At 38.3% G+C, this 576,716-nt stretch overlaps 5 protein-coding genes across 7 annotated transcripts; 3 read left to right on the top strand and 2 right to left on the bottom strand.

The window, feature by feature from the left end:
* Nucleotides 1–99,942: 99,942 nt before the first annotated feature.
* Nucleotides 99,943–263,119, top strand: LOC117400229 (protein Jumonji-like). The gene is made up of 19 exons (XM_033999844.3): nucleotides 99,943–100,535; nucleotides 176,472–176,601; nucleotides 183,216–183,351; nucleotides 203,654–203,823; nucleotides 214,499–214,522; nucleotides 215,444–215,623; nucleotides 224,971–225,191; nucleotides 233,665–234,709; nucleotides 238,778–239,262; nucleotides 241,862–241,954; nucleotides 243,651–243,769; nucleotides 244,048–244,118; nucleotides 245,938–246,052; nucleotides 249,083–249,188; nucleotides 250,087–250,269; nucleotides 253,424–253,554; nucleotides 255,783–255,966; nucleotides 257,865–257,972; nucleotides 261,598–263,119. Exons 1-19 carry the CDS (start codon nucleotides 100,491–100,493, stop codon nucleotides 261,763–261,765), a joined length of 3,714 nt encoding a protein of 1,237 aa, XP_033855735.1. The 5' UTR covers nucleotides 99,943–100,490; the 3' UTR covers nucleotides 261,766–263,119.
* On the bottom strand, nucleotides 262,070–383,372 carry LOC117400230 (dysbindin-like). Of its 3 annotated transcripts, XM_059022304.1 has the most exons (11): nucleotides 383,142–383,372; nucleotides 379,886–379,901; nucleotides 379,821–379,852; nucleotides 376,390–376,440; nucleotides 361,436–361,496; nucleotides 360,229–360,361; nucleotides 340,349–340,481; nucleotides 330,039–330,061; nucleotides 271,283–271,438; nucleotides 269,739–269,882; nucleotides 262,070–265,444 (listed from the first exon to the last, which is right to left on the bottom strand). In XM_059022304.1, the coding sequence occupies exons 1-11, from the start codon at nucleotides 383,195–383,197 to the stop codon at nucleotides 265,209–265,211; spliced, it is 1,041 nt and encodes a 346-aa protein (XP_058878287.1). In that variant the 5' UTR covers nucleotides 383,198–383,372; the 3' UTR covers nucleotides 262,070–265,208. The 3 variants fall into 3 exon arrangements, 2 of the variants coding, with proteins under 2 accessions (XP_058878287.1, XP_033855737.2); XM_033999846.3 differs by having other exon boundaries at nucleotides 379,821–379,901; XR_009328451.1 differs by having other exon boundaries at nucleotides 265,302–267,652; nucleotides 267,689–269,882; nucleotides 379,821–379,901.
* Nucleotides 383,373–416,157: 32,785 nt separating this feature from the next.
* Nucleotides 416,158–440,961, top strand: LOC117399362 (E3 ubiquitin-protein ligase MYLIP-like). The gene is made up of 7 exons (XM_033998464.3): nucleotides 416,158–416,445; nucleotides 417,750–417,940; nucleotides 433,902–434,087; nucleotides 436,445–436,642; nucleotides 437,005–437,169; nucleotides 438,125–438,545; nucleotides 439,760–440,961. Exons 1-7 carry the CDS (start codon nucleotides 416,359–416,361, stop codon nucleotides 439,847–439,849), a joined length of 1,338 nt encoding a protein of 445 aa, XP_033854355.1. The 5' UTR covers nucleotides 416,158–416,358; the 3' UTR covers nucleotides 439,850–440,961.
* Nucleotides 440,962–452,819: 11,858 nt separating this feature from the next.
* On the top strand, nucleotides 452,820–484,214 carry LOC117399421 (GMP reductase 1-like). The gene is made up of 9 exons (XM_033998552.3): nucleotides 452,820–453,165; nucleotides 461,423–461,542; nucleotides 462,388–462,471; nucleotides 463,967–464,140; nucleotides 465,653–465,734; nucleotides 467,187–467,293; nucleotides 472,783–472,825; nucleotides 475,654–475,813; nucleotides 482,924–484,214. Exons 1-9 carry the CDS (start codon nucleotides 453,079–453,081, stop codon nucleotides 483,102–483,104), a joined length of 1,038 nt encoding a protein of 345 aa, XP_033854443.1. The 5' UTR covers nucleotides 452,820–453,078; the 3' UTR covers nucleotides 483,105–484,214.
* Nucleotides 484,215–487,517: 3,303 nt separating this feature from the next.
* On the bottom strand, nucleotides 487,518–520,908 carry LOC117400533 (ataxin-1-like). The gene is made up of 3 exons (XM_034000644.3): nucleotides 520,415–520,908; nucleotides 505,382–507,494; nucleotides 487,518–493,286 (listed from the first exon to the last, which is right to left on the bottom strand). Exons 2-3 carry the CDS (start codon nucleotides 507,308–507,310, stop codon nucleotides 492,720–492,722), a joined length of 2,496 nt encoding a protein of 831 aa, XP_033856535.1. The 5' UTR covers nucleotides 507,311–507,494; nucleotides 520,415–520,908; the 3' UTR covers nucleotides 487,518–492,719.
* Nucleotides 520,909–576,716: the final 55,808 nt, after the last annotated feature.

The following is a 576,716-nucleotide window of genomic DNA, read 5'->3' as shown; positions in this document are numbered from 1 at the left end:
GGACAGGTAGTGCATTCAGCTGAACTTATAAACCAAAGTAATTAAGCCAGCAAACCGGGAGAAACAGAATTGGTGCATAATAAAGCATTTATACTAGTCAACTTAATTATGCATTTGTGTTATACAAAGATAAAAGTAATTATTGATTCATGCATAGACAACTTACTGCTTAGTAAAGAGCAAAAACATTTTGCCACTTTTCAGTTCACAAAATGAAGTCGTTAAGGAGATTTTATGTATTTCATCATTGGTAAGGTACTTTTGAACGTGCAGATTCAGTCATTCTTGGCTCACACATAGTGGTTCACAAGTAATTGTGTAGCCTTGTTAGGCAGACTAACATCACACTACCATAAATAATTTCTAAAGGGTCGTTCAAGTGACTTGGTGCGAATATTGAAAGAAGGTGGCTCTGTTTTTCTTTTTAAGACAGAGCGAAGAGAAAGACAAATGGACACAGTAGATGAGGAACAGGCTTTAGTGCTCTTGCACTTGAACAAAAATGAAAACAACGAAGGAGAAAGTGGGTACACGAAATAAATACAAAAAGAAGTATGTTTGGGTAGTACCATTGTTTATTTCAAGAACTAAAACTGGACAGTACAAGATTTTTTCAGTACTTCAGGATGAATAGTGACCAATTCAAGGAGTTGCTTAGCATCATCGGACCACAACTTCACAAAAACATACAAACTGGAGGGATGCCTACAGGATGACACATCCTGAATTTCTTTTTTTTAATCATTTAAACTTCTGTTTACATCAACTTATTTATTTTTTATTCTATCAATCAGGCGTCGCCAGGCACTGGCCTACAGGGCTTGTGCCCCTAATGTACAGTGTCTCGAATCTATTTTGACAGCCCTTGAAAAATAAGAAATAAATTATTTTTTAATCATTTAAACTCTTTTATGTACATACTTATTCATTTTCACAACACAGCTCGGAAAAAAAAAAAAAAAAAAAAAAAAAACTTGTCTTGCGATGCTATATTCTTAATTTCAGTGCATGAAAATGACTGCATTGCTTATTGGGAGGGGGCGGACCCTGAATGTTTTCGTTACCTAGCGACGCCTCTGTCAACCTTCATTTTTGTACACTGCAGTTCAACTTACTCTGAAAAAACTACATATACATATGTACATTATGGAAATGTTGAGAAATCCTCGATACACATCGAGCCTACGAATACCTGTAAGTTCCAGATTTTCGGATATTAAAGTCCATATGTTGTCCCGGCGTTCACTATCTTTATAGTTTTCATTTTCAGGTTCATATATTTCTGGGTATTTAGACACTTCAATGATTAATTTCTCCATGTTTTTATAGTACTACCTAGGATCTGTGTGTGCGTGTGTGTGTGTGTGTGATGGGGGGGCACTATTCTCATTGGTTGATAACGCGGCAAATGAAAAGTTTGCATCGGAAGCGAAATTTTTTTCTGCGCCGCTTCCACATAGGGGCCTGTGTGAACACTGAGGTAGACTATAATGGGAAACGGATAAAAAAAATTGCCTGTGCTGCGCCAATGAGAACTACCCTTAACGAAGGAGAAATAATGCTGATTTTCCTGTTAAACTAGTCTGATGTGAAATGTTATTCGATAGGTAGGGGGAAAGAGGGGCACGATGAGGCATGGGGCACAGTGAAACAAAGGCTGCCAGCACTCGAATTGTACACCATACCTGGCTTCCTTCTGGTGTTAGGAACAATTACTACAGGGCTTCATTTCAGCCATCTTTGCAGCCTGGAATGCAGCCCAAGCGTGACTTTCAAGAGGTAAAAGTAACTTTTTCTCTTTGAAGCAAATTTTTATTATATTAGTGTGATCAGTGAACTACCGGGGCAGCATTTGCTGTCAATAACTATTGACAATTACACAACAAAACAATGATTTGATGGGTGAAATCAATGATTTGATGGGTGAAATGGCAATTTCGATTTCAATCTAGAAAGTCCTGCTGGGGTACAGTGAGACAAAATTTTGGGGCAGAGTGAGACGGTGAAGGGAATGCTAAACCTCCTAAAAAATTGTTTCAAAAGGAAATTGAAAATATGATGACCAATATGATTCAGGTGGACCTACATATTTTGATGATGAGTTTGATGATGATTATGAAGATAGCTATGCTCTTATTGAACTTAATGAAGAGAAATAAAGTGAACCAAAGGGGGGCGCCTATGTCCTTGTTGAGTTCTGTGACACAAAGAAAAGTAAGCATAAGGTTTACTACATTTGCAAAGTACTGAAAGAAAGGATGAGGATAATGATTATGAAATCATCTTCTTGCATGCAAGCAGAAAAATGTCTGGTAAATTTCTAATGCCAGAAATTCCAGATATCTCATCAGTAAATGAAGAAAGCTTTGGGGCCATTTTGCCAAGGCCAGTGTTCTCTGGCCACACAAGACGCCAGATGGGAAACTTCTCTTTTGAAGTTGATTTTGGAAACATTGACATTTGCTAAATACAGTGAAAGGGTTGTACATGTATCACAGCCATTGTTCATTTCCAGAGAAAATCCCAGTCAGTGAATTAATATTTTGAGAGAGAGGTTTGTGACCTTGACATGTGTTAAGTTGGCTAATTGTCTCTTTGATTTTGTAATTGAGTTACACTTATTTCTAAGGCAATGTAAAGTGGTAACCTAATCTAATTTTTGTTAATTTTTAAACACAACTGTTTTGTGTTTAATAAATGGTGTCATGCAAATAAAACTGATGGTGTCCTGTTTAAGCAATTGCTATATATCTGGGCCTCTCACACATGTTGTCTCATTCTGCAGCGTAATACAAAAAATTTAAGTGAGCTTATTAATATTCGTTTTATAGTTTATGGATTTCCTAAATGTTTATTACTAGTAATCTAACCTGAGGCATTTACATGTTTAAAGGTGGTAGCCTTACTTGCTGGCCATCTTCTTTTGTTTCAGACTTAAATAGGACTGACTCAAAACAGTCCAGAAACGCAAGGGTTGTATTAGCAGCAATTCAACAGTTGAAGCAATCTGCCACTTCAGAACAGAAAGCAAAGAACTAGATATAAATTAGCATGTTTTGGGTTGTGAGTTAATGCAATACATATAACAAATGTGGTTTTTGATAAGACTCGGTGTACTTGGCATCCAACAGATTATTTTATTAAATTGTGATTCAAGTATAATTATGAGAGTACTCAATTTCATAACTAACAATAAAAAGACATGCATTCCACATAATCCATTAGGGTTGAAATATGGTTCTAACTAGAATGGTTAAACAATTGAGCATAGATTATTCCATATAAAAGTATAGACTTCATTTAGCAAGGGAACCCACCCCAGTCATGAGTAAAGTGACTCCCCTGCTCTCTTTCATATTCCTCTGCCAGCCAGTCAGCCAAGTAAATGAATCCTCACTTGGAGATTACAGTAAACCTGCCAAGTAGTTAGTAAGCCAATTCATCTTTCTGAGAACATAGAAGGCTACACTATAGAGGAATGTAAGAAACACATTTTCAATCAATTAGTACGCATTTGTAAAACGATCCAGAAGACAATTTGATCAACATTTGGATTCTACAACAAAGAAGGCCGGAAGTGGTAGTTAACCACCAATTAATTAGTCCAATTAATCATAAAATTGCACATGATAGTGAGACGATGTAGCTTAAAAAATAAACATTTGTAGACTTGTCTCATTGAATGCACTTAGTGATGAATGTATAGCTAACTTGCATCATGTGACAATGGGGCCTGTTCTCAAATGTTCTCATTATTTTGCATAGCATTGCACCATGTTGTGTCTACTTCATTTCCTAATACAGTGAAATCCCTCTGTTACGGCCGCCAAAGGGACTGAGTAGATTGGTCAAAATTGAGAGCTGCTGCAAATATAGGGATATCTTCGGATTGCCTCAATGGGACTGGCAGAAAGTGGTCTGAATGGAAGTTTACTGCAGTCCCTAAAGAATGTAGAACAATATTTATATCACTCATCAAAAGCTAAGCAGCAGGGATATTAAATATGAATGCATGTAATGGGTTCCTCCTAGCAGCTGATGTATTAGACAGTAGTACTGTACGTACTTAACCACTTAGCTCTTCAGTTGAATAACGTCTGTGTCTGTTCTGGAAAACCGTTAACATTATTTATCTTCTTATAATTTATTCTCCCTTATTAGTGGATAATAGAAAAACAGGATTTACAATATTTAACAGACGTTTTAAAGGAAGTTTTAACTGCTTGTTTGTGGTAACACAGGCTAGCTTGAATACCTCAAAAAACATGATCGCTTATAGTAACTTATGGTGGGGGAGGGAGGGTGTAGTGTTTAATATATGTTTTGTTGTTTTCTGTAGTTCAGAAGGTTATGTCAAAAAAGCCCTACAAGTGCAATACGTTTTTCTCAATATCTTCAGTGAAAAGAAAGGCCTGTAGTTAAAACATTTGTCATTGAATTTTACAAGTTACAGTATAGATGGTACAATAACTACTTAAAACATACTTCAGTTTAATTATTAAAGAAAATAAACTTTTACATACAAATGTATGCATGGAACACTCCATGAGCCTAGTCATTATTTTGAACAACTGAATAGATTCAGGACATCTAGGACTGACTTGAAATTTCAATCCATAAATAGAAATTAAAGGATATGTTTTCATGGAATTTTGTTTATTCCTTGTGAATTCCCTGACTTGAGTTATGCTCTGCAGCTCTACGGGACGGATGAATGCTGTTGCACGTGTCATCATCTCTGGGTAGAACTCACATGTAGCAGAAATGTCACATTGGTGTCAGAGCGGGATCTGGTAGAGGCTGAACCGAGATGGGACCACTGGGAAAAGACAGCAGTGACAAGCCAACAGGAAGACGACGCTCACCCAGTGGAGTGTCGGGCGACGAGTACCTGGAGACGCAGCAATGTGCTGGACTCATCCTCGGTGGTCAATTCGAAATCCAAAACAACCTGTGGGCAAAGGGTTATAAAGATAATTCTAAAAACTTATACTTACCTGGAATGAACAGTATATATTAGAGGAAACCTTGACACTGTCACAAAGACATAAAATACATTTACGAATTGCAATGGATTAATTACATTTAAATATATATATATATATATATATATATATATATATATATATATATATATATTACTATAAAGAATATTATATATAAAAGCTGAAATATGCACAAACTGTCATTCAATAAATACATAAATGGATAAATAATAAATAGACAAATGTTTAGACCAGAAATCTAATTTAGCTTCTTTTACTTTAATATTACAATTAAAAAGGGCAACACAATATGTGAACATGCCATACAAAAAAAATCTGTTGTCGTGGAACTTGTTTCCATACAGATCAGATCTCTTTAGGACTTGATCTTTCACTTCCCCCATTATACCTGCTTGCAGCTGTGGAACTGTTGCTGGGTTCTCCAGCAATCCAGAATGGAATGTTTTGGAGGGGGAGTGGACAAATGTTTTACCACAGGGGGCCACTCTTTCAAACCACTAAAGGGCTCGTACTTAGCTGGTAGTAAAACTGTTTTGCTGTGGCATCTGCATTCAGTTTTAAATAAATACAGAGAATAACAAATTCATTTGTATTTTCCTTACCAGAAAATTGGCACATTTCTTTTTTTGGTAACTTATTAGTTTAGTGGTCTTCAATTACCCCCAACAGTCTAGGGACTTGATATTTATTTTAGGGTTACCATGTGGCTCCAGATTAACCGGACGCTGTGAGACAGAACGGGATTTCAAACCTGCCCCTAAATTGAAATAAATGAAGGTGTAAATGAACCATCCTTAGCTGCAATTAATAATGGTGCTTAAATACCCGCATGCGCGTCATTGTATTATACTAAGAATGAATTGCAGCCAGTCGCTATTTTTTTCTGTTTGTTAAAATTCAATCGCCCATATTATTCTGCAAATACAATCGCATCATCATCTCGTTGCTCTATCGATAAATTAGCTATTCGTTCATTAAGATCTGATCAGAAGCAGCTGATCAGTGTAAATTGTTTGCTGCGCCCAAGCAATTCCACCACAGCAGGATTAATCTCAGCAAAGGTGGAGCTCATTTATACGTGAATTACTTTCAATTTAGGGGGAATTTTGAAATCCCGGTCTGTCTCAAAGCGTCCGGTTAATCTGGAGCCATATGGTAACCCTATTTATTTAATATGCATTGTTTTGCAGTACAGATGGTATATCTGCACAGGTTACTCCATGTCCATCACCAGACTGTAATACAAATTAAAAAACATCCCTGGTAGCATTATCTAATGGGCAGGACTTATCAGATGGTTATAAAACATGAAGTCAAATTTGTGAGAAGAAAAAAATGTGAAACAGATTGTATCATTGATCCAGAAGTTAAAAACAAAGTGGCAGTGAAAACATTTTCTTGACACACTGTTTTAATGGACACCACCAGTAATGAGACTTTATTGAGACAATCATAGAATACAGCTTGTAAAGACACTATATGAAAGTGAGCGGTCTGTATAATTAATATGGTCAAACGTTAATAATAATTATTATTATTATTATTATTATTATTATTATTATTATTATTATTATTATTATTATTATTATTATTATTTATTAACAGAAGAATGTTGCACTGAAATGTTTAATGTTCACTGGACACCACCTGTAACTTTATTTAGTGAATCATAGAATATAACTGTGTACTATAATGTCCCAAATTTAAAAGCATGTGATCTGTATCATTGCATGGATGGTTAAAAAGGAATAAAGATAACTGAACCATTGATAGTACTCGAGGACTTGAGCTAAAACCGCTATATTAGTTGATTCCAGTTAAAGTGATTGTCCTGTTCTTCATTCTACCTATGCCTTCCCTTCGGGGTAAAATCAGGGCTTGCTTCTTTAGCTGAACCTCATGTAACTTCAGAATGTTTACTGAAAATACTTTGCAGGTCCATAATGAATACAGTATTACATAGTTGAATGCCCTGTGTAGAATATCAGTTTGAATTATTTAAAAGGGGGAATAGGCGCTTGCCATGAATGAACTTTAAATCCAAAGAGACGTTTCTTGTAATAATGACTAGCAGATGTACGTCATCAGCTTTAATCTGTTTCCTTAATACAAAGAGAAAAGTTGGAAAGGAGGGGGTTTTGAACAATGAAAATCTAAAGAAATATGTATATGACTTCAACGGAAATAACAAAACTAGATTGTTTTGTCAGACAAGGTTATAAAAATAACATTCAGAAAGGAAACAGGCTCATTTTGAACAAAGCTGAACCAGCAGACAGAAATAGTTAAGTCTTAGCCAATTTAGTGCCTGTAGCAAACACTGTCCTAACTGTTCTCTATTTAAGTGATATAGATATGAAATAGACACTGTGAATAGGGTGCAGGAATTCCATTTGCATACTGTAACAATTTAATTATGGATTTGAAGGACAGCCCATTTATACGAAAGTATCTAATTATTGTTCCAATCCCTGCATTTTTTTTTGTTTATCCATAAACTCTCATATACCTCCCACAGGGATTTTATGTGGCCTACAAAATTTAGATGAAGCTGCCTGTTGCAGCCTGGACTGTGTCTTAATAATTAGATACATGTCCATTTGTGAGGTGAGCAAGTGTGTGCATAACACTCAGATCTGATGTTAGTTGTCTGGCAAGGAATTTGACAAAACCATCCAATTCTGAATTTCCAGGGGGATTTAGGAAGTTGCAGGGTTATTTTTATTAAACTACTACTTCCAGAGCTTTGTTCTTAATTAGTAGTTGTCTGCAATCTAGACCAGGGGGCTGGCTACCACATGCCAAAAAAGACCCAGTTAAACTGCATACTATGAGTTACAAGACTTCAGGGAGTTTGGGGAGCAGCTCAGGACAAGTGACAAACTTTTGAAGTCAGCAAATATGAATGCTCAAGAAATAAGCATTGTTTAAAAAAAAAAAACAAGTGGGCATATTTTAAAGCATATTCTATTACCTGTTAATTTATGAAAGGAGAACAGTTTAATAGGGACCAAAACATTTAAGGAAGGAGACCCTTTTTGACTGCTGCATCTTTTCACTCCTTCACTGCCTCTTAAAAAATTAGAAATAGAATATATAATAAAAAAAAAAAAAATCTTATTTACAATAATGCAATGTTCTCATGGAAAAGGTTTATCTTGACATTAGGTATCTACTGACAATGCTATGTTCCTAAGGGCCTGATTTATAAAAGTCTTAAACCCAAAATACAATTATATATATATATATATATATATATATATATATATATATATATATATATATATATGTATGTATACTGAAATGTTAGGGTGGATATTATTGGCTACTTTATGAAACTGGTAAAGAGATTATTCTCCAGTGTCCATATTCTAAATATGTCATTGTGGCAAAGTGGGTGCAGGTAAGGGGTGATGCAGTGCAGTAATGAAACACACAGAGTTTTGTAATCCTGTTTGGAAAATACTTTATTTTTCTTTTATCCAGGTCTGGTGACCAAAACAATAATCCCAATGTGTACTGCACGGGGTAGACACTAACGGGATTACAGTCCCAAATAATAAACATGATAATACCAACACGGTCACCAGTCCTGAGTGCGTGCAGTAGTGCTCGTGGTGGGTGATACAAGTTTATTTAGTGACTGTGGTGAAGTGATGTCCTGGCTTAGTGCTGGCCCTCGGCGACAGCTCCGGAAACGTGTTTTGCCGTCTAGTAATATAACAAACAAGACAATTACAAACAAACAAAACACAACACTCACAATACTGTCACAGGTCTCTCTCAGTCCTTCTCAGTTCTAGTTTACTAAATCAATGTGAAGGAACAGATTACGATTCTCTATCCCCTTTTATGCTGTCACACATGACCCCTTGGTAAACGAGTGCAACCGCCTCTCCAATCTGCGGCTGCCACGTCGTTTGCCTTCCGGGTCAATGCCTTCTTGCAACGGAGTCTCGCCTTCATCCAGACTGGCCGACTTCCCGACCCTGGGAAAGAACTGTCAGACCAGCCCGTCCAAAGAACTCTGTTCTCGCTGCTTAGCGCCCTCACAGGTCGGGAGGGTGATTTACAACCATGAATCATGAATCATTGTATTTCTGTCACAGTCTTCAACACATCTTATGTATGCTAAATGTTTATTGTTTAGTTTACTCAATAATATTTCCTCCCAATTTATCCATATATGTGCTTGCCAAGTGCATGCCTAATTTTGAGCCTATCATTGTGCCATCATTTTGCTTGTAACATTGATTTCCGAACGTAAATGAACTGTTTTCTTAAACTATCCTGAGCATATTTAATGTTTCTTTTCTGTTATCTTTTCTGTTACCCAGTGCTTCTTTGCTTCTAAAGTTTCATTCCTAGAAACACTGGGGTCAGGGATTTTACATCCATGCAAAATAAAATAGTATTCTCTGGAAGTTTAGTCTTTATTCTATTAATTATCTGTGTTATTAACATATACTGATTCATGTATCTTTTTGTTGGAACAAACTTCAGCCCCTTCCCTAGTAATGCTTTCTGTGAGACTGTTAATGTTTTATCAGATACATTAAATACTGTGTCCACTTCATGACTTTTAGTAGTCTTCGCTTTGTTTTTGTTTTATTTTGAGATTCTTATTTTTGTATACTTGATTTTTAGGTACTTTGTCTTTAATATTATTTGCTGCTATTCCTAAATCCTGTTACCACATTTTCCAGTTGATATATTTGATATGTATCTACTGTTATTACATTTGAGTATAATTAACTCAAAATGATCATTTTTATATAAAATATTATTAGGTTCTCTGTTACATGGTACTGGAGTTTCTGCTCCTTCATATTTAAAGCATTCCTTGCCACAGCGTTCATGTAAACAAGTATTAATCTATCTACTATATCTACCGTAGCAACAATTTCTGCCTCTGTTGCTCAGGATTTTTACCGGTGCTCAATTTCATTTTGTCAATGTGTTTTCTAGAATCCCCTTCAATCTAAAGTTCATATTTATTTATGTTTCTGCTCATGTGTTCGGTAATGTTACATCTTATTAATTTATGATCATTTTATGTTCCTACAAAACTTTATTCAAACATCTAAAAAAAACAATTACCATCTTTCTTTCTCTATCGCTAATATTTTATTTGCATTTTTATCATAGTGGCACATCAAGGTGGATATTCTCAATTTCTTTCACATAATTTTCATTTGGTACTCAATTCTTGTGTATTTTACATGGCATATCTGTGGAAAGTAATTTAGGAAACTTTTTAGATGTATGTATTTATGTATTTTATATCATTTGTCTTAATTCCAACAGCATATATATATATATATATATATATATATATATATATATATATATATATATATATACACTACCAGTCAAAAGTTTTAGAACACCCCCATTTTTCCAGTTTTTATTGAAATTTAAGCAGTTCAAGTCCAGTGAATAACTGAAATGGTACAAAGGTAAGCGGTAAACTGCCAGAGGTTAAAAAAAAAAGTTTAGGTTACCAAAAACTGAAAAATAATGTACATTTCAGAGTTAAACAAAAAGGCCTTTTTCAGGGAACAAGTAATGGGTTAACAACTTACAGCTGTTCTGCAGCAATGGAAGTAAATTAAGCCTTGAAAGTTGATGCTAACAATTCCTACAGGTGTCCCAACTTTTGTTGATTACTTACAAACCCTCTGTCTGTATAAAAGCACTGTTGGAACAGATTGTGTTACTACACCCTCTGAAGCATTATTTGGACAGTATTGTACTGCAGGAAGCAGTATATTGCTCTCATAATGGCGAGAAAAAGGCAATTAACAAAGGAAGACAGACAGACCATTATAACCTTTAAAAGTGTAGGTCTTTCCTTTAGAGAAATTGCAAAGAAAGCCAAGGTGTCAGTGAGTACAGTTTCCTACACCATCAAAAGGCACTTGGAAACTGGAGGAATCTCTGACAGGAAGAGGTCTGGCAGACCCAAAGCCACAACAGAATCAGAAGACAAGTTTCTGAGAGTCAACAGCTTGCGTGATAGGCGGTTCACAGGACAACAGCTTCAAGCACAGCTTAACACTGGTCGAAGTAAGCAAGTCTCAGTTTCAACTGTGAAGAGAAGACTTCGAGCTGCAGGTTTGACAGGTCGAGTGGCAGTAAGAAAGCCATTGCTAAGATGGCAAAATAAGAAAAAGAGGCTTGCCTGGGCCATGAAGCACCACCAGTGGACTACTGAAGACTGGAAGAAGGTCTTATGGACCGATGAATCAAAATTTGAAATCTTCGGTTCATCACGCAGGGTTTTTGTACGCCATCGAGTAGGCGAAAGGATGGTTCCTCGGTGTGTGACACCAACTGTCAAACATGGAGGAGGAAGCGTGATGGTCTGGGGCTCTTTTGCTGGATCCAGAGTCGACGACTTGCACAGAGTGAGTGGCACCCTGAACCAAAACTGCTACCACAGCATTTTGCAGCACCATGCAATACCCTCTGGTATACGCCTAGTTGGTCAGGGGTTCATCCTACAGCAAGATAATGACCCAAAACATACCTCCAGGCTATGTCAGAACTACCTTAGAAGAAAAGAACAAGACGGTAGGCTTCAAATGGAATGGCCAGCAGTGTCTCCAGACTTAAACCCCATTGAGCTGGTCTGGGATGAACTGGACAGAAGGGTGAAAGCAAAGCAACCTACAAGTGCAACACATTTGTGGGAACTTCTGCAACAGTGTTGGGAAGAACTTTCCGAACAATATTTGATTTCCATTGTAGAAAGAATGCCACGAGTGTGTTTGGCTGTTATATCTGCAAAAGGTGGCTACTTTGATGAGTCAAAAATTTAGATTAAATTTTGTTAAACAAAACGATTTCATGATTTCTTTTTTATCTCCAATTGTTTATTTGTTCTATGCTTTAATTTCAGAGTACATTGAGACATTAAACTGCGTAAATTTCAATAAAAACTGGAAAAATGGAGGTGTTCTAAAACTTTTGACCGGTAGTGTGTATATATATATATATATATATATATATATATATATATATATATATATATGCTTTTGAATCCTTACCTTTGAGTTTTTTTTTTCTCTTATTTTTGTAAGGTTAACAGTTTCATTCTACTTCAGCAAAAAACATGAACCTAGATCTTTTTAAAATCTTAAGACCAACATTATTAAAATCTTAAGACCAACATTATTTCGATAAGATGATGATTAAAATAAGGGGGCTCCCGAGTGGCGCATCCGGTAAAGGCGCTCCACAGCCGACCATGGATGGGAGCTCCCAGGGGGCGGCGCACAATTGGCTGAGCGCTGCCCGGGGTGGGAGGGCTTAGCTCACCGCGCACCAGCGACCCCTGTAGTCTGGCCGGGCGTCTGCGGGCTTGCCTGTAAGCTACCCAGAGCTGTGTTGTCCTCCGACGCTGTAGCTCTGAGGTGGCTGCATGGTGAGTCTGCAGTGTGAAAAGAAGCGGTCTGCTGAGGACACACGCTTCAGAGGACAGTGTGTGTTCATCTTCGCCACTCCTGAGTCAGCGCGGGGGTGGTAGCGGTGAGCTGAGCCTAAAAATAATTGGATATTCTAAACTGGGAGAAAATACTAAAAATAATTGGCAACTACTAAATGTAAAAAAATAAATAAATAAAAATAAGACAGTGAATGGCAACATAAAGTATTGCTGTACTAGCCTCTCCAAGCAGGAGACACTGCTAGACAGCAGTTCAAGTAATCATAGAGCAGAAACTGTGGCAGAGCAGAGGCTGTCTACATGGGTGTGTGTTTTGTGGCTGGCAGCCATCTTTGCTTGGGTGTGGGGCAAACAGTCTGGAGTCAAGGTGGCCACCGTTTGCACAGCCACACAAGGTAAATTCCTTAATGGTTTAAAGGTTGAATTGTTTAATTGATTAATTTAAATGTGGAATGTTTGAATGGGTTAATTTAAAAGAGTGGAATGTTTGACTGGGTTAACTAAAAAGTATGGAATGTGGCCAGGGGGTGATGGATTGATTGCTTGTCATTCAACCCCTGGCCACGTGCTATAAAAAGAACAAAATACATTTTTGGAGTGTGTGTAGAAGCGTGGAGTGGTTCAGTAAAGGCAATTGCCAATCCTGAACAGAGAAACAGGGACAACGAGTACACCGAGCCAGCCGAAGCTTGCGTGTGTTTCGTAGTGTTTTGTTTAAATGGCTTATTTTGTTCCTGTGTTTGTTTTGTTTTATGTCAAATAAAAGTGCGCGAAGAGCGCTGAACTGCAGTTTCCGTGTCCTTGTTGACTTTTTCAAGGGTGCAGACCAGCCTTAACCTGGGGGCTTTACCACAAGCTCTTATATGACATGAATTGCAAAATTAAAACACAATGTTATACGCTACACACAATACAAATTGTACACGTACATTTAAAGACAGTAATAGCCTTGGTTCTGTGTTTTGATGGCACCCATCCCATTGGTCCAACGATTCAACAGAAACTGTATTATACTTTCACTAACCAAAAGTTATTGTCCTTTAAATGTTAATTTACAGCAGTTCCTTCCTTCCTTTCTAGTGCTTTAGATCATTGGTTTCAGCCTGTTACTGTAATACTATTGTTCTTCATATGTCTGGCACAGGGATCAAAACTTTGTCTTTTGTTTTCTTTGCTTTCTTCTGGGAACAAAGAGAAATTGCTGAAATATGGCTGTCGGCCCATTGCCACAGTCTGCAACAGCATATATGATGTCATGAATTTGATCAATTGTATGGAGGTCTGAGCCTCTGGTCTCATTCTTATATCAATTAATAAGAAACACACTCATAGCACAGAAAGGCTGTCATTTAATTAAGGCCTGACAGGCCCTCTGTGAAACCCCAGTCTACAGTGACAAATGACACCGGTCAACAGATGCTTGTGCTGGATCTAACAATGATGGGACTTTATATGAAAAAAAATATGTTGTAATGTTAGATTAAGGGAAACAATAGCAATTGCAAATGTCTGTGTGTATAAAATAAGTAGGGTTAAATAAAGAGTTGAAAAATCTTTTTATATATATATATATATATATATATATATATATATATATATATATATTCAGCCCTGCTTGTTACATAAATAAAATATGCTGAATGTGTTGAATAGAGTGTTGTGGTTATTCCACTCATAAAGATGCCCATAGCCATTCTCTTTCGTACTAACTACAGTCAGGGTTGGACTCCTACAGAAGATAATGAGTGGACTCTACAGGGTTATGCAATGTAGAGCTGTGCGTTTTCCTACGCACGAGGGGTCTTGGGACCTATCAGGCCCCCAGTGGGTTCTAGGGGCAGTGCCAGTGCAGTCAATTTTACACCTAAAAAGATGAAGATATTAATTGGGGAGCCTGGATCCATGAAAAAACTATACTGTTAGTTGGATGGGAAAATGTTTATTTGCATGTAAATAATTATATCATGTGAAGATTGGAACTGTTTTAGGTTACCAATAATCAGTATAATAATTAGGATTAATAGTAGAACATGCTAAACTGGAAAATGCTGCCAATCTCTCTGTTGGGTAGATTTTCTATGGAAGGTTTCCAGCCCAGAATAATGGAAAGGAGACTAACACTCTATAAACTAGGAGGGCTACCCTTGTCTGCTCTTGAGAAATATTATTTGGCTGCAAGGCTATATTCGGTGCAATACTGGATTTTCAAAAATGTTAATGCCAGATGTACCCACATGAAACCTTTTGTAAAACAATGTGACTATTCACATCTCTGAACTGTTCCCAAAGAAAATGGTTTAAACATTTAAAAAATACAATATAATATCCCAAAGCGCTTTTACAACAACAACTATAAAGAACATAAATACATCACAGATCACAGAAATAAGAAACAAGCAAACAGATTGCATGAAATAAATAAATAATAAAAAAAAAAAACATTAAAAATCGGACAAAAAAGCAGGTCACAAATAAATAAATAATACAACAGAAGGATTTATATTATAGCCTAGTAAAAACGGGTGTGCAGTGTCTTTGTAAACACTGATATGATATTAAATAACTTTCACTTTGTATTATAAGCTTTTACAATTATTTGCTTGAAATGCACGATCGATGAGCAAGGCAGTGCCTGTTGTGGAGCAAATGTTGTTTTTCATCGAGTCTGTCGGATAGTGATTAGTTTGTCAAAAAAAATAAACAAAGTCAGCTGTTGTACTATTTTTCACTTAGTTTACTTTAGAAATGTCTTAACTGAATCAACACATGTTATTATTATGTGATAACAATAAAACGTAATTGCCCTCTAAAAACCAGTTGCCACGTCAATTTCCTTTCACGATGCCTCTTATCAATTTCAGTACAAGACTCCAGTGACTGTTTAGCCAGAGAGCACACACAGATGCAATGAAAGGAAAAGTTGCGTTGGGAACATTAAATGATGAAGTATTGGGGTGAAATAAAATAGGCTACTATTCAAGATAAATAACAATGAAGATGAAGTGTGAAAAATGGCGTTTCACCAAAAATAGTGGATAGATGGCGTCCACCCCCGAGTCTAAAGCCCGGGACAGACAGACAGACACGACACGCGAGGCATTTTGCCGCCTGTATCGCTGCCATTGCTTTCATATCATGTTGGATAGATCAGCACAAAAATTGAAAAATGTGACATTTTGAAATCTAAAGTGAAATACTGTACTAGTATTGTAGTTTCCGGCAGACTTTCGAGATACCATAATGCAAAACTTTTGGTCACATATGTACATGATATTTGAGTACATAGCCTACGGTGTGGTACTGACAACTACTGTACCGCGTAGTGCATACCACTCCTGTGTGTGCAGACCAGTGGTACCGCACTGTGAAAATGCCCAGCAGTGCCGTGCCCTGTCTGTCTCGGGCTTAATACTGCTTACAGTACTCCATGAACGTTCATGCTGTATCCTCTATTTCTGGAATCCGGCACCGACAATAGCATCACATCACATCAGGAGGCAGTGTGGTCCAGTGGTTAAAGTCCAGGGCTTGTAACCAGAAGGTCACCGGTTGAAAGCCCACCTCCGCCACTGACTGATTCACTGTGTGACCCTGAGCAAGACACTTAACCTCCTTGTGCTCTATCCTGTGGATGAGATGTTAAATCAGTGTCCTATTGTAAGTGACTCTGCATATAATGCACAGTCCACAGCCTACCTCTGTAAAGCGCTTTGTGATGGTGATCCACTATGAAAGGCGCTATTTAAAAATATTATTATTATTATTATTATTATTATTATTATTATTATTATTATTATTATTATTATTATTATTGCCTACCTCTCAGGAATTCTGGGTCACAACATGTCTATCAAAGGGAAAAAAGCAATTTATGTCTCGTCCATGTGATAAACTTTCCAGATCTTCAAATTCACATGGAAGGATTTTTAGCTTATTTTAAAAGCAGCTGAAATGAATGGCAGAGGCTCATATTGAACATTGGATTCCTAAAGAAGTGTTCCCTGGTACAAATTATGTCTATGCAAATGTAAATTGTATGTAGTATAATGGGTGCTATATTATTTATTGCAACCTTTACAATTATATGTAGCATAAAATAACATTTACTACAGTATCCCTCACAGGCACAGCACATCTCATAGGATGTTCAACAGAAACACACATGATGTATGAACACATCTGTTTAACATGCTGTGGATTAAGACTTGTTCCTTAGTCATTTTGGTCACTTTGAACCTTCACTTAATAAATAGCAGAAAATATATATTTCTACCACTACAAGATTAATCTTTGTATTTGTATACGTCTTACTGTAATTTTCTTAATATAACATGCACTCTGTGTATAGCATGCACCCCTGTTTTTTATTTAACACCACTTTAAAACTCTCCTCTTATAAAATGTACTCCTCTGGTTTGCTATAAGCAGGGGCGGTATAACAAAGAATAATACTTAATAGGATCAATCATACTTTAAACAGTGTTTATATATATATTATGACTGTATCAATTAAGCATAAACTGCACACTTATTATAAAGTCAGACAATCCCAAATAAAATCTTTGGTTTTATTCAATTTTTCTCAAACATTAATAAATAATATACATTCTCAAGAATACCATTCACCTCTTATTTACCCTGTATCCTGTGGTTAGTGAGTTGCGATGTTTCTACAATTTGTAAAAGGCTGTTATAAGAAGATAAGAAATTTCAGAACGAGGAAAGGCCATTCGGCCCACCTATGCTTGCTCGCTTTGGTGCCAGCGTGGTCTGTTAGCATTCAGGAGAGGAAAAACAAAAAATCCCTAGCCAGGTTAATCAGGGAAATTAAACCTCTGGGAATCTGTGGCTAGATAAAGGCCTTATTGTGGTCACAGAGAGGGTTATACAATATTGTTCATGACAGCATCCAGTATTTTCTTGAATAATCCAATAGTCTGCTTCAGCAACTCTGTCCGACAGCCTCTTCCAAAGGTTCACCACCCTTTCTGTGAAAAAGCTCCTCCTCCCCTCGGTTCTGAATGTGCCCTTCTTCAGCTTCCACCCATAGCCCCTGGTTCTGTTCTCTGTCACCTAGGAAAAATAATTCTCAGCAGTTACTTTGTTAAAACCTTTGTCAATTTTAAATACCTCTATTGAGTTGCCTCTGACTTGACTTATTTCTAGGCTTTGTTTATTCAGCTCTTTCAGTCTATCTTCATATGACATGCCTTTTAATCCTGGAATTAATTGTGTTGCTCTCTTCTGCACTCTTTCCAAGGCCTCTACGTCTTTCTTATGATTATTATTATTATTATTATTATTATTATTATTATTTATTTCTTAGCAGACGCCCTTATCCAGGGCGACTTACAATTGTTACAAGATATCACATTATACATTATTTTTACATACAATTACCCATTTATACAGTTGGGTTTTTACTGGAGCAATCTAGGTAAAGTACCTTGCTCAAGGGGTACAACAGCAGTGTCCCCCACTGGGGATTGAACCCACAACCCTCCGGTCAAGAGTCCAGAGCCCTAACCACTACTCCACACTGCTGCTACTTGATATGGGGGACCAGAACTGTACACAGTATTCTAGTTGTGGTCGTACCAGTGCATTATATGTTTTAATATCACTTCTCTAGATTTGAATTAAACTGTCTTGGTTATATAATCTAACATTCGGTTTTCCTTTTTTTTTTATAGCTTCTCCACTGGTTGGCTTAAGCGATTCATCCACTACTACCCCAAGTCCTTGTTATATTCTTAAATGTATGGTAATAATAATATAAACTGTGTACTGTGTTCTCAAACTTTATTTTGAAAGTAATAATTATAATAGTAATCATTATTGCATCATTATTATTCCCTATAGTCTTTAAAAGCAAAAGACTGTAGAGAAATGTGTAACTTCTAATCAGTACAATAAAAAACTGCCTTTATTAAAGAGTATTTAAATATGGTGGCTATCCATGTAGTGGATAGGTCTTTGAGGTCTTTGAAGTCTGCACTTTTTTATGGTCACTGTATTTTATATAAGAAGAAGAAGAAGAAGAAGAAGAAGAAGAAGAAGAACCCTTTTATTGGCAATGTGACCTACACTCAAGGTGTTTGAAATTGTACCTGCAATTAACTACCACCCCTCCACACCCCCCACCCCCCTGGAATGGATGGCCTGACAATTCATTCCCAGGGTTAGGTGGAAGTCGGCCATCTAGAAAGAGTGTGGAGCTACGGTACACCAATTCATCGACCCGAAAGGTAAAAGCGATGTGGCAACCACAGATTGGAGGAGAAACGGTTGCACTCGCTAACCAAGGGGGGGTGACTGACGGTACAAAAGGGGACGTAGTGAGGTGATCTGTTCCTTTGTTATGGTTAAGCTGAACTGGAAGGAGTACTGTGATTTATCGTGAGTGCTTTGCGTTAAATAACTACCTTTATTTTAATACAAAATGTTACAGATTTCCAAAAACATTGAACCCATACTATGGGTGTATACAAATAAAAATAAAAAGTAGTTGGAGCACAGCCTCATCCTTTGGAGCATCGCAGTGCCGCCTGCTAAAAAACAAACACTAAAATAATAAATAAATGCGACATGTTCATCCCAGGTGAACAAAAATGATTAGGACAGAGAAGCATCATATCTCCGCTGCAACCCCCCCCCCCCCCCCCCCCCCAGGACGAGGCTGGGAGTGAGGTGGTGTTGGTTGGGGAGGAGGTGGTAATTCAAAAGCACGGCAAGGCTGAGTTAAACCCCTTAGTTTAATTAGAACAGCTGGTAATAGGCTTGTAGATTAACCAATGAATATAGCAGGTGTTTGTACTGTAGATTTCGTGCCTGAAGCCTCACAAGCTTTCTATTATTAGACAACTAACATGATCCAGAGCTGTCACTACAGTCCAGCATTAAACCTGGACAACACTGCACCATTGTACACAGATAAATTGTATTTCACCACGAGCACTATAGCACTCACTCTGGACTTGTGAACGTGTTTGTCTTTGGGTGTGTTCTACTGTACACAAACTGTGTCTTATTATTTCGGGACTGCAACTCGTTTGAAACAGTGGGATTATTCTTTGTGGTCGCCAGACCAGGATTATAGCAATAAAACCTGTTTGGATCGTGAACTTTGTTGTCTGTCTTCTGTTTCATAATCACATCACCACTACACCTGTGCACTGCAAACCACTTTGATACACCCATTATCAGAGGTTTGTTTCTTAAGGTTTTTCTGAGCTGCTTGTTGTCCATTGAAACAGAACAAAGGTTACGTCGCTGAGAATATTCAGGTTTTAGACCAGCAGTAAGAAATCTGGGGCTTACCTATGCTGATCTACACTACAAGAATAAGCTGCATTGACACTTACAAATTGGAAAGTGAAAATGAAAAATAATGCAGTTTGAATTGAATCAGAGCTGATTGGCTGATATTACAGCAGGCTTCTGCCAGCAGGAAGCTGATTGGCTTATATCACAGTGGGCTTCTATCAGCAGGAAGCTGATTGGCTGATATCACAGCAGGAAGCTGATTGGTTGATGTTACTGAATGGTTTTTTAATCTTTTTAAAATGTTAGAGTTTGATTTATACATAGTTCATCTACATTTAAACCCCTTAGAGCTAACATTTCAGGTCTGTTTAGGATAACAAAACACATTGACACGCGTAGAAACATCTGCAGCAATTTTCAAACCTTGAAGCTTAAGTGGTTGCTATTTGAAAAAAAAAGTTTTATATGTTCAGCATAATAGCCACCTTTAAAAGGAGACATGGCTGTAATACCTGATTGAAACCATGCTCGAAGTCTAATGCTCTGACATGTTTAAAGGACTGCTGTTAATAAGCTTGAAAATAACCATAAACTCTCACAGCGGCTTAATGTTTTTGACATATGGGAAAGCATGGGAACAGAAATTGATTCCTTTTTCGTCTTGAATTAAATTGGATATCTCATGGAATCCCTTGATAAAATGGTTTTCATTTAAATTTGGATCAGACAATGGCCATTGCCTTTCATGCACTCTATAGATTTCCCCATGGCCTAAGTTGTTCAGGCATATCACAATTGCTAGCTGACTTGGACCTCAGTCCTTCAATGTCAGGGCTCTTTATATTCACAGAACAATCCATGTCCTAAACCAACAATAGGGGAATAATAATCACTCTGGCAATTCTTTTGTGTCCATCAGCTTTTAGTGGTTCAGGTCTTTCAAATGCTGGGCAGCGGTGTCATTTTGTCACTCAGTGTTTTGTTTTTTAAATGTGTGGTTCTTATAGAATAAACGATCATGGCCTGTTGACAGCTCAGCTGTCTTCAGCAGCATTGGCATTTACTGTAACTTTCCCCTGTACAGATCCTTTAGGAAAAGAAATATGCATGAATACAAATGAACAATCCTCTTAAAACAAAAACACAAAAGGATAAAGCTTATGGAGATTAAAAGGACAGTTTAAAATAGTTTTGCTCCACTGTTTTTAAAAGCCCTCTTGCTCCTCTGCATCTCATTATCTCAGTGCACCAGTTACTGAGGTCCAATCTGAAAAGATTTGCAAAACTGTCCATTTAGCGCCATTATTAACACCTAGTTTGTGAAGGTGTAATCTACAGGAGGAAGCTATAAAACAAAATGTTATCAATGTAAATCAGTTTGGACTGTCCAACATGGTTTATTTTCAACTGATAATTCAGAATTAGCTACTAAAGGACGTTAGCGGGAAACCAGAATGCATTCATAAAACATAAAAACCTCTCAAAATACTTCTAAAATCAAAGAGTTTGTATTATTATTATTATGAATCTTGTATAGCATCTCTGGTCATTTCAAATATATAGTTTACAATTATATATATATATATATATATATATATATACAGATCCAGTAGTGTAGTGCTACTGATCACTGGTTTCCCGCTCCCACCACTGGCACAGACTCGATACGTTTGCAGACAAGTATATTTTATTTACAATATTTACACAATAAGCAAGTTCTGCCAAAGGCTAATGCCCTGTACGGGCCACTGACTAACTCACTTATTCAACCCTCTCTAAGATACTTCAAGACTACTACACTTTGGCCTGTGCACGATCCACTTAGATGGGACCGAGTCCTCTGGAGCGAACCACACTGGCCACTGTAGACGTGGAGACAGGAGAGTAGTACAGAGATTCCTTCCGCCGAAGTGAGTCAGTCCACAGGTAAGAACAGGGCCAGCTCTCTTCCTTAGAGCTGTCCTGGATCACAGGTAAGTACAGGATGGGCTCCTTCTGCTGAGTAGTCCTGTAACACAGGTGAACACAGAGCTGGCTCCCCCTTACTGGAGTAACTCTGCAACACAGGTAAGTATAAGACAGACTCCCTCTGCTGGAGTAGTTCCGCCACACAGGTAAGTATACAACAGACTCCCTCTGCTGGAGTAGTCCTGTAACACAGGTAAGTCCAAGACAGACTCCCTCTGCTGGAGTAGTCCTGTAACACAGGTAAACGCAGGATGGATCCCCTTTAAAGAAGAATCCTAGGAACACAATTGAGATAACCCCAGACGTCCAGAGAAGTGAACAAAGATAGAACAAGTTATATCTGGGCTGTGGGGAAGGAACCCCTGCAGCCAACTCCTGGTCGTCCACAGAATCAAATTGTGTTCCAACTAAAAGCAAGTGTCCACTTTTCCTGTGTAAACCATATGCAATGTGTTTTGTATCTGTATTACAATAAACAATGTCTTGCACTTCCAGTCTAATAAATCCGTTCTTTCTGGTTATTATTCACTGTCTCTGCAGCGCGTGAATAACCAATACACCTCCTGGTTGTAAAGCATAAAACTAAACACCCTGCTGCTGTGACGGCGCACAACCGCACAGTGCGGAACACCGCGGGCCTCTTTTAAATTGCTGAGAAGTAAAAATAAACTTCGACTAGCAACACGACGAAAGAAAAATAAATAAACTTTCACAAAACAAAAGGCTACCTCAACAAGAGGAAAATCGCGCTCCGTTTAAACTAAATACTCAACTATATTCTAAATACAAACGATCACTTTACCTTACGATGCTCTACCAACACACTGGAGTTTGCAGGCTTCTTTTCTGCAGAACAATAGGACGGTGTTCCCCACGATCATACCACGCCCCGATTGTTCTGCCCTGCTTCCTTATAAATTCAGTAACCCCACCCAATCAATTGGCACTCAGGTTTCTGGGTGGTGTAGTTTCTCCCCTAGCGCCGCCATTTCTTAAAGGCAACACTACCCTTTCCTCACAATATATATATATATATATATATATATATATATATATATATATATATATGCATTAGGAAAAGGACAACATCTGCCTTTTCACTAAATATCATTTGGAGCAATGCCGCAGCACATTATTCGATTTAAAAAGACTGTTTGGCAGTTCTTTGTGGCCATAAGTATAGTATCAACTTAAATGTACAGATTTAATCTAAAATTAAAAGCAAAAGGCTATAGGGAAATGTGTACCTGCAGTATAACCGCTAATCAGCCTCTTCTGGTTCTTGTTAGCACAGCTGAGTCATAATTACACCAGAGACAGGGCTTTTTATTTATTTCTGGCAAACCTCCACAACTGTCAAACACTATTGCTAATACCATGTGTATAAACATAATGCCATGAATTAAAAGTAAGAAATACAACAAATATATGGGTGATGTAAGTATAGGCGCAGTGCAAATAACTGCAGATGCAAAATTCAAATTGCATTGCGGCCAGACAATTATTTTGTACTGGACCCTATGTAAGCTTAAGAGCAATGCAAATTACTCAACACGCACAAATAATGATCCGCAATTATGATAAGGGGGGTCTCAATGAGCGCATTGGTTTATTTAATGGCCGCACTTGCAGAGTTAGGAGTACAGAGAGCAGTAGTCGCTGTATTACATTTGAGGAGCACGAAAATACAATTGTTTGGAAAAGCTTCAGCCAACATCAGGTATGCTAGTATCCTTAGGAAATGATTTGTATTGGCCTGCCCTTTTAGCATGACATTCAGAAATTTGCCTAGCACTGGAAAAGGTGGATTGGGCTATCCCTCCAGACATTCCAACTGTGCTCTGAAAGGAACCAGAGGCTAAATAGTGCGGAAAACACAAGGGATAATAATAATAATAATAATAATAATAATCTTCATTTTTATATAGCACCTTTCACAATAAAAATTGCCACAAAGTGCTTCACATGAATTAAAAAAAAATGTAAAAATATGAATAAAAGGACCGCATCCTCCGGCATCCCAAACAAAGTGAACCTGGGATTAAAATGCAGGGTCTTCTTCGTCTTGCCCTTCTCCTCTGAACGTGTTCCTGTCTCCCCTCAACAAAAGCCAAGTGTCACATCAAGAAGTGTACCACAGCAGCGACCCTGAAGCTAATGCCAGGTCTCTGCAGGTGTGTGCTTTTATATAGCTCTTAGTTACTCGCTTCTACAATGGTTTGCACCTTGTAAGAAGAGGTGTAAAGTTTTTGGAGGGTCAGCAATTGCCTAAGTGCAAGGCAAAATCCTTACACTACATTATAATGTTTGCGCCCGCTTAGTGTCCAGATCCCACCCTATTCCATGCTCTTTTCTTCATTTGAATGCATTTCAATATAATTTTAATGGATTAATGATGGCAAAGTGCATCTTTGACAGCGAGTGCAGAACGCCACGTGAAATCAGTCTGCTAAACACGATTTATTATGGAGCATTATAGGGGTTCTGCACCCGCAAATCACTTTGTGCATATCCTTACATCACCCCCTATAAATCAAGGCTTCTCATGGTAGTTCAAGGCAATATCCATCCACCGCAGTCATTCCCATCTGAATTAGGAACCTACTATTCAATGTGAGATTATTACTTTAGAATCTGGGTCAGGCACTGGTATACATTTTCAGATCCAAGTTACCACTTATGTGATTTGAGTACAGCGCCTGTGTTTCAATGGTTACTGAGTAAGAATGTTTTTAAGACAGTTGAACTGAACATTGTGCCATCCAACAGTGAGTAATACACCTAACTGTGGCATTTCCAGTACCCAAGTTAGAATACGTATTACAAAAAAAAAAAAAACACATTGCATTCATTTTTATGTTTATATATTTGCTAACCTATTAAAGTTGGAGCTAAATCCACTGCTGGCAGTTGTTACTGCCCAAGCTTTCATTCTAAAATGTTGCTTGTTTTTTTGAGTTTCGAACTTTGTTGGCTCTATATTAAGTATAGTACAGTGCAGGTGGCTTCAAGAAAATTGAAATATTATCGTATGATAATTATTATTATTTATTTCTTAGCAGACACCCTTATCCAGGGCGACTTACAATTCTTACAACATATCACATTATTTTTCACATACAATTACATATTTATACAGTTGGGTTTTTACTGGAGCAATCTAGGTAAAGTACCTTGCTCAAGGGTACAGCAGCAGTGTCCCTTACCAGGGATTGAACCCACGACCCTCCAGTCAAGAGTCCAGAGCCCTAACCACTACTCCACACTGCTGTCCGGGATTTCATTAAATACCGTATAGTTTTCTCTAAATACCGCTAACCTTTCTGTTAATTGGAATTGGAATTGGAATTAACAGAAAAGTTAGCGGTATTTAGAGAAAACTATAAAAAAAAATCTTCAATATTGATGCCTAGGAACTAAGATCGGTTAAGAATTGAGTTCCTATATTCAACAAAAAAGGAACAATTAGGTTAGTTGAGGTGTTGAATTCACTTGAACATCAACCCCACCACCACCGTAGGAGCCACCACTGTAGGAGGCTGTGTGGTCCAGTGGTTAAAGAAAAGGGCTTGTAAGCAGGAGGTCCCCGGTTCAAATCCCACCTCAGCCACTGACTCATTGCGTGACCCTGAGCAAGTCACTTAACCTCCTTGTGCTCCGTCTTTCGGGTGAGACGTGATTGTAAGTGACTGCAGCTCATGCATAGTTCACACACCCTAGGCTCTGTAAGTCGCCTTGGATAAAGGCGTCTGCTAAATAAACTAATAATAATAATAACGGAGCAGAATGGCTTATTACAGTTCTAACAAGGGGAGGCAAACTCAAGAAGAGGCTCCCTCACTCTGCTTCCTGTGGGTCCATTTATTTGTGGGGGATGAGCTTTGAACCTGAATGGGCCCTTCACGTGTTCCTCCATGACAGTCCCAGACATGCCACACCTGATTAGCCCTTTATACAGCAGCTGCCGGCCGGGGCTCATTTCCTGTTTTACTCTTCCACTTTCATGGTTGACTTAAACCTGCTATTAAATGCGGAAGCCTATCGAGAAAGGTTGCCACCAGTCCCGGCCCTTTTGTTTCCTTTTTTCCTCAGATGTGTAATCATTACATTGAAAATATCCTTTCATCAGAGGCCTGGGCTCCGGCCTGCCACTGTGAAGTCAGTCAATAAACCTGGCACAAGGCCCCTTTTGTTTTGCATCTGGAGGCTGGCTCAAAGAACAAACAGTTTAATTAACACAACAAAATGAAACATTGTAATGAAGGAAGGCTGGATCACCATCTTGTTTTAAAGTTTTTCCAGCTCAATGTTTAAGGACGCTGGTCTCTGTCTGTCAGCTATGTTTACTATGTATACAATTTCTGTGACAGGAACACACACTAGTAACATTGTAAAATGTGTAAGAGTGTTTAAATTAAAATGCTTATGTGTTTATTACAGTTTTATTTTCATTTCACAAGGAATGAAAATTGCATACTGGAGGAAAAAGAAGCATTTAATAAATAAGGGGTCATTGTGTTCAGTGAGGCCATACGTGAGGAAATTATGTGTTTGTTAACACTGCAGAAACAACTACCTCAATAAAAATGAGGGAGTAAAATACTTAAACCCTACGGCCTTAGTGTTTATACCTCTAGTGGCAAACGTAATAAAAGAAGGTTAGTCAAATGTTTCTCCTTTTCACAAGCAGTAGACAGTGCCATGGAGCAAGTCGGGTGATATTATCTCTATGTTTGCTTCATTTGGAGTCTCGGTTGCATTCTTGTAATCTAATTGTTAAGCTGACGGGATTGTTTGTTTAGGGATTTTAAAGGTGGGACATGTACCTGGTGTATAAATACAATGTGTTGTGCAATGCAGTAAAGGGGGGGCAAGGTTAGGTTTGTTCCATTATAAATTTTAAAAAGGAATGTTTGGAGTCAAAAACTACCTAACATGTCACTGTGTGGAATCACACACACACACACACACTCATATAAAGACTTTGTATCTCCCTATTGTAGTATTAACACTTTTAGAGGGCATTAGGGTGTATCACGTCTCAATTAAATCCCTGCCTAAACTGGGCAATTAAATGGTATACACAAGGGTTTCAGTATTTTTAGACTCACTTATCCAACAAGTACCGTGAGGTTTCATCCCCTTGCTACCAAGAAACCCATGGTAACAGCAGCCAATCTGCTCACTGTGTAAGAATCATCTTTTTTAGAGGCAGAGCAGCACCTGTTCATATTAAACAAAAGGCTGTTACATTTAAAGATTTAGGGCGGTATTAATAAAGCATTATCAACCATTTAACAAAACTCCAAATAAATAAGTCAGGAGGTTCATTTAAAAGTGCCTACATACATTTTAATAATTTCTTGCTAGTTCTGTGACTGAAAATAAATATGTATGTCAATTGATAGTTGTCAATTATGCTCGTCATAGAAAAATTATCATCTGATGCGTGTGTACAACTCTTCTCTGTGGCATTGTACTTGAAACTTGGCTAGGCAACCTGCTTTAACATTGGTTCTGTGGGGAAACTTTGAACCAAGAAATAAAGATGGCCTCCATGAATACCACAGGTGTGTTTTGTGTTTCTGTTAGAACAGGACAGACTGAGAAGAAAATGTGCTAATTTCATCTTTCCCATAGAGACAATAATACATTTCCTCCATGTACAGTATAACGCACAGATGATTTTGTTATGTCAGCTTGTCAACAGACATTTGATGCGTGTGTACCACTTTCTGAAGACAAAACTATGACAGACCATTATGGATTAATCACTTAATAAACGATGACAGCTTTTTGTACTATTTGGAAAGATAAGCAGACAGTAATTGCGGCCTAGAAATAAGGTAAAGAAACAAACACAGACATTTCAAAGTGTTTCAATATGTGCAGTGATGTGTTTTTCTGTTTAAAAAAGAGAGCAACACCACAATTGTTCAGTTTTCTCGAATGCAAGCCAGTCCAACTGAATTAAGTGAGTTTGAATTCTTCTGATAAAATAACAGGTAGTCTAAACTGTCGTCTCCATGTATGGTAGTCCTAGTTGTATATGCTAATAATCATGTAAAATGCAGTCACTAAATGGACTTGGTTGTCAGTTATTTCTCCAAATTCAGTGGAAGTTGCTACACAGACTACAATACCTTAATTCAGCTGAACAGCAAAAGGAGAGGGTTTAAAACTGTAAACATCAAGACATTACAGCAAGTGATTGCTTTAAAATAGATGGTCTGCCGGCTATAATATACTCTTATAATGTTGGTGAAGAAACCCTGAAGTAACCCAAGCAGAAGTCTTAGAAGACCACAGCATTATCAGTTATGGAATCGAAACAAAAAAAATCACACTGACCCTGATATGTTATCACGCTGGTACTGCTATCATACTGCAATGGATTGACAGTGTGTATTGGTTAATATCTTTGAGATACCATTAGCATGTTACAATATAAAAAGGTTACCACTGGTACCTTTATACCAGTGGCTCATACAGTTTTTTTCTTCCTGTATAATCCCATTTCTCCTTTTCACAGAACCATTGTCCAGCCAGCCCCTATTGCTAAAATGTATCCTGGCCCTTTAAGTCATTTACCAGGTTTCTAGTGCAATGGTAGTAAAATATCTGTTGGATTTTTTTTTTTAACCATTGCTTTAACATTCTTTTTCCACCCATATTTTGATTGCTTCTGGAGATCATTTGGTAAGGGTTGGTCCATTGTTTCCATTGTAATGTGTTATTGTTTTAGTTGAATTCCATTGGGAACATATACACAAGATGTAAATATCAACATTTCAAAAAGCAGCACTAAATTATATCTGTCACAATTACTTATGTCTTTATTTCTTCCTTGTTATACATTTGTTCATAGTTCTGAACTCATTTTTTGTTAGTATGGTTAATTTCGCCTTACATAGTTGCTTTTTAATAAGATATGCAGTCAGAAGAGCAATGAACAGTTATATCGTGGATAAGCTCTATGGTGGTCAATTATATAAATGTGATATAACATTCAGAGATTTCCTTGTATCAGATTGCACCAGAATAGTCATTCAAAAGATTAATGTAGGATAGCAGGATTTAACAAAACATTTTTTTTTCAAAGCACTTTTTGAAGTGAAACCTAACGAACATCCTAAAAATGACAGAGGACCCTTCTGTAGCAGGTCGGATCAGGGAGCAACTGGTACCTACCTCTATGGTTGTGAGTGTCCTATAATTGGTAGCTTCTGGGTATATTTTCTATTCTCTTTAAGTCCCTTGTTGTTCCCAGCTCCGTCTGATCCTTAGTGCGCAAAATAATTGTACTGGTTTGTCTGCAGCTAAGAAGGTTATCCTACAGGGGTGAAGGGGGTTATCCTGAGCTACTCCAGGACCACACCTCGTTGCATTCCTTTGGAGACTTTGTCCTTCTTGAGTGAACGACAGCCAAGTTGCGCAACGCCAATGCTAAGAAAGTGGTGGCTTGATCGGTCACTGCCACTAAGAATTTATTCTGACACCATTTTTTTTTTCGCTTGTTGTTTGCAAATAATTATATATATTAAGAAAATAAAAAATGTAAACAAAATGACTGCTGAGAACAGACAACAACACATATAAGCATGTAAGCGGGAATGTAGAAAATGAAAACAGAATGGAGTAAGGAGAACAATCCATGACGTGTATACTTGTGTATAACCCAGTACAACCCCTGGGGGATATGTTTAAACCAGTATGTATTTAGAGCACTGTATGTGTTACAGCTTCGGCATATTTCTGAGGTTGCCAACAAGTTGTGAACAAGTTATTACATTCCACTGGGTCTCATCGAGACATTTATTTCTTCTATTAATTATTGAATCAATGTGCTATTTTAAACAGGTGGGGACTGAGAAGACTGAAATGTTGTTTCAGTATCTATGTATGTACATAAGAAAGGAATAATTTCCGGTAAATCATACGTATTTGTTTTTAATCTACCTCTTTGTCAACTGTTGACAGCAGTGAATGATTTAAAAGGAAAGCAGGAAATTAATAGAAGTTAGAGACGGCCACAAAGCTTCTTAGCAAGTTTAATAAAAAAAGAAATACATAGATATTGCTACAGAGGCTTTAAATGCAAATCATGTGCAACATAAATGGAAAAAATAATTATCAAATACCCTGGATTCCTGCTGGCATCAGATCAGTTATCAATACTGAATCTATTCACTATGACTTTTATTTAGATTTACAACAAATGTCTGAATTTTCATTAAAAAAAAAAAAAAAATATGCAAATCTTGTGCAGGTTTGAGAAAACAAGTTGAACTTTCAAAAGGTAAATAATGGATTTGAGATCAAATATTGTAGAAGATTTTAAAGAGATTTTAAAGAGATATTAGAACTATGAAAAATGGAACACAGTTGAATAAATACAGTTCAAATGCCAAAGGGCAGTTCTACACTTGACTTTAATTCCCATTAGCCTGTATCAAAGGATGTTACATGATACATTTCTGACAGACAGATTAGGAAGCTACAATAAGTAATAGACTGATACTTGAACTCTTTCATAGTACCATTATTGATTATTGATTTCTTGTATAAACTACAGAAAGTGCACACAATTGTTTTGCCCTTTATCCCCAGACACTATCCTGAGTGGACCATCTCCTAGTTGGAGAAGATCATTCTCTATGCCTTGGCTTTTTTGCCTGCAAAGGTTAGATATATGATCTAATTGAGTCTAGTTGTTGATTCTAAAAAAATTAGAACATTCTACAGTATTTATCTTGCTTTGGCAAGAAAAACTTCCAAGAAATATTACTAAAGTTAGCTCTGAAAAAGTTATAGGCCTTTCTTTTTCTCCCCTTCACAACAATGTTGCTCTGTCCCCATCGTTAAGTGAAAGGTGCGAGATGGTTTGGTCCAGCTATGCTCTGAATGCTGGGTATTGAGGCGCAGCAGCTGCAGTCAGCCCTTGTGGTTTTCCCTTGGAGACGTTCACTGCCAAGGCAGACTCGTGCTCCAGCCTCTTCGATTTGCCGCTGCTGCTGGCTCGTGCTAAATATAATCGCTGCCATTATCTCTACTAGATCAACACACTTTCGGACCGCACAGGCGCATATTAACATCTATTTAGAGGCTTCAGTGACATCCCTTTGGGAGTCTGATAGGAAATGTCTTGGCTTTTAAAAAGCACTACCTTTGTAAGTTATATTGTTTATCAAAAGTGCTAGTGTGGTCTTGCAATAACTGTAGGATAAAGGCAGGCTGATGTAAATTAATGCACATCATGCATCTGAGATAGCCTAGGACACAATGACCTTTTTATATTCATCCCAAATTTGAAGATGCATATATAAACCTACAGCAGTTTCTGTACATTCATTTATCCAGCTTATTAGGACTCTCACTGCCACCAGTAAAAGGAACTTGCTGAATTATCGTATCTAACCCTGATGTAAAATAAATAAATAAATAAATAAATAAATAAATAAATAAATAAATAAATAAATAATAATAATAATAATAATAATAATAATAATAATAATAATAATAATTACAAAAACATAAATATAACAATGTAATTTCTATCTGGCATGCTTTGTGTATGATAATTTAAGGAGAGGTGTCCTATTAATTCCCTTTAGATGGACCAACAATCCGCTTTATGTTTTAATAGACAGGCCTACATTGGTATAACAAGGAGTAAACATGTTACATGATAATTTGTACAGGCAGATTAGGGAGTTACGTAATATACTGTGCACAGTAAGAGATTGATACACAAGACAGTTAATATGTGGTATCATGGGTCAGGACAGGTATTATCAGTTCTGTCTATAACAAGGGTATATTTCCATCAAAGGGTTCTGGTGCCATGGAATGTTAACAGAATATTCTGGCCCATTTTGGAACTTTACTATGGAAATTACTATGATTTCACCAACCTGCCTGCGATAATTTCTTAGAAACAGGAGAAGGAACCAGAAAAACATTTGTATGCTTGGCTTTTCTTTTAGTTTTAATTTGTCAGAAAATGAATTCACTAAGTGGATTTGCATTATTTTGCTCTTTAATGAAAATGTTAAATATCAAGACCACAGTTTTTCGAGCATTTTAAATCAATCCATGATGGCAACCTCATATACTAACTTGTTAACATGAGGCCTAATTAACAGCCTGGCATAAACATTGAAAGATCACAGAACTATAATAACAATAATGATAAGGCAGATTTTACAGATTTTTTTTTTTTAGATGCACTTTATAATCACAAGTTGACATAGGCAACTGATCACTTATCAAAAATGTCTGTCGGATTAGCTTTTGTATGCAAACATCTATGGCAAGCCAAATTATCATTTTGAATGATCAAATTGAATTTTAAGATATCTTGAAGTATTTAAAGATATCTCTAAATAATTTTGAGATTTCTCAAATTGAATTTGAGACATCTAAAATTCATTTTAAGATATATGTAAGTCAATTAGAGATATCTGTAAATCAATTAAATATATCTAAAAATGAAATAAAGATATCTCAGATTGATTTACAGATATCTTTAAATACTATGGAAACCATGTGGATTTTGCTAGCATGGTACGCCAAACTGTTATTTAGAGATATTGTAAAATTAAAACATTTTAAAGATATCTCTAAATCATTTGAAGATATCTCTAAATGACTTCCTGTTCATTTAGAGATACCTCTAAATCATTTACAGATATCTCTAAATAACTTCCTGTTCATTTAGAGATATCTCTAAATCATTTGAAGATATCTTCAAATGAACAGGAAGCCATTTCAAAATGTCTCAAAAAGACTTCCTGTGAAAATGCTCTGTGTTTTGAATGGACTTCCTGTCCATTCTCGCTAAAAGAACAGGAAGTTATTTCAAGATACAGTGCTCCCTCGCTGTAACGCGGGTCTCGGGGGACACACAATGTGAGCGTTATAACTGAAGAGCTTTATAAACGGGGGAGGGGGTGAGGGTGGTGCGGGACACATAACAACACACATCTGACTAAAATACAAAATAAAATAATTCCCTCTCTATAATGCACATATAGTGAAGCAAAAATGTAACTTTCCGTGAATTAACCATGCATAAAAGCACCATGTAATCAACACTATATTTTTTACAAAACAAAAAAAGGTAACATTCCCACTTGTGGATCATTTTAATTAGCAGTTTTTAAACTATAAATAGCTTGGTTAAACGGCGGTCGGAAGTTCACTTCGAAGCGAAAGACAAGCAACCAAGTGCGAAGAGAGCGGGTCGGGAGAGGGGAAGAGGGAATGGGCTCGCCCCAGGTTCAGCTGCTGGAGCGGGGCTGAAGCGTCTCGTCTCCCAGAGAAAGCCGCAGCTCCTCTCGCAGCAAAAAAGTAAACACATTAGGAAAGATAACCACTAATAGGCCTAATATTTATTTAGTTATAAAAACAAATGCTGAATAAGATGTCTGTGTTCTAAAGTGCCAGCGCAGCTTTTCTTCAGTTCAGATACTGTATCAAAAGGGAGAGACAGAAACAGAAGTTAGACTGAGAAGTTGTTTACAGTTTGAACAACACCGGTACTGTATTTACTGTAGAAATATTGCATGAATCAGTTATTTCGAGATATCTTGAAATGATTTAAAGATGTCTCAAAAACATTTAGAGATATATTTAAATGATTTAAAGATATCTCAACATGCATTTTAGATATCTCATTTAAAGCTCCATTTAGAGATATCTGTAAATCAATTTAAGATATCTCTAAATGTATTTTAGATATCTCAAAATGATTTAGAGATATCTTCAAATATTTAGATATATCTCTAAATGAATTTGAGATATCTCAAAATGATCATTCGGCTTGCCATAAACATCTGGCTGAGGCTCAAAGGAGTGCAAGACTGTCCACAGGGAGCTAACCAGGCCGACTGGCATGTAAACAGGGGTTGCTATAGAACTGCAGTATCACTTTTGTAACTGGGTAGATGTAACCCCACAGGTAATCAGATGTGAGAAACACTAACTCTGGGTCTCGCTTCAAACTCTGCTAAAAGAGATTTTGTTTTTGAAGCTTGTGAATTTAGTGCTCATGATATGTGAGTGGCAAGGCATTGGTGAAAGGCAGCATGAGCGCTTCCTCTCACAACTTTACAAATGCAGCTTTATCCTGACCTGAATACCCTTTGTCATTCAGTCTGTTACTCTAAAGCAGAGGCTGACCAGTTATGTGGAGGTTTTCTGGTGTGGACTAATGTCCAATGAGAGCTAAGTTGAGATCACCAAACTGATTTTACTTGTGACCTCTGCCCAGACCAAAGACATTATGAAAGACTATTGGATTAGCCTGCTGTTCCACCTAGCCACAAGGCAGCTGCCATGTGATTTCAATGAAATGGGTCAGACGATCCCTTCCTGTCCCTTCCTGTCCCTTCACTGTCCCTTCACTGTCCCTTTAAAAGACTACCATATCTTAAATAAGTAATGTTTTACTCTATTGTTAATGGGATATATACACTAATTTGTGTTTGATGGTCGCACTCCAATCCATGTGAGGGATGTGGTTATGAACTGGGCCTTTCATCATTGGACCGTGGTCTGTCACATCTATCTAGACAACTTTCTAGATTAAATGTTAATTTCTGTATCAGTAACTTTTGTTTGCCTATACAAAAGGGCTGTTTATTTTTTATAATCTGTATTGTACCTGTTTATAATTGCTATGTTAAATAAACGGAATATTGGGACCTTGCACAAACTGTTTGGTTTGAATTTTATTCATGTGATGGATTGAGCTATGCTGGAAAATTGAGAAACATCTCACCCTGAATCTTACAACAACATGACTTTCACAAGAAAGGATCAGCATTTTTAAATCAGTATAATTTTCCTACAATTCCTAAGTAAAATACTAGACTTGCATACTGTTAATATATATATTTTCTTCAGTATGCTTTAAGTTACTGAGATCGATGTACAGTGCACATTGTATGTCTCACAGAATTAAACAAAGTGCAAATATTTCATGCTTCAGCATCTTTTTTACAAAATGTCATTTACCTCCGTAGGGCTTAGTGTCAGAGACATCAACACTGTTACTCTGTTATACTACGTAATGAGACAACATGCCAGTGGCTTTAGCGGTGCATCACAAATGGGCTGTTGGTATAAGTGTCCTGCTTAATAGCCCTGCTGTTAAAACTATATCCTGTTTTTTGGGGGCACCGTGAAAAGGACTTGAAAATGCAATAAAATTCACATTCAATTTAGACAACATAACCACTTTGCCCTCTATATTTTGTTTGATGTGCAGGCTGAACTAAGCCCTTCTCTCTAGTGCATTGTCCCTCCAAGACAGGGTTAAGGCACGCTGGCAGGGCAGGGCAGCCATGGGGAATAGTCTTCAGCTTTGGGACTAACAACAATATATCTAATCGCCTGTATGTATGTAATGGTCAATTAGCCGGGATTAGAGATTCTGACAATTGGTTCACATTTTCAACATTTCAATTATAAATGATTCATTCATTTCATTCAGTTCTGTTTATGCATGCATACAATTAAATGCTGAAGTTCATTTTTTTGTGTTTAAAATGCTGTGTCTGTAAGGAAACTTCTAAAGTTCAGATGCAGATTTGTATTCCAGGTACACCTGTATCATGCACTGGTAGAGAATAACCTGCGTAACCCAAACACTAACTGAAACCCTCCCTCTTTAGTTAAAGTATATCCTGTTAGTCATCTAAGAAAAACTGTCCATGAACATAACTAATCCTGTATGAGTTAATGAGTTCATTCATCATGTATTGACATTATAATATTCAAACATGGCAGCAGTATGTCTGGGCTCCAAGTCTTATGAATGAGGCATGACCACTAGGAAGGATGTAATCCTAGCTAACAGATGTAATGTATCTCTAACCTTATCAGTGCTGTAAGTGTATTTTTATTATGAAACAATAGCTGACTGGATATGTCAGGCAATGTTTATATTGCAGCACACAGGTAACTACCTCCATTGATCTAAAACAGGTAACTACCTGGTCCATTCTTCTTCTCACATCATTTCAAATGACTTATGAGGTAGGCAGGGACATTCCTGTGCATTCTCTAAATTAATGCAGAGTCATAAATAACTGACAAATTATTATATTAACTGTTGCAGCACACATACCAAGGCTTGAGAAACAATGTAAAGCCTCAGTCTTGTTATTTGTGATACTTACAGATAATCAAAATGCACTCAGTTTCCCTCATTAATATGTTTTCAAGTACCTAGGCAAAGAAAAATAACTTGAATGTAGCAGAAATATAGAATATTTTCCCTTTGAGATATTTGTATACCATTCATGGAGATGTCATAGATTGTTTTTTACTGCTAACAGAACAGAATGTAATTCTGTTTCTCCACTGTATGTCAAGACTCACCTGCAGATTATTTACAAGTTCTGTGGCACTGACATGACCCAGTAGTTCTATGTCAAAAAGAATTTATGAGCTGAAATTTGATATCAGTGGGCTGCATCCTGTCTTTAATAGACCTTGGTAAACACTTGGTGAGTTTTTCCTCTCAATTATACCAGATAAAGTAGCTTGTTTTATTTGGTAATGAGGTGAATGGAATAACCTCAAACACAGAAGGGGAACACAGAGGTCAAAGGTCCTTCCAGTAAAAACCATCCACTGTTTGACCAACAGCTACACCAAAAGCACCTTTGGTAGGTATCTGTTACAGGTACAAATGGAGCAATTCCCATCATGTTCTTTCTTTAGTATTGTTTACGTTGCTACATCAAATAAATGGATCTTCCCTGGTATTATAAGTCATGCAAAACAGCAGAAGTACACTCAAAGCAATGCATAGCCTCTGCCAAATTGCTTTTTTCTATATGGTAAGGGTCAACTCAACTTTCCCCATTCTCATCATATTTTTCCTCTACCTAGTCACAAACATGCAAAGGAAAAGCATCGAGTGTTGACTAAATAAATCACAGTGCTGCATGTTCATTGGTAATTCCATTTTCTAATAACTGTTTGCACAGCAGAGTGGATCTGAAACACAGGATCTGCTTTAAGGTATCAGATACGACTGGAATACATTGCACAGCTATGAGACCAAAAAACATGATTTACTGAAATAAGTATTCCGTAATGTTTTATAATTATCAGGTGACCTTTCCATCATTATGCAGCAATATACACCTCCACCAGTATAAATATATATTTACCAAGAAATTATATTGTATTGTACCTAGAATATTGTGTTCAGTTCTGGTCACCCCGTTACAAAAATGATATTGCTGCTCTAGAAAGAGTGCAAAGAAGAGCAACCAGAATAATCCTGGGTTTAAAAGGCATGTCGTAGGCAGACAGGCTAAAATAATTGAATCTATTCAGTCTTGAACAAAGAAGACTACGCGGTGATCTGATTCAAGCATTCAAAATCCTAAAAGGTATAGACAATGTCGATCTGAAAAAAGAAACAAGGACCAGGGGTCACAAATGGAGATTAGATAAAGGGGCATTCAGAACAGAAAATAGGAGGCACTTTTTTACACAGAGAATTGTGAGGGTATGGAACCAACTCCCCAGTAATGTTGTTGGAGCTGACACCCTGGGATCCTTCAAGAGGCTGCTTGATGAGATTCTGGGATCAATAAACTACTAACAACCAAACGAGCAAGATGGGCTGAATGGCCTCCTCTCGTTTGTAAACTTTCTTATGTTCTTATATTGTTCTTTGATTTAGCAAAAAAATGATTCCATGTTGCAAGTAGCGATCCACAGTATCTCACATCAGAATTATGTATTTGTTTGGAGTTTTGTTCATTCATTTGATTATTCTAAATACCGTGCCTCTCAAGCCAAGTAAGAATAAACTGGGATGTTTACCCAAACTAGCTATACAGTGTCTAGATTTAAAAAGTTTGTGGGAAATTCAAGTCACAGTCATGGCAACTTTAATTGCTATAATTCAATAATTTTCATTTTTCTATACTGAGTTAGTCAACCTAATATCACTGGTAAAGATCTGTGTAACATACAGTATATAGTAAATGAAGTTCGTATTTTATGGATAATACTTTCTGTTACAGAGTACATATTGCATAACTGCAGTGTAATTAATGTAACTATAAGGAAATAATTATGCAATTCCTGGTAATTACTAACACATGAAACATTAGACACTAAAGTAACATTTGAGAATTCTGAAGTGAAACAGTGATCCATTTCTCTTTTCCTTTTATGTTTTGAATGAATTGTTTTGAAAGCTCACACCCAACAGATGCAATTTTAGACAGACATATAGATGCTTTCATATACCCCCAGATTCTGATATTTGTGGTAAAGAATTCCTGACAAATATGTACTGCTTTAGATATATATAAAAATGTTAGTGTGACATATGGACGGACAGACTTGGCACCTCCATATACTCCCAGATTCTGAAAATCTGGTGATAATGTGATGTATTGGGAGATAGCTGTTATAATTTCCATGGAGACATATCCATATTTGCTATTTGTTTTATGCAGAACAACCTTACATGTCCTTTTCCTCAGGTGTAGTGCCCATAAGCCAAATTTCTGTTTACTCCAAGTACAAAAATATGGTTTACAGGATTGACCTATTCAGATTGACAAGATTACCAGGTCATACATAACTATACATCTTGTTCATAAGGGTGCCTGTAATTGGCAATTGATTTTATTCTTAGGATGAAACCCCCTAAGTGGTGTGTTTGTCAGTTGAATGATGTAAACAGAGGCATTTAAAGACACTCTCACACACACACACTGTTAATAGATGTTGGTTTTCACAGTCCTGTGCTTGTAGAGCTTTAAAACAACGATGGCTGTATTTTGACCTTCCACTGTTAAATTAATTCAATCGACACGTGTCTGCTGGTTTGCTGATGAACGTGCCTTTGAGACCTGTGCCTATTTAGATCCTCAATCTTTTTCACATGTTTTTAATAAAGTGCTCTTGTATCATCTAACATTTCATTTAGGACTCAAACCAAAAAAATAATTCCCTGTAACAGGTCTTCAAAGCAGCAACCTGACTGAGATGAGAACAAATTCAGTTCATATAGTAAACTCTTGATGTTACATATGTTGTGTTTTCCTTGAAACATCTGGGACAGATGTGTTTGGTTTATTGGCCTTGTGTTTTTATGTACTTTGTGTTTAAATGTAGTTCTCAGAAAGGTAAAGGACAGGCTACAGTTAGGGACAGTGCTGGCAGACACCACTAAATCTTCTGTTCGTACCGTTCCGTGAGTACTCCTCAATCCTGACCTACACAACCTGACTGTTCAAACAAGCAGATACAAGCTCTCTTAGAGTAAAAAAAACACCACACATGTGAACTGCACCTGATGCAAACCTTGGTCTTCAAAGGTAAAGGGCATGACTGCGCCGCAAAATACCCTTATTTTAAATAATTCCACAAAAATGCAGTTGTATAAAATGACTATAGTGTATACTTCAGTGGTTCCCTATAACCTGGTGCATCTGAAGGCCATGAGATCACATCCACACAACATCTTTCAGGTTGGGGGCTATAAATTGCAAAGTAGAGTGAGTTTCCAGTCTCAGTCATGCAAGAGAAAAAAGGAAGAGAATGATGGGGGGTAGCAAGAAGGAGTTTCAGAGTTTAAAGAGAGCTATAACAGCGATTAGTCTCTAAATATATGAGATGTCAAGAGGTCACCTCTAAAACAACTCAAACTAAAAGTAATGTGTTAGCTATTGTTAAAGATCCAGACAAAATGTTTGATTTATTTTAAGTTAATCTTTGAACTGCTTGTCAGCTGCAATGAAGGCCTTCATATAAGAGGATGGTTTGGACTCATTCTTTAGGGTTAATGTAGTCATTATGGGTCCAAGAAACTAAATAATAGAAATAGACAAGTTGAATAAATAATATGTTGTGCAATAACAAGTATATATTGATCAGTATGGTACCAAGAGCACAAAAAAAACATTGCTCTTGTCCAGGGGTATCATAATGTCCAGTGTCAAACATAAAAACCCCAACAACATTAATTGCCCAACATTCATTCAACATTTTGTCTGCCCCCCCCCCCCCCCCTCCTTTCTCCAAATCACATTAATTACAATCAGAGAACTTCAAATCCCATCAGCCCTAAGCAAATCAGCGGAAAGCCCTTGAGCCAGAGATTGCAGTGTGGCAGATGGACTTGGCAGTTAAGCCAGCCTTTTTTCTCCTTGATCATGTTCTGTAAAAAACAACCTTTTCTGAAGACTATCCTTACTAATTGATCTGTACTTAGGGGCAGCATAGGAACAGCCACAAAACTTTGAGTCAGTGGTTGAGTGGTAACACAATGGTAACATTTTCATATTTTGACATACCATATCAAGAAATACACAACTCATGATCATATCAGGACCATTGGTAACTCTAAAAAAAACATTTACTGGTACAATATGTTGCCCTGAACCTTTTAGCCGTGCCCAGAATTTTGACAGCTGTTCCGCACAATTCACAGTCCTTCTCTGAATCAGTGCTTGAGACTGCATGGGATTCAATGAAGCTAGGCGGCTGCACAGTGCTATTCAATCTTTATTATTATACTGCTCAAACAGACGCAGGGAAAAAAGAAAAGGAGGCAACATCTTTAGCACTTGAGGGAGGGAGGAGCAAATTAAACACCATAAAACAGCCCAGCATTCATAACGTGTTGTAAACTTTATAGATGGAACTGAAACGGAATTAGGCTGGTTATCTAATAGCCCTATATATGTTTAATTAAAGCTTGTTAAAAAAAATAATAATAAAGGCTCCTGCAAAGGAAGTGCACAATGTGTCTGATTGCTTCACATTCCCAAATGCTTCCCAGACAAAAATGGAAACAGACCATTTACAGGCCAGCTGTAGGAAGTTTATGTGGGCTGTGCACCATGCTAGCATGCCAAATTCCTTTGCAGGATATGGAATAACCTTTGGTGCTCCATTCATTCCAGCTACTAAGTAATGTATGCGGATACCCTGACCTCGTTCCAACAATACATAGCTGACATAATATCACAGGAACTCTATTTAACCTTACACAATTCCCAGAGTCAACAGGGAATGTGTACTCCTTCACTGCCAAGCACTGGAGAGAGGTGGAAGAAAATGCACTGTGGTATTAGAGAGGGTTTGTCAATGGGATTAGTTCACTGTGGTGAACTTTTCTCCTCCATAGAGGACAATCATGTATGACAGATGAAAACTGAAACATTTATTATTTCTATTTTATAATCCATCTTAATGGACATTTTTTGAAGCTCTCTGGTACCACGTATTTGTATCAATTTTACAACCTGATATTAGAAAATGGGCAACTGTTATGAAAAAAGACAGAAACAAGTTGTGTAGTTTAAATGAGATGGCTCAAGGATATTCAGGCCTTTTTTTAGATTGCTGCCCCACTTCATGCCTTATTGGTGGGAACATGGGAAGAAGACGATGCAGAATTTTCCCTTCTTTTTAAAGTGTATACCAATGCTAGCTTCGGTGGACTAGGGGCAGTTCTCACACAGGTATAAGAAGGCAGAGAAAGGGTTATCGCCTACGCCAGCCGGAGCTTGCATACAACTGAACGAAATTACCAGAATTACAGCTTATTTAAGATGGAGCTGTTGGCCCTTAAGTGGGCCGTTACAGAAAGATTCAAAGACTATTTGTGGGGAGTACTCTTTGTAGTGTTTACTGACAGCAACCTGTTAGTACACCTGGAAAATTCCAAACTCAGGGCCACGGAACAGAGATGGGTAGCCAAACTTGCCAACTATCAATTTGAGATCAAGTATCGACTAGGGCCCGTGAATATAAATGCTGACATCCTTTCCAGATTGCCAGAGGAGAGGACCGCCTTGCTTCTCCCTGTGGTGGTAGAACTTCTGAGAGAGGATCGATCTAATATTGCTATCCCAGGGGAGGAAGAGTCATGACAAGAGGTGCAGTGCTTAGTATCTGGTGTATTGTGTTTGGCCCGAAGGCCATGAAGGTCCTGAGCGCACCCTCTATCTAAACCATCTTTGTACATGTCGGTTTCCCCTGATAGAAAAGCCCCAGATAACACCATTGGCCCAGGGCATTCAGATTCCCACCAGCAGTGGTATGAGTGGGTAAATAGGCCATAGTAAGTTCAAGTTGCAGCCCCACCACCTGAGTCTGTCAGGGCCCCCAGATACAAGAAGTAATACCCCTTAGACATTCTCAACAGGAAGATAGGGGGAGATACCACTGAGGTATCTAGAATAGAAAGATAATAAATTGCCGGGACGACAATTGGCAAGCGGGAGGAATGTCACCAGTGATTGTTGGATTAATTGAATGAATTGCACTGTATTATGAAACAGTTGTATGTTCACTTATTATTATGATTTTATATTTGTTTTGGTTGTTTAAAATGTGTTATGTGCATGTCTGTAACGCTGCACGGTATTATAATTTTTTGTTTGGATTATATTTACACAGGGCTTTTATTTTTGGCTGCATTGGATTTCCAAGGAGCCAATTTACACCATTAACCACCAGGTTAATTACATCATTGCCTGTTTAAACCATTTAATTTCGCCCATCTTATAAATGGACTAGATAGGAAGGAGAAAGAGTAGAGACATGCAGGAGAACAAATGCAGGAAAGAAACACGGAGGAGAGACGCAGAGAGAACATTGGGGCAACCAGAGACAATTTGCACATTTTAAAAGTGATGTACCTTTTTAATCATTATTGTTACGAAAGGAATCATGTTTTTAACTGTTTGACTGTGGGGTTCAGGATGAAATTAAATACCCATACTGAGAAACAGTGAATCATAGTACAGTGCTGATATAATAATCAACCGCATATAGTGATCAAAACCACGAGGACAAAATCATGCTAAAATAATCTGACTTGTAAGAATCAAGCAATCCGTTTATAAGAATAATTTCGAGGCAAACTGACTACGTACAGCCAATTAAGCGGTTTTGGAATTTGAATGTGATCACATCTCACGTAATTAGGCACATACGCAGCGTGGATCGTGCAATGATGCAGGGAACACTAGACAAGTTTGTAATCAGACAGTGACTGTGCCATTGCATTGTGCAGGTATTTTTTTTTTAAGTTCTCTGTTAGTGAATACAGTGCAGGTAGCACGGATAGGCCTACCCCAGTTGTGGGACCAATTTTAAGTGTTTGACCTGAGATAGAGTGAGGTGGAGTGGGGGAATAAGTGGTTATTGTTTGGGTGGGGTCAGCGGGTACTCGGATGCACTTTTTTGTTTTGTGTCTTTCTCTCAGCTGGAGCAGAGGAGGACGAGCAGCAGTGGTGTGGGTGGTTTGTGTATGGACCCCAGTTTTGACCAGGTGGAAGCTACAATACCCAGGACGGAGACTACAGGTGGTGCTAATTTGAAGTCTGGTGAAGTGGAGCCAGCATATTGTTTGGAGAGGAGGACTTCCTTCTGGAGGGCCATTGATCTGCCTGGTGCATCACATGACTATCCTATTGCTGCTGTCGTCATGTCTCTTAAATTATTGCTGCTATTATTGTGGTTCTTATACTACTTCTGCTATTACTGTGTGCATTATACTATTGCTGCATTTTTTATATTAATGCTGCAATCATAGTGTCTTTAAGATAATATTGTTATAGTTATGCTTATATAGTGGTATTATGATTTTTATTTAAGAGTTGGTGCTACTGTATGTCACCTCAGTAGGGGGGCTGGAAATAGAGATATTGCTGTTAAAGAGTAGTACATTGGCGCAGTGAGATATTGCTCGTGAAGTGGGACGGCTAGGTTTTGAGGGTGTCTGATTACATGCCGTGAACCTAGAAGATAAATTAATCTTACTATAAGTGGGTTGTTATGCAACATTGTTATATGTAAACATTGAAATAATTTTACTTGCCTGTCTGGTGGTTCTTGTTCATCTGTGGGTGGTTTGTGGTGGTCCAACGGAATCTAAAACTTACCTGTGCAAAGGAAAGGAGGAAGAAAACAAGGTCACTAGTATATTGCAATATACTTGCCAGGGTTTCCCTGTAGTCATACATAAGAGTAGTGGTGACCTGTACATGTGTGTACAATGTAACAAAGCAGTGCGAGTATCAGGGCTGTCTGAGCCTCACTGCATAGTCTATATTATGCACAGGAAACCAGAAAGTAACAAGTCTATGCATCAAGTTGGCTTTTGTTTTATTTCAGTGTTGCGTTCCAGTTTATAAAGGCACATGCAACCTTGACAAAATCTGAACTAGGCACACCATGTGGGAAATTAGAATTTGGGTAACCCAATGTTTATCCAATGAATGTCACCCCTGACCTTGAATGACAAATCTTTAACCCCATTGTCTTAAATCTCTTCCCAAGGCCTCACAGGGTCACTTTTATACACATTTGTTTCTGGGGCCGCAGTGTGTGGTGTACCTACGCTTGCTTAGTCAAGGCCACTTCAGCTCACAGTGTTCTCTGTGCTAAATAGTGCTGTGGTGGAAAGATGCATACAAGAACCTGGGTGACTGAATTGACTCAGCCAGACTGACTCAGTTGACTTGTGTACCAATCTTGATCTAAAGTAGATGAAAGGCAGGATATTAAACCACTATACTACCCAGTCCCACAGTTTGTCATGCTATTCAGCTGGTGGTGGTGATGGTGGGTCCTCTCTCATCTGATGCCAGAGAGCATGAACGCTATCCTGTTTGGGGTGGGCCCAGGGAACTCATGATTAGCGAGGTTAGTATCACATATACAACCAAATACAATTTTACAAAAGACAAAGAAACACAAGTACCGCATAACATCACTCGGTAATGTGAGCGACCAGATTCCCTGATAACTCATAACTTCAAAGTACAGTAAGTCTCTTGAGAAACTACTGTACTTTTCCCAATTAAAGATCTTGCATTTCCATTGTCTGATGTAAACGATCCCATTGAAAGATTACAGCACGTGCGTGCTTGTGTTTAAAATGTCTGGACGGCCTCCCAGACACTGTCCCTCCTGGTGTCAGATCAAATGGAGGAACAGGCTGGGGACTAATCCTTCTTGTCTCAGGCTGCCAGTGCGGATTACAAAGACCACACAGCCCCGGTAATGAACTGAATGATCACTATGCGCCACCGTTTACAGAGAACAGCTGAGAAAATTCTGCTTTAAAGATGAACTTCCTGATTGAAGCCTGGCTTTGTAATTTTAAAGACAAGTACTTACTTAAAATAAATGACAATCATTTGTAGTGCAATTTAAACATAACACAATGTGATTACCGCAAAAAAAAAGAAGAAAAGCTGTTTAAATTACATATTTTTATCACCACAATTGGATACCTCAGTGGCATCTCGTAATCCTCTAGACAGGTGAACTTCCCTTTAAATTGTTTATTAGACCGGATATACTTTTCAATGCAGACCAGCAGGGGGTGTATGTTTGTATTTCTCACAGTAATATATGGTCACTTCATCAGGTAATTCAATTATTACTATCAAATAGTTGAAGAGCCAGTATCACACTCTACATGTTATAACATACCTGTAGAATGCATTAGACCTTTTTGTTGTATCCCAGACATAGCATTACAGGTAGAATCAGATGCATTATTGTTCCCCAGTGCTAGCTGCACTAGCTGCTTTGATGATGTCATCTGCAACAGGGAGAAGAACGACTAACTCCAGAGACCACTATAACACATGTAAATGAATTTGTTCTTGCATTTGCACTCACAGAAAAGATCAATGTGATTGTTAATGCCTATTTAATACATGCCTCTGCTTGGCTCTAAATAGGTTAAATAGAACTAAATAGGTTCTATTTTACAAACTATGTTCCTAGTACTTCATTTTGTTTATATGACAACTCAGGTAGTCACACAGAAGGCAGGTTCCCTCCCATATGGGAAAAAAGAAAAATCTTTTAGATCATGTAAAACTGATTATAACGAAAAAAGAATAGCTGTGCAAAACTGCAGGGTAGATTGCTATGCCACTCTTTAATATGGCAGGTGTTTATACAATTTATTTAGAAAGGTTAAGCTGACATACATGGACTTTGCTGGGGGGCTTTCCATTTATAAACCCAAACAAGGCCTTCATTACAACTTAGCATGATTTGGACTTTTCTTTTAGGCTATAGGATGTGGAGGAGTCAGCACTAATTGTGTCTTGCTACAGCAGCTTATTTTTGTATATATGGCCTCTTTAAATGTCTTATATTTTTTACAGATATTCCAATATAACATTTTTATAAATAATGCTTTAAATATTCTGTTTATGTACCAGCAGTTCGGCAGGGTCTATAACCCCTGCGTTAAAGCAGTAAGTAATTAAAACTATTTTCCCATTTTCATATCTGGTCCAAAGGTTACTATATAATTGTTTTTAGTCAAAAAAAAAAAGTTCGCTGAAATAGAATTTATCTGGCATGCAAGCTTAGAAGGATGAGCAGCCCGTAGTTATATAAAAATGTAGATGGCTTTAATTAATAACCCACTTTATTAAAACTAGGAATTAGTGAGGAGACGAGTGATATAATTCAGAAGCACGCCATAATATCAGTTTAGCAATTATTACTAGAACTAATTAGGGAATCAAATTAACACTGTAGGAATATAGGACTATGGAGAGAAACAAATTTGAAATGTTGCGCTGAAATCTTGTATATGCTAATTGGATATGCAGCCCCCAGTGATCTCAGTTTCTAAAGCAGATATTTTGAACCAGTACATTTGTAACTGACTACGTTCCAAGTAAAAATATAGTTTTCTTTTATAAACCCTGACAGAATGACCTTCAGCCGCAGGAAGGGGCACAACTCCGACAATGCAATGGTTCAGTAAACAAGGGCAGCTGCAATGCTATTTGTTTCATTATTTTGTCATACTATTGGTTTGAATTGATGCACACTGGTAATCCATTGCAATGTGCTAATCTATCAGGAGCAGGGTTCAATATGGGTTCCAAAGTCTGTTAAGGGTTCTGCTTGGGAAACTTTAGAGAGATACTAATGGATTGCAATGCTATTTTTCCAAGGGAAGTGTTGAAAGGAAGTAGTTTGATTGCAGTTTACCCAGCGAGGAAGTATACAGAACTGGTTTTAGGTATCTAGATGAGCAATATGAGATTAAAGCAAATAAGTATGTAAAGATGGAAGGAGGTTAGCTCCAAGTGTATGTTGACACTCAAATAAAAATGGAACAATAAAATCTGGTTCTGATACATCAGCTCACTGAAGGAGCAGGGGGTTTAAAAATGGATAATTTTTATACTATATCATAACCTACAATGCTTTCCGTGAGAATTTAACTGAACAAATATGTATTCTTTTTTTTAATATACTATATTTTAAATATTATTGTCTTTTGACTCAAACGTTACGGTTCATGTGTAAAATCGGTAAATCTATAGATTAACTGGTAAATGTGTAGATTTACCAGCTCAGCGGCTAATGTATAAAATAGCTAAGGAGATGGTAGTAAACAATCTCTTTTACTTACATCCATGAACACTGTCTGGCAACAATTCACAATACAAAATAATGTTTTACGGCAAAACGACGTAATAACACTGTATGATTCTCATTAAAATGCAAAGCCTGCGTGCACTTAGGTTATGCTTTTTTGTAAATGAGTTAAACTGAATAATACTAAATCTCACTTAGTAGAGGCATGAGTTCATCTCTGAAAAATTGCACACATATGTTTTTTTGGGTCTGAATGCTTCATATATAGCACAGTGGTCCGGTAGCACACTGGTACCATTGCCCATTAGTTCAAAACAATTGCATTGTCATTGTGGTTCCATTGCCATTACCAATGTAATCCATTTCATAAGGATTAGCCTTTGAAACTAAGTAAAACTAGATATAGTATAATTTAAACAACAAAGTTAAAATTTTCATTACTTTATTTCTTAACTGACTAAGGTTATTTCAAAGCTATAAGCTGTCAGTTGCCACATATTTTCCATAAAACCTTATCTAATTGGAAAGATATGGACACTGATGCTATCCTTGTTTCCTGGAATCACTTCAATACATTTATTTTAACACATGTTAAGCATGGTCATCAGGTGCACGCTGAGTTTAATGCAGAGTGACGCCAACATACTTCCTGGTGATGGCAAATTTTTGATGCCCGGCCAACACAAGATTTCCTTTTGTAAAATGAAATATAAAGCCTGACTCCTAAATTGGAGGAGGAAATGCTTGTCAAGTGTAGTAAAACAATGTGACTTTCATTCTCCAGGGCTGTATCCAGTTTCAGAACTGACAATTGCCCGAAACTATGCTCTATAAAACACTGAAACCTGAAACTTTATGGCTGGACCACCAATAGTAAGTTTCTACTACAGGACAATTTGGGTCATATCATAAACTCCAAAGCCGATTGAATCATCACTGATATTTATACAATACAGGAAATTACCACATATGGTATAATTATAGTACTGTGCAAGTACATCATTGTTATTGTACTATCAGTGCAAGAACTTAAAATGTCTAAATTTGAAACCAAGAAGAAATTGGTTGGATAACATCTGAAATGGCGTCAAGGATTTTATACTTCTGAATGAGACAAGTGTCTCCAAGTACATTGGTTGCACCGTGTAGTTATTGCTACATTAAAGGTAGTAAAATATTTTTTTATTATCGGGGTTCATACTGGAATGCAAACTAATCATCACTATTAATGCACCATGAGAAATCAAACATGTCAGTGTTCTGTCTGTCTCTCTGGCTGTTTAAATGCTAACTAAGCTGTAGGTCAGCTACAAATTAATATTCAAATCAAGCATCCCAATGTCCTATCTAGCACCTCAGCATGTTATCAGCAGTAGGGTTACCATATGGATTAACCGGACGCTTTGAGACAGACCAGGATTTCAAAATTCCCCCTAAACTGAAAGTAATTCACGTATAAATGAGCTCCACCTTTGCTGAGATTAATTATTATTATTATTATTATTTATTTCTTAGCAGACGCCCTTATCCAGGGCGACTTACAATTGTTACAAGATATCACATTATACATTATTTCACATTATACAGATATCACATTATTTTTACATACAGTTACCCATTTATACAGTTGGGTTTTTACTGGAGCAATCTAGGTAAAGTACCTTGCTCAAGGGTACAACAGCAGTGTCCCCCACTGGGGATTGAACCCACAACCCTCCGGTCAAGAGTCCCGAGCCCTAACCACTACTCCACACTGCTGCCCTAGATGCCCTAATGCTGCTGTGGTGGAATTGCTTGGGCGCAGCAAACAATTCACACTGATCAGCTGCTTCTGATCAGATCTTAATGAACGAATAGCTGATCTATCGATTGATCAACGAGATGATGATGCTTTGATTGTATTTGCAGAATAATATGGGCGATTGAATTTTAACAAACAGAAAAAAATAGTGACTGGCTGTAATTCATTCTTAGTATAATACAATTATTTGATGCGCATGTGGGTATTTAAGCACCATTATTAATTGTAGCTAAGGATGGTTCATTTACACCTTCATTTATTTCAATTTAGGGGCAAGTTTGAAATCCAGTTCTGTCTCACAGCGTCCGGTTAATCTGGAGCCACATGGTAACCCTAATCAGCAGAGCAATGCCGTCGATTCAAAGCCACTAATTCCTTGTACTTTGTGTTATAACGATACACTATAGTGATATATAAACATAGTGCAACATAAATGCAACATTTCTGAAATTAATTTAAAAAAAATTGCTGGAACATAAGAGTAGCATGAAACACATAAGAAAAGGAGCTGTTCATTTTTTGTTCTTCAGAATGGTTTCTAGCTTGTGTTATAGTGTCAAAATGGAGTTACTACTCTCTGAAAACGTTGCAATAAGGCTCAGTGTGAATGTGTGTATGAAGTATGTATGTGGTGTTCTAAAGTTATAGTATGAAAATAGTATGAGAATGGCATTGAGGCCCAATGAGCTTATAACCACAAGACTGTACTTGGAATCTTGGAATTATGTTAGCAGTAAGAGACAGAGAAAATACACTGAACTTGTTGTTTCCACAGAGGCACTTATTCAATCAATTACCAATCACAGTATTAGGTGTCGGGTGGTGGGGGACCATATTAACTTTTTCAATATGAGCAGATTGTCCTTTCAAACGAAGAAAACATGACTATTCAGACCAATGGGAATTATCAAAATCTGTATTTTATTGATGTAATCGTAACTGTATACAGATGGTCATGCTGCAAGCTCTGACTGACTAGGAGTAAATCAGGCTATCGCAACTACACCTGAATCAGCCACTGGAGGGAATAACTTATGCCAACAGCAGGAAATGGTTACTTCCAGAGATCTACAGCTCACAAGCACCAAGCATGTTCTCTAAATATCGGCGCTAGGCTAAATTGTATTTCTGTCATCATGTTTTCTAAACACTGGAAGTTAAAATATGTACATCTATTTTCTACTCTGGAAAAGTTTGGTTTTGGCAGAAAAAATGTTCACAGGAGACCTTGTTCAACAGATGTTTATATTTCTATTTAAACACTGTGTTGCCTTTATAATAATATGATAATTCAACAAGGAAATTCAGCGGCTTCCAGTATTTAACAGCATTGTTTAATGTTTTTGTGCACATTAACACAATAACACATATCTCACAAGTTCCCTGATTTCAGTTAAACTTCCGTCAGTGACTGCATGTCACCTTCAAGGCTTTCTGCACATTTGCTGTACCTCAGATGAATACAATGTGCAAGTTAATGAATTGATGAGAGATGTTATATTAAACTAGTACACTCACCAACAGACTTAAAAGTCCAATTTCATACTTGGTCATGCTTATAAAAACTGTCATGACAACCATTACTTTCTGTTACACTCACATGTACCAAAGTACAAGTCACCATAGTATAAGAATTGAAAGTCTTCAGGCTCAACATTATCTTATCAAACACAGTCATAAAAAGATCTATAGTATTAGAATATAATCATAATTTACTCTATAGTATTAGCTGGTAAAAGTGACAGGCACAATGTATAGCATAATTAAGATATGTGTTAAATTAATAATTTAGATAAAAGGAATTTAGAAATCTCACTAAGAATGAAACAATTTGTAAAAACAAGATCCGTACTGTATTTGAAGTAGGTTTTTATCACACTCATTCAAGCGAACTGATTGCCCCCAAATCATGATGCACAGGAAATAAGTGGTTTCTCACTTTGAAATGAAAAGGAAACTGCATTCATATGGACTGGTAGAGTTTTTTTAAATACATTTCACTGTGTTTTTTCATAAGAACGGTCGATACTATTATTAATATCTTAATTCAGAGGCTTTATAAACTGTACCAAAGAACAAGAGACCAGACAGTTAAGAGTAAAGTAAACTTAACATCCGCAAGACAGTTTGGCTGATGCAAAGCAAAGCTAGATTATTTAATCATATGCTTCTAATGTTTGGATATATAGTATTTAAGGTCCAAAATGTTCCTTGTACAAAGTTAAGGGCATTTTAAGGAATTCTAGATGAATAACTAATTTAAAAAAAAAGAGTTACTCACCTGTACAGTGGTGTTACTAGAAGTTTTATACCATTCTGCTGTAAGATTTGTCACTGGTGCCCCCTACAGAACTCACCACTGTGACCTTTACAATCTGATTAATTGGCTCGCTCTAAATGCAAGCAACTGAAACATTGGTATATGTTAATCTACCCAATCTTAATTGGGAAAACGCCTGCTTATTTGTCTAGTTTACTGGAGCTTTTATCTTCATTGTACAACTTAAGATACAGTAATTTTATTAAACTGGTTTTTCCCAGGGTATCAACAGTTTTCGGTCATCGCTCATTTCAGTTTGCAGCAGCCAATGACTGGAATGTGTTTCAACAAAAGTTAAAATTAACGATTCATATCTGAGGTTGCTTTTAGCCGTAGGGTCGACTCATTGCTGACAGACACCTGTGCCTTCTACTTTGCTGCTGAGTTTTATGTTTTATGTTTTATAATTGATATGTGTTTTTTTACTCCTTATTTACTGTGTTTTATGTTGTTTGCTGTGGTGGTGTGAGCGCTTGCCAGGTCGTCATTGTAAAAGACAATTTGTTCTCAATTGACTCATCAGGATAAATAAAGTTTTTGATTGATTGATTGATTGTTACATCAGAGGCTGTCTGGCTTTAGAAAGAACTGAGTTGCTGTGAAAGTGCCTGCCTTTTTAAAGAATTGTGTCACTCCGAAGATCAAATGGGAAGTTTTATTCTGTATTGTTTAATTTTTACTATATGCTACTAAATGATCAGTTATATTAGCCCCTGTGAGATTCCACAATGTGTGCTTTGTTGCAGACACCTAGAATGGTGTTAAACAGGTAGTAAATGAAATATTATGAAATTGTAGATGGTACAAAGTATTGCTTTGAGAGGTTGTTATTGATTTAATCCAGTTGGTGTAAACATTGGTTTTATATATCTGCTAGGTATTATAACAAGATGGCCAATAGACAGACAGGCAAACAATAAACTGTAGATTATGGTGCTTTTGCACAATTTCATTCTTGTTAACCACAAATAATACCAATATTAACAAGACACTGACAGTCTTCAAGCTATTAAGACTTGGAAGACACAGCTTTCCTGGTTACTGACACTCATTTACCAAGCATTTGCATCACTGCTGAACCAGATTCTTATTTAATTAAACTGTTCCTAGAACCTACCACACCTGACAAGGCTTTCTGCAGCATTTCATTCTCACCGGAATCATTTAACCAAACTGAACAATTCATTAGTTTACTGGCCTACCAGTCAAGGCCCACAGTTTCCTTCATTCTAGCTACATTGTCACTGGGAGCCAGGGACCAATTAACAAAATATAACAACTATGTGACATGGGATTTTCTCCAATTCCCAACTCTCACCAGCAGGGACAGTATATATTTTTTGCATATCATTTTACAAAAAATGGTCCCTCCCCTCATCCTTTAAGACTTTCCATTGTATTGCATCTGGTCTCACAGACTCATACTACTAAGTTAAATACACTATCCATTAAACAGTTAACACAATATGCCATTTGAAGCAAAATTTTTACAAACGGTATGGTAACTACACAAGCGCTATCAGAATGACACAAGAGAATGCACAAGTGCGACAGGCTGCTCAGAACAGTAATATTAATTTAAAGAAACTGCACGCTTAATAGCACACTGTGAAGATGTGGGACTTTACTGGTAAAACTGTAATTAGTTTCATGTTGAGAAACATAATGAGCATGTATTAAAAGAAAGTATAGCAGGTGTGTGCTTATTTAACTATTACTGTACATTAATAAGGCTGATTCTTTCCCTATGGGAATATATTCGAAGACCAGTGTTTAGTTGTAGTCCTCCCACCTCATCTCCCCTTTCACACTTTGTATGCCCTGTGCAATAAAACTAATACATCCTACACAGTAAAGAGGTAAACTTTTTTAATAACCTCCTCATTTGTATGGAAAATTACTTTTTAAATCTTGTCGAATTGAATAATGGGCAACATCTGTTTCGTTGTAACTCGGTAAGTTTTTACAGCACAACGGGCAATTCCCCACAGCATGCAAAGATGAGAAAAATCAAATAAGGAATAAACTGAACATGTGCAGCATGTGCCGTCAAGTCACAGAGGGGATTTTCAGCTGTTTATAGGATAGCAGAGTTGTGTTAGAGCAGTTAACTCCAGCACCACAACTGTATGATTTGGACTCCCAGCATATTAACCTCATTACAACCTAAAATGAGACTTGCCTGGACTAAAAGGCAGATGGGTAGGTTATTTATTATAACAGCTGACAACAAAATGTATTTCGAATAAATATGTCACCATGGTCCTGGCACAATAGCATGGTATGTCAAAATATGTGGCACCATTCTTCCAATGGATCATTGACATTTCGGTACAAGCTCACAAAATGTGTACTGTAATTTCACTGTTTTCATCATTTATTCATGGGAAAGTGTTATAGGTGGCTCTGAGGCAAGACATTGAGGTAAAAAATGAACAGATGTACAAAACAATCAAGCAGATGAAAATGACAGCCAGATGTCTAATTATTTTCATTTATGAGGATGATAAAAAATACTGTAATTAAAATAAAAGAAAATACTATAGAAATGTTTTATGAATGTGAGAAACCTGAGAAACTACATAAAATAATCAGAACATTTATAACAAATAAAGTACACTACTGTACTTATATGGCAGTTCATTCTTTTTAAGTTTGTGTTATACGTATGATGTTTGTAAAATGTGATTCTTTACTGGGAATGGAGTATACGAAGATTGTAAAGGCTTCAAAATTACTGTCAGTACTTCCACATGTAATATGATTTACTTTGTATTTTTCAAATGTACAGTTTTACAGCTTCACATATTAATTAGCAACTTCTTCCAAATTACATTCCTTCATAAACAATTGTTTTCTAAGAGCTATGCTATCAAAGAAAACTCAGGACTGGAGTTAAAAGCTAATTCTCTAATGGCTGCTGTAACAGACTTTTCCATTATCTTGAAGAGAGCTGACATCACATGACAATCTCTGAGCAGTTTTGTCCTGCTGCCATATTTCACCGTTATCACATATGACAGAGCAAGGGAAATGTATGGACCCCAGTGAAGTATCACTTTCCTGCAGCTGTGCAGCTGCATATGCACACACATGTGCGGGTAGACCAGACGTTTCTCACTCTCCCTTACAGATGTCTGCTTTCAGTTTTTAATTCTCCCTTTTAAGTTCTAGAAGATGTAGACTGCAACACATTAATCTTCCGTTAATAATAATCAAGCGTAGAAGCTGTGTCACAAGTTAAACTTTAAGTCAAGAGACATGATGCAATTTTGTGGTACTGTTTTGGAAAATACTTGGCTTCCCTTGTTTACAACCCTTCAGGTGCCTGTCTGTTGAATTACATGAAGAGGATAAAAACGGGTCTAAGTTCTATTTATTTTAGTGTAATCATTAGGATTATGTCGTTGAAGGAACACATTAATGCTTAATCTTTTTACCTCAAGGTTTACAATGCTTTTAATTTGGAAATAAAAAGGAAGCACACATTTGGAGCAGCTATGAACCCCTGCCAAGCACTTGTTTGTATTGTGTGCATGTGCAGCTGGGTTTCCTTGCTTTCTGTCATTCTTCCATTCTTTCTTCCTTTCCCAATTGCTTTTCAGGACTGTGTGTGTGCTAAAGGCAGGTCAAGTCACTGAATACACTTGTCATGCGGCAAATATTGCATGCCTCTCTTCCCTATTATATTTTACAATAACAACTTGCAAATACAGAGTACATGTAAAACATGTCATGTTCTCCTATTTCTTATTTTACCTTATCGTGCCCTCTCTTCCTGAGCTAAGCTTTGCTGGAGGTATACCAGAATGCCAAAACAGACACGGAAATGAAGTATCAGCTTAACTCTTGAGAGATTTGTCTAAAACTGGTGATGTTTAAAATAACTCAGAATAAGCTGTATCTTATTCATTATTCGAAATGTAAATGCATTAAAAAATGTAAGTTAAATAAATAACATTAAAATGATTAGTAAAGCTTTATTATTTTTTTATTACAATGTAATTACGTAGCACTTATGTTACTAATCATAGATTAATCATGAACAGTGAACAGTTTACTAAGGTATTATTTACTAAATTAGTGCTGCAATCACACTTTCTCTAATTACACCTGTTTCATATCTTCCATTTACTGATTCAACTTCATACTGCCGGAGCTGTGTTCTTAAATGAAGGGGAACTTTCATGAAAAATTAATAAGGGGAAGTGAAAAGGCCAGTGTCCAACGTCGCTGATATAAAAACATGCAGAATTAATTGATGTTTACTTACAATTAAATAAATTAAATATAAATATGAAAGCAATAGTGTAGTAAAGCCTAGAAAAAAAAAAAACATTGTGAATGCATGGAAAATTACGAGCACTGTAAAAACAATTAAGTTAACAGTTAATTAACCATGGACACATACAGGGAAAAACATGGAAAACAGTTGCTGTTTTAAACTCTATTGTCTGGTTTCACAGACCCAGATCAGTGCTAATTTTTGAATACCTAATGTTAATTTCAGTAAGGTAGTCCTAGACTAGTGCTAATCAAGATCTGTGAAACCAGCCGCATGTGGGGAAACTTAAACCTACAGATCAAATGTTGAACATAAACATTTAGCGGATTCAGTGGACAGGAATTGCAGTGTATAGTGAAGGCTCTATCTGAGGAGGCAGAGAGAAGTAACAACTGGCTCTGGTTGAGGAGGAAAGAGGCTGATTGTGGACATCAAATAACAATCCCAATGAAACTTCATTGTGATATATATCATGCTAAAAACATATCCAAGAGTAGAACAGTATACTGAAACCATGGTAACAGGTAAGTAAAGCACAGAGAATTGTAGTAAAGCATAGTAGAAAGCCTTACAGTAAATGCACTGAATAGACCAACATTTATACTGTACTGTGCCACAACCAGGGATAATTCTGATGAAACACTGCTGAAATATCTTAACTATTAAATGTATGCTTTATTGAATACGTTTAAAATACCATATTGGCCTCTGAGGTCCACTTTTGCCTCCATATTCCTGGCCTGGTATGGTTTAAAGGAGGTGGAGGGGTGTTCCCTTGTGATTTTGTAAATTAGATTTGTTTTAGTTTCCCCTGTTTTCCTCATGCTGGTACCATGATGTTTTATAGTTTGCAAGTGTAACATGCTATCACCCACAGTGGGGTGAAAGGGGAATCTTGGCTAGGGACCAGCCTTTTTCCTGGCTGGTTCCACATTGACACAAATCAATGTGTGTGTGTGTGGCAGTGATTGGTTTGGGGAATGCCTAGCATGTTACAGGGGTAGTGATTGACAAGTGAGTGTCCCATGGGGGTTTTTCACGTGTTTTATTTGGGTTATGATAGGAGGTTGGCTTCCGGGTGGGCGGGATAAGGGAATGATTATTTAGGGAGGCACAGGATTAGCCGGGGCAGAGTTTAGCCAAGGCGGAAGCTATCCAGTACCCTGATAGAGCAGCCGGTATTCTGTAAAAAGTTAAGGGCAATAAAATAATGTGGTCCAAAAAAGGTCTCTGGGGGGTTTGCCGACAGGGTGACCTTCACTATTTACTATGCTTGCCTATTCTTTCACCATGTTTTACTGCATCTTGCTGTGCTTACCAGGTCATACAGCAGTAAACTTTTATTAGTAGACACAGGTTATTGAGGTAATGCGTTCTGACATTAAACACAAAATGGATTTTAAAGCTGTCACAATAAACTACAAAGATATAGTTAAAAAGAAGCAGAATTCCTAAGTTGAACATAAAATATATAATGAGGCAAATAAAGTGCTCTGAGCAAAGTCCTTAGAGATCAATGTAAACTGGTAGAGCAGATTTCACAAGGCTGGTATTATTTCAAATATATTTATTTAACCAGGACAGAACCCTTGAGATATACAGTACATCTATTTTGTAATACAAATAAGATCATAAAAAAGAAAAACAATTTCAATTTACAGGATCCTGGTCATAGTCAATATTTAGAGGATTTTCAATCCAGGTCAGATTTATAATAAATATTTATGCTATTTATTTAAAAAAGGTATTGTGAAGAGGCCATATGTTTCAAGGCAATGAGTTCCAAAGATGAGACGCCTGATATACAAAGATGAGACGCCTGATATACAAAGATGAGATGCCTGATATACAAAGATGAGACGCCTGATATACAAAGATGAGATGCCTGATATACAAAGATGAGACGCCTGATATACAAAGATGAGATGCCTGATATACAAAGATGAGACGCCTGATATACAAAGATGAGACGCCTGATATACAAAGATGAGACGCCTGATATACAAAGATGAGACGCCTGATATACAAAGATGAGACGCCTGATATACAAAGATGAGACGCCTGATATACAAAGATGAGACGCCTGATATACAAAGATGAGACGCCTGATATACAAAGATGAGACACCTGATATACAAAGATGAGATGCCTGATATACAAAGATGAGATGCCTGATATAGAAAGATGAGACACTTGATATACAAAGATGAGATGCCTGATATAGAAAGGCAAGGCGGCCCATATTAGATCTCAATTTAGGAATTTTAAAAGTAGGCACATCATTTGATCTTAGTGCACAGGTAGAGTTGCATATCTCTAACAGAGATGTAAGGTAACTTGGAGCATTTCTGGTATACATCTTATGGACTAAACACAAAAAATAACAGAGCCTTCTATTCTGCAAACTGGTATTATGACTGCAGGTATACCTGGTCACCAAAGAGAAATGGCTGACTGGCTGCACATTGCAACAGTTTAATAAATACCAGTTACATTACCAGTGAGAATTTTCAAATAAGGAGTTTTTGTACTCCAATACTGACTGAGATTCTGTGAATGGTGACAGCCTATGTTCAAGAGCCCTTGCAGCGCTAATACAGAGGCACAGCACTGAAGAAAGAACGGTGTATATTAACAGTATATTAATAACAATTATACTGATGTATATTCTTATGAGAAGTACATAAATATTATATTTAAAAGAATGAACTACTCTAGTTCCTGGGAAGAGACTTTGCTGTGGAGTAATGAAAACTTGGCAGGTAGAAATAACAGACCATGGGGAAGAGGATGTTATGGTTGAGACGCTCTGTCATAGCACCTTTCAGCTCCCCTTATGACACAAGGGCAAAAACATTCTATCCTCTATCACACGGTTTACTGTTGCCACATGGCAAATTTCATTGTTCTTTGATGTGTATCTTATCAGTGAAGGGATCAAGACAACCACCATGAACACTAACAAGTATAAAAAGGTTTCTGTTTCTTTGTAATAAATGCCAGCATGAACATATTCCCAGCATACACTTAATTGATTAAGCAATGACATATGCAAAGCATTACCATTCTGTTTTTAATATATAATCTGAATAACAAATGTACACTGTTACTGGTGGTGTTCCAATTATTCTTAACATGTACTTATGATTATCTGAGTTGCAAGGGAGCTCTTTACTTAGGTTCTGTCTCTGTGACAACTTAAATAGTCAAATAATAAAAACCAGCAGCTTTAATTTTGAGTGAATTACATGTGGAAGTCTAAATATTATTAACAACTGGGCAGCATGGCTGTTCTGTAGTTGATAATTTGATCTTTATAGTGCAGATTTAATTGTATTTTTTCACAGTTTGTCATCCATGAATTTTAGAATATTAGGCGTAGAATTACTCACACCAAACCCATACAGAATATATCTGTCTATCTATCTATCTATCTATCTATCTATCTATCTATCTATCTATCTATCTATATCTATCTATCTATATATATATATATATATATATATATATATATATATATATATATATATATATATATATATATATATTCTAATATTGGACAACAGGTAAGAGGTGTAGGGAGAATATGTAGGCAGATTGACACCTGGTCTGCCTGGCCCTTTTGTACAGTGATTAAGATCTTGGTTTGCATAGATGCAGCCGATTGCCGGTGTTAAAGAGGAAAGAGTGGGCAGTGTTGATGCTCTGTCGTTACAGATCGTTACTCATTTCTTATGTGTTTGTGCTCAGCCCCTATCCTGTTACACACGCCCAAGGTACCAAATTTACACCAACTTTTGGATGGCAATTTACACCAACTTTTGGATGGCTGGTGACAGTCTTACAACTGAAAAAACTGCAAAAGCATTTATTTTAATAAAAAAAACATGCTTATGATCTGTTTGGTATCTGTGGCATATTTAAAACCTCTTGCATTCTCCACTTCCTTATCAGAGACAAATAAGAAAGTAAAGATTAGCTATAGTTGTTTCAAACCCAGTAGTACAAATCTCAAAGGCACAGGAATGGATCATATTGGAGTGCAAAGGTAACGAAGGATATATTAATACTCAGTTGACGTGCAGCTAAAATCTAGGCATAACATTTATATGACAGCACAACGTATAACACCGGAGTACGGTAACTAAAACAATATGTGATCCTACCTAGCGCAGAGGGAGAGAGCTTGCCAAAAGTGGCCCAAAGTAAGACTGACCTCAGTTTGACTTGAAAGGAGGTTGTGACCTGATTACATAGAAAAATAGGAAACAGCATAAATATTATATTTATGGTAGAAGGTGTACTTACTGAGATTTTTCCCCCTTTTTCCAGTGAAACATAAACCTAATGTTAACTAAAGATACAAGTACCGGGTTCTGTATGTTTCATATGTATTGCACCCGTTGACAGTTGTTCTGTGACCCATTTTCTTATTTTATCAAAAGAAGTGATGCCTTCCTTTTTAAATATTGCCTTAACACTGGAACAACCGTGTTTATAGGCATACCTAGAACAGCCATTTTCAATTTGACAAGCATATTAAAAACAACATAAATATTATAATGAAAGGACAAACAATTGAATATAAGTAGTTTTATTCAGAAACATCATATAAAGCATCTACACTACCGAAACATTGTAAATAAACTGACATTTGAACAGAAATGTGTTTACATACAAACATTACATAACACGCATCCTCAGAAAACTGTGAAAAATGAAATAAACAAATAGTTGAAAATACATTTGTGTATATACAGGTATATCATATACTTACAAAACTGCACAACTGAAGTGATGTAAATACGTATAATTTTTTTTTTACATAAACAGGTTTATATTTCCTACATAACAACATATGCAACTGAAGCTATGCATTTCTATACAGACATAGTATAATCGAAATGACATGTATAAACAAACACTTGAATAGAATGTGCTTCAGTCAAATGTGTGTATATACAGTTATTTAACGTACATAAAAACTGTACAACTTTAACGATGTAAATAAATATCACATTTTTTAAATAAACAGGTTTATATTGCCTACATAACAACATAAGAACATAAGAACATAAGAGTTTAAAAATGAGAGGAGGCCATTCAGCCCATCTTGCTCATTTGGTTGTTAGTAGCTTATTGATCCCCGAATCTCATCAAGCAGCTTCTTAAAGGATCCCAGGGTGTCAGCTTCAACAACATTACTGGGGAGTTGGTTCCAGACTCCCACAATTCTCTGTGTAAAAAGGTGCCTCCTAGACTTCTGTTCTGAATGTCCCTTTATCTAATCTCCATTTGTGACCCCTTCTTTTTTCAGGTTGAAAAAGCCCCTTGGGTCGACATTGTTGATGCCTTTTAGAATTTTGAAAGCTTGAATCAGATCGCCGCGTAGTCTTCTTTGTTCAAGACTTTGTTCAAGGAGGCTGTGCGATCCAGTGGTTAAAGAAAAGGGCTTGTAACCAGGAGGTCCACAGTTCAAATCCCACCTCAGCCACTGACTCATTGTGTGACCCTAAGCAAGTCACTTAACCTCCTTGTGCTCCGTCTTTCGGGTGAGACGTAATTGTAAGTGACTCTGCAGCTGATGCATAGTTCACACACCCTAGTCTCTGTAAGTCGCCTTGGATAAAGGTGTCTGCTAAATAAACAAATAATAATAATAACAGATTCAATTCTTTTAGCCTGTCTGCATATGACATGCCTTTTAAACCCGGAATAATTCTGGTCGTGCTTCTTTGCACTCTTTCTAGAATCCTTTTTGTAGCGAGGTGAAAATAACTGAATACAATATTCTAGATGACGTCTAAAACTGTTAAAACTGTTAAAACCCCTTGTGGCAATGTGCCCCGCCCCTGTGTGCATATTATGTGTTGTATGTTGCGTGCGTGTGTTAATGTTGGTGTATAGATTGGTACACGGGATATAAACGGGTCTGTGTTTCACGTGTGATTCAAAAAGGTAGATCTGTATTTAGGCACGAGGAGGGCACAAATCACTTCACGTGCTGGTTAAATGTAATATGTGAGCACGGGGTTGCACAGAATTAATTCACGTGCTGGGATTCAAGTGAATAATTAATTAGTAATTGAATCCCAGCACAACAGTATATATAGATGCACGTTTCATTCAGTCAGGGTTGGGTGTTTGGTGAGTGGAGAACGGGATTGGAGACGGAGGTAATTGTAAAAGAATAAGTAGTTGTTTTGTACTCACCGTGTTTGTTTGTCTCCGTGCACCGTTTGTGTGTTAGTACGTTTTGTTTGTCTTTTTATTTTGGCGTATAGTGCCGTGCCCTGTGTTTTGTCTGTTCCAACCTTTTATTTTCTGTTCTGTTTATTAAATGCTGAGCAAAAGCATTCGCTCAGCTTCACCAAACTACACCTCTGTCTGTTTATTTCCTGCTTCTGGTCTGACGCCACCCACTCCGGCCGTCTTTGTGACACCCCTTGATTTGAATTCATCACTTTTCACTATATATCCAAGCATTTTCTTGTCCTTTTTTATATCTTCCCCACATTGTCTAGATGAAGACATTTCTGAGCCAACATAAACTCCTAGATCTTTTTCATAGATTCCTTCTTCAATTTCAGTATCGCCCATATGGTATATATAATGTACATTTTTATTGCCTGCATGCAGTACCTTACACTTTTCTCTATTAAATGTCATTTGCCATGTGTCTGCCCAGTTCTGAATGCTGTCTAGATTATTTTGAATGACCTTTGCTGCTGCAACAGTGTTTGCCACTACTCCTATTTTTGTGTCATCTGCAAATTTAACAAGTTTGCTTACTATACCAGAATCTAAGTCATTAATGTAGATTAGGAAGAGCAGAGGACCTAATACTGATCCCTGTGGTACACCACTGGTTACTTCGCTCCATTTTGAGGTTTCTCCTCTAATTAGTACTTTCTGTTTTATACTTGTTAACCACTCCCTAATCTTTTTGTATGCATTTCCTTGAATCCCTACTGCATTCAGTTTAAGAATTAGTCTTTTATGCAGGACTTTGTGAAAAGCTTTCTGGAAATCTAAATAAACCATGTCTTATGCTTTGCAGTTATCCACTGTCGATGTTGCATCCTTAAACAAATCAAGCAGGTTAGTTAGACACGATCTCCCTTTCCAAAAACCATGCTGACTGTCTCCCAGGATACAGCTACCATATAGGTAATTTTCCATTTTGGATCTTTTTATAGTTTCGATACGTTTACATATAATAGAAGTCAGGCTTATTGGTCTGTAGTTACCTGGTTCAGTTTTGTCTCCCTTTTTGTGGATCGGTATTACATTTGCAATTCTCTGGTCTGCTGATACAACCCCTGTCTCAAGAGACTGTTGCATGATCTTGGCTAGCAGTCTGTAAATAACTTCTTTCATTTCTTTGAGTACTATTGGGAGGATCTCATCCGGCCCAGGGGATTTGTTTATTTTAAGAGCTCCTAGTCCCTTTAACACTTCTGCCTCTGTTATGCTAACATACTCAACTGAAGCTATGTGTTTCTATACAGACATACTGTAATCGAATGACATGAATAAACAAACATTTGAACAGAATTGGCTTCAATCAAATGTGTGTATATACAGTTATATAATGTACATAAAAACTGTACAACTGAAGCAATGTAAATAAGTATCACATTTTTTAAATAAACAAGTTTATATTGCCTACATAACAACATATGCAACTGAAGCTATGCGTTTCTATACAGACATACTATAATCGAAATGACATGAATAAATAAACATTTGAACAGAATGGGCTTCATTTACAATTGTTTACAAAGTCTATTGGCTCAAATCACACAGATGTGAAATATGCAGTGCACTTACCGTATTGTGTTTGCCACATCAAAATCTTGTTTGGTAAAAGTTTCAGTAATTCCAAACATTGCTTTGCTGTCCTGCTGTCTCTTCAGCGATCCATTTGCAATGTTTACTGGGGTAAGACTGAATTACTTAGAAAAAACGTGTGACTTATAGTAACCAGTTCAGACAGGCAGCCTGGCACTATGAGCAGTCAAGGCTGATTGATGGGCTATCAGAGGCTCATTGAAACAATAGCAATGTCCACAGACAGCTCACTTGAGGAATGCAGACTGATACAGACTCAATATGACTGCAAGTCACGACTGATAAACATGAATAATACCACAACATTTAATTGTTATAATGTTTTATATGTATTGGTCAATTTGACTGCATCTGGTCGGAATGGGTATGACAGTATTTTATCTTGCTAATTTTTGCAGCTACGTGATTCTTTGTCAGGGGAATTAATACATATATTTAGGAAAAGTAAAAACACACGCACAGCAATTTAAATTTAAATTCTAAAAACGCGCCTTGGTCGTTCTAGTGTTAACCCTTCGCGAGATGTTTTCCTAAAAAAAAAAAAAAAAAGTAGCTTTACAGTGAAATTGGTGTAATTGTAACCTCTTCTTGTTGTCTTCAATCTTCACTATAATGGAACACTCAAAGTCTAGAAGGATACTGTATTTATGAGTGAAAAGTTCCTTTCAATTCTTCCACAATAGAAAACAATGCAAAAGAACATTAATCAACTAAACTCAAAATTCCTCTTTAAAAAAAGCATTTAGATCTTACCTGCTGCACATTTTTAATTGCTACAGTATGTAGATTTCATGAGCAGTTCTGAAAGTTTAAAGAAAAATCCCAGTTTTGTTGCCATACTATCAGTTACTTCCTAGGTTATTTTTAGGGCTTCTGTTTTTCAGGTTTTATTAATTGTATTTTTTTGTGCTTATTTTTAGCTATTTTCAAGTTTTATGTAAATCGTTTTTTTTCTCAGCTTTCGTTTTTGATACACTGTATGAAATTAGTGTTTTTGGTTACTTTCCAAAATGCTTGAGTGTTTTTTTTTCTGTCAAAATATGTATAGTAACTTGACAGTACTGGGACACTTAAGTTGTCCCTTCTTTCCTTTGCTGTCTTCCACAACGAAATCCCCATGGTCACGGGCACATTCTTCTGGGGTTTTTGTGTGGAGGCATTTTTGTACATTTCGCCACAATTCTGTTTTAAATCCTCGATATCTTAACTGTAATACAGCTTGAAATCCCATTAACAAGCCTTCATCCTGATTGTAATCTCGTTTTAAATCTTGCAAGCGGAGTCTCCAATAGAAATGTAGGAATGTGCTGTCACTCAGTAGTTGGGGCGGGTTTGAAGTATTGAGAATGAATCCATGATAGATGCAAGATGTTGCCCAGCAGCACTGGGAAATGTATTTATTATTATTTTTGTAGTAGGTTTTATTTTTTAATGTTAAAAAGGGTAAAGTCAACGTGAATAGAGTAATCATTTCCACAGTTTTGCCAGTGTTTTCCGGTGTTTATTGGCTATCCGTCGATTTCATTTTTTTCGTATCGGGGGTGTTTTATCAGGTTTTATCAGTTAAAACCGAAAATAAGAAGCCCTAGTTATTTTACAGTGTCTTCGGGGTTAAAGCATGTCACTGGCAGCAGAGCATATCACTTACCACATATCACTACCCGAAAGCAAGTTATGCAAAAAAAAACAAGATTGTTTAAAAAAAATAAAGAACATTTAGATTTGCATTAACATGTTCTTCTTTCAAAAATGCACCCATGAGGCCTACAAAGTGGATGGATGTGCACAACAGGTCAAATGTATAGATTTATTTCATATAACCACTTTAATAATAGTATTAAAAGACAAGATTAGACTACAGTATCCTCTCAATAAATTATGTTTTATGATACCTATCTGTAAAACTCCAGGTGGTCTCCAGAATCTATATCATGTGACAAGGGACCTGATTTGCATTATAATGCAGGCACTCCTGCGGCTCTCAGTGGGTTTTGGAGAGGGTTAAGTGGAAGTCTTTTACCTTATTTAGACAGCATGCTTTATTGGCTTTAGTTTTCTGGTAAATCGTTTTCAAATTACTACTAACGTTACTGTGGCAGGGCAGAAGCCCTGCTGCTGTAAGTAGTGTGTGTGTGGGAGTGTAAGATTGGCAGGGATGGGGTTAAATCTGTTCCCGCCAGCATATGGCCACATCTATGATTGCTGGCAGGGACAGATTTAACCCCATTCCTGCCAACCTTACATTCTCACACACACTACTTACAATTCTTGGTGCCCATATGTACACTAGAGTTTGCTGTGCTTTAAATAAATAAATAAATAAATAAATAACAACATTTTTGAAAATAACTACCACAGAATTGTTGTATTAATTAAAATCCCTACCGAGAAGAAGCAAGCTAAGGTGTGTGAGAGGTTTCTGGTAATGACACTGCAGGAATTTGTGTAGATTTCTTTGTTCTTGGAGACGGATACGATCTGAGTATATAATACTGTTGTTATAGTTTGATACATTGGTACTGAATAAAAACACAGCATAGTTAGGCACAGTTTGCTGAATGTCAAAGGATAATCAAGTCAGGATAAAAGTACATTTGCAGAGATATGAAGGTTATGGTTAGCCGTGCCAATATTGCTTACCATTCATTAAGCACTAAATTCCCATGTTGTATATATACAGGGCTGGCATAAAGTTGCTTGGGGTATATATCCACACGCTCAGAAAGTTATAACAAGGAACAAGCCATAGGGGAAAATGGGGTAGCATTGAAGTGAATATAACCACATGTTGTGCACATATGGGCTTCAACAGCAGCCTGTATAGGAAATATGTTCATTGCATCAATGTTACTGGAAAAGCAACAGCAATCCAAGCCAGCCCCACTATACATTTAACTGAGGTAGGACAACCAACACTTATTTATTTTCACAGTAGATTGCTATATAAACACTTTTACAAGAAGCAGACTGTATAGACTTATATAACATTTCTTAAAAATGTAAACGCTTTTTTAAATCCTTTTTGGGACACTAGGCCAATAAACACGTTATAGCAAATGGAGAAAACATGCATGTACTAGAGGATTAAAACATGTAATTACAAAATAAGAAAGAAAGCATCCTTTGGGTGGGGGTCAATTTTCCCACAGCTTGGCTACAATTCCCAATACGATTCATAAAGATTTTTTTGTTGGTAGCTTTGGCTATTAGTAGTACAACTTTAGTGTAATACACTTTCCATAGTTCATATTGTCAATGATTAGAGTAATCCTTTCTAAAAATACATTAGATATTGCACAGCTGGAAATGTTAACAGGAAATAGCACTGTGGCAAATTTCCTACTTTTCTTCTGATCTAAACCCAAATGCTTTTTACAACTGTCGATGCAGGAGGGTATACCAGTATTGAATAGAGACACAGTATAAGGCCACAATGCAGACTGTTTGAAATAATCCACAAATGATGGAATACTGCCAGAAAGTGACTTTTGTTTGGACTTTGAGTCAATAAAAATTATACAGTAAAAAAAAAAGAAAAGAAAAAGAACCAGGAGAGCTCTTGAGTGTAAACTATTAATAATATACCAAATCTTCATGTTATGAAAAAGGTGCTCTTTGGAGTCAAGGGTTTCTTCAAAAGTTTAGTAAGAAATATAGGTGAAAAAATTCCTGTAAGTACACTGTTTTCATGTAGTTTCAAATTAATCCATCAGGCAAATCACCAAAAACCAAGGCACTCTTACAAGCTTATAGGTAAAATGCCTTTGTTAATGGGGCATATCCAAAAACTGAATATTAAAAATAGAACACGAAACCAGCATATTCTAAAAAACAAACAAAGACTACCGATGCGAGACTACCAACGCGTAGCGGCAAAATTAGCCTTCATCAGGCTAGTAATTATACAGTACTATCCTATGAACTGAAACTGATATTGGTACATGAGCTGTATCTCTGTGTGACCATACATCTAATGTAAAATGTATTAAAAAAAAGCTATTGAAATGTAGTAGTAACAGCATTTACAAATGCTTTATAAATGGGGTCACATTTTGACTTTTTCATTGTTTCTTGCCTGTTAATGTTTGTGGTTCATACATGACTGATAGACAAGAAACACAGCTTGTAAAGACTATAAGGGGCTACGCAGTGTATGTTTTTTTAAAATCTGTCTAGTCACGTACAGACACCATTGATACGCTGCTTTATGTCTCAGACAGTTATGACAGCCAGGCTGCAACTTAAGTGAACTTTCAAAGTTGGTACAAAATTTTACAGATTAAATATGTTGTATTGCCCCTTTGTTTTATTCAGACAGTTCCCCTTACAAGCTCTACTGTATGTTCATATTAATGTCTACAAGTAATTACCATTATCTATCAATCATTCTGTTAACATTTTGTGGTGGTTCATTTAAACTTATTATTAATTAACGTCAGTAACCTTTTCTCAGCCTCCCTTTAATACAGAAAGTTTTCTGTTAATTTAATTTATGTTGAGATTTCCATTAGCAATTGTGCCAAACTATACAGTGTTACCCATATGGTTTTAAAAATAGTTTAAATATATTTAAGAAGGTTGTTGTCTTATAATGAATATCCTTACATTTATTTAATGGATACAGAGGGCAGTCAGGATTTAAAGCTTTTAATGTGTAATAAGATCTTCTGACAGCACACTGCAAAACCTCACAAGTTGCATGACAGATGTAATTTTAGCAAATCAACTAAACGCTGCTCTGCAGTCCAAAGGTTAATGGTAGGTGTAACGGGGGCGGGGTAATGAAGCCAATGAAGGAGTGTGCTATGCTCAGGCTAAGCCACCACCATGCCATGCAGTAATCCAACTACACCAGCTCTATAAAAAAAAGAGAAACTCAAATGTAATGTTTCCCAATTTTGCCCTAGTTTAACAGCAAAGGTTATTTTATTGGGAAGGAGCAATGCATGAACCACACGGAAAGTAGAGGACAAGCAAAATGGAGTTTAATGTTTTTATTTATAAGATAAAATATGCTTTTTGCATATATCAAATGGATATTTTTTTCCAGGGCTTCGTAAAAACAGAGGCATATTAGTTATCAGCTACACAAATTAGACACAGTAGTTAACATGTCAGCCTCACAGGTTATGAAGCACTGAAGGGCACCTAAGCAGAATAAAACAAATCCAGAGTTAATTGCATTGGTGAATTGGAGATGTGGTGGAGGACTCAGTCAACAAAATGTATTTAAATCAAAATAACTCGGGGGCTCCCGAGTGGCGCATCTGGTAAAGGCACTCGGAGTGGAGTGCAGGATGCACCCTATAGCCTGGAGGTCACCGGTTCAAGTCCAAGGGGTGGCGCACAATTGGCAGAGCGCCGCCCGGAGGGGACGGCTTAGGTCAGCCAGGGTGTCCTCAGCTCATCGCGCACCAGTGACCCCTGTAGTCTGGCCTGGGCACTTGCGGGCTTGCCTGTAAGCTGCCCAGAGCTGTGTTGTCCTCCAGCGCTGTAGCTCTGAGGTGGCTGCACGGTGAGTTTGCAGTGTGAAAAGAAGCAGTCGGCTGACACCGTCTTCGCCGCTCCCGAGTCAGCGTGGGGGTGGTAGCGGTGAGCTGAGCCTAAAAATAATTGGATATGCCAAATTGGGAGAAAATAATACAATAATTGGCGATTACTAAATTTAAAAGAAAATAACAAAATAAAAATAACTCGGTGCTCCAACTAAACAAAATCAAACCTAGCGAGTCCTCAATCTCACCTCCAGTGGAGTTCAGATACCAAGAAAGGGCACCTATTCCATTAACTAAATAATCTCATTGTCACAGCTAAATAATCACACTCGAGCCATTCTAGATCTCCCGCTACCCCTCTCACTACAGGCAGAGCCGCTGCCGGGCTAAGAATGTAGCAGCATAGGCTACACTTGGTATATGCGGATACACACCACCGCTAGTATATGCTACAGTTCATAAACTTCACACACAAAGTAGCAGTTTCTCAAAAACCACTACCGCCGCTCCTACTTCCCAGCCCGGCATCCATGCTCACACAAACTGCTCGTTATCCTGAACTTTCTCCCAGCGGTCTCTCGTTCTTCTTAATGAAGCTTTATAAAGTATTCAGCCACAAACAATTGGACTAATTAATCAATTACAACTCTATTTCCTTACACACATTCACACATGCTTAAAAAAAAAACATATCAATATAAAATAATCAAAGTGCAATAGAAAAATAACACATATTAAATTATACATACAAAATAAAGTGCAAAGAAAGCTTAACCCTGTTAGATAGGAAATGCTCAAGAAAGCCAGCATTTGTCATTAATAACATAAATTGAAACATTCTTTGATATCAAGTATGTTTCTTCTAAGGTGGCAAACACACAAAGAACTCTACTCTTTTGATCCAATTAAAACAAAGAATAGGACATAACAGCAGTTGTTAAATATTCATTAAATCCTGCCAAACCTTTCCAATGTTTATTTATGATTAAAGTGCACAGGAAGCTTGATAAAAAAATGTTTTAAAAAAAATCAAGTCGGAAATAATTACTCAGCTCAATTAAAGTTCTAGAAAGGTATTTATTGAATAGACTTTTTATTTCATAGAATCAAACATTATAAACACTCAATCATACAATTACTGTAACTAGAAGTACAAAAAAAACAGTTGTCTGGATATCTATGATACAAAAATTAGTACAACAATGAGCAGGTGAAATATACAGTAACCAGACAGTAAATAAACGTAAAATTCATGTAAATGTTTTCTTACCTTTGGTGTGTTTTAATATGTATCCTGCGTGATAAAACAACTTTAGCTGTTGTTTTAAAGGTTGCGGTGCTGGCTTGTGGTGGCACTGAAGGAGGTCCATTTAAAAAGTACATTTTTACAGGCTTCTTTGTTTCTGCTTCAGTTTTTACCACTAACACGAAAGGTTTCCAGATCCCCTTGCCCTTTGCGTGTCAAAGCAGCCTTTGTAAATAGCAAGCTGATTTGTGACGCCTTAGGGGGTGGCAGGAGTTTGATTGTCGTATCTGTTTTTCATCTTTCCATCGTTGTTACCCACTTCTCCTAATGTAGGTGATGTCTCTGCCAAACCAAGACAGGGAATACAAAGAGAGTTGTTTGCCATGTTGTTTTAAACTCTGCTAATGTGCACTTTCAAACACTGACAAAGTATACGTTTTATGAGGAGGGAAATTGATTTGAATGCCGAAATCTGACCTGAAATAGATTTTTCTTTTTTCAAAGCACAGCAAGGGAATTTGTTTTGGGTCTATCCAAACTTCAATGCTGAAGCTACAGTAAAAGCCCCTTGATTCTTTAACTCTGAAATTGTTGTAAAGAAATAGAGATGTCTGTATTAATGTAATATTATCCCTTTAACCTCACTTCTACCACCCACTAAGCAAAACAAGGCTCTTCCATAAAATAACAGCTGTTCTGCAGCTGTATAACAGCAAAATCACTCAGATTTTTTTTTTTTATTGGAGGCATTTGAATTAATGGATTTGTTTGTAAGTTATTGACTGTCATCGTCTCAAATTTCATCTGACAGTATCAGAAATTGTAAGAAAGGAAATCTAAGTAAGAATATATTTTTCTCCCCTACCAAATAATCTTCAGTGGCAATACTGTGAGCTACAATGGCAATTAAACTGCTGTGTGCTTAAGGGCAATGGAAGACCAAGGGCAGCTACAATTTTTAGAATTGTGCCACAGCACAACTTTACCATATTTTGACAGAAAAGTCCCCTGTTGCAGTTGTAGTCTGGGATACATGTGAAAATACAGACTAGTCAAACCCTAATCAGATCTTTCATTTGTGCTTTTACCCATTTTACAGCTAACATACTCCTGTAACAACTAGGCACAGTAAAGTTATTATATTAGATATTTGCAACCATTAGCTGACACATATCATCTTTGTATCTGCACTGTGCCTACTATTTCCCTGAAAATTTATAGGAACCAAATGTGTACCAAACAAGTAACCAAAAATAGATTTAAATTGTATTCCTATTGAGAGAAAATCTAAATCACAAGGTTGGCCTTGTATTCTATGACCTTGACCTGGGGGTCAAAGGCTTACCACAATTCTTAGTGACTTAGTTGTGTAACAATGGCTATAATGACCTACTTAGAGTGTTAAGGAAGGAATGCCTAATTTACTGTGCCATGTTTTGCTGAAGCAATTGTGGTAAGGTATGGTAAAAGAATGGTAAAGCATATGAAATTGCCATGGTAAAGCAAGCTTGCATATTGAATTTTAAAATGTCACAATTGTTCTTTCTGAGTGGCAGCAGCTAATAGGTGGAAAAGCTGATGACAGAGGATTGATGACAATCTGTGACAGGGTACACCACGCTCCTGTGTGTATTTTTTTTTTTTGTTTTGTCTGTTGTTGTTTTATAATTTGTATGTATGTATTGGTGCACGGGTGTTGTTTTATTAGTGTTTAAAATGTATGAGTGGTGCCGAGCCTGGGCACTCCACCATGTGCAGCCTCGTTAACGGGCCCCTTCAGCCACCTGCGCCAAAGAGTAAGAAGGGGAGGAGTGGCTGTCCCCAGAAGAAGGGGAAGAAGCCATTGCAAGCTTCAGTGCCCATGAGGGGGGAGCCCGAGTGTCCAGCACCCACGAGGGGGAAGCCCGACCATCCAACGCCCACAAGGAAGGAGCTGAGCATCCAGTGCCCATGAGGGGGTAGCCCGAGGGTCCAGCTCCCACAAGGGGGGAGCATGAGCTCGAGAGAGATATGGGACTGGCTGCTGGACAGTGAGGGGAACCTCAAGGAGGCCCTCCCAATGGTTGTCGACCTGTTGTGGGCCAGAGATGGGGAGCAATGGGAAGCCTGGAAGAAGCAACATCGGCCAGCTTCCCTCCTAGACATCGCAGCCATGGTCCTCAACTACCTGGCTGCAGATATGGGAGGGGCTTCACCATCTCCAGTCCCATCGGGAGGAGCCAAACCTACTCCAACTCCACAGGCAGTAGGCACGTCGACGCCAGAGCCCAGAGGAGAGACACACCAGTCCCCAGCGACTGAGGGAGAGCCGCACCAGTCCCCAGCGACCGAGAGAGAGCAGCACCAGTCCCCAGAGACTGAGGGAAAGCAGCACCAGTCCCCAGCAACCAAGGGAAAGCCACACCAGTCCCCAACAACCGAGGGAGAGCCACACCAGTCCCCAGCGACCGAGGGAGAGCCTCACCAGTCTCTAGTGTTCGAGGGAGACTACCCGCTGCTTCCACCTCTGCCACCGATGGGAGACTATCTACTGCTCCCACCTCCGCCGCCAGGGGGAGACTACCTGCTGCTCCTGCCTCTGCTGCCAGAGGGAGACCACCTGTTGCTCCCGCCTCCACCACCAGAGGAGCTGAAGCTCCCTCCTGAGGGTCAGCGCCTACCATCGTCTCCCGAGGGTCAGCTCCTACAGTAGCCTCCCGAGGGACCACTCCTGCCCTGTCTTGCACCACCTACGGCTGCAACGCCTGGGGAGGTCAAGCCTGCAATGCCTGGGGATGCCAAGCCTGCAACACCTGGGGATGCCAAGCTTGCAACGCCCGTTGATGCCCGTTCGTCTCTGCCCGGGAATGCCCGTTCGTCTCTGCCCGGGAATGCCCGTTCCTCACCGCCTGGGAATGCCTGTTCGTCTCCTCCCGGGAATGCCTGTTCGTCTCCGCCCGGGGATGCCTGTTCGTCTCCGTCCGGGAATGCCTGTTCCTCACCGCCCGGGAATGCCTGTTCCTCACCGCCCGGGAATGCCTGTTCGTCTCCTCCCGGGAATGCCTGTTCGTCTCCGCCCGGGGATGCCTGTTCGTCTCCGTCCGGGAATGCCTGTTCCTCACCGCCCGGGAATGCCTGTTCGTCTCCTCCCGGGGATGCCTGTTCCTCACCGCCCGGGGTCTTTCAGTGCTGGAGGAGCCAGCATTTCTGCTGACAGCATTAGCACTGGTTAAGGGGGAGGTGGCCTTTGAGACCATGGGTGTTGCACACAAGGGGGGAGATGTGTGTTGGGGTACACCCTGCCCCTGTGTGTATTTTGTTTATTTTGTATTGTCTATTATTGTTTTATGACTTGTAGTTATGTATTGGTGCACAGATTTGGTTTTATTAGTGTTTAAAATGTTTGGTGTTCATGGGTGTTTTAGGTCGGGAAGGAAGGAGTAATTACCTTCCCTGCCAAATCACTTCATGTGCCTCAGCTCGATTGAATGATTAACAAGCAACCAAGCTCAGGCTCAGCTGTATAAAAGAGTGGATCAGCCACTCATTAGGGTTGATTTTTGGTTCAGAGGAGTCGTAGGTGAAAATATATAGAAGAGAACAATTGCTACTCGTGCTGAATTAGCTCAGCACGATACTTGCTTTGTTAGCTGTGTTTGTTTATTGTCTGTTTATTTTGGCCACCATGCCGTTTTGAAAAGTGTTTAGTTTTGTTTGTTTAAATATTTTATTTATAATTAAAACATACAACAGCACTTCACCTCGCAGTCCTGTGTGTGTCCATTTCCTGGTCTGATGTCACCCACAAGCCATCCAGGTGACACCATCCCAAAGGCTGTTTGAGTTACAAAGTCAGAACTTCAAAGATGTTTTTTTTTCTCTGAGTTTTAGCATTACCGATTGAAAAAAGAAACCAGAATGAATTATGTAGGAATCTCACATATTAAATGTTAGAAAAAGCTTTACTTCAAACAATGAACTAATCAGTGTTATCAGTAATAGTTTCAGTCTGCTCTTCAAAAGTCTAATCTTTTCCAGATGAAATATGGATTTAGTTAAGACTTCTAGCAACAGTCCTTTTCAAAGCTTGACAATATTTTTGGCATGCTTCAGGGAAGGGGAAAGTTCCCTGGGAGCATTGTTTTTACAAATAAACTTTATTATACAAGACAGCACAACTGGAGTGCCACAGTATATTTTTAACCAGTTTTATATATGGGAGTGACTGGGGCACAAACAAGGTAACATGCATTGTCCCAAGGCTTAGTTTAAGATAGATGCAGTACTTCAAATGATTATGGAAATGACAAAACAAACAGCATTGCAGCTTGAGACTTCCTCTTAATGGTTACTTTTATTTTTGAAGTCCTAAATCCTGTGTTGAGTGAACTCCTGTCAAACGAGGCACCTTTAATTGATTTAATTTGATTGATTTGATAGCTTGATACTGTACATATCTGATCTAGCATGTCGACTGTCAAGGTATAATCAATTTCCACCCGTGTGAAACATGTGGACCCGTCATCATGTATCACTTGTTGCTATGGTGCCTTGTTTTGAACAACTTTTCCTGTCCATAAATGACCTCTCACTGACTGCGGTGAATGAGTTCAAACCTTGACTGCTGGTGAATAGCTTCATCATCCACTAAGCAGTGTTCCATTACTTCATTTCTAAAGCTGATTTCTTATGGGTACATTTTGGAATGAACGTTAGATACTCACTTTTACTGAGTTTCAATTTCTTTTTAATTTATTTATTTATTTATTTTTTAAATGTAGTCGTTGCCAATTATTTTTATTATTTTCTCCCAATTTGGAATGGCCAATTATTTTTAGCCTCAGCTCACCACTACCACCCCTGTGCTGACTCGGGAGGGTGAAGATGAACACACACTGTCCTCCGAAGCGTGTGCTGTCAGCCAACCGCTTTTTTTCACACTGCGGACTCACTATGCAGCCACCCAAGAGCTACAGGGTCGGAGGACAACGCAGCTCTCGGGCAGCTTACAGGCAAGCCCGCAGGCGCCCGGCCAGACTACAGTGGTGCGCGGTGAGCCGAGGACACCCTGGCCAACCTAACCCTTCCTCCCCCTGGGCGGCGCTCGGCCAATTGAGCATCGCCTCCTGGAAGCTCCCGTTTTCGGTTGGCAAAGGAATAGCCTAGACTCGAACTCGTGACGTCTAGACTATAGGGTACATCCTGCACTCCACATGGAGCGCCTTTACTGGATGCGCCACTCGGGAGCCCCCCTCATATTTGCAACTTTTATCTTTGTCCAATAACAGGTACCACCTACAACATTGTTTCTTCTTTCTTAGCTCTCTTCATCAAGCCTCTCAAAGGCTTTGTAAAGGGCAGTGGCAGAACATGGACAGCTACAATGCCCTTGGTAGAATGGTATGACCATGATAGCATGTTCATATTTTCATACCAAAGGTATCACAGTGGTCTGAACCAGCAGGACTTGTGTCTACCTGAGAAAACTTGTATCTCGGTTACATCTGATCCTTGCATTATTAAGAGCTTTGAACATGCAAGATGAGAAATTACATCTTCTTAAGCTGGAGATGATCCAAAACAAGTGGGCCACCCTAACAGCAATCACCAAACAAGCATAACAAACAAGCCACACATATCCAGCATTACATGATATTAATAACTTATATTCTATAGATGCTTTAACAAAAACATGGAAAATAGTTAAAAAGAATAACTATCTGTTATGAAAAAACAACCTTTTATTTCTGTCATGCCTCATTTGATTATACATAATATATGAACACCAACAAGCATAGGATTGCATTGTTGTTGCCATTTTTATTCCAAAGCTCATGTTACCAATTTATAGAATAATATTGTAATAGACCGCTCACAGAGAAATGTAGTCATTATTTAATGTAAATATAGTTTGTATAAATTGACATTTTAATAATTTGTTGTGAAATTAGCCTAAGCCATAGAAGCAGTGGTTTTGGCTATTGTTGCATATACTGAAAACGACTCCAGGAACATTTGCCACTCCAGGAAACTCAACATCATTAAGGGATAGGATTCATGCTGTGCATTTAAGCTTTAGGTTGCTGGTTTGTTATTGCTGGAAGCCTCTGAATGGTCCAGGGTGGCTTCCACCGTGTAGAACGTGGTTACCCTTTTGCACACTGCAGACCATAAGATTCAAAGATGTAAACTACTTAAGGAAACAATGCAGAATATTGATGTGTCATTATTTTTGAGCCATGGCATAGGTATTAAAGTGTAAACCGTGACTCATAGAAGCTTACTCTGTAAATTCAGGTGTTAAAGAGTAAGTAGCAGGGTTCCGTGTTATACATTCCCACATGTTGCTACAATTATTTAAATAATGTACATGTCATTTTTCTTTTCATTGTTAACATCTTGACAACTTTTTACACTTTAAAGTCTGTTTCAAAGCTCTTTTCAAAATGCACTGGGGTTTGAGATCTGTTAAAAAAGTGCTCTGAGGGGGCTCCCGAGTGGCGCATCCAGTAAAAGCACTTGCTAGAGTGCAGTATGCGCTCTATAGCCTGGACGTCGCAAGTTCGAGTCCAGGCTATTCCACAGCCAACCGTGGACGGGAGCTTCCAGGGGGCAGCACTCAATTGGCCGAGCGTCGCCTGGGGGGAGAGAGGGTTAGGTCGGCCAGGGTGTCCTCGGCTCACCACGCACCAGCGACCCCTGTAGTCTGGCCGGGCGCCTGCGGGCTTGCCTGTAAGCTGCCCAGAGCCGCGTTGTCCTCCGACGCTGTAGCTCTGAGGCGGCTGCACGGTGAGTTCGCAGTGTGTAAAGAAGCGGGCGGCTGACGGCACACGCTTCGGAGGACAGCGTGTGTTCATCTTCGCCCCTCCCGAGTCAGCGCAGGGATGGTAGCGGTGAGCAGAGCATAAAAAAATAATTGGGCATTTCAAATTGGGGAGAAAATAATAAAAACTAATTGGCAACGACTAAATTAAAAAAAAAAAAAAAAGTGCTCTGGCTTTTTTGTTCTCTGCCACATCATGGATTGTTATTGCTGTTACCTGTTTAACAATGTGGGCAATAATCATGGGTCGGCACCATTTTGAGTGGTGAAAGAAAAAAACATCTTGTCCACGGACAAACAAAATGGAAGTTATATACAATTCCTGCATGTGTTAGACGTATTCACTGCCACGGACACTGATAACTCTTGCCACGGACATGCGTGTCCATGTATGGACAAGTTGCCAACCCCTGGCAATAATCTTTACACTATCGGTGCTCTATGGCGGACATTTTGAAAAGAGCTTTGAAACTGACTTTAAAGTTATAAGAGTAAAAAGTTGTCAGGATGTTAACAATGAAAAGAAAATTTATTGGTACATTATTTAAACAGTTGTAGCAACACGTGGGGACGTGGAAAGATATTTTTTGGAACGCAGCTACTTGTTCTTTAACTCCAGGTTGTACCAAGAGCATGGCGCTGAGTAGGTGGGGTCTTTATACCCAAAGGAAAAGATTCTACAAGTATCGGTCAGTTTCGCCCTACTTCCCTGTTAAACGTGGAAGCTTTTTCGAAATAACACGGTCAAATCCAGATCTCATGAACAACTGTTAGTTGTTTGGCCATAACATAGGAAAATGATGGGCAACACAGGCACTAGCCAAAACCCTAGGTAACATATGTACAGTAGACAAATGCTTACTAAACTTCTAATATAAGCAATAAGAGTACTGCCAAACTCCTCCCTGTGATCAGCCCGGCAACATGGTCAATCCAATCGCTGCCTGCCCCACAGCTGATCACAATGGATTTGTTTAGTAGACTCGCAGCTACGCGCTTCCTCCAAAATGGCTGACTTCCGGTTGCCACCTGCTATCGAGTCGCCCCGTCTATGGGAAACCATACCACCAACCTTACACAGCACCCTTTCTGGTCAGGAGGGAGATTTGCAGCTCAGATTCCTTCTCTCTGTGTCACAGGGATATGCAATTGTAGACAGACCTTCAAGTTCACAGAAATAGGTCTCTCTCACATCTACTTTCCTTTTATCAACATCTGTGCTGATAGAGATCTTGTGCTTGTATATGTGTTCTATTAATTAGGACATTTATTAAAATCAAAAAGCTAAATTTACTGAAGCTTTTGTCTATAATGCGTTCAATGTGCAGCGAGTTAAATAAATCCTTTACTGAAACTGAAAGCATCTTATTTTCTAGAGCAGATTTTTAATTTAGAGATTATTAAAACCAGAGTTCTTTTTTTCCAGTTGAACTCTCACTATTTACCAAGAATGTGTACCAGATTTTAGGGATGTGCTTTTTGAACATTTTTCTGAACGTTTAAATGCTATGCAGGTGTCAGCGTTTAACCATATCTACATACACACACTCTTTATATTACATTCTGATGTACACTGACGGCCCTGGTTAGTATTTTCCAAGCAAAGAACCTCTAAATAAGCCAATAACGTTTTAACAACGCAAAGACTAAACTACAAAGTAAAACATAAAAAACAAATAAAAATACATACACACCAAAGTATATATCTGTCACTCGATTTTGATCAGTTAATTTATGGGCATAATTGATTAGCCATAGATTAATCAGTAGATTCATCAGTGCATGTTTTAATAAAGGTAACAATCTTATAGCGGCTGTCCTGCATAGTAATACTAAAAAATGAATGGAAATAAATAAATAAATAAATAAATAAATAAATAAGCCCAATAGGAATCTGGCCTTTTTAAAAGCATTTCTATTATTATTTAAAATCTTAGTAAATGCTAAGTATCTTTCCCACCACACGCGACGTGACAGGCGACACAGGAGCAGCACCAGGACGGCACTGGAGCGGCGAGAAATAAATAGGATTGAATCCTATTTTTTGTGATTTGACAGAAGTCAACAAGGGCATTGAGCAAGCAGAGAACAGCTTCAATGCGCATGGTCCAGCAGGGTGAAGCAGTATCCAAAATGACATAGGAAACAATAATACTTGTCGTTGAAAAAATACCCAGAGCTTTATGACAATGGGCATCACAATTATAAAGATACAGATTTGGAAGATAATATATAGTCTGTTTCGAAGGAACTGGATAAGCCTGGTGTGTATGATTTATTGCCATATATGTTGAAATACCATCAGAGAAGGCACTCATAATTTCCACATCATGTTGACGAACATGTACCCGTCTTGATCATAGTTTTGTTAATAGCAATTTTGAACAGTTGTACAGATCTGTCAGTTTCCAAACCTGTCACATCGCCTCACTTCTGGTCACTTCTGGTGTGTATGGTCATGTCGCTGCGACATCGCCAATTAATTCTGATGTGTATGGTCATGTCTCCTCGCCAATTAAAAAATCGCATCGCGTTTGGTGTGTGGAGACTTTTACTCAATACAGCAGTCAGATACGCGATGGACTGCTGTATATGATGATTAAAATTAATACATTCAAAAATATGCATTTGGTGCAATTTGTCATGTGACAGGTTATACGTCTAGCATATTATTCAACGTTTAACCACTTCTTTAGAGTGTATACATTTAAATGTTTAAAATTCCCATCCCTACAAAATTTCAGGAAGGAAAGGTTTTGTTTGAGCTGTAATTGTAATCCTCTTGGTTTAAATTACAACCTTGATAAAAGCACCTTTTAGACGAGACGTTTCTAGTGCAATATAATACTGTAAGTCCCTAGTGAATAAGATCAAGCTTAAATTGTAAATGATATTTAATGAACATAGTGCAACATTCCTGACAGAATTTCTACAGCACCAATGAATTGCAAACATTCTTCAGTGACAGTACAGTTGTACTACCATAGGGCAATGGTGGTCTGCATTGCCCTTTGGTAAAGGCTCATACCATTGTGGTAGCACAAGGGCAGCTACAATGGTATGAGCCTTTACAACAGGTCAGTAATGATAGACCTCCAAAGTAAAACCTGTATAACAGTATTGTTGTATTCTGTTGGAGTTGATCAAGTGTTGCTTACACGTTATATTACTTTTGTGAACTTTATTCGACACACAGATTCACTGTTTTAACCACACAATAAATATAAGAATTGATTATATTTGGACATGATTAAAGGAGTCCATAACAGCTATACTGTTGAGCATCCAGTTCAAATGCATTTAATTAGTGACTGATTGGCCACACTCCCTATCCACACCATAGAAAAAGAATAGTATAAGAAGTGGCTGTCAAGACGTGTGTGATGCTCTGCAGCATCATCAGATGAAACAGCCTTGGAGTGTTGCAGCTTGTCACAGATTTTCTGTAGTAAAGTGAGTTGTGAATACGATTTTGCAATACAGTGAATATTACTAAGGGATGACTAAATGTGCTTTTCATCACATACATGGAGGTGTGTTGCAAACTATTTTCTGGGAGGAATATTGATTCAAATATTATTAGGGGTCCAAGTAATAAAGTTGCTGTGGAACCCTGTTGATGTTAAGATTATTATTATTATTCCGCCAAATTTTGAAATGTCTGTAAAATCAACACCATTGGACGGAAACTCACGAAACGTCACACAATGGTAGAGGCCAGTGTGGAGTTATGTCAGCATGAAAATTAAGGTCATATGTTACATGGTTTGGCAGCCACATTGAATTTTTCAAGAATTCTGGACAATTTAAAAAAATCTTCTCCAACACCACTTATGGTAGAGAAGTTGATTGGTCACATGGTTTGGTGGCCATATTGGATTTGTCAGAAATATTTTAACGTCTTCTTCTCTGAAACCATTATGCCGATTGAAGCGAAACTTTGCATACATAGCCTTGGCAAGGTTGTCTATCAAGTTTGTTCAAAGCAAGTCACTACATAAAAAAACATGGTCACCGCGAGCCAATCAAATTTCAGCTATGGTCAATTTGCACATATTTACATATATTGCGGTATTTATCTAAGGTAGAATGTTGTAGACTCATGTATATTTAAAGAGTAGTGGAGGCCTATGGTAATTAATGTATGCTCTATTAAAAAAATTACCTTGATCTTGATCTTTGACCTCTCATTATGGTCAAATGTAAAACTAGCTTTTAACGTCTCACGGAGTGCAGATAGAGTCATGGTTACTATAAAACACAGATAGGAACCCATATATGCTCAATCTAAAAATCACCTTGATCATGGCCTTTGACATCTCCTTAAGGTCAAATGTAAAACTAGCTTATAACTCCTTACAGAGCATAGATAGGGTCATGGTTACTATGGAACACAGATAGAAACCCATTTATGCTATATTCAAAAAATGTTTTGATTGTGACCTTTGACCTCTCCTAAAGGTCAAATGTAAAATGAGCTTATAACTCTTTACAGAGTGCAGATACGAGCATGGTTACTATGGAACATATATAGGAAACCATCTGGGCTCTATCCAGCTGCATTATTGGCCATATAGGATTTGCCATAATATTGAAACATCTTCTTTGAAACCATTTTGCCAATTGAAGTGAAACTTTGCATACTTAACCTCAGGGAGGCTCTCTGTGAAGTTTGTTAAAAGTAAAGTTGCTGCATCAAAAAACATGGAGGACATGAGAAACATATTTCAGCATATATTGTACTATTAATCTATGGTAGAATATAGTACAAAGACTAGTAGAGGCCATTGTGGTACTATGCCACATGTGAAATACGGTCATAGGTCACATGGTCTGGCGCTTGGACCCCGGTCATTGCTGCTTGCAGCTATAATATTTATTATTATTATTATTATTATTATTATTATTATTATTATTATTATTAGTAGTAGTAGTAGTAGTAGTAGTAGTAGTAGTAGTAGTCCTATTTATTGCCCAGAGGGCGGACTACACCGACTGCCCAGTGGCAGCCGGTGCACCGGCCGCCCAAAGGCGGCCGGAGAAAAAATTCAATTTAGCACCTCTATAAAGGGGTGCTAACAAGACTGGGCGATAACTAATAAACAGAAAAACCGGTAAAAGGACTGTAAATTAAATAAGCAAAACCAAAGGGGAGGTGGTACAGAGCACGCCCCCTAGAGCCCACTGGTCGACAAAGGTAGCCATGTCGCCAGCGGACTCCGCGTGGGCGTGCTCCAACTTAACCCTGGAACGGATAAGGGCCCTGAACATGGCCCCACAGTCAAAGAGACCCTCCCCGATCATCTTACGCTTCCTGGTCTTGTAGATGGCGAGTCTAGCAAGAGCCAGGAGCAGATTCACGAGGAGGTCCCTCTTCTTGGTGGAGCCATGAACAGGGTGCCCGAATATGAGGAGGGTTGGGGAGAAATGCAGCCAGAACTGCAGCAAAAGGTTCTTCAATAAAAGAAAAAACGGCTGCAGCCTGGCGCACAAAAAATAAATATGAGCTACCGACTCGGACTGACCGCAGAAAGGGCATGCGGCGTCCGAGTCGGTAAAGTGACGCAGGATCTCTCCTGACGCGAGCGCTCCGTGCAGGACCCTCCAGCCCAAGTCCCCAGCTCCCCTGGAGACCAGCGGGGAGTACAGGGCCTCCCACTGGGGACCGACGCCCTCCGGTGGTCGGAGGGTCTCCCGCCAAGCGGTGTCTCGGCGGGAGACGAGGGCGAGGAAGTGGAGGGTGTGGAGCGTCATCGCGTACAGGGTCCTCCTCGACGCCGATCGGAGGGGCGTCGAGGAGAACTGCGAGATCCTGCTCAGGTTGTTCTCGAGGGGAGGCCGAGGGGGGGCTCGCGCCTTGGGTTCGATCAGCAGGACCGGAGAGCCGGGGGCAGGGGGGGGGATGGAAGATGGCTCCCCGGTCCTGAGAACTCCCTCGAGATACCTGACAGAGTCTGGGTGCAACGCTGCTTTGCACTCCCGGATCGCGCGGCCGGCCGTCCTGACGGTCGCCCGAGCCGCCCTGGCGACGAGCGACTCGGGTGTCAGCCACTCCGACCGCTCGCGATCCAGGAGATCCCAGACTCTGGTCACCTTGGCCGAGATCAGCGCGCGCCGCACCGAGGGGGACTCCAACGCCTGCGCACCCAGGTGGGGGTTGTGCAGCAGGGGCTCCAGCAGGAGTTCCTCGCCCTCGGTCGGAACGGCGTCTCGGCCGACGTTAAACATGCTCCGGGTCCTGAGCAGGTCCTGGTAAAAGCCCAGTCCCTGGCCACCTTCTGGTGCCTCCTCAAGACACACCTGTTCAGACAGCATCTGTAAACCTCACAACTCTCAACTATACTGGACTAATGGCACCCAATTGTACCAGTACTTGCATCAGCTTGTACTTGCACTGAACTGCTCCATACCTTGCCATATTCTACTACTGCTCTTAATTATAACTACTTCCTGTATCTTATATTAGATTTTACTCTTATAGGTATCCGTATTCACGTTCTTATTCATTTATCATACTTACTACGTGCTCTTAATGGAATTTACTATTACAAGCAAAGATTTTTACTATAAGTTTAACTGCTCTTAATCAAATTCACTCTTAAATGTTATTATTTACTGTATTCTTTATTTTGCTATTATTTTAATTTGATCTTATTTTCTACTGATCTTACTGTACTTTGTAACTGCTCTTATCTGTAATGTGATATTTTAATGTGATATTGTGAAAATGTGATATTTTGCAATGTGATACTTTGTATTGTGATATTTTGTAACAACTGTAAGTCGTCCTGGATAAGGGCGTCTGCTAAGAAATAAATACTACTACTACTACTACGACTACTACTACTACTACTCGGTATTGTATGGATTCTTTCATTTGCAAATAAATGCTGTAGAAGAAATTAAAAAAAAAACACCTCATAAAAAGGATGCCTCTAACTAAAGCATAAGCATCCATGGGATGCAAATTACCTGGCTGTCCCGTGAGAGTCTCTTTTCTCTTTTCAAACTGAGCTGTTTAAAAAAACACTTTGCTGAAGAAATACAAGGCATGCAATCTCCTCTTTGAAAGCTCTTATCCTACTATAATTATGAATTTTGTGAATACAAAAGCTTGATTGACCCACATGTGTGAACCTGGACAATCAATTTTTAAGCAATCAGTCCTGACATGATGTACGATATTCATTTGCATCATTCATTTGCCCCTTCCCAGTCCTACCAACTATAATACAATTCAAATGTGCAGCTTGTGGTAGAGTTGTATAGTTTGTTCAACAGCTAACACCAAAAGTTTTGAATCACCTAGAATTTTAGGATTGAGACATAATTAAAACAAATAAAAACTATATGAACATAATTTAGATTGTTTATTTAACATCATGTAATCAAATAAACTACAAAATGATATCATAAAAGTCTACCGGCAGCCATAATTGTAGTACAAAATTTCATGTTACATTTTTCAGTTTTTGTCAGTTTTTCGTTAAGTATATGGAAAACTACAAAGCGGTATGTAATGCAATGTTAATGTAACATTATTCAGCAGGTTTCATTCGACTTTATGAAAAAAAAAATTGTTAATTTTATAGAGTGGTGCAAAATTTTTGGCCATAGCTGTATGTGCTTATGTGCTGAACAAACTAATGTCTTTAAATAAAGTTTTGATTTTTTATTTTAACTGAGAGGGAGTTAAAAAAAAAAAAAGTTTGACCTATAAATGACAGTAAATAACATGCATTATGGTATCTAAAAGCCTACTTATTTTCTAAAGCAGTGGATAAAATGTATTTTTTCTAAAAGTCTTTATATCATTTGTTTAATAAACACTTTAAGATTATCAATACAATACTTCCTCCAACCATCATTTGTTTTTCTTTTAGCCTCAGCATGTACCCCAGGGGTTTCCAAAGCCATTGCTTCAGGCTTATTTACTTGCAGACCACCCAAGCTGGTTTACAGTATATCCTTAACCAAAGCATTCTCTTTAAATGTGGCCAGTTGTCTTGTTTTCCCATTTAAGAAGGGCTGCAATTTAATCTCTTGTACACATTCCTAAAGGAATCGGATGGCTTTGTGGTTGGCACAGGTGACTTTTGATGGGAAGGCTGCAAGGTTGGAACCTAGTTAAATCCATCTGCTATTAAAAATGCCTCTTTCACCAACATTTCAAGACATGCTGTTGGGGTGACAAAACCACTTACAATTCTCTCTCTTAACCAAAGTATAATTTTCTTATAAGAGACTTTTCAGATGTATATGCAAATATTAAATGATGGGATGTAAAGAAGTGGTTAAGTGTTGTGTTTGTAAGTATCTATATATTATATGTTTGACTTGCAGGGAACTACAATAGTGTTCTACTTCCTAGTTGTTGTAAGACTTGTACCATTACAATTGTCTTATTCTTCTCTTAACACAGGACATAAGCTTAGAACTGTAATTATTTTAAGACTCTTGAAGCCTATTCACAAATCTTTTAGTCGGCTTTGATAAACAAAATAGTTTAAATACTCCTGAAGTTTACTGAATACCTTTGCTTAATATTTATCAAAGAGGACTTTAGAAACAACATTATTTAAATAACTCATGAAAGAGCCCTCAGTATGCACTTGAAGAATAGAATTTCAGCTCAGGTCAGACTCTGAACATGACATTGGGAGACTGCTGTGCCGGTTGAGACTACGAGGAGACATAGGGTTTCAGGTGACTGATCCTCTTGCATTGTTCCCACACCTGCAGAGGGGGTAGCCTCCTCAGAGCATTGAAGAATCCAGCACAAGACTGAAGAAAAACTAGACCCAGCTGCGCCTGTCTGCCTAATTACTTCACGGTGTAATTCATGCTAACGCAGCAATTAAAGTTAAAACATTGAACCATCAGAATCACTAATATGACATTTCACTGTGACACCAGATACATTGCACTTGATATAATTTGAATGCCAAATGAGTGATAACGAGATTTGAACATAACAGATTATTTGCAATTCCTTGGCAGATCCACCGTTACATTAATCAAGGCATCATCAAAAGTAATGAATACATTTTCTTTTGTGTTGTTGCCGTTGTCACAGGTACTTTCATCTCATTCTTTTCACCAGAGCCAAGTGGGCACGTTGCTGAGCCTTCCCGGCAGCTGATTTAGGGGGAGGATTGTGACAGGAAGGATATCAGATCTGTGAGACTCAAGGCACCTAATTAACAAGCATGTGTGGCACAACTCCCCCTATCCATGTCATAGTGAGCCTGGCCAGGTGCTAAATGCCATAAGGATTTATGATGAGGTGGTAAGACTCTCCCAGGAATCAAAATCCTGCTCCACAGTAATGAGGCTGAATGACTTCATACAGTATCCAAGGTGTTTGTGTTCTTTACAGTATTAAATGATACATCATAATGCCAGGCCTTATATTAACCTACCAATGACTAAGACATTTTAATTATCATAATTATAGACTGTATTTTACTGTGTTTCCTTGTTATTACACTACTGTGTAATAACTTTTTTATTAAAACACTCTGATTTTAAAGGTACAAAAAATAAGAATGTAAGGGAATAATGTTTACTCTAGTCTTTACTTGTCTGTATTATGAAAGGGGTAAAACTTTCCAAAAACTAGGACTTAATTAAAGACTGGAGTGAACTTTTTGGAAATATGTTCCTAAGACAAGTAAAACAGGAATATTGCAATACAGAATATTACAGCTTCTTTGGTTCCATTAATTTTATGGCCAACTGTACTGAACATCTAAATGCTTTCTGCCTTATGTACAGCAAAATCAATCACTTGACACGTCACACGGTTCTGCTGCTTTTCATAACCTTAATGGGGCAAAAAAGCATACCAACATATATTTCTGATGGTTTTCTGCTTTATGCTTTTTTCAGTTTCAGCTAAACCAACTCTTGTATCTCCAGTTCTGCATGAATTGAGACGATCGTAGAGTTTCATTTACACTGAAACTCAAGCTGCTATTGGTGCCCTGGGCAGTGATTCATACTGGAGTGGGAGAGAGGAATGACTGTCTGGGGTGTATTTGATTGGAAACTGGGGTCAGTACCATTACCATTAAATCTGTAATGTGTGTTCAGCAGATGGGGCCTTGAATTCTTGATGCTTGAGAGCGAGCATTTTTATATGAGCCATTGATTATCCCTCTTTAGTTCCACTTTAATAAAATATATAGTAAGAAGAATGATCCACTGCCAAGGTGTGTGCTGACTCTATAGGGTTGAAATGTAAAAGTTCCCTAGTCTGTATACATTGCAGACTAGGTCATATTTTAAATGTTTGACCAGTCAGTGTATCACTCACTATAAACACTGTGGGGTTATTGCCATTTTCAAGTGTTGCAACAGGAAGGCACTTTATGTGTATATGCAGTATTGAATTATGTTGAATTCTGTAGTAATTCATTCGATGACCAAGCTGGGCAAAACAAGTCCAAAGCCCAATTGTTCAAGATTATATAAACCAGCCTGACTACGGATATGAACTTAGTCTTGAATCACCAACTCAAAACTACCTTACCTGAGTATGGCTTTTGTGGATAATGAACTGAATTCATCTCTGCGATGTAATCACCAGTGACTAGATAAAGTGGGCTCAGATGGGCTCAGACTTCAAATGCAGTACTCATAAACAACCACAAATTGTACTTGTAGTGTTTTTCATTCATAAAAAAATGTCATAGTTTCAGAGCTGGTACTCTCCAATCAATGTGGAGATAAGAACATAAGAACATAAGAACATAAGAACATAAGAAAGTTTACAAACGAGAGGAGGCCATTCAGCCCATCTTGCTCGTTTGGTTGTTAGTAGCTTATTGATCCCAGAATCTCATCAAGCAGTTTCTTGAAGGATCCCAGGGTGTCAGCTTCAACAACATTACTGGGGAATTGGTTCCAGACCCTCACAATTCTCTGTGTAAAAAAGTGCCTCCTATTTTCTGTTCTGAATGCCCCTTTATCTAATCTCCGTTTGTGACCCCTGGTCCTTGTTTCTTTTTTCAGGTCAAAGAAGTCCCCTGCCTCGACATTGTCTATACCTTTTAGGATTTTGAATGTTTGAATTAGATCGTCGCATAGTCTTCTTTGTTCAAGACTGAATAGATTCAATTCTTTTAGCCTGTCTGCATACGACATGCCTTTTAAACCCGGTATCTCCCATATGATATTTATAATGCACATTTTTATTGCCTGCATGCAATACTTTACACTTTTCTCTATTAAATGTCATTTGCCAATTCTGAATGCTGTCTAGATCATTTTGAATGACCTTTGCTGCTGCAACAGTGTTTGCCACTCCTCCTATTTTAGTGTCATCTGCAAATTTAACGAGTTTACTTACTATTCCAGAATCTAAATCATTAATGTATATTAGGAATAGCAGAGGACCTAATACTGATCCCTGTGGTACACCACTGGTTACCTCACTCCATTTTGAGGTTTCTCCTCTAATCAGTACTTTCTGTTTTCTACATGTTAACCACTCCCTAATCCATGTGCATGCATTTCCTTGAATCCCTACTGCGTTCAGTTTGAGAATTAATCTTTTATGCGGGACTTTGTCAAAAGCTTTCTGGAAATCGAAATAAACCATGTCGTATGCTTTGCAATTATCCATTTTCAATGTTGCATCCTCAAAAAAGTCAAGTAGGTTAGTTAGACACAATCTCCCTTTCCTAAAACCATGCTGACTGTCTCCCAGGATATTGTTATCATATTGGTAATTTTCCATTTTGGATATTATTATAGTTTCCATAAGTTTACATATAATAGAAGTCAGGCTTATTGGTCTGTAGTTACCTGGTTCGGTTTTGTCTCCCTTTTTGTGGATCGGTATTACGTTTGCTATTTTCCAGTCTGTCGGTACAACCCCTGTGTCTAGAGACTGTTGCATTATCTTGGTTAGTGGTTTGTAAATAACTTCTTTCATTTCTTTGAGTACTATTGGGAGGATCTTATCCGGCCCAGGGGATTTGTTTATTTTAAGAGCTCCTAGTCCCTAATGTTGAAGTGGCTGTGGAAAGAAAATAATTGTTGTGCTCTGTATAGTGTATTTTGCTTCTGGACCTGATTATTATAATAAATAATACAATGTAATAACTCTTCTTTTAAATTGCAAATATGAACAAGGAATACTTGGCACAATGGAGTAAAATACTTGGGTAATACAGAGAATACATCATTCATCATGAGACAGTTTTATGTTATATGTTATATTTAGCAGTTTAATAAAATTACTATAAATCACAATTTCAACTACAGCTATAAATAGCATGAAAGGTTGGAATGAGGAAGTGAAAATGCCACAAACAGGGCTCTAGACATCATTTTCAATGAGCATGCTGTTCCACTGATTGCCCTAGTCAAACAGGTCCCTTCAGGTTTCAGCGACAATAGATGGCAAAGCATTCCCAGGGCAGGTTGAACGAGCACACTGATATCAATTAAACCATGTGATCTGGTGTAAAAGGGACAGAGAACCAATATGTAGTTAGTCTTTAACAAGCAATAGAAAAGGCTTAATTGATATTAATTGTACAACAACCAGACATTCGTCCCCAGTTCTTTTCTATGGAGGCCAGCCATTCTGTTATTCCGCCCTGTGGACTATGATTATTTCAGACAAAAAGATAAATTAATAAAAAACATAAATAACTTTAAGAACATCTGGTCTCTGGCCTCTAGCTTTATTGACTTGACAGTAATACACCACAGCAATGCCATTATCCCTTATATATATATATATATATATATATATATATATATATATATATATATATATATAGTATTTAAGTGTAAACTAGTATGTATTGTATCAATCATTAATACTGCATACTGTATTTATAAAACAACTAAACAAGGTTCAATCTTTATATCATGGGGAAGGTTTGGAATAGTATTTTCAAAGCCTAATAACATTTAACAAATGAATAACAAGTATGAACCAAGAACTTCTTAAAGGTACAGTAACATTTTCTATACATAGATAGCAAAAGATACAAGACATTTTCAACCTCACCTCAAAATACACACTCACTATAGTTCTTGTATATGGAAATACAACTACTAAAGCACATTTAATTGTGTTTTAATGCATTCCCATCTACTGTCTCCAGGGTGTTTTCCTGACTAACCTAATTTTCTATATATTTTTTCATGCGAGTAAAGCTTGCACAGCAGTACCACACAATCCAAGCTGGCACATTGATTGATTTGTGCTTAAATGTCACACATGGTATGATGGAAATGCTAGTGTCTCAAGTGCACGGAAAACAGCATACATATTTAATTCTTCATCTTTCAAATAAATATAAAAAGGTTTCCTATAATGGATCAAAATGTTGTAATTCCCAAAAGAAAAATACATTTGAATACATAGATTTTCTCTAATTCCAATATTGATACATTTGGACCATGTACAAATCAACCCATCACAACCGACACATGAAGCTTCTTTTTGTAGAAATATTGATGTATTGATTTTTTTCAGTGCTCATGAACTGTGCTAGATTGAAAGCACGAGTGAAGTCTGTTCCATTTGTCCATAGAGCAGAGGTAGCACAAGCTTTGGCAATGTTAGCCTGCAGTCTGCCCTGGAGGGACTACCTTAATAGGAGGTGAGGGAACAGTTCAGTCTACATGCACATACAATCCTCCATCTCAATTTCTGAGACTGCCTAGTATATCTGTGGCACATACTGCTGTTATGGATCCAACCCCTGTAGATAAGCCCAGGTTACAAGCTCTTTAAATCCTTGTCCAAATGAACCTGGCTCTTCTGCACAATGTTTAAGAAGCTTGCTTGTGGAGTGTGCGCTAGCCAGTTTGAATTAAGCTTCCACGTGTTACATTGGTGCCAAGCCATTGATTTTTGTTGGTAGATGTCTGCCCTGCATAGTAGTTACAAGCTCGATAACTGCGTTTGCAATCCAGATGTTTGTACAGTGGACAAGACAGTTTGTGGTTACTGGTTCAGTGGTAGCTTTTGTGTTGTGGACTACTATCTGAAGCCATCCAATTCATTTACATGGGGACCTAAGCTGGATTCAAACAGATGTCTCCAGTGGTGAAAGGCTAGTGCATTAATATATAAAGATGTTTTTTTTTTTTACTTCAATTCGATTGAGAATAGATGTTTTTTTTTCTAACATCTGTTGTTGTCGCAGAAGTTTCTAAACAGAAAATGATTATTATAGGACTTGTTCTAGATAAGAATGCCCCTTCAATTAAATTGGGAAATTATGTGTTTGTACTCAAATAAAATGACTGAGGACCATTTTAAAATATCCACTCAGCACAACAGGTAATATTGAAGGAAAAATATTTGAAACAAACCTAAATTTGATATCGGTTGTGCAATCTATAGAAAAAATATTACTGTCCTTCCTTTTTTCTGGCACAGAAATTGAAAGTAGCGCAGTAGAGAGCTAGGTCACAGTTTTTGTTGCTGTATCTGAAATAATTAATTAATAATCAATTGCATAACTGTCCAACCTGCCATAACCTTTTCCCCTAAAATCAATAGGTGTTTAGAGCACCAAACCCCTACCCGCATGCAAAAGAACATTACATTACATCAAGTAGTTCATGATTATCGTGTGGAGAAGGATGCTGACAAAACCTGCAATTCTCCCTGTTGCAGAGGTAGAGATATTTACTCTCAATCCTCTCCTGGTTTAACAAGAGAAGCATCAGGATAACCTGTACATATTTATATTGACCTATATTGGGATTTAGTCAGGGCACTAAACCCTGCTGCTCTTCAAAATATTGCCATGGGATCTTTTAAGTCCACGGTGCAGGCAGGACCTGGTTTCAATGTCCCATCCAAAGGACACCCAAACACCATGCATTGGTTGGTTCAAGGATAAGAGCACGTTCAGCCACCAACACAAGATCCAAAGCTCTTTTAATTTAATTGGAAAATATATCTGGTAGGCAATGTACAGCTGTCCGTTTGTCTGGGAACAAAAACAAACCACAATGAAAATCTACCAAACTGTGTGGATGTGTTTTATTTCCACTGATCATGGTTTGATATCTGGCACACTGGTGTCTTTTTTCTATATTCATTCATAGTGTGCGCCAAATATGTTTACTCCTGTTACTTCCTGTAGGTTATCAATTACATTCCCCGAGATGCTACAGCTCAGGAAATAAAACAAATAAAACAAAAAACAAAGTATAAGCACTGAATTAAAAAAAAAAAAAAAAAAAACACTGCTTGAAATCCTGCTAGCTGAGTGAAATTGTTAGCATGTCATGAAGCATTGATTGTGGGTCTACCAGCCTGCATGGTCTGTAACAACTGGTGCCTGCCAAGGATTGTGACATTCAACAGACATCAATCAATAAGCACAATAACTCACAATAATGAATGCATGTAGTGAGCCGGCTGCATCGGCCAGAACAATATGCAGGGAGTTACGCAAGATGGATTTCACCAACTTTGAGGGAGTGAACCCTTTTTTAGAGCTTTGTGCCATTAGCATTTATCATAGTACTTCTGTTAGTGCTGAAACACGCTTCCAATACAGATTGTTTCTACAGCATACCACTCGTGAGTGGCCATTCGGCAGCTTTTTTATGTTCACCTATGTAAGGTATATTGGTCCCCAAAAATCAGGATTTTGCTTCTAGAAAAGAGTAACTAGGTTTCAAATATGGTGGTAATGTTTGTATACGTCTTGAAAAACATTCCAAATTTGAGAAAATTGATGGAAGATTGTATCATATGTTTTGTAAACAAATCTAAATTTAAGGACCAAGGACAAAATTACTTCATGCTGATTGATTGTTTTAAGATTTGGTGTTGAAAACCGGGGCCGCTATTTCTGAAACATGGAAGCATGTTTTGACAAACAATGGATTTTTCTTTTAAACTATAAAGTTCAGCATCATGAATATTAAGCATTCTTGTTCTCTCTTGGGTTAATTATTCCACTTAACCATCCTTTAATTAAACCTTGACATCAGTGCTTTCCACTTTGTTAATGGAGAGTCCTTACTTTTATACTCCAGGGGTAGGAACTCAGAGGTAACCTTATTGTTCAATAATGTTACAGGTTTCCATGTGATGATTAACACAGTTATTGCAGTGCTTAATATTCCACTACATGCTCCCGTGTTTTAGACATAGGGGCTCCAGTTTTCAACCAACAGCTAATCAGCAAGAAGTATTTTGTCCTCGGACATTACATTTAGATTTGTTTACAAAACATGTGTGATACAGTGTTCCATCAGCTTTCTCAAACTCAGCATGTATTTTAGCAACATGTCTGAAACCTTACTTTTCTGTGGGACAGGCAAAATCCCGATTTTTGCGGTCAATATACCTTACACCTACCTTGCACACAGATTAATTAACCAAATGTATTAATTGATTGGCCACTTGGCCAACCAATCATAATCCCAGCATCCCCCATTCTGGCCACATTCTCACATGGCTGGAATAGAAGGTCTACTCTATAGAACAATTTTCATCCAGGAATATAGATTTTAACCTCATCCCTGCCATTCACTAACAAAATAAAACAATAAATGAAAAAAGAGACAATTGATCCTGTCAAAGAAGCAAATAACCTAAATATATTCACCATCAATGGGGAACCGGTGATAATTCTACTAAGAAGATGCAACAAAATTACCTTCGGTAGCATCTTTTTATCCTATCTGTTCATTTTGATCACATAACACTGTCCCTGGTTGATTCAATGATAAGTTAGGTAAATTTACTGAAGAAACAGCCTACATGATAGTAATAATAAACAAACAATTGTTTCCTTTATGTACACCAGCAGTTTAGGTTATTCAGGTGAAGCTGTCATTATTAACAGCAACATTTGTATATTTTATATCGGTGAGTGAACTGCACAAGATATACAATACAATAGGAGACACCCTACACACAGTCTCTCAGTCTTTATTGTTGTTCTTGCTTAGTTACCATGGTTTTTAACTTTTCCAGCACAAATCCTGTTTTCAACCACAAGCTAAATTTCTGAATTGAGGCTGTTTAAAAAATGTCCAATGTTCAAACCACTGTTACACTAGGCCCTATTTTCATTGCATACAAATGAAAAACAGAATCAATATTGGTGTTAAGTTCACAATAAAATGCACTGTATCAGGTCACTTACCAGCAAGTTAATGACCTAACAAGTCTGATTAAGGATAATGCAGCCATGCATTAGAATTGCCTAAATCAATACTGGAAAGATACAAATACAAGATGAATGCCTTTTGGCTTGGAGGAAGGAAGTTTATATTTTCTTTTGTTTTACATTAATAAAAAATAGATTATCATCGTAACCTGTATATGTTAATTATTTGTTTACTTTAATTTGGTATGGAACACAACTGCTATTATTGTATGGTTTTGTCACAAAGACGGCCGGAGTGGGTGGCGTCAGACCAGAAGCAGGGAGTAAACAGACAGAGACTTGGAGTTTGGTGGAGCTGAGCGAATGGTTTCGCTCAGCATTTAATAAAACAGCACAGAAAATAAAAGGTTTAAACAGAAAACACGGGACACGGCACTACACGCCAAAATAAACAGACGAACAAAACGGACTAGACAGTGCACAGACAGACGAACAAAACACGGTGAGCAGATAACACTAATATTTACGTTCTTTCACTATTTAGTTTCTCCTTCTCCACACCCGTTCTCCACTCACCGAACACCAACCACGAGTGACTAAACGTGCATCTATATATACTGTTGTGCTGGGATTCAATTACTAATTAATTATTCACTTGAATCCCAGCACGTGAATTCATTACGTGAAACCCCGTGTTCACATATTATATTTTAAATGCACGTGCGTGATGTGCAATCCCGTGCCTAAATACAAATATACACTTTAAACACACGTGAAACACAGACCTGTTTATATCCCGTGTACCAATCTATACACCAACATTAACATACGCACGCATACATACACAAAACACACAAATGCACACAGGGGCGGGGCACTTTGCCACAGGTTTATATTAAGATATCTATTTCTAGCTAACATGTTTGTAATCTTTGTCTTGTGACCTGACTGTAGCGGTATGAATTACATTTCTACTTATGAATGAGGGAAACTTCTAGACAAATATTTTGATTATTTTTAATCCTGGCAGATAGTAAAGGCTGGAGCTTTAACAAAGCTAACCAAGTCTTTTGTTTGATAATCTTCCCACTATTTGAAACAGGTAATGCTTCCTTCTTTATTCCTGTGACAGGTAGCCCTGTCGCTGGTTCGTGGAGTGTGTGTGTGTGTGTGTGTGTGTGTCTTTGAGAAATCAGCTGTGACACGAAGCAGGAGACGAGTTGCTAAGCGACCAGTGGAGCCCTGGGCTTGGGAGCCAAAGAGGGAGGAGTTGCCGTCCTGAGTGCCAGAGAGGGAGGAGCCACCGTCCCAACAACCAGAGTTACAGGAGACACCATTTGTAGTAGCAGTGGAGCTAACGTGCCGATCTCAGCAGCCCCTGCACATAATGCTGAGAGGAGCATCGTAAGCAAGGCATATTACCATGTGGCATTCTTACGTGTTGTTCCTACACTGAAGCAGGCAGATGAGAGCCGGAATGGAGGCACGGAGACACAGAAGTGCAGTGGAACACGACAGCACGGCGCTAAGTATTTATTAACACATAAAACAAAAAAAAGCAATGGTAGCACACAGAGGACGGTAAAATAGAACACAATACAACAAACTATAAATCAAAGGTGCCGTCAAAACGGCAGGCCTTGCAGCAGCCCCGATCACAGTGTTTGCTATGTTTTTATACTGACACTCCGCTGAGACACGCCCACCTGCCTGCTGGAACAGCTGATTGCTTTCAGCAGCGGCTCCACACAGACAGGAAATTGTCCCCGGCAGAGCGCCACAGCAGTTAAACAATTAATTAAATCAATCTATTTACAACAGTTAACCCAAACATATAAAAAACTACATATTTCCCATGTGCAGGGCTTCCGCCCTGCCACATACCGCCAGCAACCCTACCAGCTATATCACCCTGTTACATATGGTGGTAGTGGTGGGATTCACTGGTCCTGCTGACTTAAGGCAAGTTAGGCACAGAGCAGTTGGCTGCCAGAACACACAGGCAGAACCAGCTGATGATCAGCAGTCACCGAAGACGCTTCTGAGGGAGGAACTGGAGACGTGGACGAGGCGTGTGGAGAAGCAAGAGCTGTCGTCCTCAGCCAGAGGAGTGGCTGCCATCCTGAAAGCAGTGGGCTTTCCCTGTGCTGAAGTGATTGGGAGGCTGGAGGGTGAGCTCAAAAAGCATCTGCGCCACTGCTCAGGGCTACTGCAATGCCATTGACACACAGGCGGGCGCTGAGTGAGAGCTTTTTTTCATCAAGGAGGAAAACATCCACGCTGCAGGAACTAATACTACAGAACCCTTCAACTGCAAGATGGTGCCTGTGAAGGTGATTGCCCAGCCAGGACCATTGGAACAGCCCAGAGTCAGTGGGAGGCCGGGACTTAGGGGGCAACTGAACAGAAGTAGATCAGTTTTGGGGATGTTGATCCCAGTACAGTATAGAGAGGGTCACGTACAGTAGCAGATTCCTGGAGCGGACGTTCCTGTTAGTGAAACTAGCGCTCGCCATTTTGTGCGGCAAACTTTTATTTTTAGCTTTGTTTTGTTTTGTTTCTTTATTAAATGTGACACTATGGCTACCATTGCTGGTACCCTAGTGTCAGCACTTTGTTGTAATTAAATCTGCACGCCTGTGCGGCGTATCAACACCAATGCCCTGTGTCTGTCTTAGTATTTTCCAGTGACTACCCACACATGTAACACATCACCCTGTTACACTTGGTGTCAGGAAGTGGGATCTGCTGGGTCCTGCTGAGGCAAGGCAAGACCACCAGCCTGAGAGAGACATGGAGGTAGCCGAGAGATGGCTTTAGGACCCCAGCACCCTCGAGTGAACGGAGGGGAGAAAACACCAGGGGACCAGGCACCGTGAGATGCTGCAGGACTTTGTCCAGTTGTCGTCTGAGGTCCAGCTGAAGTACCCTGCCCTAGAGGGGGCCTTGAACATGATGGAAGAGGTGGTCGGCCGGATCAACCAAGGGCGTTGGGAGGTGGAGCAGTCCCGGTTGGCCCGGGCTGGGGCACCCATGTGCTGTATTTGCTTGGAGTACGGGCACGTGGAGGCCAACTGCTCAGTGGAAAGAGGTCCAGAGTGAGGCAGAAGAGCTGCTGTTCCAGGAGGAAGAGCCACTGCTGTGCCCAGAGCCACCACAGCTGCCGATATTCCTGGGGGAGGTTCCCCTGATGGAGGAGCGGGGGCCCCAACCCCAAAAAAAGCGCTGCTGAGGGAGACAGAAAGGAGGGGCTGTCGTCCCGAGTCAGAGAAGGAGGGGCTGCCTGCCCAAAGGCCAAAGAAAGAGAAGCTGCCTGCCTGGGAGCCAAAAAGGGAGGAGTTGCCATCCTGCGTGCTGGAGAGGGAGGAGGTGCCATCCTGCGTTCCGGAGAGGGAGAAGCCACCGTCCCAACAGCCAGAGCGACAGGAGCCGCCATTTGTAGGAACAGTGGGGCTACCGTGCCATTCTCAGCAGCCCCTGCACATGATGCTGAGGGGAACGCGGCAGAAGCCAGGCATGCTACCACCAGTGCCCCTACCAGCTATATCGCCCTGTTACATATGGTGGTGATTCTGGCTTTAGGTTCGTGAGATCGGAGGACGCTCACACGCCCTCAGAATGTCTGTGCTGTGGACATTCCAAATTGGGTGAAAAAAATAAAAAAAAATAATAATTGGTCACTCTAAATTTTTTTAAAGAAAAAATATATATATATTGTAGCGTTTCAGGGGAACAAACAAGAGGCAGACGACCGCAGCAAGACCTCATTCAGATGTTTATTCATTCAACGTCAGGACACCACAACACAGCCCCGAGCTGCTCGCAGGCAGCTCCTAAATAGAGATCCCCCGAGCCCTATTGGCTCACACACAAACAAGGGCACATTTGCATACACACTGACCAATCGCTCAGACCCTTGGTCCTGCGCAAGCAGCTGACCGGCGGAACCGAACACAAATCACAGTGCAGCAAACACAGACCCCATCTACATACAGCTGCACTGTGCACGTGACACCCCAGGCAGCGAGCGAGCACTGCCTAGACACAAAACGCACTTCACTCACAGATTCATGCAGGGTGACACACAAACAGCGGGAAAGACAGAACAGCACACGCACACACATACACACACTTAGCACAGATCGCTACAGTGTATTAAAAAAAAAAACATATTGCTGGAAAATCAAGCAACTGCTGGTAAGCTGGTGACCAGCTAAGAGCAGGTACACAGCAAACATATTCAATAAGGAGAGTGCACAACAAACAGCTGACTTTAAAACTTTACATTTTGAATCGTCTTATTTTTTCTTTCTGAAACAGCATGACCTGCTGAAAACCATCAAACCACCAGCACTGACCAGCATACACCAGTGCTGGTCAATGCTAGAATTTTCCTCTAGGAGATTAAAAGGGAAAGAATTGCAAAAAAGTATTTTAAATAATAAGATATTAAGGCATGAGTCAATATTTTTTGCAGGAAACGGTTTGCAGCATGTACTGTACGTGGTGAAAGACACATTTAGTCATCCCACAGTAACAGTCGCTATATTGCACAATCATACCCATCACTCATTGTGTTGCTGTTATTGCTGGATTTCTGTGATAAGATATAAAACATCAAGGCTGTTTCATCGGATGATGCTAGAGAGCAACACACACACTTCTAATTGACAGCCACATGGCAAGTGAAATTACTAATGTACTGTAAAGTGTTGTATGTCACAAGTGCTTGACTAAGTCCTTTGATGTGAAAGGAAGTACATTATGGATTTACCCAATATTCGAACACACCTGAAACCTTGGAAACCCTACGTATACCCATGAAAGAAGTTTGCAGTTCTTACATGCTTGAACAGGGAACAAGTGATATCGCTAATGTATAGTGCAGTACATTACAAATTATTGAGTGAGACTTTCTGTGTCAATGGGAAATACAGCACTTTTCTGGATTGACACATTATTATAAAACAGACTAATTGTGAGAGGCGTAAAATCAGATTTGGGGGAGGCACTTTGTGGTGTAGTACTTTGACCCAAACAGTTCCTCATTTATTTAACTTGAACCAAGATATACACAACGCAAGATTGTTACATTTGCAGGTGATACCAAAAGTACTGCATATTGAGTGTAAAAAGTTAGAAGCACAAAATGAACGGGAAGGAAATAGGGAACAAATACTTTGAAAACAATTAGGGGTTATAGTGCACTCATGTTTAAAAGTATCTCACCAATGTGGTGAGGCAAGTCAAAAGGCTAATAGAATGTTAGTTACATTGCCAAACGTGGAATATTAGTATAGAGAAGTTATGCTAGGACAATATAATGCCTTACAGAATACTGTGTCCTGTTTTGGTCACCTCACTACAAAAAGTACATCATTAGACTGAAGAAGGTAAAGACATCTAGGCTGATCCCATGACTTAATGACATGAGCTATTAGGACAGATTAAAATAATACTCTCTCTTCAGCCTAGAAAGAGCTTGCAAAAGAGGGAAAGAGGGGACTTAATTGAAGTCTATACAACTCTAAATGGTGTAGATGTTAAACCAATTCACTACTTCATATTTAGCACAGAGAGTAGAAACTCTGGAAGCTGAGTAAAAGTAAAACCATTTTTTTATGAACTTATTTTTTGAATGTACCTGTTTTGTTTTTTTCAGTTTAACCAGCTCCTCAATCGGCATCAAAACTCTTGAACCAGAGCAACTAGCTAACAACCTGCAAATCACCATATCTGACCAGAATACACCAATTGTAATCAGTGTGTCCTTTACAGTAAGCTGGGCATTAAACAAGATGTGAGTTTAAATATCCACCCATGAAACGCGTTAGTAGAAAATGTCATACATTTGTACCCGGTCCCTAACGAAAGCTGTCCTTTTAAAGTTACCGCTGTGTATGGTCTCTTTTGTGATTGGCGAAACTCTACGAAGAAAGAGGCTTGCAGAGTACAGAGTCCCTAGTGTTGCTGGAGAGTTCACTCATCTTGTCTGCAAGCTCCAGCCAAAACGTGACTACAAACCTTTTATTTATTTTGTTACCTTTAAATCCCTTTCCTAAACAAGATGTAACTTCCAGCGACGCACGAACATATTTGAGATCGCTCTTGTGTTGTTTTTTTAATAAGCAGCGAGAGTGGATGGCGTCTTTTTTTTTTTTGCTACAAAGGGAAGAATATATTGTTGTGAATTATTATGATATGAGTGTGTTATGCCGAAGTGATTTTTTTGTTTGATTGTTTTTTTTTTCTCGTCGTGTATCTCTAATGTGGGATTTACTTCCAAAACAAGCCGAGTCTCTGCTCTGAAGGCGAAGAAAGAGGGATTCGAATATTTCTACTCCTTCGACAAACCGAGGATTTAAAATCTTAGGTGTCTTTTTTTAAACAAAAAAACAAAAAACAAAATTCATGTGGCGATTTTTCCTTTTAGCAAACGCAATTTGGATAGCAGAATGAGCAAGGGAAGACCCAAGAGAAATATTATTCAAAAGAAATACGTAAGTGTGTCTTTACTAATACTATTTATTTTGTAAAGTGGAATACTAATGATAATGCTGGAAGATGATGACCTTTTTTTAACAAGTTTGTACGTTTGAATAGCTCGCTTAATGGTAAAGCATTTTAAAACTTAAGTTTCATCCCCCAGCAGTAATTGATAATATAATTCCGATGTGCTATCGGTGTAGATGTATTGCCCCTTGTTGCTTACTCTTGTTGTGGTTAAGCATTCTGATACGTAACTGCTATGTGTTCGTTGAAATGGACACTACCGGTATTTTGATAACATCGATCCTCTCTACATTCACGTCAGATCTAATTTATTTTGATCGCTTGCTGATCTGCCATTATCATATAGTGTGTTGAATTGGTTTACATGCACTTTATTAATCAGGACGGGGACATTATTATTATTATTATTATTATTATTATTATTATTACTTTTTTTGTTGTCTTTTGAAATGGCTTTGTTTGCCCTGGCTTAAATTAACACTGAATGAAAATATGTTTAGCCTACTGCTACTAGACACAGCCATGTAGCTACAAGCTTTTGCTGGCTTCCACTTCCACTAATTTGTCTGTAAACTTTATCATATTGTCGCCGATTTCCCGTGATGTATTAATGGGTTATAACGGACTGTTAGCTGGAAAGTATATTTTGGTAGGTTTTCCGTGGAGGACGTTTGCAGAAGCAAGGCCACTCACCCGATGAGGCTGAGGCTGAGGCTGAGGCTGGGGGGGGGCGGTTGTTTGATCTTCTTTTCTTGCAGAGAGGAAAGGGGGCCTTGCATGCAGCATTTCTGTGGCTATTGCTACATTTCACTCTGCTGTCTGTAGAGATGTTTAGGTCTCAGTGTGCATACATTTGCCGTTATAAACAGGTTATTGCTGAATGCCTTGGTGCAAGTTGTTTTTGCTTGTGTGTGACCTATACATCCCTGTGCTTGCACCTGGGTGCCCGGGTACTTGAGTGACATTCTTGCAAATTTTCGAACCACAGAGGGATTTGAGTGATCTTTTTTACAAGGGCAGTATTATTCGTATCACACACACACTGGCAACTTACAGGTAAAATGAATCGCAGCAGGGGGTAACTCGCAATGGGTTGTTTAGGAACGAAGAAGGCAGATTCCAGTCGCATTGCGGAGGTTCGTGGGGTATGGGTAGAGAAGCAACCATTTTAAATGTTAGATTTGCTTTTAGAAAAGTCATTCTTCTTTTCACTTGTGTTGCAAACATTGTGTTGGATCTCGCAATGAAATTGGCTTCTGCGGGCTTATACTCGTTAACATTTCTGAAAGACCTTATTTAGCATTTTAACCCTTTGCTGGCTACTGAAATACCAGCATAAGAAACGCTGATTGGGTTGGGGGGCAGTGGGGTTTTTACCGTGCTTAGTCATTTTCTTAACATGCAAAGCTGGGTCGTTTTCAATAGTTTCTTGAGTTTTTTAATTGCATATTTTGCTTTAAAGCCTTGCCAGCACATGACATAATTATATGACATTATGTTAGACAAAGTCGCAATAGGTTTTTGTATTGCAACTGATGTTACGTGGATTTGTTTCTGAGTGGCTGTTAAAATCCCTTTCACTGTACAGCGCTGGCACAGCAGGAGAAGCAGCAAGTCTCCTTGGTTCCTTTTTTGTCTATCCCTTTGCAGCTGGCTGAGCAAAATTCTTAAAGCAACAGGTCCATTTAAACAATGGTGACGCTTCAAGGAGAGGCCACCTTATAATTTTCATGACGTCACCAAAGTAGGTGTGAGTCAGAAGTTTCCTTACCCACATGTCATGCCGTGTCGGTTCTTCAGAATTTGGCTTAATAACTGCGACGTGTACCATTGGATCCCTGGCAACTCGGAAGGACAGCCAATGCTTATTGAGAAATGTGTTTCTAGCAAAATTAGTGGCAGCTTAACATTTTTTAAATGTTCGATTTTGTTTTCACATTTGTCTTGAATTAATCTGCAAATCATGTAACTGAATGAAATTCCTGTTCATAGAAGCTATTTATTACTATTTGATAGTAGGCATTGTGTTTTGTATATTTGGTTTAAACTGGGCGGGGAAACTCGAGCTTAAACAGGTATTGTGAGTCAGAGGTAATGTTTATTACCTTAAATACTATCTGCAGCTAATTAATCTATTTCTGCATGAAGTTCCTATAGAATTTTATTCACAGCCAAGGAATTGATTGGTGTAAACTGCCTCCTGCTTACTGTAATTGTGAGCTTAAGTGGGATGGTGTGCAGTAAGTGAAACCCCCACCTGTAAATATCCATGTGTATCCTAGATATTGGACAGCCAGGGCCCAAGTTGATCTAGTTTTAGCTAGATCATTCTGCTCAGTAACTGGCATATTTTGTTATAAACCTGAGTTAATTACCAATCTACTGTCTCTACATTGCTTTTTTATGTTGTTTCAAATGACCAACAATGAAATTAGAACAGCTTTCACTCGGTGAATTAAGGTACTCAGCCAAGCAATTTATTCCCTGAAGTTTATATATTTTTTTTAATTCTATGTAAATTTCACGAGGTTCAGCAGTTTCCAAGTGGTGCCTGGTGTAATGTGCTATTGCTGCTTTACATACTGGAATTTTCAACCTACCCCAGCTGCCTTACATGTGCCCTCCTCATTTGAGAAACCTTGAACAAAACATTGAAGTTTTGAGAAATGGGGAAACTGTCGCAGAGCTAGCATTCAAGTAATGACTGCAGCCACTTCAGTTGAAGGCACTCATGATTATCACTTATTTTATCCATTGGGGTTTCTGAATCAATCAGTCAACCTTTCTGCTGTTGTGGCAAGCCACACCACTCTCTGTGGTAACACACATATTCACTTTTGTTTTGTTTTTATTAGAAACTTTGTTTCTGATCACTGCTAAAGTCTGTTGTCGTGTTTTTTGTATTATTATTTCTTGTCACCCTTTGGGTGTTTCCTGTTACACATGCTGGCCAATGCCCATATTGATATACAGTCACTAACTCATAGAAAGCACCTGTAAAATCTCTTTATACAATCCCTGTTCTTCCCCTTATGATGTGCAGTATATGGACGTTTTTGACAGCTATAATAATCTCATACAATACATGGAACACTACAACAGAATAGTAACTTCAGGCCTCCAGACAAACTTTTTGCCTTTGGAGCTGATGGCTCCTAGGCTAAATCCAATTGCTGAGTGTCACTTCAGGAGCAAGTTGGTTGCAATCATATTCAACTGCTTAAAAAACAACAACTTGCTAAGACACAAGTGATTCTAAAACAGTAAGTTAATGTCTGTGCTCGCTTCATTCTGCTGAATGGTTAATCTATGCAGCTGATGACTGCAATAAACTCAGAATGTTTGTTTTTAAATATTTTGCCAGTGTTGTGTAGTGAATTGGTGACTGCACCTTTTAATTGTGTACAGCTGTAATATGGGAAATAGTATGCTGCAGCTCCTGTGCTCAGTGTTGAAGTCCTGATCTGTTATGATTACTTTACCATATTTTTCAGTAAAAACAAGTTTAAACTGCAGCAAATTCATTCTATTTAAGATATTAAATACACCATAACAAGCATATTTTCATTAGCACAATATGAGAGCTACATTTAGTGAATGGCATTTTTTTTTCTATTGCGATCAAGTACGTTGCAGTTCATTAAATTTAATTCTCTAAATGTTTCAGTACACATCCTAGTTACAGTCCCAAGTATTCCTATGTGTTCTGCTTTCACCTTTCTTAATGGTCAGTTTGAGAAATATACTTGGTTTTCCATGCAACTGCTGACCATGCTTTAGTACAAAACTCACGCTACATTACTGTTTTTCATTATGGTAACATCTTCAATTAGCGTGCCTGCTTTTGCTGAAGAGATTATCAGCTCATCATCTAACAAGGGAATCTGCTGCACAATTAAATCTTCCTTAAACTCCTCATGGTAAGCAATGCATCTGAATCTGTTGTGTCTGGGATAGTTGCTGCTAAAAAAATGCAACAAACGAAAAAATTTTGTGTTTGTGTTGACTCAACTTTTATTTAGGCACCCTACAATTTGACTGGCGAAAAACAGGAGTTCACAAATAACTTTTCAGCTTGATGCAGTAACCTTTTCACTTCCTTTTTTTGTGTAATTATTGACCTTTTTGCTGAGTTTTCAGCTTTTTATTTTCTGTATTTAGTTTTCAGGGCATTTTGTTAATGGCATGTGTGCAGCACACAAACCATAAGTTTATTTAACAGATTGAGTAAACCCTGGCGCATTTAGAGTAACTCAGACAAAATAAGAACACATTTTCAGTTAAATAATCCCGAGTGGGTGTATCCATTTGTGCGTTATGATAAGCTTTTTGAAACGTGCCCTTCAAGTGACCTTTTTGATTAATAAAATTCCAAGAATTTCAAAATACACTGCCTGAATTCTATGTTACAAATTAAATAGAATATCTACAGGTGTGGAAGTTTAGCAAAACAGAGCTTTTTTGTTTAGTATTCCCATTATTTACAATATTTTCTTTAGACGCAAATGCTATTTTAGCATGATCATTTTTTTAAGCATCTCTCCTCAGAAATCGTAAACAAAACATCCCCATGAAATATGGCTGCACAATGTTTCTTACTCTGCAGTAATGTTTTCCACGGTGGTCACATGGAAACTGACCCCTTAGCAATCAGATGGGCCTGCACTAAACACTCATGAAAAGAGGTTTGTAAAGTGCATTAAATACAGCGATGGTCATGGGTGTTTATGGGGCTTTACCATTCCAAGTTAAACAAATGAAGAAACAACTACTTGGATTGGTGTGAATTGCTGTTCTCCACAGAGTCGAAGAAAAGCAGCAATCATCACAAATCCAAGCAGATGTTTCTTCACTTTGAATGGTAAATTACCTCAATCAACACTAATCGGTTTGTGCAGTACAAATCCTCTACTTCTATACAGTGAATCAAACAAACAAGGAGTTTCTGTAAGTCGCTGTATAAACATTACAAGCAGAGTAGGACAGAAACAATGTTAATTTAGTCAGTCATTTAGGATTTTTGTCTTAAGTCATTGGTGTAGGTCAACATGAGACCAAAATATGCAGTGTTCAATGCACAAGCCAGACATGTGGTTGCTAAGCCCTGTTGAACACATTAATTATTTTGTAATAGTGATCAGTTTACATATAATTTTACAGTTTCTGAAACATTCCTTATCAGTATGCCCTTTTAATTTGAACATTTTCAGAAAGCTTTTGTTTCTGGCTTCACTCTTGCATTAGCCCATGCATTGTGGCTTCAGTGCCTTTTATTTCAATATCTTATTTAATTAGATTTAATAATACATGGACATTTAAAATACATAACCATGAGAAATCAAGCAAATTCTTACCCACCTATATATAATCTGTTCATTATATATTTTCATATTGTGATTAAAAGCTTTTTGCCGAGTTTTGGGGACTTTCAGTAGCACTAAACGAATCCCTTTCTTTGTAATTCTACCCTGGTAATTATCACCTCTTACTAATTGGGAAAACTAAACATTTCAGTTTGGAAGTAGACTGTTAACAAATCTTTGTTTGAAACTTAGGTAGGGATTTTGACCAGAAGGAACTGATGGTTGAATTCCACGTTTAAGCTTCTGGTACTTCTGTACAATCTTAGCACTAGGAAACTACAGTGTCTACGCACATTAACTTTTCCAGGTAGCCTTCCAAGATGTTGCATGAATGGTCCTAACATCTAAAGGATCTCTGTAGTATTTTCATTTCTTGACCGAATATTGTTTAGGGTCATTTTAAAAATATATGGATACTTATGCACTGGTTCTATCTGTCACACTAATAGCCCACAGTACATGATCAACATGGTGCCTTCAAATTGTTGACTTAGAAACCAGAGAAGACACAATCATTATCCTTCCAGAGTACACTTCAATTTGAATGTTCAGTCTATTTGTAACAAAATTGCTTTCTTCCCAACACCCTTTTTACACACTCCAGGATGAAAACATTTTGAAACTCTTAGACGTCTTTAGGTTTATGTTCGTTTTTAATATTTGTCATTCACATCTCTGCATGTACAGTACTGAAATTCTGCTTCCTTTCTACCATGTTGTAATCCGTAATGTGGCTTTTAGTCAAATGTCAAAATCAACCCACTTGTAAAGTAGGCTTTAAATACTTGTTATGGCTATTGCCTCTGGCAATTAAGATTGACAGTGGTCTGTGTCTGATGCTACAGGGTTAAGCGGGGTTGTGAAAATATGCTTTAGAATTCAAGAACAACTTTGAATTGATACTGTAGCAATTGGAAAGTCAAAGTTGGAAGTACTAAAAAAGCTTTATGGATTTTAAGCGATAAATTATTCATGGGGGGGGGGGGGGGGGCGAACAACTCTATTCAGTTTAAAAAATAATTAAATAAATAAATTATTAGGAAGTTTTTTTTTTCCCCTCTCCATTATAAATCTGACTTAAACTAATCAATAGACTAACAAACTCCCAGATCACTGCATTTTTACACTGCCCAGCTGTTGGAGACTCTTGCTTCCAGTGGGATCTTGTTTGTATCTCATTTCCAGCTGACTGAGTCTGAGGCACGATGAGGTTGAGTGACATGCCCCCGGGGGTCACTCAGTGAATCTATAGCTGCGCTGCAATTTGATCCCAGGATCTCTATTCCTGAGGCTCCCAGACCTTGGTCCTAACTACCAGGCATGACTGCCTCCATTTATGTTGTGTAATAGCACAGCAAGAGGCGCCTCTTCATTCTGTTGCTAAGAGGTAAAGGGTTGAACTGAACCAAGCAAAGGTGGGTTAAAAAGCCAAGGAAAAGGGTATCATTGGAGCCTCTACTTAGACTGGAGCTCTTGACTTACTAGTGTAACCTCTCCTTTAATTAGCATAAGACATTTATACAGCATATGCACAGCTTGACTATTTCCCTTGGAAAAAACATCACAAGCATCAGGGATGCAATTGGTAAAATTCACAAAAGAACCAAAACCACTCCCGAGCAATGGGGTTAAAGCAAAGCAAAAAAAAGCACACTACAGGACCATGTTTTTTATTTAAAGCACTATCTCTTTAGCACGAGCAAAGGAGCCAGTGTGTGGAGTGGCTTGTAATTCATGGGTTTACTGATGGTACAGTTTAGCTATTTAAAAAAAAAAAAAAAAAAAAAAAAAAAAAGGCCCCAAAAGCTGAATGCTGTGTAAGTTTAAGTCATGTAAGCTTAAATTAAGATCAGGCCAGGGGGAATCTGTCTGTTCCAGAGCTTTACAAATTTAATTTAACAGGATGTGACGATAAGGTTAAAGTTAACGTGGATAATATTGCTGTTTTGTGCAGAACGGGGTCCTATTTAGACCCAGCTGGGGTTCAGCCTTAATTCATTGCTCTATGGTGGGATAACCACAGCTGCTGTGGGGCCTTTACAAATGCAAAGAAGCTGTCAGTGTTTGTTTCATCAGACACAACTGATGAGGCCAAGTTGAAAAATCCATTGCACTGCGTGGTGTACAAAAAAAGAAAAAAACAGAATGCATGCTATCCTCAAAAGCCAGGCTAGTTCTGCAGGTTTCAAATGTGTCCAAGGGAAATAGCTACTTTTGTGTCATTTTGCTTCATTTAACCTAATGTTTTAGAGCAAGCAATTTTTAAATGCCTGTTTGACAAGTGGGATGCAGTCCTTTATACAGAGGGTTGGGAGCATAAAATGGGAGGGATCTGGTAGGCTCTGAAGTGAATCCAGAGTAAGGGTTTAGTGAACAATTCTGTGGCATGTAAAAAAAACGTAAAACTGCTAGTAAACTACTACTTCCTGAAGTACTTTACAATACAGTAAATCTATACTTGAACATGTGACTCATTTCCTTCATTTACTGTACACTTCTAATTATTCATGCTTTGTACTGTGGTGAGTTTCCTTTTATAGATGTCTAGGTATATTGATTGTGCATGTTACTTTTAATGACCATATTGGTAAATTGGTTTTAAAGATGGACCCTAATGTCAGTATTTTTTGGGGAACAGGAGGGTTTTTTCTCCCTATCTAGCAGGTTAAAGTTAGTGCCTGCTACTATTTCTTTTTTTGTAGATTTTATGTTGATTTATATTTGCTAGTTTGCTTGTCAGCAGTCTATATTGTATACTTCTTGTGGTAGATTTGTTCTAGAGTGTTGATCCTACAGAGTAACCTTACATACCTGCTTTTCTATCTACAGTATAAAGCAGACTCTAGCTTTACTTGCCAAGCCTGTTGGCTACATCATATTGCAAGGATCCAAGTACACTTTTTGAAACCTTTCCTTGGTTGACTCGGGAAAAACTTTGAACCTTATATAACCTGAACGTTTTGATTAGTTTGTTGCTGGGAATTAGGCTATATGTTGACCTTTTAATCCGATAACAAAGTGCTTCAGAGGCAACCGTTTTTGCCACTTCCTGTAGCAGTAGAGCACATGTTAACTCTTATTAATGAATAAAATCCTCTTCAGCCTTGTTTTTTTTTTTAAATTTTATTTTTGAAATGCACCAACATCTTTGCACTATACAATGCTTATTATTTTAGGCACAAAGGGACTCTTGCATCCAATTATGTGTTTCATTTATCCCGAATAGTTAAGTACCACAATGTTGAAGGCTGCTTTAAGAGATGTATAAAGGCATTGAAGTGTGCTGCGATGACGTTGAAGCCTTCAGAGCCAGTGAATGGGAATGAAGACTGAAATGGTTCGATTGGCACAGTAAGAACCCAGGAACAGGAGTGAGAATATGACGCTGACACACAGACCGTCTTCTAAAGTCCAGCTGTATGTTATTGTTGCTGCGTGTTTCTGGTTTAAAAAAAAAAAAAAAAAAAAAAAAACAACTCTAAAATATGTCCTTCAGAACAGCCTGTAAAAGCAGTATTTTTATTTATTTATTTATTTATTTATTAAACATCCTGTCTGTCCTGCCAGCTCTAGCTGTTGGCATTCTTTTCTGTTGTTGATGGGGAGTTGCAGTCATAGGGAGTCTACCTTTTATCTGTGCCAAGTGTTTTCAGCATGTAGCATAAAAGTATATCCCAGTACTCTCCTGCCATTTAACATTCTCAGAAAGGTTGGGAACAAGATGAAGGACTATGGTGTTACAATACAGTGGCACAGTCCTGAAACAAGTCTGTTGTGACCCACTCAATGGAAGTGACAGTAGGCCCTAATGGGTTAAATTTGTAAAATTCAAGTATCTTTGTTTTTGGACATCAATCCTAGAAGTTTCTTGTGGCGTATTTAATTGGCTTGCTGAGATACTGTAGTGGGCAAAAAAAAGGCCCTGTTTTACTAAACATTTTAAAACTAATAAATAAACAATTGCCATAATGAACATTAACATAATATGTTGCTTAAAACATAATGCATTATATTCATAATAAAGTTGATTTCTTACCTATAAACAACAGTAACATGTTTTAAAGTTTGGGACTCGCTGTCTGTAGCATGGTGTTTACGTTCTCGTCGACAAAACAACTTTTAACCCATCCTTTTCTCATACCCATACAGTACTATAGTATAATTTTATTAGCAAAACTGTATTTATCTTGCGTACCGATATTTAAATTGTGGGAAACCTCAGTGCTTCCAGAAATGTACCTGAAAGCGATCCTTCACATATTCAAATCAATTTATACAAAGTCTCCCAGCTTTCTTGAGAAGATCTGCATTTCCCTTGTTTTCTTTTGTATTTTTTATGCTCTCATTAGAATGCAACCTAGTAGATTCAGCATCCATCAGTTCTGGCAGATTCTGCTGTACTTGCTGAAGCGGTTTTCTCCCACTGCTAATTTAAAAAAATAAATAAATATAGCCCCCGTAGCTAACAATTTCATCCCCGAGGGCTACAGTGAAACACTGTCTTTTAAATTGGGACTTTATTGAAGAGCGTGTGTATACGTGAGTTGTTGTAGGTAGTAATTCATAGTTATTTAATCATTCACGGGCTGTAACCCCCAACTCCGCAAACAAGATAACATTTTTATAAATAGCAACACATGTAATGAACAATAAAATAAACCTTTTATTTGTGTCATCAGTGTCAATTTCAGGCGGAGCTTCATGGTCGGCAAGACGACACAGCTGAGAGAATCTTTCCTCTGTCATCCCGTGTGGTGCTGTCAGTGTCAGTTTCTCAGCAGACAGTAATCACTTATTAACTAGGTGATCGATCTATAGGAGTGTTTACTAAGGTGCCTTTGTTTTAAAATAAATAAATAATAATCTAAATTTTATAACAGTTTTATTTTTTGGGAAAATAAAATGAAAGCCTAATATTTTTAGGGACCCGAGCTGTTGTTGATTCCAACTCAGGAACTAGTAAGTTTCAAAAGCTGCTTGTTCTTCAGACTAGTACCACAATTTTGTTAGTTTCTGACCCTGTTGATGGTTTATTTACTTGCATATCTGTTTAGACTTTTTTTTAATAATTTTTTTTTTTTTTTTTAGAATGCCCAATACGGATGTGTATCCCGGTCTTCTCCCAAATTCTTAAATGTATGTCTGTGACCTCACCTCACGCATCTACCTAAGAACTGAAGATGGATGCGTGTCTGGTCCTGCCCTGAGACAATTACTTATGCAAGATGTTAGGGGTCGCTGTTGCGCGCTGAGACGAACTAACACCAGTCGATATTTTGTCTTGTCTCTCCCTAACTCCTGGAGGTACAAAAGCAAATGCAGCTCTCGATGTGGGCCCCCAGTCAATACTGGCAACTTCCCACAACCAGCATTTGAACCTGAAGCTTCTGATCTCATGACTTGCCCTTCACTGAATTGGACAAGCCACTTGTTATTGCCATTTTAAGATGAATACACCTTAATCTTTAGAATTAACCTTGCAGATGCCTTCTGATAGCCCAATGAGGAGCCCTTAAACCAATCCTTGCTGCTGTTGTAGTGTAGTGGCAACCAGCTGTTATTTTGAACAGGGTAATTAGTTGCTTTTAGGGAATGATTTAGAGAAGTGTAATGGCACAAGTAGACTGTAGCATACTATACAACAGTGTTTTGTGTTTTATTTTTGTAGAACATGATATAGTGTGGGAAGACTATTGATTTTCAGCTTAATCTCCTGGCCAGTCGTATATTGAAAGAGCGTTTGTGCACCTCCACAGTAACACAACGTTACTCATTCAGCTGACACCGTAGGCCCGGATTATGATGGTCGGTGGTTAAGTGGGTGTGAATAGACGTCATCCTTTTGCGAGACACTGAATGAAAGGTGAGTCAAAGTGCATGTGCTGTTTCATTCATAACAGCTGAGTTACAGGATTTTGTTTTGGGGACGTTTTGATGTAATGTCTCGTTCCCACCTACTTTTGAGGAGCCAAACTCGCAAACAAAGTCTGTCCTATTTCCTCCTGCCTTTTTATAGGAGGCTGTGTGGTCCAGTGGTTAAAGAAAAGGGCTCTTAACCAGGAGGTCCCCGGTTCAAATCCCGGCTTAGCCACTGACTCATTGTGTGACCCTGAGCAAGTCACTTAACCTCCTTGTGCTCCGTCTTTCGGTGAGACGTAATTGTAAGTGACTCTGCAGCTGATGCATAGTTCACACACCCTAGTCTCTAAGTCGCCTTGGATAAAGGCGTCTGCTAAATAAACAAATAATAATAAACAAATAATAATAAGTCAGGGAATCAACTTCTAATACAGACCACATTATTTGTTCACTATTGCAGTTTGGCATTATTTTCCAACACATTTCTACTGTAGGTGGAATAGTTGTTCGCTATAATGGGGTATGATAGCATAGATGAGTTTCTGGTCTTTCCTGCATATAAGGTCCGTTAATTTAAGAAAAAATGTACTTCAATGATATGAAACAAATGTATTTGCACTACTTTTCCACAGACTGATTGGCAGCATCGACAACTTGTCCATACTCAGACACACATGTCCGTAGCAAGTGTTATCCGAGTCCGTGGCAGTGAATATGTCTAACACGCACGCATGTAATTGTGTATAAATTCCGTTTTGTTTGTCTGTGGACAATATGTGGTGTTTTTTTTTTTTTTTCTCAGATTCAGTAATCTGAAGTGACCATGAATAAAAAAAAAAAAAAAAAAAAGCATTTAAATGCAGTGCCCTATGAATCAGAGTGTGTAGAAAGTTCTATTTTTAGTTTTGATGATGAGAGTATGGCTGTCATCAGGGGGTCTAGCCATTCAGTAACCATAGCAACTGCTTCAGCTGCTAAAAGGAGTGCCTGAGAGATAAAGCAGGCAGGACTGACATGGGGGAAGAGGCAAGAAAAAAACACATATTAAATATATTTTCCTGGCTAAAATGAAGGATAGTTATGGTGACACTGTCCAAGTTGACTAGAAATGGATATTATCTGTCATTTTTATGGCTGAAATCCCATGCTGCTTTCTACGTGTTGATTTGTAGCCTCTTTCTAGGCTACATGAAAAAGGTTGTCTTGTTCCCATAAAACAAATGGACATTGAAGACCCCACTTATGTCGATTTTATTAATGTCAAATTTATTACAACTACTAGTACTCTTTAATGGTCAGAGTGGTACTATACATCAGAAAGAAGCACCTCTAGCAAGTAATACGCAGGTAGTATTTTATACAGTTTTAGAAAACTTGGATTGTGTCATATTGTAGGAGCAAGGAAAAGACCTGATGAAAGGGATGAAACATAAGGGACCAGTTGAGTGGAGAAAATCTGAATTCATCATTTCAAATGCAATGTTGATTGTGAAACCATTGTGTGTATCTGAAAAGCTGACATTTAAGTCAACAGACAGTTAAGGATAGTGAGTTCTGAAAGTTAAATATTTGGGGCAGGTTAAACCAGGGCAGGTTTTGTTACATGACTTGCCAATTCAAAGTTTATTTTCTAAACTCTCATCCCTAGTTCCTGAGTTAATAAAATAATAAAAAAAGTAATAAAAAAATACTGATTTGCGCAAGTAATGCACAAGATACAGTAAGTGAACATTGTTTGGTGCAGAGTCATTCCTTTCTCATGGATTATGATGTTCCCACATGACTTCCCAATGGCTAAAGGGTAGGGTCAAGCCATGAAGAGTCTGTGGCTTAATCCCCATCTCTTGCCAGAAACTGGATGGAACAATGTAATACTGTATTTGGCCAGACAATGATTGCTTTTTTCTCTTAAATTGAAGGTCTATATGTACCAGGAACCATTCAGTAACCATTATTGCCACAAAAGGCTTCAATCCAGGCCATCATACATGTTGGTTCTACTGTGACTGTATTTGACTTACAGTGCAGGTCAACCTCCTTGCCTTAAGAAGTGTGTATGAAACGCTCACGTTTTGAACAATAATTTATATTCATTTTCCAATTTTCTCCCAATTTTTGGATTGTCCAATTATTATTCAACCTGGCTCCCCGCTGCAACCCCTGTACTAACTCGTGTCCTCTGAAATGAGTGCAGTCAGCCATCTGCTTTTTTTTCACTCTGCAAGCTCGCCATGCAGCCATATCCACAACTTGCAGCGTCAGACGACCACACAATTCTGAATTGCCTTCAGGCACTCGGCCAGCCACAGGGGTTGCTGGTATGCCGTGAGCCAAGGACTCCCCAGCCGACCTAACCCCTACCCTGCCCAGGCAGCGCTTGGCCAATTGTGCGCCGTCCCCTGGGAACTCCCATCCATGGTCGGCAGTGGTATAGCTTGGATTCGAACCGGTGATCTCCAAGCTGTAGGACGCATCCTGCACTCCGGGCGGAGTGCTTTTACCGGATGCGGCACTCGGGAGCCCCCTACCTAATTTTGAACTTTGGTTCACTATTGAAACACACTGGGCTCAAATGTCTGGTTATACAGTGGCTGCATTGTGTGGTTCCACAACTGTTTGTTGGAATGGACCCATTACATTTCAATCCAGCAAATGCTGAATGTTTTAAAAAAAAAAATTAAACATGTTCATGGCCTTCCAGGGTAATCTGGTTGCTAAGTAACCAATTTTACAGTACAAAACAGATGGAATGTTGTCTGCCTGCCTTCCATATCTGTTTATTTGTATTGCTAGTTTCTTTGTAATTGTATTAAAGATGATGGAGATTTTGCTATAACCATTTCCTACTTCCTTTTTAAAAAAAAAAAAAAAAAGTTTTCACAGGGAGAAAATGTGAGAGGTTGCTGTATCAGATCTAGAAAAAGGTTGTAACCCATGTGAACTAAAGCAGTGGGAGCTGGAGATAAACATCAGTAGAAAAAGCAAACTATGGACTGGATTTTAGAGCTGACTTTTTGATGGTTTTGTCTAGGGCTTCTTCCTTGGAGTGCTTGGAGGTACAGAGAGCAGCTGACTGTTTTAAAGTGGGCTGTCAAGCAATTAAAAAAAAAAAAAATAATAATAATCTTGGTTAATCTCGGTTTTAATCGCATATTAATTGACACAATTACTACATGCATCTAACTTTAAATTTGTTTTGTTTTATTACTGATGCTATTAACTGTAAATTAGTTTTAAAATGTGTTTATTTATGTATTTGAGACTGTACGCGGTACCCCGTTCAAATTCGCCATCTTTGTCAAATTATTTATTTTAGGCACTGGCACAAATGCTAAAGCAAAACCATTAAAAATGTATTAACAGGATGTAAGCTTTTTGATTGTCACATTGTTGTGTGGTACTAGTAGATAATTGGTACACATAGTTAGTTATACAAAAAAAGATTATTCACGTAAACGTTTTGAAAACTGTAAATAACTTGTTGAAAGTCTTGAGAACAAGCAGGCAATCCTAAGTAGACAAACAATAAATACAAATCAAACAGCAGGATTGGCCTTTTCAATTTTTAATCACTGGAAACGATTTTCTGTATTTGCTCAAATTGGTACAACCATTTTCTACCAAAAAACTGTTAAAACAAACACTGTTTTCCTTTGTGCTCCGATTCCAAGGCTACAGGAAGTAGAGCAGAAGCACAAATGTAAATCTAATTAAATATTATGTCTGCGTTTGTGCCTCTGCTGTACTTACAGTAGGCCTGGAATTGTTAACCATGTTGCTACAGGTCTCTTAAACTAACCTTTGTATGTAGGCGTTGGAAACAAATTCAGTTCTTTCTAGGGCTTTAGTATTTCCACAGGAAAACCCAGTCCTCATCTTTCTTAAGAGAAATATCTCATTTATTTCTTCCAGTGGAAATACTTTATCAGAAGTCATTCATGGTTGGAGAGAATCCTTCATGATGTAACTCGGTGACATCCCTTTGAACAGCAGTAAAGACTGCTATTTTCCTGTGTGATATGTTTATGCTCTAGTCATGCTGATACAGGCTTGCTGATCTGGGCTTTTCCCTCACAGTCACATTCTTCTAATCACAGTCATGTACTCACCACAGTACTTTACTACGATGACGTGGAGTATCAAGTTGAGGGGCGGTGGAATAAATTCATTTGTCGTTTGTTGAAGGGAAGATGGCCCTTAATCTAAACTAAGTTTCTCATATGATCGGGTTACACCTATAGGAAGAATCCCAACGTCCCCTGCGATAACTAGATAGATTTATTTATTTATGTTTTTTTTTTTTTCTCCCATAGCAGCACTGAGGAATGGGAATTAAAACACAGATTGATACTGCAATTAAACAATACTTTGAGTGGACCCTACCTTTTTATTGCTAAATGACAGCATATACAGCAAAGTGTATTGTGTAAAAGAATGCTTCCCAGTTAACTTTGACAACAAACTTCAAAGATCTCAAGATGTGATTTGCGAGTTGTTGTACTTGAAGAGTTACTGTACCTCCTACATTATGTAACTGGTGATGCTGTGTTTTTGTTCAAGCAATATCAGATTTTACTTTATTTTTCAGAACTTTCCGGTCACCTCACACAACTGTTGAGCCTCACATTCCTCAACTGTAGTGCCTGCTTCACAGGAAGTCACCTGTACATAGTTGATCAAAGCTTCAATTTAGGTGTTGTCCCTTCATAATATAACTTAATTTAGTTACATTGTACCGCCTGTGTTTAGTACCTTTTTGTATTTTTAAAACTTGCAGCTGTGCCAGTACAAACATAGAATTGAACAGTATTTGAGGAAAACTATACTGGAAGCCTTTTTGTTGCTGCTTTAACTTTTATAAATGCAGAAGCCAGCCGATTCTCATTTGGAATGGGAAAACAGATATTTGGAATATACTATAAAAATGTTGAATGGGGAAAACAGAAACTTTACAAATATTGGTTCCAAAATAAATCCCTGCTGCTGCTGCTTCCCGTGTAGTTTTCTTCACCCTTTCCTTGTCATGGAATGTTTGGCTGCATACAAAATAACATAAAACGGTTTATTGGCATTTCCTGTCTCTGGCTTTAAACAGGATTGAATATGAACTGTGGGAACGCGGTACTTCAGTACCAATCTGTCCTGCAGGGAAGTGCATTAAAGGCTAGTGTTCATATCGATGTGCTCTTAAACTACGGCTGTAGGGCCAGAAGTGCCTTTTTTGTCATTTTAATAAGTAAACAACTCATATTTGTGAGGATGTCAATGCGTTATCAAGAGCCAGAAATGTTAGTGTCTTAATGCAGTCGTGTGGGCCGCCATCTAGAGTTGTTTTTATCAGTGACATGTTTAAAGAATGTTCTGCAAACACTGTAGTGCTGTAGTGGAATCTCTTCAACAAAGGCAGCCAGATGCTAATAGAATTTGGAAGTATGTTGCACACATTGCCCATCAAATTGTTGCCCTGATGAAAGCTGAAAACTGAATGGCCTTGTAGCTGGAGCAAACACTGTGTGGAGGTCCTAGATTTAAAAAAAAAAAAAAAAAAGATCACTTTTAACCTTGAGGACCTGGCCATATAAGTTAATTCTCAAGGACAAATCCCAGATATTGGGACTGTTATCTCAAACTAGAGGGACCACTGTATTTTACCGCTGTCAGCTATTGGGATACAACGGTTATTTCCCAAACCAAAACCAACATTTGCATAAAATTTCCAACGGAATGATAGAGAACCGAACCAAAACCGAATTTTTGTACAATGAAAAAGCATTGGTGGGCATTTTATATTCATTATTGAGGGATGTTCATATTAACATCCCTCAATAATTAATATGGTAACATAAATAAGTTATGACAAGGCAGCCTACTTGATTGATTGACAGCCCTTGGCATGGATACTGTAACTGCTGCTTCATACGGAGTATGGGTGTTGATGTCTAGCACTGTTTTCATACGCAAACACTTGGCCTGCGTTTGTAGCATCTGTTAAATTACTCTGTGACGACCGTAAGTCATTGTTCAATGACGTGGGAGAGAAAAACATGCCAGCCACCTGCGACACTACACCTCTGTCTTGATCAATGTGAGCTCTCACCCTGAAATAGTCAAAATCAACCCCATCCAATTTTTTTTAAAGCATAAAAACGTATTGCTGTGTTACTGTACTGTTATTTTATTCTTTCTACATTGTGTCCAATTGGACAGAGTCCTGTCATTTTGAAACCAGATTCAGCCTTCGACTCCTTTGATTAGATAGCGTGTGTGCACGCACTGTTCAAACTGGTGTGCGTTGAGACTTTGAAGATTAATACAGAAATGATGGCCTCGGGGGACAGGCGAAAATACAAAACCTAATTTGATGACCCCCCCCCCCAAAAAAAAAAAAAAAATAATGCTTTTAACAGTGCATTTGAAGATCTGTATGGAAATACATATCGCTCAAAGGACGAAATGGTTATTGTAGCCTTTGGAAAAGAAGGTACAACGAAATTTAGTTATTTAAACACAGTTGATGGTTTACAAATCATGCACAAAAGCGCCTTTTCTGGCCACAACATCGCATTTCATTTTGAATTTCCTGACTTTCGTTGATTAAAAACTAATCCACGTCTGGGAGGTTAGTAGACATCCTCTGCTTTTGACCAGCTCTGAGGACACCTGGTTTTTAGTCCCGTGCAATTTTATGCTTTAAACGGCTGTTGTAAAACCGAGACCTATAAGTACTCGACAAGTTTTCAATGAAAAACAGGAGGATGGACTTGGGGATCTAAGCATCAGGATTGGTAGGTTATTTTTCTGTTATTGAATTTGTGTGTTTGATAACTGCATAGTAGTGGTTCCAAGTTTGATTGAGGTTAAACATCACAGTTCTTCCTTACAAAGAAGTCTTGCAGGAATCGGAGCAATCCTGCAGGACAGGAGTACAAGTAAATGATATAGTAATCCTGCAGGACTCAAATGTAATTCCTGCAGGACTGCCATAAATCTGAACTGTTAAAATTAGAGCACCTCCATCTCATTTAAAGCATCTTTCAAATATTCGTCCGCAGTATCCCTTTTGCCAGTTTACTTCTTAATTCAGTTTCACAATGTTTCGGGACCTCAACTAACTTATTTTTTTAAGGTTCTTTTTCTTCAGAACCTTTTGTATTTGGCTGTTTTGAGTCAGTTCAGCATCATTATTAAACTTTTCTATGAGGTCTACACAAGAAATTTAACCATCAGCTCCAACTTCTGCTTCAGCTTTTCACCTTAGGATGCTTTTTTTTTTTTAACAAAAGGTTTAGGTTGGAGTACATAGGCCAAGTATGCATGCTCTTACTAACACCAGCACCTGTTATCAACAAACCTGAACACCCAGACGACAGTAAGTATGAAACTGATTTATCCATTGCATCCCAACGTTCATCTACTTCGGTTAGTTGTTTTGTATGATACAGTATAAATCCCAAAGGCTTAATTTACCAATGTAACAGGAGCGGGAAATGCAAGAGGCATTAATGAGTTTTTGGTTTTGGGGGAAGGATGTGTTGGTACCTCAGAAGAGAGTGCATTCTGACCCAGAAGGGTTTGAGTCGGCATTGTGGTAGCCTATTTGTTGAAATTAAAACCAGTGGGGGGGGGGGGGTATATTTATTTAATATAAACAGTGGGGCAGTAGATCTAAATACTAGTACAGTTTATGCATGCATCTTCTGCTGTTCTTGTTCCATTCCGTCTGTTCCATCAAAAATGCTTTTTCATATCAAATCATTGACTGAAAACTCAAAAGGGTTTTTTTTTCTTTCTTTGCTTCAGTGAAGATTAAAATACCTGGAGTCATTCTGAAAATAGCTTTTAAAAGCTGCTGGCACTTGACTGACAACCTAACCTTGGAGTGAGGCATTGGTGTAATTCTTACATTTAGATTTAGACTGTAATTACAGGGCATAGAACGAGAGAAATGGCATTGCGGAATATGCGGCAATTTGCCCTGTGTTGGGGTACAGATCTTTTTGAAGTGGCATTACCAGAGGGGGGGGGGGGGGGATTGTAAGTTTTCTTTTTCTTTTTTGTAAAATCCTTTAATTATATGGTATTTCAGTTTTTTTACATAAATGTGTAAATGCGCAATACACATATGGTGGAATTGAGACTATAAAGAAGAATTCGTTCCTTGTTTTTCTAAGTAAGAAATGTGGCCACCTGGTCCTTGTCCCCAGTTCTGGTGACCTGCTGAATCCATACAGGCTGATGGACTTGTTTGAGAGGCAATGCAGGTCATGTAACTGCATGGAAGTTGTTCACTTGCAATTTAACAGCACCAGACTTCCATTCCTGCTTACTGGCCGGGATCTGGGATAATGTTTCCAAGATACAATATGCACATTCCAGCACTGAGATGCACACTGTTAGTTTCTGGAATTTGAAAATAAATCCCTTTTTGCTTTTGCTTAGTCAGAATAAGCAAAAGAGAAACAATTGGTATATGTCGTTTTGGTCATTTTTTTTAAAATAAAGTTTTGAAAAACTAACAGTACAGTATTAAGAAAGTGATTGATTGTGTAAATGTGTGGGTTCATACGAAACATTCTTGATCTACCTTATGGCAGGAATATGAAGTGTGTGCAAATATGTCGTTCCAAACACCATATAAAAAATGGGTGTAAAATACCAGCAAAGGTATTGAGTAAACTCAATCTAGAGTCATTTTGAATTGAATTAGAAGTATATTTGTGGTATAAAATGTTGTGTGTGTTTTTTTGTTTGTTTTTTTAAAAAAAAAATTATATAAATGGATTAATTGCTTTTTTTGATCTGACGTGTTCAGAAACTCCAGTAATTCTTGCAATTGAGTGTTTGGCATTTGGCCTGTTTGGCCACATGTCACGTGTTTGCATTGTCTTTGCCAGGCAACGGCCAATCTGTATTTTGAAGACCTGAGAATTGACCCACAATTACTGTGCCATTTCAGTTGTCTCTTTACAGGAGACTGGAAGATGGCTTTTTCTGACACCCTGCTGTTATGCTGATGTAAACACACCCCTTCACTTCTATGGGGGGGGGGGCACTGCCTTTGTTGCTGTGCAGATTCTGAGGGAGAGTGGCCTGAAGCGCACATGTGGGGATAAAATAGACATGTGGCTTCATTGTGAGTGCTAAATATCTGGGAATCACAACTTTATTTTAAATGGCCAGTTTGGGCTTTAAACACATTTTGATGAGGTGTTTTAAAAGATTGTTTAAAAGCAGGTCATAGCTGTTGCCTCAAAGATGTGGACCTGTGGTTACTCATTCATCACTGTCCATCTTATTTTTAGCTATAGTGAAAACCATTTTATTGGCATTGTTTCACGACCATGTGTCGCTTCATCCTGATTCAAGTTTTGTTGGCTCTGGGTATTGTAAAGCAGTAGGTGGAGCCAGCAGTCTTGAAAGATTAATACTTCTGTTTTCGGATGAGACACATTTGTTAAGTATGTCCAAGCCTAAGTTTAGTTTGACCATTTGAACAGCAGAACCGATATGAGAATCTAAAAGGGTAAAGGAAGGTTTAAAACAAACAACGATGTTCTTGCTTGTTCTGTAGCATTTTAAGGGGTTAATCTGTCAGACTCTTTAGTTACATGTTCTTTATAAACAACATAATAACTGATGCTTAAATCTACTTCATGGGCATTGGAAAGAGTTAAACGAGAACCATGTGGGTGGGTGGGTGTGTGTGTGATCGAGCAGTGTTTTGTCTTCACTGGAGACGGAGGCGCTGTGCAGCATGGTGCTGCTGGGGGAGGAGCTCACAGACACCAAGGCCCAGTCCTCTTCCTCCTGTCTCGGCACACTGGCGGCTGATTGGGCCAAGCTGTTACTGAGAACAAAGTGCTTTTGATGAGCAAACTGCAAATCCCTTGGTAGTGTAATCAGACTCCTGGGGAGTCCCCAAGTAATGGCTTTGTGTTTTATGTAGCCAATAACAGCAGCAACTAAAACTATACAGAACACCATCACTCTGCTCTGCTGTAAGGGTAGCAGGCAGAGAAAAAAAACATGCATTTATCTGTTTTATAATAGGTAGCTCTTAAGTACATCTCAACAGGGTTTTTTGTTCTGTAAATAAAGAGGATTACAATTGTTTCAAATAAAAATATTTATTGTATAACAACCGATTTATTTTCGTTGTCATGTTTTATTGGATGGGATATATTTGCTGCTCTGGGAAACTTGCATACGTGTCTAATATTTGTTTTAAGGTCGGTACTACTGGAGTACATCTGTGTAGTTGTGATAGAATCAACATATTAGGGATACAGTACAACAGAATCCACAATGCAGTCTTTCACCTTCCAGTATCTCACCTCTCGTCTAAAACTGAAATTAGGATTATTTTAATATGTAAATCAGTGTTAAAGATTTTTCAAAATTCCATTATATCCTAACTTGTTGTACAGATGTCATCCTCTTAAAAGAAAATAACTATTTGAAAGATTAAGAAACCCCATTTATTTTAAGTAATTCCTGTGTACAAAATATATTTGTTTTTTGATTTTATAATACGTAAATACCCCACGGTTCTTTGTCTCAAACTACTTGAAGGCATCTTGTATAGTAAGAGACACCCTTTACACACCTTATTGTACAGTACAGTCAAATCATGTATCAAATGATTTATACTGAAAACACAGCACAGGCTAATTTTAATAGTACTGAACCCAGTGGCCCACAATAGTGCTCTTGTACCAGTTTTAGTGACTATTACCTGGAGCTCATACCGCAGCTTGTGTGCTTTTTTTATTTGTATTTAACATGTGTTAAACACTGTGGCCTTTTTATTAAAAAGGAAAGCAACCACCTTATCCTTGTTATAATATGTAACCTGAATAAATACTTTCAGTTGAATGGAAATCTAGTACTTTGTCAGTAAATTAGATAATTCAGAGATAGTGGTGGATATGGTTGTGTTTCATGAGAATCCTGCCTTCAGTTCAGGACTGATTTAGGGAAGGTTGTTTGGGGGTTTTTATTCTTTGTCACACCACATTATGTGATCGCTATCTGATGACACTGCAGCCCTGACTTAAATTTTCCTGTCCACTGCTTTGATTTTATATTTTTGTTTTTCCACGTGCCCTATTTTTAAAATCATTCTCTCCTCAATACTGTTTCTGTGAGGCATTATGAGATTAGGTACAGTGTGTGTGACGCTCAAATACATCACACTTACCAGCACTGAAGATGGAGCGGAGGAATTGACAGGAAGGGAAACTCCAAATACTGAGGATTTCTTATAAAAGGGTTATTCTGGTGTAAACCGGAGAGTTTGGTTCTAATCTGCTCTTGTGTGGGACAATTGAAAATTGCATAAGATGTAAAAAGCTGTTTGGGGTGAATGTGTCAAGTAATTCTGAAATATAAACTAGTAATTTTGAAGTATTCAGACTAAAATCACTTGTGTTAATTGGAGGTGCTGCAGCGGTAGTACTGCTTAGTTACCAGGTTAAGACTTTTAGTTCAATTACTATTCCAGTCTCACCTGTAGTCTTGGGTAAACAGTCATGCTGTTTTAAACAGTTTAATCATTATCTAGCTTTCTTACTTTACATTAAGCACAGTAAGAAAGTGTTTGTTCAAGGAAAACTCGCAACAAGTGGGCACTTGTACTATTGAAACGTTCATTTCTTTTATGACAGTCTTCTGAAATATAGCACACTTATAAACCGGATTAATCAGACATTTTAACTGACTTATAAAAATAGATTTGAGACTGGAGCTTTGTTTTTAACATTGAACACAATGTCTCTCTTGATCTATCTGTGTTCGGTTGTTCTACTGTATTGGAGTGTGTTGCAGTGTTCAAGGAGTTAATGTTAGATTTGCTTCAGAGAATGCCAGAGAGAGTTGATACAGTACAGTAGCTTTGGCTTTTCATGCATGTATTTATATTCAGCAGTGCAGAAAAAAATCTTATGTTTGGAAAGCAACCTTTAATGTAGAAAAAGAGAAGTGAAATATTGGCCCACTGATCTACTTTATTTCATTGGCAGTGCCACTGCTGTTCTGAGGGCATTGTCCAGTAATGGAATTCAGAAGACATACCTGTATAACGTACAATGTTTTGGGGTACTTTCTAATGTTGCATTTTGCCACCTAAATGTGTACAAGTTATCTATGTTTTGAATAAAAACTCCATTTATTATTATTATTATTATTATTATTGTTATTTATTATTTATTATTATTATTATTATTTTTTATTATTTATTTCTTAGCAGACACCCTTATCCAGGGTCGACTTACAATTGTTACAAGATATCACATTATTTTTACGTACAATTACATTATTTTTTACACATTATTTTTACATACAATTACCCATTTATACAGTTGGGTTTTTACTGGAGCAATCTAGGTAAAGTACCTTGCTTAAGGGTACAGCAGCAGTGTCCCCCCACCAGGGATTGAACCCACGACCCTCCGGTCAAGAGTCCAGAGCCCTAACCACTACTCCACACTGCTGCTGTACTGCACTATCCCCACTCAAACTGGACTCATGGTGAGCATGCTGGTTGGATTCGTGTAAAACGCAATGCAGACACACACTAGTTTTTTGGAATCTTATCTAGCAAAGTTTGGTTAAACCCTTTTTATATGACAACAAAGGGAATCGGCAGGAATACATTGACCCAGCTAAACAAGCATTTTGGGCTACTATCGATAAAATAAAACCAAGAACAATGATACCATTGTAATGTGCACAATCCTCAATGTACAGTACTATGCTTGGTAACTGTATTGGTCGTCATGCATCCAGTTAGTGGGATATTGTGCTTTAAACTGTATCATGTTAATAATGGTAGGTGTTCTCACGGAATGAATACCAGGCTTTTGTGCTTTGATATACGTTCCAAGAGCCCATGGGCACAAAGGTTTGCACAAAACATAACAGCAGCATCAAAACCAGGGGAATTCTTGTGGGAGCTCTGGCCCAGAGACGCACACTGCAGTCTCTTTTATGTAATGGAGCAGTCAGTGTTGCTGATTGATTGCCTGGCTCAGGAACTTGAACTCGCATGGGGCTCGATCAACCACCCCTTGGCTTTGTATGGGGTGAAAACTTGAGCTTTGTAAAATTTAGCAAGCCGGTTCCAATTGAGATGACTCCCTGCCCTCTTGCGACTACATTGTGTGGGTGGGAACTGAGCAAGTACAGATTCGGCCATTTTAAAACAAGACTATATTGGCAACTGCCGTCATTTATTTATTTATTTATTTATTTATACACTTGGATTTAAACAGTATTAAGTGTGTTGAAATCCTAAAGTAATTTAACATTAGTTTTCAGGACTAAACATTTTTTTCAGTGGGATGCTTCAGTTGTGTTTTTTTGGCTCTTCCTATAAAAATTCACTAGAAATCTATTTTTTACAGTAGCATCTTTGAAAGTGAACACTCTGGGGTAAAACTGTAAAGTACTTTAGAAACTTTGTTCTAGTATAATAAAGGGGGGGGGGGGCCGGGAGTACACCTATTACAGATAGGTTAGCTGTTGCAGCCCTGCAGTACTCATGTATTACTGATGTGAATCAAGTTATTTTCCTATTGTTCAGCCCTTGCTTTGCATGAAGGGTTTTTCATTTTGCATATTGTGTAATATGACTGGTACACACACACAAACCAATATGTAGAGCAATGGCTACCTAAGGCCTTGTTGCTGTGTTACCTTATTTTTGAAAAGGTAGATGGGTGCTGGTTCCTGGAAGGGCACTTTTATGTTTACGTCGCTGTAAAAAATAAATAAAAATAAAGCTTGCTTCTCAAACTTTGCCTAGATGGTGTGCGTTGTTGAATTGCGACAGCAGCTGCCTGGCTGGCATGCTCCAGTGCCAGTTGTGTGGTGATGCAGAAGAAGCACCCTGTGTGTGTGCTGGAAAGCGGTCAAGATACTTGCAAAAACCACAATCTCCCTGTCGTTCCGCTGACTGCTGGCCTCTGTCTTGTGACTCGTCTCCTCTGAATGGGCAGTTTTGTTTTGCCCGGGGGGGGGGGGGGGGGGGGTTTGTCGTCACATGGGACATTGGCTTTTTTTTTTTCTTTCCTTCTCTCCTTTCTACCTCTCATTGTTTATTCATTGCGGCAACTGTGACCGAGATCTAAAAGTCATTAGAAATACAGAATTGGTCATTTTTGTTTTATTGCCCGGATCACAAATCTTCTTTTTATACGGCAGTCTACTTTGGGTAAAATTGGGTTGCTTCTTTTGATCCTGGATGTCTAGAGATTTTTTGACCTATGTGGAGGAAGTTTCTAGGCAAATTAAGCTGTGTGTTTCATTAGTCTGTGGCTGGTGACAATCGGGAAAGACATGTAAGGAAGCCATTCAGACAGAGTCCTTTTTGTACTGGCTCTGCTCTAATGAATAAGAAAAAAATTGTCTGCTTATATTTATTTGGTCGTGATTTTCTGTTGATGGAATAACAGATCAGTTACTCTCTCACTGGTCTGACCCTGTCAACCTACTGTGCAACTGTGGATGGAGTGAAAAGGGCTTTATTTTACTTCAACCCTGGATTCAGGACACTATAAATGTTACTGTTGCTGTTCATTTCAGGTTTCCATATCTATAGTTAACAACAAGCCTAATATAGGCCTACTGAACATTCTGAAACTGTTTTCGACTGCAGTTTGGAAAACCCTCAAATTACATGATTTCCTAACTTTATTTCTTTGCTCTTGTTTGTTTTCATAGTACAGTATAATGTGGTTTGAGTTTTTCCAGAGAAATAGTTGTTTTAAACTGAGTCTTATCAGGATGTCTTAGGGGTACAGCAAATGCGACTCGCATTCAACGATCTGCCATAAATGTTAGGAGCTGGGGATTTATTAAATCTTTCTTTCCATCCACATTTCAAGATATCTTATCAGAAGTTGTGTTAAAATAACCTGCTGTTCAATTACAGCCGGGCAGTTACTGCCAAAGTTACGGCCCTTCAGCTAATTTCCCGCTGTTGTGCCCCTGAGTGTGAGAACAAGGAGCCTTCCTGTATGAATAGATTTGATTACTGTAGGAAGAGGAACCGTGAGTCTGGGAACGGACTAATGGTTTCACTTCAGCAGCCAACCATGTGATCATGGTGTGTTAATGATATAGATATAGATAGATATATATTATGTGTGTGTGTGTGTGTGTGTGTGTGTGTGTGTGTGTGTGTGTCTCTCTTACGACTCACTAGGTACTGAATGAACTGAAGTGAGATCAATGAAAGCACTATAAATAACGGATGTTTAGCCCTGACTTCCGCCAGCCTGCTTCCTCTGTATGCAGACAGTAGTAGTTAACCTGTCTCCAGCTTGGTGCCCCAGTGCGAGTCCTGCATTAGAGGGAATGCCAGATATATTTTCTCTGGAGACTTCCATACTCAGTCTTGGAGCATTCAGAGTTCAGAATGGCACAGTTTCGACCTGTGGGATTTTTTTCTTTTTTGTATTGCATTTAGTCAGTCTGTGAATCAAACCGGCAATTGTGGCTTCTGACTAACTCAACCAATTCAATGTGAAGATAAAGAATTTCTGTTTCAGTTGTGGAGGACAAGTAACATCATTAGTGTGGATTTAGGTTCTGGACTTTTGATCGTCCAGTACAAATCCGGGTGGTATTTTTGGGGTAGCTGGGGTTCGAGAGAAAGGGGTTAAGAAAAATGTAAAATATCAGCTAGCTCTTTTTTACTACTGCCTTGAGATTTAGCCTTATTTTGGGGCATGTTACTAGAAACTAATCTACAGTAATAAACCTGATATCACCTGACTGCAATGCACATGCTATTTCCCTAATTTATGTCACCAAAACAGTCAACCGGATGGTATAGTACTTCAGACATATTCCCTCATAGCAGAAAGGGTTATTGTTTTGTTTCATGTAACCCATACCAGTACACAATCCAGAAAGTGAAATTCCTGGCACGAGAAAATAGTCAACATTGGCTTGTTTTTTTGGGTACAAAAACAAACACATTTACAAGTAGGCAGTCGGCGAGGAACTTTTCAGTCTCATTTTCTTCTCTTTGACGTGCAAGTTTGTTTGGCTTTGCTCTTTTTGTCTGCAGTGAAGCTGTGATCAAGATGAGAAGTGGAATTACTCTTTCATTACCTGGGTCCTGTCATGCTTGATAAAATGCAAACTCAGAGGAGGTTTAATAACTACGTAAGTTGCAGATTGCTAGTAGGTAAATTGGCAGCTTCCCAGAATGTATAATTCATTACTATAGAATCTGTCTGTCAAGGTAGGGAAACGTCACCCTTCCATATTAATGAAAAAAACTCTGCACAATTTCAACCTGATGTGTCACTCCCTCACTCCCTCCCTCACTCACTCACTCACTCACTCCCTCACTCACTCCCTCACTCACTTCCTCACTCACTCACTCACTCGTGTGCTCCCTCTCACGTTCTTCCTTTCTCTTAGCTTGGCCTCTCAGCCTTTGTCTTGGTTAGTCTTTCTTTCCTTTTCATCTCAGCTGCTCGCTATGCTGTCCTGCGTACCGTAGCTGAGGTAGCTCTGCTCCAGACTTTACACTAATAAACTGCCACTTTAGTCTACTGAGGATGGGACCAGTTCTCCCACTGTGTGTGTGTGTGTGTGTGTGCACGTGTGTCCTACCACTGATTTGAAAAGATTTTGATACCAAATTTGGCACTGAGACAGCATTTTATTATGAATATTTCATAATATGGTTGTGCCTGCATGTGCACACAGTAAATAGTGTCTGTAGAGAATTGTATCTTAAGAGTGGGTGTGTGGCCAGTAAGTTTAGCTATTTTTTTTTTTTTTTTTTTGATGGGGTCTTTGGGGAAATTGAGAGACAATTAGGTTATTTGGAATTACTATATTATCAACAACAGCATTATTAACTCCTAGATGATCTTTTCCACCGAGTCTCTTCCTGTGGGTAGTAGCCTAAAATCAGATTTTATCACTGGTAAAATGAACAGAAAAAACTAATTGCCCCTGGAGTGAAGAAGCGTTTCCTGTCTTGACAGAAATTAGTAAATACAGTAGTCTGGTCAAACTAGTGAATTTATTCTACTAGATTACTGGTGGATGGATGGGGAGAGTTGTAGGGAAATTGAGTGTATACATCCTAAATCCTGTTTTTGGAAAAGACCAGATGTGGGTTACCTTGTGGTTTTGTTTTTTTTTTAATGATTTTTATAGTAGCAGCTCACATAGGATTTTCTAACATAGTGCAAATGTCTCCAACAGGCAAACCAGAACAAACCTGCATGTATTTAACGTTTAATATGAAAGATGGAACTGGTGAGTCTGTGACTGCTTTACCTCAGGACCCCCTTGTCAATGTGATGGTGGGTTAAGGGTTGTATATGTATATACTGGAGAGAAATATATGTATTTTTTTTATTTTAAAGAATTACTTTATCTCAATCCAGAATTAAGTAATTTTGAAAGATTCAACCAAATTAAAAGTTGGAATAGAGATGTCTCTCACTTCTAAAATAGATATTTCATGAGTTTACAATTAAGGATTTAAGCTCTGATCCTGCCAAAGCATTGCTAATAATTAAGGGAGGTCATGTTGGTTTATGAAATCCAGTCTCCATGTCTGGAGTTGCCTGTGAGAGGAGTAGGGGGTTTAAAAAAAAAAAAAAAAAAAAACTGCCATGTTCCATTTCTAGTGGCTGGAACTGCTTCAGTGAGCCTGTAGAGGTAACAAGTGTGTGTTTGACTATAGCTGGCAGGAAGGTTCTGCTGTAAAGTGGGGAAAAAATACATTTCGAATTAGTTCTTTTAAAGGTCAGCGTGTCCTCTGCCTGAACACTATACAATTGCTTAGAATGAAGCATCACTTTGAACCCACTTTGCAGTAGAAGGAATTGAGATCAGGTTTGGTAGTTGGTTGCAGGAATCTTAGTGTGGCCAGCAAACTTGAAATAAAATCCTTCTTAACCCTGAGGGTACTAAGGCACGGGCACTGCACTGTAACTGACAGGACTACACGTGTCTCACACAATTTTTAATGGTTGTCATTTTGGAGGTTTGCTGTTTTCATAAAAACAGATGCCCCGATCAAGCCTGCTTTCTTTAGTATAGAGGCCAAGCCATCCTTAACTTCCTTTTTCTTTTCATTAATTTGCATTTTTGTTTTATCTAGTGGCTTGCAGCATAGTATACACTAATGTTAATATGAATCTTACCTGCAAGGAAAGAGCTTGGTTTACCTATAGTACTAATGCATGTGATGGTGAATGAGTCGAAGAGTTGCTTTGTAATGGTGTGCTTAGGTACTTCCCTGCCCACACTGAGTATGATGTGGTGCAGACTATTGAAATAAAATGTAGATAAAGGGAGGATTTCTCTCATGTTACCAATATGGCACTAGCCAAGGACAACTACTGTAATAAATAGGCTGTATGAGAGGAATAAGGACATCATCCCCAAGGATGGTAATAGCTGTGGAAAAGTGTTTAATCACCTGCTTATTAAAAGTAATGTACGGATAAAAGGAAATGCCACCTGTCCACCTCTTCCCAATATTTTACCATAGGCAAGTGAAAATTAAGCCGTGTGTGTGTGTGTGTGTGTGTGTGTGTGTGTGTGTGTGTGTGTGTGTGTGTGTGTGTGTGTTTGTGTTTTTGGCAGTTTCCAGAAAAACTAAATTATTTTACCAACACAGTAAGCTGAACCAGTTTTCTTTCCTTTTCCTGAAGAAGCCCTTCTCTGATATGCATGCCCTACACTAGCAACACCTAATTAAATATCCACTGGCATTGCTCTCAATTCTCAGTAGAAATAAACCCAGTAACCTTCCCTCACAAAACATATAATAAAGGTGCAAATGCAACCGTTTTCTCAATGCATTTATTTTCACTAGTTAATGTTTGGGGAATGGCTGAAAACTACAATATGTACTGTAGTAGTAAACACAACTGAAATGTCTACAGTACATTTTAAAATGTTTCTCCCTGTAAAAAAATAAAGTAATTGTAATACTTAGCCAGGGAATGCCTCACAGACCTGAATCCAAGCCTGTTCATTTTCTGCAACTGTGGGGGAAAAAAAAAAAAAAAAAAAAAAACACACTGCTGTTCTGTGCTCTAATTGGTGCCCAAAGCTTCTGGGTAGGAGATTAGAATAGTGCTGTCTCTTGACCCTGGATTTCATGGAGGCCTCTGACCTGACAGTGTTTAGTACTGCACACAGAATGCTACCCACATTGTAGTTTAGGGAGGATGAAGTTTGTGAGCAACAGTAGGAGATCTTGGTGTATTTCCCCAGGGCCCAGCACATCTGGTTCTATGCAGGTCAAGGTTGGAATTGGTTAAGTGCTTGGAGACGATTTTTAACCATAGCAAACAATCCATTTCATGTGTCTTTTTGTATTGTTATTTTCCACCCTGTTCTGTAGGCACTCTGGATAAGGGAATACATTGCTTTAACATGGCTTTGATCCATTACTCAATTACTTTTGTCAAGAAAGCAATTGAGCACAGGTAATAGCTGCTGCTGTTGCAGCACCAGTTGTCGGAGAATTGGTTTTGTAGTGAGGCTGACATCTTTTTACATTTTAGGGTCCGCCCCATGTTTAAAAATCCTGCCTGTGACCTGGCCCATTAAATCTTTTTACTTGGGCACTGTAAGAGACGTTTCGAAAGAGGAGACTTGGGGCTTTCCAACAAGATCCTATTTGTGTATTTCCGGCATTGGACAATGTCAGTAGACAGCCGTGAATGCAAGTGTTTTGCAATGTTACTGCTGAGCTGTATGACTAAGGTGACCAGATTTAAGTCCTTTAAACTGGGACAGTATACAAATATTGTGAATAACAGGGCATGAAGTTAAGGTCATGAAGGGCAAGGCAATGTTGCCTTCGATGGGCATGAAGATTCACAGGCACCAAGGCAGTTCTAGGGGGCAAAACATAAATCAAACCCAAGGGGGCACCAAGGCGATTTCATATTCCTTCATAAAAAAACAAAAAAGAAATAGAGTATATTGTTGATTTTTAAATTTTAATTCAAACACACAACAATGTTTTCTGAGTGATTCACACACTAATTGTTGCAAAAATAAAATATAGGTCACTTTTCCATTGAAAAATAAAATGGTATAAAAAAAATCCAATTTAAAAAAAACTTTTTTTATAATGAAAAAATACAAAGGGTAATTTGGCAAATTATATATATATATATATATATATATATATATATATATATATATATATATATATATATATATATATATATATATATACATATACACAGTACTGTGCAAAAGTTTTAGGCAGGTGTGAAAAAATGCTGTAAAGTAAGAATGCTTTCAGAAATAGACATGTTAATAGATTATATTTATCAATTAACTAAATGCAAAGTGAGTGAACAGAAGAAAAATCTAAATCAAATCCATATTTGGTGTGACCACCCTTTGCCTTCAAAACAGCATCAATTCTTCTAGGTACACTTGCACAAAGTCAGGGATTTTGTAGGCATATAGTCAGGTGTATGATTAAACAATTATACCAAACAGGTGCTAATGATCATCAATTCAATATGTAGGTTGAAACACAATCATTAACTGAAACAAACAGCTGTGTAGGAGGAATAAAACTGGGTGAGGAACAGCCAAACTCAGCTAACAAGGTGAAGTTGCTGAAGACAGTTTACTGTCAAAAGTCATACACCATGGCAAAACTGAGCACAGCAACAAGACACAAGGTAGTTATACTGCATCAGCAAGGTCTCTCCCAGGCAGAAATTTCAAGGCAGACAGGGGTTTCCAGATGTGCTGTCCAAGCTCTTTTGAAGAAGCACAAAGAAACGGGCAACGTTGAGGACCGTAGACGCAGTGGTCGGCCAAGGAAACTTACTGCAGCAGATGAAAGACACATCATGCTTGCTTCCCGTCACAATCGGAAGATGTCCAGCAGTGCCATCAGCTCAGAATTGGCAGAAAACAGTGGGACCCTGGTACACCCATCTACTGTCCGGAGAAGTCTGGTCAGAAGTGGCCTTCATGGAAGATTTGCTGCCAAAAAGCCATACCTCCGACGTGGAAACAAGGCCAAGCGACGCAACTATGCACGAAAACGCAGGAACTGGGGTGCAGAAAAATGGCAGCAGGTGCTCTGGACTGATGAGTCAAAATTTGAAATATTTGGCTGTAGCAGAAGGCAGTTTGTTCGCCAAAGGGCTGGAGAGCGGTACACGAATGAGTGTCTGCAGGCAACAGTGAAGCATGGTGGAGGTTCCTTGCAAGTTTGGGGCTGCATTTCTGCAAATGGAGTTGGGGATTTGGTCAGAATTAATGGTCTCCTCAATGCTGAGAAGTAGAGGCAGATACTTATCCATCATGTAATACCATCAGGGAGGCATCCGATTGGCCCCAAATTTATTCTGCAGCATGACAACGACCCCAAACATACAGTGAAAGTCATTAAGAACTATCTTCAGCGTAAAGAAGAACAAGGAGTCCTGGAAGTGATGGTATGGCCCCCACAGAGCCCTGATCTCAACATCATCAAGTCTGTCTGGGATTACATGAAGAGAGAGAAGCAACTGAGGCTGCCTAAATCCACAGAAGAACTGTGGTTAGTTCTCCAAGATGTTTGGGCCAACCTACCTGCCGAGTTCCTTCAAAAACTGTGTGCAAGTGTACCTAGAAGAATTGATGCTGTTTTGATGGCAAAGGGTGGTCACACCAAATATTGATTTGATGTAGATTTTTCTTCTGTTCACTCACTTTGCATTTTGTTAATTGATAAATATAAACTATTAACATGTCTATTTTTGAAAGCATTCTTACTTTACAGCATTTTTTCACACCTGCCTAAAACTTTTGCACAGTACTGTGTGTGTGTGTGTGTGTGTGTGTGTATATATATATATATATATATATATATATATATATATATATATATATATATATATATATATATATATATATATAATATATATATAATATATATATAATATAGACTAAAGCTAAGGTTTACAATTTTAGAAAAGCAAACTAGGACGGTATGAAACAGAGACTAACAGAAGTAGATTGGAGTAAAATAGAGAAAACATCCACAGAAAAAGGATGGCTGTTTTTTAAAAATGTAGTACTAGAGGCGCAAAACAATTACATCCCAAAAGTAGACAAATCTAAAACAAAATGGCCAAAACGGTTTAATAAATCAATTTAAAAGAAAATTCAGCGAAAAAAGGCACTTTTTATACAGAGCGTTTTAAAAGGGACCAAAAACAAAGTACACAGAAAGTTAGCAAATACATTAAATGATTACTTTTCACAAGTTTTTACAAAGGAGGATACGGACAACATGCCCCACATGTCGACCTGTTCCTATCCAGTTTTAAATAACTTTAGCATAACAGAGGCAGAAGTGTTAAAGGGACTAGGAGCTCTTAAAACAAACAAATCCCCTGGGCCGGATGAGATCCTCCCAATAGTACTCAAAGAAATGAAAGAAGTTATTTACAAACATTTAACCAAGATCATGCAGCAGTCTCTTGACACGGGTTGTACCGACAGACTGGAGAATTACAAAACCCGAACCAGGTAACTGCAGACCAATAAGCCTGACTTCTATTATATGTTAACTTATGGAAACTATAATAAGATCCAAAATGGAAAATTACCTCTATGGTAACAGTATCCTGGGAGACAGGCAGCATGGTTTTAGGAAAGAGAGATTGTGTAACTAACCTGCTTGATTTTTTTGAGGATGCAACATCGACCATGGATAATTGCAAAGCATATGACATGGTTTATTTAAATTTCCAGAAAGCTTTTGACAAAGTCCTGCATAAGATTAATTCTCAAACTGAACGCAGTAGGGATTCTAGGAAATGCATACACATGGATTAGGGAGTAGTTAACATGTAGAAAACAGAAAGTACTGATTAGAGGAGAAACCTCAAAATGGAGTAAGGTAACCAGTGGTGTACCACAGGGATCAGTATTTGGTTCTCTGCTATTCCTAATCTACATTTTAATGATTTAGATTCAGGTATAGTAAGCAAACTTGTTAAATTTGCAGACGACTCAAAAATAGGAGAAGTGGCAAACACTGTTGCAGCAGCAAAGGTCATTCAAAATGATCTAGACAGCATTCATAACTGGGCAGACACATGGCAAATGAAATTTAATAGATTGTGCATTATAAATATCATATGGGAGATACTGAAATTGAAGAAGGGAACTATGAAAAAGACCTAGGAGTTTATGTTGACTCAGAAATGTCTTCATCTAGGCAATGTGGGGAAGCTATAAAAAAGGCCAACAAGATGCTCAGATATATTGTGAGAAGTGTTGAATTTAAATCAAGGGAAGTAATGTTAAAACTTTACAATGCATTAGTAAGACCTCATCTAGAATATTGTGTTCAGTTCTGGTCACCTCGTTACAAAAAGGATATTGCTGCTCTAGAAAGAGTGCAAAGAAGAGCGACCAGAATCATCCCGGGTTTAAAAGGCATGTTGTATGCAGACAGGCTAAAATAATTGAATCTATTCAGTCTTGAACAAAGAAGACTATGTGGTGATCTGATTCAAGCGTTCAGAATTCTAAAATGTATTGACAATGTCGACCCAGAAGACTTTTTTTCTTTTTAGGTTTTGTGCCTAAATGATCTTACTGTCGTTTTGTAATATTCATTTCTACACAAGTATAGTTATTACATTACACGGTAGCTATTCAATAATATCAAATTCCGAGACTCTATTTTATTGCTGATTACTGCTGCAAATCTAGTCCCTTCTCTGCCTAAGAAACTGCATCTCCTCTCTTTTGATTTCCACTTTCTATCTTGCTCTATCTCTGTGCTATCTTCCAATCTGCAAACCAGGCCCTTCCTGTATGAAAACATTACATATCTCAATATTTCTACTTATTAAATAATTACCTCATAGAATCCTATTTTTTTTTCTTCAAAATATTTAATTTTTTACCATTTAATGACATGGTATTTGTTAATAATAGAAAAATATATAATATTTTTCTATTGCAGTTTCTGCTTGGATCATTTAGTGTGCCGTGATTAATATATACAAGGATTTTTTTTCAGCCACTTTCTACTATTTAAACTATTACTATTAAAGGTGATTTGTGTTAAATATCCTATCTTTAGTTTTTGCACATTTTTTCAATTAATTTTATTTTGGTTGGTTTTGGTACCTTTTGTGTATATATATATATATATATATATATATATATATATATATATATATATATATATATATATATATATATATATATATAATATATATATATATATATATAATATATATATATATATATAATATATATATATATATGGCCATACTTCCTCTATTTATTTGTTATCCAATTTGTTGGATTTGTTTTCTATGTTCCCATGTTGATGTTTAATTGTACACTGTCAGATTTGAACAGGACATGCTAAAATAAATTTTATAAACAATAAATAATCTTTGTTTTGTAATGAGTACCTCGTTTTTCTGTGTTTTTTGTTATCTGTACTAAACAGTCTCCAGACAGTCTCCAGACTATTTAAATGTATTTTTATGGAAGCCTAGTGCGTGCACATTCATTTTAATGTATGATATGTACCTTTTATAGTTAGTTATAGGCACAAATCTAACAGTAAAAAAAAACACAAAAAAAAAACGGCGAAAAAAGCCTTTACATTTTAAACCCTGCTGGCAGGCACAGGCAGTTTCCCAGAGGTCTGTGTTCTCTTAAAGAAGCAGGCTGTGGGAGAGCCTGTAAATTTGTTCCTTTTCATTTTAGTTGGTATGTTCCTGGTCCTTTTTTTGAGCAACCTTAAAAATGGCCACTTTTGTAAAATTCAAGTTTTACTGAGGGTGTTTCCACTGCTGGCCCTGACTGGCCACAAGCACCTTTTCTGGCCTGGTTTGCTAAAGAACTATGTCATCATTGTAGCAGGGAGGCAGGCGTGTGCTGGATAAGAAGCCGAGCTACCTGTACAGATTTTCAAGTGGTGTGTTGTGTGTGGCATGTAAAGAGTTTGTCCAAAAATTATAATCGTGGTGGCATATGGGAGAATTAAGAAACAAAAATTATTTTAACAATTTAGGCTAACTATGCTTTTAGAGGGTTTGGACAGTTGGATTTTGAGAAGACTGACTAAAATCGTATGTAGAACATCCATTGCTTGGGCAGTTATTTTTTTAAACGTAGTACTGCTATGGGTTTGTTTAAAACTAGTGCTGGGATGAACAGAGGATTTTCATGTTCGGATATTTGCTAATAATTTAAATATTCGTTCGGATATTCGTTAGTTTTTCAAAAAGTAATAACAGCCATTTATATTGCTCTGAACACAAGCAGCAGGGGCAGGGGGGCATGGCCCCTGTGTGTGTGCATTTATTTTACAGCAAGACCTTGCACTATGTAACACGTTAAAATAGAAAAATATCCCAGGAGTAAAGAATAAGTTGTGTAGGCCTTACTTTACCCCAGTGAATTAACTACAAAACAAAGGATGCCAAATAGCAGTTCAAGTTAACGTGGAAATGATGTTGTAAAGTGAAGGAGGGGGGGAACTCACCGGTTTGGTTCTCGTTTATTACATTGCACATAACAAAGTTGCAACCAATATATATATATATATATATATATATATATATATAATTTCAGAATGACGTGCTTGCCTTTTTTCTGTTCCATGAGATTCTCGCATTCACGGCTGTCTACTGAGCAGTGTGGAGTAGTGGTTAGGGCTCTGGACTCTTGACTGGAGGGTCGTGGGTTCAATCCCAGGTGGGGGACACTGCTGCTGTACCCTTGAGCAAGGTACTTTACCTAGTTTGCTCCAGTAAAAATCCAACTGTATAAATGGGTAATTGTAATATGTAAAAATGATATCTTGTAACAATTGTAAGTCACCCTGGATAAGTGTGTCTGCTAAGAAATAATAATAATAATAATAATAATAATAATAATAATAATAATAATAATAATAATTCTGACTCGCTCTAAAGCAGCACAATGCTTTTTTGACGCACGCATTATCTGGCTTGTTTACTTTTTGCTGTCAAACTTCTAAATAGAGGCTCGAGCTGCTGTGTTGCTCCTGTTTTTTGGTTTTTTTATACATATATTCATCTCACATCACACAGAGCTTTTTTTCTTTTCCAATTTTAAGAAACTGTCACGCAAATTCTGGTAAGGCGGTAAATAAGTGCAAGGTATTTTGTAGCGAATGCAAACATCTTATTTTATTATTATTATTATTATTATTATTATTATTATTATTATTATTATTTTATTTTTTTTTGTAGCCAAATACATGGACAAAAATATTCGTTCAAATATTCGGATATTTGTCCCAGCACTATTTTTAAAACACAGCACAATACTATCCCACAATCCCCCAGTCACTTTTTGACACAGGACAAGAACTTACAAGATTTGTCCACGTTTTGGGAGTGGGGGAAGGAAGGAAGGAAGCACGGAAACAACAAAAACTTTGATTTATATATAGAGCCTTCTGTGTAGACCTGCACATCTCAAGGCGCTGTTCATGGCCAGGGCCAGTCACGGTGAGGCATTAAAGCTGTACCATAGTCGTTTTCTAATGGAATGTGTAGGTTGTAATTGTACTGACAATGCCCTCTAGCACTGAAGAGCAACTCTACCCATGGAGCGGACTAAAACTGCTTCTGCACAATGTAGTGTTTGAACAGCTATTTCTTTGTATTTATGTCCAAGTACATACAGTATTAGATTCAGTATGCGAATACAGTAACATTCTTTACATTGTTACTTCTTGGCAAACATAACAGTGCAGTGTCTTTTTCAAATTAAATAATACACTTCAAACTAAAGTGAAATACTGACACATGCCCTGGGTGTGTGGATTTTGCGGCCAAGTGAACTGAACCTTTTTAAAGCCAGTTCTGCATTGATAGAATGTGATGGAAAAAGAATATAGTAGCTTTCATACAATAAACTGACCTATTTTGATTCTATTAGTAACACTTCATCCGTAGTTTACTGCACATTTAATCCATTTCAGATCAGTAGTACCCCTTGTTTCTGTGTTTTATTACGTGAACTAATTTTCCCAGATTTATATTTCCCACCAGAAACAAAATCACTGTAGTTCCTTTGCTTGTAGAAGGTTTATTTCTGGTTCTCACACATTGTTAAAAACCTGTTAATTAGTAACTGTACTAAGTGGGACCGTATGTGCTGCTCACTACCATATACTGTAGTGTTGGTGACTTATTTCCAAAATGGAGACACACAATAGTTATACATCAGGTCATATATTGTGGAGGTGCAAAACATCCTTGACTGTTTTTAATATTTGCAGTACAGCACTTTCTTTTTGTGCACCTCCTGTTCCCATGTGAGAGATTAATTTGTCTTTAGGCAAAACAATGCAAATATACTATTGGGTGTGCCATGTGTTGGTATAGTTATTTTTCCATGTTAATTTTTTTTTGCTGGGGGGTGGTTCTGTATTATGATTCTCTAGATAAAGTTCAGTTGTGGGTAAGGTACAAGAAAATTAACCCTGTTTTGGCAGGCATATAAACACAGAGCATGCTAATATGGCTACTAATATTGACGTGCGACTTTTTTTCATCTCTGTAGAGACAATACACTTTGTTGTTATCTTAATATTTGGTATACAGTTTTTAAATGACTTTCTCACTTAAGTTCAAGTGCTGTCTATTTAAAAAAAAAAAAAAAAATACTGGGCACAGTTTAAAATGACCCTATCAATGGGACAGACCACATTCTTTGAGATAGTTGGTATGTATATTCTATGATTCTTTCAAAGATACAGAGCTGGTGTCCTGTCAAAACTGTTTTAACCACTGGCCCTATCAATAGTGCACACACTTTTCACTTTAATATACATGCTTTGTTTACAATCCCTGTGATTCCCCTGAGCCATGGTTCCTGTTACATTGTGCTCCTGGGGAGGCTTTGTTTTTGTTCGCTTGGGATTGGGATCATAAAACTAACTTCACTTGATCTGGATTTGAACATAATGAGCATGCCTACTCTCTTTATATTGTCAGTTACTCTGCCTGTACTCCGTTCTAGTTTTCTGATCATCTCTTAGGTGGGCAACATTTCTATGTATTCACTCATGTTTTCTATTAATGGTTAACCATTCCTCTCCTTTTTTAATTTAGTAGTTGCCAATTGTTTGTATCATTTTTTTCTCCCAATTTGGAATAGCCAATTATTTTTAGGCTCACCTCTACCAACCCCACGCTCACTCAGGAGTTGTGAAGACTAACACACGCTGTCCTCCGAAGCGTGTGCTGTCAGTCGACCGCTTCTTTTTCATACTGCAGGCTCGCCACCATGCAGCCACCGCCGAGCTACAACATCGGAGGACAGTGCAGCTCTGGATAGCTTACAGGCAAGCCCGCAGGTGCCCGGCCAGACCACAGGGGTCGCTGGTGTGCGGTGAGCCGACCTAAGCCCCTCCGTTGTATTTTTAGTTTGACTTTAATTATTCTTGAACTGTAACCTTGTATTTACAGTGAAACATGCATCTGCTAAATAAGTAAATACAATAAAAATGGTTACACTTCAAATTCTAAGCAAGTTACAAGCCTACCAGCACCATTAATCAATAAAACAAAGGTGTGTTTCTTTTTTTTTTTTACTTCAAATATGACAAATAGTTCCCTGTTGTAAAATATATATATATATATATATATATATATATATATATATATATATATATACACACACACACTGTATATAAATAAATTTCATGTTAGTTCAACTGTCTTTGTCATCCGGACAGCTATTGTTTAAATAGAGCGCAGCATTCCAGCTAGAATTGGTCTGATTTTGATTTCCCTAATGTGCTTACTGAAAAAATCTTAAACTGCCGGTTGATCCACTTTGAACAGAAGAATGTCAGGTTTTACACACATTTTGACAAAGTCTGAAACTGTTTCATGCTGTTCTTTGACAGTTGTAAGACACTGAAATGATCCAAACACAGCGGTCTGTTTAAGTGTTTTCGATGGCCCTGCTGTTTACGTTTCCTTGCATTCAATTTATGTTTAGCGCTTCCCATGGGTTCTACAGTGGTTTACCTATGAGTGTAACAGCACATTACCATCGACGCAAAATTCGTCCTTGCCAAACTCGTTGACCTGATCTTTAGGGGTGATTTTGATTGTTTTCGGTATCTTTGAACAGCTCTGAATACTGAAGTAAACTGAGCTTGAATACTGGAAGGAGTTTAATTAGACAGGTATGTTTACATAAATTTGAAGCAAAGTTGCCTGTGTTAATGTTTATATATTATACGTGTACAGTATGGATTTGATTATTATCAAACAAACAAAAAAAGCCTTGCATGTTTTTTGCCCCTCCCCAAGTGTAAAACAGAAATCTCAAAACAGAAAAAATGTGTTTTTCCGTGTTATTCCTCAGCAAACTGATTCCTAGGAGCCCTGGTTATCATTGATAGTTCATCAAGAACATCACCCAAAAACCAAGGCTGAAACATTTTAACATTTAGCCTAGCTACTGAGTCAGCTCTTTAAAAATGTACATTGTAACTCGACTCGCTATTGAAACAATCTTTAAAAATGTAACAAACTTCTGCTGGAAACAAAGACGTTTAAAATGGTCTGTGTTGGCAGCAAAAAAAAAGTAACAAGCAGACAAAATAGATTTTTTAAAAACAACCTTGAATGACATTCCGCAACATTTTGGGTTTTGTCAACCTTTAAAACTTATGTTGACACATCAATTAAAATGACTGTGTAATTCCCATAGCCTTCACGGTAGCAGTCAAATACACGATTTTGTGAATTTTCAGGGGCATTTCTTGCGACAGAGTGCAGACTCCTAACCTTCCTGAACAGCCCAGGAACAGAGGGAGAGTACTGAGAAGAAGGGAGAGTATTTAGGGTCTGCATTACCCTTTTTGATCTCCCTGAGGATGAAATTATAGCTCGATACCAGCTATTTCATTATGTACAATTGTTTTAAACTTGGTTCATTATATCCTTTTCATTATGTATATCTGGTTTTATCCGTCGTATAATATAAAGTCAAGACACTTGGTCAACACGGGTCATTGCCTCTCCAAATGACCTACTTATTGTTCAATTGAGGTAGCCCATTTGGAGGGGAGGTGCTGTTTTTCAGATTAGTCCGCTAGTCTATGCTACCAATAGCCCATTTTGAGGGTTTCAGAACACTGGCGCAGCAGAATTTTCGCTTTTTAAATGTTGCGCCTTACACTGTGCCTCATTTAATTTTGTGCCAGTTAATGCATTCAGGATGGGGTAAAATTTGTGCCGCGGCAGAGCACTGCTTTACACTCCGCCAATTTAGCGCTGTGTCGATCCTGGTACGTGTCCCCCGAAGGATATTCGTGATGTTTACAATCTTTTAGCTCTCTAGAAGCATTTTGTGTAATTTAACTTGTCTTAAATATGACCATTTAAAAATCTATTTTATTACACTGCTGCAGTAGCTGAACCCTACTCCATAACATTTCTATAGTACTGTACCTTGGTGCCTAAAGAACATACAAAATCTACTTGTCATTGGGGTGTACAAACAGGCGTTTGGCTAACTGCATATGACGAGCTGAGAGGTAAAAAAAAAAAAAAAAAAAAAAGATATGTAATTTTATATTTTAGGGGAAATTTTAGTGCAGCTGGTTGCAAAATGGTAGTTACCAGACCATATTTTGTATTGTTTGAATAATAATCATTAGATAGCTGCTCTATTGGCACATTTTTCATTGTTTGTTTTAGTTTTCAGTTGCATGTTTTCATTCTGAATGTGAACTAAAGGCTTTTCAATGAAATAGCCTTCGCCAGGACCCCTGGTTTATCCTTGTTGCAGCTTTGGCCATTTTGGCTTCGCTTCCCGGACTTGCTGCAGCAGTGAACTATTGTATGTAAAGTGGAATTCTTGGGTAGGCTTCAGTTTTTACGCAGCTGGATTCCTGTCACACCCCTTCTATTTTAGAATTGTCGGGCTGATAAAGCATAAAATGCACGATGAGACTTTCCTCGTAAAAAAAACAACCACAAAGGCTCATGTTAAAGACTTATTTTCTTATGTGTTGATTTACCTGTTATGCAGACCGGTCACCTGCAAGCTCTTCTGATGAACTACTTTGGCCCCTGGCATAGAAATGATGCCTTGCATGTCCTCCCGTCTTGTAGAAAACAGTAATTTTAGTTTGCACTTCAGGCCCCATGTCGCCATTGACATGCAAAGCAAACGCTGTATCTGACAGGTGTGAAAGAGGTTCAGGTACCAGGGATTGTTTTATATACTCTATCAGACTTGGTTCAGATCATACATTACAATGATTTAGACTTCTGTGGAGCCCCTGTGTTAGATACAGTATTTCACCTTCCTGAATAGGTTAGCACAGCAAATATCTAGAATAGGTTAGCACAGCAAATATCTGGAATTCAGATGTAGCTGGGAGAGAGGGAACAGCCTTACAGTACAGTAGGGTTTTTTTGTGAATGTGTATTCTTCGTCTTGGTTCTTGCACAAATGTTTTATTTATTTTTTATGAATGGGTATAGACACCTGGGGTCAATTTGCAGCGTACCAGTGACTTGGTCCGCATCAAGTTGACTAAAATGCGATCTAGCAAGTCCTGCAGCTCTGTACTAAATTAATCCTGATTGCAGCGTACCAAACAGCTAATCCTGAAAATTGGTTTAGCTGACCTGAACAAAGTGGAACAAGATAGACCGATAATAACCCATAATAATCCATTACAAATGCGGATGGAAATTCACAATTTAAAGTGTAAAGACAAACTCGGACATTTACGTATACTTTGTCATTACTAGCATTTGATTTAAAAAATAAAATAAAATAAATAAAATAAAATAAAAAACACATAGAAGATATTGAATCGGCAAAAAAGTCAGAAATATGAAAAGGTATGAAAAAAGCAAATTAATATATTAATGATAAAATGATAAGTGTGTTTATTACATTATGCGTGATTCGGGCAAACACATTTAAGTAAAAGTACACCCATATTCATAATATAATTGTAGCTACTACATGTCTTTTTATGCACATTCCACACACGGATCATACTTGCATTTTAACTTGCCGGTAGCCTATTGCTGCTTGACACTGAATGTGAAGTTCTACATTTGTTGTTTATATTTAATAAGCCTATTTAATAAGTTTTGAATACTCGTTCATTTCTAAAAAAAATGGAAAAATGTGCAAACTTGGCACAGTATTTGAGAGAGGAGGAAGTTAAAAGTGATCAGCCTCTACAATTGTCACCTCACTGATTATTCACAGGGAGGTGGAGCCCTTCATTACATAGCTCTGCTATTGGCTAAGGGAGTAAATGAGCAATTAAAATGGCATCTTTTTTTAAAAAAAAATTAAATAAATAAGTAAAGCAACCCTTGGAAGTATTTTGGAAAAAAGTTAAACCAGACCAGCATGCAATGTGATCTCGGCAGAAGTATTTTTTTTGTAAATCAACAAGTTAAATGCTCATTCATCTAAAATTCAACCGCCCATCGCTACTTTGGAAGAAAACGCAATGTGGCAAAAAACAAACAAGCATTTTTAATTTCATATTTTGGTGCATATTTTTAGCTGTTTTTGAGTTTTATATAAATTAGTTTTCGGTTACTTTCCAAAATGCTTGGGCGGTTTTTTCTGTCACAATAGTAGTAACTCGACAGTAGTAGCACCTCCTTATGGGTCACGGGCACATTCTCTTCTGTATTAAAATTCAGCGAACAAGCCTCCATTCAGGTTTAAAGTATTCAGAACGAATCAATTATAGGTATACAAGTCAAGAAGGATCGAGGGACATTTCCCAGCTGCACTAGGAAAGGTAGTTTTTGTTTTTTGTTTTTTATACATTAGGTTTTTGTTTAAGTGGCAAAGTGGTGATGAAGTCAATGTGAATTGAGTAACCATTTCCAGTGTTTTTCTGGTGTTTTTATTATGTGTATCATGGTGTTTTATCAGTTAAACCGGAAAATCAGAAGCGCTAATGATATTATTATAGTCATTTTATATTATGTATTATTGTGTATGTGTGTGTGTGTGTGTGTGTGTAAATATGTGTTATGAAATTATATTAAAAATAACATTGAAATATAAACCTGTATGCTAAGGGTATACAGACAGTTGATAGGTCTGGAAGGGGGTAAGTGACAATCAAAAGTTTGGGAACCACTGCCTTGGATGTTTCTTCGCTGTTACTGTTGATGTATTTATCTATGCGTCCCTATGTGTGGTTGCTGCTAATACCGTCTAAATACCCGTCATTGTTGAGTAATAGGAGGTCAAGTATTCTGGTATTAGAAACTTTTATTGGTATATTCGAATATCTTATTTGAAATTCCACCCCTAGTTTCAACTCCCCTCCTTATATTAATGTTTAGGGTTAGAAATTTGTCTTGTACTGTAACTGCAAATCATATTTCTAGAGCGTTTTGGTTATTGATATTAAGTCTTGTACTGTGTGTACACTCAGTCTTTAAATCCAACAGTAAATGCCTCTTAAAATAGAGGTTATATTTTCCCTCTTAGAACCATTTTTCCCTGCCTCTGGTTCTGAGGTTGAAGTAGAATCTCATACTGCCTCCAAAAGAGAGCGCCATGAAGTTTTGCATGACGACGTAGTTAATGAGCCATGTCATTCTCAAGTCTATGTACAGTAATGCATAGTACAAGCCCTTGAAATTGATTGCTACGTGTAATATTACTCTATCCACACTGTCAGCAAAAATGATGATTGAAGGGGTGTAGTATTCTGTGGAGGAAGCTTGAAGTGGTCATATTAAAAATCCTACAGGAGGCCCACAGGGGGCTGACGTTGTCACTTCAAAAAAACAGTGTTTCCCTTAAACAGCAGGCTTCCAGATATCCATGTATTATTAGTATTTGTTTATTTAGCAGACACCTTTATCAAAAGCATCTTACAGAGATTAGGTTGTGTGAACTATGCATCAGCTGCAGAGTCACTTAAAACAACGTCTCACCCGAAAGTTGGAGCACAAGGAGGTTAAGTACTTGCTCTGGGTCACACATGAGCAAGCTTGGAAGAAACTGCATTTGTTTTTTTTAATTTTACCAATGTTTTATTTGTTTATTTTTAAATTGAATGCTGGTTTTTACAACGTCTTCTAATAAAAAATATTTTTGCAAAATTAAACTTGGAGAGTATTGTAAAGGCGTTTGACCCCGAAAGCTTGGCTAAGTTCCTCAAGATGCTTCCCTTCCCCTGTGTTGCCATAGGAATAGATCCTTTTGAAAATGTGCTGGGGTTATATTCATGGATTTAGTTATTTGTTTATTTTGGATTAAGTTTACTTTTTGTATCCGGCTAAAACAATACAAGAGAGGAAACTATATTTAACTTGCTTTCCTGATTTTGGTAGAGCTTTCTCTAAACTAAAACTCTTCAATAGAAAGTGGAAGGCTGTGGCAGTTTCTGTTAAATGAAGCAGCTGGAGCTCTGCTGCTGCACTGCCAGTCCGACCAGAACATGCACCACCTGTATCCATGAGTTTCTGCTAAGCATCTGAACGTTATTAAATGTACTGCTCTAGTTATTACTTAAATGGACAAAGACAAAAGATGTACTGCCATTTGAGGGACTGCTGCTGAGTTTAGTCATCTGGAACATTCAGTATAGACAGTATTGGGCATACATTGAGGGTGTGCAATCTAAAGGTGCTGCTTACAGTGTAGGGGGTACATTACCAAATTATGCTGTCTCAAGGGGCAAAAATAAACTACCGATATTGCAACACCAGTTTTTCAGTTCTTGGGTTTCTGGCCATGTCCTGAAGAGTTGGATACTAAAATTGCCTACCAAGTTAGTTTGCTATTTTAACCCTTTTTCAGGACTAAGCATTTTTCAGTGGGATGCTCTCCCAGGACCATGTGCTTTTTGGCTGTAGTTTACTCTTCCTGTAAGAATTCACTAAATCTTTTTTTTTTTTTTTTTTTTTAATTTAGTCGTTGCCAATTAGTTTTTATTATTTTCTCCCCAATTTGAAATGCCCAATTATTTTTAGGCTCAGCTCACCGCTACCACCCTTGCGCTGACTCGGGAGGGGTGAAGATGAACACACGCTGTCCGCCGAAGCGTGTGCCGTTAGCCACCCGCTTCTTTACACTCTGCAGACTCACCGTGCAGCCGCCTCAGAGTTACAGCGTCGGAGGACAACGCAGCTTTGGGCAGCTTGCAGGCAAGCCCGCGGGCGCCCGGCCAGACTACAGGGGTCGCTGGTGCGCGGTGAGCCGAGGACACCCTGGCCACCCTGGCTGACCTTTTGGGCAGATTACAAGACATTGTTTCACCTGAGTGATTGCAATGTCATAATACACAGTTAATTGTCCAATTGTATTTTAAGCTCAGCTCACCGCTACCACCCGTGCGCTGACTCGGGAGCGGCGAAGACGAACACACGCTGTCCTCCGAAGCGTGTGCCGTCAGCCGACCGCATCTTTTCACTCTGCAGGCCTGCTATGCAGCCAACTCACAGCTACGGCGTAGGAGGACAACGCAGCTCTGGGCAGCTTACAGGCAAGCTTGCAGGCGCCCGGCTAGTCTACAGGGGTCGCTGGTGTGTGGTGAGCTGAGGACACCCTGGCCGACCTAAGCCCCCCCCCCCCTCTACTTTACTTTTAATGTCTTGCTGTAAAACACAGGCACACACACAGGGGCCACACACCCCTGCCCCTGCTGCTATGCTGTCTCTGCCTGCGTTCTGAGCAATATAATGGCTTTTATTACTTTTTGAAAAGGAATGAATATCGGAACGAATATTTAAATTATCAGCAAATATTTGAACATGAAAATTCTGTGTTCATCCCAGCACTAAAATATTCACACCTATATTCAGGACATTGTATGGAGTCTTATTTTGAGAATACACATCACATTTAAAGCAACCTGGTACCCGTATGAGGCTCTGGACATTTCTAGGGTCATTACAGGGTTTTTTATTTCAATGAGAGAACAGCTGTAGAAAAAGAAACACAAATCTTTCAACCTCCGACACCCTTTTCAATATCCTTCAAACCGGTACACAGTAACGAGTGTGTGTACCTAGACAGATTAATCTGCTTGCCTATTCAGTGCAGCAAATGCAATTCTCCATAGGTGTTTTTGCAGCCTGTATTTTGGCGACCCAGCAAATACGCACTGTGTTTGAACAGCTGACTGTGACGGCAGAAAAGTCAGTGTTGACATATACAAGATCGCCATCAATGTGCTGAACAATTGAGAAAAAAACTAAACTGTGTCTGTCAGCCCGGTGAGGCAAAAGCGAATGCGAAAGAAGACTCTGCTGCTACAATGTTCACGACATCACTGAAGTAGCCTACATTAAATGTATACAATGGATATGTCAATTTTTTAAGATTGCCATGTTCTGTAGAAGAACCATGCAGGTTGTAATGTTTGAGACCGGTGTAAAAAAAAAAGAAAAAAAAAATACAAGAAATATGGAAGAATATTTTAACCCTAATTGACAACCTGGGCATCCATTGTCTGGCAGTAGAATTTGCATAATTTGAAACTATGTAAACAAGATTCAAATATCTGTGATGGAAGCAGACGGATCATGCTGCAACAAATCTTATTTTAAACAGCACCATCAGACCACAGTACATTTAGTTCAGGATCATCATCGACATCAGGTATGATAACATCTGCTACTCAATGTATAATAACCTACACAAGAAACATTGTCTGTGAGCACTAAAAACATTGCCAGTCCCTATTGCTGTGGTTCTCAATTGGTGGTCCGTGGTAAGGTTACATAATTATGGAAAATTTGAGACCTTACTCAGCTACAGAAGCAGGAAGAAAATGCATACTTGGAGAATATTTCCAAGTTAAAAAAAAAAGGTCAAACTATCAACATACTTAGTTTTTGGAGTGTCTAAAATGTAGTCTTTACTAGGGAGTTTTCGTGTATTGCGCTGACGTGCACTCAACACAACAGCTTGTAAAGTAAGGGATAACACACGCTAGGGCATGTGTTGTGTTGCATTAACATACAGCGGTAGGTGTGTTGGATTGTTACGTTAGGCTCCGTGCTGGTCTCAATCTCTCCGTAAACAGTGCTGACATTATGTTAGCCCATGTTAGTGACCAATGTTTTGAATTAATAGGCTTTGGCACACAATAACTTTCCTTTTTTTTTTTGTTTTTTTTACGCTTCTTTTTCAAGCACCCGAACGCTTTGCACATCCGCCATGCTGCACGCTATGGGTTTTCGCCGCTGTATACCATAAACCCATGCACGCAACTTGTGGCCTATCGGGACTGAAAAGCTCCGATATGTCGGCTCCCTCGAGTGTTACTTGACCCAGTAAGTTGACAGAAATTGAAAACCTTGCTAAACGCACGACTTGTTGACCAAATCGAAGCACTTAGAGCTTTGTTATTTTTTTGGTGAAGGTACCTCTCAAATCTTTGTGTCTCTTGGTTTTGCTTCTTGTAAATGTAGCCATTCTACTGTCATGCCTCCAAAAAGATCAAATGTGGCAAAAGGAATGTCATTTTTAAAAACTTCTCACAACAATGTGTATATTTATTGCAAGTTTAGTATGTTGGGTATTGATAATTTATTAATTGAACACTGCTTCGGGAAAAATAAGTTCAGCAGTGCATTGTACTATTTAACTGCAGGGTAAAAAATCCTCAACAGCCAATCCACATGCAGCATCCAAACATAACATTTTCTAAATAAAGATTATAGCTTGAGATTCGTAGCGCTGACTGTGCTGGTACCTCATGGGTGTATTTTCCCACTCCTGTAAATTCATGTTCATGAAAAGTAAACTAGAGCTGTTCTTTTAAAAAAAACTCCAATTTTAAAATAACTTTGCTCACAGAAACAGGGCCCAGTCATCGCATTAAAACAAAGAAAGGTAAGTCTATGATTTATTCTTAGTATTATAGTGATTTTTTTTTTGTGTGTTTATTTTCAGTCAGCTTATACTATTTTTATTGTGTGGTCCGCCGAGATAAAAAAAAAAATCCAGGATGTCTGTTTACAAAAAAGTTTGAGAACCACTGCAATACTTGCCAATATTTGGAAACTGTTCAGCGGGACGCTTGTCCCCTGGGGGGTCACACGCATCATACACATGGGAGGGGTCATACTCAAAAAACACTCTCATATAATAGACGTATCCCCCCCAACTCAACACGACACGACTATCATGACAGTAAAAATAGACATAATGAAGCATTCTTACCTTTGTATAAGTTAGTGATCAGCAGATGTGTCAGCCGCACAAAGAGCACAGTGTGTGATTTTCACTAACTACTGTGCAGAGTAAATTGTTTTGTTTTTTTCTATGGGTAAATATCGGTACTTTCTTCCTATGCATTGGGATGCGGGACATTTGCTAGGAAATCGGGACTGTCCAGACCATATAGGGATTGTTAGCATGTATGCACTGCCCTAGTGCATTTCAACTGTATCCCTACAGTGTTGTGGAAAACTAATTTTATGCACATGCCTTACCAGTCCTTATATTACTGACTGAATTACTGTAGAGGGTATCATTCACCTACAGTATTTGGGTTTAAATTGAATCTCCCATTTTAGATAACTCTTGTTTTTTTCTTTTTTTTTTTTAAAAGCGGATTCAATTTTATTTGCAAAAAAAAAAAAAATTCTAAAACATTTGTTTCCAAAAATGTTTTTTTTATTTTTTTATTTACAGTATTTTATTATTATTTAAGGATTCATTCTAAAACAAAAGCAAAGCAGGTTGTGAATCTTAAAACCTGTTTTATTCTAAATACTTTATCAATGGGGACAATAATTGTTTGTTTCATACTTCATTTACTGTACTGTATTGTGACCCTTGTGTCGTGGAGACACTGCCGATGCACAGCTCTAATGCAGTCAGCACTCGCATATCTGATTCTGAAAATATCACTTGCCAAAACTAAAGAGACGACACTTAAACTGCAATATAGTACATACTTTATTGTAGCAGTATGCAAAATTTCCCATTAACAACCGAACAGCAAAATGAAATCTAAATGTTATCTGTGCACAGAACTGTGTAAAACGTAAAAGGCAATGTAATTTAGCAAAACCAAGATTAAAAAAAAAAAAAAAAGTTTCTAGAATTAACAGTATCCAAAGTCAGTATTCAAAATTGCAGAATATAGTGCTCGATAAGACCCTAATGTCACAGTTCACTTGTAAATGAAAATGCACAAAAGATCAGATACATTTTTTTTTTTTTTTTTAATTCATCACAGTATCTAAAACTGTTTATTGATTAACTGTTACATTACCTTAGCTTGTGTCGTTTGCTTTGTTTTGGTTGCATTTTCGTCAGGTGTAACTGGAGGAAGCGCTGTGTAACTGCACAATGTAAGACTGACTGATTTGGCATTCGAGAGAAACTGAGCCCGTTAACCTTGGCCTTGCCTCTATCAATTCAGACCTCCTAGTTTTGCACAGCGGTAACCTGTCCATGCTGGTGTATCCATGTAAATCTGTTGTCAGTTTTAAGTGCAGGAACAAAAGTACAGTAAGGCCATGATTACTGTAATCTGTTATATAAAAAAAGGAAACCATTTGAGGACAATTAATATTAATCCAGAGGTGGTTTATAGTACAGCACAGCTTTCCTCAGATTGAACCTTTTTATTCAAGCTGTAACTGAAATTATACAGTAGGTACAGTATTAACTGATTCACTCATTACTGTATGACATTTTTAAATACTTTAAATAAATACTTGCAATTGTAGTTGTCAAGGCCCAGCTGTTACCATAGACGCAGTCTGAAGGGAAACAGAAGCTCTGTCTAGCACTTGCGCAGATGTAGAATTCCTAAACCGCGCATAACAATTAAACAACTCTGTAAAGAATTTGAGCATGAGGGGGTGTATGCAGCTGATGGTGACAAAATAGTGATGTGCAGATTTTGCAACTGTCGTTTGCCTGTTTGCTTATATTTTGTATTGGTATGCTAATTCTTTGTTTTATTTCAAGTGGTTTAAACTTTGCACTGGAGCAAATGCTGTTTTGGTTTTGAATGAATTTGAATGAATGACTCTGCATTGCTTAGTGTTTGAATACTGAGAAACTCCAAGCTTGTTGCAGTGGGATTGAAATATAATTCCTATCGTAGATTGCTGTATGTGCAATTATTATGACAGCCCCACAATAATATAGCAGTATAAATATGTATATATATATATATATATATATATATATATATATATATATATATATATATATATTGTATTTGTATAGAGGGCCTGGACAGTATTTACTGTAAATAGGCAGTTAATTAAAAAGAGAGGGGGACTTCACGTATGTTACTGTTACTGCCGGTAAAGAGAAATGATGGTAAATTTATCTTTCTGTGCTAGGTCTGTTTTTTATATATATATATATATATATATATATATATATATATATATATATATATATATATATATATATATATATATATATAAACCCAGATAATGTTTAATAAAAAAATATGTAGATAGTTCAAGCGTGATGTATACTTTGTTTCTATTTATATACGTCTGTTTTTGTTATTTTATTACTGTGTATCTGTACTAAAATAAAACATCATTTTTTAGTTTTGTGAAATAAAAAATAATTTCACGGGGCTCTATGTATGACCCACGGTGGCACAGTAGTCCTAAAATTATTGCTCTTTTTGTTGCAGCCACATTTCAATGTTCATTACTCTGCACTGAATGACTTTGAAAAAGAAGGGAAACTAAAACCCAATATAGACTTCAGATAACCAAATTCCTGCAAATGAAAACATTATTTAGATTATCATGCAATGTAAATCCAAGGATTGTCATTGCATTGGTGTGTCTGTGTACTAGAGGTGATATCTGTGTGTTAAACTGCTCTAAATGTGAAGTAGTACATTTTTCTGCTTGTAGAGCTGTACTATATAGCAGTGTAGTGGTGTGTTTTTTTTTTTTTTTTTCTTTTTAAATCAAATGGCATTTCAGCGGTACTTTTGAGCCTCTATCCAAAGGAAATGGCTATTCAATAAGTGTTAAGCCTGTCCCTCAGTGTGTTTTTAATGTGTTAAATTGATTTTACTTGCATTAACCATTCAGACTTAATACTATGTGGGCTACTTAAAGTACCACACATAGAGGAATGCAGCAAGCACACAGCAAATGTTGCAATGCATAGATACTGAATTTCATGCCTCCTAATCGATGAGCACAGTAGTAAAATAATGTAACTTCAGATATAGTACACCTGCCACATGTAATTTGGTAGGTGTACTATATCTGAACAGACCGGACATTTCTGCGACCGAACGGAGACCAATCCAATAACTTAAGTGCTTTATCGAAGTGTCAGGTTTTAAATTCAAAGATTACTATCCTATACCTCTATTCAGATTCCCCACAATGTGCAAACAACCTTTCCAACAGCTCTTCCTGTTCTACATTACCAGTTTCTTTTGCAGACATTATTTTAAATTATCACGTCATTTTAAAACTGGAAAACATTTGCTGCTTCAGTAATGGGCTATTAACAAATACATAAGGACTTTAACAAATGTATTACTTTATCCCTAACTAGACAAATGGATGCATGCAGACTGACTACAGATTATTATTATTATTTTCTCTGTTTTCTAAAACCACGTGCAGGAGAAAAGGGTCAAAGTGTGCACATGCGCAGTGTGCTATTTCAATAAGTTTTCCGAGAAGTGTGTTTACATGATATACATTTTGTGTAGTTTTTGGAATTTAATCGGACATTTCTAGGTGCTGTTTTCCGAAAACTGACTTTCGGAATATTCCGATACATTTTCCGAAAACTGTGTTTTACATAACTTTTGATATCGGAATTAGTTTTCTGAAAAATATCGGAATTCTTATGTTCATGCATCATTGCAAGTGTTCTCTGCGCGTCATAGCGCATCACTGGGCTCTGTTGTTTTTACCTCCGTCCATCACACACCTGTTTGTCACCCCCGATTCATCTTCCCTGTCGGTGTGAGCAGCAGCGCCTGCGGCAATCGTGTAAGAACATCGGGAAAGGAGCTTTTTTTTACATATATAACATTATCAATGAAACAGAATCAGTCTCAGTCAAGTTAAGATTTCACAATCTACACTTTTCCAAGAGTTTAACTGAACGGAGTCCGCTCATAAAAAGGGACATCAGTGTCAGTGGAAGACTGTAAATATGATTCTCACAACTGTGCTGAACATTTGGTTTTTCTGAACTGTTGTAATATAATCCTTAGGTTTTCCTGCTTATTTTAATGCCAGCAATGAGCCAAGTGATGTCTGTAAACATTATGATAGGTTTGAAGTGTCTTCAGGTGCTTTACTTACTATTACAGCAACAAGAGTCTGCTTGGGGGGGTGGGAAATTGTGGTAATATTTGATTAATTTACTTATTTTAACTAGAACATTGTATTTATGTTCAAATGCCATATTTAATAAAAAGTGGGAACAAATGGATTTGGCCATTTTTGAAAAAAAGAATTTGGTATTCCCAAGAATGGAACAATTAGTAGCCCTAAAGATGGTTACAATTGAAGGCAGTGCAGACGCCAGTGTTTTATATAGTAGTATAAAGCAATTTTGTGCAGGCCACCAGTTAAGCATGCAGTTTTACAGCTATGACAACAACCGACAGGGCTGCAAAGGATCAGAGGATGATTCAAAATCAGAGGCAGAGCCACAATAAATGTCTTGTTTAAATTTAAATTGTAAAATTGTTGAGATACGGGTGTTGGAATATTGTTTCAAAATTGTATAATGCAGCAAAAATATATTAAAAGGGTTTATGCGTGGCCGAAGGTTTCACACTGATTTATTTACCCTTTCTCAGTCAAAATGACAACTTTCTCAGTGTCTAAAAAGCTTAGAGGGAATGTGGTGTGTGTGTGTGTGTGTGTGTGTGTGTGTGTGTGTGTGTGTAATATTTGAGAACCGCTGCATCTGGAGTTGTCTGGACTGGTGCCTGTATAATAGTCTGTCTTGTAAAATGGTTTGAGGCTAAGGGGTTAAAATGCAATTGCACATTGGCACCATGCAGTGGGGAGATAGTTTTAGCTTTGGTCTACATTTTTCAGGTTTTGTGTGGAAATTATTTAAGATACGCAATAATATGACACAGAGGGTAATTTTGGATTTTGGGATCGTCTACAAAATAGAATAGTGTTGAAAACATCAATATAGCCGAGGTGGCCTGATTTTATTGTGGGGTGTGTGCTGTTTTTTTTTTTTTTTGTGTATTGTGAAATTCAATAATCTGTTGCTGTTTCAGTGCCCAATATGTCAGTATGGCTGCATAATAGCCTTTATTTGTTAAAGCCTTGGTTTCTCGCTTTGTGAAAAAAAACATTTAAGTGATTAGATCTATAGCTTGATGGGAGCCTATGTGGCATTTCATTGGCAATACACTCTATAATCAAAATATATTTTTGTTTCTGTTCACAACAGAATACAAAAACAATCAAAATGTTCCCACCAAAGTTGTCAGGAAATAATGCACAATGACAAAATTTGATTTTCTTTTAGAATGCCCCTACATTGAGCCTGGCCATTCTTGGGGAAAGAGAGGGGGTTGTTCATTATTTAAATTCCTCTTGTATAAGACCACGAGGAAAAAAATTGAAAGGATATGCTTGTGCAGTTTTCTGCAGGAATTCAGTGTGCGCTGCTTTGTTTGTTATTCAAAGGGCATTATCAGGCAGGGGCTGGGGAAAAACTGGAAAATGGAAAACAGTAGTTTATTGAATGCAGATCATCAATCATTATTGACAGGTCCTTTTTTTAAGCAGCATTGTTCACCCATGGCGAGTGTGTGTTGAAGTAACCTCGTCTCTCTGGCTGGAGTAACCCGGTCCTCGGACCACCTGCTTCTTGGTGACCTTTTGCGTGTTGGCAATTGACAACCTATCTCTACTCTTCCATATTGTCCAGATTTTCTCATTTTGACCATTTGTGGCCATAATCCACTAGCAGGCAATGTGAGCAATTGGGCAGCTGTTAATGCGTCTCATACTGGCTTATCATTTGTTTATTGGTCTTTCTAATTATTTTTTTGTATGTTTGTTTTCCATTAATAAAATCGCTGGATTATTATCATAACCCTGGTTCCCTGAAATAGAAATGTAAACATTACCGAATCCTGAAAATTGTATACCAGAACTGTTGCTTTGAGCCTATGACGCAGTCATGGCCCGCCCCTGAGGGCACAAAAGTACCGCTCAGATCTCGGCGTCATTTTTCCTTCAAGCCTGCTGCAATCATGGGTGCAGCAACCTTGAAAGTTAATGGTTACATTTCTATTTCAGTAACCATTATTGAATGGATGAGTGTACCAAAGCGGTCGCAAGGGCAAGATTGTAGACAACTAGAATGCTACAAGGCTAAGCCATTCAGAACCCCAGTGTGAGACCGTAGTGTGAGAGTTTCACCACCTATGCCTGTGTTTTAAGGGTCGACTGGGAAGCCGCCCTTAACACTCTAGTTCCTAAACCAGGGTTTTGAGGATCCATGACATTCAGTCAGTAGAACCGAGTGAAGGTATGGGGAGTAGCCCACACTGCTGCATTGCAAATGTATTTGACAGATGGAATGGAGCCTGTAATAAAGCCCCTGAAGTTGCCATGCCCTTGGTGAAATGGGCAGTGAGCTTTTCTGGAGGGGGCAAGTTGGCCAGCTCATTGGCAGTCCTGTCTGCGTCTGCTATCCATTTGGACAGCCGCTGCTTAGACAGGGCTTGACCATGGGACAAAGGTGTACCGCAGGCACTTCCTTGGGATGTGGAAATGGGCTTCCTTGAGGTCCACCATGGTGAACCAGTCGTCTGGCCTTATTGACTGCAACAGCTGTTGCATTGTCAACATTTTTAACCTCAGATACAGTTTGACCTGGCTGAGGTCGAGGATTGGTCTGAGGCCACCATCCCACTTTGGTACTAGCAAGTACCTGGAGTAGAACCCTTCCTCCAACTGGAGTGGGTCTATTTGTAAATAGCCCTTTTAGCAGCAAAGCGGTTACCTCCTGAGACACCACAGCAGCATCCTGTGGGTCCATGACTGGTGTTGTAGTCACGCCCGAAAGGGAGGGGGACCCTGCTTGAACAGCAGCTAATAGTCAGTCTGAATGATAGTAAGCACCCAGTGAGAGCGCTGCAGAATCTCACCCACCGCTGGACCAAACGTATGCCCTAGAGTGATCGGGGCGTCCAACAGTTGTGCTTTGTCCCCTTCAGGGCACACTTGCAGCTACCAGCGCAGCCAGGTTTCTACCTAATGCCTGTCCGTTGAGCTTGGATACACGGAGCAGGTTTTTGTTAACCAGGTGCAGCTCATCCAGCTGTTGTGGGGAGGGCCTGGCCGTGTGGCGATCACACTGGCTGAATAGGCTCTCATTGAGGATCACTTCAGAAACCTGGTACTGCTTGTTCGGGCAGGCAGCATCTTTGGATAGGAGCGCCAAATTAGGCGCCTGGACCAAGGCGGCGATAGAAGCCTCAACCAGCGGAAAAATGGACCAGTCCCAGCTTTTCCTCATCATGCACCCTATATAGGGCGTCCATTGACCGGGAAACGGGAGCTGTTGCCGGATGGTCCCAGGAAGACTGTATTTCAAAGAGAAAATCTGGGTGAACTGGGTGGGATATGGGAGAGGCGAAGGCTCATCGTCAAAAATAGATTGCCTTGTTTCCGCTGCAGTGGCCCACTTGATTAGTAGTATAAGCTCTGCCGACAGGGAGAGCTTAACCGCAGGGGACGTGCTGTCGGACTCCACGTCCTCAGATGGGAACGCCAGCTCCCTGTTTGGCCACCTCCTCGGAAGCGGCGATGGACAGTGTCCTCCTGTGACCAATCTAGTAGGTGGTACTAATTCAGCAAGAACGGTTCCTTGGTGGGAAACAGCTGCCAAGATCTTTTCCACCTGCTCACTGTCTGCAGATCACCTGGAACAGTGACTCTTCCTCCTCTTCTCCGGGAAAGGGGAAGGAGAGGCAGAGCTCGAGGAGGATGAGGAAGACAGCGAGGACAGTTTACTGCCTGGGATACTTTTCCCGGGTGCGTCGTCAACTCTCCCTTGGCGCAGAGCCATGGGGTGAGGATGCAGCCACCTCTCTAAGCCTGCTTCTTATAATGAACCAACAGCCTTTGCAATGGTGATGCTTAAAAAGTTGTCACCAAAACAACTGAAGTGAGTATCTAGGTCCTGCGCAGTGCCGCTGAGCCCAGCAGCTGCTTTTGTTGCATGTGTGCCGAGCACGCAGTTACAGACAGGCCTGTGCATAGTATCTGTAAAACACAGAGAAAATACTTTCTCAACAAAAAGCAGTAATTAAACAATTACATATATAATATAAAATGTCTCGTATGGTGCTAAATAGTAAAAACGAGAAATAAAATAAGCTCCAACTGGAGCAATGCAGCCTGTGGGAAGAGCACAAAGTCAGCCGATTTATGTTGCTGGATCCCTGGGATGGAGCGACACGGGGCACAAGGCAGCAGCGGGACATAACAAGCAACAGGTTGTAGTGCAAACAAATACGTGTAAGTAGTTTTAAAAAAACTATTCCAGCGATTTAGTTTAAATATCGCATATAATTTGTGTAAAACAACTGTATATACAGTGCCTGTAGAAAGTCTACACCCCCTTTCAAAATGTTCACCTTTTGTTGCCTTATAGCCTGGAATTAAAATGCATTAAAATAGTTTTTTTTTTTTTTTTAATTTATCTACACATCCTACCTCACAACTTCCAAGTGAAAAAAATATTCTAGAAATGTGTAGAAAATGAATCAAATAAAAACTGTAATAGCTTGTAATAGCAAATAATGAGCACCAAGGCCCTTTCAAAAGAACTCCGGGACAAAGTTGTTGAAAGGCACAGATCAGGGGATGAGTATAAAAAAATATCAAAGGCCTTGAATATCCCTTGGAGCACGGTCAAGACAATTATTAAGAAGTGGAAGGTGTATGGCACCACCAAGACCCTGCCTAGATCAGGCTGTCCCTCCAAACTGGATGACTGAGCAAGAAGGAGACTGATCAGAGAGGCTACCAAGAGGCCAATGGCAACTTTGCAAGAGCTACAGGCTTTTATGGCCAAGACTGGTCAAAGTGTGCATGTGACAACAATATCCCCAGCACTCCACATATCTGGCCTGTATGGTAGGGTGGCAAGAAGGAAGCCATTACTCAAGAAATCCCACCTTGAATCCTGTTTTGAAGTATGCAAAAAAACACTCAGGAGATTCTGTAGCCATGTGGCAAAAAGTTTTGTGGCCTGACGAAACTAAAATGGAACTTTTTGGCCTAAATGCAAAGCGTTATGTTTGGTGCAAACCCAACACAGCACATCACCCAAAGAACACCATTCCTACTGTGTAGCATGGTGGTGTCTGCATCATGTTATGGGGATGTTTCTCATCGGCAGGGACTGGGGCACTTGTCAGGATAGAAGGGAAAATGAATGGAGCAAAGTACAGAGAAGTCCTTCAGGAAAACCTGCTGCCCTCTGCAAGAAAGCTGAAACTGGGACGGAAGTTCACCTTTCAGCATGACAACGACGCAAGGCACACAGCCAAAGCTACACTGGAGTGGCTAAGGTACAAAAAGGTATATGTCCTTGAGTGGCCCAGTCAGAGCCCCGACCTAAATCCAATCGAAAATTTGCAGCATGACTTGAAGATCCCCAAGGAACTTGAAAGAGCTTGAACAGTTTTGTAAAGAAGAATGGTCAAATATTGCCAAATCTAGTTATGCAAAGTTAGTAGAGACCTATCCCAACAGACTCACAGCTGTAATTGCTGCCTAAGGTGCTTCCACCAAGTATTAACTCAGGGGGGTGGAGACTTATCCAATTATGATCTTTCAGTTTTGTATTTAATATATAATTTTTTTCTCAATAAAAGCTTTTCCCCTTAACAGTGTGGAGTGTGGTGTGTAGATAAGTGGAAAAAAATTCTCATTTAAATGCATGAAACTCTTAGGCACTGACGCAACAAAATGTGAAAAAAAGTTCAAGGGGGTGTAGATTTTCTATAGGCACTGTATTTATGTTGCAGAGCATTGTATTTTACTGGATAATCTCTCCCGATCCCATTTTCTCGAAGCTCCAGTTAGACTAGTGGTGATTTGAGTGCCAGTAGAAGCCTGTGTTAAAAGTGTTTTTAAAGACCTGCCTGTCATCCTGCAGCTGAGCTCTTAATGACTTTACCTGCCATCACCATTTACCTGCCATTTTTGTTTGTCTACTAGGCTTGGCCTACATTTACCAACATACTGTGAATGATTTCAATTTTTGGTTTAAGTTCGACTCACTTTTGCTGTTTTGGATTTGTGCTGTGCCACAGAACTTGGAGTTAGAAGTCTACCACGTTATTCAGTACTGTAAAGTAGATGGGTCATTTAAGGACAAAAAAAAAAAACGGGGCACATGGTCAGTCAGTGTGACTCAGACTATTTCTAACATGACAACAGATCATACTTCCCTGCATCAGGCACCCAGTTGTTTGCTTGCCAAGTTTAAAAATATGTATTTGCACCATCTGTGCAAAATTTAATTCTCTTGACAGAGTGCTTGCTTGACACACAGTGGTGGCTTTGTCGCTGGGCATTTAGCTTGTGTTCATTAAAATAAACTCCCCTTCTCTGTCACCTCTCCCTTGCTGGTCTGCAAAGTTTTGCTTCCCCTTATTTTACTGAACGCTCGAACTAGTCCGCGAAATGGGGTCTTGCATAACAGGCAGCCAACATGTTCTCATTCAGTATATTCCCTGTGGAGGCCTGTAATTATTATACTAGTGACTTTAAGTATTGCGTGAGTCATGTTTGCAGATTTGGTGGAAGATTAGTAAAACCTGTTTTATCCTGAGTCTTACTTGAAGCTCCAGATGACCTCCTGTCCAGTGCATACAATATGGCTTCTGCTACTGTAGCGTACCTGGTCTTGAATGTGACCTTTTAAGCAGCAGGATCAAGGTCTACCCCGGGCAAACAACATTGCTTTTGCTTTAATTCCTGCCAGCCAAGCCGCTAGGGTTTTTGCCAGAATAGGGGTAACACAAAAGTATTCTAAGGATCATATTGACGTAACAAAGAGCTATTCTGATTCAGGCTGTCGATCCAGGTGGCAATGATTTGGTCATCCCAGTTCGCAGTATGGTCGTTTTTATTGTTTTAAACATTGAAATACAGGCTGTGCTGACAAAAGCTACTGGTGTGTGCATGCTTGTCTGCACGTCTCCTGTGTGTCTGTGTGTGTGGGTGTGTTTGTGTGGTGTGGTACGGTGTGTGTGTGTGTGTGTGTGTGTGTGTTGTTTTTTTTTTGTTTGTTTGTTTTTTGCGGGGGGGGGGGGGGGGTTGTTCTGCCATAAGGTTAGTCTAGAGAAACATGTCAACAACATTTTTCATTCGCAGGCATCAAGTTAATAAACCTATCAAAAATAAACCTATTGAGTATCTTGGGTAAATTTTAATTTAATTCTGAAAGGTTCAGCTTTTTAATGTTTGCTTTTAGAGGAAACTGGTACAGGGAGTGTTTGTTCTTGTATTGATAGAAAAGCTCTTGCTGTGTGTGAGCAAACATGTCGCTTGTGTAGGACCGGCTTTTGTGTGTGTGTGTTTTTTTTAAATATACCTATCAAGTGTAATTCTTTCTTCTAATTTTATTTTTTTTTTTAAATTGATGGCTCCTCCAGCTGCCTTGTCCCACATGGTTGGTTGTTGGTTGAGTTGTTTGCTGGAAGAGCTGGTCTCCCTGCTTGACTGTCTCCTCGCATACAAGCAGACAATTTTTGTGGCCCCCCTCCAGCTGGCAGAGTCTGAGTGTGAGGTAACAAGTTACACTAACCTCATGCAATTATAGAAGTGTGAGGGTGCGGATATTGGCAGACTAGTGCCGAGTACAGTAAATATGCATTGGAGGTGTGGATGGAGAGGTTGCGCGGCCAGTAAATCAAATCTATGAAACGCACAGAATGACATTCTATAGCAGATGCACAGTGAAAAGGCAACACATTTGCAAGCATGACTAGAATCTGCTTGCCTTGTTTAAAATCAATTCATTTGTGAGCTAATTTATTGTGCAACTCATTATTATTTTGAACACTTGGACCTTAAACTGACGCTGAGGAAGGAATTGGGCAAAGCTGTCAACTTGACTTGTATTCAAAAAACAAATCCCAGAAGAAACTATATATATATATATATATATATATATATATATATATATATATATATATATTAATATATATATTAATATATATAATATATATAATATATATATAATATATATAATATATATATATATATATATATATATATATATATATATATATATATATATATATATATATATAATATATATATATATACACTGTTGATTGAATATACAGTAGGCCTAATTGCTTTGTTCCATTTTTTGTTTGTGTTTTGGCTATTTTTCACAAAATATACTGCTACTCTATGTACACTATACAGAGATACCAAGAAACAGTGTTTAGTAAACAAGGGCTTTCAAGGGTTAAATTGGCAATACATGTCCCACACCCAGTTATTCATCATTCTTGGCAAATAAACAGGCCTCAATTTTGAGAAACCACTGCACTTGTTAAATGGCTTGCTTATTTAATAGACTGTTTGTTTAAGTACTGTATTTGAGGAGCAGGTCTTTATATATTGTATTAAGGGTTACCAGTGTTGTAAGCAAGCAATCTTTGTTGGTTAGAATGAGCAACAAATGTCCCACAAAGCGGCACAGGGTTTCATTTTTCTTTTCATTTCTTTTTTTTTTTTTTTTTTGGTAGGCCAGAGCAACTGTAGTCTGTCAAAATTAGCAATGTACTGTAGCTTGCCAATATTATTAAATCCCCTGATTTCTTCCAGAAGTCTCATGGAAAGAAGAGGGTCCTACCTAATTACAAGTCCTAAAGTTTTTTATATGACATTACGCTTATGATACCTTTATTTGCCATTTTATATTTTGTTTTCGTGTTTACAATATTAAAGTTCTGAAATCTGTTAAGTTTTTATTTATGTTTAGGCCTTTTCATCCAGATCTTGACGATAAATTCATGAAAATGTCAGAAGAAAGAAAGATGTGTGCAGCACCATCTGCACTGGCTGTCTCTCCCCATTTTGTCCCTGTTCGATAAACCTTTATTGAGCTACTAAGAGGCCCCAAACAATCGCATGTTTTCAAGAGTACTGTAGCTATTCAGCTTTATTAACAATAAAAAAGCAGACTGGTTACGACTGGCGTATTTTCTCTGAATGATCTTAACCTTTGATGTTGTGTCTGATGTCCACCTTGATTTGTACATGGATCTCTTTTCAAGTCTTTCTATTAAATTACGAGGGATGAGCTACTGTATTTATTGAATTGTTAAATGTATTCAAGGAATGAAGCTGAGGGAAGGTGTGAATGGTGGTCTGCAACACTGACATTGCTTTGTAAATTTACCTGTACAGTATCTGGCTTCTCTGTGTTATTGTAGTCTTTAGTGAACAACATTTGTTCAGGAATTAATTATTCAATAATACAGGAGCACAGTAACAACTTGCCATCAAGACTTCTAACTCCTGTTAATGTTACAGTGACTCCTTTCAAATGAAAACTCTAAGACCATTTAACTTGGCGCCTTGTTTATTGTTATTTAGAGGATTTCCATTGTACTGCACTGTACTTGCAGCTACTGTGGTATTCCAGCTTTCGAATCCTGAAGCAGCATGCCTATACTGGAGGATAGAGATTGTATTGTACTGTACATGAGTATACAGTAGACTTTTTTTTTTTATAAATTTAGTCGTCGCCAATTATTTTTACCCCGGTTTTCACCCCAATTTAGCATGCCCAATTATTATCTGTATCCCCGGCTCACCGCTCGCAACCCCCCCGCCGACTCAGGAAACGGAGGCTGGAACACGCGTCCTCCGAAACGTGCTCCTTCCAAGCCGTCATTTTTCGCACTGCAGATCCACAGCAATGCTACCAGACCTATAGTGCCGGAGGACAACACAGATCTGGCGGCTCCGCTGCAGAGCCACAGGCGCCCTATCGGCCACAGGGGTCGCTGATGCACGGTGAGCCGTGGATTCCCCTGCCGACCTAAGCCCTCCCTACCCAGCCAATTGTGCGCCGCCCCCTAGGAACTCTCGGTCACGGTCAGCTGTGACATAGCCTGGATTCGAACCAGCGATCTCCAGGCTATAGAGCACATCCTGCGAGGAGCGCCTTTACTGGATGCGCCACTCGGGAGCCCCCAGTATACAGTAGACTTGATAGTTTGGATTGCTAAAAAGGAGGATCAGGTTGAACCAATAAGCCTTCACAAAACAGGGAAACTAGTTGCATTCTTTACCTGCCCATCAAATAATAGATTGAGTAAATGTAACATGGCCTCCATTTCTATACTGTCAATAGGAGCTCACATGACAGGGTTAGAAGCTAACAACATTGTGGTACTAGTCCAAAGGACTAGTACCTTTTGAAACTTGCTAGTCCTGTTGTAAACTTACTAGTCCTTATATGAAGTGCTAAAGTTGGAGTCAACAACAACAGTTGGGGTCGCTAAAAGTAGGCTTAGATTTTATTTTGCTAAAAAGTAAACACTTTCATGAATTAGATTTACACTTTTTTAAACAAAGCACCTTTGTAAACGCTCATACAGATTGATCAATCACCTGTTTGCACCTCGTTACTGAGCGACTACTGTACTGTGTGCTGAGAAACTGACACTGACACCACCAGATGGGATGACGAGGAACACATTCTCTCAGCTGTGTCGTCTTGCCGACCACAAAGTTCCGCCTGAAATTGACACTGATGACACAAATACAATGTTTATTTTATAGTACATTACATGTGTTGCTATTTACAAAAATGCTGTCTGGCTATGAATTACTATCTACAATAAGTAATGTACTCGCGTACACATGCAGTCTAATGAAAGCATAACAAATGCAAAAGAAAAACGAGGGAAACGCAGATCTTTTCAAGAGAGCTGGGAGACTTTCTGTAAATGGATTTTATATTTTTAAACACTGCAATAACAGGTCTGCTTGTGAAGCATCCACACTATAATTTGACAGAACAGGTGATTTATTTGCACTGTGCAGAACCTTATTTTCCCCCTTTGGTGCTTGAGCCCCGGAGCACTCACGGAATCACCACCTGTGCACCTATTATCAGTGATTTAAAGCCTGACGATAATGTAAACAACACAAAGCTATAGATGGTGAGTCCCAAGCTTTAAATGTGTTACTGTTTATAGGAACTCCACTTTATTATTAATATGTTGTGTTTTTATGTTTTAAGCAACATACTACGATAATGTTCATTATGGTAATTGATTGTTTATTAGTTTTAAAATGTTTAGTAAAACGTGACCTGTTTTACCTCTTTTAATACAGCCGACCCCCTTTGCTAATGACATCTTCAGTCACGGTCGTAACCCAGTATAAATCTCCACATTTTTGTAAAATGACTTTACACTTACTTCAAAAGAGGCAACATGTTTCAGTAAATTCAAATGATAAACTTTGCATCCTGTGCAGAGGGAGAACACAAACGTAAAACATCATTAAGTGGGGTAGGCATTGCAGGGGAGATGCGGGGAGGTTTCAGTTTTCGAAGCATTATTTGTGAATGCTTATTCACCACTGCTACACGCCGTTAGAAAATTGACTTCCCTGCATTTTTTTTTAACTTAAGACTGAACGTGAGAGTATATGTGTACATTTGTTTGTAGTAGCCTCATCAGATTTAATTCGCCGCGGGCGAGCGTGAGTTTCTAACCCTGCCTATGGAAGCCAGCATCTCCCTCCAGTTAAGTTCTGTTGTAATTGAGAAATTGCTCTGTGCTTCCTGCCCGATCCCTAAGAGGACAGATCTTTGTTGGCTACTAGGCTTATTGTACTAGTGTTTACACTCCCTGTATTGTGGTGACGACTCCTACAGTAACTACACGTATAAAGACCAGATATTTCAATTCTGTACTGCCACAGGATTGCCAGTTATCAATAATATCAGACCTAATGTAGGCTGACTTTGAGATTCTGATATTTTGTGTTCTCCTGTCAAATATCCTTCCAGGCTGCAATGCATGGAGAAAACTGAAGAGAGATGGGGCAGAGTGGTTTGCTTACATTGAGCCACCTAAGTTAAGGTTACATTGCATGCATATACTGCCAAGTATTTCCGGATGCAGTAAGAGAGAGCCACGAAAAACACTATTTTCAGGTATCTTCTTTATAATAAGTGGCCGACCATGCCTCCATCTTATTTTTGACCTACTCTGCAGCAACTATTAAACAGCAGTTGAAAATGCTTATTTACTGAAGGTGTGGATCTGTTAATTTCTGGAGCTGGCAGTGTAAATGTTGGGCAACGCAAAAGTAAGTTGGATAAGGCAGTACTCTACGAAGTTGTTATAGAGGGCACCACACTAAGGATCCACATGACAGGCCACCCTCTCATTAAATGCTTTTGTAATCTTAGTTTTCTGAAACGCTTTATGATCTGTGACTAAAAACAAAAAAATAGGCTGAGGTCACATGGCAGCTTGTGTGGCTGCCTTTGCGACCACATCTCTGGCAGTCATATAAAGAACTTTGTTAGTGGTCTGAATTCTTTCTCAAGGCTACCCCATATCTTGCTGTACACAGAGTTCTTACACATTTAATCTAGTTCTCTTGTTTTTAATAGAATGCAGCTGCAGTAGTACTCTCATATGTATGACTATAATAACATGTTCAAGTGCTAGATTTGAAAGTTAGAGCACCAGTAGCTGGTGGGTGAACTGTAAGGCTAAAAGCAGGTTCAGAAAGGTAGAGCTTTTTAGGAAAGTTATGCCGGTCCACCGTATATTTTGACTTTAAATACAGTAGTAGACTTTTCGCTGACCAGCTAATTTGACTTCTGTGGCAGGAGGCAGAATTGTTTGGTGGAGCAAACAAGTTCTAGACACTTTCTCTGCAGCCAGTGCAGCAAACACTTGGCTCCATTGAACTGTTATGTAAGTACTGTACCTGCAGTGAGCAGAGAATGGGGGCAGTATAATGAAAATGACCAAGGGATTCCGAAGCCAAATATAGTAGCATTCACCAGGCCTAGGTTTGTAAATGTGGAAGTGCTTCTAGAGTAACACCCCACACCCCGTTGTAAAATAAAACTTTGTCCAGCTGCTAACGTGCATCGATCCATCTTGCTTATGGCAACAGTGTGGAGTAGTGGTTAAGGCTCTGGACTCCTTGATAGGAGGGTCGTGGGTTCAATCCCAGGTGGGGGACACTGCTGCTGTACCCTTGAGCAAGGTACTTTACCTAGATTGCTCCAGTAAAAGCCCAAACTTTATAAATGGGTAATTGTATGTAAAAATAATGTGATATCTTGTAACAATTGTAAGTTGCCCTGGATAAGGGCGTCTGCTAAGAAATAAATAAATAAATAAATAATAATAATATGGCGATTTTATATTTTCCCCCAATTGCATTTTAGCAGCCCTATAATTTTCTTTGAGCCTGACTGGTGTGGTTTTATTTAATTGTATTTGTGTATTGTTATCTTGTATTTACAGTACAGTCTGAGACCAACCAAACCCTTGTGCTGCAGTTATCAGTGGCCTTGGTTTTTGGGAGGAAATTATTTTTGGGGGCAGCATAGGTTTTAGAACCAACAGTCGGTACAGTAACATCTGCACATGTGAAAACACTTATCTATAGTAGTATGATGATTGCAGAAGGTGCTGGCAGAGGGCCTCCTGTGCGTGCCCAGAGGACAGCTGGTCGGCCAAAAATTGCCTTTGAGAGGGGCCTTGTGAGAGGAGATAGGCCCTGCCAGCAATATCAGCTTTGTTGTTATACAGCACAATCAGGCTTGCTCTCATAAAAAAAAAATAATAATAATTGGGGGGGGGGGGGGTGGATGACAGACCTTTCTTTCCGTTCCTTTCCTGTGTTTCTCCCTTATTATGAATATTTACTCTTTTTGATGTATTGGTTGATGCTTCTGAATTACATCAGTCATTTGTCATTTTAGACATGCTTGTATTTAATTTGGCTTCAGTGTGTTATGTTGATTCACATGTTCTGCTCAGCTTTCAAAGACTTTTTTTTAATACAATAAACAGAGTACCCTTGCTCCAAAAGTGATGATATGTTTGAAGTATATAAAAAGTATAAATGCCTTCATTTGTTGCAAAGCCGCTTAACTGGGTTTAATTTAGTCCCATTAGTTTTCCTTGCAAGCAGACCATCACTCTGCTCTGAATTGGTCTTTTCACAAGGAAGAACTTCCTCAGTTAAAGTTCATCTGTACTTTTTAATCTCCAGTATGTGGGGAAACAAGAAAAGCCTAATGTTGAAAAACAAATCATTTAAACACAGCATACTGGGAAACATCTACAAGCAATTTAATGAAAGCTTGCTTGCTTGGTAAACAATAATGCTTGCAAGTCGCTAACCCACTGTAACCTGGTATGACTTCAATCCATATTTTTCTAACAAGGTTAGTGCTGCAGCTAAGGCTATGTTATTTCCTGACCAGAACTGTACAGCTGGTGTGTGTATACAGTGCAGTGTGCATTCAGAATCACAGAGCTACTGTAATAGGAATGCCTGCTATACACACATCTCTATACATCTTGCCGGGAATGTATGTTCTGAGAAACATTAATTGTGCTTGTACTGTCGAGGATCAGCGTGGCGTCCTGCCTACATATTTTTTTTTTTTTTTTTTTTTTGGTGAAATTTAAACATGGATTCTATTTATAAAGCAGCATGTGACTTAAATAGGCAAGAGTGTTAGTGTCCCTACAGCATAAACTGGAATGCACAGACGGCTGTACTGTGTTTTTCATACATTTTAGTATTGAATTATTTTTTGGGCCCTCTGGTACTATAGACTGTTGATAAGTGCACCTTGTTGAACCATTGTTTGTATGCAGCTATTGTAATAGAGGGGAACATGGCAGAGCTTTGAAACTCCAAAAGGCTAGAGTGGATATCCTCTTGCTCCCCTGCGGCCTGCTGTATTAATGTCCTTCAGAAAGTGTCTGGGCTGTGTGCGTGCGTGCTTGCTTCCCACTGACCTCCCAGTGTCAGCTGTGGGACCCTTGGGGCACCAGGGCCTTGTAAACATACTCTATTAATGTCCCAAGACAGACATCACTGTGATCAGTCTCTGCACTTTACTGGTTTCATGTCCTGCCAGGGAGAGGGGAGGAGGGGTTGAGGTGAGGGTTCTGCTTTCTGGGGAAGACCCAGCAAAGCTCTTGGAAGTGTTCCAAGGTTATTGCATCACAATACATTTTTCCAATGAAAAGGACACCTTTTTTTTTTTTTTTTTTTTGCAAAAAGCTGCTTCCTACTCTTGTCATCCTGTTTAGACAGTGGTTTAGACATTTGCCCCCCCCCCCCCCCCCCCCCCCCTAGTTAAATTGGACAAAATAACCTATGACAAGAACTGTGAACAAACTGGGAAACCGATGTGTATATAGTACAGCTTGCATTGAAGAGCAGAGCAGTTACGGCTTTCAGAAAAGAGAAGCATTTCATAAAGAAACTACATTGATGAAGGCATTTCCTGAGACCTTATTTCTGTATGTTCTGCTGTCACCATTCTTAAAATGGTCAGTTTGATAAACTCAGTTTTCCCCGCAGCAGCTGACACTGCTTTAGTATATAACCGTTCAATACAACGTTCTATCCATGATTAGATGCGGCTGCTAAAGAAGACAACACACAACAAAAACCTGTTTGTGTTGACTGGAAACCTTTTATCTAGGCACACTACGACTTGACTGGCGAAAGACAACATTGGTTTATTGGAGTTCACAAAGAAAACTTTTTTTCAGCTTCCTACAGTAATCTTTTTGTTTCTTTAAAAAAAAAAAAAAAAAAAATTGCTGCATTTCAGCCCTTTTATTATAATTTTGTTTTAAAATTTCAGGGCATTTTGTGTATGACACATGTGCAACACACAAACTTTATTTTAGTTTGTTTTTGTTCTAAATTTCGTGAATGCAAGTAGCACATGTTTGCATGAAACTGGGGATTTATTGTATTCTGTTGGTATTAATACTGCACCTCCTGGACTTCCAGGCCTTTGAATTTGATTTGATTGTTACCGTTGTTCTCTTAAGTTTAAAACAGGTGACATGCTGGCTTTTTTCTTTTCTTTTCTTTAGAGCCCAACGTCATATCGCGTTCATAAATATTGACACGTTTTTAAGGGGAGAGGCAGCATTTTTTGTGTTAGCCCTGGGTCTCTCTCTGGAGAACATCTGCTTATTAAATGTAGCATTTGCAAACCTTTACAGTATGAGCATTACTGTAATGCAGTCATTGGCTCGTCACAAAGGACATGATTTAATATAGTAGCTTGGTTTGCCTTTCTGATGGAGCAATTACTGTAACTGTGTGGTGGCAACAGCTTTTTTGTACAGTAAATGTATAGATACATTTTGTTTATTTTTGTTCTGTATGGTGTAAGTACAGTATTCCCCCAGTATACTGTAGCTGAATGCACTGTAATAGATCGCCACACTGCTGCACAACAAAGGGTTCCCCAAAGCAATTCACCCTGCTTTTTGTTTTGGCAACTGATTTTATGCTGCAGGTACAGTCTTTCATGCAGCATGTCATTGTGTATTTTGGATGAATTGACTGATGGCTTTTTGGCAGCTTAATTTGACAGATTAGATCTTGAAAGGGGTGCATTGGGTCTGCTGCACTTCCCACAGTCCCTCTACAACAGTGCTATTCAATGACATCCTCTGGAGGTCCAGGTAAGGCAATGTCCAAACCTTGGGGGTCACAGGGCCTTCATGATGTGCGTACCAGTGGGGAGGTTGTTTAAACGATTATCCAATCAAACTTTACAGAACAGAAGTTGCAACACTACACTTGCACCAATCAACTAATACGTCTTAGAAATAACTGCTTACAATGATACGATGTCTGACTGCCATTTAATAATAAAAATATAAAGCAAATATTTGTTGCTGTCGTTTGAATATTTCCTGAAAATATTCAAATGACATCTTGCAAACAAATAATTATACAAAGCCCACAAATGCTATTAGTCTTAATCTTAATTTTATTTAAACTACCGTATGCAATTTAGAATTATTAGTTAAACTCATGAGAGATTAATTTGACAGGCGTGCTGTATGTGCATTTCTTACTGTTGCCAAACATGATTTATTTATTTTTTTAAAGCCCAAATTAAATGATCTATTGACAGGCTTGTTTTTTGTTTTTGTTTTTTCAGCTAATTTTACTGTGCTTGAAAGTTTTCTTCTTTTCTCTTGCTTTTTTTTTTGTTTTGTCTATATGCCTCTCGCTGCCTGGGTCACTTGATGCTGAATCACACTTTACCTCACAAAGTGTAATCGTGGTTCTAGGTTACCAAACTAACAGTGTTTAGCCCAGTAAGTCAGCACAGGAAGAGACCTTAAGGATAAGTAGAAGTTACAGGATAGGAGTAATTATTTGAGAAGTTAAACAGTAAACTGTAAAACAGTATTCCCTGTTGGGTTATGGAATATACGGATAAATAGAGTGAATATAAACTAGTTTATTGATTTGAGGGTAGCTTGTATACAGAGCGATTTGTAAACAAGGAAGGAGAAGGACTCTTACCAGATAAAGTGCAGTGATCACTTCTTCCTGTATTATGGTCTGTTGCCAAAAAAAAAAAAACTGTTAGGGGACACAAATGCCCTGTAGATAGCGACAACCTTTCAATCTTGCGTATCAGCAATTTCAGCTTTTGTAATGGACAGCTGACGCTCGCCGGGCCCGCAGGCCGGCAATTGAATAACACTGCTCTACAGTGTTTAACACTAGAATGACCAAGGGTCACCGTTTTTGGAATTTTAAATTTAAATTGCGGTGCATGTATTTAAGATACGGAGCTGTGCTTTCCTGACTTTTCCTAAATATATGTACTAATTACCCTAACAAAGAAAGCATTGCGTATCTGCAAAAATTAGCAAGATAAAATAATACCTATTCCGACCAGGAGCGGTCAAATTGACCTCTACATATAAAATATATTATAACAATGAAATATTGTGGTATTATTTGTATTGTCAGTCGGGGCTTTCCGCCATGTATTGGATTTGATTATATCAGTCTGCATTCCTCAAGTGAGCGGCCTTCTGACATTTCTGTTGTTTCAATGAGCCTCCTGATAGCCCATCAATCAGCCTTGACAGCTCACGGGGCCCGGCTGTCTCCTCTGATTTTGTTTGTTTTAGGTGCACTCTGGTTAATATACAAGTCACTCGTTTTTGTAAGAAATTAATTGTTACCGCAATACACGTTGAAAATGGATCGTGGAAGACGCAGGACAGCAAAGCTGTGTTTAGAAATACTGCAAAGTTTACCAAAACAACGATTCTGATGCAGTAGAGACGGACAATGACGAATTTGGCTCAGAAGCAAACTGGGTTTGCTGGAAGAGTCACTGGGTGACTCTTCCAGCAGCAGTGACAGTGAGGAGGATGCCAGCGAAGTGCCAGGACTGAGTGCGCGAAGAGTGCACAGGTGATCTCATGGGAGAAGAAACAATCCCGTGGCAGCCCCTGCAAGGATGCCAGCCACTTCACCTGCATCAGCCCCTGCACCTGATCCAGCCTCTACTTCACCTGAGGCATCCCCTTCTCCAGCGATAGCGCCAGCACCACCTGACACTCAAGAGGCTGGTAATGATGGCACTGTTTGGAACACTATAAATCCTGGTGTTGAAGCTGCAGGTAGAAGGGGTGAACATAATATTTTGAGGGAAGTTCTAGGGCCCATGTCATATGTAAAACGCAACATTGAGAGTGTATAGAGTGCTTTTTGCCTGTTAATTTGACATGCTCTTCACCACATACAACGTTGCACTGAAGCAGAAGCCCACCGACCAACTACAAGATGATTCCTGGTCAGTGGCTTGGAGGAATTAGAAACTTTCATTGCACTAGTATATACCTGTTGAGCATTTAGTGCCAGAAGCCTAGGTTACTGTTGATAGCCATCGTCCGCACCGCAAACAATAATACAATTAAATAAGGCTTTTCGCCGGTCATATTTACATAAATCATAATACAATAATAATAATAAATAACAGTGTGTGTGTGTGTGTGTGTGTGTGTGTGTGTGTGTGTGTGTGTATAGATATATAGATATATATTATAGGGGCGGGACACTCCAAAGTTAGCTTTTTGAAGTAGTGAGTAACAAGGTACTGTTACTTTTTTTTAAAATGCTGAATTAATTGGCACGCTGTAGTTGGGGTGTGTGTGTGTGTGTGTGTGTGTGTGTGTGTGTGTAACATGACCTGGAGATGCCCCTTTGCTGAGGAACTGGCAGCCTTCTCAATCACAGAGAAACTTTGGAGGTTTCTGTTCTATTTGTATTTCTTACATAAAGAGCTGCAGTGCTTCACTCATGCTACTGTAACCCGACATCTTCAGTTGCCCAAGGACTGCAAGACAGACATGTGTTAGCATTTATTCTGTGTCATGCTCAATCCACACATTTACATGCTCTTTATTAGACCCGCAAACTTTAAATATTGTTTTCAGTAAGAGATTTGTGATCCATGACTAAAATGTCCTTTCATTTTGGTTTTGTAAAGCTTTAATATTTCAGTATGTTCCCAGGCACCTGAATGTGTTATATTTTCTTTTCAGTAGTTGCATGATCACATACAGTAGGTATGAATTACAGGTTTGAGGATATTGATTCTGTACAAGAAAACACAGATCCATAGCTGGACAGCTGGGGTCACTTCACATACATACACATTATAAACTTGACTTCCTATTTTTCATATCTAAACATCTACTGTAGTGAAGACTATGAAAAAGATAATTATGTTCACTTAATATCAGGAGCCAATACAACTTTTTGACAACTGGACAGTATACTGTACTGTGAAGAAGAATTAGGGTCAAATAAGTTGATCAACTTGCTCGTAGTTTTATTGTTCTCGTTGATCTTTAGGACATCTTCATTGAGACCTAATATTTTTTATCTTTTGTATGTCATCCTGTACAAATACATAATACAGTCTTCTCATATTGGTAGTTTTAAAGGAAAGGGTGTTGTATGGTGAATAGATGTTTTGAGTGTCTGCAGCCTGAGGGGCTGTCATGACCAGATTTGTCTTTTCATTATAAGTAGACTTCAAGAAAAGGCTTGCCAATTCAGGTAATCATGTTGGCATTGTATAATGGCTTATTGATTTAAAATGCTGTAGCAGAAAAGCAATAAACACATACAGTACCACTGTATTTCATATACTTCATTACAGTAGAAGTTGGCAATGGTCTGGGATTGAGGAAAGGAGAACTCAAAACATGCTGTTTTTTAGTCGGCCTTCTACCACAGGTCCAATGTACTACACCACTAAAGTAGCAGTCACCTAAACCAGTTGGTGTTTGCTCTGACTGAGATAAACTTGCAATAACATCAACAAACCTGTCATTCTAGTCTTTGTACCCTGATGGCCATGGTATGGATGGATATGGTGGTTTTAGGACTGTAGGTAAAAAGGAGGCTTAATAGCTTAACATTTTGAGTCTTTACTGGACAGGACCTGCATCACGTGTGGGTTATGTATAGTTTTTTAAGGTGATTTTCAAGTTGTTGTGTTCTCCTTTCCAAGCAGAAGTACAGGATGTTTTCCTTGTTTTAGTAAAACCTTTTTAAAGATTAATTTTCTTTTAATCCTAATGGTTTTACATTGTTGGCCAAAGCAAGGATTTGATTTAGCCAGTACAGTTATCCTAAATTATTAAAATGTCTGTTAAAGTGGGGCCCCTTTTATAGTATTTTATAGTGGGTAGTGGTTTTTATCTTTGTGGTGTGTTGTCCCTTGAATGACAAAGTCATCAGACAATACATTCTGAAACTTTTAAATAAAAATATTTCCAATACATTGCTGTTCACTGCTAATGCTTAACTTCAGGGTCCTTCCAGTTGAGGTGGACCAACAGTGGTTACTCAGTGTAAATAATTTTGTTGGAAGGCAATTGAATCATCCACGACCTGAAGAAAAATGTCAAAGGTTATCAAAATGGGCCTTTTAACCACCATCTCACCATGTTGGGGCATGAATTACTGTGATATAATAATTAATATAATAACTCTGGATGGGTTGCTTGGTTTATGTACTGCAGCATCCCACCCCTCGGGTGTGCATTAAATTCTCATATCACACACTACCCTATGCATTCTCTATCTACACAACACCTGCCTGGGTCCCTTTTTCTCATTCACATGTGATTTATATGTACAGGTATCGGCCAGAAATGAAGGAAACACCTCCCTAGAATTTGGTCCTCTTGATCGGATACATCTGACATGCCATTAACCTTATGTTTCTAGTTTGAAATCTGTAATTGTGAAAGCCATGAATTTAAATCTTTGAATTGAAGGAATGTATTTTTCTATCCAATCATTGGATCCCCCCCCCCCCCCCCCCCCCCCCCTTACTAATGTGATATGGAAGCCTTGTTGGTGAGTAGTCAAAGTATAGGCTTCTACTGTAAGCATCCACCCATGTTTAAGGGGAGTTCAGAAGAAAAACATCTTGTGTTTTGCTTCAGTAGGGCAGTGAATTGGAGTCTTCCTGCTAGGCCACAGCACATTTCAGGAATTCAGTAGCTAATGACCGAGAAACCCATGACCACAGTCATGTAATCTACTGTAGGACGTTGCTGCTATAGCGCAGGAAAGGAGAGGGAGTGAGAGGAACACGACATAACTGGGTTAGTGGTGTATCATTTGGTTACTTGTAATGTTCAGGTAACAAGGAAACGCCTCGTTACTGTAAGAGTAATTTTAGTTTTATCACCAGTATAGTCTGCTTAATACACTGAATTTAATCACCAAGATATTTTTCATTGTAGAGAATATGCTGATATGCATTTTGAAATGTAGGCTACATGATTAAGTAGTTTAAGGATATGGTGAATAATTTTGGAGGTAGGTGTGGGAGTTCATCCAGTAGTAGTGCTTTTGTAGTCCTTTATTGATACTATTGACATTTTTTGACTTGTACATACAAGTTCAGGTTAAAGTTCTCAACTTGCTGGAAACCGAAGCTTTCTACAGTAGCTTTCATGCCATTTAGATGTTGTTGTTACTACTTTCTTAGCAAACTACCGTATCCAGCGCGATTTGTTAGAAAATATTACATTAGAGAATACTACATTACAGATAATAGCAGTTATAAAGTACAGTAAAATCAGTAGAAAATAAGATCAATTTGAAATAAGAGCAAAATAAGGAATACAGTAAGACTAAGAGTAGTTAACTTATAGTAAAAATATTCTTATATAAGTCCATTAAGAGCACGTCGTAAATACAATAGATGAATAAGAATGATTTCAAGAGCAATTACAAAAACCGTGAATATGGATACCTAATAAGAGTAAAATCAAATACAAGATACAGGAAGTAGTTAGAATTAAGAGCAGTAGTAGAATACGACAAGCTATTTAAGCAACTGTTTTCATGGAGAATATTGTTGACATGCAAGGTCAGAAATGATTTGTATCGGTTTGCGTACTTCTATGAATTTAATATAATTTTACTACTGTGCATACAAACTTCAAAAGTAAGTTGGTGTGTTACACATACAGTTTGCTTAATGTTGTACTGTTAACTGTTTTATCAAGTGCTTTCCTTGCTTTTGTTTGTGCAGGATGACAGCGATGGTATTCCTTGGTCAGAGGAGAGAGTGGTGCGCAAGGTCCTTTACTTGTCTCTGAAGGAGTTTAAGAATGCCCAGAAGAGGCAGCAGGGTGATGGGGGAAGAACCAAAAACACAAATGGTGAGTAGTGATTTGATACAATTTCTGAAATTTCTCTTGCTCACCCTCTTGCTGGCACAGACAGGAGGGATAGGGCACATTTTGATTATTTCAGATTCAGACTGTGGTTGTTCCAAATAAGAGTCTGGCTTCTGCCCAAGTTGCAGGAGTGAGCCAGTGGAGTTCTACGAAGGCAAAACTATATATATGCATTAAAAAAAACAAAGAAAAAAAAAACAAGAACGACCTCATGCGGTTACATTTTTTTCTGTGTTTTTGTAAAAGTAAACACTCAAATTTGGACTGGTGATTCACAGTGAAATAGTCAATTTTGAACTTGAAAACTGATTACCAATATACTCTATGTAAATAGCGCCAACTGTGATGCTTATCCAGTAGTAATTAGACCCTGAATTTTCCAATGGTAGGAATTTTGAAGTGTTACAGAACACCCCGCAAAGTTTACTTTACTGTACATTACATTTTTAATCACACATGGGTCATAAATCAAGTAGGTTGTAGATTTCTCAATGTTTGCCAGGAGTAAAACTGTGTCTTTCATGGATTGCTGTGTATCCAGGTCACACTTCAGCCTGCAACAACTGGTTTTCTGTTTCCACAGAATGCCACTTACTGGTACTTTAAACCAGAGCACCAGCATTATTGTAGGAGGGAGTATGTACTATGCAATGTCTTAATTCTTCCAACTCTCTTCAGTTAATCGCTGATCACAACTTGGCAAATCCCACTGCTTTTCTATCTCCAGAAGTTTACATGTCACCAAGCACATTAATAAACAAATGACAGTGCCCTTTTTGAGGCAGTCCTCTCCAAAGCTGTTTTCTTGTCTGCACACCCCCCCCCCCGAGGTTTCATTTCACATTGATTGGACACTCATTTTTATCAGCCATGGTTTCTCTTGTTCAGTCTCCCTCCCTGCATGGTTTTCAAATTGCATTACTTGCGCAGCAGGAAAAGGGCTTCTTCCCTTTCAGCTCACAGGCATCAGATTCTAATACCTTCACAATCCAGCAACACAAGGACAGCTGTTTCACCTGGAGCCAAGATTCAGAGGTGGCATGTGAGATCCGAGAAGGAGCCCTTCTCAAGGCTCATAAACAGGGATCAGATTGGCTTAGTGTCAGGCTGGATAGGAACAATGCTGCCAGATTTATTTATTTATTTATTTATTTATTTATTTATTTATTTTCAGCCAGCCAGCCATGTGGTTAGAATTGAAATGAAAGTACCTTGTTTATAAATATCTAATACATACCTTTCATCCCTGTTGAAATCTCTCAATTTTATTTACTCAGAGGGATTTACCTTTTCTCCATTTAGGCCAGAAAGGTTTATGCACTACTCAAAAAAAAAAAAATGTAAGCAGCAACATTCCAAACTGGATTTTCTTTTTTCCAAAACACAATTAACAGGAGTAAAATGTGATTTATTTCAAGTGGAATACTGAATACACACTGAAATGAACAGATACATTAATGTCTGTTATTCACGTAACATTAGTGACATACATCTGAACAGAAGAATCGAGGAAATACAAAATGCCTAAAAGCTTTGTCTCGATCAGTTTTTCATAGCATAGACATTTTTCATATTTTCAGAGTATGGGCTGCTTTGATCTTGATGTTGTTTTTACATTTACCAGGCATAATTGTAATTGGGCAGCAGATGACGTAATTGGGGGAGGGGGGAGGGGTCCTGTCCCATTTTTCAGTCCATACACCAAGCTCTCTGTCACATAGTAGGGTTACAATGCTGACAAACCAATTGCACCTGCTAATAGTCTTACTGCTAAAGGGTCCAAGACTATATATCTACAACGCAGAGCTGTAAATCCCGCTCTGGGAATCACAATAAGATGCAGATGCTTCCCAACACCTTAAGTGAGTCCCCTCCAAAACAGTCATATTGAACTGTGTTGAATTTGGCAAATCGCTCTCCTTGGACTCTCCAGACTCGAACACTTCAGTTATTAGTTGGCAGATGAAATCTTGGTTCGTTAGTGAACAAAGCAGGTGCCAAAGACAGAGCTGCCCATTCTGGTGATCAGCTCAGTAATTGCCGGTTTCTTTTGGGGTCAATTGAGCAGCTGTAGCTGCTTTTTTTGGTTACTATGTGGTGAATCCTGTTGTATAATAACAGGCTTCGTGGTGTTCAAATGAAGAGAAGTCAAATAAGTATGTGAAAAGGACAGATGTATTACAGTATTATGTGTGCCCTTGAAAAATAAAGGTTGAAAAGGACTAAACCAGCTCATAATTACTGCACCAGTCAGTGTCTTGAACTAGCAGGCCCCTTCCGGCTTTGCCAGTTTTTAGATGACTTTATATTTACTGATGCACAATGAAAACGCACCAGTCTAAGTTTTTTTATCAAGAGCTCATTGGGCACATACATCATTTTATTTACATTTTAAATAGTGAGCAGATAGGTTTGTTGATTGTTTGAGTAGTATTGTTCCTTTGGATAACAAAATACTGAGCTCATGTGATTTCATAAAAACACCAGGTGCTCGGTGCCAATTGTGCACCGCCCCCTGGGAACTCCCATCCACGGTCGGCAGTGGAATAGCCTGGACTCGAACCGGCAGCTTCCAAGCTGTAGGGTGAATCCTGCACTCCACACGGAGCGAAATCGCCGTCTTCTATGGGCCAGAGAACATCAAGGTGGCGGCAGAGAAAGTGGTGGAGTATTGAATGCTGTTTTGCCCTTGACAGACCTAACGGAAGATGTGTAGATGCCGTGGTGAGTGTTATGCTGACTGTTGCGTTGTTCAAGCCAACCGGTGGGGCGGTGGAAGTGTGATGATGTGGCAAGGAATCTCCTTTAAGACAAGAACGCCTTTGGTGCAGATTGAGTGAAACCTTATGCTCAGCGATACATTGATGAAGTCCTGGAGGCAACAGTTTTTCCGTTCCTGCAAGCCAATCCGGATGTGTCGATTTTCCAGGAGGACAATGTGCAAGACCACAGTGCTAGGATTACAGTTACGCGACTTCAAGAAAACAATGTTGAGGTCTTGTCGTGGCCAGCTTTTTCTACTGACCAATAGAACATCTGTGGAACCAAATTGCCAGTGCCATCCACAGAAGACAACCGCGACCAGCCAACTTTCGCCAGCTGACTGCAGCTGCACAGGAAGAGTGGTGGAACATCCCACAGCAGTCTATCCAGAGGCTGATCGGGTCTATGCATCCACGCTGTCAGGATTGTGATAATGCTCAGAGAGGTCATACCCGATACTAACTTTGTAATTTTTAAATATTGACAGTGTGTCACATTTCATACTGAAAACATATAATGATTCTTTGATCTGTATTTTTGTTCACATTTTCTGTGAACAAAAATAGACCTGAGTGTTAAGTTTCTTTTGTGCATCAGTATATTTATTGTCAACCTGTTTGCAGTGCAGCTAGACTCAGCAGAAGTGTGTTGTTGTTTCCTGTGTTGCTAGAAACCTTCCCTGGTCTATTGTTGATCCTGAGTTTTTGTTTAATTGGTGGTTGGTTTTTGATATCAGGCAATTAGTTGGTGCCATGCAGTTTGTGCTGCTTAGTAACTACTGTAGTAGCAATGAAGCAGTGTTTGTTGCTCTAAAAATAGTGGAACTCATGGAAGCATCTTAAATGCTGTAAATATCAACATATTCCAAAACCTATTAGAAGTGGTTTTATAAATTAGAATATATTGCATACACATTTTGTAATGATGATGATGATAAAAAAAAAATACATAACAAAAACCTACATACTTTAAGATGTAGTGTTGCAAAGGCTTATTATTATTATTATTATTATTATTATTATTATTATTATTATTTATTTCTTAGCAGACGCCCTTATCCAGGGCGACTTACAATTGTTACAAGATAACACATTATTTTTACATACAATTACCAATTTACACAGTTGGGTTTTTAACTGGAGCAATCTAGGTAAAGTACCTTGCTCAAGGGTACAACAGCAGTGTCCCCGACCGGGGATTGAACCCAAACCCTCCGGTTTAGAGTCCGGAGCCCTAACCACTACTCCACACTGCTGCCCTTAGTTTCCATGGAGGCAATGGCTCTTCTGAGACTTAATTAGGGCATACACAAAATTCAGTAGGGTTATGAATCTCTGTGAAGCAGATGGGACCTTGTTTACACTGAAGTGCACACTATATGAATAGACAAGGAACAAGTTACTTAGAAGGATTTGCGTCTTCCTCATTGGGCTCCTGCAAGAAAACATATTTTGTAAACAGTCTTCATCAATTAGGGCAGGTGAAACCACTCAATTTTACTAGTTTTCTTTTAGGAAATTGTGAAAGACCATGTTTCAGAAGAGGCTGATACGCCACGTACTGCTACAGTTATTTTGTAAGTTAATTTGCTGAACAGGTCTTTTTGAGCCTTTTTAAACAATATTTACACATATTTACCATGCCAGTATATACTGTAGAATGGAAGAAAACGTGTCAATGTAACACTACCTTTCATGTGAATACAGTACTTTTTATAGCAATACTTTTAAAATGTTACTGTAAAACGTATACCAGCCCAAGGGAATCTTAATGTCATAAAACTAATGACTGTACACTTGTGAGCTCATTTTGCTTGTGACCCGTGAGTGATTTGAACTTTACAAATAAGTCAAGTGCATTAACCTACTGCCCCTATTCGCCACAACATTTTCTCCCCCTCTCTCTCCTCTCCCTCTCCCTCTCCCTCATTCACTCACATGCACGGATTCTCTCAGGCAACAGTGGCCTTGACTAAATTCCATTAGTGCTGTTTAAAGTACTGTTTAGTTTCTGTTTAATATTGCAACCTTGACTTACAAAATGGTGTTAATGTGTTTTTTTATTTTCTTACAGTGATTAGTTGGCTGGGAAGCCTATTGTTATGTTTATTATTATTATTATTATTATTATTATTATTATTATTATTATTCCCAAACATCAGCGCAGAGTTATGAAAACTCATACATAAGTAGATGCCTATGGCTGGACAACCAGACTGGCGTCCCCGAATGGAAAAAGTCACATGGTTCGACTGCCATATTGGATGTCATGGAAATTTTGGGAATTTTTCAAAACTCTTGCCTTTAAAAACAACTTAAGGTGGAACTGTGACAATGGCAGCAATGGCCTATAAAAAACATATGTTCAATCGAGGTCGATTGCACAATTACTTTGCCCGCTACGCTGGATTGGCGCCAAATATTCAACAATCTTCTTGTCTTAAACCGCAACGTCAATCAACACCTATATTGGCTCACATGTTCATGACCAGGTCCTTTCTACCGTTTGTAAAATCCACGCTTTTTCGCTAAAAAACATGGCAATACACTACAGTCATGAAACTTTATATGACCACAGAAACCGATTGCTCACACGGCGCGGTGGCCATATTGGAATTTACGTTGAAATTTTAACTCCTAGGGCATGCCGACAGGGTCAAAGTTATAATGGAGCACTTATAGGAAGTCATATGTGCTCTATGAAAAAATGTCATTGCCCGTGACCTCTGACCTCTCCTTAAGGTCAAACAGTGATGTATGACATCATCAACATACACACCTGGCTATAAAACTGCCTATAACTTCTGATCGGCTGACCAAAATGCACAAAATTTGACATGGATGTAGAGGACTATGGGATGTTGTGCCGTGGTCAATATGCGGCCTTTGGTCACATGGTGTGGCAGCCATCTTAGATTTAATGACAATTTCGGGGAATTTTCACAGGTATTCTCATATTTGTGCCACAATTTACACAATTAGCACAGTTAAGAACATAAGAACATAATGTTCTGATTACGATTCATCTAGAATAACCAATGCGCTTAAATTTCACGATAACTGCTTGGAAGCCTTCATAGTTGCTAGCAACTCTAGTTGAACATTATTTTTTTTAATGGAGTCATAGTACATTTTATTAGATGTGACATTACTATCTATCTATCTATCTATCTATCTATCTATCTATCTATCTATCTATCTATCTACTCAGTTAGCAGACTATACAGTGGTGTGGAAATCATTTAATATCCTGGTTCTGTTTCAAAAGGTCATTCCCATACTGTACAGGCAGCACTGTAGTCTCTACTGTGTTTGTATTGGGCAGGAGTATATCATGGAATGGGGGCCTTTTTGGTTATGAACCAATGACTGCTGAAGTTATTCATATTGTTATTAAAACCACTTTTTCTGTAATAACTCAATTTGTTACTTGGGATTGTGCTTGATGGGCTATATTTGGCCAGCTGCATGTTCCCTGGAGCTCTCTTGAGAACAGACAGGGAACATAACTGAGGTGATTGCCTATAAACATACATGCTGGTAATTCTGCTTAGAGGTTGAAATTACATCTGTTATGTGAAGCAGCATCATTTGTACTGAATTGGTTTTGGAAGAGGTTTTTTTAAAGTGGTTACAGCAAGTTGTAGCAAAAAATGAAATATGTTGGTTCCTCACAGGAGGTTACCTGTAGTGTTGTGTAGCGTGACCTTGTGTACTAAAGAAGTTGTAAGTTTGGCCATATAGTGAAGTGTAAAACAAACCAAAAAATAAATTAAAGTAAAACTAGTATTTCTTTGTATGCTTTACTAACAAAATCGTTGTTTTGTATAACAGGTTCCTTGGCTAACGGGAAGTTAAACGGATTAGGATCAAAATCGTCAGGAAACGAGAAAGAAGATGGTTCCCGGGCGTCCTCTCACACGAACGACGGTGGTTCAACAGACTCGGAGGAGGGGCCAGTTAAAAAGAGGTCAGTCTTTTACTGAACTTGCAGTACAAGATGGCTGCTTTCCCAGGGGGATGGAAAGCAAACAACCCTTTTATTCATTTGAATAAGATACGAGAAGTCTGGTCTGTGTGTCTCTTGTGGGGCAGAGCTTTATATCTGTTATCATAAATGTCATGCTTTCAGTAATGAGAACCTTTATAAAGAATAACCGAGGCTTAACAAGTACCTCCAAGATGGAGTGCTCGTGGCTGCTCACCTAAGCCAGTGTTGTTCTGGCAGTGAAAAGAAAGTTTGTGTTTGTTGCCACCATAGGTTTCATGGGTGCTGTGAGGACCTAGCGGAGAACTAGTGTTAATAAATGTATTTGTCCTATTCCTATGCTTATGGTATTCTGTGCAGTCTGTAGCCATAAGGAATAGGACTTAGTGTTCAGATCCCCTTCAATTCCCCCTATTTATGAATTTACAGTATATAGCCTAATTATTACCTTAGCTCTGTTTTCCTTGTTAAAAAAATGTTTGTTAAAATCTTATTTTAAAGGCAAAGCAAAAGGTTTTTAATGAGGAGAGAAGAGAATATCCCACAATAACAGCTCCTTGTTACTGTCATTTTGCTGATATTTTTTGAAAGGATCTCCAGCTGTGTAAATATTATGGGTCTGAGCTGGGGCACACAAAGTCAAAAAAAAAAGCTAACATCCCCACTCGTGGATTATTTTAATTAGCAGTTTTTAAACTATAAATAGCCTGGCTAAACGGCGGTCGGGAGTTCAGTTCGAAGCGAAAGACAAGCAAACCAAGTGCGAGAAAGAGAGCGGGTCAGGAGAGGGGTAGAGGGAATGGGCTCGCCCCAGGTTTGGCTGCCGGAGCGGGGCTGAAGCGAAGCTGAAGTGTCTCGTCCCCCGGAGAAAGCTGCAGCTCCTCTCGCGCATAAAAAGTAAACACATTAGGAAAGATAACCACGTAATAGCCCTAATCTATTTATTTAGTTATAAAACAAAACGAATGCTGAATAAGATGTCTGTGTTATAAAGTGCCAGCACAACTTTTCTTCAGTTCAGACACTGTATCAAAAGGGAGAGACAGAAATGGAAGTTTGACTAAGAAGTTGTTTATAGTTTGAACAACACCGGTACTGTATTTACTGTAGAAATATTGCATGAATCACTACTATAGGGAATTGGGGGACATGCTGTAGGAGCGTTATATCCGAGACACGTTCTAACCGAGAGCCTTATAGCGAGGGAGCACTGTGTGTGTGTGTGTATACAGATATATATATATATATATATACAGTGCCTTGCGAAAGTATTCGGCCCCCTTGAACTTTGCGACCTTTTGCCACATTTCAGGCTTCAAACATAAAGATATGAAACTGTAATTTTTTGTGAAGAATCAACAACAAGTGGGACACAATCATGAAGTGGAACGAAATTTATTGGATATTTCAAACTTTTTTAACAAATAAAAAACTGAAAAATTGGTCGTGCAAAATTATTCAGCCCCCTTAAGTTAATACTTTGTAGTGCCACCTTTTGCTGCGATTACAGCTGTAAGTCGCTTGGGGTATGTCTCTATCAGTTTTGCACATCGAGAGACTGAAATTTTTGCCCATTCCTCCTTGCAAAACAGCTCGAGCTCAGTGAGGTTGGATGGAGAGCATTTGTGAACAGCAGTTTTCAGTTCTTTCCACAGATTGTCGATTGGATTCAGGTCTGGACTTTGACTTGGCCATTCTAACACCTGGGTATGTTTATTTGTGAACCATTCCATTGTAGATTTTGCTTTATGTTTTGGATCATTGTCTTGTTGGAAGACAAATCTCCGTCCCAGTCTCAGGTCTTTTGCAGACTCCATCAGGTTTTCTTCCAGAATGGTCCTGTATTTGGCTCCATCCATCTTCCCATCAATTTTAACCATCTTCCCTGTCCCTGCTGAAGAAAAGCAGGCCCAAACCATGATGCTGCCACCACCATGTTTGACAGTGGGGATGGTGTGTTCAGGGTGATGAGCTGTGTTGCTTTTACGCCAAACATAACGTTTTGCATTGTTGCCAAAAAGTTCGATTTTGGTTTCATCTGACCAGAGCACCTTCTTCCACATGTTTGGTGTGTCTCCCAGGTGGCTTGTGGCAAACTGTAAACGACACTTTTTATGGATATCTTTAAGAAATGGCTTTCTTCTTGCCACTCTTCCATAAAGGCCAGATTTGTGCAGTATACGACTGATTGTTGTCCTATGGACAGTCTCCCACCTCAGCTGTAGATCTCTGCAGTTCATCCAGAGTGATCATGGGCCTCTTGGCTGCATCTCTGATCAGTCTTCTCCTTGTATGAGCTGAAAGTTTAGAGGGACGGCCAGGTCTTGGTAGATTTGCAGTGGTCTGATACTCCTTCCATTTCAATATTATCGCTTGCACAGTGCTCCTTGGGATGTTTAAAGCTTGGGAAATCTTTTTGTATCCAAATCCGGCTTTAAACTTCTCCACAACAGTATCTCGGACCTGCCTGGTGTGTTCCTTGTTCTTCATGATGCTCTCTGCGCTTTAAACGGACCTCTGAGACTATCACAGTGCAGGTGCATTTATACGGAGACTTGATTACACACAGGTGGATTCTATTTATCATCATTAGTCATTTAGGTCAACATTGGATCATTCAGAGATCCTCACTGAACTTCTGGAGAGAGTTTGCTGCACTGAAAGTAAAGGGGCTGAATAATTTTGCACGCCCAATTTTTCAGTTTTTTATTTGTTAAAAAAGTTTGAAATATCCAATAAATTTCGTTCCACTTCATGATTGTGTCCCACTTGTTGTTGATTCTTCACAAAAAATTACAGTTTCATATCTTTATGTTTGAAGCCTGAAATGTGGCAAAAGGTTGCAAAGTTCAAGGGGGCCGAATACTTTCGCAAGGCACTGTATATATATATATATATATATATATATATATATATATATATATATATATATATATATATATATATATATATATATATATATATATATATATGCAAAAAATTATGATAAATGCTTAGAACAGATACTGAAGTTTATTATAAAAGTACATTTTAAAGTGCAATCACTCATACTTTTTTTTTACAATTTTTATGACCGACCAATACAAAAATCTCATTACCGAAACACATTCATTTTTACATAAAAAAAATATTGAAATTGGTCATTTAATGGCAATTTTAGGATTTTAGCAACTATAACAAGTTATTTCTAAAACATATCAATAAAATTAGTCATGTATTTAATATATTTTAAAAAACATTTTAAACAATTTTATCTCATTACCATAACATGACACCACTTTCAGATTACTTGTTTAAGTAAAATAATAAATATATGTATTAATGTAGAAGAAATAATGCGTATCTTTGGCTATCCTGAGATTTTTTTTTTTATTATTCTTTAATTACAGCTATTTTAAAAATACACTTACTGTAATGATAGTTGTGACATAGAATGAGACAGTAAATTACTGTAATGAGTTAACTGTAAAACAAGACATTTTTGTGAGCCAATATGTTTTCCAATTTTGCTTGAAGTAAAAGTCAGCAAAAGTATTGTTGCCATAAAATGAACATAATTTGTATTGTTAATCGATTTTGCAAAAAAAAAAAAAAAAAACAGTGCAAGCATTTCTTGTCTTAATGTCCATACTGGGGCATCCACAAAATAAAAGTTAACACATTTCTTGTTTTAAAGTTTAAGATTAAAATAAACTGCTGGGTTACTTTTTTTTTTTTTTTTTTTTAAATGCCTATAGGCTTTCCTCAGGAAATGTCTGTGTGCTTGTTTTGCTTTTATTTTATTTTATTGTATTTTATTTATTTATTTATTGTATGCTTTCATTTATTGTATGTGGAACACCCTCAAAAGGTTCATGTTTATATTGACAGTGATGCAGCTCATATGTCTGTCTCTTGTGAGGTATTTAAGTTTTAAATTTAACTTTTATTTAACAGCTTGTTGACAGATTTTTTTTCAGTTAGCCTTGACACCATGTTGTTGTCTTGAGGCAGCTGGCCCTTGTGCTGCTTTGTGAGTTTCTTTATGCACTTGTTATGCTCACGTCCTAGTGTAAAGGTTATATTTTTGTCAGTTAGTCCAGAGACGTGTACTTTACAGGTGGATGGAAATTACACATTTTTCCAAAACATTGTAAAATGATGTCGGTGAACTTTCACGCCTTGGACTGTTGCTCTATAGTAAAATTCATGCACAACAATTATATCTCTTGCAAACAACAACATGCATTACCCTGCCATAACTGTGAATACAACTGTTATACATCCACGCATTGTGGCCCAGGAGAGCCACCTCTTTAATTTGTTTAGATATTATCATGAGCTAATATGTGTTTCATTTAGATCCAGGGAAACATCTTGGGTTTTAATATGTGTGTTCAGCAACAAAGGCTGCATGGAGGGGGAGCAGGATTTTTGAATTGCAGTAGGCCGCACAAATGGGTAGAGTAATTCTGTGGCCCATTTGAATTAACCTGTTTCTGATTAACACAAAAAATCCATTATCGTTTGTGTTGGGTCAAAATAAAGGCCAGCGAAAGTGACACAGATTGGGTAGATGGAGTAGATTAGTAAAGTCTTTGAGCTAGGATAAGGGTTAGGGAATACCCGGAAACAAGCTCTGAAGATGATACATAATTTTCATACTATCAAAATATCAGTGGCACGTGCTAGTCCTTGTTGTATTGAGTCATCGCTGTTGAATCTCCTGACTCAGATCTGTTTGTCCATCTGGATATAATTTTCCCTCTCGCTTCATTTACAAACCCCATGAACCCAGCTCTGGCAGGGCTGAAGCAGCTCCAGAATCAGCAGGAAGGAAGAGCTTTGAGCACCACTCTTGCACCCCTCTGTTTCCTTGTCCTCTGCTTTCACCTTGTCTTTTCTGTTTTCTAGCTGAAAAAGCTGTAGAGGGCACATTTTTATAGCCTAACATAGATATCTGTATATCTATATCTAGATATCTCTCTCTCTAGCTATCCTTTTTTAAAATACATTTTGAAAAGGAGGGTATAATAATCTGATGCCAAGTAAAGAGTTGAGCCTGATCAGTGCTAGATTGGTGAAGAAAAATAATGTACTGCGTTAAGTGGTTGCTGTCTGTATTATAGGTACTGTAAATCTTTGGCAGCTAACTAAAGGGAGGGATCTGAAAACACTAACCCATTCTATTGCATGTGTACAGTTGGTAGCAGGGCAGAAGCCCTGCTGGTGTAAATAGTTTGTGGGGGAATGTAAGGTTGGCAGGGATGGAGTTAAATCTGTCCCTGACAGCAATCACAGGTGTGGCCATTCCCCAATTCGGTAACTCTATACTAATATAATGGTAATATTTTCAATAGTAACAACCTTATTAACTGCGTTTTTTGTTATAAAAAGAAAATTAAATAGTACTTTGTTGGTGGAACAGAAAGGGATAAAGTAATAATGCTCTGGAATCTTTTGAATTTAACTCCTGCCTTCTCTCTTGAAATCAAAAGCTTTGATTTCTGTGTGGTGGTTCCTGTAGCAATTCTACTAAAAAAGAAAAAAGAAAAAACATTTTCCCCAGGCCCTTTCCATTAGTCTCCTAATAGCTGTGGTCTAAATAACAGGCTTTAAAGGAAAAGAGTTTCCAAGCTTGTGTTGTGGTCTGTCTCAGGTGGCATGGCTAAAACAAAAAGACCTGGTGGTTTTCCTGCTGGGTCCAAACGCAGGAACTCCTGAGCAGGTGCTTGTGTTGAGTTTAAAAAAAAGGCACTGTGTAATCCATAAACAGTGCTTATGATAGCAGCTTTGTTTATTTGCCAGAGGCTTAGAAAGTCTGAAGTGTTGCTTATGTGGAAGTTTCACTACCTGTTTTTACTCATTGTACAACAGATATTCACATGGTCGGCATGTCCATTTATAGCAAATGGAAGTGGATGTACAGGGTGGGAGACCCTACTGGAAACAGCAACATACTATTGTACATAAACTTTCTATCTTTTAAAAATCCTCCTGCTTCAGTTACATTTTTCACAGTTTAAATAAGTTAAATGTTTTAAAAATCTTTTATAAACTTTTAAACATCTTTAAGGTACGAAACACACTGGGCAGCAGTGTGGAGTAGTGGTTAGGGCTCTGGACTCTTGACCGGAGGGTCGTGGGTTCAATCCCAGGTGGGGGACACTGCTGCTGTACCCTTGAGCAAGGTACTTTACCTAAATTGCTCCAGTAAAAACCCAACTGTATAAATGGGTAATTGTATGTAAAAATAATGTGTAAAAAAATAATGTAATTGTATGTAATAATAATGTGATATCTTGTAACAATTGTAAGTCGCCCTGGATAAGGGCGTCTGCTAAGAAATAAATAAATAAAAAAATAAATACGACTCTAGTGTATATAGCAGAACCCTCCATGTCTGTCTGTATGTATTGGAAGTATTGACATTGCAGAGAATTTATGGAAGTGTGATGGTGTTGTATATTCTGAGAAATGTATTACACATGAAAAGTTCAATTACAGGCTAATCTGAGGTTTAGATGGGCATTTAAAAATCCCCCTTCAGGTCTTGGTAATTTAAGGGTTAAGAATTTACAATGTTTGTGTCCAATTATGCGTCTGCACCGTTAACCTTGTGGCATCGTATCTGTGGTCAGAATAACTTAAACTTTCATAACTGTTTAGGCAACTTCACATAACCGCAAGTAAAATAAATTTTAAAAAAATAATAAATAATAATTAATAAAGAATCTCAACATGCTGGCTGTTCTGCTTCTGATTTTAGGGTGACGTAATACAAACTGAAGTAGTTCATGTGTGAGACTGTAAATGGTTCAGTTTCCTTTTAATTTAAGTTTAGCTTTCTTTTCACACATTTTGATGACACAGCGTAAGCTTCTGAGGCGTCTTTTTTGTTGTTCAGGCTTAGGTTGGGAGGCGGAAACATCTCCAGTATGAACAATTACATTTAATTTTTTTGGAGCATGCAAAGCTTTTTGTTGCTTAGCAGCTGGCCAGGAAATAACATGGCTTATCACCTGATCACTACCCTCAAACCCACACGATCGCGTGAGATTTTGTGACACAGGTAGGCTAACCTTGCCCTGTGGTTAAATGATTAATGTGACAGGAATGTTTGTTTGATTGTTTTTTTTGTAGTGAAGTTTGTTGGTTCAGGCTCTTATCAGCTTAGCTGGGCTATTATTTCCTACTTGTTTGGGAGGATTACTGAGTTAGAGCCCATGTAGGCAGTTCTGTATTGGGCAGAGCCTCTGGCACTTGTTGCGAGGAGAAGCAGGTGGCATGAGCAGACAAAGCACTTCAGTTAGGGTAATTCTATCTCTGCATCAGATATTTGAGGAGCGTCAAGGTAAGCGTGTTTAGATCTGACAGAACACAAAATAGACAGCTGAAGAGGCTAATGCCAGATGATAAATGGTTGCAAACAGCCCCGTAATTGCCTTCTATTGACTTCAGATTAGTGGGGAATGTGTAACAGCCACGCAATATACGCTGATTCAATACCTCCCTCTTATTTTAAGTGTCGGACAGCTTTTTTTTGGCTTCCCATTAGATGCTTTGTACAGAAAGAAGAATCAGTTGTGCAGTAGGTGGACCTCATTAGGACACACAGATGGGCTTCGTTGAATGTTCATGTTTTACAACTTTCGTTGTCCAAGTAAAAGTGCCTTTTTGTTGGTGACCTGTAGTTACCAAAATAGTTTGCTCAAGGACAATGTGTAGCCCCAACCTGTGGTAATACTGATGGATATATTTTTTCCATAAACGGAGGTCTACACACATGCTTGTTTTTAAAATATATATTTTTTTGTATTCATATATTAACTGAACAAAGAGGTTTAAATAACCTGGTTTTATGACACATTATTAGGAATTTAATTAACTGTTTTCCTCCTGCTGGCAAGAGATGGGACTGCAGCCTTAGGCTATTGTGCGATTACACATGGTATTGTACGCTGTGTAACTAATAGAATATATACTGTATTATAAGAAGAAAATATTAAAGATAACCATGCAGCCAGTAGCTCATTAGTGGTTTTAAAACATAAAAATAAATATGTACTATGCAGCAGTAGCCCAGGCAGGGCAGAAGGTCCGAAGCGCTGTCTCTAATCTGGCCAGAATAGCCTGTGCCAATATTACCACTATTGCTGGCAGGATAGTGCGGTCAGGGTCAAGGTGACAGGCCTAATGGAATTTTTCACTGTCCAGAACTTTATTCTTGCTTAGAAAACCTGGATAGCAATTATTTGACCTTTTTTTCAGCCTTTGCAGGATCCAGTCGGGTATTGCACTAACTCGGACTAGGGATGTAACAGATGGTTTTTCCAAAACACAACCGAAACGAACCAAATTGTACAATGAAAAAGCGTTGTCAGTCTCAGCACTGAGACGATAGCATTTCCGGGAGCTTATCTCACACACTGCTGCACGTAGGCAGTTCATATTAACATCCCTTAATACTTTTATTATGGTAACATAAATCAAAAGTTATGAAGTTATGCTCTCAGTAGGAATAACCGTGGCTACATGCCTAGGTGTTCAGGTTTGTCGATTTAGGTTCTGGTGCTAGTACTAGCAGATATACTCAAACACCTGGCCTGTGTACAGTGACCTATACCTTTTTGTTTAAAGTAAATAAATAAAAAATAATTATAAAAAAAACAAAAAAAAAAACATACCAAGTGAAAGCTGAAGATTTTATTGAGTTATAAATAAATAAAGTTGTATGTTGCATCTGTTAAATTAAGTGAACAGATATATATCGGAAAGGGCTCTATTGCTATGTGAAAACTATTTATTTCTTTATTTTCTCTTTAAAAAAAAAACAAACAAAAAAAAACAACAGCATTTTCAGGACAGAATGGCTTTGGCTGATGATAGAAACATGGTGGATTTTGAGGCATTTTAGACATGTATTTAATGAGGGATTGTACTGGACACATTGGGTTACCAGGCATTTCAGACATGCTGCCTCGAAGCATAGCTTTATTTCTCTCCGTTGCATCAGAGTGTTTTTTGTGTGTTCGTTGTAGGTTAGAGTCGCATATCTCAAGCCATTTGCGGCTGTATTTACTTTGAAAGCAGTTGCGGGCAACGCTCGCAGACCTTCTCTGCCTCGACGGGCAAAGTGTAGCTGTATATTAAGCCACACTTTATACAGAAGCCCTCTTGGTTCATCGGTAGTTAAGATGCCAGATGTTTTAAGTTTCTCTAGGTTAGGTTCGATGATTAATTCATGTCTTTCGGATTTGTCATTTCCGTCCCTGCGCATTTTTTTTTAATCTCCCCTACAAAAACATTGTTTGCTGTGGTAAACTCAACATCGTGTGCAATGTTTACATTTCTGCTATAGGGGGGATTATTAATGTCTGCTCTGATTTGAGATGTAACTTGGCACATTGTATTGGTTTCCTTTGTCATTTCTTAAAGAAGCGTAAAAGTGCCTAAGTCGCTCATTTAACAGTGTAGCGCTATCCTTTCCAAATTCTGTATTCTGGTGCTTTTCAGCTTACCAGTTTTTAAAAACAGATACTGACCATTTAGTTTGTCACCTTGTTCTTGGTTCATTTTTTTGCAGTTCCAAGTTTTGAAGCTCATGTTCCTGTATGTTTTTATTCCTTTCTTTTATTAGTTTTAGTGCTGGGGATTTGTTGTTGCAGATGTTTGGCAGCTGGATTGTTTGTAGTCGGTGAGGATGGCAAATTTACCCACCCCAGTATTGATATGTTTCCGAATAAATTAAAATTGACATTCATGGTATCAATGTTTAAGTAGCTTTTTATGTTATCAGATTAATTCACTGTTAAGCACTTCAATGTTCCAGCGGGCATCTATGTAAAATAGAAGCCCGCTAGATCTATAAGCTGATTGGCTGTTCGCACGCAATCGTTTCATATATATATATATATATATATATTTATGGCAGGGCACAGCAAAGATGTATTTAGAAACTTTGTGTGTGTTTTTTGGGGGTCTGGCGGCAGGCTTAAGTTTTAACTTAATTTTTTTTGCTGACATGAATGCTCACATTAAAATGCTGCCAAACATGTCGCTTTGAAGCCAACATTTTGATTAAAAAACCATGAGCTGCAGATCTACTCAGAAATATTTACACATGATTTGCCACTTGCAACCAACTGTGGTGACAATGAGGGTACCAGAAAACTAATAGTTTAACTTATCTTAATACATTTATTTTATTCTTTGTACATTGTCTAATTGTGTAATACAGACTGATGCAATAACATTGAATTGAAAGACGTGTGTGTAGTAATGGTATGTCCCGATCTCTTACCTGCACAAATGCAGTTCGTTTTATAAAAAAGATTGAACATCAAACAGCTGAAAGAGTTGATTAAAAAAAAAAAAAAAAAAATCACAACCGACTTGCATCCCTAACTCAGACATACAGTCCTTGAGTCATACAACAGTAAAATCACTTAACCCACTGGATTAATGACTGGTATAAAGTATAGTATACAGTATTGTACTGCATGTGTTCTTTTTTGTTCACACTGTAACATACCAAAATACCTCTACAGTTAGTAACAGTACAGTACTTTCTTTTTCTTAGATTACAAGGAACTACCCTTCCAGCCTAAAGCTATTGATCAAAATACAAAGTTAACAGATAAAGTATATATTTTATGGCAGGGCAGAGCAAAGATGTATTTAGAAAGGATAGATATAAGTATAGCTGGGAGTACATCTGGATATGATGGTATTTTTACACCTGTAGAGGAAGTCTGACCTAGACCACTGAAATGGTCCAATACTTGTTCCTATTGGGGTTTATCCTTACAGCACTGCAAACTGTTCCCTTATAAAAACCATTGTAACTAATGCATACTAGCATTAAGCTAGACAAAACCCAGTGCGGTATCTGAAGCTTTGCAGATGTATTGTTGCTTGTGTGTCAAAATGGATGGAGGATAATAGATTAAAGCCGTTTACTCCAGTATTACTCCAGTATATTGCTCCATACCAGTGATTGCGATGTGGTAAATTATACTGACTTTAAGATTAAAACAAGAGTAAAATAAAAACATTTCATCTGTTGGTTGAACTTCAAATTAGTGCTGGGACAAACATGGTATTTTCATGTTTGGATACCAATTCAAGTATTTCAATATTCATTTGAAAACATTATAAGATGTTATAGCCCTTACTTTACCTTTTGTGAATTAACTCCAAAACAAAGGATGCCATGCAGTAGTAGAAATAAATAAATAAATAAATCACCCTTCTGTGTATTTCAGGTAAAAACTCAACAATGCATTTATTTATTTATTTATTTATTTATTTATTTATTTATTTTTATAATCACTGCCGTTGTCGTGTCTTTGCAATAAACAAAGTGGCCATAGACACATATTTTTATGAAGTAATAACATCACTTTTTAACTTGAATAAATACTTCATATAAAAAGGGGGATTGTACAATGAAAAAAACATGTACTCCTTTATTGAATTACATTCCACATAACAAAGCAGGATCGCATAATGAAAGAAAAATAAAATGTTGGAAAGTTTGAAATTTCAAAGTTCGTCAGATCCTGAAGTCTTTTTCCTTCCAAAAATGTTTCAATGCTTATTTGCCACATCTGTTGCATGGTAGCTGCACGAGCCAGAACAGAGTGCTTTTTGACAAGCCATATTCACAACAGAGATCTGCCTGCGTTGCTGCTTTTTTTTTTTTAAATCGATCAATAATTTCCAGCTTTGTTGCAACATAAATAGATTTTTTCAGAGGCCTGATTACGCAGCGCACACTTTATGACACTGAAAGAGTTGACTTCACTGCTGATGTGGCATCCCATGCTAATTACTGACCTGCTGTGTGAGGCATAGAATGTGGACAGTGTGTAATTAGATTATCGATTTTCATTTATTTAAAAAACATTGTTGTTGTTGTTGTTGTTGTTGTTGTTGTTGTTGTTGTTTAGTTGAGATCCAGGGGTCAGGTTTGTTCTAGCCGAAGGTTCGTTATTAGGAGGGCCGTTGTAGTGAGGGTGTACTGTATTAGCTTTGACTGCTCTGCCTTGTAAGGCGATTAGGAAAGATAAGGCTCAGCGGTGCAACATATAGCGTTAACTTGCAGCCACATGCAAACTATGCAATTGAGATAGATGTGGCTGAAACAATGGACAGACCAACCTTGCACATCTGTGAGGACAGGTGTCCAACAAAAGCAGCACCTTGCACTGCTCTAATTCTGTACAGTCAAGCAGGGTCTGGAATTAGTTTGTCCATCTCCAAGTAAAAAAAAAAAAAAAAAACTAATCCCACGCTCATTGTATAGTGTAAATAGCCTACACTTTTCCACCAAACAATTAAGGTGCAAATCTAATTAGAGTTGGGATTTGTTATAGCCGCTGCTTTAAACTTACGGTTTACACATTTTTTTTTATGGCCCAGACACTCCAGGTATTAACTCCAGGTATTGTAGGATCTCCATGGCATGATTGAGTCGGCAGCAGCAACTGAACCCAAAGAGAATGCCCAGTGACCAGCCATGCTCTGACTGTGTACCAGGTTCTGCAAGGTATTTTAACCTTCTGGAACAGAGAAGAGACTCCACAATAGATGTGTATAGGCAATTGAAGCGTTTGGTGTGCCAAAATGTATTGGAGATTGTGATCCAGAGATGCAGGTTCCAGTGAGGTACACTACATCACGTCTATAGTATAGCAAATCAAATATTAAGTGAAAGTACTACAATATATATACAGTACATTAGATTGCATGTGTTTAACTTTTATACCACAATTGCTTATCACAGGAAATTGGATTCTACATTATAAAAAGGAATTATACTATCTATTTACAGGTATTATAGTAATCGTTATTCTGACCTGGACTGTAGCATCCGATGCTAGGGGAAGTTGAGACACACAGACACACACGTAGTCTAGCCGCTGTTCAATGTTTATTTTTCAGGTGCTCACAAAATACAGCAATACATTGCAAGCCTACTGTATATGTAATATGACACTGGACAAAACCTGATCGTGGCATCCATCTCCAAGTAAACTTTACAGGCAACGCTTACTTTCTGCAGAACATAATTAAGGCCCTGTGAAAATCGCTATTTCACCAGCTGTGCGGAAATCGTGAAATTAGCCCAATACCGTGATTTTTACAATATTCTTAAGAAATAAAAATTATTTCATAATTATTTGTATTTCATACAAAAAATAAAAAAAAATCACTAACGAAACTGTACAGCTGTAATATTCGCTATGCACAATGTAGGTTTCTGCATACTGGTACCCTTTTTGAGGTCATCAGGTTTTTAAACACCATAGGATGTGATTCAAATGTATTCCATGAAGGCCTCATTCGACTTCAGACATTGGTCTTCATCGGAGGTGAAACTGCCCTGTGGCTCTTTTACCCCTTGACCACTTCACTTCCTGTTTAGCAGTCTTGGTAAAATTACCCGAACAGGCTTCGGCATTAGTGAGAACTTCAATCAACCAGAAATGTATTTGATGCAGTGGAGAGCTGACTCCAAGCTGTAAATAAAACATTGTTGTTTGCCTCTCCTGCCAGTTAAGCTTCTGATTTGTTTGTAAGCCATGCCTCATAAGATTTCAGTATGCTGTGTGCTGAGAGGGCAAGCCCGTGAGAAACTGAGAGACATACTGTACGGCTCTGTACAGTTCTTCGAATGACACAGCAAACCGAGGTGCAGACAAACCCTGGTGGTATGGCTAAGCCCAAATACAGATCAATAAAACTAAAACATAACATCTGCCTTATAAAAATGAGTGTCTTCAGTTAGTATTATACTGTACATTTCTGCTGAAATAAATAATGTGTTCTCCCCCTCTCCTGCAAATTAAGTCATTGTTTGCAGTAAGATTGGTTCAGCTGGATAGGCTGCTTGTTTGCTACATATTTATAATGATATCCATCCAAATTGTAATAAAGGAAATATGTTCTTTCTTCCTGCTCCCAGCTGAAGCCATGAATAGGAAATGGAAATGTTCATCAAACTTTTTTAAATAACCTTGTTCATCAAAAAGTCATTTCCCATATCCAGAATCCATTTACTCTGCTGTGTCAGAATCCATTTCCCTTGTGTTGCCGAGTGACTTCTAAAGAGTTGATCTAAGGTTGTCTAAATAGCAAATGCATTATCATTGTGTAAGTGCAGGGAATGCACTGTAATTTCCAAAGATGAGACTTGCAAAGACATTGGCTGGTACAATGCTTCTCATCAGATTCATATCGGAGCTTGTTTATGAAAACATAAGGTTTTCTTTGTGGCTTTGTCACTCTGATCCCTGAGACTTCAGTTTGCTCAGATTTGTTTTGGAGACTGCTGACTTGGCACTTGTGTACTGTACTGTATCACAGGAGCAGACCAAAAATGAGGGCAGCAATGTGTTTTGCAAAAGTAGACACTGAAGAAAAGCTTCAGAAGTTTTGACTAATTCCTTTTTTCAATTTTTCACTCCAGGAAGGAAACAAGCTTCTATAAGGGCTGGATGGTTGCTCTATTCATGTCCTCTTGATCGTGACACATCAAGGCCTCTGTGCACTGTAGTAGGCTATAAAGAGCACTCATCCTGCTGGATCATTGTGTTCACAGGAAAAGCAGCACGGGTTGTTCAGTTGGACTGCCCCCCCCCCCCCCCCCCCCCCCACACACACAAGCTACAGATGCTGAAACGTAGGTTGTCATCAAAATAAATTGAAAGTTCTATCCACCTTTCAATGTTAACAGTGCTGTGCTGGAAATAGATCAAGGTTGACTGACAATTTGTTGCAGGCTCTTTTAGGTAGTGTATAATTCTCATGATTCTTTCATTGCCACACTTAAACTGTATTTTGGGCACCAGGAAAGCATTAATATGCAACATATGTGTATTCTGTCTTTTCGTGAAGTTTCCATTGCACTGGGCCTCTCTTCTCTACATGTCAAGGTTTCTTGAGTGTGCTAAATAAATCCCACAGGTCTTGTTGAAACTCATACAATGGTACTAGAGGGGGGTACTGTACTTTGTTGCTTGCCTCACAATAAAACTGATATTTGTTCACCGGTTTTGTGTAATTGGCAACAATAGTCTACACTTGAAAAATACCGGTTTGGTGCTATTGTTCCTAGTTTTTGATTTAATTGGAATGTCTTTTGAGCTTGAAAGACAACAGTATCTATAATGCTAAAGCCCACCACACACAGCCAGACTCAAGCCGTCCCGACTCTCCTCATCAGAGTTTGCACAGATTCTGCGATCAGTTGTGCTCAGTTTTGGTTTGACGTCACAATTGAGTTTTTCCGGACTGGGTGTCGCACACTGCTAAGACTGAATTAGACGGACCACAACTAGATCCTGGTGATTACTATGTTTGCAAATTTAATTAATACTGCCCTGTACACATTTTTTTATTAACAGCCCAACATAGCGACCCTCATATTATGCATGGCATCGAACGCTGATTAGACGACGGAGAAAGCGCCATGAGGCAACCAAAAAAAAGCGCTTGCTTTGCCTATTTAATTTAGCTATTGACCATTTACACCGTGCAAACGTTTCAGACAGTGTTTGACTTCTTGTATAGTTTGTCTACTACACTTTAGGCTGCTGTAAATAAAATCCAAACTGTTGATTTTTATTTGACTTTGGCATGTTTTTTTTTTTCTCAGCATGTGGATCTAGGGGCTTGTGATTTGTGACCTATTGGAGATCAACACACTGGTTACTTATGTTTTAGCGCAGTAAGAAAATATAGGCTGCCAGTAGATTGATTGATAAGTAAACGCCTAAAAAAAAACAATTCAAATGTACACATATTTGGTATTTTTGAATCCGGCACATTCAGAGCAATTCAAGATTAATGTATTTTTACCTGTGAAACTCAAGCTGTCAATATTCCGGCAATCTTCTATGACCAGTCACCTGACAAGCCACGTCACTTTAAACCTGCTTCACCATTGGTTGACACCCTTATGAGTAATCAGTCTGTCAGTCTTGGTTGGCAACTGCCGCACACAGTCTGATCACATCTGAACGAAACTTCTACTGAAAAAGATTCGGGATGTCTTCAGATTTGAAGATTGAACATGTTGAATCTTTTTCAGACGCAGTTTCGTTCAGATGTGATCAGTCGGTCTGTGTGCAGCGGTTGCCGACCAAGACTGACTGAGTCAGATTAGTCATAAGGGTGTCAGCCAGTGGTGAAGCAGGTTTAAGTGACGTAGCTTGTCATGTAACTTGTCACAAGATGGCGGAATATTGACAGCTTTAGTTCCACAGGTAAAAATACATTAGTCTTGAATTGCTCTGAGTGTCCTGAATTCAAAAATATCAGATATGTGCACATTTGAATAGGTTTTTTTTAGGCATTTACTAATCAAAGGTAAATGATCAATTTACCTTTTTATTATCAATCTACTGGCAGCCTATATTTTCTTACTGCACTAAAACAGAAGTAACCGGTATGTCGATCTCCAATACGTCACAAATCACAAGCCCCTAGATCCACACGCTGAGAAAAAAAACCCGCCAAAGTCAAATAAAAAATCAACAGGTTGGATTTTATTTACCACAGGCTAAAGTGTAGTAGACAAGCTATACAAAAAGTCAAACCCTGCCTGAAACGTTTGCACGGTGTAAATGGTCAATTAATTAATAGGCTAAGCGCTTCTGGTTGCCTCGCAGCGCTGTCTCCACCGTCTAATCAGCATACGATGCATTGCATAATATGAGGGTCGCTATGTTGGGCTAAGTTAATACAAAAATGTGTATAGGGCAGTATTAATTAAATCTGCATACATAGTAATCACCAGGATCTAGTTGTGGTCCATCTAATTCAGTTTTAGCAGTGTGCGACACCCAGTCGGGAAAAACTCAATTTTGACATCAAACAAAAACTGAGCACAACTGATCGCAAAATCTGTGCATACTCAGACGAGATGAGTTGGGATGGCTTGAGTCTGGCTGTGTGCAGCGGGCTTAACATGCAGCATGATAAAAGTGATTTGTTGCTTGAATATATACTGAGCATCAAAAGAAACTTATCACTTATATTTGGATAAAATTCACTAGATGTGATCGAAAAATGACAAACTCTGTTTTAGAGCAGGTGCAGTGACTTTTTATTATGCTGATTAACAACTGACATCACGACGATGCTGCAAAATGATCTGTCGATCTTGGGCAGGTGTTGTGACTCTTGGTCTCCCAGTTCGTGGCCTCTCATTGACAGTGTGTGTCTGGTTATACCGTCTCACCAGGTTTGAATTGCTGGCTGCGAGCACCCAAGACGACAAGCCACAGTATACTGCCTTAGTCCGGCCTCCAACATGCCGATTTCACGAAGGCGCTGCTCTCTTGACAGATGTGGCATATTGTTTTTTCTTTATTGCTTTTATTGAAGATTACAATTCAACAGCTGAAATCACTCCATATCCAGTGTCCAATCAACTGTCTCACTAATTAGGTGATTAAGTGCATATGCTTCAGTCATAGTCACTCAAGTGTGCCATGGTCAAGGATTAATGATATCCTGATGTAATGAATGTCCATCATTTATATACCTTTTTTTTGGGGGGGGGGGGGGGGGGGGAAGATAAATGCGTTATAATAGTGAAATTTCTTTTGATGATCGGTATATGTTTTGACATTTTGAAAGGTTTATTCAAAAAAGGCCCTGTCCACACTACATAACCAATCTCGAGAACCGTACTTGAAACCATTCTAATTAATCCAGCTGAAAGCGTCCATGCTGAAGTACCGATTTTCATGTTTAGTCGGGCTAAATGCATACACACACTGTTAAAATAGTTCAGTTACAGTTCCTAGCAGAGCAAAGAACAATGGAAATTAATACGACAGTATCCCAACATGCACTGCATTTTATTTTATAATGTTGTGCTATGTCCCATATTAATAGAGGTCCATATTGCTAAAAATAAATAAAACAAGTATGTTGGAAAAGTAAATACAAGCACACACACAAGTAGGGCTTGAAGTATTCAGGTCGTATTTTTAATCAGGTGATTCTGTTTCATAATTAAACTCAGAAAAAGCTGTCAATTACAAAACAATCTCTGATTTTACCTTCATATCTTGACTGAGTCTAATTCTGGTACTCTTAATTTTATTTCAAACAGAGCTGACACATTACATGAATAGTTCATCTCCGATCCTAGTTTAAACTCGCATTTCATTTCTGCAGTCGCCTAATTTAACATTGTGCATTTGTTATTTTCCCCACTAGTTTAACAGAGATGTCCTGACAAGATTTTTGTAAGCAACAAAATGAACACCTAGTGTGTAGTGTACACTGATAGCAAGTCCTTCAGTTCCTTCTGAGTATTTCGCCAAACATATCACAAAGCATTTTGGGATACTGGAGGATACTGTACACAAAAAAAAAAATATTTTGGTATTACAGCATCCATACTTCTGATAAACCGCACTACCTGATGCGATCTAATTAAGAATTATTAAACACTGCGTAGTGTGGCCGCTAACCATATTTATCACTTTTAAGCCAGTTTAAATGCAGTGTGGACAGGGCCATTCATTTCATTTCATTTCATTTCATTTCACATTAAACCCATCTTATAAATGTCACTAGCAGTGTTCTGATTGAAATCAGGTAGAACTGTTTTTTTGTTTGTTTTATTTTTATTTATTTATTTATTTTTGTTTTGGTAATACAAAAAGCAGCTTTTGACTTTGGGGTCTTGCCAGATGATTGGATAAGGGAGGCCTGAGATTAGCGTGATTCTTTTTCCACCAAACAACCTTGATTGCCACATGCGTTGCGTCATTAAGCCAGGCTTGACAGTTGGCACGGACCAAGCCACAGGAATAAATATCTGTGCAAATGGATTTCCTTACGTGCTTAGTACTGTGTTTTAAACTTAATGAGATACTATATTGGGCAACTGTATGTTTTCGGTAGATACAGAATGTATTTACTAGATACAGAAGCTTTTTAGTGTGTACATATCAAATAAATCAAGTTGTCATTGAAATGTAGTTGTCAGTGCTACAAATATTAAAGCTGCAGTATCCCATAAAATCAGTTCAGTTTTGCACTAAAATACCATTCATTGGTGTCTCTTTACTCCGGAGTTTGTCTTCTGGGCACTTCATTAACTGATAGTGATTTTAGCTTTAAACACAACATCCTGCAACTTTACTTGAAACTAGATAGCCACATTTACTTGAGGCAAATGACGTGCCCTTCTACTGTACTACTTGCAGAAGTGGAAGGTTGTAGGCCTAAATGACATCAAGCTCAGTAGCTTAGGAATTAGTACAGGCTGAGTATTGCCTTATTTCTCTCAAATGCCATTTTCTGTTGAACATTTAGAGTAAAAAGAATAACAATTACTGGTATATTTTGGAAGTCGAAGCCTTAAACTGTAGGGCATTACACCTTTTACACCATCCTTTGTCATGTATATTGTTGTATAAGCGAATTGGTTCAACATGTTGGGTTTCCTTAAAAAATGTACCTGGGATAAGATCACTGAAGTATGAAGGCTGGCTGCTGTATCTGAGAGTGTGGCTGTTTAACAGCTTGCTGAGGTGCTCTGCTGCAAATGTACTGTAACATGTTAGAATGGCTTCGAACACGTAGTTCAGATCCATTGATAGCTTTCTTAGGACACGAGTTGAGTAGCTGAGCAAGCGAATGAACAGACCACAGACACAGGTCAGATGTCTGTTTTACAGTATTCTCCAGTTCATGGTATTAGTGTGTCTGTCCATTGCCTTGCAGTAAATAAGCTTGTGTGAGTGTAATATACATTAATACAAAATATTTTGTCTTGTTTTGAATGTAGGCAAAAACTTGATATGCTATAATGGAGGAGACAGGCAGTGGATATGGCATTTTCCCTCAACATTGATTGTCACATCTCACTGTTTGTTTTCCCCCTTAATGAGCTTTCACCAAAACACACATTACTGGGGTTATGTTGAATTGCTGAGGTTTTTAGACTTCATAGTGTATTAGGAATAGTAAGTTAACAGTAGTATGATAACACTGCAAATAACACATTTTACTTGACTTGTCAAAATGGAACAGATATTCTTCTGATGCTGCTAACACACTACCTAAAGACACCACTAGCTGTTTTTTTTAGAGTGAAAACATTGCATTACCTGTGCTGACCTTTTCAGGGCATTTTATGGAATAGTCAAAGGGAGGCAGCGGTTTCTTTTCTTTTGTTAAAACAAGATTGGACTGTACAGTAGCTCTGCGAACTCAGTCTACGCTCTATTCTCAAGTTAAACGGTATTTGTTTTCTTTTTTCTCTCTGTAGGCCAAGACTGCAAGCACAAAGGAAATTCGCGCAGTCACAGCCCAACTCCCCCAGCACAACCCCCATAAAGGTGCTGGAACCTGCTTTACCAACTCCAGTCTCCCAGATCACAGACCTCTCCAAACGGAAGCCTAAAACAGAGGATTTCCTGACCTTCCTCTGCCTCCGAGGTAAGAGCGATTTATTCTGATGCTTTATGTTCGTTCACAAATAGGCTATCCACTATTATAAAATGACCTATACATTGAGTGGTCATACATTCAGTTTGAAATCCTCCTGCAGATGGTATGGGTCATTCCATGTCAAGTCTCAAAGTACAGGATAATGTCCACAGCATGCAAGTGCACCTGTACTGTATTTAGGTCATGCAATACTAAGTAGCAAAAAGATAAACCAACTAAAGGTATATAGCAGTTTCACATCTGGTTTCATAGAGCCCGCTTCGTTTAGTTAACATTAGGTAGTGCTAAGATTAGTTCTCATCAGGGTCTGGCAAACCTGCCATCACTGAAAATAAGTAAAAAACGACACCACCCAAGAATGAGACCTCTTAACTAGTGTTGTATTATATGTTCTTCTTTTTCTCCATAGTGTTGAAGTTAAAGTTTAAACTGGCAGTTTCCTGTAGCTGACCAACAGGGTGTTTTTTTTTGTTTTTTAAACAGTAACTGCACACAGTGATTTTTAAAACTAGGCAGAGCTGATTAAGGTGTGTGAAGCTGATCCTTGTCTTAAGTTGTAAAAGAAAAGCTTCTTCAGCTCATTAATAGTGTCTTAGGGCAGTGGTGCTCAAACCCAGGGGCTGCAAAATAGCTTCAGGGAGGCCACAGCACATACATAAATATTCTCTCAAAAAACCCTGGAAAAAGTAGGCTGAACATTCAATTTATGCTGTTGGATTTTTAGTCTTCATTTCCACAAAGAGATCTTCTAAGGAGAGCAACATTTCACTTTCCTATGGATTCAGTAGGTGGTGGGGGTGGGGGTTCGTAGTCAGTATTAGGTCAGGATGTCTAATGCCACTGAAGTTTTGGAACCCCTGTGTTTGGGAAATGATTGGTCAGTTCATACTGTAGCAGGATGGCCTAAGTGCTCAGCCCTTCTGGGACACCATGGTCAGCTGCTGTTCCTCAAGGACAGCAAGGCAGAGGCCATCTGTTCCCAGTCCTCCTTTCTCAGCGGAGTCAGCATTCCAGAGCTGCTCCAACACCCATAGATCTGGGAGGCAGTCATTAAGAAGTGCATTATAATTTCCCATACTCATAAGCCAGACAAACCTACATGAGTGCCAGCTGAACAGTTTCCACCTGGCCACCTGGGGGGGAAAAAAAAAAAAAAAAAACTTTCAAAGTTTTACTGATTTTGCAAAAGTGTGCCAGCAAAAAATACATCAGGTTTAGAGATTCCGTACTATGCCCACATATACTGTAAAGTAGCAAACAAACAAGTTCTGTGTATGTTTTCACTGTGGTTTGCCAAAGTAAACCCAGAAATGACAGCATGTACAAAAACAATGTTTCGAATTAACTGAACATTTCATGGTCACTTAACTGAGATTGACCTTTTATAGCCTTTATTGGCAGCTTGGTTTGTATGAAGTCTAATTTACATTTCACTCCTCCTCCTGTTCAGAATTCCGACTGCAACAGTATTCAAGGCTGTTTTACCCATAGAAAATAATAGCTTTACTATTTACCACTTACTGTATTTGAAAGTACTGTATCTATTTAAAGGATATTTCTATCCATTTTTTAATTAAATGGTTAAAGGGCACATCTGCAAATGATATTGAGATGACACTGCTGGCATATTAAAGATACATACATTATTAGGTTGAAAAAGTCAAAGAGAAAGATGGGGTATAAGGAGAAGGATCTTGTATTACCATACCTCATTGAGTTGTAATTTAAAAATCACTATTGAATCGGCAGTACAAATAAAAAATAAATGTTTTTCAAACTTTGTAAAGATAATTACGTCATCTCATTTTGGTTTGGTAAAAAATAAGTGATATATTTGAAACCATTTTGTACCTCGCTCAAACACTTTACATTCAGATTTATGTGAGATGTGAATTTGTAAATGGTGCAGTAAATAACTGTCATTTTTAATTTGTCAATAGTCAATATTTCATAGATAAAACTTTACACAAATGTGTTTAAATTTTCTTGACCAGTATGCTGAGCCAAACGAAGGGAGATGTAAAGCAGACATGCATGTTTTTCATGTAATATATTGGTGTATTGAACTCCTGTACAGCAGAAATGTTTCTTTTGTTTGTGTAAGATATATCATTTAGTTGAGATTCAGTGTTTCTTTGATATTTTTGTTGCAGTGGGAATTGGCTAAACCATTAAGACACAGAAAATAATTATATTATAACCCCCCTTCTCCAACAGGCCACAAGATGTTAGCTTACAATTAGATAGAAGAACTCTGTAATCCCTACAGCTACCAACATGAAAAATCCATGTTCGTCCCGGCAATGACACATATTCAGCTATTAGTATGTACGTAATAGTATTATCCCCATCACCCCCTCGTTATTTTGGTTATGCACACTTAAGAATGTTGACCTTGCATCCTGTTCTTTGCTCTCTTCTACTCTCAAAGCCAGCATCATTTATAGATAATGTTCCCCAGTGGAGTACAGACACATTTTTCCCCTGATCTCATGCATCCTTAATGGAATTTTCATACATGGGTTTTGGTCAGGTTTTTTAAAAAACATTTTTTATAACATTTGGAATGGTTTCATGTGAATGTACTGTCTTCTGTAAGTATTTTATTCATAGCTGGGTGGTGAAAGTCAAAGAGCTAACACCGGCTTAGTTAGAGGGAGACTGGCTGTCCCAGGCAGTCAGAGACAGAGATCAGTGTTTTTTTAATAGCTCTTTTCATGTTTCAAAGGGGCCTCTGGCTTTTTTTTATTTCTCACAGAATTTTTCATTTAGATGGGTCTATAAAAAGAAATAAATTGAGAGTGATACAGTTCTTCTGTGTGGGTGTCTGTTTACTGTCGTCTGGCCTATTTTAAAGAATGTTAAGGCTTTTATCTTCTCTCAGAATAGAAACTGTGAAGCTTATTCCAGTTTTGACACTAAGATGTATTGGTAAACACCAGTAATGATAATCTAGGCTATTTATTGCAGTTTAAATTGAGGCAGTTGCTGCATGATGTACTTAGTTTAAAATGAAGAAAAATGACATTAAAGAAAATAAAAATGTGGGGGAGTACTCTTACTTGCTGTACACTTACTGTACTGTAGCTCTTCACCATGCTTTTTCAGGTGATTTGGTTCACCTTCACTTTTATTGGTCCCATGATAGCTCTGATTTTCCTGGTTGCTTGGAATCATGGGATTTGCAAAATAAAATTACTGGCATATATATATAAATACAATTCCTCCTCTGTGCGGGTGTTCCCCAGTTTAAACAACCTGTCTCCCTATAACAGTAGTTGGCTCTTTCACTACCCATTTACAACAGTATGGCTATATACATTCACATGAAGGCTTTCCAGATGATTTAAAAAAAAAAAAAAGTATTAACTGACCTAAACACTATGAAAATATATTACCTTTATTAGCTGTCCTTTAAGTACTTTTAAGTACCAAGTCAGTTCAGTACTATTGAAACGGAATTCCAAAAATGGATGTTTGCAGTAACTGGAACTCCCTTCCTAGCGCTATGCCTAAACCTTCATCCACTGTAACATTCTGGGAGCGCTGTTAATGGATTTTACCTCAAGGTGGGACATTCGGGTAGAATAATTTGCTTAAACTGAAATAAACTTCCTAGTCATTTCTAAAGTATTAACTTCTGACTCAACTACCAGGCAGCAATGTCCTTTTAATAAGGGTTCTGTTACTGTGCGTCTGTTACATGCTGTACTACTGTATTCGGTACCATGGCACATCCAGCAGCACTTCCCCCTAAGCGGGTCTATAAAACCACCAACCTCACGTCCTACCAAGTATGATTTTTCATCTCCCATTCAGTTAATGACCAGACCAAATCCCTGCTGCTGTTCTGAGATTTGATTGTGAAGTGCTTGTGTGTGGTTGCAAATATCAGGACTAAGTAACCAGATACCTTGTGCCTTCATTCTAAGCTTTTACACTTGTGACGAATCCCTGCCAATCATCGCTGCTGTTGCTGTATCTTGTTTAAATCTGAATGTCTCCTAGCCAATAATAAGATGACTGATTTTTAAATAAAATTTCACAGGCAGGACATACAGTAGGCTGATTTTAAAGTGCACCATGACTCTGCTGCTGTCAGGTACTCTACTGAAATTATAAGACTAGAAATGTATTTTAGGTGGATTTGCATCTGTGTCTATGCAGTGCACTGTACACATGAAGGAGAACCTCTTACCAGACTTGATTACTGTGAGTTTTACAATACTGTAGGTGGTTGTTCTGCCATATACAGTAACTTTTATATAGATATTCCTTTAGCAGAAGTTTTTTTTTTTCACATTTTGCAGTACTGTTTGTTCCCATATGTAGAGTAATGGTTAAACCTATTCCCTCCCCTCAAAAGGCCCCTCTGTGTTGCATTCGTTTTGGTACAATAAATGTTCACTCTCTTGTCACAATTTAATAGAGCACTAAGTTTTTAAGTTTTTTTTATGGTTTGTGCTTTTAGAATAATTTATGTAAATTGTTAAGAAGGATAACACTATAATGCATCCTTTATCAAGTACAATATATCTACATTTTCAGCACTGCCAATCCAACACTTTCAACAAGCACAAAAAAAAAGAAAGTGTCTGTGTGTATTAGGCGACATTAAGTTTTTATAATTGGTAACGCTTAAAGCATTACAGTCCTTGCTTTGCTGAGTCTGACAGGCCCTGTTCTTTGTGCCAGATGCCTAGCTGCAAGTCAGCCTATATCAGTATCATAAATTCTCTTCAATATTCCTGGTGAAAGGAATGCCGATTATGAGATGCCGCGGACCAGGAAGCCTGTCAAATTATTTCTAGCACACGCTCTCCTGGGGCCTGCAATAAACAAATACGCCAGAACGGGGGCCTTATTTAGGGTTTGAAACATATATTGGACTTGACTGCTAGGCAGTTTTAAGTTTCCAGCCTTGACATGTTTTAAAGAAAGGAAAACCTTTCACACAGTAAGTAGCATTTGGAAAAGGCCAGTAGCATTTGCCAGCCAAAAAATGGCCTAGCCTTATTATTATTATTATTATTATTATTATTATTATTATTATTATTATGATTATTATTATGATTATTATGATGCTGTGGGTTTTTGACATTTCTTTAACACTTTAAACCTTGCGACAGCAAAGAGAGCAGCCATTATGGATTTATTATTTCAGTATTAGGGAAAGTCATTTCATGTTCATTTCACTTATTCAAAAAAAAAAACACACATGTAGATTCCATCATTCTGAAATGTTAACCTTTGCTTTTTCTCCTTCAGAAACAAAAAGAGCAGTACATTACATAATGTTTTCGCACATACTTGATTTTTGTGACCTTTCAGAGTTTTTTTTCCTACTTTTCAGATGTTTGTTTTTCTCCTGTTGAACTGTAACTTGATTGAGACCATAATCGCCTAACCCATAGTGCACAGGGGAGGCAAACTAAATATTTTGCCCCTCTACTTTTTTTGCTCCGTGACACTAGTATTGGTTATGCCTTTAAATAGTTTAAAATGTAATTTAAAAAAATAAACTGCAAGTCATTCAGAAGATGCCAGAAGTACAACATTGATTTAATTTTTTTAAACACACAAATTAATAAAAACTGGAAGATATGAAGACATCTTGATATCTTCAGTATCTTCCATGACAGCAGGTATTTTGACAGGTGTTTTCTTTGATTTTGCGTGGTGCAGTGATACGTGATTAAGCACAGGTGCAGTAATTTGCCTTTGTTCCTAAGTAGTTCCTAATAGTGGCATTGTGCAGGATATTGTAACGGCTTGGAACACCGAAGGACCAGTCAGCATGCAGCATTCTCACGCTCTAATTTACAACAGTTAACGTTAGCAGCGGTGTGACTCCAACAGAAGGTGCTGGGCAGTTTGTGGGGACTACAAAAAATGATTTATTAAATATAGCCTAGGTAGTTGTTAGTTTAGTTTGTTTTATTCTCTATTAATTAAATTAAGAGTCACAGTTCTTCTTTCGTAGCCAGTATCATCTTACTTTAAAGGCACGTACTGTACCTGAAAGCATAAGGTAATTTAAAACATGTTTGCTTATACTCTCACCGTCGTTCTGCATACCGTCAGCCCTTGTTAATGATGTAAAATAATGTACCCAATCCGAAGCAAGTGCAAAACTTGCTCCAATATTTAAAGTAAAAAATGTTAATTGTTTTAAATTATTTTATTATGGGCAAACTTTACCCTCTAACTCAATGGACCATTTTTAGAAGCAAGCACAAAGGCAAAGACACAATTTCTTTTATTATTTGTTTATTTAACAGCATTTATCCAAGGCGACTTACAGAGACTAGGGTTTGTGAACTATGCAGCAGCTGCAGAGTCACTTACAATTACGTCTCACCCGAAAGACGGAGCACAAGGAGGTTAAGTGACTTGCTCAGGGTCACACAATGAGTCAGTGGCTGAGGTGGGATTTGAACCGGGGACCTCCTAGTTACAAGCCCTTTCTTTACCCACTTGGACCACACAGCCTCCTCTAATTTCTTAGAGGAATAATACAATTTTAATGGTATAAAACAAAAAACAACTCTTGACTGGTCATTCCTGCAACTAAATTTATACTGTTAAATATATACTGTTGAAATTGTTTTATTCAGCAAAAAAGGAAAATAAATTGTGTTTGCTTCAGATTTAAGTCTCTTTTTTTATATAGTAAACCAGTGCTTCTGATGTTGCAAGTATTTTGAACTGCCTTACTTAGGGTATACTTACCTTCATAAGAACAGTACTTGTTTTTCTTTAACACTTTTCTTTAATAAACTAGTGGGAATTCTAGGTGTAGCACTGTGCAGAGATGTCATTGGTACTGGTTGTGCCATTTGGTGTTACTTGCTTGTGTTTGTAATGAATGCATGCTCAGTAAGTACATATTGAACATTTTATGCCCAATTTTGTCAGCTTGCAATTATTAAAACCGTAACATCACAAAATCAAGGTTTTTGCCTCTCTACGCTCAACACTTAGTCCGTCAGTCGTTTCAGCAAAGATTGTATATGATTTTTGCAGGTTTTATAAAATTAATATGTGAAATGGGCATACATATACAAGGTTTGATCAGTAACATTTAAAAAACTATGTTTACTGGCCTCGTGTAATTTATCAGGTTGATCCATCTGATGAAATTACAAGTTGTAAGATGTAATTTCTGAATTTCTTTTTCTACAAGTTCAAGTTCAAATTTGCGGTGGAGAGGCGGGTGGAGATTTTTGCAGATGGGTAATAATTTATAAAAATGTTTCTGAGTAAAAATGAACTACACTCCAAACATGCAATGAACTCAGTCGCCCTATGAAGAACCATGATGTTTCACCTCACAATCGCATTTAGAAACACTACTATGCAGTTATCAAACATACAAATTTAATAACAGAAAGCATAACCTACCAAACCTGACGTTTAGATCCGCAAGTCCATCCTCCTGTTTTCATTGCAAACTTGTCGAGTACTTATAGGTCTTGGTTTTACAACAGCTGTTTTATAGCATGATTTGCAGGGGACTGAAAAACAGGGGTGCTCAGAGTTGGTCAAAAGCAGAGGATGTCTAGTAACCTCCCAGACATCAACAAAAGTCGGTAAATTCAAAATTTAAATGCAATGTTATGGCCAGAGAAGGCACTTTTGTACATGATTTGTGAACAATGAACCAGGTTTAAATAACTGATTTTGTAGTACTTAATTTTTCAAAGGCTACAATAACCATTTCGTCCTTTTTGAGTGATTTTGTATTTCCATACATATCTTCAAATGCGCCGTTAAAAGCATTCATTTTTTAAGAGTCGTCAATTATGTTTTGTATTTTCGCCCATCCCCAATTTTGGTTATGTCCAATTGTTATGTTTGCTGAACTGATGAATCTCAGGACAGATCGTACCAATTTTATATTATATTGTGGTTTATTGCCAAGGCTGGTATTGCTTTTGAGGCCAATACCCTGGAAATGCTATATCAATTATAACATAACACCGACATGGTCAATTCGCACAGGAGTAAAAAGACACAGGATGCCAGAGTTTTAAATTTTACAGAAGGTCCTGATATCCTGTAAAATAATCAGAGGACCACTGAGAGAATTATCTGGGATAAAAAGAAATGGATAGCTCGCACGGGACTACATGTCACAGATGTCTGTAAAATTTCCGAAACCGTGTGGTGATTTTTAGTTCCGTGCGAATCGGACTTTAGATTGCACGTTATTGGTACACCTGGGGTACGTTCAGTAGCCAGAGAGCTGCAGAATATTCGTTGCTGAGTATACTGTCATGTAGGCATGATGCTGTCTACCTTCCAGAAACTCCTGCAAAACTAACCGCATTGCAACTTTGTCCGCCATTTTTGAAAACGTTCGCTAACATACTGTTCAATAAGACCTAACTTCCGCCGTTGCTAGGTAGAAACACAAAACCACTGTTCTAATTAAAAGTTTTAATTTCTAACTCTCAATACCCTTAGTCATTTTGAATGTTAAACGCAAGCTTTCAGACTCCTGACTGTCCTCCTCTCAAATGTCACAACTATACTGCTTCACTTAGTGTTAACACAATTAGCTGTCACTCTCCATGAATTTCCTTATTCCCACCCTCCACAACCATTGATTTGTCAACATTCAAACTGAACTTTTCAAGTCTTCCATTCGTTGTAACTGCAATGCTATAATAATGCAGGTGACTTTGAGACTGGATAAAGTAGGACAGTAAGAAAAAGAAGAAAATGCTACTCTACAGGTTTGAAATTACGCGTTGTTGAATTTGTCGAAATACATGTTAATCGCAGTGCTGAAAAAACAGTATGTGAATGGAGACGAAACAGACAAACTTAAAATGGACAAAGAAAAACTAGCTGATAGGAGGAAAGTGTTTATGGCCCAGTGTAGAAAACATTTTATTTGAATGTAGTACTTTTGAATGACTTTAATACATACTGTAACTCGTTCTACATGTCCATGCAACACAGAGGTACACTTGTAAAGCATGTGTATGGTTATGGTTCTGATTAAAAAAACAATGAATGTATGTGTACAGCTGGAATGCAATTGTACTGCACCGCATCTATTGTCTAAGTATGATCTTGGAGAGAAATGTTCAGTAAAGCAAAGATGATATGTTCTTGAACTTGTTTGGGCACTTGATAAGCTAAAATAAAATACCGGTAGTTTTAATACAGATGTGATGTGCGATGTATAACTTGATTTTACGCTTTTAATTATTACTTTTTAAATAGTGTCTAGAAGTTTCAAAAACAAAAAACAACACTGTATAAATATTAATGGAATAAAATGTTGCAAACAAGGGTTATTTCGAAACTAAACCTGTGTATCTTTATTTATCGGTGTTGAGATGTAGGAAAAAAAATCAATTGGGGTTTACAGTGTCGCAGACCATTACAGCGACTGCACATAACAGCGCTACAACATGACCACGACGGACATTAAAGCACAGCCCATGGCTGCACCCTACACCCTTAGACAAGTGTACACTTTGCGTGATGTTTTACTGACGTCATAGTGTGCACTTGGTGTGAGCGAGGGTGTAGGGTGGAGCTAAAAGCGTTAAATGGTTGGGACGCACTTCAGCATCATCATTCAGCGCCTTTACATTTGACTGTAGCAAGAAGCTACGCAATCTTTTATTGTCAGATTGTGGTTTGGAAGAATGGCTGTAGCATTTCCACTATTCCTGTTCCAAAGAACTGTGGCAAGGATTTCGGCAAGTAGGAGAAGTCTTTGCCGCGGTTTTGCCCTACTGAGCGAGCAAGACGTATTTAAAACATTCTACATGTATATGGTTATTTTTAAACTTTGAGATCATTTGAAAAACTTTTATCTTGGTTAATAAAATAAAAACTTTGCCACATCTTACAAACATGTACTTAATAATGTAGCCTAATATTTGTTTTTTTTTTGTTTGTTTTAAATAATATTTTAAATAAGAGATCTATTTTACTTTAAACAAATAGGTAATATATTTTGCTTTATATACAGTATCACTACAAAATGGCTAAAGGTTCTACACAAATTTATTAATCACTGCAAAAACATATAATGAAAATGATAAAAGTGTACAGGCTACATAAGTTTCAAATGTCACTCCCAGCCCAGCTTTGCGGTGTTTCTTTTTTCTGTGAAGAGGACATAGTTTGCCGCACGCAGCTGGGTCTCTTCCTGTTGTTATCTCTACTGGACCTGTCATCCATCAATTCCTTCTTTTTGTACAAGGAATGCACCAGGGTAAATATCAGTAGGAGAGATTTAATCTTGAAGCTAGCCACAGGAGTTCGGCAGAAACATTTCAATCGGAAAACTGCAAAGCAGCAGGCTGCAGCAGCTCAACCTGGATTCAGTGCTGCACCGAGTGACACGTGCAAGAGAAAACATATGTTACTTTCGTTTTAAATTAAAAACTACTTTTAGTTTTTCAGTTTTGTATGTACATTTACCTGTTTACACACAAGTTTCTTTTGAAATGTTTATTTTATTATAGTTTTTCATTTTTTGAAGTGGTGCTTTTATATGTGGTATACGAGTATAACCACGGCGGTTCTAGTGTTAAATGTGCAGACAATCAAACCATTAATTATAATAACTCGCTTAAGCTCTGCAATGATTACCTTGATACTAATTCTAGTTCTACTGTGCATTTGATTGCAGGCTACTGTACCTGGCACTCCAAAGGTTAGTTAATTTGATACACTTCTGCATAGCTACTAGATTAGAGAGTAGTGAACCTAACATGTTGAATTGGTAGAAATTAACGTTCTGTAAGTTTCTTTTTTTTTCTTGCACTATTTACATTTAAGATGAAAACCTGCAAAGAGTTTACATAGTTATGTCTCGTAATTTTTAGCAATAAAATACAATATTCAAACCATTACTCTGTCTGTTAAGTAAATATTGGTATTTTTTAATAACAAATCATTTGCAAGTTGCTTTGGCTTTAGTAGAGCAACAATGCTGGATAAGAACAATTTAAAGCCAACCCACCTTAAAAGCTCTTGGGTGTCATATCCAGGTCTGTACACAGTCTATGGAGACGTGCAGTACTCAATTCAATGTCTTAGAGGCGAAGCCTGCATTGCTGTTCTGTATTAATTACCTGATAATAGACCTGTTGGTCGCTATGTGCTTCAGAAATAAGATACTCATCTGCGCTTTGTTACTGTAGAATGAAATAATGTTTTTGTTCCTTTTGGAATTAAGTGTTATTCATCCCCATACAGTTACATGTAAAGCTAATAAAGGGATTCAACTGTTATCTTGAGCAAACTTGCTTATCTTTCACAAGAATTGTACATTAAATCACATTCATTTAATCTGGTATGTACAAATATATAAAATATTTAAATGTACTCTTCAATACGCAGTCAGAACTTCTTTGTATTTCTAATACGGAAGCATGTTTGGACTGATTTTGGCTGCCGAGTTACATAAGATATTTCATATTGCAAGGTGAAGTTACTTTGTTGTTCAAAGTCAAATTTCCAATTCCAAATCTTGGGGGTGAGTGAGGGTGTGGACATTTTAAATGTCAGTAATGAGTAGCAGTGGTGGTGTCAGTTACTGCAAGCGTCCCTTTCCTTTCTGTTCTCCCCCCAGACTCGGCTGCGTTGCCCAGCAACATGGCGTATTTCGGAAGCTCTCAAGATGAAGAGGATTTGGATGAGGAAGACGAGGAAAGCATGGATGTGAAGCCAGCTGCTTGCATCGCTTCAACGTCCTGCAATTCCACGCCCAGGAAAGGCAAGCTGCACGGCAAACACACTGTCAATGGCTGTGGTACGTGTCCCTCGATACAAGCATGCACTATGATGAGGAATCACAGTAACAGTAGCCTAAGTGACCGAGACACAGGTTTTCTACCTGGCGTATGAAAATGGCTCACCCATTTGTGATTTAGACTTTCAGTAAAAGGTTAATAATAATAAAAAGAAACATGCCAGCGTGTAGTTTGACTAGTTAGTACAATTCTAGCTGGTTTAGTTCTTAGCTTGCATAGTACGTTTGTGGTTTGTCAAACGGTCTTAATGCCTGGGAAAGAGTTATGCAGCTCTTCCAGTTGTTTTAATATCAGCACTCCTTTCCTCCCTTGCTGTTAAACAGTTAGAGAATGTTCACCACAGAGGAAACATATCAGCGATCGTGGGGAGAAGGTGTCTGCGTGTGTGTGTGTCTGTCTGTCTGAATCTGGGGATATACAGGACAGTAGTAAAGTGGTGCCTGCCTGCCTGGAAATAGTGATGAACTATGATTAATCTAAATTAATTTTTGGTTAATTTCCGATTTATTAAATTAAACACCAAAAATGACTTTGAACGATTAATAAACTGCGTAATATCGATCATTATTATTATTATACAGGATCCTGTTTGAGCAGAGTTCCGTTTACAACGTATTGAGGAGGCGTGTCCCTGCCAAACAACATGGGCTTTAAATGAGGAATTACTCTGGTTAAAACTGACTCGCTTATAACGTATATACCGTTTAATACGTACAGTTTTCATGTTCCACAGGATGTTGCGCAAATAAGGTGCATCCGGGACAGTCACGGTGACATTTCTGACGTCAGGCAGGGAAACAGTTGCAGTTTACTTTTATTCTATGTTTTTGTTGGCACAGCTTTTGTACAGTTTAAAACGTATAACATAAACAATTTGAATTACATTTAGCAAAAATATAAATTCGTAAAATTGTACTAATTACATTGTATGGCCCACAAATAATAAACTCCTGTTCTTTGGCAGTTGAGCTTTCTTGTACTGTTGATATTTACTGGTATTTATCTATGACAGGGACAACAAACATTGTTAACTGTGACATTTCTGACGTCAGGCAGGGAAACAGTTGTAGTGTAGCATTGGTACATTTTACAAATGCACTGTTTTAAAAAAGTGTACTAGGCTTGGAGCATTTTTGTACAAATGTAACAGGGTATTTTTAGAAACATTTGTTCACCAAAATGTTGTAATTTTTAAAACGTATCCCCATCAAGACAGCGCATAGAAATAGTTTGGAAGCTGTGACAGGTGACACTGATTGGCTGATAAACTAGCTTTTTTACTACCATCACATACCACAAAACAAACAGGAATTTTCACAAAAATGTTGTCATCCCAAGTAATCGGATAGTATGTAATAATTTGCCGCCGCCTTCCTTTTTGAGCATTCATGTTACTACACCATGGTCCTAATTTGTTTTTCTCTGATCTTTCACATAGGAGTAACAGAACAACGCTTCGATTTGAACTTGTGACTAAACTATGAAATCCTTTTGCTGCATAATAATAATAATAATAATAATAATAATAATAATAATAATAATTCTTACCTTATTTTGTTTGTCTGGCCGTGGTCGTTGTCACTGTTTTCTGTCGTTTTAACAGAAGCTATGACAGTGAGTTATTGGAAATACTGGATTTGCATTTTGCATTTGTGCCCTATCTTTTGCTGTTATATTCAGTGCTAATTTAGATTTGTTTCTGGAGGTCACCAATGGCCTTAGGAATCTCTCCATGGCTGAACTAAAGCTCAAACTGAAAACCCGCCACACTTCTCACTATACAAACAGCGTGTATAGTAGGGATGTTTGAGTTTTCGTTTTTTTGCAAAAAATTGAAAATTCCGCAAGAACAAATTCTGTGATTTTTTTTTTTTTTTTTTTTTTCTGTGGTCGCGAATCCTGGAGGGACTATCTAATACTACACCATGCTCCCTTTATGTTTTTACTCATGTCACTGTTTTGTATGCGTTATGGGAGCTTTAACAGGAGGGCGGGTCTTGAGGTTGACATAAAGAAGACTAATTAGTACCATTTTATGAATTTATATTTTCGCTAAATGTAATTCAAATTGTTATGTTATACGTTTTAAACTGTACAAAAGCTGTGCCAACAAAAACATAGAATAAAAGTAAACTGCAACTGTTTCCCTGCCTGACGTCAGAAATGTCACCGTGACTGTCACTTACTGTCCCAGATGCACCTTATTTGTGCAAAATATCTACCTGTGGAACATGAAAACTGTACATATTAAACGGTATATACGTTATAAGTCAGTCTGTTTTAACCAGAGTGATTCCTCATTTAAAGCCCATGTTGTTTGGCAGGGACATGCCTCCTCAATACTATACCATGGTTGTTTTCATGTCATAGAATGATATGTGAATTGGAAAAGCTAATTGGAATAGCTGGAAAATGAACACATCTGGAGTGAGACAAGGTATTTATTGTGCACTTTTTCAAGTATACAAATATTTACAACTGTCCTAACTATTTCCATGGGTGAAAGTGCAGCGTCTGTAGAAGGCATTGCGTCAAAATGGCCTCTCCCAGGTCCATTCCTATGATTCGTGTAGAAATGCCAAAAAAAATCTGGGGGCGTGGAAAACTGTAATGTTTCCGCACGTACTTGATGACTTGTGACCTTTTAGTATATTTTTCTCCTGTTGAACTGTAGCTTGATTGAGACCATAGGCACCTAACCTATAGAGCACAGGGGAGGCAAGCTATATATATATATTTTGCTCCGTGTAAACACACTATTCTATGTTGTTATGGTTTTGCCTAAAAAAAAAAGGGGGAAGTCATTCATAAGATGCCATAAGTCCAAAAATAAATAAATAAAAACCAGGGCAGTGTGGGAGTTTCAGTCAAAATGATCAGTGGCCACTTTCACCCATGTATTACAGCTTTTTTTTCTTTCTTTTTTTAATTTTAGTTTTGTTTATGAAAACTAAAACATGCGTTTTGATATTGTGGAAAAAAATGTGATGTATGTGCGGCATAGTAATGTACGGAACCACTAAAGGAACATGGTGTAAAAATTGAAATGGGAGGCTACTATCTCGTGCCCACGACTGTAAAAGCAGCGCATTGCAAGTTTGCGATTTTGCCGGTTTGTAAATCCCTTTTTGAAATATGCAATGTAGATATTGCAGTTCCATGGTAAAGCCTTTATTGACAACATGTAAAAAATCATTGTGGCAGGCTGGCTTGCAGTGGTGACGTCACGGACCAGGAAGTAACTGAGTCAAACAATGGATGGGCGGGTGAAGCTGAGTGCAACGGCACTCAGCTGGATTTATTAATAATTAAACAAAAGATTTAAACAAAACACAAAACAAAAAGGCACAAGGGCCAAACGAATAAACAGACAAACAAGTAAGTGACGTGCTGGCTAATCCAGCACGTTTTAGCAATTGTTATCGTCTGCTCGAACTCGGGAGGGGAGCCCCTGGCCATGGAGGCGGCAGCGGGAGCTCCACTTCTCCCTCGTACCCTGTAACTGGTGGCTCTCCAGGCGATGCGGAGCAACAGGCCACCGAAGGCGATGCGGAGCAACAGGCCGCATCCTTGGGCGGTGTGGAGCAACAGGCCGAATCCTTGGGCGGTGCGGAGCAACAGGCCGCATCCTTGGGCGGTGCGGAGCAACAGGCCGCATCCTTGGGCGGTGCGGAGCAACAGGCCGCATCCTTGGGCGGTGCGAAGCAACAGGCCGCATCCTTGGGCGGTGCGAAGCAACAGGCCGCATCCTTGGGCGGTGCGGAGCAACAGGCCGCATCCTTGGGCGGTGCGGAGCAACAGGCCGCATCCTTGGGCGGTGCGGAGCAACAGGCTGCATCCTTGGGCGGTGCGGAGCAACAGGCCGCATCCTTGGGCGGTGCGGAGCAACAGGCCGCATCCTTGGGCGGTGCGGAGCAACAGGCCGCATCCTTGGGCGGTGCGAAGCAACAGGCCGCATCCTTGGGCGGTGCGGAGCAACAGGCCGCATCCTTGGGCGGTGCGGAGCAACAGGCCGCATCCTTGGGCGGTGCGGAGCAACAGGCCGCATCCTTGGGCGGTGCGGAGCAACAGGCCGCATCCTTGGGCGGTGCGAAGCAACAGGCCGCATCCTTGGGCGGTGCGAAGCAGGCATCCTTGGGGCGGTGCGAAGCAGGGCAAGAGCAGTCCTTCCCATGACGGTGGAGGTGGAACCAGCAAGTATTCACCCTCTGCTGGTGGAGGTGGGAGGGGAAAGCAGTCCTCCCACGGTGGCTGAGGCGGAACCAGCAGGCATTCACCCTCTGCTGGTGGAGCTGGGAGCGGCAAGCAGTCCTCCCACGGTGGTTGAGGCGGAACCAGCAGGCATTCACCCTCTGCTGGTGGAGCTGGGAGCGGCAAGCAGTCCTCCCACGGCGGTTGAGGCAGAACCAGCAGGCATTCACCCTCTGCTGGTGGAGGTGGCGGAGGCAGAGGCAGCTCTTGCTGCTCTGCTCCTGGCAGTGGTGGAGACAGAAGCAGCTCCTGCTGCTCTGCTCCTGGTGGTGATGGAGACAGAGGCAGCTCCTGCTGCTCTGCTCCTGGTGGTGGTGGAGACAGAGGCAGCTCCTGCTGCTTTGCTCCTAGTGTTGGAGACGGCAGCAATGGCTCCTCTCCCTCTGGCGCTGGAGAAGGCAGCGATGACTGACTCTTCTCCCTCTGGCGCTGGAGAAGGCAGCGATGACTCTTCTCCCTCTGGCGCTGGAGAAGGCAGCGATGACTCTTCTCCCTCTGGCGCTGGAAACAGCAGCGGGGCCCCTCCCATATCTGCAGCCAGGTAGTTGAGTACCATGGCTGCGATGTCTGGGAGGGATGCTGGGTGGTGTTTCTGTTCCCAGGCCTCCCAGCGCTCCCCATCTCTTGCCCACAGGAGGTTGATCACAGCAGGGAGGGCGTCCACGATATCCCTCTCAGGCTCCGCCAGCCAGTCCCAGATCCCCTCTGAGGAGAGTGGACCAGTCCGCCTCGGAGGATGCAGAGGCAGCTCCTGCTCCTTTCCCTCGGACGGTGGTGGTGGAGGTGAAACCAGCAGGTATTCTTCCCCTGCTAGTGGAGCCTTGGGCTGTGGACACTCTGCCTCCCCCCTCTTGGGCTGTGGACGGACCGACCCCTCATCCTCCGGTTCCTGCTCTGGGCCATCCTCCTCCCACATGGGCGCAGGATGTTCAGGCTCCTCCCTCACCTGCCATGGAGGGGGTTGGTCGGGTGCTACATGCCCAACCTCACCAACGGCGAAGCACCATTCCTCACCCCTCAGACAGGTGAGGCAGATGTCCAGCACAGCAGAGACCCGGCGGGACTTGCGACCAGCCCCGCGCTGTTGCACCTGCTGCTGCTTCCTCCTTCTTCCCATTATTTAATTTGAAAAAAAAAACGAACAAACAACAAAAAAAAACAACCCACTTTTCTGTCCTGGTCCGGCTCTTGGAGGCGTTGTTTGTCCCACCGCTGCCACCATATGTGGCAGGTTGGCTTGCAGTGGTGACGTCACGGACCAGGAAGTAACTGAGTCAAACAATGGATGGGCGGGTGAAGCTGAGTGCAACGGCACTCAGCTGGATTTATTAATAATTAAACAAAAGATTTAACAAAAACAAAACACAAAACAAAAAGGCACAAGGGCCAAACGAATAAACAGACAAACAAGTGATGTGCTGGCTAATCCAGCACGTTTTAGCAATTGTTATCATCTGCTCGCTCTCTGCTCTCTCCGCTCTCCGTACTCTCCTCTGTACACACCCCCCCCCCCCCCTGCAGAACGGACAGCTGCAGGTTCTTATACTCTGGCCGAGGGGTTAACTAGCTGTTAATTATCTTATTCCCCCTCGGCCAGAGTCTGCACGCGTTTGGTAAGGATGCATGACTGTCAGCTAGTTACATAATCAGTAGCTGATCAGCAATGCATCCTCACGGGGTTTTAAATATAAATAATAAAAGACGCGGTGCTTTTACCCGCGCCGCAAACAAAAATACAAATAATAATACATAGGGGCGGGACACTCCGCCACAATCATATATCCATGTTATCTCTGCCTCTGGAAACACAAAACCTAAGATTTAGGGTTAGTTAGGGAGGGTTTGGAGTAGTACGGTAATGGGTTTAGAAACACTGATCAAACAGATTTCGTGGCTTCTGGAGAATATTACTTCATCCCAGTGACAAGGTTGTATACTGTACTTCCACCAAAAGTATTTTAAGGGGCAGACAAGAGAAATAAACCCTGTGGTCTCACTCATTCCAAGTCTCTCAAATTGTAATACCCTACGGTATATATTGACAAATACTCTTTCAGTTCACGTAAATTATTTTTGTAGTACTGTAACATACTTCAATCATTGGTTCCTGACCTCCCATCTTACCAGAGGTGTCAAAGTGGGGAATGTCAGTAAAACAAATCATAAATGAAATTAAGGAGTTGAACAGAATGTGTTTCCGTTTGATTAAATTACACCTGGTAACTGGGTACCATCCGGTTGCTTAGCTGATAAACTGTTTGCAAAGCGGCCTGATTTTTAAACAGCACAGTTCTTTTGCTTATTACAGTGCTTAAACAATCTTTTTCCATCCCTTTTTTTATAGCACTATTCTTGGCATTTAACTTTGTATAGCATGCAACTCTGAAGTTTTAATTTAGCCAAAGCTGAATAGCTTTCTAGAGATGTTTCAATAAAGCAAAACACACAAAACAAAACAAAACACACCCTGATGTACCCACCCATTGGAGGGCTATCAGTCTAAACACAACTTTTCCAATGAGTTAGAGGAAACAAGGTGCCCGAGAGTGTTTTGGAAAGATTCCCATGGCATGCAGTTGTGGTTTGAACTAATTATCCATCTCTTGTGCAAATGTGTGTTCATGGGGAGTAGTTCCACGTTACAGTATTCTCTGCGTATAGGAACATCTCCTAAGAGAACACTTCGTCGAAGGGAACACCCTTGTGGCGAAACTTATTTCTCCCCTTGTAAATGCTCCGGCTAAAGGAACTTCACTTAACCCTTTGTTGCATACAGAGAATGACCATATTTGGGCGTAAATATGACAACTTTGTGTTAGCGCTTGTAGTTTGATAACCGTAAATCAGAAATTAAAACCCAATATATCAACAAAAAGGCATTAAGTAGACCTTTCCAATTACATAATGTTTGGTTGTGGGATGTGTTATATTTTTTCACATAAGCCATGCCTCCCAAAAAATAATAAAAATGGTATAATAATAAGTACAAATGTACTATTTTTTTAAACAATGTAGAACAAAATTAGAGTATATAGGAGCTGAGCTATTTTACAAGGATTTCAAATCAGAAATTAGAATTGAAATTGCTTGTATAGTTGCAGGGTTATACAGGGTTTTGTAATGCGTGTATTTTACAAAAAAAAGCGCCAAAATGGAGAATGCAGGTCAGCTGTGAAATGAAACTGGAAACGTAATATTATCTTGTTTGTGATAAAATAAAATTATTTGTGTATAGAGGTAGCTCTATATACAGCTCTAAAAAAATTAAGAGACCACTGCAAAATTATCAGTTTCTCTGGTTTTACTATTTATAGGTATGTGTTTGGGTAAAATGAACATTTTTGTTTTATTCTATAAACTACTGACAACATTTCTCCCAAATTCCAAATAATAATATTGTCATTTAGAGCATTTATTGCAGAAAATGACAACTGGTCAAAATAACAAAAAAGATGCAGTGTTGTCAGACCTCGAATAATGCAAAGAAAATAAGTTCATCTTCATTTTTAAACAACACAATACTAATGTTTTAACTTAGGAAGAGTTCAGAAATCAATATTTGGTGGAATAACCCTGATTTTCAAGCACAGCTTTCATGCGTCTTGGCATGCTCTCCACCAGTCTTTCACATTGATGACTTTATGCCACTCCTGGCGCAAAAATTCAAGCAGCTCGGCTTTGTTTGATGGCTTGTGACCATCCATCTTCCTCTTGATCACATTCCAGAGGTTTTCAATGGGGTTCAGGTCTGGAGATTGGGCTGGCCATGACAGGGTCTTGATCTGGTGGTCCTCCATCCACACCTTGATTGACCTGGCTGTGCGGCATGGAGCATTGTCCTGCTGGAAAAACCAATCCTCAGAGTTGGGGAACATTGTCAGAGCAGAAGGAAGCAAGTTTTCTTCCAGGACAACCTTGTACTTGGCTTGATTCAGACACATGTCGCCGAACAATTTTTGGTGTTTCCCGTTATGGTCAGTTGCTTCACCATTCTGTTGAATAATGTGCATGTCTTGTATATTGCTGCTGCATTTTACGTAGAGCAGTATTTTTTATTTTTTTTTAATATCACTAAGAGCAGAGGTTCTTAAGCACTTTTGTTTAAGAAAGCTTTTTCTATTTGGTATCACAGTTGGACGGTTATGCTTCACAAACACATCGTATATGTTGAAAATAACCATTTAATGCCTCTTTGCTGACCTATGTTTAGAGATTTTAGTAGGTGAAGTTCAAGCGGCTAGCATAGTCATTATTATCCACTTTGTTGTACTGTGGCTTTTTGATGTGGCTTTAATTTTGATGTGCCTTTAATTGTGGAATTATCAAATGGGATAATTTTCAATTGCAGATATATGCAGTGTTGTTAAATTTCATAAAACAAACCTGTTTCAAGAACAATGGCAATGTGCAAAATGATACAATGGGCAACACTGATCAAATTCTGTAACTTATTGTATTACTTGTATTGTAACACTTGAAATGTATTTGCTTACGATTGTAAGTCGCCCTGGATAAGGGCGTCTGCTAAGAAATAAATAATTATAAAATAATAACTGATAAATAATAATGTAACTGTTAATGCTCCAGAAAAAATTAGTCAGTCAAAACGACTTTGCATTTGAACCTGTCTTTTTAAAGCACTGCAAAGCAACAGCTGCTGCATGTATGGAGTTCATATTTTGCTGATTTAATTAGTGTTCACTAGTCGTGCTTCCAGAGCGTTGTCTTTTAGAGCGTATCCCTGCTACTGCAGAAAACTCTTTCTCTCTCTCGCTCTCTCTTTCTCTCTCTCTCGCTCTCTCTTTCTCTCTCTCTCTCGCTCTCTCTTTCTCTCTCTCGCTCTCTCTTTCTCTCTCTCGCTCTCTCTGTTCTCGCTCTCTCTCTCGCTCTCTGTTCTCTGTCCTTTCTCTCTCTCTCTCTCTCTCTCTCTCTCTCTCTCTCTCTCTCTCTCTCTCTCAATCCCATTTGCTGACCCGCCACCTCTACATTGTCTAAATAGGTTTAGGAGGAGAGACCACTTAATCCCAGTTGCTGTCTTAAGTGCTTCATTTGCCTCATGCTTTTCTTTTTTTTTCCCCCCCTCCTGCCTTCGCAGTTTTGAATGGTCACAGAAAATCATCTCGGGAGAGAGAGTCCACTCCGAAACACAAAGGCAAGGAGGCCACGCCAGGGAAGGAGAGAAGCGAGAACAAGGCAGAGAGTCGCAGAGAACAAGCTTCTTCCGCAGCAGCTGCTAACAATGTGGGAACCTCGGCCAAAGGTTCAGCTGCTAACAGCCATGCTCTGAGCAAATCGGCTCAGGAGCTCCGAAAGCAGGTAAAGCCTCCAAAAACTGGAACACATGGGTCCTTGACCTCAAGCAGAACATATGAGCTAATAGCTCCCCTTGTTTACTGTGCAGTATATGTTTGGGGGTTGCTTTGCATTGTCACGAGGACTGATTTTAACCAACATGCTGTGGTTATGTAGCAGAAGCTTTAAACAGAAACAATTTACTCTTAATCATATTATGAGTGCTGCAAATTCATTCTCATGAATAACTGCCCACCTATGTATAAAAAAAAAATAACTTTTTTTCTCCTTTTCCAAAGAAATAAAAAATAAAATAGAATCTAATTACATAATGGTATAAAATGTTTGGAGAATAGATCCCTGAAGTAATCTGAAGAATATATTGTATTGGCTTAACCGTTGCAAATATATTATAAAAGTAATAAACAACAAAGTAAAAGCCCAATAAACCTCAGTGATACTTTTAAGGGGGTACTTGATGACATTTGTATATCCATGTTTTACTTAATCCTCCCCAAACAACAGGTGACATAGTTGCTTCACTGCTTCAGTCAATGCAATTCAGTCATAAAATAATCCCACTGGTATAAAATGCTATTGAAACAAATAGGTGCTTCAGTTTGATTAGGTACTGCTATAAACTGTAACTTGAAACTCAAAGAAAAAATTGTTTTGACAAAATAAAAATAAACAATATAGTTTATTATCATGTTCATGAACTCAGTGTTGTTTTAATTATTCCTGCAGGTCATTAACTACCAGTAAAGGACCAACACGTACCTATAGGTCATTACCAATTAAATAGTTAATAACTAACTAATGGTTTTCATTATTTTTTTTATTACAGTGCATAAATATTTAATAAAATACTGTAAAACTTAAATTAAGCTCTTCTGGCGTTTTATTTACAATATTTGCCAGTAGATCCGCCGCGTATTGGAAACCAGTGATTATTTGAGAACAGCGTTTTATATTCGATCACTAGCTTCACATGCTTCATGCGGTCATTGAGAAGCCGCTGACACACAACCTTGTAACACCGTAATTTAAACTTTGTTGAAAGGTTGTGTGTCAGTGGGAACTAAGTAACAGTTTTGTTTTATAACTAAATTAAATTGTATTGTACACCCTCTGAAGTATTATTACGGTCTTTTTTTATATGCACTGGTTAACAAGGATATGGTAGCCTATGCAAAACACTGGAAAATGAACAAGCAGAAGTACAAATTAGTATTTAAAAACAGAATTAGATCTACCATTATTTAATAATAATAATAATAATAATAATAATAATAATAATAATAATAATAATAATAACAGTTACATCCACTAAGACAGCCCTGTAGATATCAGAACACAGGCATGTATGCTACGTTTACAGAATAATAATAATAATAATAATAATAATAATAATAATAATAATAATGTTAAATCCACTAAATTATTATTATTATTATTATTATTATTATCACTTTCATCGCTGTCACTTATTAGCAGTTCATTACGCTCAAGCTTCTCCTCATCTTCCTCAGCTTCAACTGCAATGACAGAGACCCGACGTTTATTTACAGTATTTGCCAGCAGACCTCGCGTATATTGGAGACAGGTGATTATTTGAGACCAGGCAATTATTTGAAGTTTTACAGTATATAGAAGTACAATATGACATGGCTCTATTGCTTGTTAAACACTTCTTACTGTTGACTCCATAGAGTACCTAGCCAGTGGAAGGCTGGCTGCGTCCCACAGTACAAATCAGATTGCCATTGCACAATTGCGTAAGAAGACAGTCATAATTTAAGAACTGCAATTATTTGGTAGTGAACTGCTTTCTTTAAGGCTTTATTCCACACAGTTGGAAAACCAGTGGTATATGATAACTCTTAACTAGAATTTGTAAAGTGTAATTTAACTTGCTAATTAAGTGAACAATGGATCTCGATAGGCAAAGGAACTTAAGACAAATTTATTGAAGTTATTAGCCTTTGTTCTCTCTTTCTTTTCTTCATAAATTGATTCCAATCCTAGCAACAGAGCTCCAGTGACTGAGGGATTATAATTTTCTAGCTGCTTTCTTTGCACATCTGTGAAAAGTATCCTGGTTACTTTCTGTCTACAGTAAATACTGTAGACCTTTCCTGAACAGCCATCCTGTCAGGATCAGTTTCCTCATCACCACAGAACCTTAATCTATGGGTAGGAGAGGATCTGTGATGTCTTTTGTGTTCATCGCCAGCTACTTTAAGACAGTATTTTGCAGCCTAGACAGTTTTGACAGGATGTAAGGTGGGTCTTAGCCAAGGACGGCTTACTTGACATCATCACCAAGTGCTGGGATGTTTGGCCTTAGCATTGGAAGACAAGTGCAGCATGACCAACAGGGTGCCACCAATGCCAGCAATATATGACACAAGAAGAACAACATTCCTCTGTCCAGGGAAGCAACCTCCAAGAAAAGGTATTAAAATCAAAACTTGTCTAGGACGACTTTAAGCTGCTAGAGACTGGAAAATGCTGGCAGATGTTGGACAAAAGCTTTCCCACCTGAGAGTGCAGCTACTAACCTTCGATCTGATATTGTCTTGTGGTCTGGATCAGCACGCCTTGTTCACCTGGTAGAGTTAACAGTGCCATGGGAGGATGCTGTGGATGAGGCGTATGAAAGGAAGAAACTTCAGTACGCTCAACTAGCTGCTGAAGCGGATCAGCATGGATAGAGAGTCTAGGTTTACTCAGTGGAGTTTAAGGATTTGTGACACACTCCACAACCTTGTTTCTCAGACATTGGATTGAGTGATCAAAAGTTGCGATGTATAGTGAATAACTTATCTGAAGCAGCAGAGAGGAGCAGCAACTGGCTCTGGTTGAGACAAAGATTCTGGTTGGGGACCTCAAGCACCGTAGAAAGAAAGCAACGCCAATGGAAAGGAAGGCAAGTAAGCTTGGCTTAGCTGAGTGGGAGACAGAGAGGAGTGATGCTGGGACACCAGAATCACTGTAGATCTCTTAAGGTGTTGCGGGCTAATTGACGAAACATCAAGGATGGAAGGTGCCCACTTGAAGACCCCAGAGAAGTACCCTACTCAGCTCAGTCAAGACGGTTGTCATGCTGATGCGCTAGGGAGGCTGCACAGTGGTTGATCCCTGGAGCCAGCATTGCAGCCTTTGTGCTTGCTGATGCATCAGGGAGGCAAAATCGGCTGATCCCTGGAGCCAGCATTACCCTTCAGCCATCAACACCTGGCAGAAGGATATCTACATCATCAGATGGAAGGAAACGCAGATGGATCACATTAGTTTACAGTATGTCTTAGTTGGTGCTTATCTTGGCGAGAGATGAGTCCCATATCAGCATGAAGTTTTAACAACTACTCTCATGTAGGTATAAATATAAATGTTTATAATGTGTTATGTTTTCCAAAGGTAGTTTAAGCTGTAATGACAGAAACCTGCTGTCACTGGGATGCATGTACTGTAGGCTCGTCCCTGCTTGCATTAGCAGGCCTTACTATACATGTACAGTACAAGCTCTATTAAAACTGAGGAAGAAAAATATGTGTAAATATTATTTGTTGTACTTGCATTACAATAGTTTCAAATGCATTTTGAGGTAAAAGAGTATGTACTGTACACAAAACTAATAGTGCAACTATGTAGAGCTGATAACTGCAGTCATAAAAAGGTAGTAGTGAAATCAAATGCGTAATAATAATTAGTATGACAGACATCCATCTTGTTGGCACAGCAGTGACAGGGTTAATGATTTCCTCTCTACAGGGAGACAAAGCTGTGGAACTGTAGATGTTCCATGTTAATCTGCCTGCTATCAGGCATCTGATCCAGCAGCTGTGGCATAACAACAAATGATGTCATTTCAGCATCTCTTCCTGGTGCTTACATGCCCCAAAATTAACTTCAAAGGCATAACCCGTTGCCGGTGGCTTTGGCTTCTTCAGTAAACTCAAACTGCAGGGACAATCCATGGTGTTAACTCATTACAGAGTGGAGCCTTGCTGCCAGGGAAAGCTTTTCCGCTGGTGAGGAGTTTTAATAGAAACAGTGACGTGCTTGTCTGCTAGGCTTTTGTGGCAGATTGAACAATTGCAGAAGAGGGCAAGAACTCACGTGGCCATCAAAACTCTCTGGAGACCTGTTCAGATGGTTTCCATGAGCCCTCTAGTGGTGAAGACAGATTAAAAAGACTAGGGCTTTGTATTAGAAATATGTGTTTAATGGCACAGTTGTTTTGTCAATAAATTTGAAGGTGCGAGTCAAGCCGTTCCAGTCAATTTCTTATTTGTTTGCTGGTAACTTTAGAATTATTAGTATTGGGTAGTGAAGTGTCATTGAAGCTCAATAGATAAAATAGTTTTGGAGCTGAATAATTTGGTTCTACAGATTTATTTCCAGACTTTCTCCCACGTAGTAAATTTGTTTTTTTTGAGAGAATTGTGAATTTTAAAAATATATTTTTAGCCTGAATTAACTGTTTGGGGGCAAGACTATTTATTTTTTCCCCAGGATGTTTATTGTAATTTATCGAGAAATTGGTTGTGTTCATACATAATATAAAAGTAAAGTGATGAAAGATGCAAGGCCCCACTTAACAACAAGCAATTAAAATGGCTGCTTCAGTTGAGGTAGTGTGAACAGATTAAGGTACCACGAGGACACCCCCCACCCTCAAGAACATATGCTGCCCTGCTTGTCAACAAGCCATTGCAGACACAAAACCCTTTTTAATTAATGTAGCCTTTACCAGTGGGAAAACCTATACAGGTGGTACACTATCTGGATGTTTAGCAGAATTTAAATTGTATGCATATATATATATATAATATATATATATATATATATATAATATGTGTGTGTATGTGTGTGTGTGTGTGTGTATATATATATATATATATATATATATATATACAGTACTCTGCAAAAGTTTTAGGCAGGTGTGAAAAAATGCTGTAAAGTAAGAATGCTTTCAAAAATAGACATGTTAATAGATTATATTTATCAATTAACTAAATGCAAAGTGAGTGAACAGAAGAAAAATCTAAATCCAATCCATATTTGGTGTGACCACCCTTTGCCTTCAAAACAGCATCAATTCTTCTAGGTACACTTGCACACAGTTTTTGAAGGAACTCGGCAGGTAGGTTGGCCCAAACATCTTGGAGAACTAACCACAGTTCTTCTGTGGATTTAGGCAGCCTCAGTTGCTTCTCTCTCTTCATGTAATCCCAGACAGACTCGATGATGTTGAGATCAGGGCTCTGTGGGGGCCATACCATCACTTCCAGGACTCCTTGTTCTTCTTTACGCTGAAGATAGTTCTTAATGACTTTCACTGTATGTTTGGGGTCGTTGTCATGCTGCAGAATAAATTTGGGGCCAATCAGATGCCTCCCTGATGGTATTGCGTGATGGATAAGTATCTGCCTGTACTTCTCAGCATTGAGGAGACCATTCATTCTGACCAAATCCCCAACTCCATTTGCAGAAATGCAGCCCCAAACTTGCAAGGAACCTCCACCATGCTTCACTGTTGTCTGCAGACACTCATTCGTGTACCGCTCTCCAGCCCTTCGACGAACAAACTGCCTTCTGCTACAGCCAAATTTTGATTCATCAGTCCAGAGCACCTGCTGCCATTTTTCTGCACACCAGTTCCTGTGTTTTCGTGCATAGTTGAGTGGCTTGGCCTTGTTTCCACGTCGGAGGTATGGCTTTTTGGCCGCAAGTCTTCCATGAAGGCCACTTCTGACCAGACTTCTCCAGACAGTAGATGGGTGTACCAGGGTCCCACTGTTTTCTGCCAATTCTGAGCTGATGGCACTGCTGGACATCTTCCGATTGCGAAGGGAAGTAAGCATGATGTGTCTTTCATCTGCTGCAGTAAGTTTCCTTGGCCGACCACTGCGTCTACGGTCCTCAACGTTGCCCGTTTCTTTGTGCTTCTTCAAAAGAGCTTGGACAGCACATCTGGAAACCCCTGTCTGCCTTGAAATTTCCGCCTGGGAGAGACCTTGCTGATGCAGTATAACTACCTTGTGTCTTGTTGCTGTGCTCAGTCTTGCCATGGTGTATGACTTTTGACAGTAAACTGTCTTCAGCAACCTCACCTTGTTAGCTGAGTTTTATTCCTCCTACACAGCTGTTTCTGTTTCAGTTAATGATTGTATTTCAACCTACATATTGAATTGATGATCATTAGCACCTGTTTGGTATAATTGTTTAATCATACACCTGACTATATGCCTACAAAATCCCTGACTTTGTACAAGTGTACCTAGAAGAATTGATGCTGTTTTGAAGGCAAAGGGTGGTCACACCAAATATGGATTTGATTTAGATTTTTCTTCTGTTCACTCACTTTGCATTTAGTTAATTGATAAATATAATCTATTAACATGTCTATTTTTGAAAGCATTCTTACTTTACAGCATTTTTTCACACCTGCCTAAAACTTTTGCACAGTACTGTGTGTGTGTGTGTGTGTATATATATATATATATATATATATATATATATATATATATATATATATATATATATATATATATATATATATATATATATATAATGTATGCGCATACAGTTTAAATTCTGCTAAACATCCAGATAGTGTACCACCTATATAGGTTTTCCCCTGGCAAAGGCTACATTAATTAAAAAGGGTTTTGTGTCTGCAATATATATATATATATATATATATATATATATATATATATATATATATATATAATATATATACCTTCTCCAACAGTCTCTCAGGTTTCAGTAGACTTAGGGGGTAATGCCGTACACTGCATTTTTTGGACATACTGTAAAACAGGATTTTTTAATTTAATGTACAGGACATGTATGAATAATATATTTCATGGCACATTAATTTTGCGGATTTTTAATAAACGCGAAATTAGCAAACATTTCTTGCTCACGAAATGTTCTTGTGTTGCAGTACTTACAAACACTGTAGAGTGTCCCATCAGTTGTGGGTGAGGTGGTCAATAAAAGTTTTATTCTGCTCCCAGCTTATTTTCTTTCTGGTACTGTTTTTCAATAGCAAGAGCTTCTACTGGCTGCAAGCAACCAAAGTACCAGTATACACTCTAGAAGTTAATAACCTTTCCAAAGTTTTGGAGCAATTTCAAGATTTTAATTTTCTAATGACATGGTTGGCAGTGGGGATCCCTTGTGCCAGCACTAAAGGCTTTTTGTTTGAATATAGAATTAGAAACCATTTCTGTACAAAGGCTAACTTTATTCCTGCCTCCCAAGGGCCTCCTTTTGTAGCTTTTTAGATTTGAAAACTGACCAAACAAATGTATTCATTTCCCAAATCCTTCCCATCTTACGTTTAGCATGTGTGTTGTTGTCAAGAAGGAAAAGGGGAACACGCATGTAATCCAGAACATTTATCTTAAATAAAATTTGTCTGAATTGTACTTGTTCACCAATTTACTAAATTATAGAGAACCGTTGGCAGCTGTAACATGAGACCCACACTGGGGCTTTTAATTTATGGCAGTATTTCTTAAGTTGCCTTTCAAACACAAAGTAGAAAAGAGAATCATGACTGTTCTGTTTGATGCATAAACCTTGAATTAAGACCAAACAAAATCCCAAGCCATGTATAATAAAATGCTATGCATTGGGAAATCATTCCTGAATTGAGCAATCCCCAACTAGACTTCCCCTTTTACCTAAATTTGAATGCTTGGCAGAATAATTGTTAAAATCGGAAGTAACTTTTTTTGGAAACCTGATTTAAAGCACCTAAAGTGGAATGTTTTAAAACGAAGGTTGTTGGTTACCACTTGTTTTTACAACTTTGTAAAGTATTCTTCAGCCTAGATTAGAGGGGGTGGGGTAGTGGGGGGGGGGGGGAGAGTGGGGGGAGGTGTGGGGGTGTGGGGGGTGTGTGGGGGGGGGGGAGGGGGAGGTGTGGGGGAGGTGTGGGGGGGGGGGAGAGTGGGGGGAGGTGTGGGGGGTGTGTGGGGGGGGGGGAGGGGGAGGTGTGGGGGAGGTGTGGGGGAGAGGGGGGGTGTGGGGGGAGAGGGAGGGTGTGGGGGGGAGGGGGGAGAGACAACTGTGGTAATTTTTTTACAAACATGTTTTACCTTTGAATGTATTTCTAATGCAGTGCTTTAAGTAATTCCATATTTTAGGCAATATGTGTCCAGATGCATCGGAAAGCATTTAAACCTACTAAATTATTACACTCTTAAAGGAGAGGGTTTTCCACATGACTAAGCTAGCATATGTTCAGTTATCCTGATGTGGAAGATGGAAGAAATCTTAAGTCTTATTGTCAGTATCGAACTGTGAAAAAGATGTGTTAAAAGGTCTGATAAGCAGTGGGTGAAAGCACGAGTGTTTTCAAAGTAATCTAGTGACAAAAACAGTTTTCAAAAATTTGTTTCTAAAGTCTTAACTCTGGAGCTTCCAGGTAGTTTTCTTTAAGTAATACAATCTTTATTTTCCTTTCCCCTAGGTTTCGAAAGTGAATGGATATACCCGGGCCTCTTCCCAAGGTGCACACCCACCCAGTGCCAAAAAGACAAGAGAGTTCCGACCTTCGCCGTCCAAAACTGTGAAGTACACGGCCACCGTGACCAAGGGGCACGTCACCTACACCAAAGCAAAGCGAGAACTGGTCAAGGAAACCAAACTGAACCACAATAACCACCACCACACTAACCACCACCACAATAACCACCACCACGAAAACTCAGGAAAAGCAGAAAGTAGCAATGCAAAAACACGAAAACAGGTGCTGTTATCCAATGGGGTGCACAAGACGGCAAGGGGTGGCTGTGTGCGTATCAATGGGAGGCTAAACAGGAGGCTGTGCACCAAGGAGAAGGGCATGCGGGTGCGAGAAGGGTTGCGCAACTCCAAGAGGCGGCTGGAGACAACAGTCCTCGGTGGGAAGCAGCTCCAGTCCAACACCAAGAAGGTCAAGCTCCATGTGCGCTCGCCTGAGACCCGCAGTAGGAAAGCCAATCTGGAGAAGGCCTTGCTGAATGGGCACATGAAGGCCCCAGAGTGCCCAGAGCCCAGCTCAGAAAGGCAGAGACCCAAAAGGACATCAGCGAGCAGGCAGACTCCTAGCAAACAAGCACACCACAAAACGGAGAGCGTCCCCAGCGAGAACCATTCTACCTCAGAAACAGAGTCCTCCCCGCACAAGCTGCCTGAGCCCAAAGCGGAGAAAGAGAAAGGTGGCAATAGCAAGTCAGGCTGGTCCTTGATTAGTGAGGCTCCAGTCTTTAGGCCAACCCACAAGCAGTTCCAGGACCCTCTGGTTTACATTGAGTCAATCCGGGAGCAGGCAGAGCCCTATGGGCTCTGCAGGGTGGTTCCCCCGCAGGACTGGCGTCCAGAGTGTAAACTGAGCGACGAGATGCGCTTTGTCACCCAGGTGCAGTACATTCACAAGCTGGGCAGACGCTGGGGGCCCAATGTGCAGCGGCTGGCCTGTATCAAAAAGCACCTCAAATCTCAGGGCATTGCCATGGAGGAGCCCCCACTCATAGGTAAGGCAGCGGCTGTCTTCCATTTTACACCCACTAAATAAGTATTATGTTGTGTCCGTTACATTACATTAATGTCACAAAAATTACTGTTGCTCATTTCCTTGACTTATCTGTAGATTGAGGAAATCTAAATCACTTGCTGGTTTGTTTTTACAGTGCAAAAATATACATGTTTTTTTTAAAACTGCAAGCATCAGCATAAACCAGGCAACTCTTCAAGTAGAGCTAATGGCAAGTTGGATTACCTTTTCAAAAGCTTTGTACTGTTAAACTATAAAAATAAACTATTATTTTTGGTTCTAATACACCACATTTGCTTTTTCCCATAACAAAACGGGGAAAAAAATGCTTGAACTTTGTTTACTTAGCTCGAAATGAAAAGGTAGCCTAATTATTGTATTTATTCAACTGTTTGTTTTCCATAAAGGATAAACAAAGATAAGTGTTGAATCGGTAAAAAATAATTCACTATTTCGAGTTCCGTTAGGCACGTGAAACTGTGGATTATTTTCTTACCGATTCAACACTGAGATTTATGTCACTTAACATTTCTTCCTAATTGATACTTGTTCTATAACGAGATTCATTTGATTGGGTTTAGTTTTTACTCTTTTGTTACACCTAGTTCAAACAGTTAATGTTTTGTATCTCACATTGTGAGTTGTCATGAGTTCCTCTGAGTTTGAGTTTGAAATCCCACTTACACAGACAAAAGTGTGTGATATAAGTGAAGTTAGTAACAAGGACTATGTTTTGATTGTAGAACATGAAAGTGGCGTTAGAAAAATAAAAATGCAAAAAAACAAAGGTAGGTGAACTGGGAACGGAGAGGAAAGTTATTGATCAGTTTGCCAAACCTAAAATAGATGAAGAGCTAAATGTCATTGCCAGCGATCGGTTTTCGAGAAGTACTCCGGCAAAATGTAAGTAGACGGTAAGCGTGTTTGAACAATGGCAAAGCCAGGAACAAAATTGAAAAACTGAGTTTAAATCCAACGTCCGTGTAATTGATGGAAATTTACTAAGTGGAAAACGGATCCTGTGGAACAAATACACATACAGGTACCATCCTGTTTAGTGTTAGGAACCCGGAACTCTGTTCAAAGTTATACTGTAAATAAAGAAGCTTTGTCACAATTTGTAATTATGAAAACTTTTTTTACATTGTTAATGTATAATTGTATTACTTTTAGCAAACAATGTGAAATGCTAAACTGAAATCGCAAGCCCTTTTCCAAGTGTTACGTTTTGAAATGTGTATCAATCGGCATCACTGTATCGGGATGCCTCGGGAAAAGGAAAAATATCCAGGGAAAGCGGCTGGCCCAGTTAAACTAGGGGCATTTGAGACGACCTCAGTCACACTTTGGTTTCTACATGAAATCTCATCTTATCACAAGGCAAAGCAACTGCAAAGTTGACATGCCAACTTTCTTTGCAACAGCAGCCTGAGAAACCATTGGAGACTCCTCCTTCAAGAATTCAACATGGTTTACACAATTTACGCAAGTCACAGCGTAATCTCCTCACTGCACTGTGCTACGCTAACCTGTCTTGCTCTAAAAAGCAATCTCTGTTCATCATTTGAAAATACTGTATCCCAATTAAACAAAGTGGCGTTCTGACTTAATTGTTCTGACTGTAGTTACGTTGACAAATCCAGTTTTCTGTAGATTCGTGAATCAACAGTAAATCTGTCCCGCACTCACCACCTCTTCAAAGCCACACAGTAACTTTGTTAGAAGACTCGTAGAATTAATCAATCAAAAGATCAAATGTTTTAAAACAGAATTTAGATTTGGTATTGATTAGGAACAACTTGAATACATGTGTGTTGTGTTTTTTTTTCTCTCTGTGTATAAATAATGTAGCAGTTTGCATAGCCACTGATAGTTACTCTACAAAGAAAATTCAAAACATACAATGCTGAAGGCAAATTGTAGGTTTAGTGGAATCAGTGGGTGTGCAATCCTGATTTTTTCACTGCACAGATAATTATAGCTTTTGACACTTCCACAGGAGTGTGACTTTCTATCTGGATATGAATTGAACAATTCAGTGTAAATGACATGGTAACAGGTAATGTGTTTCAAGTGGCTCCAGGCGAGCGGGCAGGACGTTGAGGCTGAAGATTAATCTCAGAAACTGGCCTGCCAATTGCTGCATCATTTGGAAATGGTGACCTATGACCATTTTGTACCACAATGAGTAATTCCCTTTTATGATTGAAGCCAATGAGTTCTCACCTGTGTGTTTTTAAATATATATTTTTAAAACCAGAAAAATAGTTTTCATTTCCTTCTGTAAGGTTTAGCAGTGTTCTGTTGCCACATGGTTATTCTCCCTGTCTGAGAATCAAAAGGCCTCACCACCTGTTTTCAAATTGTCCAAAATTTGTCTAAAAATTTAGATGTTGTCAGATATATGCCTGTGAAATATAGATGAACAGTAGGCCCTAGTGTTTGTACAGTAGTACTGTAACTATACAATGTGAAGTTGTTTTATCTGTATTTAGTCAAAGTCTATTCAATATATGCATAAGTGTTGTAAACATGTAGTTTCACAGTCTTGACATTTATTTGGAACGCTTTGAAGTTATTCTTTTAGGATTTCTTCTTATGCTTTTTGCTTCTTTATCACTTCCTGTTTGGCTTAAGATGCCTGAAGCATGTTACTGAATATTAAACGCATACAACTTATTGTGTTTAATTTAGGTCCGCGCAAGAAGAAAATAATATTTGTAAAGTGGAATTTACATAGTTAAACAGAGTTTGACAGTAATGATTTCCCTATTTCAAGAGATTTGGTAACAGTGTAACCTGCATAATATTTATTACCTAAAGTACAAGCATCGTTTGATTTATTAAAATAAAATTGTCAAGCAAATGGTGTTTTAAATAATACCTAATAATAAAACAGTTGGTGGATTTGTGTCCAAATGAACAAATCACTGAAGTATATGGTACACATTTGCACAGCCATTCATCTAATCTCTTGTGATTACTCACACCTGTTTTTTCTACCAATTTGTGAACTGTGATATTGCTTGCTAATCACGGTTCTTTGAAAATGGCTGCTTGTATGTCATGGATGATTTGAGATCGGGCAGTAATGTTTTGGTTCGTCTTTTTTCGTCAGTCAGTCACGTTGCTGTTTGTGTACTTGGGTAGTCGCATCTTTTGTTGGTGATTTTTAATACACGCATTTACTATACTGTACTTGAATTTAAGACGCAGGATATTTGAGAAACAAAAATGTTTGAATCCCGAGTGGTGCATCTGGTAAAGGCACTCCACCCGGAGTGCAGGATGCGCCCTATAGCTTGGAGATCGTTGGTTCGAATCCAGCCTATGCCACTGCCGACCGAGGACGGGAGTTCCCAGGGGGCGGCGCACATTTGGCCAAGCGCTGCCCGTGCGGGGTAGGGGTTAGGTCGGCTGGGGAGTCCTTGGCTCACTGCACACCAGCGACCCCTGTGGCAGGCCTGGTGCCTGCAGGTCGGCCTGTACGCAATTCAGAACTGCGTTGTCCTCCGACGCTGTAAGTTCTGATATGGCTGCACGGCAGACTTGCAGAGTAAAAATAAATGGTTTAAAAAGTGTGTTTTAAATTCGAAGGAATACGGTACATTATTATTATTATTATTATTATTATTATTATTATTATTATTATTATTATTTATTTCTTAGACGCCCTTATCCAGGGCGACTTACAAGATATCACATTATTTTTTACATACAATTACCCATTTATACAGTTGGGTTTTTACTGGAGCAATCTAGGTAAAGTACCTTGCTCAAGGGTACAGCAGCAGTGTCCCCCACTAGGGATTGAACCCACAACCCTCCGGTCCAGAGTCCAGAGCCCTAACCACTACTCCACACTGCTGCCCATTAAAAAGCTATGAAATCAAAGTCAAGTAGACCAACATTTTTGTTACAGCCATTCCAAAGCATTTGACAAAGTGTTTTGTGTATTCTATAAGTTGACCATAAGTTTGTATGAACTGTACCTCAAGTGAATATAGAATCCTGACCTTTTTCTTCTCTCCCCCTCCCCCTCGTTTAGGAGGCTGTGAGCTGGACCTGGCCCGCTTTTTCCAGCTGATCAACGACATGGGCGGCATGCAGCAGGTGACGGACCTCAAGAAGTGGAACAAGCTGGCGGACATGTTGCGCATTCCCAAGTCTGCCCAGGACCGACTGGCCAAACTACAGGAGGCCTACTGCCAGTACCTACTGTCATACGACTCTCTGTCCCCCGAGGAGCACAGGCAGCTGGAAAAGGAGGTCCTGGCTGAGAAAGAGAGCCTGGAAAAGAGAAAGGGCCCTCTGGAGGGACACTCGAACACCCACAATTCCCAGTCGCTGCCCAGGTTTGAGCCCAAAAACGGACTCATCAACGGCGTGGTGCACAAGAATGGCTTTCGCAATAAGCTGAAAGAGCTGGACACTCAGTTGAAAACAGGCCGACGGCGACTGTTTGCTCAGGAAAAGAAAGAGAACGATAAAGATAATGGAGTTCTAAGTGACCAGCACAAATGTATATATAAGGTAGGTGTTGTAACTATACTATACTGTATGTGATTTTCAGTATGTGCAAGATGCATTTTATTTTATATAAAAGGACAGTGCTGATAAGATGGGGCGGGAATTTAAGCTAAAACCTTTTAAGCCGATAACATTACTGAGAAAATGAAAGGCTTTAAAATCCACTTTTTTTATCACTTCTTAGCTTTAGTACTGGTAATTCATTCTATTGGTCTGATAAATGCTTGGTTGTTCACTTGCTTTATCAACTGCTGCTGTTGGTCATATGGTATAATTCAATCAATCACTCAATCTATCTTTATTTTATATAGCGCCTTTCATAGTGGACCACCATCACAAAGCGCTGTACAAGATGCAGTAACAACAATAAAATCCATAATACTTCAAATACAGAGAAATGCGTAATACATATACAGTAAAAAAAACAAAAAAACAATGCATAATACATGATAGTAGCATTATGTTTTGAACTACAACACATGAAGTGAACAGGTACCACAAAGTATCTCTAGCAAAAACGTGAGATGTCTGTATATTACATACTTAAAAAAAAAAAAAAAAAAACAGAACCAAAAGATCTTAAGCAGCAGAAAAGGGGGACTAGTGATGTTGCTAGTGCTAATGAACACTTCTGTCAGCGCTCCTTTAAGTTGACAAGTGTTTCAACAAGAGGTTTTGTCATTTTAGGGATATAAAGTAGGTACTACGTGATGTAATACGTGATGATAACGAGCTCACCTACTATGCCTTGCTGTACTGTACGTAAGCCTAAGAGTACTTGGGTATAAAAGTGATATAATTTTACTTTAGAAGAGGCATGATACTGGGTGCCTGAGCTCCATTTAATATATATATATATATATATATATATATATATATATATATATATATATATATATATATATATATATATATATATATATATATATAATATGTACACACACACACACACATGTTCTATAATCTCTGGGAGTTTTATTACACCTACAATTTACTGCTTTATACGATTTTCCGATGAGATCAGGTTTTTTGTGCCTTGGTTTTTTGCCATTAATTAAATAAACAATAAAAAGGCAAGAGTGTATTTTTTGTAGGAAGGCAACTTGCAGGTATCAACAGGAGAGAAAAAAAAACTCTCTTTTTTAATTTTTTTATTAAGATATCAAAACTGAACCACTAAATACCACCTATCAGACAAGTTTATAAATAAAATGCAGATAGTCTCTGCCAGGTTGAATAATTTAGGCCCGTACTTGTACTTGATTTATTAATGTTTGGTGTCAGTGGACAATAAAGAAAAACTACATAATACGGTTGAAGTAAGGTTCAGAATTGCTTGTTTTTGTTTCTGCTTCAATGTTTTCTGCTTACCTATATGTTTTAGCTACAGTGCTAAACTAACATTAGATTCCCATTGTTGAGGCTAAGGAGGTGTTAACATCGTACAAAGCTAAACTGCCGTTATTTAAGTGCCTTTTTTTATAGTAACCATATTTTGCTAAACACATTTGAGGTACAGTAGCCAACAGTAGTCTTCTGGTGCAAGGTTGTTGCTGTGACATTTAAAAAGCAGTTTTGAGTTCCTGTATTCCCTTTCATCCGTTTTAAAGTGGGACCTAATGTAAATAATGTCCATTCAAAATAAAAATATGTTTTTTGTTATGATAATAATCAATTCCTTTGTATACAACAATGGTACAGTATTCCATACACTGCACAAGAGTAAAAATAAATACAATATTTGTAGCGTGCATTAAGAATACCAGCACACTGACTATGAATTTCCAATGTTGACAACTATAAGTAATGGCATGGGTAAACCAGCCTTTCCATTTAAAAGCATGTAGTTAGATGAGGATTTATAATTTAGAGAGCACAGTAATAAATCAACTGTTTCATGGTTTCCAGCTATTGTAACAGTACATGAGTTCAATGCAGTTCAGTAATTTTTCTTTGAAAGAAACACTTTTTTATTATATCCCTACCTATAAATACTGTACATACTTTTCTAAACAGATCTGTTTAATTCCACTACTATAAAAAGAACCTGTATTTTTCCTTGATCTGTAAAAACAAGAACCAGACAGGGAGCCGATACCACCAGATCAGAGACAATTATTTGACGTGTAATCAGATACTGACTTGTGTTTTTACATAATAGTCAGACATACCCTAAATTGTATACTTTTAAAAATGTGTTTTATTTGTTAAACTATCTTAAACACAGTGGTGTTTAAGATGAATGGTGCTGAAATAGTGATATGCACAAAAAATTAGCTCTCATGTGACAAAACCTTGGTATTCCATTTCAAAGCTAGGATTTCAAACGCCCCGTAAACAAGAACTGTAGAACTTAAAGGCCAAGCTTTTCTAACAGAAGTGAAATATTGTCTTGTTTGTGAACTACTCAGTAGTAATAGCCATTTTTGATGGGTTTTTAAAATCTGTAACTGCCTGTTTTGCTCCACCCCCCGTTATGAAAACTGTATACAGAAAGTCCTACAAGGTGTTAAGAAGTTAAGATTCACCACAGAATGCTGAGTAGTTGAAACACAGCTGTAATACAATGATCCTAATGCTAACATTATTTGTTGCTTTGTAGGGAAGATCGGTATCGTTAACTACATTCTACAGAACAGCCAGAAACACCATGAACATGTGCTTTAACAAGGAGCCAGGGGTAGCTGATGTTGAGGTAAGCAGGCAGCAAACCTGTTCTCCCATTCTTTCCTCTTTCAATTACAGCTTCACCCTCTGCTTGTTGCCAGTATTGCTCTTTGTTGCCATGCCATATGTAGCTCATATTTTTGTATACATCGGTTCTCCGGAATAACACTTTCATGTAAATGACTCTCCTGAAATGTTATCTAACATATAAAAGCTTAATTTGCCTGTTTAATGAAAGGCAAGACGGCAGCTTGGTGTTTGGTGATGGGTGGTTTCTTATCCAGGAATGCACACTTTTTGTAACAAGGGAGTTTCATTTATAAAACTGTGCAGCATGTTTGGGACCCAGTGGGGATTCCTCCACTTAGATTCTAGGTCAGGGGCACGCATCCTGCGGCCCGCGGCACGTATATCTTCTGACTTCGGCCCAGTGTATTAATCCCATTTCACTTATGAATATATTGTAAATAGTATTTCTTTATTTTTTTAAACTTTGTTGACTTGCCTTTTCTCATTTTTCATATAAAAAGCAGCACGCCGTTTTAATTCGTACTGCGGAGGGTAATTGCTTCTCCTCAACTTGAGTCTCCAATTAATTTCATGAGTCTTCCTCTCCTTTCTCAAATGCCCAAACCGCTGCATTGAAAGAATCCAATTACTTGTTGCTAGGGAGCTGACGTCACTGTCCTGTGACTTTTTTGCTAGTGCATTGCTGCCACAAGTGAACACCTCGTTGGCTAAAATAAAAACCACTTCAGCAAGTAGATATTTAATATGCTTTGTGTTATTGTGCAATGCGTGCGTAATATGATAACAGTACGATATTAAATGCTTTGTTTTTAATTGTTTTGTATATTTTTGTTTGATGTGTATATTGCAGCTAAGGCATGCGCAGTTAGACTGTAAAAATGGGGCGCCAACTCCAGGACTGCTATATATCTGAATCCGCAGTATAGCGAGGGCCGATATAACGAGAGGTGTATGTGTATTAAATAAATATGAGGTTAAACTGTGACCTGTGATTAAGTTTGGTTATGCACCTTTGTTCTAGGTCCCAGATTTAAATAGATCTTAAATAAATAAAATATCAGTACTGTATGCGATTTAAATGAAAACCCCAACATTCATTTCAATTTAATATTGGGGTTGCAGCAAATTTAATTTGGTACCAGAGGTGATACTGCCAGTGATTTTAGCAAAGGGCAGTATCGGACCTAATGCTTCGAGCTATTCATACTTTGCACACATATGTATTCTGTGACTTCCATACAGGAAAAATTAACCTTTTTTTTTTTTTTTTTTTTGCAAAGCTGCTTCCTCCACAGTCTCAACCTTCATATGTCGGTATGAGGTAGTGACTTCATATTTGCAGGGTTATATAAACTTTTCCTGCTAAATGTGTCTGTGACAATGAAATTGACTACCATATGGAGGTCATGTGACTTGTGAAGTTACAGCTGCATGGTGCCAGTATACTTGTCAGTTGTTGTCTTAATGTTTGGTACACAGCTGTATTTTTTGATTTAATGAATTAAGGTCCATTACCAGTCTTGTCTAGTAAAAGTTAACCCTTTCACGGACACATTGTTTTAAAATCAAGCCAGATCAGTGATACAGACCACATGGTTAATGTAGGGTCTTTATTGATAGAATCAAAACTCCTTTGCAGGTGGTGTCCAGTGAACATCAGTATGTTTTAACTGATGATTTCTTTCTGCTTGCAGCAAGAGTACTGGAGGATAGTGGAGCAGAAGGATTGTCATGTGGCCGTGCACCATGGCAAAGTGGACACAAACACACATGGAAGTGGCTTCCCTGTGGGCAAGTCAGAGCCATTTTCAAAGTACGGTTCCATACAAGTCAAATTTACCTATTAATTTCAAACACACATTTTGGCTTTTTTATATATATATATATTGCATCTTGAGTACATTAAACTTTGTATAGAGGGGAGGTTTGCTGTTTTTTGTTGCGCTTTAAAATGTATTACAAGTAACAAGTTCTAAAGTTACATTTACATTTGTTTTATGTACCTGTTATGTTTCTTCTAACATCCTGGAGGAATTACAGAGACATTGCATTTGTATTAAAGTATTTGTTTTGTTTTTTCCTCCCCCACAGGCATGGATGGAACCTCACAGTCCTTCCCAATAATTCAGGATCCATCTTGCGACATCTTGGTGCTGTACCTGGTAAGACTGCCTATACTTTCCCCCCAAAGGGGAAGCATGTTCCGAACGCAGGGGGACATGGAGGATTCACCAGTATGTGCGTACATATGTATGTCATGCTTTCATTTTTATCTATGTCTTCATGAGTAAATAATCCAATTGTACAGAGACTCGGTAAAGACATTCCTTTGCACAAGTTTGAGGGTTAGAATTATGACGACCCCTGCCCTGTAATTTGGTTGGGTTATAAGCTTGACCATATTAGACCACATTTGCATACAGATTTGTGTTGCAAAAAAAAAAAAATCATTCCACAGTGACTAAAATTTGACAATTTTCCAATTGAACATTTTCCATTTATTACAAATTTGTTAATGGATAGGTCATGGTGACCTACATCTTCACAGTACTGGCATTGGGTGGACTGATCCATCCGGTTTTGATGAAACTGTGTGGCCTAAAACTTAAGACAAACTAGGGGCAGGGTGTGCTAAATAATAATTGTTTCCCCCCTACTTGGTATTGATTGCTTGTGAATGTTGCTGAAATATTAAGTGATATGCACTAAAAAATCTCTCATGAGACAAAACTTTGGTATAACATTTCAAGGCTAGGATCTACTCTGTAAGATTTCAAAAGGACCATAAACAAGCCTTTTTCCTTTTCCTCAGCTCCACTCTGAGTGAAACTAAGCCTCTTGACTGTTCCTCATTACACGGGACGTCCTCCTTTTAGAACTTCAAATTTTCTTCAGCCCCACAGGGACCTTTTGTAAATCTTGCTTTGAATTACAGTAATTTCAGCCATGTGTCCCTTCATTTAAAGGCCAGCACCCCTCATTTAAACTGCTGGCAGGCGAGAGGAATGTTGGCAGGTCTTATGAAATGCACTGTAATCAAAAATAGTCATGAGAGGCTGCACTTTTTCTCCAAAAAAGAAAGCTATTGGAAATGCTTATAGTCAAGGGTTGGAAACTTTTTACACAGTACATGGTAGAACCTAACCCTATGGTATGAACACCACTAACTGTAGAACCTCCAACTTAAAACAAAAACCATACGCTCAGAACTCAAATGGCAAGGCTAAAACCTGCTGCAGCATTACTTACCAAGGGGAAGGCAACGAATAAAGTCAAATAAATACTGTATTCCTTCGAATTTAAGACGCAGACCAAATTTCCCACCCTCAATTTGAGGAAAAAATAAAACATCAAATAAATATGCATTTAGAAAGATACAATCTCAATTTCGCATATGGAGACAGTTTGCGGCCGTCTGCTATCACACAGCATTACAGTTATGCGCTGCTTCTCATTTCCAGTCGTGATTACTCACACCTCTTTTTCTATCAATTTGTGAACTGTGGTATTGCTTGGCATGTCGAAAAATATAAGGGTCTGATCAGCATTTCCGATCTGTCCAAGCTGGTACTGTTTGTTGGAAACGCTGAAATTGTAAAAACTTCTCTTAGAGTTCCTCAGGAAGCCAATAACGCGGCTTTGAAAATGGCTGCCTGTATGACATGGATGATTTGAGATCGGGCAGTAACATTTTGGTTAGTCTTTTCTTGGCAGTAAGTCACGTTGCTGCTTGTGTATTTGGGCAGTGACTTCTTTGTTCGTCTTTTCTTGGCAGTCAGTCACGTTGCTGTTTGTGTACTCGGGTAGTCACGTTTTTTGTTGGCAATATTAATACACGTATCACTACGCTGCACTCGAATTTAAGACGCAGGCTAATTTTGAGAAGCAAAACATTCAAAAAGTGTGACTTAAATTCAAAGGAATATGATACATTTAAAAATGTACTGTGTATATTCTAATTGGTTTGTTTTCTTTTTCTAGGAGTGACCATTCCCTGGCTGAACATTGGCATGGTCTTTTCTACCTCATGCTGGTCTCGGGACCAAAACTGCCTTCCATACATTGATTATTCACACACTGGTGCTGATTGCATTTGGTATGTATACAGTCCTGTGATTCATTATCCTGTGTAACTGCTACCGAGGCAGATGTTACAAAGTCTTATCTTGTTTTATATGGATAGATAGATAGATAGATAGTACAAAGTGATATCAAGTGTCTACCGGATGCCATAATAGTAGTAGAGTATTTCATGTTAGACATTTAAAAAAAAAAAGAAAAAAGAAAGAAATTCACTTTTTGAACAAACGTGATATTTCGAAATCTGTTTTTTGTTAAGTATGTGGGAAAACTACAAAGTGGTATGTAATTAAATATGTTAATGTAACATTATTCAGCAGGTTTCATTTGACTTTATGAAGCTAAATTAGATAGATTTCTATAGGGTGATGCAAAACTTTTGGACACAGCTGTATAAAAAAAAGTAAAAGCCTCAAGGATGTTGTGCCAAATGATGAAATTCCCATAACCCTACTGAGCAGGATACATTAAGAAGGACCCCTAGGAGTGAAGACCTCCCCTGGGTCACCTCCTATGTGGGACAACGTGAGCGACAAGGATCTGATTAACACCAGTGATCTGGGCTTGCCACAAGGGTGCATTATAACAAAGTGTAGGATGGGCCTCCGAGGCATGCTGGTCTATTCCTATATATCTCTCAAGTTTTCTTATCCCCAGTGAGGGATGAGTATCCCTGGACGCTGGGGGGGATAGAGGCACTTGTACTTATGTTCATCTGTATAAACTATCCCAAGATAATCATCTTGGCCTATTGGCAATTTTTTTTTTCATAAAGATATAGAGAACTAGATATTTTATATCATCACGCAAGATAATTATGTCGGTAATGTATTTATGTGTAATGTATTTACACAGGTAGTACCACGAGTTGAAGCTGTGGCTCAATTTTGTGCCAATAAAAGTATGAACTAGACCTGAGGTCAATTCTAATTTACAATTACAGCATCATTGTTCTTTTGAATTGCAGTTACAATTCTAATGATATTGTGTTCAAATTAGTTACAATTATGCTGTAGTAGTTACAATTAATTACAATTACACTAAAAAGTAACAAACAAGTAAACACAAACATATTTACTCCATTTATTCTAAATAACCCAGCAACAATCACAGGTACAAATACAGAAACATACTAGATCACTTATTTTATTTTTATTTTTTTCAAACAAATGGGGGGGTTACCAAAAGTGGTTGAAAATAAGAATAACGATCGAATGACAAATTAATGCGTAATTGAACTGTAATCAATGATATGGTATAATTACAATTACGCAGGTGTGCCAAGGTTTAACCACAGTTGCATTGTAATTGCAATTAATTACGAGTGGAACAATTACACTTGTCATTGACCCTCGGTCTGATGTTAATAGAACCTCTTTGAACATTCCATACCGTACGATTCTAAATTCTCTTTGCCACTCAATGGTACTGCTGCAGTAAGGAGAGGAGGAGGGCAGAGCATTGACACTGGTCAAATGGATGCCATAGAAAATGGACAATAAAATGAATGGTGGTCCATGTAGAGCACTAACCCATACATTTCCGTTGTTGCATTTGGTCTAAAACCTGGTTGCTCATCACCTGCTACCGCTACTTGCTGCTTTGATTGCCCTGAATTGGATATAGCAGCTGTGCAAAGTAGAAGTTGAGACATTTTACAAAAAAACAGAAATAATTGCAAGTCACGACTTTATTTGGACTCTAAAATATTTACTAAACATTTTGAAATTACATAAAGCTCTAGGTCGGTATTTTTTTCTGCTGGAATAGTAATTTCTTACTAAATATGCAGGTTAATTCATAAACACACCATATAGGGTAAAACAAACAAAAAAAAGAGTCATAGCAAAGTATGTAGTGTTGTGAAATAAGCACACTGTTAGGTGTGTGGCTAGGCAACCACCTAGCTGTGCGATAATTTCACAAAATAATAATGTGATACTGTGTGTACTCCTGTTTGTTTCTTTGCATTAGAAACACTCTATCGCACTTGGAGTGTGACAGTGAGAGGGGGTTTAAAGGTAATATCCACAACAGTCCAGGTATGGTTGCCATGGTGATTTAGAAACCAACAACAGGACACATCTTGTCTCAGCTGTGTAAAGCAGGTTACAAACACTGCCTCCCTGGTGGACCATTGACATGGTTAGGTGGTGCATTGTCACTTAAACAGTCTCCTGCCCACCTAACCCTAGTAAAAACCCTATTCCCAACCTCTAAAACCTTGCCTCAAAGCTGCTCAACTAGCCCAGCCAATGGAAAGACAAAGGCTGAGAGACTGATAGAAAAGAATGGGGAAAGGTAGGTAGCACCTTTTTACATTTTGCGACCAGATGGAGAGAGAGCAATCACCTCAGGGGGCTGGCGGACTCTGATGTGAAATATTAGATAATATGCTTTATGTTTTGAAATCTAAACCCTTTTGATCGTCTTTTAATATTAAATGTGAATTTTTTCATGCAAGATGTTTTTAAAAGTGTTTTTGAATGAACAATATTGTACAGCTTTTGATGATGATCCACTGTTTGGGGTGTCTATGTTGCACCAATGCTCATCCATTATCCTTTTTGTCAACAGCCTTTATTGGTCGAAAAATAAGCCAGTGATTTTTGACTCTAGTGTTCTACACAAGGACCTGGAATCAAAGTCCTCAGTCAAAGGAATCGGTGTGGTCCAGTGGTTAAAGTCCAGGGCTTGTAACCAGAAGGTCACTGGTTGAAAGCCCACCTCCGCCACTGACTGATTCACTGTGTGACCCTGAGCAAGTCACTTAACCTCCTTGTGCTCCATCCTGCAGATCAGATGTAAATCAATGTCCTATTGTAAGTGACTCTGCATATAATGCACAGTTCACAGCCTACCTCTGTAAAGCACTTTGTGATGGTGGCCCACTATGAAAGTCGCTATATAAAAATAGATATTATTATTATTAGTATTAGTATTAGTATTAGTATTATTAAAACCCCAGAGCCTTCCGGTGCCCGTCGGGAGGTCACATAAATGACAGCTTGTACGCTTGATACTGAGTCTTGTGTTTGCCCCATAGGTATTGCATTCCTGCTGAGGAGAACAAAAAACTTGACAAAGTGGTGCACACTCTGCTGCAGGCCAATGGGACTCCAGGGCTGGAGATGCTTGAAAGCAGCATCATGGTAAGAAACCCTGAAGGTGCCGGCATACAGACAGATCCATTATTTGGATGTCCCTTTTAATTTAAAAAAGTAAAACCCCTCATCGATTTGGAATCCATACAAGCCAGAGGCCAGGCCACTGTTTAATTGTAGCTGACACAAATATATGGGCTCTCTTTAATACCTGGCTGCTATAATTTCAATACTCCTTGTGTCATATTCACCAATTCTGAATCCTTTTTTTTATTATTTATTTATTTATTTATTTATTTATTTATTTATTTATTTTTAATCCGACACCGAAGTTGTAGCAACATTTATAGATAATGACTGCATTGTACCATAAAACTGCATCGTTACCAAATTTATTACAGCAGTCAGAATTGAAGCTGAATTCTTATTAATGTTCTCCACAGTGAACAATAAATAGGTGTTGGAATTTAATTTATATGTCACAGTGTTTCGGTACTGGGACATATCAATTTAGATTTTACAGAATTATATAGATTTTCAAATAACCTTGTTCCTTGCGTAACTTGCAGTCATCCATCCTTGTGCCTTATTAACAGCAACTAAAACCAAATGTAAAAAAAAAAATAAAAAAAAAAAAAAAATGCTATCAGGCAGATTGAATGCACGCCCTGTTGTAATGCTGTTGTGACGCTGAGAGGATAAAAAAAGTCGATGCAAAACTTTATCTTTTGGAATTGTCTGTTTCTAGTGCTTAGAGGGTGACTCAGGAATCCTCAGTTTCTGATAACTGCATGTTGGTTTCTTAATAATTTAATAATAATGCATACTGTATCCCCCATTAAATTGTATCCAATGTATAATTTGTTAATGTGACAAATCTACAGGGAGTTTACATACACAACACATTGCAATCAGCATTAACCCTTGTACTTGTATGTGCGTGTAGATCTCCCCGGAGGTGCTGATTCGGGAAGGAATTAAGGTGTATCGTACAGTCCAGAAGAGCGGAGAGTTCATTGTCTCTTTCCCGGGAACCTTTGTGTCTAAAGTGTGCTGTGGGTACAATGTTTCCGAAACTGTGCACTTTGCTACCACCCACTGGATGAACCTAGGATATGAGGCTGCGAAGGTGGGTGTTTAGAAATAGATACAAGGTCAACACATGACCCAGGACTTTATAGCACACCTACCATTCTTAACTCATGAGCTTTTTTAGGGAAATGCATTTTGATTAATTGTCGTAAGGGGAGCTTGTCTTGGTTTGCAAGCCCTCCACCACCGCACCTACTACTTGTAATATCTTCTAAATGATTTAAGCTGGACACTTTGACTTTTCAGTGTTATGAAAACTCCTCTGGCAAAATCTAACAGTACATGTGACCTATCATGGTTTTGTACTTGGTAGACTGTTTCTTATTTGTTTTTTTTAGGATAAAGTTTGTTTGGGCCCACTGTTTCCATTGTCCAGAGCAGGTTGCGTGGTATAGCGTGCTAAGAGGACTTTTCTTCAGTACGCAATGGTTTGACTGTCTTGCAAGAGATTATTTAATATTCTATACAAACGAACACACCCCCATACATTTTTTGACACAGAGCACATTAATGCAAGCCTGAAATAGTTAATCTGGGGTACATCATGTTTTTTTTAAGCAAAAGTAACAGAGGCAGAAGTTTTTGGTTCATGGAGATGGGCACCAACAGCATTATACAAAATGAGGGCTTGGCTTCCAGTTCCGAGACTCGTAAATGCTTCTGCTGTAGTAGAGGAAGACAGGATTCATGTGCAGAAGAAAAATCTCTGTGTTACCCTGTGTATGTTACAACAAGCTCTTCCAGCCTTTATTCACATTTTCTTGGCAGACATTGTGTTGAATTTCTCCTACGTGCCAATTCATACAATGGTGGAGGCAGTAAAGAGGTGCCTCACTGTGCGATGAGGGAAATGTGTGCCCATGATTGTATAATACAGTGCATTTGTATATAGCTGAACAAGAACCATTAGTCTCAGCAAGGATTTTGTGGATTTCATTAATGGAATTGTAAATCATTGTTCTCCATGACCTGTAGAAATCAGAAGGAAATAAATATTGTACATTGTGTGTGTGTGTGTCTATATATATATATATATATAGATATTATACAGACCGATATGATTGTGGTGAAGTGCTGCTGAATCAGTATGTTAGTTTGAGAATTTAAGCTTTGGTCCCTGCAGTGTAATGGGTTGACCACTAGATGTCATGAGTTCCCGCATTCATGCACACGGACCGCCCATTATTGACCACACAAGTATTGTTTACTTAGTGCTCAAAGTGAAAGCTAGGTTTATTTTGTTTGTTTGTTTTATTAGTGGTTGTTTCCCCAATAAAAGCAAACTGTAAATCAAGACTCCAGCCTGATCATTTACACTGCCCTCGGCCACGTCACATTACAATTTGCAAAAGCGCCTCCACGCGTCAGCAGTTTAAATACAGTATACAAATGTCATTGGTGCTCAATCACTGAGGACAATACATCAAAACAATCAAAACAAGTCCTCATGGATAAACAACTTGTTATACGGTCACGATTATGTTTACTCAAGGCCGCAGAATCCTATTTTACTACAGTATACTTGAAAAGCGATCATCTTGTGAAGGTGCCTAGTTTAAATGCTGTGCGGGGTTACGTGTAATGTCCTTTGAATTAAAATGACATTGCACTGTATTTAAGCATCTGTGGCTTACTTATTTTCAGTTGTGATGCAAATCTCAGTTTTTCAATAAGCAGAGATGCAAAGTTCCGCAAGCCCCCCCCCCCCCCCCCCCCCTCCTCCTCCTCACAGCGCCGCGTCGCAATCCCACTCCTTCTACATGCATATCACACAGTAACACTGCTATACTCCGTATGTATTCAGTGAATGTGTATTCACTTTATTGAAACAAATTTTTACTAACAGAGAACACAAAAAAAATACCTGCACAATGCAGTGGTGCAGTCACCGTTTGATTACAAACAATGCAGTGTTTCCTGAGTCACTGCACGATCCAATAAATAAATAACATACTGAAACATTGGGAAGTTGGCTCTTTTGAGCAAAATACATTGTTGCAAAATTGTTGCACCCCATTATATATATATATATATATATATATATATATATATATATATATATATATATATATATATATATATATATATAATGGGGTGCAACAATTAATCGATGCATCGATTATGGATCACCTGTCCTTAAATTTCCTGAGTTTCTATTACATAATGGTGAATCAATGCATCAATAAAGAACCCAGTTTGAAGTCTGCTGTTGCTGGCTTGCATTAAAACCATCAGTGTGTGAGTGAAGGGTTAGGGTTACATTCGAGTCAGACAAGCCAAATCAGAAGTAGGCATATTGTATTCCTTTTCTTGATTTAAAAATCAAGGTAATACGTTGTTTTGTTTTTTTTGTTTGTTTTTTTTAAACCTTATTTTGTTTCAAAGCATGTTGTGTTTGGATTATGTGGCAATATTATATAAAAAGAATCTGAATTGTGTACGATAGTTAAATTAGTCAGGTTGTGAGATTAATTCAAATGTTTTGCTTTGCTTTTGGGCATAAAAATGTTAACAGTAAGGAACAACCATAGTTCAGATATTAATTACTTCTGTTAAAATATAGTGTTTTTTTTATTACAATGTTAAAGGGACATCTGATGTGAACGCACGCATAGTCTTTTCAGTTGTTAAGAACTCAAGTCTATTTATTTATTTATTTATTTATTTATTTATTTATTTATTTATTTTAATAATCGGAAGTGTTCTAATTTGAATATAAGTTGTGCCTTTTTGTTTTCAATGTTTTTAGTTATTGGATCATCTGTTAAAAAAACAAAACAAAACTAATGTTTGTTTTTTATTTTGAAAAAACCCTGTAATAAATCACTCACTTTAACATTTATAAGTAACCTATTTGTTTAGCTGAATCAAGTTCTTTATTGAAACATCATTAAACCTCTTAATTGTGCAACAGGTTGCAGTGGCTTTGCTGTTTAATGCAATCATTTTCAATATATTTGCTTCTGACCAAATGTGGTCATGGCAGAGATTTCCAAACTAAGGAAAATCACAGCATATTAAAAACAGGAGTCAATCGTACCTGACACTTTTACTGTTGACTTTGGATAGTGTCTCTGTCTTGAGTCTCTGACTTGATTAATGTCCTCAAATGAAAGCTTTAGGCCAAACACCCCATCTCCCCCTATAAGTGTTATCTAAAATTAATGTTGTATCATCTCTATCTTTTGTAGTACCTAAAATGCAGACGTATAGCTAAGCCCTTTTCGATGGAGAAACTGCTGTACCAGATCGCAACAGCGGAGTCCAAACGGGAGAATGGACAGATTTTGAGTACAATCTCTTCACTTCTGCAAGAGCTCAGGTAATTAATACAATTTTTAAAATACAAATGAAAATCCATTTACAACATTGATCATAGAGGCTTCATACTACAGCAACACCTTTCACTCTGGGAATACACCATTTCAAGGTTACATTTAAATAATCAGTGGCGGCTCGTGACTTTATTGACAGGTGAGGCACAAATCACTAAATAGTTATTGCCCCCCCCCCCCCCCCCCCACTCAGTGACTAACGTACGAAGAGTAAATGCACTTTAATCAGCTAATTTTATATATGCCTCTGCTGAGAGCATTTTAATGCATTCAAATAGACTGCAGTCGCTGTGTAAAATATACCACCATCAATTAAAAAAAGCAACATTACCACTGTAAACAACACAACACACTTAAAGGACACAGTTTTTATAATCAATACGCAAATCAGAAACTTAACCACAGATTATTTAGTTCTACAAGTCATTATGTGACACCAGCGTGGAACATTTGCTATAAAGACACAAATACAATATCACAAAATCATTAATTAAAAAAAAAAAAAAGCAACTTGTCATGTCTAGGGACTGTGAAAATCGCGATTTCACGGGCGGTGAAATTAGCCCAATACCGCGACTTTTACAATATTCTTCAGAAATAAAAATAATTTCATACAAAAAAAAATCACATTAACCAAACTGTACAGCTGCTGTGTGCCTGTGTGTAATATTCGCCATGCACACAGTGCTGTGCAGTGATTGTCATGTGACTATAAACAAGAAAATGGATGTCTCTAAAAAGGCTAAAGTATTCACCAAAGGAGAAAGGCGGAAATCCAGAGCAGTACTGTGACTGCTTTACTAGCAAAGAAACAAAAAACGGTGACTTCCATATTCCAAAAGTCCACTTATTAAATTTTGACCTGACAGAGGGTTTGTTTGCGCAAATATCCCTTTTGAAAAATTGGACAACCAAAAGTTACAGAAATTCTTCAGTGTGTAGCAAATGGTGGACCGATTCCTTCATCAGTCCAGCTGAGACGTGAATACTTACCTAAAGCTGCTGAGTATCACAAGCAGGAGATTATGGAATTGGTAAAACAGTCTGGTAGCTTGTCAGTGGTCACACTGACGAGTCAACAGATGCCCAAGATCAGTATGGGTTACACATTGTATTTCTTTTGCAAGACCTAAATGGTGAACATGCACCTGACGTACTAGAACTGAAAGCTGTCCTTGCAGATACACTTTACCTCCAGGCTGTTAATTACAACACCGTTTCACAAGCTATTGTAAAGTGCTTGAATAACTTTGATGTTAATTTTGATGTCAGTGCAATTATCTGTATATTTGCTGTTTTTTAAAAAAAAAAATCTGTACACGTAATTTATAACATATTTCCGTGCACATTCCGCGAAATACTTTACCCGTGACCCTGTCGTGAATTTTAAAGGAAGATTCTGCGATTTTCACAGGGCCTTAGTCATGTCGTGGCAAGAAATTGACAGTTGTACCATTTAAGAGATGAAACTGCCTTATTAGTTGAAAGAAGGAAACAGGGCCGACAATAGTTTGTTCACAGCGCTGCCTGCCATTTTATGCACTCCTTGCCGCATTTGTTTACCGTCTTTCTTCAAAATCTCCAAAGCTAGTTTTCTGCCGTCCTTAACAATTGAACATTTTTCTTCTTGGGATCTTACTGTAAAACTTATTTTTCTCAGGTCACATATAATATCAGATTCAACTAAAGATGTTTTTGAAAAAAATTAAATCATACGAATTCGAACTGCTTCAAATCCAGTAGGTGCCTCACCAAGCTGTGGTTACCATAGCAACACCTTCAGAAAGGGACTCCCCAGTGTGGTGAGTTGCCATGGTAACAAGCAGCTTTTTGCTTCACACAGCATTGTGGCAGCGTAGCATAAAGGAATATCCCCTAGAAAGTGTCCTGAGGGCAATAGATGATTCTAGGGCATTTGCCAGTTACTCCCACCTTTCACTTCCAGAGCTCGGCAACTCTATCAAGTCACCCTGTCCCTAATCCAAACCCAACCCCAGCCCTAAAACCTAACCTCAAACCCAATACCTAACCCTAAACCTAACCATTAAGAATCATCTGATGCCCTCAGGACACATTCTACACATATTTGCTTATAATGTGGGTAATGGCAATAGTCATTTTTTAACCTCATGAACATGATGATGTAGACATGTCAGGGGTGTCATTAAGGGGTGTTTAATGTCTCGCCACCTTCTTTGTACCTGTTTTCTCCCAGGGATATAGAGTTGAAAGAACGACAGGAGCTGTATGAGGCAGGCCTTCTCTCCACGGCTCGCTACGGAAGTCTTGACAACAACCAGTTAACGCTGGACGGGAAGAAAAAGCCTCGAAAGTGGCTTGCACTGGAGACGTCGGAGAGGCGGTGTCAGATGTGCCTCCACTTATGTTACCTTTCCATGGTCAGTGTCTTTAAAACTGTATTCAAAAACCTAAACCCTCTGTATTTATTAGTTTAACTGCTTATTGGTCATAACAATAAAATATGTTTAACCTTTAACCTGTATTTGCACATTTTTTCAATTTTTATTGCTTGGGGACCCTGGGCTCTGACTTCCATTCTGCAGCTTCTCTAAATCATGTGGCAGGCTTGCTGTGAGGTGAAGGCTACTTGGTGTGCTTGCTCGCTACCATTTACTAGTTGAATTGATGTTTTTTTTTTTTTTTTTTGTACCTCGGCTCTCATTCTTAATGCTGAGCACAGACAGTACCGAATTTGTGTGCTGGTGGCATTTTTTTATTTTTGTCTTATTTTTTGGTACCATCTGGTGTGTGTTATCTACAGTATATACAGTAACACTGTGCTTACTATGGCCTCTCCTTCAGGGTTTCATAAGTGCACTTATAGGACTAAAATCCCTAAAGAGGGCCATTAGGAGGCAGGTCTGGGCAGCAGAGACCAGATGCTCTGAGCAGGCAAAGGTAGTTATTATGGAAGGCCCTCTTTCTCTGGGTTTTACTTTTGGGCCAGCATTGCTCAGAATAAGGAAGACTAAGTCTTCCAAGTCCTTTCAAGTGCTTTAGAACAAGCCGAAATACGCAGGCAAACATTTATTTTTGATGGCTAGCCTACCGTCTCTCCTGTATCCCCACTCCCGCTCCGCCCCCCCGCCCCCCGCAATTTCACCCGACGGCTCTGAGGAGGTCGGTGAACAGGAGCTGGCGTTCCCGTCCTGAGGACGTGGAGTCCGACAGCACGTCCCCAGTTTCTGCCGGTTGGCCCCATTGAGACTCGAAGGCATCAGTACTCAATTATCTGGGCGACCTGGCTAATTTGTGCCCAGCAGTGGCCCACACGGAACTTCTTCAACAATTGGGCCTTATGGTGAATCATGTGAAGAGCCAGCTCACGTCTTCCCAGAGGGCCTATCTTGGACTGTGCTTGGACTCTGGGACCATGCTGGCCACTCTGTTGGACGATAGTGCACAGAAAAGCTGCCTGTTTGGAGCTCTTTCAGCTCAACAGAGTGCTCATGGTAGTAACGTTCTAGATATTTCTGGGCCTGATGGTAGCAGCTTCCCTAAAGATCATCTAAAAACATTGGTGGGCTTGTCAGAAAAAGACAATACTATATTCAAGATTTGAAAATGTATATGTGAAAATGTAAATGTAATACTCATTTTTTCATGAGGAAAACCGCATCCAAGCTGTTACCATATGGTCACAGCAATGTTAAAAGGTTAACTGAATTATTATAATCCTAATAATAAACAGTAGTTCTGGTTTGTAAATTAGTTATTTCAGCTTTTTGGCATACTGGCCCATTTTCCTGGGTTCATGAAAACAGAAGCCATGTGCACTATACTATATACATTATACAGTTGAAAAATGTAACCGGCCCAGTCGGGTCTGTGGTGCTTCATAACAGGCCAAACTGCGATCGCTACCGCCGCCGGACCATGGTTAATATCGAACCTTGATGACCATTATGTTGACCTTTCACCTAGTATAGCTACCCCATTGAGGTTATGTGACTGCAGGTTTCTGCTCTATAGACAGTACACAAGTTTTCTTCACATTTGGTACTCAGCTGCCATTACTGGTGGTCATTAAAAATTAACAATTTTACTGCCACACTCCATACAGATACAGATAATGATACAGATAGATGTGTATGATTTTACTTGATGTCCTTACATTCTGCCCCCTGGGATAGTATTTGATCACAGTGAACTGAGATCGGCTTAAAGTGTCGTGCATTTACTTGCTATGGTGTCTAACAGGAAATGGAGATCAACCTTTTTTACAGAATAAATGTGATCATGTGGTATTTAACTGTTGTCTCATTTTCCTGTGTAGGTCGTTCAGGAGAATGAGAACGTTGTGTTCTGTTTGGAGTGTGCTCTCCGCCATGTGGAGAAGCACAAGTCCTGCCGTGGGCTCAAGATGATGTATCGATATGATGAGGTAACTCACTTTAATCTGTGTGGGGTTTTCAGAAATGTGAACTAAACCTGATCAGTTGATTATTTAAATTAGTTGGAACGTGCTTTAACTGTATCGGCCATAAACGCCCATGCAGTATAACTGATACATTATAAATTATCTGACTGACTTGGATTGGAGAGGCAAACACTCGAGCCTTTCATGGTTCTCATGGAATTCTGCTACCAGCATGATACCATTGCAGGAAGGTCCTCTTAAGAACCATTCCTTGTGAATTTTGCCTTTAGTGGGCAAAATGGGCGCTTTCTAGGGTTGAAACAATAATTGTTTATCGATTTAATCACGATAATTGTATTGCGTTGAAAAATGATTATCGATACAGTGCTCCCTCGCTATAAGGCTCTCGATTATAACGCACCTCGGATATAACGCTCCTACAGCATGTTCCCCAATTCCCTATACTAGTGATTCATGCAGTATTTCTACAGTAAATACTGTACCGGTGTTCAAACTGTAAACAACTTCTCAGTCTAACTTCTGTTTCTCCCTTTTGATAAAGTATCTGAACTGAAGAAAAGCTGCGCTGGCACTTTATAACACAGACATCATATTCAGCATTTGTTTTCTAACTAAATAAACATTAGGCCTATTACGCGGTTATTTTTCCTAATGTATTTACTTTTTTGCTGCGAGAGGAGCTGCAGCTTTCTCCAGGAGACGAGACGCTTCAGCCCCGCTCCGGCAGCTGAACCTGGGGCAAGCCCATTCCCTCTTCCCCTCGCCCGACCCGCTCTCATTCTTGCACTTAGTTTGCTTGTCTGTCACTTCAAACTGAACTGTCCCCCCGAGATCTGCGTTATAACGAGGGAGCACTGTAATCATAATTATCGTCCGTGACCCAATGACCCAACTGTCTGCATGAGGCGTAAACTAAGCATGGTCTGTGTGAGCACTGCGTACATTGGGAAGTTAAGTATTGAATTTAAACAATATGCTTTTAACTGTACCTCATGGTTTCATTTTGATAATACACCCACCCCTCATTATATCGCCCCTTGCTGTACTGCGGATTCGGATATATCGTGGTCCTGGAGTTGACGCCCCATTTTTACTGTCTAACTGCATATGCCTTACCTGCAATATACAGAGGCACTTAGAATTACTGTTTGTTTTATTTCGTACTGCACATCACAAACAACAATATACAAAACAATTAAAAACAAAGCATTAATATCGTACTGTTATCATATACACACGCATTGCACAATAACACAAAGTAAATTAAAGATCTATTTGCTGAAGCAGTTTTTATTTTAGCCAACGAGATGTTCACATGTGACAGCAGTGCACTAGCAGAAATCACAGGGCAGTGACGTCAGCTCCCTAGCAACAAGCCTCCTATGTTGGGAATGGATTCTTTCAATGCAGCAGGTTTGTGCATTTGAGAAACGAGAGGAAGACTCATGAAATTAATTGGAGACTGAAGTTGATGAGAAGCAATTACCCTCCGCTGTACAAATGAAAACAGTGTGCTGTTTTTTATACGAAAAATGAGAAAAAGCAGGTTGCGTAGAGGATTTATACTGGACACTGATGCACCCAATAAAACAAGGGAGTGCTTGTACAGTATATTTGTTAGCCTATTTGTTTTTATATGGGTCTCTCGCTATATTGAGTGGGTGGTATAAGTTGTACAGTGGCAAAGCATGACTGGTTTTCTAACATAAAAACACAAATATTGTTTGTAAAATTAAAAAAAAAAATGCTAGCTCGCTGTAAAATGACTGTAGAAAAGTGGAACTTTTGACTATTAAACAATTTGACAACATTTTAAAGTACATGGCAGAAAAAAAAGAACAAACCACAATACATTTGTATAGCATGTCACACATACAACTGCCACAGTCAGAATATTTAAACAACAGTATACACATAATACAAAAGCAGCAATTTTAAAGTTACATTAAAGCCCACTAAGATAAGAAAGCCATTTTATAAAAGTGCATTTTAGCAGTGGAAAGACCAGGATGAATACAGACTTCAGTGCTAGCATATCAGTTTCCCTACAGATAACAGGATCAATGTGACGCTTCACCTGCAGAGGAAAGCACAGGACCTTTAGAAGGTTGAGTCACACTGCAAAAGTCCACCAATGCAGATGACTGCAGGTTCTACAGTGTTTAAATGCAAGTGTGTGTTTTGTAAAGCCCAAACAGCCAGTCACAGACGAAGCGTCAACGTGCAGCGATAAAGCGCAGAGCAGGAACAAGACAATTGTACGTTCTCGAGACTGTTCCTGGAAATTAGAGTAGTCCCTTGCTTATACCAAAAAAAACCCGGTTGTTCTTCTGACACCAAAGACTGGATGAAAATAAACAGAAGCCTACTAAACCGCTAAAATTAAGTACATGATTAAACTCGTACTCTACAAAGTTTAAACTAACTGAGATCGATCGGTTTGAAAAGGGCAAGATGTGAACTACAGTAGTTTTAAAATTCTGAATTTCAAGTCTTGAATTGTTTTTGCAAAGAGAGTCTGACATACCAACAGAAAACAAAAGTAGCTGGTATGCTGTGTTTTACTTGTAGCCACACGTACACAGAAAGTTTTGATGTACATTTTTTAAAAATGTATCCTTTCTGCGTTTGCAGTATCATAACGTGTCAATGCAGCACCATGATCTAGTGTGTGTTATCTGTGTACTAAGTAGGCTACAGTAAAAGAGAAAATGCGTGAAAATAATTGTTTCAATTTAAAATAATTGTATTTTTGCGTTGTACTGTAATGCATACAATGCAGCAGCATGGTTTTACTCAATGTCTAAATTGAGTAAATTACTCAATATCTGGAGCGCTGGTTACAGATGTATTTCCAATAAATAGATAGAGCTGTCTGTATCCATTTATTAGCACAAATTCCCCACATAGAGTGTCGTTGCAGGGTGTCTCCATTTCTGTGCCCATCCTGCAGTTTCAGTAATTACTTTCCTACTGCTCATTTAATTGTTGTTCAGTGATATTTTTATATTAAACTATCCCAACTTTACTGCTAATGCCTTAATCAATGCAATGTTAAAGGCCAATTAAGGATTTTTTAAAATAATGTGAGCATCTTCTTCAAACTTCAGCCTTCAGTGTTTAACATTATGAGAAATGATAAACCTAAGGAGATATTTTTAAAGATGGCTCTCTTTTTAAAAAGAAAAAAAAAAATAAATGGATGCAAAGTAGGAAAACACTGCTTTTTAAAATGAGTAAAATTGCATAAGTGGGCCTGCTTACAGAAAAAAGGTTGCGATAGGCTAGTTTATTCCTTTAAGTAGTGTAAGTAGTGCCATTAAAGGTAAAACAACTTTATATTAAAAATATATACATAATTCTATTTTGGCTGTCATTTGTGGGCAAAATTCCCCTATCGTAGCGCCTTGTCCTCTGCGTTGTTGTTTTGTTTTTTTTTAAACAAAGTACACTGTATTTTTTGTGGAAGCTGCCCATCTCTGACGCATGGACTTTTTGATGGTTAACTTTTACAGATGGCTTCTCAGATCTCAAGATAAACCTTTTGCATTAAGCAGCCTGTTTAATATCACTGTTGTAATACTAGTAATTCTGTATCGTTAATGTACTACTTTTCATCTTCATGTAGGAACAAATCAACAGCTTAGTGAATCAGGTCTCTGGAAAAGTGTCTGCAAAAAACGGCGACGTTGGAAACAGCATCACTCCCAGCAAGACCCCACTGAAGCGAGGACCCAGGAGACGAGCTACCATCCACGTGCCGCTCTCCAGGCTTCCCTCTTCAAACGCGTCCTAAAGTGCTTCAGCTTCCTCATGAAGATGCCAACTGTGTGTGTTTTTTTTTTTTGTATAATAGTTTGGAGAACTTGCTCTAGAATGCAAGCTGTCTTTGCACTAGCTCTAAAGAGAATTTTGTTCTGTTTTTAGAGAAGTATTTTGTTTTAGCATTAAATTGTTGGGTTACATTTTTTTAGGACGATTTATATATACATAGAAGTATGTATATAGTAAACAAACTGCAGTCAAATATTTTATTTTGAAATGCAGTACCTTCACTGTTTTAAAAGCAGGTCAAAGGGCTGATCCAGATTGACTTTCTCTTCTCCCCCCCCCCCCCCCCCCTTCAGCCCCTTTGACTGCACAAGCCTTTTGTTTTGGATTTTTGTAACTGTGAAAAAGGTGGGCTATTTTAAGAACCCTGATTTGAATAGGATGAAGTCGAGTGCTGTGTTTTTTTAGTTTGTCCAGTGAGCAGTTTTTTGGGGAGAAAGGTTTGGAAGTAAAACTTAAAAGAAGCTGCTTTTGCTTGGCAGAGTTTTAAAAAAATTAAAATAATAATTATTGTACCTTTATTTGAGGGATGAGAGGAGTGGGGGTAAGTCCCTGGCAGCTTACAATAATAGACTTGGTTTGCGAGACGATAAGTCAGATGCTAAATGGTCAGTGCATTCTCTCCTGTTCATCTGAAAAAAAGAAAGAATGAAAAACAAGGAAGTGGCTGCCTGCCAGTTTTAAGCATCATTACATATGAAAACTGTGCCTGATTTAATAGGAAATCCATACAAATGTTTTGGTGCTTGTTGGTTATTTTATCAAAAAAGAAAAATGAAAAAAAAAGATTAAAAAAAGACAATAAGAAGCCTTGTAATGGCATTCTCAAACACAAGACAGAAGCGGTTGGCGCTTATTTGTTCTAGATGTGCAATTGTATTAACATTCCATTCTCATTCTTTCATCTGTATTCAACTCAATAAGCATTAACAATTTTTTTTTTTTTTTTTTTTTTTGGTCGGATGTAACTTCACAAATAGAGCCACTAGAAAAGCGTGTGAAATGTGAAAATCCTGGTTTTTCTATCATGTTTTTCTTTTTGTGTTTTTTCACTCTTTCCCATATGTATAAAAACACTTTTGTACATACGCCTGTAAATTTCTTTAAATACTTGAGCCTTTTTGAGGGGATGGGAAGGGGGAAGGGGGTGGGGGAGAATAGCAAAGAAACCAGATGAAGAAAAGCCTTACATTTCAGTTTCTTCATCCGTCTGAGTTTTATGCTTACAGGGTTTCTCTTGTAACGTTTATAAATAAGTGCTGCTTACATCACTGAATAAATACAGAGTAGCTGTTGCCCCTTTGTTTTTGTTTTTTTTTTTAAGAAAAGGGAAAGATGTTCCAAACGAGTTTATCTTTTCATTACTGAAAATTCAACGATGTAGTAGCTACCCATGTTGCACTGAGCTTGCCAGTGGTTGCTGTCAAGAAATCCTATAATCCAGTTTGTTGGTTGTTGTTCAGTCTTCTGCAAGAACTGTTTTAGGAGTATTTAATGAAAACATAACTGAGTCAAGTGTTTTCAAAATGTGGTTGTCATGTTTTTATGGCCTTACGATGTGTTTTTTTCCCCCTTTCTACAGTAAACCTCTTATTGCTTACAGTCGGACATTTAATTTATTAGTGCTGCTCACCTGCCTTTCCTTCCAAGTGGAAAGATTCACGTTGGTTATTGCTTTTCACGTTTGTACTTTTAAGGTTTAATAAAAACTTCTGGACAATTCACTGTCACTTCTTTATAGCGCTTGTCTCTCACTTGTGGTGGAATGAAAAAGACTGTTCGGTTGTATTTGAAAGGCGTTCTTACTTTCACTGTCTTACAAATAACGATCCTCATTTTATTTGTATTTTTGTTGGGCTGCGAATCAAAGGTCCTTAATACAGTACATGTATAGCAACAACTGTGAATTAAGAGGCACAATATAGTTGAACTGTTATTTCCTAATGTATTGAACAGAAAACAGTCTAACTTGACCCTTTATTTAATACACATTTACAATTGTGTGGATTTACTGAAAAAAAGAAAGAAAACACTGCTGCTGCTGCTGGTCTTGGTTGGTCCTCCTTGTCCTAGAGACAGTATTTGATATTCTCCACCCCAATTTGGTCTCAAGGAGCTTTATCGTTCTGTATTACTTGGTTCGTCTCTAACACTTCAACTATATTTAGGCGAGATAGATTTTCTGAAAGTCAAAGCTGTTATGTGATGCTATTTTCAGGTCTACCTGTTTCTTATGTGCTCTTCGGGTATTTGTGGGCTTTTTTATGCTTGGTTAAAATAAAGTAGTGCTTTCAAAACATTATTTCACCTTAGTAGCATTAAAAAAACACTCTCAAATCCCTAATGGCTAGTTGCACAGATCCTGTTCAGCACTAATCCTGGACTGCATAATGTTACCTCAGGTAAGGTATTCCAAGATGAGAGTTAATCAGGGTCTGTTTTTCAAATTTTCCAAATCCTTTTATTTATATTTTTTTTATATGGACTCCTGTGAAGCCTATTTATTATCCACAGTAAGTTTACTTCTGGTGGTAGGGTAATGGGATCCCACCTGACCCCAAATGGTTTCCTAGGGGTACCAGCTGTGGCCCTGTTACTGCTAGTTGTTAGACAGGAAGTTCACATACAGCACTGTAGCAGGGACCGTTAGTTGGCTATATTAAAATAAACACAGATAACTAACAGAATGTTGCTTTGCTTATGACAGGCAAAAAGCCTTGGTTACAACCCCTTTAAGTGTAATATCACATTGAGTATTTATTGAAAAGAACAAGATATAATCAGTTCATCTAAAGAGTAGCAAATCTAAATACAGTAGCACTTTTATACCATTACATTTCATTTTTTTTTTGTAAACTTCCAGGCATGATCCTATTGTAATTATTTAAACAATTGTATTTATAGTTGCTGTTTTTATATAAATGGGTAGATCAAGGGGTACAAATAATATATAAAGGCATTGTTTTGCTAAGCCTGTGCTGGTGGGTGGGGCATACTATAAATTCTCACATGTGGCCTTTTAAAATGTTTTATAATAACCCTGTTAGGAACACATTTAAGTTTTTGTTTTTCTACTTTTAACCTTCGTATAGTCTCAATTAAATAGTTTGCATTATTTTTTAGCAGACAGAAAAATGCATGTTTGTAAATGGCTAAAGCACTGATGCACAAGTATAAGTGAACAAAAAAAAATGTAATCTGATTTTATTTTTCTAGCAGTGTTTGACTTTGTTTTGTGCTTTGGTACAGTACTGAAAGCTTGTTAGATACAATACATATTAGGATAGAAAAACAAGAAAAATCAGGAAAAACAAAGGAAAATGGTTAATTGATTGATTGACCGTAGTTTCCTTTCAATAATATTTCATGAAAGTAGAGAAAATATGTCTATATATTGTTTTAAACAGTCTAGGTGTCACTGTCAGAGTTCTCTTTGACCAGGACATTCTCCTGTATGGCCAGTGTGTTGTCTGCTTGTACTTCCTCCTCGTCGGATTGGATGATGGGGGAATCGCTCCCCGCTTCGCTGGCCTGGCTGGCTGAATCTGTGCATGTGGAGGACAGTGAGGACAGTTTGTGTCTTGGCTCGGCCTGGCTTGGTACCTGCAGGGTAATCTGTGTGGGGTATGCATCCGTCTCCGGCCCTGGGCAAAGCAGAAAGGCTGCGTCAAACACTGATGTGGTCAATTAAAAAAAGGCTGTCTATTTGTAAACTGTAAAGTGTCTATCCTTTAACTGATAACTGTCCCTGTGCTGTTTTTGCCACCTATCTATAAAGAGCAATATGCATTATCCACATTTTGCTCAGGTTTCACCTGTCTATAGTGACAACTGTTCGATCATACCACTTCACTGTATTTTAAACCTGTGTGCACACGGATAGAGGGTCCTTATTGTACATTTAATCCAGGTAAAAAAATATTGTAAATACGTTTCTGATTATACCCAAATGCAATTTGAAAGAGCTGTCTATCTCTATCTTTCTCTAGAACAGGGGTCTCCAACCCTGGTCCTGGAGAGCTACTGCTGGTTTTCGTTTCAACCAATCTTACTTAATTGAACCAATTATTGGTTTAATTAGTCAAGATTAACATGTGTTCCAGATCTTTAGCCACTGATGATGTAAAGACCCCTATAAAACCTGCTGGATAAGGGCCCTCCAGGACCAGGGTTGGACCCCTGCTCTAGAGAGATAGAAATTAACCATATAGAGTTTGATATACTATAATGCGTTCCTAAGATGTAAAACTTTTTTGTTGGAATTTAATAAAAAAAGAAATGTGCTGCCATAGCATCACATTCTCTCAACAGAAAATGTAATACAGCCTCCCATTACTGTGGTGGCAGTAGATGCAGTATATTGAATGTAGGCTTTCAACCCATCCATCACCAATAATTGTCTCCCTATCTGTAACATGCATTGTAATAACACATTACAGCTGTTTCTTTAATGACATGGCTCGATATGTCACCTTGATTTACTGTATACCTATAGCAAAATGAACACATATTCAAAACCAGGACAGGTGGTTCCCTAAATAAAGCAGAGTTTTAATCCTGCACTTCTGCATTCTGCCATTCTTGCGATTTCAGGGGCGCACATGACAGAACATACAGAAAACAATAATAATATGAACAAATGCAGTACTCACTGGTTGGCCATAGATCAGGCGTATAACAGTTTATAAATATGCATGGACTATGGTATCCTGTCAATAAAATAGTGTATTGTCTATAAAAGATTTTCAATTCTTAAATCCACAAGTGTGCACACTGCAACAAAAGTTTGTCTGGTGTATTTTATTTCTGCCATGTATGTTTTTAAACACACAATATTCCCTCAATGGTTAACACCTTTCTAGATTAACCACTAACTTCTGGCTCCCAAATAGCTTGTTACAGTGCTGTTAAACACAAAAATAAATGCAGAATACAGACTTGAATTTGTCTGCATCTCAAACGATTTAAAAATGTCCAGCCAAGCAGATCGCAACTTTAATTACACCGTCAAGCCACATTACATATTTCCTGAACAAATAATTTTTGAAAGAACACTAGCATTTAAACTACCGAAAAGCCATGCTGCCTCCAAAAATACCAGGAGGTCCCCGGTTCAAATCCCACCTCGGCCACTGACTCACTGTGTGACCCTGAGCAAGTCACTTAACCTTGTACTCCATCTTTTGGGTGAGACATAATTGTAAGTGACTGCAGCTGATGCATAGTTCACACACCCTAGTCTCTAAGTCTCCTTGGATAAAGGCGTCTGCTAAATAAACAAATAATAAAAATGCCTCTTTGTAAAAACAGCCACCCTAAACTGAATCAAGCTCCCTTTCAAGTACGAAATGTAACCATTATCGAATGGGTATTTACCTAAATAAATATATCAAAGCTGCTCACTTGCACACCTGAGCCAAGCCCTCACGGTACGGCTAGTTTCACACTTGTCATTTTGTCTTGTCGAGCCGAGCCGAGCCAGAACCATGAAACTCTGGCCTCGCAAGATATCTGGTACTAGCTCGGTGCTGAGCAAGGCTAATAATTAAGATACATATATTGGAAATGTGCAAAGTATCTGAAAATCACATTCAACATCGTCATTTTTAAAAAAATAGTCCAAACTATTTTTTGTCTGTTATGAGGCGGTCCCATGGTCAAGGCCTGTCTAAACAGAGGCTGTCCGAATGGATGACGGATACAGTCAGGACTGCCTATGAGCCAACTTGCCCCCTCCAGAAAAGCCCACTGCCCATTCAACCAGGGGCATGGCAGCTTTGCAACTTTATTTCAGGGTGCATCTGTGAAGGACATCTGCAATGCAGTGGTGTGGGCTACTCCCCATATCTTTACTAGGTTCTACAGACAATGTTGTGGATCCTCAAAACCCTGGTTTTGGAACTGGAGTGCTAAGGGCGGCTTCTCAGTCGACCCTTACAACACAGACATAGAGGTGAGTTTCTCCCTCAATTTTTTAGCCCTAGCTACTTGTTACCGGGGTCACAAATTGTAACGCACAAGGCAGCCTCGGCTTGGGTACACTCACCCATTCGGTAATCGTTACATTTTGTACTTGAAAGGGAACGTTAGGTTATTATCATAACACAGGTTCCCTGAAATATAAATGTAACCATTAACCTTCAAGGTTGCTGCATCAGTGATTGCTGCAGGCTTGAAGGAAAAATGACGTGGAGATCTGTGCGTGAAGTCCTTTTATACCCTTGAGGGCCGGCATGACTGCATCACAGAGGCTCAGCTGAGCAGCTTTGATATATTTATTCAGATTTCGGGTCTTTAGGAGGTAAATCCCCATTCGGTAATGGTGACATTTCTATTTCAGGGAACCAGGGTTATGATAATAACCTAATGATTTCATTCATTTAAAGCTGCTAACTGTGTTTTAACCCTTTGAGTAGTGAGTTCTAAAATGCACTGCCGGTCCTACGGGAGTGAGTTTGTTTTTTTTTTTTTTTTATTTATTTTTTTTTTTTTTGCATGCGCTTCATTATTACGAGTAAAGCGTACAAACAAGCTGAAAGCTATGTCTGTATGTAATGAATACTGACGAAATACAGACAATTCATTGTTACTGTAAATAATTAAAACAAATAAATATATATTTTTATTTAGTTATAGGGAAAGGTTTTGACTAAAAAATAACATGTAGGCAATAAACAAGGCGGTGGAACAACCACAACAACATGCCCTAACAAAACAAAACAAAAAGGGCGAGAGAGAGAGAGAGAGAGATGAATAAATCATATCCGGGTAAACAGGTTGTGGGGACGGAGGGAGTGAGAGTGTCTAATGCAGGGGTAGGCAATCCTGGTCCTGGAGGGCCGGTGTCCCTCCTGGCTTTTGTTCCAACTGTGCTCTAAATTACTTAATTGTACTGATTATTACCAATTATTGGTCTAATTAAGTAAATTAGAGCACAGTTGGAACAAAAGCTAGGAGGGACACCGGCCCTCCAGGACCAGGATTGCCCACCCCTGGTCTAATGCTGAAGCATGGAGCAACGCACAGAGGTTGGCGCCGCCTCTTCGCTGTCACTTGATGTTGATGATAAATATTCTTCGCTTATGTCTTCACTGACACACTCGCTGACATCCGATTCAGTGGAAGAATTGTATGTATTTGAATTTAAATCGGAATCTGAATTCAGTATTATTATTATTAATACTTCTTTCTCATTGAGCGATTTTCGCCGGTTTACAAACACTGTTGACATTTTTGTGAATGGGTTTATTATATGTAATTCAGTCAATATCTGGCAGAGGGCGCACAAGACCAATAAAAGGTGTTACAGAAACCTAGTGTTACAATATTATGTGATCAGGGGTTTTGTAGGCTCAGTAATTCAAGTTAAAAGTTGCAGAACGTACCGGTACGTTCATACTCCCTGGGGACCAGAGAGCAGCGAACGTACCGGTACTTTTGTACTACTCAAAGGGTTAAGGAGGTGTTCCGGTTTAAAGCACAAGCCTTTTCACTGCGAATTACTGTGGCTCCCCTATATTGCGCTGCTGTTTTTTTTTTGTGTTTGTTTTTTTTTTAGTAATGAAACATACATATCATATCACATCTTTCACTGTTTTTTAAGGCTTGAGAGGATAATTAAGCAAGGCTTTCTGTTTTTCAGACACATCCGGTAACACCACAACATTATTTCCACACAGCTCAGGTAAAGCATTATTAGGTCACTTCCTGTGTTTCAGGTGATAGGAACACTTTTGAGCCATTAATGTGTCCCCCATGCTATAACTGTAATACATACTGTTACAGCCACTAAAAAAGCACAAGGTGCAACTACAGGTACTTAGCGAGCAGATATCTTGCTTTGCAGTGAAACAGTTAAAGAGTGTAGGCTGCAACATACTGACGGTAGTCCAGTGCCCAAGTGCTCTACTGCCATCTAGTGGCGAAATGGGGCCATACCCAGCATTGGTGAGGCCACGCTATTGTCTTCTCCCCCTGAGTTTAGAAAGACGTCTAGTGCCTCCTGGTCAGACATGTCCATGAGGTCCATCTGCTCCAGCATGTCTACATTCACCTCCATAGAAGACATACTCCCTATTGGCTCTGTTTGAGAAAGAACAAAATGAGAGAATTATTTAGTTTTCAATCTAGCAGCATGATTCACTCACACTTGCTGGGGGACAGCGTTGCTCAGTAAAAGACAATGGGAAACCCTCATATTATTTATTTTACTGTACAGCAGATGTTAAGAATGGTCATAATAGCTTTTGTGATTCTGGAAAATGGCCATTGAACACATATAATTGTATGTTATGCTGTTGTATTTATTCATAATTTTTCAAACTATGTTCATACCCCGAATTACCTTCAGTACCCTTTTCTATCCTCATATTATTATGTATTGGTTATACTGCACATGGATTTTCATCCTGACCTGAACTACCTGCCTGCAATGCAGATAAAAAAGCATCAAATAAAAATGTACAACAACATAAAGTAGCCTTTTTCATTTATGTTAGTATGTAGGTATTTTTTTTCTCCTCCTAGGACTGTTTATATCAAGTGGGACCAAATTTTTGGATTTGGGATCTCCCAATTCCCAGTAATTACCTGAGGACAGGCTTACCGTTTGTAGTCACTTCCACAAGTAGGCCTACTGCTTATGAACAGATATCCACACATTTACTAACAGCTTGTGAACAGATCTGGCTACTAATAAATAAACCAGTTTGCAGCTCAAGATTCAATAATTAGAAAGTTGACTGGCCAACGAGTCACACAAAAAAGCAAAGGTAAACCACACAATAATGTCTTAGTTACAGTTTCTCAAAAATGTAGGGTGTATCTTCAGTAAGCTCCAACACAGTTGTGTTTGAGATTAGTATTTTTTAAAAGATTGATATTTATAGCACTGGCCAAGGCTATCATAAATATGGAAAATACTTTTGATGGGTTTACAGAAGATGGGTTTGGATTGTTTTCGGTGCTACTTCTACTCACAATACATTTTTACCTCCAGAAATGCCATTGTTAAGTATGTAAAGGCAGCTTTAGTTGTAAAATGAATAACAGTATCCGAGTTATCCTGTAGTGATTATCCTGTATTAAAGAAGCAAGGAGGTTATACAGTAGATATCTGAAGCTTCCCTAAACCATCCTACCATCACCCCCACATTAGCCATGTATGTACTGCATGGAAATTCTGAAGTAAAACTAACAAATGTTTTACATACAGTACATACATGGCTGGTTTCACAAAGCTTGAGTAGCACTAAACTTTAGCACTAATCTGTGAAATCATATACTACTACTTGCTTTTATTTCAATCTATCCAGATTTAGTCTAATTTGGCTGACAGGAGTGGTGGTCTGGATCAAATCCGATATGGTGTGCGTATTCCAGATCTTTACATGTTTTGGGTCATACCAGAACTGAGAGCATTTTAAAAACTGACGATTTTCTTCAACGAGCACAGTCAGTTTGTATTATAGACTAGACCGCACCTCGTCTCTCTGCTATCTGTAGGTACCCGGTTGATAAGTACTGCTCCATATCTTGCTGAAAAGCCTCTTCAAAAAACTTCTGCCGTTCTTTCAGCTTCAGCTGCTGAGTGTTTTCCATGTCAAACACCTTCTGAGCATGCTCTGCATCCAGCTCAGCTGTAATACACAAGAAGAAGGAGAATTTGCTCATAGTAAAGGTGGTTATGAAATAAATATCTGACAATCAATTCCACCTGGCATAAAGACAAATATATTACTGTGTGTTTCATTGTATTTTTAATATGAAATATTCTAATCAGTGACTGATTAATAATGTGATTGATTTCACAGGGAAGCCTACCCAGGTGGAAAGTTAGATAGGAAACAAACAAAGGAAGCGGGGCCTTTTTTATTATTTGTTTTCAAGAAATTTCTAGAAATTAAAAATTTCCATTGGGGTATGTAAACTTTTGACCACAACTGTATATATATAATTTATTTCATTCATTTATTTCGCTTTTTGTACAAAAGTATCGCAAAGCAGTGTACAGTACATAGCAGAAACAAAGAACAATACACAATACATTTGTATAGCATGTCACACATACAACTGCCACTTAAATAACTGATTTAAATAACAGTATGCACATAATACAAACGCAGCAATTTTAAAGTTACATAAAAACCTACTAAGATAAGAAAGCCATTTTGAAAACTGTAACGGTCCCAGCTTCCCTGACAAACGAAGGCAGAGCATTCTATAATTTAGGAGCTCTACAAGAAAAAGCCCTACCTCCCGTGTTGCTTTTGTTGACCCTAGGAATAACCAGCAGCCCCGCATCCTGTCAGTAACTCCTGCAAATAACTAGGTGCTAATCCATTCAGGGCCTTGTAAGTTAACAGCAAAATCTTAAAATCAATTCTATACTGCACAGGAAGCCAGTGTAAAGAGGCCAAAACAGGGGTAATATGTAATACTTTTTTTTTTTTTTTAATTTAGTCATTGCCAATTTATTTTTTTTATTATTTTCTCCCCAATATGGAATGGCCAGTTATTTTTAGGCTCAGCTCACCGCTACCACCCCTGCGCTGACTCGGGAGGGTGAAGACAAACACACGCTGTCCTCCGAAGAGTGTGCCGTCAGCCGACCGCTTTTTTTCACACTGCGGACTCACCATGCAGCCACCCAAGAGCTACAGCGTCGGAGGACAACGCAGCTCTCGGGCAGCTTACAGGCAAGCCCGCAGGTGCCAGGCCAGACTACAGGGGTCGCTGGTGCGCGGTGAGCCGAGGACACCCTGACCGACCTAACCCTCCCTCCCCCCCCCCCCGGGGAGACGCTCGGCCAATTGAGCACCGCCCTCTGGAAGCTCCCATCCTCGGTCAGCAAAGGAATAGCCTGGACTCAAACTTGCAATGTCCAGACTATAGGGCACATCCTGCACTCCACGTGGAGCACCTTTACTGGATGCGCCACTCAGGAGCCCCAACTTTTCCTGGTTTTAGTGAGAATTCTAGCGGCGGTATTCTGAACAGGCTGCAAGTGGGCCACCACACGTTTTGGGACACCAGAAAAAAATGCATTACAATAATCAATTCTAGATGATACTTTGATACTTGATGTACTGTGATACTTGAAATGTATTTGCTTACGATTGTAAGTCACCCTGGATAAGGGCGTCTGCTAAGAAATAAATAATAATAATAATAAATAATAGATGGAACAAAGGCATGCGTTAGTCTCTCAGCATCAGATACAGAAATAATTGGTCTAAGTTTAGCTATATTTCTGAAATGGTAAAAAGATACTTTAGTAACTTCTCTAATATGAGTCTCAAGACTGCAAGGGTCAAGCTCATGTAATCCCACGTTTCCTTTTAGTTGGTTCTGTGAGCCTACTACCATAACCTCTGTTTTATCTGATTTCAACATTAGAAAATTCTGTGACATCCAATGCTTGATGTCTGGAAGGCAAGTAGCTAATAACACCCAGGCAGATATATATACACACACACACAGTAGTCTCCGCGTATAGGAACACCTCCTAAGAGAACACTTTGGCTTAGGGAACACCCTTGTGGTGAAATAGAATTTTCCCCATTGTAAACGCTCCTCCTAAAGGAACCAGACCTTCGCTTAACCATTTCAGCTCCAGGACGTACGCATGTACGTCAAATGAAAGAGCACTTGCAGTACCATGCCATACCTGCATACGTCAAGGTTTGCCGTCTATTCTATGTTAGTTTTTTGGGGTTTTTTCCCCCATCTATCTGATTGAATACATGCCCTAAGGCAGTGTTTGTATATATATAGGCTAACTTCACTATAACGAACTCTCATGGGACCTGGAGAAATGTTCATTATATCAGGGTGTTCACTATAATAGGGTTTGGCATTTTTCTGTATCAGAATAATGACAAAATGGCAAATATGAATTGAACATCAATATATAGTACTTTTATGAAGATTCCTTCACATTGATCAACATTTAAACCATATCGTGACAAGGTACTCGTGTCACATGTGTGGGTAACCGCATTGCAAGACAGAGAGACATGGGAGCTGGAGTTGAAACGCCGGCACGGGCATGCTGGATTTATTAACCACAAAATAGAAAGTAAACAAACGGGTCACGTGACGCTACCAACGATGGTAACGCACAGAGGACACATACAAGACAGGTGGGCAGCAAGTCTCAATCGAGCACCCGTCTGTAAACAACCATTTGATCAAACATAACTCCAAAAAGCACACAAAACAAACCCGTTTCCACATATAAATTACACCAACACCAATCCCCCCCTGTGGTATGTTTAAAAGAAAACAGTAAAGAAGTGAAAAATGAAAGAATGTACACTTACATGCTGAATACAGTAATTACATGTCCTTTCTCTTGAAAAACTATCCAGCGTAGAAGATTGCTCTTCACGCCCGTTGCCTGGTTGCAGTTTGTGTGAAGAAGACTGACAGGCATCGATTGCATTCATCATGCATGATTCGTACTACAATAGGTAATCTTTGAATTAGCGTTATCTTTGAATTAGTCAACCATGGTCTTTGTTTTCACTGAGAGACTAACACACTTGACACTGGAGAAAGTTCAGTGTCAGTCCGTACTGAGATCGTTGTATCCGGGTCGATCATGTATGTGATCGTTCTAATGGGGCTAATTTGCATTGAAAAAATTGGTTCTTGCTATTGGGATCGTTAAAAAAAACGGGTGTTCGTTATAGTGAAGTTAGCCTATATATATATATATATATATATAGTCACCTCCAAAATTATTGGCACCCTTGATAAAGATGAGCAAAAAAGGCAGTATAAAATAAGCAACACAGGTAATGAGCTATATGTTATGCTCAAATATATGGGAAAGCCATATTCTTTTATTCTAATGCAATTGCTCAGTGAAGTTGTTTTTCTATTAACAAGTAATAAAAAATGTTCTCAAAAAGACAGGTGTCAGAATTATTGGCACCCCTAAAGATTCTTATAAATAAAATCAAACAATTAAATCTGCATTAACATTCTACTTCTTTAAGTTCATCTCAGTCTTAAGGAACTGTATTGTGGCCTTCCATGGCTTCCTGTTTCACTGGGGTATAAAAATGAGGTAACACGCACATTAAATCCATTTGTCATCCATCACCATGGGGAAAGGCAAAGAACTCACAAATGAAAAGAGACAAATGGTTGTTGACCTTCATAAATCAGGCAATGGGTACAAAACAATAGGTAAAAAAACTAAATATACCACTTACCACTATTAGGGCAATAATTAAGAAGTTCAAAACCACTGGAACAGTGGTAAACTTGCCTGGTAGAGGACGCAAGTGTATCTTGCCCCCACGCACAGTGAGGCAGATGGTTCGGGAGGCAAAGGGAAATCCAAGGGCCACAGTTGGAGAATTACAGAACTTGGTTGCATCTTGGGGTCACCAAGTCTCCAATCTACAATTAGACGCCACCTCCATGCCAATAGGCTATTTGGAAGGGTTGCCAGAAAAAAGCCTTTATTGAGAGCAACCAACAAACGTAAGCACCTGGAGTTTGCTAAACGGCATTGGCACTTCGATTGGAACCGGGTGCTATGGTCAGATGAGACGAAAATAGAGCTCTTTGGCCACCCACACCATCGGTGGGTTTGGCGTCGAAAGAAGGATGCGTGTGCAGAAAAGAACCTCATACCTACTGTAAAATATGGTGGTGGATCTTTGATGTTATGGGGCTGTTTTGCTTCCACTGGTCCTGGAGCCCTTGTTAAGGTCAACGGCATCATGAACTCTACCCAGTACCAGGACATTTTAGCCAAAAACCCGGTTGCCTCTGCCAGGAGGCTGAAACTTGGTCGCAAGTGGATCTTCCAGCAAGACAATGACCCCAAGCATACATCAAAATCCACAAAGAAATGGTTAATTGACCACAAAATCAACATTTTGCAATGGCCATCTCAGTCTCCGGACTTGAACCCCATTGAAAACCTGTGGTTTCAATTGAAGAGGGCAGTCCATAAGCGCAGACCGAAGGATATCAAAGATCTGGAAAGAATCTGTATGGAGGAATGGTCTAAGATCCCTCCCAATGTATTCTCCAATCTCATTAAACATTATTGCAAGGGGAGGGTGCACAAAGTACTGAAAACAAGGGTGCCAATAATTGTGACACTTGGAAATAAACTTATAATTTGAGAAATGTGTAATTTTGGTTGATTCCATTGAATCATTAATCAAATATCAAGTCAAATATATTCCACATGTTGGAAAATTACAATATAGCTCAGTACTGGTATTATTTATTTTATACAGTCTTTTTTGCTCATCCTTATCAAAGGTGCCAATAATTTTGGAGGTGACCGTGTATATATATATATATAGAGAGAGAGAGATAGAGAGAGAGAGAGAGAGAGAGAGAGAGAGGATAGATTAGTTGCTAACCAATTAAAAACTGATACAGTACTGTTGTGTTACCTGATAACTCATCATATTCAAACTGAAATGGTTTCAAAACTGATTTGTCATCGCGATAGTAATCAAGAGCTGCTGCTGCATTTTTACCGTATGTAGAGGTGTTTTGTTAATTTAGTTTGTCAATTCGTTTATTATTAACATAAGCTTTCCTATTGATTTTCTATTACTTATTATGTTCATGTCATATGTTGATGCACGTGCGTCATGACATAAGTAATAAATATATTTGTATTTGATTCATATAGTGATTAGCCTTGGCTAATTGTGTCCGGTGATCAACTCTGTCTTAGAGAACACTCTGCTTGCTTCCCGAAGGGTGTTCTCTTTGCCAGAGATGGATGTATGGATGTATGTATGTATGTAAAAATAAAGATTGGGAATAAAGAGATATGTCCTTCAGTACAAAATTATCTTGTGTTTTAGTTAAAAATCTCCTTTTCAGCAGTACAAATTTTGATTTAAATGGATTAAAAGCATTGTGCATCAGTAATGATAAATAACCAAACACAGAATGGATGCAATGTTAGTTATGGGAAAGTGCACCTTCGGGTTTGCAAAACACAAGATGTATTAACCAATACCAGAAAAAAATGGTGTGTGAGCTTCGTTTTTAGTCCTGTAATGTTATCCTATTTGTTGGGAGTGCTTGCAATAAAAACCACAATATTTCTTTGTCTGCACAAAGCCCTGGGGTACACTTTGACTGCTATATTAGGTTGGTGACCTGTGGGACTTTTATATTTTAGAATTGGTTAAAGGTTTCCATGGTCCTAAGGGAGTCTGACAATGATCACAATATCACAGTGGTCTCCTCTCAAGCATATCTCCTGTTGTCCTTGCAGACAAATATGCCAGAACCAGTTTGATTTCCATCTCCCTTGAGGTCTGCAAGGCACAATACAATACAAGCATCCAGCCACGTGCACGGCCTATTCAAGGAACTCTAGAGGAATATTGTGCAGGTCCCACAGGCTTTTATTATCAAAGTGGTGGACTTTAATACAATACAATACACTACAGGCTATTTTCTATTTTATTTGAATAAAGTTGAACAAATATGAGAGCTGTACTGTATGCATTTCCTGTCAAAGTTTTCAGCATATCTAAAAACATAATGTGGAAAAATGAAACAGAGTTTCCAGGTGCTAAACTATGGAAGAATGTAGTAAACAGACACAAGAGAATAGCTTTAGCATCTTTAGCAGATGTCTTAACTGCTCCTAAAAGTAGCATTCCTACAGAAGATTGTAGAGACTACAGTATGATGAACATATACACCACTGTACATATATTATATGGGATGTTTCAACACAATGCAGACTGTATATAGTCTACATTGAGTGTCAACTGATTGACAGATGTGTTTTAAATTGTCATTCCAATGAAAGAAAGTATGTTTTACTTAATTATTTTTTTAAAAATCTATATATAAATGGTTGAAATACGAACCAATATGTGTGGGAGGATGTGATATTCTCAGTGGTAATAAAAGCAAGTTGACTGCACCCTGTGAATACCACAGGCATGTTTTCACTTTAGTATTGCAGGTTAGGGCAAGTTCTTCATTTTTACTAGAGATGTGTTTTGCTACAGGTGCCTAGCTTCTGTAAAATAATGCACCAGTTCTACTTTACATCAGATATATTCCGATTTTTCAAGAAAGCCCTTACTTCATATGCTTTAGGTACAATGTGTGGGTTTGCAAACCACTGAAGTGAAATCACAAAAAGCTGCCGCTTTAAGAGGAAATGCAAATAAAATGGCAAATCACATATACAGTATATAGTAATGATGAAATTAGACCCTTAACGACCTTAAAAGACGTGTGTGTATGTAAGCACATAGAAACTCCATGCCCCTGCATGTGTCAAGCCCTGTACAGCTATGGCCAAAGGTTTTGCATCACCCTATAAAATTAACACATTTTGCTTCATAAAGTCGAATGAAACCTGCTGAATAATGTTACATTAACATTGAATTACATACCGCTTTGCAGTTTTCCATATACTTAACGATAAACTGAAAAATTTGACATTTCAAAATCGAACATGAAATACTGTACTACTATTAGGCTTCCAGTAGATGTTAACAATATCATGTTGTAGTTATATGATGTTAATAACTTGATTATATGATGTTAAATAAAAGATCAAAATTATGTTCATATGGTTTTTTTCTTTTTTTCTTTTTTTTTAATTATGTCTCAATCCTAAAATTCTAGGTGATGCAAAACTTTTGGCCATAGCTGTATAGTATACTTTCAGAATATTACAACCCTTTGGAAGACTTCACAAACCTCTGCCAATGATCAATTTAAATGTGCATGCAATACAAACCGTGTATGTGGTTTAGTTAACACCTAGCTTGGATGGCTGCAGTAAACAAGCCAAGACCACAGAAGTAATACAACAGCACCAATTTACATTAGACACCAAGATGCTAAAATTGGTGGCATTAAACAACATTTCAATTTCCTGATGAGATCATTTTGTTCTTAAATAAATTGCTGTATTGTTTTACCTAGGATTCTTGATACCAGTAGTCAAGATAATACTAGCAAGAAAGGATTTTAACCATCAGCTGAAATATTACCTGCTCAAAACCTGGAGACATGGAGAAAGTTTATGTAAATGTGAATTTACATTCATTGGAGCTTGTGTTCACCTGTGATGATATTGGTAGAAGAACCGGTTCTAATGCAAATATTAAGGGTGATATTTTTTCCTATTTGTATTGTTTATTTCTAGCCAGAGTGCACAGCAAATGCTGTAATTGCACCAAGGAACTTAAAGGGAAGATCAAATCTGAATGTTGCTTACATCATAAAATACCAAATAAACAACCAACCCACCAGCCCCTAGGTCTTCTAATTCAGCTTGCTAATACAGTTACAACATGCTTGACTCCTGTTCTGTTAGAAGGTCCAGCTTCCTTTCCTCCTGAGCCTTCCCCTCTGAGCACACACAGCTGGCTATGCAGCCTCCCCTCCCCCAACTATCCTACCAAGCTGGGAAACCACATACACACATCAGCATCATATTTGCACCCTTTGAAACATGCACCTAAACTACTTAAATCACAGTATAGATTTAAAAGAATATGTACAGCGACAGAACAGTTAAGCTAATAAATCAAGGACTAGAGTAAACTGAGGTCAAGGAATAATATCTTTCGGTCTTACAGTAGGTGTGCACACAAATCAAACAAAAAAGACATGTTTATACAAAGCTCTGCCGTGAATTAATTCAATCTCTGCTGGTGAACCACAGGTGTAGTTATGGGCTATCATCAAGAGCAGCAAGTGTCAGATTATTTTATTACAAATGAGATACGGATTTCAATAAATTAAGTGCAACTTGATGAAGCCTGGGGTGGTGCCATTTTCACTGAATTAAAGCAAATAATACTTCATTCAAGTCTACATCTTTGGTATGTGCCATTCCAAAAGCAATAATTTAAGTCCACACATTTTGATATTTACAGATGCCAGAGTGAATATCAGGTAATTTACAGCAGTTCAAGGTTAGAAAAGACAGGATTTTTTTGTGTGTTTGTTTTGTTTTAAACTGATCATGGCAAGAAAAAAAAAATTATATATTCTTTCACTTTTCTGTTACCAAATAATGCAGGCGCATATGTTCCAGATCTGCAAGGTTAAAATAAAGTTTTTACTGGAGGTAATCTGCAAATAGAAAATACCTTATTTGTATGCAAAATATGCTATGAAAAGGCTTAAAAGGCAAAATAAACTGCAATACTGTATTCTGTATTCAAATTAAAATGACTGTCCTCTATAACCTTGCTTCTGTTCATGTTTTCAAAATACTGCCTTTTCCTTCTCTGAACTAAAATAAATGCAAGACTATGGCCACACACACATCATCTTCCTTTTTCTAAAATAAACACAATTTTCAGGCTTAAGTACAATTAGAAAGTAATAGTCAATAGTAAACATGCTACAATGTTAAGCACCAGAATTGAACACTATTTTACTCACATCAGTGGTTAAACGCCAAAAGAAGGGCTGAATCACTTACTTGCACTTGTTTCTATTAATTCTGCTTTAACAAGCTCTGTGGTGGCTGTCTCTGTCTTGTCCTAACAGTTTATACCAAGCCTGTTCTCTGACCTACAGTATGCACCTCCCTGTTTAGCAGATGCAGGAAGAGCACATTTGTCTACATTGCAGGAAGCGTGGCTTTTTTTTTTACTTATCACTTTTTACAGTACAGTATTATATGTTGGTCTGGTGTAGACACGGTGTGACATGCTGCATTTAAAACCAGGCTTCCTGATTTGGTGTGTTTTAACACTTTTAAATGCATGAAATATTGAAAATAGCTGAAACAAAGTAGTCAGACACATAATAAATATATTTTACAGTGAACATTTTTACATTTTTTTTTACATTGCTATCATGCATTTGTGTTCTCAATATGTCCCCATATAAAGAATAGAAGAGAGTTTTTATCTGTCCCAGTGGCAGGGCAGAAGAGTCCTGTGTGTAATCAGTGGGCCCTGCTGATAAATGTATGGTTTGAGAGTCTGTAGAACGGTTTAGTTTAAATGTGGTCTGGCAGGGGTGACGTTAGCAGCTTGTCTCTACCAGACATCTCGTGAGAATACGTGGTCGGCAGTCAGTGAGTATTGACAAATTGGTTGTCAACCTCTCAGGTTAAAAACTCATTCTAATATATATAAAATGTGAAAAAAACAGGATGAACAGGTGATGATTTTATTTTAAAGACTGTTTTTATTTTTTATTTTTTTTGTAGGCAATATAATTCTGTTTGTTGCACATAAGCTTAATTTCCCGCCATGAGCATAGCCATGCTTTTATTTTGAGCCCTTTTATTCTATTCTATTATATTGACTATGACAGAGTATAGGGGTTTATTTATTTTATTGTATTTTATTTTATTTGTCTTGGGGGTATCTGTATGTATTTTGTCTTTGTTGATGTTCGTTGTGTGAGTGCTTTGGCAAAACTTAATTTTAATTTTGTCATGCCAATAAAGCCTTTTTTTAATTGAATTGAATTGAATTGGATTAATAACTACAAAATATAGAACATTTTGTACATATTCAAGAGCAACTTGATACTGGTATGAACAGCCTTAGATGAATATGTAATTTATGCGTTCCTGCATAAATTCGCAAAAAGGGGGCGGAGATAAACAAATATTATAATAATATTATAATGTGCTAAAACCTGCCGGCAATTGCGACACTTCCAATTTGTTAAGAACTTTTGAAAGCATGTTTTAAACAGTCGCAATTGTTGCTGGCATTTCCCAGTCTGCTTTCTCTCGTGTGTTGCCAGTTGTGCTCAATGCATTTTTTAGACAAACACCCAAGTACCTAATTTTCAAGTCAGGGTGTACTTACAAGACTTGAAAACAAATTTCTATGACATTTCTGGTTTTCCCAGCATGTTGGGAGCAATAGACACATGCCTCCAGCTCATTCTGAGCATCTGTATAGGACCAGTTAATTGTCTAGGTTACTAAGTAGACCAAGTTAAAAATAATAATAATTAAAATAAAATTAAAAAAAAACCCTAAAATCATTTCATTTCAATTTAAAATAATCTTTGTGTACAATGCAGCAGCATTATTTATTTTGTGTTACCAGTAGGCTAAAATACTAAAAAAGTGCGCTAGGTATTCATTTGATTTTACTACTGTGCTGTATAGGCCTACTATACAGATTGACATTTTTACATAATGTAATCTGTAGCCTACCCAATGATTTATATTTAAAATACATTCAGAATTTTAAATGTATGTGTGTGCGATTTTATTGTATTGTTTTTAAACCCGACACCTCCTTATGTCGGACAAACATGTCTGGATTAATGAGGGGCTACTGTATGATTATGAAAAGCTTTTGGGGGGTGAAGGTTGGGGCCCTACTACAGAATCTGATGGGATTAAACTGCCTTTCATTTATTATAGAACAGTATTAAAATAGGTAAAATGAAGACAGAACAGAATGCATTGTATAGATGACGTTTACATTTTACAAAAACAATGTTATTTTGATTCTTGCACCCTTGCATGTATAGACGTTATCCTTCGGGCACCCTCTGCTGGAGCAAACCACAACTCAAATGACGCTATTTTATTTGAAAAAATGTCACACAACTCTCGCTAGAGATCTCGCTAAGATGACGCAAATAATATTTAAATTAGTATATTGCGGCTCTCTTCATTAACAAAATTTGCACTTTGCGAATTGTCGTAAAGAAAATGCAAACTGTGGTATGTTTGCACTGCGACTGGCCCATCTTAGAACATCTACCCCTTAGTGTTCTTCTTGTTGTTTAGAATCACTTTGTATATTATTTTCTGTTTCTATTATCAAAGACTCATTACTTTTTAAAACTCAAGTTAAAAAAAACAACTCTGTGGGCTCAAATGTGTACAGCTGGTACACCAGGGTGTAACCATTAACCTATCCCCCTGCAATATTCTGCCCCCAGTGGATGTCAGAAATACATAATATAGAGTGACGGACAGATGGACACATTCAGTGCATAAGTTATCTGTTTTGGAAGATGGCTGAACTCAAATTGAAGCCACTGGTGCATATCACAGAAGTATCCTGAAGTGTTAAGGTACCACACTCCAACAAGCAATATTCATGGTATCTAGTTAAGTCTTATCACAATCACAGACAGTCAGTACTTGATCTGATGGTTTCTCTTTTAGTTTAAATCATATCACTTTTCTATAATAGGACATTGTCTGTAACCTTTAGTATAGTTATTAGAAAAATATGACTGTATTGCACTACTTACCCTTAGAGGCCATTTGAGTCACTGTTAAGACCCCAGAGCCTGAAGTAATGCAAGCAAGCATAACCACAGTTTCTAATTAAGAAAAACTGGAGCGCTAAACAACACAATTTAATACACCCTGAAAAAATATAATAACCTGTTTTGGTAATGAGTGTCTTCTGAATCAAAATATTTTAAGCTTTCTTAATTATTCAGTCTTGCTGGTGTCTGGGGAAGCTTTTAGTTTGTTTTGGTTACAGCTCTATATAAAAACAAGATAAAGTACAACACAGAAATATATGTGTTCATATGTTCAGATCACAGCAGATAAGAAGCCTGGAATTCTTTATGTCCTCTCCCTTCGGCTATCAACCCTCCAATGTACATAAAGCAATATTAAACCCGCTGAAGTGTCACTGGAAGGCACAGCTGTGTTCACGATGTCAGATTTGATTTAGAATGTTTCGTAGGAAAGATGAACTGAAATGCTTTGCATTTGCAGCTTGCCAGTGCTTAGTATCCTTATCGTACTCTGTATCTACATCAATTCCAAACAATTGTGTCCATTTTAAATATTCAACAAACATGCAAGTTCCTGCTGTGACAGAGTACAAATTGTACTTTTAAATCGTTCTTTGTTAATCTTCATTAAAGGGTTTTACAAACAAAAAACATTAAATTGTTTAATCTAAAACAAAACACTCCGGTGCCGTGAGAACATATAGATTTGGTCGGGAAATCATAAATCTGCAACTGGGGAGTTTATGACTGTGTGTGTGTTGTCTTTTTGACCAGATAGAGGCAATGTGTTTTTAAGTGTAATGGAGCTTCTCCTAGTGGCTGATGAGTTAATACTGATATCAGAATAGCACACGTACCTGCCTTTTGACTACAGAGCTTGCTCTTTTGTTGAATAGTAAGACATTCATCTTTTAACCATGAGGTTACTATTTTGCATCCAGCCCTTGCCTTTCTATTCAATTCAATAGGCTGAGATTCCATGTCATATGGGAAAGAATCCCAACTCCTGTGGTGGAAACAGGTAACTTAATGCCTGCGTTTTTTGCATTATAAGCTGTCGCATGTACGCTGACTTGTGAGACTGAGTTAGTGGATGTGCGCTTGTTTTACAATTCAGGATTAGCTTTGATTAAGTAAAGGGAAAATGTGATGGATCTCCTAGCAGCTGATGAGTTATTAATACTGAGATTAGCATGAGACACATACTTGCCTCTCAACTACAGAGCTTTAAGCCATGAAGTTACCAGACCTTGACTCTCCATTCAATTGAATGCACTGAGATGCCAAACCATTACAGTAGGTAATGGCTTGCACATTGTTACACACTTTGAGACAATAAAATGACAAGACCTCTTGTCAAAGACATTGAAAAGGTTAAAATTATTTGCCAAGCAAACTACTATTAAATAGCAAGTAATATCATATGAGACGGGATGTTCCTTCTGCATTACAGATCTAATTTTGAAACATGAAAAGCTTCTCTGTCAGATTCATTACGAATATGACAGAGAATGCAAACAACAATCAATGAAAATTATAATAAGTTAAGTGAGAAAAGAATCTGAAATCATCTGCCACTTCAGAAAATATTTAATGACCCTATACAGCAGACCTTCTGCGGTGCCGACACAAATTATAGTAACAACAAATGATTTCAGAATGACTGGGGGTGTGGATTTGATTGCCCTTTTTTCCTTACTAAATATCTTGGTATCCCTGAATATATAATTGTCTCCTCTTTAAAATATTTTAATGAGCAAGACATCTCACAAGTAGAGTGGTACTCTGGAATGTTCTCCTTTTTCAAGGAAATCAATAAAACGAGATGGGGTGGTTTGTTGCTAGATAACCTCACTCAAGACTACTTCCTTAAATAATATATTGGTATCCCTGAATACATAATTGTCTCCTCTTTAAAAATATGCTAAGGATTTTAATGAGCAGTCTCACAAGTCCAGTGGTACCCTAAATATGATTAAATACCTAACAATACTGAATGACTTAGTGGTGACTGCCAAGATTGGTACAATTTTCAATGTAGTTTTGTCCTTGGCAGTCCTTAGCCAGAAACCTATTTTTGAGGGGAAAGTAAAGAGGAAGTGTCATACCCAATCATTACGCATTGGTAATCAGTGGATATTTAGGGTCCAGACAGACGGCTCAAAGTCTTTTTTAAAAGGAGAACATGTTCTGTTCATGGATACCAAAATGTTTAATGAGCAAGCAGTCTGAGTGAAGTTATATGACAACAAACTCCCCATCCCCAATTTTACTGCTTACCAAGAAAAGGGAGGACACTGGAGTACTATTATACCTGTACTTGCTGTAAATCATTCCTCATTTCCATAATTTGTGTCAGTACTGTATATGATTTGCTGTGTAAGGCTATTAAATATTTTCTGATGTGGCTGATACTGTTCTTTAGGCAGTGCTTTTTATTTACATTGAAAGCACCATGACATTAATTTATGTTGGGCCTGCAGCAAGAATTTGCTCTTGTGCTCAAACCAAGACGTACAAACTACAATAACTGTTCTAAATTTATTGCAGCTGTGGAGAATGCCAACATAAACAGGCGATCAAAGCGTCAACATCTTCACAACCTAATTCAGCAGAGACATTTCAACTTTGGAAGAGTAAAATGAGTATTAGAAACAAGTAAGTGTAACAATAACTCACAAAGGTGTGACAGACAAATTAAGCAAATCTTACCTAACAAATCATCCATGAACTACAGTACAGCATACAGCATTCAATGTGAAATGATTCAAGTACAACAAAAAACTAAACTACAGGTATATTAACTACAGCAAGAAAACTTTTAGATTAGGATTCCTGCCCCAGCACATTAGACAAGCCTTAACTCTGTATGTGTATATTTTATATGATATCCCACTAGAAGGATGTTTATTTAGTTAAACTTAGTTAACAAAATGTCACCTTCGCTGCACTCATTTTTGAGTAATTTATATTTGTGTATCTGACACCTGGCAACATTTTTTTTTTTTTAAATAACAAATCCATTTCCACTGTATAGCAATTGTGTTTAAATTAAAAACAATTAATCACTGCAGGCAGTTGTCTTGTAAGGACATCAAAGAAGATGCTGTAATCCAATACATCTTTTATTTTTGTATTGATCAATGATTTGTGGAAGTGGTAAGGCAACTCCATATTTCTATGAATGTAAAACAGCTGGAGGTAGTGCTCATTTCAATATATGTATGCATCTGAAAGAATGATCTGCTCAGACATGTTTTCTAATTTGATTGGTGAATGATAGACCATTTACTTTTACATGCATAGCAAGCTACAATAAACGCGTACTGCAGGATTCTTAGCTGAGCAGCTTTAACCCATTAAGTGCTATTGTCCTCACTTGAGGATAAACTACTTTGTAATTTTGTGGAGCATGTTAAACCTGATATTTTAATTTTCACTTTAACTATATTGTTATGATAACTTACTCTAATTTTGTTAACCACAAGTTCTGATTTTTTCAAAGAACAAAATATTTGGTACTTAATGGTTTAGAAAAACACATTCACATATAACAATGCCAATGTCATTCCGGGAGTCTGAAATTAACACACCTAATAATCCTATATATATATATATATATATATATATATATATATATATAGGTGTTTTTTGCCACTGTTTATAGCCTCAGGCATTTATTATGTAGAAAGTTGTGATAACAGCCAGGTTCATTTTGTCTTAACAGCATTTCCTGTGACAAAGCTCAAACAATATCCTGTTGCGGCCATAACTACTAATCAATAATGTCTGGGGCTATTTATTCCACTAACACACACAGATGGTGCTGGCATGAGCTCATCAAAACAAATTGATTCAACATTATTTATGCTATCTTCTGTTTTCAGGTGAAAAGCAGAAAGGGTGGGGGGTGAGAGGGTGAGGGGGTGAGGTGGTGAGGGGGTGGGTGGGTGGGGGGTTGGATAAGGCGGCTGCTGTTTTATTGGGTGATGAATTCACCAAAACTTGTTTTAAACAAAATATAAAGGTATACAGGGAATATTGTTGACTGGGGTAGGGTGTAGAAATCCAACCACAGAAAACAGCTTTCTACAAGGCAACTTGCTATTAGGCCCATCCAGTGTAACTCAGGATACATCTGTTACCACCAATTCTCTGGTCCACTTTTTCACCTTTGTAACTACTGACACCACACTTCTGCTGCAGTTTAATACTGTATTATGCAAACAAACTTAAAAGATATCTAGTCTTAGACCAATTAATTTATAGAATCACTGCTTGTCATTGGTAATTTGTTCAGCCATGTCCAGTACTTTAATTTCTTCCCACTCTGCTGCAAATTCTGTTGTTTAATCTAGCGCTATTCTATTCACCTGAGCGGGGGATAATGTTTGATGCAGTCATCATTTGCTACATTTAAGGTATTCCAAATCAAAACCTACATGTTTGATTAAAGCCAAAAAATATAGGATCACAATTTTTTTTTTTCTTTCTTTGAGATAAGTTACTGTGTATGTATATTGTGTGGTGTACAGTATATATGATTTCTTTATTATTTTAGTTTACATTTAAAATGTATTACTTAAATATCTTTATGAAACTGAATACATGTATGCAATATGTTGTTGTTGTTGCTTGTTTTAAACTAAAGGTGAACTACTGATTTTATTGTTAGCCATTGCTGTGCAAAAAAAATATAATAAATAGTACAGTAATCGGTCGTGCCACTATATGGGACAGAATCAACTTATGTAGAGCATCATTTTAGCTGGCAAATGCTGGCCCTGCTGAGATCTCAAAAATAAATACAAACAGATGGTCTAACACGAACGTGGGGAAAATAATTTGAGGCTATCGCAGCATACAGAGAGTTTATGAAGCATGAGCCCAAATGGCAACATTTGCCTGGAAGGTACTGTTGTTTATGGCATGGCTGTTTCTGGTTGTTTATGGGGCAGCAGTGTGGAGTAGTGGTTAGGGCTCTTGACTCTTGACCGGAGGGTCGTGGGTTCAATCCCAGGTGGGGGACACTGCCGCTGTACCCTTCAGCAAGGTACTTTACCTAGATTACTCCAGTAAAAACCCAACTGTATAAATGGGTAATTGTATGTAAAAATAATGTGATCTTGTAAGTCGCCCTGGATAAGGGCGTCTGCTAAGAAATAAATAATAATAATAATAATAATGGCATTTCAGCATTTGCATCCTATGTTGATTCATTATGGAAGGGTGAAGATTTACAGCACAGCAAGGCTTTTGAGGGCATATGCTGCTAGACAATAATTACGTCCTGTAAATGTTTAGAAGGACAGAATCTTAATATGTTTTTAAAGGATTTCATTCTAGGATATCTAGATATTATCTTTAGTAATACTAAAAACAACTTCACAAATTGTCTTTATCAAGAGATTGAAGTGGTTTGATCAACATTTCAGCATCACTAAATACACGTGTGGCAGGGCGAAAGCCCTTAATGTAAATGGGAATGTAAGGTTGGCAGGCATGGGGTTAAATAACATACAGCAGTCCATCGCGTATCCGACTGCTGTGGTGCCAAAGTAAGAACGGATATTATAAAAAGGAAGGGGTTTTGTCAATTGCCTCCAAGTTGTTTTTCAATTGGTGCAACAGAAAGATTGACACTGGGGCGGGTTTTATTCTTGGTCGATCTGACTCTTCATTGGGGGACTTCAGTGTGTTCTAATTGTTCTCGAGATATTGTGAGTCAAATGAAAAATGACACTATACATTTCAGGTGTAAATAATTATGCCAAACACAAAGTTCAATGCTTCATCATTTGAAATGAAAACATTCAGAATTACTGTGGCTGGAGTTACTGAAAGCAGTAAAAAGCAAACATCCATAATAAACAGAACGCTCTAGATGGCGACTGTGAATACGTATAACATGATTTTAAAAGGAAGAGTTTTTTTTCATTATTAATTCAGAGAACACATAAGTGTAAATTAATTTAAAGGCTTTAATTTACTAGTACACTTTTTACGCAAATCATTTGTTCAAAAAAAATATCTATGTCATTTGTCAACAGGAGGGGATATTTATAAAAAGAAAATGGATTTCCTGTTTGTGGCACCGATCCCTGAACAGTAGCATTAATATAACAATGTATTAGAATCTGTGCATTTCATAGATTCTGTAACATATTAAGCTGTGATTTTTTTTTTCTAATTATTATTCGTTTTGTTCTTTGAATATAATATTAATGTGAAAAAAAAAATAGTTTAGTTCATTCACTTTGTGCCCACAGGGCTAGCACAGGTACATCTCAAAAGTGCAGTACAAATACAAAGAGAGACATTTACCAAGATAAAAATAATAATACAAATGCTTTTTAAAAGACCAAATTCCCATTGGGCCTCTTTTTTTAAAATTATTATTCTATTGAATTTTAAGTATTACTTGCAGGACAGCCGCTGTAAGATCGTTACCTTTATTAAAAATGTGCATGGATGAATCTACCGGTTAATCAACTAATGCCCATAAATGAAATGATCAAAAATTTGAATCGAGTGACAGCCCTAATTTCAATATAGGCTATACTTTGGTGTGTATGTGCACGTGTTTTTTTGTTTGTTTGTTTGTGTTTGTTTGTTTTTACTTTGTAGTTAAGTCTTTGCGATTCTGTTAAAACATTATTTGCCTATTTAGGGGTTCTTTGCTTGGAAAATACTAACCAGGGCTGTCAGTATACATCAGCATGTAATAAAAAAGAGTGTGTGTGTGTATGTAGATATGGTTTAAACTTTTTAAAGCTGACACCTGCATAGCATTTAAACGTTCATAAAAATGTACCAAAAGTATTGGGGAGTGGCCACATGTATAAAAGCAAGGAGAAGTTGGTGCCCTGTTTGTTTTTGTGTATTTGTGTAATAAGCGTGCACAAACCATGCACAACTGCAGCTGAATCATGCTACAAAATGATTCAGTGACTAAAGTTATAGAAAATAGGTATTTATGCAAGCCACATTACCCAAAGTCTACTTCTCTTAAAGCAAAGTTCATGTTTTAATTTAGATGCACTGTGATTACCGATTTCATTTCAGTGGATTTCATATATTTTTATATCGTATCTTTGGTTTGCTTTCATCTTTGAGAAAGCATTATATAGAGCAGTTCAACCTGACATGTATACATTTCAACCCAAAGGGGACTTTAATACAGTATATTTACAACATGTATATCACGTTTAACACTCTAGGCTTCAAATCCCTATTCAGTGAAATTCTCTCAATTCCACTGCCATATTACTGTTGATTGTCTCCCTAATATCAATGCAAGTTTGAACAAATATGTACATTTGTAAGTTAAAATATAGTCTTCTTCAAGCAAGCCAATCAGAAGCCAGAACTCAGTCACTGTGTCCTAAACCAGAAACCCTCTTTACCTGTCCCCTAAGAAAAGTTCTCTCAATTAGGAAGCGACAGATCTAATAGTATGGCATGCATATCAGTCTAAGTGATGCCACTTTCTATCACCCGCCCTGCAACATCAGTTATAATTTTATTGATTTACATCAAGCAACATTCCAGAGACAAATATAAATTTGAACACCATGCACACAAAAATAAATAAATAAATACATAAATAAACCAGCATGCACCCTTAACATTTCAAAACAGAGAATTAATGGAATAGGGCTGGGAATTGAATGACTGCTGTGCCAATAACTTCTAACAGATTCAGTTTAATGTAGTCTGGATATTTACTATGTGCTGTATGTTGGAAAGTAATTCACTCAGGCTTTTAGAGCCCTGACTAGCACATTACTGAAATGATTACTCGCAAAGATTGCAGGGCAGAGGGCCACTGAGATGGAGAGTAAGAAAATTAAAGTTCTACCAAATTCAACAGGCTAATATGCCAGGAGTTTAGAGATTAGGGTTACATTATTATTGTATTACTGTATAAGGTGGTTGAAAGGCACATACTGTAAGGCTTGTACCCATACTATAAGGTTGACATTAATTTTCACAATAGAACATCGAAGTTCCCAATAGCTGGGAATGTCACTTGTTATTTAACAACTTATTCTGTAAAATAAATGCTTATACAGAAGGCACCTAATATGAATTTTATTAGGAAAACAAATGACCAATGGATGAGTGGTTTTACCTGCATAGTGAGACCATATGAAATCAATTCCTTTGTTATTCTGGCAACAGTGTCAGCGCACCGAATTGTATATCAGTGAAACAAATACAGATGAAAGCCATTCATTTTTAACATGGCAGCATTAAGGAAACACTAGCGATTCCTATGTTGTAAACACTGTCAAGCACAAAGCACTGAAACAAGGTATGAGTTCATCATAAATGTGACAATTATGTTGCCTTCCTTTCTTTTTTCAACAATGGTCATTTTTGTAGTTGGCATTTATCAGTTGTCTTTGTTTGGAAGCAAGTACTGTATGTGGTTTGCTTTAACATTTTTTTTTTTATTCCATTAAGTTTTTACTTAACTGAGATATTAAAGAGAATGCCATAAAACAACCTTGAAATGAATTTACACTACAAAACAAAAATATGTTTACACCAGCCGAGTGATTAATTTTTACATAATTCCTACGGTTTAAAAGTCTAATTTAATCTCATGAAATTGCCTTCATTCTGATGTAAGAAATGCTGGTTCCTTTCAAGTTCCCTTTTAAAAGACATTTTAAATCCTCAATGTACTTCAAGTGCAAGAGGTTTGATTTATTATTATTGGAATCTGAGTAAATGAAACCTCCTGCTGTTATCAATCTGATGTAAAAGCAGGTCTCTATTCCACCACCAAAGTGATCATTCTGCATTCATTTTGAAATAAGATTCCAAACTGACATGTCTTAATCTGAGATTCACATCAATTAGTATACTCCTACTCTTACTGACCCTTTTCACAAATAATTATCAGTACAGAAAAATTGTGTTTTAAGGGGTAGGCATTATTCCCTAAGGTACATCCATGGTGCTGGACATTCAATTGACTAATTTAGTTAAAATAAGGTTTTACGGTAAAGCACCTTGATTAAAATTACTAGAGATGAACAAAGATTTAAAATGTATTTATTACATATCTCATTCACACAGCTTCAAAATCCATGAAACTTCGTAGGATTAAAGGGGTTTTTATCTAATGTTTTCAAAATGTGGGGGAACTCATAAGACCTGTATTTTTCAATAGCAGAAGTAGACAAAGAAAGGGCAAGAATAAAAACAGAAAACAAAAGAAAAGCATTCTAGCGTTTGTTTGCGTGAACATCTTTACAATGTGAAAAGAGAGTGTTTGTCACAATGACAATCACAGTTTTGCTCTGGCATTGGAAAGAAGAGACAAATAAACAGCACTTTTATCTAGAGATAAGAGGCAGTAGAGAAGAAGAGAAAAATGCAAGTAAGCAAGCCGAGATCCAGCCAGTGACCCTGTATATGATCCAAGAGATCAAAATATCTCCATGCCATTAACCCATTACAATGGCACTTCTGTATAGCAAAAATATCATTGAAATTAATCACTGTTTTTTTTTTTCTTGGTCAAATCAAATTGATATTTAACATTCCTGACAATAACTTTTCAGCATTTTATAGAAAGACAAGGAACAGTGAGACACCAATTCCAGGCCCGTACAGAAGGTAATTAGGAGCCTCTACTATACTACAGTACATGTAATCAGTCTGTGCTCATACTGTACTTCACCCAGTGATACAGCATAATTTGCAGGCACAGAGTACAAATGGTGAAGCCACTAAATATCTCCAGCAAGATTACTACAGACCTCCCTTAAATGTTTGTATGCAGGTAGAAAAATGCACTGGTCTACTGTACATTAAAAAATGGACCTATAGAAGAATAAAGACTTTGAAAAGAATTTGAGGGGGGAAATGAGACATGAATTGTGGGTCAATGCAAACCAAACAGCATTGAATTGCAGCACATTCATAAAGATATGTTTTCATTATTTATTCCTTAACATTAAATTAAGTTCTTATTTGATATCAGTCCAGTTTACTAATTGGATTAATATAAAAGATGACTAATGATAAGTACTGTAGTCACGTCAAGTTGCTTACAGTCCAGTAGTCTAGTTGATTTCTAATGTTTGCCACTCCCTAAAGATATTTAAGATTAATTTTCCAGTATTTCTAAAGTCTAATCTTGTACTGCACTGCTGTCACTGAAAATGCAGCTTACATTTTAAGTTAGAAAAAAATACTCCGTCAGATACCTGAGCAAAAATAATACTGGAAACTCCATGCAGAACTAGCTAGAGCATCACCTCATGTAAACTCGTTTTCTTGGGTGCCGTGTTACATATCTTCAAACATAAAGATAAAATAAGGATTGAATAAAAGCATGCTTTATTATATCAATGTGTGTGCCTTGCTGTGACTAATGACTTGGGATCATCCTTCTTCGAATCTATGGGTTGTTTGTAATAAATAACTTGTTGAACTTTTACTTATGAGTGGTTTCCCTTTCCTCTTGCCCAGTATAATAGTCTGCCCTGTATAACGAACCTATGTGGTTTGAAGTAATTTTAAATCAAAACCAATTTCTGAAGGCGTAACCTGGCTACCAGGGTCTTGAGTTTCTTTGCTTTTTTTAATTCGCAGCCCCCCACCGGGACACTACATAACGATCAGCTTGACCTATAGCGGATATGCATGTTGTGGTAAGTAAATCAATGTATTTGTATTATTATTATGATAATGCTTTAGGCAGGGATTTCTGCATTTTGTGATTCACAGATAGTGAAGGTTAGGTGGTACAGTATTAACAAGATGCAATGTGTGATGCTGCAACTGTCACTGAATTAAAAAAAAGACGGTTTTCATAAACTTGTGTCTAGTTTATATAGATTACATTCCAAAATACTGTAATCTGTTTGGAATAAATATTTTAGTAACGCCCCTGTAGTATGTTAAACTTGCTTTAGACTTGTTGCGAATGTTGTTGTGTTTTTGTTTTCTCCTGACGCTATCAAGGCGTAATTACCCGTCACATTCAATTTTTGTGCACAAGCTTTTACTTACAGCAATGATATTAAAACAATCACGTCAGGGGGAGAGGAATGGAGCAAAATGTATGTGGGGCGGTACAATCATCAATATTTATTCGAACGGTTATATTTTGTGTGCCCAATTAATCGATTGCTATTTTGAGGCTTGACTGACAGCCCTACAATCTTTCATAGTAAAGTTCACACTAGCATAAAGCATTTGTTTTATATTTCTTAATCCTGCATTCCAGGGTTAAGGGAATCAACTTTCACACACAAACACTGTAACAAACACAAAACAGGACTACAGTGCTGTATGATGTAATACTATAGTTATTATCATCATACAGTAGATGTGAGAAGTGTATGTAGAAAATTACTGAATTGACAGAACCAACAACCCACACAACACCAACAACAACTCTGCTCCTCCTGCAGTAGAAGACTGGCTGTACCTCCTCTATGCTCCCCTGCCTCCAGAGCCCGCTCCTTCTCCACCCTCGCCCCGCAGTGGTGGAATGACCTTCCTACAGATGTCAGGACTGCCCAGTCCCTGACCACCTTCTGGCACCTCTTCAGACAGCACCTGTAGGACACTTTATCACTCTTCCTTAATGCGCTTTACTCGCACTTATCTGCTCCCTATTTTACTGCATTTAATCCTGTACTTTACAGAGTACTGTAAAGAAATCTGCCACAAGTGTTATTCTGATGTAACTATCACTGACACTTATCTGCTCCGATATTTAATTGTATTTTGTCATATACTTGTACTTACTAGAATTGAAGTCATTGTATTTTATCTTGCTCTTAATTGTATTAATACTTGTACTGCGATTCTTGAAATGTATTTTTTGTTTACGACTGTAGGGCGTCTGCTAAGAAATAAATAATAATAATAATAATAATAATAATATTGCCTGGAATAATTCATAGACATTTATAAATTTATAAATCATAAATACAGTTAATTCTTGTTAAAACTAACTTGAACAGGACGAATTTCCTGATAGTACAAATTTTCTACAAGGTCCTGGCCAAATTTAGCAGTCGCTTATTGTAATATGAATTCAGTTCAGACGAATTTCCTCTCAGTGCGAATTATTTTGGAGCCCCAACCCCCCCCCCCCCCCCCCTATTCAGATCTGTGGGCTTCTGTAGCCTCTTTTAGTACTTAAAACTGAGAGAGAAAGAGAGAGAGGGAGGGAGAAGGAGGAGGGAGAGGGAGAGGAGATGTACTTTGCAATCAATCAACACCCAAACAAGGGACACACATTAGTTTGTTTATTTACCAGCATTCAGATTTACATTCCTACGACTACCTCTTTTCATATTTATTTGTATTTATGTTCAGAATGTTTATAGTGTATACAGTATAATGTACTTTCTAACTACTTTGGCAATACTACTGAAGTTGTCATGCCAATAAAACACCTTAGAGAGAGAAATATTTTTTCATTGCTGTTAGTTCATTAAAAACTGCACTGCTTGCTATATGACAGACACCCCCAGTTTTCCTATGCTTTTTTTGTTTGATTTGTCAAAAGGGCCCTCAGGCATAAAGACTGCTCAGAAGGTCACAATCCCACTCCGACTGACACTATACTGAAAAATGAAATAGACCCCAACTGTTTGAGTGTTTTCAGAAGATATAGTATTGAAGAGGTATTTGGTAGTACATTTTGGATACTTTATATTAGAAGCACAGCACAACTTTGATGAGAAACTTATTGGAATAGCTTGGAAGTCCAATTACTGATAGTCAAGAGTAGGGACCTTGATGGATAGCAAAGATTACCACCATACCATAGGTCTAAGCCAATGAGGAACCCTACTTGTGTTACAAAGTAAATTAATGAGGCTTTTTACTGTGCACAAATATACCAAGAAGCTTGCCACAGTACAAACTAGTAAGACCAAAACATTTTCTTGATTTTCTCACCAAATGCCTACCCCAGTTCAAAAATCAATGCAGATGTCAAAAAATGCTCACTTAAAATGGGCAAGTGTCTAAGGGACTTTCTCTATTTACTGTAAGTCTGGTTTGACTTTATACGTCAGTGTCGTTGTCATTGCAGTTACATCATCAGAACAGAAGCTATCTGCAATAATTAGGACTGCAAGCCTCATACTGTATATGATGTATGACTCAGCTTTGCCAATGGCCACTCATTCATGCATCAAGTTATAATGATGATATTCTAGACAACTCACTGCACAATAAAATAAAAATCTAATCAAGACAACCTTCTTAATGCCATTTCAATAATGTTTAAAATATGTATTTAAAATGTGAAACCATTTTATACATCTTACTTTCCTCTTAGAAGCATCCAACAAAATTAATAAAATGCACGATTATACAAGGAAATCTGGACACATCAATTTAAATGCAAGCACAAGTTTAAATGTTTGAAGCAGCTTAACTCTGACAGATTATCTGGGGCATCTGGGCTGCCGCTACTTAATTATTCTAACAAATCGATCCACGTCTTTAGCATCTGTGAAGACCTAAAGTGATACAGAACACGTAACACAGCTTAGAACAAACTTATACCTTACCATACTGTCTCTTACTTTTTCAACTTAAAAAAAGGCTTGCTTTGCTCTGAGTCATTATTTAATTGGAGAATACATTGGAAGGAACTTGTCGCAACTGGGGAACAGTTTTCATCTGTGTCCCAAGTAGAAGCTCCCCCTGCCAACACAATTACTGTTGTGTTTCAGTTTAACACGACCATCATTCATGGGGTTTCCATGCAGAGCAATTTACACGTCAAATGGTGATGCGTGTGCACGTTTGGGAGAATTTCTTGTGTAAATCAGGTTTGTGGCCAAAAAAATAAGGTAAATAGGGATAGGGTAAATCTCATTTACTTGTGTAAATGACGAAAAACACGGGAAAATCCACGCCCAGTTTCGCATGGAAACCCGCATTTCACGTGTAAATGTGAATGAGCTTCTTTACCCTTAAGTGACATCACTATAAATATTGCAAGGGAACAGGTCAGTTGTTACTGTGGATTCCATGACGGCAGAAAGTAAGTAGCTGACGGGCAGTTTTACGGTTAGCAGTGTAGTTCACCTTAATGATAATGCGGGCGGCTTTTTTATTATTGTTTTTTGCTGTGTCTGGACTAACCTTCACAATTGCCAAGTCCGCTTATAATAAGCGTGGCTGGGCTTGTTTTTCGAGAGTCGCGGGTTGGAATTTGCATAAACACCCATACTCTAACATGGTTTGCGCTTGTTTTGAAAGGCAGTGCCGCTTTTTTTTCTCGTGAGAATTGGCAACACTGATAACCTTCCCCGTCTGTCTCACAGGCAGCCACTGATTCCTGAACACCTCATTTTGTTGTTGACAAGAGTTTGTGCAGGATACAGCAGGCAGTGGCAATTTTGGGAACAAACTAATGCTGCACTTCAGTCCGTTTCATCAGTATATGCCACCTCCCTTTCAAGCCCACTACCCGTATTTGCCCAGGCGTGGTGTTGAATGCTTCCTCAGCAGCTGTCAGCCGTCCAGACGAGTAGGGTTTCTAAGACAGGGTAGTATGATCCCCTATATGCTGTATTGCCTGAATGAAAGGGAAATATATACAGCCATGGTGATCTGCAATACCTGTTGGTCAGTTTCATTTTATACCTCAGAGTTCATTTCTAATTAATGATTCGTAAGATAAATTAGTTGAAGCAGTATTCACTACTAATGACATGACACCCCACTAATGACATTTAAAAAACAATTTCGGCAAGAGCAGTAAAACACATTATTAACCAACCAGGCACTAGGTATTTTGCTTTATTACAACAGCTTAGATTCACTCGTGTACCAGTTCTCTGCACATTGCAAACCACATTTTCACAAAATTTCACTAGTAATCTTCAAAAACAGCATGAGTACTTTACGCATAACTAATTTACATATCAACCCTTACCTTTCCCATTCATTTGCATGACGTCAGGTGAAAAGCCTGGTTTACTCGAGCTAAATGTCTCAAGCTAAAAAAAAATAAATCATGCATGGAAACTCCACCATAGTTACCAGATAATGGTTCCAAACAAACAACAAACAACAACAACAACAACAACAATAGGACATTTCAGTACATCATCTTCTCAAGGACCTGACATGACATGTAGTGGATTCAGTTTTCAAAAAAGCTCCAATGCCCTTTTTCAAGTCTAAGTAATAATCCATGGTGGTTTGAAAGTTAGATTATATCTCCTGTTCGCATAGGACTTTTTGAAGAACCATGCTCTACTAAACAGCTCTGCCTCAAACAGCCTCAGCACTATAATCATTTGAACTGAACCTATCAATGAAATCCTGGTTTAGAAGAAAAAAAAAACATGTCTACATTATTTCTTTCACCCGATAAAGAGACCTACAGTAAGTTTTAAATATGTTGGTGCAAGTAATAGTATCAATTTCAGAATCTACTGACACTATTGCAGTACTTTGACAAACACAATTTTGTCTAATATTCCCTGCCACTGTGAATGCAAAATCTAAAATTAAAGCTGCACATCACTATCCTAAATAACTGCACCTCCATGACCTGCATCCTCTATATGTTAAACTGTCAAAATGGTAAAGAATGTTATAGTTTTATCTCAATTGAATAAGGGCTTCTACAGATAAGTGACAAATTTAAGTGTGACATGCGGAAAGACAGGCCTCTCTCTATCCTCATATATATTCTTCTACAATACAGAAATCAGGTTATGGCTCATCTCTTTGCAACATGCAGATGCCACTTTTGATAATGTTCTCTAAAATGACAGAACAATAGTTCAATAAACCTATTTTATTTTTTCTATGACTAGAATATATCCATCCTTCAAAAAGTTATTTTGCCAACCTAGCAACAAAGGTTTCTTGATAACATTTCAAAGACTTGCCAAGTGTTCTTTTGTGGTGGCAGCTAGTTCACTACCTAGTTTTAGCAAAAAAACATTCTGTAGCACACTTTATTAAACTATATGGGTAAGTAATATTGTGTGAACTTGGAAATTGACATACAATTTCACCTTACTTGTTTTAAAAATTAAATAGATTGTTATAAAAGTACATTTATGTTTGTCTGTTACCACAGCCGCTATAAAAATTTCAAATTTAGCCTACGGACTAATAGAATATTATTATATCAGTGTGACACTCAAACTATCAATGAAATCATCAGTGCATGTACTATACATGGCATCTTGAGTTATCTTGCAAGGCACAGAGCTGAAGAAGTTTTAATGTCAAAGCATCACACCCTTTGAACTGCAAACTATCACTGCCTGTCAAAAATTTCAAACGTTTTCTGCGGTTCCACAAAAAGTGTCTTAGGAGGTAAGTCTTAAAAAGTGTAGTCCAACATTGTTCCCCTTACTCAGTTTACTTATTCACTCAAGTGCTGCTAGCTGTGAGAATCAGCATGAAAGCGCATCCTTGAACATCTTATCACCTTACTTGGCCCTAGAATGATATTAGGAAGGACTGCTACAGTAGCTTCCAAACCTGTATACTGTACCACCAGGCTTACCTAACACATTGCCCAATGCACTCAATTTGAATGTGTCATAAAGAAAGCAATAGTTACAAGTTAAAACAACTGCCAGTTTATAAGGAACATACTTTTCACTTTATCCCCTTGACCAGTAATAAAAATAACAAGGGTCGAATCCAAAGAAAAGGAGAATTCAGTTTACACTAGGGGTGTTGTGAAACTTGTCTTTTCAGAGTACAGTAATTACCTTGTAATTTGAAGTTGTTAGGTATTAATAAAATATGTTAATTATTCAACACAAAACAATAACAATCTGAAAGTGTTATTTAATATACAACCTGTCATGATTAAACTAACTAAACCTCATTTATATTTTACAAGTGATTATTTCTTTTCTCCTTTTGATATGACATTTCTTTTCACTTTCCATAGTTTATACTTATGGAGGAAGATACCACATTTTATAGCCCATCCAGACCTAGAAAACCCAGAAAAACACAAACAATAAATACAAATCAATTACTTGTTTGCTATAGCGACACTGGTCAGATGCCCAAAAAGGCCAGACAGAGACTATCCAGGCTGTGCCTAGCCAACAAGGCCCAGAAGCCTGATAACATCTGCTGTTTAGGTTTGTCAACTGTACAGAGGCAACTGGCTTTACAGGAGGAATGTTACAAGTTCTCTGTATTCAATTCAGTAAATATATATTTGTCATGAAATTCAAATATAAGGATACACATATCAACAATGTGATACAAGCATGTATGTATACTGTATATTTGATTATACTGCTGTTTTAGTACACATTGAACCATTAACATATGTTGTTGTGTAATTTAAAATCTTTTTTTTTTAATCTGTTACTATTTAGCTTTAAGGGGAGGTTAAATAGCCATTGTATAGTACACCAGGCTTTGTTTTGATTTGTAAAGTTCTGGCCTACTGTAGCCTTTTCAGAGAAGATTTATTCTTTAACTTGAACCAAACTCATCCTAAATTCAACCTTAAAAGTTTTGCAAACCATGCCCAGAAATAAAATACATTTTATTAATTCCAGGCTCCCAAGACTTATTGCAAATGCACATTGAAACACGGAGAACTATTTTACTGGGATAAAGAAGACACCAGCAGAGATAATCCTTCCATGAGAATGCATATTGTTTCCACCCACGTTACACATTCTCTGCATCATAAAAGGGAAAGGAATAATGGGCACTGTAGTTAACTGCTGATATATTTGTGATAGTGGAAGGAGGAATTTCCTCAAGATAACACAAAAAACGCAGAATGTACCATTTTCGCAGGATCACAATTCTTAGTTTAAATTCTTTTTGCAATTTTATTTTTTATGCAATGTGAACTCAAATATACAGTACCTGTGAATAATCCACATTCCTGTCATTAAAATAAATAAGAATGGAATAATGCACATATATACAGTAATATGCATACATACATACATACATACATACATACATACACACACACACACAGTCGCAGACAAAAGTATTTGGGCAGATACAAATTAGAAAAACCACAAAGAAAGTGATTTCTATCACTTTTAATTGTTCTATTGAAAGATATAACTTAGAGATTTAGCTTTATAATAACAAAAATACAGAACATGCTGTGGCAGGGCAGAAGCCCTGCACGTGTAAATATTGTGTAAATATAAAGTGTAAATATGAAAAAAGTGTGTGTTAGATATGGCAGGGCTGGAAATTTAGATTCCAGCCCTGGTTGTTTTGGGTGTGTTTGTGGTGGTGGTGGTAGGCAGGGATAGGGTTAATTCCTATCCCTGCCAAATACATGTGTAGAATGTAGCCAGGTGTTGATTGAATTATTAGTTTTCAATCAACCTTGGCCACATGGTATTTAAGGGAGTTAAAGAACTCCATTTAGAGAGAATGCTTGCGAGAGAGACACATGCTCAATGTTTTGTTTGAAAACCTCACCACGATAGCACTGCTTGGGTGAAGGTTTTTTTTGTTTGTTCATTTTTGTGGAACGTGATTGTTTTGTTACAACCTTTATTTTGCTCTGTGAGCTGTGTTTTGTTTTCTTATTTTTGTTTAATAAACCTGCGCAGCAGCGCTTAAACTGCAGTTTTACTGTCTCCGAGTCTCTGTCCACCCAGCCACACATGCATAAAATGAAAAATAACTTTCAAGAAAGTATTTCATATTTGGGCACCCTTACATTAGTATGTTGTGTGCCCACCATTTGCTTCCTTTACAGCCTGCAGTCTTTTTTTGTATTTTGAAACCAGTTCCTGGCATCTTTCCAGAGACATTATTGCCCATTCTTCAACACATAGCTCTGAGTTCTGCAGTCAACTTTGCAACTTTTTTTCAGAAATTCCTTTGTAGACTTTGCAGAATGCTTAGGGTCATTATCCTGCTGCAATACAAACTTCCGTACAATATGCCTTCTAGCACTGGGTAACAAATCAGAGTGCAAAATGTCTTGATATTTTGCAGCATGCATTGATCCTTCTACAATACAAAGGAAGAAAAACAAGCCCATACCATCACACAAACTCCACCACGTTTAACACTGGGCATGATGAACTTTTCTTTAAATTATTCTCCTCTTCCTCTTGGTGAAAAACAGTTATATTTTGGATTTGTCTGACCATAAAATTTGGTTGAAGAAATCATCAGGCTCCAATCGCTTTCTTTTGTCTATTGTTTTTAACAAGTTTGCATCTTGGTTTTTGCCTATGGACATTCATCTTGTTCAGGTATCGTTGAATTGTTCACTCGTGAATTTCTTGACCATCTCTCAATTCTTATGTCAAATCTTTTGCAGTAATCCGAGATTTTGCCGTGGTACTCGAACGATTCTTCCAGATTTTGCAAAAATCTGTGTTGGTCTTCCACACCTGGAGCTAGTTGCAGTAGTTCCTGTTCATCTGTGCTTTTCAGTAAGTCGAGTCTTTCTGCTATTTTTCTAGTAGTTTCTCCTTTTTCATTTAGTTGTATCGCTGCTATTTTCAGATCGTTGCTGTACTCTTTAGTTGTAACCATTTTTGTTGCTTTTTATTTAATCACAAAAGTCCGCTTTATTTTTCAGCACTTGATTATGTATTTATTTATTCTATAATTATCATCAGGTGTTGGTTTTCAATCATAATCATCAATAATTAGAAATTAATGGGTTTCATACAAAATATGTTGATTACTCAAATACTTTTGTCAAGGTATGAAATTAGTTTTTGCATGCTATTTTTCATTTTATGCATGTTAGTAATAATTTGCTGTTTTATTATAAAGCTGAATCTCTACTTTATATATTTCAATAGAACAATTAGAAATTACAGAAATCACTTTTTCTCATTTTATTTTTTACTGTCCAAATACTTTCGCCTGCGACTGTAATATACAGTGCTCCCCCTTTATAAGGTGGCCCTTTATACTGCAGAACAGGTTATAAGGCGGTACGGTCATGGCTCCCATTTGCCCCATAATGCCATTATATTAAAACTAGTATTCTCATTATAAGGCGGAATACAAATAGCACAGTATCTTAACTATGGCTCCCAACAATAACATTATAAAGGGGGAGCACTGTACATGTATATATTGTGGCAAGTTGGGGGAATGTAAACAGAAAAAGTGTGTGTGTGTGTGTATGCACAGGGTGTGAGTTTTTGGTTAGTTTTGAGTTTCTGTGTCTGCATCTCCTATTTAATAGTGCAAACCAGCCTTGGCCAAGGGGGCTATATCACAAATACATATGTGTGTGCGCGCATGTGTATGGATTTGTTGTATAATGCACACTTGTGTATAATTTGCCCTTGAAAAAAGGAAAAGGCCAATAAAATTGTTTATAGAACACAAAACATACACAAAACTATGCTATTAACTCAATAAATAATGAATGCTGACAATCCCAAGGGAATAGTTTAGGGAAAAGCTTTTACAGAGTACTGCGTAGGATGATCACAACACTAAAGTTGGACAAATTACCTTTTTTTATTCCCTATTATAATACATACAAATTATTTGTCAGTAATATTCTAAATGTATGTGTTGGTAAGAGCTCCAAAGCAGTAATATTCCATTTTGCTGTATACCACATCAGACAACAGACTCTATGCGATGTAGCCTCTTTTTGCATGCTAATGAAGATATGAGCCTTTTACATCTACAAGCATGCCAATAAATTGACATCTGACACTTTAATTAATGTATTTCTTTCATGAGACAGTAGTACACCGCTTTAAAATGTAATAGCATTTGACCAGATTGAGTGCTGTTACAGAAGCCCACATCTTTTTTGCTGGTATAATAAATCATTCGAAAACAAGACTATTGTTTATTTGAAAGATGGATTGCTATTGTGAAACTACATGTTGGGTCACATAAACAAAACAAAATTATTTTTCAGTGGCAGTGCTCTGCAAAAACAACATCAAAGTGATTATAATGATCTGCATCATTTCTACATTGTGTCAAACAACAAACACACATTTGCAATAGATAGATAGATAGATGTACCTGGGAGGCACATTTGTGATGATTTACAAGCAACAGCAGTCGCTCCAGGAGAGGTGTGAGTCAGGTCAGCCCCAGTTAATATTTTAAAAAGTAAAAACATGGTAAATAGTAATACGGATAATAAACACTAAGCTTGTCAAGCAAGGAATGGACAAGGCAAGAATAAAGATGGGCATTTCTAATGGGAAGATAAATTAACTGGTAGCACTGAAGGTTACCCCAGCTTCATGGTTCTAATTTTTAATATTAGGCTTTATATAAAAACAAAAAATAATAATAAAAAAAAATTGTAAATCGTTACAGAACTTACCTTTTGGTTAAACCCTGTACATATTACAATTTTTTTTTTTACCTTCATTGTATTTAATATTGCCTTTTTTTTATTTAGTGACCTATTATTATTATTATTATTATTATTATTATTATCTTCCAATTTAAAATATCTAGTTATGTTTTTTCTCCTCACAGCAGCGAGTCCCCACACAGCATGGATGTTCTGAGGTCGCAAGCCTAAAGCCAGAATCGCTTTTACGCCGAGCAATCCAGAGCAGAAGTGGGCAGGGCTACCGATCCCAGAAGACAGAGATTAACCCTGCTTCTTATCCACTCTGAATATGCGCAGCCAGTAGAGTTCGCTGTTCCGCGATGAGGAGAATAAGTCTCTGCCGGTTTCCCATCCCCCACCCTGGAAGCATCGGAGCCAATGTGACTCCCCCTCAGGGTCCCCAGAAAAGTTCATCCAAGCGCCGTCCAAGCTGTGTGATTTGTCCTGCACTCCCCCAATATTCACATTACTTTTAATATTTTCTTTTGGCGCTTATGCAATTTTAGCATGAACATTTAAGCATCTCTCCTCAGAAATTGTAAACAATAGATCCCCATCAAACATGGCTCTGCAATGTTCCTTACTCCAATGTTTTCCTGAATCCTTAGCGAGCCGGTGGGCTTGTCCAAAACTCAGGTACCATGGAGAGTATTGACAGACAGATAGTCTAAACATCCCTTGAGTCACGTTTTGGTTTTCTACAGTGCTTGTGCTTCTAAAAAAGCCTATATTTAAAATACTGAATCTGTATATCACGTTCATGTATTTTAACTTTTCATTGTTTGGGATGTGAAAATAATGTTTTACGGAGGAACATTCTGAATAAATGTTAATGTTAAGCAATTTGTCTGTGTAGTAATAAGATGATACAATATTGTACTGTACTGGGTCTGTATCCTAGAACACATTCAACAAATAGGGTATTTTTTCGTCAGTACCACACGTAGAATGTCCAATTATGTTCCCTCGCCACAGCAATCCCTACAACAGCTCAGGAGAACTGGAGTTAAGCAGGCGTGCTCCAATCCCACAACCAAGCTAATTGCCCCTTTACACCCAAGAGACCTACAGCAGATGTTGACAAGCTGTTGGCTTCAGTAAGTCACAGGCCAGCCATGCAGGTGTACACTTTAAGATCACCGGGCGCTTGGCCAGTAGGGCCTGCTGTAGAATGCAGAAGAGAAACAATCCCTGATGATTTTTCCTCCCTAAACCACGGGAGTGTCGGAGCCAACGCAACACTGCCTGTGGAATCTCCCACGAAGATCGCCAACTTCACACAGCCAGCACGCAGACATATATTAAAAAAAAAAAAAAAAACATCCATACGCAAGCATCATGCAGAAGAAGCCATATTACCACGGTTGGTGACAGATTCGACAGACCCCAGATTAATGCACCAAAGCAAACCCTGCCAAACTCGAAGTGAACAGATCAAAGCTATATTTGAAAGCTTTTTCTTTTTATAATCCATGCCCCATCAGTACAATTAGATACAGATCATCACAATTACTTAACAATTCCTCTGGTCACGACCTTTTCTGCAGCGGATGAAGTACAGTATACAGGGTTTTTTAGATTCTGGATAAAAAAAATAATTACTAGAGCTTACATAAACTCTCATATTATATCTCTATTTTCACATTGTTGTTTCCCTTTGTTGTCCTACTGAAAAAGCACAGTTTGTATAAACCTGCTTTCAAGAGGTTTGCTTGAAAAGCAGTGCAGACAGTGATTACATACCCCTTGGTAATTAAACAGCTAAGATGTTTTTAGATTACAATATGGCTTTGTATCTACAATCATTAGGCTAAGTAGCTGAGGCTTTGCTTTAAACATTCAGATGACTTCAATACATGTTGGATAATGATGATACTGTATATTTGTAGAGACACCAATTATATGTAGATCCTTTCTTTTTAGATACCATTGCTAGCAATAAATACAGTATGCCAGGAGGCTGGAATCGCTGCAATAATAATACAGTGCAATACAAAAATTGGTGAATTTTTTTTAGTTATGTAATGATACAGTACCTAAATATTTCTGATGAATGTTTTTTTTTTTTTTTAGTTCAACGCTAATGGTGTTTCCTTCGAATAACATACTTTACAATGTCACAATGAAAAATTTTCATTGAATGCAAATCTAGCATAATTAATTTCCTATTCTACAACCTTTGAAAATATATGCATGTACTGCAGAAGCCCTGCTTTTATGATCCAGCTGAAAAAAACCCAATAAGTTTGCTTGATAATACCTTAGTGAATCAAAGCACAGGACATAATTTAATTGTTTTACTAGCTTTTTAGATTTTCCGTAAAAAACAATATCCTAGACTCCATAAAAGGTGTAGTAGCAAAAAATAAAGAAAGACTCCACATAATGTGAGTGCCACGTGTAACGAGTCTACAAGTTATGGGGGATGTTTATTTATTAAAAAGTGAAGCTGTTCCTGTGTAGTCAATGTGAACCCAATATCTCACAGCAAGGCTCACCAACCTTCAAAATATGTCTGTGTCTGAAATTGTTTCTAAGATATGTCAAGAATACAATAGGAGGCTGTGTGGTCCAGTGGTTAAAGAAAAGGGCTTGTAACCAGTTCAAATACCACCTCAGCCACTGACTCATTGTGTGACCTTGAGCAAGTCACTTAACCTCCTTGTGCTCCGTCTTTCGGGTGAGACGTAGTTGTAAGTGACTCTGCAGCTGATGCATAGTTCACCCACCCTAGTCTCTGTAAGTCGCCTTGGATAAAGGGCGTCTGCTAAATAAACAAATAATAATAATAATAATCCAAAACTAAAGACAACAGGCCATAATTTAAAGCAACTGCAAAGGTACATTTTCAAAAGAATATAATCATTTTAACAGTTCAGTAAAACTAGCAAGTGACTTGTAACTTCTTGGTAGTTTTTTTACTGTTACAATTTGAACATTTGGCTTTGCACTTGCTTAATGGGCCATTGTACACTACTAAAATGGAAATTGGCTCAATTTCTCAAAGTGGCATTGATATATTTTGGCAGCTGTGTTTATATATCACTTCAACTATGTGGTATCTGAGATATGTGTCCTTTTCAATAAAAAGCAACAGCCTCGTCACATGACTTGCTGTGGAAGATTAAAGATTAACCCAATTTGGAATGGCCAATTATTTTTTTGGCTCAGCTCACCGCTACCACCCCTGCGCTGACTCAGGAGGGCGAAGACGAACACACGCTGTCCTCCGAAGCGTGTGCCGTCAGCCGACCACTTTTTTTTCACACCGCGGACTCACCATGCAGCCACCCAAGAGCTACAGCGTCGGAGGACAACGCAGTTCTCGGGCAGCTTACAGGCAAGCCCGCACGCCCAGCCAGACTACAGGGGTCGCTGGTGCGCGGTGAGCCGAGGACACCCTGGCTGACCTAACCACCCTGGCTTGACGCTCAGCCAATTGTGCGCTGCCCCTGGGAGCTCCCGTCCACGGTTGGCTGTGGAATAGCCTGGACTCAAACCGGCGATTAACTTTTATTGCATCATAGTGAAAATTAAACTTGAAAGATGAAATGTGGTCAGTATCCAAAATCGTTTAGTTACTATTAATCACTATTAATCACTATCCAGAAGCTAAAAAGTGACCTGATTGTAATATTGCTGCCATATCAGTTTGTTTAAGTAATTATCTGATTTTGCCCAGTGAGTTTACAAATATCTGCAAATATGAAGTGTTTATCTCCTTTAGTTTTTTATATGCGGATAGAGCGGCAGCAGTTTTTAACAAAAGAAAAAATGGACAATGCAGTCAAATGCTGTGTGCTACAGGGATTAACAGATTACTAATTTCATACACTGAAACAAGACCACTACTAAACAGAACTGGCTTCCCCCGAGAACTGAGCAACAGAACTGTAAGCTGTTTATTGCCTTTTCTCTGCACTGGAGGTTTGTGAGCTGGCAGTTTGTCAGAAAACACAAACAATATGGCATCTTTACTGTCCATGCAAACTGACAGATATTTGGACGATGCTGCCTGCATGTGTTCTCCCAGCTATGGCATGCAGAAATATTGGAGCTACTTTGATACACTAGAAGCAAACACAAACAAGTGAATATCCAACAGCTACTATCCATGTATTATAAATTTAGGCCTACACACACACACACACACACACACACTCGCATAAATGTTTAGTTCATCACATTTAATTAATTTTAAAACTGTCATGTTTGTTTTTATCTGCATCTATCTTGCTGCTATATGATCTTGCTGCTATGATATATATCATTTTTGTTAAACATCCCCTTACACTTAATTGTATTCTCATGGCTATGACCCTCTTTAAGACCCTGTATATTTATCCAGGAAACCCAGTACATGCAAACTGAATGCTCAATGTAATCATCATACATCATGAAAATAAAATAATCTAATTACACCTGTAACCCCTTGTCAAGTATTTTATCAGCGGTTGCAATTAACCAGCTTTTCTTAAAAATAAATACAAAGTAACATAATAATAATAATATACGTCGCGTCTCTTGAGAATGCAGAGAGAAAGCAATGTAATCAGTCAACCGCTGCTAACACCGGCTGTGCTGACAGTATAGAAGCAACTCCCTGGTTGCTGTATTAGGTCAAAGTAATATTGAACATACTATAACGCCATTTTAACCCTTTGTTAGCACTAGTAATATTATTATATAACTAGGCTTGCTACTATTCGATTTTTATTTTTTTTGCCAAATCGACAATTAATATCTACGTTTATTTTAGAAAATGTACTGTTTTTTTTATATCTTTATTTTTCAATTCAAGCAGAGAATGGGTGAAATTGACCTTTATGTTTAAAAAAACAACAGGATTTTTATGCCATTGAAAAATGGCTCATTTAGCGAAACCCCTTTATCATATTCAACATGCAAGAAAACCACGGTTACCAACATTCTAATTGAAATAATGTTTGGTCACAGCAGAGCTATACCTTCTAAAGATAAAGACACAAATTTTAAAATTGTCTCAAATAAACCGTAGAAAACGCAACATATAAAAGTGTATTACACAGACTTTTATAGCATAAATTTGAGTAAAATGAATATGCACAGAACAAAACATTAGATAGTTGAACAGAACTAACTTGCACTTATTATTTTGAGTTGGAGCTCCCCCCTCTCCTGCTTCAGCACACCTGGAGTCACTGGAAGGCAAGGCAGACAGGCCCGCTTCATCCTGCTGCGGAGACTTCAGCTGTCGGTCAGGGTATTGTGCACAATACTCATTAAGTATTTATCTCTTGCGCCCCATTTTCAAATCAAACTAGTAACTGTCACCGTATACCTAAAGCAAAAGCTTACATACACCTTAATTTCAAAGTGTGCGCTTTGAAATACAGGTGCTGTAGCTGGCAAATTAAAGTGCACAGTCAGTGCAGGTCTTGATGATTGACAGTCATTTCAACAAATGAGATCATTCTAGCACTGATCAACAAGATCTGTCTGAACAGGGTGAAACTACAATACTAAAGGACCACTGAGATGACTGATAGTGACCCCCAGCCATTCAGAGCAGAGCAGAGACGGGACAGACAGCAAGTATAAAAACTACATAAACTAGAGAGGATTTCTAAATGATTATTTTTGGTAAGAAAATAAAAAATAGCGAGTGGTTTTACTGACGTTTATCGTATATAAATTTATTTCAGTTGAACTCATATTTTTTGGGAATTCAACGTTTAACGAGCTTTACCGATTAATATTGAGAAGTAGCAAGCCTAAATATAAACAAGCTGGAGAACTAGGTGATTCTCAACACAATAAAATGGGGAAGACTAATAATGTTAATAAAGGAAACAGAACTATGAACATGAATTTTAAAAGCATTGGTTAGCCCTCCTTTAATGCATTTATTTCAGACAAAAGCATTAAAGAGTTTCAAACATTTAATATCTGGAAGAACCAAAAAGTTAAGACCTTTAAGTTAATGTTACAGTATAAAGTGGCTGTGTAAGATAGCTAACACGGTCCCATTCACTTATAATTTCGGGAAATTGTTAAATTGACCAAATATTTATGATACATTATATCAGCCTAATTAGCATCTTGCAGAAGCATGTTATTTTTTGTGCATGTACTGTTTCAATATTTATTAACTCTTAATTACGACAATACAAAACTGAGCAACTTTTCTCTAAAATGGCCTTAGGTAATAAGAATCTTATTCCCTATAAATCAGGAACTATTCCGGTTATCCCCAGTAGGCTCTTCGTGATTAAACTGTGGATATCACTCTTGACGTAACCACATTTGTTAATTGATGTAAGCAGTTGGATACGATGATGTATGTGTAGGTTCCATTGAGTTCATTAAAACACAGCCAGGATTATTATTGAGAAGGAAAATTCATAATTAATGTCAAGAGGTAATTAATACATCTCAAAGCCTTTTCTTAGCTTTAAAGCAGCAAGCAGGAAACACAGTGGTAAATCATGTCACACTGCATTAATACGCCAGGCAGAGTGCTTTGAAATAATGTCAACTATAAAAAATAAGACCTTTAGAGCAGAACGTGATCATTGCAAATGTGGGGCTTACTCTCATATCCAGTTTCTGTCATTTCCTAAATTAGCAATCAACTTCAATTATAAAATGGCTTGGATACATGAAGCGCTGTGATTGGCTGAACGGGATCACATGGCCATGCAGTAATAATTGTCTTACTGCACGGCTGTGACATCATAGACCAACTCACTTAACTGATCTATTAATATCACTACGCCTTATAATAATAAGACGAAGATTACCTGTAATATGGTTTCTTTGTAGGATGATGAACTCCTGGTCTCCATGTTGCTTGGTCAGGAGAAAACAAACTGATCTCTTACCCAGAGATCATTGATGTAATCCTTTTCGGCGCCAAAGTCCACGTCATAACCAATCATAAAAGGAGGCTGTGTGGTCCAGTGGTTAAAGAAAAGGGCTTGTAACCAGGAGGCCCCCTGGTTCAAATCCCACCTCAGCCACTGAGTCATTGTGTAACCCTAAGCAAGTCACTTAACCTCCTTGTGCGCCGTCTTTCGGGTGAGATGTAATTGTAAGTGACTCTGCAGCTGATGCATAGTTCACACACCCTAGTCTCTGTAAGTCGCCTTGGATAAAGGCATCTGCTAAATAAATAAATAAATAATAATTGTCCAAATTTCGAAAATAAGAACAGTAAAGAAAAGAGGGGAAAGGAGGGTGAGATATACTGTAGGTGTGTGGGGTTCATCATCCTACGAGGGTACCATATTACAGGTAATCTTCGTCTTCTTACCTCGTCTGATGAACTCCACACAGAGTGAACCATACCAAAGCATTTAAGACAAGACGGTGGTTGGTAGGAGTTAGTAGAGGAAGACAGAATACATAGAGTAAAAATTGAAAACAAGACATTCAAGTTGTTATGCTAATAAAGGTCTTAGGAGAGGCCCAGGTAGCAGCATGGCATATGTCCTGCATTGGGCAGATTTTAGTTTTGCCCCTATATTAACCCTACTTTACCCTGTGGGTTTTGATGGATTCTGAAGATGGTTTCCTTCCAAGGCTGCAACAGAACTTAATGCAGGATGAGATCCAGTTTAAATTAGTTTGGAGACAGTTTTGCCCTGATTTTGTGACCCCTCTGCTGAGATCAGTGTCACTAGAAATGCAATAGACATTTCTTACCTGTAGCCAGGGTTCGAACTGTGGTAACCTAAATTTCTGAATACAGGCTAGGGTTCCCCTAAGGCAGTGGTTTTCAAACTTTCATGGACCCGTACCCCTTTCCAAATAATCTAGTCTACCGCATACCCCCATCTGAGATAGGCTCATACTATAGCTATGAAAACAGGAAAAAAAATGGTCTTTTCTAATTACTAAATTAAGTACTTACAAAACCTCTTAACTGTAGATGCCAACAGCGTGTTAGATGCTGAGGCCAATTAGACCGCAAGCCAATATTTCAAATTTGTCATGTGTTGCAGGGCAGACTTCAACAAAACTAAGCCTGCATTAGTAAACAATGCAGCCATGTAATTATGTATTTAAAAATTAAAGAAGAGGACTTTAAGTGGCTCAGAAGGCACACAGGAAAGGAGGAGGGGCTACAGTTCAGCCAAGTACTGCATGTACTGTAAATGGAAAACTGCTGTTAAAAACTAACAAAATAAAATTAGTTGGCGACAGTGTAAATGCACCAACTAAAAATGCTATGTAAAATAATTTCAAAATCCAGACTCCAATAAGTAAGCCAAAATGAGTCCAAAAACAGGTTATGCTTCTGAAAAACAAAATTAAGGTTCCAATTTAAAACAAAATCAGAAAGTAATTCTCAACAAAAGTCACGCACTTCTTTTAACAAATGCAGAAGTGTAGAGAGAAAACAGATGGGGCAGTTTACATAAAAGCATTTTAAAAAGTTAAAAATATAGGCATGGCCCCTATCTAGAAGAGGCTTGACAGCTAATGGTTTGTGACCATCATCTCCTATGTGAAATACACGAATATACTCTTCCTGCAAGTGTATATTTCCCAGAAATGTCGAGAGTATGCTGTAGAGAGAGGTGATATTTCCCTGTAGACCAGAGGCTTTCAAACTGTGGGGCGACCCCCTGGTGTGGCGCGACGAGGTTATTAGGGGGGCACCAATACCTGACTGCAAAATACTTTTTTTTGACTTGCTGGAGATAGTAAAAGCTCTGCGGTAAATGGCAGACTCGGTGGACCCGCCTCCAGGATGATTGACTGATCAACTACCCAGGCAGGGATCATGTTTAATCTGACCAACCGCCTGTTAAATCTGACCAATCCCCATCCACAGAGCTTGTGTCGTTTCAGACCTATCATAGCACAGCGAGTCTATCGCCCTGCCCTCTTTCATTTGAAAGTTGTGGGCAGTGTTGCCAGATATTGGGCTTGTATTTTTTGTATTGTGCATGAAAAAATGTCTTTGGGTGGGTGCCTATTTTTTGGGCTAGTTTTGGGCATTTGTGCGGGTATTACATTTGGATATATTTTGAATATTTTTTAAATATTTACGATATTTTTAAGCAAAATACTAAGCTATATGATACACAACATAGGTATAAAGTACAGGTATTGATTCGATACCACCAGGAAGAAGGGATCGACAACACTCTCCTTAAAAATGTTATAACCTGTGTGCTTTTTTTAATAACACAGGTAGATTAAATATACTGAGAATTGTGAATTAAATGTACAACAGGGAATTATACCAGGATTGGTAATGTACAGTTCCTTCAAGTCATACAATAGTGGTGAATTTGGAAAATACTAAAGTAAACTCATTGACATTAGTTTTGACTAAAAGTCTTATCTTGAAGGTGTGTTAATGTTACAATGTTGCTAAACATTGTAACAACAACACGCATCAATATCTGTCATATGACGTACATTCCATTATTACTTTGGGCTACAAGCGTAGCACTTTCTAAAAGGCACAGTCTGGTTACAGGCGTTATTGCAAATGAGAATTTGTTCTCAAGGATTTTACTTGATTAAAAAAAAGGAATGATTAATTGATTTGTATGATTCATATCAGTGTGTGGCAATGTGCCCCGCCCCTGTGTGCATTTCTGTGTTGTATGTTGCGTGTGGTGTGTTAATGTTGGTGTATAGATATGGCTGCACGGGATATAAATGGGTGTGTGCAGCTGTCTGTGTTATTCATCTCCTGGTTCTGACGTCACCACTCAGCCAGCCGTATGACATATGGTGTCCTGCGTGGGATAACAGCAGACCAGGAGAGGTGTTTTTGTGTGAAAAAAAAGGGAAGAAAAAAAAAGAAAATGGGAAGAAAGGGCCACAAGATGCTGCAGCAGCAACCTCAACAACAGCAGGAGGAGGTCCGCCTGAAGGCCAGGAACCCAGGGCGATATGACCAGCCATTGCCGGTGTGCCCCCTCTGCGAACAGAAGCATCCGTTTGCACTGTCCTTTCCACCTTAATGAGGAGCATGAATGGAGAGAGGTCCCAGAGCATCCACAGCCCAGGAGGGAGGAGACAGAGCCCTTCCCATCCTCTGAGGAGATGCTGGACTGGGTGTCGGACCCGGAGTGGAACTAGGAGGACCTCCCGAAGGTTGTTGACCTGCTGTGGGCCAGAGATCGGGAACATTGGGAACACTGGGAACAACACTACTACCCAGTGCCCTTTGTGAACCCGACAGCCGTGGTGATCAACTACTTGGCTGCCGATATGGGACTGCCCCAGCAGGTTGAATTCCAAGTAGGAGGAGCCAAACCTAACTGCACCCTCACTGGGCTAGAGGGAAAATGCCTGCTGTCCCCATCTCCACCAGCAGAGGGAAAATTCCTGCTGTCCCCATCTCCACCAGCAGAGGGAAAATGCCTACTGTCCCCGTCCCCACCAGCAGAGGAAAAGTGCCTGCTGGTTGCGCCTTCAGAGCCGCACCCGTCCCCTGCAAGAGAGGGAGACTCGCACCAGTCCCCTGCAAGTGAGGCAGAGCCGCACGTCCCCTGCAAGAGAGGGAGAGCCGCACCAGTCCCCTGCAAGAGAGGGAGAGCCGCACCAGTCCCCTGCAAGAGAGGAAGAGCCGCACCCGTCCCCTGCAAGAGAGGGAGACTCGCACCAGTCCCCTGCAAGTGAGGCAGAGCCGCACCAGTCCCCTGCAAGGGAGGCAGAGCCGCACCAGTCCCCTGCAAGAGAGGGAGAGCCGCACCAGTCCCCTGCAAGAGAGGGAGAGCTGCACCAGTCCCCTGCAAGAGAGGAAGAGCCGCACCAGTCCCCTGCAAGAGGGGGAGACTACACGCTGCTCCCACCTCCGTCGCCAGGAGACTACACGCTGCTCCCACCTCCACCGCTTCCACCACTAGGAGCAGAGCAGCAGGAGCTGCCTCTGTTTCCATCACATCCACCGGCAGTAGCAGAGCAGCAGGGGCTGCCTCCTCCACCAGCAGAGGGTGACTACCTGCTGGTTCCGCCTTCACCGCTTCACCGCTGTGGGAAGATTGATTGCCGCTCCTACTTCCACCACCAAAGGAGCTGCAGCTGAGTTTAACACCACCCAAGGATGCCTGCCTCGCACCGCCCAAGGATGCCTGCCTCGCACCGCCCAAGGATGCCTGCCTCGCACCGCCCAAGGATGCCTGCCTCGCACCGCCCAAGGATGCCTGCCTCACACCGCCCAAGGATGCCAGCCTTGCTCCGCCCAAGGATGCCAGCTCCGCATCGCCTGGGGCTGCCTGGTGCTCCGCATCGCCTGGGGCTGCTTGGTGCTCCACATCGCCTGGGGCTGCCTGGTGCTCCGCATCGCCTGGGGCTCCCTGTTGCTCCGCATCGCCTGGGGCTGCCTGTTACTCCGCATCGCAGCAGGAGGTACTGTGGCCGGAACCCCATCAAGGGGAGCTGCCGGCCACAAAGAAGGGGGGGGAGGTCTGGAGTCCACCAACCCCAGCAGCAGTTTCGCTGCCGGAGATCGTGGGGGAGGTCAGGAGACCTGCTCCCACTGCAGCACTTTCGCTGCCGGAAGTACTGTGGCCAGAGCCCCACAAAAGGGAGCTGTCGGCTTTGAAGAAGGTGGGGGAGGACTGGAGACCACCAACCCCAGCAGCCTTTCCGCTGCCAGGGGTACAGCGGGAAGAGAAACTCACCCCGCTGTCAGCATATCTGCTGACAGCATGGCCAGTAGCAGCCTGGCTACTGGCAACATTGCCGTCCCCTTGAAGTCCCTGTTCTTGGCCCAGGACTTTGAGTGAGACACTTGGGATTTTAAGGGGGGAGGTGGCCGTTGAGGCCATGTGTGCTGCGCACAAGGGGGGTTATATGTGGCAATGTGCCCCGCCCCTGTGTGCATTTTTGTTTTGTATGTTGCGTGTGGTGTGTTAATGTTGGTGTATAGATATGGCTGCACGGGATATAAATGGGTGTGTGCAGCATGAGTTATTTAAAATGTCAATTATATTTAGGCACAGGGATTGCACTTCACTTCACGTGCATTTAAAGTACTTTAATATGTGAACACGGGGTTTTCACAAATTAGTTCACATGCTGGGATTCAAGTGAATAATTAATTGGTAATTGAATCCCAGCACAATTGTATATATAGATGCACATTTAATTCACTCGGGGTTGTGTGTTCACGGCGGGAGAGAGTGAGGAGATAAATTATAAAAAAACAATTGCTACATGGTACGTGTTTGTTTAGTATTCATCCCTGTTTGTTAGTGTCTGTTCATTTTGTTTGTCTGTTTATTTTGGCTAAAGTGCAGTGTCCTGTGCTTTGTTCAAACCTTTTTATTTATAATAAACCGGCGCAAGCAAGCGCCTTCATCATTTCATTTCATCTGTCCTGTCTGTGTTATTCATCTCCTGGTTCTGACGTCACCACTCAGCCAGCCGTGTGACACAGCGTTATTCCACAATTAAAATAAAAGGCTAAAATTGAGTGCCCCCCGCATCACATTATAACATACGCAAACCGTACTATTGAATAAAAGTTAGTTTTTACAGGAAGCATTAATTGGTACACTTTCAAATTCGAAGGAAGTTCCACAAACTCACCAGAGTGCCATCAATCAATAATAAACAAACATAGGCCTACCATTTTAATTTACACATTACAAATGCATCTGTGTACTAATAATAAAAACCCTAAAATAGCATTTATATTAGTTTATCTCGAGTTAGTCTTTGTCACCTGGATGGATATTGCCAAACTTTTGAACCCGATATTTAGGTGTGATTTCTATAGTTTTCGGCATCTTTAAACAGCTTGTTGAGTAGTAAAAATGCACTGGATACTGAAGTAAACTGCAGCTATGTTTCAGCATGAATGTGACACTGTGTGCCTCGTTCACCAGAAGCAGTTTTATTGAACAATTATCATTACTAAAATTAAAACAAAATTGCCTGTGTCGATGATTATATACAATAAGTGTATTGATTTGGTTACCAAACAACCAAAAAAAAGCCTTACATGGTTTTTGCAAGTGTAAAAATAAAAATTCTCTGACAGCATAGAAAATGTCAACATAAAATCTGAAACCAAGTTTAAATTGTCCAACAACATTTTGATCTCTGTCGCTAAGAATTACAGAACATCTGGCAGATACAGCCCACCACCACCTTCCGATATCAGAAACAGATTTAACCAGATTCTCCTGCTCTCTCTGCTGGCACAGTCGTTGAGATTTTAAACAATACACAATTCTATTTTGTATTTTACTCGCCGCGGACAGGAAGGACTGCGCAACCTGGTACGGAAGTTGTTTGTCATCAATACAGATGAAACTGGCCTGGAGTTTAATGAGTAAATGAAAAACCAAAAAGATATCAATGAGATAAATCACCCGTGGTTATATGTTTGCCCAGCCTGGTGATCCTTTGTGCCAGGGTTAGAAACTCCCGCTCACCCGAGGTGAATTAAATCTGATGAGGACTAGTTGACTGTGTCTCGGTAGTCCTCTGGGCGAGTACTTAAAACAAATGTACACATATAGTCTCACGTTCAGTCTTGCGTTAAAAAAATGCAGGGAAGTCAATTTTCTAACGAGGTGTAGCGATGGTGAATAAGCATTCACAAATAACGCTTAGAAAACAGTCACTCAGAACTGAAACCTCCCGCCATGAAACCTCCCCTGCAATGCCAACCCCACTTAATGACGTTTTACGTTTGTGTTCTCCTTCTGCGCGGGATGCAAAGTTTATTATTTGAATTTACTGAAACACGTTGCATCTTTTGAAGCAAGTGTAAAGTAATTAAAAAAAAAATGTGGAGATTTATACTGGGTTATGACCCTGACTGAAGATGTCATTAGCAAAGGGGGCCAGTTGTACTAATGAGGTCAAACAATAGGCCACATTTTACTACATATTTTAAAACTAATAAATAAACAATTACCATAATGAACATTATCGTAGTATGTTGCTTAAAACATAATAACACAATATTTTCATAATAAAGTTGAGTATTACATATAAACAGTAACACGTTTAAAGCTTGGGACTCGCTGTCTGTAGCTTTTTTTAAAACACACTTTTCTTATACCAATATAGTACTGGTGTGCGATAATCAGTTCATTTTAAAACCAGGTTTTAATCACTGATAAAAGGTGCACAGGCGGTGATTCCGTGAGTGCTCTGGGGCTCAAGCACCAATGGGGGTAAATAAGTTCCTGCATAGTGCAAATAAATCACCTGTTCTGTCAATACTGTATCGACCTTGAGAGGTGGCGGGAATCTCGGAGGACCCCCATGATGGACAGGTGGCGAGGATGCTGATTGGGAGGAGGGGAAATGCTGCCAAGAGGTCTCCTCCAACAGGATCTGAGAAGCGAGAGGGGGCGGGCCAGCATACAAGGGCGGCGGGAATGACGTGAGGAGGGGGAGAGGGAGACGACAAGCAAAATTATTTGTCACGGCTTTTGAAAACTGCAAAGCCTGGAGTAGAATCCTTTCCTCCGCAAATATAGCTCCTCCATCCAAGGCCTCAAGTTCAGAAGCTCCTCCCTCGCGCACTGGCTGGCTGTTCCGTGAATCCTCCCTCAGATGCAGTAAATCAGTATGCCTTGAATTCCAAAACGCCATTTCATCTCGAAAATGTTACAATAAACGATAATGTTCAATTTAACGTTTAAGGCAAACATAAAAATAGATATAGAAATGAGAGTCTTTAGGAACTATTTTTTCTGAGTGCAAGGATACATAATACATTTCTTCTTTGTATCCTAAAAAAAAAAAAAAAAAGCTACTTTGTGTTATTATTTTTAATGTTAGCCCATTTACAAGCCAAATAACCCACTCCAGGGTATGTAGCAAGACACGCATTTCCTGGGTGGTTAAGGCACCACATCGTGCCTCACAACACACTCAGGGCGTGCGGTAAGAATTATCTTACTGCACACCTTGCCGTGGGTTATTTCTTACTTTGTCATCATCATCTCTTTGCAATATTGCAACCATAAATATAACTGAGCCTGCCCAATCGGCCCTGCTTAATGTAAGACAATATTTTTGATATTGTTCATCATTACAAAAAAATATATATTACAAAATTGGGATTCTGCATTATTAAATCATGTGGAAATGCTGACTGAACTTTGCAAATTGGATTTTTTTTATATATATATAACCAAAACCTACTTCAACAATCTACACGTTGTTAAAGAGTTACTGTGGGGCTACAAAATACTGGCAAAAGTATATTTCTTTGGGTATGGCAATTTCTGAATCAACAAAATGATTTATCAGCAACGTACACACTAGTACAGTGTACTGATGCTCGTAAAATAAATTAATAGACAGCAACAATCAGCAATATGAAATACACCAGCATAGAACCTACCAACATAAGAAAACACTGCACAAGTTTGACAGTAACTGTGCAAATCTAGCATGCTAAGGACTTTTCTTTCTCTAGCCACACTCCTAGGACAAGAAGCTGTAATCCAACACATGTAACCAAATTCCATGGACTGCACTACAGACCTACTGTATAAGTATGGCAAACTAACAAATAGCAAACATAACTTACAGGAGCTCCTTTTGCTGCTGTTTGTGGATCCAGGAGAAGACATTGCAGCCTCAATGCAATGCAAACAAAAACACTGTGCCAGTCAGATGAAAACTCCAGTTACCAAGCAGCTCCACTGATCTGCATCTTCTAACCATAAAGACGAAAAATACAGAGAAACGGACAGAGTCCAAGACAGAGATGGTCTGTTCTTCAGTTTCAAAGTACAGCAATTGCAATTTTTTATTTTATTTTATTTACTTATTTTTATTAAACAATCTCTCATACACAGACTCTTGCAGCCTTACCAGAAGCTGATTATGAGCTGCAAGAAGCTGTAGAGATTGTACAGTAGTAGCAGGCATGCATTGGGAACATACCATTTGCAGCCTACAAGAGAGGGGGGAGCACATGGATAAACACCCATGCTTTTCAGCAATGTTAACGTATGTTACAGCCACATTAAACTGCCTAGTAATACTATTTGGGTGAATACTACTTGACAACCATGACACCATAATGGATTGAGCACCTCCATGTACAGAATAATCCAGCAATACTGGCTTCTGGCAGTACCCCATGCACATTTTTATGCAGTGACCCCTGCCTTCATAAGAAGGCAAGGTTTATTACAGTACATCAGGGACTGTTCTACCACTTTCAGAGATGCTCCTCTTGAGTCTTCACATCAACTTCAAGCACAATATACACATTAAGAAATGTATGACATTAGTCCCTGGGGCAAACAATACATTCGTGGTTCATTTAATCTTGATTGTGCCACCTATAACCTCTTGGAAACAATGGCAAGCCATGTAAAAGACAGTTATTGCTGTATGATGAATTTCCAGTGATGTGAAAAAATACCAAAAGTGGTTACGCCCCAGACATTCTCTAAAACATAATTTCACTTGCCATGTGATCCATTCTGGATTGCTACTGAAGCAGAATGGATTACATCTAGTTGATCTCTAACTGACCTCAACAAATCTTTTGTGGCATGCGTCGAATTTGAGTTGGAGCCACAGGACAGATGTCATAACAATATACCGTGATACACATTAACATAACATTTGAGGCCAAAATATTCGTCATGATGACATATTTGTGGGCAGACTCCTTTCTATTGTTTATCTGTCCTGTCTTTGCTCACCAGTGCGGTATCTTTTCCACCATGAAAGGGGTGGGTTGCTTCTTTATACTGCATGTTGTAAAGGAGGCCACCTTTAAAAACTGGTCTAGACAAGAGAGATATCAACTAGGTCTAAATGTCCTATACCTTTGACATGTTTACACTAGACTATTTTAGGAGAGCTTTAAAGTGATTGTAAGTAACAAAATAACTGCAGAAAACATACTGTGTTATGCACTTCCATCCCTTATGTATTTCTTAAATGACCAGTTTTGAAGGAAAAACACATTGTAAACAAATATATTATATTAAAACATGATATCTGGTCCTACACTTGGTTAAAGAAACCTGAATGCTGATATCAATACTTTCAGTGTGGCACTTGCTTGGTCATTTCACCTGGTCTTAGGATGGCTTTTGTAGGTTGTGTAAAGGAAGCCAGCCCTTCTTTCCTGAAGCTAAACCATTGATTGCCCAATGAACTAATACACAAATAAAAAACTGTTTCCATAGCGCTCTGCTGCCAGCATTGTCCACGACTTATTTTGAGGGATTTTTGTTCAGAAACACAGCAGTGTTCATTTTTTTTTTTTCAGTTCAATGATAAACAAAATGTGTTTATCAGCAGATTTTCATTTATGATCAAGGGAAGTTTAGTTTTGATTAATAAATGATAATCTCCTGTTTGATTTCTCATTTGCTGTTTTTAACAGGGCAAATCCTATGCTTTGTTTGCTTCCACCATTACAAAACAAATTAAAACTGTACCTTTTTTTCTGGCTAGATATTCATTTATCATAGTTTGCATTGTTCATTTCAGCAGTGCCCTATGCAGGTTTAGTTTGTCCACTTAAATCACTGGCTCTGAGACAATCAGATTTAAATTGATGAAGATGTTACTCGGATAAACAGCTGCATCCCTGGACAGGACTGTTTAGAAGCATGAAATTGTAACCCTTTTTAGATTAGAACCTGACCTAAATTCAATGAGCTATCCTACAACATGTTTGTAAAATAGAAAAATATGCCCATTTATTTAAACCTCTGGTTGTCTTCTTGGATGTGACTCAAATCTGGTACCACTCGGTGTCTTAGTCTGTCCTGTTAGTCACATGCTTTGCAATTATAATGTTCTCCATGGTTGTTCTTTGCCTTTACCAAACGTTTTGAACTTCATATTGATACAGCAAGTATTGGTGGTTCAGTGTGGGGCAACTGAGCTTCACCAGTTTACCAGCATGGAGTAAAGGGGCACTGTGCTGTTTTAAGGCTAATACTTTGGACAGGATATCGCTTAGGTAGACATCAGAGATATATAGAACTCTGCGAGCAAAGTGGTTAACCCCGATATATTGGCTAAATACTGACAGAGGTAAATAAAACCCTGTTCTGAGTAAATACCCTGGTTAATTCTCAAACAGTCTTCACTTCTCTTTCCAACTGTAAATGGGGACTGGAGGGATTAAATGGTACTGAAACTGTTCAACATAAATATATTTAAAAGTATGTGGTTATAGTCGGTATTACCATAAATCTTACAGCCTGCAAATTCCACTGGTCACTGGATAATATGCAGTTAAAATGTTGAAAATACCATATTGGTCAAGATTAATTTCTGAATCTATGTCAAAGTCAAAACACCATTTGGTGTCTACTAATGTTAACCACTAACCCTACTGAATCAATTGCCTTTTAATATTTATAGCCTCCAAATGTACCAGTGCATAATACTCATTTTGTATTTACTGACACGAGGAAAGCTCTTACAGATTAAATGGTTTATTCACTGTGGCTTGCTTTTAACCACAAGTATAGACTTGACATATAGCGATCTCCATACAGTAAGCTTTTATAATATCCAGTATTCCTTATCCTTCATTTTTTAGAGCGAGGGAATGAATGCAGGTTTTCCTTTGTTCACCAATTGTGCCTTGTATATACTGACACTGCGACGGAAAATACTTCCATTAATGCACCCCAGAGCACATTACACCAAACTGATGTAAAGGCTGAACATTTTGTACAGCAGAATATGTATTTCACTGTTCAAAGGAGGTAAACAAAAATAAAAGTATGTTTGTGCATATATCACTGCAGGCATTTCTTCCAGAATACAAACAGTGTAGCAATGGGACTACAAGTTTAACAGTTAAAAAGTGGAGGGTACATTACAATTCTCATCCGTTTCTCCTGTTTTCCAAGACTTCCAATGACAAAATTGTCCAAAACACTGCTTTTCATTGCCTTGGTACAAGATAATTTTTTAAAAATGACTTTACCATTTAGCTGTGATGCTTTTTTTGTTGCTTTTTTTAAATTATTGGGAGTCACAGTAGTCACTCCAGCCAAGTTAAAATAAAGGATGAAGGAAAATCACATTGACTACCTATACGACTGAAAATTATGGGAAATCTAGGGTATTGCCACAGCTATCCCATTATTTTCAGCCCTGTTAAATTAAAGAAAACTTGGTCCCCACTTTTTTTTCCATGTTGCTATAAGTTCCTACTGTTAAACTTAGCTAATTTTACATTATGACATCTTTACAGGGCCTACCCTTTTTTGTATATAACTTGGCCACTTTTGTAGATCTTTTTATAGCTGGACCCTTTATGCTAACTTAGCTATTTCATACCTGTCAACATTGAGGTTTCAAAATAAGGGAGCTCTGAAATCTTAGTGGCCTGAATGAAGTGAATACCTGCATAAGACAAAGGCATACCGCTATCCCACTTTATTACTTGGCAGAATGACAGACTGTGATACGGTGCTCCTTCTAACTGCTTTTAAATAGGAAAAATATCAAAACAGAACAACAACCATGAGATGCTTCACAATCAAATTCTCTCTTGGCCCCTGTGGTTCTTATTGTATAGTGGTTGTAGGTGGCTGATTTGGCAGCAGCCAATACATTGTAAACAGGTCCACATCAAACCTAAAGGCAGAGTTTGGTCATTCACATTGACCACATCAACAAAGGACGAGCTATGGCACATATTTTATAAGAAAAAAACTCTAAATTCAATAAGGTCATCATAAAAATAAAAAAGCCAATACACACAATAACGTGGTATTTCAACGTTATTCATTACACTGCATATATTTGGCAGATCAATAATACTACTGTCAGTAACATGTCACTGTCAACTATCTCCTTTTTAAATAACCACACTATTCTGTATATAAACACATGTTATCAATCAATCTGAATTTCTAAAGCAATGTTGATACTGAAATTGTAATAGAAACACCTTTCACTTTCCTGTCTACTACAGATTTGCTGAACTAGTCACAACATGTACAGTAAAGGAGTCTGCATTTGTAACTTTCTTCATCTCCTTTGGTAATGAAAGATGTTATTGAAGCGCTGGTTTTCTGAGTGCCACTGGCTTTTTGGTGTTTTTGTGATCTCTCGTGCTTACCACAAACATCATTCCTGCCCTCATGTCCCATTGTTAAAAAGTATGCCTTTTTCCAACATTGCTTAGGATTATGTGAGAATATGTTTTGGTCTAAGAAGACTAATATTTGCATCAATATTTTATTGTTTTACCTGCAGGGCTTATCGCATGCAAAGCCATCGTAGATGGTCAAGTACGTGTGTTTGCCTACTGCACCGAATGCATACCTGCCACAGGACTCCTCTGGGTCCTAAACCCTGCCAGGTACCAACAGGGACTGCAGTAACCACAGACCGTAGATGACTCGGTATCCATGATTTTAGTACCTGAAATGTCAGCAAGAAATGTACTTTTGCAGAAATTAAAGGTTTGAGCAAAATACGGGAGAAAATCTGTCCTGGGAGTTGTTCGGGAGAAGTGTCCAAAAAACGGGAGTCCCAGCAAATAAGGGAGACTTGACAGGTATTTTTCCCACATGTGAAATTTTTGTACAGGTTGTTATTATTACCCAATGTCAGAACCATATGGAACAATCTGACCCCTATCCATGAGTTGCTTAGAAACTTACCCACTGACATTTTATTACTCATTATTGCTCATGTTGCTTTCCTTACTGTCAGTGTTGGATTTCATCTGATGCTTCCGGTGACTGGTTATTATTGCTGTTATATATATATCTCCCAAATGACAGACCACTAAGATTTAATTTCACTCACACTTAAGCCTTTAGAAATAACCAGAGCATATAAAATAATAATAATAATAATAATAATAATAATAATAATAATATGAACTTACAAGGGTGGATGTGCCTCCATGATACATCAACAAACGCTTGCACAGTTTGCATTCAACTTTTTTTTTGGTCGTCTGGGCAGTTAACAGAAAAAATCCCAAACTACAGAGGGATTTAGAGACATTTCTTTCAATACAGCTTACGTTATACAGCGCTTTGCTATCGAGATGGCGAATGAAGAAATTTGCCTCTGGTTAACACGAGCTGGAGGGGGGAGGGACGGACGGTGCTCAGTTTTTTCGAAATTAAAATTATTAGTGTTAGCGTATATTTTGTATGTTTCAAACATATTCTACCATAGCACTTCTCTTACACTGTCTTGTACATAAGGTATTCATTACATATTTACTGAAGCACTATAACCGCTATAGGTACCCCCCAGTGCATAATATACCCTGCTTCATACATGACAGCGGCGCCATATAGAGTTGCTACGTATAACGATTTGGTACTGGATTTTAATACAACAACTTTTATTTAAGTAGTATGCATTATACAAATCTCAAGATTGAATTTTGCATGTGAGTGACATTTAATGTGTGATTTATAGTATTCACACATTGTCAAACAATTTCTGTTAACAGAAAAAGAAAAACAGTGTGTGAATGATATCTGACGAACCTTCGAAGGTTTAAAACAATATTCAAATTCCTGGCTAGCGAACGAACCTTTGAACCTTCTAATACAGCCCTAGAAAACTCACAGTATAAAAACACATTCTGCATGAAATAAACTCCTTAGCAGACAATTAATTTAGTATCTTCACTGAGACACAATATACAAGAAAAAACCCTCTGAGATACTCGTTATTCATTCGTAGCAGAAAAACAAACAGCACACAAGATCCACTTTACCTTTTCCTGTGCAGTCCTGCAAAAAAGCAGAATTGTAATGCAGGTCAAGGCACTGGAGTCACATCAGAAAATGCACTATTTTAAATTTTAAATAGAAAGTACCTACACAATTGGTCATGTGATACAAAAAGCTGGCCCTAAATCTGCTTTGCGTTCATATATATGTAAAGGCCGGCCCTGGTCCCGGATTGCAGGCCCTGGGCCGCATCGAAACGGCGGCCTAAATCTGGGCCTGCCCTGGGCTGCCTTTTCTTTTTTGGAGTGTTCACATATGAGAAAAGGCCCTGGGCCACCTCAAATTGCAAGTGTGAACAGGTTCTTAGTGATTAGATGAGCACTTTTAAGTTACAGACATTTAGCAACCTAATCTATTAAAACACCACTTGAAATATTAAATAACCTCCCCCACTGGTTAGCTGCTAATGAGGTTTATATGGCAAACAGAAGAAATCCTTTCAAATCCCTAAGGAGGAGATGTACAGAAGGCCAGCATTCTCCCTGTAGAAATCTACCGATAAGCAATTCTACTGTAACAGTAGTTAATTACCTGTGGGTTAAAAGCACCTCAGCCTTTATCCAATACAAGTGTTACAGGAAAAGGGGGAGAAGTATGCATCACAACTGCTGCTGCAGAGTCACTTGCAATAAGGCCTCTGTTTTATGTCTCAACTGAAGGACGAATTAACTATACATTTCTGTTGTCCAAGGCTTTAATGTGTCAAAGTGTGAACGCCTGAAGTAAGTCTAGCAGTTTTATCTCAGTCCCTTTGTACACCATCACTGAATGAAATGCCATTGTGCCTAATCTTCTCCTGTCTACTGAGGAGGAGGGGTCTCAAGGTCAGGGTTTCAGTGCATTCCTATGGAAGTTGGATAATGAGATGGTTTGGGTCAATGAAGTCACAAAGTCTAAAGTCATACAAAAAAGAAGCAATTGACTTTCTCAGTGCAGTTTTGTACACCTTAAGGGGAGCATACAAACAATCGATATATGCAATACAAAAAGACCATTATTATTCCCATAGTAGGGTTGTAGATATGATTCCCATGTACATGTTTAAGTACATGGTGCTAACAAAATAATTCCTGTAAACGTAAATCTCACATTTGCCGATGTGAAAAACACACACATTATGGTAAAGGTGAATTTAATTATTATTTTTTTCAATTGTAATTTACTTGAAGCTGTTAGTGAAGAGCATGTATCGAGATCTCTTTGCAGATACATCAGTTTATTTATTGGTTTTATGCACTTGCTCCTTGTTCAGCCTGCAATGACGGAACCTGCTAAAAAGAGGTCCATTTTACATGCCTTTCTTAAACGGCATATGGAAACCCAGATGGTGCTTCCCAATAGGCCAAGGAGTGTGGACGTCTCATTAACAATTTAAGAAACAGGATTTACATTATTAAAAAGTATAACTACAAGGTAATAATGGAATTCCTGAGTTAATAAAGGCATTGTATGAACTAGGTAGTTTCATTATTACAGAGGAACATGCCACAGTAATGCAATTCTCAGTATTATACTACAACTTAAAGGGTACATCTGCACTACATGAAAGATTAAACATAAACTATCCCAACTTGCTCTTCTGAATGTATTTGGTCATTTGTATAAAAATCTGTGTGCGCCCAAACATCTGCATAATGCCACGCTGCTAATGTCCAAAATCATTATTCTGGAGCATCTCTTCTGAGCCAAAAAACATAACTTCCGCGTGTACCCTCACATGTACTCTGAAACGTACTGGCGCATGACCAATGAAGTGTTGTATTAGCTATATTACCTCCATATGGAAACACACTAGTCTGTGTGACAAACATGGTTCGTCTAATTTTCCATAAAGAAGGAACTTGTACCTGCTTTCGTTTTGTGTAGTAGACATCTTTCAAATTGTACATGTTTGCTTCGCATGTTGTATTTTGATGTATTATTATGATTAATGTTGCATTCAATAAAACTACTGTAATGCTCTGTGTGACAGCAGACAGCCGCAAACTGCCTCCATACGTCGTTTTCTTATTTCTTTATTTGATGTTTCATTTTTTCCTCAAATTGAAGGTGGGAAATTTGGGCTGCGTCTTAATTCAAGGGCATCTGAAATTCAAAGGGATACGGTATTTAAATATTTTTTCCTCTTCAATATCTTACTCAGCTAACATAATTACATCTTTTAAGTTAAAAGCAGCATTAACATACAATACAATTTAGCAAATCCATAAAAAGATGCTTAAGCACTTTAGAGTCATAGTCATGGTAAAATGATTCATATAATAACAGATTCTTGTCACTATAGCACTATAGGTCCCCAGTGGCAGTCTTCATTAGCTCTTTAACAAAGAGTAATTCCAGTGAGCTATGAGATACATTTCATAGCATTAAAATGTGTGTTGTGGGCATACTTGCATTAAAAATAAAATGAGATGGTTAATTTGGGAGCCACTGTAAAACTCCATAAGTGAATAGCTATTCTAAAACATTAAAAGATAAGTACATTGAACAGGGTTGCAAAAATACACCAATCTGGGATATGAATGCAGTAAAGCTAATGTACAAGACACATCGCCATTCTGCCTAATTCTAATTCCACCAGGGAAGCAGGGGTGAAAATCTTCCAGACTGTTCTCCATTTCATCACATTTTAAAACTAAAAAATCTCTAATTTCTGCAGTCTTTAATGTGAAAGGTCCTGCCAATCAAGCAGCTGCTATCGGCCCTCTATCAAATTTGCTGTCCAGCCTTTAGTTTCTGAAACAGATATGCAATAGGAAGCTTTTATATATATATATATATATATATATATATATATATATATATATATATATATATATATATATATATATCAGAATGCATGTCAGGGATTCCACTATGCATAAAATATTCAAAACGTCATGTGAGGGACAACATATACAGTACCATGCCAGGGTCCTAAAAGAAGTACAGCAAGTATGTGGAATGCCAAGTTGCATTTAAGATAACAGTCTGTATAACAGGATAAACACAGTGTTCTAATGCACCATAAATGACAACAAATGCGAAAGCAGGCAAATGATGAGAAAATGCCCACTGTTGCACGGGTGTAATAAAACTGCTCAATAGAATACAAAGCAGCAACAGGGTTTAATAATACAAATGCATACATACAATGGAAATCCTTATTTCTATAATATATTTAAAAAACAAAATTAAGCTGGTGCAAACAGATTGCCACTCGAGCTGGATTTTCTTTTATTGTTTTTGGTGGTTTGCTTTACAGTTTGAGTTGTGAAAGTTATTCCAGTAACTTTGTCAGTCTTAAAGAGATTTGACCAACTTAAGATCCAACTGCATACCAACAGTTATGGACCTTGGTTCTAACTAATTTTCTACAATTGTGTTTCAAGATATTTTCTCAAATATTGTACTAAAGTTATAAAGAAATGTTATATTTGGCAAATGGCAGCAATGACCATACAACCTTCCTTGATACAAAGGGACACCTTTATAACAGCACTGTTTGCTAATATACAGTAGTGAGAGCTGAGAGAGGTACATATGACAGCCTTGTGTACAACATGTCAAATGTGGGGTTAATTGGCCCAATTAAGTAATTTACGGTTCAGCTGGAAAACCATATTTTAAAAAATGTGTATACAACAGGTCTAATGCGTGAATATATTTGAGGAAAAAAAAAAACATTTGTGACAAAGAATCCATTATTGTGGAACAAAATTAATTTAAAACAAACAAACAAGACTGCCAGGCAACGCACATACCGCCAAATGCTATTTTTATAATGCAAGGTATGAGGAGCAATAGAAACTGCCAGTTGAGCTCTTATTTGAAAAAATTAAGCAAACACCTTAACATCTACAGGTCACATTGGACTAGTCAACTAATCAGCTCTAATCAGCAAGCTTGAAAACAGGGAACAGGTTTAATAAGGCCAATATCACAATATCATCGCATTTACAAAACGTCACTTATGCCATGTACCATAGAAACAAATAATGAACTTACCTTTGAGGGTTTCAAGTTCTTTCCTGTGAAAAAAAACAAAAAAACACTTGAGCTTTGTATCTAGAAAAAGAGACATTTTAGTGACCAGGGAAGATAAATGACCTTGTGGTTATGTCCTGCTACAGTATTAAATATGCAAAGAAAAACCAACTGTATAAGATCAATTCAGAAGATTAGCTTAATGCCAGCTTCCTCCTGTCTGTGCCAAAACAAGAACTGAACACATTTTATTTGGCTGCACGTGAAAAATACAGGGACATATGCCTGTAGCATATCTGTTACCTTTTGTAGCTGATTATTAATGCACAACTGGGTTACAATGAAAAAAATAAGTAATTCTGGTGGATATCATATTGGATGTATTTTGAAGGTCCAAACCAAGTTTGTAGCATTCAATAAGCCTGGTGCCAATAGTGTTTTCTTTTTTTTTTTTTTTTTAATATAAAGTTTCTTGCTGGTATTTAACTTATATAAGTTACATGTTACTGTCTAACACAGGTCGAGGTAGTCAGTGTTTAAATAACGCAATATTGACAAAAAATAACTAATATGGCAATTTGACATAAATCAAATAAAAGACCAGTATTTTTATTTATTTATGAATTTATTTGTGGTTGTTAATTCATACCGTACATTTGGTATTTAGCAGTAGTGTAGCAGCCACATATACTTTACATCAGGGGTCTCCAATCCTGGTCCTGGAGGGCCGGTGTCCCTCCTGGTTTTTGTTCCAACTGTATTCCTAAATTAATTAATTGTACCAATTAAGCTTCTAATTGTACCAATTAAGCTTGATCCAATTAAGTAATTTACAGTACAGTTGGAACAAAAACCAGGAAGGACACCGGCCCTCCAGGACCAGGATTGGAGACCCCTGCTTTACATCATCACCTTACATCAGGGATTCTCAAACCTGGTCCTGGGGACCACCTGTGTGTTGTGGTTTTCATTCCAACTGAGCTCTCAATTACTTAACTAAACCCTTAATTGAACTAATAATTTGCTTAATTAGGCCTTTTTAATTGATTTCAGCTCTTAAAACAGTTGCAGAGTTCAAGTTACTTATAAATTTTTATAGCTAACTTGAAATCTGCAACAGTTTAAGCCAAAAACAAGTAAAAAGGTCTAATTAACAAATGATCAGTTCAATTAAGGGTCTAGTTAAGTAACTGAGAGCTCAGTTGGAATGAAAACCAGCACACACAGGGGGTCCCCAGGACCAAGTATGAGAAACCCTGCCTTACATTTCCACTTGTAACATACACCAAATGTGGTTAAACTGTTCCACAAAAACAACCTATACGAAAGATGTAGCAGGAAGCTATGTGATCACATTTGACCTTAGGGTTTTTTTTTTTGTTGTTTTTAGCAGGTTACACCATTGCCAGCCATTTAAGTTTGTGATTAAACTAGGGTAGCAAATACAGCCTACCATGAATCAACGACACACAAATTATAGGGGTTTTATAGTACTTTTATATGAGGTGGGTTGGAAGTTTGATCCATGACACCAAAGAACTGCACTAATAGATGCATGCGTGGGGGTGTGACAAAACATGAGATAAAAAAGAGTATGCTTGTCTTTTCTAATACACAGTGGAAGAGTTGAAGGACAAGGAAAGTTGCTTACATATATGATTCACTGATTAAATTACACCAGTGGGCTTTGATCAATTAAAAAAACAACTGATTGATTATTCTTGTCTACCTGAGTGCAATATTAAAAAACCGTGCGAGAAAAACAGATCTTGAAAAATGGCAGGGGGTACTTACTGGAAGGTCTATCCAATATTTCACAATATCTCAGAATGAAGAAAAAAGACTGCAACTTGCAACATTTGCTCAACTGTGCTTTCCTTTCACGGCAGTCCTACACACTTATCGTATCATCTTCGTTGCAAGTAGATTATTTATCTTTTAACCCAAAGTATTTCTTTCAAATTGAATCAGAAAAACTGTCTAGCATAGTGACTGAACTACAGTTTACAGTATATTGTTAGGGTTTGCTGTTACTACCATTAAAATGTAAACTGGAGAAAGTTAAAGAAATGTTCAAAGCTGGACATGTTTTTTTTTTGTATTCATTTCTAAATCTTGTGCAAGAGAGGATTGTGCAAACAAGACAGAATCAAATAAACAAATACTGGTACATCTTGACATAGCAAACAATCAGATACCTTCCCCCTCTTATTTCTCTTATGCTACTGTACATTTTGCTATTCTTTTATAATGTTATACCACATTAAACCTTTACAAGGGGAACAAAATATTCAAGTCAAGTGTTATATTTGAACTTTTCTAAAGTCATGGGGAGCCAACAGTAAATCTGTGCAAATACTTGGATACATGTGAATGGGGCAAAACAGTACATGAAACTAAGATAACAACGGGACTTTCATGGGCCTCATGAAACCACAGGACTCAGAAGAGACAGCAATTACAGAGGAATTCCAAAGCCTTCTGGGAAATCCATATGCCAGCAGCCTTTACTCACTTACAAATCGCTGTTTCCCTTAATTTGTATATCTGTGGATAACATGTTTTCTCTGTGCAAAGAAGCAGATTCAAAAGTCCATTGACAATTTCAAACAAAATTGTCAATCCCAGCTCAGTATTAGGAATTAAAGGTTTGTCTACAGTATTCCAACTCTTATTAACTAGTCCCCACAGAAAGCCGTAAAATTTCCTAAAATCTGCAATGATTAAAGAATGTTTTCTTTGGCAATGATTTTTTAATGAAAAACCATGTTAATGAGTATAAATAAATAAGAAAAAGTAAGTCACAGTTAGTTAAACTCATTTTTGTATTAAATCACTTTACTAAATCACTTTACTAAAACCTGTGCTTTAGTACTGTATGATGCTAACCTGCAATTCACTGTTAGGAAACTCAAGTAAGGATTAAAATTACTTTTGTTATTATATTATTAGGTTTTGTCTTTTGTAAATTCTTAAGTCTGTTAATGACCATTTAACTCAAAAGCAATTCAGGAAAACAAGGCACCCATGCAGCTAAAGTATGAATCTGCCATCTTCTGTGATTACTGCTATGGCTTTGGTCCTGTTCTGAAAGATCAAAAGGAAGTCATTTGAATTCAAGAGAATAATCTGCATATAACTCTATTCAGATCACACAGTCCTATAATTAAAATAGTAGTTTCAGAGTTTCAGTGACAATGAACTTCTACTAAAATGGTAAACCTGCTATTAAACTACTCAAGAGACTGTTTAAAACACAGCACTTTCTATTCAGGTGCATATGGTATACATGGGGTTTTGACAGTGACTTTGGCAGGTAGTCTTTATATATAAGTGGTCTTTAAGCAGTTTTGTGCTAGGGTTTTAATCTTGACATTTTGTACTGATCGATTAATCATCCAATATATGAATGAATTAAATCACACCTGCCTGTTAGTGATATGAAATTGCATTGCAAGACAATTACAAGCAATAGAAATATTAACATGATGCTATTGTAGGCGGCTGATCGGTGAAAGAAAACCACTTGCAGACAGATGTTTGAGAAATCAATCCAGATGAAGTTTATTCTTGTGTCTCCCGGATATACAGTAACTTGATTATGCCTTTTCCAATTATACAAATAGGAATATTAACTTATTTCTTGCAAGTCTGAAGCTGCCAAAGTAATGCACTGAGTACACACTTGTGCAACAACCATAACGTTATGTTATTATCATAACCCGGGTTCCCTGAAATAGAAATGTAACCACTACTGTATGGGTATTTATCTGCTGAAGACCCTGTAACCTCAATATGATTATTATTATTATTATTATTATTATTATTATTATTATTATTATTATTATTATTTCTTTCTTAGCAGATGCCCTTATCCAGGGTGACTTACAATTGTTACAAAGTATCACAGTACAAAGTACTGCATTCTAAAATATCACATTACAAGTTATCACATTCAAAAATATCACATTAGAGAATATCATAATACAGATAAGAGCAGTTATGAAAGTACAATAAGATCAAATTCAAGTAACAGCAAAATAAAGAATACAGTAAATTATAAGAGCAAGTTCAACTAATAGCAGTTAAAACTTATAATAAATATTTGCTTATATGAGTAAAGTCCAGTAAGAACAGGTAATATGTATGATAAATTGATGAGAATGATTTCAAGTAAGAGCAAAAAATGTGAGTACAGTTACCTATAAGAGTAAAATCAGATCCAAGATATGGTAATTAGTTATAATTAAGAGCAGTAGTTGAATGCGGCAAGGTATGGAACAGCTCAGTGCAAGTACAAGCTGATGCAAGTAGTGGTACAAGTGGGTGCCATAGTGAGAGTTGTAGTGTTTACAGATGCCGTCTGAACAGGTGTGTCTTGAGGAGGCGCCAGAAGGTGGTCAGGGACTGAGCAGTCCTGATATCCGTGGGTAGGTCGTTCCACCACTGAGGGGCAAGGGTGGAGAAGGAGCGGGCTCTGGAGGTGGGGGAGCGGTACAGCTAGTCTGTTGGAGGTGGAGGAGCAGAGGTGTAGGGAGAAATTATAGTCTGGAGATAGGAGAGAGCAGAAAGGTCACAACAGCGATAGACGAGTACAAGAGTTTTGAATTGGATGCGAGCAGCGATAGGGAGCCAGTGCAGAGATCGGAGGAGCGGTGTAGCATGGGAGAAACAAGAAAGGGAAAAGACAAGGTGAGCAGCAGAGCCTGTGACAAAGCTGCTCATCAGAGCCTGTGATGCAGTCATGCCTGCCCCCGAGGGCATATAGGGACTGCAGACACAGATCTCGTCATCATTTTTCCTTCAAGACTGCTGCAATCATGGACGCAGCGACCTTGAAGGTCAATGGTTACAATTCTATTTCAGGGAACCAGGGTTATGATAAAAACCTAACATTCCCTGTCAAGTACGATTACCATTATCTAAATTGGTGACGAGTTCCGTGTGGGCCTCTGCCTGCGCTGGAGACTGAGCACAAATGGGTCAGTCGTCTAGGTAATTGAGTACTCAGATGCCTCCGAGTCTCAATGGGGCCAGAATAGCTTCCATTTACTTTGAAAAGGCACAGGGAGCTAGAGAGAGGTCATATACAGTGCACAGAACCATAGGGACCTCCTGTGCTCTGATTTTATGGGGATGTGAAAATACACCTCTTTCAAGTCCACCGTGGTGAACCTGTCGCCTGGCCTTATTGACTGCAACAGCTGTTGCATTGTCAACATCTTGAATCTCCGCCGACTCAGATACAGGTTGACATGTCTGAGGATTGGTCTGAAGCCACCATCCCGCTTGGACACCAGGAAGTACCTGGAGTAGAACTCTTCTTCCAGATGAAGAGGGTGTACCGTGCAAATAGTCCGCTTTAATAGCAGAGCTATCACCTCCTGAGACAACATCACAGCGTCTCACGGATCTGTGACTGCTTTCGAGTCTCACCTGCAGGTCAGGGAACTTGCAAAGTTTCAGTAGCCCTCTTAAATCAGCAGCAGAAGGTCTGTTGACAGAGAAAAATGAGCTACTGGGACTGCGCTGACCGAGTCTACCACCTCAGAAGGGAACTCCGGATCGCCCACCTCCTAAGAGGCGGCAATGGAGAGGAAATCCTCTTGCTGCCAGTCTGTGCTCACGCAGCAGCTCAACCAACACAGCGCCCTGCTGGGAAACAGCTGCCCAGAGCTTATCCAGCTGCTCAGAGTCAGACGATCTATGAGACCAGTAGCTCTTTCTCCTCCTCTTCTTTGTAAGGGAAACAGAAGGAGTGGAAGGAGAGGTAGAGGATGATGAGGAAGACCATGACAGTGGTCTCCTATGTGGGCTTTTCCCCCGGGTAACTTTCCTGCTCTGCCTTGGCACAGAGCCATCAGGGGAGGATGCAGCTTTTAAAGATGATGGTGGGGTCCTGTCCAGGTTGGATGGACGTGGACCGCTCAACAGAGCTAAGAGACACCCGTTTCTCTAACATGGACCCAAGCAGAAAGAGCACCTGCCATGCTTATCCTCCACTGGGAGACTGGATTTGCATAGCTTGCATGGGTAAAACCCTGGTATAATGCAAGCAGCAAAGCAGTGTACAAAACTTTAACGACTGCTGCCTCAGTCTGTGCTGCTCCTGTATACAGTACTTACTGTAAGAGGTGCAGTATACAGTACTTGTAACCAAAAAATTAGCTGTCAGACAGCACAAGCAGCAATGCCACTGTACAGTATGTCACACCGTAAAAAAGATTGAAACAGGGCGAATCAAGACTCAAACCAAATCCGCTGGTAGTGGACCAGAGATGGTATCACTGTTTAAATACAGTAGGTGAACCGGTACGGGGCCTTAGCTCCGGTTTGGTACGGTGCCTTGTTTACAGTATTTTGAACAGAGATGACAGATTTGTTCGGTACCCGTACGGTATACTCTGTACGGAACTGGTCAGTACGGTGCGTACCAGAGACTGCCAGATACACGGCCCAGGGTAGTCGCACAAGAATTGTGTGACCACATGGTACACTGACTTTGCCCCGCCCAAAAGTCAGGGATATAGATGGGCGAGACCATTGTCACCGAGCGGTTCTGCCATGTGGTCGGTGCCCATCCCACAATCCCGACACCCTGGAAGCTGCAGTGAAACTGGCAGAGGATTTCGAGGACTCCCTGATGTCCTCCAAGACTGGCCTACTCACCGCTCCCTCACCACGGAGCAGTAGAGGACCGGCTCCCCTCCCTGTTCCACCTCTACCCATGACTGGACCGAAACCTCCCAGACCACAGACCCCAATGGGCAACCTTACCTTCCCACCATGGAGGCAAAGGTTAGCCCCCAGCGGGGGAATATATGCTGCCCCTGCCCCACTGCCTTATCAGCAGCGGGACATATATACATAACCTCAGCTCTCTCTGTCCCTCCTATCTGTTTTAGGTGCCAACAGCCAGGACACATCACCCGGTTAAGCCCATCTCTCTTGTATTGTTGATGTGGTTATAGGGAAAGTGAAAACCCATGCATTAGTGGACACAGGGTGTGAGCAGACCTTAATTCGAACAGCTCTCTTGTGCGGTGTCGTGGGTCATACATCTGTCTCCTGTACCCTGTACTAAAAGTAGACCTATCGGTGGGACCGATAAAACACCCCATGGTAGTGGGGGTAGCGGAAAGGCTACCACACCCAGTAATTCTGGGCTGGGACTGGCCAAACTATACAGGATTGGTTAAATTAAAGGCAGCCCCATACACGTAAACATGGCAGAAAAAGGGAAAGGGGAACCGACTGGCAAGATTTTCCCCTTTATAACTGATTTGTTTTCCCCACTTTTCATCCTAGAAAATCAAAACGAGAGAGACAGATTGAAAAATGGGAGGGAACAATGAGATGAGGCTGGGGGCTGGTGGGAGAAAGCTCTAATGGTAGCAAACGCCAAACAAAGGGGGTTGGAACACAGTGTTACTGAGCCATCCAGGGCAGAGGCTACTCCAGACCCTCTCAATACACCGGACATGTGGGACCGAAGCGCGGCCCTAGTGTGGGACCAGAAAAACGATTCCACACTGGTGCACACTTGGGGGCAGGTCTGGTCTATTGAAGATAAGGATGTTGAAGGCGCTGGGCAGCTAGTATATCCACATTTCATTATAAAAAGAGCAATTATTATATAGAGTGAACCCTGTGACAGGCACAGGACAGCCTGTAACACAATTAATGACTCCCCCCATCTTGTCGGACCGAGGTCATGAGGCTTGCACATGACATCCCTTTTTCAGGACATCTCAGAGTCGATAAAACTATTGCCCCGATTTTATTGGGTAGGACTTTTTAAGGATGTGTTGAAATATGTAGCCACATCCTCAGACTGCCAGCAAGTAGCACCGGGTCAAGTGCGCCACCGCCCCTTAGTAAACCTCACTAGAAAGTGCACTCCAAATTTAATTCAATGGTCAGTTTGACACTATCAAGCAGAGACTTTGTCTGGCCCCTACCCTTATCACACCAGATTTTAACAAAGGATTAATCCTCCACTGAAGTTTCGGATGTTGGTCTGGGGATGGTCTTGTCCCAATAGGAAGATGGAGTAGAACACTCCATCCTGTACATCAGTAAAAAGATGTTTCCCCGGGAGCGAAAAGGAGTGTTTGGCCATTAAATGGGCTCCTTACGCCTTATGATATTACCTACTGGGACATTCATTCGATCTCATCACGGACCATGCCCCACTCAAGTGGTTAAGAACGATGAAGGACATCTGCTGCAACGCCAGATGCCCCAGATAACTCTGTGGCATCTGGCGTTGCAGCACTTCATGTACCAATAACAAAGACAGAATAACTAAAACAGCGGTCAGAGAACCATTGGCAAACTCACATCACAACATGGTCTCATTTGAAGGGGACTTTTTCGACCTGAAAAAAGAAACAAGGACCAGGGGTCACAAATGGAGATTAGATAAAGGGGCATTCAGAACAGAATATGGGAGGTACTTTTTACACAGAGAATTGTGAGGGTCTGGAACCAACTCCCCAGTAATGTTGTTGAAGCTGACACCCTGGGATCCTTCAAGAAGCTGCTTGATTCTGGGATCAATAAGCTACTAACGACCAAACGAGCAAGATGGGCTGAATGGCCTCCTCTCATTTGTAAACTTTCTGTGATGATAACATTACCCCCAATATATTTTACCCATTTAACCAAGGTCCGACGTGGTTAGTTCTCTATTGGGTCTATGGCAAATTTAGAAATATTAAAGGAACCTTAAATTTAATGACAAACATTTCGACTAGAAGTCCTCTTCAATGTATTCAAATGTTGGGAATGGTATTTTGGAGTGCTGGCTTTCTGTGTTCATCCTCAAGGCCCATCTCTCTTTTTTTGAACATTTTTATTTCTTAGTTTTCTACAGAAAGCTATTTGTGTAAATTGTCACCAATCACAGAGAGGTATGTACTGCTTTAATTAATTAACAAAATAGAAATCCTTTCACATTAGGTCAGCAAAAACTGTGAAAGCCAACTCAATAAAGGGATTAGAGAGATTAACCTCCTAGCTGTGAAGCTTGCTTTATCAATTCCAAAACATGCTGCTGAAAACTAGCTGGAGCACAACAGTCTGACAATGTAAGGACTGGTTTAGTTTTCCTTTCTATTAACTCTGGTCAAGGCCAATACTAATGATTGGTTTACGGCTTATGTCGTATTTGTATCCTAAATACATTAACCAGTTACCGTTCAAGGTGTTAATCACTTCTCTACCACACAATACAATGCCTGAGGCTTTCTGCTGTACGTATTCCATGGTTAATCTTTGTTGTTTATACTCAGCTGCTGTTTCCTTTACATTCTTTTGAGATTCAAATTGATTCAGTGTAACCAAAAAGCTCCACCTTAATCTACTGTTCATATGAGTCTATGCACTATTTAAGCGAGATGAGAATCATTAATCGATTTGTATGTGTATTTATTTTGTATGCCAAATGCTGAATATACAGCAAATAATATTAGAGAAGGTCTCAGTTGGTTCACATCTGGAGTACTATACTAGAAACAAGGAATCACAGATTGCTTATATTAAAAACTCAGTAAAAGCCAATGCTAAGTACAAAGAAATTTAGAACTTACCATTTCTACAATGACTGACCAAAAACTAGGAGAATTAAGAGTACAATTAGAAAAGTCTGCAATGTATATGGGCATATTACATGGCATTTGATCCACAAGGCCTACATAAAGCTGTGTGTGTTTCTATTCCGTAACTGTCATAGAAAAGCAGAATGATCTTACAAAGGGCATGATAGTGTGTCACTATGCAACTGTCTCAACCCTCAAGACAGTGGCTGCATTCAAGATGTGTCTATCAAGACACTTGAAATGGCAACATACGCAAAAAAAACAACCCCAAAAAGCACAACTCTAAAAGCAAGCGGGTCATAATGTAATTTTGTGTGCAATTGTGTGCAAAATCACAGAAAACTTAAACACTGGATATAAATGCAGCTGTTTTCACCTGAACAAGGCACCGGCAGCAATGCATTTTGGGCTACTAAATTCTCTCCTATTTTTTTTTTTTTTGGGGGGGGGGGGGGGGGGGGGGAGTTAATGTACATAATTAAGGTTGTCACTGAATTCTTACTGTTCTTATGAGTTGTTAGTGGCCAAAAAGGAATATAACAATATTAACAGTATAAAACTAGCAGTAAACAACTTAGTTGGAAGAAACAGCTGTCACATTTATTTCTTGTTTTAGACCATTAAAATTAAGTATTCCTTTGTAAAAAAAAAACAAAAAAAAAAAACAAGTGGCTTTCTGGTTGCTTCAAAATAGGCCCAAATTGCGGGTAAAAAAAACAACAATCAAACCTTTTTTTCTCTTTGTAGTTTTCCACCTGCAGCATCTGGAACTGCTTATAGCCCTGCAGCTCACACTGGCCACACAGGTCTTCAAGGTTTATCAAGTGGCTCTCCACCTCCTCAAAGTCCGCCTCCAGGTGGGCTGCGAGACAAAGCATGCACAGTGTAAACAGCTTCAGCCACCTCCCTGTCAAAACCATAGAGACTCTGCCACTGCACAGTCCTCGAACAACAAAGCCCTCTTGAAAAGACCCTTATTTGATTTTTAAAAACAATACTAGGAATCAAAGGGTTAAACGTCCTGACTGAAGTAGTAAAATCAAGCGTCATTTTCAGTTTTGAAAAAAAAAATATATATATATATATATTTTTACCATTATACATAGCATGTTATACTAAATAAAAGCTTTTTACAAACTAGTACACTGAAAATTGTCAAAAAGGGTCAAAACTAGGGGTCAAAAGGTAAGGAACGTATTTCAAAATGTGTCATTACAGTATAAATGTATGCACTGCATGTTATACACCATCAATTCATTAACAATATGCACACTATATGTGCATACTCTACCAGCAAATTGAAGGACAAGAACAAAGGGATGAGGTCGTCATGGATTTATATGTAAAATGGGGCATGTTATTTAACAATAGTTCGGCCCGGGAAGTGAAACCTACGAACTATGCTTAAACTAGCTATTTTCCGTATGCTGAACCCATATAAAGGTTTACCACAGTAAATTTGCACTGCAATTGTGCAGTTTTCCCATGCTTTTCTCGTGGTTACACTGTATTATGAATGTGCCATACAGCAGTTTACCATGTTTTATTTTTTTTGCCTAACCATACCTCTCTGTGCTATGTATTATGCTTTTTTTTTTTTTTTTTTTTTTTTTTTTTTTTACTGTATATCATGTATTATGCATTTCTCTGTATTTGAAGTATTATGGATTTCTTGTTGTTACTGCATCTGGTAAAGCACTTTGTGATGGTGGTCCACTATGAAAGGCGCTATATAAAATAAAGACTGATTGATTGATGACACTATGTAACACAATTTTTGTTCCTGGGTAGTAAGTGTTATTTCCTAATTGCTTATGCCTCAAAAGTATAGAAAATGGCTATTATTCCCCACAAACTTTGCTTTTGTGACCAGGACAGTGATATTTTGAAATTTACCTATTTCCAATGAGAAAATGGGCGAATTTGTGTCTTTTCGTTCACATAAAGTCAGAAAAAAAACAACATATGAATCCAAATTAACATGTATTTATACTAAAGTAATACAAAAATGACTACAAAAGATTTAGAAGTGAGTAGTTTTTCGAGATTTACGATTATACTTTAAATCACTTTCACGAATCAGCCCCCAAATGTAGTCTCCCATCATGTTCTCGTTATACTGTCCTTGGTAGCGGCGTTCAAAGTCCAGTATATCCTGGTGGAAGTGCTCGCCTTGCTCCTCCGAGTATGCTCCCATGTTCTCCTTGAATTTATCAAGATGAGCATCAAGGATATGGACTTTGAGGGACATCCTACAGTCCATTGTGCCGTAGTTCTTCACCAGAGTCTCAACCAGCTCCACATAGTTTTCGGCCTTGTGATTGCCCAGGAAGCCTCGAACCACTGCGACAAAGCTGTTCCAAACCGCTTTCTCCTTACTAGTGAGCTTCTTGGGGAATTCATTGCACTCCAGGATCTTCTTTATCTGTGGTCCGACGAAGACACCGGCTTTGACCTTTGCCTCAGGACAGCTTAGGGAAGAAGTCTTGAAGGTACTTGAAGGCTGCCGACTCCTTATCTAGAGCTCTGACAAATTGTTTCATAAGGCCCAATTTGATGTGCAGTGGTGGCATCAGCACCTTCCGGGGGTCCACCAGTGGCTCCCACTTGACGTTGTTCCTCCCCACAGAGAACTCGGTCCGCTGTGGCCAGTCCCGCCTGTGGTAGTGCGCCTTGGTGTCCCTGCTGTACCAAAGGCAAAGATAGCAGGGAAACTTGGTAAAACCGCCTTGGAGACCCATCAGGAATGCCACCATTTTGAAGTCTCAAAATGCGTCTGCCGGATGCTTGCAGCCTCTTGATGCCATCTCAGAAAAATGCAGATATGTATCCACTTAGGCAGCTGGAACTAAACTGAACTGGTGGGCTTAAGGCCCCTGTATTTATACTACTATTTATATTACTGGAAGTTTACTCAGCACTGAATCTATCTGGAATGTTCTGGAAAATAGGTACATTTCAAAATATCACTGTCCTGGTCACAAAAGCAAAGTTTGTGGGGAATAATAGCCATTTTCTATACTTTTGAGGCATAAGCAATTAGGAAATAACACTTACTACCCAGGAACCAAAAAAAAAAAAAAATTGTTACACAGTGTGATTGATACAATGCTTACCGTTGCTTTATTACACTTTTCTATGAACCTAAAACGTCTACTAAGGTAACGGTTAATGAATAAATGTGGGTAATATGGAGTATAAGCTTTATGACAAGAGGGCGAAAATACATAAAAATAATTTATTAGTTTTAATTTTAGAATTTTTTTGGAAAGTTGCAGTGATGAGATTGCCATAAGTAATGTTCCACTAGCAGAGCCGTAGCTCTTTTGTCTTGGTTATAAAATACCTTGCTTATAAAATCAATAGTCACATCACACCATCTCTACAAAAGGCTTCCAGACAAAATCAGCATTTAAATGGGGTAATTTTTCAGAAAGTAGCTTTCAGCTCAATTCCATAAATCATAAAAATTAGGTTATGGTGTTGGTAACCTACTGGTAAATGTATCCAAAAGCAAAAACAAAATAAAAACCCTTTTGTTCAAATTCAATAGATAAAAGACAGTGATAAGCTACACTGGTACTTATTATAGCTATAGTATTATAAGTATTAAAACCTGACCCCCTTTTCTTGAATAGAATATCTTTCCTTGAATTATAATGTTTTTCTCCTTTAAAATTGGGAAATGCACGCAGCTTTTTTTTCCCCTCAATACCCTTCAAATTATTTAATTGAGTTTGGTACTGGCTGAGCACCAGAGGGATTATAGGAGGCTGTGTGGTCCAGTGGATAAAGAAACAGCCTTGTAACCAGGAGGTCCCCGGTTCAAATCCCACCTCCACCACCAACTCACTGTGTGACCCTGAGCAAGTCACTTAACCTCCTTGTGCTCCGTCTTTCGGGTGAGACGTAATTGTAAGTGACTCTGCAGCTGATGCATAGTTCACACACCCTAATCTCTGTAAGTCGCCTTGGATAAAGGCGTCTGCTAAATAAACAAATAATAATAATAATCATAGGGTTAAATGCACAAGGGTCAGACACCAAAAATAAGAAATGACCATACATACAAAATTACATATTGTGTCGGGTAGAGTGGATCTTTTGTAACTGTGGATAGTTCACCCATAATTTTAAATTACTAAAATGATACTGTATACAGAACAGTCAACTCATTTTATTATTAACTTTATAAGGGCTGCACAAATATGCATTAAAACACACAAGTGATGAGGCAACACATAACCCTGTTTTGCCGTGAAACTTAAAATATAATACTAGGTATTGTATTGATTACAATAGTGGTAATAATTTATTTTTCAGTTGGTACAGGCTGCTATTTTGAGCATGTTGTAATGTAATGTAATAAGACACACTGTAATGTAATAAGAAAGCTGCAAACATATACATTGTAGGGTTATGTATGCTGTATTGTGCTGTACCTTATATTATAATGTTTCAATACTGTACAGCAACTTTGTGTATTTCGGGGGGCTGGAGCTGGGGTTATTCGCTTGTGTCATCCTGCTAAAATACCTGTCAGTCACCCTATTTAAACGTGGCCAGCTTCCTAATTCTCGTCTTGCTTTTCAGTTTGCGGTTACCACGCAGACTTGCAGACCGAATCTTTAAAAAAAAAATGACTACTTGCTCGAGGCAGCTTTCGTTTTCATCTGACTCAGATGAAGATTTTTTTCTCTCCTTCTGGCTGTCTCCCTTCAACAAATAATCCACCGAAAAAATTTTAAAAGAAATCCGCCCATCCTCTCCTTCATCTTCTCCGCCAATCCTGCTGCTTCAAGCTCTGCTTATCTAGCTGTGCCCACTGCCATTCCGCTGCTCTAAACGCATCAAACCTCAGGGTGATTCTCCAGCGCAACTTTTTTACAAGGACTGGCCCATCGACAAACTCGTCAAAAGCTCTTTTCAAAAAAGGATTGCCCATTGAAGCAGCGAGCGATCGGGCTGCTTAATTTGTTTCATATTGCAATTCCAGATCGGCAGAATCTGTTTTTCCCCTCAAAAGTCACAGCAGAGATCAAAACTTGTCAGTTTACGCTCTGCCTCTGCTGTGTAAGCTTCACTTTATTATTATTATTATTATTATTATTATTATTATTATTATTATTATTATTATTATTATTTATTTCTTAGCAGACACCCTTATCCAAAAAATAATGTGATATCTGTTACAAGATATCACATTATTTTTACATACAATTACCCATTTATACAGTTGGGTTTTTACTGGAGCAATCTAGGTAAAGTACCTTGCTCAAGGGTACAGCAGCTGTGTCCCCCACCTGGGATTAAACCCACGACCCTCCGGTCAAGAGTCCAGAGCTCTAACCACTACTCCACACTGCTGCCTCCGATATAAGGCTTCACTCGCCTCCGATCCAGCGACTACAACCCCTCAGATTCCAATTTCATCTAATCCTTCATCCGATTTGCATCAGATTTTTAACGATATCAAGCAACTCATTCATCCTCTTTCCACCACCATTTCTACAGTATCTGATCGCCTGGATGCGCTAGATAGGATCACTCGCTTGGAAACGGCAGCCATTACTTCATCAGTGGCAACAGCAACAGTGCTCGTCTCTCCCGCTGCTTCAGCCACGCCCACACCTGCTCTTGCGCTGCTAGTCTTCAGGTTCAATCCCCATCCCAATAAAATCTCGTGGGAATGTGGCTGGAGCCTTAATAAGGTCATTATTTGACTAATGGGTAACTAAGGCTCCAGCCACAGAATATAAAAGACCCACTCTAGGCTCATTTGAATGAGGAGCGTAGGAGAGCTTGGAGAGCCTAGGAGAAAAACATAACTAGAAAGAGAGAGCGAATGCTACCCGATTTGAAAGGTACACGTTTTAACAACATCACTATTGTTTGTGTTTGTTTTGCTTTGGCCAAGGTGCTTTTTCTTTTGTGTGTTTTGTTTAAATCTTTAAGTTTGTAATTAATAAAATACGAGCGCAGCAGCGCCGTTTTGCCCGTACCATTTGTGTTATTGTTTCATTTCCCCTGCAGCCATCTCTGCCACAGTCTCATAAAGCTTTTTCAGCCAAAGCAGCTTCTCAGTTAGCATTGGAAAATACACTGATTGACTGGGCTCAACCCGATCCTGATCTCTTTAATAGATTCTTCAGTGGTCTCTCGTGTGGTGCTAACGCTTGCAGTGTGTTGTGCTTCCACCGCCCATTCTACCTCTGTCCAAAAGCAGCCTCCTCTTCAGCCTCATCAACCTCAAATTATTCTTCCCCTGCTCTCGACAACACTCCTTTTTTTCGGAATCGTGCGTCTTTAGTTCCTCCTATTCATTCTTCAGCTCTACCTACTTTTTCAACAAGCAAAGAGTCTCATTGAAGAGCCATCAAATATTCCGGCGGCAGACAGCTGTGCAATAATTTCAATTCCTCATTCAGTATTTCCAAAGGATGCAGTTTTTTTTACATATGTGCAGTTTATGTGGCGATGCTCATTCACGTTCCATCTGCCCTCTTTCATCTAAATGCCATTCATCATTACTAACCGCCTATACCCCCCCATCAACATCCCGGCTCTATCAGATGCTCTTCAATAGCACCCTGATCGTTTGTTTCTAATTTCTGGCCATACTAATGGTTTTTCTAATGGTTTAAAATCCATCCCTTCTTCCTCTATTACTTGTAAAAACCTCTAATCTGCTATGAAGGAACCAGAAGTCATCGATGCTCTCATCAATTCCCCGTTTTCAGCCCCTCCCTTCCCCTTAATTCTGCATCAATCCTATTGGAGTAGCTACAAGGAAAACGTAAGGCAAGAAGCGCCTCATCATTGACCTCTCTGCCCCTAGCAGCTCTTCTATCAGCAGCATTAATTCTCTCATTCCCTCGGATCAGTTTTCTCTTCATTACATCACCATATCTGATGCTGGTTAGCTAAAGCAGACATTTTCGACACCTTCAAAGTCATGCCTATACTCCCTTCTCTCCGTCATCTTTTTGGTATCTGCTGGAAGGTGCAACTGTACTTCGCTACTAAACTAACCTTTGGATGCCGCAGCAACCATAAGATCTTTGATTACCTCTCTGAAGCCCTCTGCTGGATTCTACTCAATATTAAATCGCATCCCCTTTCTGCTACACTTATTGGACGACTTTCTCCTTATATCTCCCTCCATCAGCCCCTCCAGGTGAAGCACTCTTAGAACTCAGGTCCCCCTCTCAGAGGAGAAAACCAATCAGTCCAGTCCACTTTCTTGAGTTACTAAGAATAACTTTGGATACTACCCGATTTGAAACTCGACTTCCTCCCGATAAACTGGAACACATTCGCTCTGATTAAATCCTTTGAGATCAACCATTGCATTTCTAAACTGAACCTTCTTTCACTCCTGGGACATTTAAATTTTGCAATTTGCATCATTCCTCAAGCACTGGAATGGCCTTTCTCTGTTTTATGATGACTTCATTTCTGCCCCCCACGACCTCTCACTCCATACAGATGCTTCTTCTATGGGTTTTGGTGGAATTTTTCTTAATCAATGGTTCTCAGATGTCTGGCCTGCAGAAATCTAAAATCTTCCTCCTCAGCTTAAACCCACATCCTTACTTGAGATCCTCAATTCAGATATCTGGCTTCCTCAGCTCAACCTTTCCCTCTACCCATTCAGCAAACTGGTTTTCAACTAAATTCATATATTTGCAATCTTCTATCTCCAACTAATTTCTAAAGCTGGCCTTCCTCCCCAATTGTATTCTCCCATTCATTCCATATAGGTGCAGCAATATCAGCAGCCTAAGCTAAATCAACCAGTCCTTCCTCAGCAGCTGAATCATACATTTGCTCTTCTCTCCTTGATATTATTTCCGCTCAACAAAGTATTGCTAGCATGCCTGGAGTGGGGGTCATCTCTCCGTCAGGACCACTAGGGTTTCTTTCCACAAAAATGGGGTGGGGTTAGATTACTTTTAATAATAATAATAATAAAATAAATAAATAAATAAATAAATAAATAAATAAAACAATTCTCTCTATTCTCTGCATTGGTCGCGCAGTTGCGGGGAGCCAGGGGTCTTCTTTTGGGGGCAAGTGAAGCTTACTTCCCAACCTTAGGAACCAACAACGTCATCTCGCCCTCCGAGAGGAAATTTCCCGCTGGTTAGAGGGGACCCCCGGCCAAAAACTTAACTACATTTTGTTTTCCATTCTCCTGCTTAAATCTATCTGTCTCCCCCTTCTGAGAGCAAAGCTTGCTCCCAACTTTCTACCTAGTCATTGACTCAACTTATTGAAGGTGGCTCTCCATGCGGCCTTGGAGCATCAGCCGAGTCTGACCTCTCTCAATTAGACTTCTCAGTAAGCCAGTGAGGCCTTAGTTCATCCTCTACCCTTCCTTAGTTTTCCCTTGGGGGAAGTTCCTCGGTTCCTGGCCTTGGAGGCGGTTTTCCGAGTAGTCAAGGGGAAACCCCTATTCTGCTGCTAAAGTCACAAGCACTTAGACTATTCTAGTAGTCCCTTTACGCAGGCCTGGTTCCTGCAATGTGAAATAATGGAAACCTTCTAATCATATGCTTTGATTGATATTAGGTGGGGTGAAAACTCAGGTGAATGACTACTAAATGTTGCTAATATTAACACTAGAACCGCAGAGATTTCGGACTACATACACCCGCCACACCCACAAAATGTGCAGCTCCATTTTAAAACGGCTTCGATATGAAAATGAAAAACAAAACAATCAGATACAACTTAATATTTTTATTTATGAACATCATACATAACATTTTCAGAGCAGAAACACCGTATTTACATTGAAAATTAAACTTTATTATTTTTTTCAAAAAGAGCAAATATACTGTAACAGACCGTCAGTGTGGAGCGCACGAGGAAGGTATCAGAAACGTGTGGATGCTGATATCTTTCCCCAAAGCTCAAAACTAGAAAGACGGGTGTTACGGTGGCAGAACGGAATAGTAAATAAAGAAACTTTAACTCCCATTATTCCGGAGGTCAGTAGTCAGGTGACATGTCCGCGGGAATCCAGGGGGTTTTAAAAGGCAGGTCAGCAATTAGAAAAGGGGGGAGGTAATTGTGAAAGGTACTTTTTGTATAGCAGCAACTTTGAAATTCCGAGTGGTGTTGTCGGTCCGTTTCATTAGTTGAGTACAGATTGTACAGCAACTGTTTAAGTCAGTGGAACAGAGACAAGAGCAGCGTGCTTCGTTGTGCAGAAGTACGGGAACAGAGATTAAAAAGGGCGACAGTGTTGGGGACCAGAAAGGACTACTTTATTCCAGAACCGAAGGTACCTGTGTGGAGTGACTGCAAAATAAAAAGCGAGTAGGGCTTATATTTTGGTCTGGCCGGAGGAAGCTGCAACGCGTCTGCAGCCTGGAATGAAGTGAAGCTGGTGCACTCGCCAAACAGATCTCTCCATTGAGTAACCCAGACCGCAGACTTGCGGGATCCATTTGTGCTTGGTTTCTTTGAAAAGAAAGAAAGCGTTCTGTGTGTACCTGTTTTAAAAGAAAGTCACCGTATTAAATGGACTGTTACTCACCTGCTTACTTGCCTGCTGTGTGCAGCGTTCAACCCGTTTTCTACAGCTGTATTAACCATGCCAAACTGAATACGTTTAAACAGGCAAAGTTTGATATCAGCGCATATAGTGTGCACGCGCTGAATTTATAAAAGCACATTTTTTTGTTGTTTTTGCACCGTCACACTCAGGGTGGCACAGTTGTTCTGATTGAGAAATGTAGTGTAAATACCAATAATATATGATGTGTAGAATGTCTTTCATCAGTGTTTCCAGCGCTCAACAGGATTATAATACATTATTTCACAATCACATTGATTTTATTACAAAGCCCAAACTAAATTGTCGGCTATATTGTATTGATTTCAATATGCCGCATAAACTGCGGGTCTGGCGGTTGAAGAAGCAAGTGCTTATAACTTATTCATTTTTACGATTCTGCAGCTGAAACACCGTATGGGTTTTTAATTCAAATATTTAGTAACACTTAAGATCGGACATGCACAAGATATTCACATATGTGGAGATATTTAAATTTGAATTGCAAAAGCCGTTCAAAAAGCGGCTATGGCGGTGCTAGTGTTAAACCGAGTGTGATAATAACCAGAGAGACATTTTCAGGAGTTTGTCCTCATTGACTCACATTATATTCTGACTAGGACATTTCAAAGCGGAGATAATAAGCAGAGAGTGACATTAAGGAGTGATATTAAGCAGGTTTGACTGTAGTACAAAAAATCACTGGTTACTAAAATACACAATGGATGTAGGTTTTATTCAGTGTCCTTCATTATAACCCTAAATACAATTCAGAAGTGCTGCATTCTTTATTGCTTTCAGCCTTATGCATATTAAGCAAGTCGAGGGGGAACAACAAGGACTGCTTGAGACAAAATCACTTCCGCTTGCTGTGTTTTTGCTCATTTTTAATAGAAAGGCGGTTGTTAGGATGGATCCCACAGCCTGGTACGACAGGGGTACAGGAAGAGCAGCCTGTTCCCAGCCCAATCTGTTTTAACATTGGTGCCAGAGGCAGACAATCCCTGCAGTGTATCCACAGCGCACAGAGATCACCAACAGCAATCCAAAAAACTGACAAGACAACACTCCACACAGCCCCTAATCAGAACAGAGGCATTAACCCGTCGAGTGCTCGGTCTAAATCACTGTCCTAACTCCCAGCAGGGAGACACATAAACCTGACAACAGAATCCAACAGCTGCTTTTTCACCGGAAAACAGTGATGCTTGGATTAATTGGTCAATATAGGGACTGAACATGTGTCCAAAGCAGTCGGATCTGAACAGAATATTCAGTGTGCAGTGGCATTCAGACTCTGCCACGGCTTAGAGTAACGTAACGTGAAAAGGTACACTGTATTCAGGTTTCACATACAGAGACAGGCAGATGTCGTCATACTGATTACTCACGATAGCTTGTGTTAAAGTACGTCATCACTCTATAAAAACGGTTCACAAGATATACAGTATATAAAATGTAAGCATGACATACAGTACAGTCGGATTGACACAGACAGCCTTGTGCTAAAGAAGATCCTAGCAAATTTCACAAATGGACAAGTGGTTCTCTAGATATGTTGCAATGAGAGTGTGACATACAGCCATAAGATCTGATGGACAGATTCCTGGTGAGAGATAATGCCAAGGACTATGATAATGGGACCACTGTGCTTTTGAACAAAGCTACTTAGCCTCTGTTGTGTCAATCACTGTATGAGATATTCTTCAACTGGAATTACAATAAAAAGCTACAGTTTCTTCAAATATTAGTAAATAATCCACTTTCTTATAAGAAATGCTAATTATAAACTGGTAGGAATATTACGGAGCCATCTGTCCATCCATCTGTGTGTGTCACACTTACATTTTTACTGCTCATGCAATTGTCAATAACTTAGCTGAGGGTATTAGAATCTAGGCGTTGTTTTCACAATACTACCATCCAATTGAATGACCAATTAAAGGCTGTATTATTATGCACCTCCAAATATGATGAAACTCTGAATGGCTATTTCTTACAAGAGGTTTAGCAGTAACACTTGATTGCACAAAGGCTCCATATACTACAGGGGTATCCACATGGATGATTTCTGTGTTCACACACAGCCTTTATGATAGTATTGAGAGTAACAGTGGTAAGATGCTGATATGGATTATGTGATTCTTGAGGCGAGAGGTGTGAAGCTATCAGAAACAACTGTTGCGCTTCTCACCACTGAGCGCAGTGTCCCTTGTAATCATCTTCCATTGTTGTTTTTGGGTCATGTTATCGATCTGGTTTTCACAACTTTTAGGCTGTGATTTGGCAGGCTATTTAGTATTTCAGTAAAATTATATCAGGCTTGGAAGTTAAAACTGAAAATGAAAACCAAAATGCAAAACAAGAGGACTAGGGGGTACAGTATTAATACAGTATCCCCTCATTACTTCATTATGAGGCTTACACATAAAAAAAACCCCATAAAATATTGAAGTCAGTGAATAAGTGAAGGGAAATATACAGTAATACACAGCACATGTAAAATACACTGTCAACATGGACTAACTGGGTTACCCAAATCTGTGAATTACTTAATTATGAAAGACAATTTTACCCTATCATTATTTAGAACAGCGGTTCTGAACTGGTGGAGTGTGCCGCACCCCTCCTCCTTATCTGAAGCTTACATGTTGCTTGGTTACTTTGTGAACATAGAAATGTTCCTACTAAAACAGGATATGAATATCACCTTGACTTGCTGATTTAGCTAATGGCAACAAAGACCATAAACAATATATATATATATATATATATATATATATATATATATATATATATATATATATAATGTATTGCACAGATCAACTGCAGGACAACTGAAATCTAAAATAAAACCCAAATAATATCATCATTCCTAGCAAATATAATGGTAACCTTATTCTGTCATCCCAGTCCTAAATACCCTCCATTTATGCAATTCAATACCTGCAATCATGGTGAAAAAAAAATGGCTAAAGTGACGCCAAAAGGCTGTATTTCTATGCTCTCCTGTTTGCAGTCTGGGTTGAAAGTCACAACTGGGAACTAACTTAACAAAAACTATTATAAATGTGGGTGTTCAGTAAGGGTAAAAGGACAATGGCACTCAAGGCTACAGTCTGACATGCTGCCACCAGGTACCATGACAGCTTCCCCTCACAGCTCTGTGAGTGAAACTCAATCCTGAACACCCCTGCCATTCAGTCCTTTCTCAAGCAAACACTAATGTCCAGTGGGCACTACTGTAGGTTCAGATACCAAAGTCATTTTACTGACTGGAGTTGTATTTGAACACAGAGCTCTTGAGATAAAAGGCATACAAGGCTGGTGATGTAGCCCACTGTGCCACTAATTCCGCTGTGCCACTAATCCCGCTGGCATCTAGAACCAGATAGTGGCAGGGCCTGTACAGAAAACTGGACTCTACGGTATAACCGGCAAAATTCGTTCAGCCTGTTGTGATAGACATATTGTTTTTGAAGGGATTTCAGTACAGCTTATAGAAGTTAAATAAATCAAAGGTTTTAATCATTATTAAGTGTTACCACAAGAATATATCAGAAACAGTAAACTAAATGTAACACGACATATTTCTTGAGATGTAATGAGTATGGACAGGATTATGAAGTTGATATGGTCATGCTGCCCCCCTTTGGCTAAATATTAGCATTCATGGCAACTGCTCCACATTTTATCTGCACGTGAAGTGATTGTGCAATCCTCGTGCCTAAATACATATTACAACACTCGTGCTACATAGGCCAATTTATATTCTGTGCACCACTATATCCACATATAACACACAACATGAAACACACCACATACAGCATAACACACAAAATATGCAAAGGAGGGGGGGGGGGGTACACAGGCCACAGTCTCCCAAAAGAAAAGTGTAAGTAAAAAACAATTCAAATCAACATACTGAAAGTAAAGTCTGTAATCAATTTTATTTGTGTCTCAGGAAGGCATACTGAAATTCCAAGACACAAAATCAGGACAGACAAGGGAAAGCTAGGACAGGTTATCAACATGACTGAATGCCATGTCCTAATCAGGGAGCTCTAGCCCTTGTCAAGGTGGCAGGCAGTAAGTGAGAGAAGGGGATCGCTTATGGTCTTTCAGGCATGCTCTGGCAACGTGCCTCATGACTGATGTTAATGCCAAGGCAGCAATGACCAATTCCAGGGCAAAGGACATCAGAACTAACTCCAGATGTTATGACAGAAAAAAAGTAACAGAGTAGCGAGTTCATTGGACAACATATTTGTATTGTGGGCAGAAAAATGTATTGAGGCCTAACTTTCATCCTTAAAAACTACATTCAAGTGGAATTTCCATATGAAAGTTTAATATAATAATATTGTTATTATTACTACTAATTCTAGGTAGCATTAGTAATAAAAGCTCAGGTAATGTAATGTCATATAAACGGTCACATAAACTGATACAGCATCAACATTTTATGATACAATCTAATATATTGTAACAAATGTGGAGCATGGACCAAAACAAAATACAAAGAGGGGAGATACAACTACAAAGTATAAAGTCCTGGGTGGTTCCTGTAAACAGCATGAGTCAGGGGCCAACTTATATACATTTTTTTAACAATAAAACTATACACTGCAAGTCTCTTTTATAACATATATAAAACTAAGCATTGACTTTAACAATGTATTGTTGTGACTACAGTGAACCTAGTCTCCCCCTGGTGGAATCTTGTTATCACTACACTTGCAAGCTATTGAAATCAAAAGGAAACATTTCTGTGTTTGTGATTTTGTTTTGTATTCACCGACAAAAAATAAATAAATTACAATATGTACTGTAATAAAACATACATTGATTAAAAATGAATAGCTTGTTTCAGCACGGTATGTTCTACATGCAATGTTAATGTGTACAATATAGTTGTAAGATCGTGTTAAAGGGATATCTTTATTTCTATTTTAGGATAACAAGTTAAAGTCCATGTTGTCTCAGAGACAGATCTGCTACCTAGACTGTTCTGCCTCTAGGTCTAATCTGATAAAAGGCTAGGTAGGATTCTGTGCACTATGACAAGACTGATACAGATGATGATCTGTCATTATACTGTGTGCACGTTTAACAAATCTGACCCAGAGACAAATGTACAAAAAACAGCATGTACTGTAATACTGAGATGCAACTTAATTCAGTCCAAAAGAGAACTAGCCAAGGTGATTTATATCATATTTCAAATACATACAGCCAGAGTTAAAGAAGATATCATCTCATATGAGATTTTTTAATATTAGCTTAACAAAAGGGGTTTGTTGTAGTAATCATTTAAATGACTTTACATATTAGGGACAACATAGAAATCCTTTGTTTGGTAAAAGCTTTGGAATATTCAACTCTAAAGATAATAAAGTCCATTCAATGACAGTGAATTAAGACAAATGTTTACTCTAACTAATTTATTTGTGTGCAGAAAACAACTAATTTCAGAATGGTAGGATTTGACAGTATTGAACAGTAACTGTAATATTGCAGACATGCTGTTATTTATTCCTGTCCATGAAGGCTTCTCTGAATAATTTCTCTGCAATGTTTACATGGCCAAATGAATTGCTGTGCTCTTCTGCATACAAAGCTAAAAATATACTTCCTGTTTATGATATTTTTGGCATGCCCTCCATATGTTAATTATATCTCCGGTCACCGTCCCTTGGCTTCACATTTCCATTCTGAAACCCCCTTCATCCCAACATGAATAATAGCCACTTTGTTCCTGAAGGTCTATAGGAAGGTGGTTTCTGTAAAATCAGAAGCTGACATAAGAGCTAGAAAAGCAGGTTGTGTATTGTTTCCTCTACAGAACTCCTACAGTTTTGATAAATTGTACACTAAAATATAACCCATTGGATTTACTCCACTTTAACACTAAGTAAACCTTAAGGTTTTGTTTATACCCTCACCCTCCCCTCCCTCTAACAGTAGGATCATTTCAGAGCATAAGCATTCTGTTGCTACTATTATTCATCAGCATCTCAAATCAAAACACCACAGGGTGGAAAACTATGTACTACAGCATTTCTAGTAACAGAATAATATATATTACTGTATTACATATGCACACTTGCCAGTCAGTACTGAACTGCTACAACTCAGGTTTATGAGTTTGAACACTGCAATAATTGAACTGTGACTGCAAACAGCCATTAACTCTAAGTGATAGAAAGTGACAGCAACAGCATTACTACAGAAGACAGTGATCATCTCCAGATACTGCCTTACTTTCTCTGATCCTAAAATGGGAAAATTCAGCTCTAGAGCTTGATGCAGAGTTCAGCACAACTGTGAAGTTTGATAAGTTTATGAAAACAGGTGTACTCCTGTGCATAAAAGACACAGAACAATTATACATTTAAAAACAAAAGCCATCGTGTTTAAAAGAAGTTCTTGAGTATGATTTACGTTTTTATAATTTATATTCATAGTTTGCACGGTTTAATCAACCAGAACTGGCTCAAACTGCATGAAACAAGTTCTTATAGGAGACACACCCTATTAGGGCTGCAACGAAGGGTACATTTTGACCTTCGAAGGTTCGGAACACATTACCGAAGGAAGGTTCGAACCTTCAATGGTACTAATTTGCATAATTTATTGGTGCCGTCACTATACCTACTTGTTTATATTTGATTGAAAATCCTATTATTTTACATGTAATCCATATAAAAGTTATAAAACATTCACATGTAGTTTTAAAATACGTTATATAGAACAGCAATCATGTTTTTATAATTTCAACAAAAATGCAAATACATGTCGTTTACTTACACGTAATTGATGCTGCTTGCGATCTATACAGGCAAAACAAAGCTTTATTTAACAGTCAACGTTCCAACAGGTTATCAGTCACATTTCACTACTACTAAAAATATTAATAATAATATGAACTTGAGCTTGTCAAGTGACCACCCCCGGCAAACACAACATTTATTCCACAGTTCACTGTACTTACTCTCTATTCCTGCAACACACATCTGAACCGGCATTACAACTTTAAATGGAAACTGAAATTATACTTAAAAACTCAAATCCTGTGTGAAGATTATAAATAATACCAAGTGCCCCTTAGTGCTATTGTCCTGTGTTGTGATCTACAGCACATGGATATTCTGTTCAATAACTCACAAATGTCCATGCAAAGTTTGATCAAATTCAGTCATATTGTTTCTGAGACCTTTATTAGCTTATATAATGCACTATGCAGGTTCTGATAATCTCAAGATTTTAGTAATTAAAACCAAGTTGCATCACCACTGGATGGGTGATTCTGAATATTTAAGTACAACATTAATACATTCATTAAACAGCAAGTAGCTTCAAAACAAAGTTTCATCACTGTTTTTTTTTTTCATATTCTTTAAGGTGTTTTTACCTGTGTTCAGAAGCTGCTTTTCAGTTCCAGTTGTCCGCGTCAGACATATGCTGCAGAGGCTAGATCAACCAAAGTGTTTCTATATTAGTAAGTGCCATCAACTTCTTGTACTCCGCTGTATATTGCCAGCAAAACAATGGGACACTTGCTGATCCAAAACAAATGACCACTAGATGGCACTAGCTCTTACAGTACTTCCGTGAAGACTCTGGCAGGCAACTAGAACTGAACAGCAGCTCCTGGAATAGGTAAATGCACTTTACAATGTAGATGTTAAAACACTTGAGAAATTTCAGTAAGACCCACTCAGGCATGCTTGTAAGCACCATAAGAAGTGGACAGTAAAAAACAAAAAATAAGGAATTTGATGCGACATACTCTTCAAGTATAACCAAAAAATAAATAAAAAAGGACAGACATACTGTACAATGTCCATGGCCTACATTCTCAGTATGTTAATAAGTCATACATGTAAATTAAATGAAGTCAACCAATTCATCATTACATAGATCATCATACTATGAAGAACTTGAGCTAATGAATATCAATACCAAGTTACATCACATGTGGATGATCGGTTTTTAGATATATCAGAAAATAGATCGGAGATTTCCTTTAACCTGATTGGTCAATATGAGGGCTTTAATCTCTGGTAAAGGATCTCAAATGTCATTTTCAAACTATGTTTAATCACTGTTCCAAATCAATCCGCCCGAAAATACATAAATACAGTATTTGTGTATTTTACCATTTTTCTTCTTGATGAAAGCAGATCTTGGATCCTTTTTGTTTATTAACTTTTTAAAAGTATTTTAAAGTGCAACATTATTATTATTATTATTATTATAATTATAATTATTATTATTATTATTATTACATTGTTGTTACACACTACATAATCACCATCTTCATTATTACTATTATTATTATTATAATCCGAGTCTAGTGAACTTGACAGAAAATGCTTTATAAATATGATCTTCAAAACTATGTATGAGCTTGGTAATGTTGGGATGTGTCATAAATGTGCTGCTGGCTTTGTTTTACAACGTATAGAATAGTAGGACCTCAATAATATTTTTGTTTGTTTGGTGAATCTCCACAAAACTTCACTTTATGCGTATGTAAAGGCCGCCTTCTTGTCACGGATTTGTGCCACAGAACAATTTAGTGAACAAAACGTTACTTATCATAAAAACAAACAAACAAACAAACAAACAAAATGCCACAGCTTAAAATTAGGTCACATGTTGAAGTTGTGTGAATGCAGGACCTTTTATGTGTCATTTTTAAAAGCCAGCAAAAGTGCACATTTTTCATTTAAATGCTGGATATGTGGACTGCATGTATGGTCTGATTTTTTTATGCTTATTAATAAACCTTAAAATGAGAAAGAAAATGTCTCAGTACTGCTAACTGCAAGCCACCCAGACATTGTCTTTCTTCAGGATTTCTTTGTTGTCGTTCAATTTGCAATCATATAATAATGGATACTGCTGCGCCTCATAAATTAACTTTTTGTCGTCCATGATTTACTTGTTTTGAGGCGTGATGTGTTTTGAGACATGACGTGTTTTGAGGCGAGTGTTTGATGTGTTTCAAGGGTGTTAACCTTGCTTCTAATTGGTCAGTTTCATTCCAGTCGCGCGACAAATAAAAAAAAATATAGAAACTGGTTCTATTTTAACAATGTGAAATTCTCAAAGCGACATCACTCGTGTCGCTTGCTGCTGGTGTGGATACTCCCATTTGACTTCTAAATTATTCGCTCGCGTCAAGTGTGGATACAGCTTAAAAGAAATCAAATAACTGGATGCAGTCTGATTACTTTCAGCAACTTTATTTCAGCATATCACAGCACCAACACAGGAACGGTGCTCTCTTCTCCAACAAAGCCAGGAAGGAGGCTTTGAATAAACTTTATGAACACACACTCTGAACAAGTTACTGAGCAAACAGCATGATCAGGATTAACACAAGCAACTAGGTATTTTTAAATTACTAAAACTTTTTTTAATTTATTTCGCCAACGGTAACTTAAATAGTGAAAATTATACGAATACACGAACATGCACTCAAATCCTAATTCAATTAAAAATGTTAGCTGTATTTTTATTCTTTACATGTTTTAAGTAGAATTATTTTATTATTTGGCACTTGTAAATACCCACCAAGTATCCACCGCTGGGACGAAGCCCGAGTTAAGGCTACTAGACCACAAATGGAATTCTGAACAAACTGCGTTACTCACAGAATAAAGCGCATTTGTATTTATTAGCAACAAAAACTAGTGCTACATAAAATCATGCAAAAAACTAACAGAGAAACTGTAAACTGTAAATCGCTCGGGACATTTAACAACATGAGGTGGTCCTTACTGCACGATAAAGCCCTCTGTCAACTCCACAATGTGTGTGTATGTGTGTGTGTGTGTTTGAAGATGTTTTAAAATAACTAAAACTAATTGAGTACGCGGTGAAATGAGTTGTTATGAATAAAACATGCCCTTCCTTCTGTATAAAATATTCCATCTGAAGACAAGTTGGTCCATGTTGTCAGAACATCTTACTGTAATCATGTATATTCTGACTTTCTACTAAGTAGTGCAGCTTGTTCAACATGATTTTATTTCAGCATTTCATAAACTTTATTACAGGGTAAATATGAACACAATGGAATTCAAATCCCTCTGAACAGGTACAGAATACATTTGAATATATATACATACATGTATATTTGACTTCAACAGGAATATCTTTATTACATTTCTGAAAAAGTTTAAATGTGATCTACAACCTGTTATAATGAGTAGTTGGTGTTATAATTGAAGAGATTTTCTGGAGAGTGAGATTGGAAATTAAGATGAAATCTTTTCTGTTTAATAGGTATTTTCCCCCCAAATAAATAAACATTGAAAACCACACGGTTTGGAGCTGCAAATAAAACCCCTGTTTATTTCAGGAACTTACAAGTAGGATATGAGACTGAACGCAGAACCCTGGAGTATCACTTACAAATCCACAGTAATTCTGGACACAAGCACAGGTAAGTACAGCAAACCAAAAAAAAAAAAAAAAAAAAAAAAGGATTTTAACATGAAGGCCGATGTTTTTAGGATTTATGTCTACAGTTCATTGTTGTTACAAATTATTATTATTATTACAAATCGAGTTTGTATAAATAACCTAAAACTTTCTGAAAACTCTAAACAAAATTCACAACTAGGCTAACCCGCTGCAGTCACTTGTCTCTTCTAATATCAATTTAGACATTGAAACTTGTACTCTGTGCCACTGACAGTTTCCTCCAAAACAGTTATCAGAATACAGTAATCGGATCAAAATCAGTTCACACTAAATTAAATAAATATTGCATTTAGCAGAGCTATGAATACAATGATAAACATTGTATTACTGTATCTTTTATAAGGCATGATAATAAAATAATTTTAAAAAGTTGTCCAACGTATAAATAAAAATTATGCTTCACGGACAGTGAAGATAACAGCCTTATATGCTGCTGTTATCTTCACTGTCCGTGAAGCATAATTTTTATATATGTATATCTGAGCAAAAACACCATAGTATGCTGTATAGAATATTATAATATACAAGTATTATAGAGACTCACATATTTTGGAAGTGATGGATTCCAGGTGTGCTAGGAAGGCTGGGATTTGCTGGAGCTGTTCCTGCAGGTCCAAGAGCCCATTCCTCCTCTTCTCCCAGTGCGCAGAAAGCATCACCACTTCCTCATCCACAGCCTGAAATGCCAAACACAGATACAGTATATTAGCAGCCTCCTTATTACCCACATTGCAGGCTTGAGCCTGGTTTTTAGGGTCCTGTGTGGTTTGTAGTGCACAGATGCAGTGGTGATGCGGTGCTCAGGAATGATAAACACAAGACAGTTCACGGTGAAAAAGCAGCTCTTTGATTGCTGACAAATAATACCTGGCTCTACACAACGATGTGTATCGCCCAGGTAAATCATGGGGTTCAGTCCTGAAACAATAATACACTTAGACACACACAAACACAACACGGTCACAAGTCAAAAGTGAGTGCTCTTACTGAAAGTGGTGAGTTACAGGTTTATTCGTGTACAATGGTGAAGTGTAGTCCAGGTTTATTTGCTGGGAGTATAGCCTTCTATAATGCTAAATAACAGTGTACATAGACAGGCAAAAACACCACAAAAAACTCACGGTTTCTTTATAACACAGTTCGTCCTTATAGGTCTTTCCGTAACCATATCCAAGGAACAGATTGCTTGGCCACATCCCATGATATACCTTCAGTCATGCCCCATTTGGTAGCGAGTGCAATCACGTATCCTCCAATCCATGACTGACACCTTAAGGCGATGACTTCTGGTATTGTGCCCCCTTTCTGGATGGCCGACTTCCGACTGACACTGGAATGAACTGCCAAACCATCCAGTCCGGGGCACACTGTTCCTGTTATACAGCACACTCACAGGTTGGGAGGGAGACTAGGATTCATTTGCTCTCTGTCACAGGTCTGCATTCAAAACATGGGAACCTTCACGCACTGATCCTGTCCGTCCGTTACACTCTACAAGATAACTTGTGGCAAAATGTGGCAAATCAAATTCTCAGTCCTTAATACAGAAGCGCCTGTAAGGCAGGTATAACGGAGTAAATCTGTGTAGATTCTTGAGCAGGATGGTGGGGGAAATCAATATCTCTGCTATTTTCCCCCCAACTCTAATCAGCAAGAAATGAATGTGTTTATGACTTTACTCTTGAATGACCTTATAATGTTTTCTCAACAAAACAGGAATATTAACAAAATATCAAGTAAACTACTGGTACCTCGCCAGCTATTGCAGACTCCTTGGCTCGCTTGTGAAGGGTCACCCAGGTATCTTCATACCTAAACAAAGAGAGGCAGAAGGCAGAAACTAAGTTATTTATTTACAACAATAACAATGAAACAAATTGCTGCACAATGTTAAGAGCTTACTTACTGATGTTGTATATACAATAAAACATTTTAAAACTATGGAACACCATGTCTTCTGTTTGCCATGGAATTCTGAATTGCAATTTGCATTATTATTGGCTTGAATTACCTGTGTTTTTTTATGTTTTTTTAAAGAGCCAACAGTTCTATATTGTTTTGAGCTGGCTCATCATGAAACCTGTTAACTGTGCAATTGTTGCAGAGGTTTTGCCACACCTAAAAATAAACACAAAACAATTTAATTACAACAGCAGACTTGAGCTTGAATAGAAGGCTTTTGTTCTGGTCTTCTGCTTTTTGTTTTCTGGCATGTTATGAATATAAACCCATTACAATTTAGCAAAAAAAAATCAAATAAAAATAAAAAAATACAGAAGTACAATTGAATCCAGAAGTTTACACTAAATAAACAGAAACAAAATCAAACTAAACAAATACACTTCTCATTTTATTTTTGTAATTCCAAGTTGTAAAATATTTCCAAAAGGAATGCTGCACGTACAATCTCGTTCAAACAGGTATGATGGACTTGCAATTTTGTAGAAGGCTAACTAAGTTGGCCCTGTTCAGAACTCAGTTTGCCCATTAGATATAGTAGTCCTTTTTTCAGAAAACTCTAAGGGAGGTAAAGTGTAGTGCACACTGGTAGCTGAAATACCAATACAAAAATATTGTGTTAATTTACTTAAAGACCAACCTTGTGTATACAAGTTAACTGTATATTTATGTCAATTACATTTTGCACGAGTGTAGTAGAAAAAATCAACGGCAAGTTCTCATGGCGAAGCTATTGGTGAAGAAATAAATATAAAATTGTTCCATGCAGATAGTTCAATGCTGCACTTCCCAATCACCTCATTAACACAAAGGAGCACAGTCGACATTGAAAACGCATCAGTCATAGGAAAAGGAGCGGTAGGTTACTGGGAACGTGAGCCAATGAATGTGTGACGCTTCTGGGAGTTTGAGTTGTTGAGAAATACATGACAGGCTTTTATCATTTTACTACTTTATTATTCTTGAGAAATATGTTCAGGAAGAAACTCAGAAGTATCGCGTATACTTTCAATGTTGCCTGCGTTCTTTCACGACAGAAAGGTGAAAAGAGTGCAAAAACCAGTCGCCAATTTGTTTGAATAAGTATAAAAGAAAACAACATTGAAAAATCAAAAATACAGAGCTACAAAGCAGATGGGAACATAAATATCTGATTTACAGACTTCCAGCACACATAGCAACATCTGGTTTTGCCTAAGTAGGCAGGAGCATGCAGACGTACCTCTCATGCATGTAGGAACATTCAGACATGCTTTTCTAGCATGTAGCGACACGTAGACCTACTGTTCACGCAAGCTCCAACACGTAGCTCTGCTTTATAAAGAGTTTCATTCTGATATTTCAGACAGACAGCTGAATTCCAATGCCTCTCAAGCTGTAAAGAGGTGATCTTGTCTTAGTTAGAAATTATACAAAATGTTTTGGACTAATATAGAAGCTGTAACTGTTGGGAACAGTAGTTTGGGAGTACACAAAAAAAAAGATCTCTCATCCTTAGTTTGAACTACTTATTGTATCTGTACTTGCTCATTGGTGTAAAACCAAATCACAAAAACAAAATGGGTAGCAGAATTACAGGAAAACTATTATATGTTGGAAATATGTGACATCTAATAAACTGCTAGCTTTGCTCTCTGACTTTCAGGCATGAACTACGTACGAACATACAGGCCTACTTGTGCATGTGCATCTCAAACAGGCAGAAAAACATTTCAGAGGCTTTGGAGACTTGCTGTGTGAATGACAGTCAAAAACATGAATATTAACAGAAAGTGTGCCTTTGCAGCTTGCAATCTGACGTACTGTACACGGATATATTTCGGTGCAGTATAATCCTGATTTTAAAGCTTTTTGCAATTTGGCAAAAATGTACACCATTTTCTTGGGAAGACATCAGAACTGAGCTGAGATCCGAAGATACCTTTCATGAAACAATAATAATCTGTATTATCCATCTTCAAATATCATTTTTTCCACAAAGAACTAATGTCTAGGTCAGTGTGCCTAGCCAAGTTTCAAGTACATGGCTATAGGAAAGAGTTGTAGACAAGCATCAAATTAATAATGTCTGAGACAGGCATATTGTCAACTATGAAGTGACATGTAGCCTATTTTGAATTTGCCCTTATTGACACTGATCCGTTCAAATAATGAAATCAATACATGTCCATAGTACAAGTTACTACTTGCCCGGGAGGCTGATCTAAAAGCTACGGCTTGCCTGAAACCCAGGTTGGCTGGCTGCATCCTGCCTGAGATTTGATGTGCATGTTGCTACCTGCCTGAGCAGAATATCTACATGTTTTGGCCTGCTTCAGACCAGGCTCTGAATGTTTCTACCCGTCTGAGACAGCTTTACAAGTTCTTGCCTGCCTGGGCAGGATGCCTGCGTGTTACTTTCTGCCCAAGAGGCAGACCTGCATGTCCCTGCATGCTCGTGACACAGACTGACATGTTCCTGCCTGTTTGGAAACTGAGTTTGAATGTCATCAGAGGAAAGCTATCCTTCTGAGCAAATCACATTAGTCTGTTAGATAGTCATTTAATTTGAATTATGTATTTTTTTGAGAGGTTTAAATGCCATTCTGTGTTATTTTTGCTTATTCGTTGCTTGATTGTGCAAGCTTTTTCAAACATCGTCAGAACAGAGTTTAATTTCAGTGAAAGAAAAGGACCGAATAATCACTGGATGGTACAGTACTTGTGACTCGCACATCTTAAACAATCAGAGGTGAAAACAGTTAGCCTATTTTTTTTATTTTTTTTTAAAGATATGTTACAAATATTGTAAGTTTGTAACATATCTTATTCTCTGTGAATGTAACTATTGTGCTGGTTGGTCCCCAAAATTACATTTTAAAGAGCAAAAGGGTACACAGCGTATATCCTCTTTTAAAACTTAAAATATAAAAAATGATTATTTTGCAAAATACCAGGACCTCTGTGTTGATCTTTACCAGCAGTTCTTAAAATACGGATGGCCGAGAGCTCTCAGATTGACTGCTTTGAGCCCAACCATCCCCAGAGGTCCTACGACATTGAAAAAGTCTAAAATATAAAATTCTGTCATTTAAGTTTCTACTGTTGCAGACAAGATACAGTAGCTTGTGGGAATTGGTGCTCCATATGTAATGGCATAATATGTCCTACTCTGAATGGTTATCCATTGTTACGTATGGGTACTCTATAATGGACTGGTGCAAAAATAAGCATACATGTTCAGCGCAAACAGTTAAAATTCACTAGGGGAATTTAAACTACTGTAAATAGGCACATACATGTATAGAAAACAAATGCCAATATTGGAGCATCAGAACCCAGGAACACAGAATTTTTGCGAAGAATTAAAACAAACAAAAAAATTCTATTAAAAAAGACATCTGAAGTGACTTACTGTTTAACACCTTTAGTAAATATGTATACATTTACTGCCATAAGACATTTTCATTTTCGATCCAGTATGATACCATTGAAAGATAAGCAAATTGATTGTTAAACGTCAGTTTTCTATCATTTAAATGGTTTCTGGCATGTAACAAAATGCAGATAATCTTCCAGATTAGAATTTTTTTTTTTAGTAAACAATGCTCATTTGCTCAACTATCTAAATTACGGTGCACACAAATTAAGAGTCAAAAGCTGTTTCTGATGGTTTTTTCTTCGCAAAATGTAAAGAGATGCCCTGTAGGTTTTTATTTGTCATTATGTCCTGCCTGTCAAATATAAGAAGTACAGATTTGTTTTCCCCCCTCAACATATTTAATGCTCTTTGTTAATTCGTTTGGATTCAAATCTCAAATCCTCTGCTACGGACATCAAAAGCATTCATATCTCTGTGTAACTGAGTCTAGCATTCATATCTGTGTGTAACTGAGTCTAGCTAGAAACCCTGTGACTTTTAAACTGAACCAGCTTCTAATGTGGCAAGCCAATTTTACAGCATTGTACTGCAACACTGATAAGGAATTCTTTGGGGAGTTTACACAATCTATGACACTAACACCTCTTGATTATAATCATTCTGTCAAAAAGAGCGATGCCAGGGACCAAGTTAGGTCACGCGATCCGTTTATTGGAAATGTTTAACGCCTAGAAATGCGAATCAGAAAAACAAATCGTCTGGACACTGTTACTCAACAGACGATGTACCAAACCAAACCCTAGAATCTTCTAAACATGTTTTTCTGGTGAACACAAAACTAGAGGCCAATAGGGCTTAGAATGTCACCTCATTACTGAAACCCAAGTACGGACTCAAGAGGGCTGAAAACCAACAGACAACCTCTGTTCTCTTCATCTAGCAAATCTAGCCTCTTCTCACCAGACCAACCTAAGCTTCATGTTAACAAGCTACTTCACAATGGAGGTTCGATTTCAGCTTGTGAGACGAACCAATCCCAGATGATTTTCCTCTCTAGCAAATGTGAGCCCAAAGGCCAATGCATCACAACCTGGATATGACCTTGCAAGCTCCTGATTGCATGAACCTGCGTTTAAGTAAACCACTAGGAATCCGCCCCAGTTTTATTATTCGACATATACACATTAGAGTTTTGCACATATCTAGAGAACTGCTTGTCCAATTGTGTAAAACTTGATTTAGTTATTATTATTATTATTATTATTATTATTATTATTATTATTATTATTATTATGCTGCATATAATACTCTAGGGGTATATGGTCTATCTGTCTACCTATCTATGGAACCACTTCTCCAGTTAAGATTACAATTGAAAAGTCATAAGCACATGTTATTAAGGGTATTAGAATCTGATGGGGATTAGAAGGCATCGGCCCATTGTCTCGCTGTCAAATTTATAATTTCACAGGCGTACAGGTGACTTACTGTAGGTCTTAGTGATCTACATTTTTCTGTTACTGATAGCTCCAGTTTTGAATTTAAAGCTTTGGCTGGAGATGAATGTCACTGACAAACTTGTTGTAATGCCTGAGAAATGTCCCTTGATTTTGAAAAGGCATTAGGCAGAGAGGGTATTTCTCTGCACAGGCCAAAGGTACTCATGTTTAGGACCTAACCAAATGAATGGTACATTTTTATATTTTTATTTTCTTTGTCTTCATTGTATAATGTACAACCCTCACAAAACACACTCCTTTTGTATGCTTAAAGTAGAGAGGTAAAGCCTAGGATAATTGACAGTATTATTCAAGGCTACACTACTAGTATCTTAATATACAATCCGATTTAACAATGCATATTTGCCCTTGCTTAGGTCCTTTCATATAAGACCAAATATTTATGAATGAATATGTTAGACAAAATGTGAAATTGCTTGTTTATGAAGATAATTAACTACAGCACTTAAGTGAACAAAGCTGAAAAAAGAAAAGAACTAACCATGGAAAATCAAGGAATGCAAATTTAACTGCAATGCAAACAAAAACAAATTAATTTTCCCCCACAACGTATGGTTTACCAGAGCAAGAGATAACTATTTTTAATCAATTACAGTAATACTGTTTTAAATTATAGTCTGAAGTGCAATTTAGAAAGGAAACATATGCATACATTTGTAAATCAACAAGAGAAATGTAATGTTTATTGAAAAAAATGGTGTGTATAATAGTAGTAAATTCAATAATGGAGTTTACAATTTAAAAAAAAAGCATATTAAATGTAATATATTAAAGCACTTTGTGTAGTCTATTTAAATTTAGACCACAACAATCTGTTTGGTTGCTATGAAAGCAAACAAAAGATATTCACATTGGAAAGCTTAAGTGGAACAGTTGAAAAGAAGCTGGATAAATTTGGGGACATCATCTATGCATATGGAAGCGAGAGGTTTGGAGTGGAAAAAAGGAAAAAGTGCAAACTATTCCTGTAAAGTCTAGACGGCAGCAGGAGATTGAACGCTTAGTTAGAGAAAGGATACAGCTGAGGAAGCAATGGAGAAGACCAGAACAAAGTCAGAAGGAGGGACTCAATCTCTTACAAAGGGTCACAGAAGACAAGCTTGTAACATTGCGCAGAGCTGAGTGCCTACAGAAACGCTACAAAAAAGAAGGAGCGTGCAGGAACTAACTTTTATAAAGACACATTCAAATTTGTAAAGAAGTTATTCACCAGTGAGAAGAATGGAACACTAAAAGCATTTAAGTTTGAGCTGGAGAGATATTTGGAGGAAACATACAGATTCAAATAGGCAGGAGCCTATGTCAATTCCTTGAGACATCCCACCTATCAATCCACCAGCATACCAAATGGAGGACTGTGCACCTAAGTGGAAAGAAGTAGAGCGAGCTGTGAAAAAAGCAAGGGCTTCATCATCTCCAGGGCCTAATGGAGTTCCGTACAGAGTGTACAAGAGTACTTCAAGAGTTCTACAAATCCTGTGGAAATTGATGAAAATGGCATGGGAAAAACAGGTTGTACCAAGAGCATGGCGCCAAGCAGTGGAGTCTTTATACCTAAAGAAAAAGATTCTATAAGCATCAGTCAGTTTCGCCCTATTTCCCTATTAAACGTAGAAGGCAAGATTTTCTTCAGCATTATTGCTCAGAGATTGTCAACTTGCCTATTAAGGAACTGCTTCATTGACACTTCAATACAAAAAGCGGGCATTCCAGGTTTCCCAGGATGCTTAGAACACATCAATGTGATCTGGCAACAAATTCAATCAGCTAAAAAGGAGAGGGAGGAATTCCATGTGACATTCCTGGATTTGTTCAATGCATATGGTTCAGTGCCACATGAACTTCTTTGGGCAGCATTTGATTTTTTCAGTGTACTGATGACAATAACAAATTTAGTGAAAGCCTACTTTGGAGATTTGCAATTTAGTTTTTCAACTTCAGAATTCAGCACTACATGGTAATGCCTAGAAGTTGGAATAATGGCAGAATGCACCATTTCACCACTGGCTTTTACCATGGCAATGGAAGTAATCATCAGGGCATCAAAATGGGTAGTGGGAGGAGAGCGCTTGGCTCCTGGAATGCGACTACCACCAACTTGAGCATACATGGATGACATGACAACCATGACTACAACAGTAGAATGCACTAATCGGTTATTGGGCAAATTAACCAATAACATTGAATGGGCACAGATGAAATTCAAGCCCACTAAATCATGGAGCATCTCTATAATTGAAAGATAAATTAGTAGATAAAACGTTCTTCATTAATGGTGAGGCAATACCAACAGTGTCTGAAAAGCCAGTGAAAAGTCTTGGGAGATGGTACGACGGGGATCTAAAGGACACAGTTCGTGTGGGAGAAGTTAGACAACAAGCAGTGGAAGGGTTGAAGAGCATAGACAGCAGCGCTTTACCAGGCAAACTAAAACCTGGTGCTTTCAGTTTGGTCTACTGCCGAGGTTGCTGTAGCCACTGACTGTGTACGAGGTTTCTTTGACAACAGTAGAGAAGCTGGAAGCTTTAATCAGTTCATACATCAGGAAATGGTTGGGAGTTCCACGCTGCCTCAGCTGATGCTGGGATGCCAGAATCACCGTTGAGCCCTCTTGAGGTGTTGTGGGCTAGTCAACGAAACACCGAGGATGGAAGGTGCCCACTTGAAGACCTCAGAGATGTACCCTACTTAGCTCAATCCAGACGGTTGTCATGCTGATGCGCTGGGGAGACCGCACTGTGGTTGATCCCCAGAGGCAGCATCGCAGCCGTTGTGTCTGCTGATGCGCTAGGGAGGCAATAAGCTGATCCCTGGAGCCAGCATTACATTTCAGCCATCAACACCAGACAGAAGGATATCTACATCATCATATGGATCACATTAGTTTACTGTAAAGCTACGTCTTAGTTGGTGCTTATCTTGGCGAGAGCCGAGTTCAAAACACCATGAAGTTTTAACATCTACTCTTTGTAATGGAAATCATATATATATACACGTGTGTGTGTGTGTGTGTAATTTAATTTATTCACTGAAGAGGTGTCTTTTTTTTTCTAGTTATGTATATACATTTTTTTCTATCACGTATGATTTATTGTTGAACATTGAATATTGTGTGTGTGTGTAATATGTGTAATTACATGCGGCGGCAATCGCCTTAAATAGGAGGAACCGGACAACGGAAGGAGAGAAAAAGACAGAAAAAAACGAGATGGGAACGAGACAGGAACAAGAAAGGAACGAGAAAGAAGACAGAAGACAAAAGAGGACAGACACAGAAAGAAAACAAATAGCGATGAGAGTGAATGGCGAACAACAGAATGAAGAAACTGACAGAGAACAAAGAATTGAAGAAAAGAAAAGTAACCCAAGCACGAACTGAAAACGTGAAGCTGAGTGGAACGTGGGATCGGATATAGCAGAGTACCGCAGGACGCTGGAAAGAAAAACAAGGAGAAAGAAGCGTGCCTGTTGAACAAAACTATCACAGCGGCTATGTAAACTATTGCGAGCTAAGTATAAATTTATTTTAGGTTACTTTATATAAAAAAATAAATAAATAAAAAAAATCACCTTAAGTAAACTCTACCATTCATGTACAATAATATCTGCTGCTTGTGTGCGTTTTTACAGTAGAACTTAAAGAGGCTTCTTTAAAGCACTTTACCAAATGTATGTGAAGACGTAATTATTGCCTGGAATTGTATGGTGTGTGGATTTGCTTTCCAATCTTTTGTTAGCCGGGTTAGACCGTTTTTCTTGTATGTAGTATTTTTACTTTTTTAACTGTTTAGATAAAGTTAACTGTTGTGATTTTAGATATTTGTGTGCGCATTTTAGTCAGGGTTGTTTTAAAGTATTTTGTCTGTCTATTGAACTGCAAGTTAGTGTTTATTTTACTGTCAATAACTATGGGTGTACCTGACCTGTGTATTGCTTGTTATCATTTCAGTTATTAAGAATTTTTCCAGTCTGTATGCAGAGTGGACAAGACATTAATATCCTTCATGCAATGTGAAACTTGTTATCAAGACAACCAAAATAAAGACTGCTTGGACTCGAGACCTGAATTAAGATTTGATTTGGGAAAACCTCTAAAGCAACAGTGTGGTAATTAGAGATGAGAGATACAGGGTTTGGTTGAGTGTGTAACATTTGTGGGGAAGGGAATAAATCGGCAGTACTGTCCTACCTGATTTTGCAAAATTTAGGACAGTACAGAAATTGTGGGAGACAAGTGTGTGCACATTTTGGCTGCCTGTGTATCCCAGACAGTGACAGTAGAGGCAGAATTAATTGTTCTGGATATTTTAAATGCTTGTTGTCAATCCTGCAACTTTTTAGTTTTTATTGTGCTTCTTTTAACATTTGTGTAAAATAAAACCTTGTTAATTGTACTCTCTTTGACTGCGCATCTCAATCCTGGCTGGTGGTGGATTTTAGTGGTGTGGATCTGTGACAGAAATAGTGATTCTTGGTGGTAAATCTCCCTCCCAACCTGTGAGGGCGCTAAGTAGTGAGAACAGAGTACCTTGGACAGATTGGCCCGACAGTTCTATCCCAGGGTTCAAGGGAAGTCGGACAGCGAGAAAGGGGGCGGAACTCTGGTGCATTAACTCATCGACTCGGAAGGGAAACGATGTGGCAGTCACGGATGTGAGGGGTGACTGCACTCGTTTACCAAGGGGTCATGTGTGACAGCATAAAAGGGGACTGTGGCGGAGTGTCCCGTCCCTATGTATTATTATTTGTATTTTTGTTTGCGGCGCGGGTAAAAGCGCAGCGTCTTTTATTATTATATTTAAAAACCCCGTGAGGATGCATGGCTGATCAGCTACTGATTATTTAACTAGCTGACAGTCATGCATCCTCACCAAACGCATGCAGACTCTGGCCGAGGGGTAATAAGATAATTAACAACTAGTTAATCCCTCGGCCAGAGTATATAAACCTGCAGCTCTCTGCACTCGGGGTTGAGTGTAGAGAGGAGAGTACGGGAGAGCGGAGAGAGAGAGAGAGAGCGTGAGGAGAATAATACTACAGAATTAACAATTGCTAAAACGTGCTGGAGTATCCAGCACAACACTTACTTGTTTGTTTGTTTATTCGTTTGGCCCTCGTGCCCTTTTGTTTGGTGTTTTGTTAAAATCGTTTGTTTGTTTATTAAACACGCTGAGTGCTACTGCACTCAGCTTCACCCGCCCATCCACTGTTTGGTGTCAGTTACTTCCTGGTCCGTGACGTCATCACACATCACCACTGCGAGCCAGACTGCCACATATGGTGTCCTGCGTGGGACAAAACAAACGCCTCCAACAGTCGGACCAGGAAGGATAAGGACGTTTTGTTTTTGTTTTTTCAAAAAGTATTTTTTGTGTGGGTTTTTTTTGGAAAAAAAAAAAAATATATATATATAAAAAAAAATGGGGAAAAGTAGCCGGTGGAGAAAGCAGCAGCAGCAGCAACAACAGCAGCAGGAGGCGCAGCAACAGCAGCCTTACCTTACCACGCTGGACGTCTGCCTCACCTGCCTGAAGGGTGAGGAGTGGTGCTTTGCAGTTGGTGAGGTCGGGCACGTGGCACCGGACCAACCCCCTCCATGGCAGGAGAGGAAGGAGCCTGAGCATCCAGCAAGGGTGAGAGAGGACCCACATCCTCCGAGGCGGAAAAATCCTGTCTCCTCTGAGGGGATCTGGGACTGGCTGGCGGAGCCTGAGAGGGATATAATGGTGGCCCTCCCTGCTGTGATCAACCTCCTGTGGGCGAGAGATGGGGAGCGCTGGGAGGCCTGGGAACAGACACACCACCCAGCATCCCTCCCAGACATCGCAGCCATGGTGCTCAACTACCTGGCTGCAGATATGGGAGGGGCCCCGCTGCTGTTTCCAGCGCCAGAGGGAGAGGAGCCATCACTGCCGTCTCCAGTGCCAGAGGGAGAGGAGTCATCGCTGCCTTCTCCAGCGCCAGAGGGAGAGGAGTCATCGCTGCCTTCTCCAGCGCCAGAGGGAGAGGAGCCATCGCTGCCTTCTCCAGCGCCAGAGGGAGAGGAGCCATCGCTGCCTTCTCCAGCGCCAGAGGGAGAGGAGCCATCGCTGCCTTCTCCAGCGCCAGAGGGAGAGGAGCCATCGCTGCCTTCTCCAGCGCCAGAGGGAGAGGAGCCATCGCTGCCTTCTCCAGCGCCAGAGGGAGAGGAGCCATCGCTGCCTTCTCCAGCACCAGAGGGAGAGGAGCCATCGCTGCCGTCTCCAGCGCCAGAGGGAGAGGAGCCATCGCTGCCGTCTCCAACGCCAGAGGGAGAGGAGCCATCGCTGCCGTCTCCAACGCCAGAGGGAGAGGAGCCATTGCTGCCGTCTCCAGCACTAGGAGCAGAGCAGCAGGAGCTGCCTCTGTCTCCACCACCACCAGGAGCAGAGCAGCAGGAGCTGCCTCTGTCTCCACCACCACCAGGAGAAGAGCAGCAGGAGCTGCCTCTGCCTCCGCCACCACCACCACCAGGAGCAGAGCAGCAGGAGCTGCATCTGTCTCCACCACCACCAGGAGCACAGCAGCAGGAGCTGCCTCTGTCTCCACCACCACCAGGAGCAGAGCAGCAGGAGCTGCTTCTGTCTCCACCACCGCCAGGAGCAGAGCAGCGGGAGCTGCCTCTGTCTCCACCACCGCCAGGAGCAGAACAGCAGGAGCTGCCTCTGTCTCCACCACCGCCAGGAGCAGAGCAGCAGGAGCTGCTTCTGTCTCCACCACCAACAGGAGCAGAGCAGCAGGAGCTGCTTCTGTCTCCACCACCGCAAGGAGCAGAGCAGCAGAAGCTGCCTCTTCCTCCGCCACCTCCACCAGCAGAGGGTGAATACCTGCTGGTTCCGCCTCAACCGCCGTGGGAGGACTGCTTGCCGCTCCCACCTCCACCAGCAGAGGGTGAATACCTGCTGGTTCCGCCTCAACCGCCGTGGGAGGACTGCTTGCCGCTCCCAGCTCCACCAGCAGAGGGTGAATACCTCCTGGTTCCGCCTCAACCGCCGTGGGAGGACTGCTTGCCGCTCCCAGCTCCACCAGCAGAGGGTGAATACCTGCTGGTTCCGCCTCAACCACTGTGGGAGGACTGCTTGCCCCTCCCACCTCCACCAGCAGAGGGTGAATACCTGCTGGTTCCATCTCCACCTCCACCAGCAGAGGGTGAATACCTGCTGGTTCCACATCCACCATCATGGGAAGGACTGCTTCTGCCCTGCCTTGCATCGCCCAAGGATGCCTGCCTCGCTTCGCCCAAGGATGCCTGCCTCGCTTCGCCCAAGGATGCCTGCCTCGCTTTGCCCAAGGATGCCTGCCTCGCTTCGCCCAAGAAGGCCTGTCTCGCATCGCCTGGGACTGCCTGTTGCTCCGCATCGCCTGGGGCTGCCTGTTGCTCCGCATCGCCTGGGGCTGCCTGTTGCTCCGCATCGCCAGGGGCTGCCTGTTGCTCCGCATCGCCAGGGGCTGCCTGTTGCTCCGCATCGCCTGGGGCTGCCTGTTGCTCCGCATCGCCTGGAAAGCCACCAGTTACAGGGTACGAGGGAGAAGTGGAGCTCCTGCTGCCGCCTCCATGGCCAGGGGCTCCCCTCCCGAGTTCACCTCCCGAGGGTCCGCTGCTGCTGCTGCCGTCACCTCCCGAGGGTCCGCTGCTGCTGCTGCCGTCGCCTCCCGAGGGTCCGCTGCTGCTGCTGCCGTCGCCTCCCGAGGGTCCGCTGTTGCTGCCGTCGCCTCCTCTGGCCAGAGGAACCGGCCTGTGCGTCGTCCACTGGGACGCTACAGTTGTTGGGTGGGAGGAGGACATCCCACCGTGGCCGCCACCTTTGGCCCGTTGCTGCCCCTGTTCCTGCGCCAGGACTGCTAACCGGGACTTTGGGGACTAAGGGGGGAGGTGGCCGAAAAGGCCATGTGTGCTGCGCACAAGGGGGGGCATGTGTGGCGGAGTGTCCCGTCCCTATGTATTATTATTTGTATTTTTGTTTGCGGCGCGGGTAAAAGCGCAGCGTCTTTTATTATTATATTTAAAAACCCCGTGAGGATGCATGGCTGATCAACTACTGATTATTTAACTAGCTGACAGTCATGCATCCTTACCAAACGCGTGCAGACTCTGGCCGAGGGGTAATAAGATAATTAACAACTAGTTAATCCCTCGGCCAGAGTATATAAACCTGCAGCTCTCTGCACTCGGGGTTGAGTGTAGAGAGGAGAGTACGGGAGAGCGGAGAGAGAGAGAGAGAGAGAGAGCGCGAGGAGAATAATACTACAGAATTAACAATTGCTAAAACGTGCTTACTTGTTTGTTTGTTTATTCGTTTGGCCCTCGTGCCCTTTTGTTTGGTGTTTTGTTAAAATCATTTGTTTGTTTATTAAACACGCTGAGTGCTATTGCACTCAGCTTCACCCGCCCATCCACTGTTTGGTGTCAGTTACTTCCTGGTCCGTGACGTCATCACACATCACCACTGCGAGCCAGACTGCCACAGAGATGGAGAGACGCAATCTGTTCCTTCACTTTGGTTTACAAATAGAACCCAGAAGGACCTGTGAGAGAACCTGTGATAACGTATTGTGAGTGTTTGTTTGTTTTTGTCACTAATTATTGTTATTAGTAGATGGCTAATCGCGTTCTGGAGCTGTCACCAAGGGCCAGCACAAAACCCGGAACAACACTGCACTATTGTCACAAATAAACTTGTATCACCCACCATGAGCCCTACTGCACATACCCAGGACTGGTGACCATGTTAGTACATTGTGGGGATGGATGTGCTGTTTAATATTTGGAACTGCAACCCTGTTATTATTTACCCTGTGCACTACACATTGTTGTGTATTGCCAGGGATTATTATTTGGTCACCAGACCTGGATTATAAAATAAACCATTTTCCAACTGGATTATAAACCTGTCTGTCTGTTGATTACGCACCGCATCACCCCTGCACCTGTACACAATAAACCACTTTACCACAGGCTCCCTTACAGAAATACTATTGAACCTGTGTAAGCCTACTGTATGGTTAATCTATTGACATTTAGAGACAGTAAAGGTTTATATAATCTATTTTATTTAGTTCTCTGTACAGGTAACTCCCATTCTGGCATAGTCTGGCTAAATTATATACTTACTTCACCCCTGCCATGCCTGTGCATGAGCAAGAGTGCCGCACCACAATACCACAAGCGTGGGTATATCTAGCGTGGGATGCATTTTTATTTCCTTAAGAATGAGTTTAGTCAAGAAATCAGCTTAACACAGGTAATGGTAGGAAACAACAAAGGCTGCAATCCCCGATTCTAGCTTCCATGCAGTCATGTAAGATTACTGTTTAAAACACCACAACCCTGAAATCTAAAATAACGATTTTAAAATTACAGATTGATAATTTCTAACAAAAGCTCATTTCCCTAAAATATAAATAATAAAAAGTTATTACAAACTTGTAACAGCAGGAAACATTTTACAGGAAAGCATAGAACTGAAATGGGCTTTAAAAAGCAACATTAATTTAAATATGTAAACACATTTTTGTATAAACCACATAAAGCTATACTCTATAACAATTTGATTGTACATGGATCACTTGCATGAGTACAGAGCAATTTAAAAAGCTGCTACTGTACAATCATGGGGTATATAAGAAATGTAGAAAGGAGTACGTCCACGGTATTTATTAATGTATTTTTAAAATGTATTTGTTGACTCACGAGACTATTAAAAGGAAAAAATAAATCAATAAATAAATAAATAACCTTAAATAAAACTTTCCCCTGCTAATACTTGACGTGTAGAAAATAACCAAATCTCCATTGCAACAGAGACACAATACAAAACAGCACCTGCACACATTTACTTGGACATACCTATTAAGTAGCTCCACTCCTGCTGGAAATTTTGGTTGATGGTCCTCAATCCTAAAAAAAAAAAAAAAAGATAGTTAATATCGATTATAAAAAAATTAAAAACTATAACTTTTTTGTGACTGCTCCTGTATGAATACATATTTACATTTTGCAATTCAAGGTTTGTTTCCTCTCGACAATGCAAAAACATTTAAAATCTAAGTAAGCGAATCAAAGAGAGGAAAAGCTTGGGAATATTTACACACGCAGTAAAAACTGTAATGGCTCAAACTGCTGTGCAACGGAAGCCTTCAATACTTGGAAACGTAATCACCCAAGCCAACAAAAATACTGGAATCAATCTAGGAAAACTGTGCGATACACTTGACCTCTTCTAGTCTACCAAGGAAGCCACTACTGGTCAACAGCATTGGCTTTGCTGTCTGGTTCAGCCTTGACACAACTAAGCTCACCCCATGTATTTTTGATTGGAATGAAATAATTTGACAGTGATGGCAAAGTAATATAGCACCTCTTGCTGGACGAATCCCACAGCAATCTGAGATACATGTGTGTTTGGGCATTATTAGACAATGCTTTTAGATTTGTAATATAGATGTCAATATTTACATAAATGTTTCTTGCACTGCATTGTATTTTTTAAGGAGTGGGATATGGTTGTTCAGTGTTCTTTTTTTAATGCCACCCTATGCAATTGCCCCTCTTTTTACCCCACTGACATGTAGAACATGGGAACTTACATGACTTTGTGGCATCCATCTCAGACATGTTTAAACATTTTGATGACTCAAACTTAATTGATGAAGCAACTTTCTTTAGCAATTGCTGAAATTGTTAATAAAACCAAAAGGACAACCGAAGGATGTTATGGTAGTCAGTAGCATAGTACAGTACAACGTTGCATATCCGACACCCTGTGGACTGGGGTATAGGCAGATATGTGAAAAAGTCAGATTTGCGAACATCTATAGAAAATGACATTTACACATGCATAAATAGCTTAGTGAACAAAAACAACACTCAAACTGCTTTAAAACACAGGGAAATTCTTTGCTTTAAAAGTAAGCAAACATAAACGACATTAATTAGGCTACAATACACGGTGTTGTTATGTGGTTTACTATAAGCCATCTCCACGCAAAGTTTTAAAAACAAATACAAAACAAACGGTAAATGTACAGTAACTTGCAACTGATGGCTTCTTTCTTAACTCTAGAAGTCGTGCCTCCCTGGTTCTGTTTTCTTAATATCTCTGTCACGGTACTTGGGGCTCTTTCTTGATATTGCCAAAAGCCGAAAAGCAGCTTGGTTTGAATATTGCTTCGGCTATTTTAAACAAACGGCCAGTAAGCATTGCGTTTATGAAGCTTGCTTTGTTTAATTCAAATGCATTTAAAAGCTACAACAACATGCTGCCAATATCTGCAACCGTGCACTCCATCATATAAACACATTGCACAAAAAACGAGTACAACAAAAGCTTTCTCAACTGGTGTATTGAAACGTCACTGCTACACACAGCATATATATATATATATATATATATATATATATATATAGATATATATATATATAGATATATATATATAGATATAGATATATACAGTACTGTGCAAAAGTTTTAGGCAGGTGTGAAAAAATACTGTAAAGTAAGAATGCTTTCAAAAATAGACATGTTAATAGATTATATTTATCAATTAACTAAATGCAAAGTGAGTGAACAGAAGAAAAACCTAAATCAAATCCATATTTGGTGTGACCACCCTTTGCCTTCAAAACAGCATCAATTCTTCTAGGTACACTTGCACAAAGTCAGGGATTTTGTAGGCATATAGTCAGGTGTATGATTAAACAATTATACCAAACAGGTGCTAATGATCATCAATTCAATATGTAGGTTGAAACACAATCATTAACTGAAACAGAAACAGCTGTGTAGGAGGAATAAAACTGGGTGAGGAACAGCCAAACTCAGCTAACAAGGTGAGGTTGCTGAAGACAGTTTACTGTCAAAAGTCATACACCATGGCAAGACTGAGCACAGCAACAAGACACAAGGTAGTTATACTGCATCAGCAAGGTCTCTCCCAGGCAGAAATTTCAAGGCAGACAGGGGTTTCCAGATGTGCTGTCCAAGCTCTTTTGAAGAGGCACAAAGAAACGGGTAACGTTGAGGACCGTAGACGCAGTGGTCGGACAAGGAAACTTACTGCAGCAGATGAAAGACACATCATGCTTACTTCCCTTCGCAATCGGAAGATGTCCAGCAGTGCCATCAGCTCAGAATTGGCAGAAAACAGTTGGACCCTGGTACACCCATCTACTGTCCGGAGAAGTCTGGTCAGAAGTGGCCTTCATGGAAGACTTGCGGCCAAAAAGCCATACCTCCGACGTGGAAACAAGGCCAAGCCACTCAACTATGCACGAAAACACAGGAACTGGGGTGCAGAAAAATGGCAGCAGGTGCTCTGGACTGATGAGTCAAAATTTGAAATATTTGGCTGTAGCAGAAGGCAGTTTGTTTGCCGAAGGGCTGGAGAGCGGTACACGAATGAGTGTCTGCAGGCAACAGTGAAGCATGGTGGAGGTTCCTTGCAAGTTTGGGGCTGCATTTCTGCAAATGGAGTTGGGGATTTGGTCAGAATTAATGGTCTCCTCAATGCTGAGAAGTACAGGCAGATACTTATCCATCATGCAATACCATCAGGGAGGCATCTGATTGGCCCCAAATTTATTCTGCAGCATGACAACGACCCCAAACATACAGCGAAAGTCATTAAGAACTATCTTCAGCGTAAAGAAGAACAAGGAGTCCTGGAAGTGATGGTGTGGCCCCCACAGAGCCCTGATCTCAACATCATCGAGTCTGTCTGGGATTACATGAAGAGAGAGAAGCAACTGAGGCTGCCTAAATCCACAGAAGAACTGTGGTTAGTTCTCCAAGATGTTTGGGCCAACCTACCTGCCGAGTTCCTTCAAAAACTGTGTGCAAGTGTACCTAGAAGAATTGGTGCTGTTTTGAAGGCAAAGGGTGGTCACACCAAATATTGATTTGATGTAGATTTTTCTTCTGTTCACTCACTTTGCATTTTGTTAATTGATAAATATAAACTATTAACATGTCTATTTTTGAAAGCATTCTTACTTTACAGCATTTTTTCACACCTGCCTAAAACTTTTGCACAGTACTGTATATATATATATATATATATATATATATATATATATATATATATATATATATATATATATATATTGTGTGTAGCATATATACACACACACACACACACACACACATAAATCACTTGAGAGAAAAGCCTGACATTAAGCTTTTCCCCAGTTAAGATGAATTACTTACTGTGGAATTTCAGTATACAGTACATACATTGATTGTAATTATGAACACAAAGAACAGATATACAGGGCCATACCTCTTCTTGATCTTTGCTTCTTTTGACTTGTCTCTAAGCGTCTTCTTTGCTTCTTTTGACTTGTCACTCAGCGTCTTGATCCTAAAGAAATTGCAGCACAAATTGTTAATGATAAACTAAAATGCCCTCTACTACCTATTGAATTAGTTCATTTGACAATTACAAGCCCACAACATACATATACATATATATATATATATATATATATATATATATATATATATATATATATATACACCAATAACTTCAGATCTAAAATCTTGGAAAAGTGAGTGTAAAACACATACATATTTTACTTCATTTGAAGGTCTACATTTGTGGCTCAGATTGGAATGGGGTTTAATGATAATAAATGTACAATTACTGCTTTTTTTTATTTAGATGGAGGGACAGTGCAAGCTGTAGGTGGTTTACTTTCAAAAATCAGTTGTAGTACCAGTTTTAAGAAATACAAGAGAACTACATTATTTATGTTTTCTGTTGTATTTCAAGTGTTTTTTGTTTGTTTGTTTTTGCTTTGAATAAGTGTTCTCAATGCACTTTTCAATATTTGATTAGGAAATTGCTTGCTTTTTCTATATTTGTACAGTACACTTAACTTAGTTAGCCATGGTTGTTACAATGCTTTACAATATGTCTATGTTATTTCATTCTTTACTTCTGTGATAGAAGTACAACGCTTGCCTGTGCTTTACTACACCTTGCTGTTCTTTTGCCATTGTAAACTGTACCATGTACCATACCATATATAGATATAGATATATATATATATATATATATATATATATACATAATATAGATATTAAATGATGATTAGTTTACTTACCTGAGAGAGGTTGCTTTGAAACGAGTCATATGTATAGCTATTACCTAACCTAGAATGTAAAAGGTAGGTATGTACTCAAACACGTTGATCAGTGACACCCTGGGTGCACAGTAGGAGCTGTTGCCCTGGTATAACAGCTTTCCTCCCATGTGTAACCTCAAATCAGTGAATTAACTAACATTTGTGTGTGGCTTTTGATAGTTTGTATTCCTTGAAGAACCCACTAAGAAAATAATAATTATCCATTGTGTAGTCCACCCTTTGTACAAAATACAGCTCTGTACAAATCATTGGTATATTGTAGATCAGTGGTTCCCAACCCTGTTCCTGGGGACCCCCTGTGTCTGCTGGTTTTCATTCCAACTGAGCGCTCAGTTACTTAACTAGACCCTTAATTTAACTGATAATTTGCTTAATTATACCTTTTTAATTGTTTACAGCTCTTAAACAGTTGCAGAGTTCAAGTTACTTATAAAATGTTATAGCTAACTTGAAATATGCAACTGTTAAGAGCTGAAAACAATTAAAAATGTCTAAGTCAGCAAATTATCAATTCAATTAAAGGTCTAGTTAAGTAACTGAGAGCTCAGCTGATTGTAAAATTTGTACAGATGGGTCACAAAATACAGTTAATGGCAGGGTTGCAGCAGCTTATTATATACCAGAATTTGAGGTGGGAAAGCATTTTCATATTACTGATGATGTGTCAATTATGACAGCAGAATTGACCGGGATTATATTGACATTGCAATGGATTGTAGATGTCAAGGTGAATAGAGCAGTAATCTTTTCAGATTCCTTACCAGGTTTACAATTAAAAATGGAGGGGAGGGTGATAGATGAGATTTAGTGCAGGAAATAATGTATTTAATTTTGGAATGCTGCTTTTTGGATTTGTATGTAATTTTAGTATGGATTCCGGCTCATATAGGAATAGATGGGAATGAGGGTGGATGTTAGCTAAAATAGCAGTGAAGAAAGAGGAAGTGGATATGGATGTGCAGTATGGTTTAAATTAATATTATAAAGTAATTGAGAAACAGAATATTAATGAATGGCAGAATATATGGGATAAAGAAAAAAGGGGTAGGACATTTCATAAGGCCCAAAGTAAGGTTATAATTAGGGAAGGGTGGTATGGAATAGAAATGAGGAGGTTGCATTAATAATGCTTCTCATAGGGCATTCAACACTTAAAGAACACTTATATAGGATTGGAACACATGAGAATGGGTTATGTATGGAGTGTAGTGTAAAGGAAACAGTGGAGCATCTGATGGTTGAATGTGTTAGATATAGGGAGGTGAGAGAGGATATGTGGAAAGAATTTAGGGCTTTCAATATTTCCAATATTTTTTTAAGCTGGTATAGGTGATGGAGGTGAAATAGATAAAATGAATTATTGGGAGTATTGGAAACTATATTAGAAAAACCGGAAGATTTAAAAATATATAACATATTTAAAATAAGTGTTTACAGTAGTTTTAATTGACATACCTGAACAGTAGGTGGCGACAATAAGTTTCGACAGGAACTTGGTGGCCATAAACCAAATAGAAGAAGAGAGCTCAGTTGGAATGAAAACCAGGACCGGTTTTGGGAACCACTGCTAGACTGATCAGTTTGTTAATAATGTACTAACAGTACACGAAGCCTTATAACTATAGATATGCATAATTTACCTTTGCATTCTACGGGTTTTAATCAACAAGTACGAATTGTTATTTTACGATTGTAAACGTGTAAATCTAACAGTTTTTGCAATCAGTCGTGTATTCTATTACTTTTTTTTTTTTTATTAATTCAATATTGTTTCGAGACCTATAGTGAAGGCAGAACCAGGTTTGTGCAATACTAAACACCTTGGTTCCGAGTATCTGCAGTTGTTTTTAGGATTGTAGTTTGCAATCTGCGCTGTATCACATTCGCAATAAGCCAAAGTAAACCACTTTAGGCAACAATCACATGACAATCAGCCCTGTGCAATTTCAGAGAATGTGTAAAGACGAAAAACATTTGTATCCTTCTCTCTGCACATGTTGCATTGAACTGCAAACTTCTTCATAGTCCAATTTCAAAGGCAATTGACGACAAATAAAAAAAACGCTTTGTAGTACTGGCTGTCACTTTGGGTTTAAAATCAGTTCCTGAAAACTACAATTTACACTTTTAATACACACAATTAAACTGTTTAGCCAACTACTTTCGTGACTTTGCGCTGTCCGAATTCAATAACATTGTTTCGTATATAAAGTCAGATTGAAAGAAATTTGGGACTACTGTTTAAAATAAGATGATATATTTACAGAACAGTACCTTGGTTTTTGTTTTTTAATATTATTACAGCATTACTGCTATGTCGCGGGACGGTGTTTGTAAACATGATCCCCTCTGTGGTTGTGATAATATACAGTTAAAAGTTTTATATATATATATATATATATATATATATATATATATATATATATATATATATATATATATATAATACCAACCCCGTTGTAAAATCCTGCTGCACAATCAGCAACTTCTCTCTGAAATTATCAAACATGGTTCGTGTCTTTTCTGTCTCTCGGGTTTAATTTTCATGTCAGTTATATCACTGTGTTGAAGCAGCTACAGAATGTCCAGTTCTGATTACAAATCCATGTTCAACGACTCCGAGCAACCCATAGAAATACAAACACTTTCTCCAACAAGTAAATACCCTCCTTCCACGGTTTACTTCCTGCTTCTAAAACGTACCCACATGCACGCTGCAATAACTTTATGTCGTCATACTGTTCTGACCATCAAGTATACAGTAGGAACGTTAGATTTATGGGGAGCTCATTTGTATGGTGTTTTTTTGTTTTGTTTTGTTTTGTTTTTTTGGTCAAAAGGGTCGAGTCTGGTCATTGCTTGTGTATTTTATTATTTTTTAGGGAATACATAAAAATAAGATAGAGTAAAACAAAGTTACCTATTATAAAGTGATGACAGTACGGACAGTTATTTTATCATCGGGGAAATGTAATGCCCATTCCTGTGCTGCCGTCGCGTGGAGAACTGTGTTCAGGAATTTGCCACAGTCAGAATGTATATTCCAACTTCTAATATTCCGAACACTTCAAATTCCGAATACGTGTAAACGTAGTGAATGAGAACCTACTAGAGACTACAGCAGTACTTTGTTTGCCTCTTATCATGTAAAGCTACAATAGGCATATTTATAAATCTATAAACCAATGATTTGTAGAAATGCATTGTGTTGGACAGTCCAAGGTTTACCGATGGCACACAATGAATCTTGTTTTTCACATGCAATATCAAAATGCGAAGTTAGTATTGCATATTAAAAAAAAAGAATAGTTAGGCCATTGTTCTCCCAAATGTATGGCAATTTAAGGGTGCAGAATTTCCCAATATTTTATTTGAAATGAATGGCATGAAAATAAACACTAGTGGCTTGTTTCACAGACCCAGATTTGGCTAATCTTGGACTACCTAGTGTTAATTTAGGTCCAAGGCTAGTGCTAATCGAGGCTTGTGAAACAAGCTGTATATCACTGAAATGTGTAAATAAAATCCACTCTGGTATATGTCGTATATAATAATTTGTTTCGCTAAATGAATTGCATTCCTTATTTTGTAGTTATAATATTCTATGGTGATTCTAATTAGAATGTACATAATTTATAGAGCAGTTAAAACAAGAGCTTTATGGAGCAGAAACCGCAGAATGTATTTTTACTTCCAGCACGAATAACTTTTATGTACAGGATTAACAACCCTTGGTCAGCAAAGCACATTTGACACAGCCAATGAGATCCATAGTATGTGTTTTCTCTGTAGATGCAATGGATACATCTCCTTCCTTTTTAGTCTTGTCCTTCAGGGAGCTTTGCGATCAGCAGAAAAAGAGGAGCTCCTATATCACTAGGAAGAAAAAGGCATAGGTTTTTTCAGCACCTCTGTGTTTATATAGCCTCTTGTAATCTTGTGCCTTATTCACATGCCTTCTACATTTTTTAATAAACTACTACCAAGGGACTTGTGAGAAATTTGCTAATGTTAATGAAAGCTATGTTTAATAATCTTTTTAAAACCCAGTGTTGTTAATTCTCCACATTCTTAACTACAGGTGTCAGACAGTATTATGAACAAATAGGTCACCACAACATACACACTGCTCCAAACTATTATTATTATTATTATTATTATTATTATTATTATTATTATTATTTATTTATTTATTTATTTATTTATTAGCAGACACCCTTATCCTCAACATCAACAGTAAAATTACATCTTATCAGCACTGATAATTGCTACCTCTTTTAGTACTGTATTTTAATTCCATTGTTTGTATAAAGTACAAATTCTAAATGTGTGGAAATGTGTCAATGAAAATGTGTTTGATGTGTAAATTCACAACCTCTTTGACATTGTGTGACCAAATAGCACCTTCACTGCGTCACCATTTGCACCAATCCCATTTCTCAGTTGACCGTAAGTCATATGCCTTAATGAATATAATATGTCAAGAAACTGAGTCCTATACATAGACTTCACTTGGCTAGATATACTAAGCTATTGCCCCTGTGTAATTTTTTTTGTGAAATAAAATCAACTCATAAGCAGTGTAGGTAGACCTCTATTCAACTAAGAGTGGAGCACACGTTGCACTGGAACAAAAGCTTAGTATATCTAGTCCAGTAACTAAATAAATGCAGTCAATTACTTTGTCTACAGACTCAGTACTTCACATGTACATGCAATTCAACCAAAATAATGTTATTCAATCTGGATCTACAAGCAGACAAATGTCACCTGATTGGCACTTGGGTAATTGTGGCCTCTATCACCTTGTTGCAGCAAGATTTCAAGCATCCAGCTAACAAGAAATTCAGACCCATCATTGAAATTAATCTGTCATCATTATTATTCATGAAATCATTCCTGATTATTAGTTTCACTTTTCCCAAGAAGGCACTTTGCATTTACATGTACCAAGGAAACAATGTTGGAGATTTCCCTTTAAGCAATGTTTCGCCCTTGAGAAATCATACCTTTTATTGAGGCCCTGCTTGTGAAACCATGTAATATCTATATACAGCCCATATTTGACAAATTGAAGTGTTGCATTAGTGAATTGAGTTCTATCCTTATTGACATTGTGACTTTTTGAGACATGGACCAATCACAAGAACTAGCAATGAATCCCCAAAAAACAAAAGGGCAACATTTTTTTATTTGTTCATTGGTATATGCATAACAGTTTTTGAAATGTTTTCACAACAATCGTTACTTGTAATTTTCATAATCTGTAAAGAAATGAGATGTCCACCATACAAAATAAATTAATTGTTGGTTGAAAAACCATTACAACTCTTATGATTTAAAACAACTGAATAAAAACTGTTGACTTAAGCATGTCTCATAACATTATCATAGCACTGACTTACATGGTTTTGGTACTGACTCTAAATCTTGATTGACTTCTCTCAGCCACAATTTATCCAGGTTTGTGTTCCAGGTGTGTATGTATATATATATATATATATATATATATATATATATATATATATATATATATATATATATATATATTGTAGCACAGCGGGGAGGGGGTTGAAATCCTCCAGCGCCCGAGGGAGAAGCCCCTCTGTCTCCAGCGCCCGAGGGAGAAACCCTGCTGTCTCCAGCGCCCGAGGGAGAAGCCCCGCTGTCTCCAGTGCCCGAGGGAGAAGCCCCGCTGTCTCCAGCGCCCGAGGGAGAAGCCCCGCTGTCTCCAGCGCCCGAGGGAGAAGCCCCGCTGTCTCCAGCACCCGAGGGAAAAGCAACAATCAAGGGGGAGGAGGTGAGGAAACTACTTCCTCCACAGCCCCAACCACCAGCCCCACAAACTACTCCGGCACTGACTGGTGCGGTCCCTTGCCACAACGTTGTGGTTCCCCTACCGGAATGCCCAGACCTCCCTCCGCTGGTCCTGACTCCCGGGTCGCAGCATTGCCAGGCACAGTTGCTTGTCTGGTCCCCTACTCTACTCCTCCTGGACATACAGACGTCACGACGTGAAGGTCAGACGTTGCGTGCGCTCCCCCTTTCCCTCACTTTGCTCCCCCTGAAGCTCCAGACGTCGCTGCGTGGGTCCACAGTCGCACACCTCTGCCTGTCACTGCTTGCTCCCATTTGTCGGCCTGCACTCCAGTCGCCCTGGTCAAGCCATCCGGATTCCCCCTCGCTGGTTCACGGTCCCTTCTTGGAAGTGCCGGAGGGACCAAGCCACCCTCAAGCCCACCCGTAGAAGAGGGCGAAAATTGACATTTGTGGACTTGAGAGTGGGTGGTTGTGTTTTAGGGGAGGGGGTGGCCTTGGAATGGCCGATCAGTGTTGCACACTTGAGGGGGAGGATGTTTAGCACAGCTGGGAGGGGCTTGAAATCCTCCCCGCAGTAAGTTGTGTAGTTTTGTTAATTGGGGAAGGGTTTTGTTAATTGTTTTATTATTAATTATCCCCTGCACCTGGTAGCCATTGTTAAATTAGAACCAGGTGCAGGGTATTTAAGAGAGGCAGCTAGTCTGCTCAAGGCTGCTGAGGAGAAGGAGGCAGAAAGGAGTGCTCTGCTTCCTGGCAGTCGTGAGGTAAAAGTGTGCTGTATTAAACCTGTGTGGTTTTTGTTTATTGTTTGGTGGGGAAACGGCCTAGCTGTCCCACTTGTAGTCAGGGTGTTCCTGTGTGTTTAGTTAGTACTCCTTTGAGGAGTTAGGCTTTTGTTTGTTTTGTTTGGGGTTTATGAATAAATACACAGGCCCTGTCCTGTTTAAATAACCTCTGTGGTCCAGTAACTGTTTCTTTTACAATCAAGAAGGTCCTGAATTGTAGCAAGGCACCCCTACTTTGTTACAATATATATATATATATATATATATATATATATATATATATATATATATAATTTCAGAATTGTTAATTTTGAGTATAATTAGTTGCCATATTTTGTTAACTTATTGAATATGATTGAGCTGTGTTGGCTTAAAAAAACAGAGAGGAAAACAAGCATGTAGAACAGATGTATATATTATGGACAGGGGTCAGCACCATATCGAGTGGTGACGGACATTTAAAAAAAAAAAAAAAATCTTGTCCACGGACAAACAAAACGGAAGTTATATACAATTACGTGTGTGTGTGTTAGACGTATTCACTGCCACGTACACGGATAACTCTTGCCATGGACATGCGTGTCTGTGTAAGTTGCCAACCCCTGATTATAGACCATTATGGTTTACTATTTACACAGGTTTAACCTTTTCTAGTGGATTTTCAAAGTTCTCTACAATTGCTCACCCTGTAGTCTCACTGGAGGCAGAAACAGATATTCAAAATGCCTATATTTTACATTCCAATTGTTCCTATGTTCCTGTAATAAAACCTGTTAGGTACTTAAGCTTTTCAGATATTCTTTCAATTTATTGCATATGCACTGCCTAAAAACCCTAACCACTTGTCTAGCATTGGCAGGATAACGACTGCTTTTTAACTTGACAAAATGTCCCTTAAATGCTGTTGTACCCCTTATGGAATAATATATATATATATATATATATATATATATATATATATATATATATATATATATATATATATATATATATATATATATTTCCATATATTGAGCAATATAATGTAATATATTGATTAATGTATTTCAATATATAGAAGATTACAAAATGTATTCTACAATATATACCAATATATTATTCATTCATTATATTGCACAATATATAAAACATTATGTTATATTACTTTTTTTTTTTGTATTTGAATATGTTTGGTAAGTGGTTGGTAGTCATACAAGTGCATAAAACAACAACAAATAGGCATTTAAGAGAAGTAAAAACCTCATGACTAAAATGACAGTATATTGTTTGCCAATATATTTTGACATACATATTTTTTTCCATAAGGGACTACTGTAAAAATGAATTAAAAGAAATTGAAGATTAATAAATGATGATTTAACACATTTCATACAGTAAGTGACATCAGAGCCAGTACATTTTGAACACATACCCTGTCGTGCTGCCACAGACCTACATTAATAATACCAAATATATTGAAACAATAACAACAATAATACTAATAATAATAATACACAAATAATACCAATAAACACAGGGGCGGGGTGTACCCCATCACACAACCCACCGCACCTTGTGTGTCGCACATATGGTCTTAACGACCACCTCCCCCCTTAAAGTCCCTGTGACAGAGCTAGGAGCCCTGCACATGAAAACGGGGCAGGGCAAGGCTCTACCATAAATGTATTTGTTTAGTTTTGTTTTGTTATTTAAAAAAACAAATGTATTTTTATAACAGGGTACCCCTCCGCCCCTGAGCAGTTTATTATTTTGTATTATGATTTATTTATTGTATTTGTGTATTTTTAAATGACAGCGAAAGCTGTGCGTTTTGTTATTGTTTTTATTTAAATATGACGGCAAGAAGCCGTAGCTTTTGTTTTGCAGCGTGGATGGGAAGCCCCATCCACATTAAAAACTTTGTGCAGAAGGTGACCACCTCCAAAAGTTAATTCATTGTTTAATTGTTGCTAATCAGGAGATGGTCACCTGCATATAATCCTGCAGCTCTCTGCACTCTGTGTGGGTGTTCGGAAGTGGAGAACGAGAGCGTAGGAGACAAGAGAGAAATCAAATTAAAAATAAATCTAGGAACAGTGAAGGCGATTTGCCCAGCCTGACCTGGATTACTTATTTTCTTATTATGTTTAAGATTTGTTTTTGTTTAAATAAATAAACGGCGCCGCAAGCGTCTTTTGCCCTGCAGTTATCTGTTTGTTCCTGCTTTTGGCCTGACGTCACCACATCGGCTACCCTGTCACAACATCAAACTGAATACACCCCCCCCCCCCCACACACCACACACACACACACACACACACACACACACACACACACACACACACACACACACAGACACACACACACACCCACACACACACCCACCCACACACACACACACCCACACACACCCACCCACACACCCACACACACACACACACACACACACACACACACACACAGTCCCAAAAGACCGGGTCCTGGCACAGGAACGGAGGCAACAATATAGTTACAACAGTTTGGGTAAAAGCTTTTTGAATGGTTTAATAAAGAGTCCAATCCTACAGTTTTAATTTCCTTTGTAGAATAAATTGTATGTACCCTCAGTTGTAAGGCCACCCAGCTTTTAAAACCACATTGTATTGGTCCCTTGACTGGATAGAGGTTACACTGTTAACTCAGATTAAAGGTGCAAAAGCCAGTTTTGTTTTATTATTTGGAACAAGTGACACATTATTTTATTTTACTTCAAAGTCTTGTCTGGAAATCACCTCCAAATCTGTCTTTAAGTCTGTTGTGGCGGCCCTTGGGTTTGCATTGCTTCTTAGAACTTATGTATTGCCAATGCAGGGCCACTGCATTGACTTTAATGATTATTTAGTTGGAGCAGTGAAAGGATGTTCATTAAAGGTAGGAAATATATTTTTAAACCATAGTTACTGTAATGGTTTAATATGTTTTTTTTTATGTAGAAAAAGCGTATAATGTAATCATCTCAGGTTAAATAAGGCCCAATTAAATCCTTCAAAATGAACAATTTGCCATTTGCATGTTTTAATATAAAAAATAGATTAATTAATTTAATGTGTTTATTTGCAAAAGGAATATATATATATATATATATATATATATATATATATATATATATATATCATTAGCACATACATATATATATCATTAGCACATATATATATATATATATATATGTATGTGCTAATGAGAAAGATTTACTCTATTGCAAGTGATTAGCTAATTAATTCCACAGCCTCATTTTAACAAGCGCTGATCATTTCTACAAAAATATTCATGTTTATAGAACATATTTGTTCCACTGCAAACGCTCTAAAATTGCCAATAAATTAATCTTAACAAAAAATAGCTAAAACCCATTTGGTCCCATGTGCATTCTGCTAACCGAACACATACACAAGGGTCTCGTTACACAACCGGAAAACTCCTATTATTCATCTGCAGGCATTCACTTTTACCTGTCTGAACTAATCAGTGTCAATTACTCTGCATACTCTTCATTTCCCATTATAAATTTCCTCACATCCTGTATGTATAAACAGACAAATCCCCAGCGTTAAACTCAAACAGTTTGTGATCAGTAAAACAAAAAAAAAATGACAATGCCGAAAACGTGTCCTGTTTATTAATCCTGCTTCACAACATAAAATTCAAGCAGCCCTTTACCAAAGGGGAAAGTTCTCCAGACACCATACTGTAGATTCACTTCCTGTGCAGCTGGCATCAGGACCCTAATAAACCTGCTACACAGGGATTAAATGTACAGAAACGTGGGTGGATACATGAGATTTACCCATTTCAAAGTAAATAATTGTTTGTAAAACAAAGTTGTTGTGTTAATGAGGTAAGGAAATGTTTTCTTAAAGTTACTCTTTAAATGGGAAGCTTCACAATGTATTAGTAAAATAGTTAACTGACCTGTCAATAGCCTGTATATTTAGTACTTGTCAGCATCTATACGTCCTCCATAATTCCTTTCTTTGTGACAGCTTATGTCCAAACAATATATTACATTTCAGCCAATCAGATTTTACCTATTTTAATCCACCTGTATGCTGCTCCCACTTTTTTGGTCTTTTTTTTCTCCACTTCTTTCAAGTAAATCACAAATTGTTTTAGTATACATAGTTCTTCCAGTTCTTTAAAGCAATAACCTGCATGGAACCTCTCATAAGGTATTTAGTGGGAGTTACCCTATGTGATAGTGTGATTCAGATAACCCAGTTTTAAAGCAGTGTAATATTAAGACACAAAAAGGATATAACCTGTCTCAAGGCTGTAAAGTCAACGGCTGAGCTTGACTCAAAACACCTTGATGTGTTGTGTGACAGACGCTAGTTGAAATAGATTTTGAACAAAGAATTCTGGCTGACAACCAGAACTAACTAATGAGTCTTCTCTCCAAAAGAAAAAAGAAAAAAAAAACAGACATAATTGGAGACATCAACATTTTGTCTAATTAGTTGTCTGCACAGTGAAGAAAGCCTAAATATTTATGACAGCTTTGGACAAGACATGTTTACAATTTTGATGTTTAATTATAGTCGACTGACAAATTCTCACTAGAAACTGAAAGCTTGAAGAATGCCCAACTGATGATGTGAAGCCCTTACAAATTAATTATCTGCCCTTACGTCTGAGAGTACTGTATTAATCTATTTAAATGTAAATTTGCATCAGATCTCTTTGCTGAAATGATGCATTGTGACATAATTCAAATTGCAATCTTCCAGCATCTCTCATATGAACATCCACATCTACAAGCTGACAGGCTCATCTCTATCAGATGCTCACAGCTCACAAAGTTGATGTTTGTCCTTGCAAATAAAGGAATTATGTCACATCAATGCTTTCCGTTCTGATCATTACCTACATTGATTTACTTATTGGATTTTGAAAGTGCAGACAAATTTACACTGCTTATAACTTTACATAGTAAACACAGGAATAATTATCTCAAAGTTGTTACTACTGTTGTGACTACTGTAATGTTGTTTTTTTTCTCTTTCCTATACCAAATGATCCTCCGAGGCAATGCTGTGATACTACATTGACAATTGTTCTTTACGAAGGGACAATGGTAGCACAAGGGCTGCTGGAAAATGGTATGAGGCAGAATGGAAGCGCAGTGGTACCATATTTATAAATACTAACACAATCAACTAATGGGTATCCATTGCAGAACCATTGTACCATTTTAGCCCCAATGTGCTGTGGGAGAAATTCATAGTTATTATTGAATATACTTGTTAAAATTACATTTTAATTATTTTTACTATGAGACTTGAGATGCTGTGATGCTATTTAAGTTTGTCTTTGACCCCCCCCCCCCCCCCCCATCCCCCAAAACATTATTGATTGATCTACTTTAAAGGACTAAATATTGGTAACAGGGTCATAACGATTTAAATTGGGGAATGGTTTAGAATACCTGCCTGTCTGGTCGAAACAAACAAATGACTCATCTTTTAATTAAGAACGTCTGTATGAAAACCAATATACAATATACTTTCTTCACTTACAGGGCACACAAGGACCTTTTTATTTTATTTTGTTACATGTTCCCATGTGTTGCTACAACGGTTTACGTAAGGTGTGTGTATTGTTTTAATTATTTTTTTTTTTTACATTTTGACCACTTTTTTAACTTTTAAATTGCATTCCCTGCCTCAAGATGGCTTCCCATGTACCTGCATGGACCTCTCATAACTACATTTCCCATCATCTACTGCTCACTGGTAAATCCATCTCAGTTACATATGTGAGCAGTAGGATGATGGGAAATGTACTTCTGAGAGGGAGGGAGGGAGGCAGGCTGCCGTGCACCAGGATAGGTGTAGCGTTAGTGTCGTTTTGTTTATTTGTGGTAGAGTTTGTTTAATGTAAGAGTTTTGTTTAACCTTTCATTTGTTGCTTTATCTTGTGTATATATTAAAAGTGCACCAAGGCTCTTTAAACTGTGTTTGGGGTTTGCTATTTCTGCTGCTGACAAGCCTGACCGCCCGCCACTCACCACACGGGGCTAGTGTATCAAATATCCATTATATCTGTTAGCGGTTTAAGTGCCCACTCTTTATGTTGATGCTTGGCTGCCTGTGCATTCAATTCCCTCCGCTGTTTCCAGCTTAATGAACAAAACCATTATGAACTTGGAGTATGTATGGTCTCTTATGGCAATGTATCCTGCTTCATCTTGATGCACTGCTTTAATTCACTATCAAATGAAAAAGAATTAACTTGCATTTGAGTTGAGAACATAACATGAAAGATTTTAATTTTAATTAAGACATGTTGGGAATGACAAGAAGTTCTGTCCATTAAGACTTGTCCTTAGCTAGCACACCATTTGCACTATCTAATATTATCTTATTCAATAGGGCTGAAAAACTGTTCAATATTGCAATGTTTAGAGTCATTTCCTTTTACAAGTTTTTAAGTTAGGTATTAACTAATTAAATGGAATAATGTTAGGTACTAGAGGTTTGCGAGCTCTCAGTACAGTTCTATATAAAACAGAAAAAAAAGAATAAATCAACCAGGTTCATTGTTAAACTTTACTTATAGTACTGGCAATACTTTTGATTTAATTTGGGAGGACGACCCCCTTTTCTGTCCATGTTTCAATGTGGTAAACATTTGTAAAAACAAATCAGGACCTGTTTAGCAAATTTGTATATTACTGTATATATTTTTTTTATATTTGGATTTCCTCTGTGCACGTTGTTTTATTAACTTGGTATTCAGTTCTCTCAGCAACCAACAAAAACACAGTTTGTTTAAAACATTGAATAATAGGCTTGTTCGGTTTTAAAGGTAATGACTCTGAATAGTCCAAGTATCTGTCAAACTCTAATCTACATAATTTAATAACCTTTATATATGGAACCATGTATATAAATGAGAAACAACAAAAGTCCCATCATAGACCCTTGTGGTACCCCATTAAGTACATAACTGTATTAAAAATGTTTGTGCTTGTGAATTTACCACTTATAAAATATGTCTGGGATTAAGGCATTGAGTACAATCAGGCATACAACCTTATTCTATGCACTAAGCTGTGTTAACATGTGCACACTGCCTGTTCCAGGTTGGCTCCATTCTGAACCTCTGTCTTTGAGACATTCTCCCAGATTCCGGATGCCCATTGATTCCACTCAACTGAGGTACAACTTTGGTGTGGTCACGGAAAGCTTGCGTGGTGACGTCACAGACCCGGAAGACGGACACACAGGACTGGTGAGTGAATGCGTTGGTGCACCGGTTTATCGTAAAACAAATACTTAGACAAAACAAACACTCAAAATAAACAGCACAATGGCCAAACAAAACAAACACTGAGTGGCAATTGTTATTATTTTATTCGTATTCCTCCCGACTGTCTCCCGTTCCTTCTCCCTGTCTACACATTAACTAATTTGTGCAATCCCCGTGACCACAAACAAATACAAACTTTACTCTGCACGATAAGTGATTGTGCAATCCCTGTGCCTAAATACAAATATACATTTTAAATCACCCGTGCTACGTAACCCACACTCTGTGCACCACTACATACATACATACATATAAACAATGACACACCACATAAAACATAAAATACGCACAGGGGTGGTTATACCCCACCACAGATGCCCAGTAATATCCCTCTGATTAAGCAACCACACCCCTTTGTCACCTTATTGACCAGATGGACAATTATTTTGGGTTAAAACCTTCTGTTATAAAATTCCCTCAAACTAGGAAGTGAAAATATTTACAAGGACCAATACAAACCAACTTCACCTCTCCTTTCCCTCTGCCACTGGAACAGAGCAGTGTTCAGTCTGGTTTGAATTGGGATTCTGTCAGTCCCAGTTTGAACTGCAGGCTGGCAGGCAGGTGTTAAAACTCTAACCGGAGAACAAAAACATGTTGGCACAATGGAGGTCTGACAATTATTTTAACTGGGAGAAGACATTTTTTAATGGAAATACCACAAAAATATGATAGATATACATGATATTTGACTTGAGTGTGTTCAGTTGCAGATTGGATTGTATACTGTTCAGACAGCAGTTTGATATGAGAGCAAGATAAGAATGACTATTGTTATAAACAGGCCGTCCTTAAGGATCATCTATTGTATCCACTATAACCTTTCCTATGTTCATTACTAAAAGCCCTTCAACATTAATAGAGGCAATTATTGTATTACTATTTTCCCAGTTATCTGTATCTTGCTTTTAGAAAGCACAAGCAATCACAAAGTATTTAAGATAAAGAAGATAAGACTAAAACTTCTTTAATACCTCCATTCTTCTGAGGGTTTACACTCATTACTGCAATGGTATCTTAGTCTGGTGTGCCTCTGGTGTTTATCAATAATAAATAACTGTGTTGAGAAGATAACGGGCCTGGCCTCATGCACAGTATAAAACAGGAGTGAAAAATCAGTTCCTTGGTTCTTTTGCTAGGATGGTTTGGAAAAACCAAGAGGCTGAAGAGCCTTTACCAAACAGAGGAGAGGTAAAGTAAGAGGAAATGTGATGAATTGTAAATTTATTTTAAAAAGTATATATTTTTGTTAGAGTAGTATTCCAAACACAGGACCTATCATTTTAGGGGGGAGTAGCGCACGGCCGAACTAGGCTGCTTTATTAACAACTACTACACTAATAGGAACAACAACTACACTAATAATTAAATAAATAAGCTGCAGTGTAATGTAACAATAAAATGCATACAAAATGATATTAGGGGCATACCCAAGAACTAGCGTGAGCGGTGCTAGTGTATGTCTGCAAGACAGTACTAGCAGTCTGCCTGTGTTGAGTTTTTTTCATAGAAAACTGTACTGTTGAAACTACACAGAATTGGTCAGTTTTATAATTAATTTAAATGTTTGTATTTCCCCTCATTCTCTTGTGAGCAAAACGAAAACCAGCCCTAAAGGGACCATGCTCTTGTTTTAGGGGCTTTCCTGTTAATAAATACATCTTTATAGAAGTAAATCAGCTATAAATAAATATTACATTTAAAATTGTAGGGGGACTGTTACAGGATGCCTGTCAAGAAAGACTAGCAGAGTCACAATTTACTCCTCTGTGGAGATAGTTCCAGGTTTATTATTTAAACCAAAAATGATAACAAAACAAAACTCCCCTCTACCAGCAATGGTATCAGGGTAACTAACTCAAATTTACACAAACATGCGATATAAGGGAAATGTTAACTAAATTAAACAGCCAGAGGTCTTCCTACTATCTCCTTCTTTAGGCCCTCGTCTGGCTTCCGGATCCTTTCCTCATGCCAGGTTTTCCGGTTCTGTAAAGAAAAGATTCCACCTCTGCTGGTATTATGGTTATTTCCCTTTTTTGCGCATTCCAATGGACCAACCCCGAGTGTTGCAACCAGAGCCCTTTTATGTGACTTGGAACACCCCCCAATCAGCGGAACACCAATCAGCGATTGATATTTAAATTGCCTGCTGATTCTGGAGTTTTCCAGCACATTCTCCTATTATTATTATTATTATTATTATTATTATTATTATTATTATTATTATTATTATTATTATTTATTCCTTAGCAGACGCCCTTATCCAGGGCGACTTACAATTGTTACAAGAAATCACATTATTTTTACATACAATTCCCCATTTATACAGTTGGGTTTTTACTGGAGCAATCTAGGTAAAGTACCTTGCTCAAGGGTACAGCAGCAGTGTCCTCCCACCTGGGATTGAACCCACGACCCTCCGGTCAAGAGTCCAGAGCCCTAACGACTACTCCCTATTGCTGCCCCCAACAAAGATGGCGACCGCTCTTTTGGGACTTCTGCCCAAAAGCCGGAACTTCCGTGTCACGCGCTCTCTGTTGAAAGTCTCAAGGTTGGCACTCAGCCCCCTGGTGGTTGGATGGTCGAATTTTCATAAGATCGCTTTACCTCGTCACAGGGACATTTCACAGCCTCCCAATACCAATCACACTAGACACATTCATTTTTGTCATGCTCTGTTAGGAGAATAAAAACACAGACTGCATAGGAGGATGTCAAAAGAAAGGCTATTATCCTCTTAAATGAGAAAAAAAGTATTCTGGGACATGAAATGTAAGCTATTAAACCAAAGAAATAATTTTGCTCAAGAGATCCATCATTTTCCTTCACATTTGTCTTAGAAAGAAGACACGTAACATGGTCTAGTCCAATTTTTATGTAAAATACAAAAGGAAAGCAATAAACAAGATTGATTCCCATGGATTATCAAGTAGTATCAATCAAAAACATATTCTTTAAAGATAAAGAATATGTTTTTTATGAATGTTATCAAACAAGGGTGCCAATCCAGAGGTGCTGTGGGTGCTTGTGTGCCCCCCACACATATTAAATGCATGCTGAGAATTCTGTTGTACAGCACTATACGGCCTATATTGTCATGTACACAATTGAATACAATGAACAGGAAACCTAGACGTACTGTCCAGAGATATTATACATTATATGAACCTTAAAAGAATGTCCTAAACTGCTTCTCTAAGGTATCTTTGTATTGATAAAATAGTGGCAAATCTAAATACAGCCACACTGAAACACAGCCTGATGTTTTGCAGTTCTTTTTCCGTCAGAGGGTTTTAACAGGGACAATAAATCAACCAGTTAGGAAAACAATTTGGGGATTGATATATAGTATTGAAAGGCAGCACTATTTGGGTCTGCCACTGTTCATATTATTGAAATAGATCCTGTCGCATGTGTCTGACAGCGCACTTTCCTCTCAGCCAGAAAATAACAGGTTTGAATCACACACTAGGGATTACATGGATACTGTTCTGTGTATCCCTTCCACTGGTAGCTATGTACTGTTTGAATGGCAGTGATAGATGATGTAAGGGCTGAAGGTTGTTAAGTCGTTAAAGTCTAAATGCTCCTAAATTTGAATTGCGTCTGCAGTAAAGAGAATATTTTTTCAGGTGTTACGCTGTGTGACTGAATAGCAATTTTGCCTTCTGATAGTGACTTTAAATTTAGGATAATGTTAAAGCGTTGGGGTTAAATTGTGATTTAGGTTAGGGTGTTCCTGGAAGAATAAATGTTCCTAGACAATTTGGCTCTTGATGAACTGACAATGTGTGTTAGAGCAGTCAGTGAAAACGGTTTATGTTGGGGGTTTACAATGGTGCAGTTGTAACTGGATTATAGGTTAAAGTACAAATAATCTCCCTGTAAATGTGTAAGGCTGTAAAGAATGGACATATAGGCACAGCAGTTCTAGGGAGATAGACCAGTAAGAGTTCAAGGAAGCCACTATAAAATCTCAGGAATAGTCAAGACTAGAGTAAAGTTCGAGTTAAAAAGTAGTCAGTTAAATAAATAAATATAAAAAGTGTTCAGTTACGACGCTCTTCCAGCAGCCTAGAGTATCTGAATAAAGTTTTATTAAAGCTGTAATTAAGAAACTTATTTTATAAGCACCAGAATGAGAATTCTTTAAAGAGTAAGTAGAGGGGTTCTGAAAAATATTGTGTTACACGTCCCGAGGTGTTGCTACAACTGTTTAAATAAAGAACCTGTCATTTTTTTTTCTTTTATTGTTAACATCCTGACAACATTTTACACTTATAACATTAAAGTCTGTTTCAAAATGGCCGCTTTAGTGCACGGATAGCTTAAGGATTATTGCCCACAGGTAACACAGCAATAACGATCCATGATGTGGTACGGAGCAGAAAAGCTAGAGCACTTGTGTTATGTTTTTTTTTTTTTTAATCGCTCTTTCCTGCAGTGATTTAGAGCAGTGGTGCGCAAAGTGTGGATCGCGAGTGTGTGACTATGAAAGGGGAAGTTTTTTTTATATAAAGGATAGAACATTTTTAATAAATACAGCCAATTTGTCAAAGTTCTTACCTTTTAAATAAGACGTTGACTGTCACTCTAGGACTTGTAGAACCGGAGAAATTAAGTTTGAAGTGGCGAGTGTCAGTGAAACTGGAGTGAACAGAGCCAAAACGGCGGAACAGAGCCAAAATGGTGACTTCCACGTAAGTGTAAAAAAAGCTCCTATTTTTTCCTGGATTTAATGTAAATCGTATGTTTTCCTAGATTTAACAAAAAAAAAAGTCCAGATTTAGCAAAATACATCAATGTTAACAAACACATTATTAAAAGTTTTCAAATTTGTAACAAAAAAAAAAAAATTGGCATTGTATGCAGAGGAGGCAGGGAAGCAGAGGGATATGCTCTCGGAATGTAACGGCAGCTCTGCAGCATACAATGCCAAATCAAACGCGCAACAAAATGTATGCTAAGAAAAGTTTGCGCACTACTGATTTAGAGGAAAGAACTCAAACCCCAGTGCACTAGATCGGCCATTTTGAAAAGATCTTTGAAACAGACTTTAAAGTTATAGTGTAAAAAGGATGTTGACAATGAGAAGAGAAATTACAGGTTAATTATTTTAACAGTTGTAGCAACACGTGGGGACGTATAACGCCTTTTTTTTCGGAACCCCGCTAGTTACTCTTTAAACTACAGGAATGTAGCATTTTAGTTAAATACAAATTAGAAAATGGATAGGAAATTTACTTTAACTTGATTGTTCAATATGAAGTCCATAATCTCTGCTAAAGGACCTTGAATGTTATCGTTCAAACTATCTTTAATCTCTGTTCCAAATCAATCTGCCAGAAAATGTCAATTCAGTATACATTTATGAAATGTACCTTTTTTCTGCTTGATAAAAGAAAATCTCAATTTTAGTACACACCTCCTGCATGTTGTCTTTCAGTGTAGACTAAAGTCTGCTTCCTCACTGTCCTATATTTTTGATCTATCTATTTAAATTTAATATAGCAAATAAAGTAAAAGACTGTCAGCGGCAATACAATTAAAATAACAGCAATGGGAACCCATCTCCAGTTTGAATGTTGTAACATAGGCCCTAAATAACCTGTCATTTATGAAAAATGAACATTGCTTTAAGAAAATAACCTGTCACTAAGACAAGCTGACCAACAATATTTTATGCTGTGTATCTGACACTGGAATCTGAGAACTTCAAGGGAGTTAGTGTCCTGAGAATGTATGGCCCTGAGGATACAAAGGTTCTCAGTAGAATACAAAGCATGGTACAAAGTAGTAACTCTTCTGTGAAAATAACAAGGTATGGGACATGTGAGCGAGAAGACCTATGGCGTGATGTCCGGTGAGCAGGGGTATTGGTGTAATGTTTTTGTGGAAAAATACTGGAAAGTATGAGAAAGTTCTGGTCTTTTCATATGTGAGCCGCGCCTTGCACCATCTTCTGCCTTTTCTATCAACCGTCATCTGGAATCTGTGTTGCTGCTGACCCTTGTTTGTTTGTTACCATGAACGTTTGTTACCTTGCTGTAACCAAGAATTTTCGACCTTCACTAAAATTATTGAGTATCCGTACCATAGTTTGCCAGCCTTTTTATGTAACTGGATACAGAAACAAAGGGGTAAAGTTATCCTACTTTTTAATTTATATAAGGAATCTTTGAGCAAGACTTTTAATGAAAAAATCGTATGAGAAGTTTTGGTGACAATGGCCTTCACATTGTAAAGAGACTTTGTGAGTATTGGAAACATTCAATTGTTAAGCTAATGGCTTTAGGTTTCAAAGACGAGACACTGAAGACCAATGACTAAGGTACAAGAAGAAAACAGTGGCTGTGCTGATTTCACTTCCAGGATTATTACTAGTTTGTTGGAAACCACCTGCCTATAAAGGTAGAGGATCTACAGTTGTGAACTTTCTGTAAAAGACATTTTCTGTTTTGTTATTATTTGTATCTAATAATTTCATTTATTATTTTTGCTCCTGATGAAAATACTATTCTTAGTTTGAGTCATATTTGGGCTTTTTAATTTAAAAACATGCTGTGTCTGACCTTGTCAATTTGTGATTGAAACAGAAAGTAATAACACTTTAATTGGGACTTGGATACTGGCCCTTTCCTTTCCTAGATAAGGCAGTTATATTTTTAGCACTTGTTTCTACAAGTTGAAGAAACCAAACAACTGGATGCAGACTGAATACTGAAAGAAATATGCGTAGCTGCACTAAAATCCTAATGCTTTTTTTTTTTTTTAAGTTGGCTGTACTTTTATTCTTTCATGTTTTACATTTAAGAGGAAGGTAAAACAAACAGGCCACAAAACATGTTGCCCTTTGTGTACAAGGTGCCTGAACTGATTTTCTTTAGTATTACGTTAATATTAAGGTTATTGGTAATACCCATGATGCGACATTGTCCACCTCTGGTAATTTCAAGACTTCAAGATTAACAGAAACTTGGTTTTAAATCATTATCCAACCAGTTATTGTGGAAAGCCTTTTCACTTATTTGAACTAGTGGATGTCACAAAGCACAGCAAGGTTTATGAGATACAAGTTAATTGAATTGGACCTGTAAGGGGCTTTCCAGCTTTACAAACCTACCTATTATTCTCCACTGGCACAATCACTGTACACCTGCTCTAGTTCTAGATTTAAGAGCATACTTGGTTTCTTTGTGATTTTATGACAGGCAGTGTAAGGAATCAAACTGCGTCATATCATACCAATTTGCTGAACTTTATTATTGTACATCAAACGTCTTTTGAAATGAATGCCCTGGTCGTCTAAATGTGCTGATTCCTATTCTGACCCCCAGAAGTATACCAAAATAACTGTAAAGGTATACGAGTCCAATGTACTATATATATATATATATATATATATATATATATATATATATATATATATATATATATATATATATATATATATATGTCCTGGAGTCATTTTTTTTTCATTCACAAAATCTGTTTTTTAAATGTCAATATTCTGTAGAGCTTACTTTATATATACTGTATTTATATTTCCAATTACATTGTTTACATGTGCGGGGTTAATTACTATTCCATGAAAATGTTAGAATGGGTGATGTAAAACTGTACTCTCTTAGCAGTGTTTTATGCTGTCCCTAACGTTTTGTATTTTGTGTTTGTCCCGGCAACATGAAGTGATGTACAAATAAAGACAATATTATTTGGCACGGGTCGAGGACTTCAGCAGCTCGCACCGAAGGAGAAACAGACAAATCTGAAGAATAAATATTTGTTTTGAATATCATTTTATTAAAAAATAAGAGTGGGTCATGGTGCTGTGAATCTTGGGGAGCCTTCATTTTTATAAATCAGTTTCAATGATGTAATAAAATAAAAAATGTAATAAAGCAGAAATTGGAAATCAAATCAATCAAATGGGCCCGACCAAATCAAAGTTAGCACTTAGCGAAGGAGGACACGAAAACATTTGCGGTAACAAAACACAAAAAAACCAAGCGAAATCTCGAGGAACCAAAACAAGCCCTTTTCGCCCTTCAAAAAGCTGCTATCGCTTGTTGACTGTAAGTGGGTTGAGAATGAGCAGAGCAGAGGTTCCGGAGCACTATTTTCACTATTTACATTAAAAAAATCCTTCCTGAATTATTCAGTTTAATTAACTAAATAAATAAGTATATAAAATAACTAAATGCAAATTCAGAAGTACTTCAATAAATATTTCTATTCTATCAACTAGAATCATGTATTCCGGTATCTGCAGCTTTTATGAAAACCAGTGCCGGCATAATCGCGCAGTAAGAGGACAGTGAGTGAAAGATTATAGTAAATGCAATCTGAAACTTACATAGGAGTACTTTATAGAACAATGATTCGATCCATGTAACATGCATTTAATATACTGCTGTAATGAACATGGTATTTTCATGTTCAGATATCTGTTAATCTGTTTTTTTTCAGATATGTTGCTAAATTATTTTTTTTTGTATTTCCCTGGACATCATCGATCAGTGTCTACAGGAATACTGTTGGGGACAATCATTTTTTTAGCCAGCCGTATGAAAATGAAACCTCAGCCAGTAGGGATTAGGTGCTTCTATTGTAGTTTAATAAGTGTCACTGACTGCAACTGCTAAGGTACTGTAATCACTTTAAAGGTTTGCACTCTCAGGCTATGGCATTTATTAGGCCACAGATTATTTAGGAATTTGGGAAAATGCAGTCCCAAATAGCATAGTTGCTTTAGGACTGCATTTTCCTAAATTCCGAAATGATTTTCTTGGGGACAAAACTCCTTGAAACCAGGAACACAGATTAACTATTTTCTATCCTTCTGTGACTGTACAGAGCTGCTTGGTGTCTGCTCTCTCTAGACCACCTTGGTGCACGAGCTCACCAAATTCTCTTTTTATGTCTGTTTTCCAGCTGCCAGTGGAATTAAGTTGAAAACAATTTAAAATCAATCCTGTTAAATGCCATTTAAATAACTGCAACACATATCACAAGTTTGAAATACAGATTGAGAGAATTTTCTTTAGCCTCTGAAAACAAGGAGACAACATTCAGGCAAACAATTGGGATGTAATTTAATTATACTATCAGGAAAATATTGAAGGCATGTAAATTAATTCATCAATAGTAGTTATACAAAAAAGTGATACATATAGGTGACTGTTGACCAATCTGGTTGCAGATTGGATTGTAGGCTGCAGATGGAACTGGTGGCAGCTCCAGTTTGATATTAGAACTTGAACTTGGTAGTGGCGCTATCTGCTCTGTAAACATCATAGATCTTGTGTCATTCGTTCCAAGAGGAACATAGGTGTTGTGTGGGCTCCCTATACATGGCAATAAAACCAGTCTGGCTAAATCCCTTTTCCCAGATTCCAAGGCCCTGTACATGAGAATTTGTCCTTGGTTAGTTCTGCCTTGTCAAATAAAGCATTTGATGACTATTAATTGTCATTAATGTACAATGCAATTGATATTGTGTAATTCCTATTATTATTAAAAAAATAAATAATTATACCTTTTTCTTTGTGCTTTCTCCCCTGGGGTAATGGGATCTGTAGCCTCTCCACTGAAGCAAGCACTGCTTAACATGCAAGCATTTTAGCTTGTCGTGGGCATTTCAAATAATATCAACAACTGCCGGGTTCCTTTATATTAAATGTTGAAATACATTCTGAGTGTTATAGTTGTTTGGTTATTGTTATGTTACATTCTGTTCTGGAACTATTTTAGCACGTCGCAGTGCAGGAAAAACATCTCAATGTGAAAGGGATTCAGAGTGATTGCAGGGCGTACTGCCATGCTGGTATCACTGAGATGAAAGCAGCATAAGGATGCTTTGTTAATAGCTTCGTCTTTTCATGTTGAATACAAAGTGGGAGGTAAAAAGACAAGTTCACACCAAGGATTGCTACTTTGAACTCAGTTATGACGTTCAGAACTAGCTCAGATGTGCTATTCGCCAAGTGACATGAATGAAGGATTCAAATTCACAACACTCGTGATCAAAAGGATTTTACAACACATAATTTGATCAGTACGAATTAGGTAGCACCAGAAAAACACTGCAAGCAAAATGCATCCAAGCTTAAAACTAGAATTGGTTTCTAAATTATAATTTGTTTATGATAATGTTCAATTTTTGAGGAACCAATGCATAGAAAGGGCCAAAAGACCACCCTTAAGCTTAATATTTATTTTGTTGGAAAATTGTGACCTTTACCCTGATAAGCCAACATCTGAAATAGGTGTAAGCCCAAGCGCATACATCGTGTTGTAGGAGCTGTTGGCGAAATCAGCTAAAATGCAAAAGTGCAAACTTATTGCTGGGATTGAATACTAGCTCCCAAGTTAGTTTCTAATATGAACATATAAATTCAAAATAGATAGATGTTTATTAAAAAAAAAAAATATATATATATATATATATATATATATATATATATATATATATACATGTATCTTAGCCTGTTGTGAGACTGTGACAGCATGTACTGTACAGAATAAGCACTCTCTGACAGGCAAGTAATAGTTCAATTTTATTTCCAACTCTCACACCTTTTGATTAGAAATTGAATGAATTCAGACAGCTGCCCTTCTTAAAAGACTGTTTTTCCTGATTGGTGCTGATTAGCAATATGAGTAATATCAACTTTGGAGCTGAGATAGTCAGTGGTCAAGCATGACCTATATCTGAGAATGTTTTAAAACACAGGGTTGGCCTTGTATTCTGTGATCTTGACCTGGAGGTTAAAGAATACCCACAATCCTAGTATTTCACTTATATGTAAAGTGTCATTGATCAGTTATAAATCTAGAATATATCCATTTGCAATTGAATAAAATATAGCACGTTGTGACATTGAGCTCTCGATGATGTTGCAGTGTGACAGAAAGGCAACAAGATTTATCTTTGTTTCCAAACCTGTGTGAGTGCTTGAACTGTGACCAAACCGACATGTACCTTCTAATTTAGTTCCCTTCTCAAGAATTCAACTTCGGTGCTGCTATGTTAATCAATGTTATTTTTATGATGTTTGTTGTAAGTCTATGTTTTAACTTGATGTGTGTCACTAACAAGAGGTCATATGTACTTCCTTTATAAACACCATTTCTGCCTGCCCTACCATGCACTTTTCCCAATAGAAAAATAGAAACTTTTGTACTGCCAAATGTAGGGAGGAAATGTAAAGGCATTTCTGTTGACAGTCAAAATCATTCAATTTTTTTTAGGAAATGACTTTGGCTTCCATATATCACTAAGGTGGCATCAAATAGAAAAGCCTGATTAAAAGTGGGGTGATAAGTGCACAAGCATTTTGGTACACCCCTGACATTCACTCTTCAATTTTTGTGAAAGAAAAACTAAGTAACTATTTTAGCACACTTTCATAACATGATGCACACTGCTCTTAAAGACCTTGAAAAATATAGCCTTATTAAACAAATAATAATCTTAGTGCTATTGGTAATTCATCTTTCTTAGTGTGAAATTTCTGTTCTGTTCTGTTTCCTCTGAAAACTAATGGGACATCTAATAATCAGCAAATCATTGGAGAGCGAGGAACTGTATATAATAAAAATGATTACATAAAAAAAAGTCCACCAGGGGGCACTGCAGTGTAGTGAGGTAGAAAGTGGGACATTAAAAAAGACCAGGATGAGCTAAGATATTTATCTACTTAATTATATTTTCACTAATTGGAGAGTAGCCTCAACATGAAACCCTTCTTTAAAGTCTCACGCATTAGCTAAATGCAAAGAGCTTAGTGTTAATAAAAAGGTCATTTAATGTTTTCCTGTGGTGCAAAACCACACAGCTTGAATGCTTAAAGGATTTCTGAAGAAATGCTTATGTGGTTTTGTTAGCTGTATTTCAAGACAAGCTGAGACAAAACATTTTTTTTGTGGTGTATATAAGGTTTTTGTTTTTTGTAAAATCTTGAGGGTTATGTTTGCTAGCTATTAAACTTTGAGTATGTTCTGTTTATGGAATTATGGAAGGCTCTAAAGCAGTGCTGCCCAAACACGGTCCTGGAGAGCCACTATCCAGTAAGTTTTGTAGGTCACACTAAATCGCTAATTTCTAAAGACTGGGAACACATGGAAGTTATTGATCAATTAAGCAAATAACTTGTTCAATTAAGGGAACTCTGGTCATTGGGCCAGTTTACATGCTGGGAAAATGTCATGACTTGTTTACTGTCATGACTTATTTAAGGTGGTACGGTCTGGATTAGAATTTTAGTTAGTTTTGGTTTATGTTTATTTTATGTTTGAATACAAATGTAATTTTTTTTCTTCTTTTTTTATAAATGCAGTCGTTGCCAATGATTTTTATTATTTTCTCCCAATTTGGAATGGCCAATTATTATTTGAAGCTCAGCTCACCGCTACCACCCCTGCGCTGACTCGGGAGGGTGAACACGAACACACACTGTCCTCCGAAGCGTGTGCCGTCAGCCGACCGCTTTTTTTCACACTGCGGACTCACCATGCAGCCACCCAAGAGCTGCAGCATCGGAGGACAACGCAGCTATCGGGCAGCTTACAGGCAAGCCTGCAAGCACCCGGCCAGACTACAGGGGTCGCTGGTGTGCGGTGAGCTGAGGACACACTGGCCGACCTAACCCTCCCCTCTCACCGGGCACAAATATACATATATATACATATACATATACATACGTATTGTATATCGGATACATAATGTTTTATTACGGCAGAAAAAGTCAAAACTGTATTGTATGCAGTGCCATTGTAGGTCTTTGGAGTTAACACACTAGCAATCCATATTCTTAGATATCCTATAATTAGGCTGTTATGTAGGACCATAAGAGTATTTAAAGGGTTAAACTTTGCTGTAATGGTCTAGCACAAGAAAGAAAGTTGACAGGTTTGTAACAGAGTAACTTGGAAAGAAATTGGCCCCTGGTCACCATAGTAACATCTGATAAGTTTTGGGGGGAGACAGGCTGTCCCGAATTCCTGAGCCTGAAATAGGGCTCTGAATGAGAGATAGGAGTGCATGGATGCACCTGGTTCTTAAGGTAAGGTCGGAATAAGGAATAATTCTAATTAACGGAGAAGCTGTTCTTTGTTCTTGTGAGTTGTCAGTCAGAGAAAGGGAAGAGCAGGTGTAACATCTTGAACTGCAATGCAGCTATCAACATCTAGCAAGCAAAGTCAGGAACAAGGGAGCTTGCATATAACATTTTTAACCAACAGCTCCAAACATGAATGAATAGTAAAAAAAAGAAAAGGAAGATCAGGCGTAACATCTTGAACTGCAATGCTGCTATCAACATCTAGCAAAGCCGGGAAAGAAGAGAGCAATGGACACCAGCCTAACCTATGAGCTCTTCACAATATTCAAAAGGAATACCCCAGAATGTGGTTAAAATTGTGAGAAACTTTAATAATACAAAAAGGACGTAAAGAGAACTTGATCAACTGGATCACCAAAAATTGAGTATTCACAGTTCAACAAAAGAGATTGAACAGTATCTATATGTGGGAATGTAATACATATATAATAGAGAGAGAGTATAAAATGTCATAGCTGATGGACAGATTGAAAGTAATTGAAGTAATCTACTTAATTGAAATTGGTGCTAGAATAAATATAGAATGAATAAGAACAAATATAATGGGTGTTAAGTTTAGGTGCTGTGAATTCTAATTAAGGGATATATATGTGTAAATGCACATTGAGTAATTGTTTAATTCATTGTTTAATTGTTTTATTGTTAATTATCCCCTACACCTGGGTAGTAATTGTAAATTAGGACCAGTTGCAGGGTATATAAGAGGTGCAGTCAGTCTGCACAGGGCGGCTGTGTGTAGAGCCCGCTTTTAAGTGTGTGCAGGCGTACCACGAGAGTGAAGGTTTGTTTGTGAAAACTGTGTTTATTTTATTTTGGTTTGTTTTACAGGGAAACAGCTTAGCTGTCCTGTTTTTAGTTAGGTTCCCGTCGGTGTGTTAGTTAGTGCTCAAAGAGAGCTAGGTGTTTATTTTCGCTTTTGTTTATTTAGTTTTTGTGTCCGTGAATTAAAAAAATATCTGCACTTTGAAAACTCCATTCCTGTGTCCTGGGTCTGTATTTTTAAAGGGGCAACGAACCGTGGAGAGGTGCAGTTCTTTTACATATGGTGGCAGCGTGTGTGGGCGCCCCTACGACCCAGAGAGAATGGACAGTTTGGAGGAATTGATCGCACAGATCAATAAAAACATCGCTGCTCAACAAGAGGAAAACAGGAAGTGGAGGCAAGAGATGGGGCTGCCAGATCCGGAGCCGACGGAGCTAGACCTGCTGCTCCAAAAGTGGGAGCAAGCGAGAGGAGCCCCGCTGACTCCAGAGCCCAGAGGGGAGGAGCCGTTGCTCCCAGAGCCCAGAGGGGAGGAGCCATTGCTCCCAGAGCCCAGAGGGGAGGAGCCGCCGCTCCCAGAGCCCAGAGGGGAGGAGCCGCCGCTCCCAGAGCCCAGAGGGGAGGAGCTGCCGCTCCCAGAGCCCAGAGGTGAGGAGCCGCCGCTCCCAGAGCCCAGAGGGGAGGAGCCGCCGCTCCCAGAGCCCAGAGGGGAGGAACCGCCGCTGCCAGAGCCACCAGTGGAAGTCTAGGGGGAGGACGTGCATCCACCCCTGTAAGCCAGTCCGGCATTGCCGAGGGAGGTCCCTTGTCCCGGCAGCGTGGATACCAGGCCGGAATGTCCAGACCTCCCTCCGCTTGACCTGGCTCCCAGGTCGCAGCACAGCCAGCCACAGTCACTTGCCTGGTCCCTTGCTCCACTCCCCCTGGAATCCCAGACGTCACTGTGCAAGAGGCAGACATCGCTACGCAAGGGGCAGATGTCACTAGCGTTCCCCCTGCTGATTGCTCCGCTCCACTTGCCTAGTACAACTGGGATTCCAGAGGTCGCTGTGGTCACCCTGGACAAGCCGTCTGGGTCCCTCCTCGCCGGTCCTAGGTCCCTTTTTTATAATAATGCCTACACTCTAGAAGTAAAGGCTGTCGCTAGAACCTTGCTTTGCCACTGTGGGGAGACCTTTTTTTGGATTCTATATTCTCTATTTGCAGACTTTCTTTTTTGTCATGTGAGCTATAAAATATGTATTGAAAATTGGAGTTTGCAGAACAATGTGGTATTATAAACCGCAATTTATAAACTGACTTGATCAGAAGGGTTAAAAAATTATGTCTCTGCAAAATGTTATTAAATGTTTCTTTGTCCTTGAAAACAATGTCTCCTTCTTGCTGCAGACAACTCTCCCACATCACCTTGCCTTTTATATAGCCTACTGTCTTACTGCGGCAAATTAACGCCATTAATGTGCAATCCTTTTACAAATCTGGTCCTCAGTATGGCTCGGCAGCAGTGGATTCTTTTCATAGTAAAAATTATAAGCTTGGTTTTGTTTGCATTAATAGCAGCTGTACTCTGAAACGTGCTGGTAAATGTTATTGAAATTGTTATTGAGTCATAACCCATGATAACGAAAAACCATGGATTACACAATGGTACCATCTTCCAGCAGATGAATAGAACAACTCCCAGCTGCCTATATTGTCATGTCAGTGTAAATAGAAAAGAGAATTCGTCCAAGAATGCACTCCTGTCACCTCCCCTTTATGATGTTATTCGGTTGGGGAGTAAAAACATCCTGTCTTACAAACTGCAAGCAATGGTGGAGATATGCTCTGTATGCATGGCATATATGCTGAAATCTTTCTTTCCGAATCCTGTTTAATACATACTGTGTAGAATATTATATGGGTTGCTGTATAATAAGCTGATATCCATCCCACAAGCAGTCAGACCTTTCTAGCTGCTCTTACCTTTAATTGGGGTGAAAATAAACATGTATGTTACAGCTCCCTATACTATATTTGTCATAGTATATAGTGTAAATAAGAATAATGAAACAGTAAATATTCTTAATGTGACATCATTTCCATCAGATACAATCTCTCATACATGCTAGCTGATACAAAACAAGTTCATAGAACTATATCACTTCAATATCAGGGTCAACAACATAGTTTTATATTCTAATACATCATCATTTTAATATTGCATTAAACCCTCTTTTTATGTTTCGGGTCTATTTGACCCAACACTGGTTTCCATTGACTTTAAATGTTACTTTTCTTTTTTTTCCTCTATAATATTTTATGACTTTTCCTAGGTTGGGTTTACAAACTTATAAACAGAAAATAAGAACTAAGTTATGTGTTTTTTTTGTTTTTGTTTTTTTGGAGCTGATCTTGTTGAAGCAGTAAGAGGGTGGGTTGACATGATATAACCGCATACTTAAGGCGTTATAAGGCACGATGTCAGCCCACCCCCTGGCGTACCTTAATGCTATTATAAAACAATTACACAATTATTAGATGTATTTACTTTTTTAATTAACACAGCAAATTAAAAAGAAACATCTTTCCAATAACAGTAAATATCACTACACACAAGAAAATTGTTCCAGTGAAAAGTAAACATTTGTTTAAAAGTGTTTTATTTTAATAAATGAACATCAGCTTATAATAAATGTTCACTTGAAAATTGGCAGATATTGTGCAGTTTGAAGGGGAGCTGCGGGTGAAAGCAGTGGCTATCTGTTTGAGAATTAGTGTTGTTTTTTTAGCTTCAGCTCTGCTGGTATCTTAATTAATTTAGTAATTAATAGTTTATTAATTACTGCTAAGAATATGCTGTTAGCATTGTTAAATTTCGCCTCTTTTGAGAAAATTCACTTGTGTGCGTATGGTGGTGTCATGCCAAATTTTGCCCCTTGCTGAATTTTGCACTACTTTGAGATATGTACATGTGTTAGTGTTTCATTGAAGGGGCAGAATTCAACACGACAGGGGGCCATTCAAAAAGCGATGTTTACCAGCTCACAGACTTATAAAGCCTGATATGCTGTATTGCGTTGCATATTGCGTATATTCCTCACAGAAGCGACATCAAATTCCCAGAGGAGTCTGTTCAACTCGTCCTTAGAAAGTACATTACATGTAAGTCTACCTTTTTCTTTTCTTTTTAGGATATTCACAGCCCATTTAGATTAGAAACCTTTATGGCTTTGTTTTGGCCAAGTTCGAGTTGATTCAGTTCTGGTTCCATTATTTCACTGTGTCTTTTTTGAGTTACTGGTCAGAGACGCCTAACCCATGGGTTAGAAGGGGCACATGCCCCCCCCCCCCCCCCCCCCCCCACACTTTCAATATGGGGGGGGGGGGAGTCAAACTATATATATTTTCCCCTCCACTTTTTTTGTTCATTACATATGTATTTTACCTTGCTGTGTTTTGCATTGGTTTGTCTTTAAAAGGTTTAAAATAAAATATAAAAATGGAAAAGTATTCAGAGGATGGTCCACATTTATAAACAATTTATAAGCACTAAGCATTGCCATGTGAGGTGCTTATTGTTTCAACCTATCAGCATCAAGCATTGCCTGCAATCGTTTACTTTCCGAAAGTCTTGTAGCAGCTGGTTTCACTACGATAATTGATAATCTGATGACAAAACATCAAAAACATTCTCTAGCATCTGGCACTACATTTAAAAGAAAATCTGAGCAGGGAATGTTTTAACTGTTAACATACATACAAGCAGTGGACAATAAAATGGAAACACCTAGGTAAATGAGGGACACCAAGTATATTGAAAGCAAGGGCTTCCACACAGGTGTGGCTCATGCGTTAATTAAGCAAATAATATCCCAGCATGCTTAGGGTCATGTATAAAAATGCTGGACAGGCCTGGTTGCCTATAATTATGGCTAGCATGGCTGCAAGAGGAGACCTCAGTGACTTTGAAAGAGGGGTGATTGTTGGGGGTCGTTTGGCAGGAGCTTCAGTGACCAAGACAGCTCAACTTGCTGATGTTTCACGAGCAACGGTGTCTAAGGTGATGTCGGCATGGAACTCTGAGTGAAAGACATCATCAGCAAAGGGCAACAGTGGGCGGAAGCGCATACTCCAGGATTGTGATAGCCGTGCTTTTTTTTTCGGCTTCTCTCGGCTCCTATTGGTCTCACTCGGCCATTGAATGGTTTTCCTGGCTTTTTTCAGGAGAAAAAATGATTAGACCTGTTTTTGACGTCTTTTTGATGATGTCAGACAGGGTCCGACATTGGACTGGAAAGGGAAAATTGCAATGTCGGACCAGGTCCGACATAGGACTGCAAAGGGTTAATTTGAAGTGCAAGGCAAAACAGGCAAGCAACTGCAGATCAAATTTCAACCTGGGGCGAGAGCAGCCAGTTTCATCAAAAATGGTCCGGCGAGAGCTCCACAGAGCGGGATACCATAGTGGCCCAACGCCCTATTAAGTGGCTTTACATTGGTATTTCCATTTTTTTGTCCACTACCTGTATGTATCTATCAATAAACAAACCATATTATAACATTTTGTACATGTTATTGTTTGTGTTTATTTAGCACTTCCCTTTAATAAGCTGCATTCTTTAATCATAGGCACTGTACACCATTGTGCAGAAATGCCACTGGAACTAGTTCTGCCATTTGGTGGTACTTGTGTTTTTATTTAATAAATGCTCAGTTAGTAAATATTTTGTAGGTTTACTATTACAAAAACAGTAACTTGATAAAGATTGAACAGTAAAAATCAGGTTTACCAGAGCAAAAATTACGCCCTATTACTGGTACTTTGTCCAGTTCAGGAAATTAATCTTCATGCCATTCTGCAAATTTTTCCATTAAAAATATTAAAATTGTATTCTGGGTCTGACATTTTTTTTATAAGTTAGTGGTTACTTATATAGATAATATGTTAAATGTTATAGAATTAGAACAGGTAAGTGGCAGATGAATTTGAATCAAAGGTGATGTTTTCTGTTGAAAGGTTGTGTGGATTAATGTATGGCTGACAGAATGCAGCTAACCAATCAGAGAGCAGGATTTTTCCAAGCAGGTTTGTAAATACAAACATAATGCCTTGTGTCAATATGACCAAGGTATTTATCTCTGTAGCTTTGTATGCATGAAGAAAAATCCAACTCTCCCCATAGCACACTGCTACTAATGTGGATGAAATTCAAGTCAAATATGGAAATATAACATGGGCAGCAGCATCTCCACGTATGAATAAACAGTAGGCTGTTCAATTACAATGTCATCAAAATGGTTCCTGGGCCTGTTAGATATGTTGTTACTCATATTCATGATATAGCATCAGCATTTGATCTGCTGAAACCCCTCATTTAAAGAAGATCAAGAATGCCTAGAGCACCTGCAGCAATTGCTCTTATCCAGAATGTTCAGGCAGAAGGAGTCAGTGTATCTCTGCCTGCAGCAACTGGCATTTGCAAAAAATGTGCAAAAACTTTTGCCCTTGAAGTAATGACAATAAGATAAACATTACCTGTGTGAAATGCAGAAAATATCAGTGCAACTATCATATATCTACCTTCTGTCCTGGAGCAAATCTGCCAAGGAGAATCGGCCAAAATCACTCCGACACTGTGTGCAAAGCTGGTACATACTTACCCCAAAAGACTTAAAGCTGTTATAGCAAGAAAGGTGGCTCTACCAAATATTAATGTGTGGGGGTTGAATACTTATACAAGCAAGATATTTCAGTTTTTTATTTTTCTTAAAAATATTTCCCAACATAAAACCAATGTCACCTTACAATAATTGATTTTGAGTTTCAGTGTTTTAAAATAAAATATCAAACAGAACGAAATTTCAATGTACCATTTGTAATTCAGTAATATGAGAGACTTGGTCAAGGGTCTGAATACTTTTGCAAGGCACTGTATATATATATGCTCTAAGCACACTCTTAAACTCAGGGGAGACGTTTAAGGAGGACAGAGATGTTTTAAACTCCTGTAAGTGGTTTTGTTCGTGCAGTGGGCGTACTATATGTCCAGACAACTTTTTTTAATAATCAAGAAAATCACACAGACTCATTTAATTTAAAGTTTTAACGAAACAGAGCAGAAATAGTGCCCTTTCGGTTTATTAAATGCTTTAAAAACTGGATTGGTTGGTTGTTCCGCCCCTGTAAATCCCAAGTAATAAGCAATCTGGGTGATCCAGTGCTTTTACAGGTTTAACAGCATTAGTACTTCAATACAGTAATACAAATATGGTTATCATATGCTTAGCCTTCAGGCTATAAAATGCAAAAAGCTAAAGCGCCTACAGCTATGTCCTACAACATTCAATACCGTATAGCAATGCACCCAATATAAAAGAGATATAAATTAAAATATATGCTTACCTTCCAGTATATGGAAGTGTAGTGTAGGATATATGAAACATAAAAACTGTCTTCAAAAGGCAGAGACTTTCAACTTCAACCAAACAGCAATCCGTTTTTCAGAGTCCCTCAGAGCATATTACCCCATATATTCCCTTATTCTGGTACCAAAAGGTATTTCGGTAATTAATTTTACTCATTATAGAAAGGCCTTGGATTCAAAACTGCTGATGACCAGCAAGTCCCACTTTGACTGCCAAAAAGAACATGTCATGCCCAGCACCACTCTGCTACAAGCAGGTAAGAACCAGATCAAAAAATGAGCTGTTTTCCTTCAGCAAGTTTACTGTATACTAAAGTTATTAAATACAATTTACACTTTATTGTCTTATATTCAAACTTAACAGTTCCTCTGTTTTTATTGCAGTAAAACCTTTATATAAACTAAACATTTATATTATTTAGTTTAATTTATATTGTAATGTCTAAAATACTTTTTGTTTAGTTGAAGACAGAAACTGAATTCATTCTTAAATTCATTAAATTAAATGCTCACTCCTGCTTTTACAGTCTATTTGTATTACAGTAGAGCCTTAAACAGCAAACACACCTGTTAGAGAATGTAAGACAGAACCGGAGGTTGCCTGGGTCAGAGTGACAAGGAGATAGATTTAAAATGGTATTTTACTTGGCGTGGTTCACGGCAGACAGTGGTCAGTATTTGTTACCGTGTTAAAATAATAATAATAATAATAATAATAATAATAATAATAATAATAATAATAATAATAATAATAATAATAATAATAATAAATAAATAAATAAACTTCGTGAATCGTCTTGTGTGGTCTGCTTTTGTTTTACGTATGTTCTTGTCTGTTGGAAGCAAGCTGTAGTGTATGATCTTGCCGTGTAAGAAATTTGAATTTTAATCATACTCTATGTGTTCATCAAAACAGATCTGGGGAATTATATCATTGTTCTCATAAGGTGACAACATATTTTTCAGGAGAAACACTGTGATGGATGTAGGGGTGGGTTAGTCTTTTCATTGGATTTTTTTTTTTTTTTTTTTTCGAGGTGGCAGCAATAGTTTTAACATAAAATAAGAAAACAAACAAAAAAAGTTAACTGTCATATGAAACTCTTACCGTGAGATCCATAGGACCCCAACAATTTGTTATATGATGCTTTACCTCCGGAGCTGAATTACCGTACTTGTAATTGGCTAGCGGGCTTTGGGTCATATGAGAGACATGTTTCTATTGGATGTGCCAGGGTTTGGTGACGTATTGGAGGAGGTTGTGCTATTTTGCATGTCAGTCCGTAGAAAAACGTCTGGGAGCGCCGTGGTGCGCGATATTGAAGAGGGACTTGGGAAGTGAAACAGGGTCGGATGTAGGGTTTTTAAAGCACAATATATACACTTATTTATTATTTCTTTACAAAGGAACGAAAGACCAAAGATAACTTTTTGAAACCAAAATGCTTTGCCTTGTTACGAGGCCGGATTCGGTGGTTATGGAGGTGGAGGTTGATACGAAAGCAAACGGAGAAGACTGCTTGAATAAGGTATTGCTTGGATCAAAAGACTTGGCTTGTTCATTTCCTCTCTCTCCTTACACGCGTTACCAGTATGTGGGCAAAAATGTGCCTCGAATGATTCTTTGAAGAAGATCATGCTTTTTGGCTCGTTGTGTAAATATGTATGTACTAGAGAATGCTGCATTTCGCACATCTTTAATTTTGGATCTCCTTATTTGATAGACTGTGTGCATATGAAGCGATTGCGATCCAGATCAAGCCAATTCTTTTTCCACCTTGAAACTGCAAAAATGGGGGTTTCTACTAAGTGTTAAAAATAACAAATTAATTTGTTAAAGATTAAAACTCAAATGGAAAGATAAGCGTTGTTTCAAAGTAATATTCTGTACATTTGCACAATGACATGATTACGATAAACAATGTAGCGTAGGAATGTACTTTAAAAAGTTACTTATGTTTCTGTTTTAAGTTCAGTAGACCACAATACATGTATTTTAAGTTTTACTCTTTTCTGTTGGATGTATTTACAACATTTATTTGGTATTCCAAGTGGAAGTCAGTATGTATTGTAGTTAAAATCTATAAACCCCGCGTTGTTGTTTTTCTTCTTTGTACTCTGCTTCCTTTTGTACCACATACTTTTTTGAGCTAGAATGAACGGGTGTTAGGGTTCATTTCACAGAACAGATGTTCTGGCAGTGAGCTTCTACAGTGGATCCTCGTGTTTGATGCATTCAGCAATTTAACAAGAAATCTTACCACGTCTAAATGGTAACGTTTTCTCGGCAACGGTTTACAAGAGTACTTGAGACGGTGTAGTTAGTTTGTTGCAAATGAACACTGGCTGGTATTACAAGTTTCTCCTAATGCTTGTCGTACAGTAGTACACGGCTGTCTATCAGCGGGTTCTGCCTTTTAACGTTCAGATTTCACACTGTATCAAATGAATGTCACCGGGTAGACTGAGAAATCATCTAAATTCAAGTAACCCCCAAGGTTTCCAACTTTGCTGATGGTTACATAACACACCATTCATTTTATATTAATGCTGTGTTGACCACAGCACACTAGTTTTTGTTATTTCTACTCGTATTTTTTATTACAGTATTTATTTAAATGCTTTTTATTCCAGTTATGCAGTTGATGGTATTTTCCTTTGATCCCCATTTATAGAAGTGAATGTACTTTTCCCGCTAAATGGTTGCATTTGCCACAGTTTCCTCATTTTAAATTGGCAATCTCTATACCCATGGAATAAAATAAATCTTCCTGTCCACGACATCTCTAGTTCTTATTGTATTTTTTTTTCTCTTGTTCCCACGTTTTATTAGGTTTGCAGGAAATTGGGAATAATAGAGGTGGATTACTTTGGGCTCCAGTTCTCTGGCAGCAAAGGAGAGAGTTTATGGCTGAATTTGAGAAACAGGATCTCCCAGCAGGTGGATAGCCCAGCACCCTGCAGACTGAAGCTGCGAGTGAAGTTCTTTGTTGAGCCACATCTCATACAACAAGAGCAGACTAGGTGAGTCTCCACACAAGCGATTTTCTGTTGGAGTTCTACTCCATTGGGATTTGGGGTGAAATACAAATGCACTTGCAGATTGAAACTGTCCCTGAACTACACATCAAGTGTGTTTTATGTATACTATTTTAATTTTTTTACTTTTTTCCAAAAATGTGATGAAAAAAATCAAAACTCACACACGCCATATCATTACATCCGTACAAAACGTACGGTCTCAATCAATTTGCTGTTGTGTTAACATTAATATATGAAGAACACATCTTAAAAGTAGGGTTGCTGTGAGCATTTACCTTCTGGAGTGATCCAGTCTGGATTATTGGTCTGCTTATATGATTCCCGGGATGTACTAGTGTGGATTCATATTCTATTATAATACAGTATGTCCTGTAGTAACCCCAGCTGCCGAGTGTTATTGCAGGTCATTCCAACTCAGCAGGAAGTGGTGCCGCCCTCCTTCATAAACTAAAGTAACTACCAGAGCCTGCAATCTCTATCACTTTATAAGTTAGCTAAATTGTATCAACTTACATGCAGATTAAAGTTTCTTTTAATGTTGCATTACCCTATATTGTAAATTTAATAGGAAAAGAGAAATGTCCTAAAATTTGTCAATCTATGATACTAGGTTTAGGAAGTTTGGCAGTTTAAAGTTGAGCTTTAACTTGTTTGAAAAGGAAAGGCACCTTGGCAATAATAGGCCTATTTTATAAAGAACTTTCAAGTGTTATACTAGTTGAATTAATATTATTTCAAAGACTTGCATGAAAACAATTTTTTATTAGTCTGTCGTATCAAGTAGCACTCGGATAATCACCAAGAATAATAATAATAATAATAATTTGGGGGCAGTGAAACATTTCTTGGTGGTGTGTGTAAAATTACCAGCACATTAACCCTGCAACACTATAAATTACACTTTATTCTTCCTTTACCTCTCCAGCCAGAGGAGTGTATAAATATGGTTCACTTTTGATGTATTGAGCCCAAACCTCCCTTTTTATCTTTTACCATATGCATGAAAAGGTATTGTAAGAAAAGTAACCTGTACAAAATGAGCCTATTAAGAGTTATTGTGTAACCACGATCAGTAATGTTTGGAGAGCTAAAAAAAAATAAAAAAATAAAAAAAATAATAATAATTTGTTTGACTACATCATCATGTACATTCATTATTTAAAGTGGAAATGCTTTTATGAAACACATGTGTGTTCTACCCACAGGGCCCTTCAGTTCTTCAGCAGATAAGCAACAGTCATATGTACTAAAACTCTGTTCATCACGCATTCATGTGAACCACAAAACTAAATGCCAAACATCGGGGGAGAAAAAAAAAGAAATTGCAGTGTTTGCGCCATTTGGGAAGTAATTGACAGGTTTCCTGGCATAACTTTTATTTTCTACCAGAACACTGCTTACTGAAACTTTTTGTTGTTCCTGGGTGTATTGTTCGCTGTTGTCTGCACACATGACTGGAACCAGCTGAGGTCTGGAGGGTTTGTAACACCCCTGGTCTTGTGTTAACCTTTGTCCTACTTGTGGCTCATGGGGCAGGTGTAGAGGAAAATCTATATAGATCACATCTGCTCATTGCGAAAAGGCTTTCTCTAAAGCAAATGGCAGGTGCTTGTCATTTTGACTCCTTTTTGTCACCAGATGCTATGGTCACCCAAGCCCTACTAGCTCTCCATTTCAGCCCTTGTTTGCAGTCTGGTACTGTACCTCTGTTCAGAATTAGTTCCACTTGGACACCCTTGGTGCTATTTTTAGAGCATACTGCTTAAGAAAAGTATTTGAAATTAATATATATATATATATATATATATATATATATATATATATATATATATATATATATATATATATAATATATATTAAAATAAAATAAATAAAAAGAAAATGTTCTAACATGTTTCGCCCTGGCATATTTCTAAACCAGTACATGTACTTTTGATTGGTACATATGCTGTATGCCTTGAACTGACACATGCTGTAAAGCATAAGCCATGTTTTTATTCCATTCCTGTCATTGACATGTTTACTGTAGAGCAGTGGTTCCCAACCTTTCACTGTAGGGATCACCTTGGTGTTTGGATTTTTCCCACAGACCACTTGCCACGCTTTTTTTCACAACAGTATTTTTAAACAAATCTTTATGTGTATGTATAAGTACATGTAGAAAGTAAAGTATTTATATAAGGTACCTGACGTAATGAGATTCCTGGGCTTGGATCTTTGCTACCAGGTCAGCAAGGAATGTTGTCATTTTGCGCATTGAAAGCTGCTGATTGAAAAGTTCCTGTTTTTTTGTTTTAATGTTTGTTTGTTTGTTTTATTTTTTTAATGCTTTGTAGATAAATGGTGTCTCAATTTAGCAGGTTTAAGAGTTGTGTTTGACAAATAATGCACTGGTGCTTGGGTCGTCCACGGATCCAAAATACGTGCTGACCCAACAATCTCGTGAAGCAAATTCATCTATCCATTTCTAACACAACTTATTGCACTCGTTGATCACTAGCTTCGCTAGATGTACATATAAAAAAAATACCGGAATACAAAGACGAGGTTGGTGGGGAGCAATCTGAAACATTAAAAAAAATGATTGGAGAGCCTACAGGATGTTGCGTACCACTTCTGGTGGGCTGTGATGTGTAAAATGAAACTGACACTGGAATAGGGGTGCACAGTTGATATGATTTATAGCATTTTTGTTAAATATGACAGTGTCAAGAACAGATTGTACACATTATTTCCAGAAGTAGTGTTAATAGAAATTACTTTGGGCGTATAGTCTTGTGAGATAGTAAACCTGGCTGATAAACCCATAACATGGCACAGAAATGGATAATTCACACTATGGTACAGTTCACAAGTCAAGCTACAAATAGTCTCTTTTTGTTGTTTCACATTAACTTCTGTTACTACAGTATATGCAGCTAACCCCTGACATCACTGTAGCACATATATTGTTGACAATGAAAAGTGCTAAAACTGTTGTCTTAATGTGTGTGTGTGTGTGTTGTGTGTTGTGTGTGTTTGTTTTTTTTAATTTGGTTATTCCAGCCGAGTTAGGAATATTCAATGCAGTGTGTTACTTGGAGCGAAAAGGCTGGGACGGCAGATTCAGTAGAAAAAACAACTTAGAAAACAGTGCATTTACGTGAATGCTATTTTTTTTTAAATGTTGGCTAAAAAAAAAAAGGCTGCAATTTTGAGAAGACAAGACACATCATGATGTGCAAGTTATTTAGTTAGTATTTGTTTCACATTAGAAAGCCATTTCAGTTAATGGCAGCTTTGTAGGCGATGCTTGGTATTGCAAGGGAGCTGAACTAATGGACAGTATATTAATTTATAAACACACCTGTAATAAGTAACTGGAGACAGACTGTGTGATGTTTGACATGTTTTGCTTTGTCATCCACATGGTGTGAAGCATTACCGGTACCTACATGTAAAGCAGTGACAGATTGTATAACTTTTGTTCAGAGACATGTTTTGTGTTCTAGTGTGTGTCATTTATTATCAGTCTATCTAATATAATAGTTTATATTGGTGGTTAAGAAATATTTTGTAGCGTCACACGCATTTTACATTTTCAAGTGATTTTTATAAAATAGTTATAAATTAAAAGTTGAATCTAAATTAAAGCCATGATGCAATATATATCAACAATATGTGGTATGTTTACCAATTTATTATGGTCCTTTATGGACTGCTTCTGTAAGTTATAATGTGAAACAATCATTACAGAACCATTTTGTGCACCAAGCAGTGATGTCATGCTTTTAGGTTATGTATTTGGATACACAACTTCAGCAGTATCCCAATACATATCAAGTAAGGAGTTGTCATGATTTATTGATGCACAAAGAATTCAATCTGGTCTGAACTCTGAAACCTTTCAGCTGGATGCAGCCAGCTTTTCTTGTTTGTCAATTTAATTAGCGGAGGTAAACAGTTACTCTCCCAATACGTGTATCCTGCCAAATAAACACTGAATCATTGTGAACAGGGCAGATTGTAATGTTTATACAGGCAATGCAATTCAGTTTGGTTAAGGTTTAAAAACAGAGAACAAGACTGGAATTGAGAGTACTGTAACTTTACAGTAGATTGGTTGTTTTAATATATGAATATAGGTCCATAAATCCAGTCTTCTGTTTCATATTTCACTTCACTGGGTTGTGCAATCCGTATCGCTCCGACGTCCGGGACAACAAGATTTGTGTGAGGGACAACAAGTATTGCTGTTACACTTTGCCCTTTGGACAAATAGTTTTTTTTTTTATTTATGTTTGTTCTGAAGCTAGAAAAACACTCTGGGTATAGTTCTAGACAGCTATGCAAGTTTCTGAAAACTGAATTGCGGCAGTCTAGCACCTACACACAAACATTAAAAAAGTGTTTACATTTCACCCCAGTGACTTCTGACTGGCTAGCTGTGGAACAAGCTGATCTTCTGTTGGTTACAAAGAAACCCAGAAATGGCAGCCAAGAGAGCCTCTGGCAATACACAGACTCATTCTTTAAACTTTAGGTATTATTTACATTTTTTGTAAGGGTTTACTGTTTTAGAAGCATTTCAAGACAAACTTTCCTTGGCAAGAATTGTGTGTGTAATTTATATATATATCTCAGACGTGCTCAAATTTGTTGGTACCCTTACAGCTCATTGAAATAATGCTTCATTCCTCCTGAAAAGTGATGAAATTAAAAACTATTTTATCATGTATACTTGCATGCCTTTGGTATGTCATAGAATAAAGCAAAGAAGCTGCGAAAAGAGATGAATTATTGCTTATTCTACAAAGATATTCTAAAATGGCCTGGACACATTTGTTGGTACCCCTTAGAAAAGATAATAAATAATTGGATTATAGTGATATTTCAAACTAATTAGTTTCTTTAATTAGTATCACACATGTCTCCAATCTTGTAATCAGTCATTAAGCCTATTTAAATGGAGAAAAGTAGTCACTGTGCTGTTTGGTATCATTGTGTGCACCACACTTAACATGGACCAGAGAAAGCAAAGGAGCGAGTTGTCTGAGGAGATCAGAAAGAAAATAGACAAGCATGGTAAAGGTAAAGGCTACAAGACCATCTCCAAGCAGCTTGATGTTCCTGTGACAACAGTTGCAAATATTATTAAGAAGTTTAAGGTCCATGGAACTGTAGCCAACCTCCCTGGGCGCGGCCGCAAGAGGAAAATCGACCCCAGATTGAACAGAAGGATAGTGCGAATGGTAGAAAAAGAACCAAGGATAACTGCCAAAGAGATACAAGCTGAACTCCAAGGTGAAGGAAAGTCAGTTTCTGATCGCACCATCCGTCGCTTTTTGAGCGAAAGTGGGCTCCATGGAAGAAGACCCAGGAGGACTCCACTTTTGAAAGAAAAACATAAAAAAGCCAGACTGGAATTTGCTAAAATGCATATTGACAAGCCACAATCCTTCTGGGAGAATGTCCTTTGGACAGATGAGTCAAAACTGGAGCTTTTTGGCAAGTCACATCAGCTCTATGTTCATAGACGAAAAAATGAAGCTTTCAAAGAAAAGAACACCATACCTACAGTGAAACATGGAGGAGGCTCGGTTATGTTTTGGGACTGTTTTGCTGCGCCTGGCACAGGGTGCCTTGAATCTGTGCAGGGCACAATGAAATCTCAAGACTATCAAGGTATTCTGGAGCGAAACCTACTGCCCAGTGTCAGAAAGCTCTGTCTCAGTTGCAGGTCATGGGTCCTCCAACAGGATAATGACCCAAAACACACAGCTAAAAGCACCCAAGAATGGATAAGAACAAAACATTGGACTATTCTGAAGTGGCCTTCTATGAGTCCTGATCTGAATCCTATTGAACATCTATGGAAAGAGCTGAAACTTGCAGTCTGGAGAAGGCACCCATCAAACCTGAGACAGCTGGAGCAGTTTGCTCAGGAAGAGTGGGCCAAACTACCTGTTAACCGGTGCAGAAGTCTCATTGAGAGCTACAGAAAACGTTTGATTGCAGTGATTGCCTCTAAAGGTTATACAACAAAATATTAGGTTAGCGGTCCCATCATTTTTGTCCATGCCATTTTCATTTGTTTTATTATTTACAATATTATGTTGAATAAAAAATCAAAAGCAAAGTCTGATTTCTATTAAATATGGAATAAACAATGGTGGATGCCAATTGCTGTTGTCAGTTTCAAGTTATTTCAGAGAAAATTGTGCATTCTTCATTTTTTGTGGAGGGGTACCAACAAATTTGAGCACGTCTGTGTGTATATATATATATATATATATATATATATATATATATATATATATATATTATATATAATTTTTTTTTCTTTCGTGTTTAGTGTTGCTAACCAAGTCTGCCATTTTACCATATTTACATTTTTTTTTTTTTAAGATTTAAATGCTACATTAGTTTTTTTTTTTTTTACTAGATTTGAACAGAATAAATGTAGTTATTTATTGCATTTTCTCCATCGAAAAAAGCCATCAGGGTATGATCAGGGTATGATCACCCTGCTGCTGTGTTTCAGTTAGCCATTATCGGGCATAATGCTAGATAAGGAAAAATAGCTGTAAAATGTACACTCTTTTTTTTTTTTTTTAAAAGTATATAATAGAAAAACAAAAGAAAAAACATTATCTTTGCAGAATTTGATGGATCCTACTGTAAATAGTGTGTGCATTTTGGTAGAAAATATTAAATGCAGAGAAACTTGACAGGTTATACACAAGTCCTTTAAAAATCTGAGGTTCAGCAGATACAAAACTGAAAGAACGTCAAGAAAAATCAGAATTCCACAAAGCAGCAGTAATAGTTGGCAATGATTTTGTATCTGTGATGCAACAAACTAAAACACCTGTACATCAGGAGTTGAGTTCAGCTTATAGAGAAAGAGTGGAGGGGGAAAAAAACAGGCAGAATATATTTTTATATTTGAATAACTCTATTGTAGTTGTAGCAAATGTGTTCCAAACTGCACTGAAAGGAACATTTCCTTAAAGTAGTTATACATTTATTGAGGTGAGGTGGGGTCTTTTGTGTGTCTTAAAGAATTTAGTGAACCAGTCAAACTACAAGGCTAGATCCGTCCCTGTTAATCAGTGATTGGATTTTGTTAAATGTTAAATAAAATAAAAATCCTACAAGTGATGTATCTGGCCTGTTATGTTGCTAACAGCGGGGTGGCAGGGGGGGTATACAGTAAAGACATCTAGAAAAGGGCATATGTAAGCGTATTAAAGGAACTCTGCAGTAATTAGTCATCAATAAGGCAACTGCTATTTTTAGGTTGATTTATCAAAGGAATTATTAAAATGCAGTGCTGTGGTGTTTTAAAGCTGCTCTGCCACCCCTCCCCTCTGCACAAGCTTGCAGTTGGTATGCATGAATGACTGTGAAAGCTGTAATGACTCTGAACCCTTTTTATATCTGTTTAACATTCTGCTCAGGTTATTCTGTGAGGGCATATGCTGAATGAACAATTAATGTGTTGGATAGAACATTGGCCTAATCTGCCATAAGACTTGGCAAAATGTAAATGACGCTGTAAGTTTTGTCTGTTCACATGTGTTGAACATGCGTGTGTGTCTGAGAGGGTGTTTTATAGTGGATAGATCAAGTTAAGCATGAAGGGAGAATGTGATAGTTAATGCAGCATTTCGGAATGGTCAAAATGATGACCTGTAAAATGAATATTCTTGTCACTCGCTTGGTTTAAAGTGCAGCCTTTCACAGGCCAAATCCTGTGTGCAAACAGAACTGATGCAGTCCTTTGGGGACCTTGACAAAAGGCAAAATTGCAAAAATACCTGAAGTTTGTATTATCACTTATCTTGAAGGTAATACAGTGACAGTACAATTACAGTGTAATGATGCTGTATTAAGGGACATGAAATCATTTGTTGAATGGTAGCAGAGTGGAATTGACACACCAATGGTATTCCTATAGAATGAACCAATACCATGGATCCATATCAACCAACTTGGTACCTGAGTAGAACCAATATAAGGCAGTATTTTGTTCTAAATAAATTGTGTGACTATTGCTATTAAAATTAATATATTGATTCAAATCTTTTTTTTTTTTTGATTCGTTAGGGAAAACTACCTTTGTTTGCAATTAAGCCTGCCACCTTTTTTTTATAAGCATGCAAACTAAACTGTGTAATTTATATAAACAATACGTTTCAATCTGGTATCAAATAGTATTTCACATTTAATAATGAAGCGAAATGCCATTGACAGGATACGACTGTAAAGTAATACAAAAATGATATCTGAGAAAACCAGTACAGCTACTTTAATGCTATAGTCTAGGGATTTTATATCGTTAATTAGCAGTAAACTGAGGCATTTACATGTTTTAAAAGTGGCAGCCTTATTTGTGATCTTTTCTTTCTTAAGGCTTTTTCTCCTGAGCAAGGATTTTTTTTGAGTGATAGCCTAGTAATGATTATATTTTTAGTTAACAACATACAATACAGTCTTTTGTAGAGAAGCTGTGACTTTACAACACAAGTTTTCTTCTGGAAAATGAGACTGAAAAAGTACTAGGACTTTAACTGGACATAAAATAAGCATGTCATTTTTAGGAGCTGTGTGGTTTCCAAAACTATGTTTTTTAAATAATATGAACATTTGATTTAACAAGCAGTAGTCTACTGTTGTCATAGCTGGCAAACTTAATCCAATGTTACTCTTTTTAATTCAATAGAGAAGCTCTCTCTACAAATGGCTACAAAGACCATGGGTTAAAAAAAAAAAAAAGTTTTTGATAAACAGTGCTGTTGACAAGTAACAATTGTGTCAGCTGTTTCTATTGTTCCTCACTCTTTTGGAAAGATCAATGTGTTTTTAAAGGGGTCTAATCTGTTCTGGTACGGCAAAAGACTGTACAGTGTTACTTCAGTTCAATGACTGCAAGTAACCTCTGACTAATCTTCAGGCACATTTGTTTGTGCAGAGTCTAGTAATATGTGAAATGTGATCCCTGATTGGTCAGCAAATGCAGTCTCCAGGCAGAAACTTCTGGTTTCACTTAACCGGGACTTTCTGTTGAAAAGAGTACTGGGTAGGAGGAGTTCTTATCGACTTAAATGTGGCAAAGATTTTGTTTTTATTAATCAAGCTTCAAAATGTTTTACTGATTATTTTGTCTGCCACATTTCTACAACACACACTCACACACACACACACACACACACACACAGATATTTAATTGAAGTAGCAACCTCTGAGGTTCTAAGGGTTAAGCAGTAAACTGTATTAGAAGCTGCCTTACTAAAACTAAAAAAAGGGTACTCCAGTTACTTGATACTTTATTGCAAGTAACATTGTTATTAACATATCTTCTGTTAGCCTTGGGTGTCAAAACGAGTGTCTAAATAAGGGGCATTTACTGAACTTATTTAATATTTAGTAAATGTTTGTGCTCTTATTTAAGTAGGAGATGTTGTTTGTTGTAAAATTGCTACTTCATGAGTATTTTTGGAATTGTACTTTAGAGCTGAAAATGTTGGTACAGAATGCTTTTAAAGTTTTAGTGGGAGTCTTCTGTGTTATCGAAATATTCAAGGATGGGTTTGATGTCAAAAAACAAATAAAGGATCATGGCATTGAGCTTAAAGTATTGAGGGTTTTTTTTCTGTTACTGCAGAGTGTTAACTCCAAGAAAGCTTCAGTTTTACTCTTGCCACATCGCATAATACCATGAAAATCTCGGCAATCATTAAACAAATCGGAAATGTTAAAGTGTGTGTGTGTGTGTGTGTGTGTGTGTGTGTGTATATATATATATATATATATATATATATATATATATATATATATATATGTGTATGTATGTGGAATATAATATAATGGGCAATTTTCAAATAACTATATAGATTGCTGTCCTGATGTCATATTTCACAGTAGGATATTTGCAAGTTATATATTTAATAAAATATTTTTTTACTCTTCTGTACAATAAAAATTGTATTTAATTTTACTTTTTTGTAGCACAGATCTCATAACTGACCCAATTTTAATGTTTATTACGTTATTGAACCAAGTTAAATTTAGTAATAAAATCTGATCATTTGTGTTATAGAATGGTAGAGGTTAGGGGTAATTCAGAAGGGCAGCATGTTGGTATTGAGTAGATTACAGTCTATTTTTGCCATTTTACAGGCCATGAAAACTAAAGCAAGTAATGCAGAGAAGCATTATATACCATTCTGGACTGTTCTACCGAGACTGGCAGACTTGCCAGCAGGGGTTTCGCTGTCGCTCGTCACTCTCGTAATTTGTGAATGTTTTTTGAAAGCGACAACGCTCTGAGAAGGATTGTTATTATTTTGTATTATGAATATTGTTTTAATAGTGTTTATTATTAGGATTAGGGATGGAAATTTCGAACAGTTTCCTATTTGAATACACAGGGTGCAACATTTTTGTGTATTCGATTACCCGAACTCTGGTCCCTTACGCTACCAAGAATAAAAGGCAAATGCGTGTGTACAAGCAGACATCATAACAGTTGTAAGCCGGTAAAGTTTAGTTGGGTTGACAAAGTGTACAAACAATGTCCAAGACGAGATTTCTTCGTTCAATATCCTATTTCCTTAGGCACATGTTTTTCCTTTTGTTTACTGAATTAAAATACAGAACTCAATGAGCAGCAACATCACAGCGCGTATCTCTTCCAATTAAAGCAACAGCATAATATTGCGCAAACCATCAAATAATCATTTTTTGCTGTAGTGTATTCAGAATAAAATAACACTTATCATATAGAAACCTAAATATTCTACATCAGTTTAATTCTAATTCTAGTTACTTTGTTTATTCAATAACCTGTAAATAATTCAAAACAAGGATACCTGGTTGTACTTTTAATGGTCAGTGCAAATGTTGACGTTATTCCATCCATTCACAGAAAGTCAACAGTAGATGTTTTACATTGAACTGCAGTCCAGAGTTTAAAAAAAACTCCTTTCCAACTCCAAGTATCTTGCATTTTCTTATTAGTCACTGCGTTGTTCTGCTTAACATTTAGTATGTCTTTATATTCATCATAATGTTAAATTACATTTCTAATTTCAGTGTTACCCAAGTTTGGCTTCCTTCTTTTAGCACTTGTTATGTACATCATTATTTTATTTTATTTTATTTCAGTTCACACATTCATAGTTCACCGGTGCCATATGCTCCCGGAAGCTGTTTCACGACTGGCTAGCAACAGCTGCAGAAGCTGCAGTGTACAGTCATTACAGCGGAACTCATGCAGGGATCTTAACATTAACTAAAAAAAAGGCAATAAAATTGGCAACATTTTCAAACAGAATACGATTACTGTAGAATGTTGCTATTACAAGCATTGCATAATTAATTAGGGTCCTTACGTTTAATATGCACATAACAACTGGTTTACGACTGACATAACACGTGTTAAGCGTCAGCATTAAAAAAAAATAAAGATGTTTGCTTCTACTAGTAGCTAATGTGTGTTTTTTTTTGTGTGTGTACTCGAATATGTAATATGCTATTCGAATCGTTTTTTTTTTCGTGTAATCGTGTATTTGATTACACTGACCCATCCCTAATTAGGATTATTATAATTCAGTTTTAGCGTTGCTGTGACCGTATGTTAACAGCTTGGTTGCTGGTTTGCTTGTGAAAAATTAAGTATCATTTGTACACATACATTTTCAAATCTTGAATACAGTATTTTCACTTTCTGACAAGCACGCCAATGTGTGCATGTTTAATGGCTGAAGTAATATATATATTGAAAGGCTTTGTTTAGCCACTTTCTTTTGAGATGTGGGCTCTCTTTGTTACCATACACAGTTAGAAACATACTGAAAATAAAAACCATCATGAAACAATATATGAATATATTGGGCCAGTACAAACACTAGCTCAGTGGCCCAAGGGGCCAGTAGTTAAAAATCTAAACGTAGAGCTCTGGCATGAGTAAAGGACCCCAGGTACAGCCCCTGGCTGTACAACACTGACCATGGTATGTTTACAACCTTTAAAAAGTAAATAGGTTGATTGATTTGTAACTCTAAAGGAAATGCTTTGTGTAACTAACGATTATACAATGTGAATAGTGTAAAATTACCAATGAAGAAGTATAATGCTGTTAATAATCCGTATGGGAGAGTATTTTCACTTATTTTGACACTTCCTCCAGTGATCAATTTTCAGTTCGCTTGCATGAATTAAGATTTGTGTGTTGAAGTGTCAATGTAAGGCAAATCAAACTTGTTAAATATCAAAGATGTGAGGGTTTGTTTGAAACACAACCTGGAGGTTTACTGATGTCCAGTTTCCGAATATGATTATCAGAAGGCCATGGCTGTTACGAAAAATAAGCTGCACAGACGACATCTGACACCCCCCCCCCCCCCCCCCCTATTTGGGCTTATGTGATTTTTTAGGGGAAGCACTGTGTGTGTGCATACATACATACATACATACATACATACATACATACATACATAACAAATGTTTCAATACAGTATTTGCATAGTCTGAGATAGTCAACCCACTGTGGGATTTGATCATATTGTTGAGTTCAAGATGGCCTGCAGGTGAATTTGCTAAATGTAATAGTGCACCACAGCTTGTAGTTTCATGGTGGAGCAGCGTGAAAGACACATGCTGTCTGTTTGTCTTCAGTTTATTTGGGGCTTTAGTGCACAGCAAGTAAACAGCGCTGAGCTCATAATAAAGAACCTTCTCTAGAACAATGAAAAGTAGGTAAAGGGTCACGGAGACGAGACTGACTGAGTTACAGGTGCTCTTGGTATGTATCTACTGTTCCTGTATTTTGATATGGATCACTTTGAAGTGTTGTAATAAGTTCATCTACATCTATACCGTTTTTAAATCCAAACTATCTTTCCAACAACAAATGTGGCTCTTTTAAAAATTAAATCAATGCGTCTACAAAAGTGTAAAACATATAAATACCTATTCCATGTCATGCTTTGCAGTTCAGTATCATAGTGTTCTTTTACATTACACATTTTATTTTTTGCTTAATATCACCAATACCCAGTTTTTATATTTTAGCCATGTGAAAGGCTTGTTAGTGGAAATGCAATCAAATGACTTTAATGCAGCTTTTGTTTTAAGCAATTGGAATCTCTGCATTTTACAGTAGCTTTGCATTTTCAATAGTAGTTCTTAACATGATCTCTTTCCAGCCTCAAGCTTAATGTTGCACAACTACAAGTGTGTTAACTAGTAGTTTTATGAATTTTCACATTTTTCAAAAAAGATTACCACTTCGATCTTAATCAAAAATGGAAAGCTTGAATGTTCACATGCATTTTTTTTTGCTTGCTGTTTGCTCTCTTCTATAGAAGAGAGTGCAGCCAGAAGAGAGAACTGTACTGTACTGTCTCTCTCTCTCTCTCTCTCTGGAAAGACAAGACTAGAAAAGAATTGAGCCCCAATCTGACCAACAGAAAGGATTCTAACAAAAGCCCCCCTTGGTGTCTTGCAGACAAAACTCAAGAGAAGCACATTTTGTTCAAGTACTGAGACATCGCAGTTATTGTTAACACCAGTATGTACAGTAGCTGCTTTACGTTCTTTACTTTAGCTAACTAAGAACGTTTAAACCCTTCTTTCTCTGCCACCAGTACTTTACATTTTGTATAAGCCTGCAGTAAATAATGCTGTCAAATATTTGTTTGTGTGCCAAGTCAACCAGTGCTTAGTGAAAAGTACAGGCTTAGAATGAGCTCCCAGCTACATGTTTTTGTAGGCATTATATATATATATATATATATATATATATATATATGTGTATATATATATATGTATGTGTGTATATATATATATATATATATATATATGTGTGTGTATATATATGTATGTATGTGTGTATATATATATATATATATCCTCTTACAAGTCGTTTTTTTAATTTTTTGTCTGAAATATTTTCTTGAATCTGAATATGGTTGGATTGACGAGTATCTTGTCTTTTTTGTTTTGTTTTTTTCTTTTGAGGTTGATTTCTTTTTGTACAGCTTTGTACAATAACATACACACATGGGTTTTGGGGTAAACGATCACTTTAGTAGCCACAGTTTGAATTTCTTTGGGTAAAACACTACCTCCACCCACATAATGAATTGCAGCAACATAATCGCTGATCTAACAAAACCATTAAAAACGTGTTTGACTTTTGACTTGCTCTGGCATGTAACTAGATTTGGGCGGGGGAATCTTTTTGTTTAGTTTCCTTTCTTTTAGTTTTTGGAGAGCAACCAGAATGCTTTGATGTTTTGTAAAAGTTCTTACAAAATCTTTGCCATGTACTTTGTCATTTTGGTGAGGGGGAGTTTAGAGCTTAATCTATGTTGGTTGAATCATAAAAATAAAGGTGTGTTGTGGGGGGGGCGGGGGGGGTGGTGGTGCTAAGCTTTTCAGAATCTTGAGTGTATTAAATGATTTCAGGATTAGGGGTAATGCACTTTCTGTACAACACTGAAGTACTTTATGTACCATTTTTATCTCCAATCAGTCCTTTGGCAGGGGGCCGAGGGCATGAATTGCCAGTAATACAGGAGCGTTGCCAGATTCCTCAAACTCTTGATAAGTCTGCTTTTCAATGGTACAGGCAGATGATTCTTCTCTCTACAGTTAAAATAGTGAGATCCTGGTTTTAAGGTTATTGTGGGCCACTGTCTCCCCCTAAATACTACACACTGTAAACAAAATTTGTCTGCAGCAGATCGCGTAAAATAGTATCCAGCAGGAGTTTTACGCAGTGATGGAGGTAAGCTCTTCTGTATGTCCTGCAACATTACTGTAGATCACTACAGAGAATCGACTGTTGACAGGCATTTAGTTTCAAGTATTGATCGAGAGAAAGGTAGAAATCCACAGCAGTACCGCAACTGCTTTACTTGCAAAGAAACAAACAGTGACTTCCATGTTCCAAAAGTTCACTGAAAACCGGGAAGCACGAAACACATTAAATTGACCTGACAGAGGCGTTTGTTTGGGAAAATATCCCTCATGAAAAATTGGACAACCAAATGTTACATAAATTCTTCAGGCTGAGTGTAGCAAATTGTGGAGTGATTCCTTCCTCAGCCCAGCTGAGACATGAATACTTACCTAAAGTTGCAGAGTATCACAAGCAGGAGATTATGGAATTGGTAAAACAGTCTGGTTGCTTGTCAGTGGTCACTGACAAATCGACTGATGACCAACATCAGTATGTGTTACACGTTGTATTTGTTTTGCAAGGCTTAAATGGTAAACATGCATCTGACATAGAACTGAAAGCTGTCCTTGCAGATACAGTTTGCCTACAGGCTGTTAATTACAACGTTTCACAAGCTATTGTAAAGTGCTTGAATAACTTTGACATTCATTTTGATGTCAGTGCATTTTTTTCTCTATTTATTTATTTATGTATTTATTTATTTATGTATTTATTTATTTATTTATTTATTTATTTTAAACGGCAATCTGTACACAATTTATAAAATAGTTATGTGCACATGCCGTGAAATACAATACTTTACCTGTGACACTACCGTGAATTTAAAAATATTGCAATTTTCACAGGGCCTTACTTATTAGCCTATCCTTATTTTGTCTTTTTGAGGTCCAGTAAATAACTAAATTCACCTTTTTACATTTACTACCACATAATATGTACAGTAGTATAGTAATCTAAACTGTGCTGCTTACACATTGATACTTATTGATTCACAAAGCAGCACAATTTAGGTACCAACTCTCTCAAAGAAAGTAAAACCTGGTTTCACAAATGGTGTAAGCAATGCAAAATCATTGAATGAATCTGCTTCATTAATAGAGAAAAAAAAATCATTTGACTTTACTGTGTTTAGATACAGATATAGTAGTACCTCCAAATAATATAAATGCATTCATTAAACCCTCTTCAATGATGTCTCCTTTTCTACAGGAATCTTTTCTTCATGCATGTAAAAGAGGACCTTCACAGTGGTCGTCTGCAGAGTTTGCCTGAACAGGCGGAAGAGCTGTGTGCGCAAGTGGCTCAGGCAGAATTTGGAGACTACAACCAGAACACTGCCAAGTACATCTATAAAGAAATTTGTGGGAAGGACCCCAGCCCAAGGGTGCAAAACAGGTATGTGATAATCCCTAAGGAGTTCTTAAGGCACAACACTTGAATGGATTGATATTATGTATGTATCTGTCTTGCAGTTTAAACATCAGACCTTCCAATTTAGTCTTTGGATTCTTGCTACATGTTTTTAAATTCAATTCTGAAACAAAGGTGCTTAAGCTACAGGGTATGTCAATAAAAGTAAATGTAAGATATAACCCAACTTAAGTCAGGCAGGCCTATGATGTTTCTTAGTGTAATAAAGTGAGATCCCCCACCATTTAACACAAACTGACAATTCTGTTTTGCAACCAAGCCAATTTGTGTACATGTAAATTAGTGCTGGGACAAATATCTGAATATTCAAACAAATATTTTTTTGACATGTATTCGGTTACAAAAATCAAATGTTCGTATTGGCTAGAAATTACAAAAATACCTTGCACTTATTTACCATTTCACAAATGGAAAATGAAAAAGAGCTCTGTGTGATATGTGAGATTAAAATATATATATTGTAACAGAGCGGCACTCACTCTGGTTCGTTGCCCCTTTAAAAGCAGGACCCAGGACACAAGAAATGGATTTTCAAGCGCTTACGCGCTAATTTTAATATACACAAAATTAAATAAACAAAACGAAACAAAACACCTAGCTCTGTTTTGAGCACTAAACATTTTATGCAGGTCCCTGACTAGCTCGCAGGACGGCTAAGCTGTTTACCTGTCATAAAAACACTGGAAACCACACAAGTTTAACTCAGCACTTTGACTGCTCGGAAGCAGAGCGCCTCTCTTCTGCTTCCTTTTACTCAGCAGCCGCGTACAGACAGGCTGCACGTCTTAAATATCCTGCGCCTGGCATTAATTTACAATAGTTACCAGGTGCGGGTGATAATTAAACAAAATGTGCATACGCACATGTTTTATGCAGGGAGGATATTAACCCCCTCCCTGCTGTGTTACAATATATATATATATATATATATATATATATATATATATATATATATATATATATATATATATATATATATATATATATGTATGTGTAAAAAAAACACAATCAGCACAGCAGCTCTTGAGCTTCTATTTAAAAGTTTTAGATGGCAAAAAGTAAACAAACCAGATTATGCGTGCATGCATAGTGATCTATATGGAAAGCCATCTGGGACAAAAATGTGTTGTGCTGCTTTTAGAAAAAAGGCATAGACTACTTTTGATAGGCCAACAAATCATGTTAGTCCCATCCGTTTTATATTATTATTATTTATTTCTTAGCAGATGCCCTTATCCAGGGCGACTTACAATTGTTACAAGATATCACATTATACATTATTTCACATTATACAGATATCACATTATTTTTACATACAATTACCCATTTATACAGTTGGGTTTTTACTGGAGCAATCTAGGTAAAGTACCTTGCTCAAGGGTACAACAGCAGTGTCCACCGCTGGGGATTGAACCCACAACCCTCCGGTCAAGAGTCCAGAGCCCTAACCACTACTCCACACTGCTGCCCATATAGACCATGCCATTTCTAAGGCTTTAACATTTAACTTCCTTTACTGGGAAAACATGAAAGGATAGGATTGTGCTATACCAGCTAGAGTTAATAAAAGCAGGCAGGCAAAACAGAAACATTTTTTGAACCTGTGTTTGTTTGAAAGATTAGTCCCTTACTTTGTCACACAAACAGTGGGATCACAATGAAACAGCCAGCACGATTTTCTTTCAGCTGAAACGCTGTGTAAGACATGTTATAATTAGGGCTTCTGATTTTCGGTTTTAAGAGAGCAAAGGAACGAAGGTACAACTTAAGTGTGCAAGTACTGTAGAGTTACTACTATACATATTTTGACCAGAAAAAAAAAAAAAAATGAACTGAAAACAATAACTTCATACAGTATATAAAAAGAAAAGCCCTGAAAACAAACGATTTGTACATCACTCGGAAATAGCTAAAAATAAGCACAGAAAAATGAAAATAATAAAAACCGAGAAACAGAAGCCGTAATTTATCATGGAGTATTAGATGGTCTCCATATTTAAATGGGGAATTTTGTTTTAATGGGAAGCAAGTCATTTATGTGGAAGGGTTTTCCTGTGTTGCTGCTGCCCTCTGTGGATCTGGAGGATGGTATTAAACATAGGCTATAAAGTTCTGACCACAAGGGGTCAAAGCCTGCCAGTTGGCTATGTAGATTGCTTGAGAAGACAGCAACAGCAACATGAAGCATCTGAAAAGCCATTGGCAAGCAGTGTGATGGAACTGAAAGAGAGATGAATGTACTGTGTGCCTGAACATGGGCAGATATACAAGGAGACTTTTAATATTTATTATTTATTTGTTTTATTCTCTGTTTTTGACAGCATCATTGCAAAGCACAAAGCGCTGCAAGGAATGAGTCAGTCATCGGTGGAGTACCAGGTCCTGCAGAGTGTATCCACTCTGGAGAACTATGGTGTGGAGTGGCACTGGGCGAGGGACGGGGAAGGGCAGAAGCAGGTGATTGGAGTGGGACCAGACGGAATATCGGTCTGCAACGAGGATTTCAGTCTTATTAACAGGTAAAGGAACTTTGGAAAGCTGGAGTTTGCATATCTTAACAACAGTAGATAGGTACAACAGTTAACTATGCAGTTGGTCTTTGCACGCTTTTATATAAATGGAATTTGCCATTTTCTAGATATGTAGTGTGTTGCTAGGAGACTGCTTAAAATAAATTGAGGTAAATTCATGACTGTTGGTGTAAAACATTGTTCTGTTTATTGATTTTAAAATGAAGCTGCACAGTATATAAAATGGGTACATCTGTTTTGGACTGCAGACCTGAGGTATAGAAAAAAAACAGATAGACTACATACGTCAAGCTGTTAATGCTCATTTACAAGACTATGTAATTCAAATTTACTTTTATCCCCCCCTTTAGAATCACTTACCCAGTAATTCAAATAGCTACCCAATCTGGAAAGAACGTCTACCTGACAGTAACCAAGGAAACTATCAACAGCGAAGAACTTGTCTTCAAGCTCATCAGCAACCGAGCGGCGAGCGGACTTTACAGAGCAATAACTGAAACCCACGCTTTCTACAGGTAAAGAACTGTTAACTGGTGCTTTTATGATGATAAATTGCACATCAGTAGTTTTTTTTATTGCGGTCTAGCAATCCAGGTTATTTGTTTTTTTTTAATTTTTTTTTTTTTAACAGAGCTTGCACTTGTTCCAAAGTCCCAAATTGCCCTAAATGCCAGTAATAACCGGTGCACATATACCTTTGGGCTTTATGTACTGCATTATTTGTTTCAACTGTTTGGTTTTAATTATACAATATGTCTGAATTATGTATTTCTGAATAATAAAACTGTGAAATAGGTGATATGAGGTGTTTTTTTTTTTGTTTTTTTTTTTTTAAGCATGAGCCACAGGGTAAATATAGCTACTATCCGTCTCTCTCTCTCTCTCTCTCTCTCTCTCTCTCTCTCTCTCTCTCTCTCTCTCTCTCTCTCTCTCTCTCTCTGATTTAAAAGTAGACAAAAAGGGAAATTTGCAAATTGAGAGTTTTATTTTTATTTGACTGGGGTATATTGATTGCGTTTGTTTCATTCTCCAATACCCTGTTAGCTGTCAGTGAATTTTTTTTTCACATTTAAGAAACATTGACAGATAGTAAGTTCTCATTGATTTCTAGAATCCGTATTTAACTGGTGGTTAGGATTTAGCTAGGTGAACAGTGACACTTTTTTTTTTTAGGTTGTAATCAAAGTGGAAAAGAAAAGTCAACTCTCACTATGAGCACTGCTTTGCTGAACTGAATTAAAAACTGTGCTTTAAAAGTGATTTGATGCTTGGGAACTGGTGCATAGGACATAATGTTTGAATTGTATCACGCACTATTTAAAACTGTTCCCACTTTCTTTAAAAAAACAATTGAATCTTTGTGGGGACATCCATAAGATCATGTTAATTATTTAGTTGGCTCTCTAGATGTAAATGATGCTTGCACTTACAGCAGCCAATGTTTTCGTGGTTTCTCTCTTTTGGCTCCAGGTGCGACACAGTAACGAACGCTGTCATGATGCAATATAGCCGGGACTTTAAGGGACACCTGGCGTCTTTATTCCTTAACGAGAACATTAACCTGGGCAAGAAATACGTCTTTGACATCAAGCGCACGTCCAAAGAAGTGTACGACCATACACGGCGGGCCTTGTACAATGCTGGCATTGTGGACTTTGTATCTCGGAGAGACGGCAGCTCCCAGAACTCTCCGCTCAAGTCCTCCGAGAGCGATCTGAACTGCGCAAGCTGTGAGGGCCTGAGCTGTCAGCAGAGCAAAGCCTTGCAGGAGAAGCTGCAGAAGCTGAAGGAGGCCATGCTCTGCATGGTGTGTTGTGAGGAGGAGATCAACTCTGCCTTCTGTCCCTGTGGACACATGGTCTGCTGCGAATCATGTGCTGCCCAGTTACAGGTAATTTGCTTGCTATGATTTCTTTTCTCCTGCTAATACCCTGTGAACCAGAGGCTTTCATCTTTGTGCAAGCACTATATCCCTCTAATTGACTTGCTTTTACCCCGCTTGTTCTCGGGAGCCTAGCTCTTCATGTGGGTTCTAGACTACAAAAGGTTGTTTGACTTGTTCAGTCGCCACCACGAGGCATCATAAGTTGCCCATAAAGAGAAAGTTTAAGCTGGGAATGTTGTCCTTTTTGAAGGTGTCGGTGATATAGTGATGCAATACACTGGAAGCAACTTTAAAAGTTAAATCTTTATTTTTTTGATTATGCAAGGAGGGCCCTGTTACAGTGGAGTAACTCACCATAATCTAAAAGTTGAGTGTGGTAAACTTGGTTGCAAACATTTAGAGGTGAAAGGAGACTGAAAACATGGTTAAGTATGCCCCCAGACCAACCCCGTATCTGGAGGCTTCAAGCACAGAATTGCATATTAAATTGAAGTGAAGATTATGTGTATGTTATGTGTGCTAGTTTGCATCACATTGCAGAACTTGAACTGCTTTTTATTAAGAACATAAAATAGTTTGAGGTGCTGCATTGTGAATGTGTGTGGGATTAAAGTATATACATTTAAAAATGTTTTGTTTACATTAAGCCAGACAATAATTAAGGCAGAAGGGCAATTGCTGATATCCGAAAAGAAAAACTGCCATTTTGTGATGGTTGTGTAGTCTGTATAATCACAGAAGTAAAGCATTTTCCCCTCATACTGTCTCTATCACATGGCTTGAAGAAACAAAAGAATACTCTTGCAACAAACAATAATACAAACAAAATAAAAAATAGAATTTCAATTTCAATATTAACACATTAAATATACAATGGACCAGATTAGCTTTTAGTTAATGCAAACATTTAATATTAGATTAATTCTTGCCCAATATTTGTTTTAAAAGAATAAATCTACTTTCGTATGGACATGGGGTAGTAAGAGATGTTCAGTAAGAGGTGTTCTGATGTGCTTAATCTTCTGTGACGGGAAAGATCTGGTAAAATCCTGGCCTCTTTTGGAAAGTGGCTTCCTGCTAGTTCTGTTAAGTCAAGGTGTATTTTTTAAATTTTTTTTAGTAAACTGATTAAGAACAGTAGAGTTCTGCTGCATTGCAGTACTATCGTTAAAACTGGCTTCCATGTACTTGCTGAACTGTCTTTTTTTTTCTTCTCCCAGTCCTGTCCTGTGTGTCGATCAGACGTGGAACATGTGCAGCACGTCTATTTGCCTACCTGCACCAGCCTTCTAAACCTGACTATGATCTGATGGGTCAGCTGAGTCAGCAACACTTCAGCATGAAGCGACATGGCCTCTTAAATCAAACTGCACTACAAAGACTATACGAAAGCGATTGAAATATTATGTTAGACATAAGACAAAGCAATCATTCCTGTGTTTTCTTCAGGCAAAAGCAAGATGTTCATAGTGAGCATTGCACCACATACCTGTCGCCTTGGGCAGGAAGTTTGTGAACAGTTAATAGCTGTTACGAGAACTTTTGAAAGCCAATTACATATTCTTTTTTTGTATTATTCATTCAGAAATGTGGTATCAGTTGATCTGATCAGAATAGTGATGTAATCTCTTTTGCATTTTTGTTCTTTATTTTCTAATCCTGCATTTTATTATACATTTTTTGGCTTTTGGAGCATTGCCTAAAACGAATTGTATGAGAGGAGGAAACTGCGTATTTTATTCTGTATTAGAAACTCCATACATAAGCGTGTATTTTATTAGTATTGTTTTTTTTAGAATGTTTAAGAACTTTCTTTTTAAATTTTATCTTTCTTGTTTTATATGCAGAAAACTCCATATCCTATACGGCAACACTTACATTTTATATTAGTGTGGCTTTTGACTGTTTAATTCTGTATATCAGTTTTCATACCAATGTTAATGCCAAAGCGGGAAAGACCAAGGACAAACCTGGTACAAAATTGTTTAATACATAATTCTTTTCCCCACCGCTACACCATTCACTCCTATAGACTTTAAAAAGAACAAAAAACACTTCTGGTTCCCTTTTGAATTGATACCCAAGTTTTAATTAAATATTCTGTGATTTTAAATGTGACTTGAATTGAATACATGTGAAAATTGTACAAGAAAAAAGAAAATTGATCAAGCAACCTATTCTTTTAACAGGAGGTTGGGATTTTCATTGAGAAGGTGTACTTAGCCATTCTAGTTCCCTGTATCAATATTGGGGGTTTATCCAATCGTTGGTAATATTTTTTTTAGTAATTTAGTTTCAATCTGCCAGTCCTTGGTTTTCTCTCTTCTCTGGTATTTGGTCACTAGTAGTTTCTTTGATTGAATAGAGGGTGCTAGTAGACCTGTGAGTGCAATACTAGCTGCTCAAAGGCTAGAGGGTAAGGGTGGGGAGGTGGGGAGGTGGGGAGGTGGGGAGGTGGGGGGGGGGGGGGGGGGGGGGGGGGGGGGACTACACTGTCACTTTACCAAGGACATTTCCTTAGTGTATTATTCATAGGGTTTGCCTTAATGTAGCGACAATATTTTTTTGTATGCATTCTGTTTATTTGCACAGACATTCTTGTCGACAAGAGAAGTGCTTGACTTATGATGGCATATTCTTAACAGCCTCTTGCTTCCAGAGGTGTTTATTTTTTCACTTTGTACAAATGGGTTTTGTTTCAGTTTCAGAGCAAAAGCACCAGCTGTCTCTAAAATAAATAACTCCTGTCTCTTTTTATATTTCTTAAGAGGGGAAAAAAGTATTAATAAAAGATTTAAAAAACATTCACCTGTGTTTGTTTTTTTTTGTCTAGCCAGTATTTTAATGTCAAACTAGGAGTGAAAAAATAGGTCTTAATTTAGCAGAGGTTCAAATAAGTGGTCCTCCTGTTAATGACTCGTAGCAAAGGAAGGTTTTAGAAAGCAAGTAGCATCAAGTCTTGCTACAGCAAAACAATCCTTTTTGAATCTTTCCTTGATTAAATCGGCTAGATCTAACTAATATACAGTGCCTATAGAAAGTCTACAGCCCCTTTCAAAATGTTCACCTTTTGTTGTCTTATAGACTGGAATTAAAATGCATTACATTTTTTTTATTATTATTTTTTCATTTATCTACACACCCTACCCCACAACTTCCAAGTGAAAAAAATATTCTAGAAATTTGTAGAAAATTAATTAAAAATAAAAACTGAAATCGCTTGGTTGGATAAGTGTCCACCCCCCTTGTAATAGCAATCCTAAATTAGCTCAGGTGTAACCAATCGCCTTCAAAATCTCACACCAAGTTAAGTGGCCTCTGCCTGTGTTAAATTGTAGTGATTCACATGATTTCAGGATAAATTCAGCAGTTCCTGTAGGTCCCCTCTGCTGGGTAGTGCATTTCAAAGCAAAGACTCAACCATGAGCACCAAGGCGCTTTCAGAAGAACCCCCGGACAAAGTTGTTGAAAGGCACAGATCGGGGTGGGTATAAAAAAAGGCCTTGAATATCCCTTGGATCACGGTCAAGACGATTATTAAGAAGTGGAAGGTGTATGGCACCACCAAGACCCTGCCTAGATCAGGCCGTCCCTCCAAACTGGATGACCGAGCAAGAAGGAGACTGATCAGAGAGGCTACCAATGGCAACTTTGCAAGAGCTATGAAATCCACATGTGTTTTAGACTCTATTCCTACCAAACGGTTAAAAGAAGTATTCTCTAGGATTTAATACTACCGTTTTAAGTATCATCAATAGTTCCCTTTACATTTTTATTATTATGTGGATGATATATATATATATATTTCTCTGAAACCAGGTGACACCAGCTGAAAAAATTCTGAATACCTGTCTTGCTGACATTAAGCAATGGATGTCAAACGGTTTAATGTTAAACTTGGATAAAACGGAGATGCTTTTGGGATCACAGAATCAACTAAATATAAATCCATTTAATTTTACATTGGGTAGTTTCTACTCTGATTTGAAAGCTGAAATAAGAAATGTGGGTGTCATTTTTGATTCAGAACTTTTATTCGAGCCACACATTAGCAATGTAACTGGTGTCACGTTGTCATGGCCCCCCCGCCCCCGCCCCCCCCCCCCCTTTTATGAATTATTGCTAAACTATGATGTTTTTTTTCTTTGCCGGATGCTGAGAGAGTGATGCATGATGTACAATATCAAAAACAAATTATTTCAATGCTCTTTTCTTTGGTATTTCAAGTTCGGTTTATCTCGATTGCAGCTTGTGCAAAATGCTGCTGCCAGAGTTTTAACAAGAACAAAGAAGCATGAACACATTACCCATGTGTTAGCAGATTTACATGAGCTTCCTGTATGGTTTAGGATTGATTTTTAAGGTCCTGCTTCTAACTTTTAAAGCTTTAAATGGCCCTGCTCCCCTATATCTAAAAGATTTGCTGACCCCATATGTCCCTTGTTGCTCTCTTAGATCACAGGATGAAGGTTTACTCTGTATTCCAACGATACAGAGAAAGAAGTCAGCCCCAAAGTTGTGGAATGATCTGTCACAATTTGCAAGGGAATCAGTTACTGACGATACAAAAGCTACTGTGCAAAAATGATTACATTTGTACAGTGTAAGCAAGATGCCTAATTAATGTAACCCAACCAAGTATATTTCAAAAAATGTTCTGTAAAACAGCTAAAGCCTATTTTTTCAGTGTAGCAATGTCATCCACTGGTTTGGAGGCCGTTTGGCCTCTACTTCAATACGGCCCTTTTAGCCATAGCAATTCCAAACACTTTATTAATCAATGGATGGGATTCCCTGCCTCTGCCAACATCTCCATGGGTTTCCATTTGAACGTCACAGAGCCAAGAAGAAAACCAAACAATTAAATTAAACCCAGATTCTTGGCTCTGTAAATAGCCCAATCTATTTAGCCTGGGTTCCACAAAACTGACCCATAGCGCTTTTCAAAACACACATCTACCCGTGTTGATACTGGCTTTTCTAATTCTGTATAAACTGTTTTACATTGTGTTTAAGCTGATTTTTTTTTTTTTTTTAAGTTTCTAGAATTGACTTTTTTTGCAGGCCCTTCTCTATTGTTGCTGACAGGGCCCTCAGCAACAATAGAGAAGGGCCTGCAAAAATGTTGTGTAATTTATACCTCAGATTAAAGAATTGGAAGCTGGTAGATGAGCACAGTAACACAGAACCAGACACGCACCAACTGAGGAGAGTGTGTTAGGGGAGGGGCTTGAAAAAAAAGAGCATAACGAGCACAGTTGAGGCGAATACATTGGATTGCACTAGAGAAATTAAAAATCAACAATTAAAATGGGTGAAAAATCCAAAATCGGGGCAACAAAAAAGGTTGGAGACAAAATTGAAACGACTGCAGAATTCAGCAAAAGGAAGCAAAGCCATAAACAACATATTTTGAGCCATTTAAAACCATTTTAGCATCAAAACACCCACAAAGAGAGTGTCATTGTTTTGGAAACTCTAAGGGCAATTTCCACAAGATGACAGCATTATTTTTACAAGATTTTAATTTGAATGTCTTTTGTTTGTTTGTTTGTTTGTTTTTTTGTTTACACAATTATCCCCAAATGTATGGTTCCTATTTTTTCTCATTGGAAAGCGGCATGATGTGATTCACACCCATGTATAGCATGATATATAGGATCCAATTTGCTTAATGTTAAGGGTGATGCAAACCTATAGACTGTGTCCCCACAATCAATTTGTGGTAAGAATATACAAGCAATTAGCCTTTTTTTTGTAACTACAGGCAGACTAATACAAAAAAAAAAAAATAATAATAATAATCCTAACAATTACAATAGGTTTCCAGCAACTTCGTTGCTTGGACCCCTAATAATAATAATAATAATAATAATAATAATAATAATAATAATAATAATAATAATAATATGAATTACAGTTTGTATACCTCTTTTCTGGTATTTTGACAACATCTGCTTAGCAACTGAATGTGTGGCATAGAGTGTAGTCCATGAAGTTAACAGCATATCATACAGCCATGAAAAGAATAAGTGAAAAACAGTAGTAGACTATAGTCTATTATTATAACAAAAAGGGGTCTTGCAATAAAGGCGATTTTTTGCCCATACTCGAATTAAATATGATTTTTGTCATGTGGTCATGTGTACTATGAAGGAAAATAATATGTGTTTCCTCATCACATGCAGTACTGGGTATTTTGGGCTGCACTGCATTGGTGTCACTTGGAGAGAGCTGCTCCATAGCATACAGCCTTATATTTCAGTGGATAAGCACTTGGGGTGATGTCCCGCAACTGCTCATTCGACATTCTTGGAAAGGCCAGCAAATTAGCAGCTCTGGAATTTACTTGAAATACATAATGGGGAATGGGGGTAATTCTCTTACTTGGGCTCCCAATAGTTTGGCTGAATACAGTACCATACTTGGGTATTGTTATCATTGTGCTAAACCAACAGTGTTTGAAAAATATATATATATATATATTCTTCACTAAATGATTCTTGATGTCTGCATGTGTGTATGATTAATAGCAGGTAACATTCTCAACCGGGACAAATCATTAACTAGGCTGTGTCAGTTCATAGTTAAGGAGTTATGATTTTTATTTTTCCTGTCAGGCTGGTGAAACAAGGGGTGTCTTTGTGTGGCTAGTGATGGTTTTATTAAAATGATGGCAAGTCCAATGTTCTTGACAACCATTCAGCACAAATGACCTGCTGTTCCACGCTGCATTCAAGCACATTGGCAGTTTGGCAAAAGTACATCTTCTTTGTGGGAGGAATTAACAGACAAAGTAATTAGATTAATTACCCAGTAGTTTAAATGACCTGAAGTTACTTTTTTGTATTTTATAAAGAGCTTTGAATGAACAAAAATAGCAAACCCATTTAGTCATTATTATACAACAGCACTGTCTACCTATACTGCCATATTGCAAGTGAATGTGACTTTATTCTTTAGAAAAAAGTTTTTAAAAAAGCAAACATAAACCCTTTTAATAAACCCAAGCTGGAACTTTTCCCAAATTCAGAATACCTCTCATTCTACAGAAATATGTTGTCATATTTCAGCACTGAGGGACCGCTATGCTTAGCAGCATAAGAAATTGCAGGGTGTCAGAAAATATGCTTGCTTGGCAAGTGCTGCGCTGTGCTAATATTTTTAAAAAAGTGCCTAACATAGCTTTGAACGCATGTAAAAGGAAAAAAATGCAGTTCTTTCAAGTCATTACCGAAAGTCCTTGTCATGGAAAAAAAAACAAGCAGCAATGCAACAGACTTCGTCCCCAAAGGTTTCTCTTTAATTATAGCATATAATTGCTGACCCATTACCACATTATATTTTGCACATATATGCTTTCAGATAATAGGAGTTATCTAGAAGTTATATTGATGCTGAACTTGAATCACACTGCTTATCAGCAAGCTGACAGACATGTAGACCAGCAGATAAAGATGTCAGATGAGCTTACTGTCTTGCATGTTTTCCTTGCATAGTTCACATAGATAACACACTCTCCTACTGAATGAGCTCAGTTAAATACAGGCAGAGTTTAAAGTCCAGTTGTTTTTGTACAACTTGACAAGGTGCACTGTATTTTGTCATTGGTTATATAGATCAACTGATTTTGACTCATCTTGAACTGGTTTCAGTGATAAAGACATGACAACAACTGCAAATAGTGTCAAGCTAAGATGAAAAGCAGACTTGGAGCCCTGAAATGATTACATGTGTTGGATAAAGATCCTTTTGAGTCATTTCAATGAGCTGGAATCTGTTGTTTGCCAGATAAAAGTAAGCAGATGCTGTATGATCTTTATCTTCAAATCAGACTACGACTGATGGAGAGACCAGCGAACTGTACATTATAGTCCAAGTGGGTAACACAGCATTGATTTCATGCTTTTTACCTATGGGGGACTTAAAAGCTGGCTCAGGTCACAAGTTAAATGTGTAGAACCATGTCTGACTGTAGCCAGTGCCACTGTCCTTCCCCTTTCATGAGCACTAAATTCATAGAGACCAACACATTACTAACAATGGGATTGTAGCAACAAATAAGGAAAAAGTACCTTAAATATCAAATGAAAGCTTCAAGTTGAGTAAAAACAAGACAGTGCAGTATTTAAAAAATGGAAGTTCAAGGCCAGAAAATAACCCTTCAGCAGGGTTTGAGTCATACAGTATACTTGTGACATGCAACATTTCAGTATAGTGTATCTGGAACACTTCAAAATATAGGTGCATTAACTACGCTTACTGTACTGTAGCTACAATGTACTTACACTTTAGCACATGTACTTGTATGCCAAACTGATTAAAAAAAAAAAAGTTTAATGAACAGTTAAACGGGTTTTGCATCCAAAAATATTGTGAGAGCATAGTGCATAGTAAATACCGGTATTAGTAAAGGTAGTGTATAACCTGTACCTGTATGTTGAAGTTTATCAGTAAATCCTGAATCTGACGTTTTGTCATTTCATCTTTTGTTATTTACCATTTCTCCTAACGGCTTAACCCAATGTAGCTGTCTTTGTGCTAGTGTTAGGCACAGGCTTCCATTACAGAGGCACTACACTGTTAGTTTGTTGTGGGTAGATATCTACAGGATACATATGCAAGCCATAAAAAAAAGTAATGGCTAAAAAAAAGTAACGACAACTGTGAAATTCTATGCGATGATAAAAAAAAAAAGTGATAAGAGTTTGTCTGACTGTAGCAAAGAAGAGAGACAGAGCTTAACCACACTCTCCTGAGAAAATTACTACCAGCAGATACTGGTAGATGACAGAATGTCTCAGAGCAGTTATCATTCTGCATGTGTGCTCCGCTGTTATATATATATCAGGGGTTTTCAACCCTGGTCACCATACATTGGTGCCTAGACAACAGGGTGCAGGCTGGGCGCAAACCTTCAACCCTGCACAATGCAAGCAAGCGTCTTTATAACTATGCAAAAGAGCTTCAAATCTCACAGATGGGACAGAAAGCGTTACAGCAGTGTAACAAACAACACTTCCTGTTACACTTACATCATTTCAGTGTCAGACATTGGGGTCACTAATTGCTGATTTATTGTCCCTCTTTATCAACATCACTAAAGGCAATAAAAATACCATGAAAACTATTCCAAAGGTTAGAATGTTATTATACTGTTATCATATCAGATCTGGAGATACTAACACACCAAAAACAGCTTTTAAATGTTATAGAATACGAGCAATAAACAGGAAAAATCCTGTTTATATTGAAAAAACTAAACATGCAGTACATTATTGTGAATCTTTGTGAAACCTGGCATAGTAGAGATTTATGTGAACAAGGGAATGCAATTGTTTTTAATTCTGGTGCACTCCCCCACCTCCTAATACACATTTTTAGCCTGAATGTTTTTTATACAGTACACTCTTTACACACCATTTTAATACAGCTCTTACTGTGGACATTTTCAGGACAAAAGTCTTCTCTCCACATTAAACAGCTGTCACTTCTCTCCACGCATTACTCACATTTCCCTGAAGATGTACTAATCTGACCAGAAATGCGTAAGTACCTATGTTTTTTACAGGTTCATTAAACTGAATTTGACTGCTGGGTTTATAAGTACTGTCAGCCTAATGTGGTCAAACTTGATTTTTCCTGCAGTTCACCACTGTGTTTCCTTTTGCTTTGCACCATCTAGTGGTCAGATGTGGTACAGGCATGCTTAAATTTTGAAGTCAGTTAAGGAACTTTCTAAATTTTCTGGGAATCTGAATTATAAATGTTCAGTTATTTCTGATTTACTATTAGTATTATTGTTGAGCATAGACAAATAAGCTTATACGTTTATCAATCTACAAGGTCATACCACATTCATTTCAAGTACAAAATATGGTTTATGCAGGGTGAGGCAACTTGATTAGGAAGAGGGCTGTTCATGATGTTCAAAGTCAATTTAACTTGCATTCAGGTTTTTGTTTATATTCTATGTATGCATAGACCAACACATTTCAAATGTCACATTCCTCTGCAGTTGATCTTTTAAAAAAAAAATCAGTTACAAGCCACAATATGGCTTGAGTCATATTTTCCACATGCTCGCTTGTGCAGCCCCTGATCTTTGAACCTGAGGCGGCCTATTTCCATCCACCCCTTCCCGCTATCACTCTCTGGGTGTTTTATTTTACTGTCAAACCATTTGTGTTTTCAACTAGACCAGTATCATTATCAGACAGCTATTTGAACAATGGGCCCCTACAGTAAGACTCCCCCCCCCCCCCCCCCCCCCGGCATAAAGCTAGCTCTGCCTCTGATTACACCCCTTTGAAATAATGTCTGATAGAAAAATGACCTTACCTATTAATGGGGAATGTAAATTTGATTTACCTTTTTAATATTTAACCCACTTGAAGTCACATTTGCAAGAAACCCTTGCTTTTGTGCTACAAATTTAGAAAGGAGTGCACAAGAAAAAAATGTTTACCCAATTTGATAAAACTCAGAAAAGCACTCCTAAAATGCAATGTGTTCACATAAACAAATGAGGCTTTATTATCGGCAAAGTCTTACTAAATATAAACAAAGACTAATAGTATCCAAAACTATGTAACAGGAAGAAAGTTGTACATAAATGATTATATTACAAGATTAAAATAACCGCATGATTGTGTAATAATTATTCAGCATGAAGATTTTAGAATGTATTGTTTTTCTTATCTAAAAATGTCATGTTTTAGATTAGACTATAAAAGCTCATTCAAATGATACAGATTGAATTTATAAAATGTTTCAAAGTAAAATGATATCTTATCATATATTATTTACTTTGAAAAAGGGGGATTTGTGGAAGAAATTTGTAGTTGTAATTGTATGTATTTTGTACAATGACATTTCAGAAAGTAAACTATGAGACTTGAGATGCTGTGATGTTAATTACGTTTGTCTCGGGGGGGCTCCCGAGTGGCGCGTCCAGTAAAGGCGCTCCGCGTGGAGTGCAGGATGCACTCTATAGCCTGGGGCCAGTTTTTAAAAACTTTGGTAATTGGATTTCCGCGTTTGATCTGGATTATAAATGTTAAATTGGGTTTTTCAAAACATCGAAATGCGATCAGGATTACTGTGATCCGGATTTCGTTTTATTAGTCCGATCGCATTTTTAATCATGATTAAATGTTGCATTTGGGTTTTTCAGAATTTAAAGAGGAGATCACGATTACGCTGCAAAATATCAGGATCACTCGGAAGGTGGATTTAAATGATACAACTTCGTAAAACATTTACATTACATCTCTATTTTGATGGAAAACATAATAATATATCTTAAAACAGTTGTTTTTATTGTATTATTCATGTTTTTATATAAAACTTTATAATAGCATCTATCAGATAAAGAAAAAGAAAAAGCTGTTTGCTCAATAGTATAGTAAAGGGACAAATTTCACTGTTTTGGAAATGCATGATCTCCTAGAAGGAATTAGAAATAATTATGTCGTAATTGTGGCTAGTTTCGGCCACGCTGAGTTCAGAAATGTGAATCTTTTTTTTTTTTTTTAAATTTCCCTTTCGAGCTGTGACCTGGCAAAAGTCAACCTAAAGTGAAAAAGTGACCCTGACCAGAAAAATCACCCTGCATTTTACCATCACCGTTGCAAGTCGAACAGTTGCTGGTTTCTGCTGCTAAGAGGTTTCCCTCTTCCCAAGAGTGAAATCCTTCAGTCATGAACAGGTTCTTGCAGTTTGGTGAATATAGTTGATTTAAATGTCATGTATGTATATGTGTGTATGTGTATGTGTATATTTTGGTTAGTTTGTTCTATTTTGGGGTAAATTGTTTTGATGCTCTATTACACATTGTTTTTTGTGCTTGCCATTTATTTATTTATTTATTTTATAAATTTAGCCGTTGCCAATTATTTTTATTATTTTCTTCCCAATTTGGAAATGGCCAATTATGGCCTGCGCTGACTTGGGAGGGCGAAGACAAACACACGCTGTCCTCTGTGTGCCGTCAGCCAACTGCTTTTTTTCACACTGTGGACTCACCATGCAGCCACCCAAGACATCCAGACTATAGGACACATCCTGCACTCCACGTGGAGCGCCTTTACTGGATACGCCACTCGGGAGCCCTGTGCTTGCCATTTATAATACTTTATAATCATTGACACCCTTGGCAGGATCATTACCTGAGTTTTGGTCAGTGATACCCTCAGCAGGGTCATTACCTGAGTTTGGTTTATAACAGAAGTAATGTTTGGTCAGTGATACCCTTGGCAGGATCATTACCTGAGTTTGGTTTAATAACAGAAGTAATGAGTTTGGTTAGTAATACCTTGGCAGGGTCATTACCTGAGATTGGTCAGTAACACCCTCAGCAGCGATCATTACCTGAGCTCGGTCACTGATACCCTCGACAGCGGTCATCACCTGAGTTTGGTCAGTGATGCCCTCAGCAGGGTCATTACCTGAGTTTGGTCAGTAAGACCCTCGGCAGCAGTTATTACCTGAGTTCCACCACATAAACTTTACCTTATCAGATATCAGTCACTCTGAAAATATTGCTAGTATGCCCAGAGTGGGGGCTCCGCTGGGACCACCAGAGGTTTCCTATCAAAGGGTTTTTTTTCCTCTCTGCTGAGCAGCAAGATTAGTCCATAATTAAATTAAGACCCGGATCAAATCAAAACTTTGACAACCCGCTAATCGCACTTAACAAAACTGTATTTAATAGTGTTTTTAGGGGGAAGGACGTGGCTTCGTCATGGTCCACTCTGCTTATCCTGGCATCGTCAGATCAGTTCCTCTTTCAGAGGCCGGTGGCTTATTCTTCTCTCCTAAACAGGCGGGACCAGTGGCCAAATAGTCCTTAATCACCATACCCATACAAGCAGTCATGATCCTGACAGTGAATTGGAAGCTTAGGCTGATATTCAGGGAAGGGATTATTGAATGATTGCTCTCTCTCTAGGATTATTGAATAATTGCCCATTAGGTCATTCCTATATAAATCTCAGGTAAACTCACCCAGGCGTTGCAGTCACAATCCCAGTTGTATTTCTACCTTCCACCTCCCCAACTTCCACCTTAATGCAGGCAGTCCCCTTGATGAGGGGAGGATGTCACGGTTATCATAAAGACTATTGACTCGAGCTGAGTGGAGACTTTTGGGCCAGGAGTCGAGTCTTTTCTTGCAGGGACTTGAGTCGAGTCATTTTATGACAAATGACTCGAGTCGAGTCACCGAAAATTGCGACTCGAGTCTGAGTCGAGTCACTGACTCGAGTCATTACAGCTCTGACTGAATCAGACAATTCTATTATCTTCCTTGTCTGTGACGTCCCACCACCCAGCCATTTTGCCACAGCCTGCCAGATCGGTTTAATAAAAAGCTTTCTTTTTCCTGGATTCCTGCATCTTTTTTCGTGAGTACACACAGAGTTTGCTACAATATAGTATACAATAACGATGCGTAAATAGTGAGGAAATATGCATTAATTACAATTAAATGTAAATGATAAAATGGTCACTATATACACTAATTTACACCACCTATGTTAATACAGCACAATATTATTTATTTCTCTTATCACAATCCTAGCTTCAACTCCCTTAACCTTTCTTTATTAACATGTATTTAAACCAAGAAAGCCTAAGCCTAAACATTACAATTAGGATTAGTTAATTACTTACTAAATTACTTTCTGATTTATAGCTGTGAAATTTGCTTTAAATTTACACAGCAGTGGAGTAAATAGCGTTTTAAGATTTACCCAACCAAATTTCATGGAGATTAATACAAAGGAGGATTACAAATATATACTGTATATTTAAGGCACCAATCTGCAGCAGTTTTAGAAATAGAATATAGCTGATGCATGAGGCTAGAAGCAGGAGGCATTGAACATTTCCCAAGGTTAAGTGCTTAACTGTGGATTGAAAATTGTGATAAAAATGCAAATAGATTGTAGGCGTTTGGGTAGCAAAAGGATATCATTTTTTAAAATCTATTTAAGAATTCAATCCATGCACGGTTATAAGAAATGCAATATAAAATAAATAGACAAACATATGCAACATAAGTGAGAAGATATCTGTATACAGTATGTTTTATTGCCTATATTTATATACACTTTTTTTGCAGCTACAACGAACCGTTAAATCAGTTCGGTTTTCAATATAAAGAAACTGGTGTCTGTGGCCCGAGGACTATTGATTTCATTGTGTCCCCTGAGGAATGCTGATTGATGAGCAGAGAATGCGTCTCAAGAACCTGTTCAATTATGCAGATGCTTGCTGCAGTGCTGTGGGCTCACATTATATCTGCAGTCTGCGCTTTTTCGTTGCTACCCTGAGCATAGTGACAGGACTGGTTGAGAAGGATTGTAGTCAGAGCAGGCCTCTCCAAATAAAGCAATGGGAGGTTTGGATACCGACATCCTCTCCTTCACTATAAATACTTTCTCTGCATAGAGAACAGGCTTTGGATGCCGGAGCTCTGAACCAGTGACTATCGAGGCACACAAAGGGGGAAATTATTACTCACAAATTGATAACCATGCCGAGAGTGGATGCAGACCTCAAATTGGACTTTAAAGATGTCCTTGTTAGACCTAAAAGAAGCAGTCTTAAAAGCAGATCTGAGGTGAGTTTCTTTCTTTTTGACAACATAGTATACATCATCAAGACAAGTCTATATTTTTTAAATAAATTATTATTATTAGTAGTAGTAGTAGTAGTAGTAGTAGTAGTAGTAGTAGTAGTAGTATGTAATATAATAAATATGCCTACATTTTAGGAAGCAAGAAAGAAGTGCACATTTTGCTGCACTGTTTATTTAGGAATTCCCGTTCTAGCAACAGTAAGTTCATTGACTTACTACATGGTTCTTTTAAAACTGTAAAATTACATTATTAACTTGTTTGTAATAGAAAGCTAATGTACAGCTTTGGGTTCACTGTGTTAATGGATAGTTTACCTGGTAACATAATTAGAAGTTAAGCTAACATTGACATGTCAAGGTGAAGTAACTAATATTAAACCATGTGGCACAGTGAAAGCTGATAAAAATAGAAATGAAAAGTTAGAAGCCCCAAGGACTCACTGACTTTGCTGTCAGCATTCCACAGAGCAAAGCTGCTTCATTTAGTATGTGTTTTTATATGTTGTTTTATGGAATTGTGCCATTTTGAATAAGCTGCATCAACATGCTGCTTTTTATACTATCTTAATGCTTACCATCACAAGCAACATGTTAAACAGACACATCTCACCCACTTTCTCATGTGCTCAATAACTTCTTTATATTACATTTTTATACAGTTTCCTTATAATGCACAACTGTTATCATGTAAAATGGCTAGGAGGACATGCCCTTACTTGAACAATGGTGCAGTGTATGATTCATTACATTATAGACCTTTCAGTTTTGTGATGCACCCCAAGCTGCATTTTACACACATACACAGTTGTGTACAGTTGTAGAGAACATCACACCCTCTGCTGCATGATGATGTCACTATGCTGTCCAGCACCATTTTGACAGCTGGGGCCAGTTGCTCAGTGGATAACTCTAGTCTAAGGAGCTAGACTGGTCTTAAAATGATTAGACCAGTCTAATACTAACTGCTGTTTATTACTATATACGGGAAACAGAAGAACTAAAAAAAATTAAATTAAATTAAATTAAACACGCATTTAGCCGAATAGATTTTGTATCCGAGGAAAAGGAAGTCCTGAAATGTATCCCCTTTTTGTTGTCTGCAGAAACTAAACACGGTGGCATAAAAAAGCACAAATGCTTCAAGTTCAGCATGATCTTTTGCACGCTTTGGTTTTGATCATTTTTCCCAGCAAGATTTTGACTTCGGTCAATGCTGAAAACGTTATGGCAAATTCCAGATCCCACCTTTCATTAATGTTATGCGTTGGCGGCAGCCCCGCCTTCTTTGATTACTCGCACCATAAAGCAATCAATTGAAACCACCAAACACAACTGTACACTACGAACCAATGAGCTGAGGGAGCTTGCTGTTGCTCGGGTTACTGAGTTATGGCCAGAGTACAGTTTTTAGCGCCTTCTACTGTTTGGAAGGAATGTCATTTATCTTTGTATGTATTCATAGTCAGGAATTCTATTTTTAAATATGCATTCAACCATGTTAAAACTATTCTATGCTTATGTGTTGATGCTTGTTCAGATCTGGACCAAGATCCACCAAAAATCTCTTGAGATCCACAAGTGGATCGCGATCCACATATTGGCCACCACTGGTCTAAAGCAGCAGCCACACTGGACGCAAGCGATGCGAGCGAGCAAAGTCGCCGAATGTCAATCCACAACAGACGCGACTTGGAAACAATCCAAAAGACTGGAAATAAATACATGACCCCACCCATGCATTCCTATTGGACATACTAGAGATGGCTCTCCCATTACAAAACAGGTCTTGTTTTGATAAAAGATTACCACCTTGATCTCCGGCAACTCCATTGTAAAATAAAGGTTGGACTTATAAAATCTATAGATCTGTTATTGAACATCCCTATATATCAAACAGTTTTATTGTTATCATTATTATTATTACTAGTAATTGTACAGTTGTAGTCGTAGTATTTATTTTTTTTTGGGGGGGGGGGGGGGGGGGGACCAGTAGTCGTAGTAGTCTGATTTGAAGCCCGGTACATCTGCAGCTGTCAGAAGACAGCTGGACAATAGTAGTATAGTTGACCTGATATTTTCAACAACATTATTTTATTGTTATACATTTATATATACAACTTACTGCAATCTCAATTGTGTTTCTTTACAAATTTCTTCTTTAATACTTTTTGTTTATTTTAAAGTGCCACATTATTATTATTATTATTATTATTATTATTATTATTATTACGTTGTTGTTACGCACTACATAATCACCATCTTCATTATTATTACTATTATTATTATAATCCGTGTTATTATGCGCAGGACACCACTTATTTTGTATTATTATTTACTTGTATTTAGTTTTTCCTTTTAAAACAGTCCAGTGAACAGAAAATGCTTTATAAATATGGCTCATAATCTTCAAAACTATGTATGAGCTTGGAAATGTTGGGATGCGTCACATAGAATTCAAATGTATTGCTGCTTTTGTCCGTTTATTGATCACCTGCACACTGTTAACCAGTTTGCCACATGTGGTGTCAGAAGAGGGATGGATCACGCATCACTTTCAGCGCTGCTGGAGGTGTTAGACAGCAGATGGGAGGCTAAGGAAAGACGGAGAGAGGAGCGGTACACAGCGTTGATCGAGAGGCTGGAGATACCAGCCACTGCACCATCCAAAAGCTAGGGCACAAAAGATGACAGAGGAGGATGATCCAGAAGCTTACCTGGTCGCTTTTGAGCGGCTGGCTACCACCGTGTCATGGCCCAAGGAATTCTGGGCAAGCCAGCCGGGACCCTGCCTGATCGGGGAGGCTCATGCAGCCTACCAGGCCATGACGGACACCTAAGCCACACAGTACAACCTGGTAAAGCAAGCATACAAACCTGTTATCAGGGGCCATCAAAAACCTCAACACACAAGAGTCTAGCCAAAACAAACATCTCTCGGGTAGTGGTATTAGTATTTGTTTTATTACTGGATTCTGCAGCAAACCGTGTTTGTTATTGAAGGTAAGTGTGTCATAATGGTACACGACCTGCAACCAAGAAAATCCCAAATGAAAAATGTAATAAAGTACTTAATCCAAAAGTAACTGTGAATTCTAACTGCTAGTTTCACGCACCCATAAGTTATCCAAGCTAGTCCAAGTTTAGTGTTAACTGGGTTCTGAAACTAACAATACATTCACCTTTTCTGTGCAATAATGTCCTCTTTCAGTATTTATTTTCATAGTATAGTTGTGTGTCCCCCTGGAATACTGTATGTGCTCTATTTCAAAATGCAAATCCTTCATTAGTCCAGGGTAGAATAAGGAACCTAAAGGCACACATTTCTGGATTCTCTACAAGGCAGACCAGAGGTAGTAGGCAATATTGTTTTCAGTACTTTAGGTATAAAAACAAAACATGCAGCTTCTCAATCTAAAAGTAGTCCATTGCGATCACGAACGCTTACTTGCTGTATCGTAAACCAAACCCAGGATAAAACCAATAGTCAAGCATTCTCAAACAAGATTTATTTTGAAAAAATTATAAAGTCTATATAGTAAGCACTCAACCCCTATGCAAGTCATTCCTGCCAATTAATACTGCAGAAATTGATTGCACACATTTTCTGATCTGCCTTCATTTTTTTTCAATGCCACAGCTATGTTGTTCCTTCTTGTTTTATCTGCAACCCACCGACAGACTGAAGTTCATAGCAGTTGCTTCAGGTGCTCTGCTTGATTCTATAGTCCTGTTGGTAACAGTGTCAGAAAACAATCTTGTCGTTGTCCTTGACAAATAGTTTTTGTGGTGTTTTGTCTCCACTTCATGCCACTGAATATAAGGTATTCTAAAAACTTTAACTAAATAAAAGTATTGTTAACGGGAAAGCACCCTACTATACCAAGAAAAACAGGCAAAAAGAAAAGGAATTCTGGCCTCGCTGTAACCAAATACATCTTTCAAAATATTTTACACTCTTAGAGGCACTCTCCAAAATCATAACACATTTGTCATACAGTCAATAATTAAACATAAACAATATTGCTTATATATTAAAATGGGATAGATTTAAATATGAAAATAATTCAAGCAGAGTTCCAAAAAAATACAGGGGGCAATACAATCTTACTGGTAAGTTGTTAGACTTGGGGAAGCTAGAAAGGGTTTCCACAGCAACATGTATTTGTATTCCACATGAGTTTTCTGATCAACTGGTAAACTTTATTTGTCTTTGTATCTATGGCTATGCCACCTATTGAAAAATATTTACACACTTTTGGTCTGTGAGGGGTGGGTCAGATAAACGAGGACTGACTTTAATGACTTTTCAGTTAAAGCAGAACCTCAAAGTGACAAACCCCTCATCTACAAACTGACCAGGCAACAGAACCACACCACTTGAAACGGGAAACAGAGCTCCTGGTGTGTTTCTATCACACACCGTTACTGATCTTTGAGTTCCTGCAACAATTCACAGAGCTTTGCTGGCAACCATCTTTAGGTCTTGCATGACTATCTATCTCACAGCTACAGAAAATGAAGCAACAACAAATCTGGGACCCAGTTAAACCTATGGGGTCTAATCCAGGGTAGTTTACTCTGGGTGCATGTGACTCCACAAACCCATGCTAATGATATCATTGGATGTGTGCTGTAATTGTGTTTTATATCATTCAAAATGTGACATCAGATCCATGCCAAAAGCGGCCACATCATGATGGATCACTCCAGCTTCCACAGTTGGCAGAGGCCTAATAGATTACAAAGCTAATGATTCTGGCACCACACCAAAACATGCTCCTTTAAAGAGGGACCCACTTCCAGATGCCTATAGTTCATGACAAGCATTCCTTTCTTAATTTCAGTCTGATATGGGTCTCATCTAGACAATGGCTGGGCTATGTCAACTATGGCTGATGTGGTATACCTGCTACTGTCAGTAATTTGCAAATCAGCAGCACCAACACTTGATTTGGTTCAATCTATTGCAATCTTGTTCAGTCAGCCTGGTGGTGGACCCTCAAACCGAGTGAGTTTCTTTTATAGTTTCAGGTGATTTATGTTTTCATGTTGCATAATTATCAATAAAACAATATTGGATAATAGGGTAAGAACAATATTGGATAATATATTAAGAACAGAATACTTAAATGTCAAAATGGATCTTTTTACTCTCACTCACAATGCATTACTTGTTCACTGTCTTAGAGGTAAACACCATAGGCCAGTCTTACACTTAGTCCACATATATACAAATATGCTCAAAACTAAATTTTGAGTTGTAACAGGGCGAGCAGCCCTGTACATTGTTTTGTTTATTTTTAGAACGGAGTCCTCTCCGCGCATGTGCAGTGTATTTTGTATTTGTTTTGTTTTATGATTTGTTTTATTGTATTTATATGACGACGAGTGCCGTATGTTTTGTTATTGTTTTGTTTCTCTCGTTCTCGTTCTCGTTCTCGTTCTCGTTCTCGTTCTCTCCTCTCGCTCCAAACACCCACACCGAGCTAGAGAGCTGCAGGCTTTTTATAACAGGTGACCATCTCCCGATTAGCAACAAATTAAATCACCTAATTAATTCGGGAGATGGCCACCTTCTGCACGAGTTTTTTTTAAATACCATGTCGATGGGGCTTCCCATCCACATTACTAAACAGTATAAAATAAACAAACGGCTATGCCGTCACTAAACAAAACAATAACAAAACATACGGCACTCGCCGTCATATAAATACAATAAAACAAATCATAAAACAAAACAAATACAAAATACACTGCACATGCGCGGAGGGGACTCCGTTCTAAAAATAAACAAAACAATGTACAGGGCTGCTCGCCCTGTTACATGAGTATATATTAGAGAACTTACACAATGCAATCTTGCAGGCCTTTTTCCACTTTGTGTAGATGAATGAAACTTCAATATGTAGGGAACATGGAAAAAGACTGAACAAACTGGATAGGAATTATGGCCATATATACAAAAGGGACCAAAAGCAACCAAAGAAAACTGAACAATTGAAGGATGTGGAAAAGAAAAAAAAAATCATTAAAATGATTTGTCCCAGGGACCCCGATCATGTGGTGCAAGATGGGAGCTATTTACCGTGACTAAAAGCCCTGCAAGGTGGCAACTGTGAAAGTCATGGTAACCTATCCCTAACAGCTAACTCGTCTCATGCACCTGATCCACAAACACACAAAACTAATATATATTAATTGGAAAATAGGTCCTTGTACCTTGTAAAGATTGTGTGTGAAAATTTGTTTACTGCACCAAGGTAGGTCTGTTTTACAGTGCAGCAGTAGCATTGTAAAGCACTCGCATTCACGGCTCTCGACTGACATGGTCCATTGCCGGAAATATACGAATAGGACCTAGTTTTAAAGCTCTGAAGTCTGAGGGTATGTTCACAGAGATCATTCTGTGCAGATTCTCTGCAGAATCTGACCAATTTAGCCAATGGGTGCGTTCACAGAGATTATTCTTAGAAGATCATTGGCTAAATTGGACAGATTCTGCATGGAATCTGCGCAGAATGATCTCCGTCAACGCATCCATATCTGCTCTGTCAAACGGTGCAGCAGGGCTGTCTCTTACAGTGCTTGAGTAAAAAGAGATAAAGGGCCAGGTCGCCTTTGGGATTTTTAACATTAGGCGGACCCTAAAGTGTAAATAATAGTTGTAAATAGTTGCATCGAATAAACATACTGTCTACAGCATTTGTAGTCTTATGATGTGAATGTACTTTATCCCAATACTACGTCTAAAAAAAAATGGTATAACAAAAATATTAATCTTAATACGATTTACAAAATGTTCAAGATTTCTTCATCAGAACAGATGTTTAAAGTAACTTCCTTTAGAAAAGTCAAACAATAAATCATATTCTGATAATATGCAATTAGCAATAAACCCAACCCTTTATTGTTGCACATATTCCAACCAGATTATATATATATATATATATATATATATATATATATATATATATATATATATATATATATATATATATATATTTTTTTTTTTTTTTATTATTCTACATTTAAACATTTGGATACTACGTAATTATGGATCTGACCGTTCAACTCTGCCAAAAAAATAACGTATCTGTGATTTGGTACATCCAATCATTTCTATCAGATTTGTGGTATGACTTTCAGAATGTGATATACTACTGAAACATCCAAACCTGCATATTTCTTTGCTTTATTTTAAGTGTTACATGTTAATAGATTGTAAGTATTTCTACAGATGGGTTGAGAGATGTATCCGTGCCTCGTGTTGTGTTTAGCCAACAAAGTCCATAAGCACAATACTTAGTGTTAGCCATCAGCTATATCAGTGACAGATCTGAAGTTGTATAATGTGTGCATGATTTGGTTAATACTGCAGTAGTTTCCCTGTATAGGAAAACCTCCTAAGAGAACACTTCGCCTAAGAGAACACCCTTGTGGTGAACTTGATTTTTTCCATTGTAAATGCTTCGCCTAAACTAAAGGAACAAGAACTTCGAAACTTCGCTTAAAATAACACCTTTTTGGCACCGCTAACGACTTGTTCACAACTGATACAGTACTGTTTTGTAACCTGATCATCAAACTTAAATTCCAATTTTTTATTCAATCTTTTCAAATGTGACTTGTCATCACCAAAGTGTCTTGAGGCACACTGACTGGTTTATTAAATCTTTCCAGAACCGCCATCATATCATTGCCTCGTTTTGTATTCTGATTTCCACGAGTGCACCTCATCGCTACAAAATGGCTAAATGCGTCGCTGTTTCTCTTGCTACAAAAAGTTGGAAATAGTTCGAGCTCCTAAAAAAACCTGAATCAGACACAAGTCACTGAGCAATTTGGTGTTTTCCGTTCTGGTGAGTTGCTTCACCATTCTCTTAAATCATTTTGTATGTATTCATAATTAATCTAGAGCTGCTGCTGTATTTTTTTTAATGTGTGTAGGGCTGTGTTAATTTAGTTTGAAACTTAGTTTATTAACGTTAGTTTGTCTGTTTATTATTGTAGTTTATTAACATACACTTGCCTATTGCTTTTCTCTTACTTATTCTGTTTATTTCATATGTTGATGCATGTGCATCATGACAAGTAATAAATATTTATTGATTTATTGATTCATATTGTCTGGTGGTCTTAAAGAACAATTCGTCTAAGAGAACACTTCTCTTTCTTGCCGAGGGGTGTTCTCTTAGCTGGAGACTACTTTACTTCTATACTAACAGTTCTTTCTCCACAGGTGGATCTGCAGAGGACCTTCACATTCCGCAACTCCAAGCAGACCTACACTGGAATCCCTATCATTGCAGCAAACATGGACACGACTGGGACCTTTGAAATGGCACAGGTTTTAAGTAAAGTAGGTACTGCCCACTTTGTGTGCCTTCATGTCTGCAGAAACACTGAAATAATAGGCAGTCTTGACGTCAATGACAGTTTTGATGGTGCTAAATTACTCTAAACCTTTTATTTGACATTTTAAATGTACAAAGTTATAAAAGGTGAAGTTACACTAAATAATAAACAACAAAGAGATTATAAAGCTAAACAGTAAACTTAATGATAGGTTTTCCCTAAAATCACAAACCTGCTCTTGCACTATATTTAGTATTATTGTTATTGATGTTAAAGACCCAGTAAAGGCACTCTGCTGCACTGGAATGCTGGGTGAGTCATTATATCAGGAGCTCCCTGGTTCGAATCCTGGTCTTTCTGAGATGCCGATCTTAGCTGGGGCCCACAGGGCTGCATTGGACATTCAATTGGGACGGTTCACCTTGTTCAGAACCCCCTACTGGTCATGTGGCAGTTGATAGTCAGCCCTCTTGATCAGTGGGTTGTATCTGTAAAGTAACACTGAAATTGGCAATTTCAGACTGGGTTGGAAAATGAGGGTTAAATTAATGAACAATTTCTCAAAAGAAAAAAAATAGTTAGACACTGTTATATCTAAAAAGAAAGCCCCTCCAACCCCCCCCCCCCCCCCCCCCCCAAAAGAAAAAAAACAATGGATCAGTCCTATATCAAGAAATATCTGCCACAGCACAAGATGATTATCTTGTAAAAAAATAAAAATAAATAAAAAATCGTATTTATTTATTGATTGGATTATTTAAACTTGTTTTCAGTGTAAACTGTATCTTTTGTTAGTTTGTAAAGCTAATCAGTACTGGTTATTAACACCTCACCGTTGTTTCCATGCAGAATTCACTGTTCATTGCTATGCAGAAACACTACTCAGTGGAAGAATGGAAAAACTTTGCAGTCAGCTTTCCAGAGTGTTTAGAGGTATGTGCAAAATCCTCAATATTATGCCATTGAAGATGGTTTGTATACCACAGTGTTATCTCAGACAGTATAGCAATGAGCAAATAGGCAAGTCATATGTGAAAATACATTTTTTTGCAACATTTACAAAGAAAATATCTGTTTTTCTCATTAAAAACATGACTATACAGTAAATGTGCCATGTACAGTAGCAAATAACCTGCTAAGTCTGGACAATAAAATGTTAATTTCCAGGACTGACCAGACAAGCACTGACATCTTGGGTTTAACTGCTCAATCTCAACTGAGACCATACTTGCGCTCCCATCGTATCCAGCAGCAGGGAATAATTTAATCTGCTGCCAAGCACTGACAGCAGAAGTGTACTTCCTGATATGATCTCATATCCCCCCAAATCATAGAAATTTACTGTGATGTTGTTTGGATCCCACTGAGTCTCACCGTATGTTACTGTGTGTCATTTGCACGTGGGTGCTTGGTACAGTATGTCACATCCTCCATTTACAATTAAAAGAATGCCAGTCTGTGCAAATACAGACTGATTTACAAACAGTCATAGTTCAGTGCGGATGTGAATTTTAGCAACATTCACAGTGCCAAAAGGAATATTAACTTCCCAGTTGCCCAGCATCCAGTATTAAACATTTATAAGCATTGGAATCCATACTTTTCAGTAATATTTTTAATGTAAGCTGTCTCCTAAGTGGGCTAAACGACTGGCTAATGTTTGCCCTAGTTTTTACACTATGGCAATAGGAATATATTCTTCCCAGTCACTTGCTGTCACCATTACACATTTACAAGGCCTGATTCCAAAACAGAGCCATGTTGATGTTGCATTTAAAATCAATCAGTACTTGTTCATATTTTAGTGGTGCACTGGCTATGATAACAAGAAACATAGGGTACTGTACACCTAGTCTAGTGTAAAGTGTAAATAAAAAAGTTGCCATGGGAGCTGATACATTAAACAGTACATAGTACAAACCAGTATTTTGTGAAAGGTTAATTACAGTAGTGTACTGTATCTAATTTCTACCAGCATGGTTAAAGGTAGCTTTCTGTATGTTATGCTAATGTAATTTCACTCGCTGATTGTCTTTTAGAGTGCTAAACAAGCAATAGTCCCCCGTTTCTTCTACTGAAGATCATTTGGTGATTTTCATTTTATACTTTAATTTGCAACATGCAGATAAGAACACCACAATAGATGAAAAGTTGTTTCTGCTGCTTCCTGTATCTAACACTTCACCTGTCGAAGTTCAAACTCCAGTGTAATCAGACCATGTGACCTACAGCAACATTACCATGATGCAGCAGTTATCAAAGCACTTATGTCTGAAAATGTTACTTGTCCATAATTAATGTAAAAAAAACAAAACAACTAAATAACGAAAAAGTGAAGAACCGAAGACTGAGCATTAAGAAAGCGGATGGATTTGGATTCAAAAGCATTGGTTGGCATTCCTTTAAGTTCTGCCTTTTTCTCCTCTAGCACATGGCTGCAAGCTCAGGCAGTGGGAAGACCGACTTAGAGAAGCTGTGCAGTATCCTGGAGGCGGTCCCACAAATAAAGTACATCTGTCTCGATGTTGCAAACGGTTACTCCGAGCACTTTGTGGAATTTGTGAAAACTGTCCGAGGCAAATTCCCCAATCACACAATCATGGTAGGCAGATTATTAGAGATAATTTCTTCAGAAATTGATAATATGAAGTAATATTTAATATTTTAAAATACCATCTGTTATATTTACAAAGCTTTAACTTGTGAGCTATTTGAAGAATTATTTTTTTTAAAAGTCTGTGTTTATGGATTAAACTGTTTTAGCTTACTGTTAAAGCCCTTATACAAGTTTTCCATAGTAAAAGCATGGGTGGATCCTGGGGGTCCGGACCCCGCTTCTTCATTAAAAATGTCAAAATATTGTTTGCTTTAACGGTATGTTTTGTATCAGGTATCCCCCCTTCATGACAGTCTTGACCACTCCCCTCCCCCCTCATGAAAGTCTGGATCCGCTCTTGAAAAGTGTATGGTAAAGGATATTACAGTTTTTCTCAATTGCTTAAATCAATGTTAATGAAAATGGTCAAAAACATCAATACCAAAACATATGCAACCAGAACTGCATCATTTTTTGCATAACTATAAGTCATTTATGGTTCTTTTCACACAAAATGCAAATCTTACACGTTTTTGCAAAACACTAAATACAAGTCTCAACATTTGACATAAAATGCAATTTAATGAATTGTTAATCAAAAACAACGTGTTTGTTTGCAGCAGAAAGCAATCATTTCCAATTGCATTAATCTATACCTCACATGTGCAAATGGAAATTGCTCAATTATTCAATCACCCATCAGACCTTAATCATGAATGAAAGAGGCCAAAGGTGAATTCACAATTGTTGGTGAGAAATGGAGCAGGTCAGAGGGGGAGGACGTGAAAGACAAGGATGACAGCCTGGAGCCCTAAGAGGAAGGGGTGTCCGTATGCGTGGTGGTAGGATTAGACACCAAAGGGGAAGGTGCACTTGGAATTTCTCAAATGTAGAACAATGTTTCAAAAAATGTATGTAAGCGATTGGGGAAAACTGTAAGAAACATGGCTAACCACTATGGTAAATGCATAGTTTAACCATGACAAAAGCATGGTGAAATGCAAACATACAATGGTAAACTTTTATAAGGGAGTAGCCATTTTCATGAATATCAAACTTTGTTACATTCATAAAACCGCCTTTAAATACCCACGTGTTAAAGATTTGTGAATAGTGCCCAATGTGTTATTTCATAAGCCTTTTATCACTTCTTTCCCACAGCATACTTTTTTGGTCTTTCAGTTTTTTTTCTGTGTATACTGCAGTAGAACTTGGGTTGAAGACTCAACACAAATCTCATCTTATAACTTATAACCACAATCTTAAAACTTAAAACCACCTGTTTTACACACCTATTTTACACACCTATTTCCACTGTAGTTTTTTTTTTTTTAACATCTGCTGGATTAGACAGAGTTAAAGGAAAGGTAAATAGTTAAACAAATTCCAGGTCTAGATTTAAACAAGTGTGTTACATTGAGGAAGTGGGGGTTCAAAAACAATTACAGTGTATCCTTTTTAGTAAAAAAACAAACAAACAAACAAACAAAAAAACCCCACTTTTTTATTTTAATTTAGGCTGGCAATGTGGTGACAGGAGAGATGGTCGAGGAGCTTATTCTCTCTGGAGCTGACATTATTAAAGTGGGCATTGGACCAGGTACAGAACGGGTTTAAATAAATGAACCATTCAAACATTTTACGACTTCCACTGCTTAAATGTTTAGTTGTGTTTTGTTGCACATTACTTTTTAATCAAAATGTTTTGAAATGTTATCCACAACTTATTGTGTGTATATGTAAGTACTGAATTGTGTGGGGTTCTGTGATGTTGCTTAAGGCACACTTGAGCTAGGTTGAGCCACATTTGAACCCAGGCCTCCAGAACTGAAGGCGTATCAAGCTGTTTATTACACCTGGTTATTAACTGTTTCGCTTGCACATTTTCTTGTCATTTACTGTTCTCACTGCTAAAAAAAAACCAATAAAATGAACAACCTTTTTTTATTGCGATTTGGTATGGCCGTGAACTTTTACAGTAAAAGTGTTATTTTTGTTGTTTGGATTTACTTCATATTTTTCAGTCGCTACATTCATAAGGCTTTCAGAATCATGTCTAAGTACATCTGGTACAACAAGTGTAGACACTAACCTGTACTTCTGCAACACTCGACTCCAGTCAGTGTAAGAAATACATCAGTAAAAGTACTACAGTAAATGGAATAAATGTGGCGTTTCTTACATCCACTAGGGGACATGGTAATGGTTATGCAGTAATCCGTCGCGTATCCGACTGCAGTGGGACCAGAGTAAGGGCGGATATGTAAAAAGTCGGATAATGAATCCTGTTTTAAATACCATTATACACAACTGTAACAATTACTATAGTCACACAATTATTGTTTTGAGATTCAGCTTTTGTTAGGGAGCTCCCCTAAATCCCTTGTTTAGAAAGATACAGGGTATTAATGCTTGTGACAGTGTAGGTGTCTGCCCTGCGTGTGCGTGCATTCGCTGCTGAGTGATAGAATGAGACGGAGGTTGAAGTTGATATGCCTCACAGCGCATGGAGCACATACAACACAGTGTACGAAACTTTGGTAGGATCTACAATATCTGAACTAATCTTCTCTGTTCAATAATAAACTAACATTGCTGAAGAGGTTGATCATGGTGGATAAACGGTTACGGCGGATATGCGACGGGCGGATACGCGACAGATTACTGTACTCTGGTGTACAGTACCAGAGCTATATTCAGACCACAGGAGTGTTTTAAAATATCAAAGTTTTAAAAAGTCAACAAGATGTGATGACTGAAATAAAAATTAGACAAAATGAATCTAAAGAGCAACAATAATACATTGGTTAAGATAACTGATAATTCATATCCATACCAAGTTACACTTTAAGATATATTATTTGAGGTAAATTCAGGCCGTACTTTGTGACTTGTGAAAAGTTTGTTTACAATGTTCTTACTTTGAAATAGTTAATGTCATCCTTTTTTTGAGCTGAATACACCAGTGCTATGTTACATTCTAGTGGAATGTTCACGCGCACCCCATCTTCAACATTATTTTGCTCAATTGTCTGCTGTTTTATTTCCCCAGGCTCAGTCTGTACCACTCGCATAAAGACAGGTGTGGGATACCCCCAGCTGAGTGCTGTGATTGAGTGCGCTGACTCTGCACACGGGCTGAAAGGACACATCATCTCTGTAAGTGCATCCTAAATGTTCACTCACATGGAAGACAGAAATCAAAAGACCAATAGAATAATAGAATTAATCACTACTAATCTTTGAAGAAACCCTCTCCACAAGGTGGAATATATTTTTTGTAGGTGTACTTCTTAATGCCTAATAGAAATGTTAGTAAGGCATTGCAGAAAATGTTATGACTGTAGTAACAACAATTGCAAATGCTTTTCAAACACTTAAAATGTAATCATTTTGTGTGTCACTCTTGATATATATTACTGCTAAATCTGCAATGCTCAGCAGTTTGGTAGCAGCTGAGAAATATAACCTTGACCTCCACCTGCTGATGCAATGTAGCATAACAAGGTGTTTGCTATTTTTAAAGTTCAAAGTGCCAAGCAGCATGTGCACATTATTAATATGTAGTGTCTTTTGTGGGGTTTCTTAAATCCTCCAGGGGTAGAGGGTTGCAGGGAGACATCAATGACTACACGCAGGTGTGCTTTAAACGTCACCAGGATGTGATGACTAAAGCAGAAATTAATACAAAGTAAATAAAACATGTTTTTAATGATTATTAAAAGGTATGGCGTTGGCATTGTTTTTTAATTTTTTAATTATAATTGTATAATTGTATTTTATTTATTAAACTATTTTTCTTAGTAACTCACTGTTTGTCATACACTAAAGACGTGGTAACTACCTCACAAACTCCTGTTACTTTGGGTTATTAATGTCATTTTCATAGCTACTGTTCAGAATGAATAACTGGCATAGAAGTGAAGGGAGCTATTAAATCACTTCTACTTCATTTGCAGGTATACCCTGAGGTAAATGTTCGTCAGGGTTATGAAGCCACTAGTCAAAACTTTTGATTGAGTATTTGGAGCAGTAACCTAAAATGATGAAGCAGAGTGCAACGCTAAATGTTACCCCAAATAAACTATCCAATGACTGGGATATTGTGATATTTCCACAATATTTTATTATTACTGTCTTCCAACCATTTAATAATCGGGAAATTATAGGGGCTTAGCAACTTCAAAAATACCACATTTTAAATTTAAATGTTTAAAAAAAGGGTTGGTTCGATGTTATTAACAAATGAAATAAAAGCTGTTCCTATTGCCAGTGAAGCAACAATCAGTACATTCCAGTTATTCAGTGCCACTTATTGTATTGCAGAAAGTTGCAAAACAGGTATTAGTAGATTAGAGCCTTTGAGATGCTTTTCTTCTAAATAAATTGTCTGTCAAAGGCATCACTACTGGTTGCCGCAGGGAAGGTCACAATTGACCAGCAAATGCTGAATGTTAGAACAGATGTATGCGTATATATATACACAGTGAAAAAGATATCAAACACGGAAGACAGCAAATGCTGTGTGTCTATAAATAAAACTGCATTTGATTACCTTCTGCACTTGTCCTAAGCACATGCTCATGGCTTGTTGCTAGGCGGTGCTCTAAAAGCATTCTTGCTCTGTGCCAGATATGAAAAGGCTAATGTCTTTGCAGTCTCTCCTGTTCAAATAGTCTCTGCAGTATAATTCCCTTTACTTGATTTAAAGGGAAAAGGGAAAATATTTAATGTGTTGGACCACTGTAACCAAAGATGGTATACTGAAGAATGACCCATGGAACACCTCGATTAAAAAAAAAACAACCTTTAAAATCAATCATCATTCATCTTTGATAATGTTAAATCATGTACCGTAAAATATGGTGAATCAGAACACAGTAATCTCATCCTTTTTTAGGCTATAAAAGATTCCAAATATTTACATACAGTATGTTTCTGAAAGCTTCATGGGCCCAGCTTCATATTTTCTTTCTTTTCCATACAGTTTATTTAAAATTTCAGCCTCCTTTAGTTGTACCGCACAAACTCTACAAACACATCTTGTGAAAAATATAATTCTTGCGTCTGCACTGGGAGAATAATTCCTCATACAGTACACCGTAACTTGCCATCTCAAAAGAGTTAATACTCATCACAGTATATTTAAAAGGTTATGCTTATGACAACTACATTCGTAAAACAAGCTAAACCTACTGCATTACCAGAATAAGGTATCCTAATGGCCATTTGTAACAGGAACAAACTACCGTCACTGGCTTGTTGGACGCGTACGTGTGTCTGCAGGAAAGAGCCAGGCACTCTGCCTGTGACAGGCTACCAGCTGTGTTTTGTTTACAGGGAATCGCAGCTAAGGATTGGACAACTGCGGTTCCTTGACCGGCTGGTGGGCGTGTCCCGGCAGAGCGTCTCACTATAAAAAAGAACCAGTAACAACCCCAGCCTGATTAGCATCAAAGGAACAAAGGAAAAAAAACCTTGTGAGTATAGAAATCGAAACCATTGACCACCGCTTGTGGAATCGGGGTCTTGCTTTTAGTAATTAGAATAGTGTTTAGCCAGGGGATTTCAAGACCTGCCACAGTATACGGAAAGTGGGTTAGGATAGGTTCCTGGAGTAGACCTCCATTTTTAGTGGGAACAGCGCTTGGCTGCCTATAGACAATTATATTTTATTTCCTGTTTTTCCCCACTGTGTTTTACTTTTCATTTTTTCTTTCTTCTGTTTACACTCCTGTTTGTGTATATATGCCTGGGAGCTGTAGCATTGCTGGTACAGTTACATGGGTTCCTCTGCGCTACCCAGCCCTTGGTGTGGTGCTACCATTGCTAGCATCCTAGTGGTGGCAAACCTGTAATTACAACTGCAACAACAATATGTAAATACTATCAATAAATCTTGTGCGCCTGAGCGGCGTTGCACAGTTAATTCCATCTGTCAGAGGATTACCCACAACCCCCTTTTACACCATTATTTTCATAAACTCTGCAAGTCCTGGAACATTTCCCCAAAACAATTTCAGCAACTGTAAAGCACTTGGAATAGTGAATCCCCCAAACGACTATACTGTGTTAAAGCAGATCATTAAAACAGATTATACAGCTTAAGTGGTAATTATAAACTTCTTAGTTGTCTATCCCTGTTTAAAAAGCCATTTTATGTGTAAAATGTGGATGAAAATGCTAGACTTGCTTTATACTGGCCTGCTTATCCAGTGGCTCACATTAAGAGTGCCGGGTTATGTGATCGAGAGCTTTCAGTCGTGCAGAGTTACTTATCTTGGCTGGAGGCCCACAAGGTAAGTGGGCTTAAGCAGTGAAGATACAGTGACACTGGGCATTTCAAATTGGGGATTAGTTTAAGCCTAAAATGCATATAGTGTTTCTATTTTTGTAAACCCACATTTGTTTCCTAAAGTGCTTTTGTGTTTCCTGGAAGTTACAAGGCTGTGGAAGTTGTGAGGCTTATAGGGCATATCGTAAAAGTATGACCACATTATTGCATATTTTTAATTTTTTTTGTAAGAATGCTCTTTTATTTACAATACTACTACTACTAATAATAATAATAATTATTATAGAATTTGGTACCCACTGTAAATCAAGGTTCTTAAGACTGGCAAGTAATTACAGTGCATGGCCTAGAGATGGCAGCACAGACACAAGCTTTTCAGAACAGTTATAGTCCACCACTACTAGCTGTCCAATTTTAAACTAAATTACTCTGTCTGTTTACTATATTTGTAGCCTGCTGCATACTCTCCTAAAGCTTACTTTTGTATTACTTTACGTTTTGCAGTGGTAGTTTTAACACAAAGAGGACATGGCACTACTGCAGCAGGTAGTAGGAGGAGGATTGATGTTTTTTTGGCCATCTGGATGTTTGTTGGAGCTAAAGCTACCTCAGGCAATTTAAACAAACTGGTAAGGCAATAATGCCTGTTCTGATGAAGCATAGCATGCTGATCTGTGGGAGATTGCAGTAATCATATTCTTGAACATGATTGTGGGACACTGCAGCTTTAAAGCATCAGCAGTATATAAGACCACGTGTAGATGTTTCCTTGAGCTGTTTAACACATGGTTGACTAGTTTTCCTTTTTCCTTTCAAAATAAGTGGCATACATTTTGAGATAAAAGGGAGAAAGATCAGGGAGGCATTAGATGCTGCTCTTAAACCTGTTCTACTCCAGTGGAAAATCTCCAATGAATCGCTCCATGGACTGGCTTGCTGGCAGTCAACATGTTGTAGAAACATCTGTGCTCTCAGACCTTTCTTTCATAAGGCTGTGAGTCATTCCTCTTGTGCTCCATGAAACACTGAACATTAATTTGTAACAATATGTAACCAACGGGAACCTAATTGCTCCCATTTAAAGCCATTATATAACGCAAATGCAGTTGCACACCAGGGGTTCTTGGTCGTCAATGTAATGCTCAATCCACTATATTCTCCTTACACTGCTTGCAGGAAGAGGTGCTGAGCTAGACGTTGGTGCAAAACAGAGCTTTACTAATGAATATGACATTCAACCAACATCAAGACCCTGAAATGAAACATATTTTGTTTCCTATTCTCATAAGAGAAAAATACCTGTTAATTATAAAAAAAGACAACTTGTGGATTGATTTAAAGGGAACTTGAAAAGTAAACTAGAAACAAAAACAAAGCATTACATCTGTAATCCAACGGTTTGTAAACATGAATTAAACAATGTGGCAATGTAACAGTTATTTTTTACTGGACCACTCCTGTAATGGAACTTTTTGGAACATAGCTCTGCACAAGCTGTACAGATACAATCTCAAAGTGTGTGGTTTGTAGGATTGATATGGCCAGATGTTAATACAGTGTGGCAGGGAAACCCTTGTGGTATGGGGCTTTGAAAGCATAAGGGCAGCAAATATTACGGCCACAAAAGGGTTCATTTCTCGTGTACGATACCCACGATCACATTTTTAAATTTGACCTGGAATATCATTGATACAGTTATATACCGAGTGTGAAGCCAATATCTAAAAGGGTTCAGTCTGTCATGCAGAAATAATGCGGAAATACGAAGTCAGCATTTAAATGGTTCAAGAGAGAAGTAGTTGAAATAGCTGTGGCAGCAGATTGACAGGAACACAATGGGCTGAATTACAAGCTCATTTTGTAAATTCAGTTGTATTAATACAGTATGTACTTATTAATTAATCACTATTTAATAAATGCAAAGTCTAGTACTGCTGCTATAGTACTTGCTTCAGTAGTAGTATAATGAAAGTAACTTAGTTGAAGCAAGTACAGTAACACGTTTTTATATAGTACCTGTTTTTATAAGGTTTCAAACATTTAACTGGAGCAAAAGGTTAGCAAATATGGATCTCAGGCTATAGTTAAATATTTAAATGAAATGTTAGATAACAGTTAACTATCTGTTTCCCAAATTATGAAATTACCAAATTCTGTTGGTAGTTTGTATCTAGTTTTACCAAACCATTAAAAAGTTTTTGTTTTTTTTATCATTGATTTTTTTTAGGGATAATGCTGGACTTTTAAATAAAAAAAACAAAAAAAAATACCTAATGTAAAGTCATTATCTGATGGTGGTTTTGTCTTGTATCTGTAGCATGCTAAAACTCTTTTTTTGTATTTATATATAAAGGATGGGGGTTGCAGCTGCCCAGGTGATGTCGCTAAAGCCTTTGGTAAGTTATTAATGTGTAAATCTTAACTTGGTGTAGAATGCAAATCAGTTGTGGGGTTATCTTGGATGAAAAATGTTAGCAGTCATTCTGATCATTGTTACAGTAGGGGCCTGTGAAATTAACCGGAGAATTAGAACGACATGACTAACCTGCAATTCAGTCCTAAACCTCAAGATGTCTGTGTAGCCACTCCAGCTAAATTGATCAAAAGAATAATTAAGTAATCAACCCCATAAATTCTGGCTAATTAGAAAACACCCCCTAATTATGAGGGACAATTATTGCCATTCTAGAAATTGATGAGTTTATAGAAAAAGCTTACCTCAAGACTTGCTGTTTCAGATGCACCAACAAACTCAAAAAGCATTTCTTTGAGAGATCGCGCGCAACAATATCCACCTGGTGTGTTGCACACTGATGGGTATAACTTATTTTGAAAGCCTTAACATTAGAATTCATCAGACGTATGATAAAGTTGCAGAATTAATAACTACATACGAGCACTGGCAGAATAAATAAACAGTATGTTAAAACTTTCTACAAAGTTTTTGAAACATTGACAAGTTACTACAACCCTGATCAATGCAGAATAAAACCACGTTTTATTTAACCAGCTCACAAGTTTCTGAAGGCAGTGAGGATTTTAGACCCACAACATGTTTGTAGTTTGGATAAAGAACCCCTCCCGTTAGATTGTATTCCAGGGTTTGATGCTCACTGTAAATCAGAAATGGAGCAATATCAACTATATGCAATAGAAAACGGTAGTGGAATTTCTTTGACCACATTTTGGAGAAATGTAGAACTATTTCCCAATTTAGCAAGAAAGGCTAAAATATATTTGTCAGTTGTTACCAATTCTGTGGATGCTGAAAGAAGTGTTTCTTCAAATTGACACATTTTCACAGAGCAACTTCAATTCATGAAAGAAGACTGGGTTAACCAATTGACGATGCTTAAGTTTAATAGAAAAAAATATAATGCACAAGAACTGACAATGGATTTTTTATTTTTTTTTGATTTCATGCAAACATAAGCAACACTTATGGGCTTCTTATGAACAACCTTTTTAACATTATATTTAAAGAACAAAAAAACTAAAAGAAAATAAATAAAACACAGTTTACATGTGTTACAGAGTCTATGAAATGCACAGATTCCAATAAATGGTTATAATATCTAGTGTTCATGGATCGGAGCCAGAAACGGGAAAGCCATTAAAAAAAACAATGTCTTCTCTTCTGTTGATAAAATATATATTTGTGCCCGGTGATATCCAGATATCAAGAACATATAATACAAAAGATTTACGAAAAGATTTGCGTAAAAGTGTACTGGTAAATTAAAACCTATAAATAATGTTTTTACACTTCTGAGTTCTCTGAAATAATATTGAAAACAACCTTCCTTTTAAAATCCTGTTCTACTTATTCACAGGGATGTAAGGGTTAAATAAATGTCAGTAGCCATCTACAGCGTTCTGTTTATTAATCTGCTAATACGTACTTTGTAGTAATGGGGTGATTGTTTATGGATTTATCATTACGTGGCTTACTGTGGAAGCTATATCAATTACATGTTAAAGGACAAGTCATGTAAAACGCAAGAGCCTAATCATTGCATTTTGAATGCCAATACTCCTGATTTGATTTGCGTCTGGGCAAAAAGACACACAACCTGAATGTGGCTGGATATGTGTAAAAGTTGGTTTTGCATCATTTACAGTGCTTGTCCATAATTATCACAGATTTACCATGTTAGCCTCTGTCATACAATGCTTTTATGAGAGCTTCTTCTGATCTACATTTGCTCATGTGGTATCTCAGAAATCAGAACCCTCTTAGTATGCTTGTAAACATATTGTTACAAGGGTAGGCTTTATTTTGCTCATTCACCCAGCCAGTAATGTGTGGTGTGTGTGGGGAATATTGAGTTGGCAGGGAGGGGGTTAAATTCCTCCCTGCCAGAAGCACACGTGGGAATGTGGCTGGGGCTGTAAATAGAATAATGCTGATTATTAGGTTCCAGTCACAGGTGTATATCACGGGTGTTAATATTAGAGGCTAATGTTGGTGTTAGTGAAGGCGAAGGTACGTGTTGGTGTGCTGTGTATTGGTGTGTCTGAAACCACTTGTATTTATTTTAAAGTATTTGTATTGTTTCTGTTTAACTATTTATTTTGGCCACCATGCCTGTTTGTTTTGCTCCAGTGTTTTGTTTATTGTTTTAGTATTTATTAATAAAAGTCCAAACTACCACTTAAACTTGCAGCTTCTGTGTCCAAGACTCACTTCCTGGTAGAAACAGCCTTGTCAGTGACGCTGTCCTGTTCACAGGGGCCTTATGAACAAATGCCTTATACTTTTCACAGATCAGTATTAGTTGAGTCTAGCACAGATAAAATAGGAACCTACTGTAGGAACTGTGAATACGCCTTTATAAAGCCAAAAAGACCAATGTTGCTGTAGCTGTAAGAGCTTATAGCCTGGGATCAATAAGGCCCTTGCAGTGAATATGCTTCACTCAGCTGTTCAAAACATCCTGCCCTGAGTGGATGCTGCAATAAAAAAAATGCAGACATCACATATAAAAGCATACAGATTGAAATATTTGATTGGGAACAGTTACCTCTATATGCCACAGTGGAAAGCTCATCATGTGAAAACCAACCAAATGTCTCCATGTAGCTTTATAACCACCTGTCACAGTGATCGTTTGAGGCCATCTTCGTATAAATCTACAGAATATTATCATTGTGTGTTTTTGGAAGCAGCAGCTGTCGGGTCATTGCTAATACATACAATCTTTTCTTTGTTTCTGTCCCATAGGCGCAGGAGCTGATTTTGTCATGTTGGGAGGGATGTTTGCTGGTCACGATCAGTGTGCAGGGGAGGTCATTGAGAAGAATGGCAAAAAGATGAAGCTGTTCTATGGGATGAGCTCTGATACCGCCATGAAAAAATATGTGGGAGGTGTCGCTGAATACAGGTCAGTGATCGGTAGTTTAGGCACTATTTTCTTGGGTTTCTGGAATGTTAAGACTAAACCGTTAATATTTTACTATGTACATTACTTCATCTCTTACGTTCATTCTACTACGACTACTACTGAATTTATACTGCCACATTTCTTCAACATATATAAAGCATTTTATATGCTGTAGTAGAATCAACAAATTAACAATTTGAATAAGCTTCAAGTAATTGTTGCGTTAAATAAGTGGTTACATTTTGCACTGCAACACCAACACCAACAACTGTAATTGGAGTTATGGAATTATGGAGCAAAAAAACCACACCCAAACTAATACTGCCGCAGAAAACCAGTGAATCACATCAAAATTCATTTCAGCAAGGGCAGTGGCATATGACCCTGCTATCCATCTTACAGTATAGGACTACACAATGCAGATAGTGCCTTTGTACCCCGTGGCAGTGGTATGACAGGTACTGAGAGTTAAGACACGTCAGAGTTATTAAAGAAAATCTGTTACTATCAAGAGTTTACATTTACAATACAAATAAAATGAGAACTTCTGCTGCACACTATCGCCCATACCTTTAAGCTGGAACACCACCAGGATGTTCAACTTCCAAAAGCACTCAAAAGGATTTCACTTTTCACTTTGCTTCGCATAAACAATTCAGGACACACTCCAGGACGTTATTTTTTTAAAATTTATTTTTAATTTTTTCTGTACCGGTTTACATGTTTTTATTCAATAGTTTTTAGCTCCGTTATCAACTACTTGTACCATAGATCCTTTGTTTTGGTCCGCAGCCTACTTCCCCACTGAGGGGTAAAAGGGGGCGTGTTAGTAATCTGATTGGTCAACGTTATTCTGTCTCACTGTCAGTGCTGACAGGTTCTGAGGTCATTTATCAACTGTCAAGTGGACGGTCAGAGAACATTGCATTCTTCCACAGAAGATCCTTCTACATTCTACATTTTACATTTGATATTAAAGAAAACCTCATTACAGGTATGTTTAAATTATATTCTTTATTAATAAAATAATAATAATAATAATAATAATAATAATAATAATAATAATAATAATAATAATAATAATAATAATAGGCTATAATAAAATGTGTTTTTTTTTAAATCTTGTAAGTCTTACTGACTGAATTGCCAGTTTAAACATTTTGAAACCTTTATCATCTTAATAGTCTGCAACAGACCTAGTATTGTTTCAGAATATTTCAATATATTTGGCGGAAAGTAATTATTTGAAGATATTTAAATAACTTTTGTAGAAAGTAAATATTTCAATATGTGTCAGTTTAAATGTTTGTAGATATGTTCAACAATTTACAGATATGTAACTATAACAAAGTAATTAAAGTCTATGATCCCGAATCCTTATCCTGAAAGGTTAACCCCTGTCCTTGTTAGTCTTTCATCAATAACCAATTACACCTTCTGCCATTAATCAAAAGGTAATTCAGTGCTCAAACTGTTTGGCTATTTTCTATTATATTTTCAAATAAAACATCAAATCGAACTATCCTTGTCCCAGGTCTGGTCTGCAGCTCGAGTTTTTAAAAGAATGATTGTTGAAAAAAAATATGCCATTTATACTTATTGGTTTCTTTACTGCTAAACACAGAACTTTGATCAATGTTGTGACAGATTTAAATCACCAACTAATCCTTTGAAGTTTTGACTGCCACAAACGTTTGTTTGCATCTATGTATAATTTGTTTTATTTGTTTAATTACAGTTACATCCTTTCACAAAATGGCAAAAACAAATGCCGGACGGCAACAGGCATTGAGAGATAGAAAAAAAAATGATCAAACATCAAACTCCACTTTATGTCAAGCACTTTGACACCAAAAGGCAGCCAGTCATCACCCAAAGCATTCAAGTCTGCACAGTCCCTTGGGAAGGCAGTAAAACGCGTGTCCCATGTGTTGCCAAAAAGTACTTCCAAAAGAAAGGCTGTTGTCCGTCAACTTGCCTTTTCTGCTTCTCTGCTGACCAAGGATAACAAAAGGAATCATGCAATGGGAATATCAGAAGCAACAAAATGGCTTGTGAAACAGTTTTTTGAAAGGGATGACATTTAAAGGCAGGCTCCTCTCCATGTCAGAGTTGGAAGCTGTGACAGAGAGCAAATTAATCCGAATCAACAATCTCCCTCTCGACCGGTGAGGGCACTGTACAACAGGAACTGCGTGCTTCGTACTGAATGGTTGGGCAGTTCATTCCAGGGGCAGTCGGAAGCCGGCCATCCAGGAAGGGGACGGCGTTACGGTACCAGGAGTCATCGCCCTATTACTGTGAGCGAAGTTTCAGTCATGAATTGGAGGAGACGTGATTGAACGAGCTATCGGAGGGAGCAGGGCTGAGGGTACTTTAGGGGGAGGTGACGTCGTAACTGCAAACGCTTTGTTGTGGTTAATGGGAGGAAACGAGGACTGAGAAAACAGTGAGTGAATTGTCTTTTGCAAATAACTGTATCATTGTCTTTGCCAGACAGTTATTATACATATCCGGGAGCTGCTGCTTCAAGCCGGCCATAAGCCTGGACTTCACTGCACCTGCACACCAGCAAGCACCCCTGGATCAAGCACCGCACCTGCACCTAGAGCACGCACTGTCCAGACACATGTCTGTGTCTGTGTTGTGTGTCTGTGTTTTGTGTATTATTATTTTGGGACTGCAACCCCTTAGTTTATATGCTGGCAATACCCATAGTTGGGTAGAGCCAGCATTTATTATTTATACGATCAAGGAGAGTGGAAACAGAAAATAAAAAGAACTTGAACCGTGAACTTTGTGTTGTGTCGTTGTCTGGAGCACCTGCATCACCCTTTCACTGCGCACTGCAAACCACACGTTCACAGAAGCCTATCGCTGTTTTAAAGAGGAGTATTGGGCAGCAGCAATTGGAAAATCCAAGTTTGCAGAGCTGCGACCCCATCATGTTCCAAGAAATGTCTGCTTGCGTAAGTACCATGAAAATATCCACCTACTGCTTGAATGCCTTCACAGACATACACCAAATAAAGTTCTGCTCAGTTCCAGTGATTTTGTGGAAGTCTGTGTATGTGATCCTGCTAGTGCACGGTGCATGGGAAACACCTGTATAACGTGCTGCTCCAAAAAAATATTCTTGACAGAATCCCTGAAGAAGAGTTTTTATCTGATGTCACATGGTATATCTGGGACGCAGTTGGACGAGTGCAAGAAAAAGTGCAAAAGCAAGGAATATTGTCAGATGTTTTTGTTCCTCTGAGAGCTGCTGTGCTGAAGCTTCTAAATCATGTCTACATAAAAAGAAAACAAAGTTATGCATTTCAAACAAAGAAAGCAGCAGCTGATGGCAAATGTGTTGTAATGCAGGTCAATTTTTCAGAAAATTACACTGCTGTGTATTCAAGATGAAATCCAGGCTGCACACTGGCACCAAAAACAAATCACTGTGTTTACAGTTGTTGTGTGGCCAGATGCAGAGCTTACCATTTCATATGCATTAATCAGTTATAGCCTTGATCATGACAAGAAAGCTGTGCAAGATCTTGGAAGACCTTATCCTGAAGTGCCCAAATATCAACCATCTGGATGTATTTAGATGTATGTATGGTGCTGCATCACAGTTAAAAAAACAAATACATCTTCTGTGTTCTGTCCACTGCTCTTCTGGAGATGTTGAAGGACATCAAACTAATGTGGCATTTCTTTGCAACAAGCCACGGTAAGGGTGCAGTGGATGGTGGAGGAACAATCAAGTGGGTTGTGTCTACCACTGTAAACAGTCGTCAGGCTGCAGTGATAAATGATGCAAATACTTTTGCCACAGTTGCAGAGAGGTTCAGCACAAAAATCAATGTGATGCTGGTGACGACCGCTGCTGATATAAAAGTATTTACACAGCAGCACAATCTGGAAGAGCTGTGGAAAGAAATTCCTGCAATCCCCGGTACCCAAGCTTTACACTACATTGAGCCTTTCATATTCGGGAAAATACAACACAAGACCTGCTCTGCTGCAAAGGAATCTTCCATTCACACATTCCTTCACTGCCGAGATGACAGGTCAGCTGCTTCCATTTCACACTGCAGGTCAAAATCGACAAGTGAGCAACCTGACGCCACCAAAAAAAACTAGTGGAACAAGTTATCCCTGGGGATTACCTTTTGATTTCCTACAAGTCCACTAGATCTACCAGACAGTTTGTGGGTCTGGCCACGGACAGTGACTCTGAGACTTTCAAGGTTCAATTTCTTCGAAAAAATGATGACGTGGGATTTGTTTATATCTTGCCATCAAAGGAAGACAAAGGTTGGATTGGGGCGGAGCAGGTTATCAGGAAACCTACTCCAGTTGTTGACGACCGAAACAGATACCACTTCAGGTGAAGCAGTCCTGGCTGAATAAGTTTTTAAAATGTTTAAACCAAAAAAATGTTTTATGTAATGATCTTTGTCTTAACATTTTGTTGTGAAACTTTGTTATGACCATCCTTCCTGTTTATTTTGCCTGTGGCATTTTTCAATTAATTTCCAATTTTGGTTCGATAAATAAAAAACCCTTGTTGTTGAACTCCACTTGGTTATCAGGACTGTTTTACTGGCTATCTGTAACAGCTATAAACCAAGGAATAACAGTGTTGGTTAGAATGTATCTGTTTTGAAAGTTTTTATTTATTTACATAAACACTCCTTGTTCAATTATTAAGCCTTAATTAAATGGAATTGTCATAAATCCTGTAAGAAAACAACAAAACAAATACTGTAGTTTAGGATACAGTTACACAGAATGCCGTTTTTTCCCTCAATTGTACATTTCATTTGTTTTATGTTATTATAATAATTATCTTGCTGTGTAGTCACACACCTCGTTTTAAATATTTAAAATGATTCATTAATAAAAATTAAAATACTGTACTAAATGCACTTTAATCAGAATTCCATCTTGATTTCAATTTATTTTGGACAAATGTCAATTTAAAGTGTTTTTTAAAAAAGATTGAAATTAATTTCTTGATTACAGTTCAGACGTCGTCACATCCATAACGCTGGACTTTTAGTTATACTATGAAAATATTAAAAACCTGATATGCTACTTAATATGATTTTTGGGGGCTGCCTAGTTGTTCTTACAAAATTACATGAAATGCTCTGATTGTAGGTTCCACAAATCACATACTTTTGAGAACATATTAAGTGTCCCAGCAATGCTTGTCCATTTCTGCCACATCCATAACGTGAGTTTCTTTGGACAATAAAAAACTAATTGTGAAACTCTGAACCTTTGCATTTTAAAAAAATAATAATTTAGTCGTTGCCAATGTTTGTTTTTTTTGTTTGTTTTTTTACCCCGGTTTACGCAACAATTTGGAATGCCCAATTATTATTTTTTATCCCGGTTCACCGCTGTAACCCCCAGAAGCTCAGGGAAACGGAGGCTGAAACAACCACCCTCTGAAATGTGTTCCTGCCAATCCGTCATTTTTCACACTGCGGATCCACAGCGGAGCCACCAGCAACCAGACCTATAGTGCCGGAGGACAACACAGATCAGCCACAGGGGTCGCTGGTGTGCGATGAACCATGGATTGCCCTGCTGACCTAATCCCTCCCTACCTGGGATGCGCTCGGCCAATTGTGTGCAGCCCCCTAGGTACCCCCAGTCACAGTTGACAATGACATTTGGATTCAAATCTGCGATCTCCAGGCTATAGGGCGCATGCTGCACTCCACGCGGACCACCTTTACTGGATGCGCCACTCGGGAGCCCCCCAAACCTAGGCATTTTAACAAGACACAGTTTAAAAAGCACATTACCTAAATAGTGTATCATATTTAGTTAATTATTTTAATGAGCCCTTGTGTATGGTAACAAAGTTGCATTTTGTGTGCAAATGTCATATCCATAACACTGGAATTGCCCAGTTCACTAAACACATGCTTAGTAGTTGGCTGTTCTATAACTTCTGCTTGACATCCAGGACCTGCCTGCTTGTCTGAAAAGATAAACAGGACCGATGAATATTTAATTGAGGATCCCGTTTTGGAGTCAAGGCTGCCAGTTGTGCTAATTAGTAAAGCCTTAGGGTAGCTCATAGTCTTCAACCATCTGTTTTCATTGTCTTCTGCAAGTAATAATGTAATCGAATACATAATTCAAATTATAGTTAGTATTTCAGTTAATTCAATTAAATACTACTGCTTCTCTGTTTGCTACTGCTGTGGCTATAACAGGCCTAAATTTACCTCTTAAAGGAAGCAGTTTGCATAGTTACTGAAGTGGCAGGGAAATTCCTACAAAGACTTCTGGAAAAAATCTACAGGACCTTAAAGGTAATTTGTGTCGCAATGTGCTATTGCGTGTCAGCTCAGTTATGGAGCAAACCAACCACAATCTCCAGATTTGTAAGCCTCTTCGGGAACTACAGTATGTGTTGTAAACAGGTAAAAATCTGGTATCATGATTATCAAAGTGAATCACTCTAGCAATGATGTGAAATGTTTCCAGTTACATACCCTGTTCAGTATCGGAACGAAACTGGTAAAATTTGTTTCAGTTTATTATTATTAGTTTATTTAGCAGACGCCTTTATCCAAGGCGACTTACAGTGACTAGGGTGTGTGAACTATGCATCAGCTGCAGAGTCACTTGCAAATACGTCTCACCCGAAAGACAGAGCACAAGGAGGTTAAGTGACTTGCTCAGGGTCACACAAGGAGTCAGTGGCTGTGGTGGGATTTGAACCGGAGACCTCCTGTTTACAAGCCCTTTTCTTTAACCGCTGGACCACACAGCACAGCACAGAATATACTGATACGATAACACTTTCCAACTCACTTTGCAACACCAGTACAAGACCAAAACTTGCAATATACCTATCCACATCTAAGCTGTATTACACCAAGATACTCAACTCCACTGATTCTCTATGGGGACCTCCATCACGCCACGCGCAAAGGGTTGTGGGAATTGGTAATTTTAATAATTAACCTAAACAACAAACTGGGTGAAGGGCCATTTCTAATTTTTATAAGCCTGTGACTGTAAACTTAAGCTCAAAATGATTTAAACTGCGGTGCTGTTCTCTAATGTGTTGTGTTGTGCTCCTGTGTCCAGGGCGTCGGAAGGCCGGACTGTGGAAGTTCCTTACAGGGGCGATGTGGAGAACACTATTCGGGACATCCTCGGGGGACTGCGCTCCACCTGCACCTACGTGGGAGCTGCCAAGCTGAAGGAGCTGAGTCGAAGGACTACCTTCATCCGGGTCACACAGCAGTCCAGTCACATGTTTTCCTAACCTGGGCGCCAGACACAGATTCTTTTTGCTGCGGTTTACCCACCAGAATTTTCTTTACAGGAGTTCAACTAAGTCACAGACATTTCTTTTCAGGCTGGTTTAGAATTTCCATAAACCTTTTTTTGATCAGTAGCTGTAGTTAACTGAAATTCAGTTTTGCATCCTCAGTTTTTTTAAACTCATATGGGTCATACATATAGGTTAAGCCATGTCTGAGTCAAATCAAATCCCGGGCTAAAAGTCAAAGGTCTTGTACAGTATTCCATGACGCATTATATCAGTAAGGTTTGTTAATTTCAATTTGAAAACCAAAGAATGCATGCTTGAAAACCTGATTATACCACGTTGTGCTGCTAAAGTTAAATTTCAGTAACTGAACTGGACCTTTCTGTTTTCCTCCTGAGGTTTTGTTTTAGGTTTGGTAGTAATTGAGATAGGAAATATACATTTAAGAGCAGAGGTTTACTTATTTATTTAACCAGTGTGTTGACACAGCCCCTGATGTTTTTAGGTGTGCAGTTTACTTCAGGTTTGTGTTGGGTATAAACTGTTTTACGATTCAGAAAACCCTAAAAGCATTTCTACTTGGGTGTATGGATGCTCTCATTTTCCATGTCATTTCCAAAGCTCTGGGAATGAAGAAGTGAGCCACTGTGGGAATAGTACAGTAGAATTGTTGTTCTGTGTTCACTTGCGTTCAGAAAACAGCTGTTGATTTTAAAATGTTTATTCATAATATATTCAAATCTACTTCTTCATTGTGGGACCTTAATCCTGTTTCACATTTGGCTCACTGACCAGAATGAGGAAGCAACAGACTCCATTTCTTTCTTTCTTTCCTTCTTTCTCTTTTGTACTGTACATCCGGTCTCGCGGAAAATAAGAACTAAGGATTCTTTCATTTACCTTGGTGTTAGGATTTACATGGCAAATGTAATGGAAAATATGGACTTGCTTGTTTTACACCATGTTTCAAAGATAAGAAAAGTGGGGAATGCTATTAAAAAAAGTGTCATGAGAATGTAAAATGTGGATGTTGAATGCAACTTGAATGCAAATACAGGTATACATAAATTTAGAGAAAATAAAATATATCTACTAACTTACAAACAGGTGTTCTCTCTGGCTTTTATTTTATTGTACCATTGTACCTTATCAGAACCACTTCAGTAGTTGTTCTTTATCCATTGTGTAGCAATTGATGGTAATGATGTGGTTTGCTAATGGTTCTTCCAGGGTTTCTGCAGGGTAATACTCTGGAGTCATCATGGTATCCCAATGGTACAGTAGACTGCATACTCTCAGAGAGCTTGGCTGTTCCCATTTCTTGGTGGAACCATTTTTTTCCTACATTCTACAGACCCCATTGTTCGTAAAATATATCCAATAATCCTTTAGGTCAAACTTCCAGTAGACAAACGGTTTGGCTAGAGTAACTTCAGTAACACTGAGAAAGGCATTTGCTAGTGTCCTAATGTACCTGTGGTGAGTGTTTAAATTCCCCTTGATACCTTACCTCAGAGTGGTAAGACTGCTGCATACACTCCACTTCTTACAGGAACATAGCAATAGAGATACAACAAATAACAGAACAGGCTGTGATCTCTCAACATCTCTCTTCATTATGTCTTACTACTCTGGTCTGTACTTGTTATAGTACACTATATTTGTATTTGCCATAACTACTACACCCCTGAAATTTGTCTTAAAAGTAGCTTGACAGATCATTCAAGTGACACTAATTGGTTTGACTGGTGTAAGAATATAAGCCATCTAAACTCTCATTTTTAGTTCTGCCAAGCCATATGTAAATTGTATTAGATTATTTATGTTAAAATATTAATTTTAAGAATTACATTTATGTGTATGGGATTACTGACAAAATCACTGAATTTATTGTGTTATTTTTTATGAATATTTTTTAGTAGCATGGTAAAGGATATACCACTTTGAAACTGTGAACCAGCATGTATGTTTTATTTGACATTTCCTCCACCAGAAGAACATCGATGTACACACTCCCACATTCCCATAGCTCTAATCATTATGGCTAACCATAATGGAAGTCAAGACATTTTCCAGTGGTTCAGACATACCCCTAAATAAGAGTTTGTCAATATTTAAAGTTGTTAGCTGTGTGCAGAAACAGAGGAGTAGGTGAAAAACTAAAGCCTATGTTTTCAGTTGAAGTCACCAGTAATGGGAATTTGTCAGCAAAACTGGAAAAGTCCAAAACATACAAAAAAAAAGACAAAAAAGCATTGTTTTATACCACATTTGTAATATTTTACATTTGTCTGTTTGTTTAAAGCAGATAAAACTCAAAAAGGCACAGCGTTGCAATTGGCACTGTTATTTTATTAGTACGAGTATACTGGAACAATAGACTTGTACTGGTATACAGACAATTTTTTTTTTTTTTTTTTAAACACATTTGTTCAAATTCTGAATCAAATATTGTTTTGTTATTCATAATAATGAAATAAATTCTAACTAGAAAACCTGCAAGCACCATCAAAGAAAGGGACCATAAAATCCAATGAACAGACTTGAGTGTATCCTACAAATAGACACACCACGATTAGAAAATAGAATTTGAATTCTTCCATTTTTGTTTATATTTGTTTTTAAAAAAAGCTAGTGCAAGTACAATATATTACACTGGAATTACAGAGAGTATGCACGCATATGGAAAAGTTCTCCTTTCACAATAAAAACTCTTAAATATGTCTGTACTCACTTAAAATGGTTTCTTCTATTATCAGTAAGGTGCAAAACATTATTCCCTCTCGCATGACCCCTCACTACTGTCCAGAACTGCCATTTCCACTGCCATGACTTCACAGCACAGCCTCCAGTTCATTTCTGCAGGAAGACTTCTAACACATCAACCCTCCCATTACTATAATAAACAACTTTAGGCTGCTGAAGTTTCGTCTTTTTTTTTTTTTTTACTTATTACCCCCCCCCCCCCCCCCCCCCCCGTTATAAAATAATAACAACTACATATGTAATAACAACATTAAAACACAACTCTTTCCCATGTCCAAAGGTACTTAACCACAGAAAAACAATAGCATCAGAAAACTGGAAATGAGTTTGCTTTCGTGGGGTGGGAGGGTAAATGGTCAGTCTGCATTTCCATGTAACACGGCTGAAATAGCACATAGATCTCCTTGCTGTGCCAGAACTAGAGACCTCTTGTATTTGCCATTGGTATTAAAACTAATGAAAACAATTGCTCTTGTAAAATGTACAGAGGTACAGCTCCTAAATCCAGTACCCACATGATTTTTTTTTTATCAATTGAATGAATTAGTACTAGAAAATATTGTTATTCAAACACTGATCCACAGAGTCAGCGTCAAGGGTTCCACCTGTCACCTATTGACAACAGTGGTTTTAGACACTGGTGTCCATTGTGGACTACTCATACAATGGGACACATTTAGAGTAGTGCTTTAAACCACAGGTGCTTGACTCATATAAGACTGAAATAAGATTGGTTGGCCAGTGTTAGTTTGATAAGCATGTAAAACGCTAATTACATTTTATTTTGAATGTTTGGATAGTTCTAAATGCATTTTATATAAATATATATGCCAGATTAGATTGTATATTTTTATGATAGTCAAAAGCAAACTAACACATATTCAGCAAATTTGAACTTCCTTTAGAAGTGTCATGTTTATCAATGATAAATTTAACAGCATTAATCTGTATCAAGAAGGGAGTATGCCGAGCTGAAATACTTGGCTGGAGTTTCATTTCAGTGTGGTCAAATGCTCTCTGCGAGGGTGCACTGCTTGCCATTTCCAATAAGGTTAAAAAAAAAAAAACGGAACACAAGTTAAACAGAATACAAATTGTATTCAGGATTAAACAGAATTGTGTAGTTGAGCTTTTAAAATTCTCAGCCAGTCTGCTTTCTGGCGATAGCCTTTAATATCACGTTACATGTGTTCAACAAACAGCAACCATTTGACTTGTGTTCGTTTTCTCATCTCCTTCCCAAAAGGTGTGACAATCACTGCTATTACAAACAAACAAAAAAAAAAAACCAAAAAAAACATGCCTTTTTCAAATACTGAAATACTCACATCAACATTCAATTTTCTTTTGTGCAATTTAAGGAGAAAAAAAACAAGCATTACCTGTACTCCTCAGTGTGAGTGCTTTCATATTTTTAAGCCTCTCAAGTTAGTTACAACATAAAAAATGTTAATATGTCTTTATAACATTATAGTGCTACAAAGAAAACAAAAATATCATATCAGTAAGATAACATATTTGAAGCGAGATCTATTAAAAAAATAAAAATAAAAAAAAATAAAAAAATTGCCCAGGAGTAGAGGTGCCCAACTCCTTTGAATTTCCTGACATCCCCCCCCCCCCCCCCCCGACCCCCCGACAGTTTGGAATTCTGGCCTTTCTCCCTTAGAGGTGTGTTATGAAAAGATTCACCATGCTTTTGCATGCGTCAATAAAATAAGGTGATACTCTGCCTGCCAGTTCAGTTCAACAAAGTGCAGTCTACACTTCTACAGACGTCAACTTTTCAACTCTCTGAATGTGTGCATGTTTGACCTAGGATTAACCAAGCTCTGCTAAAAAAAAAAAAAAGAAAAAAAAACCCAGTAATTATAAACAGGCTCTGGGACTTCTAGGTTTTAAAAGTGCATATAAAGTATTATTAATTCTACCCTAAAAAGGTTTAAATGTGCATTTTTTAAAGTGGTCCCCACTTTCTGAGGTGTCATAATAATAATAATTATTATTAGTTAAAAAACTATTAATAGCCAACAATACCATGGTCTGCGATATAACAGTGATGTACTGTATGTTCTTAAGGATAGTGTGGTCTGGTGTGGAGAGAAGGAAATCAGAGTGAGAACCAGAACCTGGTGAGAGGTTCACAAATCCAAAGACGTTTCCCTCTGCTCATGGGCAGTAAAAGTGCTGCTTCTGGACACATGAGTGCACCACACACACACACACACACACACACATACACCAACCCCATCCCTGAGTAAAAGCTAGAAAAAATATCTTCAATAGGGGGAAATGGATGATGTCACTTTCTGTGGCCCCTATCGTTAAAAGAAAAATAAATAAATAAAATTGCAGGGGAAATTAAAAAGTTTAGTAGTTTTTTTTTTTTTTAATTTACCGATTTTAAAGATGCTCAGAATTGGCTGAGTGGATGACACCATAAACAGGCTAACTATAGTGTGGCCCAGACCAAAAAAATAAATAAAATATATAAATATAGCGCGGGTCATGAACAGTCAATACATTTTTCATACTGTACTGCACAGCCTTCCCTAATACAGGGGTTATGTTCAGTCATTTTGTATATATGTTTTACATTTGAAACAGGCAAGTGGCTAATCGGTTAAGGTTCATTCTGTGTCTACATATTCTCCCATTTATGGTGTATGCTCGGGGGGAGGGAGGTAAAGTTAAGTCTGCTTAATATTTATTGGAAACAAGTCCAGAGAAAATGCCATCCAGCTGCTTTGAGTTGGCACGTAATAAAAAAAAGGGTATTGCACATACTAAATACAGTAAGAAAAAATAAGGGAAACTGATGCAATACAAAGATAGAGACAAACTACCTGGGATTTCTTTTATTTAAATATGATAAATCATTTACTTTAGTGTTACATAGTCAGTCAGTTTATAATATCTGCTTCTTAATTGTACGATTCTAAATTCTCAGCAATGGTAGTTGTGAGCCATGGCTATCTAGGTCTACTGTGGTTTTCACCAGTTTCTGCTTGACTTTGTGCATTTTTTTCCCCCGATTAATAGTTAAAAACATTGAGAGAATGTGAGTGCCCTGAGCAGAGAATATGAAAGTATTTAAGCTATTTTGCTGTGCAGAAACATGTCACCTAATAAACTGAAAAGACTGAAGCTCACAAGCAGTGTGATCTTCAGTATCGAAAAGAAAGTAATCATGCCAAGCTTGTTATTATTATTATTATTATTATTATTATTATTATTAATTTTTTTTTTTTTTTGGTTAAAACGCTGACAAGTTAGTAAGTTTGAGAGAAAAAAAAGCCTGTTTGGGTTTAAGAATAGAGATGCTTTTATTGAAGGTGCAGTCTTTGGCCTATGGTCAAAAGAAGGCCTACATTTCATATATGTTTATCAGTTGTGCAGTGCTTAACAATGATTTACCTGACCACGTAAACCTTGTGCTTAAGTCTGCTACGCTGTTTACTGGGTTACGCTTTTGCATCGGCAATTTGGATGCACAGACGGAGGAGTGAACCAGCACTCTTGGATAATATGGTGAGGGGGGGTTCCTTTGCTTACTAAAACAAAGCAGTCTTTCTGCTACTCAAACAAGTCCCCATCTCCTACAGTATGTGATTCTACACTCTGTTCTTTGTGATAAATTGGTGGTAACTGGGAGATCGGTATAATAAGACTACATATATGGAGGGATATGAGTAGCTCAATTGGGGTTTTCAGTAAAAGGTTCAGGAAAGCCCAGTTTGGCCCATAGGACAAGAATCCAACACCTTCAACTGCTACCGGCGCTTAGACTTCCGCAATGTATTCTTTGTTTTGAACAAAAAGAGCATGGAAGTCTTTTTATTTTCCCTGCGATGTGCTTAAAAACAAAGCACGCGTGTGTACAGATGTGAAAATCTGTTTTAAGATGACTTGAGTATGCACGACATAAGTCTGTGAAACCCTGTATAATATTATAAAAAAATAAAGCAATGCAAATCTATTACTATTATTTCTATTTCCCGTTTTACCCCCAGCGAAAGAATCTACTGTAAGAAAAATAAAACCTGATTCAGTTTGATAACTCTCTTCCAAACAAGATGCCTAAAAAGGTGAAGTGTGACAGCTGGCTCCTTTAAGACCCGGTTTCTAGAGAGATATGATAAAGATTGAATGTAACTAAGTGGTAGAAAAAGAGGAGAGTGGTCCCTTAAGAAAGGACCTACAGTTTCAGACAAACTTGTAATGTAACTGCTACATTTCTTTGACGTCTTTTCAGCTTCCCCATATTTACAGCTGAAAACAAAAGTTACTAACTCTCCGGATGTGCAAATTGCAAGATTCTTTAAATGTCCAACTTTTACAAAACACTCAACAAGTAATTTGTTAACTTACATACATATAGCTACTGTATATGTGTGTGTATGTGTGTGGGTGTGTATATATATATATATATATATATATATATATATATATATATATATATATATATATATATATACACACACACACACACACATATATATATACTTTTTTTTCCAAAACCTTCCTTGGCCCTCATGCTCTGTTGATTAGAGCCTCTGAAAGTGTCTTTTCTAAAGCAGTCCCAGACAGACTCTTTTTTTTGCTTTCACATACTAGTTCAGTATTCACATTCATCCCTTTTACTCCATCACCCTTTACATGTCTTTCTGTAGGTAACAGTGTTACTGAAGGTGTTTTTTTTTCTTATTCCTCTAGCTAAACTGATAAATGACATACAGAATACTGAGACCAAAACTACATTAAAATAACAATTCTAAGCAAGTAGGTGTGACAGATATTTAAGTGCTTAAAGACATTTTCTTCTCCCCTAACCCCTTTCTTGTGTGTCACATGATTTTCTGTTAAACTGAAAATAGGTTAAAAGTGGCACCAGTTATCCATAGTGATGATTGTTTTTTTTTTCTGTTTTCTTTTTAAAAAAACAACAACAAAAATAAACAGTACTAGAGTTAGCTATAAAGCGAACTCCACCTTATCCGCAGCAACTGGTGAAAGCGGCCTCTGTTTCCTAAGGGACGAATGGCACTGCTTGCATACCTGATTGATGTGAGAGGCTAGTGCTGCAGACTCTCAGCAAGTTATCCCTGTGTATGTGCATATCTACTTCTCCGAGAGAAAGAAAACCCAGGCAGTTCTTTTTTTTAATCTATAACTGTGTCATTTTCACTTGAGTGGACCATCTCTACCTTCTCTGGACCTGGTTTTTGGAAACCTGCTTTGAGAAGAAACAACTGCTAAGGACACACACATACACACACACTCGTATTGTGTTCGGGTGAACTGCAAGGTCCCTGCTGTTTGCAGATCCAACAAAAAACCTTGTTAACAGCAAGTAAAGATACTGCTACCTCTGTGAATGTGAATAAACAATGCACTGTAGAAAGAAAAAAAAAATACAATTTCAGAACATGTTTCAGGTTTACAAGTAAACAACTGTGGCAATGAGGAAGACATAAGAGTGTTGATGAATGGCTTTCCCTTGGCCAGTCTGGATTCTTTTCATGTAAGGCCTCTGCTGCACAACAAGCATTTTGCCTCTGACTTGCATACACGGACACTAAGTCCACATCCACACTGTCTGTGTTCCTTTCCTGCACTGTCCACTTGTAAACCTGAAACTAAACAAAATGTTCCGTAATAAATGTATTTTTTTCCTTTTAGTGCGTTGTATATACAATAACGCACTCCTTTCAGGAAATACATGGTCTGGGATCTCAAAATAAAACATACAAAACAACCTAGGAGATGCAAGTTAAAATTCCAGAGGACGGCTGACATCATGTCTACCCTACCAGAGGCATCATCGCCAATGAGAAAGTGGGTAAGGATGTAACTCCGTCAAGCCACTCCATGGATCTGAACCAAGGCCCACTTCACAGTACATTCTTCTATAGCACCTTTCATGTACAGCCATCTCCAGGGGCTTTACAAACCAGACTTTAAGCTACTGCAAAGATAAGGCCTTCTCAAATAAATTAATCTTTAACCTAGATTGCAAACAGTTAATCTATTGTATTTGCATCTAAGCAGCTAATTCCACAGTTTAGGTGCACAGCTACCTTATCATAGTCTAGAGATAGTATTTTTAACATTTCCTAATTAAGTCTACCAGCCCATCTTTTACTTTGTTTCTGCCAAATACCTGTCAAGTATAGACTGTTAAACATAACTTAGCCCACACTTGCTAGTGCAGCAGTAAACCTGAGCTTGGGGTGTGTTCATTTCAAAGTCTCACCTAAACAGATAACAGCAAATAACATTTCATATTCCTTTATCAAAAGTTTGAACAAGAAAAATAACTTGTTAAGCAAGTGTGTAATGTTTAAAATGTTAACAAAACTGACAGTTCAGCCTCACCTACTGTATGTTAGTAAGTTTGATTGAACAGGCTCTGCATATCTCCTGGTTCAAGTTATGTTTAACAAACTATAAAGTGGTAACTGCAGAATTCCAGCCATATGCTAGCCCTGTTTATCTATTTTCACCAACACCAAGGCCTAAGGATAAGGGAGAGCGAGTACATAATTTATTTTTTTATAAATATTGCTTTAAATGAGCTGCAGACCTGCCAATCACATTCCCTGTGGAGTCAAGCAGTGCGCCAACGTCCTTGAATTACTGCCCGAGATTTGCGAAACGAAAATATGCACCAATTGCCTGCGTAATACGAGATGCAACTATTACAAGATTATAACATAAACCTAACATAAGATGATACTGAGTTATTTAGCCTACAGTACAGTAATCTGGATGGAAAAAAAAAAACATGAATGAGGGATCATTTTCGTTGTCATCGTCGTCATAAAATGTCCCTGTGAGCCTTCACTTGCCTAAATTAGATAGACCTTCGATGGAAATCTTAACCTCCTGAGGAATAAAAGAGGGCTTGGGAAGAGTCAAAGGAGGCTCCTCTTCCCATTTCTCCACTTTGCGGCTCTCTGGCGCTGACCACCTCCTCTTCCTGGCTGTGGGCTTGCTGCTGGCGTCTGTTTTGATGACCAGCGGTCTGCAATCAGCCAGCACTCCTGTCTTTTCAAGAAACTTCAGTTCTCCATTTTCAGAGATGGTCTGTGTGCCGATTGTGCCGACAGTGCCACCACCTCCTCTCTGCCTGACTCCGTTCTCGTGCTCCACGTACCTGACTCTGCTCCCATATAGGCCGTCATTCTTTGGTGGTTTCAGGAAGAGGCTGCTGGTCGGATCCACAGGTTGGCCCTTCTTTAGAGAGCCATTTTTCAGGTTCTTGAGGGTGAGGGAGATGCAGACATCTCCCACTGAGAGCTTGATGCAGGGCAGGTTGAACAGTTGAGTAGTTTGCTCTGGGCAGCATGAAGACCAGCCTTGCCCAAAAACAAAAAAAGGGTACTCCACCAAAACCTCAACGCTGACCTGTTGGGAACAAGAAATGGCCCGATTATCATTTTATGAACAAAAATTTTCAACCAATATCAGTACTGCTAAAAAATAAATTGCTGACTTAAAAGTAAATAGAGAGATAACAAAATAATTCTAGTAAAGCTTATCTTAAGTCACATTAAGCCACATCTTCACATTTCCTACAGTATATGAAAGAGGCAAACATTATGGCTGGGACCAAATCAAAACTTTGAAAACCCGCTAATCGCACTTAACAAAACTGTATTTAATAGCGTTTTCTTTTTTTTTTGTAAGTATCTTATTTCTTCTACTCATAAAAAGAAAACACTATTAAATACAGCTTTGTTAAGTGTGATTAGCGGGTTGTCAAAGTTTTGATTTGGTCCCAGCCTATGTTAAATATGCATTTAATTTTTTTACTGAATTTTTTTCATAGCATTTATAAACAATAATACTAACAGTTTTTTTTCCGTGCTGCACTTCCTGTTAAAGGAACGCATCCGTCATATGTGTGTTGCTTCTGGGAGCTCGAGTCCTTGCTTGCAGGAAAATAACTAAAACTCCCAGAAGCCAAATGCACTGACTCGACTTTGAGTACCAATCACTGCTTTTCCTATGACCGACATGTTTTCAATGTTGACTTCATTCCTTCATTTGATGTCTCGAAGTTGACCTATACTTCGTGCAGCACCGAAGTACCTGAAAGGAGCGTTCAACCATTTCTTTTCAATAACGCTTCAAATAAATTACGAAATAAATAAAATAAATATATTCAAATAACTTGTTCTGTTTGTTCAATGAAGAACAGATTTTTGGAACTGCTCATTTAGTGGACCAGTCTGTTAGGCCGAACAAGAGAAACATGTTCCAGTAAATTAGGGTGGAATGGTTCGCCAAATCAGATTGTTCAGAAATAACGTCTTAACATTCACAGTGTGTGGAATAACCTGTAACAATTGTTCAAGAATGTGCTCAAAAGAATGCCCAGTGCTATTGGATGATGATCAGTTGTCAACATATAGGTAAGTGTTGCATGAGTATTGAATAGGCGGTCACCTCCAATTTATCACATATAAAAATGATGTTTAACATTGCACTGAACTAGTGCAGCCATGGGTGTTGGGAGGGGGACTGAGTAGTTCAGACGAACAGCACTTCCCAGCCCTGTAAGTTTTTTTCATTTTATGTACAGTATGTTTAATGTCTTATCACTGCATATCTCAGACCATCTGTGTAGTGAAGGTTATGAAACTGCAACCGCATTTTCGCCATGTACTCTAACTTTCACCTGCTCTATAGTTTACTAAAATATTCTGCGGGGAGTGTGGATGGTTTATGTTTTGTGTAAGTGCAGTTGTTACAAACTGAGTGGATTTAAGCAGTGTCACCTAAACCCTAGAGTTCCCCAACCTCACATGCAGTATTGCGTGAGCTGGCTTTGTCATCAACGTGATACAACTTAATGTGCTTATAAACAAATGTCTAAAAGTTTGTTTTATGCTGCAATAAATAAGATGTCGAACTGCAACAATCTATATGAGGGATACACAAGCAGACAGCAAGAGTTCTTATAACTACCGGTGGTTTTTCAAATTATTAAAAACAGTAGTTCTAGGTCCCTATTTTGAAATATGAAATGTTCGTTAGTAGGTCATAATTGTGATGTTTTAATGAATGCAATGTAGGTGTCAAAAATAGTGTGAGCTTCAAGGAATGCCTTTACTTAACCTTGACAAGACCCCTTTCTAGTGCATTATGTAAGTGTAACAAACTGTAATTAGAAAATGGATCAGAGATTTCCTTTTTCCTGATTGGTAAATATGAGGTCCTTAATCTCCGGTAAAGGACCTTGAACATTATCGTTCAAACTATGTTCAATCACTGTTCCAAATCAATCCGCTGGAAAATACGTAAATACAGTATTCATGTATTTTAGCTTTTTTCTACTTGATGAAAAAAAATCTCTGTTCTAGTACAAACACATCCTGTGAATGTTGTCTGTCAATGTAGACTAAGTCTGCTTTCTCGCTATTCTATACGTAAATCTATCTATTTAAATTTAGTATTGGTACAGAATGCTTTCTTCCATACAGTATCTAATTTCAATTTGTATCTTCCAATAGCAGTGGCAGTTAAAAAAAATAAATACAGGCACAGCTCAGTGTAAAAACATCAGGAATATAATCTATCTTTCCCCTAAAGAATACACAACAATAGTGTTTCCAATCTATATGGTATGTCTGCAGTAATTGACTATAGGGGTGGGTTAAAATACTCGAGTACTCAAAATAATTATAATTACACGAGCAGTAATTTATTACTCGAAAAAATTTAAATATCTCTTCATGATTGTTGGAAATTGGAAACTGAGGGGTTGTAGTCGCTGGGTCGGAGGCGAGTGAAGCCTTATATTGGAGGCAGCAGTGTGGAATAGTGGTTAAGGCTCTGGACTCTTGACCGGAGGGTCGTGGGTTCAATCCCAGGTGGGGAACACTGCTGCTGTACCCTTGAGCAAGGTACTTTACCTAGATTGCTCCAGTAAAAACCCAACTGTATAAATGGGTAATTGTATGTAAAAATAATGTGTAAAAAAATAATGTAATTTTATGTAAAAATAATGTGGTCGCTTGTAGCAATTGTAAGTCGTCCTGGATAAGGGCGTCTGCTAAGAAATAAATAATAATAATAATTTCAGGATAAATTCAGCAGTTTCTGTAGGTTCCCTCTGCTGGGGAGTGCATTTCAAAGCAAAGACTCAACCATGAGCACCAAGGCGCTTTCAAAAGAACTCTGGGACAAAGTTGTTGAAAGGCACAGATCAGGGGATGGGTATAAAAAAAATATCAAAGGCCTTGAATATCCCTTGGAGCACGGTCAAGACGATTATTAAGAAGTGGAAGGTGTACGGCACCACCAAGACCCTGCCTAGATCAGGCCGTCCCTCCAAACTGGATGACCGAGCAAGAAAGAGACTGATCAGACAGGCTACCAAGAGGCCAATGGCAACTTTGCAAGAGCTACAGGCTTTTATGGCTAAGACTGGTCAAAGTGTGAATGTGACAACAATATCCCAAGCACTCCACAAATCTGGCCTGTATGGTAGGGTGGCAAGAAGGAAGCCATTACTCAAGAAAGCCCACCTTGAATCTCGTTTGAAGTATGCAAAAAAACACTTCTGTAGCCATGTGGCAAAAAGTTTTGTGGTCTGACGAAACTAAAATTGAACTTTTTGGCCTAAATGCAAAGCGTTATGTTTGGCGCAAACCCAACACAGCGCATCACCCAAAGAATACCATCCCTACTGTGAAGCATGGTGGTGGCAGCATCATGTTATGGGGATCTTTCTCATCGGCAGGGACTGGGGCATTTGTCAGGATAGAAGGGAAAATGAATGGAGCAAAGTACAAAGAAGCCCTTGAGGAAAACCTACTGCCCTCTGCAAGAAAGCTGAAACTGGGACGGAAGTTCACCTTTCAGCATGACAACCACCCAAAGCACACAGCCAATGCTACACTGGAGTGGCTAAGGAACAAAGAGGTAAATGTTCTTGAGTGGCCCAGTCAGAGCCCCGACCTACATCCAATCGGAAATTTGTGGCATGACTTGAAGATTGCTGTCCATCAACGCTCCCCAAGGAACTTGACAGAGCTTGAACAGTTTTGTAAAGAAGAATGGTAATATATTGCCAAATCTAGGTGTGCAAAGTTGGTAGAGACCTATCCCAACAGCCTCGCAGCTGTAATTACTGCCAAAGGTGCTTCCACCAAGTACAGTCACCTTCAAAATTATTGGCACCCTTGATAAAGATGAGCAAAAAAGACTGTATAAAATAAATAATACCAGTACTGAGCTATATTGTAATTTTCCAACATGTGGAATATATTTGACTTTATTAATGATTCAATGGAATCAACCAAAATTACACATTTCTCAAATTATAAATTTATTTCCAAAAAAAATTAAGTGTCACAATTATTGGCAACCTTGTTTTCAGTACTTTGTGCACTCTCCCCTTGCAAGGATAACGGCACTGAGTCTTTTTCTATAATGTTTAATGAGATTGGAGAACACATTGGGAGGGATCTTAGACCATTCCTCCATACAGAATCTTTCCAGATCCTTGATATCCTTTGGTCTGCGCTTATGGACTGCCCTCTTCAATTGAAACCACAGGTTTTCAATGGGGTTCAAGTCCGGAGACTGAGATGGCCATTGCAAAATGTTGATTTTGTGGTCAATTAACCATTTCTTTGTGGATTTTGATGTGTGCTTGGGGTCATTGTCTTGCTGGAAGATCCATTTGCAGCCAAGTTTCAGCCTCCTGGCAGAGGCAACCAGATTTTTGGCTAAAATGGTACTGGGTAGAGTTCATGATGCCGTTGACCTTAACAAAGGCCCCAGGACTAGCGGAAGCAAAACAGCCCCATAACATCAAAGATCCACCACCATATTTTACAGTAGGTATGAGGTTCTTTTCTGCACACGCATCCTTCTTTCGACACCAAACCCACAGCAGGTGTGCGTGGCCAAAGAGCTCTATTTTCGTCTCATCTGACCATAGCACCCGGTTCCAATCGAAATGCCAATGCTGTTTAGCAAACTCCAGGCGCTTACGTTTGTTGGTTGCTCTCAATAAAGGCTTTTTTTCTGGCAACCCCTCCAAATAGCCTATTAGTGGTAAGTGGCATATTTAGTTTTTTAGATATTGTTTTGTACCCATTGCCTGATTTATAAAGGTCAACAACCATTTGTCTCTTTTCATTTGTGAGTTCTTTGCCTTTCCCCATGGTGATGATGACAAATGGATTTCATGCGTGTTACCTCATTTTTATACCCCAGTGAAACAGGAAGCCATGGAAGGCCACAATACAGTTCCTTAAGACTGAGATGAAATTAAATGTTAAAGCAGATTTAATTTTGTTTGATTTTATTTATAAGAATCTTTAGGGGTGCCAATAATTCTGACACCTATCTTTTTGAGAAAACATTTTAGTACTTAATAAAAAACTAGAATAAAACTTTAGAATAAAAGAATATGGTTTTCCCATATATTTGAGCATAAAATATAGCTCATTACCTGTGTTGTTTATTTTATACAGCCTTTTTTGCTCATCTTTATCAAGGGTGCCAATAATTTTGGAGGTGACTGTATTAACTCAGGGGGGTGGAGACTTATCCAATTATGATCTTTCAGTTTTGTATTTTTAATATATAATTTTTTTCTCAATAAAAACTTTTTTCCCCTTAACAGTGTGGAGTATGGTGTGTAGATAAGTGGGAAAAAAATCCTCATTTAAATGCATGGAACTCTGAGGCACTGACACAATAAAATGTGAAAAAAGTTCAAGGGGGTGTAAACTTTCTATAGGCACTGTATATATATATATATATATATATATATATATATATATATATATATATATATACATACAGTATACACACACACAATGAAAGCAGAGTCTCTACGGCAATGCAAGCGTTCAAATTCCTTTCAGCCAAACTATATTTAAATGACTTACTAAACGAAATTCATCATTTTACTTCAAAGAGGTTTAAATACTTGACTCCCGCTTGTTAATATTCTTCATCAAAATCTCTTTATTGATTTAAAAAAAGGACATTGTTGTAAAACAAACAACTTGTTTCGACACTAACATGTCTTCATCATGTATATTAACACCAGCAGAATACAACAGTTGTGATGGTGACCAAACAGTTGTTTAGGAAATGTAGAACAAGAACAGCAACAAATAAAAATTCACTTAAGGTTTGTGTCTTGCACGTTTGCCATTAACAAAATGCCCTGAAAACTTCACGTAATTAATGAAGGGCTGTAATGCAGCAAAAAGAGCAAGAATTAAATAAACAAGGACGTGAAAAGGTTACCGTACCATGCTGAAAAACGTTGTCTTTGTGAACTCCAATAAACCAATGTTATCTTTCGCCAGTCAAATCGTAGCATGCCTAAATAAAGTTTTGAGTCAACACAAATAGATTTTTTTTTGTCTATTGCGTCTTGCATCCCAGTAGATTTTGTTACATTGTTCACCGTCAGGAGTTTAAGTGATTTAATTGCACAATATTCCATGGTTAGATGATGAGATGATAATATCTCTTCATCCAAGGAATCAGCCACATGAATTTAAGAGCAACTTTACCATTATATAGCTTGAGCTTTGTACTAAAGCAGGGTCAGCTGTTGAACAAAGTTTGTTTCTCAAACTGACCATTTAAAAAATGTGAAAGCAGAACACACAGAAATGCGTGCGGTCAGCTGGCTTGCATTCCCTTCCCTTCTCCCCTGCTCTGGCCATAACGTACAACGACCTTATAACTTGATTATTTCGACCTACTCCACAAATACGCGTGCATTAGTTCGTAGTGCTTTAGGGGCAAAAACAATGTAATTAACCCTTTCCAGGAATCGGGTTACCTTGTTCCTAGAAGGCCTAGAACTGACAGCAGCTCAGCCTGGATTCAGTGCTGCACCGACTGACACACACAAGAGCTAACGCATGTGTGGCAGGGCGGAAGCCCTACACATAGGAAATATGTAGTTTTATTGTATATTTTGGGTTAATTGCTGTAAATCGCTTGATTTAATTAATTGTTTAACTGCTGTGGCGCTCCACCAGGGATGATTACCTGTCTGCGTGGAGCAGCAGCTGAAAACAATCAGCTGTTCCAGCAGGCAGGTGGGCGTGTCTCAGCGGAGCATCAGTATAAAAACATGGAGATCACTGTGATCGGGGCTGCTGCAAGGCCTGCCGTTTTCACGGCACCTTTGATTTATAGTTTGTTGTATTGTGTTCTATTTTACCGCCCTCTGTGCGTCACATGACATTAGCGTCACATGACATTATTGTTAATAAATACTGAGCGCCGTGCTGGCGTGTTTCACTGCACCTGTGTCTCTGTTCCTCCATTCCGGCTCTCACCTGCCTGTCTGCCTGCTTCAGTGCAGGAACAACACGTAAGAATGCCACACATGTTACTTTCATTTTAAATTAAAAACTACCTTAATTTTACAGTTTTGTATGTACATTTACACACTAGTTTCTTTTAAAATGTTTATTTTATTATATTTTTTTTCATTTTTTGAAGTAGTACTTTATATGTGGTAAGGTAGAAAATAAGTTGAGTTGTATCGGATAGTTGTCTTTCATTTTAATATTGATGTTGTTTAAAATGTACCGTCATAATGACAACTTGGTAATTTTTGTTGCAATAATATTGTCTGATATTAGGTTCAAGTACTCGAGCACTAAATTACTCGAAATCCCCACCCCTAATTGACTATAAAGGGAACTCTATGGAGAAGTTATTCCATGTACAGTATAAAATAAAGAAAAAAAACATATTGAGTTTAAAGAGTAAATGTAATAGATCGCTTTAATGTCTTTTTAGACTACAGTATAATGACACATGAAGTTACATCTATATTGGAGCAACAGCACTTCTAATAGTTGTTAAAAGATATGGGAACAGAGAATAAATAAATAACTAAAATGATATTTGAAGCTACTATGCCTTTTCAATGTAGGTACAGTACTTTAAAGGGAACTTTACTGTTTTTTTTATTAGTTTTAATTATTATTATTATTATTATTATTTATTTCTTAGCAGACTTACAATTGTTACAACATATCACATTATACATTATTTCACATTATACAGATATCACATTATTTTTACATACAATTACCCATTTATACAGTTGGGTTTTTACTGGAGCAATCTAGGTAAAGTACCTTGCTCAAGGGTACAACAGCAGTGTCCCCCACTGGGGATTGAACCCACAACCCTCCGGTCAAGAGTCCAGAGCCCTAACCACTACTCCACACTGCTGCTTAATACACTATTGAACCTACTGTAACTGTAAGGAGATTTACGATAACTGTCTGAATAATAGGTGGCACTGTATTTACAGTGGTCTGGTCTACAGCTTCCTGGAAAACACTGCAGCATCGCATGCATTCCTTCATGTCACATTAGTATACTGTTCTTTTTCCGGTTTCTATTTTTAAAATGTTCTTACATACCATCTGTTCAAATTGCTGCTCATTGACTGTGATGCAGCCCCTGGTCCCATAAGTATTTCTCTCATTACAAATGCTCCTTATACCACTAGATATGTTTGACTTAATCTGGTGTTTTCAGAATGTAGACCTGAAATATGTTTGTATTCACCTTAGTGTTGTCTGATAAAGTGAAAATCTGTACTCCTTGGTTGTTCTGAACTATTCTTAATCATGATATCATTATTATTTTTTCCATAAACATTTCCCAAAACCACCTTTTCCCACGGTCAATATGTTTCCTTTGTGAATCGGGAAAGATTAGGCTGATAGCTATTGGAGAATGTGAGTCACAAAACTGTAAATGCTGGAAGCAATTTCCCAGCAGTAAAAAAAAAAATAAGCTGATGAAGACTTTCAAACCACACATAAGTCCCCTTACTTAGTCTTGTTAGGTTATGTATGCCTTTGGGTACTAGGTTTCAGGTTTTAAAAATAAGCCCAAGGCTACTAGAAACTAACTTTTGATCAAATCCAGATGCAACAGTCTGGGAAACCATTATTACAGGCCATGATCAGAATTAAATTGACTAATACTGTTCACTGTCATTCTATTTTTATGGCCTTTTGTGATACTACATTTTCATGAGGGCCTTACTTAAGCTTCTGCTTTTCTTGTACATATATATATATATATATATATATATATATATATATATATATATATACAGTGCCTTGCGAAAGTATTCGGCCCCCTTGAACTTTGCGACCTTTTGCCACATTTCAGGCTTCAAACATAAAGATATGAAACTGTAATTTTTTGTGAAGAATCAACAACAAGTGGGACACAATCATGAAGTGGAACGAAATTTATTGGATATTTCAAACTTTTTTAACAAATAAAAAACTGAAAAATTGGGCGTGCAAAATTATTCAGCCCCCTTAAGTTAATACTTTGTAGCGCCACCTTTTGCTGCGATTACAGCTGTAAGTCGCTTGGGGTATGTCTCTATCAGTTTTGCACATCGAGAGACTGAAATTTTTGCCCATTCCTCCTTGCAAAACAGCTCGAGCTCAGTGAGGTTGGATGGAGAGCATTTGTGAACAGCAGTTTTCAGTTCTTTCCACAGATTCTCGATTGGATTCAGGTCTGGACTTTGACTTGGCCATTCTAACACCTGGATATGTTTATTTGTGAACCATTCCATTGTAGTTTGCTTTATGTTTTGGATCATTGTCTTGTTGGAAGACAAATCTCCATCCCAGTCTCAGGTCTTTTGCAGACTCCATCAGGTTTTCTTCCAGAATGGTCCTGTATTTGGCTCCATCCATCTTCCCATCAATTTTAACCATCTTCCCTGTCCCTGCTGAAGAAAAGCAGGCCCAAACCATGATGCTGCCACCACCATGTTTGACAGTGGGGATGGTGTGTTCAGGGTGATGAGCTGTGTTGCTTTTACGCCAAACATAACGTTTTGCATTGTTGCCAAAAAGTTCGATTTTGGTTTCATCTGACCAGAGCACCTTCTTCCACATGTTTGGTGTGTCTCCCAGGTGGCTTGTGGCAAACTGTAAATGACACTTTTTATGGATATCTTTAAGAAATGGCTTTCTTCTTGCCACTCTTCCATAAAGGCCAGATTTGTGCAGTATACGACTGATTGTTGTCCTATGGACAGAGTCTCCCACCTCAGCTGTAGATCTCTGCAGTTCATCCAGAGTGATCATGGGCCTCTTGGCTGCATCTCTGATCAGTCTTCTCCTTGTATGAGCTGAAAGTTCAACCAGGTCTTGGTAGATTTGCAGTGGTCTGATACTCCTTCCATTTCAATATTATCGCTTGCACAGTGCTCCTTGGGATGTTTAAAGCTTGGGAAATCTTTTTGTATCCAAATCCGGCTTTAAACTTCTCCACAACAGTATCTCGGACCTGCCTGGTGTGTTCCTTGTTCTTCATGATGCTCTCTGCGCTTTAAACGGACCTCTGAGACTATCACAGTGCAGGTGCATTTATACGGAGACTTGATTACACACAGGTGGATTCTATTTATCATCATTAGTCATTTCGGTCAACATTGGATCATTCAGAGATCCTCACTGAACTTCTGGAGAGAGTTTGCTGCACTGAAAGTAAAGGGGCTGAATAATTTTGCACGCCCAATTTTTCAGTTTTTTATTTGTTAAAAAAGTTTGAAATATCCAATAAATTTCATTCCACTTCATGATTGTGTCCCACTTGTTGTTGATTCTTCACAAAAAATTACAGTTTCATATCTTTATGTTTGAAGCCTGAAATGTGGCAAAAGGTCGCAAAGTTCAAGGGGGCCGAATACTTTCGCAAGGCACTGTATATATATATATATATATATATATATATATATATATATATATATATATATATATATAGAGAGAGAGAGAGAGAGAGAGAGAGAGAGAGAGAGAGAGAGAGAGAGAGAGAGAGAGAGAGAGAGAGAGAGAGAGAGAGAGAGAGAGAGAGAGAGAGAGAGACACACACACACACACACACACACACACACACACACATACAGTTCTCCCCAGGAATTCTGTACAGCCAGGTGGCAGAACATTATAGCCAGGAGCACTTATAACGGAAAAATAAACTTGCCTTACCTTAAATATATAACACATCAAAGACATTGAATAATGTGTTGTTTTTCGTTGACTATCTCTGGTCACGCTTTTTTATGTTCTACATTTTCTTTTTCATTACTGTTTTTTTATTATGGTGAATTACCGTGCTTATTTAGGCACTCTACGATTTGACTGGGGAAAGATATTGTAGGTTTACTGGAGTTCACAAAAAAAAAGGTAACCTTTTTTTCACTTCCTTTTTAGCTTAATTATTGAGCATATTGCTTCATTTAAATTGTTTTCTTTATATTAAGTTTTCAGGGCATTTTTTAATGCACTTCTATTTTCGTTTTTCGCTGTTCTACATTTTTGGAATGCAACTGTTTTAACACAACAGTACTCCCATACGTTTAGTCACCATCATAACTGTTGCATGAAACTGGAGTGTAATAATCCAGCACCTCTGCACTTAAGCATTGGTATGTCAGGTGACAAGTGTTCAGATGATAGCCCATCATACCTTTCTTCTTAAAGGCGTACAGCTTCTATACATGAACCCCCATATCTCTCACAAGCACCTGGGTACATATGTTTACGATATCACAACAAAAGGAATACGCTTTTTTTTTCATTTATTTAAACAAAAATGTTGGTGCATATGTACAGCTATTATGAACTATATATCACCTTACAGTACATTAATAAGACAAAAAATGGACTGAATGATAATACCCGAAAATAATCTTAATATCTTTTTAATAAGGTAGCCGGCACAAATATAGTATTAGGCGGTGGATTGCGCAGATTGTCGGCTTACTTTGAAAACCCTGCATTAATTGTAACTATTTTTGCTTTGAAAATAATCAATTTTTTTGGCAGTCATTTTTAACGTTTTAGCCTCTCGAAGTGCTTAAAAACCTGCCCCTTCAACTCTCTGATTGGTTAAATGTTGTGTCGAGACGTAACACAGCTGTCATGTGGTTCCAAGATTATTTTTTTTCGCCCAGCAACGCGCAAGTGATCTAGTCTGCTAGAAGCGCAATTAATCCTTAGCGAAGTAGCTGTCGCCGCCCGGCTGAAAAAGCCTGGGGAGAAGCTTGATTATATATATATATATATATATATATATATATATATATTCTTTTTTTTTTTAGGTATGGAAAAACAGTCATCCAGTATATTTGAGTATAAAACTGAATTATGATAAAAATGATTTGAAAGAAGGAGCTACAAACTGTTTCTTTCCAGTCTAACAATAATAATAAAACAAAATGGAATGGATACAAACAAAATAATTTTGGCTGAGATCTGTCGCATTTTAATGGGTTTACGGAATTCTGGCAGCTGCACCGCCATAAACTAAACCAGGATACATTTTTGAGATACCAAGAAGAAAATGAGATTTTTTAATAGAATTATCAGGCAAATTTGAAGCCTGATAATTCAATTTAAGCCTGAAATTAATTATATTGGTGTATGCCCTGGTGTAAACCTTACCTGAGCTCTGTGCTCTCCTACTGCGAACTGGATGATGGCAAAGCTGGGGTTCTGGCTGCTGTCGATCCGCTCCACTGTACTGGAGTCTATCTTCAGGTCGTTGCTGACCTCAGCACTCTGGATGAAGTCCTCTGTTTTAAGGTCCTCCACCTTCCTCAGTTCCCCGTTGGCCAGCTGGATGATGGAGCCCTTCATGAAGTAAGGGGGCAGGGAGGAGGATGTGGCAGGAGGTGTCAGCATACTTGGAGGTGTGGCAGTGGCCATGGGCTGAACCATGGGCAGGTGGATCTGTGCCTGTACCATGGCTGCGTGGTAGGTGGTCGAAGGCTGGCTGACTAGGGTCTCTGCAGCCCCGAAGGGGACTGTGGTGGTGACAAAGGTGTGAGGCACTGCTGCGAACTGCAGGGATGAGGTCACGATAGTAGACCTGGCTTCTACCTCCCCACTGCCACCACCCACTGGGATCAGTAGAGATTGGCTACCGGGGATGACCAAGTGCTGTGGCAGGTTGGTGTGGTAGCTGACGGCCTGCTGCTGCTCTTGCTGGCCACTGCCGGCAATGTAGCCAATGATGGGCTGTTGGGCAGCGTTGGGATAGTAGGATGCGGCAGACAGTCCCATAGAGATTTGCTCTGTGGCGCTGTGGGTGGTATGGATAACGGTGTGAGGAGAAAGAGTGGCAACTGTTGCCTTTAAGCCATCTGAGCCAAGCTGTGGGGAGGAGAGAGTGTATGAGGAGGATCTCGAATTGGGCTTCCCCAGACAGAGCCCGGTCTTCTCCATGTGGGTAACCGAGGAAGGCGACTGCTCCCTGATTGCCTCTAAATTTGTGCTGCTGGAGGCATGGCTATTGGGCACCAGCATCAGTGAGGTCCGTATGCCTGAGGTTTCCTGTGTGTTGTATTCAGCAGGGAGCACCATATGACGGGTCTCGTAATGGTGGTATTGTTGTTGTTGCTGTTTCTGCTGGTGTTGGTGGTGATGGTGGGGGTCTCCCTTGCCCCCAGTGTTAGGCTTGCCCAGGCTGGCCTCGTGGGACAGGCTGTAGCGTCTGCCCTTATCCATCTCGCCGTTTAGAACTTCGCGTGTCCGCCCGTCTTCCTGGAGCTTCTTAGTAGAAGCCGCAGAAAGGTGTCCATCTGTGTAATGGACCACCAGTTGCGAATTCCCGCTAAGGGTGAGGGCATGAGGGATGACAGCTGGGTGGGAGTGGAGGTGAAGCGGGATGTGGGCGGGAGGGGAGGAGACAGCCCTGCCGATGCCCGAAGGTGAGCCTGCAAACTGGACGTACTGATTGGGCGGCTGTGCAAAAGGTGGCGGTGTCCCGGCTGCAATCAACCCAGGCGTCCGGACCATGTGGTGCTGTTGGTGTTGGTGGTGCTCGGCTTTGGAGGCCTGCGCTTGTGACATAACAGCGGCGGTATAGGCCTCGAGCTGTGAGCGTTGGGAAGAGGGTGTGGCGGTTGAGGTTGCGGTCGAAGAGATGAGCTGTGAGGGGATGTAGCTGGTGTAAGGCCCTGGGTATGGTGAGCTGATGAATTGTAAAGCGTGTGGGAGCTGTGAATTCTGCAAAGAAGAGATTGGCATCCCCGGCTGGGAGAGAGTCGAAGGATACACAGTAGGGAGCATTGCCATGGTAGCATCCGTACTAGGAACTCTGGCTGAAGAGGAATAGTCCACCGTGGTAGGGAGTGGTTTGTACAAGGCTACGTCTTGCGCCTCGGCTGGGATCCCTGTGCTGCTGTGCCGCCCGCTACCCATGTTGTTCTGCCTGCTAGCCACGTTGGCAAGCCAGGCCAGGTTCTCCCCACGCTGGCTCTCGCTGGCTGGGGCCACCAACGGCTTCTCATCAGATGACAGGTTGCTGGCAGGGAAATCGCGCTTTTTCGGGGGCAGACATTCATTGCTCCGTTCCTGGTTGGACTTCATGGTTTGTCGTTTGCTCGCTCCGTGATCTGTTCCTCCCACCCACTCACTGACTGGCTTCAGTGTCTGACGTCACAGATCTCAGTCTAACGCACTGGAAGTCACACCTGCTGTCAGAAAGCGATCCAGGGACTTCATGAGGAATCATTTCCCACTGAGCGCAAGCCTCCTCAACTGATCTAGCAATCTGTAAGTAAAGGAAACAAAACAGATCAGACAGGAGAAATTTGGTGAGTCACACTTCACTGCTGATTTTACGAGCTGGGTGAGAAGGACTCTGCCCAGTTTCATATAATTGTACTGTATTATATTTTTCCATTCGTATAGCATGCAGATCTATAATTAATCTTATTGGTTATTTTGATTATTATTACTACTAGCAATTAAATCTTTCTGAGAATTCTGCTTGACATTCTTCAATTACATTTTCTGCAGACAATTTATTTATATCTTTTAAAAGTATTGTTTTGTTTTAGATTTTATATTGTCATTCTCATCCTGTGGCTCAGGGCATGATGTGAGAGGGTGGATTGCATTAATTCCACTTCATTCATTTTGATCACTGAAGCAGTTTCATCACTTAAAAATAGTGTAACAAAAATGTTGTTAGAAATCTGAAAATAAATGTGTAATTTTCCCCCTCAAACTGGTAACATTCTGACAACATTACTTCAGCATGAAGGGGAAGCAAACTTTTTATGCTAATCCATATAGTGTCACTGTAGAACAGGGGTTCGCAAACTTTTTTTGCTGCGTCCACTTTCAAAGATTTTTTTTTGCTGTGCCCCCCCCCTCTAGTAAACAGTACAATATTTAGAAAACAAATTATTATTCCTAAAATAACATATTGTAACGTTGCGTGTAAAAGGAAAGCAGGCTCCACATAGGCAGTAGCTTTGTGCTTGAATTCAGCAGTTTATTAGCATAGGACAAATAAACAATTAAGGACCATGCCAAAGCAAAACCAAATAATAAAAACCTCTCTGTGCTAAATTCCAGTCTACCTCTCTCTCACTCAGACAGCCTCTGTTACTCACTCGCACAACTCCTATTTATCTCTTCGCATTAAATCGCACCATCCATCTGCCTTCACCAATCCCGGGCATGCCATTCGGACCCCAATCTCCTGCCAGTATTCTGGGGGTACAAATGCATGTCCAGGATTGGTAAACCCAGACAGACTGGCAACCAACATATATACTGTTGTGCCGGGATTCAATTACTAATTAATTATTCACTTGAATCCTGGCATGTGAACTAATTTGTGCAATCCCGTGCTCACATACTATTACGTACTTTAAATGCACGTGAAGTGTTTTTGCAATCCCCGTGCCTAAATACAACTATATATTTTAAATCACTCATGCTACACAGACCCATTTATATCCCATGCAGCAATATAATTAACACTCCACACACAACACATAACACATAAATACGCACAGGGGGCGGGCACTTGGCCACACGCCCTTAGTGCTTTTAATCTACAATCATTGAAATGCATTTCAATTTGTTTGTTTCTGGAATAAAATGTATACTGTATTAACAATACTACAATCATAATAATAATAATAATAATAATAATAATAATAATAATAATAATAATAATAATAAAATCAGTTTCATTTACGGTGTTTTGCTGTGAAACAACTAAATGGGCTTATAAATCCTCCAAGTCATTACTTTCACTTTTAAAAACGGAATAAAGATCGAGAAAACGAGGGTGCAACATTTTAATAAGGGACTAGTCTTATATTAATGTTAATGCAATTACGAATAGTAATTTTAATATTTGTAATAGTAATATTTGTCCAGCTTAATTTTTTTTTATTATAACTTTATAAAAGTTTTATTTAATAAAATGTTGCACCCTTGTTTGTCCGTTTTCTACATTCTGCAGCAAAACCCGTAAATGTAACTAAAAGCTAAGACCCCCCCCCCCCCCTCCTATTTATAAACTACAGGTGTATCAATCTAGTTTTTTTATTTGATATTATTTGTGAACAAAATGTATTTGATATTAAAACCCGCCGCCGCTGCACTTTCAAATGAAGGAGGTCTGGGCGATAGTCGCTGAGCTACAATAGGTCTGAAACAACACAAGCTTTGTGGACGAGGATTGGTCAGATTTAACAGGGGATTGGTCAGATTAAACATGATCCCTGCCTGGGTAGTTGATTGAGTCAATCATCCTGGAGGCAGGCCCACCGAGTCTGCCATTTACCGCAGAGCTTTTACAAATCAGCAGAAAGTCAGAAAAAAGTATTTTCCAGTCAAGTATTGGCACCGCCCTAATAACCTCGTCACAGTTTGAAAACCTCTGCTGTGGAACAATACATCCTTATGGAGTACTTTTCAGTACAATTCAGTGAAGTTGATTCAGTCAGCTTACCAAGATACAAATCATTATCCTTCAGCACAGGACAGTATGTTTGCAGAAGCATATCTGGTCACTAGGAAATCAGCAGAAAATGCTGGCTTTTCTGCAATTGCATTTAACCCCAGACTATACCTTAAGATTTCCTATCAATTTCATCCTCCTTACAACAATGTGACCAGTATTAGTTGAAACATCACATAAACCCAAACTGCCATCAAGGGCAGAGATCACTCCATGATAAAGTAGAGGCAAAACAAATATTTACTTGAACTAGTCAGTGTATATTTTTTCAAGTACCCAAAATACCGTGCAAACGACTCGCCTATTAATTGAAAAATCATGAAACCTGTTAATTGTGCAACATGTTTCAGAGGTTTGGGCACTTAACTTTTGAATTAACTGTTTGTATCTGATCAGCGTTCCTCTAAAAGTTATTTTAGGCACTTATCAAAATAGATACAGTATAGTTTAAGCCCTAAGTATACCATTGCATTTGCTCTTAGCCATCAACACCTACATTGTTTTGGACCTTGGCACAGAGTCATTTCGAATGAGAATATACAGAGGTGACGATGAAGTTTAAGTAGTACTTTCAATGCCCTGTTCTCTGGTTCTCTGAAATTCATCATTTTCAAATATTCCACTTATAATAATAATAGTATCTTTATTTGTATATAGCGCCTTTCATAGTGGACAACCATCACAAAGCGCTTTATTATTATTATTTATTTCTTAGCAGACACCCTTATCCAGGGTGACTTACAGTCATAAACAAAAATACATTTTTACAGGTAGGTTGTGAACTGTGCGTTATATGAGAGTCACTTACAATAGGACATTGATTTAACATCCGCAGGATGGAGAAGAAGGAGGTTAAGTGACTTGCTCAGGGTCACACAGTGAGTCAGTCAGAGGCGCAGGTGGGATTTGAACCGGTGACCATCAGTGGCAGAGGTGTGATTTGAACCAGCGACCTTCTGGTTACAAGCCCTGGACCACACTGCCTCCTGTGGCAAAGTTGGGGATTATTTTTGTGAAATATTTTAGTCAGCTTTAGAAATAAATATTTCTACAAAAACATCACAAGAGGATCTGGGTAGATCTGAGTATATACATCAATCTTCAATCCCTGTCATATTTTAAAGGGTACATAAGGACCTTTTTATTTTATTGTGTTACAACTGTTTACATAAGGTGTGTGTATTGTTTTAATTTTTTTTTTTTTTTACATTTTGACCACTTTTTAAACACTTTTAAATTGCATTCCCTTCTCAAGATGGCTTCCCATGTACTCGCATTGGACCTCTCAGAACTACATTTCCCATCATCCTCTTGCTCACATATGTAACTGAGATAGATTTACCAGTGAGCAGGAGGATGATGGGAAATGTAGTTCTGAGAGGTACATGCAGGTACATGGGAAGCCATCTTGAGGAAGGGAATGTAATTTAAAAGTTTAAAAACGTGGTCAAAATGTAAAAAAACACAAAAAAAAACCATATTATTAAAACAATACACACACCTTACGTAAACAGTTGTAGCAACACATGGGATCATGTAACACAATAAAATAAAAAGGTCCTTACGTACCCTTTAAACAGAAGTAGGATTTTTTAAATTTAGAAATCCAACAATTTAAACAGACAGAACAGAACCAAAATTGGGGGTACTGCCAAAGGAACTGAACTTTAAGTTTTTGCAATTTGGCAATTTTTATTAATACTGTAAAAGGAACTGTCACATTCTGCTTGGATGATTTCTGTGTAAAGTTTTTATTTGATGTATACATCATATACATGACATTCCAAGCATACAGAATGTAAAGTCAGTTTTTATTTTTATTTGAAATGTATAATGGTCTATTTTAATTATCTAAACAGTGGCTGATCTTGGGGGGGTCTCTAAAATTATAAACGTAATTTGTTTGTGAACCTCATTTTTTTTTTTTTTTATGTTGTTAGATTTATAAGTGGGTCAATAAATAACCCCTAGATGAAAACATCAGCAGTATAAATACAGATTTAAAGCAACAGCATTAATATCTGCCTAGAACTTATGGTAATTGCCTAATTTCACTTAGCAGTAGCCAAGCTACTCTAAACTGTGTGTATCCGTTGACTACATCAGAAGACTTGCATAATCAATAGGCTTTTTCTTTCTTATTTTTTTCAAAAACGAATGTGTTTTCAGAGAGCTGCAGAGGATCCATAGCACTGATGATCTAAGAGACGCTGACGCGACGGCACCTACTTTCTACTCATTTGCATAAAATGCCTTCTTGTTTAACAGTAGTTTCCCCCTAATTAAATCCCATGAGCTGCTAAGAATGAGTCAGACTTACAAGGCTACACAAAACACTGGCTGCTGCCCTACAGCTCTAGAGAATCCCTTGGCTGGTTAAAGGAGAGAAGCTCACATCCCTGTTGTAAAGGGCAGAGGCATGTCATGTGTTTTTAAAAGCACTGCTGACAGGGTTTCCCCTGGGTTCTAGATTTTTGTAGTCACTAGTGACTAATCCTTTCTAAAAACATTAGTCACTCCAGATATTCAGTAGTCACTACTGGCGCACAGCTCAAGTCTTCAAGGGTGTTATGAATCCTGTTTTTATTTTATACCTTAAATCACTGTATTGACCAAAACAATTATTTAATTTAAACCGTTTTAATAATGCTCTACAGTTTAAATAAATTGGTAATGTACAGCTGTAAAGTTTTAGAACATTAAAACTCAAGAACCAGATTTATTTGCCCTGAAAAGCTACATACAGACACATAATGCATTATGAATTACTTATACCATGTATGTCTTTTTACAATAAAAAGAAGAAAAAAAACAGTGTTAGAATATTATATACAACCCATGGAAACAGAGTTTTCCAATAAGGCTGAAACTTTGATGCTTGTTTTCTTTTTCTTTTATCTGACGCTTGTGAGCTTTGTTTGTTCTTTTTTGTCTGGTGTTCCGAATCCAAGTCTTCATCTTCTACAACTTGTTGATCTGTTTGTTCTGTTTCACTCTGCTGTGGCCACGCTGAAAAAACGAGTGGATTTTCTTCTGCGACATTTTACAGTATTGGCTAACAGTTTTGTTTTTTAATTTGCGCGCACAAGTTTACCGCAATCATGTATTTATATTGATGATAAAGTTATAGAAGAGAAGGCAAAGTTCACTACGCATCTCTACAGCTGGCCTCAATACGAAAACATATTACTGGCATTTTTTAATTATTGGTGACTAAAACGTACAGTACTGATGCTAATTAAAAAACAACAATAAAACGCTTACCTAGTATCAGTGTCATTGATGTCCCTGCTTGTTACCACACAAATCACTGATGATGGCAGGGAAATTGGAGAGCGCTTCAGTCGCAAGACATTTTTGGCGTTTTTAATCTTTGATGGTATTTCGCCTTGATCGCCATTTGCTAGTAATGTACTAGTATTGAGGAAACAATCCACATTTTTTTCACTGGATTGAAAGCTAAAACTACTCTCACACCAGACGTAACGGCTTGTCAAACTAGACCGCATGACAATACTTTGGTTTCTGATTGGCCATACATTCTGTATTTTGAAATGTAGTACTTAAGTTACAATAAACTTTAATCGGGTCATTGAAAAGAATAAAATATTGACTTGCAGGCATGAACGCATACAGGAAATAAAACGAGTTAAAGACTATAGGCTTAGTTTTTTGTATCCCAGACAAACTGCAGTAACCGCCCAACTGTTTATATTACATTTAAACAACAGGGCTTATTTAAAATGTACATATTTAATATGTAAATTAGCCATGTGTGCACTGAACGCTGTCACAGCGCGTCAGTCTGGTGTTAGCGATTAAACGCTAATTACGTGACAAAAGTTTGCAATAGATTGATTGGCAAGTGGTACTAAATAAAATGCGTTGTCTGCCATTTCAGACTTTTTCTCGAGTACCCCAGTTTGAAAACTGCTAGAAGAAACCACATTACCAACAGATACAGTTTAATAGCAGTAGTATTTAAATGCTGTTGTCCTGAATGGTAAATTCTTCCAGTTTCCCCTTTTACTTTGACAATTTCCATATAAAAAATGACATTTTTATCTTGACATTTTTCATTTTTAGCCACCAAGTAAATATTTTGGACAGTATTCAAAACAATTGTTGCTTTATTTTTACACGTTGGTGTTGTTGATAATATGATAAACGAGTATATCTGCTTCAGGTTAAACGATGGCCCGTGTTACACAGAAAACTACAAATAAAATGTCAAATATACACATGTATTTCGTTGGTTTTGTGGATTTTTTAAACTTATTTTAATACTGCACATAATTATATAGTTTTACCATATAATTATAAATGATACTTACCAAAACCATGCTGCACGTGAACTGTATTACATAAGAATTTCCTTTATTCCGATTCCAGTGGTGTTTTCTCAATGCAAGATGTAGACATATATACAGCGCCGTATAAAACCACATACACTGTATACGTACAATTTTATCATGCTCGTTATAGGCCTACTGGCACTGAATTTTAGCATTTTTGGTCATAGCAAAGACACATTTCACATATTTTATAACGTTACCGTAGGCTATTTTTTTTTTCTTTTTTTAGGTAATGATGCGTTTTCGTTTCACAAATCTTCTGCAGACAGTATTTTTAAGCACAACTATAATAACCTATATTTCAACAGTCACTGCCGAAGCTTATTACTTATTCTTCCAGAAGTAATGGTCGGGTGTAACGGATACGAGGTTATATTTGCGCCGGGCCATGTTGTTAGCAAGCCTGATTTTTTGTCCATGCTTTACTGTGAAACTGCCTGTGTAACCAGGGCGGGTGTGAGCGCATTCTACTGGACTGGAGAATAAAAGCACGGGAGTTTAATTATGAAAACGCAAGTGTAAACAGACAAGTAAAAAAGATTAGCCTGTCGTCAGACATGTCATGGTAATACAACATACATTCATTTACTGCGTATTGGTATTGATTGCGTCTGGTCAGGGAAGGGGGACACACGAGCGCGTTAAGAGAATTTCAGCGGGACATTGGCGCAATGGCGCGAACACTGCGGATGCAAAGGTTTGAGCAGAACTCTCTGTAGTCGTGAAAGCGCAGCGGCAGAAGCTGTCAGGTTGCAAAGAATAATGTGAGGCTGAAAGCTACAGCAGCACCGAGTACAGCCTCATAAAGCGGTCTGGGTTACCATGGTAACTGACACGCAACATGAAACTGAGACGCTGATTGGCTGACTGCATTTACGTCGCTTACCACGGGATGAGAACGTTGCACAGTCAATGAATCGATGAGGCAGAGGCGCTGATCTGATCAGCAGCAGTGACTATGGTTTAGCGATCCCTTCTTTTAAAGAACGAGACGTTGTGTGTGACTTTAACAAAAGGTTTTTTTTTTATAGTACAAACAGAAACGATCGTCACTAGTGACGATTCCACATTTTTTTTGTCGTCACTTTCAAAAAACATTCGCAAATTACGAGAGTGACGAGCGACAGCGAAACCCCTGACTGCTGACGAATGAAAATGAGTGTTTTCAAGTGGAGTAGCTCCCCATGAAGACAGTATATAAAGTACATCAGGTATGACTTCACTCATCTACAGTGGCAGTAGAACTGTAGTCAGACCACAGCAAACATGCTTTCCTTTTTCTAAGTCAAATAAACAAAAAATAAATGTGTTTTGATAACAAAATAAATGCATCCCTGAGCCACTCTATTCTATGTGCAACCTTCTAGAATATAAGGAGGCTGTGTGGTCTAGTGGTTAAAGAAAAGGGCTTGTAACCAGGAGGTCCCTGGTTCAAATCCCACCTCAGCAACTGACTCATTGTGTGACCCTGAGCAAGTCAATTAACCTCCTTGTGCTCTGTCTTTCGGGTGAGACGTTGTTGTAAGTCACTCTGCAGCTGATGCACAATTCACACACCCTAGTCTCTGTAAGTCGCCTTGGATAAAGGCGTCTGCTAAATAAACAAATAATAATAATTATATCTATAGTAATCTAACATTACTCTGCAGTTTATGTTTCCATAAACATTTTAAACCATTAAGATCAAGGTGACCTTTTTTTGTAATATAGTGTAGTTAGAACAGCTGTACAAAACATTTATTTAACAGAAGTATATTTTAAGTGAAATCTGAGAAGCAGTTTCTAAGACATAGCCTTCAATAGTGCAACCAATTTAGTGTCATTAATACATATCATCTGGACAATATACAGTCACAGTATATGTAGTATTCCACGTTTTCGTTTTTTTTTTTTACATATATTAAAATAGGGATAAAATCGGTACAAAACAGTTTTTAATTGAAACATTGGTAAACATCGGGGGAAAAAATCCCAGAAAAAAACACCTTACATGTGGAATATGAAGAGTAGCAGTTCTGGTTTCTGATTAATAATGTCCCTGGCATGTATGATGAAGCAGAATCTGTGCAAGGCAAAGCCACATTTTCCCAAGTTAGCTGGTACTTTTCGAACGTTTGGGAAATCACTGTGCTGACGGAAATAGTATCTACAGAAGGTATGAACATGACATCAGCACAAAACAAGCCAGGTTTATTCGCCTTGAAATCATTAAAAAAAGAAAATTGACAACTATTCACCATTTTCTGTCAAATATTTATGATTAAGATTGTCGGCGTTAGGCGGTGTTTTACTACAGACAGTACTGTTGCACGAAGTCTGCAATAAACAGTGGCTGTCCAGCAAAGCACAGCGCTGTGACAAACTCATTAAAACAGTCATTCTGTGCTTTCTTTTTTTATTAAAGCACGTGTAAAAGCAGGATAAATGGATTGCTTGTCTCTGTTCACTTTCTTGTTTTAATGTGTCGCTTATTTTTCAGCATGTTCTTTTATTGTCAGTGTGACCATGTACCTCAATGCAGCAGTATTTGCAGCGCTATGCATCCTCTGCCTCATCTGACCCACTTCTGCTATTTTTGTTTTTTGCATACTTCGAAACATTTGTTTTCTTTTGAATATTCATAAACTGATTTACGTTTTCTCTCCATTCCTCATCCACTAAAAATAGTATATTTTCATTTAAGTATTTTAATTTAGTTTTTTTTTTATCAAGCTAGTAGTTACCACACCCAGCAGTTACCACAATAATTAGACTTTGATTGGCCAACATAATCAGATGAGAATGTGTTTGTGAAGTGACTGAAAACTACGTCTGAATGTTATTTGATCAACTGACGTCTAAACGTCTGCTGTATCCTAGGATATACAGTGTAGAGCTGCTTATTACAATGTCGGAGTCAAAATAAAACAGCATTTTAATCAAAATATTGTGTATTTCCTAGAAAATAATACAGGGAAAATATTGAATAACAGACAAAAATTGTGTATAAATCAGTAAAAAATGATGTCCAGTTAAAAAAAATATCCTGTAATTTTTTGGTAAAATTCTGAATAAACCGGAAATGCGGAACACTAAGTATATGTTAAGTATTTGACAGCAGACGAAAAGCTAGTGATTCATATAAGCATGGTTCAAATAATCAGACTGTATGTGGCTACCAGCAAAAGGTAGACCAAACACAACTTGGGAGTCAAGGATTTAGTGTCTGAACTTGTGAGACTTATCATTATGATTCTGCAATGGTACAGTATCTGCTAGTTATTAACAAGCCTTTTAGAGCCCTGCACGGAAGCATGCATCCTTTTCAGCATCTCAGTTCTCACAAGACACACACAGTCCCTTCACCCTCCCCAGAAAACTAGACCAGGACTTTCAAGTCAGATACCAGTTATGCAAAGTGAAAGCTACGGTGTAATCTGACAAAGTGAGGACATTTTGTAATCTCTTATCCTGCTGGATTAAACTGAGAAAACAAATAAAAATCAGAACAGTTACAAGCTGATTTATCCAGACGTGTGCAGAAACAGACATCGCTGACCCACATTAAGCAGCAGGAGTTGGCAGTGAGAGGGATTGGTTGATTGATTAGTCTTAGAGCCCTGAAGAATGGTTGCCTACATTTCTGTTGTAAAATGTTGTGTAGCAAACTGGGATTTTTTGGTTGAGCCTCCTCCTCCTCTATATTTGCTCTCTCAATTTTAAACTAGAAAAATCAGTGCCACACACACAGTAGTGTGTCCAATTTTCTCCCAAATTGGAACGCCCAATCGCTTTTCTCCTCACCGCAGCAATTCCCCACATGGCTCAGGAGACTCGAACATTCAGTGGGCGTAGTCCGATCCCACGACCAAGCCAGCTTCCTTTTTCACCCAGGAATCAAGAGCGGATGTCAGCAAGCTACCGACCTCTGTAGGACAAAGGCCAACCCTGCAGGTGTCCACTCTGAGCTTATCGGGCACTTGGCCAGCAAGGTTCGCTGTAGAGCGATGACGAGAAATAGTCCCTGCTGGTTTTACCTCCCTAACCCACGGGAGCGCAAAGCCAATGTGACGCTCCCTTTGGAGTCTCCAGCGATGACTGGCCTACTTCGCTCAGCCAGAACACAAACCTGCGCTGTATGATTCACCCTGCACATCACGCTGCTGCGCTTCTACCAGGTGAGCCATTCGGGGACCCGCAAAGTGTTCTCTTAGCCGAAGTGTTCTCTAAGACGGAGTTGACCATCAGACACAATATGAATCAAATAAATATTTATGCATCAACATATGAAATGAACAGAGTAAGAGAAAAGCAAAAGGCAAGTGTATTTTAATAAATCATAATAATAAAGTAACAGAGAAACTAACTTTAATAAACTAACTGCCAAACTAAATTAACACAGCACCCCGACACTAAATTATAAATACATGTACGGGAGCAATATTCAAGACACGCACAAAATTATTTAACAAAATGGTGAAGCAACTCACCAGAATGGGAAACACCCAATTGCTTGGCGACTTGTGTCTTATTAAGGTTTTTTCAAGAACAATTTTCAACTTTTTGTAGAAAGAGAAACAGCGGCATGTTTCGCCATTTGTTTACATGGCATTTTGTAGTGATGAGGTGCACTCGTAGAAATCAATAAAAAACGAGGCAATGATAGCGGTTCTGGAAAGATTGAATAAACCAATCAGTGACCAATCAGATGAGATGAGATGAGGTCAAAGGTTCTATAACCTCGAGAGCCGACGAGCCCGGCTCTTCTGCATAGTGGTTAAGACGCTTGTTGGCAGTGTGCGGGCGTCACAGGTTTGTACCCTGTCTCTCTGTTTTGTCTTTATTGCCAGATTCCCTACCTCCCAGAACACTTTAAAAAACTAGACACCAGGATGAAATGTCCTCCAGATTATGATGCTAAACCAAAAAAATAAATAAATCTAACACCATTATACCAGAAATAATCACTAAAAGCACATATGTTTTGTATAAAAATGTTATTTCCAAACCACAATAACATGCATACAGTTTATAGTTTATATGCAATTTAAGTTACAGTAGTGCAAAAAAAAAACATTCACAGTACAATTCTGTACTGTATTTAAATGGTATTTCAAGCAACTAAATAACTGTATTATTATTAGGGTAGTTAGTGATTGTATTAGAAGTAGTAGTTATTGTAGTATTAGTACTACTATGGATATGTACTCAGTATTCTTATTTTTCCTTTTAATATTGATGATAATATATGCCTAATACACAAATAGCAGCATTTGACTCTGGTACATTATTGTTTCCATCAATGGTGTAATAAAGGTGACCTAAAAGCAGACCCAAATATAAAATCATGATACAATGGAGCAAAAATGTTTAAATCATTTGCAATGTTTCTGGGGATACATTACAATAATAATAATAATAATAATAATAATAATAATAATAATAATAAGCAGCATTGATAACATAAATCAAAGTGCTGTATATATCACACCACATCTCAGACTAGAAAACCATAAACCTACTCTACCGTTTATACAATCCATGGCACTCATCCCAGGGAATTACAACTCTAGGGCTTTGGCTTGTGCTGGTGAAAGCTTGTTTTATGTTCCTTTGAAATCAGATGCACCAGAAGAGTTTCTAGTTATTACATTATTGAATACATAGCTGAAGAATGTTTTTTGTCCAAAACGTCCTGAAATAAATATATTTTTTTAAATTATTTACACCTTATTTACACTGCAGTTATACCTCCTCTTAAAACACACACACACACACACACACACACACACACACACACACATATATATATATATATATATATATATATATATATATATATAGATATATAGATATATATATATATATATATATCTCATCGATAGTTTGTAACCTGATATATTTGTAACCTAATTAACAAACAATAAAAACACAAATGGACAAAACATTGTGTAAGATTGTGTAAGACACAGCTACACCACAGCAGCACTTCTGGCGAAAAGCTGAAACTGCACTTCTAATTTTAGAAAGAGAACCTGACATCCGTGGTGGAGGCTGATTTCTCCATTACGATCCAGGCAGTGGTTACCCTGCGTGAGTGTTTTCCTTTAAGAGGCGGATCCTCAGTCTGATTCAGATGGCTGACACAAGCTGCAATGTTGCTGTCTTCACAAAGACTTCAGGTTAGACCTCTGTTTTAAACGCAGGCGGCACACCACAGACAGAATGCCCTTGGGGTTGGCACCCCTCTGGGCCTAAATGACTTGCATTTTTTTAAAACTAAATCAATTTGAAAAAAGCCAGGAGCTCCTCCTAGTCTTGGAAGATACTTAAAAAAACAAAACATAGAAATAGGTGCTCCTGTTAGCTTACCCGTATCACATGAGTTCCTGCCTCTCTGTCTCTCCTCTCTAAGCAAAGGGCAGGAAGGTTGGCAGGTATGCCCCAGTTCCCTTTTTTAATTTCCCCTAGTCCAGAGGGGGTTTTGGAGGCACTATTCTCCCCCACTTTCCTTCCCCAAGCCAATGCAAAGGCCGGTGCAAAAGGAAGTCCGTCCTCTTGCCTGGGCTCACATAAAGCCCTGCATGAAAAGCAGCTCCAGCATGTGTTATGCAATGGGACTACGCTGCCTGCCAGAGCTCCCCTACAGTACTCCAATGTCTCTGATCCTCCCACCGCTCGCTTCATTAACTTCATCAGGTATTCATTCAAAAAACACACACTCCAGCTGGAAGCACGCCCAAGCTGTGCTCACGAGGAGAGAGAGAGAGTGAGAGAGAGAGAGAGAGAGAGAGAGAGAGAGAGAGACACACACATAAACGCAGAGAGAGAGAGAAAGAGACACACATACACACATAAATGCAGAGAGAGAGAGAGAGAGAGAGAGAGGGAGGGACGGAGGGAGGGAGGAAGAAAATCCTCTGGGAGCCAGTCAGACAAGGCTTTAGAATGCCTAGTTCTGCTTCTCTCCATGGGGGAAAAAAAAGATAAATCCCCCTTCTCCCTCCTTTGTGCTGGGGTAGAAAATCATTTTCTGAGAATTTATCCATTTACTAACGTTGGAAGAGCATGTGACAAGCGTGTCCTTAAGTGACACTAGCAACGCCAGGGAATTATCAGCTTGCACCAAAAGTGGCAACGCTGAGAAAAAAACCCTCTCCGTCAGGCTTGCGGCTTAACCTTTGGGAGGCCAGTTTGTATTTTATTTTCTCCCCCCCCCCCCCCCCCAAGTACAATCTCTTCCTGTCCATCTGTTTCTTGAATAAAACCTTATTAATACAGCTTCCTAAGACAAAGCTGCAGAAACATTAACAACAAGCATACAGCACAGTGCTATCTTAGTTTGCAATGTACTGTAATAATGTATATGCATTGCCATCTACTAAGTACAGTATAGGGACAGTATTGACCCAACACCTGTGGGAGGATATATTGTAATGAATGAGGGGTGCAATTACTCTCACTATGGCATGGATCATTTAACAACCAACTTGGTGCGGACTGTCTCAATGTACAGCTTTGCTTAACAGGTAACAGGTAGCTCAGAGTCACCATTACACCGCCATTACAATGTCCTACATAGAGTTATGTAAATTAACCCTATATATTCTACTGCATAGCTTGTTTGCATACGTTGTGTTTTTAAAATATGCATTGAGATATGTATAACTAAAAAATAAATACAAAAACACCTGTACATTTATATATATATATATATATATATATATATATATATATATATATATATATAAAACTTTTTGTTAAAAAGGTTGTACTTTAGCTAACAATAATTCCATGAATCTCACCAGTCCCGCTCTTCCATTCACTATGTACCTTTCAAATGTATTTTTATTTCAAAACATGAAATCTAGAACACCACCAGGTTAAATAAATCTCTATCTCTATTATATTTGGTACTGTTATTTTTTTGTTTTTGTTTAGAATGTCTTAAAGGGCCAAAATGACTCAAAGCAACTTCTATTAAATAAGGAAAACCTCTCTACTCCCTCTCCAAAGCTATTTCCTGAGAAAGGTCTGTTGGCTAAAGTATTTTTTATCATCATATTTTTTTCAATCAGACACAGTCTCCTGTTTTCTGGTGTGGTGCCCTATCGAAGTATGCTCTCCATTTGGAATTATACATAGAGGTTTTGTTTCTTTTGTTGCCAGCTCAGACCTGTCCCAATTAGTCTGCACTGTTTACCTTTAAAAGCGAACACTCTCTGAGGTCAATACTTGGAATTATCATTGGCACTTGTCCTCATACAACCTTGAACTCTGAGTCTCCTTAATCAAACATCAAGCTATGAAGATTTGAATGTACTTCTTCAATGTACAGTGGTCCTGATACGGCAAGATACTGGTACCACAACACTGTAATGGATACAAATTTTACCCCCTAAAATTGTTGTACAACTCTACCAATGTGTCATACTGCATAACTGCCCATGTGCAGCCATTGTACCACTGGCATTACAACTGTAGTGCCACAGCATTTAAAAAAATGTTTAATATGGATGTCTTTTAAAAAAATACGTTCCAAATAATCTATGATGTAACAAAGTCATCTGCTGTTATCCATATTACCAAATGTGATTAATGGTTATTCTGTATTTAGCTGACAGGAGTTCAAATTCAAAGTCAGTTTGTTACAATGAAGAATTTCAACATGAGTTATTTAAATAATGTTTTTTTTTTTTTTTTTAATTAAGAAAAAATATATAAAAGTCTCATGAATATATATATATATATATATATATATATATATATATATATATATATATATATATATATATATATATATATTCATGAGACTTTTGTAGCTTTGGATTCTATTCATAAAAATAGATTTAAAAAATACAAGCTTTGTTAACACTGTAAAATTGTACTTTTAATATTGAACTTTTAATAAAGTAACATTTAGGAAATAATAATAATAATAATAATAATAATAATAATAATAATAATAATAATAATAATAATAGTCTAATACCAGTCATAACCACGTCTTTATTTTTCATTTGCTAAAAAAACAAACAGACAAAAAAAAAACAACATTTTTTAAATAGTGTAATGTTTCTCAAAGACCAGTCTGTAGACTGGTGCTGTTCTGTGACAACGTCTTTCCAAGGATTTAATTAAAAAAAATAGGACATTCTAGTTTTTCAAAATGTTTTTGATGATGCAACTATACTAAATTAAGTGATTATGTGTGGAGCCCACCTTTAGCCTAGATATCACTGCATAAAAATCACATGTAAATAATGTACAGTATATAAATGAATATACACACAACAAATAAGGCTGCAGTTTTATTTAATGACACAAGATGGTGCTGTGATTATATCCTCGCTCACTGAACCATATCTATTGTGATGAAATGCATGCATTCTTACAGGGAGACTGTATAAAAACTACTTTTACTAGTACAAGTTCATAAGGATGATTGGCTGCTTCCAAAAATAAAGAATTCATAATAATAAATAAATGAATGTTAATTCCAGATACATTTATTTATTTTTTAACAGTACACTATCTTGTCTGTTCAATTCTGCTTGCATGTTGAAACTATTTTAATGGAAAGCAAATCAAAGAATGAAAATGCTACAGTGAATGAAATGACTCCCTTACACGAAACAAATCCTCCAAAATATTTTTAATACTGCTTTAGAGTAAAAATGTCCAATATTCTACATGCCATTTAACCACTATGTGGTCCAGTGGTTAAAGAAATGGGCTTGTAACCAGGAGGTCCCCGGTTCAAATCCCACCTCAGCCACTGACTCATTGTGTGACCCTGAGCAAGTCACTTAACCTCCTTTTGCTCCGTCTTTCGGGTGAGACGTAATTGTAAATGACTCTGCAGCTGATGCATAGTTCACACACCCTAGTCTCTGTAAGTCGCCTTCGGTAAAGGCGTCTGCTAAATAAACAAATAATAATAATAATAATACATTTTCTTGATAATATTATATTAAGTGGAACATATTTTTTTAACACACAGCTCATGTCACTCATGTCATTTATTGTCTCCCTCAGCTGTAGTGGAAGCAGAAGCATCACTGTTGGCTAGTGGCAAAGAGGTTCAAGGAGGAAGCCTGTGACACTGCTGAACTGCTGAAACTACTGTGGGGAATGTAAACAACGTGGCCTGTCAATAAGCTTTGCTTTCTGTGAAAGAATAATAGACAGAAAACAAAACTCTGGAAACTCTGTGGGGGGTGGGGGGTTAGTGTACGGACACCACAGAATGAATTCTGAATGTAAAATTGGGACTTGTTTGTATATCACAGCTTTAAAAATGCCATTTGAGCTACAGTACAACAGCTCAGCCCCAGTATAACCTAAACTACAAATGATAATGTTCCTGGTATAGAACGGTGGATGAACAATGTAAGAAGACAACAAGTCATCAGGGATAACTTGTTTGTTCAGCCTGCCAGGCTCCTTTCATATGTGCTTCTTATCTCTTCTTTTACCTATATACAGTACAGTAGATCTACAGTAAACAGTATGTTGCTTAGATATAAGATTATAAGGCATGGTATAAACATATGTATTTGTGTAAATGAAGGGATTATGAAATTAACTTTGTTTTGTTTTTTTAATTTAGCGTCCAATAACTTTACCCACTTTTTATTCTCCCTGTTTAAAATGTACAAATGCAGCATGGTCCCTTGCAACTGCCCATAACAGCTCAGAAGAACTGAAGGTCAAGGGTGTGTCCCCTGATCCAAGGACCACGCCAATCATCTCTTTACGCCCAGGAGTTCGACAGTGGATGTTGATGAGCTACAAGCCCCTGGTGTACAACGGTCAGTCCTGCAGGTGAAGCAGTTCCCACAGATTGTACATTCCCAACCAGAGGGAGTATCAGGGCCGATGCAATGCCCCCTTTAAATCCGCAGCCAAGATTGACAACTTGCAAATCGCTGAGTAACAGCAGTAACAGCAGGCAAATAACGCAGGTCGGTATCAACAAAATATAAAATGGCTGAGTCAGTCAAAAACATCAAACTCTACTAGATCAAAAGTTGTAATAATTAAGTAAAATGCCAATGGTAAGCCAGACAGAGGTAGTAGAATGCTGAAATCTATATTCAATTAATTAATTATCTTAAAATATGCTTTCTGCTTTAGGCAGCATATTTTTCAGTTAAATATATATATATATATATATATATATATATATATATATATATATATATGGTTGATGGTAAATGAAAGTCACCTGTAATATGTGAAAAATTGAAAGCTCATAAATGTCTGTAATGGTTGCTCTCCTACATTCCACCTAACAACTTAGCAATTAAGAGTATTCGTTACAACAACCAATCAGCATTTGGCTCAACAGTAAAAAGCCCCAAATGATAGTACTGTATGTCTATAAATACTGCTTTAACACTGCACAATAAAAAGCAATCTGATGCTATTGGGCTCAAATCAAACACTGATGCACAATTCATGTGTTACAGTTAACTGCAATAAACTGATTACTCCACCTTTGCTGCAATACCTTTTGTTTGTATAACAACTATATATTGTTAAATAGATTTGTTTGTACATTTTTATTCACACATTATGGGTGATACAGAGGAGAAAGAGAATTTGACCCACGAGGAATGAATACAAATATCAGAACACCCAGGATTATGCTAAAAAATATATTGCTGCAATATGGACAACACAGGATATAGCCCAAGGAAGTAAATGATAAAGGACTGCAATTCATTATCAATATTACAGACTGATTATGAAAGGTTGTCATAAAACACTAAGGGATACAAAACCATTTGGAGAGTATTAAAAATGTAAAGGCTAAGGTCATTGTACTGCAGAATACTGCATTATAATATATCATCATCATTATCTTCAGTCTTTTTCAATCCACTGCTGGATGAAGGCCTCCTCAGATTCTACCACAAAAGCCTGTTTGCTGCGTCCCTCATCCACGTTGCTCCGGTGTGTTTCCTAATTTCATCTTGCAATCTTCCTTGAGGTCTTTTTCTTGGTTGCTTTAGATCTCTTAGGATCCAGTCTAGTATCTCCTTGGTCCAGCGATGGTCTGTTCTTCTTGCTACATGTCCGGCCCACTGCCATTTCAGTTTTTTCACTCTTATAATAACTGCATACTTTTGTTTGCGCTGTTATCCATTCCTTCCTTTTCCTGTCTCTTCTTGTTATTCCCAGCATGCATCTTTCCATACTCCGTTGAGACATTTGTAATTTCTTTGTTATTTTTGCATTGAGGGTCCAGGTTTTGCGTCCGTAAGTTAGCACTGGCAGCACGCATTGGTCGAAGACTTTCCTCTTAGGCATAAGCGTAATTTCCCTTTCAGAACCCTGCTTAATCTTCCAAAGGCACTCCAGCCTATTTTTGCTTTTCTGTTGATTTCGCAACCTTGGTTCTCTGTTGCTGAAATTAACTGTCCTAAGTATACATAGTTATTGACTTCTTCAAGCTTGATCCCATTGACTTCAATTGGCTGTGGAATGGTATATCTATTGAACATGACTTGAGTCTTCTTCAGGTTCATTTTCAAACCCGCTTTGATGTGGTTCTTGTATTCTTGTTTGTAATTCCTCAGGGCACGTTGTAAATATGAGGATGTTGTCAGCAAATCGTACGTGATTCAAGTAGGTTCTATTGATCTTCAGCCCCATATTTTCCCAATCCAGTGTTTTGGAAATGTCTTCTTGGGTGTCCGTGAAGAGCTTTGGGGAAATTGTATCTCCTTGACAAACTCCTTTTTTAATCTTGATTTTGTCGTTGTTTTCTTAAGTCTTGCTGTGGATGTTGCATTCTTGTATATGGTGCTGATCAAGTCTCTGTACGTTTTCTCAATTCCTTGTTTTTTCAGAGAGCTTAATACAGATCTTGTGTAAACAAAGTCAAAGGCTTTTTAATAGTCGATGAATCCCAAGCAAAGTGGTAGTTCGTACTCGTTGCTGGTTTGAATCACTTGCCGTACAACCTGAAGATGACCCATTGTGCTAAATCCACTCCTGAATCCTACTTGCTCATTTGATTGTGACAAGTCAAACATATCTTGGTCTGTTGGTGAGTATCTTGGTAAAAATGTTGTAGATTACAGGAAGTAAGCTAATAGGTCTGTAGTTCTTGAGGTCTTCTTTATCTCCTTATGTAAAAGTATCACTGATGCATTGTTCCAGTCGTTTGGCACTTTCTTTTGCTTAATACAATCTCAACTCAAGACGGTAGACAATTAACAGGCAGATAACCCTTTGATGAAATACGGTACACGTTTTTAAATTACGGGGAAAGTTTTGTGCCTCTTCAGAAGTTTTTTTCCTCTTTATAAGAGAAAAGTTGAAACCCAGGCAATGAGCCGCTAAGGTAGATATAAAAGAAAAAAGAAAGTTCTATTTATACCCAGACTTCTGCTCAAGACTGTGTTTTAAAAGGTATGGTACAAGCAAGGCAAATACATACAGCAGGATTTCCCTCTGGAAGCCATGTATGGCATGATATCTGACAGCAGCCATCCACATATTAGTAAAAAAACATCATTTGAGGTTGTGTTATAGAAAAAGCTAAGCAAATTTAGCAATTGCACTTTCAGTCATGTTGGCAGTAAAAGTATAGTATTTTACTATATATGGGACCTTAACTAATTAACACTTTGATATTTCATTGTTTTCTGATGTGTGAGATTAAGAAAAAAGGGGTTTGTACAGTTCAACAAGATTTATTAATATGGATGCAAAGAAACCCAAAACACCTGCCATGACACTGTCGATAGCGTATATGAGCTGCCGGGGACAATCTGTCAAGGTGCTTAAAGTGTTTCATTCTTTAGTGGTAACAGCCTCTAAGTCCTTCGAGAGTTAGGGATCGAATTCTGCATCATCTGTTCTCCAGACTGGTCCACACAGTAATCAAGTCTGAGGCATTCTCGCAAAACATCAGTAAATTGGTCTTGACTTGGATATTGAAGCACCTGCCCACGAGCCTCTGCTAAGTCGATAGATCTGCTGTCACGCTGATCATAACTAAAACAAAGGAAGAGGCACCTGTATATACACAACAGAATATGTTCCACTCAGGCCAATTTACAGAAAAGTGTGTGCTTCGGTCTCTTTGCAACCCTTGAGTCTGTTACCTACAATTATTTTGTGAAATGGAAACCATACAGTACATGTTCGACACATGTAAACTGCAACAGATTACTGGAAATGTATATTCTGTTTGTTTTGGTATAAACAAGCCCTCTCGTTAACAGATTTTGTTTCATCAGGTCGGTCGCAGTCATCATACACTTTGTATATTCACACTACATTGAACATTATACAACATCTTGCCTGAAGAGCCTAATCAAGAAGCATGCCACTACAATTTAGCCACAGTCTCCAAAAAACACAGTACACAAATGTATACAAAAATACCCTTCAAAATGTTGTTAACAAGTCTGCCACAGTGAATAGTAACAGTTGTTACAGAAACATAAAAATATATATATATAACTGTGACAGGAATGACTAAGTGGTGACGTCACGGCAGAAACAGGAACACAAACGACAGAGAGCGGTGGAGTTTGGTGGAGCTGAGCGAATGCTTTCGCTCAGCATTTAATGAATAAACATACAGAAAATAAACGGTTGTAACAAAAACAGGACACGGCACTTGCGCCAAAATAAACAGGTAAACAAAACGGACTAGACAGTAAACAGACACAGACACAGACAGACAAACGAAACACGGTGAGTGAGACAGTTATTCACTTTATATTTACGTTCTTACTTTTTACTTTCTCCTTCTCCACACTCGTTCTCCACTCACCGAACACCTACTACCAGTGAGTGAAAACATGCAGCTTTTATGCAGTTGTACCGAGATTCGATTGCTAGTCAATCATTCAATTGGAATCTCGGTACAACTGCACGTGAATTAATTAAAGTGCAATTCCCCGTGCTCACATACTATTACTTTTTACTTGCACGTGATGTGATGTGCCATCCCCGTGCCTAAATACAAACATACAATTTACACACATGTGAAACACAGACCCGCTTATATCCCGTGTACCAATGCTTATACACCAACATTTACACACAACACGTAACATATAACATACACAGGGGGGGCACTTTGCCACAATAACCTATTGTTTTAAAAAGTTTCACCTCATCAGATTTTTGTAAAGCATTTCAAGTGAATTCTATGGATTATCAGTCAATGATGAAAGCAATGTCTTTTTTTTTTCAAAATATGTTGTGTAATATGCCTTTGAAAACAGTCATTGCAGTGTGAAAGCATATAAGATTATGGGTCCCTTTGTAGGTGTCAATCGATTCAAAAGGCCTTTGAAGCCATCTAAAATTAAATTGAAGGCTCTTTCATCATACTGTAGCTTACTTAACAAAGGCCTGCAAGCCACACACAAAATAAAACAACTGTGTTACTTTATTTTTGTCATGCAGAACCAATTGCAACACTTTTGACTATAAGTACCAATAGTATCACAATAGAGTTTCAGTGGAGTAAGCCTCTACAACATCATGGTATCGCTCAGTAATAGTGTGCTACCAGAGCACTTTGCAGTAGAAATCCATTGTGTTGTCACTGCTGTTGATAATGTGGTCTGTTCATGGTTTTCCTATGGTTCCTCCAGGTTAATACAGTGGAATTGTAGTGCTAAAATAGTTTAGCCTGTCCATTAAATCTTGTTTCTAGACAACAGGTAGTTGGTTTTTGCTCCAGTTGTGCTCATTGAGCTCCTATATTGCTTACTTTTGATGCGAGGGGTGTCTGCTTTTGCACAGCATGGTGTTGTTTTTGTCTGATGCCAACGATTTTCCCTGTAGTTTTCTGAGCCTTTTGTTATTGTATTTAATTTTCTATAACATTAGTCCACCCTATGGTACCACTTAAGCAAACTAATTGCACCAGTCATCATTGCCCTCTGGGACTCACAGCGGGTTAAAGCACAAGCAACCAGGCCTTCAAAAGGGACCAGAAAACTGTTTCAAAGAAAACAGCCTGTCTGCCAGTGTATCTGGAATTAAAAAAAGCACATCTGTGCCTACGTGCTGTCCTGTGAGAACATGTTACAAAATAGCTTCAGAGGAAGCAAGTATTGAGTGGTTCAGGATGGATTTGAAACATCAGAACAGAAGGAAAAGCTCAGATTTCACTCAGATAGCAACAGCTAAGAAATGCAGCACACAAAGACTGATATGAAGAACAAGTCTCCCATATATCATTATGGCCAATGTGTAAAATAGCACCTTTTTGTCATCAAGAAAACAATACATCAGCGGTATAATCATCATTTGTGTATGTGTGGAAGTGAATGGCTAAGCTTATCAAATTGTTTTCTCATCTCATACTTCATAAACAGCAGAGAGGGTCTGACTCAGCCAAGCTTTTCCCAAAGCTGCTCCAAGTCAGGGTGTTACTTCAGGTCAGACATGCTGTACATGACAACCTCTCATTTGGCAAATGCCTTCTTCAGTTTGGTTGACTCTGACCATGTACAAAATAACTGTACGCTAATATAAATTCCTTTATGCTAATATACACTATCAACAGTACCTTTTAATCAACCCATTTTAGTGCTTACTGTTTCCCCATCTTATCCATCTTTGAAGTGCACAGCTGACGCCATCTGTGTGTCAAGTGCAGCAGCCCAGAGTGTGCAAAGTTATAAAGGGGGATCACACAGATAACTGCTACAGGGTTTAATTCATTTGTTTGATAGTGCATCATTTTCTCCATCAACATATATTGTTATTATATTATTATAAAAATATGTATTATATAAAGCATATTACAAACCAATCATACCAAACGTTGGGTTATTATCATAACCCTGGTTCCCTGAAATATAAATTTAACCATTACCGAGTGGGTATTTACCTCCTAACAACCCGGAAACCTGAATAAGATATATCAAAGCTCCTAGACAGGGCTTGACCATGGGACTTCGTCCCATAGCAAACAAAAAATTGTTCAGACTGCCTCCTACGTTGACAGGACAACTTCTTGTCCTGTCAACGTAGTCTGCCAGGGCCCGAACTGGGCAGGGCATATGGAGCTGTCGCTCTCTGTCAGACTGGAAAGGAGGTGGATGGAAAGCCTCCAATTCCGCAGACTGGTTGACATGGAATGCTGAGAAAGTTTTCGGCAAAAAGGCAGGATTGATATGGAGCGTGACCTTTGTTCTGGAATGTAAAAACTAAGAAAGCTTTTTCTCTTGAGAATGCCTGCATCTCACTCACCCGCTTTGCGGCGGTGATAGCGAGAAAGAAAGTCTCTTTGACCGATAACATTTTCAGCTCAGAATGCAGGGGCTCAAATGGAGGCTTCACGAGTGCATTAAGCACCATGTGTAGCCTACAGCGAGGAACAATGTCCTTCATAGGAGCCGCCGAGTCCTTTTCAAAAATTGTCCCGCCAGGAAGTGAGCTCCTGGGGAGACTGAGTCAATTCTGACATGGCTGAAATGGCTGCCAGACAGACCTTTAACATGGAGGGGGACTTCCCCTTGTCAAAAAAGGTCCTGCAAAAATTGCAGTATAACTGCCATGGGACAGGTCGTGGGGTCAAACCCACAAGACAGACACAATGTCTGAAAGACACCCCGCGTGTACCCATACCGAGAATGCATGGACACTGTTCTGGCATTTTGTAAGATGTCAATAACTCTATTGGACAGACCCAGACAGCTCAAATGCAGCCGTTCAGGGGCCACACCCAGAGCAGGCTCGATGGGTCGGGATGCCATTTGGTCTCACGTACCTGACTGAGCAGGTTGCGGCGCTTCAGCAGTCTCCATGACTGGCTGCTCAGGAGACACATCAGGGTTGAAAACCAGAGTCTCCTGGGCCAATAAGGGGCTACCAGGAGCACCTTGCTCAATTATCTGTACAGACAAGCACGTGTCTCGCTCCAACCTGCAAAAAATGCTGCAAGGCCAGCTACACTCCCTGCTGCTCTAAAACATTTATGTGGAGGCCCTGACGAGGTGTAGATGGGCCGACTGCTTACACCAAGACAGTGCCTTTAGACAGTGATAAGACACTCAATAGGCTGAAAAACCCTGTTGTTGAACCAGGCCTGCAAAGGGTGCATGCACAGGAGACCCAAAAGAAGAGTCTGGGAAGCTGCTGCCATCAAGCCCAGAAGTTTCTGGAACATCACTCCTGTGAGCGCTCTGTTGAGTTGAAAGATCTCCAAACAGGCAGCTGTTCTCTGCACTCTGATGTCTGACAGAGTGGACAGCATGGACCTGGAGTCCAAGCACACTCCTAGATAGGAGGCTCCGTGATTCACCGTAAGGCCTAACTGTTGAAGGTGGCCGATGACATGCTCCATGTGGATCTCTGCCTGTGTTGGAGACTGGGCACAAATGAGTCAGTTGTCCAGATAATTCAGCACTCTGATGCCTTTGAGTCTCAATGGGGCCAGGATAGCTGCCATGCACTTCGAGAAGGCACAGGGAGCTAGGGAGAGGCCAAATGGCAAGACACGGAACTCTGGGGATGTGCACTGGTGCGGTACCCTCGTTCCCGGTTCGGTACTGGGTCGGGAACAGAGCGGGTCGGTGACCGCGGTACCGGTACGGGTCCACTGGTTCGCAGTTACCGCGGGTAGCACTGTACAGGGATGCCCATCTGTACAAGCCACTGGCAAAATCACTCAATACTCACACGAGACTGAGGGAAGCCTGCTTGTTAGAATGAACTAACAGCCCTCGTAATGGTGATGAAAAAAGCTGTCACCAAAACGGCATCAAGATACTGTGGGAGACATTGCAAGCATTGCAAGACATTGCTCTTGCTGCATGTGTGCCACAGCACCACGTTGCAGACAGGCCTGCGCTTAGTCTCTGTGAAAAGAGAAAAACAGAATAACAATTACTTATAAATATACAAACTGTCTCACAATTTTAGCCAAAGCCAAAATGAGAAATAAAGACCTCCAGCCAGAGCTATTGCAGCCTGGGAGGAGAGCACTAAGTCAGCTGATTTATGTTGCTTGATCCCTGGGAAGGAATGGCTCAAGCCGCTGGCTTCACACGGGGCATTAAAAAGGGATAACCCTAATGATTTTACTAGGAGAGGTTGCAAAGAAAAGAGAAAAGAGAATGTCCAGAATCTATACAGTATGAGGCAGAATATTTATTTATTTTATTTGTGAATTTTTGCCACCCACTCACACTCCCACATGCTTGTTCTGAATTGACAGCCACTGAAATCAGGGTTTCTTAATTGTTTAATTTACATTCTGTTTCATGATATATAAAGAATATAGCTCTCAATCCACATCTGCATCATTTCTTAATGCATTCTTTGAAAAGCACTGCTACATTTCATTGTATCCTGCTACAGTATATTCTTAAATATATTTGTTGAAATGAAAGGGAAATACACCTTGTATAGTTGCAAGGTGATTCTACAGAAAAAAAAAAACATTAGTCAAAACAGACACAATTGGCAAACTGTACTAAAAAAAAGTGAAGGCTTCAAGTTACTGAATTTTCTTTAAGAAACTATTATCCTCCATTGAGGAAGTGCCCACATAAACCCACACATACTACATATGAAAAGATGTCACACAACACCTAAAAAACACGTGTTACCTTCATTACTTTATACATAGGGCTTCTGTTTTTTAGGTTTTATTAATTGTATTTTTTGGTGCTTACTTTGAGCTATTTTCAAGTTTTATGTAAATCGTTTTTTTCGGGGCTTTCGTTTTTGATATACTGTATGAAATTAGTGTTTTTGGTTACTTTCCAAAATACGTGAGCGTTTTTTTTTTCTGTCAAAATATGTATAGTAACTTCACAGTACTTGCACACTTAAGTTGTATCTTCTTTCCTTTGCTGTCTTCCACAACGAATCCCCTATGGTCACGGGCACATTCTTCTGGGGTTTTTGTGTGTAGGAATTTTTTTACATTTCGCCACAATTCTGTTTTAAATCCTCCGTGTCTTAACAGTAATACAGCTTTAAATCATGCGAACAAGCCTCCATCCTGATTGTAATCGTGTTTTAAATCTCGCAAGCGGAGTCTGAAATGTAGGATGTGCTGTCACTCAGTAGTTGGGGCAGGTTTAAAGTATTTAGAACGAATCAATGATAGATACAAGTCAGGAAGGCAGGACATTGCCCAGCAGCACTGGGAAATGTACTTATTATTATTTTTGTAGTAGTTTTTTTTAATGGGAAAAGGGTAAAGTCAACGTGAATTGAATAACCATTTCCACAGTTTTTCCCGTGTTTATTGGCTATCCACCGATTTCATTTTTTTGTATCGGGTGTGTTTTATCAGGTTTTATCGGTAAAAAACGAAAATCAGAAGCCCTAGTTATACATCACTTCAGCATATTGTTTGCATACAGTATCAGCACTTACTATGGTATTATTGGTTTTTTTTTGTTTGTTTTTTTTTTTTTTTACAAATTTCAGTGATGTCATCATCATAACAATATAATGCTAACATTTCTGGAGCAACAGAATGTTACTATCCCGATAACTGTGTGTTTTTCTATGAAAGTGGAGCTTTCTTTACCTTTGTAGTAGTTTTCCCTTCTCATCTGAAGGAGTGTGTTTTTGTTTGTGTATCAACAAACAATCCCTTCCGTTTAAGGTATCACACTAATCTAACTATTTAACAAACAATGAGGTCACTACAGTACAATTCCATACTGAACAGAATACACTCAACTGAATCAAAGGAGTCAAAATATAGTACACTGTAAAATGCAGTAGCATTCTTACACTTATTTTAATCTGCTCAAAAACAGGGTTTATATATTCAAACATATACTGTATTACACAAATCAAAATTCAAAATTCAAATTACTAGTTTTTTGTTAGAGACAGGAATTCACCATGTGTCTAATGTTCTAAAAAACAGTTTATTCCAACATTAATTCAATCACATATATTTACGTACCTGTTACTCCCCTAAGTTTCATTTAATTTCCTACTTAAAGTATTTAAGAACACTGATCATTGTAAGTAAAATATGCAAGAGCAGTTCCCTTTCAATTCAAAGATGACCGCCAAATTGAATACTTTTGGGATATGCCTACTTGTCAGGTATTCGCTGAGCATTTTATATCAAAGGTACCGATAGGCCCCTCTGCGGAGTGACGTCCTCGGTCCCCTCTCACCGAGGTAATAAATAGTCATTACGCAGAGAACTCAGCCTCTAGGTAGGTAAGGTGGTATTACTCAAACCCTTTTTACCAGTTGTGATTGACTCTTTAGAGCTCCTTCTTTGAGTTTTTGTGAGTTCCCTTGCAATTAATTGCTGGAAGTAGGCGTGCCACTTCCCAGAAATCAGAAACTCTGCAACTGAAGGCTGAGCTAACGCTACGCAACTGCGTTTCGTTTATAAAAAAAAAAACTACAGCCTGCTTTCTAACCTCTGCAGCTTGCTACACTTTCCTTTCTGTATTTTCCTCTGCTCTTTGCAGCTGTAAAAAAAAAGGAGAAGGGAAACACGTCAGTAAAAAAAAAAAAAAAAAAAGACAACACTCCAGCTTGCTTTCGAGTGTCTCTCTTCTACTGCACTGCAGTTTTAAAAATAAATAAATACATAACCACGAGCTTCCTCCATTAGGTCTTGCCTTAGTGTTGAGCAGACTGCGCGCATAACCTCTTACGCATAAAGCGGTGTGTTAGTGTGTAAAAAAAAAAAAGGAAGTGGCCCACACAGCGATTGTGACGGAGCATCTGTCGAGGCTAGGTCTCACCCTCAATGATGCAAAAAGCCAATTAACACCGCTGCAGAGTACAATTTATTTGGGTCTCCGGCTGGATTCCCTTACAATGCGAGCCTACCAGTCGGACAGCAGGGTAGCTCCTATTCGTAACTGCCTGGCCCTGTTTCAACCAGGGTCCACAGTGCAATTAGTATTGTGCCAGAAACTACTGGGTCTGATGGCCGCAGCATCCTCAGCTATTCAACTGGGGTTACTTCACATGCGCCCGCTTCAAGCGTGGCTCAATGCCTTTCAGCTACACCCCAAGTGTGACAGTGTCTCGTCTGTGCTGGAATACGCTACGCTGGTGGAGGCAAGCCACTCACCTGAGCGAAGGCATAAGAATGAGCGTTATTTACAACCGTCAAGTGGTGACGACAGACGCATCCAACTCTGGATGGGGGGCGGTCTGGGCAGGCAGAGGAATCCGCGGATCCAGGTCGGGCCGCTGGACGTCCCTACACATAAATGCGCTAGAGCCGAGAGCAGTCCACCTCGCGCTACAACATTTTCTCCCTGTGCTCCGCAACAAACATGTCCTTGTCCGCACAGACAACTTGTCAGTGGTTGCGTACGTGAACCACCAGGGAGGGCTTCGGTCCCTGGGGTTACACCGCATAGCCTTTCGGCTACTTATCTGGGCACAGAGGCACCTACTGTCCCTCTGGGCTGTACATCTCCTGGGAGTGGTGAACTGGGCGGCGGACCTCCTCTCCAGTTAGGGTCCTCACCCGTCAGAATGGCGACTGCACCCTCAGGTGGTGCAGTGTATTTGGAAACGCTTCGGGGAAGCCCAGGTCGATCTCTTTGCTATGGTAGAGACGACCCATTGCCCCCTGTGGTTCTCCCTCCGCAGCTGCGGAGGTCCACTAGGCGTCGACGCCCTAGTGCACAAATGGCCCAAAGCACCTTTATACGCTTTCCCGCCTATACCGCTCCTCCCTGCCTTCCTCGAGAAGGTCAGGAGAGAGGAGGCGACAGTTCTCCTGGTGGCCCCCAGATGGCCCAGGAGAACCTGGTTTTCGAATCTCTGCCAGCTGTTGCAGGGCCAGTCCTGGGAGATCCCGCTGCGCATTGATCTCCTCAGCCAGACGAAAGGCACCCTCTGGCACCCAGAACTGGGCACACTCCAGCTGTGGGTCTGGCCCCTAAACGGGACCGTCTGTCAGCCCTAGGGCTCTCAGATGCAGTAGTGAAATATTTTCAAAACTGGTGCATGGCCAAAGGCCATGATCCCGTGTATTGCCCTATAGCAGTTATTTTACAGTTTCTGCAAGATCTACTAGATCCCCCTCTACGTTGAAAGTGTACCTAGCAGCCATATTTGCTTGCCATGTTCCCAGTGCTATTCCATGATACTCAGTTCCCCGGGCGCTCATATTCTGGTGACCCGTTTTCTAAAGAATGCTCGGCAGTTACGACCTCCTATAAAGGACGTCCTCCCCGAATGGAGTCTAGACGTGGTACTGAAGGCTCTCACTAAGGCCCCGTTTGAGCCCATAGATACCATAGAGCAGAAATATCTCTCTATGAAGACAGCCTTTCTATTAGCTATCACCTCCGCCAAGCAGGTCAGTGAGGTACAGGCACTGTCCGTGCCGTTCCTGTATGTGTTTGGGATTATGGAAACAGGGTATCGTTGCGCACAAACCCTGCTTTCCTCCCTAAGGTGATTACAGCGTTTCACTTGAATCAATCAGTGGAACTAGAGACTTTCCATCCCCCTCCCTTCGCGGAGGAGTCGGATAGGAGATTAAATTTCCTCTGCCCAGATTGGGCATTGAGATGCTATGTGAACAGAACAAGAGCACTGCGTCAGTCTGACCAGATCTTCGTTTGTCATGGTGAACGGACCCGAGGTCAAGCCCTCGCTAAGCAGCGACTGTCCCATTGGATTGTGGACACGGTTTCGACTGCGTATACTAATGCCTGCCTGCCTACCTCCACCTGGGAGGGTGGCCGCGCACTCTACCAGAGGTGTGGCTACGTCATGGGCCCTCTTCAGAGGTGCCTCATTGACCGATATATGTACTGCGGCTAGCTGGACTACCCTGCATACGTTTACCAGGTTCTACCGACTTAATGTCGTAGATCCCTCTATGCCTTTAATAGGCACTAGATGGCGGTAGCGAGATGTCCCTCAGATGCTGTCCAATCATTCTCCCTCACGACGGCTCTGGTATACTTTCCCAAAAGTATTCAATTTGGCGGTCATCTTCGTATTGAAAGGGAACGATTCCAGTTCCCTGAAAGAGGTGATGACCACCACACCTTGTGAGGCCGCATCACTCGCATTTGCGGGTTCAATGCAAAAGAGTTCTCCACGTAATGACTATTTATTACCTCAGTGAGGCGGGACCGAGGACAACACTCCGCGGAGGGGCCTATCGGCAGCTTTGATATAAAATGCTCAGCGAATACCTGACAAGCAGGCATATCCCAAAAGTATTCAATTTGGCAGTTATCGTCTCTTTCAGGGAACCGGGGAACGAAATCGTTCCCCGGTTCCCTGAAAGAGACGATAACTGCCAAATTGAATTCAGGGAAATCGTTATAGTGCTTACACACAGTAGGGGTCACAATCACACAACACTCCCCTTCTGTGATCAGCACCTGCCAATCAACGAGGATCCAAATCGAAGCACCAATGCGACAGGCTGGAACGACCACAAGGGCTTATTGCGTGACACAGCACATATCACTGTGCTGCTGGAAGGTACAAAAAGGCTTGAAGGAGCTTTGTCCCGACAGATCATGCTAACAGTGAAATTAATGGCAAAAAATGTCAATGTTATCTATTTTATTGGTTGTTTTACCTACTAGTACAGCTTTCTTGCAAATAATTGTTCCATCGTTGAATACATGCAAAATATTTGAATGTAAAACAATTTAGAACAATTTCACTTTGAATTAAAACGACTTACAGAAATGACAAGGAAACCATAAAATAAGACATTATGACTGCAAAAACAGGATTTGTATTTGGTCTAGTACTCTAACAAGGAGTAAGTGAGCTTCCGATTATTTTTTCCTTTCTTCATGAGCGACATGAGAGCGCTTAAACCAAACTGTAGAAACAGTTGCCATGGAGACCATTTGTTCAACACCTACAATGTAGTGGATAAAAGATAAAAGCAAACCTAACAAACTACATCTGAGACTGACACATCCAATGTTCTCTCTTTTATATTACTGTTGTCACTTATAAAGCGTTCAGATCCTGGGAAATATGTTAAGAATGTCAGGCTAGAAAAATGCTTTTCCAGTAATAACATAACAATACTTTAAAATCTGTGGTACATGGACACTCTTGAGCATGATATTTTCTACAAATAAGAGACCCAAAACACATGTTTGAAAACAGGCAGAAAAGTACTAGAACAGAGGCACCTGAAGCCCTCAGGGGTCTCTAGGTGTCCACAATCCAAGTACCTTAAATTAAGAATATTACTCACATCCTTTCAGTCGAACTCATATTTTGGGGGAATTCAACTTTTAACGAGCTTTACCAATTACAATCGAAAAGTAGCAAGCCTAATTATAACTTACATGAATACTAACCTATTTTTCCTGCAGCTGTCAGCAAAAGCTGATGTTACAGTTGAGCCTTTATAAACACAGTTAAATTCATGATTGATTTTATGAAGTATTATTATTTGCTTTACCACTCGATGTGTATTACATGGGGTGAGCTTTATAGAAGGGGTGTTAAGTGCAGGTATTGAAATAAGGTTACTGGTATTAAGTTTTACTACAAGTTTAATAATACACACCTGAGCTTGTTACCCATACGCTAGGCCTAATTATGCACATATTAAAACCTGGAATGGGTGAAACGGCTTTGCAATAGGATTCTTATTTCCATCCCTGAAATTACACTATTTCTATTCTGTAGAAAAACAGGGAAGACTTCATCCATCAGAGCTACATTTTATTTGCATAAAGCACACATACAGTATGAAGTCACCCAGCCTTTTAAAATGATGCTTTGCTCATCTGTGTCCTACCCCTGGAAATGACAGGACGCTCTTGGGATAGGTGATTAGGTAAGACAGCAATAGAACTGGCAGCTGTGTCTTTGTGCAAGAGTGTGGTCCTGAGGATTAGTGAATGAGAGTAAAGCCCTTCTGTCACTTGGTAATCCTGTAGTGATGGCTTTCTGCATGAGGTATTAATTATGTTATTCATTATAAGTTTTACATTATGTGTATGTGTGTGTCTTTTATAGTATAGTTGTTTTCAATCAATATATCTAAATTGTGTGTGAATGTGTTTTTATAGTCGTTTTAATGTGCTTACTAATTCAGTTGCTTTAATATGTTTTTATATTAAGTTTCTATACAGTATTGTGTAAGTTTCGAGTTCTTTCATTTCCCATCGGCAAAACCAGCTATGTGCAGTTTTGCATTGCCTAACACGCCTCAAAGTCACAGATGGGTGTCTGAGCTAAACACCAAAAGGCAGGAGATTAGTAGAGATAGTGTGAGATAGGGGAGGGGAACTGAAAGACAAGATGGATGCGCCCTGCTAGGTACAACGTGGTATGCAACCCCCCCCCCCCCCCCCTTTTCCCCCGCAGCGGGAATGTGCAATGATAGAGTGGAAACCCCTATCATTGGACAGAAGTAAGATAAATGGGAGTGGCGTCAACAATTGTTTACAAAGGTATACATATAATTGTGAAGTTTTGTCAGTCTTTTCATCTCTTTCGAATTGACCCCATGGATATCCGTGCTTTCTAATACAAACATATGTACTGAGCTGTACTGAGGCCTGGCCCAAAGTCGGTTTAAATCTCGTGCTTATATGATTGTACTGGAGGTATAACTTTTTTGTATATAAAATGTTTTTTAATCAAAAACCATTTGTCAGCTTAATTTTTTTTTTCTTCACTACATAAGCATTGGCACGCTGCCTCCACTATTACTACTGTACCTCCTGATATGCTACCTCATTAATATTTTAGCCGTGAGAGTGTGTGTGAGGGCTGTGTGTACTAAATGCTGCCTCTAGCCACATGACCCTATAGGGTCAATAGCTTATCCTGGTATTTTTTATAAATTAATCATTTTATATTAATATACTATATTTACTACATGCACAAACAAAGCTGCATGAATTCAGTTTAGAAGATATCTAGCTCTGTAAGTAAAACCATGTATATTAAATATACAGTTTTAAACAGTTGCCTGCAGTAATTGATCCCCTGTGTATATTGGGATTTTTCTTTGTGTGACAGTCACTTATTTCTCCAACAGAGTAATGCTTTCTCATCATGGAAATGGTGTATGACAATTTTACAAATAGGACTCATTGACTTGTGTCACGTCTGTTACTAAGACCAATTGAATTAAATGGGATTGAACCCAGTGCAGGCAAACCACACCCCTGGATCAAAAGCCTTTTTTAACTATGTTAAGCCCTTTTGACAGGGTGCAAGTTTGCTGACCCAGATAGGATAATCTTTGCTAAGGCACAGTTTCCAGTCACAGCAAAGGCATACTGTAGGAATACTACAGAACAGATTAGCTTAAAATTTGTGGGTTTCAGGCCTTGTCATTTTACTGTCTCTTCATAAAAATATTGATCGCGCTCAGCATTTAATAATTAACAGACAGAACAGAAAATAAAAGGTTGGAACACAAAACAGGACACGGCACTTGCGTCAAAATAAATAGACAAACAAAACGTACTAAACACTTAACAAACGGTACACGGAGAGACAAACACTTCTAGATTATTATTTTACTTTACTTCACTTTTACGTTCTCCTTCTCTCTCACCCGTTCTCCACTCTCGAACACCCAAACCGAGTGACAGAAATGTGCATCTATATATACTGTTGTGCTGGGATTCAATTACTAATTAATTACTCACTTGAATCCCAGCACGTGAATTAGTTAAGTGTACTCCCGTGACCACACATTACATTTTACCAGCACGTGAAGTGATTTGTGCCCTCCTCGTGCCTGAATATAAATCTACACTTTTTAAATCACACGTGAAACACAGATCCGTTTATATCCCGTGTACCAATCTATACACCAACATTTAACACACGCATGCAACATACAACACATAATAAGCACACAGGGGCGGGGCACATTGCCACACACAGCTGTATCACAGACATTATGTTTGTGTGTCAGTCAATAGTTTTAAAACTGACTTTTTTTTAATAAATATATTATTTTTATTTATTTTCCCCCCAATTTGGAATGTCCAATTATGTTTTTTCTCCTCACCACATGAAATCCTCACACAGCACTGACATTCTGAGGGCGTGTGAGCGTCCTCCAATCTCACAAGCCTAAAGCCAGAATCAGTTTTACGCTGAGCAATCTAGAGCAGAGGTGGGCGGGCTACCGATCCCGGAGAACAGAGATCAACCCTACTTTTTATCCATTGAATGTGCTCAGTGTCTGGCCAGTAGGGTTCACTGTCGCGTGATGAGGAAAAGCAATCCCTGCCGGTTTCCCATCCCCCATCCTGGGAGCGTCAGAGCCAATGTGACACCTCCTTCGGAGTCCCCAGCAAAGTTCGGCCTCTTTGCACAGCCCGGACACAAACTGGTGCCGTCCAAGCTGTATGACTCATCGTGCGCTCCCAGCCGCAGTGCTTTAACTGGATGAGCCACTCGGGGGACCCCCCCCCCATAAAAATGACTTTCGATATTCTTCTCTAACCTAAACCACTCATCTACAGTCACTGGATGCTAAATGCATCCCAAGAAGGCGATTCTTCAGCATATTAAACAAAAAATAGTCACTGGATACCAGTGCTTAAAAAAACACAAACAAAACAAAATACTTTTACTGACCACATTTTAACGAGCCAAAATAAAAAATAAAAAAATCAACTGTACTTAATACATTATGTAGCCAAACATACGATACAAGGTATTGTACACCACTCCCAGAGCCCAAATAAAACGTTTTAAAACATTTAAAAATGCTTTTTTACCAAATTCGACTACAGTGGCCATCTTGGATTTAAGTTTTGCAGTCTACTGACTTTAGCTTTTAGAATTAAAAAAAAAAAAAGATTTGTCACTATAATATTAAAACTTTTCATTAGAAAAATTTATTCCAAGCTAGATTGTGATTTTAAATTGAAAGATTTTTTTTTTTTATTACGATACAGCCTACCCCTAAAAAGACATCTGTCACTCTGCCAAGACTGTCAGGAGGGAGTGGCACAGAGACGCTCTGTACTGCAAAAAAATGCATAGGCGTCATTTTTAAATGCATGGGTTTTGTTTTTAATATATAGAAATGTAACATATTATAGCATGTTTTAAAGGGCATTTATTTGTCTGTTATAAAATTATAATTATACCCATTATGCAATATTTATGTAGTATTTCTTAGGGGTCAAAAAGTCATAACAACATTTTACATATTAATAATTTGTAAAGAATATTCTTATACAACACTTGATTAATGCATTTGCCACTGAAAAAGCAGGTAATGTGAATATATAAATAATTAATATGAAGCATTTTTTTTTTAAAATGTTTTAAATGTAATCCAATTTAAACTAAATCTGTGCATTGCAAAGTCATGTCCTCCCACATGTTTTAACTTCCTTTCTATATTACAAATCCATGTATTTAAATGGTCTAGCATAGTTGCAGAATCAGATCCACCGTGAATTGTATCAATGCTACTACTACTAGCCCTGTGAGAGGGCCCTCGTCTGATCCCGGGTTAAGTTGGAGCACGCCCACGCGGAGTCCGCTGGCGACATGCCATCATTTGCACCGGCTGACATTGGGCAGTCGGTGTAGTCCGGCCTACTAGGCCCTTAAATAGGACTAGCCCTGTGAGTGTCTGCACCATCTGAGCTGCTCTGAGACCAGTCATACCATCTATGTCACTGCTGTCAATCACGCGTCTGCTTGCAAGTAAAAACGTGCCTTTTAAAAACATGCCGGCGTATTCTTACTGGAGTTTCTACACACACTAATCATGTTGTTTATATATGTGCATAATGCGCATTTGAAATACTGTTCAGTATTTCAAATGCGCGTTAGACGATTAGCGCCCCCTGTTGTCATTAGTCTCTTTTTTCCCCATATCGTCTCAATTTATCATCCATAAAATTCCTGCTTTTCCTGTTTTCCTAATATATTCAGTTATTATCTTTTCTCTTTCTCGCCTCCCTTCCTCTTTCCCTTTTCCCAACAAGCTATTAATTCTTAGGTCATATAGCTCCATGTTCACCAACTTCCTCTTCAAGTTCTTTCTTTGTTCTTCAAATTTCTCAAACTCTATTACATAATGCTCAACCTTTTCTGGAATTTTAGACTTCTCACATAAACCACTGCCATGTTTATCTAATCTAAATAAATGACTCAGAGTGGTATGTCCAATCCTTAGCCTATCCAAAGATATTTCTTCTTTCCTGCCCAACTCCTTATTTAACCAACTATTATGGACCTGATATTATAATAAAACCTTATTTTTACACTTTTATCTCATCTCGCCTGCCATTCTTTTACTATTGCTTTTTTTTAACAAAAACCCCAATTTCCTGAGATCCCAGAGGAATCACCACATCAACCTTCTCCCTTTTTAACCCATTTTTTGCTGCTAGATCTACCATTTCATTGCCCAGTATACCAGAATGCCCAGGGATCCATATTAACCTAACTTCAATCCCCTTTATTGTACAATCCTTGTATCTCTGAATTACCTCAAAAAGGATATCCTTCCTATTAACAAAATCTCCTTTTAAAGCGTTAAGCTTTCTTTCAATACCACACCTAATATGGTAATAATTCAAAGAGGTGTGTCTTCCGGACACATAGCACTAACCAATTATATACTTTGAGAGTTTGGAATTTGGTTTCGTTTTCGAAATACAGGCCCAAAATATTGAAACTGTTTTGTTTTTTTTGTTGTTGTTTTTCTTTTTTTAATGTTCTGACTGTCAGAATAATTTGAAAACTAAAATTAAAGAGATTAAAATATATGAAGTTTATTTTGGTGCAATTTGTATGTGTAGTATAATGAAGTGGGTGTGGATTTTTCGAAAATAAATAAACCGCAAACGAAACGGAGTGTGCCACAAACATGGCATGCTGCTACGTCTGGAAATGCCATTGCCGCTTGTCATAAAAAACAAACTGTTATACAATAAAATACACTTAGAAAAGTATGCTTTTTTTGTGCCGAATATAATCTAGGCGAATTGTACAATCCAGAGAATTATATTTTGTGAGATTTATATAATATTTTGAAAAATTGTTATTACGATTCATTGTCTTTTGTGATATGTAGTGACTTTAGAGCTCTGTAAATGTAAAACTACTCAAACATATTTACATATTTTAGACACATAGACAGACGTGTAGTGGACAAAAAGATGTATTCAAAAATATATTTGTTTTCCAATTGATGATTACTGGGATAATCTTACATTGATTTCAAAACTGCTGCATTCACGATTCGCACACACTGTCCTCATAGAGGATGAACTCGATCACGCTCTGTTCACCCACCCTAGTTATGTACAGGATGTGGCTGAAATGACTAGCAAGTACATGAAACTAATCAGTACCCATTTTTAATATCAATTGAGTGATGGCCGGATCCTATAACAGGTAATCACATGGGGTTCATGTACACTATGTCAAGTATGGTAAAAGTGTACAGTTCAGGTATTTGTTGTTGTAAATGCTCATCTGTAGCGGATCCTGACTTTAATTATTTTTTTTATACACAATCAAACGTTGCATGTTTCAAAAGGTACTTCGTAATTTAATAAGAAATGTAATACAGTAATATAGTATACGCATCACATAAGGCAAGCAACAGAATATAACAAAAACATCGTGGACTTAGTTGATCGATGAATCTTGAGTGATGTCATTTGTAGAAAAAATATTTTTACAGTCCGTGGAAGATTTTTTAAAACACTGTAGCCCACAGAAATCCACTGGGAAGATGAAGAGTCGGTTTGAAAAACCAGACAGCGAATACTCGCAGTCAACCATTTCGTTTTTTTTGTACCATGAGCAATTAAAAAGGCAATTTTGTTTTGGTCCTCCCTGTTGAAGAAGGTCCAATTTAGGCTTTGGACGGCTTTTATTGTTACTTTTTATTCTTATTTTTTCCTCAGTTGAAAGGGAGGAAGATGGCGTATGAATTTAAAAAAAAAAATCTGTAACGTACTGTATGGAAATCTAAACTTAAGCGAGTAGCCATACGTGAACCATAACCTGCATGGCAACAGATACATCAAGATTAAATCTAATTACAAGTGGCAGAGGCTAGCCGCAAACTTGCATCGTGTAGCCAATACAAATACATTAAAACTTGACAGAGGGTGATTGCAGGTGGAATCCAACCCATTTTGAGGCTGCATGCTTTTGTTTTTACTTTTACAAAATTCCGTGTAGGCTTAGCCTCCGTAGCCTCTTATGACGAGCCGCCACTGATGCTCATAGAGTGTTTATGTAACTATCTGCAATATTTGGCAATCTGGCTCTTAGGCAATCTTGTTGTTTTAATCGGAAATGAATTAATCATGCTCTCATTAGCCTTTTATCAATCCGAAATTTAACAATGCATTGCTTAAAATCTGGGTTGACAGTATAACAATCACAGGTCTACATTTAATGTCTTTTTTTTTTTGGCATGATAATAGTGCGAGTGCAAGGAAACAGGAAAAACCTCCCTTGCTCCTTGCACTTCTAGAGAACTGAAGGAAGCAGGAGAATAGGCAATATTCACAGCTCCCTGTGGTACTGGATTCATTCTAATCCTGGAAGTGAAAGGTTTCTTTGGTTTGGCTGAGACATCATTTGGACTGCAAAGATAAAGGAAAGAAACAACCTTAATTGGCTACTAAGGCAGCCAAAGCTGCCAAGAAAATAAGTACAAAATATGAAGTTCTTTGTATGTGTATTATTAAGCCTGTTAACTGTGGAAAATGTTGCGAGCGAAACACTTAGGATTTAAATTAAAACATTCCAACAAAGTTATACCAAGAACGCTTTTGTTTTGTTTCGTGGCATTGGAAGCACTGTTTGGTCTCTGAAACATTTGACACAAAGCTGATGAGGGACAATGAGTTCAGCATGCTTCTGTTTATAGACCTTTTATGTTTAGATTACAGATTAATGTTACTTGATTTATATACAATTATACAACAGGGTCAAATAGTAAAGTTGTTAATGTTACTATGAGACAGCAGAGTTGTACTGCTTTGGTTAAGTTCTAGCGATGTCTGTTGCTTAAAGCAACATTTTGTTGTCCTGCAGTTAGTTAATATGAGGAAATCACCCATTGTGCTGGATATTGCTCGAATGTAATATCTTTCCCACTATATGAATTGAGAAGGTCATGATTTGGTATTAAACACTGCAGGCTGGTTTGGTAATTTTTGAAATCTTAAAACAACTCTTCCATGCTGAATTGTATGTACTGGATGATTATCATGGTAACACACTTTCAAAACACCAATATGTGCCTACTTGTATTAAATAATTTATTTATTTGGGGACCAGGATATAGGATACCATTTTTTTTCTTTTCAATGAGAGGTTTATCATTAATCTTGTAGTTTTTATTTTGAATTTAAAATCAATCATTATTACCCATTACTGGCCTCAAGATTAATCTTTTGAACAGTTTAGAGAGTTAACTATGATAGAAAGAAGGAGAGGTGATACATTTTAATGGACTAACTAAACAATAATTAATCACACGCTTTCAAGACCTCAGAGGTCTCTTCTTCAGGTGAAAGTAAACAAGAGAGATTGAGAGTGTACTAGAAATCTCTAACCCTGTTTTCAGTCTGAGCGTTGTATAACACAAGCCTTCATTAGTCTAAATAGTTATTATCAGGACCATGCTGTATCTCCATCCAAACGCTTTTTTAAAGCAGGTATTTTCATAAGAAAGAGTCTAGCCTTTAGACTGTAATAGTTTATACAAAGTTTAACCCTATATGTTTCACATTCTTTAGTGCTTCTATTGAAATTGTAGTATGTACAGTATGCTGCCCTAGTCCAGCCTCCAACATGCCGACTGCACGAAGTCGCTGCTCTCTTGACAGATGTGGCATATTGTTTTTTTCTGTAATTTTCTTTATTGCTTTTATTCAAGCTTGCAATTCAACAGCTGAAATCACTCCATATCGTGTCCAATCAACTGTCTCACTAATTAGGTGATTAAGTGCATATGCTTCAGTCATAGTCACTCAAGTGTGTCATGGTCAAGGATGAATGATCGAGTGATTAAAAAGAAACCAAAAACATGTTGTCAATGTCCATCATTTATATACCTTATTTTTTTTGAAAATAAATGTGTTATAATACTGATAAGTTTCTTTTGATGCTCGGTATAATATACCGTAAAACGTCAAATAATCTCCGGCCTCCAATACTCACCAGGTCTCTAATAAGTGCCGGGGCAGCTGGGAAATATGGTAACTAGATGCCGGGTCTCTTTTAAATGCCGGGTTATGAATAATAATATAATGCGCGTCATACTGAACGTTCCAGCCAATACACACACCGAGCTTACCAATTTGTTTTTCAACAGCGATGAAGAGACCCCGAGGCTCAGGATGAATGATAAGAAAACTGAATTTAATTTATTTTAAAAGGTACATGTATCAGTTTTTTTTCATGACGTTATTCATTTTAAAAACTTGTTTTCTGATATTAAGTGTATTTGTATGTGTATTTATTTTGTGTCGTTGTTTTTTGTATTAACAGTATTTAGTGCATTGAGTCTTGCAATGAATATTCGTATTTTGCTCCTTTTCCAGCGTTCCTATTTATCAATGTACACGTTATAAAAACTAATTAGTCACTTTTGCTTTGATTTTGTGATAAAACTGGTACTTGTATTGATTTTATTGTTAATCTTTAAACAGTTTGTCCATGCTTACCAATGTACACGTTATGAGGGTCAACAAAAAATAAATATGTATTAATAAAGCATGATACTTATTGCTTTTATTAATTTTAAAACCATGTTTGTTTCTTTATTGTGCTGCAAGCCTACCTTATGCACGCGATATTTACATGTCTTTAGTGGATTTTACTGTTTTTATTATTATTACAATACAAACTGTTATTACCCACTGACACAACCTTTAATGACGTTGCTGGAATGTTGTAATTTACTTATGTCGTTTCTATAAGGTTGTGTGCAGGCAGCTTTTTCATGATTGCATCTGAAGTATTTGCAGATGTTAGTGATCTTACATAATAAACGCTGAGTCTCAGATAGTCGCCCGTCTCCAAAAGGCATCGGGGCTACTGGCAAATATTGTAAATAAACACTTTAAAGTTTTACAGTATATATATATATTGTAACCGAGCTGCTTCCACTCGGGTTCTTTGTCCCTTTAAAAATAGACCCAGGATACAGGAACTTGCAGTTTTAGTGCGGCTGCACACTTTTATTACAACACAAATAAACAAAAACACAAATAAACTTCTAACTCTCACGAGCACTAACTAAAACACACAGGAACAAAGCTACAGGAACACTAGCAAGCGGGCTCTCTACACAGCAGCCCCAAACAGACTGCCTGCTTTCATTAAATACCCTGCACCTGGCTCTAATTTACAATGATTGCCAGATGCAGGGGATAATTAATAATAATACAATTAACAAATTAGTTTGGCAGGGAGATTTTAATTCTCTCCCTGCCACAAACACACATTTTCCTTGCGCTGGGCTAGTTGCTATGCCACTATATATATGTATATATATATATATATATATATATATATATATATATATATATAAATAATATAAATCATATCTAATAGCCTGCTGTCGGTTACCCTATTTATACCACTTGTATTTCATCAATATTACATTTTGTTGTCTTGGTAACAGTAAGAACAGTGAAGCTCAGTTGAGCTTAAACGAGATCAAAATCATACATAAATTCTGTGTTTTATGTGATATATTAAAGGAATGCGAACTGAAGAGCATGTTCTTTTTTTCCCAATAGCATTACCACATTCTCACAGACACCTTATTGTTTTTCTGTTAATATACAGTACTGTGCAAAAGTTTTAGGCAGGTGTGAAAAAATGCTGTAAAGTAAGAATGCTTTCAAAAATAGACATGTTAATAGATTATATTAACTAAATGCAAAGTGAGTGAACAGAAGAAAAATCTAAATCAAATCCATATTTGGTGTGACCACCCTTTGCCTTCAAAACAGCATCAATTCTTCTAGGTACACTTGCACAAAGTCAGGGATTTTGTAGGCATATAGTCAGGTGTATGATTAAACAATTATACCAAACAGGTGCTAATGATCATCAATTCAATATGTAGGTTGAAACACAATCATTAACTGAAACAGAAACAGCTGTGTAGGAGGAATAAAACTGGGTGAGGAACAGCCAAACTCAGCTAACAAGGTGAGGTTGCTGAAGACAGTTTACTGTCAAAAGTCATACACCATGGCAAGATTGAGCACAGGAACAAGGTAGTTAAACTGCATCAGCAAGGTCTCTCCCAGGCAGAAATTTCAAGGCAGACAGGGGTTTCCAGATGTGCTGTCCAAGCTCTTTTGAAGAAGCACAAAGAAACGGGCAACGTTGAGGACCGTAGACGCAGTGGTCGGCCAAGGAAACTTACTGCAGCAGATGAAAGACACATCATGCTTACTTCCCTTCGCAATCGGAAGATGTCCAGCAGTGCCATCAGCTCAGAATTGGCAGAAAACAGTGGGACCCTGGTACACCCATCTACTGTCCGGAGAAGTCTGGTCAGAAGTGGCCTTCATGGAAGACTTGCGGCCAAAAAGCCATACCTCCGACGTGGAAACAAGGCCAAGCGACTCAACTATGCACGAAAACACAGGAACTGGGGTGCAGAAAAATGGCAGCAGGTGCTCTGGACTGATGAGTCAAAATTTGAAATATTTGGCTGTAGCAGAAGGCAGTTTGTTCGCCGAAGGGCTGGAGAGCGGTACACGAATGAGTGTCTGCAGGCAACAATGAAGCATGGTGGAGGTTCCTTGCAAGTTTGGGGCTGCATTTCTGCAAATGGAGGTGGGGATTTGGTCAGAATTAATGGTCTCCTCAATGCTGAGAAGTACAGGCAGATACTTATCCATCATGCAATACCATCAGGGAGGCATCTGATTGGCCCCAAATTTATTCTGCATCATGACAACGACCCCAAACATACAGCGAAAGTCATTAAGAACTATCTTCAGCGTAAAGAAGAACAAGGAGTCCTGGAAGTGATGGTATGGCCCCCACAGAGCCCTGATCTCAACATCATCGAGTCTGTCTGGGATTACATGAGAGAGAGAAGCAACTGAGGCTGCCTAAATCCACAGAAGAACTGTGGTTAGTTCTCCAAGATGTTTGGGCCAACCTACCTGCCGAGTTCCTTCAAAAACTGTGTGCAAGTGTACCTAGAAGAATTGATGCTGTTTTGAAGGCAAAGGGTGGTCACACCAAATATTGATTTGATGTAGATTTTTCTTCTGTTCACTCACTTTGCATTTTGTTAATTGATAAATATAAACTAATAACATGTCTATTTTTGAAAGCATTCTTACTTTACAGCATTTTTTCACACCTGCCTAAAACTTTTGCACAGTACTGTATATATTTACAATTGGATTAAGGTGAATGCCATTTTGTCAGTCAGTTCTTGTGTTACCGATAATAGGGACCTAGTGCCTCTAACACAGGGACTGAAGCTGTAGCAGTCAACAGGGAAATAGGTCTGGAAAACACAGAAATCAACAGCAAAACTTGGAAAGGTGCATAACGGATTGTTTTCATATTTACACCAGGCAGCCCTTAAAGAGCCAGTATCACAACATATAAGTTATAACTATACCTGTAAAATGTATTGGACCTTGCTATGCTGTTTCCAGTCTTTCCCGATCACTTGAAATAACTTTCAGTACTTTTTTTCAGCATTATGAACTACTTCTGGCAACTTTATTCTGTTCTGCAGCTTGGAGGTATGTTTATATTTTTCACTGCAATCCTGGAATTAGTGTCTTTATTCTGTTGAGTCAGGTACAGTAGTAGCAGGTGTGCCTCGATAAAAAAGTCAGTTGATGTACCTGTACTATTCTCACTTGAGAGTTCCCCAGAGATAACTTTTACAAACAATGCTCAAGTTGCCTAGATACTGTCTGCATGGTGTCAGGTGCAAAAGTGTCATCTGGGATGAATTAATTCAATGGCCTATTAAGAACATAAGAAAGTTTACAAACAAGAGGAGGCCAGTCGGCCCATCTTGCTCTTTTGGTTGTTAGTAGCTTATTGATCCCAGAATCTCATCAAGCAGCTTCTTGAAGGATCCCAGAGTGTCAGCTTCAACAACATTACTGGGGAGTTGGTTCTAGACCCTCACAATTCTCTGTGTAAAAAAGTGCCTCCTATTTTCTGTTCTGAATGTCCCTTTATCTAATTTCCATTTGTGACCCCTGGTCCTTGTTTCTTTTTTCAGGTCAAAAAAGTCCCCTGGGTCTACATTGTCAATGCCTTTTATAATTTTGAATGCTTGAATCAGATCACCGCATAGTCTTCTTTGTTCAAGACTGAATAGATTCAATTCTTTTAGGCTGTCTGCATACGACATGTCTTTTAAACCCGGGATAATTCTGGTAGCTCTTCTTTGCACTCTAGAGCAGCAACATCCTTTTTGTAACAAGGTGACCAGAACTGAACACAATATTCTAGATGAGGTCTTACTAATGTATTGTAAAGTTTTAACATTACTTCCCTTGATTTAAATTAAACACTTTTCACAATATATCCTAGGATCTTATTGGCCTTTTTTTACAGCTTCCCCACATTGTCTAGATGAAGAGTCAACATAAACTCCTAGGTCTTTTTCATAGATTCCTTCTTCAATTTCAGTATCTCCCATATGATATTTAAAATGCACATTTTTATTGCCTGCGTGCAGTACCTTACACTTTTCTCTATTAAATGTAATTTGCCATGTGTCTGCCCAGTTCTGAATGCTGTCTAGATCATTTTGAATGACCTTTGCTGCTGCAACAGTGTTTGCCACTCCTCTTATTTTTGTGTTGTCTGAAAATTTAACAAGTTACCTCGCTCCATTTTGAGTTTTCTCCTCTAATCAGTGCTTTCTGTTTTTTGAATCCCTACTGCATTCAGTTGGAGGATTGCTCTTTTATGCGGGACTTTGTCAAAAACTTTCTGGAAATCTAAATAAACCATGTCATATGCTTTGCAATTATCCATTGTCGATGTTGCATCCTCAAAAAAATCAAGCAGGTTAGTTAGACACGATCTCCCTTTCCTAAAACCATTATGATCTTATGATAGTTTCCATATAATAAGTAAATATGGACTGGAGAGGAGGATCATAGTTCATTCATTCCTTCATATCAGTGCACTGCACAATGAGTCAGCAGTGAAAAATTACTGCTTGTTCAATTGGCATTAAAGCTCAGGTGATTTGTTTCGCATATATATATATATATATATATATATATATATATATATATATATATATACCAGGACCACTCTGGTTTCGAGAACCACTGTTTGGCTGTCATCTTGTGCTCTGGTCCTAACCAAAAGCCTAGTCATTCCAGACTGTCATCAAGCATTTTGTGTATTGTGGCAGCAATAAATAAAACAGAAGGAGAGGAGAGAGAAAATCAAAACACAGCATGAAAGCTTTCTCAGGTAAGGTAAAATTGTTCATTACTGAAAAAATGCATGTACAACATTATGAAGGACCCAGTTGTATAACTATGAGGCTGGATCTTTACAAAGGTACAGTACCAGTACCAGCAAATTGAAACGTGGCAGACAGCTGGTGTTGTCTTTTCTGAGTGACTGGCTTAGAGCTCTGTTACAATCACCTTGCAACTGCTGCACGACTCTGCTGAACAATTTTAATTTGAGTTCAAGTTCCACTGGGTGCCGTCCCTGCTTTCACTTTGCAGTGAACAGTCTGCACTCATCTAAATACTGAAACGATTTGCTGTGATATAATGTCACATATTTTCTCACATGTGTTTTTTGAGTACTGAGTATTCCTGAATATGTCTCAAATGTTGTCATATATTTGAATAAATGACTTGATACATCATTCATTTTCCTTATTTCAGGTTTTACACAAACTTCTCACGGGTCAAAACTATTGGTAAAGTAGTATAACGTTTCTGCTAGTTCCTTCATCACAATCGAATATTGCTTCACACAAGGTATAGTATATTCTTGCTAAATCACAGGTGCAAACTTGCAATATTTTGCATGAGTTTGTATGACCTTAGTGAGAAGCTTACAGACTGTACAAAAGGCCAAATATACTGACTAACAATAATATAAATAACACATTAGAAATATTTCAGTACTATGATAACTTAGAATAAAATGCATTCACTTCACTTTGTGCCCGCAGGGCCAGCACATGAAAATTGCACCATCACTGGGATCTAGGTTCAACTGGATATGTAGTGGTGATGGGCTTCAATGACAATCAGAAAATAGGATATCAAAGGGTCCAAAGGGCACACTGGGAATTGTTTACAGTCCTCCTTATTTAGTGACCCATCTTGTTTGAACCATGAAAACTTTGATAATGCACCTTTAAGTACAAGTAGTAAAGGGGTTCCGAGGATTTGAAAGGTTTGAAATAGATGGAAGTCTTTCAAACAGCACAATTTAAGATCTACAAAGGGATTGGCAGTGCCCTAAAGACACGGTTTATGAACTGAATTTATTAGCATTGTGAACTTTAAGATACTTAACCAGGGATGATTTTTTATGCACTTGGGGGGAATTTCCAATATCCACATACCTGCAAAGTGGTGAGCTCATTAGCTAATAAAGTCAAAGCTTCAGGAAAATGTAGGTAGATATCTAATTCTGTCCTCATATAAACCTCTGCACACTTTAAGGTCAGCTAATGCTGGCCTTTTGTGCCTCCCAAAGGTAAAATTGAAAAGGAGAGGAGAAAGTGCATTTGGTTATAATTAGAGGTCTACTTAAATCGCTGAGAAATTAAACATTTTTCGTGGGTTGGTCACGGCATAAATAGCAAATTCTGCTGATATTTTCCGATATGTGATCATACACTATATACAACAAAGTAGAATATATGTAGACTAGTACAAAAAGCCTAAAAATACACATTTATGACTATCTTAATAAAACAGTCCGTTTTATTTGTTAAATGCCAGCATGCAGCATCCACCTACAGTTGCAGTTGACCTCTTCTGTCTCTCTGGTGTGAAAACCTGTCCATACATTGATTTTTTTTTTTTTTTTTCTACAAGTCGACAGACGCTCTCAATGATCTACTATGATGACTGGAGTGCTAGCACATGACTTGAAAGAAGAAAGTCAACTGCTTTTGCACTGCAGTAACCACTGAGAAGTTTTTAAGCAGCGTATTTTATGACTACTACACATTTTATTTTTAAGGTTAATTTTGCGGATGATCCTGTATTTCATGATATTACAGATTGTGCAACTCATTGCCCTTTTGTATTAGAGATGCTACTTTGGTCAATATTTTTAAGTCAAGATTAAAGACTTACTTTTACAGTCCAGCCATTTTAACCTGACTTACAAATATAATTGTTTTTATTTATTTTAGTTTCTTATTTGGTGATTTTTGAAACAGCCTCGAAGACACTCCTGTGGGCAATGTTAGCAACAATCTTTTTTTTAAACTACTGTATGTATGTAACTAACTAACTAACTAACTAACTACATAAATACACAAATAAATAAAGCAAGGTGTTTTGAACAAGTAAAATAAAAAAAACACTTTCAGCCAAGTGTTTTGTTCTGCAGAGAACATAAAGTCATTTGATTTATTAGGGGTTTTTACTGGTTCCTTAAAATCAGTCTCCAGAATCTTGCCAAAACTGCACCACGGTGCTTTTGCCTTTATAAATACTTTAAGCAGCTGAGACACTGATTACCTTCCTAATTAAAACCGGAGAGCTGTGTTCTGGGGGACTACTATGCATTCTTCAAAGCAACATTGGTTCTAAATCAACATTACAACCGGCAGTTAGGTGCAGGGCAAAAACATTACACATTCTGATTCTGCTATTAAAACAGCTTCTGATTTACACGCCAAACATGGAAGTAATTATGTAGTCCTGCTAATAGAGCACATAAGAGCCTGATTAAATAATATGAACACACAAATGGATGCTGATTGAAGTGCTAGATCTGAAAAGGTCAATGTAATATTTATGCCCCATCCAGTCTCTCCTTAGATTTTTCTTTTAAATGTTGAATATTTCTCCCAATTTTGACCTGCCTGATCTCTGCATTGCTTGGTCGTTTCTGTCAGGGATAAATTAGTATTATTAACTGCCCTTTATACAATTTCCCTTTGTACAGAACCTTTTGGTTATAGTGCCACTGCATTGACACTGAATATAATTTAGGAGTAAACACTTACTGGGAAAAATAATTTTTCCAAAACACGATGTGGAAGGGTGTGGGAAAACACAAGGCAGACACAAAGTTCGAATATGAAATGCCGGTACAGGCTCCCAGATTTATTATTCCACGCTAAGTTGGCAGGTGCTTCTGTGACAGTTCGGTGGCACTCTACAAGCAATGGTATTGTGCCCCGTCTTCATAAATCACACACACCAGTGTGTAAACCACAAAGAATAAGCAAAAGGAAAAAGGAAAACAAAACACTTTAAGGAAAAACTACAAACTGAAGTGTGCAGGTTTTTAACCGCAGCTCGTTGCTCCCTGTAGTGGTATATATAGCCGTCAATGTGACGGTGTCTGGCGGTTCTAGGTAGAGGTATAACTTTTTTCTTTTCGATCCTGCCTTTCAAACGCTGTATATTTTGTAAAAGTCAAGAACTGACAACCGTGTAAGTAAGTTTATAAGTGGAAAACGTACTGTTTGTTTATAACATACTATTTTGTTATATAATATATATAATTTAGCTCAGAGTCAGCTGAATTTATAATGATTTAAAATAAAGAACATTTGTCTTTAATCATTTGTAGCCTACCTTATGTGTTTAAACACAGATAATTACATTATTAGTTTATGCATGTGTACATGCTTGTATTTTTTGTAAGTAGGATGCCTGTGCTTTGTACATATTTTTAGTTATGCTTAGCTACCTAAACATTCTTCTGCTCTGATTCTACTTCTGATTAGGGGGCAGGCTTTTCCTCCATTTTCTACTGTCCAGTGATGTCACGCAGATGTTGACTGCTATTGGTGGAGAGCACACACGTCCGTGTAGCGGCGCTTCAAAAATTGCTCTTGGAGAAATCTGGACGCGCTGCTCCTGGACACGAAGCGAAACGAAGCGCCTGTGTGTCCGATCTCATTGAAACATATTATATCAAAAAGTGACTCGAGGCGAAGCGAAGAGACGCGCCTGTGTGTCCGATCTCATTGAAACATATTACATCAAAAAGTGACTCGAGGCGAAGCGAAACGAAGCGCCTGTGTGTCCGATCTCATTGAAACACATTATATCAAAAAGTGACTCGAGGCGAAGCGAAACGAAGCGCCTGTGTGTCCGATCTCATTGAAACACAATATATCGAAAAGTGACTCGAGGCGAAGCGAAGAGACGCGCCTGTGTGTCCAATCTCATTGAAACACATTACATCAAAAAGTGACTCGAGGCGAAGCGAAGAGACGCGCCTGTGTGTCCGATCTCATTGAAACACAATATATCGAAAAGTGACTCGAGGCGAAGCGAAGAGACGCGCCTGTGTGTCCGATCTCATTGAAACACATTACATCAAAAAGTGACTCGAGGCGAAGCGAAGAGACGCGCCTGTGTGTCCGATCTCATTGAAACACATTATATCAAAAAGTGACTCGAGGCGAAGCGAAACGAAGCGCCTGTGTGTCCGATCTCATTGAAACACAATATATCGAAAAGTGACTCGAGCGAAACGAAGCGCCTGTGTGTCCGATCTCATTGAAACACATTATATCAAAAAGTGACTCGAGCGAAACGAAGCGCCTGTGTGTCCGATCTCATTGAAACACATTACATCAAAAAGTGACTCGAGGCGAAGCGAAACGAAGCGCCTGTGTGTCCGATCTCATTGAAACACATTACATCAAAAAGTGACTCGAGCGAAACGAAGCGTCTGTGTGTCCGATCTCATTGAAACACATTATATCAAAAAGTGACTCGAGGCGAAGCGAAGAGACGCGCCTGTGTGTCCGATCTCATTGAAACACATTACATCAAAAAGTGACTCGAGGCGAAGCGAAACGAAGCACCTGTGTGTCCGATCTCATTGAAACACATTATATCAAAAAGTGATATATATCAGAGAAGCACTCACAATTACTACATCATGTTGACGAATATGTACAAGTCTTGGTCATCGTTTTGTCAATAGCAATTTTTATAGTTTTATTGATCTGGCAGTTGTCTAATCTGTCACATAGCCTCTGTGTCACTTCTGGTGTGTAGGGTCACCCCAATGAAAAATCGCATCGCGTCTGGTGTGTGGCGGCCTTTAGTCTGCATTGCAAACTACCACACAAATTGACCCAGGACTGAATGAGGGGTGTTCAGGTCAGGTCTGAGGTGTGTTTTATCCATAACAATTAAACACTCAATAATGCTAAATTAAAGAACATTAAAATAAACTAAAATTCAACGACAAACGTTTTGACTTTAATGTCGTCCGACATTTGTCATTCCATTTTTTATTTTATTTTTTTGTATTTTTTAATTGAGGTGTGCTTGCTTACAGAGCATTGAGGGGAGCTCTTGTAGCATCTGACTAGCCAGTCAATGTCCCTCACTTTTTGTGTAAAATGGTTTCAGGCACAGTGAATTTAAACAAGCATGCTGCAATCATGGATGCAGCGACCTTGAAGGCTAATGGTTACATTTCTATTTCAGATAATAACCTAATGTTCCCTTTTAAGTACAAAATGTAACCATTACCGTTGAAGGGGAAACTCACCTCTATGCCTCTGTTGTAAGAGTCGACCGGGAAGCTGTCCTTAACACTCCAGTTTCAAAACCAGGGTTTTGAGGATCCATGACGTTCAGTGTAGAACCTAGTGAAGGTTTGGGGAGTAGCCCACACCACTGCATTGCATATGTCCTTGACAGATGCACCCTGGTATAAAACCCATGAAATTGCCATGCCCCTGGTAGAACGGACAGTGAGCTTTTCTGGAGGGCAGCTCATAGGCAGTCCTGACTGTGTCTGTTATCCATTTGGCATGGGACTTAGCCTCAAGGCAGACAAAAAATAGTTTGGACTGCCTCCAACTTTTCGTCCTGTCAACGCAGAACGCCAGGGCCTGCACTGAGCAGAGCGTATGGAGCTGTCACTCCCTGTCAGACTGGAAAGGAGGTGGATGGAAAGCCTCCAATTCCACAGACTGGTTGACATGAAATGCTGAGCTCGTCTTCAGCAAAAAGGCAGAACTGGTATGGAGCATAACCTTTGTCCCGGCCACTCTAGAAATTATGCAAGCTTTTGCAATGGAGAATGCCTGCATCTCACTCACCCGCTTTACGGAGGTGATAGCAAGCAAGAAAGCCGCTTTGAGCAATAAATATTTCAGCACAGCTGAATGCATGGGCTCAAACGGAGGCTTCATAGGTGCATTAAGCACCATGTTTAACCTCCAGCGAGGAACAATGTCCTTCACAGGTGGCCGAAACCGCCGAGCTCCTTTCAAAAATTGCACCACCAGGAAGTGAGCTCCTGGGGAGGCTGAGTCAATTTTGACATGGCAAGCCGAAATGGCTGCCAGATAGACCTTTAAATGTAGAGGGGGATTTCCCCTCGTCAAAAAGGTCCTGCACAAACTGCAGTACAACTGCCATGGGACATGTACCCGTACTGGGAACACGTGGACACTGCTCTAGCATTTAGTAGGGTGTCAATAACCCTATTGGACAGACCCAGATGGCTTGAAAAGTCTCCTGGGCCAGTGAGGGGCTACTACGAGCACCATGGCCCGGTTCTGCCTGATTTTCTCCAGACACAGTCGGAGCAGGGTGAGCAGTGGGAAGGAATATAACCGTTGCCTTGGCATCTACTACCAGCGGGTCCCCGCCTCCTATTATGGAGAATCAGAAGGAACAAGATTCCTGGGAGGCAAAGAGATCTATCTCTGCTCTGAGGCGCTGGGAACTCTCCTTGAGAGGTCCGCCGCCCAGGTTGTCACCCCAGGCAGATGTACTGCCCACAGTGAGAGGATGTTCTCGTGTGCCCAGATCAAAAGCTTGCGGGCCACGCGATGGAGACTGGGTGACCTGAAGCCACCACTGTTGTGTAATTTATAACACTTCGTGGTCAATGTACTTGTGGTCCAGTGGTTAAAGAAACAGGCTTGTAACCAGGAGGTCCCCGGTTCAAATCCCACCTCAGCCACTGACTCATTGTGTGACCCTGAGCAAGTCACTTAACCTCCTTGTGCTCCGTCTTTCGGGTGAGACGTAATTGTAAGTGACACTGCAGCTGATGCATAGTTCGCACACCCTAGTCTCTGTAAGTCGCCTTGGATAAAGGCGTCTGCTAAATAAACAAATAATAATAATAATATAATACTTGTTGGGATATTTTAAAAAAACGTAAAGTTTACTGTTTAGAAGCATTCAAGACAAACTTTCCCTACCAAAAAAATTGTACTGATTTTTTTTTCTTTCGATTGTAATGTTGCTAATATAGTTTGTTATTTACCATATTTACATTTTTTAAAAAGATTTAAACGTTTAAAAAAAGCCAGGTTTATTTGTCTTGAAATCATAAAAAGAAAAGAATATTGACAGAACTGGGCGGTGCAAGACATCGGGAGACGCGTCAAAAATCATCCTGGACATTTCCATCAGTGAGTTCCATAAGGTTACCAACTAATGCATCACCATTTTCTGTCAAATATTTACAATTAAGATTGTCGACATTAGGCAGTGTTTTAGCTGATGGACTGTACTGTCGCACAAAGTCAAAAATACATACCCCTCTGCAATAAACAGTGGCTGTCCAGCAAAGCACAGAGCTCTGACTAACTCTGCGCTCTCTTTTATTAAAGCTTGTGTAAAAGCTGCATAAATGGATTGCTTGTCTCTCAATTCACTTTCTTGTTTTAGTTTAATGTGTCGCTTATTTTTCAGTATGTTCTTTTATTGTCAGCTTGAACGTGTACCTCGGTGCAGTAGTATTTGCAGCGCTATGCATCCTCTGCCTCATCTGATCCACTTCTGCTATTTTTGCTTTTTGCATACTTCGAAACATTTGTTTTCTTTTGAATATTCATAAACTGATTTACGTTTTCTCTCCATTCCTCATCCACAAAAAATTTTTTATTTTCGTGTATTTCAATTTAGTTTTTTATCAAGCTAGTAGTTACTACGCCTTAAACGTCTGCTGTATCCTAGATTGTAATGTAGGGCTGCTTATTACAATGTCGGAGTCAAAATAAAACAGCATTTTAATCAAAATATTGTGTACTTCCTAGAAAATAGTACCAGGAAAATACTGAATAGTAGACTAAAATCGGGTATAAATCAGTAAAAACCAAGGTTCAGTTAAAAAACAATCCTGTAATTTTTCGGTAAAATTTGGAATAAACCCAAAACGCGTAACACTAAGTATAAAGATGTACAGGTGCTGCCTCAATCTGCTTATAGATAGCAACCAGGCACTTCAAGACCTGAACATGACCCGTTTGGTACCGACCGAGGGCATAAGCACCAGTCGGTAGCAGGCAATGTATAAACCGGGTCGGTACTGGGAAGATGACTTTAGCACCGGGTTGTTACCATACCAGGTTGGGAACGGAGCGATGACCTCAGTACCGTACGGTACAGGTCCACCGGTTCAGTCACTGCGGTTAGCAATATACAGGGATGCCCACCTGTACAAGCCACTGGCAAAACCAGTCAGTACACACACGAAACTGAGGGAAGTCTGCTTGTTAGATGGTACTAACAGCCTTCGTAATGGTGATGCTAAAAGCAGGCACCAAAACGGCATCAAGATACTGTGGATGAGATTGCAAGCAATCAACACCCGAAGAAAGTACAGTGCTCCCTCGCTATAAGGCTCCCGGTTATAACAAGCCTGGGATATAACGCTCCTACAGCATGTCCCCCAATTCCCTATACTAGTGATTCATGCAATTTTTTAGCTTTGCTTCAGCCTCACTCCTGCAGCCGAACCTGGGGCGAGCCCATTCCCTCTTCCCCTCTCCCGACCTGCTCTCGTCGCACTTGGTTTGCTTGTCTGTTGCTTAGAACTGAACTCCCGACCGCCATTTAGCCAGGCTATTTATAGTTTAAAAACTTCTAATTAAAATGATCCACAAGTGGGAATGTTACCTTTTTTTTTTTTTTTGTAAAAAATATAGCGTTGATTACATGGTGCTTTATGCATGGTTAATTCACGGAAAAAGTTACATTTTTGCTTCACTATACGTGCATTATAGAGAGGGAGTTATTTTATTTTAGTCAGATGTGTGTTGTTATGGGTCTCACGGTGCCCCCCACCCCCATTCCCTGTTTATAACGCTCTTTGGTTATAACGCTCATATAAAGCAGATAGAGGTAAAAAGTATCTGAACATGGCTCTCTGGTCAGGTCAGTCTTGAAAGGAAAAATGGCACTGAGATCTGTGAGCGTAGTGCCTTCATGCCCTCGGAGGCGGGCCATGACTGCGTCACAGGCTCTGCAAGCAACTTTGATATATCTTATTCAGGTTTCGGGGTCTTTAGGAGGTAAATACCCATACGGTAATGGTTACATTTGGTACTTGAAAGGGAACCTCCCAATACAACTGCTCAGTGACACAAGATTTTTAGGGGAGGGCTGGGGGGTTGCCACAGAAAAGTAATCTGTATGTCATGGTCATGTTTTTTTATCATGTCGTCTTCTTTTGCTGGTTGTTGCTCCACATCAGTTTTAATGTACCCTTCAGAGCAGTTGTCGTGCATTGCTCCATTGAGATCCTCTTACTTCACTGACAGGTAGCTGCTGCTAAAATGCATTGACTGCTCCCCAGACTACCCATCTGTAAAATGCTGTCAGATTTTCAATAGAGACAGGGTAGAGGCGGCTTCTTTTCTCAGTTACACTACATTTTTGACAGTCCAGTTACTTGAACATGTCGGCGTCATGCCAGCTATACCATGGCAAAGCAAATTCTTTGAATCAGCAATCTTGATGCATTACATTGTTGCAGGCAGTGCAGATCTTCCAAAATAATGTTTAAAGGTTTGGGGTTAGCGGTCTGCACCCCTGCTGCTTTCTTTCCTCCACATTTGAGGGTGTTGACGCATCTCCAGCAGCTCTACTTCCTGCCTCCATTCAACTGCTGCAAATAGCTGCTGAGCATGTTACTACAGTTACAAAGTAACACATTTGTAAGGAGGTGGGGGTCGGGGTTGGGGAGCCGGACTATTTGAGCTTTCTGATAAAAGAAGAATCAACAGAAGGTTCAATTATGGACTGATGCAGTAAACAGAAACCAGGGAATTATATTTGTGTGTAAAGGGACATGACTATGGGACACTGCAGGTTTAAACTCTGTGAAATTAAGAGGTTGCTGTAAGGAGCTCATTAGCAGCTTTTTAATTCCAAAGAAAATACTTATGATTTGAGACATATGTCTGGTAATTATTAACATATCTTGGAGGGGGGGGGGGGGGGCGCTAATTGATAAATACCCTCTTTGACCCTGTAGACTGCCTAGACAAGCCTGACCTCCATACAGCAGGTAAACACAACAGTATTACATCAACTGACAGACTGAGAACAGCCATTGTCGATTATTCCCATACTAAAAGCACAGCAACGTGTAATAAAGCATGAAAGCATGGTAAAGCACAGGTAAGCATTGTAAAGCACAGAGAGGTATGGTAATGCACAGTAATAAAATATGTCAAACAAGGGTATCTATGGTACATGAATAGTATAACCATGGAAAAAGCATGGTAAAACTGCAAAAAAAACCATGGTAAATGTTTATAAAGGCTCCCAGGTCTGTATGGGAATATAAAAAGATGCTGGCCACTTTATTAAAAACTATGAGATTGACTACATAATGATTATATATATATATATATATATATATATATATGTATATATATATATATATATATATATATATATATATATATATATATATATATATATATACAGTATATCTATCTATCTATCTATCTATCTATCTATTTACATCTATATATATATTTATTATTATTATTTTTTATTTCTTAGCAGACACCCTTATCCAGTGCGACTTACAATTGTTACAAGATATCACATTATTTTTTACATACAATTACATTATTATTTTTTTTAACACATTATTTTTAAATACAATTACCCATTTATACAGTTGGGTTTTTACTGGAGCAAGCTAGGTAAAGTACCTTGCTCAAGGGTACAGCAGCAGTGTTCCCCATCCCCAATCTGGGATTGAATCCACGACCCTTCGGTCAAGAGTCCAGAGCCCTAACCACTACTCCATACTGCTGCCCACATATATATATATACAGTTCTATATCTGTTAATGTTAGCTACTGTTAGTTGACTGCTGAAGCAAAGATTTATCAGAGTCTGAAAAGGGGCTTATTAGAGGGCGCCAGACTGAGCATAATCAGACTGCAACTAGGAAATCAAGTGATACCGATTAGTCATCATGCATGCAAGGGATTGGGAAAGACAGTGATAATTACCCACGTCTGTTTATTTAAATGTCAAAATTGTAAGAATAAACACGTTTAAAAGTTTTAACTTTAACATTTTGGAATGTTTGTAAACAATCAGTGAACGCATGACATGCGTGACTCCAAATAAATATTGAATATGAAAACTACTGTACTAACACTGGAAACTGCAGATCAGTGACAATGTCTGAATGTTAAAACAAAATTCTAAATGCTGAAATGTGGAAGGGCAGATCCCTGCAAGAAATGTATTATTTTGGGGTGTGTTTAATATAATTGGTTGTATTTAGATGTATTGTGTGGGGTATAAAAACACGTTGTATTATGTTATTGCATTTTTATTATTTGAATGTATTGTTTGTGTTTATTTGGAATGGGTGATTTATTGTGTTAGTTAAATATGGTCTGGCAGGTGCGATGTTAGCAGCTTGTCTCTGCCAGACATCTCGTGACAATGCGCGGTCGGCAGCGAATGAATTATTAAGAGATTGGCTGTCGACCACGTATACTTAAAACTCTCATGCAAAATGTGGCCATCTCCAGATCGATTAATTTGCTGCTAATCTCTAGATGGGCACGTGTATAAAAACCGGCAGCTTTTGCTGGTCAGGGAGAATGTTTGGAAGGAGAACGAGAGAGAGCCAAGAGAACGAAAATAAACAATTGCTATGCGTGCTGGGTTAAGACCAGCACGATACTTGTTTTGGGTGGAGGATTTGTTTTGTGAAACCTTTTTATTTTGCTCTGTGAGCGTTGTTTTTGTCAATCCTGTTGATTTATTTTTGGATTTATAATAAAAACGCGCTCCAGCCCATTAACCCGCACTACTGTCTCTGTCTGGGGACGTCAGCACACAGCCGCCCTGCCACACTAACACTCAAACCTTTAAAAGCTAAAGTAATAAATGAACATCCCTTGTGATAACTGAGTAGGTTTACAAAGTATGCTAATAAATACCCTATATTTATTTTACTACATTTATAATACAATGCAACAGCACATGAAAAAACAGAAATACTAGATTGTAAAGTAACAATTTCACAAAAAATAAAATCATTGAAACTTACATTCAAAATCTGAACCTTCACTCAGCATTTGCTGAATCCATATGCAGTCTGTTTGTCTTTTGTTGGAATTTCACACTGGTGTCCCATAAGCAGCCAGCAAACAGCGCTCCTAGTTTAAAACCACTGCCTTAAGCCATGGGTCCTCTCTTGAATTAAAGATTAGCAGTTACATGCAGCAGGCTTGCTAACCTGGAGATGATGTATCTAAAACACCCAGAAACAGTACAGTATATGGCTGTGAAAAAAGCTGTCAATCAGTGGAGATGGAAAAACAAGCTCCTGCTAGCTTTGCGGTTCTTAAAGACCCCACAGTACTTGTCAGAAAAGTGCCCTGCCAAGTCTCCCTCCAATACATACAGTATTTGCATCCCTAGGACTGAGACAGGGGCCTGGATGAAATATAGCAAACACATTCAGATAACTTCATAATAACAACAACAACAACAACAGACTTCGAGTCTTTTTTTTTTTTTTTTTTTTTTTTAAGTGAGGCGTTACCATTGAGAACAGGAACACTTTTTAGACTTGCCCTGCTAAATTAGTGCTGCCTTAAACCCTATGGACAGTGTTATAGCAAGCGTTTCCATTTTTTACTCTAACAACTGTAGTATATAGAGATATAGCGCCGTGATACAGGCATGCACCCTTGATATGCTTGTGGTGGGTTGTTTCACTAGGTAACCACTCCAGGCAAGAGAAATGTTTCCTCCTTAGTTTCTGTGTTTCTTTCATTTCTCCTATGAATATTCTGATAAATAACCTGGCATAGTTAGACTGGGCACTTGGGGATTTAGCTGTGCCTTTTCAGAAGACGTACTTGTCTAAGACAATGTTATTTGGAATGTCCTTTTATTGATTTACTGTGTATGTTAGGCTTCGGGCAAGGAAACACCAGAGATTTTGTTTTCTGACTAGAGCAGGGTCCTCATTGTATATTATATGAAGATGTATTACATATATTGAAAGAAAAAAAAATGCCACTGGCAGGCACCATGCAACCTTCACAGCTCTGTGACTGCACCTCAATCCTGACCTGAACACCATTTAGTCCAGGGCCTTCCAAGACTTGTGCCAACTTGTGTGGTGGTTTTCTGATGTGGACTAATGCCCACTGGAGGCTACATTATCAGAACACCAGACTCTTTTCACAATTTCAACTTGTGTGTGCGTTTAGGAATCTGGAGGCTCCCATCGCTGGTTGTCCTGGGGATGCCTAAACAGACAGGTTGGGAGATGTAAATCCCTAATGAAAACCTGGGGATTGTGCGAGACGGAGGAGTGTGTTTGCAGAGCCTTACAGACAATGCTACACCTGCTTTGCTGCCCATTAGCTCCCCAGTGTGCCGCAACAGATTTGGCTTCCCCTACACCTAGGGCAGTAGCATGCACAGAATTCTGGGAACTAGCCACAGAGAAGGGATATGTTGACGCTTACAAAACTGGCCACAGCAGCCAATGCTTCACTTCATTTGAGCAGCTAATACTGTTGACTTGTACATTTTGTTTCACTCATAGCTTGCACTGAGTTACTTACTATCACAGCGACACACCTACTGTACCCTCGCGTACCACACTCTCATAAGAACCACGTCGTCTGAAACATTAACAGCATTTCCAGTGTGAATGCAAGCAAAATCACAGACTGGCATATGATGGCCGTCCGGTCAAAATGTTTGCGGTCTGGATTCGGACCGGAGTCCGCCTACTGACTACCTCTGGTCTAGAGGAAAACACCCTGACTGCCTAGAATAAAAGTGCTGACTGCTTTATAAAACTGACCATGAAAGTGCAAATTATTTATTTTCAATTTTAGAATAAAAAACAAAAAGCCAGAAGGCTATCCAATTTTTCTTAAATTGTAACAAGAAGACAAACATGTCTCAAAACTCCCAAGTGAGTGACTCCAGAATGTTGATGCACACTGTACTGGAACTGCAAAGGAAACTTTCAGACTAACTACATGTTATCATTAGGTGAGTGGGGAAGACATAATATTATCTATCCATTGAATGGTTAAGAAATGTAGCCTACAGACAGTCTCTAATCTCACATGAAACAGTGGTAACTTGTGTTAATAAAGAGGTCATTCAAAGGAAAAGGCTTGTGTGAGAATTGCAAACTAATGCTCCTTTCATACCTACTCTGAGAAATCCTGACGGTTCTAATGGTTCAGATGAATTATAAGTGGACTATGTGCTCTTGTAAGTGTGCAGTTGGAATACTAAAGTGCTGGTTGCCATAGCAACAGGGCCACTCCACCTAAGAAAGACGTCTCCTGTTCTACTGCCGTGTTTTGAGGTCATGTAGTTTAATGAAGTGAAAGCGGCAATTCAGCAGTCTGGGATTAGGAATTTTATGAAGGAACGGAAACCTAAACCAAATCCTCAAGTGCCAGTAACTTTAAATTTTGCTTATGTAAATGAACTTAAGGGGGATGTTGAGGAAACGGGAGAAAAAGAAAACGTAAGGGTAAAGTTCTTTAGGTTTGCGCTGGACTGTACCGTCCCCTTCATGTTGTTATTCTGAAAGGCAGTTTGAGTGGGTGTCAGAAGACAATCCCTTTAAGAAAACGATAGACCTAGCGTTTGCCGCACTTGCTGTGATTTTGCTTAACAAAACGCTGTTCTTTATTGCCATAACACCGCTTTACATTCATTGAATATTTTTGGCATATGTGACACCAGTGTTTCGTTATATTCATAAACATGAATTATTTTTTTGTATTTCTAGTCTTTGCAATATACAGTACAGCTTACTTAAGAGATATATAGGAACTGGGACTTGGAATGTGAATTATTACTAATGTAAAAAATATTGGTTTGTATGAAACATTGAAAAAAATAGCCTTAGGCCTACACTTCATACTACGTTTTCTGGAATTAATTTAATTCAACGTGTTTTCAGTTTGAACATGCACTTACTCCGAATATCCGCATATATTTTGAACCCGACATACAAATAAAAGGTGCAGTTAAAAATATTAAAATTATCTGGTATAAATTACTAAACACAGGCATGAAATATGAGCTTTATATGATTTAATAAAATAATTTTTTTACTTTTTAGATCAGCACTAAAGTTTATGAAGCCAGAGTGTTGTGGTAAAACAAAGTGACCTAAAAATGAATAATGGTACATTGTAAACAATTAACCTTTACTAAATGTGAAATACCAACTTAGTCAAAATGCAAATGCTAATTAATGTTTACTAGCACCAACTCAGGTGGTACAGTTAAAGCACTTTCCTGAATTATAATAATAAAACATTTCCTGTTGTTTTGCACTTAACTTTTTTTCTCATAAGAAATCAAAAAGTTGTCAGACACAGGTCTGGCACCAGAAATGTCTAAAAGTAAATATCCTTCTTAATATTGCTGCGTAAGCCAAATATGAGGCTTATTGCTGCCACCTACAGGACTGGAGTGTACCTTAATCAAGGCTGTTGTATTCCAGAACAGTTTTTTTGAAACAAGCAAGTATTGTACGATCATTTTGCTGCAATGTAATAGATTGCCACCTTTCCCATTCTGTGCGTCACATGAATGCAAGACAAAATATTTCTCTGTCCAATGGATTTACTTTGCGTCTAGGATGCAAAGTTTTGCGTTAACGCGACCTCTGTACTTTAAATACTGTACAGAGTGAGTCCCATCATGTACACTCATTTGGAGGTACTTATAACATTCTTATACAGTCTCATTGATTAAATAATGTGTTCCACTATCAGCAGCTCACACACGCTTTTAAGGAAGCCTGTATATTTCAATATTATTAAAGTTTCAGTGGTGTCTTCTCCTGCTTTCATCTCGGCTGTGCGCACATGTACGCGTGCGTGTTTGAAAAACAAATCATATATCACACGCCTCAATGCATTCCGAGCACACTCTTCATCATTTATATGTAAATCGTTGTGAGTTATACTCTGAAAACTACGGTACCGTACTGTAAATATATCCTTAGAAGCATGCAAACACTCCGCAATATGACACGAACAAGATAATGCACTTCATTCCTTCCTGTCTGTGTTGTTTGGGTTTGGAATTTACTACACACTTGAAACCCAAGAAGAATTCCATTTACTCCATCTTTGTAGATTTAAGTGGCTTCTCCATTTTTTAAAGGGCTTAAAAATGACTTTTGAATCCCAAATTGAATAGGTTCCCTTTCTTACCAAAAAAATGAACCTGCTTACTTCTTTAGTTCAAGTTCTAATTTCTAATATATTTAATTTGTCTATGCTATGTACTGTACAATGATATAGTAGGGTTGGGGCACTAATTAATAATTGTGATAATATCTGTCATTTTTAAGTATCGGTTATTTATCTCCTAAAAAAACATAGTAGTTTACAGGAAAAAAAATATTTCTTAAAGCAGTTCACTAGTAACAATGTACTGTAGGTCAGTCAACAAATAAAGGTGTTTTGAAAAAACAGCTTATTGCTAGCATTACAATATACAGACTAGTCAAAAACGAGGGGCATTGTTACAAAAATATACAATTTTCATAAAATTATAATTTAAATACAATTTTTTCAGGACACTTATCTCTCCCATCTGTAGTTTCATCTGCAACAATGCAGACTGGTTTATTCTGTACTTGCTGTAAAACTGCTTGCATGTGTTTCTCGTATACCCTGGACAGATAGTTACCTTAGTTAGAGCAGGGCTCTTCAACTATTTATTTTTTTAATTTAAGGGGGCCAGACTGGAAAAAAGTTAGGAGTAAGCGGTCCAGAGTATTTTACTCTGCACATTTTTAAGCAATAATAAATATTACATAACTTAATGTTCATGTTTTGTACAAGACTTACACATTTTACCATATGAATAGTACTTTAATAATACAGCAGTGTGAGAATTTAAGAGTATCATTACAAACATTTTAAAATGTATGTGATATATTAATATAACTTAAGAGATCAGCGCTTCTATTTTTGAGCTTCTAACTACTGTGACCTCCGGATACGTATTTCTAAAAGCTTTGTTTGTTTTCAAAATGCCTTTTCATATTGTATTCCTTAACTACTGAGACACATTAATTGCACATTAAACACATTGGCTTTGTGTTTGGTACAGTTGGTAAAATAAATAAGTATTTATTGCTCCACTCATTGTTGAATCTACAATTTTCACCATTTTCAGTTATTACTACAGTAGCTAGAGTACAAAGAGTCATGTTAGCAACACAAGTAAAAAATAAAAAAAAAACTAAAAACCAGTACGTAGTATAATACGTAGTATTATTAAGGAGTTACTGATAAATTAGAAACAATACGTTATATAAAACTAAAGGTTTCACCTCAACCACCGTGCCGTTTCCTTTTCGATAATAACTAAATAAATGAATACATACATTCAAGTTTTTTTTTTAATCGGGGGGTTGATGATCGTTTTTTTCAGGTACTTATCACTTTTCTGTATATACAACTCCCAAATTATTCCGCTAAATAGAACTCAAAACAGCTAGTTGCTTTTTTAAACAACTCGACTCACACAGCACACAGGCAGTGCCACAACAGAGACAGACAGTCCATCAGCGTAATGCCCACAAAACCATCTGTTTTCTCATTATCTAATGATCCAAATAAATATACAAAAACATGTTATAAAGGCGTCATCGCTGGGCTTCTGGGTAGTGTAGTTTTCAAAGCAATCCATTATTTTTTATAGGACAATAACAGCGGTAAAAGACAGTTTGTGCAGTTTTTTTTTTTTCATTACCAAAATGCCAATTCCGTTCCCAATGCCTAATTCCGTCATTCCGTCCATGATTCCGCGATCATTGAAAATCAGTAGCCCTACAGATGACATGACCAATCTCCAAAGAGTTTACGTTTTTTTGGAGGGACACGTGACCAATCCACAATGACTTCCGCCTCTACTTTAAGGAAGTTGGGGTGAGAATCTGTAGCAAACACTATACAAGCACTTGTCATAATTCTTCAACAAACTAGATCTATTAATAGGGGAACAGTTCATGATAAACATCTGTACCTGTTTAGTTCTCCCCACCACTGTTACAAGCCTCACAAGATTTCATACAATCAAATAAATATACACCAAAACAAGAACACTTATGACAATAATGTGTGTGTGTTGCACATGCAGTCCCCGCACATAATAAAAGATGTTCTGCAATTTTCTAACGCAGAGGCAAGGGAAGGGTTAAAGACAAACATAGCTACTGGTAAGATGAACTGCATGTGTCCTGTAATGAGTCCTCTTAATGACACTGGCAGTGCTCTCACAAACACTTTCACAAATCAGGGGGGTATACCGACAACTTAACCTCGTTTTGCAAATGTTTGCTTAGGTCTATTAAAATGCCCAAGATGCTGGAATGTGCTTGCCCTTGCTGTTTCTCTGTCTCTCCCTACCTCGAGCAAGTTGTTTTCAGCTTTTACAGTGGTTTGCTCAGAATCAGAACGACACAGTGTGCCTTAGAATTTGCTTACCCCACTGTACATCCTGCTCTTGTATGGCAATGTAACCACGCGGACTTCAGCAGCCGAACTACACGCGAGGCCCCGTGAACCACTGAGTACAAATTTTACTCACGCCAATATCTGAATGGAAAGCTACCAGTTGAGCCTCTTGGCTGGCGTTCATATATGCAGCGCTTCTTTAGATTCTAAACTTACAATGCAGCCACCCAATCACTGGTGAGAAAAAGCTATAGGGCTTACTTCTGTCAAGGCAGATTCAGCCTCAGGCACACAGGCAGATGACTGTGTGTGTTTGTGTGTGTGTGTCCAATAGTCCTTTAAAGAGTCCTTTAATTGAGTTTAACTGCTGAGTTGTAACACAATAAGTATTACGTCTTTCCAAACCAAGTACATTTTTCCCATGTGCAGAGCAGAGACATTTATTTCAATACAGTTTAAGCTATACAACGCTTTGCTGTCGAGATGGCAAATGAAGAAATTAAAGGTTTGCCTCTGGATAACACGAGCTGGAGGAGGAGGGGCGGACAGTGCTCAGTTTTCGAAATTAAAATGATTAGTGTATATTTTGTATGTTTCAAACATTCTACCATGTCACTTCTCTTGCACTGTCTTGTACACTACGTATTCAGTACATATTTTACTGAAGCACTACAACCGCTATAGGTACCCCCCCCCCCCCCCCCCCCCAGTGCTTTGGCATACTATACCCTACTCCATCCACGGCAGCAGCACCATATATGGTACAATGGTAGTGGATTTGTTTACGTAATATGCATTATACCAATCAAAAGATTGAATTTTGCATTTGAGTGACATTTAATGTGATTTTATAGTATTAACACACTGTCAAACGGTTTCTGTTAACAGGAAAAAAAAAAAAAAAAAAAACAACAACATACAGTGCATGAATGCAACATGACGAACCTTTGAAGGTTTAAAACTACCTCTGAATTACTGGCTAGCGAATGAACCTTTGAACCTTCGAACCTTCTAACACAGCCCTACTTGTTATATGTGATTACTGGCACTGGCAATTATGTTTATAAAAAAGGCTTCTATCATTTAAGCTTTACATTAGCCACAGACATCTTTAAGAGTAGTCAGAACTGTGATTCTGCTGCAAAATCCTCACTTTGGAATCAGTTTGTGTAAAAAGCCCCTATTCATCAATGCGGTTTGAAATTTGTCATTTACTTGGAAAAGACACACTAGTGATGAACTCCAGAATAACCTTAGTAAATAACAAGTTCTGCCTTTATTTCTTCCAGAAAAAGTCTGAAAAGCAAATATAAGCAATTTTCAAGCAAATGTTTCTTGTCCCATACTGTTCATGCATTTTGTCATTTAAGAAGGTGCGATTTAAGAAGTCATATCAGGACTATATAATAATGGTACCCCTTTCCTTAAATATTATAACATCACTATATTACGGCGATACACTGGTTATACCATTATATCTCGACACAGAAATTGTTATCATTTGTCAAATCAATTTTACAGGATAATGTCAGAGATATGGAGCATCATATAGCAATCCACACTTCCTTACTTGTCAGTTAAACAATGTGAAAGGCTTACGGTTCAGTCTAGTTCCCATCAGAGGCAAGGACCTGTGTGTGTGTCATGTGACGTGTAGGCCACGCCCCAGGGGAGTGACGAGCGTGTGGTTTCAACCAAGGGACTGCTGTGATACCAGAGGTTTATGTCGATGACCCCCAACCCAAACTTTATAAACCAAATGCAGCACGCATTTAATCCTCGTTACAAGGTAGGCCTGTTACATACAAATGTAACATAATCTATACACGCATTAAGTTAAGTTTAAAATTTGAAAACATGCAAGTTCAAGTTCATGTAATTAAGAGTATTTACATGTGTAGTGAGAAGTTGTTTATATTTTTTGAAATCATATTCTACACTGATATTGTTGACATCAATACAACTGTTACTTTCTTTAAAATCATCTAAAAGAAAAAAATATCAGTTCTAGATCCAGATAATTATTTACCGTGATAATATTATGATATCATCATTTTCTGTTCAGCTTGTATCGAGACGTAAAAAATCTTGTACCGCTGCAACCCTATCACATATCTTTGGTTGTAAATAAAATAAAATAATAATAATACATGAATACTTAAATATGGGGGAAAAACAAAAGTACCCTCCATTTTACAGTTAAAAATGATATGATTGATTTACTAAAAACTGAATTACTACTACAAGTGGACAGGAGAAAGTTAAATTACTTTATCAAACTGGAAACCATTATCCAGTTATTAATTAAAAGGTGACATAGGCACTCAATTCTAAACACTTTATAATTATATCATTTAGGCTATATAGCATATATGAAAATACTAATATATATATATATATATATATATATATATATATATATATATATATATATATATATAATTTGTATATATCAATAGCAATTATTCATCTAATGTTTACTCTGTATTTGTGTATGAACTAAGTATATTACTGGACAATTGAAATAAAAATTTTAAAAAATTGAAATTAAATCATATGGATCGGTAAAACAGTAAAAAGGTGTTTGTTTATTAATCACAATCAATGAAGCCTCAGTTGTTTTAACTCTCTTACTGTAGAACCTCAAAACGAAACAGTCCACATGAAATACATTTGTAACCCTAAAAGTCCATCTTCCTAAACCGTTTGGTTACCTTCACAAATTACATAATTGCTGTTGTGATATGATGTTAATCTGCTCCTATTTCATGAACTACTTTTTGTAAATTGGTTTAAATTGGGATTTTTTTTTTTTTTCTTTTGTAAACCGAAATTGTTTTTAAATGTGTTTCTTGTGTGTTTGGAAGCACTGGTGCAAATCTACCTCTATAATAAAACTAAGTGACAGTCTTGATAACTCACTCTGCAGGACTGTGATGACACCTGCTGGAGAGAGGGCTTTACAACTTGGAAACAAAACAGTGGTTTATGGTTGTACAGTACACATACAGTGCACTCTCAGAATGCAATATTGGAACGTGCATTAAAAAATGGGACTTGTAGGTTTAGAAATACACTTACTGACTTCAGTACCGTGCGGTGCAGCCTAGTTACACACAAGTGTGGGCTATATATTGCAGGGGCTTTTCTAATACTTTGGCCAAGATTATTGGAAGTATAACAACCAAGGTTTTTCCTAGCAAGTGTGACTGAATATTATATTTTTAAAATGGCTCTCTTTCTTGAGAGGCCCCTTAAGGCAAAAAGTGCCATTGTTAGGAGCGGCACATTTCAGATAATCAAGTTCAGTGTGTAGGAACAGCAATGAATGTTATCGCCCATTGCAGCTTATCGGTTACTGTGTCAGGGCTAAAGCTTCATAAAACTATAAATCATAATTGAGAGCAATTCAATAAATATGTCCTGATTACTTACTTTTGGAAGTGCTCCTGTATGTTGAAATATGAAATGAATTATATTTACAGTAATGGGCTCTTCGAAAAAATTTAAACAACCAAATAAAAGATTGGTCTTACTGTTCACGCACTGCCCACGAGATTATTCATGAGTTAAACACACTTCTAAAATCTGAATATTTAACAAAGAAATGTATCAAAAGTTGAATTCCCAGGTGCTAAAAAGAAAATGAACTCTATGTGACTGTTTGCTACAGTCCATTATTACAACCTTCAGAAGGAGTCACACACGTTAACTCCTTCCTTGAGGCCTTTTTGAAAAACATGAATGTTTGTGCTACTACCTGCAGCGGTAGGAGGCTCCACTGTAGTTCAGAGAATTGATATATTTCTGTCATAGGCTTACAAGGTGAGAACTTTGTAAACAATGTAAAAGATATGGGGAATTGCAGCTTTAAAACTAGAATATTTCCCATATTTGCCTTAAGGTATCAACCTTTTTTCAACATGGTAATGAGTTCATATAACCAGTAGACCTGGGAATACAAACAAATGCTCTATTTCCTATATCACAATCTTGTTTTTACTGACAGATGAAATTCATCACCTGTTTTGACAGTAGGTATATGTTTTAAAGAACAACACTTGAAACATTATAAATTGTAGCCGGGCAGCTTCTATATCACTGAAAAACACCTACAGCTGCAAAACTAAATAGCAGAATACTTCTAATATGACAACTGTACAAACGAAGGCCACGAGGTGCCACTTTCTGCATATATTTATTTATGAAATGCTTGTAGAGCACAGGTTTTAAGTGATGCATATGTGTCCTGTGCAACTTCCCATTTCAGGAAACTACCAATGACAAAAAGATAGTGTGATGACAACAAAGGGTCAGTTTTACTACAGTACTTGCTTTCAAACAATCTCAGTTTCAGGTTTCCAATGCAGCAATGGCATGTATACAAAAGCTGATTCAGCAGCAACTCTTTAGACAGGTAAAAGGCTGTCTTTTTTGGCACTGCTCATTTGTATGATGCTGGCAGCCATTCGGAGAAATTTGTATTGCAATTACTCAGATATTGTGTTTATTGTGTAATTGTGTCTGTATGTGCCATCTACAGCAGAACACTGGCGTGTAATGTCAGCAAAACAAAATCACACTTCAGTTGATCTAGCCTTACAGTTACATGTAATGAATGTATCTATAGCAGCAAACTCTAACTGAAAAGGAGCTCCTGGTAAAAGTGCCTTAACAAAAAAACAAAACAAAAGAAAAAAGCATTGAGTAATTGTAATAAGAGCCACTCAGAATGATTGCAAAAATTATAAAAAGTTTTATAATAAAAAATGAAAA

This window comes from Acipenser ruthenus, chromosome 4, assembly GCF_902713425.1.
Source record: "Acipenser ruthenus chromosome 4, fAciRut3.2 maternal haplotype, whole genome shotgun sequence".
Lineage (NCBI taxonomy): Eukaryota > Metazoa > Chordata > Actinopteri > Acipenseriformes > Acipenseridae > Acipenser > Acipenser ruthenus.
Note: the sequence above shows the minus strand (reverse complement) of the source record. Positions and strands in the feature narration are given on the sequence as shown.

What these genes read in the sequence shown, in the direction of transcription:
- LOC117400229 (XM_033999844.3), top strand. Translation starts at nt 100,491, where the DNA reads ATGAGCAAGGGAAGACCCAAGAGAAATATTATTCAAAAGAAATAC. An exon ending in GAGGGGCCAGTTAAAAAGAG is followed by an intron (nt 183,352 to 203,653) that starts GTCAGTCTTTTA and finishes TTCTCTCTGTAG; the next exon opens with GCCAAGACTGCAAGCACAAA. An exon ending in TCACTTCTGCAAGAGCTCAG is followed by an intron (nt 253,555 to 255,782) that starts GTAATTAATACA and finishes GTTTTCTCCCAG; the next exon opens with GGATATAGAGTTGAAAGAAC.
- LOC117400230 (XM_033999846.3), bottom strand. Translation starts at nt 383,197, where the DNA reads ATGTTTGATAATTTCAGAGAGAAGTTGCTGATTGTGCAGCAGGATTTT. An exon ending in ATCCATCACTTCCAAAATAT is followed by an intron (nt 340,482 to 360,228) that starts GTGAGTCTCTAT and finishes TTTGTCTCGCAG; the next exon opens with CCCACCTGGAGGCGGACTTT. An exon ending in AGAACTTGAAACCCTCAAAG is followed by an intron (nt 271,439 to 330,038) that starts GTAAGTTCATTA and finishes TGTGTATTACAG; the next exon opens with CTGAGCTGGATGCAGAGCAT.
- LOC117399362 (XM_033998464.3), top strand. Translation starts at nt 416,359, where the DNA reads ATGCTTTGCCTTGTTACGAGGCCGGATTCGGTGGTTATGGAGGTGGAG. An exon ending in GAGAAGACTGCTTGAATAAG is followed by an intron (nt 416,446 to 417,749) that starts GTATTGCTTGGA and finishes ACGTTTTATTAG; the next exon opens with GTTTGCAGGAAATTGGGAAT. An exon ending in CATGTGCTGCCCAGTTACAG is followed by an intron (nt 438,546 to 439,759) that starts GTAATTTGCTTG and finishes TTCTTCTCCCAG; the next exon opens with TCCTGTCCTGTGTGTCGATC.
- LOC117399421 (XM_033998552.3), top strand. Translation starts at nt 453,079, where the DNA reads ATGCCGAGAGTGGATGCAGACCTCAAATTGGACTTTAAAGATGTCCTT. An exon ending in TGGCACAGGTTTTAAGTAAA is followed by an intron (nt 461,543 to 462,387) that starts GTAGGTACTGCC and finishes GTTTCCATGCAG; the next exon opens with AATTCACTGTTCATTGCTAT. An exon ending in GCTTTCCAGAGTGTTTAGAG is followed by an intron (nt 462,472 to 463,966) that starts GTATGTGCAAAA and finishes TTTCTCCTCTAG; the next exon opens with CACATGGCTGCAAGCTCAGG.
- LOC117400533 (XM_034000644.3), bottom strand. Translation starts at nt 507,310, where the DNA reads ATGAAGTCCAACCAGGAACGGAGCAATGAATGTCTGCCCCCGAAAAAG. An exon ending in TAGGAGAGCACAGAGCTCAG is followed by an intron (nt 493,287 to 505,381) that starts GTAAGGTTTACA and finishes TGTTCCCAACAG; the next exon opens with GTCAGCGTTGAGGTTTTGGT.